Source organism: Petromyzon marinus, chromosome 29 (assembly GCF_048934315.1).
Source record: "Petromyzon marinus isolate PM22_M1 ecotype Great Lakes invasive population chromosome 29, UKy_Petmar_22M1.pri1.0, whole genome shotgun sequence".
In the NCBI taxonomy this organism is placed as follows: domain Eukaryota; kingdom Metazoa; phylum Chordata; class Hyperoartia; order Petromyzontiformes; family Petromyzontidae; genus Petromyzon; species Petromyzon marinus.
Genome location: NC_133695.1, coordinates 10,986,300 through 11,524,345, shown reverse-complemented (window position 1 = coordinate 11,524,345; position 538,046 = coordinate 10,986,300). Strand labels below are relative to the sequence as shown.

Here is a 538,046-nt window from a genome sequence, read left to right as displayed (position 1 = left end):
ATTATAGTGATAACAGTTTACAGTCGGTGGCGTAGTAACTACATTATCAGCTCAGGGGGTGCTCATAAATAATGTAGTTAGGTGGGACCCCAATAATTTGATTTGTCTCGCACGGTCGCACCTCGGCTATTACATATCGCGCGGCTCCTGTCGCCTTAGCAGTAAGCGTTCTCATGAAAAATAATAAGTGTTGTTGTTGATGTTCTTTAACACTGTTGTTGAAACCATATCTCGTGGTGGTTGTTGTCAAGGGGCGCTCCAAGTGGTAGCTTTGGTCACCAGGAGGGCGGCAAGGCACCCACTGCCTGCCCCACACGTTATTTGACGCCGCTGCTGGTTACACCCCTTGAGTGCAACGTTTTGTGGATTGTTTGACCATACTTCACCACTTCTGACCAGCGCGTGGCCGGCGAAGGTAAAGGAAGCATCGTTACGGAAGGATAGTACTGTACAACAATGGAATGCAACAATGGACAAAGTTGCATCACTGTTTATGCGTCCCACAAACCAAAAACAAAACTTTTATTTTTACAAAGTTAGGTTCACTGAGCTAAACAGCCATATTTCGGAAGCGAATTGGCCACACATTATAGCTCAACGAAGTGGCTTATCGTGTGGACATGTATAGCAGCCAAATACTCTAAACAAGTGCGTTGATTCTAAACGTGGAGGGAAAACCCCCGGAGGACACGGAGAAAATGCAAACTCCAAATACAGCAGGCGTCGGGGTCGAACCCACGACCTCCTGCATACCAGGCGAGGTCATTCACGTCTCGACACCGTGGCATAGACGTTAACTACCTCGCCTGGGTGCAGGCAACAGCATCCCCACCCACCACGAGACTCAACGTCACCATTGCCAACGTGCGTGGCCTTTTGGTTGTAGCCACTGCTGTCGCTGTGATCTTTTTCGTGCTTGCAAGTGGCCTTGGCAATTCGTAGCTGATCCAAATAGAGGTACTCCGCTAAAATGTGAGGTTAGAAGCTACAGACCAAACGTTTTATATGAAGACCTCCGGCACGGTCTTCCACCAATCTCAACACGCGTAATAATTATTTGAAACACTCTCCACTGTAACGATATGGAGCCATCTCTTCTTTCACAAGATTGTATCACCTGCTGGGACTCATAAAGTAAGAGGTTCATTGTGGCCATGCATAAAACATCGATTATCGGTGTGTTGTGGACCTGATTTTTTTTTTAAACGGGTTTATTTTACGTGCTATGAAGAAGAGCCATTGCCTGAACCGTCGTCGATTTTTTTATTTTTTTATTTTAAAGCCACAGCGTTATTAACGAATGTGCAGCACTGCCAACGCAAGGAGCAGCAGATTTACCAAATGATTAGTTGAATATCAACGGCACAGTATAGGTATCCATAGTCCATTGTCATTCTGATCCTGGCTGAAAAAGCCTTTCCTCCACGCCGTGTCGGTGATGAAGGTTGAGTTTTTGATTTTAATTGACCATACTTCACCACTCATAGTTCAGCTTAAAATCATAAACTATTGGTCACGTTTATTTCATATCTTGCAATGCTGAGACGCGGTCTGAACTTTGCAGAGCAATGTCCTAAATTAATTGTGGTATGGGGCCGTCCATAAATGACGTCACGCGATTTTGGACAATTTTGACCCCCCCCCCCCTTCGTCACACGGCGTCACAAAAAAGTCAGACCCCCCCCCCCTCAAATATGACGTCACAAAGCTCTGCCCCTCCCCCCCAAATAAAACATGCTTCAAATCGCTTTAAACTGTTCTCATTGTAGTGCGTATTTAATGTGGCGCTGCACTCTGATGTTGCAGGAGAAAACATTTATTGAAAAGTCTATTTAATTAAGTAGAACGTGTTTGATGTGACGTCACATCTCTCAAACCCCCCCCCCCCACTCGTCACACATCGTCACAAATGTCTGACCCCCACCCCCGCCCCAAGTGCGTGACGTCATTTATGGACGGCCTCTATGGACACCAATAAACATGTATATGGATATCGGGTCATGGTGTTCTCGGAACGACACACATCTTACTGCGCGGATGTGCATCAACACTGCTCTGTAACACGGACAATAAAATGCGTTGTCAGAATGCTATTTTTTTGTGTCGGGGTTATCCAGCCCCCATGCATGTGCGTGTTGTGAATGCTCCACAGTGGCGTAGTAGCGACATGATCAGCTCAGGGTGCGCGGACATTCATACCGGTGGGGCCCCTATATGTGAACACTTAAATGGGACTATCGTTTTTAATGGAAAAATAACGGATATTACACTGCAACATGATAACAAATGTAATGTTAATTGCTTTAAAAAGTCAAAGAGTCTCCACTCGTTCGCCACCATCGTCAACACGTGCCTGGAATCTCATCCTGGTGGTCTCCGCGCCCGGATGCAGCACATGTCTTCTGGTATTGTTGGAAATTCTCCGAAGTGTTAACGTGTTTTTGAAGCACTCTGTATATCGCGGCTCCGTTTGCCCTAATCGCATCGTGGACGCTCACGATCTCGAACACTTAACGCTGTATGGAGCACTCCGTCTTCGCCTAATGCAGCCTCGAGAGCTCCGTAGTTGTGCCTCTTTGCAATATTACGTTACTGCTCTAATCAAATTAAAATAAAACGTGGAGCATAAGTGAAAGCATTTTCGTAAAACAAAAATATGTTTAAACCGCGTTTTAAATCCGTTTGTTTGTTTACACTTTTGTTGAAAACAGATCCCATGGTTCTAGATTTGAAGCTTTCGTGACTGCAAGGATCCATACCCTTTGGTTCTATTCGGTAAAGTCACGTAGGTAAAAAAATAAAACAACAAAAATCATGACGTTTCGGCCACAACACAAGCGGCCTTCATCAGGTGAAGGGACCAGACTGTCTGGACCAGGCTGTCTGGTCATTTCACCTCATGAAGGCCGCTTGTGTTGTGGCCGAAACGTCGTGATTTTTGTTGTTTTATTTTTTTTACCTACGTGACCAGACAGTCTGGTACCTTCACCTGATGAAGGCCGCTTGTGTTGTGGCCGAAACGTCGTGATTTTTGTTGTTTTATTTTTTTACCTACGTGACTTTACCGAATAGAACCAAAGAGTATAGATCCCATGGTGGTTGTCAAAGGAGCTCCAATTCGTAGCTTTGGCCACCAGGGGGGGCGGGAGAGTCAAGGCCCCCCCCCTCCTGCCCCGCGCTTACTGCGCTCCTGTTGCTGCTCCACATTGCACCGCGCGCGCACAGCGAGATCGCATCAAAGTACAGCTGGTGCCAGATGAAGGGCAGACAAGGCGACTTGCTCGCCCACCTGGTAGGCGGAGAAACATCGCTCCACCTGGCTTTGAGGTCCCTCCTCCTCCTCAAGGCCACCGGTGGTTGTAACCCGTGACCGCATCAGGACATCAACAACAGGACGATGTGTGCGTCTTCCTTCTTGAATGGAAAATTAAAGACGCAGGCCATTGGAGTGCCATTGTGGCCACGCGACCCCAAGCTGTGAACCGTATTGTAGAGACACAGAGGAACACAGAGAAACTCATAGAGACCCATAGAGATACATCCAGACTCATAGATATACAGAGACCCATAGAGATACATTGAGGCTCATAGATATACAGAGACCCATAGAGATACATAGAGACTCATAGATATAGAGACCCATAGATATACATAGAGACACATAGATATACAGAGACCCGTAGAGATACATAGAGACTCATAGATTTACAGATACCCATAGAGATACATTGAGGCTCATAGATATACAGATACCCATAGAGATACATAGAGACTCGTAGATATAGAGACCCATAGAGATACATAGAGACACATAGATATAGATACCCATAGAGATGCATTGAGGCTCATATATACAGAGACCCATAGAGATACATAGAGACTCATAGATATACAGAGACCCATAGAGATACATAGAGACTCATAGATATACAGAGACCCATAGAGATACATAGAGACTCATAGATATACAGAGACCCATAGAGATACATAGAGACTCATAGATATACAAAGACCCATAGAGATACATAGAGACTCATAGATATAGAGACCCATAGAGATACATAGAGACTCATAGATATACAGAGACCCATAGAGATACATAGAGACACATAGATATACAGAGACCCATAGAGATACATTGAGGCTCATAGATATAGAGACCCATAGAGATACATAGAGACACATAGATATAGATACGCATAGAGATACATAGAGACTCATAGATATAGAGACCCATAGAGATACATAGAGACTCATAGATATAGAGACCCATAGAGATACATAGAGACTCATAGATATAGAGACCCATAGAGATACATTGAGGCTCATAGATATAGAGACCCATAGAGATGCATTGAGGCTCATAGATATAGAGACCCATAGAGATACATTGAGGCTCATAGATATAGAGACCCATAGAGATACATTGAGGCTCATAGATATAGAGACCCATAGAGATGCATAGAGACTCATAGATATAGAGACCCATAGAGATACATTGAGGCTCATAGATATAGAGACCCATAGAGATACATTGAGGCTCATAGATATAGAGACCCATAGAGATACATTGAGGCTCATAGATATAGAGACCCATAGAGATGCATAGAGACTCATAGATATAGAGACCCATAGAGATACATTGAGGCTCATAGATATACAGATACCCATAGAGATACATAGAGACTCATAGATATACAGATACCCATAGAGATACATAGAGACTCATAGATATACAGATACCCATAGAGATACATTGAGGCTCATAGCTATAGAGATACCCATAGAGATGCATAGAGACTCATAGATATACAGAGACCCATAGAGATACATAGAGACTCATAGATATACAGAGACCCATATAGATGCATAGAGACTCATAGATATACAGATACCCATAGAGATACATTGAGGCTCATAGATATAGAGACCCATAGAGACACATAGAGACACATAGTAGATTTAGATACCCATAGAGATACATAGAGACTCACAGATATAGAGAACCATAGAGATACATAGAGACACGTAGATATACAGAGACCCATAGAGATACATTGAGGCTCATAGATATACAGAGACCCATAGAGATACATTGAGGCTCATAGATATAGAGACCCATAGAGATACATTGAGGCTCATAGATATAGAGACCCATAGAGATACATTGAGGCTCATAGATATAGAGACCCATAGAGATGCATAGAGACTCATAGATATAGAGACCCATAGAGATACATTGAGGCTCATAGATATACAGATACCCATAGAGATACATAGAGACTCATAGATATACAGATACCCATAGAGATACATAGAGACTCATAGATATACAGAGACCCATATAGATGCATAGAGACTCATAGATATACAGATACCCATAGAGATACATTGAGGCTCATAGATATAGAGACCCATAGAGACACATAGTAGATTTAGATACCCATAGAGATACATAGAGACTCACAGATATAGAGACCCATAGAGATACATAGAGACTCATAGATATACAGATACCCATAGATATACATTGAGGCTCATAGATATACAGATACCCATAGAGATACATTGAGGCTCATATATATACAGATACCCATAGAGATACATAGAGACTCATAGATATAGAGACCCATAGAGATACATAGAGACTCATAGATATACAGATACACATAGAGATACATAGAGACTCATAGATATAGAGATACCCATAGATATACATTGAGGCTCATAGATATACAGATACCCATAGAGATGCATAGAGACTCATAGATATAGAGACCCATAGAGATACATAGAGACTCATAGATATACAGATACCCATAGAGATACATAGAGACTCATAGATATACAGATACCCATAGAGATACATAGAGACTCATAGATATAGAGACCCATAGAGATACATAGAGACTCATAGATATACAGATACCCATAGAGATACATAGAGACTCATAGATATACAGATACCCATAGAGATACATAGAGACTCATAGATATACAGATACCCATAGAGATACATAGAGACTCATAGATATACAGATACCCATAGAGATACATTGAGGCTCATAGCTATAGAGATACCCATAGAGATGCATAGAGACTCATAGATATACAGAGACCCATAGAGATACATAGAGACTCATAGATATAGAGACCCATAGAGATACATAGAGACTCATAGATATAGAGACCCATAGAGATACATAGAGACTCATAGATATAGAGACCCATAGAGATACATTGAGGCTCATAGATATAGAGACCCATAGAGATGCATTGAGGCTCATAGATATAGAGACCCATAGAGATACATTGAGGCTCATAGATATAGAGACCCATAGAGATGCATTGAGGCTCATAGATATAGAGACCCATAGAGATACATTGAGGCTCATAGATATAGAGACCCATAGAGATACATTGAGGCTCATAGATATAGAGACCCATAGAGATGCATAGAGACTCATAGATATAGAGACCCATAGAGATACATTGAGGCTCATAGATATAGAGACCCATAGAGATACATTGAGGCTCATAGATATAGAGACCCATAGAGATACATTGAGGCTCATAGATATAGAGACCCATAGAGATGCATAGAGACTCATAGATATAGAGACCCATAGAGATACATTGAGGCTCATAGATATACAGATACCCATAGAGATACATAGAGACTCATAGATATACAGATACCCATAGAGATACATAGAGACTCATAGATATACAGATACCCATAGAGATACATTGAGGCTCATAGCTATAGAGATACCCATAGAGATGCATAGAGACTCATAGATATACAGAGACCCATAGAGATACATAGAGACTCATAGATATACAGAGACCCATATAGATGCATAGAGACTCATAGATATACAGATACCCATAGAGATACATTGAGGCTCATAGATATAGAGACCCATAGAGACACATAGAGACACATAGTAGATTTAGATACCCATAGAGATACATAGAGACTCACAGATATAGAGAACCATAGAGATACATAGAGACACGTAGATATACAGAGACCCATAGAGATACATTGAGGCTCATAGATATACAGAGACCCATAGAGATACATTGAGGCTCATAGATATAGAGACCCATAGAGATACATTGAGGCTCATAGATATAGAGACCCATAGAGATACATTGAGGCTCATAGATATAGAGACCCATAGAGATGCATAGAGACTCATAGATATAGAGACCCATAGAGATACATTGAGGCTCATAGATATACAGATACCCATAGAGATACATAGAGACTCATAGATATACAGATACCCATAGAGATACATAGAGACTCATAGATATACAGAGACCCATATAGATGCATAGAGACTCATAGATATACAGATACCCATAGAGATACATTGAGGCTCATAGATATAGAGACCCATAGAGACACATAGTAGATTTAGATACCCATAGAGATACATAGAGACTCACAGATATAGAGACCCATAGAGATACATAGAGACTCATAGATATACAGATACCCATAGATATACATTGAGGCTCATAGATATACAGATACCCATAGAGATACATTGAGGCTCATATATATACAGATACCCATAGAGATACATAGAGACTCATAGATATAGAGACCCATAGAGATACATAGAGACTCATAGATATACAGATACACATAGAGATACATAGAGACTCATAGATATAGAGATACCCATAGATATACATTGAGGCTCATAGATATACAGATACCCATAGAGATGCATAGAGACTCATAGATATAGAGACCCATAGAGATACATAGAGACTCATAGATATACAGATACCCATAGAGATACATAGAGACTCATAGATATACAGATACCCATAGAGATACATAGAGACTCATAGATATAGAGACCCATAGAGATACATAGAGACTCATAGATATACAGATACCCATAGAGATACATAGAGACTCATAGATATACAGATACCCATAGAGATACATAGAGACTCATAGATATACAGATACCCATAGAGATACATAGAGACTCATAGATATACAGATACCCATAGAGATACATTGAGGCTCATAGCTATAGAGATACCCATAGAGATGCATGGAGACTCATAGATATACAGAGACCCATAGAGATACATAGAGACTCATAGATATAGAGACCCATAGAGATACATAGAGACTCATAGATATAGAGACCCATAGAGATACATAGAGACTCATAGATATAGAGACCCATAGAGATACATTGAGGCTCATAGATATAGAGACCCATAGAGATGCATTGAGGCTCATAGATATAGAGACCCATAGAGATACATTGAGGCTCATAGATATAGAGACCCATAGAGATACATTGAGGCTCATAGATATAGAGACCCATAGAGATGCATAGAGACTCATAGATATAGAGACCCATAGAGATACATTGAGGCTCATAGATATAGAGACCCATAGAGATACATTGAGGCTCATAGATATAGAGACCCATAGAGATACATTGAGGCTCATAGATATAGAGACCCATAGAGATGCATAGAGACTCATAGATATAGAGACCCATAGAGATACATTGAGGCTCATAGATATACAGATACCCATAGAGATACATAGAGACTCATAGATATACAGATACCCATAGAGATACATAGAGACTCATAGATATACAGATACCCATAGAGATACATTGAGGCTCATAGCTATAGAGATACCCATAGAGATGCATAGAGACTCATAGATATACAGAGACCCATAGAGATACATAGAGACTCATAGATATACAGAGACCCATATAGATGCATAGAGACTCATAGATATACAGATACCCATAGAGATACATTGAGGCTCATAGATATAGAGACCCATAGAGACACATAGAGACACATAGTAGATTTAGATACCCATAGAGATACATAGAGACTCACAGATATAGAGAACCATAGAGATACATAGAGACACATAGATATACAGAGACCCATAGAGATACATTGAGGCTCATAGATATACAGAGACCCATAGAGATACATTGAGGCTCATAGATATAGAGACCCATAGAGATACATTGAGGCTCATAGATATAGAGACCCATAGAGATACATTGAGGCTCATAGATATAGAGACCCATAGAGATGCATAGAGACTCATAGATATAGAGACCCATAGAGATACATTGAGGCTCATAGATATACAGATACCCATAGAGATACATAGAGACTCATAGATATACAGATACCCATAGAGATACATAGAGACTCATAGATATACAGAGACCCATATAGATGCATAGAGACTCATAGATATACAGATACCCATAGAGATACATTGAGGCTCATAGATATAGAGACCCATAGAGACACATAGTAGATTTAGATACCCATAGAGATACATAGAGACTCACAGATATAGAGACCCATAGAGATACATAGAGACTCATAGATATACAGATACCCATAGATATACATTGAGGCTCATAGATATACAGATACCCATAGAGATACATTGAGGCTCATATATATACAGATACCCATAGAGATACATAGAGACTCATAGATATAGAGACCCATAGAGATACATAGAGACTCATAGATATACAGATACACATAGAGATACATAGAGACTCATAGATATAGAGATACCCATAGATATACATTGAGGCTCATAGATATACAGATACCCATAGAGATGCATAGAGACTCATAGATATAGAGACCCATAGAGATACATAGAGACTCATAGATATACAGATACCCATAGAGATACATAGAGACTCATAGATATACAGATGCCCATAGAGATACATAGAGACTCATAGATATAGAGACCCATAGAGATACATAGAGACTCATAGATATACAGATACCCATAGAGATACATAGAGACTCATAGATATACAGATACCCATAGAGATACATAGAGACTCATAGATATACAGATACCCATAGAGATACATAGAGACTCATAGATATACAGATACCCATAGAGATACATTGAGGCTCATAGCTATAGAGATACCCATAGAGATGCATAGAGACTCATAGATATACAGAGACCCATAGAGATACATAGAGACTCATAGATATACAGAGACCCATATAGATGCATAGAGACTCATAGATATACAGATACCCATAGAGATACATTGAGGCTCATAGATATAGAGACCCATAGAGACACATAGAGACATATAGTAGATTTAGATACCCATAGAGATACATAGAGACTCACAGATATAGAGACCCATAGAGATACATAGAGACTCATAGATATACAGATACCCATAGAGATACATAGAGACTCATAGATATAGAGACCCATAGAGATACATAGAGACTCATAGATATACAGATACCCATAGAGATACATTGAGGCTCATATATATACAGATACCCATAGAGATACATAGAGACTCATAGATATAGAGACCCATAGAGATACATAGATACTCATAGATATACAGATACACATAGAGATACATAGAGACTCATAGATATAGAGATACCCATAGATATACATTGAGGCTCATAGATATACAGATACCCATAGAGATACATAGAGACTCATAGATATAGAGACCCATAGAGATACATAGAGACTCATAGATATACAGATACCCATAGAGATACATAGAGACTCATAGATATAGAGACCCATAGAGATACATAGAGACTCATAGATATACAGATACCCATAGAGATACATTGAGGCTCATATATATACAGATACCCATAGAGATACATAGAGACTCATAGATATAGAGACCCATAGAGATACATAGAGACTCATAGATATACAGATACACATAGAGATACATAGAGACTCATAGATATAGAGATACCCATAGATATACATTGAGGCTCATAGATATACAGATACCCATAGAGATACATAGAGACTCATAGATATAGAGACCCATAGAGATACATAGAGACTCATAGATATACAGATACCCATAGAGATACATAGAGATTCATAGATATACAGAGACCCATAGAGATACATAGAGACTCATAGATATAGAGACCGAGACCCATAGAGATACATAGAGACTAATAGATATACAGAGACCCATCGAGATACATAGAGACTCATAGATATACAGAGACCCATAGAGATGCATAGAGACTCATAGATATACAGACCCATAGAGATACATTGATGCTCATAGATATACAGATACCCATAGAGATACATAGAGACTCATAGATATACAGAGACCCATAGAGATACATAGAGACTCATAGATATACAGAGACCCATAGAAATACATAGAGACTCATAGATATACAGAGACCCATAGAAATACATAGAGACTCATAGATATACAGAGACCCATAGAGATACATAGAGACTCATAGAGACCCATGTATGTGTAGTGTAGCACGAGTCGGAGATGAGGCAGTGGCAGGAGGCACCTTCTTTATTCGGATCTACACACAGCTTCCAACTTCAACAGGTTCGCCCTCATGCACTCCTTAGTCGTCTAGCCTAGCCTAGACACGACCCTAAGCGTGTTACACTGACGGTGTCGACCGAGACAGCCAACAGCGGCAGCGGCGAAGGCGGCGAAGATGAAGGCGGCGACGAGACGAGTCCACTGCCAGAACCGGCAGCCCTGAGCTCTCGCTCTCCGCTGCTTTTATTCTACTCGACGCGGCCTGGCTCCGCCCTGGCCGCGCCTCCCTTCTAGACCCCACCAGAGGGTCCCAGGGGCCTCCCGATGAGGCCTTCCGTGACCCTTGCCCCAGTTCCTCAGTCCTGCCGGCACACACACAGACAGTGTATATGAAACAATTGGCGGGACCCCGGGGTCCCATCACTGCCCCGGGGTGGGAAAAACCGCGTAGCGACACGAGTCTTGCCTTACTGACAACAAAACTAGTGTCAATCGATTGGCCTCGTCGAGAGCTACTCGGGGCACTAAGTTTCGTAAAAAGTTGAAGAATTACACAAACACGTTAAATTCACTGCCTGGGGGGGCGGCGGGCTCGCCTTGGCAAAGCAGCTGAGGATCGACGGCTGACCGGAGGGCGTCGTCGCCGCGCGTGACCGCGGTGGACGCCCCCCGGGGCTCGCGTTTGGCCGGTGGGGTGGCGCCCGTCGTGTCGATCGCCGCCTGCTGCTGGCGCTTGTTGGCGCGAGTCTGGGCGGGCGGCGCGTTGCTGTCGGGATCACGAGTGGGTGGACTGAGAAATAATAATTATTATTGACCTGATTTTTGCGGGACCCCGGGGTCCCGCAAAATGATTCACATGCTGGACGGCAGCGTGTGCGCTGTCCACCACAGTTGCCGCTCCTGGACAGCAGTTAGCGCTGTGTCACTACAGATTAACAGTTATCCATATAGAGATATATAGAGAGGCTCGTAGATATACAGATACCCATAGAGATACATAGAGACTCATAGATATACTGTACAGAGATACAAAGAGACTAATGGATATATAGACACCCAGGGTGATACAGAGACCCATCGAGATACATAGAGACGCATGGATATACAGACCCATAGATATACATAGAGATACATTGAGAAGCATGGATATACAGCGACCCATAGATATACATAGAGATGCATGGATATATAACAACAACCGCCATTCACCACTAAGTGTTGACATCACCACGGTCCTTGTGCCAGGCTATGTGCACGTGAAGGCCACATGAAGTGTCGAACGCCCACTGGCAGGAGGTCAAGGGACAAACCCAGGTGCCATGGGTTGCCTGACAGAGACGACTGGCTGATGCACCACCTGTGTCCCCTACTGTGCCAACTTGCTGTGCTTTAGCCACCCGGCCCTCTGCTCGTTGTTATGAGCGTCGCTCTTCTGCCCTTCATTGTTGTTGGAGGGCGACTGCCTCCAACTGCCCAGTAGCGTCCTTCACGAACCTCCTCCACAGAGGCCGATCTTGAAACTGCTGGTACCAGTCATTGGCAAATCCACTCAGCTCCACATCCTCCTGTACCACATCACTCAATTTCTTCTCTAGCCCATGCCGCATTCGTTTATCCCCCTCTATCCGGCCGAATAAAATCTGTATAGTCATGCGGTGGCTGGGCATGCGGGCAACATGACATAGCCAACGCAGCCTTGCCTGCCGGAGGAGCTCACCGATGGGACTTTGTCCAGATCTTTCAAGGATTTGTGAGCTCCTCACACAATCCAGCCTGGTTAAACCCAGGATGGATTGTAGGCAGGCAAGCTTAAATGTTTCTAACCGGCGAAGATGTTCCATAAGGGGGAGTTTACGTTTTGCAAGCATTGAGAAGGGAGGGAATGACCGTGGCCTAGAAGACCTGAAGCTTCGTGTGGAGCGACAGACCAGGTAGCTTCCACACAGCGTTACACAGCCGATGAAAAGATAATGCTGCTCGGTTGATTCGGAGTGAGACCTCCGCTCTCAAACCGGAGCCGGTCATGAGCACACTGCCCAGGTATGGAAAACTCTCCAATCTCTCCACAACTTCCCCATCACCAATTGAGAATTGTGGTAGTGGAGTGTTTGATGGCACAACATACCCAGGCAGGTTAATTTTTGTGGGGCTGACAGTAAGACCCCATCTCTTAGTGGCATGCTCCAGGTTCAGAAGCAGCGCCTCCAACTTCTCCTCTGAGTGAGCAGCAATCACCAGATCATCGGCACACATAACGTGGTTGAGCAATATAGAGCCATCCCTTGACCACACCCGGGCATCAATCAGCCTCCCATTGTATCTGTAACAGGTTTAAATTCCTCCGGTACAGCCATCAAAGGTTTCACAAACTACGTGGTCGAAATAAAAATAATGTGGGAGCCAGAGAGCATCCTTGTCGCACCCCAAGGTGAACAGGAAAAGGCTCCGACTCCCGGCCACGTAGTTTTACCCGGACCTGCCCGCTATCATGAAGGTCCTTAATGATTGTGAGGAGAGAGTCAGGGTCTGCGAAAGCATGAAGAACAACCCAGAGCCTAGGCCTACTGATGGTATCATAGGCCTTGACCAGGTCAATGAAACAGAGGTGTAGGTCCTGTTGGAATTCCCTAGACCTCTGCTGCAGCAGATGGACAGAAAATATGGCATTTGTGCGGGCCCGCCCTGGCCTGAAACCACATTTTGGCTCTGCAAGCCTCTCCTCAGCGTGCCTGGCGAGACAATGTTGAATAATCCTTGCCACAACCTTTCCCGACACTGTGTGGTCCCTCTTCTTAAAGCCGGGGACCACCAGGGCATCTTTACAATCCTGCGGGACCCGTTCAGTGGTCCAGACTGTTATTATGTCATATAGGACAGTTTGCGCACAAACACCACCCTCCTTCAGCATTTCGCTTGGGAGATCATCTCTGCCTGGTGCTTTTCCTGGTCTAAGACTCTAGATTGACTTCTGTACTTCCTCAACAGATGGTACTTCAGCCAGGCACTCCAATAGACCCATAAAGATAAATAGCGACTCATAGATATACAGAAACCCAGAGATGCATATCGGCTAATATAAGTGCATCAAAGACAAGCCACAGTGCGATTGTGGCCATGCATCCCAAGCTATGGACCACGTGGTAAACCCACTGTAGTCTGAGATCCTTCAATGGAGGAGGAACAGCGAAACAACACGAACTCTCTCCTGAACCCCTCTTGCCGTGGCCAGCAAGCTCTGACATTGGCATTTAGCTACTGAACACATTGCCTGCCGTACACAAGAATAGAGTATAAACCTGGGAGACTGGGAGCTTAACAGTCGCGTTAAGATCTTCACAGCAATACATCTGTGTGGGTGACGATCAGTGTCAATCTAGTCGCTGTCGTAGTCTCAGTCCCGAGGCCGTGCAGATAAACCGATTTGGCCATGTGAGTGTTGGTCGCTGGGTTGTCTGATTCATAGAATTGCAGTAATACCTCGATATGTGAATGTTAGAAGCTAGGGGTCTTTCGGGGACACTTATGGCGCCCCCTCACAACCAGTTACGGCCTTCGGCCAGGAAAGTCCCGAAAGGAATCGCACACGAACGACGCATTCACGCAAGCATGAAACATCGCTTCACGTGGCCTCAAAGTGCACCAAGCCTGGCACATGCGCCGTGGTGACGTCACCGTCACTTAGTGGCGAAAGTCAGTTTTTTATTTTAATTTTAATATTGTACAGTATAAAATATATTATTTTCAACATAAATTGTCTTTATCCACAATAGATGGATAAAGACCAAACCTCTCATGGATAATATTTGTCGCGAAAGTCTGCGTGTTAAAATGCATTCTTTGTTTACAACGCGAATGGTAAGTTGTGACGCGTTAATAGTATGCAATGGGAAATTTCCAAGGCTGGGAACGCATCCTCGTAGTACCAATGTTACACGTTATTCAAGATACGAAGCTTCGATATGGGAACGAAGCTCCAGAAAAGTATCTGCTTCGTATATCGAGGTATCCCGATATGCGGTGATGCTGTTTTTGCGCTGGCAGTGGGGCACAGGGACAACAGAATACAAACTCAACACATTCGTCAATAAGTGCGTGGCCTTAAACTGAAAAGTATATAATTAGCAACGTTTCGGGCAATCACCCTTATTAATATCACTTAAATATACAGGCCTGGGTGATGAGAGCTAGATACCGTACTTTACACCATGGGGACAGATGAGAAGTCAGCAGTGTTGGTGAATCATGTGTGAATCATGTGTTGAACCTAATCTCAACGCCTAGATGTGCAGCGAAGGGCCTGATAAAACCCTCCCCACTTTATAACACGACACAAAACAGTTATTTTGAAGATCATTTTGTCATCCCTCCTCCATCATCCCTCCATCATCCCCCATCACTACAGCATCATCCCTGCATCGATCTTCATCCCTCATTCAGCCACTGGAATAGCTCCTCCATCCCTCACCCACCCCTCCTGCACCACTCCCCCATCACCCCCCACCCCTCCATCACCCCCCACCCCTCATCACCCCCCACCCCTCATCACCTCCCCTCATCACCCCCACCCCTCATCACCCCCACCCCTCCATCCCTCCTGCACCCCTCCCCCATCCCCCCACCTCTCCTCCACCCCTCCTCCACCACCACCCTCCTCCCTCCCCACTCACCCCCTCCACACGGGGGTGGGGGTCACTGCAATTGTTCACTCCAATGGCCCCTCCCCGTCACCCCCTCCCCGTCACCCCCCCCCCGTCACCCCCCCTGTCACCCCCCCCGTCACCCCCCCCCGTCACCCCCCCCGTCACCCCCCCCGTGTCACCCCCTCCCCGCACTTCCGCATGGATGCGACGTTTCGGCTCCGCTCCGCGTCCTCTGAACCCGCATCGCTCCTTAGCAGCAGTGTGCAGTCTTAATAACAACAACAACCACAACTACCACAACAACCACCACCACCACAACAACAACCACCACCACAACCACTACAACAACCACAACCACCACAACCACCCAGCGACAGCCGATCGCCATGGAAGCGGCGCCGAACACCTCGGGGAACCAGAGAGGCGAGCTGAAGCACCTCCTCCAGGAAGGTGAGACGCGTGGACGAGGTGTAGCTGGGACGCGTGGACGAGGTGCCGCTGGGACGCGTGGACGAGGTGTAGCTGGGACGCGTGGACGAGGTGTAGCTGTGACGCGTGGACGAGGTGTAGCTGGGACACGTGGACGAGGTGTAGCTGGGACGCGTGGACGAGGTGTCGCTGGGACATGTGGACGAGGTGCAGCTGGGACACGTGGACGAGGTGCAGTTGGGACACGTGGACGAGGTGTAGCTGGGACACGTGGACGAGGTGCAGTTGGGACACGTGGACGAGGTGCAGTTGGGACACGTGGACGAGGTGCCGCTGGGACACGTGGACGAGGTGTAGCTGGGACACGTGGACGAGGTGCAGTTGGGACACGTGGACGAGGTGTAGCTGGGACACGTGGACGAGGTGCAGTTGGGACACGTGGACGAGGTGCAGTTGGGACACGTGGACGAGGTGCCGCTGGGACACGTGGACGAGGTGCCGCTGGGACACGTGGACGAGGTGCAGCTGGGTGTTTGTTGAACTGCCCGGCCACACCATGATGGTTTCCTCCCCCACCCCACGACCTCCCTCAATGCTCTCTGCCGAAGGCGAGAAGGGAGCAGGTGGGGTAAGGTGTGAACACCTATACACAGGCCAACCACACTTCAGTAGGGATAAACCCAAAGACGGTGGTAGCCTTCAAGCTGACTGTTAGCGAGCGCCTATTAAGGCCGACACGTGACGGGGCGTTGTGACCAGCACCACGCGCGGCCGCCTTTGTCTCCCCAGTGCTGATGCTTACGCACCACACGAGGTACTTTACTCATTAAAGGCCGAGTGGATCTAGGGGAGGTTCAGGGACCGGTTCCGATCATTCGCTGCCACTGTTATTGGCCGTGAGCGTGAATCGACCCCGGGTGATTTTGGCCGGTTTCGCAGCGGAGTTGCGCTAACCGCTGCGCCACCGCTCCCCACCTAACGCACACGAATGGCAGTAGTAGGGACGGAGAGATGAATGAAGGATGAACAATGATGGCAACCCACTGTGGCCGTCTTGATCGACTCTGCTGATGATGACGACGAGACGCTTGAGTCCCGTAGCCGATCCAGAGTGTGTGCATCCTTGTGCTGAAGCAGCCCCTGCTGAAGCACTCCTGCTGAAATTATGCACTGCGAGTCGGCCGCGGTGCTGATGGGATGTGTAAAGACGTATCTGCCTTGCTACTTGTATATTGTTCACAACGGCGCTCGTGATTGTTTGCGTCACCTTTACACCGCTCTCCAAATGCGCTTTCGGGGTCGTTCCCCGCGTGTTGTTCGGCACTGATTGTTCGACGTTTCGCGGCAAAATGCGGCCGGGAGCCGGTGTGTGTGTGTGTGTGTGACGACGGCGAAGAAGGATTTTGTAAGCCACTGTTGTCCCACGGGGTCCCAGGTTCTTTAGAAACTCGGGACAAGGGTCATCAACATCCCCGTGCCTTGTTGGATTCTGTGACCTCCTGAGTTGAGCGTCTTCCATCTCGGCGACATTGCACCGGTCTTGTTAGAGCGGTTGCTTTTTCGTAGTTGTTTCCGGACAGCTCTGGTGGCCTCTCTCTCTGTGTTCTTCGTTTTAGCTCGCCCGAGGCTTCCGTCATCTCCATCAAGTTCGCGGTGAATTCTTCCCGAAACGCTCTTCGTGCAGAGTTCGGGGACTGTCCCCGATCTTGGTCGCCACTTGTGATGAACTCTTCCAAGGAAATGTCCTGTTTCTCGTTGCCCACCATGGCGTATAGCTTTTCCGATATACCCTCCTGATACACCCGTAGTAGATGTTAGAAATGTTTTTTTGTAATGATCTATCGAAGTGTGTTCTGAGGGTTTTGGCTCCAGGTTCTTCAATGGGTTTCGGTTTTTGTTGCGTAGCCTCATACCTGTCAACCCATACGGTTTACCCGTATTCTTGTGCAGGAAAATAGATTTTTGTTTAAGGGTCCGTACGCCGCCGTACAGCCGTTTCAATACGGGCAACAACAAATGTGTTTTTTTGTCTATTTCTTTGTGTTTCTAACCCTGTGATGGGACTTTGTAGGACCAATAAGGTCTGAATTGGTCTGTAAATAAGGTAGGTCACTGATGTACGTGAGTGTGTGCATCATGTCAAGGAGCAGCATCAGCATGCAAGATTACAGAATATTAGCATGCTAAGTAGCATTATTGACGCCAATTATCAAAATTAATACGTAAATGAGTGTTTGTTCAGTAACATAATTTGTGTCTATTTGTGTGCGTTTCTCCCTTGTGATGGGACTGTGTAGGATGAACGTTGAGACGCATAAGGGCACGGGGTGCCCAGTAAGGTCTGGATCGCTCTGTAATAAGACTGGCACTGATAAGGGGTTGACTCTGGTATAAGCCGTGCTGGCTGTTCCTTCTGAGAGTTATCATAACGCGCCCGTGGTTTCGAGGTTGTAATCGGTGTCGGTAATCCGCTGTATTGGGACTGCGGGCTCGTCATCAGGATGACGATCGCTTGTGTTGTGATGGAAACGTCGAAGTTTTTGTTACATTTAATTTGAACCTATCTACGTGACTTTACCGAAAGACTCAAAGAATAGCAGTGGCCAGTTTAACACGTAGGCTTTCACGACCAATATTATTCATAATAGTCTGTTTTGGGTTATATTGCGTAAATATATAAATGTGTCATTAAACCCTCCACCACCCGACATGGCCAACTCGTAAGGGTTGTCACGTAAAAACAGAGCATGCCAATTCGTCACTAGTACAGCACTAACCGGTGTGTTGGAGAGCCAAGCCACAACATTTACAATCTGAGTACGACGTTTCGCCAGTAATTACAACTAGCTTCAGGCGACAGCCAGATTTGTGGAGCAGTCCACCTATTTCGTTCCTTATATAGAGGCGTAGATGTAGCAGTGGCCGTTCGTTCTCGTCTTTTGTAGACGAAGCACAATTCAGGGTTATAAGCCCCTTCTTTCCATCGAGCTTGATTAATTGTTTCCAGTTGTTTAGGGATCGTACATAATGGGGAAACGTGTCTCTCATGCCCGAAGGTGGTGGTGGTGGTGACGAAGGTGGGCGAGGCCACGTGTAGGTTGGTGGGTTGGTAGCGACAAAGGTGTAAACCGTTTGTTTTGTAATGTTACGATCCACGTGCTGTCCTCATTGTGCGTCCGTGTTGTTTCCCCGCGTGGTCTCTGGCCATGGAAGTCACATTTAGGTGTTGACAGTCCTTAAAATGTTTAGTTGGTCCACTCTGAAAACTCATCTGATCGATGTATGGCCCTTAAATTGGCCTTTTTTTGGCATTCTGCTCTGCTGATCATATCTGGATTCAAATTCACGATGCCTATTTTGCTCTGATAATGGTATTAGGTGTGTTTAAGTAGCACTAAAATATTTAACAGGTGGGCCGATAAAAAGGCTACTACTATATTTACGCAATCTAAACCCAAAAAAACCTGTATTATGGATGATATTGGTCGCGAAAGCCGACGTGTTACACGAGGCTTCTACTGTCCTCAATTTGTAGTTAATCATTGTCTATTGGTATATGTTGAAACATTCCAAAGTTGTACATGCTGCTGAAAGCGTGCACTTCCCAGCAAAAGGCCATGCCGGCTGACGCGTTGTGTGGGAAAAAATACTCTCAGACAATATGTGGAGAGACGCATATGTGATGGAGACCTTGCTCATTTGCGTTGGTGAGCACACGCCTGTTGCACACGTAACAGCGCGAGCTTTAAGGTTCGATGCACTCCTGTTCACGCTGCGCTTCGTGGACCCGGGCAGAGTCCACGCGCCAACAAACCGCAGCAACTCCATAAATCGGCTGACCTTGGTGCAGCCTTGCAATTACTTTTTTCTCCCCATTGTTGGCGGAAGGACCTCGAGAGAGAAAGGGCCCCTAGACTCGATGATATTTAAAATATATATAATCTGTTTCGTATTTGACCAGATAAGGCTCACGGAGCTATTATATAGCTCGTTTTTCAGAGGTGATCTGGCCACAAATGATAGATCAACGAAGTCGCTTGTCATCACGTGGAAATTTATAGCAGTCAAATACTCTAAACGCACATTGATTCTAAACTTGGTGGGGGGAAACCGGAGGACCCAGAGAAAAATCCACGTGTCCACGGGGAGAACATTCACACTCCAAATATACAGAAGGCGTCAGGGTCGGGATTCGAACCCACGACGACCTCCTGCATACCAGACGAGGTAGTTAACATCTTGCCATCGGGGCACCATTTTAGTCGGACGTCTTTGAAGAGGTGGGCATTACCCGCACCTTCGGCCACCATACCGAAACTGCTGATCGACTAACCGGTGTACTCATTGTGTACCGCTGTATGTTGTACCGCTGGGTGGACAGAGGTGGTGGAGTGAGAGAAGTGATTTATCCATTTCTAAAACTAGAACTGGAGACCCCTGGATTCCATTTCCGGCGTGTGAACCATCGCACCACGGGTAGCATCCCCGAAAAAAAATCCGCTCCCACTCATGGTTGTAAATGTTTTGGATTTGCTCTCCAACACACCGTTATGAGTACACTGTGCAGTACCAATAACGAATTGGCATGCTCTGTTTTTGCGTGACAAACTTTATTTTTTGGCGGTGGCGGTGGTGGCGGATTTAACGACAACCAAAACAACCTATATTATGGACGATATTGGTCGCAGAAGCCTACTACGTGTTAAATTGACTAGCAAGGCTTGTAGCCAATCGTGCTAATCGGAGGTGCGGGGGAAGAACAACAAACCGACCACACAAAGCAGTTCTGAAGAAATGAGCTTGTCAATCTAGACGATTTAAAAGTGCATCGCTCCAGTGGCCTCCTAATATCAGAAGGAAGAGCACTCCAGACGGCCGCAGAATCGGATCTAAACACGCGGGATGCGGTGACCGCCTTTGAAATCATGGTCAATAAAAAGTGTGGCATTTGTGTTTTCATTTAACTTAGAGGAATTCAGCACAGAGGATTTAAGTTACATTGTTTTGTTTTAATATATCAGTTGAATTTACACGTGGGGAAATCGTCTCTGAAAAGCATGGGGTGCTGACAATCAACTCTCATTATGAAACCGGCTCATCTGCATGACCGTCCTGATGTCGTCATGGCACCTAATTAAGGACCCGAATCAGGAAGTTCTTTCATGCTAGAGCTGTTTTTTTTATTGGGCAAAGTCATCAGCAAAACGAGGAATAATTATTGTCCACAATTTTGCTTTATTTTCAACAATCCTCTGCTTTTGCTCATGAACCAACTTAATTGGGGGCATACTTGTCCAAGTGACAACTTGATTTATTTGCCTGTCAGGTGATGGAGAGTTATAGTATTAAAACTAATTTACATTTGTTTTAATACTATTAAAAAAAATATTTAAAGCTTTCGTGACTGCAGGGATTCATATTCTTGGTTCTTTCGGTAAAGTCACGTGGAAGGGAAACAATAAAATAATAAAAACATTTTTTTAGTGTTTTATATTTTTATTATTTTATTGTTTCCCTTCTACGTGCCTTTACCGAAAGAGCCAAGAATACTATAACAAAAAAATTACATTATGCCTCCGCGACGATAGAACCCAAACACAACTAATTACGAAACACTGAGAAACACTCTAAAGGAGGAGAAAGTCAAAAGACGATTGAAAGGCAACAGCTCGCCCTGCCCAGGCCCAACACTTGATATTACAAGAGACGTCAACTAACGCCGCCGATGGTAACCGTAGCCAACATCTCGTGAGTAAAACGCGTTTTGCAGCTGCGTAGCACACGCGAGTATAAACCAGCAAGGAAATTCTCGGTGGAGGGGCTGATCGCATTGCGGCGAAGGGAGGGCGCCGCAAGACGATGGGGACAGGTGGGCATCAAGGAAACGGTGCCCCATGGGGGTTCCTGTGCGTGACTCTGGTGTGACGAGCGTCTTCCTCATACGCACGGAAAATTACGCGCACGACAACTCTCGTTGACAGCTTCTCCCATGCCGATGGGTTCGGGCCCTTGTTATGCCGGTATCGAAGATGATGAAAATTTTTAAAAAGCTTCAACTCCTTCCCGGCAATAAAACAGGTTTTTAAGCGTTTAGATGTAAAAATACCAAATGGACACGCCTTATTGCAAGGCACCAAAGTCTGAAATAAATAGCACACGTGCTTGTGGTAAAACGTGCAAAGCAAACATGCTCAAATAATTGAACAGGCAGGCTATCGCGACCAATATTCATAACAAGGGTTTTTGTGTTTGCTCGCGTAAGTATAAATGTGTCGTCCCCCTCCACCACCCGACACAGCCAGTAAGGTTTGTCACGTAAACAACGTGCAAATTAGTTTACTACTTCAGCCCACCCGTGTGTTGTGGATTTGTAAAATGTTGTGCATTTGCTGTCCAACACACCGTTGTGCTGAAGTGACAAACCTTACTAGCTGTGTCGGGTGGTGGAGGGGTACGACGCATTTATACTTACACGATCTAGCCCATAAACCTTTATTAAGAATGCTCTGATAATAATATATGCATTGTCTTTGGAACTTTTTGGCTAACAGAGACAGTTTCCATTATGGCCTTGTCTCACCCACGTTAGACCAGAGAATAATGAAAAAAGGCGAACATTACATAGGCAATGCAAATATCAAAGCATTAAGAGCTCGGGTTGAGCAGTTAAATCTATGGGACTATTTTTGCCGGTATCAAGATGATGAAAAAAGAATAGGCTTTGTCCTTTCCGGCATCATCATCATGTTGATACCAAACATGAATAAATCTGCGAGTTTTTTTTCAATTGGAATATCTGCTGTCCAAATCAGACCAATGCTATCCAGCAGCATTTGCAGGAAGCGTGGCCAACTGGACTGGTTTCGACCCTCTGGGTCTCATCAGTAGCCAGAGTCAGGCTCATTGAAACGGTCTCGTGCAATCACACACATCGGTGAACCACGCTATCCCCCAGAGAATTTTGGAAAAGAAAACAAAACCTGCTGCGTGTAACGTGACGCAGGGTTGGTCAGAGGGCATAATCCTTGTTTCTGAGATCGGGTGTTAGCATTTCCTTCCCAGAGAAAAAACTTCTTTACACAATATCACGTGGTCTGTACACGTGACCTGGTCTTTAACCTGCACGGGATTTTCCAAAACTAAAACTTGTCTCATGACTCGGCTTACTCCCCCGCAAATCTTGATCGCAAACTCATTTTCTTTCAGCACTTCTTTCTGGGCGTTTAGTTTGTTATTCTCCCTGCACCTCTGATTAGCACGGTTGGCTACGTAAGGTACGAAAGAAGTTCAACATACGTACGTACATGCGTGATGTGTCACGATCCCGGATTGTGAATCCTGCCGCGTTCAGGTATCAGGTCCACCGACTTGTCTTTGCCATTGTGGTGAAATGTAATCGCCTCGAATTAGACTATAAACTATGAATTTTTTTTATTTTATTTTACCAGATTAGGGCCCGACTGAGCTGTAGAGCTCGTTTTCAGAAGCGACCTGGCCAACACAAATGATAGCTCAACGAGGTTGCCTGTCATCACGTGGACATTTACAACAGCCAAAGACTCCAAACGCGTGTTTGTTGATTCTAAATGTGGAGGGGGGAAATACGGAGGACCCGAAGAAAAAATCCACGCGACCACGGGGATAGAGACACCGCAAACTAATCTTTGTTTTTTTCGGTAAATAAGTGACTTTACCGAAAAAACCAAAGATGAATTCCTGCAGTCACGAAAGCTTCGAACCAAGTTTACACCGCAAACTCCAAATATTCAGGCGTCAGGGTCGGGACCGAACCCACAAACTGCTGTATACCGGGCGAGGTAGTTAACATCTCGCCACTCCATGTCACGTGAACTCATGTCAACTAAGGGTGCACAACTGAAAAACAATTCTTACACACACGATCGATTCTTACAGACGCATGTCCTGTGAGTGTTAATAATTAGATTTTAATCATAGCCATACCTTTTTTTTGTTGTCAAATCCAGCCACGTGTTATATGCCAGCTTAACTGAGAAACACGCGTAACATTGTCACGTGGACATGGAACATTACTGCAAATTGTGTCGAAGTCAAAATCGTCAGACTCGAGTAATCTTTGGTGATAGTTATGTGGGCTTAAGCATTGCTCTTTTTATTGCACACTATTTACATTGTTGAAGTAATGATGTAAGAGCAACTGCAAACAGTGATGAAACGCTTACTTGCACCACTGCACTTTCTTTACTCTCTGGGGGGAATTACGTAAGAACAAAGAAAGTGTTTGTGGTGTTCGTAACATCGTACAAGGAAACTGATGTTTTGTTAAGGGTACGGAAACGCCCATTTCTTATTTGATAAATACAGGAATTTAACAAAGTACGGTATCCCTGCTGCAGGTTGTACGGCGATAATCTGCTTATGTCTACTTTATTTTCCCTAATAACTGCAACCGGTGTAGATAACGGCATTTGCGTACCTACAAATAAACACGGGCAGTCCTCGGTTTACGCTCTTTCGTGGCACGCCATTTTTGAATAACGCGCGCTTTGTATGCAGACCTTTTTATTGAGATACGCGAGGCCATTTTCGGAATAACGTCACTCCGCAATGCGACATGCCATCCCCCTAGCCTGGCACCGAGACCCAATGGCAACGTTGCCACCAGCCGGTGCGTTAGGATCACATGAGTGCGCTACACCGCCCAGCATCTCGCCGCGCGTGGACACCGGCAATCTTCCCTCTGTCTCCTCCGTCTCCTTCCTCGTCTCCATCCAGAATCTCCGCAACACAAACTCCGGCGTAGTTACAAGAAAGTAATACTCTTCTTGGTTCTTTCGGTAAAGTCACGTAGAATGGAAACAAAATAATAAAACTAAAACATAAAGAACCCAGAAGATGAATCCCTGCAGTCACGAAAGCTTTAAATCGAAAAAAAAGTAAAACTGTATTTATACTCTTCGGTGCTATTCGGTAAAGTCACGTCGGTAAAACAAATTAAAATAAATTGAAATAAAATGAAAGAAACAATTAAAACACGACGTTTCGGAGGCAAAGCAAGCTTCCGTCTTCAGGTGGGACCAGTCACAGCAAAATCGCTGCACCAAGGAAAACGGAAGCTTGCTTTGCCTCCGAAACGTCGTGTTTTAATTGTTTCTTTCATTTAATTTCAATTTATTTTAATTTGTTTTACCTATGTGACTTTACCGAATAGAACCGAAGAGTATGAATCCTTGCAGTCACGAAAGCTTCAAATCTAGAAATAAAACTGTATTTCTTTATTTTATAGGAAGTACATTAGAGCTTACGTGATTTCTCTTTAATTTGAAGCGTTATATTGTCTGTACATGTATTGTATTCATGTAGGCTCGGATAATATTGGCGATTATGTCTGCGAGTGTGAGTGAAATCCCCTCACCCCCTCCGTTACCGTTATTTCTTATGTGATAATTGCTTGGGACATACGCGATTTTGAGATCCACGCTTTTCCAAGAACGCATTTATCGTGTATGTCAAGGAGTGCACAGTGCTAGTTCGAGGGACTCTCTCGAGCTCGCTCTCGAGGAGGCCCTGCCTGCAGTTCTGGAGTGGGATCAGCAAAAGTCATTCCAGAGCTGCCCATTTTGACTTTCTATGCGTAAAGTATTGTACGAACTTCGTGTGCAAGTGTGTGTTACATTTATCGTGCCTCTTCTATTATTGCGTATTCTATTATGGGACCAGAGCTAAGTGCCCAATGTTGAGGTCTGCTAGCCACGACGAGGGGGCTTCAGGTGAGAGAGTTTGTGTATTCTTTGGTTCTATCGGTAAAGTCATGTAGATAGCAAAAATAATTATGAAAATAAAGTTAATACAAATTTCACGACGTTTCGATCGCAACACAAGCGGTCGTCATCAGGCAAAGGAGTTAGCCTCTAAAGGTAAACTGTTTATAAAGGTTTGGGGATGGGTGTAGCCCAAGTGTATCAGCAGCACCAGTAGCATGGGCGGTGCAGCACTGCCGATGCAGCAATAATGCCAATGCAGCAGCAATGCCAATGCAGCAATAATGCCAATGCAGCAACAATGCCAATGCAGCAGCAATTCCAATGCAGCAGCAATGCCAATGCAGCAGCAATGCCAATGCAGCAACAATGCCAATGCAGCAGCAATGCCAAATCAGCAAAAGGCCGCCAAGAAATCCCTGCACCCCGCTCCACACACCACACTGCTGACGGTTGAGGTTGATTGACAAGAAAACACAAGTCAAGTCATGACCCAATGTGGTTCATGACATATTTCCAATGATTGCTGAGTCTATAACCATCCTCTTGGTTGAAATTGTCTCTGTGTCTGTATATATGGATGGCTTCATGAACAAATCTTTGCTGATAGCCAGTAGGCTTGCAAAGTACCATCGTCTTAGAGAAATCAATTTCGTGTGAGCCAGCCGCATTAAAATAATGATCAGCCACGGCAGAAGTATTGGTCCCACCATCTTTCAAATCTGCCTTATGCTCACGAACACGGTCCGAGACGTGGTTTAGTTTCCCCAATGTAACTGCTGCCGCAGATACAGCTTAGTTTGTAGATGCCGGGATATTGCATGTCAGGAATCGTGTCCTGCGGTGATTGACTGTATGGTCCATACGTTTTTTTGGGTGCATGGCCACAATCACACTGTGGCTTGTCTTGTATGCATCTCTGTGGGTCTATGTATTTCTATGACTATGTATGCCTGACGTGTCTCGGTATGTCTCTATGGCTTTCCTGAGGTCCATAATTTGGGTTGCATGGCCATAATGCATGACCAAAATTTCCATTTATTTAGGGGATGCGTGCATCGGCTTGTTGATATTCTAGATGACCCAGCTGGGTCATGTAGCCCACATGGTCAGCCACCGCAGGCCCAAGCAGTTTCTGTTTTGCCGAATAGAGGGAGCTAAACGGGCGCGACGCTGGCTGGAAAAGAGAGTGACTGATGCGGTTCAGGAGGATGTGGAGCTGTGTGGACTTGCCCATGACTGATACCGCTATGGGGGAGGCTCGTGAGGGGCATTATTAGGCAGTTGGAGGCAGTCGGCCTCCCAACAAGAGGGCAAAGCGACACTAACAACAACTAGTGGAGTGCCGGGCGGATAAAATACAGCAAATTGGCATAGTAGAGGGCACAGCTGATGCATCGGCCTGTCATCTCAGTCAGTCAACCCATGGCACCCGAGTCTTTCCTGTGACCTGTCAGCGAGCCTTCGACACTTCACTTGGCCTCAAAGTGCACCTGGCCTGGCACAAGTGCCGTGGTGATGTCGCCTCCACTTAGCGGCTAATGGTGTCTGTTGTTGTTGATGTTCTGATGCGGTCCCGAATAAACAACCCATTCGAGACGATTCCTCTCATCTATCGCATCACCGTGTCACTTAATTGGGAGCTTGTCAGGTCTGAGAGGTAGAGTAATCAGGTTACTGAGCTTGGGCAGTAGCATCACTGGAGCCGCGGGCTATGCCGTGGTTTGTGGGTTCGTGAGACATTCGCGGTTGAAATCCGACAGGCCGTCCTGATTAATATTGTGGGTGTATTAAAAATATATATTTCTCCATCTGCTTCGGAGTGGACGTTAAAGATACCGTGACATCGTTCCCGGTCCAAAAGCAGCGCATTGGAGAAATGACACGGCGAATTACTCAAATCTCGATGAAACGCCACAACATCACCCTGGCAGACGGATGCACAGAGACAGCTGCCACTGGGGACGCCCTAGGCTAGACCACGCAGCAGCGACACCGCCCCCACCTGCTATGAAGCTGTGAAGCGTATCAAACAGCGCCTTCCTTCACGATGGCCCTGCACTATAAGAATGATGGCACTCATACGAAATGCATTCAATTATTAATTATAATTGATAGCTTGCACACCACTCCCTGCCCACACCGCCACAGCCCCCGTCCGATCCCCCCCCCCCACCACGCGCATTCTCTCCCCTCATTATTCCCTCTCCTCTCCCTGGCCCTTCCTTCCCCTCTGGCTTCCAATTTCTAGTGTTCTCTCCGCCACCACTGCCCTCTCTCCTCCCTTTCACGCCGAACTCTGTCCACACCGCCTCCCCTCAAGTCCGCCGCTCTCCCCGCCCGCACCAACCCCTCCGCCGTGCATTGTAACGTGGCCATGCGTCGCTCTCGAGCCACTGCTCGGGGTCTTTGTGTGCGTTGGGAGCTGCACGTTGCGTCACACACACACGAAACAGCCCCTTAGACGAGTACCTGGCGCTGTGTGCCATAAACAATAGCACTGGGGAGACAAAGGCGGCCGGGCGTGGTGTTGGTCACGGACCAACCCTTTCGCGTGCCGTGCAGGGCCTTAATAGCTGCTGCTGCTGCTTTTAGCTGAACAGCACTTGCCCTCACAGTGTGTTAGAGGCTACACGGGGGATCTTTGTCTTCTGTGTGTACATTTCATTTATCTTTAGGTTAAAACCCTCCCTGGGGTGCCGGTGGGAGGGGGGGGGGTCTCTTAAATTTGTGGTGGTGGTGGGAGGAAGAGGAGCCCGTCTGGAAGAGCGTGCACCCCCCCCACCACCACGCCACCCCCCCACCACCACGCCACCCCCCCACCACCACGCAACCCCCCCACCACCACGCAACCCCCCCACCACCACGCCACCCCCCCACCACCACGCCACCCCCCCACCACCACGCAACCCCCCCACCACCACGCAACCCCCCCACCACCACGCCACCCCCCCCCCCCCCACCACGCTCCCCCCCATCACCACGCGCCCCTCCCCCCCCACCACGCTCCCCCCCCCACCACGCTCCCCCCCACCACGCTCCCCCCCCCACCACGCTCCCCCCCACCACGCTCCCCCCCCCCCCACGCTCCCCCCCCCCAATCTCACACTGCCCCACCAGGCCCCGCCCCGCCCCACCAGGCCCCGCCCCCCGCGTGTGCCCGGCTCGTGCTGAAGGCACCCCGCAACATCGTCAAGCCCCAGTCCGCGGAAGGCGGCGGTGCTGCTGCTGCTGCTTCTACTGCTGCTGCTGTGCTGCTGCTGTGGTGCTGCTGTGGTGCTGCTGCTGCTGTGGTGCTGCTTCTACTGCTGCTGTGCTGCTGTGCTTCTACTGCTGCTGTGGTGCTGCTGCTGCTGTGGTGCTGCTGCTGTGGTGCTGCTGTGGTGCTGCTTCTACTACTGCTGTGCTGCTTCTACTACTGCTCCTGTGGTGCTTGCTGCTGCTTCTACTACTGCTGTGCTGCTGCTGCTGCCTGAAAGATGAACGGCATCATGTCCGCCGTGTGTGTGCCCACAGCTGCCCAGGAGTACAACGTCCTGCACGCCGAGAATGACAAGGCCAATGCCAAGGTGAGGAGCGGGCGAGGGGATCCCCAGAGCCGTGCTCGCTGCCTTTCTCTCCTGCCTCTGCCAGCGGATCGCCGGCTGTGTGTGTGTACGTGTGTGTGTGTACGTGTGTGTACGTGTGTCTGTGATGGGTGTGTGTGTGTACGTGTGTGTGTGATGGGTGTGTGTGTACGTGTGTGTGTGAGTGTGTACGTGTGTGTCTGTGATGGGTGTGTGTGTACGTGTGTGTGTGATGGGTGTCTGTGATGGGTGTGTGTGTACGTGTGTGTGTGTGTCTGTGATGGGTGTGTGTGTGTACGTGTGTGCGTGTACGTGTGTGTGATGGGGGCGTGTGTGCGTGTGTGCGCGTGTACGTGTGTGTGATGGGTGTGTGTGTCTGTGATGGGTGTGTGTACGTGTGTGTGTGTACGTGTGTGTGTCTGTGATGGGTGTGTGTGTGATGGGTGTGTGTGTACGTGTGCGCGTGTACGTGTGTCTGTGATGGGTGTGTGTGTCTGTGATGGGTGTGTTTGTACGTGTGTGTGTGTACGTGTGTGTGTCTGTGATGGGTGTGTGTGATGGGTGTGTGTGATGGGTGTGTGTGTCTGTGATGGGTGTGTGTGTCTGTGATGGGTGTGTTTGTACGTGTGTGTGTACGTGTGTGTGTCTGTGATGGGTGTGTGCGTGTGTGTGCTCGTGTGTTCGTGTGTACCTCTGTGTTCCTGTGCACCTGTTCGTGTGTACGTGTTAGTGTGTACGTGTTAGTGTGTACGTGTGCACGTGTGTTACTGTGTACGTGTTAGTGTGTACATGTGCACGTGTGTGTTACTATATACGTGTTAGTGTGTACATGTTAGTGTGTACGTGTTAGTGTGTACGTGTGCACGTGTGTTACTATGTACGTGTTAGTGTGTACATGTTAGTGTGTACGTGTTAGTGTGTACGTGTTACTATGTACGTGTTAGTGTGTACATGTTAGTGTGTGTGTACACGTGTGTGTGTGTGTGGTGAGCGGTAATGTAGCGGTTAGCGCTACGCTGCGCTACGAACCTGGCGACCCGGGTTCGATTCCCGCTCACGGCCAACACCGGTGACGATTGTCTGAACCGGTCCCGGGCCTCCCCTAGGTCGACTCAGCCTCGAATGAGTACCTGGTGCGGTGTGTAGTAAACATCGCCACTGGGGAGACAAAGGCGGCCGGGCGTGGTGCTGGCCACCCACCCCCTCGTGTGCCGTGCCGGCCTTCACAGGTGCTGCTACTCGCTAACAGCAGCACTTGCCCCTACAGTCTGTTACAGGCTACACGGGGGAGGTCTTTGTGTGTTCGTGTGGTGAGGAGCGGTGGTGTAGCGGTTAGCGCGCTGCGCTACGTTCCCGGCACAGACCCGAATTCAATTCCCGCTCACGACCAATAACATTGACGGATATTTCAACCGATCCCGGGCCTCCCCTAGGTCGACTCGGCCTCAAATGGGTACCTGGTGCGGTGTGTAGTAAACATCGCCACTAGGGAGACAAAGGCGGCCGGGTGTGGTTGTAGGCAACGGGGGGTACCTTTCGTCTTTGGTGGGGTGTTAACGCTGGAGGAAACTGCAGCTTTAATATGCGGGCTGCATATGGAGTACAAAGGCTTTGTTTGTACCTTGTGTCGTAAAAAAAATGCCATTTATTTTGTATGTAGGGAATGTGTTAAATTCCGCCTGGATCTCTTGCACTGTAGGAAGCTTTCACGGCCAATATCATCCATAATATCGGGTTTTTTGGGGGTTAGATCGCGTAAATATATAACTGTGTCGTTAAACCCCCCACCACCTGACTCGGCCAACTAGTGAGGTTTGTCACGTAAACAGAACGTGACCAATTCGTCACCAGCACACCGGTGTGTTGGAAAGCAAATCCACAACATTTGCAATTTGAGCACGACGTTTCGCCAGTAATTACAACCGGCTTCATCAGGCGGCAACCAGATTTGTGGAGAAATCCTCCTCCTGTTTCATACCTTTAATAGAGGGACAGATTTTTTTTTTTAAACAAAATCTGTATTATGGATCTAATGCACTGTTGGTACCATGCAGGTCCTGTCACGCTTGTGACTGATGGCTGTGTGTGTGTTCGTTCTTTCCTGAAGACTTTTTAAACGTTTATATTTGCACCGCTGATCTCGTCAGTGTTATGCCCGCTCTTCTGCATGACACTCGTTTAAAAATATATATTCTACACCTAAAACAGGACTACTCGCTGGGCCCAATGTACCCTAATGCGAATATTGTTTTAGCGAACAGAGATTTGTATTTTATTGTTCCAATTGCCGATTGAATCCCCACGGAATAGCTGGTCATTGGCCAAATAAGAATTTGAAATCCTGCTGTGTTTTTTTGTCATTTAATATCAGCCGTTTCCACACCTTATTGATATACATTATTGATTGTACGTTGCAAAAAAAATCTATCGTTTTGCGAATGTCAATCTCGTTTAGTGATTTAGTTGTCATCCTTACCCCACCTATCACAAGGTGCATTCACAATTATCGGGGTGGCGATATTATTAAACTTGCAGCTGTTGTAATATCGAGTCGTGGTGTTAAGGGAATTTACTGCAATGTGTGTGATGCTTCTCTCCGATAGTGACAAACCGTTTTAATTATTTTTATTTTATTTTACCAGGTAAGGCCCACACTGAGCTATGTAGCTATTTTTTAGAAGCGACCTGGCCACAAATTGTAGCTCAACAAAGTGGCTTGTCGCGTGGAAATTTATAGCAGCCAAATACTCTAAAAGCGCGACGTTGATTCTAAATGTGGAGGGAAAAACCGGAGGAGCCAGGGAAAAATTCACGCGACCACGTGGAGAGAGACGCGCAAACTCCAGATATACAGCAGACGTCAGGGTCGGGATTGAACCCATGACCCTCCTGTATACCAGGTGAGGTAGTTAACATCTCGCCACCGGAAGGTAGTGGTTATGGCATTGTTTGTCCAGCTTTGAGTGGTAATGTGGTGACATCATGGCACAGAGGTGAGGAATTGGGCAATGTAGGCTTGAGGTGGCTTACAGAAAATAAACCACCAAAAAAGCTTTTATGGGAATATAACGTTTACCTAGGCCAAAGCAAGTGTGGCATATTGGAATCGTTCCTCGCGAGATGACTCCGGTCATTTGTGCCGAAAAACTGTGGTCACGTCTTGAACTAAATCACTTTTCGCCTCGCATCTGAGCCCAGCCAGCCGTATCCGGCAGCCCATTGACACTGCATATGTACGTACGTTAAACTTATTTCGCACCAATAAAGCATTAAAGCTTTCGTGACTGCATAAAATTACTCATTGGTTTTTTCGGTAAAGTCACGTACGTAGAAGTTCTTTCGCACCGTCCGTAACCAACCGGTGCTAACCGTGCTGGTCGCGAGGTGAAATCGTCATTAGTTGTACTTGTGAAATTGTATAAATAATGTGTGTGTGTATATATATACTTAAAAAATCACCTTGGAGACATCCCGTAATGTGGAACCATCTAGATTTAAAGCTTTCGTGACTGCAAGGATTCATCTTCTTTGGTTCTTTCGGTAAAGTCACGTAGAATGAGAATAAAATAATAAAATAAAATAACACAATAAAATTCTCACGACGTTTCGGCCACAACACAAGTGGCCTTTTTCAGGTGAAAGGAACAGACCCGTCGGGACGACAGAGCTTCAATGAACGTTGTTAAGATTCGTAGCGTCTTTTAAGCTGGCTTGGAGAAAAGTCGCTACGAATCTTAACAACGTTCATTGAAGCTCTGTCGTCCCGACAGGTTTGTTCCTTTCACCTGAAGAAGGCCACTTGTGTTGTGGCCGAAACGTCGTGAGAATTTTATCGTGTTATTTTGTTATTTTATTCTCACTCTACGTGACTTTACAGAAAGAACCAAAGAAGATGGAACCATCTCGTTTGCAAGAGGATCCGAGCCGCCGAATGGCGCATGCACGGCGTAAGAAGTGCGCTGCAACGCGTTCCACAGACGCACGGCTGCTTGGACGACAACACGCTTTGGATTTTTTGGGTTGGATCGCGTAAATATTATTTCACCTTAAATATTTACGCGATCGAACCCAAAAAAACCTAAATTTCGATTTAAAGCTTTCGTGACTGCAATGATTCATCTTCTTTGGTTCTTTCGGTAAAGTCACGTAGAATGAGAATAAAATAATAAATTGATAAAATAAAATAACACAATAATATTCTCACGACGTTTCGGCCACAACACAAGCGGCCTTCATCAGGTGAAGGGGGCGAGACTGTCTGGTATTCTCATTCTACGTGACTTTACCGAAAGAACCAAAGAAGACCAAAAAAACCTGTATTATGGATGATATTGGTCGCGAAAGCCTACGTGTTAAACACATTTTGGGGTTTCTGCCAGGATTCGATTTGCTTTTGACGCTGTTTTAACAATCATTTCCATTCTGCATATTCTCCTCAGTTTGAAAGTAATTATTACGTATATCAGTGTCAAATAAAGACCTCGGGGATTACCCTTAAGCAATTGCCTTAATAATAATAATTTCATAATGGGGCCATTTTAAACGCGCACATTTCCACAAAAGGCGAGAAGACAATTCCCAGTGGTGATTCGGGAGGCTCAGCGGAGCCGGGGTTCCTCCTCATGCGCCCATGAAAACAGACGACCCCGGATTTCACAACCGCCTCTTAGAAGTGGTGGTGGATTTGATGCTGCTACTGCTGCTGTGTATGTTGTGGGGAGCGGTGGTGTAGCGGTTAGCGCGCTGCGCTACGAACCTGGCGACCCGGTTTCGATTTCCGCTCACGGCCGACACCAGTGACGATTATCTGAACCGGTCCTGGGCCCACCCCTAGGTCGACTCGGCCTCGGTTGAGTAGCTGGTGCGGGGTGTGTAAACATCGCCACTAGAGAGACAAAGGCGGCCGGTCGTGGTGCCGGCCACCCGCCCCCACGTCGTGTGACGTTGCCGGCCTTCGTCGGCGCTCGCTAACGGCGCTTGCCCCAGCAGTCTGTTAAAGGCAACACGGGGGACCTTTGTTGTGATTCCACAACGATCGGAGTAGCCCCACGGAGACACGGCGCTGTGCCAGGCTTGGTTCAGGGGGAGATGGTCAGGGAGTCGAGGGATGAGGTTCTGAGTAGGGGCCCGCCGGCTTTGAGGTCCCGTTCTCTTGAGACGATCGGCCAGATTGGTTTGCAGGTGGCCATTGGGTGACCGAATGGGAAAGGGTTTGTATCTAAATTGTTCCATTCTCTGTAACAACTACAACAATAATATCAACACCGTACAGCCCTTTGTCGTACACCTGCCTCAAGAAGGCATCGTCATTCCAAGCATTTTATTTTGTTTAATTATCCTAAGGTTGTCATTTGAAGCTGTGGAATAAGACAAAGCGCGGCGTTAATCGTTGATTGACGATGCTGCTATCGTGTAGAGTTAATATTAAATACCGTGTAACACGTGAAGGGGCAGTCCTGCAAGTGCTCGCTAACTCCACTGCTGGTGGAAGGGTCTCCACTATGGGGGTCTCCAGAGAGCTCTCTAGAGGCTATTTTAGACTACTCTTTGTATGTACATGTATCTTTGTATGTACATGTATCTTTGCATGTACATGTATCTTTGTATGTACATGTATCTTTGCATGTACATGTATCTTTGTATGTACATGTATCTTTGTATGTACATGTATCTTTGCATGTACATGTATCTTTGTATGTACATGTATCTTTGCATGTACATGTATCTTGGCATGTACATGTATCTTGGCATGTGCATGTATCTTTGCATGTACATGTATCTTGGCATGTACATGTATCTTTGTATGTACATGTATCTTTTTGCATGTACATGTATCTTTGTATGTACATGTATCTTTGTATGTACATGTATCTTTGTATGTACATGCATCTTTGTATGTACATGTATCTTTGTATGTACATGTATCTTTGTATGTACATGTATCTTTGTATGTACATGTATCTTTGTATGTACATGTATCTTTGTATGTACATATATCTTTGCATGTACATGTATTTTTGCATGTACATGTATCTTGGCATGTACATGTATATTTGTATGTACATGTATCTTGGCATGTACATGTATCTTTTTGCATGTACATGTATCTTTTTATGTACATGTATCTTTGTATGTACATGTATCTTTTGTATGTACATGTATCTTTGTATGTTGAACTTCTTTCACACTGTGCGTAGCCAACCACGCTAATCGAAAGTGCGGGGGAAGGACAACAAACTTAACACAAAAAGCAGTTCTAAAGAAATTAGTTTCCAATCTGGATGATTTTAAAATGCGTAATATCGGAAGGCAGAGCGTGATGCGGTGGACCATCTGCGGGGATGACCGGAGTTCACGTCATGATGGTTTATGCCATCTCTCCTCGCATCTTGCGGCATCAAATTATGTTCTCCGCACTGAAACAAAGGAAAAAAATGAAATCCTTTTCGCCATGTTTTCAAGTTGTGTTAGTGTCTGCCTCGTGCAACGAGAAGCGTTACTCTTGCAGAACGGCGCATATATCAACGTGTGTTCTAGAACGGCCTGCGGAAGGGGACATGTTAGAGATCTGCTGCTGAGACCCCCTTGCAAATGACCGGCATATTCTCTGTCGATCTTTCTTTGGAATGTTGAATCGTTAAGCATTGTGAAATCATTTCGTGTAGCGTGCGGTGTAACGCGACGCATGCAAATCAGCTGATGCGCGGTGTGTCTATTTCAATTCGTCCGGGTTGTGGCACAGTAACTACTCGAGTAAAGCTCAACACTCGAATGCATAGTTTTCTGGACAATGTATTTTGACTTCAGAGATTAGATCTCATTTATTTTTAGAATGGTCTCTCTCTCTTTCTCTCTACTTGAGCCGTGCCCTTTCTCGAAGGCGTCGGGTGATCATGGCCCACTCTCGATTCAGCGCTGTCCCCGATGTTTACTCAAGAAATGTGCACGGGATACTGCCAGTTGCATTCACTTATTTCAAATTTGCTGATGTAACTTAATTCGCTGTCTTCCCCCAACTTTTTGTACCTATTAATTATCCTGGTTAAAACACGTTTACAATATTCGGTCTTTTGTTTTCTCATTACATGTCCGAGAAATCTAACTTGCCTTTCCATAATTATTGTTATTAATATTATTTGGGTACCCGCTATCTGTAATAATACTAAACTCGTTTTTTTTTGCGAAATTTCCACAAGGCCTCAAAATGCCTTAAATAAAGCATGAGTTACGGAGACAGTCTGTAAAAACAGGTAAGTTTCGATTTAAAGCTTTCGTGACTGCAGGGATTCATATTCTTGGTTCTCTCGGTAAAGTCACGTGAAGGGAAATAATAAAATAATACAAATTAAACGTCGTGAGAATTTTATTTTATGTTTATTTTTTATTATTTTATTATTTCCCTTCTACGTGACTTGACCGAAAGAACCAAGAATAAAAAAAACAGGTAAGTTTTAAGATGCGATTTAAAAAAGTGTAACGGACTTAGATTCCCATTTGGATCAAGGAAGGGAATTCCACAATCGTGGAGCCTCGCTAGAAAAAACTCCGTCTCCCATAGAACAACAAAGTGTGACCTTTGGAATCATCGTGAGTTTAGACCAGAATCAGCAGAATCAAGTATTTGCAGTGGAATATAAAATGTAATTAGATCGGTGAGATATTTTAAGGAGCAAACTAATTCAGGGCCTTAAACGTGGTGAGAAGAAGACCTACTTTTCAGGGAGGCAGTGCAGGGAGGAGAGAACGGGAGTAATATGGTCACACGATTTAGATCTGGTTAAAATAGAGTCAGCTGAGGTTTGAATGTATTGTAGTCTATTTAATTTAATTAAACATTTTAGACACGCCAGTATTGCAGTTATCCAAACTTGATGAAATACGGTAAAGGCATGCACCAGCCTCTGTGCATCAGGCAGGGACGGCGTGGGTTCTCAGTCAAGGTATTTTGCGTAAGTGGAAAAACGAGATTTTGCTAATACGTGGGTCGTGGATAAGACCCAAGTTTCTGACCTCAGAGCAAGACCGAATTACAGTCCCCTCTATGGCTATACCAAAACTATCCAATGTTTAAGCACTTGGTGTGGAGATCCCAACAAAATCATTTCTCTCTTATCAGAATAACATTTAAGAAAGTTTAGTTTCGGTCATATAATTACGTTACTCGTCTTGTCTGTCCACGCTTACATGTGGTTGTTTTTCACCATTTCCTTTCAGTCATGTTCAATTGACTTGAAAAAAATGTAGAAATGAAATTCCATTGTGAAATCGTTTTTCTTAGAAAAACAATTATATATCTGGTAATCGGGACTGCCTGCCTCTGCATAGTGGAGGTGCATATCGGAGAACCATCTACATTTTTTGTTCATGAATGTCAGCGGAACTGTATTGTGTCGCTAAATATACGTAACAAATACTTTTTTTCATAATAGAGGTTTTTGGGGTTAGGTCGCTTGAATATATAAATGTGTTATTAAAACCCGCCACCACTCGACGGCCAACTAGTAAGGGTTGTCACGTAAACAGAACGTGCCAATTCGTCACTAGTACAGCACTAGTGTATAGTGTAGTGTATGGTGTAGTATACTAGTACAGCACTAGTGTATAGTGTAATATATAGTGTAGTGTATCATGTAGTATACTAGTGCAGCACTAGTGTATAGTGTAGTGTATGGTGTAGTGTATAGTAGTATAGTGTAGTATACTAGTACAGCACTAGTGTATAGTGTAGTGTATGGTGTAGTGTATAGTAGTGTAGTGTATTGTGTAGTATACTAGTACAGCACTAGTGTATAGTGTAATATATAGTGTAGTGTATCGTGTAGTATATTAGTACAGCACTAGTGTATAGTGTAGTGTATGGTGTAGTGTATAGTTTAGTATACTAGTACAGCACTAGTGTATAGTGTAATATATAGTGTAGTGTATCGTGTAGTATACTAATACAGCACTAGTGTATAGTGTAGTGTATAGTGTAGTGTATAGTGTAGTATACGAGTACAGCACACCGGTGTGTTGGAGAGCCAAGCCACAACATTTACAAACTGAGTGCGAAGTTTCGCCAGTAATTAGCTTCATCAGGCGACAGCCAGATTTGTGGAGACGTCTTTCTGTTTCGTTCCTTATGTAGATGTGGTGACCACACTTCTGCGCTCTTGCTCAATGTGGAGGGGGGGGATTACTGAGGCAACGTACATTATGCATGTGCATTATGCGAGCCCTTTTGAACTTGTGGCTTGGCTCTTCAGCACACCGGTGGTGCTGTACTAGTGACGAATTGGCACGTTCTGTTTACGTGACAACCCTTACTAGTTGACTGTGTCGGGTGGTGGTGGGTTTTAACGACACAACATTTACATATTTACGCGATCTAACCCCAGAAAACCTCTATTATGGATGATATTGGTCACGAAAGTCTACGTGTTAAACCGAATAATTTTTTTGTTTGTTCCATCATCAGCACCCAGAAGGTTGCAGCCGGCACAAGAGATCGCTTGATCCAACAAACGCTGCTTGGCAACATTGGCCTGCCAAAGGCCAAAGAGGCCATTGGACTCACGATGTCCGTCGTATTTAGGCGGAGATACAGAAGGGAGTTCTGCTTTATCGTTCTCGTGGCTCGTGAAAGTACCAGTTCAAATTGTCGCCAAACCATATTTGAGTGAACAACCGCGAGATAGCGAGCAAAGCGTTTCTCCAGCTCCGCAAGTTGGGTTCGCGATAGCGAGGCGCGTCACCTACCCACGGTGCTTCACGGCAAAAGTACAATAAGTTTGTGAGGCTTATTTTTGTTTGTATTGTTTTCGCGCCGGTTCCCATTTGCTTCCCGTAATTTTTTCCCCGCGTTATTTCGATGATCCGGGTCACGCTTTGTAAATGAGACCATGCTGTTTTCACTCGAGCTCTCACCTGGTTAAACGGAGTAAAGCAGACCCTTGAAGGTATTTCTTTCCCAATCAGATTATTTCTGTGGATTGTCCACTAAGGCCGTAGGGGAGGGAGAAAAGGTATATTTTTATACGAAGTGAAAGTTACATTTTTTAACAACAAAAAAAGAAAGGGCAAATTTACCCATCCTTTCAGTTTGGGGAGTTTAGAATTCGTGTATGAATAGAGGCTTATGGGTGCTCATGCGATCTGGATTAGCATGAGGCAAGGTATTTATTCTATAAAGGAATAATTCTGTTTTGTATGGACACGTGAGGTGCGCAACGGGGAAAATCCGTTTGATGGACAGAAAGCGGAATGAGCTAGTTCTAGAGCAGGGTTCGGTAGGAGAGCAGTCTCATCAGAACGATGCGGACGATGCGGACGATGCTGCCGAGAAGGAGAGCAGTCTCATCAGAACGATACGGACGATGCTGCCGAGAAGGAGAAAATAAAAATGCTGCTTGACGACGTGGATGGTAAGGATGGAGGCATAAAGTGTAGTGAAGAAGATAGCTCAAGATAGGGGAGTTTGAGGCCAAGACCCGCTGCCCCTGATCGAGGAGTTGGTATGTTTTGCGCGTTTAACTTTTTTCGCACCATACGTAGCCAACCGTGCTAATTGGAGTTTGAGGCGAAGAACTGCCCCTGGGCAGAGCCCTTAAGAAGAAGGCAGAGCAGATCACAGTCGTTACCGTTCAGGGTTCAACGTGACGAACATATTTGGCACGTTGTGAAAGGTGGAATATTTGAGAATGCATAAGCGGTTTTTTTGCTTACACGTGATTTAAACGGCACTGCAAATGTTCTTGTGTGGATTGTTGTGATGATTAAACCAAAACGGTGTAAGATTAAACGATTGACTGGTGGCACGAATTTCACTCGAGGGAACAGGGAGAGACGAATGGACCCTTTGTGTGGAAATTGTCTCCGCAGTGATGATGAGTGAACTGGCCCACTCAGCCCATTCAGCAATTAGTCGTGTGCCTGAACTGCTCGCCTTGTAAGGTAGCAAGCAGACTGAACTCCCACTGCTGCGCCCTTGCCGTGGATTGCATTGCTTGTGATGCAGTGCCACTGTGGGAGTCGTTCCACTGCACACTTTAGACCCGGTGTAAATGATTAATTAGGTGGTTGAGGATGGATGGACATAATTTGCTAAGCGATCTAAACATAGCTGCCTAATGCGGCCACGTGGATGATTAGGGTGGTGCAATGGGGGTGGGGGGGCAAAGCAAGTTAACTTTTTGAATGAAATTAATTGATAGAAACAATTTGAGAACATGAAAAATTCTGATATCACTGGTGTTTAGCCCTGGCCAGGAATCGAACTTAGTTCCATGAGATCATAGCGTAGCATGGTGCACGAACCACCATCACTGCCACTCCTCCTCACTTTTGATCTACTGTACATAATGTGCGCCTTAATAAAAAGGTTACTTAAATTAAATAAATTTGTGTACACTTTGTGAAGGTGTGTGACGGTGTACTTATATTGCAATGAGGTCACCGATCAAATGTAAACACTCGAGTAGATCTGTCACCAGTCACAGATTGCTGATCAAGTGCATACTCTCCGCATGAGTCTATTATTATTCTATATTTCACACGAGTGTGTTGATCTCTTAAGAGCGTGGAATACAAATGTGCCAGGAAGGAGTGCCATTGGCCAAAATGTCGCCCATTCTATGTTTATTTTTAAGGCCACAGTGTTTTTGGTGAGTGTGTTGGTTAAGTATGCCTGTCTGCACGCTTGAGTCTAGTTCACACTGAAGCACTTTTTATATCGGGATACTCCAAAAGTAATTCCTCTTCCCCCCCCCCCCCCATAACCTTTTCACGAAATCTTACGAAACGTTAAGGCATTCGTCCGTGGAAATGTCATAAACATTTGGCGTTGTTTCGGTGGCATCCGCAAACATTGAACCAGGGGCCGGCGTTGTTCACCATGCAACGATTCATCGTTATCGTCGCACGAGCATCTGTGGATCTACAGCCGCCCCTGTACAGACGCAGCAGGCGTCATCTTCTTCAACTTGTTGCCTCCACAAAGCTCCCATCTTCTGCAAACGTGTCGAACAGATGGGAACGTGAGGATGCCAAATCGGGGCTGACACAGTAGATGGGGCAGTACAATTTCACCCGAACTGTAAAATGAGACCTGATGTTCAGCCGGGCACTGGTGGCTGTGGTGACGCGGTGGCGAGATGTTACCTCCCTCGCCTAGTACGCAGGAGGTCGTGGGTTCGATCCTGACCCTGACGCCTGCTGCATATTTGGAGTTTGCGTGTTCTCCCCGTGGACTTTTCTCCGGGTCCTCTGGAGCGTATTTGGCTGCTATTAATTTCCACGTGATAAGGCCACTTCATTGAGCTATCATTTGTGGCCAGGTCGCTTCTGAAAGACGGCTGCATAGCTATAACATGTGGCCTGTAACCTGTGGAGACAATGACGGTTGTTGGATCACCACACAACAAAACTTGCGGGCTTCGACGTCGCAATCTCCTGGCGTGCAAGGGCATGATGGCAGTACGGCGAGTGGCTTCATTTTCATCTGTACGAGGGTTCGCGGAGATGTTGAATCGGCGGTGTGCTTGTGTGGGGGGTGTGTGGGGGGGTGCCTTTGTCTATTGTGTGTGGGGAGCGGTGGCATAGCGGTTAGCTGCGCTGCGCTACGAACCTGGTCACCCGGGTTCGATTCCCGCTCACGACCAACACCGGTGACGATTATTTGAGCCGGTCCTGGGCCTCCCCTAGGTAGACTCAGCCTCAAGTGAGTACCTGATCCGGTGTGTAAACATCGTCACTGGGGAGACAAAGGCGGCCAGGCGTGACGCTGGTCACCCACCCCCTCGTGTGCCGTGCCGGCCTTCATAGGTGCTCGCTAACAGCACTTGCCCCAACAGTCTGTTAAGGCTACACGGGGGGGGGGGGTCTTTGTCTTTTGTGTGGGTTGTGTCGCGTACAGTGTGCGCTGCTGGCCCAGGAGCGAGACGCGGCCATGCAAGAACTCGTGAAGCTCCAACAAGGTGAGCGCGCAGATGATCACTCACACAGGCATTGATCACTCACACAGGCATTGATCACACACAGGCATTGATCACACACAGGCATTGATCACTCACACAGGCATTGATCACTCACACAGGCATTGATCACTCACACAGGCAATGATCACACACAGACATTGATCACTCACACAGGCATTGATCACACACAGGCATTGATCACACACAGACATTGATCACACACAGGCATTGATCACACACAGGCATTGATCACTCACACAGGCATTGATCACTCACACAGGCATTGATCACACACAGGCATTGATCACACACAGGCATTGATCACACACAGGCATTGATCACTCACACAGGCATTGATCACACACAGGTATTGATCACACACACAGGTATTGATCACACACACAGGCATTGATCACACACAGGCATTGATCACTCACACAGGTATTGATCACACACAGGCATTGCTCACTCACACAGGCATTGATCACACACACAGGTATTGATCACACACAGGTATTGATCACACACACAGGTATTGATCACACACACAGGTATTGATCACACACAGGCATTGATCACACACAGGCATTGATCACTCACACAGGCATTGATCACACACAGGCATTGATCACTCACACAGGCATTGATCACACACAGTCATTGATCACACACAGTCATTGATCACACACAGGCATTGATCACACACAGGCATTGATCACACACAGTCATTGATCACACACAGTCATTGATCACACACAGGCATTGATCACTCACACAGGCATTGATCACACACAGTCATTGATCACACACAGGCATTGATCACACACACAGGCAATCCCCACACACAGGCAATCCCCACACACAGGCAATCCCCACACACAGGCAATCCCCACACACAGGCAATCCCCACTCACAGGCAATCCCCACTCACAGGCAATCCCCACACACAGGCAATCCCCACACACAGGCAATCCCCACACACAGGCAATCCCCACTCACAGGCAATCCCCACACACAGGCAATCCCCGCACACAGGCAATCCCCACACACGCAGCACCCATGGCGATGGGTATCCGCGGTGAGGGGTTGCCGTGGCGAGGGGTTGCCTTGGCAAGGGGTTGCCGTGGCGAGGGGTTGCCGTGGCGAGGGGTTGCCGTGGCGAGGGGTTGCCGCGGCGAGGGGTTGCCGCGGCGAGGGGTTGCCGTGGCGAGGGGTTGCCGTGGCGAGGGGTTGCCGCGGCGAGGGGTTGCCGCTGCGAGGGGTTGCCGTGGCGAGGGGTTGCCGCGGCGAGGGGTTGCCGTGGCGAGGGGTTGCCGTGGCGAGGGGTTGCCGTGGCGAGGGTTGCCGTGGCGAGGGGTTGCCGTGGCGAGGGGTTGCCGTGCCATATTTAGCACAATTGGCATTCCTCATGCCATTTAACGGGAGCTCACATCGCTGTCCCTGGTGATGAAGATCTCCGGCGAACAATCTCAGCTCTGCATGCACTACAAAGCACTCGGGTGGACGATGACAACCTACAACATGGCCGACGGGGCCAAGTAGTCTGCTTTCATGAAAGACTCAACTCGGTGAATTTTCCTTTCAGTTTTTATTTCATGGCCTCGCCCCGCACCCCTCCCGCTCGCTCCACTCGCGATCTCTCCTCCTAGTCCTCACCGTTCCCCCCTTGCTCCGGAACAAAAGTTCCCCTGCACATGAAGCAAGTAGCACCCTCTCTCTCCCCCTGTCTCGTTTCCGCTCGTTCCCTCACGACCCCCACCCATTCTCCCTGGCCCATCCTTCCCTCCACCCCAAGGCACTCGCCGTAATTCCGGTGCCCACTAACCACCCTCCCCATACCCCATCCCGAATTCACTGCATGGCCTTCAGCTACCCTCATTGTACCGCCCATAACCCTTGTAAAGCACCTCGGATAAAAGCGCTATATAAATATAAGATACTGAATCTCCATTTAACACATACGAGTTTACCTCATCAGGGGCTGCTGTGCCCCACCGTTAGTTAATATATCATTGTTAATTTATAAGCTTCCCCATCATTGTTGTATTTTAACAACTGCAAGTGCCGCTTTGCTCTGACCCCTGCATGTGGCACGTGTGTCAGTGTCCCACTTGGTGCTGGAGGAAGTGAATGCCATGCAGACGCAGCTGGAAGTGCAGAAGTCGTGCAGGCAGCGTGCAGAGAGCTTCGCGACAACGGTACGAGCCTCACTCTGGTGACGTGTGTGTGTGTGCACCTAGCAACGCACGTGTGTGTGTGCACATAGCAACGCACGTGTGTGTGTGCACATAGCAACGCACGTGTGTGTGTGTGTACACCTAGCAACGCACGTGTGTGTGAGCACCTAGCAACGCACGTGTGTGTGCACCTAGCAACGCACGTGTGTGTGAGCACCTAGCAACGCACGTGTGTGTGTGAGCACCTAGCAACGCACGTGTGTGTGAGCACCTAGCAACGCACGTGTGTGTGCGCACATAGCAACGCACGTGTGTGTGTGCACCTAGCAACGCACGTGTGTGTGCACCTAGCAACGCACGTGTGTGTGTGTGCACATAGCAACGCACGTGTGTGTGTGTGCACCTAGCAACGCACGTGTGTGTGTGTGCACATAGCAACGCACGTGTGTGTGTGTGCACCTAGCAACGCACGTGTGTGTGTGCACCTAGCAACGCACGTGTGTGTGTGCACCTAGCAACGCACGTGTGTGTGTGCACCTAGCAACGCACGTGTGTGTGTGTGCACCTAGCAACGCACGTGTGTGTGTGTGTGCACCTAGCAACGCACGTGTGTGTGCGCACCTAGCAACGCACGTGTGCGCACCTAGCAACGCACGTGTGTGTGAGCACCTAGCAACGCACGTGTGTGTGTGAGCACCTAGCAACGCACGTGTGTGTGAGCACCTAGCAACGCACGTGTGTGTGCGCACATAGCAACGCACGTGTGTGTGTGCACCTAGCAACGCACGTGTGTGTGCACCTAGCAACGCACGTGTGTGTGTGTGCACATAGCAACGCACGTGTGTGTGTGTGCACCTAGCAACGCACGTGTGTGTGTGTGCACATAGCAACGCACGTGTGTGTGTGTGCACCTAGCAACGCACGTGTGTGTGTGCACCTAGCAACGCACGTGTGTGTGTGCACCTAGCAACGCACGTGTGTGTGTGCACCTAGCAACGCACGTGTGTGTGTGTGCACCTAGCAACGCACGTGTGTGTGTGTGTGCACCTAGCAACGCACGTGTGTGTGCGCACCTAGCAACGCACGTGTGCGCACCTAGCAACGCACGTGTGTGAGCACCTAGCAACGCACGTGTGTGAGCACCTAGCAACGCACGTGTGTGTGTGCGCACATAGCAACGCACGTGTGTGCGTGCACATAGCAACGCACGTGTGTGCGTGCACCTAGCAACGCACGTGTGTGCGTGCACCTAGCAACGCACGTGTGTGTGTGCACCTAGCAACGCACGTGTGTGCGAGCACCTAGCAACGCACGTGTGTGCGCGCACCTAGCAACGCACGTGTGTGCGCGCACCTAGCAACGCACGTGTGTGTGTGCACCTAGCAACGCACGCACACGTGCCTAGCAACGCGCGCGCCTTGCAACGCGCTTGCGTGTGCACCTAGCAACACACGCATGTGAGCACGTGGTCATGCTCGAACCGGTGTTGGGCCCTCGACACTTGGTCCTGGGCTTAAAGGCCATCTCCAGGACCTTGGCCCTGGGGGAGTGTGGCCTTGACCTGAGGCCTTGGCTTTGAGGCACCGGCCTTATCACCGGCCTACACCTAAAAAGACCCCCAAAACTTGGCCTTCGCGGCTTTTGACCTTGACATCGGACTTCAGAATCAGAGTATGTATTTATACAGGAGGAATCCTATAAGCTATAAAGCTCTTTTTCACTATGCCCAGTAGGGGCCGGTCAGAACGTTACAACACCAAGCAATGTGCAGTTTTGCTGTTCCTCCTGTTCCATTGAAGGAGCACGGACTACAGTGGCTTTACTACATGGCCCATAGTTTGGGTTGCATGGCCACAGTCGCACTACTGCTGTGGCTTGTGTTCTTTAATTGTCCGTTTATGATTCGAGATGGGCACATCGGGCCTGCTGATGTCTTGTTGCGGGTTGATGGTTCCACCGGTGTCTTCGAGGAGGAATTATTCATCGGTTCAGATTGCAGTCCCTAAACTTGTTTTGTTTGTAGCGAGCGCTCTAAACTAACGGTCCACCCAAACAAACAAAAAAAGTAAACGCCCCCACGCTCCGACGACCTGTAGCAGCCAAGTCACGCCGCAGCTGTCCCCCCGAACAGCTGAACAAGGAGAACAAGAAACTGAAGCGGATGAGCATGGCCATCATGGCCAAGGTGGGCATCCACGAGTTTCCAGATGACCTGCTGGATGAAGTCTCCAAGGAGCTGGAGCCGTCCGGTGAAGGCGCATCGGCGGCATCTTCCACCGCCGCCGTCCCCGCCGCGGAAGCCCCGGCGCCCGCCAACGCGGAGCTCCTCCTCCAGCACCGGCAGGCGGTGAAAGGTGAGCTTGCTTCATGCACGGCCGCGACCCTGCAGACGATCGCACGGCGACGGGTCTCGGTCCCCGCTCATCGCTTTCGGGGTCGTCGAGGTCACGGGACTTCCGCTATGAAAGTGGCTTTGAAATGTCGTCACGGTTCGCTTTGAGGCTGGTCAACAGTCTTCGCGGTGCTGTAGTGGCGATATGTTAACAGCCTCGCCTGGTATCCAGGGGGCCGTGGGCTCGATCCCAACCCCTGACGCCTGCTGCTGTGTATGTGGAGTTTGCGTGTCTCTCTCGCCGTGGTCGCGTGGATTTTTCACCGGGTCCTCCGGCGTTTCCCCTCCATATTTCTAAGCAACACCACGCGTTTAGAGTATTTGGCCACTGCTATAAATTGCCACGTGATAAGCCACGTCGTTGAGCTATAATTTGAGATAGCCAGGTCGCATCTGAAAAAGAGCTAATCCCCCAGTCACATGCTAATTTCTGACTATAGCATCATGCTAATCCAACACATTAACATAGCTACTTCAATGCTAAATTCTTCTGTTGATATGTAAGCTCCTTAAAAGACGCGGCCAAAGCTTGGCCGTGTTCACCGAAGCGCTGTCTTCCCGACAGTTCTGTCTCTTCACCTGAGGAAGGCTACTTGTGTTGTGGCCGAAACGTCGTGAGAATTTTTATTTTATTATGTTTTATTTTTATTATTTTATGTCAATTCTACATGACTTTACCAAAAGAACCAAGAAGAAGAGCTACATAGCTCAGTGGGCCTTACCTGATAGAATAAAAATACAGTAAAACCTTGGATTGCAAGTAACTTGGTCTGCGAGTGTTTTGCAAGACGAGCAAAAATTTTAATAAATATTAATTTTATAAACGAGCGAAGTCTTGCAATACTAGTAGTACGTATATGCTTTGTCTGCCGAGTGTCACGTGCTCACAACTGATATACGAGTGCTTTGATATACGAATGCTTTGGATTATAAACACGTTTCCGGAACGAATTATGTTCGCAATCCAAGGTTTTACTGTAGTCCAGAAGCTTACTTTAGTTTTAGTCACATGATCACAACTGGTGAATGTTTTTGTTGCTATGACCGTATTCTCTGGATTAAACGATGCACTTTTTTGCATTTGAATCTCGGGTGCAATCCTCGGGTGATTTGGTCGTAGGCGTTTCGATCTTCCGAGGAAACAATGGGCAGCGCTTAACCTGGATCCGCACACAAACCGCGGAAGATGCCTCGTGCACAAGTGGGAAAATCAAAGTCTCTCTGTCTTCCTGTGTCCGATTGTGGGCTACGAACTCTAAACCCTTGGAACTCGTAACTTCGCACTGCCCCAAATATACATTTTAAGGTTGTGGGTGGGTGTAGTGTACCTATGCATGTTGAACTTTGTTCACATCGCACAAGCCAACCGTGCTAATCGGAGGTGCGGATGAGTGGGAAGGTGGGGGGGTATCTGTACTTCATCAACTCTCAGGCAAAGCAATCGTTTGATTTAATCACTCACAACTGACTCCATCATTGGTCCTCTTCATAGCCTATGGATGCTTATGTATTTTTTTCCCCCCAAAAGAAGTTGCCACGGTGTCTGGCCCCGTCCCGACATATGAGCGGCTGTGGATTTCGCAGACTTGGAGATGCGCGTGACGGAGCTCACGGAGGAGCGGACCCGGCTGACGGAGGAGCTGAAGGCTGCGGAGAAGGAAAAGACGCAACTGGGGGAGGTCATCTTTCACCAGGAGCAGACCTTTACCAATTACAATCATGGTGAGAGAGCGAAGAGCCACGGGCCTTCGGTGCCTCACAATCCAGCCTCCGTGTTACGTTTAAACTGCTCCATTTTCTACGCCGAACCGTCGAAGTGGGTGTCCAGTTTGTGGTTTGTATCAAGAAGTCGGTTTGTTATTCCACGGCACGTCACCAAGGTCTCCAGTGCGTATCTTGACACACTTGTGATTTGTCACCAGAGGCTATTTATATTTTTGGGCGATGCCTATTGTTTTTATTTCAGCGGTGTCAGTGTGTTGATGTGTGTGTGTGTGTCAGTGTGTTTGTGTGTGTGTGTGTCGGTGTGTGTGTCAGTGTGTTTGTGTGTGTGTGTCAGTGTGTTGATGTGTGTGTGTCAGTGTGTTGGTGTGTGTGTGTGTCAGTGTGTTGGTGTGTGTGTGTCAGTGTGTTGATGTGTTGGTGTGTTGGTGTGTGTGTGTTGGTGTGTGTGTGTCAGTGTATTGATGTGTGTGTGTGTGTGTCAGCGGTGTCAGTGTGTTGATGTGTGTGTGTGTGTTGGTGTGTGTGTGTGTTTGTTGGTGTGTGTGTGTGTCAGTGTGTTGGTGTGTGTGTGTCAGTGTGTTGATGTGTGTGTGTGTCAGCGATGTGTGTGTGTGTCAGTGTGTTGGTGTGTGTGTGTTGGTGTGGTGTGTCAGTGTGTTGATGTGTGTGTGTGTCAGTGTGTTGATGTGTGTGTGTGTGTCAGCAGTGTCAGTGTGTTGGTGTGTGTGTGTGTGATTGATGTCAGTGTGTTGGTGTGTGTGTGATTGGTGTCAGTGTGTTGGTGTGTGTGTGATTGATGTCAGTGTGTTGGTGTGTGTGTCAGTGTGTTGGTGTGTTGATGTGTCTGTGTGTGATTGATGTGTGTGTATCTGTGTGTGATCGATGTGTGTGTGTCTGTGCGTGATCGATGTCAGTGTGTGTGTGTCAGCGATGCCCGTGTGTTGATGTGTGTGTGTCAGTGTGTTGGTGTGTGTGTGTTGGTGTGGTGTGTCAGTGTGTTGATGTGTGTGTGTGTCAGTGGTGTCAGTGTGTTGATGTGTGTGTGTGTCAGTGGTGTCAGTGTGTTGATGTGTGTGTGTGTCAGCGATGCCAGTGTGTTGATGTGTGTGTGTGTGCGTGATCGATGTCAGTGTGTGTGTGTCAGCGAAACGTGTGTGTGTGTCCACGAAACGTGGACCCCCCTAATGGAACATCTTCGCCGGTTAGAAACATTTTGGCTGGCCTGCCTACAATCCATCCTGGGTTTAACCAGACTGGATTGTGTGAGGAGCTCACAAATCCTTGAAAGATCTCGACAAAGTCCCATCGGTGAGCTCCTCCGGCAGGCAAGGCTGCGTTGGCTGGGTAATGTAGCCCGCATGCTCAGCCACCGCATGGCGAAACAGCTTTTGTTCGGCCAGATAGAAGGGGCTAAACGGGCGCGGCACGGGCTAGAGAAGAGATGGAGTGATATGGTACAGGAGGACGTGGAGCTGAGTGGACTTGCCGATGACTGGTACCAGCGGTGTCAAGATCGGCCTCTGGAGGAGGCTCGTGAAGGACGCTACTGGGCAGTTGGAGGCAGTCGCCCTCCAACAATAACGGAGGGCGGAGGAGCGACGCTCACAACAACGAGCGGAGCGCCGGGTGGCTAAAGCACAGCAGGTTGGCACAGTAGAGGCACAGGTGGTGCATCAGCCAGTCATCTCAGTCAGTCGACCCGTGGCACCTGGGTCTGTCCCGTGACCTCCTGGCAGCAGGCATTCGACACTTCACGTGGCCTTAACGTGCACATAGCCTGGCACAAGCGTCATAGTGATGTCACCGCCACTTAGTGAGGAATGGCAGTTGTTGTTATCAGCGATGCCAGTGTGTTGATGTGTGTGTGTGTGATCGATGTCAGTGTGTTTGTGTGTGTGTCAGCGATGCGAGCGTGATGTGTGTGTGTGTGATCGATTTCGGTGTGCTTGTGTGTGTCAGCGATGCCAATGTGTTGATGTGTGTGTCGACAGTTTCTGTTCTGGCGTTGGCGGAATTTGCGGAAGTGCAGAAACAGCTGGAGCTTGAGAAAGAACTGAGACAGAAGGCAGAGGAGTATGCACACAAGGTACCCACGTGCCTCTCTTTCTCATTCGCACTTCCTTTTCTCTCGTAGCGTCCCGTTTTCTGCAGCCGTGCGTGGTGTGGGTTTCTCAGAAGTCTGCACGCTTTATCTGTACGTGGATTCCAGCCCCTGTTCACGCCAGCGTGTGGCAGAAGTCGCGCGTGTACATGAACGTGCCTGCAGCAGACATGGACACACAACGCATAGCAGTTCCCGTCAGCGCGTGTGCGTGTGGACTCGTGTGTACGTAAATACGTCAATGGGATGGAGCGGTGGTAAACTTGTTTCACGTCGCTGCGCTGCGAACCCGGCGAAATGAGTTGGAATCCTGGCCATGGCTGAGATCAGCAGAGAAAACTTGACCTGGTTCTAGGCCTCCCCTCGGTCGACTCAGCCTTTCTTGATTACCTGGTGCGGTGTATTAACATCGGCACCTGGGAAGACAAAAGCGGCCGGGCGTGGTGCTGGCCACGTATGATGGCCTTCATATGTCCTCGCTAACGTCACTTGCCCTAATAGACTGTGTGCGGTGTTGGGGGGGGGGGGGGTCTTTATCTTAATTGAGTTTTCTTTTTCTTCGCATGGCTGATGTAGGTGTCGAGCAAAAACTGTAATTGTACATTGACGTGGTCGAGCCGGATGATTGCGTTAGGAATGACGGAGTGGTGAATCATCGCTGTGGTGACGCCTCTTCCTCCGTAATTGTGAACCGGGCACCGAGTCGTTGTTATACGTTCCACGGTCTGTTCTGGGTGACGACCACAGTCGCACACTGGCGGAGAGTTTTTTTTTTAATTTTCCATCTGCGCATAAAGTGTCCACATCTGCTGCCATGGTTTGCGCAGCGGTATGCGGTTTAGGGGTTTGTGGCTCTTGAGCTTCGTGGAAGATCGAAGCCAGCGATGACACAAACGACGATATGTCCCGCGGGCGTCCCTCGACTTCTGCCGGTGACGACGCGATGGGTTCTGTGGCGTGCGCGCAACGCGCGTTGCTCGCCAAAGGCTTCGCGTGCTGCCGACGTCCAGCACGTGCAGACCCCACGGAGGCCACGTGGCGCTGAGGCACAACTCACCCCTTGATCGCTGGGGTTTAAACGATGCTAATGTCCCGGCAGATTCACTTCGGCATTGGTGTAAGTGAGCTGTTCCATACGCAGGGATGTCATGCTGCACCCTGGGTTTTCTCTGGTCTCCGATGTTGTGGATCACCGTGCGTGTAAAAACGGTTAATAATCACACGTGGCCCCTGTAATTTTATTTTTTTTAATTCGACGTAAATGATTCAATGTTCGGCCGTGTGACATCTAAACGAAACTATTTTTTTTTTATTTTACCAGGTAAGGCTCGCTGAGCTATGTAGCTCTTTTTCAGAAGCGACCTGGCCACAAATGATAGCTCAACGAAGTGGATTATCGCGTGGACACTTATAGCAGCCAAATACTCTAAACGCACCTATCTTGGGATACCTCAAATTATCTACTATATTGCTGACTAGCTTTACTACCCGGTTTCGCCCGGGACTTGGATTCACCACGCCCGGCCACCACTTACTCGTTTGAGGCTGAGTCGACCTAGGGGAGGCCCAGGACCGGTTCAAATAATTGTCACCGGCGGTGGCCGTGAGCGGGAATCGAACTCGAGTCGCCGGGTTCGTAGCGCAGCGCACTAACCACTACACTACAATGCGTTTCGCTTCCACATGCGAGGGTCACGTGACAGATTTGACGTCACAGCTCACTTGCTGTGCAAAAAAATATGCATTATTGAGCTCCCCCCCCCCCCCAAAAAAAGTGTATTTCTATAATGTTTGCTTAGTGTATAGCCTGGAAACTACCCACATGGCAAATTTCAAGTTTGTTGCATGTCGGGAAGTAGGCTAAACATTTTGAACAGACACGCATAGTCACAACTTTACCTTTTATATATTGCTCATAACAGTAAGACCAGGTTTACAGATACGATAGAAACTCAGGCTGAATGCCCCTACGATTACTATGATTCATGGCATAAGTTGATAAGAGATATTTTACTTGACAATAAATTGGAATTCATGTTTTGACTTCTCAATACTGCTAAACATAGTCATACAAATCTGGTCACACATACACACACCTACCAGATCGTAAGACGCATCCCTAACTTTGGCTTTAAAATCCAGGGCATTAATGTGTCAATCTGAAAGAAAAATAACACATTTGTATTCAGATATATACCTGGATAACGATGACAATAATAGGTTTTACCCTTTCTTGGAATATTACTAAATTATTCTGTATTTTTGATACTGGCAAAAAGATCCCATAGATACACCTGGATAATATGTGGGTCAGATCGTACACCTTGGGCGCACCCCAATAGCCAACTAATAAAGTCCCTCTACTTAATGAACAAAACGTGCCAATGTATTGCTGCATCAGCATCACCGGTGGTGGTGTTGGGCACATTTAGACGTTTCGCTGATAGCTACAACAACCAGCATCATCATCATCATCATCGGGCAATTACCAGAAATATAAAAACGTCTTCCAGTCCCGGGGCCCTAAATGGGTCATCACTACGGATGGTGATCAGGGGGTGGGACGTGGTCAGCACCACAAGGTGTCTGTCAGCCGGGCGGTGGAGGCTATGCACGTGGTCTGTAGTAATCCAGCACTGTGGGGGCAGCAGCGAGGGTTGGTGGATCGCGCAAACGTTAGTTTAACACGTAGTAGGCTTTCGCAAACCAATATTATCAGTCGTAAAGGTTTTTTTGGGTTAGATTGCTTAAATATAAACTCGTGACTAATTGGCACGCCTGGTTAACGTGACAAATCTTACTCAGGGGCCGTGTCGGGTGGTGGCGGGTTAACATACCCTGGCTCGCCAGGCGAAGGCATTATAGCAAAGGGCAGGATAATATATTCTGAATTGGGGATTTTGTGTCTCTTCTCCGCTGGCTCCCATTTCCTGCCATGTGATATAAACGCTCATTAATTGGCTGAAAACATCTTAATATATTGGGCAATTGTTGGTCGCACCGGCTCACCGACTGACTGCTACTGCTGCCTTCCGGCTTGTCTGTGATTCCCCACAGATTGTGAGATGCAGTCTGCATAAACAACATCGCTATGCATATTTATAGGGGCGCTACGGTGGCAGGAAGTCTTGGCGGCCTGGTGTTAGGGGTGGTTGTGGGTCCCAACCGGTGGCGCCTGCTGCATATTTGAAGTTTGCGTGTCCTTTCACCTAGTGGTGGCGGCGTTTTTATTTCCCGGGTCCTCCGGTTTTTCCGTCCACGTTTTAAAAAAAATCAACGTACGCTGGGACTGTTTGGCTGCTGTAAGTTTCCACGTGATAGGCCACTTCGTTGCGATATCGTTCGTGGCCAGGTCACTTCTGAAAAAGAGCTACGTTGTTCAGTGGGCCTCACATGGTAAAATAAATAAATACAATTGTTTATCGGCACGTGCGGTCGCTTGCGGCGTGCGGAGATCTCCGGCGTCCTCGCCCCCCCACCCCCCTCCCTCACGTTTGTGCGTGCCCCCCCCCCCCACGCAGATGCTGGTGGAGCAGAAGAAGATGCAGCGGCAGAGCCAGATGCTGCTGCAGAGCCACGCGGCCGAGCAGCAGCTGATGGAGGCGCTGGAGGATAACGCCACGCTCACCAGCCAGCTGGAGGCAGAGCGGCGCTCGCACCAGCTGCAGGTGGCGCTCGCTCCTGGGCTCGGCTATTTGGCTCCCCCACCGCTCTCCGCCCCCCCCCCCCCACTCCCCCACGGCGGGGGGGGGGGGCCCAGCACCCCGGTTATCTGTGGTGCGGCACCCACACAAACAAAGACAGAGATCCCCCGTGTAGCCTTATACAGACTGTAGGGGCAAGTGCTGTTAGCGAGTACCTGTGAAGGCCGGCACAGCACACGAGGGGGTGGGTGGCCAGCACCACGCCCGGCCGCCTTTGTCTCCTCAGTGGCAATGTTTACTACTCACCGCACCAGATGCCTCATTTGAGGCTGAGTGGACCTAGGGGAGGCCCAAGACCGTTTGGGATAAATATAATCGTCACTGGTATTGGCCGTGAGCGGGCATCGAACCCGGGTCTCCAGGTTCGTAGCGCAGCGTAGCGCTAACCGGCGACACCACCGCTCCCCACCCACACGCATCCGTCGCTCCGGCTGGTTCCATTGCGCCGCAGGTGAAGGAGCTGCAGGAGAAGTTGGAGAGCCTGGAGCTGCGCAAGGAGCTGGAGTCTCTGCAGCGGCGACTGGAGCTGGCCGAGGAGGACATGAGGGAGAAAGACGCGCGCACGGAGCGGGCGGAGGCGTCCGCCCGAGACCTCAAGCACGAGGGTGCGGCGCTCACCGCGCTCACCGCGCTCACCGCGCTCACCGCGCTCACCGCGCTCACCGCGCTCACCGCGCTCACCGCGCTCACCGCGCTCACCGCGCTCACCGCGCTCCTCGGCCACGCTGCCGTCGTGCAATGGGGGTGGTGGTGGGAGGGGTGGCGGCGCTTCGAAGGCAGAGTTTATGGCGGTGACGGTTAACGGCACAGCTCCTACGATCGCTTGCCCACGCCACTGCTGGACGAAGGGAGCTCCATTGGAGGGAGCGCTACAGAGCCCCCACGTCGTGTGCCGTTGCCGGCCTTCGTAGGCGCTCGCTAACGGCGCTTGCCCCAGCAGTCTGGTAAAGGCAACACGGGGGACATTTGTTGTGATTCCACAACGATCGGAGCAGCCCCACGGAGACACGGCGCTGTGCCAGGCTTGGTTCAGGGGGAGATGGTCAGGGAGTCGAGGGATGAGGTTCTGAGTAGGGGCCCGCCGGCTTTGAGGTCCCGTTCTCTTGAGACGATCGGCCAGATTGGTTTGCAGGTGGCCATTGGGTGACCGAATGGGAAAGGGTTTGTATCTAAATTGTTCCATTCTCTGTAACAATTAAAAAAAAATAACAACAACGTACAGCCCTTTGTTGTACAACTGCCGGATGAAAGTATCTTCATTCCAAGTCTTGGGGGGATTTGTTTGACTATACTTTACCATGCTCGGCACTGCAGGTTACGCTCAGGTTGTCATTTGAAGCTGTGGAATAATATAAACCACCGCGTTAATCGAGGATGTTGCTATCCTGTGAGTTAATATTAAATACCGTGTAACACCTAAAGGGGCAGCCCTGCAATTGCTTGCTTACTCCACTGCTGGTGGAAGGGCCTCTACTACATCGAGCTGCGGAGAGCCCCCTCGAGGGTATTTTAGCCTACTTTGTACATTGTTTGGCCTACTCTTCCACGCTCATCAGACGTAGTGGAAGTGTGTTGGTAGTCGGCACGCTTTTGCCCCGCGACGTGCGACCTTCCGGTCCACGAACCGCGTGTGAACCCTGTTACACCGCCGCTCGGTGGACGGAGCGGAAACCTGCACCCCATTCATTCAACTTGCACGCCGGGAGATTCCATTGGCGGACTCTGACATGTAAGTTGGTGTGCTGAGCGACAGGACGCATTGCTGCCTTTGAGAGGAAGGGTTCGTGTATCCATCAACCTGTACCTGAGATGAAGTGGCCGTCGAGTGTAGTGACGTCGTCCGTGTCTATCGACTCAAATGAGTGCGTGCAAAAACACGCGGTCAGCGTCGCCTCTTCCAATGCTCAGCTTGGCTTTCCCCCGGTGCTATGGGATTACTGAGCATACAGGCACGGATATAACACATTAATACACGGGTAGGCTAGCACCATTGTAATAATAATAACAAGTTAATGATTACATGTATTGCAATGTTTAGCCCTTGTTAGACAGAGGCTCTCCCACACTGTGTTGGTTCTGGGGGTTGTTTGACCATACTTCACTAACCTGGTCAATGTGGTTTGGTGAATGGTGGCAGGGTGCCCAGTAGTTATTAAGTTATCACCGATCACTAATGGATCATGGGCATGGCTAGGAATTCAAATCGGTTCACCAGGTTCATAGTGCAACGTGTGTTCTGCTATGCCACCGCAAGTTGTAATGTGAGAAATAATACAAATTGCAGCTGAAGTGATCGCAAATGTCAACAGTCGTCGTTAAATATGATGAGTTGCCTCGGACTATGGGAGCCATGAGCATTGTGCTCCTAGTGGAATCTACATGAATTGACAACAATTCAACACAAATCAATTGGTGGACGAGCATTCACATGCGCAGCCCCCACAGTCCGGAACACTCTCCCGCTACACATCCGACAAATAAAATCAATTAACCAATTCAAATCTAAACTAAAGGCCTATTTTATTTGTCCGAGCATATGCTGGAAAATATGCATTTACATGATTGTCCAATTTGGCTCATAACTTTTTGGCCACTCCACCACCCCTCCAGTGAAGGTTCTCTAAAATCTTGCGAAATGTTGGGATTTTTGTGGTCTGGGGTATGGAGACCGAACGGATGTATTTATTTTAATTAATTTTCTCTGCGATTATTTTTTCCTTTTTTCTCTCATTATTTATTTATACAAAAATTGTTTTATATGCTAAGTCGTGGGGCTTGGTTTTCATATTATCTGTGTACAGAAACTGGATAATAGATGTGCAGCATTGTGGGATGCAATTGCATTAATGTAAAATTAAATAATTATTACATTAGCTGCAAATGAATGCTAAAAGTTGGCCTGTGTGGCCTCTTTCTGTTGAGGGCCTCGCGCCTTTCTACTTAGGCCCCGCCTCTTTCTGTCGAAGCCCCGCCTCTTTCTGTCGAAGCCCCGCCCTATAGAACACAAGGTTTGGGATGGTTTGGGTAGTGGTTGTGGATGGAGGGAGGGTGGGGAGTGTGGACACGGCAGTGGTGGGCTGGGGACTGCAGGCGTTGGGGCAACTTCACAACGAGGACCACCACCACAATCCCTCTTAGAGCGGCAAGATAATAAATAATAGAATACATTCCTGGTCGTGAACGGTCACCGAATTGTCAGGCGCAAAGTCAATTTAAGGGGACTTAAGTGATATACGTTAATCTTTAAGGCTAAAGAAACACCCGTTACTTTGAAATCTTAAGTTTGGGCAGCGACATGACCGCGCGATTGGCAGAACGTTTGCCGCTTCTTGCAGAGGCACACGGTTCGAGCCCCATGGCCGCCCTGGTTAATACTGCGGGGTCGTATTAACCCTAAAGACCCCTTGACCTTTATTGTTTTTTTGTTTAAGTAGGCCACGTGTGTTGGTGCCATGGCTTTGTCAAAACTGCTTTAAATGACTCGCGAATTACTCAGTTGGGAAGGCGTTTCGCGCATTGCTGTTGTGCCCTCTACTGTGAAATTTGGCAGGACCCTCCTGAGAAAATAATCTTCAGACTCAGTGAGGTTCTCCTGGGCAAAGTACATTTTATTATATGGAAATTATACCGACATTATTAAGCTCATCGTTGCAAGTGAAAAACTCATATTTCATACGTAGGCTTTCGCGACCAACAAATATTATCAGGCGGTCGCCAGTTGTCTGATTACTGGCACCTGCCTGATGTTGCTGGTTGTAACTACCAGCGAAACGTCATTCCGCAATTGTTCAACGTGTGTGTGGATCGCTCCCCCAGCATTACTGGTGGCGCTGCTGGAGAGTGAATACATTGGCCACGTTTATTCGCGTGTCAACGACTTTGTTAATTGGCCGTGCCGTGTGGAGGAGGGTGTCTGACGACGATGACGCATTTTTTTTTACCCGTGCAATCTGACCCCCAGAGAAGCCAACGGCGAAGGCTGTCGTGGCCGCGTACGTTTAACCTGCGCGCGTCGCCCCCTTCCGCCGTCGGTCCCCGCAGTGGAAGAGCTTCAAAAGCGCCTGAAGAAAGCCACCGAGCCCCCGGCCCCGCCGCCGCTCCCACCCATGCCCGCTCTGCCCCCCGCAAACCCCCTACGGTGAGGAGAGCGCGGCGGGGTCCCCCGCGTCACCAAGTCCGCCCGTTTGCTGGTGGATGAACTGTTCTTACCCCAAGATGCGTTAAACAACGGAATACCGCCCCGCCCCCCCCCCCCCCCCCACCCCTGTCTCTCCATTTACTTTCGGTGATGTCCGTTCATATTCGTTCCCGCCGCACCTCCGATTAGCACAGTTGGCTACGTACGGTGCGAAAGAAGATCAATGTACCCACATACGCACATACCTCACCAGTTAAGTAGTTCAAGGTGATTACACTCGGCATGGTCTCGTGACGATAAATCAATGAGGCTTTGTTAAACAACTCGGGGAACTACAACTACAAACACCACCTCTGAGTAAGCATGTAGGGAGAGATACGGTTATGGTTACTGAAAGGTAGTGGTTGTTGTTCTCCAGGTTGTTTAATACAGCTTAATTATTCTTCTGTCTTATGGCTGCTAATGTAGATGCAGAGCAACAACTACAATTTCACATTTAGGTGGTCGGGTAACAACTGTGTCAGGAGCAGCGGGAGTGTATACCGCTGTGATGTCCACTTCGTGTTTTCGGATCGGGAATTGCGTCGTTATGCGGTCTGCTCTGTATGAGCCAACACTGCTGGAGATTTTTACATTTGTGCATCAGGTATCTGCATCTGCTGCCATGGTTTGTGCGGATGCGGTTTAGGGTAGACAGTGACCATTGGGGAGGCTCAAAAGCTCATGGTCCACCCTAAACCGCATACGCATGTGCGGCAGGGACGTGCGGTCAGGGGAGGCAGAGCCTCAGCTGTTATACTGCAATGAAAATAGCTGTTACGAAAAGTAAAAAAAAAGAATAATAAAATAACATAAATATTAAGATTTTTCCACTGATCTGTGTTCTAAATGCCATTTCTGTACGATTCCAATGATTTATATAGTCAAAATCGCCAAATTTGTGGAGCTTCGCTGCATTATACAGGAAGTGACGAGAAGTGAGGCAGCGACGAGCTCAGCCTCCCCTCTGATTGTGCAACCCCTCAGTAACTGGATGGAGCGCGGGCAATAAGCGTGTGCCTGTTACTATCTCAGTATGTCACCAATGTAATGTTTGTAGACCCCTTCATTTCATGTCCTCGCCTTCCATACTCCAGGTAACTTATTTCACGTGTGTGTATAAAGATATTTAGGCTCGCTGGTCTCGTCATGAAACTGCAATGAAAAAGCACCAGGGGAGGCAGCTATCACATCTGCCTCACTGAGGAGGACGTGTCTAACACGCCCCCCTCAGTGAGGCCACGCCCCCCTCCGTGAGGCCACGCCTCCCCTCAGTGTGTGAATCTGGCTCTGACATGAGCCAGTGCCTCCCCAGCCATTGACCTCACCGCACGTCACTGATGTGCGGATATTTATAGTCACGTGACCATCCTGGGTGTAATCGCCTCAAACTACTCAATGAGTGAGGTGCTTTGGAGGGGATAAAAATGAGAGAACACTTTGAGACAACAACAACAACTTACTCCACTTGTTTACCTGGGAAAGTCTCGCTCAGTTCCATTGCTCCTTCTTTCAGGAGGCCCTTGCCACGTTTACGACCGCAATGTGGCAGTGGAATGGTCTGCATTTTTAAATGTTTATTCCGTAACGTACGATTTAAGCAGCTCAAGTCAAAAAGTGTGCGGCTCCCGTCAAAATGGCTACGGGGCATTGCTCATCCCCACCCGAGGTTTGGGTGCAAGGATTGAGCCAGCATTTGCATCGTGAAACCGGAATTTGTTTCCATAATACAGGTTTTTTTTTTGGGTTAGTTCGCGTGAATATAATGTGTCGTTAAACCCGTGAAACGGGGTTGAGCGACACATTCGCGCTTCCGCGATCGTACCCAAAACGACCTGTATTATGGATGATATCGGTCGCCAAAGCCTACGAGTTTAAACGTAACGAGCTTGGCCGCGCTGTCGCGATGCTATTTGCTGCGCTTTACGTGTCGCCAGCTTTCCGATGGAAGCGGTCGGTGTCGGTGCCGCGTGGGGTAGGCGTGCGTGCGCGCTCCCCTTTGCCGTTCTCCGTTTCAAAAAAACTTTCCCTCCTCCGCGTCCCGTCGCTGGCACGAATCGTTGTCGCAGGACGCTCATCGCGCTGCTGAAGAAGAAGGACGCCGGCCTGCCTTCGAAGGGGAACGCGCCCGAGGGTTCGGCCGCAAACGGTACGGCCGGCTCGCGCGCTTGCCCGGTGAGATGAGCTGCGCGAGTTTCCCTCGGCTGGAGAGGTGTCGCGCTCTCCGGCTACGGTTTGCCGGTGTGCTCCGTGTGGGTGATGCACGGCGCATCTGGCAGGCGATCGCCATTTGTGCCGTTTGCTGACGCAGCCGAGGCCGTGAGGCTGTGCAATGATCGTCGCCTCATGAGGCAGGAAATGTGTCCCCCGGTGAATTGCTGTGGGTGGGTGTGCGCACGGCAGCAAAGGAAAATCCCTCGGTGATCTTCAGCCAGTCGTCCAGTAACTGCCCCTTTTGCGTTGCTAGCATACCGGGATGAGCGTTGAATTGTGAAATGTCATTTTGGGGAGCACTGTGACAGAGACGCGAATATAATTGGCACAGTTGTCCACGTATGGTGCGAAAGAAGTTCAACATGATACGTACGTACGTACATACCAAACTATTGTCCGAGAGATACTCCGGAGCTGCGACTCACGCTTGGCCTGCGTCCGTGCAGGCGAGCCGGACTCCCTGGAGGAGGTGCGCAAGAAGGCGGTGGACGAGATGATGGAGCGGATCCGGAGGGGCGTGCCTCTCAAGCCTGTCGGTGGGACCCTGGTACCCCTCTCACCCACACGCACGGAAATCCACTTAGTGCACCCTGGTGCCTCTCACCCACACGCACGGAAATCCACTTAGTGCACCCTGGTGCCTCTCTCACCCACACGCACAGAAAGCCACAACAGGTGTCCAGAGATGCTCGCATTATTGTTTTGGGTTATTTATTTGTATGTTTTATGTACTTATGTTACATCATTTTATTTTTCATACGCATTTATTCGTTTCTTTTTTACAAACACGAAAATCCGCGACTTGCTGTCCCTCGGCACAACGGCTACCACACGAAAGGGGGTAGGGGGGTGTGGAAAAAGACGAGAAGAAGGGGAGTGATGGGGCCCACTGCCTCCAACCAAGTGGGAAACCTCACGTGGGGGGCGGGGGGGGGGGAAGGAAGATTTCAATGGGGAGGGAAAAACGGGGGGGGGTGGGAGCTATGGGGGGGATATAACCAACATGGCTAGCGAAGACCCGAGGGTAGAGGGGAGGGTGGAGCAGAGGCAAAGAAAAGGGGAAGATGAGGTAACCATGAAAAACCCTAAAAATCAGATAACATACAGATAACATACAGATAACATCCGTGCGTCTAGTGAGCTCTTAACACTGGCCGTCCACCGTTCCGAATTCAGCTCCTGATTGACCTCTTGAGGGGCTAACGCATTCACGCTTCACCTTCTCCCGTTTATCGAGACAACTGCAAGTTGCAGGGTGGGGGGGGGTCCTGTTCACCGCTGAATCTCGGAACGCGCGAGTGGCTCGGCGTTCATTTTATTTCTAGAGGCGCAGCGCCGTTCTTTTTACTGACATTGTGCTCACCGCAGAGAACTGTAGCGACACGACCGCACTCTACGATGGCTGGCGCTGAACGGTACCGATGAAGTCATTTTATTTTAGTTTTTCTTCCAATGTACGTCATCGGAACGGGAAAGGTTTAATCTTATGCCACCACGTGGCACAAGAATAAGACGATGGACATTGACGGGAAAAATAAGCCCTCCAAATGGAGTCTCTAAGGTTATCAGCTGTCTGCTCATTGTTCACAGCAATATCAATGGGTACACCAAATGAGAGTTAATTGGCAGCTCACGTGTGGTGGGGTAAAGCGTGGGTAATCCCGATTCTTTCAAGACATCCGACCGGCGGGGAAGAGTAGGCCAAATACCCTCCGGATGTTCTCTCAGGCGTCTCTCGTGGAGGCCCTTCTGCAAGCAGTGGCGTGAGCAAGCAAAATGCAGGCCTGCACTTTTACCTTTTTTTATTTACACTTTTGAAAATTTAAAAAAAAACTGAATTCCTTCCCAGCGTGGAATGGTCGTGAGCCCCGCCGTGCCGCGTGTTTTGCTCGTCGCAGGCTCGAGTCAAGGTGCAGCCTAAGGAGGAGAGCTGCGACAAACCTAACAGCGCCATTGTGGAACTCAAAGGGATCCTGGTGAGTAACTTACAGTGAGGGGAAAAAAGTATTTGATCCTCTGCTGATTTTGTACGTTTGCCCACTGACAAAGAAAATGATCAGTCTATAATTGTAATGGTAGGTTTATTTGAACAGTGAGAGACAGAATAACAACAACAAAAATCCAGAAAAACGCATGTCAAAAATGTTATGAATTGATTTGCATTTTAATGAGGGAAATAAGTATTTGACCCCTCTGCAAAACATGACTTAGTACTTGGTGGCAAAACCCTTGTTGGTAATCACAGAGGTCAGACGTTTCTTGTAGGTGGCCACCAGGTTTGCACACATCTCAGGAGGGATTTTGTCCCACTCCTCTTTGCAGATCTTCTCCAAGTCATTAAGGTTTCGAGGTTGACGTTTGGCAACTCGAACCTTCAGCTCCCTCCACAGATTTTCTATGGGATTAAGGTCTGGAGACTGGCTTGGCCACTCCAGGACCTTAATGTGCTTCTTCATGAGCCACTCCTTTGTTGCCTTGGCCGTGTGTTTTGGGTCATTGTCATGCTGGAATACCCATCCACGACCCATTTTCAATGCCCTGGCTGAGGGAAGGAGGTTCTCACCCAAGATTTGACGGTACATGGCCCCGTCCATCGTCCCTTTGATGCGGTGAAGTTGTTCTGTCCCCTCAGCAGAAAAACACCCCCAAAGCATGTTTCCACCTCCATGTTTTACGGTGGAGATGGTGTTCTTGGGGTCATAGGCAGTATTCATCCTCCAAACACAGTGAGTTGAGTTGATGCCAAAGAGCTCCATTTGGTCTCATCTGACCACAACACTTTCACCCAGTTGTCCTCTGAATCATTCAGATGTTCATTGGCAAATTTCAGACGGGCATGTATATGTGCTTTTTTGAGCAGGGGGACCTTGCGGGCGCTGCAGGATTTCAGTCCTTCACGGCGTAGTGCGTTACCAATTGTTTTCTTGGTGACTATGGTCCCAGCTGCCTTGAGATCATTGACAAGATCCTCCCGTGTAGTTCTGGGCTTATTCCTCACAGTTCTCATGATCATTGAAACTCCACGAGGTGAGATCTTGCATGGAGCCCCAGGCCGAGGGAGATTGACAGTTCTTTTGTGTTTCTTCCATTTGCGAATAATCGCACCAACTGTTGTCACCTTCTCACCAAGCTGCTTGGCAATGGTCTTGTAGCCCATTCCAGCCTTGTGTAGGTCTACAATCTTGTCCCTGACATCCTTGGAGAGCTTTTTGGTCTTGGCCATGGTGGAGAGTTTGGAATCTGATTGATTGATTGCTTCTGTGGACAGGTGTCTTTTATACAGGTAACAAGCTGAGATTAGGAGCACTCCCTTTAAGAGTGTGCTCCTAATCTCAGCTCGTTACCTGTATAAAAGACACCTGGGAGCCAGATATCTTTTTCATTGAGAGGGGGTCAAATACTTTTTTCCCTCATTAAATTGCAAATCAATCTATAACTTTTTTGACATGTGTTTTTCTGGATTTTGTTATTCTGTCTCACTGTTAAAATAAACCTGCCATTAAAATTATAGACTGATCTTTTCTTTGTCAGTGGGCAAACGTACAAAATCAGCAGGGGATCAAATACTTTTTTCCCTCACTGTATGGTGCCTTTCTGCCAGTATCGAAAACAATAGAGCTGCTCGACCTGAGCTATAAGCGCTCTGATTCGTGCATTGTCTTTGTACTGTTCGCCAAAAGGTGACCATAAAAGAAAGGGTGTCTCTGGCCAATCAGTTTGAAAGACAACGCATATGTTATCAGAGCATGATAATTGTTTTTTTACCCTTTTATCTGGCAACAAAACTGACACCTTTTTGTACAAGGAGTCATGTTTGCATTGACCACAATACCTGCGGTCGGAATGCAAACAAAATATAACTCTGATAACGTATGCACTATATTATTGGTTCTTTCGGTAAAGTAACGTAGAAGGGAAACAATAAAATAATAAAAATATAAAACAATTAAATTCTCATGACGTTTCGACTGCAACACAAGCAATCATCATCAGGTGTGAAAACCACAGCAAGAAAATTTGAAAAAAGTGGCTTTTTTTTAAACGTTAGCACCACGGAGAGCAATTTGGCAGTTATTCAGATGGACGAGTCCATCTATGTTCGGAAAAGAGGAGGGGAGAGACGAAAATAATGGATGCGGTCTGAAAGCCACCGTAAGCGTGAACAATCAATTGAGACCCGAAATGGTTTACCAAATCCTTACAATGATTGCTAAGCCAGAATCCATCTTCTCGGTTGAAATTGTCTCTGTGTTTGTATATGTAGTTAGTCTAATGAACGAATCTCTCATGGTAGCCAGATGGCTTGCAGATAACCTCTGTCTTGGAGAAGTCAATGTCATGTGAGCCTACTGAATTATAACAGTGATCTCCAATGTAACTACTACCACAGAGGCAACTTAGTTTTGTAGACGCCAGGGTACTGTATGTCCAGAATCACATCTTTTACAGACGAAACCAGATCACAGATTTTATGTAATGTGTTGAATCGGACCTGGATCTTGTGTTTATTCAAGATTTTGGAGATCTTTTTTGTGATCCCCGCAATGTAGGGTAAAGTGATGGTTTTGAATGGCTCCTCAAGAGGGTCCTTCTTCATGGTTGGAGTAATAGCTTTGCGGATTGTGTAGTCGGAGTAACCATTAGCCTTAAGAGCTTGGTGTACGTGCTTGAGTTCACTGGCTATGTGTTCCTGGTCGGATATGCATTGGGCTCTATGGTGCAGAGTCTCGATGAGGGAATTCTTCTGGGATGGATGGTGGTGGGAATCCGGTTTCAGGTAAGCATCCGTATGGGTAGCTTTCCTGTAGACAGAGTGGCTCATTGAACCATCAGGTCTCTTTTTCATTAGGACATCCAAAAAAGGTAGCTTGCCATCTTTTTCGACTTCCATGGTAAATCTGATGGCTGGGTGTATGGAATTTATGTGGTCGAGGAATTGGTCTAGGATGCACTTTGAGATTTATAAGGGCAAGGGGTGACCAATAAGGTTTGAATTAGTTTCTAATAAGGTAGGACACTGATAAGGGGTTGACAGGTAAGTGAATTGTTCTGTAATAAGGTAGGACACTGATAAGGGGTTGACAGGTGTGTGAATTTGTTTCTAATAAGGTAGGACACTGACTAGGGGTTAACAGGTGAGTGAGTTGGTCTGTAACAAGGTAGGACACTGACTAGGGTTGACAGGTGAGTGAGTTGGTCTGTAACAAGGTAGGACACTGACTAGGGGTTAACAGGTAAGTGAATTGGTCTGTAATAAGGTAGGGCACTGATAAGGGGTTGACAGGTAAGTGAATTGTTCTGTAATAAGGTAGGGCACTGATAAGGGGTTGACAGGTAAGTGAATTTGTCTCTAATAAGGTAGGGCACTGGTAAGGGGTTGACAGGTAAGTGAATTGGTCTGTAATAAGGTAGGACACTGACTAGGGGTTGACAGGTGTGTGAATTTGTCTCTAATAAGGTAGGGCACTGGTAAGGTTGTCCCACCTGATGAAGATCGCTTGTGTTGCGATCGAAACGTCGTGATTTGTTTTATTTTATTTCTACCTACGTGACTTTACTGAAAGAACCAACGAGTATGGATTCCTGCAGTCACGAAAGCTTCAAATCAAGACTGATAAGGGGTTGACAGGTATGTGTTTTATTGCCAGAAAGGGTAAAACCGATGCTGGTCAGTGTGGGCCGCTTCACCCCCTCCACAAACCCTTCGCTCGTGGCAGCATTTCGAGCTCAGCAACTACATGGAGCTCACCCGGGGCTGCGCATTGGGCAGCTTTGTATGGCTTTTGAGTAAATAAAATAAGAATAATAACAGAAAATGACAGCCCTTTGTCAATGCAGTGGCTCACCGTGCTAAGTGGTATGGGTTCTGCAAATGCCATGTTTTCATATCAAGTGGCTTTTTTCGAAGCCATATAATACATCAGTGCAGTGCAAGTCAGTACATGTTTACTTATCATTAATAGTCAAGTGCCCGTACTTCAAGACAATATCCATAATGGGAGTCCGTAACAGAGGTGTTTTTTGGGTTAGATCGCTTAAATATAAATGTGTCGTTAAACCCGCCACCACCCGACACAGCCACTTAGTAAGGTTTGTCACGCAAACGAAACGTGCCACTTATTTACTCTCCAACACACAACCGGTGTGCTGAGCTAGTAACGAATTGGCACGTTTTGTTTACGTGACAAACCTCACTAATTGGCCATGTCGGGTGGTGGCGGGTTTAACAGCACATTTACATTCACGCCATCTAACCTCCCCCCCCCAAAAAAAAAAAAACACCTTATGGATAATAATCTTTGGTCGCGAAAGCCCGCCACCACCACCACCACCACTACGCGCTAAACAGACGCGGGAGTTTTGCGATCCGCAGAACGTGATGAAGAAGCCGTCGAACGTGGACAAGACGCAGTCCACCACGGCGCTGAGCGAAGCGGGCGAGACGGAGCTGGAGCGGATCCTGCGGCGCAGGAAGGAGACCACGGACGACCTGCTCGTCGACGGCAACGGTGCGCCGCACGCAAACCCTCGCCGCACAAAAGATCTGACGGCAACTTGCACAAGGGGATATTAAGCAATTGGCAAATGCTCTGGGGGGGGGTAAACGTTAATTCCCCGTGAGGGTGGTGGTGGTGGCGGCGTTCTGGGGAGGCCTTTACCCAGCCGTGAATGGCTGATGGCCATGATGGCGAGACTTAATTGGGGTGCAGCAGTTGCGCTGAGCTTGGCGCCACTGCGTGCCACCCAAGGTGGATTCTCGGCCACGGCCGAGGTAAGTGGCGAGTCATACCTGCGGTGGTTGTGGGCGCGCACCACCCACTTAAGTTTCGGCATATGTATTTACACTGGAGGAATCGGATGAGCTTCAAAGCTCTTTTTCACAGATGTCCACTTCGCCAACGCACGCTGACCAGGATGTTTCTGTTGCGCGTCGTCGCTTTAAGATGTTCTGTGTTCAAATGTTGTTTGTTGCTGTTGCACCCGACTCAAGAGCCACATGGCTCACAGGGCTACACCTAATAAATTAAACTTGAAACTTGAACCAGCGTGGATGAAATATGGTCAAACAACCCCCACGACCGACGTGGCAGTAAGTTTTGAAAAAAATATAAAGATGAAATAACTGATCATTTTATGGAGCCGTAGCCAAAATAATTTTTGTGCTACGGTTAAACGTGGAAAATCATTTTGGTCTCACGATTCATGTCTGTAGTGTAAACAGGAACTTGAGGGCCAGTGTATTTAATTATTTTTATTTTCCACCACTGCTTACTTCGGCGATCCAAATCATCCGTTGAGAGATCTCGATGGAGCGGCGATAATTGAAAGATTTGTCAACACAGCCTGCGCCGCCTCCCCTCCTCCGCACCGTTCGATGATTCCGAGGATCTCGTTCGATCCGTTCATGCGCAGTCGTGAGAAGGGGTGTCGTTTTGTTATCGTGGGAGTGTTAGTAGGGATGTTGACGGTGTGGGGCAGACCGTCATCCGGCAGTGGGTAGACAATTGGATGATGATGATGGTGATGTCGACGACTTGGCATACCAACCACACTTGAGCAGCAAACTCTGACTATTTTCCACTGTTTTGTCCGTGGCTAGGCAGCACTCAGAAGGGGTGTCCCCACAGGTTACATCTTGATTCCAGTAACCTGCAACAGTTTTGTGGATAAGACCACCTCGCCCAGAAGCAACGGCAAATCGATCCTATTGTCCGCATCATAAAAATCCTCGAATGTAGTCTCTCCGTCTCCCACAGTGTTACGCGGTGGACGTGAGCACCGCTTTTCAAAATCCCGTTCGCGTGTTTTTATTCTGTTTTTGTTTTTTTCTCCTGTAAAATTGTGTTTGTTTATGCCGGCAATTGCTCTCATGCTAAAAAGCGCAATTTTATTATTTTCTCCACGTCACATTTACCTGGCCCTGCTCCCTCCGTGCTTAAAACCGGCAATATTGTGCGTTTGCAGAGGGCGGAAATGGGAACATGAAATATTCCCAGTCTCTGCCATCCGTGGTTAAGAAGCCATCTGAGCAAGAAAAGAAAAATCAAGTCGGCTAAAGAGCTCACTCGGCGTCCACATCATCTTCAAAGAGGGTACAAAGGAGCCAAAGTGCGTGCGTGTGTGTCACATCGCACGCGTTAAACATCAATTCATTGCTCACAACCTTCCAGTTCCATACAACAACCATGAGTTGAAGCTGTACTTTTGAGAAGTACCTCGGGCAGAAACTCCAGGTCCACGATCAAAAGAAGGCTCCAGCCTGTCTTCAAGTTAAATGCTATTTGAAATAGAATATTAAGGCACAGTTGAAGCCACGTTTTAAAAGACAAGCAATGCATTTTAATGTATTAAATCACTCGTCATTGCATACCCTACAATTCCTTCCCTTGGCCGATAACTGGAGATGAGAATGGAATATTTGGAATTGGACATTGCTGAACGGCCGCCAGTAATTCTGGACGTCCCTGCAATCCGCCAGAGAGGGATAGCAAAGTGGAAGGGGAAATCAAGTGAATAGGAGGGCAGGAGTGTGGTGGTGGTGGCATGTGTATGGATGACTTGCACTGGCTGCACATCTGAGATACACGTGATCATGTGTGGTGTGTGTGTGTAAGTGGCGAGTGCTATAGTGCTGACGGTAATTTGTGCTCGATGGTGTTTTAGTATTGGCGTAAGTAAAGTGGCGAATATGTCAGTGGTGAATTCCAGTCGTGAGACGCGAGTCGTGGCAACATTGAGTGCCGGGGATTGGTGTAGTTGTGAGTTCTGAATGTTGAATAGCGTGACTGGTCAGTGTGAATAATTAACTTTAAAAAAAATTGCGAGTATATTTTACAAACAATCTGAATATGGGAAATAATCTGAATAATTCAAGGAAGTATCATATGTTTTCAGACCTTATTTCAAAATCTAAACTTAGAATGTTGGTATTTTAGCTATCCCTAATAGAGGTTTTTTTTTGGTTAGATCGCGTACATATAAATGTGCCGTTAAACCTGCCACCACCCGACACAGCCAATTAGTGCTGAACTAGTAACAAATTGGCATTGTTTTCGTGACAAACCTTACTAATTGGCTATGTCGGGTGGCAGCGGGTTTAACGACACATTTATTTTAAAAAAACGTACGGATAATATTGGTTGCAAAAACGTGTTAAACATTAATTTCCCCTTTCTGTATTCTGACACTACCCCTTGAGCAAAGCACACAAATGCTTACCTTTATGAATGGTGATGGTGCTGGTTACAACAACAACAACGTAACACATTCTAGATTTAAAGCTTTCGTGACTGCTAGGATCCATACTCTTTGGTTCTATTGGGTAAAGTCACGTAGGTGAAAATAAAATAACAAAAACGTCATGATTTTTTGTTATTTTATTTTCACCTACGTGACTTTACCCAATAGAACCAAAGAGTAACGTAACACATATCTCATCAATGGGGCTATGGTTCAGGAGTAACACTTGCGCCTCACGGAGAGAAGAGCCTCGATTAAATTCTGCAACTCAGACGCAGTGGCACAATAATGTAAGATGACTAATTATGAACGTGTCGTGCAAACACGTGGGAAATCTCGCCATTGGCAGACAATGGCGGGAAATTAACGGCAAGTTTAAAGCGGCGCCTCCATAAATTTCTGCATGCAAATCGTCGTATCCATTGCAAATAATCACAACGCTTGGAATCCATGCTCGAACCTATGCTGGAACCCATCCTAGAACTGCTTTGCACATCCAAACCCGTGCTCGAAACCCATATCGACACACCAGCTCCAACCGACGCTCAAGCTCGAACCTGTGGACAAACCCACGCTCCAACTCATGCCCCAACCAATGCTTGAACCCACGAACCCATACTCGAAACCTTTGAACCGTGTAGTTAATTAGGAACAGTATATTGCCATTCACACTGCGTATGGAGTATAGTCTCAAGTGAGACTTGGGACTATATATGCAGGTGAACTCCCCCTTCTGGAAACATCTCTACTGCTTCATGTCGTTAGGGGCCAAACCATTTAGTACGAACGCATGGAGGGGGGAGGTGGGTTAACCCAAATGCGTACGCTTGCGTATGGGGGGGGTCTACTGACAATAATTTGTCTACATTGGCCTTCAAATGAGTTAGACAGTCCGGCGGTGGACTATCTGTTTGCTTAAACACGTTCATTTTAAATTTTGATTTAAAGCTTTCGTGACGGCAGGGATCCATATTCTTGGTTCTACGTGACTTTACCGAAAGAACCAAGAACACATCAATATTATTAATCCTTGATCGTTTCTGCGTGGATTAAATATTGGCCGTTCTATCGGATTCGCTGGTTGGGGGGGGGGGGGGTGTAAAAAGTACGTGTGCGTACAGGGAGGGGGGGAGGGGTCAAGTTTTGACATTTTCTGCGTACGTACTAAAGGGATGGCCCCTTACGCCAATCCAACCTCATTACCTCAGTGGATCTTTAACTTGACAACGAATTATTCCTTAAAATTTCCCGAGCTTTTAGCGTTTTGAACTTGTTTGGCCAATCCTCGCCCTCCCGCTCACAACCCACCATTCCAGTGAGCGCGAGCGGGGCAGCCAATCGTGCGAGTCGATGCTTGACAGCTAACCAATAGGATAAGACCGTACCTGTTGCAACATTGAGGCTGCCAGTTTGTGCTGTATGCGGTGTTGGGTATAATGAATGAAACCAGGCTCGTCTGTAAGCGACCCTTTAAACTTATGAAGCACATTTCATTAATTGTTGAGCTGTATTTAAAGAGATTAGCAAAAAAGAAGGTGATATTTATGAGGGCATATAGCTACGTAAAATATGAACAATCATTCTTCATCATGAAGTGGTTTCCAAACACAAACAAAAAAGTTTAAAATGCTAAAGGAACAATTTCTGCGGATACACAACATTTATGCAAGCCGTTACGATATATCGGTGATGATATATTTGTGCATGGCCGGTTGTCCTTTAGCCTATGCATTAAACGTATTGCAAATTGCATGTGCCTATATACAATGACTTTTTTCATGTATAATAGTGTTTAATGTTTGTCAGCTTTGCCTAATAAACCTTGGCCAGGATATAGAGCATTTGTTGACACCCGAGGTGTAGCATTGTATAACCGTGAGGTCACAGGTTCAAATGGTGGCGAGGGTCGACTCAGAATTGTATTGATGTTGGGTATATAAACACCTGTACACGGCATTCCCCTGGCAAAAAATCCAGCGTGAGAACAATATCCCAAAGATGCACCAGCACTTCGTGAAGCGGTGCTGGGGCAGCCTATAGGGGAAAGCGTCGCTCCTCGGGTTAATCTCAAGTGTTTAACCGTAGCATGCGATGGCACAGACTTCCAAGGGTTAGAGCGTGGGTTGGAGTTTAAGCAGCTTGGGTTTGAGTTTAAGCAGCTTGGGTTTGTGCACGGTGCACGGGTTCAAGCATGGGTATGACCCCAATTGCAATTGCCTCAATGGCTAATTTTAGACTCAATCCTTGCTCCATAAACTCCTCGTACAGAGACTGAGTACTTTTGTTGAGCTCGGTTTTCAGAGGCGGCCACCTTCCACGTTCGAAGTCCATCGTCGTCATGAAGTTTAAGTCTACACGTTTGTGTTTGACAGCTGGTGGTGCCCTGGCCCTGGGGGGGAGGGGGTGAGGATGGGTGGGGGGGAATCCCTTTTTACTTGAGCCCCAGCCACTCGTAAGCCCGTGATGAGGAGCACAACTCTCCCGGCACTGGGTAAAATAAAGAGGCTGAACCTCATCCCACCCCACCCCACCCTTGTTTTTGAGGCGAGGGAGGGGGGAGCGGTGACCGCCTCCGAAGGCAACTTCACGCGGACTCCTAAAGCCCCCTTTTTATTCATCTGGCGGTTACCGCCACGCGCCAAGCCCGTAGTCACAATGACAGAGCCTGACCAAGGCAGAGGGAAACACAAAAAGTAAGATATCGGGGGGGGGGGGGGCGGGGGGGGGAAACGGGAAGCAACCCCTCGTGTGGGACAGCTGCCGAAAGTACCGCTTTCCCAGAAAGTCCCTTTTTTTAAAGCGTGTCGGAGCCTCATAGTGCTTGGGAAAACGTGTGCGGAGGAGCTCCAAACTGCCGCTCGGCAAATGTTGTACTCGAGGGATACCCCTCCCTACTGGCGCGAAAGAAGGCACGGAACGGATGGTGGACAAGGGACTGGCTCTTAGAGGGGGGGAGCGCTTATCGGGGATAATGCACCGTGCGATCAGCGAATACGTTTGGTACACTGCTAGAAGATGCTCCGTCTGATCGCGGGGATTGCATTGCACCGACTCGCCAACTTGGGGACCTTGAACCCGTTAGCCTGCTTGGCCCGCTCATTGTGAATTGTCTCCACCACGCGTTGGCCAAGGGGCAGCATGGCGGAGGCTGATGGCTCAAAAGACGAAAAGGAGGAAGGATTCCTGCCGTTGCCCTTCTTCTCTTGCCCTTTGCCAGTACAACTACAAGATGCGGGGCGACCAGCTTCAAGACCGCGATGATCATTTTGCGCAGGGGCTTAAGTTCCCCGGTGGAGGGGGGGGGGCACTCTCCAACAACGGAGGTGGAAAAAGGAAGGAGGGAGGATTCGGCCCCTCCCCCTTTGGAAGCTCCGCCTTGCCTCCTGAGCTTCCAGGCTGACCCACCCTGGGTGGATGAGGCTCGAGAGCTCGCCTGGGAATCGTGGCCGTCTCAAAAGAGGAAGCGACTTCAGCCTTATTAGAAGTGCAGCGACCCCAGACGGATACCAATGTGTTGAGCCCAGGGCTGGTTTTTGTCCTCCCGCAGTAACCTCCCCTCCAGAGCACCACGAAGTCCCCCCTTCACCAGCAACTGGTCCCACGTGCGACCACCGAAACAACGTCCGCTTCAAGCGCAGCTATGTCCAACGGCACGGTCCTGTTACAGTACCTTCCTGGGGTGCATCTCTTCAGGGAGCAGATACGAACACAGCACGGACTTGAAGAACGCTCGCCGCCGCGTCTCCCTCTCTCCCTCTCGGCTGAGTCCCCCCCCCCCCCCATCGTCTCCTCGTCCTCTTGCCCGTGCGTCCCTCTCCCTCCCCGTGCACCCTCCTTTTTGTGCTCGATAACCCCCCAGCCAGCTCCAGGCCTCATACCCCTCCCTTCTGTTGCCATTGTGTCGAGCTCACTCTCACCCACCACCACCACCACCCCCCGATCTACCTTCTGTCGCTTGGCTTCGCGACTGCGCTCCACATCGGTCGCTACAGAACGGGGAGGGGGGGGAATTGGTTGCGCACTTCGGGGACGTGATTGAGGTCAAAATGCGTGCACAATAAACAATAATGGAAGGTCAAGAAAACGCCGAATAAAATGCGTAGCAATACAACAACGTCCACACACGCAAACGGTCGGATGCGGGCGATTTGAAATTGCATGCGCCGATCGCCGTGCTAATCCGCGGATACAAAAAAAAACCTCCATACCCACGGGGTTACAAAATTGGTATGCTGAAGGAAAACCGTGGGGGTACGTAAGTACCGCAGATTTAAAAAAAACGCGTTTGGTGAGGGATTTCTGTATATTGAGATTTTTGTTTAAAACTTGAACTGCAGGTTAACTGCACTTACAGGCTGGAGTGGACTGTTCAGCTCGATGCTGTTGTTGCTCCGGGTGTTGGATGAGCTGGAATATTTTTTTTTATTTTGCTTGCTCGCTCTCTGCAGTGAACTGCCTCGAGAGCTTTTCTTCGCCAGGGCTGAGTTGTGCCACACTCCTCCCCAACTCGTCGTTCTCACGGAGCAAGATTATCCTTTTTTTGATTTAAAGCTTTCGTGACTGCAGGGATTCATATTCTTGGTTCTTTCGGTAAAGTCACGTGTGTTGCAGTCGAAACGTCGTGGGAATTTTATTGTTTTATATTTTTTTATTATTTTATCGTTTCCCTTCCTACGCGACTTTACGGAAAGAACCAAGAATACAAGATTATCCTGGCAAGATCCCGTTTTGAAGTGAACTGGTTGCCCTCAGTCCGCGCTGTCAAATGATGGCCCGCCAACGAGTCGAGCGAAGATCTTCTCGCTCCGTGTCAGAGAACTTCCCCCCCACCACCACCACAACCACCACCTGCACCACCAACTCGCACAGGGAGTTGTGCTGTCCCCCACAACTGTGGGCTGGGTGAAATTGTGCCCACTGGCATTGGCCATCGCCCAGCGCAGTGCAACGAGTCACCGCGTGCGGGGCGGAGGCAGCTCCCCCACAGGGTGGGGTGGGAGAGCGCTACTCCCCGAGACATTTTCCTCTGTCAGTGCATACCGTGTCAAACCCATACGGGTGGCCCCGTGTTCTTGTACAGGGGAATGTAGTTTTCAGTTCCATACGGCGTGCACAGCCGTTTCAATACGGACAACAACAATGTGTCTATTTGTTTGTGTTTCTCCCTTGTCATGGGACTTTGTAGGGTGAACGTTGAGATTCATAAGGGCACCGGGTGACCAATAAGGTCTGAATTGGTCTGTAAACAGGTAGGCGCTGACAAGGGGTTAACAGGTTTGTCAGTGGTTCTCAATCCTCGTTTTTTTTGCTACTTTACCCCTCGTTTCAACCGAGGGCCGTATACAACATAACCCCCCCTCCCCCCTTGCCTAACCTAACATGGATCTGTATCGTTCCGAGTTACCAAATGGATTTTAATGTTATCGTAGTTGTTTTATATTGGCAGATTCATACGACATGATTATTCACCAATGACTCTCATGCATGATATCATTTCACACATTTATAAACCACCTCAATTACCCCCTGGGACATTGCTAGGTACCCCCCACGGGCCTACGTACCCCCCCCCCCCCCCGTTAAGAACCACTGCTCGACGTGATAGAGCATAATATGGACGCACATTCATTCATTGTTAATATCCCATAACATACGTCTTATCAATGCGTAACAGTAATAGTCACGACTCGAATCAAACACCTCGTCCTATCTCTCACTTACGTTTGTCTCTTACATGTAACGTGAAGTCGTGGAATTGGAATATGTGAGGAGTAAACGTGTTTGCTTTCAGGCCCATACCTTGATGAACGAGCCTTAAAACCAAATGCCTAGCTACGTTTGCACTGTTGATTCAGTTGAGGAAGTTTAAACAGTGGTCATATCGGCACTTGAAAGCAAAATAGACTTTAAATAACAATGCTGATATTCGAGGTGCCTAGCAGCTGGTTTTCTTCAGCATTGTGTTCTGTTGATGCTGTATGTCTGGTCCTTACAACGGTCAGTGATATATTTGGTAATATAATTTAATTCGAATGCCTAAATATTGCTTTTCAAATCGACGGTGATTAAGTTCTAAACGCTTAACATTTTTAACGGTTTAATGACAGACTTAATGATTCGTTCCTCAGGTCAGTCTGTCTTTGACAGGTTGACATGATTTAGAACATCATCATATCTTGATTAGATTAATTAAGTTCTAAGCTACGGATTATTATTTTCTGAATTGTTCTGTGCTTAGTGATGTTTGTGCGTTTTCAGGTGATGGACAAATGCATTGAGTGTGCTGCACGTGGTGCTGTGAGGTCGTGGTAAAGCTTTAGGCTGTTGGTGTTGTGTTTGAGCCCAAACTACTGTCATGTGCAGACAATGTATGTACTATGCCCTTTCAACAACAACAAAAACTACACACGCCATGTACCTTAAACTTCGTTGTTTTGCTATTTTTTTAGTCTTTGTGTTTTCAAATAGGTCGTTAGCAATTGTTGTGATATTGTAGGTACTGCAGTTAACAATCTGCTAGTTTTTTTTTTAAACAGTATGCATAAACTGAACTCGGTTTGTAATTGTATGAGAGAATCTTTTTTTTCATTCTCGTGACCGAATCGGTTTTTTTAAATGGTAAATTATATCAAAGTGAATGGATTATGTACAAGATTTAAGCTATTGGTGTTTCTGAATGTTTGAAGGAAGGATTAAATAAACATGAATTGCTTGTCATGAAGGACAATAGTTTAATGGTGTTTTTGTTATTTATTTTGGGGTTGCATAATACCAGTTGGTCTAATTGAACTCACGCGGTTATAGTTTAATCGTGAAATGTCTGCAGCCTTTATAGATTCTACACACACATCACTGTTATAAACAACAAATAATCAGTTGGTTCATTGAAGGGTGACCCCCTGCAGCCACTATAAATTCTGCATAATACCGTGATAATGATAATTTCAACTCGTAACGTGCAGAGTATTCCCCAACTCTCGAATGGAGAGAGTGACTCGGAAGTCATCCTTTCATCATCGCCACCCCGCGCCTCCAATGAGCGCAGTTGGCTACGTAGCGGTGCAAAAGAAGTCCAACATACGTGCATCACGGCCATGATCAATCCACTGCTGGATGACGGCCTCAACCGAGCCGCCGCCGCCGCCGCCACCCCTCAAGGCCCAGCGATGCAACGATCCGACCAGCACCTCCGCACGAGCCGCGATCCCATTGCTCCACCCCTCTGGTGGACGTCCTCGCCATTGAACCACCGTGGACTTTGAGAGGACGCGCTTTGAAAAAGCGGGTCAGTCGACAACGCCAAAAAATACCCGTTAGCGTCGTGCGGAGAATGTCAATGACATTTGCCGCTTTACTTTTATGTGTTTATTGTTCGTGCGGAAGAACGGATATATGGAGACATTTATTATCTGCAACGTTTGCTTAATTGATTGAAGGTGTCACGTTCGAGTAGCGTTACGAAGTCACATTCTTGCCTATGGCGAGTATTACATCGACGACCACGGAGTTGTTCCGTTATAGCCAACGTCGTTGATGGCGCCAGAGTGGAGATTTTTCCTTAACACTCCAGCTTAGTGTGGGACATATCTCACCAATGTGACTGGCACATAATGTGCTAGCTTTGTCCTTGGGAAAGTACTGGAATACAGCACAAGATGAATCATAAGACACTCGGCTTTGAACTTTCTTCCGAGCTCTGTGGATTATTGAGGAAGCCTTTAAGTTTAAAGGAAGCGCATCGTAATCATCCGGTGAGTGAATGCCTCTCACCCCTGCAACCCGGGGAAGCCCCCAGCACGGCACACCTGATCTTAATGAAACTTAGCACGTCGATTTACAAGGCCCATTGGACGCATGCGTTACAACCCCACGTTTCAAAGATCCACGCGAATAATATGCCAGTAGAAGCTGTGGACAGGTAAAAGGCAGCTCTCCGTTCTGTGAAATGTAACGCGGTCTCATCAGCACTTGTTGATGAGGAATGGAGGCGTTTTGTTACCCAGGAACGTGGCCCCAGGTGCCGGTGCTGTGAGGTGGCACTCAGAGCAGTGGTTGATGTCCGCTCATCGGACAGGACACCACTCCTGTTAACTACCTCGCCTGGGTTCAATCGCAACCCCACCCCCCCCCCCCGACGTGTGTATATTTGGAGTTTGCGTTGTCTCCTTGTGGTCACGTGGATTTTTTTTCCTGGTGCTTCGGTGTTTGTCTCCACATCTAGAATGAACGTGCGTTTAGAGTGTTTTGCTGCTATAAATGTCTGCATGCTTAACCACTTTACTGGTCTAACATTTGTGGCCATGTCGATTATGACAAAGGCCGGCATAGCTCAGTAAGGCCTTACCCAGTAAGTAAAAATAAGTTTCGTTTATAGAGGATCGCAGGTGACTGCTAAATGCAACGTGAAGGTACGAATTTGATCGAATTCTACATTGTGTTGTTGTTGTTGTTATCCCCATTGCTTTGAGAAGTTTATTATTCCATGGACTGTTTTAAAATCTCGCATTCAGAGCTCATGCAATAGGCAGCCGTGTGAATTAGTCGTGTGACATAACCACGGCGCTTGTGCCAGGCTAGGTGTACCTTGAGGTTTTGTGAAATGTGTAAGGCTTGCTGCTGGCGGGAGGTCATGTGACAGATCCAAGTGCCGTGGATTGACTGCCAGATGACTGGCAGGTGCACCACCGGTGCTCCCCACTGTGCAATCTTGCTGCGTGTCATCCGTGCGCCGCGCGTTGTTATCAGCGTCGTTCCTCCGCCCTTCTTTGTTGCTGGAGGGCGACTGCCTCCAAATGCCTAGTAGCGTCCTTCACAAACCTAAAAATATAACCCACGCCGACACAGAAGACGCACACAAAAAAATCGGCGTGCAAAACAGCACGCCAATTACCACGGCACCACAAACAGCACGAATTCGCCTATTAGCGTGCAGTCTGACCTGCTTGAAGGCACTCATGTTATTAAAATTAAACGCATACCAAGTAGTATACTGATGGGCGTGCTGTTATTACAGCACGCCCATTAGTACGTGCAAAATAAGTTCAACGTACATACAATGTGTACATTAGGCTGTTGGTGGAAAGGTTTGTCGGAGGGATTCCCTTGAATTTCGTGGTCAGATTTTTGTTTATATATATTGAGTAACTCGTGTAGATTACACACCAATTTGGAACAATCGTAGAGCGAGCAGGTGCATCATCCTATGCCAGAGAAATAACCAGTTCTAAGTATTACAACACATATAGTGTGGTAGAGTAAGAGGCATTCTCATGTCCACGTGGCTCATCTGTTGAGCTGCAGACAGTAGCAGCAGCAGGGCCTCGAGAGTTGGGCTCCCATCTGAACCTCAACCTCACCGTGGCTGATGACATCACTTCTGTCAGCACCAGGGCAAACAATAAGGCATTTTTACTCCACGTAGCTCTTAGCCCACCCTACTTCTGAGATCCCTTCAAGTGACCTGTTTTTTTATCTGCACACTATGGGAGGCACTCCAAACATCATTTCGGACAATGGAGTTTGCTGCAGCCAAAGGGTGAGCAGGGCGAGGGCCAAGGTTTATTGGCAGGGATGACGCGAGATCACAGACTGCCTTCATTGCCTTCGTCCACGTTCGATTAGCACGGTTGATTACGTAGGGTGCGAGAGAAGTTCAACATACATACATGTAGGACCTGTTTGGTTTACGGAATACAGTTTTAGCACCTAGACGGACACACACTTTTCAGATATTCAACTTGTGAAGGTTAAATGGAAATAACTACTACCGCAAATACTCCATACGGGCCGATGATATGTCGATTAACTCCTAGTACTTGCCTGGCACCCAACGTCTACTGCTCAACACGAGTGTCGTTGGCTAGAAAGTTGCTCGGATGCTCACGCCTCCGTTGGAGCTGTTCCACCCCGGTTGTATTTGTTGTCGCCCTGTTGCGACTTCTTTCTGCAATGCATTTCGCTCGTCTTTACGCGCGGTGGACACGAAAAATCGCTGCTTCTTCCGATGTGCAGTTGTGCAAGGGCAGCCATCGTCTTCGGTCACATGATACATCTGCCATACACCAGCAAAGTCTGGAGATAACTAAATAGTCTGTTCTCCGATAACGCGTGTTGTTTTCACAACGCAAATTGGATATAATGCGATGATGAACGTAGGAGGGATCACATTTTTATTATAATGCGGATGCGAATTGTACATAACGCGATCGAGTGAACTTGGCGACGTCGCGCGAGTAGGATTAAGCGGTTGTACGGCTGCCTCGGCATAGCATCGCACAAGGTGGGATGCTGCTGGATGCTTCTAGATGCTACCCACACGGCTCCGTCTTTGTTCAGCCTGCGTACGCATCTCGCGTGTTACCGCGGACTGTGCTTTACCCGATATTGTATATTATTGATAACGCGATTTTTCCATAACCTAGTGTTCTTCAGGGACGCGACTCATTGTACTTTCATTTCTTAAATTTCTTAATTTTCTTACCAATATCTTAACAATATAGGTTACTCGATCATTGAGTCTGTGTATTGTAGAACTCTGAAGTTATCACCGAGCACCAGTGCGTAATTTTCACACCCAAGTGTGTTTCGGATGAAACTGCCTGGGTATAACACAGTCTGGTAGTTTGTTGAAGAAAATTGGTCTGCATATGCAACCGTTGTTTTTCTGCTCGTAAGTGGCAAAACTGCGACTTCAAAATGACAATATATTTATTGCACCCACACACTTTAAATTCTAATAAACAAGCATCAAGCTGACAATAAAGAACAGCATCAATGTGTTAACAATATCATATTTGGGTCATATGAAGAATATTGTTGTCAACAAAGTTCATTTTTCCTGAGGTTCATGTTAAGGTATTTTAAGGATAGGAAGGCAAATGTGACTTCTATCAGTGAAGCGACGCAAGGTGAAAACATTAAAATTGCAGTTGTGACCAACACCCAACGTGCCATTTGATATCCTCTCGATTAAATGCACGGGCCACACCTATGAAATTGGCCCAATTATGCAGCAGTTTGCACTGCCCAACCGTGGAAAAGATTATATTGTGCACAAAACAAAATCTAGCATCACTTTGCTGTCCGGACAGAAGAAGAAGAAAAAAATCGACATATTTTGAACTCTACATACCGTACCGAGAATAATTCGACTCGTATAAGCGAGATATCTAGACCTAGGTTGTGTATCGTAAAACTCGCTTTCCGAACAGTCACGAGTGTGTCAAAACACCCCTACGTAACTAAATCCCAAGGTGAGATTCGACTTCTCCATCGCATCGCGTCGACTTACAACAGCAACAACAACAACATCGTCGGCTGGCCAAGCGGTTCGATCCGCGCCAAAAAAAAAAAATCTGCGACTGCGTAGAAGCCAGGAGGAGTCGGAGGAGGAAGGAGGCATGAGGAGCCAGACGCGCCTGCTCTGCATGCTGTGCCTCACGCTCGCCTTCTTCGTCGTGGAGGTGGTGGTGAGCCGCGTGAGCGAGTCGCTCGCCATGCTCTCCGACTCGCTGCACATGCTCTCGGACGTGATCGCCCTCGGCGTGGCCCTGCTCGCCGTGCGCCTGGCGAGCCGCACGCGCCCCACGCGCCGCAACTCGTTCGGCTGGGCGCGCGCCGAGGTGGCGGGCGCCCTCGTCAACTCGGTCTTCCTCGTGGCGCTCTGCTTCACCATCGTCCTGGAGGCCCTCGGACGGTTCGCGGCGCCGCGGACCGTCGAGCGGCCCCTGCTCGTGGTCGTCGTCGGCGCCGTGGGCCTCCTCGTCAACCTGGTGGGGCTGTGCCTCTTCCAGGGCCACGGACACAGCCACGGGGAGGCCTCCGCGGAGGGAGGCCCTCGCCCCGGGGCCGCGTGTGGCGGTGCGTAGAACGGTAACGCCGTGGCCAGCAGTAGTGGCTGCGCGACGTGATGCCCGCACGCAGGAACACAGTGGCTGTTGTACAGGGCGCTTCCAAAAAAAATGTGAACACTTACGTGGGACTATCGGTTGTTTAATCGGAACAGAATGGATGATACGCTGTAACATTATGAGACCTCCTTTGCCAGTAACAAGATATAGTAATAGGTTTTTACCCTTTTAGCTGGCACAAAAACTGACACCTTTATACAAGGGATCATGTTTGCAATAACCACAACACAAGCAGTCAAAAATGCAAACAAAAAGAAACAACTCTGAAAATAATGATTTGCTGATAGTGCGCTGCTTTTGAGTTGTACGCCTTATGGTGTCATCTGGTCCAACACCAGTGGAGACTAGGCTCTAAGGAAAGCCGTCTCGGGTGTGGACCAATCAAATTCAAGGACAGTGTTTTTTTCTTCTTTGGTTCTTTCGGTAAAGTCACGTAGAATGAGAATAAAATAATAAATTGATAAAATAAAATAACACAATAATATTCTCACGACGTTTCGGCCACAACACAAGCGGCCTTCATCAGGTGAAGGGACGAGACTGTCTGGTAGGACAGCGCATATCATTATCAGAGTTGTTTCTTTTTGTTTGAATTTTTGACTGCTTGTGTTGTGGTTATTGCAAACATGATCCCTTGTATAAAGGTGTCAGTTTTTGTGCCAGCTAAAAGGGTAAAAACCTATCACTACACTGTAACATGATAACAAATGTATGTTAATAGCTTCAAAAAGTCAATAGTTGTCAACACGTGCCTGGAATTTTCTCCAGGTGTTCTCCAGAGCAGCTTGTTTCAATGGGCTGACTCGCCTGCTTCTTATAAATAAAAACGAGTTTAAGATCATTACTGTCCGTGGGGTAAATGGTTAGCAAAGCTGGTACTGGCAAAGGAGGTCTAATGATGTAGATGCTCACCCCGAGCCCTCATTACTTTGATAGTGCATTGTCTTTGAGCTGTATGCCTTTTGGCATCATCTGGTCGAGCACCAATTGGGTCGAGGCTCAAAAGAAAGCCGTCCCTTGGTGTGGACCAATCAGTTTCAAGGACAATGCATATATTATCATAGTATGTTTTTTGTTTGCATTTTGACTGCAGGTATTGTGGTTAATGCAGACATGAATCCTTGTAAAAAGGTTTCAGTTTTGTTGCCAGAAAAAAGGGGAAAAACCCTGTTATTACATTTTGGAACTGGCAAAGGAGGTCTAATGATGTAGATTTCACTGGTATACTCTTTGGTTCTATTGGGTAAAGTCACGTAGGTGAAAATAAAATAAAAAAAATAAAAAACACGACGTTTCGGCCACAACACAAGCGGCCTTCATCAGGTGAAGGGACGAGACTGTCAGGAGGACAGCGCTGGAGTGGAAGAAGCCACGCTCAGATCACGATCTTGACTTTACCCAATAGAACCAAAGAGTATGGATCCTAGCAGTCACGAAAGCTTTAAATCTAGAATTTCACTGGTAGTTACAAGCAGTATCGTCAGGCAGTTGCCAGAACTGTGAGAAGGCACGACAGCCTTCACAAGTGTTGTGGAAAACCTTCTTGGAAATCCGTGACAATCCTATTTCAATCGTGTTGTTATTTGCCGAGAACAAGTGCAGTGTACTGGCACCGTAACTGCAACTGTCACCCCACACAAACAGTGACATTACATATCATGGCACCTTTTTTTGCCAGTATCGAAGTATAAAAAGTAAGAACAGCTTTTACCCTTTCTGGCAATAAAACAGGAGGTGTTAAGATGTTCAAACTCCAAATAGAAACATTTTGCAAGGAATCAAGTGTGCATTAACCACACGCATTTGTGGCGAACGTGCAAACAAACTTTGGTCATGTATGCATTGTCTTTAAAACTGTTTGGTCTTCTTTATGGCCTTATCTCACCGGTGACAGACCAGAGAACAACGCCAAAAGGCGAACAGTACACAGACAATGCACGCATCAGAGCATTTAGAGGTCGGGGTGAGCAGCTATGTCATGGCGTTGCAGGTGACCAAGTGTTATTCGGTGACGCTGCTGCATTGGCAGTTGTCCACTAGCACAATTCACGAACAACAAAAAATAACCGCAACACATTCCTCGTCAACACTGCCTTAAGAGAAAACATCTATAGTTGGCAACGTATCGGGCAATGGTCCTTAGGCGCTCATACGGTTTTTTTTCTGTTAAGACAGTTTTTAGTTTTATTTTTTACAGGTAATCACGCGAATTGGCCGAAAATTTACACATTTTCCCATATTTAATTGCTTTATTTCAGCATAAAATCCGCCACTTTAAAAAATTACAATCCTCTCAGAGCCAATATTATTACTTTTAACAGAACACGTGATGACATGCACACAATAATGTATCTCACGTAACTATGATTAAAAGTGAAACGTGACATTTGAATTGGATGAGTTGATATTTTTTTACATTTTCCATATCACTTTGAAATGTTACGTAATACATATATTTAAATGTGCACGTCAAATGTGTCATATAGTTGAAATGAGGCACAGGCTGCCTGACGACACGAATTGAAACCACGATGCCGCCGTGTGTGTGTGTGGTGTACACGCGTTGCGGGGGCGGTGGTGTAGCGGTTAGCGCCCACTTGTGCTATGAACTATATTTCAGCTATATTTTTCACCTGATGACGATTGCTTGTGTTGTGATCGAAACGTCGTGATTTTTTTAATTATTATTTTTATATCTACGTGGCTTTACCGAAAGACCCAAAGAATCTGTGCTATGAACTCGGCGAACCGATTTATCTTCCCGCCCATGGCCCAACATCGGTGATGAATACCCGAGCCGGTTCGGGGGGCCACCCCTCCATCGACTCAGCTTGAGATGCGAGTGCCCCACTTACGCGCGCGCCATCGTCTGCCTTTCGTAGGTGTCCGCCAACGGCGCCTTGCCCCAACAGTCTGTGTGTAGGCCAGGGAGTCGGCAACCGAAACCGAGACGGTTTTTTTTTGTACGAATTCGGTAAAAGAAAAAAACTCGATGTTTCAAGAGCCTGCGATGATGAATAGGAGACGGCGCTGGTCCTTGGTAAAGGACATCACGAGGAAGTGGTGCTCGGAGAGCCGCCGCGTGCTGATCAGCAGCCGCCAAAGGTTGCATTTGGTGTTCAAGCTTCGGCAGGCGTTGATGTCCTTATGCAATTTGTGCTGATATACTTTATTTACTTACATTTGTATTTCGCAACTCGCTTAACTCTGCACTCCTATCGGTGTTTGTATCGTTTGTTGTTGCAACTTTCTATCCGCCACCCCCTACTGGACATCTGTGAATCAGAGCTTTGTAGCTCATCGGAGTCTTCCAGTCTAAATAAAGATTCCGATTCTGTCAAAGGTTTTCCGACCCCCCTGGTGGTGTAGGCTATACAAGGGGGGCATTCACCTTTGTGCACATATGATGGCAATGCACCAGGTCCCCGCCCCAGCTCCTCTCGGATGAGAGCAGTCAGTCGAGCCGCAGTGGAGGGTGCCACCAGAGCAGCGACGCACCAATCAGGAGACTTCACCTGGGTGGGGAGCCAAAGGGACATTCGGTGGTGGAGAGCCCACCCCAGCCACCCCCAGCGCCAGCCCTGGCACGCAGGGGCATTCAGAATAAACTCCGCATGAGCCGCAGGAATGTGGTAAGAGCATGGCGCAGTGCGTGGTGAACCCACAAATTGAGCATTACCTCTGCTGGCAAGAGTCCTGACACACGCACACGTGCATGCATCTGCGTATGCATGCACACATCCGTTATGCAGTGTAACTTTGAGTTTACCTGGCAATGAAAGACTGTGTCAGTGTGCCGCTGCTTTCATTGGTGCTGAAGGGCCTTTCAAAAAGAGTAACTCTGACATTTAAAAAGCGCCACATATAGTATTCATCATAATTGTAGTGCCCTTGTCAGTTTTTATTGGGTTTTCACCGTAAGTTGACTCAGTTCTAACCCTGGCTCCCGCTCACCTCCCTGGAATCAACTACGCAGCCATCACCTGGTAAGGGCAGTGGGCTGGCGACAGTACGGGCGAGGTTGCTTGTTGGATTGCTTGGGAAGATTCAAAGGTCGTGTCCTAGCATTCAAGAGAAACGCGTGGGCAGTTCAGTTGTGGCAGACCAGGACAGAGAGGCTTTTATGAAACACAGCAACGCAGGAATGATGCCCGTCAATGGCGGAGCCAGGATTTTCAGGTAGGGGGGGCAACCCCTCCAGCAGTTAAAAATGATAGAGTTGTTAGTAAGTAAGGAGTTGTTAGTAAGTAAGGAGTTGTTAGTGAGTAAGGAGTTGTTAGTAAGTAAGGACTTATCCATTGAGTTTTATTCGACGCATGTGCGGCGATGGAGCAGCCATCGATCGAGGGTCGAATTCGAACCGCGTTGTGTGATCGGCATCGCGCTCGCTGAAGGTGTTGATGCCTTCAGGGAAGTCGTGGACTCTGTATACGCAACTGCGCATAATTATGTGAGTCACTGATAACTGCTTTGCCGTTACTTATTGCCAATTATGGACTCAGACTATTGTCCTATCATCTCATAGAGTCCCTGGCACGTAATAATATGCTACACAGTGGCAGTGGGGGTCGCAAAATGCCGATTTATCTATATATATAAAAAAGGGAAATTTGTGAATATGTGTCAGTTCGAAATGTTTAGCATACTTCCCGACATGCAACAAACTTGAAATTTGGCATGTGCGTAGCTTCCAGACTGTACACAATGCAAAAAGTATAAAAAATACTTTTGTATTATGGGGGGGAGGGGGGGGCGCTATAATGGATATATTTTGCACGGCAAGTGAGTGGTGACGTTACATCTGTGATGTCACCCACATGCGGCGACGTCACGCACCCCCCCCCCCCCACCCTCAACATAGGCCGTGTATTAATCCAAGACAATAATCCAAGTCCCGGGCGATGCCGGGTAGTAGAGCTAGTTACTAATAAACCCCAATGATCCAATCGAAATTAGGGATTTCGATCAGATCATTGTGGGGGGCACGTGCCCCCCCCCCCACCCACTGGCTCTGCCAGTGATGCCCGTGCTGCCATTGTTGGCATACTGAACTCGTTATCCAGAGCTCGTCAGTTTGTCCTCCCCGGCGTGGCAGTGGAAATAATGGTGCAAATGTTTCTTAAATCTCCTGCATCTATAATAGAGGGTTTTTTTGGGTTAGGTCGCGTAAATATAAATGTCGTTAAACCAACCACCACGCCAATTCGTAAGGTTTGTCACGTAAACAGGACATGGCAATTCGTTACGAGTGCAGCACACCTGTTATGTGTTGGGGAGTAAATCCACAACATTTACAATTTGAGTAACGACGTTTCGCCAGTAATGACAACTATCTTCATAAGGCTTCAGCCAGATTTGTGGAGAAATCCTCCTATTTCGTTCTTAAGTAGAGGGATAAATGTGATGATGTCACTTGTGAGTTCCTCGGGTGCGACGGCCTCTTGCATCTGTCGACACAGCAGTGCAAATGGGTACACAGTCGATCGGCAGGTCATCATGTGGTGGGTTAAAGTGTGGGTAGACCCACCACTTCCAGTACCCCCTCTATGGAGGGCTCTATAGCGGTTGCCTCAAGTGGAGACCCTTCAGCCGGAAGTCGGACAAAGTGAGCAAGCGCAGCCCTGCACCTTTGCCTGTTACGGCAACGACTGCGGTGGGCACGTGCCACGCTGCATGGTGCAGCAGTGTCAGAGTAAGCGTCTGCGTGTCGCCCAGGCCCAGGTGCGGGAACGCATGGCGACCGCTCGGGACCACCGTCTGTTGAGATGGAGGACCTTGCCAGGGTCCGGCCGTTGTGCGGCTCAGGAGGGTGCGCGGCAGCGGAGGCGATGGAGGAGGAGGCGATGGAGGAGGAGGAGGAGGAAGAGGAGGTGGAGGCGACGGGCTCGCAGATGAACATGCATGGCGTGTTCCTGCACGTGCTCGGCGACGCGCTGGGCTCCGTGGTGGTGGTAGTCAACGCCCTCGTCTACTCCCACTTCGAGGGCTCGTGCGTGCCGGAGGCTCACGATGACGGCGAGGGGCCCGCGCGCCACCACCGCCACCACCGCCGGTGCTGGGTCCACTACCTAGACCCGAGCCTGTGCCTGCTGATCGTGGCCATCCTCCTGAGCACGGCGGTGCCGCTGCTGCGCGACTCTGCGCTCATACTCATGCAGGCGGCGCCGGGGCACATAGACCTGCGGCGGTTGCGCGAGGGCCTGGTGCGTCTCGACGGTGTCCTCGCCGTGCAGGACATGCGCGTGTGGCAGCTGGCGGGCAGCCGCCTGGTGGGCACGGCCAGCGTGGCCTGCGCGGAGCCCGCCGACTGCCGGAGCGTCGTCCGCGCGGTCCGGAGGTACTTCCGTCAGGCCGGCATCGGACACGCGACCGTTCAGACGGAGGTTGTCAGCCGCAACCACCCCCTGGCTGTGGCCCGCCAATGCAGTTAGAGACACGAGCTGTCTGTGTTTGGTCCCATGCAGGGGCGGGGGGGGGCAGGTGGTGAGGAAGAATGTTCAAGCGCCACCTCTATAACTACTTAATTTAAAGCCCAATTCTCAAAGCTGAATAATTGCAACACTCATTAATTGGCCGACAATAAACTAAACTATAAACTAATGTGAGTTATATAGCTCTTTTTCACATGTGGAAATGTACAACAGTGGTCAAATGCTGTAAACCCATGCTTCTAAATGTGGAGGGGAAAACGAGAGGACCCAGAGAAAATTCCACATGACCGCGGGGAGAGAGACGTGCAAACTCCAATTATACAGCCATCAGGATCACGATCGAACCCACGACCTCCTGCATACCAGGCGAGGGAGTTAACATCTCGCCATTTAATATATAAGGGACCGCAGAGCTTGGGAAATTGTTGGCGCCGGCTCAACACGTGGCCGCTGCCTTCCCACTCGTCAGCGGTCTGTCGTCCTCGTGCCTCCGAGTAATGCGGTTTCTGAATCGAGTGAAAGAATACTGTATCGCGGCGGATGTACAAGTTGACATTTGTCTATAACTACAGCAGCCTTCTCCAGATTGCAATGCACTTTCGCTCCCCCCCCCCCCCCCGCTGTAATGCTGTAATGTAACACAAAGGGTTGGGGTGCATCTTGCTTTCTGGAGTGTCTTACGATCAGGAGAATATGGCATGTGAAATGAGTATTGTATCAATGTTAAGCACGATGAAGCAACGTCATTTTTGCTCCAGTTTTATCTTGATTTAAAGCTTTTGTGACTGCAGAAATTCATCTTCTCTGGGTCTTTTGGTAAAGTCACGTAGATTGGTTCAAAGAAAATAACAAAAAACTACGATGTTTCGATCGCAACACAAGCGGTCATTATCAGGAAAAGGGGGGTTAGCTTCTAAAGGCAAACTGTTTATAAAGGTTTAAAATGGGCGTAGCCCAAATGTCAGCAGCATGGGCGGGGCAGCTTATGTTAATGTAAGTGATGGGCAGCGACCGCGATGGCAGTGGGTTTTCACCAATTAAAGGGGTGCCAGGTCAAAATTAGCATGTTAATGTAAGATCGGTGAGCGGCCTCCATGGCGAGCGAGCTGAGGTGGCTATCTTAATGTGAGAGATTAGCATGTTAATGTGATCGCAGAGCCACCGCCACGTCGAGGTACGGCGCGCGAAGGTGGCTGTATTGGTGTGAGACATTTAACCTGTTAATGTCAAATCGGAGAGCCGAAAATAACAACAAACAGGATGGGAACATCACAGCCAGTGATGACTTAAACTGGTTGATAACGTCCTTCCAATGATTGCTAAGTTTGTACCCATCTTCTCGGTTGAAATTGTGTCTGTGTCTGTTTATATAGATAACTTCATGAATGAATCTTTGTTGATAGCCAGTGGGTTTTCAAAGTACCTACATCTTAAAGAAAGCAATATCGTGTGAGCCCACCACATTAAAACATTGATCAGCCACGGCCGAGGTATTGGTCCTACCGTGTTTCAGATCTGCCTTGTGTTCACGAACACTGTCCGAGACATGTCATTTAGTTTCCCCAATGTAACTACTGCTGCAGACACAGCTTAGTACATACAATTCGTGATCTGATCCCATCTGTGAAGGATGTGATCCCTGACATGCAATATCCCAGCGTCTACAAACTAAGCACTCAAGTATAAAAGCAAAGTGGCGTCGTAGAACTCGGAGTTGCTATCGTTTATACGTTATTTGAAAAATTGTAGATAAATAAATGCACACATGGCAATTGGAAGGTGATTAATGCGTTATAAATTATACAAAATAGAGGCCATTATTCAGTTTTTCAATTTCATGTTGTTTAACCTTTTCAGTGTAAATGCTTAAAACGCACAAAATGTCCGCACTGCAGCTTCCGATTTAGCATCACGTTTTGGCGTGGGCATTTTTAATAAATGTTTTGATAAACATTACTATAATGGTTGATTCAGAAAGAAAATTGTTTATGCATGTATGATTAGTACTGTATTATTTGACTTACGGGCAGTCCTTGCATTACAAACCTAATTCGTTCCTGAGACCCGTTCGTAAGTAAAATGTTTTTTTGTAAGTCGGAACACTGCTGTAATGTACTGTATGTAAATTCCGATACAGTCAGCGTTACGATTATGTGTTACGGTTCAACAAAAAGGGAAGCATTGTTACACTCACAATTAAGAAGAAAATGTGTACATTTGCATGTAACACTGTAAAAAAACTGTATCGGAAATAAAACATAAAATAAAGTAACATGAATAGAAACTTTTATTTTCACTTGTCTTGAATCATGATGCGAGCTTGTAGTCGGAAGGGGGAAATATGTTGCCAAAATTGCACACACACACAAGACACACCAACAACAACCGCCATTCACCACGAAGTGGCGGTGACGTCACCACGACGCATGTGCCAGGCTATGTGCACCTTGAGGCCACGTGAAGTGTCGAACGCCCGCTGGCAGGAGGTCACGGGGCAGACCCAGGTGCCACTGGTCGACTGAGATGGCTGAGATGACTGGCTATGCCCCCTACTGTGCCAACTTGCTGTGCTTTAGCCGTCAGGCGCTCCGCTCGTTGTTGTGAGCGTCACTCCTCCGCCCTCTGCTGTTGTTGGAAGGCGACTGCCTCCAACAGCCCAGTAGCATCCTTCACGAGCCTACTCCACAGAGGCCGATCTTGACACCGCTGGTACCAGTCATCGGCAAATCCACTCAGCTCCACATCCTTCTGTACCACATCACTCCATTTCTTCTCTAGCCCGTGTCGCGCCCGTTTAGCCCCCTCAATCCGGCCAAACAAAAGCTGTTTGGGCATGCGGTGGCTGGGCATTCGGGCTACATGGCCCAGCCAACGCAGCCTTGCCTGCCGGAGAAGCTCACCGATGGGACTTTGTCCAGATCTTTCGAGGATGTGTGAGCTCCTCACACAATCCAACCTGGTTAAACCCAGGATTGATCGTAGGCAGGCTAGCCTAAATGTTTCTAACCGGCGGAGCTGTTTCATTAGGGGGGTCCACGTTTCGCAAGCATAGAGAAGGGAGGCAATGACTGTGGCCGAGAAGACCCGAAGCTTCGTGCGGAGCGACAAACCAGGTAGCTACCACACAGCGTTACGCAACCAATGAAAAGATAATGCCGCTGGACTGATTGGCAGTGAGACCTCTGCTGTTAAACCGAAGCCGGTAATGAGCACACTGCCCCGGTATGGGAAGCTCTCCACTCTCTCCACAACTGCCCCATCACCGATTGGGAGTTGTGGGGGTGGAGTGCCCGATGGTACAAAATACCCAGGCAGGTGCTTCGTTTTGGTGGGGCTGATGGTAAGGCCCCATCTCTTAGTGGCACACTCCAGTTTCAGCAGCAGCGCCTCCAACTCCTCCTCTGAGTGAGCTGCCATTACCAGGTCGTCGGTATACGTGGTTGACCAATCGAGAGCCATCCCTTGACCGCACCTGGGCATCGATCAGCCTCCCATTGTATCTGTACCAGATGGAAATTCCTCCGGTACAGCTACTGAAGGCTTCATGAACTATGTGGTCGAAATAGATGTTAAATAATGTTGGAGCCAGAGGACATCCCTGTCGCACCCCAAGGTGTACAGGGAATGGCTTTGACTCCCGGCCACGTAGTTTTACCCGCGCCTGCTAACCATCATGAAGGTCCTTAATGAGCGTGAGCAGAGGGTCAGGGACTCCGAAAGCACAAAGAACAACCCAGAGCCCAGGCCTACCGATGGTATTATGGGCCTTGACCAGGTCAATAAAGCAGAGATGTAGGTCTTGTTGGAATTCCCTACACCTCTGCTGTAGCAGACGGACAAATATATGGCATCTGTGCAGGACCGCCCTTTCCTGAAACTGCATTGGGGCTCCGCAAGCCTCTCCTCAGCGTGCCTAGCAAGGTGATGTTGAATAATCCTTGCCAGGACCTTTTCAGGCACACTGAGGAGTGAGATGCCCCTGTAGTTGTTACAGCCTGTACGGTCCCCCTTCTTAAAGAGGGGGACCACCAGGGCATCCTTCTAATCCTGCGGAACCCGTCCAGTGATCCAGACTGTTGTTATGATTTCATGTAGGGTAGTCTGCGCAAAAACGCCACCCTCCTTCAGCATTTCGCTTTGGAGATCATCTCTGCCCGGTGCCTTTCCTGGTCTCAGACACTGGATCACCTTCAGTACTTCCTCAATAGACGGCACCTCAGCCAGCCACTCACAGCGGGTGACTTCCTCCTCCAATATTTGAGGCACCGCAGCCTCAGCAGGGTCATCCCCACTTTGTCCCATGATATTTTCCAGGCTGAGGGACTCCCTTTCCCCCAGGACCTCACAGAAATGCTCAGAAAATCTGCAAACCTGTTCCAGGGGGTCGGAGATTAGATGACCGTTCTTTCCCCTAATGATGGCAATAGGTGTGGCACTGCAGGTTACTTTTTTGATGGAGTTAAATTGGGATTTGTGATCGCGGGCCATTGAGGCAGACTCCATCTCCTCAGAAACCCGCGACCACCACCCATCCTTGCAGCGCCTCGCGGCTCTCCGAACCTCCGAGCGAAGGCTGCATTAAGCCTCCTCATTCTCTGACGTGGGATGCTGTAGACGATGAGAGTGGGCCTGTCGCTTTTTCTCAGCCAGCCTGAACACCTCCTCTGTCAGCCAGGGTCTCTGAGGAGGTCTGGACCGTGTACCCAAAGCAGCCATTGCAGCTGCATGAGCCACAGTCCTAAACCTCGCCCATTTCCCCTCGACATCAGGAGTGGGGGACGATGCTAACCCCAGCCGCAAGCGATGATGAAATTCTCGCTTGCAACTTTCATCAGTTAGCTGAGACCATTCCACTCGGGGTTTGAATGGGGTCCTGGGTGTACACCCACCACCAGAGTGGAATAATAGCAGGTGCATCTTACATATGACAAGTCGATGGTCAGTGGGCAGATCAGCTCCACGGTAGGTCCTGGTGTCAAGGACATGGGCCCGCATCCGATGTTCCGTCACTATGTAGTCCAGAAGATATTCTAGCTTGGACCCGGCATACATCCATGGTGTTGTGTGGATGCGCCAATAATTACAAGCCCTTGTACTGCACAAAAATCTAGCAGCCTCCTACCGTTGTTATTGAGCTGATCTGGCCCATGTCTTCCAATCACTGCAGACCAGGTGCTCGCATCATGACCAACTCGGGCCATTGAAGTCACCCATCAAGATCACTATCCAGAGGTGCCACTTTAGCTAGCACCTGTGACAGGAGGTCATAGAAGGCATCTGACTCATCGGCCTTGCCTGCATCCCTCCACGGATGTTCGTCTTCGGTGGGGGCATACAGTGAGGGAAAAAAGTATTTGATCCCCTGCTGATTTTGTACGTTTGCCCACTGACAAAGAAATGATCAGTCTATAATTTTAATGGTAGGTTTATTTGAACAGTGAGAGACAGAATAACAACAACAAAATCCAGAAAAACGCATGACAAAAATGTTATAAGTTGATTGGCATTTTAAAGAGGGAAATAAGTATTTGACCCCCTCTCAATCAGAACGATTTCTGGCTCCCAGGTGTCTTATATACAGGTAACGAGCTGAGATTAGGAGCACACTCTTAAAGGGAGTGCTCCTAATCTCAGCTTGTTACCTGTATAAAAGACACCTGTCCACAGAAGCAATCAATCAATCAGATTCCAAACTCTCCACCATGGCCAAGACCAAAGAGTTCTCCAAGGATGTCAGGGACAAGATTGTAGACCTACACAAGGCTGGAATAGGCTACAAGACCATTGCCAAGCAGCTTGGTGAGAAGGTGCCAACAGTTGGTGCGATTATTCGCAAATGGAAGAAGCACAAAAGAACTCAGCCCCACATCCTCCCATGCCGCATCAGTCCATGTCTTCTCCAGCCCATAACGTGCCCATTTAGCGCCCTCTATGCGACCAAACAAAAGCTGCTTGGGCATGCAGTGGCTGGGCATGCGAGCCACAAGACGCAGCCAACGCGGCTTTGCCTGCTGGAGGAGCTCACTGACAGGAAGGTATCCAGATCTTTCAAGGATTTGTGAGCTCCTCATACAATCCAGCCTGGTTAAGCCCAGCCTGAAAGTTTCTAACCGGCGCAGATGTTCCATTCGGGGGGTCCACGTTTCACAAGCGTAGGAGAAGGGAGGGTATGACTGTGGTAGAGAAGACCCAAAGCTTCGTGTGGAGCTACAAACCAGGAAGCTTCCACACAGCATTGCACAGCCGATGAAAATATAATGCCGCCCAACTGATTCGGAGCGAGACCTCTGCCGTCAAACCGGAGCTCCCCACACTCACGCTTTCACATACTAAGAGAAGAAGATCCCCCGTATAGCCTGTAACAGACTGTCGGGGCAAGTGCTGTTAGCGAGCACCTATGAAGGTCAGAACGGTACACGAGGGGTGGGTGGCCAGCACCACGCCCGACCGCCTTTGTCTCCCTAGTGGCAATGTTTACTACACACCGCACCAGGTACTCATTTGAGGCTGAGTCGACCTAGGGGAGGCCCAGGACCGGTTCAGATAATCGGCACTGGTGTTGGCCGTGAGCGGGAATCGAACCCAGGTCACCGGGTTCAGAGCGCAGCGCGATGACACTCAGGCTTTCACATCCACACACGTTAACACACACACACGCAAACACTCTCCCAGTGAGGAGTTGACTCATTACATCTCGCGAGGGATCGCTTCTCTGAGCAAAATAGTTTCGTGGTTCAGTTTGCAATGGTGAGATCGCATTTTTTTGTCAATGTTAATCTTTTTTCATTTCATGGGAGCTGGTTAGTAGTCGGGAGTTCGTAAGTCGAGGATTACAATATTACATTTTCCCCGCTTGCATTCCTTGCGTCATTTGCAATACATTCACGTGGGCTTTTTACAATTCCACTCTCAGATAAAACCTACGGCAACTTGTTTCTTCAGTCACTTCCTGTTGATTCGTGTTTTTCAGGAAATAAGTTATTTTTACTTAATCTAATTCGGTAAATACCCTGCGCTCCCTCCGCACTCCCTAAAACTCTCCAAATTCCTAACCCCCCTCCCTCCCCGTTAAAAAATCCTACAAAGTTACCCCTCATTAACAAAACGTGACGATGCAAATGTCCACGATGAGTCAAATGTGTAAGAGTGCGTGGGTTGGGTGAGTGTTGTGATGATGCGGCAGAGAAGCTCTGAGTGCCTTGAAGACTCGAGTAGCAATGCAAATGGCAACTCGGATTAGCACAGTTTGCTACGTACGGTGTGAAAGAAGTTCCACATACATACATACATACAATTGAAATGGAGTCGATGTGAATTATTAAGCCAATTTATTTACAGTTTCATATAAAACGCAGTGTCGTAACCCTCCACCATACGACGCAACTAATTAGTAAGGGACTTGTCACATAAACAAAACGCCAATTAGTTCCTACTTCAGCCCACCGGTGTGTTGGAGAGTAAATCCACAACGTTTACAATGTGAGTACGACATTTCGCTGGTAATTACATCCAGCATTATCGGGCGATTTGCCAGAAAAGTGAAGCAATCCACCTGTTTCCGGTCTTAGTAGAGCAGGACGACATCATCACTGAACCCAATCACATTGACACTTACGCGATCTCACCCAAAAACCTTTATTATTAATAATATTGGTCGCGAAAGTCTACGTGTTAAACTGTCTAACCTCTATGGGGAGGATAATTTTCTTAAAACCAGAAAATTGGAGAAATTACGCATTAAGCGTGTAAATTTGATGTCTTCACTGGCGTTCCTCAAAAGGTGCAGAGATTCAAAGGAACTCATTGGTTTTTTCGGTAAAGTCACATATGTAGAAATACAATAAAATTATATTAAAACAAAAAACAATCACGACGTTTCGATCACAACGCAAGCGATCTTCATCAGGTGTCAAGAACAAATCACGGAGGTAAATACAACAAAAAGATGAGAGACGAGAATTCAACAAACCTGAAAAAACATTATGTGAAGCACATCCAGTCAGGCCAACAACACAGTTAGACACTTCCTGGCGGACCACGAATTTCAGAAGAGTGTTAAATGTCGTGTTCAACCTTTGGATTGCACATACCAGCATAGATAGAATTAAAAATACGAGGTACACGGTCAGTAGAAATACATATACAAGTCCACCAAGAGGTAACGAGGGAGGAAAGACGGACAGGGAGGCAGAGAGAGAGGGGGGGGGGATGAACAGAAGCTTAAATAGGAAATACGGTTGGAGGGGGGGAGGGGCCAGAGCGAGAGCGGCAGCTCAAACACGCACATCTTACACATACAAAACGGCAGCTCAAAAAAGGACCACCTCTTGTATATACAAAACGGCAGCTCAAAAAATGACCACCTCTTGTAAATACCAAACGGCAGCTCAAAAAAGGGCACATCTTACACATAATTACAACGGTAACTTCCCCGTAGAAGTGTGATAATAAAGTATTAAAGCTTTCGTGACTGCATACAATTACTCATTGGTTTTTTCGGTAAAGTCACGTATGTAGAAAGACAATAAAATTATATTAAAACAAAAAACAATCACGACGTTGCGATCACAACGCAAGCGATCTTCATTAGGTGTCAAGAACAAATCACGGAGGTAAATACAACAAAAAGATGAGAGACGAGAATTCAACAAACCTGAAAAAACATTATGTGAAGCACATCCAGTCAGGCCAACAACACAGTAAGACACTTCCTGCCGTTTTTTATTTACAAGAGGTGGTCCTTTTTTGAGCTGCCGTTTTGTATGTGTAAGATGTGCGTGTTTGAGCTGCCGCTCTTGCTCTGGCCCCTCCCCCCCTCCAACCTTATTTCCATTTAAGCTTCTGTTCATCCCTCCGCTACCCCCCCCCCCTCTCTCTGCCTCCCTGTCCGTCTTTCGTCCCTCCTTACCTCTTGGTGGACTTGTATATGTATTTCTACTGACCGTGTACCTCGTATTTTTCATTATATCTATGCTGGTATGTGAAATCCAAAGGATGAACACGAAATTTAACACTCTTCTGAAATTCGTGGTCCGCCAGGAAGTGTCTAACTGTGTTGTTGGCCTGATTGGATGTGCTTCACGTAATGTTTTTTCAGGTTGTTGAATTCTCGTCTCTCATCTTTTTGTTGTATTTACCTCCGTGATTTGTTCTTGACACCTGATGAAGATCGCTTGCGTTGTGATCTAAATGTCGTGATTGTTTGTTTCAATATAATTTTATTGTATTTCTACATACGTGACTTTACCGAAAAAAACCAATGAGTAATTTTATGCAGTCACGAAAGCTTTAATACTTTAGGATTCAAAGGTAATAACAAACGCAATCAAAACAACACATCACGCAAAGTCTGCTAAAGCTAACCAAATACTACACAAAGCTAGTGAATAGCACACTCCCTTTCCTAGATACATTGCTCGGACGCGGCCTAAATGTTAAAATAACACACAGCGTTTCCCGAAAACGAACTCACACTGATGGCTACCTGAATTAACATTCGCAACATCATTCCGCACAGAAATCCTCTCACATTAAGACACTCATACATCGGGCTAAAAAAGTGTCACATGGTGAAAGTCTGAGGTGAGATGAAACATGAAAGCGCTACGATTGAATGGCTACAATAATGCTCAAATTAACAGAGCATTGAATGCCAAACCAAGATCCAACAGCAATACTGCTGAAAGCGACCAGATTTTTAAAACAATGAAAATACCATATATCGTGGGAGTAACTGACAAATTAGCTCGAGTTTTGCAACAGCAAAAAATCTAAGATTTGGCACAGTACACAAAATTATAAAACTAGTATCTTGTACTAAAGATGAATTGCCTAATAAGGTGTGTATCGGATTAATTGCTTACGTGGCAAATCTTCTTTGGTTCTTTCGGTAAAGTCACGTAGAATGAGAATAAAATAATAAATTGATAAAATAAAATAACACTATAAAAATTCTCACGACGTTTCGGCCACCACACAAGCGGCCTTCATCAGGTGAAGGGACGAGACTGTCTGGAGGACAGCGCTGGAGCGAACACAGCCAAGCTCAGACCGCGACCTTTAAGCTGTGTGAGAAGAAACAGAGCGCCTTGACAAAAGAATTAGCATAGAATTTAGCATTGAAATAGCTGAGTGATTAGCTTGTGACTGGTCACAGAAATGGCTATGTTAAATTCAAAGCCTACACATCCACAGAGGCACTTAGTACAAATCAAACAGGAGAATATAGCACTCAGCTATTTCAATGCTAAATTCTCCTGTTTGATTTGTACTAGGTGCCTCTGTAGATGTGTAGGCTTTGACTTTAACATAACTATTTCTATGACCAGTCACAAGCTAATCCCTCAGTTATTTTAATGCTAAATTCTCCTGTTTGATTTGTACTAGGTGCATCTGTGGATGTGTATGCTTTGACTTTAACATAGCCATTTCTGTGACCAGTCACAAGCTAATCACTCAGCTATTTCAATGCTAAATTCTATGCTAATTCCTTTGTCAAGGGGTGCCTCTGTGGATGTGTATGCTTTGACTTTAACATAGCCATTTCTGTGACCAGTCACAAGCTAATCACTCAGCTATTTCAATGCTAAATTCTATGCTAATTCCTTTGTCAAGGCGCTCTGTTTCTTCTCACACAGCTTAAAGGTCGCGGTCTGAGCTTGGCTTTGTTCGCTCCAGCACTGTCCTCCAGACAGTCTCGTCCCTTCACCTAATGAAGGCCGCTTGTGTTGTGGCCGAAACGTCGTGAGAATTTTTATTGTGTTATTTTATTTTATCAATTTATTATTTTATTCTCATTCTACGTGACTTTACCGAAAGAACCAAAGAAGATGAATCCTTGCAGTCACGAAAGCTTTAAATCGAAATATGTGGCAGATGTTATATTGAACATTAGCGTAAGACTAAAAGAACACCAAATAAATATTAAACACTCTCAAACACAACTGTCTGCAGTTGCAGAACGTACTTGCCAACAAGGACATTCAATTGATTTTGATAACGTTGAATTGTTGCGTAAAACTAATTACAGTCGACCCTACCACATCACCGGGGTTAGGGGCGCAGGCCATCCGCGACCTGGAAAAACCGCGTAAAAATGTTTGGTCCCCTTGGCGAGTGAAGCGAGCACCTCCAGTTACTAAACTTGTCAAGTTATCTCTACATTTCCAGCCTTTGCATGTTGTCTGCTGGCTTTCGCGACTTCAGCTTTTCACGTAATTTTACTTTTAAAAAAGTGTATATTTATGGTATTAAAATATAAAATACACTAATATTATACAGTACTGTACATATATTTTATGCATTTATGAGTTGCTAAACTATTTGCTTGTCGTCTGCTGGCCTTCGCGTGTCATCTGCGGCTTTCGCAAAACTCCCCAAAAAATTCCCTTTTAATTTCTTATGCCGACCCCGTGATATATCGAAACCGAGATGGGAAAAGTCGCGATGCAGAAGGGTCGACTGTATTACTGGCCAAGGCTAATTCGAGAATCCATTGAAATTGAAAGAAATACAAATAATTTAACCGCTCTGACAGCTCGAGACTATGTGTAGCCTGGAAGCATATTATTAAGTAATACATCTTACAATTACAATTCCTTATAGAGGAAACACATACTAATTAACTGATTATGAATATATTATATAATTACAATAAGCACCCCCCCCCCTCCTCCGCCTCTGATCTCTGCACCTGATTGGGTTCAATGATGATGTCGTCCTTTTCTATTTAAGACCGGAAGCAGGTGGATTGCTTCACTATTCTGGCCAAGTCCATGTATTATATCTGTATAAAACGCCGCCAACAACAGAACCATCATCTCTCTAATATTACTATATATCGGCAATGTCAATTTATTATTTCTGTCTAAAACGCAGCAAACAACAGATATAATACATGGACTTGGCCGATATATAGTAAAATAGTATTATATCTGTCTAAAACCGCCAACAACAGAACCATCATCTCTCTATTAATACTATATATCGGCCATGTCCATGTATTATATCTTTCTAAAACGCCGCCAACAACAAAACCATCATCTCTCAATTATTACTATATATCGGCCATGTCCATGTATATCCGTTGTTTGCTGCAGGATGTAATTACGAGTGAAATGTTGTACTCAAATTGTAAATGTTGTGGATTTACTCTCCCTTCCTAATTGGTTGTCGGGTGGTGGAGGTTTACAACACATTTATACTTATGCGATCTAACCAAAAAACCTTCATTATGAATTTATTTAGTTGGCAATACATCCATCAAATGAAAGTTGATCCCCAACATCGATACGAATTGGAGAGGTTTTCCTCTCATCAGCGTCCACGTTTAAAAAGAGTCCACCGACGAGGATGAGGAGGATGAGAAGCGATCTCCCAGAGGTCCCCAGCGGAGGAACCACATCCGCAGGAGGTGCCGAGCCAGCAGCACTCTCCATCTCCCGTCTCGCGGGGAGCGGTGGACTCTCGTGCCAGCTTACCACTCTTGACTTGCGCAAGGCGCAACGTTGATGAATCTGTGGAAGGGAATGAACATTTAGCTGCACGATTCATTAGAACCCGCCTTTTCCACTTGGCACACGCGAGCCGAGCCAGCGTTAGGGGGGCTCCCACGGCGTGGGGGTGAGAGAGACAGAGAGAGGTCCCGTGTCTGTGTGTGCACGTGTCTCACCTGTGGCCGTACATCTGCTGCACTATTCCCGGTGGCTGCTGGTTCTCGTACATAGGGGAAACATCTCCCCCCCGGGGCTGGGAGATCTGTGAAGGAGACCGCCATGAACATCAGCTCGTCGAGAATGCCCGAGGCAAATGAGCGATTCTGTCGCACATCCAAAACCGACACTCCGGGCTTCACAGCGAACACCTTAATATGGCTTTCATTGGATGTGTGTGTGTGTGTGAACGTGTATGTGGGTACTTGTACATTTGTGTATGTTAAAGGGGAACAGCAGAGTAGCAGTTAGCGCGCTGCTTTATGAACCCAGTTACCCGAGTTTGATGCCCCTCACAGCCAACACCAGTGACCACTGAGCCTCAAAGTAGTACTTGGTGCGATGTGCAAAAATCGCCACTCTGGACACACAGGCGGCCAGGCGTGGTGTTGGCCACCCACCCCTCATGTGCCACAATGCCGGCCTTTATAAGTGCTCGCTAACAGAACTGTACATGGAATCTGAGTCTTTATTACAGGTCCATATGTGTTTGCATATGCAAGTCACTCCCTACCGTTTCATGGCCAGCCTTCCAATTGGCTGATGGCAGCACCACCTCTAGCCGACGCTTGCTTGATGTGTCCCGGTCAAGGGACAGCGCACCGTGTGGCTCAATGACCGTAGGGTCCGCGTTCACGAGTTCCTGCAGTTGGGGCAATAGGCAATCAGGACGCGGCGAACCTTCGGCCACGGGCCACAAGCGTTTGCCAAGGGGCCATTCTCCACAACGTCCCGGTGACACTTTGCCTCTTGAGAATAAAAATACACTCAATACACTCGTCAACAACACTGTGGCGACACTTCGGGCAATGCCCTTCAGAGCACGTGGCTATGAACAAGGGACATTGCTTCCCAGGGTGGCATTTGCGACGTCTGTGTGGGCACACACGCAGGTCAGATTTACGTGAGGCTCAACTAAAACCCACGCAGAGGTGGAACGCTAACATATTAATTCACACCCGAACCCGTAGTGGGCCCCCTCGGCTACGTTTTCCTGTAAAGGACACTAGCGCTCCATCAGCTTTAAATCGCAATGTAATCCGTTTGTGTAAGGCAGTGGTTCTCAGTGTGGTCCCCGGTACCAACAGTGGTCTGCGACGGTCCTCCAGGTGGTCCGTGAAGCTGTGATGCAAACGGAGGTTGATCCGGTAATGATGACAATGTTCAAACATTTTGTTTTGTACGTGAATTAATACTTTCAAAAATATTTTTGTTAAACTACCGTGATTAAACTACACTAAATCGAAGATCTAAATGCCCCCAATAAAAATAAAAACATTTCAGCTGCATTCACATAAAAGTGTGTGTTTATGTTCCGGTAAGAATATGAATAATTTTGTATGACTGGAACGCGATTTGTCACAAGAGTGGGTGGTTGGCAGGACAAAAAAGTTTAACAAACACTACAGAGATATATAGTTACCAGTTTGAGAGGCAGAGGGGTGCAAGGGTCGCTGTGGAGGGAGCCATCATCGCTGGAATTGATGACCGATGAGTCTGCCAAGCACTTGGAGGACTCGGACTGTGACGGGTAGCCACTGCTGCTGTCACTGCTACTCCTGCAGTCGCTGCTGCTGATACTGCTGATGCTGCTGTTGCCGCTCCCGGTGCCAGCGAGGTGGATGGTCATGCTGCTGTTGCTCATGGTCATGCTGGTGGCCATGGATTCATCCACAAGCGCGACGGGCGCATCCCGATCCATTGCTGCCTGGGCGGTTGTTCCTGCGACAGAACGACCCCATCTGCTCGTCACTCGCGTGCTCTCGCGGTGCCCGAGAAGGTGGCATCACAGAAGTACTTTTCGAAACTGCTTCAATGAGAGACTCGCTGTTCGCACTAGGGGCACTGCTTCAACACACCTTACCTTTGAGGGTGCCACGGTGGCCAAATGTTAACTATCCTGCCTGGTATACAGGTGGTCATGGGTTCGATCTCGACAGTGACCCCTGTGGTATATATGCAGTTTGTATGTCTCTCCCCGTGGTCACATAGATTTTTCTCCGAGTCCTCCAGTTTTTCCCTCCACATTTACAATCAGCATCACGCGTTTAGCAACACCTGAGACCGGGCGAGTCTCTGACCGCGCGCCGTACCCCCCCACCCCTGTCCCTCGCAACCACGCCAAGTTCAATCCCCTCACCTGGTCTGCTGACCTTGTGGGACGAGTTCCTATTGCGCCTCCATCCATTGCCAAAGGGCCATTTGGACACCTTCTTGTGATCTCCTGCTCCCGCGCTCCACTCCTTCTTCTTCTTTTCCTCCTCCTCCTTCAGCTTCTTGGCGGCGTTGACCGCGGCGGTGTCCCGCCACAACTCCTGGATGATCTGATGCACCCTCACCTGAGTCTTATACAGTTTATACTGGGCCTTCAGGAGGGCCTTGTCGGCCGCCGATCGACGCGGCCCCTTGCGACAAAAGCCGCCCCAGCAGGACGGGCTGGCCTCCTCCTCATCCTCCGGCAGGCCGTCGCCAGGCGAGAGGTCGCAACGCGTCACGGTGGAAATGTCGCCAATATCCGGTTGTCTGCAAACGTAGACGGAATGCAGTTGGGGTCACAGATGCTCGCAGGCTGTCGCGCCGACAGTCACGAGCTTCTGTCACTTTGCAATGACACGAGTCAAGTAAAATCAGGAATTGTATTCATACTGGAGGAACCCGATGAGCTATGAAGCTCTTTTTCACAGATGTTCAATTGGAGGCGGGTCAGAAGATTACAACAATACAAAAGCACGATAGGAGTGCAGAGTGTAGAACACGTAAACAAATAACTTTAAAAATATACGCATAAAACTAAACTCCAGCTGACCCTTCCACATCACGAGAGTTAGGGGCACAGGCCCCCCGCAATTTGGGAAAAAAACACGTAAAATGTTTTGGTCCCCTTGGCGAGTGAAGGGAGCACCTCCAGCCGGGGGGTTCGGGGGGGGGGCACTGTGAGCCCCCCCCCCCCCCCGAGAAAATGTTTGAATTTGTTATTTTTTTGGGGTGTTTTTAATGCAATTTGGGATTGGTATTTGGTCATATATGAAGGTCAGTGTTAGGTAAAAATTAGAGAAAATAAAAAACAAATGAAAGAAATATAAGAATAATAGTATCACAAAACACAGTAAAAATCACCACTTTAGTCAATTACACAAATATACAGTACAGTATTACTGGTAGGAAGCTCCTGGTTACACAACCAGCCCACAGGGGATTATTGTGTCCGTCCGTACGTCGTGCACCCAAAAATGGGAGGGGTGGGGCTGGGTGGAGAGGGGAGGGTGGGGAGGGGCTGGGTGGGGAGGGGAGGGTGGGGAGGGGCTGGGTGGGGAGGGTGGGGAGGGGCTGGGTGGGGAGGGTGGGGCTGGGTGGGGAGGGGCTGGTTTCAAGTTTTCAAGTTTCATTTATTAGGTAGAGCCCTGTGAGCCATGCGGCTCTTAAGTCGGGTGCAACCACAACAAACTAAATTTGAACACAGAACATCTTAAAGCGACAATGCGTAACAGAAACATCCTGGAATAAACCAGCAAATATTCCACACACAAAAAAACGTATTAAAACGTTGTGTCCAAGAATCAATGTGGTGCAAGCCAACAACAACAACCAAAGACAATTTAGATTAACTATATGTTTTCGAATCACCAAAATAAAGCTATAAAAACAATATAACAACAGTAATCATAGGAACTGTAATTTTAAGTTTAACAATAAACGATATACATAACACGTACGACAAAACCTGCAGCCATAGCTGGCAGCACGACACTCCCAGTGTATGATGTGTGAGTAAGTCAGCAGTAGCGTGAGTGTATGATGTGCGAGTCAGCGTATGATGTGCGAGTCAGCACACGATGAGTGAACCTGTCTATGATGAGTGAATGGGTCAGTGGTTGTGCGAGTGTATGATGTATGAGTGAGTCAGTGCATGATGTGTGAGTGAGTCAGTGTATGATGTGTGAGTGAGTCAGTGTATGATGTGTGAATGAGTCAGTGCATGATGTGTGAGTGAGTCAGTGTATGATGTGTGAGTGAGTCAGTGCATGATGTGTGAGTCAGTGCATGATGTGTGAGTGAGTCAGTGCATGATGTGAGTGAGTCAGTGCATGATGTGTGAGTGAGTCAGTGCATGATGTGTGAGTGAGTTAGTGCATGATGTGTGAGTGAGTCAGTGTATGATGTGTGAGTGAGTCAGTGTATGATGTGTGAGGGAGTCAGTGCATGATGTGTGAGTGAGTCAGTGTATGATGTGTGAGTGAGTCAGTGCATGATGTGTGAGTCAGTGCATGATGTGTGAGTGAGTCAGTGCATGATGTGTGAGTGAGTCAGTGCATGATGTGTGAGTGAGTCAGTGCATGATGTATGAGTCAGTGCATGATGTGTGAGTGAGTCAGTGCATGATGTGTGAGTGAGTCAGTGCATGATGTGTGAGTGAGTCAGTGCATGATGTATGAGTCAGTGCATGATGTGTGAGTGAGTCAGTGCATGATGTGTGAGTCAGTGCATGATGTGTGAGTGAGTCAGTGCATGATGTGTGAGTGAGTCAGTGCATGATGTGTGAGTGAGTCAGTGCATGATGTATGAGTCAGTGCATGATGTGTGAGTGAGTCAGTGCATGATGTGTGAGGGAGTCAGTGTATGATGTGTGAGTGAGTCAGTGCATGATGTGTGAGTCAGTGCATGATGTGTGAGTGAGTCAGTGCATGATGTGAGTGAGTCAGTGCATGATGTGTGAGTGAGTCAGTGCATGATGTGTGAGTGAGTTAGTGCATGATGTGTGAGTGAGTCAGTGTATGATGTGTGAGTGAGTCAGTGTATGATGTGTGAGGGAGTCAGTGCATGATGTGTGAGTGAGTCAGTGTATGATGTGTGAGTGAGTCAGTGCATGATGTGTGAGTCAGTGCATGATGTGTGAGTGAGTCAGTGCATGATGTGTGAGTGAGTCAGTGCATGATGTGTGAGTGAGTCAGTGCATGATGTATGAGTCAGTGCATGATGTGTGAGTGAGTCAGTGCATGATGTGTGAGTCAGTGCATGATGTGTGAGTGAGTCAGTGCATGATGTGTGAGTGAGTCAGTGCATGATGTGTGAGTGAGTCAGTGTATGATGTGTGAGTGAGTCAGTGCATGATGTGTGAGTCAGTGCATGATGTGTGAGTGAGTCAGTGCATGATGTGTGAATGAGTCAGTGCATGATGTGTGAGTGAGTCAGTGTATGATGTGTGAGTGAGTCAGTGCATGATGTGTGAGTCAGTGCATGATGTGTGAGTGAGTCAGTGCATGATGTGAGTGAGTCAGTGCATGATGTGTGAGTGAGTCAGTGCATGATGTGTGAGTGAGTCAGTGCATGATGTGTGAGTGAGTCAGTGTATGATGTGTGAGTGAGTCAGTGTATGATGTGTGAATGAGTCAGTGCATGATGTGTGAGTGAGTCAGTGTATGATGTGTGAGTGAGTCAGTGCATGATGTGTGAGTCAGTGCATGATGTGTGAGTGAGTCAGTGCATGATGTGAGTGAGTCAGTGCATGATGTGTGAGTGAGTCAGTGCATGATGTGTGAGTGAGTTAGTGCATGATGTGTGAGTGAGTCAGTGTATGATGTGTGAGTGAGTCAGTGTATGATGTGTGAGGGAGTCAGTGCATGATGTGTGAGTGAGTCAGTGTATGATGTGTGAGTGAGTCAGTGCATGATGTGTGAGTCAGTGCATGATGTGTGAGTGAGTCAGTGCATGATGTGTGAGTGAGTCAGTGCATGATGTGTGAGTGAGTCAGTGCATGATGTATGAGTCAGTGCATGATGTGTGAGTGAGTCAGTGCATGATGTGTGAGGGAGTCAGTGTATGATGTGTGAGGGAGTCAGTGCTCCGTCGCCCCCCCCAACTCCGTCGTCCCCCCCCCGACTCCATCGTCACCCCCTGGCTCCGTCAGCCCCCCGCCCGCCCCCCCTGCTCCCTCGGCCCCCCCCTGCTCCATCGTCTCCCTCCGTCGGCTCCCTCGGCCCCCTCACAAACGGCCCCCGCCAGCCGCTGCTGGGAGCGCGGCTGGCGGGGGCCGTTTGACAGATGGGTCACCCCGTGGTGCCCTTATAAAACTCAACGTTTAACCGACTCACGCCGGCTTGTGCCCGCCCTCACAGTCGGGCATATTTGCGGAATACACCACGTGGTGGTGCCGCCCGTTGACCCTGGCCATTGACCGAGCAACCCAACGTTCCTACCAGCTCCCTCCGCAGGAGAATGTGTTTGGTCATACAGTACAGTGTACTGTATTAAGGTCATTGTTAAGTTAAGTTATCTCTATATTTCCAGCCTTTGCGTGTCGTCGGCTGGCTCTTGCGCTCTTTTTCGCTAATTTTTACTTTTAACAAATTTAAACTTGAAAAAGAAAAATTTGCGCGTATTTACGTTAATAAAATATTTAAAAAAAGACATTAACATTATACGGTACTGAAACATATTTTTTAATGCATTTATTAGTTCCCAAACTTTTTTGCGGTGTCGTCTGCTGGTCTTCATTTCTGACGCCGAACCCCGCGACTTATCGATACCGCGACGGGGAAAGTCTCAGGAGGGTCGACCGCCTCATCAAACAGGAGGAACTAAACGGTGCGACGCATCTCATCTGTTACATATCTGCAGGCAATAGGCTTGTCGTCGATTGACCCTGCCTGCAGACATTGGTAGGTCACAGATAATGATGAAGATAAGAGAGCATGTTTCACTCTATTATATGACCACAGAATGATCCGTGCCACGTGGGACGGAGTCGCCAGAAATGCATTAACTAATTAATTACGATTTTTTTGACTCCCGCTTATTTGAAAACCCCGAGGGGTTCCCGCCACGAGGTGGTTCCAATGATAGAGGGGGTCATCGGGATGAGAGGGGACGTCGCCAGGAGCTATCGATGAGGAGAAGAGAGCAGCAGATGAGGACGGAGCGGCAGCAAAAGAGCAGAGCGCTGTGGATGACGGAGATTAAATGACTGGAAGCCTCTCGCCTGTCTCCGTGTGTTGGTGAGGAGTGTCCACTAGCAATAGAATAGCGACTCCTGTCTCCCTTCTGCGTCTCCATGTGTCTGCTGCCTTCTGTGTCTCTGCTGTGTGTGCCCGTGTGTCTACGTTGTGTGTCCGAGTGTCTCCCTCACGGTCTGTATCAATGTTTGTCCCTCTGAAGGCAACGCCCGATCTGACACGGACACGGCCACAGCAGAGTACCCGGGTGTACTGTGCAGGGCTGTCTCGCTCAGACACTGCACACATCTCACAGCCGTCTTTGTCTCTCCCCAGTGCCGTCTCACGCTCACTCACCTCGGAGATGTTTCCATCCTTCCACCGTCGTGCAGAAGCTCGGCGAGGTTCTTCACTCAAGCAGGGAGAGCGAGTCGAGTGAGAAGGCCTCAGAGAGGTGTCAGGGAGAGTCTCAGGTAGAGTCTCCGGGAGAGTCTCTGAGTCTCAGGTAGAGTCTCTGAGTCTCAGGTACAGTCTCTGAGACTCAGGTAGAGTCTCTGAGTCTCAGGTAGAGTCTCTGAGCCTCAAGGAGAGTCTCTGAGCCTCAAGGAGAGTCTCAGAGTCTCAGGTAGAGTCTCTGAGTCTCAGTTAGAGTCTCAGAGTCTCAGTTAGAGTCTCAGAGTCTCAGGTAGAGTCTCAGGTAGAGTCTCTGAGTCTCAGGTAGAGTCTCGGAATCTCAGGTAGAGTCTCGGAGTCTCGGAATCTTTGAGAGTCGCGGAGTCTTCGGCTTCAGCTTCTTGGCGGCTCAACTTGAATCTTCAGAGTGGGCGTCAGTTGGTGGTGACGTCACTCGACGGTGGGAGGGGCTTGTGTCTGTATGGGGGAGGGGCTGCGGGGGGTGGGGGCTCGTGGGGGATGGAGGGGAGGGGCGGGGGGCTTTATCAGCTCATTGGTTGAGGCGTGCAGTGCAGAGGTTTGCGGTTTGAACCCGTCAGGTCGCCCTAGTTAATACTACGGGTGTATTAAAACTATACTAAACTATTTTTTTTATTTTACCAGGTAAGGCCGACTGAGCTACATCGCTCTTATTACAAGCGATCTGGCTATCATAAATGATAACTCAACGAAGTGACTTATCAAGTGGAAATGTATAGCAGACAAATACTCAAAACGCATGTTGATTCAAAATGTGAAAGGAACAAAGACCCAGAAAAAGTGACCACGGGCAGATAACATGCAAACTCTAAATATGCAGCAGGCGTCAGAGTCGGGATCAAACCCACGACCTCCTGCACACCAGGCGAGAGAGATAACATCTCATCACGACGGTGCCCAGCAAACGAGCTGACTACCACCACCACGCTGCCTGCCCATCGTCGATCGTCCGTGGGAGCGATCGGCATCATCATTTGCACGGCAATTTATTTTAATTTGGTATTTTTTCTCCAGTGGTGCTGGCACGCGTGGACCTACTCTCGCTCATAACGTCACTGTAAGGTTCTTGATGTTAGCCGGGCGGTGGCGACTACGAACGCCGGTAATCCAGCACCGTGGAGGAGAGGGTTGGTGGATCGCACAAATGCTGTGAAACTCCCAAGCCCTTGGCGTCAATGAGGCACCATACCCTGGCTCGCCAGGAGAAGGCGGTACAGCAAACATGTACGCCCACGTGTTCCATCTGTACGGAATCAAGTTTTGCCTCGCCTTGCACACGCCGTGGGTTTTCTCCGGGCGCTATGGTTTCACCCCACACGTGAACGCTCATTATGTGGCCGAGAACACCTTCGTATATAGAGGACAGCAGAGCTGGTGGCTGCTGTCTGCGGCTCCTCCTAGCGCCTCCGAGCGAGTCTCTCTCTCGTCGACGCGAGTGGGCGAATACCGTGCAACGGCGTGCACACAACTTGTTGATTGTTGTTGTTAGATTTCGTGACTATAAATGGGTCCTTCATTATGGCTGTTGCCTGATGAGGCTGGTTGTAATTACCGGCGACACATTGTAATCTACTTCTAAATGTTGTGGGTTTGCTCTCCAACACACCGGTGTGCTGAACTAGTAACTAATTGGCATGTTTAGATTATGTGACAACCATATTCTTGGTTATTTCGATGATTGCTTGTGTTGCAGTCGAAACGTCGTGAGAATTTTATTGTTTTATATTTTTATTATTTTATTGTTTCCCTTCTACGTGGTGACTTTACCGAAAGAACCAAGAATATGAATCCCTGCAGTCACAAAATCTTTAAATCAACATTTTACGTGACAACCCGTTAGGTGTGTCGGGTGGTGGCGGATTTAACGACATTTATATTATGGGTGGCTTCAGGAGTTTGTGGAGTTTTAATCCACCACCTCCTCCTCCTCACCATCATTTAACCATCGTCATAACCGTCCTCATCACTCAGCTCTTCTCTACAGACATAACAATGCTGCTGGCGCCCGCGCCGGGCTCCGTGTGTGCAGCACGCGGCGGGGTCAATCTGGGAAGAGGTCATCGCCCGCCACACTCACCGATGATCCAGCACTCATAGATGCACTTCAGACTCACTCCCGCACGCTGTGGCCAGTCATCTGCCTGTGGATCTTTTATCACTACCACCATGGTTATTGTTCACGTGAAGTTTACTCGTATGTAATATGTACGTTGAACTTCTTTCGCACCGTACGTAGCCTACCACGCCAATCGAAGGTGTTCATTAGCTCGTCATTCCCTCACCCTGTGGCCAGTCAGTAATCTGTCTGTCACTCTTTCTTCGCTACGGCGATGGCTACTGTTCAATGTGAACTTCACTCGTTGATTCCTCCTCCCATGTTGAGCCACCACCCTGCAGGTAACAACAACAACACACTCACCCACCAACTTGCATTGACCTGCAGGGTGAAGTATGGTCAAACAACTCCCACGACCAACACAGCTTGGGGAGGTCTTCATCGAGCAGTGGATTTATAAAGTGCTATGCATTTTGAAGGTGAGCAGTAACGTTGTTAATGTTTTTCAGGGCTGTTATGGTATTGTATTGTGGTTCTGATTTTACTGTATTGTGGTTGCTGGTATTGTTGGAAGATTGTTATAATATTAATTATTTTAACCTTTGTTATACTAGTTGACTGTTGTAATTGTATTGTTACTACTGCAGTATAGCGAATAAGACTTGTGTTCTAGATTTGAAGCTTTCGTGACTGCAAGGATCCATACTCTTTGGTTCTATTCGGTAATGCCACGTAGTGATTTTTGTTTACTTGTTTACCTACGTGACTTTACCGAATAGAACCAAAGAGTAAAGACTCGTGTTGTATCATTAGCCATGCGAGGCATCTAATTACGCCGAGTCGTGCCGGGCCACGTGGCCCTGCGGGGGCGGCCGCTCGAGGGCCCGGCGCGTCTCGTCGCGCGTGGGGCAGCTGGCGGGGAGCCGCACGCGTGGCCTGCGCGGAGCCCGCCCACTGCCGGGGCGTCGTCCGCGGGGTCCGGGGGTGACTTCCGTCAGGCACACGCGACCGTTCAGACGGAATTTTGTCTGCCGTGACCACCCGCTGGCTGTGGCCTAGCCGATGTAGTTAGAGGCACGAGCTGTCTGTGTTTGGGGTGAGGGGGGTGGGGAGGGAAGAATGTTCAAGCGCCACCTCTAGAACTGTTTCATGTTAAAGCCCAATTCTCAAAGCTGAATAATTGCAGCGCTCATTAATTGGCCGACACTAAATTAAACTATAAACTAAACCGAGCTACGTAGCTCCTTTGCAAGGGCGACCTGGTCACGAATGAGAGCTCTACGGAATGGCTTATCACGTGGAAATTTACAGCAATAATAAAATACTCTTAATCCATGAGCAAGCCAGCATCGGGACTACAGGTAAGTTAAAATAGAACAGATTTTTGTTTATATTCATGTAGCTTTATTTTATGTTTTATTTACTATACAGTATATTTTAGTGTTATATATATTTTTTATTCATGAGTTCACTTTTTTTTCAACCGTAACACATTTCGTTACACTGTCCACATGGATAATTTAAATAGAGTACATCATTGTGTTCAGACCCAACGAACAGTTCCACTTACGAACGGGTCTCAGGAACGAATTGTTTTCGTAAATCGAGGACTGTGCCCCGTATTGAGAACCCGCAGAGTTTAGGCAGTTGTTGGCATCGGCTTTTGGCGTGGCTGCTGCCATTCTGATTGACTGATTCTCGCTCCTCTTGAGTAGTTCTGTCTATAATGTCCGTGTTACGCGTTGAAGTTATCATCAGAAGAGTCTCAGTAGAATAATATGCAAATCTCGCATTTTGTGTTAGGGGCCGTACATAAATGACGTCACGCACCTAGGGGGGTGGGTCAGACATTTGTGACGATGTGACGAGTGGGGGGGGCGGGATTGAGAAATGTGACGTCACATCAAAATGCGCAACTTTAAATAAATATAGACAACACGTTCTACTTATATTCTTGGTTCTTTCGATAAAGTCACGTTGAAAAAAATCCAAGTACAACGGTATTTAATTCACATTTGTCGAAGGATCTGGTTGATAGTATTTGGTCATTTTAGAAACACCTTTCCTAAATCCAGCTTTCAAACGTGGGTTTCCTTTGACGCTACGGCGGAGAAATGTTGACTATCTTGCCTGGTATTCAGGAGATCGTGGGTTAGATCCCAACCCCGGACGTCAGCTGTATATTTGGAGTTTGCGTGTCTCTCCCTCTCTCTCCGTGGTCGCATGGATTTTTCTCCGTGTCCTCCAGTTTTTTCCTCCACATTCAGAATCATGCATTCAGTGTATTTGGCTGCTACGCATTTCCACGTGATGATCAATTTCTTTGGGCAATCTTTTGTGGCCAGGTCGCTTCTGAAAAAAGATATATTTAGCTCAGTGGGCCTTACCTGGTAAAAGAAAAAAATGTTTGGGAATAATGTATCATATGCGATAGGATGATGATACTGAAGATCTGCAATTCTCTAACAAAATAATTAGCGTCGTTATTTTCTCTAAAGCGATACCAATGATTGTTTTGAGTAATGCACAATCGATCTGGGATTCTGACTGCTGATGAGACACCATATGTTGAAACCAGTCCAGCGTTTGTTTGTCTTGCGCTAATGCTTTGGTTGTTCTTCCCCCGCACCTCCGATTATCTCGGTTGACTACGTACGGTGCGAAAAAAAGTTCGACATTTATATTGCTGCTGTAATTATGCACTCCCAGAAGGCTATACAGCTGATGGGTTGCTTGAGAAATGTTGTATTTGTTGTGGAAACACGGATATGTGATGGAGATGTATTGTCTACTTATTTGCGTTGTAATTATATCAGTTTTGCCTCCTTTTGTACATTCGATTGTGGCATCATTCCGTGATTGAGACATTTCATTTCTATGCAAACATTTAAATAAACGGCAGTCACAACCATTCCCTGAGAAAAAATGCTTGAATACATTCGCAAAAGCTCATAAGATCTATGATTACTTATTTACCCTTGGTTAAAGAGTTTTCATAAAATAATAAAATCAGGCAAACCACACAATTTTAGACGTAAATTTTTGTTAAAGAAAAATCTAACTGTTTAAAAAATTGACTGACCATTATTGGACACGGAAGTGGAACATTTACTGATACATTTGCAAGACTGTACTTTTTAAAAAGTAAACAGATCAAAAAGCGTCCATAAAAATATTTCACAGTGATCTTTACAATCTTGTGAAGTAGCTTGTGTACACTCCAGCATTTCGTTGCAGACAGCAAAACAAAACATGTATCAAAATGAATCAAAGGAGCATCGGTACCACATCTCACATTTGAGTATTTTGGCAATAAACCATCTATATTTGTGGCGTGAAACAGCATAGCTTATGCAACATTCTATGGCATCAATTGGCTGTCTAGCCAATGTAGAATTGATCTGTTTTTTGTCATTCATCCCTATAACCTGTGGATATAAATTTTTACGGTGATATTCCAAGCGACACTGACATTGTTTTAAGACATTTGAATTTTTTTTTATAAATTGTGTTAACGTTGACCTCCACGCTTCATAAATCTGGCTCTGTGAGCAAACATTGCCATATAGAGCTTAAGGCCTCTTAAAAGCTTAAACTGAATAATAATCTTACCCTAGAGGCATACATAACATCCGTAACATACTTGCAATGTGAATGTACTAACTCTAACTCGTTAAACAAACCATAGAACATCGCCCAATTGCAGCCACAATTTAATTCATCATGCAGCTATTAAGCCACTTTCGTCACATTTCCTGTATTAATTTAAAAGTAGGATGTCCTATGGTAAAGTGATATACTGTAAATGCGTGTAATGTAATGGATAATTTATTATATGGGCCAATCGTTGCCAGTATTTCCCATTGCAAAGCTAAACGTGGCCCACATTTCCATATTGACCAATATCATCGGCATTCAAAAAAATCGTGCGACACAGCGACCGAATGGAGCACGGCGTGGAAATCATCCCCCAGTGAGGAGCTCGTGTCTGGCTCAAATTCCAAATGGCTCACGTGGTGGAGCCTAAACAGACTGGAGAGAGTGAGTTTCCGCAAGATGCAACTCCCTCGTGAAATCACGAGGCGGGGCTTCTACACAACAACCGACCAATGTGTGCTTGTCAGGAAACGCAAACCACGTGGAGCGTCTCCTGAGATGCCCTGCAGCAGCTACGATGCTTGCTCCTCAAGATGTGGCACTGCCAACAGCAGACGCGGTGGGCCTGTGTGGAATATCGGAGAAAGGCCCGTACAGGTTTGGCAGGAGACACGGCGTGGAAGAGCGTGCAATGTGCAATGATCACATTGCATTTGAACACAATCTGGCCCCATGTACAAAGGTGTGGCATGAGATCTCTTCGGATATTTGATCATGCACGCATATTAATCCACTTGACTTTGATATGATAACAGAAGGCAAGAAGAGCACAAGCTTTACAATCTTCATACTTGCTAAAAATAGCTTTTCGTGTACGACGACACACTCACCGAACCGGTTGGAGAAGTGCTTTGTGTGATAATACCTCTTTAGAGTTTAACACGTAGGCTTTCGCGACCAATATTATTCATAATAAAGGTTTTTGGGTTAGATCGCGTTATTGATAAATGTGTCGTAACCCTCCACCACCCGACACGGCCAATCCGCAAAAAAGTGTCACGTTGACAAAAGACAAATAATTCACTACTTTAGCCCACCGGTGTGTTGAAGAGTGAATCCACAACATTTACAGTTTGAGTACGACGTTTCGCTGGAAATTACATCCAGCATCATCGGGCAATTCACCAGAATGGTAAAGCCCTCGCTTGCTCCCGGTCTTAAATAGAGCAGCAGGGTGACGTCATCATTTAACTCATTTCAGGTGCAGTGATATGAGGCGGAGGGGGGGTATTGTAATTTTGTAATCAATTGGTAATCAGTCAATGGTTATGATTAGTAATGAGTTGTAGATTAGTAATTAGTTGTAATGTGTGTTAGTGATTATATGCTACGTTAGTAATCCGTTAATTAGTATGTGTTTCCCCTATAAGGAATTGTAATATGTATTATTTAATAATACGCTTCCAAGCCGCACTAAGCCTGTAGCTGTCAGAGCGATTAAAGTTATTTCTATTCCTCTCAATTTCAATGGATTCTCTAATTAGTCTTTGCCAGTAATAATTAGTTTTACACAACACTTCAACGTTATGAAAATCAATTGAGTGTCCTTGTTGACAAGCATGTTCTGCCACTGCCGACAGTTGTGTTTGAGATAATTTAATATTTCTTTGATGTTCTTTTAGTCTTATGCTGATGTTACGTCCCGTCTGTCCAATATAGCATCTGCCACATAAACAATTAATCCGATATACACCTTCTGTTGATAACCCAAAAACCTGTATTATGAATAATATTGGTCGCGAAAGCCTACGTGTTAAACTGACCAACCTCTATGGGGAGGATACTTTTTTTTAAACCAGAAAGTTGGAGAAGCTCCGCATTACGCGGATGAAATTGATATCTTCACTGGCGTTCCTCAAAAGGTGCAGAGATTCAAAGGTAATACCAAACGCAGTTAAAATAACACATCACATAAAGTCTTCTAAAGCTAACGAAATACTACACAAAGCTAGCGAATTATTATTAATAGAGAGAATACAGCACAACAGGAGTGAATTATCTTACATTTCGGAATCGCTAAAGCAGTTACACTTAGATATAAGCAATAGTGTATCTATGCATTATTGGAATATAATCAATACCATAACACAACAATCGGCTGATAATGTGTTTAATCTAACAAAAACTAACGAAATTAATAAATTTTCTAGACTTCATAATAAACAAATCCCTACTAAAAACGAACAATTTTAAAACAAAACCGTAATGAACTTGACTAACACTGTTTTAACCAGTGACATGATCTCTGTCCTTTATAAAGGCCTTAACTTTGCCGTTACCCCACGCACAATTCCAGTGGATGAGATAATTGCTGAGGTAGAATCAGCAGTAAGACTCCTTCCACATAATGAGGCAAAGATGACTAGACATGAGGTTGCCAAAATAATTGAGAATAGCAAAGTTCCAAAAGTAAATATTAGCTCTGACGAGGCAAAAGCCTTAAGAGAGCTGCGTGTAAATAAGGATATCCAGATCCTGGCAGCTGATAAAGGCCGCACTACTGTAGTGATGTCACGAGTCGATTATGATAATAAAATTAGAAATTTACTAGAGGAAAGTACCTACATTAAAATTAAACGAGATCCAACTAATACTTTAGAACATAAGACTACTGCAATAATTGCAAATTCATTAATCCATAAGAATGAGCAATACCAAATTAACCCAAGGGCCTCAACACCACCTAGACTGTATGGGCTACCAAAGATTCATAAAATCGGCATCCCATTACGACCCATAGTCAGTACAATTGGCTGTGCCACATATAAATGAGCAAAATATATAACTAAACAAATACAGCCCTACATCGGTAGGACATCTTCATTCATAAGAAATTCAGAACATCTTGTGAATGTGATTACAGATATTAAACTTAATCCTAATGATATCTGATAAGTTTTGATGTGATTTCTCTATTCACTAAGGTTCCAGTGAACGAATCGCTTAAATTACTTGATACACTAGTAAAGAATACAGGTTTACCAAAAGATATTCCCAAACTTGCTGACCATTGTTTAAATAACACTTACTTCTTATGGAGAGGGGATTTCTTTAAACAAAAGGAAGGAACAGCAATGGGCTCTCCTTTATCCCCTGCTATAGCAAATTTGTACATGGAAAACTTTGAAATAAGAGCACTTGCCTCGAGCACATTAAAACCATATTTTTGGTTTAGATATGTGGATGACACTTTGGTTGTCTGGCCACATGGTAAAGATACACTTAATGATTTTCTAAATCATCTCAATGCACAAAACCCAGCCATCCAGTTCACCATGGAAATGGAGGTGAATAACACACTCCCGTTCCTAGATATTTTGCTTGGACATGGCCTAAATGGTAAAATAACACAGCGTTTACAGAAAGCAAACGCACACTGATGCCTATCTGAATGCAGATTCGCATCATCATCCAGCTCAGAAATCCTCTCTTATCAATACGCTCATACATCGGGCTAAAACAGTGTCAGATGGTGAAAGTCTAGTGAGAGAGATCAAACACGTTAAAGAAGCACTACGACAGAATGGCTACAATAATGCTCAAATTAACAGAGCACTGAATGCCAAATCAAGATCGCAAAGCAATACTGCTGAAAGCGATCAGATTGTTAAAACAATAAAAATTCCATATATCTCAGGAGTAACTGACAAATTAGCCCGTGTTTTGCAAAAGCAAAACGTTACAGGAAGATTTAGTACAGTACACAAAATTCAAAAACTAGTATCTTGCACTAAATACGCATTACCTAAATTATCAACAGAAGGTGTATATCGGATTAATTGTTTACGTGGCAGATACTATATTGGACAGACGGGACGTAACATCAGCATAAGACTAAAAGAACATCAAAGAAATATGAAATTATCTCAAACACAACTGTCGGCAGTGGCAGAACATGCTTGTCAACAAGGACACTCAATTGATTTTGATAACGTTGAAGTGTTGTGCAAAACTAATTATTACTGGCAAAGACTAATTAGAGAATCCATTGAAAATGAGAGGAATAGAAATAACTTTAATCGCTCTGACAGCTACAGGCTTAGTGCGGCTTGGAAGCGTATTATTAAATAATACATATTACAATTCCTTATAGGGGAAACACATACTAATTAACGGATTATTAACGTAGCATATAATCACTAACACACATTACAACTAATTACTAATCTACAACTCATTACTAATCATAACCATTGACTGATTACCAATCGATTACATAATTACAATACCCCCCCCCCTCCGCCTCAAATCACTGCACCTGAAATGAGTTAAATGATGACATCACCCTGCTGCTCTATTTAAGACCGGGAGCAAGTGAGGGCTTTACCATTCTGGCGAATTGCCCGATGATGCTGGATGTAATTACCAGCGAAACGTCCTACTCAAACTGTAAATGTAGTGGATTCACTCTTCAACATACCGGTGGGCTAAAGTAGTGAATTATTTGTCTTTTGTCAACGTGACACTTTTTTGCTGATTGGCCGTGTCGGGTGGTGGAGGGTTACGACACATTTATAAATAACGCGATCTAACCCAAAAAACCTTTATTATGAACCTCTTTAGAGCTGAAGCTGGTGATGAAGCTCACTAGCCAATGGGTAAGTAAACATTTCCCCTTGCCATATGATAAATTGCCACGATTTCGGTTGTGATATGTCTCAAGAATGAACGAGCCTTGTTTGCCACGGTGGTGTATTTAGAACCTCGAGTGGCTGCGAAGTTTAACTAAGCGAACCACCAAACGTACGATAAAATGATCCATTCTCACGCTCATTGAACGCACGTATTGTGAGCATAACGATGATTTCGTGCCTCCTAGCCAATGTACGTACAGTGCTTGTAACATTTCACAAGTGGAACATTTGTTTCAATTAAACTAACTTCGCAGATGTATTGACAATGATGATGTGGTGCCGCTCCAACGGAGCCGCTCCAGCGGAGCCGTGCCCACCGCCGCGACGCCGTCACCGATGCCTCGGATTTCCCGCCACTCTCCCGGGGCCGGTGCCTTCTCAGACGTCCCCGTTTTGCCCACTGCACAGTCGTGAGGCCGCCGCAGCAGAGCCGCTCTGCCGAGGCCGTGCCCACCGCCGTGAAGCCGCCACCGGGGGATGCCGACGCTGCGCACCCTCGCTGCCCTCCCCTTCCCCCCCCCCCGCACGAACGCACACACGCCCCACGTAGAGCCGGGAGGGGAGGTCACCCAGCTGATAGGTTTTTTTCCAGAAGTCCCTAATGGGATCGAACTTCATGGTTTCCTGCGGCCGGGAAATTGGGCGATCTTCCCCCCGTAGCTGACATGCACCGCGGCGCCGTGACCTAATATTAAAGTCGCATGGTCACGGCAGCAGCCGTCGGACCACCGCGGTTGGAACCACACACACACAAGCACGGGTCAGTGGACTGGTAGCCAGAAACCACTGCGGTGACATCACCAGCACTAGGATCCGCACATCAAAGGACATGGGTGCGGAACATGGGGGCGCCGCGGAATGCCTTTGTGATAGGTAGGATAAAAGGAGGTGATCGAGGCAGTATTAGGGGATCTTCTTCAAAAATCATCGCGGTCCACGCAGGAGGGGAGTCAGCCGTTCAAGACGTCCGCGTGACGAACTTCAGCGCAGCCAGGCTCAAGCCTCTACGGATCGCTGTTCTACAGCTTCCCGCACAGCAGAGTGGAAGTACGCGTGAGTAAGAGAGAGAGGTAAGTTTGGGCTATTTGATCGAGGGTAGAAAGCAGAGCGATAGGCCGAGGAAATACAGTCTAGGATCCCAAGGAGAATAGGCTGACATCCACTGACCCACACAATTACGCGTAGCTTAACTGGTTGCTCGCGGTAAATAAAATAACTGGTAGGGGAATAAACTGTTTCGTGTGGTCCTTTGGAGGGTGAGGGTGGAGAGTGTTTTGTGTTCGCGCGCATACGCGGCTGTTTGCGGCGAATAAGGGAGTAGAGCGTGCTTGGTGTCCGCGTACCTGTACGATTGTTTACAGTATTGTTCAGCGCTCGCGCGCCTGTGAGACGGGGTTGCGGTCGTGTGCCTGCGCGGTTGTCTCTAGCGAAGTAGCGAACTAAGCGCCTGGCGTGCGCGTTTTCGCGCGCCTGTGTAAACGGCCCCTTTAAATCGGCGCGAAGTGATGGCGGCGTGTTTGTTTTCGCTTGCGTGCGTGGAGCGTGGGTGGGAGGGAATCCCACGGCGGCGCGCCGCGCCTGTTTATTCCCGTGCAGGACGGGGTTTTACTTTGCGAGCGCGCTCACCGCGGCACGCCACCGTTGAACAGGGTAGCGCATCGCGAGCGCAGAGCGTACGAGCCGCTAAGTAAGCTATGCAAACGCGGTCGACATCCCAGTCAGAGGTACAGGGGGCGAAACATTAGGGGTCGGTAGTCTGGACCTGACAGAGCAGCCGGGGGGTAGCAGTATGAATGGAACGGGGGAGTCGGTGGGCAATGGCCCCGACAATTCAGTGATGGCGGGGGACGCTAGCCCCCACAATGACAAGACATTGATGAAAATGCAAATTTATTCCGGTTTTATGTCAGAATTATAATGACAGTCGATACACAGCTGGTCATTTCCCCTTGGTGTCATTTTAATTTCCATTAAAATTAACCCTTTCTATAACCAGCTGTCAAGAATGGAACAAACTTTTAAAATATGAGTTATGAACGGTCATTTTTACTTGATGAGGCTCGTCCAACACCATGGGAATGTCGAATTTTCACAATTGTCTCAGTGCCACCAATGCAGATGAACGGGCATAGCTCATTGTGCAGTCAATGTATTATATGTGTTGAACTTCTTTCGCATCGTTTGTAGCCAACCGTGCTAATTGGAGGTGTGGGGAAGTGACTGGGCTGAGACCATAAACTCACCCAGGAGGTTGTGGGTTTGATCCAGACCCCGAAGCCTGTATATTTGGAGTTTGCGTCTCTCTCTTCCCGTGGTCGTATGGATTGTTCTCTGGGTCCTCCAGTTTTTACGTCCACATTTAAAAACGTGCGTCTGGGCTGCGATACATTTCCACGTGATAAGCCACTTCGTTGAGCTATCATTTGTGGCCTGGTCGCTTCTAAAAAAAAAGTTGGATAGCTCAGTGGGCCTTACCTGGTAAAATGAAAATAGTTTACAGTTTCACTTCACTTGAAAACGCAGTGTAATCACAGGCAGTTGAAATCTGGATGTGAACCCAGATCCCAATGGTGACAGCCCAGTAAGAATTCCTCTCTCTCCCAGCCACCTAATCTCATTTACACTTTTCATTGGGTGTGTGCACGTGCAGAGTAAATGTGTTAAAGGTATACTTCACCATTTGGAATGTATGATGAAAAACATTTTTGAAACTAGTTTGTAAGTGCTTCAAAAGTTATGATTGCAGAACATACATCTATTGTGGAGCAATTTATTCTCGGAGAGAGACCTGCGACCATAGAATGGTCAATCACCCAATTCCGTTGTTCCAGAGAGTTTATAATCTTGGCATTAAGGCATTGATAAGGCTCGCTATTGTCTAAATATAGCAAATAATGTCACAGCCTGTACCATCCTCTTCATGGAAGATGGCATTCTTTGATGATATTCTGCATGTCTGGTGGAGGTGGGATGTTAATTTATACGCCTCGTTTGATACTTACGTGAGTAAAATGTACTCTCAAACAGGTAGAATGCAATATCATATTGAAGTCATGAGTCATTTTGATAAATGCCCGACAATCTTGAATGATAACCTATGGGGAGATGCATAAACTAGAGCCTTGCACTATTTTACTGCAATGTTGCAATGAACTATTGTACAAAAACTTGGTCTTAAAATAAAATAAAAACTGCGAAAATTATGTAAGAACAAAAAAACCTGAAAGGGGTTTATCAATGAGAATATTTTAAAAACCTTGTACTCAAAATAAACGAAAACCACACACTGTGGAACACCTTATGAACGCACCTGAACAGACCCCGAGGATCACGTGACCTCTCCTTAACCGCACGTGCGTGATCGTTTTTTTTCTCATGCAAACTCGACCTTTGCCGAGTAATAATTGTTCCGTGCTAGTAAAACCCTTATCAACTGGCTCGTGTACACAGCCTCTATTCCGCTATCAATCCACGCAGACTTCTGTTTGTAGACAAAAGGTTGTTCTTGTTTGTATCCCGAAAGTGATAAAAAATAAAACTGAAGCTTACAACAAACGAATGCGAATGTTAATACGGCATGTACTTTTTTTTGGGAATTAACTAACTTTCATCTGAAAATGTTCAAAACATTATTTCACAGATGCGTGGCCTTTTCTTCGGCCAGCCCAGCATCCTTCGCCATCGTATAGAAGATGCCCCTCTTCTTCAGGAGCGCAGCCGGCGAATCAAACTCGGCGAGACATCCGCCGTCGAGCACCATGACTCTGAAAGCGACACACAGAGTGAAATGATTACAATGGCGGCGCCAGTCGACCTTTATGTTTCGTCACAAACGAGCCCCACATATTGCCCCTGGCCATGCGCACATCAGCACCTGCGCCAGTAACAAATGGCCACCAGTCATTCCCGGCCAGTCGACAATCTCGAGGGTTGTAGCGTCTTGTGTGAATTGCCAGCAAAAGTGGCCATTAGCCACACGTTCTTGCGAAAAAAGCGGCTGTAAATGGTGCTACCTGCAAAGGTGGGAATAGCATCCATTGAAGCCAATTGTCAATCCACTGCTGGTTGAAGACCTCCCCGTGGAACAATATTTAAACATCAGCAAAAGGTTTGGTATCAAAGGGAAAAACCGTGCCAAAGGCAAGCAGCAGTGAGGAAGAAGTTGTAATGCATTATTTTTCAAAACATTACACGATTGACAATATGTAGGCATTCTCAGACTGTCATGTATCATGTACAGTACTCTATATGAAGGCCTCTGTGAGAAAGCAATACAGGAAGAGGACATTGAGATGGAGATCAAATGCACATGATACAGTGGTGACATAGGCTGCCAGGCCAATCAGTGACTAAGCCTGTAATACAACACGAAGATTTCATTAAATAACAAAAAAATAGAACAGCTGCCTACACAGCATATTTCTACCTGCAATTAACTCTCATGCGGTGTTTTAATTATCAAATTGCACCAGTGATGATTAGGATTGCCACCTTAACTGGGCCAAACTTGGGTGGTGTGCAAACTGACGACTGTCTAGGTTGTAGGAATGAAGCAACCTGGACAAACATTGTTATTATGACATGTGCTGAGTTTTCTTCTTTTATAGCATCTTAATACTGGCAAAAAAGCTTCCATACATAAGACAATGTCTGGTCTGGCTTTTGGCCCCTGAGTAATAGCATTACCCAGGATATTGGCCAGCTAATGCCGCCCCCTTGATGCGATGATCGTCCCCCGTCCCTTGCACGGCATGCAAGGGCCCCTCCCGCTCTCGAGGGCCCATGGTCTGGCGAGACCCAAGAGGTCGCCGGCTGCACGTGGCCTCACCGCGTGTAGTCGATGACGGTGTTGAGGCGGTGCGCGATGGTGAGCACGGTGCGGTGCTGGCACTCGCGGCGGATCGTCGCTTGGATGAGGTCGTCCGTCTCCAGGTCCACGGCCGCCGTGGCCTCGTCCAGGATGAGGATGCGGCTCTTGCGGAGCAGCGCGCGCGCCAGGCACACGAGCTGCCTCTGCCCAACGCTGCGGGAGAGCGCACGGGGGAAGTAGCAACGACGTGTCTGCCGATCACCCAACGGAGGTGCAACCCCTACCGCGGTGTACGCTCGACAACACGAGGAGGGATGTGCATTTGTCGAATCGATGCCAGTGCACTGATACACCGGTGTAGCAAGCGCGGTTACTCGTAAAAATGCAAAATGAAAAAAAACCTGCAGCAGTGTGCGGCGACTGGTCACGCAGAACAGACAGAGGCACATTTGACAACTCGACGCTTCATTCCTATATAAGGAGGTATCAAAGCGATTTTCTCCGCGACTCCTGGTGCAATTGACTGGCTCATGAACCAACCTCAATGTTATATTACAATTGTTGCTCTACATCGACATCAGTCATATGAAGATTGATACTATCATCCAACATATGATTCCTTCTCTTTCGCCGATTGCATTGGTTGAGCAGCCTTTCCCTTGCCATGATAATATGTGGTTTAGGTTTCCACCGAAAGCCTGTCTGTTTTACCATTTAGATTTTAAGACATCTCCCTCTGTCGTGCTTATTGACATACAATATACTCTACGCATTGCCCTTCACATGAAATGGTTACATGTACACGCTGAATGAATTTTCACTTTCGCGAGATTCCAAAAAAAGCACGCAAAAACAACCTACCTGAGATTCTCCCCTCCCTCAGAGATGGGGTGATCAAGGCCTGCTTCCAAGGACTCCACGTGAGCCTTCAGGTGAGCCATCTCCAGGGCGCTCCACAGCTTCTCGTCACTGTGGTGCCCAAACGGGTCCAGGTTCATGCGCAGAGGCCCTGAAAAGAGCACAGGGTCCTGGGTTGGGTCGGGTCAGAAAGAGAAGCAAGAAGACGCGGTTTGGTGAGAATAACAAAATAACAATTTGTGCATGTCTACCTCGCCTGGTATGCAGGAGGTCGTGGGTTCGATCCCGACCCTGATACCTGCTGCTGTATATTTGGAGTTTTTTTTACGTTCTCCCTATCGTCGCGTGGATTGTTCTCCGAGCCCACTGGTTTTTCCCTCCACGTTTATAAACATGCTCTTAGAGTATTTGGCTGCTATACGTTTCCACTTCATCGGGCTATGTTTTGCGGGCCAGGTCGTTTGTGAAAAAGAGCTACGTAGCTCAGTGCGACTTACCTGGCAAAATAAAACTTGATTAGTTTTGTAAACAAGAGATCCCTTTCAGGGGGATATTTGGCCTACTCTTCCACACTGGTCCAAAGTCTTGCAAATAGTTGGATTCCCCCCCCCCCCCCCACTTTACCGCACCACACGCGATCTGATGGTCCACCAACTCTGGTGTACCCATTTCTATTATTTGGTGCACATGGGGATTTAAGAAAATTTCCCGTGTGTGTGCTGTGGGGAGCGGTAGTGTAATGGTCAGTATTGTGGTTCGTGCGTTTATCTACGAACCTAGTGACCTGAGTTTGATTCCCGTTCATGACCAACAACGTTAACAAAGGATATCTGAAGCAGTCCTGGGCCTCACCTTGGTATATGCAGTCTGAAAAAAAGTACTTGGTGCAATGTGGCCAGGCATGGTGCTGGCCACCCACCGACTCGTGTGCCATGCTTGCCTTCAAAGGTGCTCTTGCTCACAGCACTTGCCCCAATGGTCTGTTAAGAGGCTACACCGGGGGGATCTTTGTCTTATTTTGACTCTGTCAATGTGTGTGTGTGTTGTGCTGACCAGGGGCACAAGATTTTGTGGGTGTAATCTAAAGATCTTGATTTGAAGCTTTTGTGACTGCAGGAATCCATCCTCTTTGGTTCTTTCGGTAAAGTCACGTAGGTAGAAAAAATACTAGATGATCACGACGTTTCCTACGACAGCAGTCCTCCTGCTGTGTTTGTTTCACACCTGACGACGGTTGCTTGCGTTGCGATCGAAAGGACGTGACCTATTATTTTTTCTACCTACGTGACTTTACCGAAAGAACCAAAAAGTGTGTAATCTAAAGATGTTGGGCGATGTCCGGACAACCCACGGCTGTCAAGTGTCCGCCCCCCCCCCCCCCTGCCGATCACCTGCGGGATGATGGTGAGCTTGGAGCGCAGGTCGTGCAGGCCGATGGGGGCGATGTCGATGCCGTCGATGCGGATGGAGCCGCCGGCCGCCTCCATCATGCGGAAGAGGCAGCTGGTGAGAGACGACTTCCCCGCGCCCGTGCGCCCCACGATGCCCACCTGTGATAACAAGCGCGCGCACGCCGGGACATCGACGCGTTAACCCACGCCACGCTCGCAAGGCGACCCCAACGCCCTGGCTTCCCGTGCTGTCAAAAAAATAACCCCGCTAGCCATCCGCCGCGACGCTGAAACCCTATTGGAAGTCCCTCGAATCAAGGAAAACTGTCGTCTTCCCATTCACCAGGACCTCAATAATGTCCCTCCGTCATCACTTGAAGTCGCATAAGCCCTTCTGGACCCATGCGCTTAACCTTCCACGATGCGATATCAACCCCCATTAAGTTTGGAGAGCTGAATGGAGGTCAAAAGAACTCACAAACACCTTGTGAAAGACCCAATGCAGAAGATCCCTTGGATTTGATCTTCCACGAAGCTCATAGTCCACCCTAAATCGTATCCACTGCACAAACCATGGCAGATGCGAATACCTGATGCACGAATGGAAAAATAAACTCTCCAGTGTGCGACTGTGCTCATTCAGAACTGACCGCACAACATATAACGACGAAATGCCCGATCCACAAATATACGAAGGAGACATCACAGCAATAACACTCCACTCCTCCTGACGCGGTTGTCTGGCTTGACCACCTCAATGTGAAATTGTAATTGTTGCTCTGCATCTACATCAGCCATATGAAAGATCCTCGCAAGAGAGGCAACATCGTTTCGCGTATTTCAATGAGTTTATTTAATCTATTGGATAGATAAAGGGTACCACAAATTCTTGTTTGAAAAAGCAGCAGGCTACAATTGTATATTTTATTTTATAAGATATTCCAATGCATCTGGGATGGTAGCTGAATCGAGGCTGCTTGTTATCTGTGGTATGCCCAATACACCACCAGGATACGTGAGGTGTATTGGGCAGTCACCTGCGGTATGCTTGATTGATTGAAGATTGAATGATATTGTGCACCATGCGCATGCTGCACGTGGATCAAAGCACGTGGAATGGGAAAAAAGAGCAAAGAAAATTTAAAGGAAACATTCAAAGTCAGATGAACCTTCACAGAGTGAAGTGCTCCAGCTGTGAGCGTGAGTGTCAGCTGTCAATAATCTTGGTCAACCAGTAACGCCTGGGTCTGTCCCATGATCTCCTGTCAGCAAGCTTTCCACACTTCACGTGGCTTCAAAGTGCACGTAGCCTGGGTACAAGGGCTGTGGTGGTGTCACTGCCACTTAGTGGCAAATCAGAGTTGGTTGCTGTTATGTGAGTGTATGTCGGCAGTTGTGGAGAGATCGGAGAAGTTTCCAGCAGATTGTCTTACTCCGATTCAGGTGAGCAGTATCATATTTTCATCAGGTGTGTAACTCTGTATGAAAGCTGCTTGGCCTGTCGCTCAATACGAAGCTCCAGGTTTTCATGGCCACAATCATGCCCTCCCTTCACTGTGCTTCCAAAAATTGGTCCCACTGAAGGAACATCTGCGCCGGGTTGAAACAGTCACGCTGGCCTGCCTACGATCCATCCTGGGTTTAACCAGGCTAGTTTGTATGAGGAGCTCAAAGATCTTTGACAGATCTGGACACTTCCATTAGTGATCTCCTCCAGCAGGCAAGGCTGTGTTGGCTGAGTCCTGTAGCCCACATGCCCCAGCAGTTTTTGTTTGGCCAGGCAGAGGGGGATGAACGGGCACGGCATGGGCTAGAGAAGAGGATGTGGCTCTGAGTGAAATTGCCAATGACTTGCACCAGCAATGTTAAGTTTGGCCTCTATGGAGGAGGCTCCTGAAGGACGCTACTGGGCAGTTTGAGGAAGTCCCCTCCAACAACAACAGAGGGATGAGAAGCCACACTCACAACAACGAGTGGATCACCGGGCAGCTAGAATGCAGCAAATTGGCAGAATGGGGGTAAAGGTGGTGCATATGTCAGTCATCTCAATCACGGTGGGGGGGGGGGACCTACAAAGGTGGCCGGGCGTGATGCTGACCATTCACCCCCTCATGTGCCATGCCGGCCTTCATAGGTGTATCACTAACGGCTCTTGCCACAACAGTCTGTTAAGGCTACACGGGGGGAGGTGGGGGGGCGTGGATCTTTGTCTTTGTTTCCATCTTTGTGTGCAGGGCACCTTCTCCCCAGGCTGGATGCTGAAGCTGATGCCCTTGAGCACGAGCTCCAGCTCGGGTCGGTAGCGCGTGCTGTAGTCCACGAACTCCACCTGGCCACGGTCCGGCCACTCGCTCGGGGGCCGTGTCTCCGTCTCCCACGCCGCCTGCACGCTCCCGGCACAACAGCGGTTGAGGAGAGACTGGTTCAGGCTTCACGACGTCGTGGTTGAAGTGCATTGTGGCCAATTAAAAATACAAATTGACTTCCTTTGCATCTGCCATAAAGCTGGTCCTCAATGCTCACAAAAGGTTATTCTCCGGCTATCCCAAGCCTGTCTCGCCACACCATGCATATTGCGGAGGTTGACAACCTTAAATATATAGACGTTGACCTGGACTCAAAACTGTGTTCCAATACCCACGTTGACCACATGACACAACGAGATAAAAAAACAATATTGGATTCCGATAAAGAAACAAGCATTGCATTCCACCTCGACTACCCGTCTGAATATAGTTAAAGCCACCACTCTGCTCATATTTGATTATTACGACACCATCTACAGCCTAGCTTCTGCATCTACCTTGAAACGTCTAATTCCACTGAACCACTCCGCTCACCGGTTTGCCCTCTGACGCCCCCTCTCTAGAACTCATCGTGGTAACCTGTAGCTCAACTCAGTTCTGTCCCCCACTGAATATCCGCAGAAACCTAAGATTATCTTGCGTTAAATTCGCATTACCAATCACAGTAAGTGGCATAATCTGACCGCCCTGACCAACTATCCACCCACACCCAGTGCAGTGTTTGTGCACGGTGTGTGACTGTCATTTTCCATTAATGTTCACTCATCTGACCTTTTCACATCTCCGCCTGTACCCCGGCCCACGGCGAGTCGCATGTGCATCGCCGGACTGTGTGCGCACGTCCATGCTGCGTGCGTGTGTGTGTGAACAGCGGGGAGCGGCACTGTAGCCGTCAGCGCGATTGCGCTACGAACCCGGACGACCCGAGTTCGATTCCCACTCACGACGAACAACAGCGATGATCATCTGACACGATCATGGGCCTCCCCCCGAGGTCGACTCAGCCTCAAATGCCCCAACAGTCTGTTCAGACGATACGGGGGATCTTTGTCTTTGTGTGGATAAGTGAGCGGCTGCACTGCCCTGCGGCAGGAGCAGCCCTCACCTCGCGGTCGATCTCCGTGTACTCGCTCACTCGCTCCACCGCCACCACGTTGGTCTCCAGCTCGCACGTCTGCCGCACGAGCCAATTGAGGGTCTGCGTCACCTGCGCTCCACGTCAAAGCCACGCGCCCGGAACGCCCGTCACAAAAATGTCATCTTGTCAGGATCCCACCACCCCCCCCCCCCCCCCGTGATATTTGCGCTTTGAACACATGTAGCGGTCTTTAGCGATTTAAATTATTATTCACGTAAGTAAAATGTGTGTCGTACACCCTCCTCCTCCCGACACGGCCAATTGATGAAATTGTCACGTGACAAACAAGAGTCTGAGCTGGAAAATTCACAGCCAGGGAGCAAACTCACGGGTGCCTTGTTCTATTCTTGCCTATGGCAGCAATACGTTCAACAGCTAAATGTCAATGTTGAGGTCTGCTCACCACAGCGAGAGGACTTCAGATATTTTTTTTTATAGTTTTACCACTCCTCCACTGAAGGAGGGCAGACTACAGTAGTTTGCTGTATGGTCCATAGTTTGTGTTGCATGGCCACAATCAAACTGTGACTAGGCGGGTGGCTGGTGATGTAATCAGACACAGGCCCAATGAGAACTAGAACTGGACAAAAGCGAGTTCATCGATCCCACTCTATGAGGCACACACTGATATATAATTAATCTGGGGCGAGAGGACCCGACATATCTTAAGTACCACGAGGCCCGTTAAACCTGTTGGTCCCCAGGGCATCGTCACAATAACCATTCGCTCCCCACATTAGAAGCCCCTCTCACACTCCCTAACGTTGCAAACACCAAGCACTCTGTTAAACCGCTGCTGCACAACCTCTCACGCCAAGGGCTGCTTCCTACCGTGCCTGCAGCTCACCGGCTCGTCAGCAGCGGTCATAAGTTCTGCGCCTCACGGCAAGGGAAAGTACAAAGTGTCCGGCAACGGGAAGGTCAAAACTGGTGGGAAACACGCCGGGGTGTCTTTAATGAGCCAAGCGGTGCCGGGGGGGGGGGGGGGGGGTGTTGCTCACGTTGAGGGCGTAGGAGATTGACAGGCCCACAACCCCGCCGGCTGTTGTCCCCCGCGCCAGGACCGCGAACAGCGCGGCGAAGAAGACGACCAGGTTTCCCGTGAACTCGAGGCGGATAGCCAGCCACCTGCAGCACACAACGAGGCGTTGATTCATGTGATCACAGCGTATGGAATACGAATTCCATAGCTGAAATTCGTATTCCATACGCTGCACTCTCATTGATAAGAGAACGACTCGTCGGCACAAGGAACTGCTGATAAGCAGGAACTCATCCCTTTAGAACTGCTTTTTGTGTTTAGTTTGTTGTCCTTCCCCGCACCTCCAATTAGCACGGTTGCCTGCACACAATACTAAAGAAGTTAAACATACATACAAGGCAGCCATACGGTGATTCGGTGGCAATAATAATATCCCAAGCTCTGCGATCCCCTATAAACTAAGGTGTTATTTGGCCAATTAATGAGTGTTCACATGTGGCACGAAACCAGAGCAACTAAACAAACCCCAAGCGTGCGAGGGGGGAAACACTCCATCCCATGCAGATGGAACAAGTGGACTCCACATTTTTGCTGTACCACCTCGTGGCGAGCCGGGGTGTGGCTCCTCCTCGGCGCCCATGGGAAGGGAGTTTCTCAAAATGTGCGTGATCCACCAACCCTCACCTCCACAGTGCTGGATTGTAGACCACGTGCATAGCCACTACCACACGGTAGAACAAGATCATGCTTTTACTGGTATTCAGCAAGAGCCGTCAGGGCAACTGACAAAACATTCCTCCTGGACATCTGGGAAAAAGAGCTTCACAGCTCATCGTATTTTTCCAGGATAAAAATTCTAAAAGATTATCATTCTGACATTTCACTTTTCTGCTCTCTGTGGATAAATACACGCCATCGAAAGTGTATGGTAAAAATAATAATGCATTGCTCATAGTGTAAACTGTATCGTACGCCTACCTCTCTCCTCCCATTGTGCTCTACCACTCTTCCCATCCCCATCTGTTCCAGTAGCCACGCCTTCTCTGCAATTCCGATTCCATGCACCTGTTGAAGTCTTTATTCAAACTTTTCGTCTATTCTGCTATTTATTGTCCCCCCCCCCAATCTAATGCCATCTAAGCTACCCACAATGCACTACAGCCTGTCTTTTTCAACATCGAAATTATCTGTTGCGTCACCATTTACATCCCCCCCCCCGCTCCTGTTTAGCAACTTGAGATCTTTCTGTCTTTGGACACTTTCATACATTAACAGTTTTTTTTTATTTCAATATGTGGTATGCATCAAAAACGTGTATTGAACCCGATTCAGATGTTTGCAAAGACTAAAAACCTCGCGACAGTAATCGTTAGATTACCTCCACATTAGATTACTGTGAAACAATGTGCACGCCTATAATGCATCACTTTGGAGGCAGGAGTCACTTGCAGGCGTGGTTAGGTTCCCCCTCAGTAGGCAGCGTAGCAGGTCAGCCGCCGATTTGCAATATCTCTCTACCGATCAGGCAGCTACCCTCTCTTCTAGCTTTGAAGCTTTCGTGACTGCAAGGATCCATACTCTTTGGTTCTATTCGGTAAAGTCACGTAGGTAAAAAAAAAACTTCCCTCTCATCGGCATAATTTTTTTCTGCAAGAGCTCCGGTTTCTTCCCATGCGCAAATTTGCTCGACCGGTCGCTCCACGGGCGGCACGCGTAGAATTCGTGACCAAAGCAACGCAGGACCCAAGGAAGGCCGCCCAGGTCACTCACCGATTGGACACGATCCAGGGGAAGACGCACACTTGGTTGACGTCCACGATTTTGACGTTGTGCGCGAGGAAGCGAGGCAAGTGCCCGTAGGCCCGGATCACGCTCAGGCCCTGCACCGTCTCCCCGAAGTGCGAGTAAATGGGCGAGCGCGTCACCGAGTCCAGGCGTCGGAGCTGGCGCGACGTGCTCACGTAAAAGCGCTGCCGGTGGAGGAGGAGGAGGGGAGATGGGGACGGCATGAAAGGGACATGCGGCAGGCAAACGCCTTTAGATTTCGAGCACACACGCACGCACGTACTCGCGTGTTCAAACCCTACCAACGCTGAGCATTTATTCAATGAAAGCATTGACGTAGAGTGTTAGCTCAGTATGCACGAGGGACACGTTCCAGTTATGCTCGTGAATACCAAATTTCGCGGGTAATGATATTGGGCGATGAAAACCTATCTTTTTCATGAATTGCCTTATATAATTACGTAAATAAACTTTATCTCTCATCACTTTATCTTTCATCACTGTACCTCTCATCGCTTTATCTCTCATCGCTTAATCTCTCATCACTTTATCTCTCATCGCTTTATCTCTCATCGCTTTATCTCTCATCACTTTATCTCTCATCACTTTATCTCTCATCGCTTTATCTCTCATCACTTTATCTCTCATCACTTTATCTCTCATCACTTTATCTCTCATCACTTTATATCTCGTAACTTTACACCTCGTAACTTTATCTCATCACTTTATCGATGCAGTCGTGTAGAGTTCCAGATGCGATTCGTGGATAGCCAAAACCGCAGATAGCAAGTCCGTGAATAACAAGGGAAGACTGCACTGCTGTACCGGTTTTAGTCTCTTACGAAGCTTCCTCGGAACTTGTCGATAAGTCACGAGCGCGAGCGTAACCACCGCCAAGGGTGGCAGACGGTAGCCCCCTTCTCGGGTGTTGTCGTGTCACCTTAAACACGACTAATACCGTCGTCTGCAGTCTGTTCTTTTCATTACGAGAATTGGATATAACGCCATGAATGTATTAGAGAACACATTTCTATAACGCGGATGAAAATTTGATAGAACGCGATCGAGTGAACTGAACTACGTCGTGCGAGTAGGAATAAGCGGTTGTACGGCTGCCTCATAGTGTAGCATTGTACAAGGCGGGATGCTGCTGGATGCTTCTATATGCTACCCACGCGCCTCGGTCTTTGTTCAGACTGCGTACGCATCCCGCGTGTTATCGCGGACTGCGCTTTACGCTACATTATTTATCATAACGTAACTTTCCCATAATGCGGCGTTCTTCGGGAACCCAACTACCGCCGCGTTACAGGAGAACAGATTGTATATAGGCGAAATGGACGTCGTTGATCTGAATCCCGACGTGATCACTTAGCTCTCACCCCCGCACACAATAGAACCACCACCCCCCCCCAAACTCCTCCCGTTGCGGAGCGCGTTGACGGCGCGCCGTGCCGCCCGCCCGCTCGCCGCACCGACGGAAACGCGTCGAGCGAGTAGGCACCTGCACGAAGAAGTAGAAGATGGCGATGGGCACGATGACGGCGGCGAAGAGGGGCGTCGCGATGCAGATGACGAGGACGGTGCTGAGGACGCCGAACGCGCACGCGATCCACGAGCGGAACGACATCGGCAAGGTGTCGTCGATCGTGTTGATGTCCTGCGTGGGAAGTCACGGGAAAAGGTGAAGGAAAAAGGCGAGGATGATAACTCCCTCGCCCGGTACGCAGGAGGTCGTGGGTTCCATCATCGACCCTGACGTCTGTGGTATATTTGGAGTTTGCATGTCTCCCTCCGCGTGGTCGTGTGGATTTTTCTCGAAGTTTTCCCCCTCCACATTTAGAATCAACGTGCGTTCGGAGCGTTTGATTCCTGTAAATTTCCACACGATGATGAGCCACTTCGTTGAGCTATAATTGTGGCCAGGTCGCTTCTGAAAAAGAGCTATGTAGCTCAGTGGGCGTTACTTGGTAAAATAAAAAAAGTCTATAGGAAGGGGCCTCCAAGAGGGTTATCTGAATTAGTTGCCCACGCAATGCCAGACGTCTTTGCCCCACAACACGCAACCTGCGGATCAATTAACTGTGGTGTACTCTCTATGTTGTTAATGCTGTTGTGGGGAAAGAAGCAACTGGGGTGGTGGGAGTGATGGGATTTGAAAAGCTTGCACTCTTGTTTCAACTACCGTGCCGGGAGATGGAATTGAACCGGTGATCACCGGATTATAAGTCCGGTGTGCCAACCATTACACCAGGGCAGCATACCCTAGCGCTCGAGCGTCTTGAGCAAATTGTCCAGCCTACGATGCCACTCACGTGTCTCCGTACAGACACCATTAGGGCAGACCGTACCATTGGGCACACGTGAAAGGCGGGCAAAGTCCGGTGCGCTAACCCACGACAAACACCACGGCAGCATCCCCACCAGGGAAGTGAGATGAGCGGATCTTGCGGAAGGTGAACGAACGTAAGGAGAGGATTTATATCTCATCGCTTTATCTCTCATCACTTTATCTCTCATCGCACCCTGACTCTATAGACGTACACTTATTTATTTGGCGTCGTGGAGAGCACATGGGACAGTATCAGAATATTTTATTCACACCGGAGGAATCTGATGAGCAGTGAAGCTCTTTTTTTCTTCCAGAAATGTCCAGTAAGGGGCGGGGGGTAAGGACGGCGGCGAGCACCTTGGCGAAGCGGTTGACGATGCGGCCGATGGGAGTGGTGTCGAAGAACGCCATGGGGGCGCGCAGCATGTTGCCCAGCAGGTCGTGGTGGAGCACTCGCGAAGCCTCGATCGTGCCCTTGGCGGTGATGAACGCGGCCAGGAAGACGAAGAGGCCTGGGCGGCAAATGGCGAATGGGCGGGGGGGTATGTTTGTTATATTGGGAAAAAGAATAAAAATAACAGCAGCCCGTTGCGTTTGGATGTCGTGCGTTATAATGTGCAGCCCTGCATCAATCAATCAATCCACGTATCTGCTGGTCTCCCCCGAGCCTCGTCGGTCATCAGGGGTGTTTGGCCATACTTCACCACACAGGAGTCACTGTCGGTGCGTGAAGGGGTTGGCCCAGGACATGCCTCATATATCGCTCACCGGCTGGTGTTCGCCGTGGCCAGGAATTGAACTTGGGAAAGCGTGCATTTTATCGAACGCAATACGGGATACCCGCACTGCCTGGGGCGAGGAATGGAGATGCGTGGATGTGGCCAACAGCGACCTCGTCAGTGATCCGTCTGTCCAGATGCCTGGTTTTGACCTCCCAAGGCACCAGAAATGCCACGACGCCAAATAAATAAGTGGTTGAACCGCTTCCGGAGTGACCAGGGAGTATGGGCCGCTTCCGAACATCGATGGGGCATCGTACAGCTACTACTACACGACAGTCCCACTGTGTGAATGCGGGGAGCAGCAGACGATGGCGCCCCATCGTCTCCGGCTGTGAAGTGCGTCAGGGCATGCCAGGCGTGACTGGTTGTTGCCCTGCACGTGCTGGAGGAAGAGGCTGTCACATGGCTCCTCTATTGATTTGTATTGTGTGTGTGGTGCTCTAACTGTGTAAAAGTCAAGTGTAAAAGCATTCGGTGAATACATTTGACGCAATAATTATCCATTGCTAAGTTTGCGGCCTGGCATGGAAAAGCAATGACAAAGCTTGATAACAACGTGTATAATTTTTTAAAATTAATTTCCCTTCAAGTGGAATGCATTTCCAAGGCTTTCAATCTCTGCTCGACATTACTCTCTCTCCCTTGCTGCTAAAGCCACTCACTTGTAGCATATCGCTTCAGTGTCACTTGAAATTCGCTTTCCCTCGCAGATTATTGTTTTAAAACCAAAATAAAAAGTTGTCACAGGTCGTCAAATCGGGTGGGGAATGTGAATTCCAAGATTTATCTGCAGTTTTTGCGATTTTCCCCCCAGGATTTTATGCATTTTGCAGATATTATCCTTATTCAAGTTACACGATATTATTAATACTAAATATAAAATGCATATAAGTGTCAAGAATTATCAAAAGGTTTAATATTCCGTGTTATTGAACACAAGCTTCCACAGTGGCATGTCTTTCAAATTTTGGTGCGAGGAGCAAATCCGTCCAGTTTCGTGAAAGTATTCAAAGCAAGAATAATAAACGTATGGACTTGTATAGAATCACAATAATAATAATAATGATGATGTCACCTTGTAAGGCACGCAGTATTCGCTTGCTCTCGAAGAAGAGAGAGAACAACCCGGAGGCGCACGGAGGATCCACAGACGAGCGGGAAGGCAGCAGTCACATGGTAAGCCAGCACCTGCAATTGCCCAAGCTCTATGGTCCTATATATATGAAGGTATTATCGGCTAATTAATGAGTTTACTTACGGGAGGAAACCGAAGCACCTGGGGAAAAACCCACGCGTGCGAGGGGGAACACTCTATCCCATACAGTAAGCAAAGTCCACATCTTTGCTGTACTGCTTTCTCCAGGAGAGCCAGGGTTACGGCACCTTGACATCGACGAGAAATAAATGTTGCAACGTTCGTGCAAATCCACCAACGCTCGCCGCTGCCTCCCGCGGCGCTGGGTGACAGGCCACGCGCAGCAAGGCCACCACCGGCCACCCGGCCGCTACTTCTGGGACGCTCCTTCCTTTATCCGTTGATAAAGCCACGGATGCATTTTGCCAAGAATTACAAGTCTCGGAGGATGCGTGGCGCACACCCCTGGCGTCAGCGGCGACGCTATGACGCTCGCTCGGGTTTTAAAGCCTTTACCTTGAACCACCCCCAGCGCTCCGTAGACGCCCAGGCGCATATCGTTGCCGTAGGTGACGTTGGGGAAGCTGGTCGCGTCGATGGTCCAGTCGCTGAGCCAGAAGTTCTGGCCGATGACGGCCGCGTTCTGCAGGAGGTTTCCCATGAAGATGAGGAACGAGTAGAAGAGGCCTGTGGAGCGCATGTACTGCATGTACACGGACCACTTGACCTGCACACCAACACACACACACACCACATGTATGTACTGCATGTACACGGACCACTTGACCTGCACACCAACACACACACACACCACATGTATGTACTGCATGTACACGGACCACTTGACCTGCACACCAACACACACACACACCACATGTATGTACTGCATGTACACTGACCACTTGACCTGCACGCCAACACACACAAACACACCACATGTATGTACTGCATGTACACGGACCACTTGACCTGCACACCAACACACACACACACCACATGTATGTACTGCATGTATACTGACCACTTGACCTGCACACCAAACATAGACACACACACACACCACATGCATGTACTGCATGTACACTGACCACTTGACCTACACGCCAACACGGACACACACAACACATGTATGTACTGCATGTACACGGACTACTTGACCTGCACACCAACACGGACACACACCACATGTATGTACTGCATGTACACGGACCACTTGACCTGCACGCCAACATAGACACACACACCACATGTATGTATTGCATGTACACGGACCACTTGACCTGCACACCAAACATAGACACACACACACACCACATGTATGTACTGGATGTACACTGACCACTTGACCTACACGCCAACACGGACACACACACACACCACATGTATGTACTGCATGTACACGGACCACTGGACCTGCACGCCAACATGGGAACACACGAGGCGTTCTCTGAGTAACCAAGAGCAATAATAATGTAAACAGATTATTTGTACAATCAGGGGGTGGGGGGGGGCACCGGTAGGGAGTTCCACAACTGGGGACCATCACAATATGCTCTCGATCACCCCAAGAATGTAGCCGAGATCGAGGTATACATAGAAGGGCACCGTCGGCAGATCTTACAAGCCATGATGAAGGGCGCACGAGATTGAATTGGCTCCTGAATATGAAGTGCAAGCTAGTCCTCGTAAGGCGTACGTACATTTCCAGTCTCCACGCCTTCCTTTTCAATAAGTTTCTGCGCCTTATCATCTTGCGCCTTCCCAGGCAGTGCTGTCTCTCCGCTCATCTGTTTCCTCGCAAAGTGTTTCTTGTGGCTCCGTCTAGATTCACGCCAGAAAAACACAATGAACAGGAACAACATTAATAAGGCAAGCAAATTCTACGTAAACACGTGCCGCGTGTCTCACCAAAAACGTTCAGATACCGGTGGACAGTGTGCAAAAGCTTTCGGATCTAAGCTGATGTCAGTTATAATAATTTACAACTGTTCATCAAGCCACTACTGGATGAAGACCTCCCCTTGCCGCGTGTTGGTCATGGCAGTTGTTTGACCATACTTCACCATGCTGGTCAATTGGACAGCCACGGACCGGTTAAGATAGAACTATGACGTGACCCACAGCAGGAGGAATTAACTCAGGGGTGCTGAGTTCTGAAGTGCAATGCGCTACCCCACAGGACTATGCCATTCCACCCAAAATTGTTTTACAACCTCAGTGGAAATTAAATGTCGAAAACGAGCCTCGGAAAATACTCAAGAGTATTTGCGAAACGACAATACGTGCTGGATATGGTCACAGAGATACCCCGCACCTCCGCATAGCACGATTGGCTACGTACGGTGCGGAAGTTCAACATTCATACCGACCGTAGCGATACAATTTGCATTTACATCCCAGGGTACTTCACAATAGGAAGGTGCTCAAAAAGCCATTGCACAATAAATCCAGCTAAAATTTAAATAACTCAAACAAATTACATTTTATCATTGATTCAAGAAATTGTATCGTGCCAGAAGCTTTCCTGGACACGACTTGGAATAGAGTTCCAGATGGAAGGAGCATCGCTCAGACTCGAGACTTTATTATTTCAGCTGGAGATGACCTGTTCAGCTAAACAGCTGTAAAATAGTGGCGGTGGTCGTAATAAAATAGTGGCAATGCTTGTAATAAAAGTGGCGGTGTTCGTAATGAAATGGCAATGTTCGTAATAAAATGGCAATGTTCATAATAAAATAGTGGCAATGCTTGTAATAAAATAGTGGCAATGCTCGTAATACAATAGTGGCAATGCTCGTAATAAAAGTGGCAGTGTTCGTAATAAAATAGTGGCAATGTTCGTAATAAAAGTGGCGGTGTTCGTAATAAAATAGTGGCAATGCTTGTAATAAAAGTGGCGGTGTTCGTAATAAAATGGCAATGTTCATAATAAAATAGTGGCAATGCTTGTAATAAAGGAGTGGCAATGTTCGTAATAAAATAGTGGCAATGCTCGTAATACAATAGTGGCGATGCTCGTAATAAAAGTGGCGGTGTTCGCAATAAAATAGTGGCGGCGCCTACCAAGGCGTGACTGCATCGAATGAGAGAGAAAGAAAGTGATGAGCTAAAGTGATGAGAGAGAAAGTGATGAGCTAAAGTGATGAGAGAGAAAGTGATGAGCTAAAGTGATGAGAGAGAAAGTGATGAGCTAAAGTGATGAGAGAGAAAGTGATGAGCTAAAGTGATGAGAGAGAAAGTGATGAGCTAAAGTGATGAGAGAGAAAGTGATGAGCTAAAGTGATGAGAGAGAAAGTGATGAGCTAAAGTGATGAGAGAGAAAGTGATGAGCTAAAGTGATGAGAGAGAAAGTGATGAGCTAAAGTGATGAGAGAGAAAGTGATGAGCTAAAGTGATGAGAGAGAAAGTGATGAGCTAAAGTGATGAGAGAGAAAGTGATGAGCTAAAGTGATGAGAGAGAAAGTGATGAGCTAAAGTGATGAGAGAGAAAGTGATGAGCTAAAGTGATGAGAGAGAAAGTGATGAGCTAAAGTGATGAGAGAGAAAGTGATGAGCTAAACAGGGGTCGGGAACCTATGGCTCGCGAGCCAGATGTGGCTCTTTTGATGATTGCATATGGCTCGCAGATAAAACAAAATATTCTCACTTGTTTTAATCCATCCATCGATTTTTCACTGCGCATGTCCTGTTCAGGGCTGCAGGAGCAATTGTCCATTATTTTAATTGGATGATACTGGCCTACGTTTGCCGTTGCTGGGTAAAACAGGTAAACGCCCCCTTTTGAATCAGTCTGAGACTGCGTCTGCTCGGTCATTAGCTCAAAGCTAACCCTTCTACGAAGAAGATGGCGAAAAGAAAAAAAGACGACGAGTATCGTACATTTCAGGACGAATGGACCGAAGAATTCGCCTTTGTGGAGAGAGCGGGTTCTGCGGTGTCTAATTTGCAATGACAAAATTACATCGTTGAAACGGTCGAATGTAAAGCGGCACTTCGACACGCGCCACGCTACCTTTGCATCAAAATACCCTGCGGGAGACAGCAGAAAGAAAGCGTGCCAAGAGCTTCTGAGCAGGGTGCAAGCTAGCCAGCAGCAACTCCGCGTATGGACCCGGCAAGGTGACTATAATTCGGCTAGCTTTGCTGGTTCTTTAGCAATAGTGAGGAACGGAAAACCATTCACAGATGGCGAGTATGCTAAAACGTTCATGCTGGATGTAGCCAATGAACTTTTTGATGATCTTCCGAACAAAGACAAGATAATCAAACGGATACAAGACATGCCTCTGTCGGCAAGAACTGTTCATGATCGTACCATCGTGATGGCAAACAAAGTGGAGGAAACGCAAGTGAAGGACATAAATGCAGCGCCGTTCTTTTCTCTGGCTTTGGATGAGTCAACAGACGTGAGCCATTTGTCGCAGTTCAGCGTGATTGCAAGATATGCTGTTGGTGACACACTGCGCGAAGAAAGTCTTGCTGTTCTGCCATTAAAAGGGTCCACAAGAGGTGAGGATTTATTCAAGTCTTTCATGGAGTTTGCTCAAGAAAAAAGTCTACCTATGGATAAACTTCTCTCAGTGTGTACTGATGGTGCTCCGTGTATGGTGGGGAAAAACAAAGGATTTGTGGCGCTTCTCCGTGAACATGAAAATAGACCCATCCTAAGTTTCCATTGCATTATACACCAGGAGGCACTTTGTGCTCAGATGTGTGACAGGCAGTTTGGCGAAGTGATGTCGCTGGTCATTCGTGTGATCAACTTTATTGTTGCCCGAGCCTTAAATGATCGCCAGTTTAAAACACTGCTGGATGAAGTTGTAAATAACTATCCTGGTCTGCTTTTGCACAGCAATGTGCGTTGGTTGTCAAGAGGGAAGGTGCTTAGCCGTTTTGCGGCTTGCCTGAACGAAATCCGGACTTTCCTTGAAATGAAAGGCGTCGGGCATCCTGAGCTAGCCAACACCGAGTGGCTCCTCAAGTTTTACTATCTCGTAGATCTGACTGAACATCTGAACCAGCTCAACGTGAAAATGCAAGGCATTGGAAATACAGTGTTATCCCTTCAATAAGCTGTATTTGCTTTTGAAAACAAGCTGGAGCTTTTCATCACGGATCTTGAAACAGGTCGTTTACTACATTTTGAAAAACTGAGCCAATTTAAAGATGCATGCACAGCAAGTGAGCCCATTCAAAACCTTGATCTCCACCAGCTAGCTGGCTGCACATCCAGTCTCCTACAGTCCTTCAAAGCACACTTTGGAGAATTTCGTGAGCACACTCGTCTTTTTAAGTTCATCACCCATCCAAACGAGTGTTCACTGAACACAGCCGACCTGAATTACATCCCTGGTGTCTCCGTCAGAGATTTTGAAGCAGAAGTGGCTGACCTGAAGGCCTCAGACATGTGGGTGAATAAGTTCAAGTCACTGAATGAAGATTTGGAAAGAATCACACGACAGAAAGCGGAGTTGGCGAGCAAGCACATGTGGACAGAAATGAAAAAACTCCAACCCGAAGGCCAGCTGATTCTCAAAACTTGGAACGCGCTTCCTGTCACATACCACACACTGCAGCGTGTGAGTATTGCTGTATTGACCATGTTTGGATCTACGTATGCATGTGAGCAGTCATTCTCACATCTTAAAAACATCAAGTCCAACCTACGATCACGTTTAACGGATGAAAGCCTCAACGCTTGCATGAAGCTTAACCTCACCAAGTACCAACCCGACTACAAAGACATCAGCAAATCCATGCAGCACCAGAAGTCGCATTAATGGTGAGTGTTATAACAACATTATTTAAAAGAATAAATTCAGAGGCTTATTATACTGACATTTAGTTGAATTCACTTTTAAAATATATTATATGGCTCTCACTGAAATAAATTTCCAAATTTTTTGCTTTCATGGCTCTCTTAGTCAAAAAGGTTCCCGACCCCTGAGCTAAAGTGATGAGAGAGAAAGTGATGAGCTAAAGTGATGAGAGAGAAAGTGATGAGCTAAAGTGATGAGAGAGAATGTGATGCGAGAAAATTATGAAATAAAGTGATGAGAATGTGATGAGATAAAGTGATGAGGTAAAGTGATGAGAAATAAAGTGATAAGAGATAAAAAAAAAAGTTGCGGGAGACAAAGAAGGAACTTCTCGAAGCGGGGTGGGGGGGGCGAGGTGGGGGTGTGGCGGGGTGAGGTGGGGGCGGCGGGGTGGGGAAGGGTCCGTCACCTTTTGCTGCTGGTGCTGCCCCGAAGCCGCATGCTGCGCTCTTGCCGGAAGGTGCTGCTCACGCTGTCCTCATACGCGTCGTCACCCTGGGGCTCCGGGTCCAGCTCGTCTGCGATGTCCACCAGCGTCGTGATCACTGAGATCAGAGGGAACGGGAGAGGGGCGGACGGGATAGACCAGTTTGTTCTTCACTCATTTTCAGAATGGGGGTGGGGCGGCGAAGGGGGGGGGGCACTTTCGCCGATAGGACATCATCAGTGTCAGGGGCCGCCACATTTTAAACCATTGGGGGATTGGCAGCATGATGATGATGGGGGGGGGGGGGGGGCGGTAGGTGTTTTCAATATTTGTGTATTGTCACGTGGGGGGGGGGGGGCGGAGGGACGCACGACAGAGGCCGCACTAAAGGCCACCAGCGAGCTGCCAGTGGCCCGTGGTGGCCTTGCAATGAATAACCACTGGGGTAGATCAATAACATGGGGACATTGGGGTTATATGAGGGTCCAGAGTTACACCCTAAATCAATTAATTAAGAAAGAGAAGGCAGTGGGAAGCAGCTGGGAAAAAGAAAGCAGGGGATAGGCTGAGGTATTTGAGGAGAGATTTGGTGCAAAATAGCTGGGAGAGAGTAAGAGGCAGAGAGGCCAGGGAGGCAGGGATTGGTGGGAAGGAGGAGACGGAGGAGTTTAGAGGAACCTTCTGGAAGGTTCCAGAAAGATCTGTCGAGAAGGAATGCAAAGGGCGTATAACGTGTGCCTGGCACTCTTGAAGAGAGTGAGGGATTTAAAATAAAGCCCTGACTTATCGGACGACCGTGTTGTGCGGACTCCCTTTGAAATGGAATAAAAGCTGACAAGTGCAAAAAGACGCGTGGAGTTGCGCATGCAAGTGTAGTGACTGTGATTGTCACTGTGTGGTGCCGGGCTTACGAAGCCACGGCGGATAATGTGTTGGCATTATGTGTAGCCTGCTTACTGGGTGTAGTACCAGCCCTAGCGGGGCTTGGGTGAGCGCTGGTCAGCGCGGAGGCACCACGTACAGTGTGCAGTGCGGGCTCCTGGTGAGGGAGCCAGAGGGAGCGTCAGCCAGCCAGGGCTACGTTGGGGCGTGATACGCTGGTTGACCTGTCGACACGTGACCGGATGATATTGGAGGGGGGCCACTGATGGACGGGGGCCGCTGAGCGGTCACGTGGTATAAAGGAACTCTCGGGAGCCTTCGGGAAAGCGCTCGAGAGATCTAGAAGGTGGGCGGGGCGAGGGGCGGAGCCAGCCCCAGCCCAGACCGATATAACGGGGGCCCCGTGAGGGGCTCGAGGTTCTTCGTGTTGCTGGTGATGAAGATCTACGTCGGGTAAAAGAAGCCTCTAGCCACGCGGTCTGGAACCCAGCTTGTGGTACAAGCCGGGATAGCGAACCGTGTCTAGTTCTGCCGTAGCGTGGCTAGATGGGCATTCAACACCCATGTGTAGGTTGTGTTATGTTATGTTAAGTTACTGCGACTCAGTTGGACTCACTACACACGCATGGGAATTCAAGTGTGTGCATATATGTCGAACTTCTTTCACACCGTATGTAGCCAGCCATGCTAATCGGAGGTGCGGGGGAAGTACAACAAACTAAACACAATAAGCAGTTCTGAAGAAATTAGTTTTCAAACTAGATGATGTAAAAGTGCACAGCTCCAGCGGCTTCCTAATATCGGAAGGGCGTTCCAGGCGGCCGCAGAAGCGTGTCTGAAAGTGACCATCTGCACCGTTAGAGACAGAGAGGAACCCACGGATCAGAGAACGTACGCAAGTAGGTGCATCGTCGTATGGAGCGCTGAAAGAAAGAAGGCGAGTTTTGGGTGAGGACACATCACGAGAACAGGTGATGGCCGGCGGTTGAGACTTATGATGCGACTGCAGCCAAAGAAGGAGGGAACACGAGAGACTCGTCACTGTGGTGCGATGAAAAACAGCTCAGGTGCGGGGACTATGATAGATGGTGACAGCTTGGGGAGGCCTTCATCCAGCAGTGAATTGATCATGGCTGAAAATGATGATGAAGACTGCAGGGCCTTGCACGCTTTATCAACAAAATATCAAGGACGTTAAGGTCGAATGTGTTGTACCAGCCAATACTCTAAACACGTGATGTTGATTCTAAACGTGGAGGAGAAAACCCGGAGAATAATCCACGCTGCAACAATGAGAGAGAGACGTGAAAACTCCAAAATATACAAGCATCGGGTTTGGGATCGAACCCACGACCTCATGTATACCTAGCGAGGTATACATGAGGTCGTGTACAGCCGTTTCAATACGGGCAAAAAAATAATTTGGTCTATTTGTGTTTCTCCCTTGTGATGGAACTTTGTAGGACAAACGTTGAGATTCATACGGGCACGAGCTGACCAATACGGTCTAAATTGGTCATTAATAAGTTAGGCACTGATAAGTGGTTGACAAGTATGTGTAGTGTGGTAAGGACGAGCAGACTTCTTTAGGAGGCACACTCTGTTTATTGTATTATTTCCTTATACAATGCTTGACACAGACAGAGGGATATTCGGTCCCCTCACCCGATACCCTAGGGAGGTACAGCCTCCGGACTTGGCGGGACTCGCACGTCTACCGCTAACCTAGTCCTCCGGCTAGGACCTAGGGGAGGCTATCTGACCCACCGCTGGCCCGGTGGGTCCTGACCGCTGGGTATGCCGAGCCTTAGCCCTTAGAAGGACTGGGAGGCTGGTCCAGGGTCCTAGCTAGGCTTCAGCCCAGTCTTCTATCTTCGTGCAGGGAGAGAACTCCCCGAGGTCCGTTGGGTCACCCGTCTTATACTCCTTCGTGGCCAGGTAGAACCAATCATACATTCCCACGTGGAACCGTCTGATTGGTTCGCACCAAACCCTGGCTACGATCCGTTTCACCTCGACTGACCCCAACCGTTGTACCCAGGGGTAATGCTGCACTGCCTTGGTGGCAATGCAGGTTATGCAACAGCGCGTAGTTAATACCTCTACATATGCAATACGATAAAAAAAAACATAAATAAAAATAACGTTTTAACTCACCGGTGTCCAGTTCGGCGGCGTTTTTCTTGTCCCCGTCCTTCTCCTGGGAGTCGTAAATGCGCAGGAACTCGGCGAAAGCTTCGCCATTGCTGACAAGTTGCTTGTAGGTGCCCATCTCGGAGACCCGGCCGGCCTGCAGCACCACGATCTGGTCCACCATGGACAGGAAGCTCACCGAGTGAGTGACCAGCAGGCGCGTCTGCGGGAAGAGGCGGGCGCGGAGCGGCAGGTGGCAACCGCCGACTTTAGTCGCCGGGAGTCGCGTTCACAAAGCGCGCAGCAGCCACTTGAAGCCTACCGTGATTTTTTTTTCTCCCAGACTAATAAGATGCTCAGATTGCCACGTTTGCACTTGCAAAGAGAGTAAGGCGCACCGTAAACCTGTGCCCGGTGCTAATGAAGTTAGACAAATCTGGTCACACAAGAAAAACCAATGATCCCCCGTGTAGTCTTTCCCAGACTGTTGGGAGCAAGTGCCTCTAGCGAGCACCTCTTAAGGCTGGCACGGCACACGACGGGGTGGGTGGCCGCCTCCCCACATATACACAAAGATTGCCCTTACACACGAACAACAAAGACAAAGATCCCCTGTGTAGCCTTAACAGCCCGTTGGGGCAAGTGCTGTTAGCGAGCACCTATGAAGGCCGGCACGGCACACGAGGGAGTGGGCGGCCAGCACCACAGCCTGACCGGTTTTCTCTCCCCAGCAGTGACGTTTACACACCGCACTAGGTACTCATTTGATGCTGAGTCGACCTAGGGGAGGGCAAGGACCGGTTCAGATAATCGTCACCGGTCTCGACCGTGAGCGGGAATCGAACCTGGGTCCCCACGCGAACACACACACACAACAACCGGACCAGAAGACGCACCCCCAACTTTTCTCTTTAAAATTCGCGAAGCCAGGGGTGGCTGGGTGGGTGGGGAAGATCGTCTTTACGTTCCCTGAGAGCGCAGCTCGCCGCGGCCTCCCTCCCAGAGAGAGAGAGAGAGCGCGCTCCCCCACCTTGTCCTTGAGAATCCCGGTGGGCCCGACGACGTGCGTGAAGATGTGCTTCCCCACGTGCGCGTCCACGGCGGACAGCGGGTCGTCCAGCAGGAAGACGTCGGCGTTGCTGTAGACGGCTCGCGCCAGCGATACGCGCTGCTTCTGCCCCCCGGACAGGTTGATCCCCTGCGGGAGCCGCGATACAGCAGAGGCGTCGGTCGGTTCGTTTTAATCGCTTTTGAAAAGATGCCGAGACGGACGCAAGAGACGCCAGTGACTGCCAGCGGTATAGCGGAGCGGGTAGCGCTACACTGCGCTATGACCCTATTTCGATTCCCGCTCACGGCCAACACCAGTGACGATTATCTGAACCGGTTCCCGGCCTCCTCCCCGAGGTCACCTCAGCGTCAAATGAGGACCTGGTTGCGGTGTGTAAAATCATCGCCACTGGGGAGACAAAGGCGGTCGGGCGGGGTGCTGGCCACCCACCCCCTCGCGTGCCGTACCGGCCTTCACAGGTGCTACTCGCTAACGGTACTTGCCCCAACAGTCTGTTAAGGCTACACGGGGGATCTTTGTCCTTGTAGGGTGGGTGGGTGGGGGTAGATGCTCCCTGCAGGGGTGTAGGGGACGCCGAAGGGAGCGTGAAGCTGTGTGCGGCCCAGGTGCTAACGCGACGGTACAGGAGGGGTGGATCGGTGAGAGTGGTGCGCTGGGCTGGAGCTGTCGCTGTTATTGTGCTCGCAGTAAGTTGTACGTTGCTTTACTACAGTGTAGGTTTTCACGGTTTTGCCAAATTGCTCTCTACCGTACGTGGCGTCGGGTTGCACTAAAGAGGAGTTCACGAAGAAGCTCCCCGCGTAGCCAGTGAAACGTCGGACGTCATCGTGCCGAGGAAAGCGTGTGGTGCAATCAGAAAATACGCCAGGGTTGCAATTCGAGTCTTCCGTGTGGCGACTGACACCGTTGCACATGACTACTGTGTAGCTGATGTCTCGTGGAACGAAGCGACTGGGACGAGTAACTGTGTCCAATGTTAGAGGCCACGCCGTCGCTTTTTAAGGGGGCCCGATGACTTTGCGTTTTATTTAAGGGATGCCCGGCACCAACACATTTGGGGAAACCCTGGTCTCAAGCAATAATAATAATAATCATGATAATTTCAACTTGTAACGCACACGGTATTCGCTCAATCTCGTAGAGAGAGAGAGAGAACGGTTTCCAAGGCACGAGGAGGAACCACGGACAAGCAGGAAGGCAGCGGCCACGCGATGAGCCGGCACCAGGGAATTGCCCAAGCTCTGCGGTCCTCACATATTAACGGTGTTCATCGGCCAATTCATGAGCGTTTGCATGTGGGAGGAAGCCGGAGGACCGGGAGAAAACGAGAAACACGAGCCCTACAGGAAGAAGAGAGTTCTTGTAAGACGCACAAGGAATGAGAGCTCTGCTCTGAGATACAAGCATCACAGTCGCGCAAGCGGTTGGGAGAGCTCCAGTTGGCTATTGCATTGATGAAATGGGCTGCCACAGTGCCGAGATGTTAACTACCTCGCATGGTATACAGGAGGACATCGGTTCGATCCCAACTCTGGTGCCTGTATATTTGGAGTTTACATGTTCTCCCTGTGGTCGTGTGGATTCTCTCCGGGTCTTCCGAATCAACATGCGTTTAGAGTATTTGGCTACTGTAAATTTCCATGTGATAAGCCACTTCGTAGAGCTATAATTCGTGGCCAACTGAGCTATATAGCTGAAAAAGAGCTATATAGCTCAGTTGGCCTTACCTGGTAAAATAAAACATAATTTAGTTTATATAATAGTTGTTCCTATGACTGCTGGTCGTGCTTCATGCCCTGTTTGTTACTTGTCAATCCAGTTGATCATGTGAATCCTGAAAAGGATGCACCACCAGATGTAATTGTTGGGTCATGGGGAAACTAGTAGCAACAGATGGAACGTTTCTGCCTCTGATGCTAACGCTATTAAAAGCCGACATGCTGGAGTATCATGCTTCCGAAATACGCCAGAGGATCTTCAGTCACACATGCAGATACAGAAACCGAGAAAAATAACAGACAGAATAAGAATTTCTGTTCTTCGGCGGATCGGCGATGACAACCGTGGGCATTGTTTGGTCGCTCCGAGCCACCGTGAACGTGGCCAAGAAACTGTGAGGCAGTGAGGGAGGGAGCGGGTGAATGAGCAAACGAGTGGACGGGCAAGTGAGTGAGTGAGTGAATGAGCGAGTGAATGAGCGAACGAGTGGGCGAGCGAGTGGGCGAGGAAGTGAGTGAGTGAATGAGCGAGTGAATGAGCAAACGAGTGGGCGAGCAAGTGAGTGAGTGAATGAGCGAATGAGTAGGCGAGCAAATGAGTGAGTGAATGAGCGAGTGAACGAGTGGGCGAGCAAGTGAGAAGTGAGTGAGTGAGCGCGCGGGTGAACAAGCGAGCGGGTGAACAAGCGAGCGTCTCACCTTCTCCCCGATCTCCGTCTGGTCCCCGGCCGGCAGGGCCTTCAGGTCGGCACTGAGGGCGCAGGCGTCGAGGACTCGCGCGTAGCGCTCCGGCTCGAGCGGCAGGCCGAACAGCACGTTCTGCTGCAGCGTGCAGTTCTGGATCCATGCCTGCTGCGGCACGTACGCCACCGAGCCCTGCAACAACAACGTGCCCGCGTGTAGCCTATGACGGACTATTGGGTAAAGTGCTGCTAGCGAGTAGCACCTGTGAAGGGCGGCCAGCCACCACACGAGGTGAGTGGGTGGCCAGCATCACGGCTACTGCCTTTGACTCACCAATGCTGATGTTTACACACCGCACCAGGTACCGATTTAAGGGCGAGTCGACCTCGAGGAGGCCCAGCACAAATTCAGATATTCGTCACCGATGTTGTCCCTGAGTGGGAATCGAACTTGGGTTACCTAGGTTTGTGGCGCACTGCACTAACCACTGTGCCAACACTCCCATACACAAGCGTACAGTATCTGCATTTTAATGTGTGAATCAAGGTACAGAGAGAACGCGTGCATGATTAATCCACATCTGTTGCCTTGCCTGGATTGTTAAAATTAAGACTTTTCTCCTCGTGAAACAGCTCTAGCACTTACTTATTCGAACTTATCTCTCTCCTCACTAAGCTGATTTTACCGTACACAAATATTAATTTCTGCATATTTTAACTTCACCCGCGTAACGATGCATAACACTGCCACAGGCCGTATAGATTCGAAGCAAATCGTTTGTGAAGTCACCCAGTGCCGCCCACACGGCACGGCGTCCTGTCGACGCAGTGCACCCGTGCCGGTCGATCGCACCTTCATTGCGACGGTGCCCTGCAGCTTTTCCATCTCTCCGAGCGTGGCTGCCACGAGCGAAGACTTCCCCGCTCCCACCTGTCCCACCACGGCCACGAGGCTGCCCACCGGCACCTCCACCGACACGCTGCCCATTCCACAGCACACGCGGAGAGCACAACATCTCGAGATGACGCCCAGCACTTTTGGTGCTGGTGCACAAATACAAAGACCCACCCATATAGTCTCAACGGACTTTAGGGGCAAGTGCTGTTAGCGAGTAGCACCGATGAAGGCCGGCACGGCACACGAGGGGGTGGGTGGCTAGCGCCACGCCCGACCGCTTTTGTCTCCCCAGTGGCGATGTTTTGACACACCGCACCAGGGATATCATTTGAGGCTGAGTCTACCTAGGGTAGGCCCTGGACCAGTTTAGATAATTGGAGATCGAACTTGGGTCGCCGGGTTCGGAGTGCGGTGTGCTCACCGCTACACCACCGTTCCCCGCGCTAACCCCTACACCACCGGTACTGGTGCACAAGCACAGTGGCTCATAAGAAAAATTTACACAAAACCCGACCACATTCGTCGCCAACGCTGCCTTGAGGAGTGAAACGCATGCACTCGATGGCATTTCAGGCAGTGGTTCCCTTCCTCAAAGCGGACAGATTGGTTAGGCGCTTTGTGAGCCGAGCAAACGCGATAGGAGGTTGACCTGAAGAGTGATGATTACCGTTGGAAGGGATATGTGTAAAAAGTTGTGGAAAGTTAAAAGTTAAAACGCGAACGTATTTATGCAGAGCTGGGTGGAAGAAGGCCATGGTCGCCAATGTATTCAAGAAGGAACATCACGGCACAGAGAGAGATTATGCTACATCCGGCCGAGCGGCACATCACGAAACGTTTGGTATGAAGGTTGAGAGTTAAAATTCAGTGTCGATCAGGAATTGATTTGGCACACCATCCCCTCCTGGGTCAATAAATTAAGGTACCACTTTATGGGGACGTCACCAGGGATTATCCTATGGGGCTCTGGAGAGACTGCTCCCCATCATGGAATTGTGGTGGCCTCAAGGGGGCCACCACGGTGCAGAGACAGTGCCGTGTGTGGGTGGGTACTGTAGGGGCGGAGCACGGGTGTCGCTGTGAAGAGGGTCGCACCAGGACGTGACCGGGAGGTGAACCCGAGGGGACACGTGACCGAACGAGAGGGGGCAGGGGGGTCCCAGTCGGGGGTGAGAGGATCACGTGGTGGGGATCGAGAGTCCCCACGAGGGTTCTGGAAGGGAGGCGTGGCCAGGGGCGGAGCCAGCCAGGCCAGGGGAGATATAAGCGGGGTCCTGGGAGGGACCGGGGGTCAGCCCTGGGAATTAAGTTGCCATCCTCGATCCGTGGTCTCCACGTGTCGACCAGGCAGCCCGTTGGCTGTCCAGGTCTGGTGATAGACTAGCCCGCAAGTATTAGAGTAGTTAGCCGTGGTGGTCACCACCTTATGTAACAATCCTGTTAAAGAGTTACCCGTTGTGTGAAATAAAAGTGTTCCCTCCAAGTACAAGTCTGCGTCTAATTCGCGCACTACAGAATTATGGAATGTGTAACAGAGCCGTGGTGAAAAAGTAATAATATGCTTTAATTTTTCTGGCAATCACCTGTGTTAGACCAGAGAACACCAAAAGGCGAACAGTACAAAGACAATGCAAGTATCAAAGCACTGATAGATCGGGTTGAGCAGTTATATCTATTGAACCTTTTTGCCAAAACAGAAGAAGAGGCTTTACTGATTTAAATCTTTCGTGACTGCAGGGATTCATATTCTTGGTTCTTTCGGTAAAGTCACGTAGAAGGGAACAATAAAATAATAAAAATATAAAACAATAAAATTCTCACGACGTTTCAACTGCAACACAAGCAATCATCATCAGGTGTGAAAAACCACAGCAAGAAAATTTGAAAAAAGTGGCGGTTATTTTTAACGTTAGCACCACGGAGAGCGATTTGACAGTTTGTTCAGATGGACGAGTCCATCTATGTTCGGAAAAGAAGAGGGGGGAGTCGAAAATAATGGATGCTGTCTGAAAGCCACCGTAAGCGTGAACAATCAAGACCCGAAATGGTTTATCAAATCCTTCCAATGATTGCTAAGCCAGAATCCATCTTCTCGGTTGAAATTGTCTCTGTGTTTGTATATGTAGATAGCCTAATGAACGAATCTCTCATGGTAGCCAGATGGCTTGCAAAGAACCTCTGTCTTGGAGAAGTCAATGTCATGTGAACCTACTGAATTATAACAGTGATCTGCCACGGCCGAGGTGTTGGTCCTACCGTGTTTTAGGTCTGCTTTGTGTTCACGAATGCGGTCCGAGACATGTCGTTTGGTTTCTCCAATGTAACTACTACCACAGAGGCAACTTAGTTTGTAGACGCCAGGGTACTGTATGTCCGGAATCACATCTTTTACAGACGGAACCAGATCACGGATTTCCAAAATCTTTAATAAACATAAGATCCAGGTCCGATTCAACACATTACATAAAATCCGTGATCTGGTTCCGTCTGTAAAAGAAGAGTGTACAAGCGTAATCGGCAAGCAGCCCGTTAGAATTACCACACTTACTCATTTAGGGTCGCTTCTTCTCCCTTGTCCCAGGTAAATGAGGCATTTTCTATCAGAATGGCAGACTCTGTGGACACACGTAACCGTAACATATTAAACAATGCAATATTTATTCCATTTTTTATTTCAAAAAAGTTTCAATGTTTTTTCTTTAAAAGATAATACTTCTCCAACCCAGCACACTGAAGTATTGTACGTATGCCAACTTTGCTAATCGGAGGGGTGGGGGAAGCACAATAGACTCAACACAAAAAAATAGTTCTAAAGAAATGTGTTTTCATTCGAGATGATTCCATAGTGCATAGCTCCAGTGGTTTCCTAATATTGCCCAAAACTCCCAGGAATTGCCAGTTTCGTTGTCGTGGCCCACACCTTCGACACAGTGGCTCAACTCTTAGGTAAGTACCTAGCAGATGAGATTTAAAAAAAACACCCAAGAAGCGTTCGGTGAAACATCCCAATGGACTTTCCTGAAAAATTACTCTGGAGACTCGGTTTCAAGCTTAATTCCTGTCGTACGTGAGAACTATGATATTTTCGGCTAGCCGTCAGCAATTGGCACTAAGCGTGGTGAAGTATGGTCAAATAACCACCCATGTCCAACAACGTAGGGAGGCTTTAATCCAGCAGTGGATTGACCAAGCGCTGTGTAATTATTTTGTACTACTTTTACCGTATGAACTCAGCGTGTGTCGCGCGTTTTGCCACTTGCTGCACAGATATGTGGTGCAAGCTCAGGAGCCACCCCTAATTAATACTGTTAGTTTATTGACCATAAATACTATGCACCACCTACATCACAGTGAACATTAAAGATCTTGTGGCATGAGTCAACAAAGAGCAGTCCATGTGTGCCGGTGTAATGGTCCAAACGTAATAAATTACAAATTTCTTAATAACTGAAAAAAAATCCCCATAGAGGCAACATTGCCCAATACTGGTAGACTAATGGTAGAATAATTCCAGCTTGCAGGCCAGTGCTGCGTGAACCATGTGTCGCACAGGGACAGCTGCCACCAGGGGGGTCCCCTAGGTTAGATTGCAGCAAGACATTGAAACTATTGAAATACAATGTAATGTAAGACGTTTTGAGTTGGTGAGCAATTTAAGCGAGCACTGTATAAATGTAACTAATAACATCCTTACCAAAGAGCCGAAACACATTGCCTTGGTGATTTGCCCGTTAGTGGCGGAGCCATCATCACATTTTAACCAAAATCAGAAAAAAACGGATTATTCACTAACGCGGGAATCGCGTCTGTAGACTGAGTTTGTTGGATTTTCACGTGTGTCACCTTGTAGGCCGGTGTTCCAGATATAATGTACGTCTTTCGTACATGCGTTTGAAAACATCTATTTTAAAAAAAATTTAGAGCCATTCCATGGCATCCGGGGTGGTAGCTGGGTGGAGTCCGCTTGTTCCACCAGGGTATGCTTGTTGTGTTGGGCAGTCATCAGTGATATACAGCTGGTGGCTTGTTCCACCAGGGTATGCTTGTTGTGTTGGGCAGTCATCAGTGATATACAGCTGGTGGCTTGTTCCACCAGGGTATGCTTGTTGTGTTGGGCAGTCATCAGTGATATACAGCTGATGGCTTGTTCCACCAGGGTATGCTTGTTGTGTTGGGCAGTCATCAGTGATATACAGCTGGTGGCTTGTTCCACCAGGGTATGCTTGTTGTGTTGGGCAGTCATCAGTGATATACAGCTGGTGGCTTGTTCCACCAGGGTATACTTGTTGTGTTGGGCAGTCATCAGTGATATACAGCTGGTGGCTTGTTCCACCAGGGTATGCTTGTTGTGTTGGGCATTCATCAGTGATATACAGCTGGTGGCTTGTTCCACCAGGGTATGCTTGTTGTGTTGGGCAGTTATCAGTGATATACAGCTGGTGGCTTGTTCCACCAGGGTATACTTGTTGTGTTGGGCAGTCATCAGTGATATACAGCTGGTGGCTTGTTCCACCAGGGTAGGCTTGTTGTGTTGGGCAGTCATCAGTGATATACAGCTGGTGGCTTGTTCCACCAGGGTATGCTTGTTGTGTTGGGCAGTTATCAGTGATATACAGCTGATGGCTTGTTCCACCAGGGTATGCTTGTTGTGTTGGGCAGTCATCAGTGATATACAGCTGGTGGTTTGTTCCACCAGGGTATGCTTGTTGTGTTGGGCAGTCATCAGTGATATACAGCTGGTGGTTTGTTCCACCAGGGTATGCTGGTTGTGTTGGGCAGGCATCAGTGATATACTGCTGGTGGCTTGTTCCACCAGGGTATGCTTGTTGTGTTGGGCAGTCATCAGTGATATACAGCTGGTGGTTTGCACCTTAATACATTCTCAGTATGGCAGAGTCCTTGGTCTTTTATAAACTAAACTATTTATTTTTTTATTTTATCTGATCTAAATAACTCTTTTTCAGAAGCAACCTGGCCACAAATGATAGCCCAATTAAGTGGTTTATCATGCACATTTATAGCGGCCAATTACCCTAAATGCAGTAATGTAATACGCTTTAGTTGTTCATGTTATACCCCAGTTGACACATACATAATCTGTGCTGATTATATCTTAAATGCCCCTATTGTAATGGATGTATCCTGTGTACTTGCATGCTGTGTATGCATGTATGTCCTGTGGGGGAGCTGTAGTGTAGCAGTTAGCACGCCCTGCTATGAACCTGGCCAAACCGGGTTCGATTCCCACTCACGGCCAACGCCAGTGGCGATTATCTGAACCGGTCTTGGGCCTCCTCTAGGTCGACTCAGCCTCAAAATTAGTACCTGGTGCGGTGTGTAAACATCGCCACGAGGGAGACAAAGGCGGCCGGGCGTGGTGTTGGCCACCCACCCCCTCGTGTGCCGTGCCAACCTTCATATGCGCTCGCTAACAGCACGTGCCTCAACAGTCTGTTACAGCCTACATGGGGGATCTTTGTCTTTTTTTTAATGTAGGGGTCGGGTCCTGTGTATCCTCATCTTTGCGTGCACATTTTCTGTGGAACGCCCATCCGCGTGCTCCGATCGCAAACAGCCAGCAACTGCTCCCCATGCTGGCGGTCCGCGTGCTGCTATGTGCGTGTGCACCACTGCCGCCAGTCAGTGCAGTAAGCCTCCCAAGTTGGCTGTTCAGAGGGTGCAGTTGGCATGGGCCCTGACTCACTCAGATTGCTGTCGTGGGTAACGGCCGACGTGTCCAGCTCATCGTTGCTCAGGAACTTCTTCACGCGTTTGGTTGACACGCTCGCCTGCGCGGTTGTGAGACAGAATTGGGATTATTGCTGTTGTTGTTGTTTTTTTTCTCACACAATGCACCAGAGTGCAGGTTTGCACTCTGCTTACGATGATGGAGATGCGTTACGAGCCCCATCGTAAGCCAAAAAATATCGTAAGTCGGAGATGGCCTTAGCCTACCCCAGGAGTCTTAAAGAATGGTGATAATTGAGCAAAACGGAGCAATTTACAGTACCGTACTGTATAAACTATATACTGTATGTATTTATTAATTGCAATGCTGTATTGCACAGTAAAATGTAAAGTAAAAAAAGACAAGGTACAGTACACGCGCTAACACCGAGACAACTTAACTCCGTCGACCGCTGGTGAGAGTGAGGCATCGCCACACCAGGCGTGAGATGCGTACATCCCGGCAGCGTCCTAAACGTACAAGTATCGTACCTCGTAACGCTGCTGCGTTTGCCTGCCGCGCGAAATTAAAAAAAATATTTACAAATTTTGTCGTATCGCCATCGCAAGATCGAAATATCGTAAGTCGGACCGTCGTAAGTCGGGGACCATCGTAAGTCGGGGACCAGCGGCTAGAGGGTTGTTTTTTTTGTTGCTGGGTTAGATCGCATAAATATAAATGCGTCGTTAATACCCATCATCACCCAACACGGCCAATTAGTAAGGTTTGTCACGTAAACAAAACGTGCCAGTTAGTTACTAGTTCAGGACAGTAAACCCACAAAATGTGACAGGCAGAATTGTGGAGAAATCCTCCTGTTTCAGTCTTAAATAGACGGAGGATAAATGTGATGTCATCAGTTGTGAGCCAATCAGATGCGAAGACCAGAGGGTGAGGTTAATGTAGCCATATAAATTACAATGGATATCCATTATTGATTGGGGTTGTTCACAGTTAATCAACCACAAAAAAAACCCTCTATTAATGATAATATTGGTCATGAAAGCCTACGCGTTAAACAATGTACCAAGGTGAAAACATCGATGTTGAGGATAGCGTTGACTCTCAGCGATGAGCTGGAAGTGTGATTATCTTCACCGATCGTTGTGCAATAGTTAGAGCAAGAAGGGTTAATTGAACGAAGTGGAAACTGGGGGGAGGGGAGGGTGGCAGGTGTAGCGCACAGCAGTGGAGAGATTGGCCGGCGAGAAAGGAGGAGGAGGAGAGTCGATTTAGACATCACGTAAACGTTGGTGGAGCACGACTTCCTGGCAATTTATGGAACCTTTTTATTTTTTTGGCAGTGTCAAAGTATGAAAAGTAAGAATAGTTTTTTTTACCCTTTCTGACTTGAGGTGTCTACGTGGTGTTTGAACATCTCAGGGGACGTCCAAAAATGACGTCACGCGATTTTGGACGATTTTTAACCCCCCCCCTCGTCACACGGCGTCACAAAAAGACAGACCCCCCCTCAAATATGACGTCACAAAGCTCTGCCCCCCGCCCCCCAAAAATAAAACATGCTTCAAATCGCTTTAAACTATTGTCATTGTAGTGCGTATTTAATGTGGCGCTGCACTCTGATGTTGTAGGAGAAAACATTTATTAAAAAGTCTATTTAATTAAATAGAATGTGTTGTCTATATTTATTTAAAGTTGCGCATTTTGATGTGACGTCACATTTCTCAACCCCCCCCCCGTCACAAATGTCTGACCCCCCCCAGGTGCGTGACGTCATTTATGGACGGCCCCTTAACGCCTATTTAATTTCCAATAAGGGTAAACCTATTTGATATTTCTGGCGATTTTTTTCAACGGAAAAAAATGGAAGCGTAAGAAGAAACATTACAAAGGAAATTTGACCAATTTTGTAACTTACATCAGCAGTGAAACAATGATGCACGTTTCTTAATCCCCCCCCCAACTCGTCCACCCAGAAGTATGAATGGGTACAACCACTGTTATTCGAGCGGCAGGTCGTGCGTGGCGCGATAAAGTGTCGCCACCTCTTCCAAGACGTCTGGCCGGTGTAGAAAATTCGGCCAAATAGAGGTCCCTCTAATGGAGGCCTCTCTTGCTAGCGGTGGTGTGAGCAATCAATCGCGGGGCTGCACCTTTCCCTGTTTTAATAACGATGCGTATACCTGGAGCAGGCTCGCGAAAGACGCTATTGGGCAGTTGGAGGGCAGTCACCCTCCAAAAAACAAAGGAGGGCAGAGGAGCGATGCTCACGACAATGAGCGGAGAACCGGGCAGATACAACGCAGCGGGTTGGCACAGTGGTGCATCTGCCAGTCATCTCATCCAGTCAACCCCACGACGGCTGGGTCTGTTCCGTGACCTCCTGCCAGCAGCGAGCCTTTGACACTTCGCGTGACGTCAAGGTGCAACTAGCGTGGCACAAGCGCCGCGGTGACATCACCGCCACTTGGTGGCCAACGGCGGTTGTTTGTTGTTATTTACCTGCACGATGTAAGAGATGAGCATGGGCAGCATGACAAGGGGGAAGCGCAGTACGTTGAACAGGGAGATGGAGGTGAAGACCTTCTGGGCGTCCAGGATGTTGTCCTTGCTCACGGCCACAAACACGCCGAAGCTGGCCAGCGACACCTGCGCAGTGGGAGAGCATTTACGGAGTTGTCGCGAGGAGAGGCTGGCCACGGGTCTCTGGACTTTGTTCAAGGTTTAAAATAACGAGCACGAGTCTTGAGTTTAACACGTGGGCTTTCACGGCCAATGTCATCTGCAATACAGTTTTGTTTGGGGTTAGATCGCGTTAATGTATAAAGGAACGAAACTGGACGATTTCTCCACAAATCTGGCTGCCTCCTCATGACGCTAGTTGCAATCAATGGCGAAACGTCGTACACAGAATGTAAATGTTGTGGCTTTGCTCTCCAACACACCGGTGTGCTGTACTAATAATGAATTGGCCACGTTCTGTTTACTTGACAAACCTTACTCATTGGTTGTGTCGGGTGGTGGCTGGGTTTAACGACACATTTTTATATTTACGCGATCTAACCCCCCAAAAAACTGTATTATGGACGAGTCTTGAGATCACGAGAAGAAAATTAAGGGCTACAGTCCCACTGCTACGGATGGCGCCGCCACCGCTGTGGCGGTGTGAGGGCTGGCCCATTGGGACTCGATCTCCCAGTTGAAACAATCGGCAAGTTTCTTAAAGTCGCCCGTGTGGCTTTTTGTGCACCCTGGGCGGCGTTGACCGGTGCCTCGCCGTGAGCCGATCTGCAGGTCGCGTACGGGGGGGGTGAAGTGTGGGGTATGTCCCTCCTCTTCCAAGACGTAAAGTGTGGGGTATGTCCCTCCTCTTCCAAGACGTAAAGTGTGGGGTATGTCCCTCCTCTTCCAAGACGTTCTGGCCAGCGTGGAAGATTAGGGTAAAATAAAATACCCTCTAGGGGGGCTCTATAGAGCTCCCTCTCGTGCAGTGGTTCTTAATCTTTACTGCAGCCTTGCACCCCATTTGGTTCTCAATCAGTAAACATTTTTCTAAATTCATAATAAATGCATATGTTTGATTAAACAAATTAGTTGTACTTACGTGCTGGTGCTTAATTTGTGTTTTCGATTATTTACCTTCTAAAAAAATCTGGCCATGTCTCGCACCCCCAGAAAGGGCATCTCGCATCCCCAGGGGGTACAGCGTGCACCCCAGGTTAAGAAGAACCACTGCTCTAGTGGATGTCCCTTTTACCAGCAGCAGCGCGAGCAAGCCACTACAGGGCTATGGTTATGGCTATAAGGGTAACGGCTATGATTACGGGTCTAGGATTACAACTACAAGTCTAGGGTTAACCCAGGAAGTTCATGGTCACGACTGCAGGTGTGATACGGCTACGGCGTTCAGGCTGCACGCGCTGTGGGGATATTGCCGCAGGTCAAGCGTTAACAGCTGGGAAGGGGAGAACTCACGAAGAAGGGCGTACAGGTGTACGAGAAGATCGACACGGCGTTCAGGTAGGAGAAGCTGCGCATCACTTTCAGCTCCCTGTTGCGAATGTGGCCAATCTTCTGCTCAAACGACGTCTCCCACGCGAAATACTTGAGGATCTGAGATGGGACGCACAAGCACTATGTTAGCGACGTAAGCGGCGTCTACGCGTGGTGGGTGGGTGGGTGCGCGCGGTGGGTCTGTGGTCCGATCTCTTCAGCCCGTCGAGTCTCTCTGTTCAAATCCACGCGTCTCAAGACATGCCTGCGCTTGAACGCCTTTACCTGGTACCCACCTTGATCCCGTTCAAGATCTCGTTCATAAGTTTAATGCGCTTGTCTTTTTCGTTCATGTTTTTCACCTGAAACAGCAACAACAATGAGAAATAATGTTAATAAATAGTACACCGTTTCAACAAACAGCAACCGCTGAGATAGCAAGTGGCGTGCGACTGCGGAGACCCTAGGCCCAATGTCATGACGTGGTTTTTTTGTCCATCCAACCATTTGGTTGGAATGAGAGCGATTTGTGAGGAACAGCCGTACCATAAACACGCACACATATGCAGTGCGTAGAGTAGAACCTCTCATTACGACAACCCCTGTTTTCGACGAGCCTCCATAGAGCCCAATGTGCAATGTATAGTAGTGTAGTGTACAGTAGTGCAGTGTATAGTGTAGTGTATAGTAGTGTAGTGTAGAGTAGTGTATAGTGTAGTGTATAGTAGTGTAGTGTATAGTGTAGTGTATAGTAGTGTAGTGTAGATTAGTGTATAGTGTAGTGTATAGTAGTGTAGTGTACAGTAGTCTAGTGTATAGTGTAGTGTATAGTAGTGTAGTGTAGAGTAGTGTATAGTGTAGTGTATAGTAGTGTAGAGTAGTGTATAGTGTAGTGTATAGTAGTGTATAGTGTAGTGTACAGTAATGTATATAGTGTAGTGTATAGTAGTGTATAGTAGTGTAGTGTATAGTAGTGTAGTGTATAGTAGTGTATAGTAGTGTAGTGTATAGTAATGTAGTGTATAGTAGTGTATAGTAGTGTAGTGTATAGTAGTGTATAGTAGTCTAGTGTATAGTGTAGTGTATAGTAGTGTAGTGTATAGTGTAGTGTATAGTAGTGTAGTGTATAGTAGTGTAGTGTATAGTGTAGTGTATAGTAGTGTAGTGTATAGTGTAGTGTATAGTAATGTAGTGTATAGTAGTGTAGTGTATAGTAGTGTAGTGTATAGTAGAGTATAGTGTAGAGTAGTGTATAGTGTAGTGTATAGTAGTGTAGTGTATAGTGTAGTGTGTAGTAATGTAGTGTATAGTAATGTAGTGTATAGTAGTCTAGTGTATAGGGTAGTGTATAGTAATGTAGTGTATAGTGTAGTGTATAGTAGTGTAGTGTATAGTAGTCTAGTGTATAGTGTAGTGTATAGTAGTGTAGTGTATAGTGTAGTGTATAGTAATGTAGTGTATAGTAGTGTAGTGTATAGTAGTGTAGTGTATAGTAGTGTATAGTGTATAGTAGTGTATAGTCTAGTGTATAGTAGTGTAGTGTATAGTGTAGTGTATAGTAATGTAGTGTATAGTAGTCTAGTGTATAGTGTAGTGTATAGCAATGTAGTGTATAGTAGTGTAGTGTATAGTAGTGTAGTGTATAGTAGTGTAGTGTATAGTGTAGTGTATAGTAGTGTAGTGCATTGTAGTGTAGTGTATAGTAGTGTAGTGTATAGTAGTGTAGTGTATAGTGTAGTGTATAGTAGTGTAGTGTATAGTGTAGTGTATAGTAGTGTAGTGTATAGTAATGTAGTGTCTCCATAGAGCCCAATGTGTTCGCTTACCGAACATTTCTCTGTCAACGACAGGCTATTGTAGGTACAGTAAATATTAATTAATGCATTTATTAACCATGTTTCTTTTAATATTATGTGCATATAATGTTGTTAGTATCGTAATGTATTAATATCCATTGTATAAACATTATAAAGTACGTTTTTTGGGCAAAAAATGGTAACTTTCGATGCTATCGGAACGGATTAAGCCTTTAACATGTGTAGTGGGTTGCACAGGGGCGCACACTCGAACTTGGAGGCAACACGTTTATTCTTAATACAACGGCGTAACCATATAACCACTTGACTAGATAACGATATAGGGTGGTAACCACCATGCGTAACTACATAACCACTCGACGGGATAATGATATAGGGTGGTAACCACCACGGTTAGCTACGTAAACACTCAACGGGATAACTATATACTCAGACCAGGTCGGCTAACTCCCTGCCTGGTCCACGGTGACGTGCGTGAAGCCCGAAGACCGAAGAGACAAACAGCCAAGATTGCTCTCGGGACTCGGCCTTTATGGGCTGCGGCGTGGCCAGGCTCCGCCCTTGGCCACGCCCCCTTCCAGATCCTTCTCGGAGACTCTGGGCCCACATCACGTGTCCCTCTCACCTCCTCTTTGGCCCTCGTTCCTACCTCATCCGGTCACGTGCCTTCTCGGGTTCACCCAGACTACCATGTCCTCACCCGACCCTCGCTTACGCTGTCACCCGAACTATGCCCCCTAGGGGCCCTTCCGTTCTGTACTCATCCCGGTGCTAGAGAGAGACTCCACACCTACAGTTCCGCCCTTCTCTCGGTACTGGCGCTACACCACATCCTCAAATGTTGTTCGTGAGTATTTGGCTGCCATACATTTCCACATGAGGGGCCATCCATTTAGGACGTACGCATGGAGGGGAGAGGGGGGGTTAACCTAAATGTGTACGCTTACGTATGGGGGGGGGTCTACTGACAATGTACGTATGCATCGGAAACGGGGGGGGGGGTTGAAGTCTCGATAATAATTCGTCTACATTGGCCTTCAAATTAGTTAGATAGTCCAGGTTAAACACGTTCATATTATTAATTCTTCATCGTTTCTGCGTGGATTAAATATCGGCCGTTCTAAAAAGTACTAAATGAATGGCCCCTGATAAGCCACTTTGTTGAGTGATCATTTGTGGCCAGGTCGCTTCTGAAAAAGAGCTACACAGCTCAGTGGTAGAATGAAATTATATATATTAAGGCCAACATAAGCCAGCACTGCATACGCCCAGCCAACTTTGTCTCAAATCCAGAGACGATCTTCATGACCATGCCACAACAGCAAGTTCTTAATGGCCACGTCTAAAACACTGAGAGAGGACCAAACAGACTCAGAGTTCGAGCCTGGGGCCGGGTGCGATGGTTTGGTAATGTGCGAGAGACAATCACGCTTCTGCACTACGGGCTCCGTCGGGAGTTAAATAAAAATTTCAACTTGTAACGCGCACAGTGTTCGCTCTCGAACAGACAGAACAACAGGCGATCAGGAAGGCAGCAGCGACGCAGTTAGCTAGCTCCAACAATTTCCCAAGCTCTGCGGTTCTCTATATATGAAGGTGTTATCGGCCAATAAATCAGTGTTCACATGCGGGAGAAGATAGAAGAACCAGGGAGAAACCCCACGTGTGGAAGGAGGGGTGGGGGGAAACACTCTATCGCATACAAATGGACCAGGTGGAGTCCACATCTTTGCTGTACTGTCTCCTCCTGGAGAGCCAAGGTTATGGCACCTCGACACCGACGATAAATAAATTTTGCAACGTTCGTGGACATTCACCAACGCTCGCCGCTGCCTCCCACAGTGCTGGGTGACAGGCCACGCGCAGCAAGGCCACCACCGGCCGCCTGGTTGCTACTGCTGGGGACGCTCCTTTCCTTTATCCGTTGATAAAGCCACGGATAATTATTAAACAAAACTACTCCAGCTCCTCGATGACCGCTGGACGGGGGAGTTTCACAACATCTGTGTGCGATCCACCAACCCCCAGCTGCTGCATCCACGGTGCGGCGTTACAGGCAGCCACGTGGAGTGTAGCCGCCACCACCGCCCGGCTGTGTGAAGATGCCCACAGTGGGACGGTGGCGGCGAAAACTCGGGAGAGCGAACGCTCGACGGCGCATGCGAAACCGGAAGGCCGCGTTCGCGTTACGAGCGACTGTGGGAAAAACATCACGGTGAGACGACTTCCATTGTCATCGTTACAGACCATCATTAAATGGGGTTATTTTTGGGTTCGGTCGCGTGAACATAAATGTTGTCGCTCTACTTCGGCACACCGGTGTGTTGGAGAGTAAACCCAGAATTATAGCAAATCGCCTGATGAAGCTGGTTGTAATCACCTGCGAAACGTCGTACTCAAATTGTAAATGCTGTGGGTTTACTTTAATTGGCAATTTTTGTTGACGTGACAAACCTCACCGATTGGCCGTGTCGGGTGGTGGCGGGTTAAATGACACGCATCTTTATTCACGCGATCTAACCCAAACAAAATAACGCGTCAAACTGATCGTTACAGAACGTCGACCGCTCGGCCGCCGGTGCGCCCCGGACCTGTAGGGCGCGTGAGCGCGTGGCGAGGACGGCGTTGAACGGAATGAGCAGCACCATGACCGCGAGGCCGGCCATGACGGAGGGGCCAAGCTCGGCCCACAGGAACACGAGCGAGATGACGATCTGCAGCGGCGCCGACCACAGCAGGTGCATGAACGAGGCCACGTCCATGAAGCGCTGCGCGTCGGCCGACATCAGGTTGACGGTCTCGCCGATCGTGGAGTCCTTGCGTGCCGCGTTTGACATGACGAGGGACTGCACCAGCGGCAGACGAGCGGCAGAGACCAAGGCGATCGTCGTTAGGACGCGCACACACGTGTGTGTCACCTCGACCTACTCAACTTTTTGAAATGCATCCGAGGGTGGAAGTGAAACTATTCAAACTAAATTTTTTATTTTACCAAGTAAGGCCCACTGAGCTATATAGCTTTTACTCTTGGTTCTTTCGGTAAAGTCACGTAGAAGGGAAATAATAAAATAATAAAAATAAAACATAATAAAATTTAATTCTCACGACGTTTCGGCCACAACACAAGTAGCCTTCCTCAGGTGAAGAAACAGAACTGTCGGAAAGACAGCGCTCCAATGAACACTGCTAAGCTTGGCAGCGTCTTTTAAGCTGGGTGGGAGGAGCAGAGCGCCTTGACAAAGGAGTTTACATATCAACAGAAGAATTTAGCATTGAAGTAGCTGTGTTAATGTGAGAGATTAACAGGATGTTAAAGTCAGAAATTAGCATGTACCTTGGAGATTAGCATGATGTTAATGTGAGGAATTATCATGTAACTGGTCATGGAAGTAGCTATGTTAAAGTCTGTGTTTACATATTCTGTTGATATGTAAACTCCGTTGTCAAGGCGATCTGCTGCTCCCACCCAGCATAAAATACGCTGACAAGCTTAGCAGTGTTCATTGGAGCGCTGTCTTTCGAACAGTTCTGTTTCTTCACCTGAAGACAGCTGCTTGTGTTGTGGCCGAAACGTCGTGAGAATTGTATTTTATAATGTATGAATTTTTTTTTTATTTCCCTTCTACGTGACTTTACCGAAAGAACCAAGGAGATGAATCCCTACAGTCACGAAAGCTTTAAATCGAAATTTATATAGCTCTTATTCGGGATTGACCGGGCCACAAATGATTGCGCAATGAAGTGGCTCATCACGTAGAAATTTAGAGCAGCCAAATACTCCAATTGCATGTTTATAAGTGTGGAGTGAAAAACCGGAGGACACGGAGAAAAATCCATGTGACCACGGGGAGAGAAACATACAAACTCCAAATATACAGGCGTCAGACTCGGGATCGTACCCACGACCACCCGTATACCAGGCGAGGTAGTTAACATCTCGCCATTGTGGCTCCCATGGAACCAGGAACAGGTGTCATTATGGCGGAGTAGTCCATATATCTATATATGTAAATCGGAAGTGTATGTCAGTCAGCCTCTGGATCTTCAAAACGATACCTGGGAGAACATACATACAATTTGCGTAACAATTCTGCGAACATTCACAACAAATATAAAAACATAGCTTTTTAACGCAACCGCTGAAACAGGCAAAAAATTAATATAGAAGTCAATAATACAGGACCTTTCTTGCCAGTATCAAACTATAAGAATTGGTTTTACCACTTTGGAGCTATGCACTGTTAAATTAGGAAAGAAAACGAATTTCTCTAGAACTGCTTTGTGTATTTAGTTTGTTGTCCTTCCTCCGCACGTGCGACTAGCACAGTTGGCTACGTATGGTTGTTGCATATACAGGCCTTTTTCCAAAAATTGATATTAATAATGATTTTGCCGATTTTTTTTTTAATCTCGTGGTGTCGCTTGGAGGCCAAGAGGGGGTGAGGTGAACAACCCCCTCCCCTCACAGCAGCCTCCCCTCACACGCAACTGGCCGCCGGAGATAGTAATAAAAGTAATAAACCCACAACAAAGAAGAAATGGGGAGGGGGGGGGTATTCCTCAAAGCCTCGCCAGCTCCAGGGCGGCGAAAACCGGACAGACAGATTTTGGTTATTTTAATTAACAGAAGTCCAAGAAAAACTCGGCAACAAGAATATGCTGACATTATAGGAATCTACACACTCACTACGATAAAAAAAAATAAACCAGACGACAATCTACATAGCGGGTTATTACTTCTCACACATAATATTAATACTAACGTTGTTCACCTTAAATAATATTACATCTTGCCGTTTACGCGACCTTACAAAAACCAAAGAATATGAATTCCAACAGTCAAGAAACTTACCTCTAAAACTCAGGACATCAAAAATAAAATAAAATGAATAATAACTCAAGCATAACAGCACCGATTCCCGGATACGGACGGGGGGACGAAATTAATAAACCCTAAAAAAATACGTGGTGATGACAATGTTAAATCACAAATCTTAGGAAGCATAAACCAAATAATATTTATGCAGTATTAAACCGAGGGTTATCGAGAAGGGATGAGGCGAAAGAGGTCAAACTTACACAACCAAGTTAGGCTGTATCCCATAGGGAAGGAGCCTCCCCACCGTCTTTGTCTTCCCGCGTAGCACTGGAGAGCAAGGAATGTAACACTCAGCGAAGGAAATGACTATTTTTATTGAAGGGGGGCATGTGTTCCACGGATGAAAAGATGGCTTGGGGAGAGACACAGATGGCTTAATAAATGACACACACACACGGACACACGCACAGCCCCCCACAACACACAGCGAGATCAAAGAAAGTTCCGGTCCTTTGTGAGGAGGGAGCAAGAGAGAGAAATTTTGGCATAAAAAGAGAGACACGCCAGCATTGAGGCTCAACTACCAGCGGTAGAAGACGGCGACACAGCAGCTCGGAAGAGGACAGCAAGCCAGCTCCGGGGCATGGTCCTCGAGATCAACAATGCGTGCGGTGCATCGCAGAGAAGAGGGGCGAGGTGAAGCTCTGTGCTGAGTTCGGCATGGACCGACAGAGCACCGCTGAAAGTTATTCTCAGCGTCACGCAATCAACCTCAAGCCAGCATTACAGGAAACCAGCTGCACGCGCAATCGGCTCCGCCGGAGAGAGACGGAGCAAGAGAGAGAGCGCGCAGCAGCGCCACCAGCGCCACCGAGCAAGGGTGACAGCTGCCAGCGGACGAGCATTGTGCCGACTCGGCTCACCCAGCAGGGGAAAGAGCCTGACCGGCCGCCCGTGAGCAAGAGCGTCGGCGCCAGCGAGCGCGCCGTGGGTTCGACCCACAAGCACGCCGACCGGCACCGGCTGGGAACCAAGACAAGAGCGAGGAACTGCAGCCTGCGGACGAGCTGCGGGCGCTATCTGACGACGGATCGTCTCGCACAGACGGCGAGCGTCGTGCTGACTCTTCCACCCAGCTGTGGACCGAAACTGTGGCCGCCCCCGAGCAAGAGAGAGAACGAAGCCGTTTGTACGACCCTCCCCCACACTCACAGCCTCACGACGCATCGCCCGGCGTCTGCTTTACGAAGACACAACACGCATATCGGGACAAATCAAGAAGGGTTGACATTCCAAGGTGGTGCATTAAATATCAACTGATCGTGAAGAACATTGCTGCCCATTGAGTTACGTGGACACGGTCATTTAGAAGTATTTTAGTCGTTCGTTTTTTTTAAATTGCATAATCTTGCCGATGAATCTATTGATGTATACTTTTGCCTTTGGGGTATAATGATTGCTTTATTGCCTTTGATATGAATATCGTCGCATGAATTTTTAAGGACTTTTTCCTCTCGCCGTGTATGCTCGCGTACTCTGAGGAAGTAATCAATTGTTCTGTTACCCAGTTAACAAACGTGATCATTGAGGGTTAAATGTATGGATCAATGAGTGGAACATCTCCTGGAGTACTGTGTGGACAATTTCAAGCATAAGAATTCGCATTTTAGAGTGTTAAGGTTTTTGTTTAGAAATTAAAATTGCTTAACACAGAAGTGTCTGAGTGTTTCTTTCCTGAGTCCATACATATTAATCTTTATTATAAGAACTGTATCCTGCGGTGAGATTTGAATTTGGAGACCTGACAAAACGCACTAATACATAATCAGTAAATGTTAAAACGAGAATAATTGTATTATACCGATCGATAATACAAACCTAGACAACGAAGCCGAGCTTAATCTGGCATACTTACAGCACACCTGCATAACTTCATACGATTAATTGTCTTATCCTGATTGATGATACGACCCTGGGCAACGAAGCTAAGCCTAATTATCATAACGGTTCGTATTAGCGTAAGCGCACACATTCGCATAAATAAATACAATTATCTCTCGAATTAACATAATTTACGTGCATAATGACATCAATTAACATAATTTCGGGAAATTACGCATTTTCCCAAATTTCATTTTTTTATCATTAAATTTTCAATACCCGGCATATACAACACGGTGCGAAAGAAGTTCAACATAGTGCAAACACAGACGTGTAAATAAATGACGCGTGAAACGAAACTGGAGCGCGTGCAGCACCTTTTTGTAGACGGCGCCAATGACGGCGGTGCGCACCCGCATCCCGAACAGGAAGCAGCGCTGGAAGTACTGCTGCAGCAGCAGCGACTGCACGAGTGCCGTGACAAACAGCAGGATGGCGTACAAGTATCCTTTCCACTCCATCACGTTCTGGTCCTCCGTGAACCCGATCAGCAACCTGCAACGTCGAGCACGTCACAGCCAAGGCGGTCAACGGAGGGTGCCCTTTTCTCTCGCAGTTCACAAGCGTTAAAAATAATGTCGTCTATCATTAATAATAGGAATACAAATGCCTTGTATGTGTGTATGTTGAACTTATTTCGTGCCGTTCGTAGCCAACCGTGATAATCGGAGGCGCGGATTAAATGCAAAGGGGCGAATTGGAAGAACGCTTAATTGCATTGAGCAATTTGGAAATTGTCCGTTTTGTTCTTTCATGAAGACTAAACAAATATTTGTAATCACGTGCAACAATGCAATCACAACCTACGTTGTCCATCTAAGAGCTGGACACAGTTGTTACTTCCCACGATCAGAATGGGCAGCTCAGCTAAGTCTGAGCGCACGTGTTTCATTTATTACTCTTGCCATTTCTATACGTGTGGCAAACCGGTATTAACCATCTTTTTTCGCGTTTTTTTTATTTCCTGCTTTTCTGAAAAGCATGTTTGCCTACGCACGGTGTGAAAGGAGTTCAATGTACGCACACACGCACGTACAAACAATGCACAATCACCGATGCAAAACGACTCCTCGCGGAAGTCGACGTACTTGAGGATCTGCGGGCTCACGAAGGTGAGCAGGTCGTAGATGAGCTTAAAGATTCCCGACTCGAGCAGGACCCAGCCGTACGTGAAGAACAGAGCGCGCAGGAGGGACGGCTCCAACTTTCCCCGCTTGTCGCTCTTCTTCTTCTTCTTCTTCTTATTGTCGCCGTCCTTTTGGATAGGCTCCTGTGGCAGCATTCGGGGCACATCAGATGAGCACGGTTAGCCACGTGCGGTGCGAAAGAAGTTCAACATACAGCCTGTTCTCCTATAACGTGGTAGTAGTTAGCGTTCCTGAAGAGCACTGCGTAATGGAAAAATTACGTTGTGATAAATAATATATGATATAGAGGGGTAAAGCACAGTCTGCGATAACACGTAAGATGTGTTACGCAGGCTGAACAAATACAGAGACGCGTGGGTAGCGTCTAGAAACATCCAGCAGCATCCCGCCTTGTGTGATGCTACGCCAAGCCGTACACCCCCTTATTCCTATTCTGTTCACTCCATCGCGTTATATCCAATTACCATCCGCATTATAAAACAAAAATGTGTTCCCTCGTACATTTGTAGTGGCATAGCGCTATCTGCTGGCGTAAAAAAATGTTAACTGCGGTGTACAGCAGTCCTTACGTCAGCAGGCCACGATAGACACGAGAGGGGACATCTAGGGGAGTGGTCACAGAGAGGCCCCGCGAGGAAGTTCCAGAAGGGGGGCGTGGCCAAGGCGGAGCGAGGCCTCGCTGGGAGTATAAGAGGGGGCCTTGAGCGGGAGCTCGTGGCTGTTCAAGATCATCGTGTGTGTTACCCCGATGGTGCTTGCTAAATAAAAGTGCCTCCAGTTATTACCGTCTCCGATCTGAGTCGCGACACATTCATCGCGTTATATACAATTCGCGTCATGAAAACAACATGCAGCGTTTTAGGAGAACGCACTGTGCAAACGTAGGTCCTCGACAGAAGGAGCAGCGCCAAAGCAACGAGTTGGCGGTCCTCTTGACAACCACCACGAGAGATGGTTTCAACAGCAGTGTAAAAAGGACTAAAAGAAAATGTGAATGCGATTTCAAATTACTTCATGAAAACGCTAATTGAACTAGAGCAGGAACGTAATGTTGCAAAAGAGGTACTGCTAATGGAGCTGTGGTGGCTGAATTTTGCGAAGCCGGAGTGCCCCGACAGGGTTAAATGTTCAAGACCGTGAGCGTAACGACGATGACGTGATTCGGGCAAGAGGAGCCACGATATATAATCGCCGAGGTGCAACCGTGCGAGACAAATCAAATATTGGGGGGGGGCCCCAATAATGTTGTTACTACGCCACTGCCCTGCGGGGTCATCGACGGATGGCCCCGCTGGTTATCGACGAAGCTTGCGACACACGCGCCTCCTCCTTCTGAAGAAACCATCCTCACCATGGCCAGCGCCTCGGTGCTCTTGCCCATGCCGTTGGCGCTGAGGGAGGGCGACGCGGCGAGCTCCCGCTGCTGTTCCTTCCGTGCCCGCTCCAGCTCCAGCTCCCAGTTGCGGTCGAAGTCGGAGAATATTCGCTCGGCTTTGTCCTCCTCGTTAAGCCCCCAGAGGTCTTCCACCTCCAGCGGCTTTTTGTACCCACGGTACACCATGCTAGGCCACAGGTGGACTCGGTTACACAGCACAAAGGGTGAAGGTGCAGCCCTGCAATATCCCGCTCGCACCGCTGCTGGCGGAAAGGGCTTTCACTTCGAAGGAGCTCTCGAGGGCATTTTGGTCGACTCCACGTGGGCGAGTTACCCACACTTTACCCCCACCACACGCGACCTGCCAAACGACCAACTGCGGCGAATCCATTTACACTGCTCAGGATTCCGGACCGAGACGGGAGGATTTTAAAAAGCTTGCCCACTCTTTCAAGTGCCGCACTGACCACATCTCCGATTGGCATGGTTGGCGACGTACGGTGCGAAAAAAGTTCAACGTACGTGCGAGGGGGCAACGCTCTATCCTGTACAGACGGAACAGGTAATACTGGTAGGAACGAAGTTGTAAACTGAGTGTACCAGCCTGCAATAGATTAATGTGTCCGTCCGTCCGTCCCCTTTCAATACTTTAACGAAGTGAAATCTCGTGCTGTTGGGTGTAAAATCAGCAATAGACAGCGCAGAGACTTGATATGTCTTATTGCACCCAACATTTGGAAGTCACATTATCTCATTTGCGAACTTCGCATTTGGGGATGTGGCAAATTCACACACAGCCCACAGCCGAATACCATTTGCGAGGCGAAGTTCGAAGGCACCGTGACGTTACTTTGCCAATGTTCCTACCAGCCCACCCTGCAGGGACCTGTTATTTACATGTTTTGCTGTACAGCCGCTGCCTTCTCCTGGCGGGCAAGAATGTGGCACTTCCCCGACACCCACGGGAAGCGAGTTTCACAACATTTGTGCGATCCACTAACTCCCCAAGTGTGCCCACACCGCAAAATGCACAGCTAAGTGTTACGTTAAGGCAGCATCGCTATTTCTCATGGTAAATTGTTTTAGTTTAAGGGCCCGGAGGCCAGGCAACCTCTAGAATTATGCAGTCAATTATTTGATATTGTAGTCCATTTGACGAGGCTATCTTCAGATGCATCGAAACATTAACTGCGCCTCACACTTAACAGGTTTAGTGCAATATTGAAGCACAGGAGGAAACGTACAGTGCGATGATCGTTATATCACGACATCTTCCCTGGACTTGATTAAACAATCCTCAAATGCTACTTCGTGAAAGAACATGAATTTTTCAACAATGTTCGACTTGTAACGTGCTGCAACAGCGCTTGCTCGTCCTTGTAGAGAGAGGACGACTCAGAGGCGCCAGGAGTCACCGCAGACAAGCGGGGAGGCAGCCAAGAAATGTGCCAGTGTCCAAAACTCTGTGGTCTCAACGAAACTAAACTTTTTATTTTACCAGGTAAGGGCCCACTGAGCTATGTAGCTCTTTTTCAGAAGTGACCCGGCCACAAATGAAAGCTCAGCAAAGTGGCTTGTCACGTGGAAATGTATTGCAGCCAAATACTCTAAACGCGTGTTTCTTAATGTGGAGGGAAAAATCGGAGGACCCAGAGAAAAATATACGCGGCCACGGGTAGAGAATTTCAAACTCCAAATGTACAGGCGTCAGGGTCGGGGTGGAATCCACGGCCTCCTGCATACCGGGCGAGGTAGTTAACATCTCACCACCTCGTCGCCCCAGGTGTTATCGGCCATTTAACGAGTTCTTACATGTGGGAGGAAACTGGAGCAGCACCCGGACAAAATGCACTCAAGTGAGGGGGCAACACGCTATCCCATACAGACGTAGTAACTAATCGCCACGTTTTGTTTACGTGACAAACCTCACTAATTGGCCGTGTCGGGTGGTGGCGGGTTTAACGACACATTTATATTTACGAGATCTAACCCGAAAAACGGTTGTTATGGATATTGGTCGCGAAAGCATTCTACGTCTTAAATTGTCTCCTGTGTCTTGTATGGCACTTTGCGGTCTCTGATGAAAGGCGCTTCATGAACATAATTCTTATTTTTAGCATCGTTCCATCAATGTCCCCCATCAATTTCTGAGGAAGAGGTGCAGAGGCCGGGTGAGCATTGCGATGAGCGCACAACCAACTGCTCACCTGTCAAACCAGGTGAACGTGATCTGGTTAAGGAAAGAGGCGTGTTCTTCTGGACTCGGTTTCTGCAAGGAACAATCAATCGCTTTGATTGACATTTAAGGCATTCGTTTTTTTTTTCTTCATTAATATAACATCAACTATTAATGCGACGTGACTTCACAAACAACAATAGGGCAGTGATTTATACAAATGTCGTTAACAATTCTATGCAAATTTCACAATGCTTGGAATTATAATCCATGCTGAATGCACGTTCCATCGCGCGGCTGCCCTCTGTGTCGCTCAAGGATGTCTCATCAACACCGATGGAATCAACCGTTGGGATCTTCGTAACGCTCGCGAGGGTGACTCACCATGCCAGAGTCGTCGCTCACTCCGTGGTCCTTGGGCAGGTCAGCGAAACCAGACATCACGAGACTGCTGAGCTGCAGTCCGAACGAGATGTAGAAGAGGCTCAAGCGAGCTACGTCCCCGTGCTGGGGAGACGACGGTAAACATGCTCATGTTAATAATAATTATTAACATACAAATAATAATAAACATGCTCATGTCAATAATAATAATGAACATACAAATAATAATAAACATGCTCATGTTAATAATAATAACAACATACAAATAATAATAAACATGCTCATGTTAATAACAATAACATACAAATAATAACAAAACATGCTCATATTCTTAGTTTTTTCGGTAAAGTCACGTTGAAGAGAAACAACAAAATAACAAAATATATATAAAACAATAAAAAAATTCCCACGACGTTTCGACCATAACTCAAACGGTCATCATCAGGTGTGTCGGTTTGCATACATTTATTTTTAAAACGGCATATTTATTTATTTATTTAAAAAAAACGTTTGCGTCACGCGCAGCGATTGGCAGTTTGCCCAGGACTAGTCCATCTATTTTTTGAAAAGAGGAGGGGGGAGACGAATTTTTTTTTATATATATAATGTATGCTGTCTGAAAGCCACTGTAAGCGTGAACAATCAATCAAGAACTGAAATGATTTATCAAATCTTTCCAATGATTGCTAAGATAGAATCCATCTTCTCGGTTGAAATTGTCTCTGTGCTTGTATATGTGGATAGCCTCATGAACGAATCTCTCATGGAAGCCAGATGGCTTACAAAGAACCTCCGTCTTGGAAAAGTCAATGGCATGTGAGCCTACTGAATTAGAACAATGATCTGCTACGGCCGAGGTGTTGGTCCTACCGTGTTTAAGGTCTGCTTTATGTTCACGAATGCGGTCCGAGATATGGCGTTTGGTTTCTCCAATGTAACTACTACCACAGAGGCAACTTAGTTTGTAGACACCAGGGTATTGTATGTCCGGAATCACATCTTTTACAGACAGAACCAGATCACGGATTTTATGTAATGTGTTGAAAAGGACCTGGATCTTGTGTTTATTCAAGATTTTGGAGATCTTTTTTGTGATCCCAGCAATGTAGGGTAAAGTGATGGTTTTGAAAGGCTCCTCAAGAGGGTTCTTCTTCATGGTTTGAGTGATAGCTTTGCGGATTGTATAGTCGGAGTAACCATTAGCCCTAAGAGCTTGGTGTACGTGCTTGAGTTCACTGCTTATGTGTTCCTGGTCGGATATGCATTGGGCTCTATGATACAGAGTCTTGATGAGAGAATTCTTCTGTGATGGATGGTGGTGGGAATCCGGTTTCAGATAAGCATCCGTATGGGTAGCTTTCCTGTAGACAGAGTGGCTCATTGAACCATCAGGTCTCTTTTTAATTAGGACATCCAAAAAAGGTATCTTGCCATCTATTTCGACTTCCATGGTAAATCTGATGGCTGGATGTATGGAATTGATGTGGTCGAAGAATTGGTCTAGAGCAGGCCGGCCATGTGGCCAGATGACAAAAGTGTCATCCACGTACCTCTTCCATAAGGTTGGGCGCAGAGTGGCAGTCTGGATGGCGTCAGTCTCAAATTTCTCCATGAAAATGTTAGCTATAACTGGAGAAAGGGGGGAGCCCATTGGGGTGCCCTCAGTTTGTTTGTAGAAAGTTCCATTCCAAGTGAAGTATGTATTGGTTAAACAGTGTCTCACCAGGGGGGGTACCTCAGTGTTTAGTCCTTGATGAACCAAGTCTTCAATGATTGCAATGGTGTCAGGTACAGGAACCTTGGTGAATAAGGAAACTACATCAAAACTGACAAGCAGGTCGTCTGGGGACAGGGAAATACCCTTGATTGTTGATACCAGGTGAGTAGAATTTTGTACCGCAGAGGTGGTCTTTCCAGTGAAAGGACGCAGGATTTCAGACAAAAAACGAGCTAGTTTGTAGGTGGGGGAGCTGATAGTAGAGACTATGGGACGAAGAGGTGTATCAACTTTATGTATTTTTGGTAAGCCGTATAATCTTGGTGGCCTGACAGCAGAAGGTTTCAACGAAAACTGTTTAGATTGATCAATTAATGCGGTTGAATCAGAAATTATTTTGTTGGTTTGTGTGACGAGGCTGTTGGTGGGATCTCTTTTTATTTTTGTATAACTACCATCGTCGAGTAATTCTTTAATTTTGTTGTTGTATTCTATTTTATCCATGATGACAGTAGCATTGCCTTTGTCAGCTGAGAGAACTACAATATCATTCCTCTTTTTTAATTTATATAATTCAAAACGCTCATCTTTGCTGAGGTTGCTAGCTGGCATCTTAGCGTTTTTGAGGGTTGCAGCGATTTCAGATCTTGCTACGTCTGCAGCGATGTGACCCAGGCCCCTGAGAGCAACGTCTACTTGGGCAATTATATCATTAACTGGTATGTGTTTAGGTGTGACGGCAAAGTTTAGACCTTTAGCTAAAACGGATTTCAGACCATCGGAAATAGAACTGTTACTGCGATTAATTACGACTTTATTAACGTCTAACTTTTTGGTGTGTGGGTCCGGTCTTTTGTTGAAGAGGAGGTTAAATTTGGAAATCAGGTTTTCCTTACATTTGGTCGACATAGTAGCAGCTGAAGAGGCAGTCATATTGTCTACATGTTCCCAATCCGATGTGGACATTATTGCCGTCAATGATAAGTGTGATTTGTAGAGTGTCTTGTCTAACTGATCTAGTTGTGTGCGTATAAGTCTGATTTTTTCTGAGATAAGAGCTAAGCTAGTTTTGAAAATAATTCGTTTCGCATTAGAAGTTACAGCAGCAGAGGTCAGTGTAAATGCGATTGGTATTACCCCAGAGTCGCGGCATCTCTTCAGGAAGGTGAGAGACTCGATCAGCTGAGCTTTCTTATCCCGGAGTTTGTTGAAGGATCTTAAAGTTATGTGAAAACCCTCCCCGTAGAGGCGATTAAATTTTGATTTAAAGCTTTCGTGACTGCAGTAATTCATATTCTTAGTTTTTTCGACCATAACGCAAACGGTCATCATCAGGTGTGAAAAACCGTTTGCGTTATGGTCGAAACGTCGTGAGAATTTTTATTGTTTTATATATATTTTATTATTTTATTGTTTCCCTTCAACGTGACTTTACCGAAAGAGCTAAGTATATAACATGCTCATATCAACAATAACGATGATGATGATTCGTTTTGATAGGATGCCTTTATGCTTTACACCATAACTCGCTTCGGCATCTCACATTTGAAAGGCCACCCGCATTGGTCGCGGTCCCTGTGCCGCAGAAGGTTGACTCAGCACATGGCCTTTTGGCGTTCTCTGGTCTGACACTGGTGCGACTAGGCCCGAAAGAAGGCTGTTTATGTTGTCGACCAATCAGTTTCAAAGACAATACAAATTGTATCAGAGCAAGTTTGTTTTGCATGTTCACCACAAGTACGTGTGGTTAATGCAGGCATGATTACTTGCAAAAGGTTTTTATTTGGTGTTTGAACATCTTAACAATTGTTTTATTGCCAGGAAGGGTAAAACCTATTCTTATTTTTTCATACCGGACATTATTTTCCCAATCTGAGAAATGTTCACACAATTGTGCGTGGACAACGCTCACATCAGGCCTCTACCGAGGCCACCACTTGCGTGACGGACAATTCGGGCCTGATTAAACGTACCTTCTAAACGTTTCAAATATCTGACCAGGATTAATCCCTTGAGATGGAACATCTCGTGAGCAAGGGTGTCCAGGGTGTCAAGTGGCACGCACAAACACACACACACAAATAGCAAGCACGTAATATTGTGTACACAACCATTATAAATCTACAATATGCGCAGTGGGCATTAATACAGCGTCGAATATATTTACAGAGTGGTATCCAGAGAAGGATCACGACAGCCAGGGCTGTCAGTGCGTATGAACATCACACATTGACAACGGTAATGATGACAATGATGATGACGATGTAATGAACCACGACAGCTTTATTACTGGGCAATGAATGAGTTTGACATTGGGCCAGTGTCATGTCACTGGGTTCGTAGCAATCCCATCAGAGAAATAGACCCGCCAAACTAGCAAAGAGAACATTGTCACAACGTCCATGTTCTCATAGAAAACATTAAAAACTAATTCTAGGTAATTTTGGGTATTTATGTTTTCAGAAATACCCCCCCAAAAAATAGTTAAATATATTTTGCTTTACTTGTTCAAGTTACCAGTTAAAGCCAAACTATAAGTATCCCAGCTCACCTTCAATAACCTCCCACGGCGCATGCACTGTGATGTGTGTTTTTTTCAGCTGTAACTCTCCAACAATGCATTAGTCTCGCTGCACTGGCTTCCAGTTTTACACAGGAGTCATATAAAACTCCTATTTTGCTAAACAACAAAGCTCTGAACCACCTTGCCCCAAGCCGACATCGGAGACATGCCCATAAGTCCCCTCAAGGCCTCATGCAGATCTCCGCTGCGTTCCCAGGGCACAGAGGCGTTGGTCGATGTGTGACCCAAGCTGCTCCTCGGTGTGGCCCACAGACTCTGGAAATCTCTTCCACGAGATCTCACGATCTCCCCGAGTCCGTGCACATTTTACATGGCTCGTGTTACATTCTATTCGTGCACTTCCCTTTGTCCAGCCTTCAATGTGTTGAGCAAATGAGTTTGTGGTATTTAATTTAATTATTCTACCAATTCTTAGTTTTCGTTTCCTGAGTCGGTGTCATGCTGAGTGTGTGCTGTGTCTTGTACGGTGCTTTGAGATCTTCGATGACAGGTGCTTTACACGTTGTATAATTATTATTATTAGTCAACTTGTTGTACGCGACTTTGGGTTTTGCTTTTGTTAATGTTGAGCCCAGCTCTGTGAATAGTAAACAATGTTCATTCATTGATCGCGCACGTGACCCCTTGCTGTGACAGCGTTCTCATCAACCGCTATTGGCTGCCGTACACTGGCGTCTTCTGTGATTTGTTTGAGCCACGGATCACGGGGAAGAGGGGGGGGGGCGGAGGGGGGTGACCACGGGGAGTGGCGCCGTTCCTTTGAGGGGTGGGGGAGGGGGGTCGCAGTCCTAACTCCGAACGTCGACTGCCAAACCGAAGTGAGAGCGCAATTTGCTGCCGAAGTTTGCGCATCAAGACGGGGCGAGGACGTACACAAAGTGACAGCCATCTCCTCCCTCGAACTGAGCTCCCTCGATCGCTAGGAGACCGGTCACAGATGCTACGGTGAAATAATGATTACAACAGAAAAATAATAATCATAGTTGATCAGTTAAAATGTTAAAGAGGATTACATACCTGTCAACCTCTTATCCGTGCCTACCTTATTACGGACCAATTAAACACCTATTCGTCGCCCCGTGCCCTTATAAACCTCAACGTTCATCCGACAAAGTGCCATCGCAAGGGAGAAACACAAACAAACAAGACACTTTTTTTGCCCTTATTGAAACGGCTGTACGCCGTATGGACCTACAAACTCAATTTCCCTGCACAAGAACACGTGGTAAGCCGTACGGGTTGACGGCTATGCAATTGACACGTGGACGGCGCCATATCTCCAACGCGTTGGACAGCTCCTTTCATTCGCCGCGATGTCGACTCTGTAAAGGCGCGGAGGCCGCGACGCTCGCTGACGAAGACGGCCGCGGCCGCTACTCACGCCGTCGATCGCTTTGCGGATGAGCGTCTGGAAGGGAAGGATCTCGCACAGCACGGAGAAGAGCCAGAAGAGGAAGAGCACGCCGGACGTCTTCAACCCGGCTCGCCGTCCACTCTCGTTGATCAGCAACACCAGCAGCTGTGGATACAAAGACAACGATACCACCACCACCACCGCCGCCGCTGCTGCTGCCGCCGCTGCCGCGGACTAGCACAGTTGGCGACGTACAGTGCGAAAGAAGTTCAACGTCCGTGCGCACAACCTCGACAGACTGTTCGCGAGCACGGTTGAAGTCCTCTCCCACCTCGCCGTGTGCGCAGGGGACTCGCTAAACCCTAGATCCGTGGGCGCGTACCCGTCACTGCAGCCTGCAACCCCTTTGGTTCTCAGAAAGGGATCATTGGCACCCCCAGGAGGTGCGTGCACCCCAGGTTAAGGACCACTGCCTTAGACAAAAACACACGGGCACGCGGCCTACACACAGAAGCATACACGCTACAAAGACAAAGATCCCCCGTACAGCCGTAACAGACTGTCAGGGCAAGTGCTGTTAGCGAGCACCTATGAAAGCCAGCTTGGCACACGACGCGGTGGGTGGCCAGCACCACGCATGATCGCCGTAGTCTCCCGAGTGGCGATGTTTTACACACCGCACCAGTTACTCATTCGAGGCTGAGTAGACCTAGGGGACGCTCAGGACCATGCATACTGACAATATATTTTGTGGGCAGGTATAACAAGTCTACTTTTTTAGTGCCATTACTCCGGAAAACCCTTCCCAATCAAGGGCAGGAAGTGAAAAAAAGTTCAAAAGCATAGCAATGAAAAATAATAAATAGCACCCCAGCTTCACAAAGCCCTCCAAGAGACAGTTTTGGGGCAAGTGCTGTTAGCGAGTAGCACCTTTGAAGGCCGGCACGCGACAAGCTACACATCCCTTCTGCCCGAATGTGTCACCTATTGTTTGACAGCTAACTCACGGTATCCTGATAGGATTTAAGACCCGTTGAAATAATAAGTAACTTTTTTTTAAACACCCTTTATGAAATGTACCGTACTAGTAATGGAAGAACTCTACGACTTAAGGTAGTGGCCCCGAAGCTTGCCAACGTCAGTTGACAGTGGACAACTAGAGCCAAGCCGAAACATAACATATAAAAAATAATGTTTTCAAATATGTTTTTTTTATTTTTTATGCTAGAATATAGTATTGTCATCAGTATGACATAAGTATACCAAGTTTGCAGTCGATACCACATTGGGAAGTGGGTACAAATTGAGTTACAAGATTTGAGGATACAACAACAACAGAGTGAGTTAATTAAAAGCGTTTAAAAAAAAGGGTGAGATTGAAAGGCATGTTGCTGAGAGGAACAGTGTTCCCAGTTTCAAATACATTTACAATCAGATCCTCCCGTTTATATATAAATATATAATTGCAACTCATAATGCGCACAGTATTTGCTCATTCTCAATGCAACGAGCCAGAGCCAACAATTTCTCAAGCTCTGCGGTCCTCTATATATGAAGGTCTTATCAGCAAATAAATTAATGTTTACATGTGGGAGGAAACCGGAGCACCCGGGGTAAACCCACGCGTGCGAGGGGGAAACACTTTATCCCATACAGATGGAATGGGCGGAGTCCAACATTTTGCCGTAACCCATTGTCATGGCAAACCACCCATGGTAGGGCACCTCCTTGACGCCCACAGGAAGGGAGTTTCACAACATTTGTGCGATCCACCAACACTCGATACTGCCTCCATGGTGCTGGATCACTGACAGCCACGTGCAGCATAGCCACCACCTCCCATGGCGATTCCCACGATGGAGGTTGCCAATAGTAGCCTGGCGGGATGTGATTATAGCAAATCTTAAATATTCACATCGAGACCCATGTTTGAGACTACTGACGAAAGGTGATTTAGTATCGCAAGCCCAGGGCCTTTTGGATTCAGTACGGCGGGTTAGGGAAGGGGGCGAATGCTTCGTATCACAACATCCTTACCCATGTGGCAATGTACAACGAGGGGTTGACATAGAGGACGACGGGGTTGGAGGACGCGGCTGTCGATCCGGAGTCTTCAGCGATGGTCACAGCCAACCTGGCCACTGCCGTGACCAACAGCAGTGCTGTGAACGCCTGCTCGCGCCCCGCACAAAAGACAGGACACAAAGGTCACCACCACCCGTCGCAGCCTCGACGAGAAACCTCGGGGCAGGCGCTCCTGAAAAGCAGCCGTGAAGGACCGGCACCGCACACGAGGGAGCGGGGTGGACACCTCCCCACGCCCGGCTGCCTTTGTCTCCCCACAATGCTGATGTTTACACGCAGCACCAGGTTTTCAGGGGAGGCCCAAGACCGGTTAAAATATTCGCCACTGCCGTCGGTCGCGAGCGGTAATCGAACTCGGGTTTCTGGGTCTGCAATGCGGTGTGCTCACCACTACATCACCGACTACACGCACACAAAAGACAAAGATCCCCCGTATAGCATAACCAGACTGTTGGGGCAAGTGCAGTTAGCGAGTAGCGCCTATGAAGGCCGGCACGGCACACGTGGGGGTGGGTGGCCAACACCACGCCCGGCCGCCTTTGTCTCCCCAACGGCGATGTTTACACGCCGCAACAGGTACTCATTTGAGGCTGAGTCGACCTACGGGAGGCCCGTGACCGCTTCAGATAATCGTCACTGGCATTGGCCGTGAGAGGGAATCGAACTCGGGTCGTCGGGTTCATAGCGCAGCGTAGCGCTAACCGCTGTACCACCACCACCGCCACCACAAGTTTAGACATTTTGAAAATAATCGTTGAAAACTTAATTTTAAAAAAATATCGCTAACAGATGGCATTTGTATTTTTTTTTGTATTTGATACAATTATTGTACCGTAACTATGTCACCTTGTGTTTAAATTATTAAATATAATTGCCTGATTGGTTTTATTTTATTTAATTCACGAAATTACGAAGGTGCCCCCCCCCCCCCCCCCCCCCACTGCTGAACAAACGATGCCATCAATTTTGATTTAACGCTTTCGTGACTGCAGTAATTCATATTCTTAGCTCTTTCGGTAAAGTCACGTTGAAGGGAAACAATAAAATATATATAAAACAATACAAATTCTCACGACGTTTCGACCATAACGCAAACGGTCATCATCACAAACGGTGACCGTTTGCGTTATGGTCGAAACGTCGTGAGAATTTTTATTGTTTTATATATATTTTATTGTTTCCCTTCAACGTGACTTTACCGAAAGAGCTAAAAAACGATGCCATGTGGGGTATGATGAGCAAGGTCGAGGTCATCGTGGCACAGGGTTGGAGATAACTGGAAATGAGTCAGCACGAAAATAGTTACTGAATACATTTGCTCTCCGCGATGGGTAAATCTGATATAATACGCAGGCTTTCACGACCAATATTATTACGATTTATTTTCGGTTCAATCGTCGATTTGTGTATAATGTCAGTTTTTTTTTACTAAAACCCTCCAGCATCCTATAGAGCTGATCAAATCATATTGTCAAGTGGGGTAAACATGGCAATTTATTTGGATTTTTCAACACAATCGGCAGAATGTTCAAAAGCGAGCAAAACTTTTGACAATATCTCTCAGCATTCCTCCAGTTGCACTGACCAACCAAATGAATTTGCGTATTTGGCCACGTGACAACTCGATTTAATCGGCTCTGTCAGATGGTCGAGGGTTATAGTTCAACAATTCACATAGTACCTACATGACGATCAAATCCAAAATAAACTAAGTATGAACCAATTTCGATTTAAAGCTTTCGTGACTGCAAGGATTCATCTTCTTTGGTTCTTTCGGTAAAGTCACGTAGAATGAGAATAAAATAATAAATTGATAAAATAAAATAACACAATACAATTTTCACGACGTTTCGGCCACAACACAAGTGGCCTTCATCAGTCTCTTCCCTTCACCTGATGAAGTCCACTTGTGTTGTGGCCGAAACGTCGTGAGAATTGTATTGTGTTATATTATTTTATTAATTTATTATTTTAATCTCATTCTACGTGACTTTACCGAAAGAACCAAAGAAGATGAACCAATTGCCAATCCGGATTGAGCAATCAAACCTGTGAAATAGCTGCGCCGAATCACACCGATTCCGAATTGGGTTCAAACCACAATGTGATCGGATCTCAATAAATCCGAACAGCGCATCCCTCATGAAGTACATTACACGAAAGCATTAACTAATAACGTCGCTGTGAACAGCAAAGACATTAAAAGTTATTGTCTCGTAAACATTTTGGCCAACATATGCGTGTAAGTGCGTTGAACTTTTTTCGCACCATTCGTAGCGAAGCGTGCTAATCAGAGGAGCGGGGGAAGGACAACAAACTATGGGTCTCTGTGCGAGTCTATCTATGTATGTTGAACTTCTTTCACACCGTACATATCCAACCGCGCTAATCGGAGGTGCGGGGGAAGGACAACAAACCCTGACATCACCATCCTTTTCGACGCAAAACAACACAACCCCGTGTTTTGTGCCCTTTGGCACTCGTAAGTAAGCGATACGCCGTTACACAATTGTAGGCTGCTCAACACAAACATCACGGGGGGGGGACCTATTTCGCACGGGTGCGATCCTTCATGCATTCGTGGGGCAGCCGGTCGATGAGCGCAAGCGAGCAGCTGGGCCCGTAGACTCCTGCATGAACGAGCTGTGAAGGCTCTCGCATTATAGACACATATATATTTTCTGCGCGCATGCGTGCGTTGTCTGCTGCCATTGCACGGTGCCTTGTGCGAGGTGCAATATCGAGCGATGTCTAACGACAACGTCGTGGTTCCAGAGATTGCGAGAGAGAGAGAAAAAAAACAGCTCGGACCGATTGATGAATCCGGCTCAGCAAATGTAGGTTTCTGTTCTCCCATTGTGCGTGGCAGCGTGTCCAGGAGCCAAAATGGTAGTGTCGAGGTCAGCTAGACACAAGAGGGCTTCAAAAGAGAGTTTGCAGAGGATTGCTCTTCCTACGTTGAAGGAGCGCAGTCTACACGCGGACAGTCTACACGCGGTGTAGACTGTCCGTAGTTTGGTTGCATGGCCACAATCGCACTGTGGCTCATGTCTTTAATTTTCCATTCATGGAGGAGATGCACGCAGCTGCCTGTTGATGTTCTGATGCGGTTAAAACTATAAACTATTTTTTCTTAAATTTTACCAGGTAAGGCACACTGAGCTATTTAGCTCTTATTCAGAATCGGCCTGAATACACGTAATGGTAGCGCAACGAAGTAGCTTGTTAGCATGGAGAAATGTACAGCGGCCAAATACTCTGAGCACATGATTCCAAATGTGGAGGGGAAAACCGGAGGACCCGGAAAAAAATCCACGCGACCACGGGGAGAGAGACACGCAGACTCAAAATATACAGGCGTCAGGGTGGGGGTCGAACCCACGCCCTCCTGCATGCCAGGCGAGTTTTCCCTCCATATTTAAAAACGTGCGTTTAGAGGATTTGACTGCTATACATTTCCACGTGATAAGCCACTTTGTTGGGCTATCATTTATGCCCAGGTCGTTTCTGAAAACGAGCTACGTAGTTCAGTGGGCCTTATTTGGTTAGATACAAAAGATTAGTTTAGTATAGTACGTGTCTTTGCACCACCGAAACGGATAGTCGTAAATTTAAATCCAGTTTGTTCTCCTATAACGCGGTAGTTGCGTTCCTGAAAAACATTGCGCTATGGAAAATCACGTTATAATAAACAATATAATATTTGGTAAAGCACAGTCTGCGATAACACATAATATTTCCATGCTGGCCACACAAAAACTGAGGCGCGTGCGTAGCATCTTAGAGCATCCAGCAGCATCCCGCCTTGTGCGATGCTACGCCGAGGCAGCCGCACGACCGCTTATTCCTACTCGCGCGACGTAGCTCCGTTCACCCGCTCGCGCTATATCCAATTCGCATGCTCGTCATAACGAAAAATGCGTTCCCAAATACGTTCATCGTCGCGTGATGTCCACGGGCCGAACGATCGAGCGAACGGCCGCTTGGCCCACCTGCTTGGCGGCGTACTTGCCCGACACGGGCAACCGTTTGGACGGGTGCCGGAAGAGGTGGCTCAGCAGGAAAGGGGCGCACAGCCAGAGGAACCCCAGCGGCACCCAGACGAGCACCGTCTGCTCGAAGCACACCGGCAGGTCTGGCTGCGGACGCTCCAGGTAAGAGTCGTTCTGCAAAAAGCATTGGTGAAATGAAATACAAACTTAATCATGCAATATACAGGGGCAGGCCATGATCGTGACGAAAGGTGGTGCGCTTTGTAACATCTGGTACTGACGCAGAGCGCCGATAATATAGAGTGGTGGTTCTCAACCGGGGGAGGGTGGGTACGCAGACCTCTGGGGAGTACCTGGCAATGTCCCAGGGGTACGCGAGGTGATTTATAAATGTGTGATGTTATATCACACGTGAGAATCATTGGTGAATAATAATGCCGTATAAATCTGCCAAGATAAAATAACTACGATACAATATGGCATCCTAGAACGATATAAAATACATTTCTAAACTCATTGACCTTAAAAAATGCGGTTTCCAAGAGTAACCAGCGAGCTCAAACAATTTACATCACGCAAACAGAGCGTCCGTTGATTTTTTTGTATTCGCTTGCAGTTACCAGCTAGTTAGGACACACCTTACAAAATGGACAATTGAATTATTTGGCGGGACCCCGGGGTCCCGCAAAAATCAGGTCAATAATAATTATTATTTCTCAGTCCGCCCACTCGTGATCCCGACAGCAACGCGCCGCCCGCCCAGACTCGCGCCAACAAGCGCCAGCAGCAGCAGCAGGCGGCGATCGACACGACGGGCGCCACCCCACCGGCCAAACGCGAGCCCCGGGGGGCGTCCGCCGCAGTCGCGTGCGGCGACAACGCCCTCCGGTCAGCCGTCGATCCTCGGCTTCTTTGCCAAGGCGAGCCCCGCCCCCCAGGCAGTGAATTTAACGTGTTTGTGTAATTCTTCAACTTTTTACGAAACTTAGTGCCCCGAGTAGCTCTCGACGAGGCCAATCGATTGACACTAGTTTTGTTAAAATAGGGTTTTTCCCCTTTTTTATGGCAACAAAACTGAAACCTTTTTTTTACTAGGATTCATGTCTGCATTAACCACAATATCTGCAGTCAAAATGCAAACAAAAAACACACTATGATAATATATGCATTGTCCTTGAAACTGATTGGTCCACACCAAGGGACGGCTTTCTTTTGAGCCTCGACCCAATTGGTGCTCGACCAGATGACGCCAAAAGGCGTCCCTTGGAGTGGACCAATCAGTTTCAAGGACAATGCCACATATTATCATAGTATGTTTTTTGTTTGCATTTTGACTGCAGGTATTGTGTTTAATGCAGACATGAATCCTTGTAAAAAGGTTTCAGTTTTGTTGCCAGAAAAAAGGGGAAAAAACCCTATTATTACATTTTGGTACTGGCAAAGGAGGTCTAATGATGATGAAGAACTAGTTTTGTTGTCGGTAAGGCAACAAGACTCCTGTCGCTACGCGGGTTTTCCCACCCCGGGGCAGTGATGGGACCCCGGGGTCCCGCCAATTGCTTCAATTGTTGGCTGTCTGTGTCGACGCCGTCGGTGCAACGTGGTCAGGGTCGTGTCTAGGCCGGGCTGTACGGCAACGTGGTCGTGAGAGAGGAGGCCGGAGTTGGTGTAACGGAAATAAAGAGAGAGATAGAGAGAGAGAAGGTGCCTCCTGCAACTACCTTGTCTCCGACTGAGTGTGTGCGCTACACACACACTGAGGAGGACACTACACATTTATCACAACCGTTTTGGGTCAGGCAAGGGGGTACTCGTCGGAAACACAATCCAAGAAAGGGGGGTACAGAAGTACAGAAGGCTTAAGCACCAACGACATAGAGCCTAACCGCTCAGCAGGCCCTTACTGCCGAAATAAATACATTCTGAAATGTGAACACTTGAAGGCCCATTTTGTAAATCCATGACGCGCGGGTCTCGGGGGCGATTCGACCATACTTCACCATGCTGGTCAATGCAGTTGGGTGAAGGTGTTAGAGCAGGCGTCGGCACCCTGCCGCTCGGGAGCAGCACGCGGCTAAGGAACTGATTTGTGATGTTGTTCATTAAGGAACCCCCTCCCACCCCGGCCCTGCGGTGTGGAACAGGAAGTCCCCGATTTTTACGACGTCACAATTGCATTCCTGGACGCAATTGTGACTGTCTTGGTGACGACAAAATGTACACTCAGACTGTAGAATAACTCGGGGGGGGGGGGAATGGGGGAAGAATAAGTCAGGGGGGGGGGGAGAAAAAGCAACTAAATACACCCAGCTTATTCCTTGACCTATTGTGGTTAATTAAGTCAGATGTGTTTGTCGTGTCGAGGTATCTCTGCGTGTGACGGAGGCTCTCGAACTATTCTGGTCAAAGACAACAACAAAATGGCTCTTCTTCTTTGAAAGGTTGCCGACAGGTAGCAAGCACTTATCTATATTTCACGGCAATCCTGCACTGTGGCAAGACGCCCCAGGGGTCGCGATACACACAGATTGCGATACTCACCCTCGCCACAAGCAGGCAGCAGTCAAGAGGTCACGGTTTCAAATCCAACCTCCGTTATAAGGGGCCGTCCATAAATGACGTCACGCGATTTTGGACGATTTTTGACCCCCCCCCCTCGTCACTCGGCGTCACAAAAAGTCAGACCCCCCCCTCAAATATGACGTCACAAAGCTCTGCGCCCCCCCCCCCCCAAAACCATATTTCCATTTTGAAAATAAAACATGCTTCAAATCGCTTTAAACTATTGTCATTGTAGTGCGTATTTAATGTGGCGCTGCACTCTGATGTTGTAGGAGAAAACATTTATTAAAAAGTCTATTTAATTAAGTAGAGCGTGTTGTCTATATTTAAAGTTGCGCATTTTGATGTGACGTCACATTTCTCAACCCTCCCCCCTCGTCACACATCGTCACAAATGTCTGACCCCCCCCCCCCCAGGTGCGTGACGTCATTTATGGACGGCCCCTTATGTGTTTTCACTTAATAAACTATTATTTTTATTTAAAGCTTTCGTGACTGCAGTAATTCATATTCTTAGCTCTTTCGGTCAAGTCACGTTGAAGGGAAACAATAAAATAATAATAATCAGACCCCCCTCAAATATAATAAAATATATTTTATTATTTTATTGTTTCCCTTCAACGTGACTTTACCGAAAGAGCTAAGAATATAAACTATTATTTGTTTTACTTCGCCATTTTTTGCAGTGTTTATCAGCATGACAATCTTCCATGTAAAACTGCTAAAAGTATTCACACTTGACGTGTTATTATTGTACATGAAAAATATATTTTACTTCATCAACGGCTCCATGTGACTGGGAGCAATGTTAGTTTCAGCGTTATTCGCTCTGCCAAAGCTTTAATATACACAGACACGTTACAATAATATATACACAGACACGTTACAATACAGTATCACATTCTATGTCATGTACACGTCTCCACTATGAAATGTAAGTTAATATTTTAAATATAAAAAGAATCCTGTGCAGTGATAAGACACCCCAGGGCTCACAATCAGCACATAATGCAATACTCAAACCTCGCCACAAAACGAGCGGGCAGTCACCGAGGTCTGTGGGTTAAAATCCAACCTCCCGTTAAAATTTCTTTGTAATTTGCTGCAATGTTTATCAGCATGATAACAGCATTGCATTGAATACGCTGACAGTGTGTACACAAAGGTGCGTCATTGTTTAGCAAGTGTCCAGTACATCGAGGGCAGGGGTCGGCAATCTGCAGGCTCCCTAGTGGCACGTGGCTCTTTAAGGAATTGCTTCGTGACCGTTGTTCATTGTGGACTCACCGCCGTCTCGCATTCACCGTGTGTGGAGGCTCTTGAATTTTTGAGGTTTTTGTTGTTGGCCGAATTCGAAAAAGAACGGCCCTCCTCGATGTGCCAATATTTCAAGAGCCGCACAATACCCGCTTAATACGAGGCGGCGGTCGGTCCTTAATAACTAACGTCACGAGAAAGCAGCCCCTCAAAGAGGACGCATGCCGCAGGTTTGTCGACCACCCACTTGGCCTTACAGCTGCTGTCTCCTGCGGGCTCTACTGTCTCACGTGGGCAGCTTGTGTTTCACAAAGTAAACGTGGCTTACGCCCATGCGTAATCCAAAAATCCTGTCTCCAAACCGCCACCGCACATTACCCATTGTGGGGCGCTCGTTTCTTCAATGCCAGCGTCTATCGCCACCTGTTCTGTAATTCATTACCCACAAGGGCAATAACAACGGAGAACCCGTGCAAATTGGTATTGTTAATTCCACACTCAGGATATGATGTGTGTGTTGATAAAAGGCCGGATTTCCGCCAATACTTATCAGATAATTTGTCAATTTTGTAGCAAAAAATCTGGGATTTCTACCAACTTATGAATGAGGCTCTTCATCTTTTTATTGTCTATATTGCCTGTACCTTAAGTTCATAATTGTTCAACCATGTGAAAACTCAAGAGACCAGTTTAGTTTGATTTGCAAGAGTGACCCTGGGGCATTCGTCTGCTTCAGAAGAGAGTGATAATTGCTATGCAGGCGATCCTGATTGGGTAATTTGTGGGTAAATTTGGACCCTGACACTTAGTGTTGGTAATCATTAAACTGCAGCTTGTGCAGTCTTGTTTCTCGTAACTTGTCAACATAAAGGCCATCGTATAATATTGTTGGTGGTGTTGTTATTCTTGTTAAAAGACGGGAGTGATTATGATTACACATCCTTTGTGGAGAAAATTGCTATTGGAAGTAACAGCGGTCGCACATCATGGTGAATGAGTAATTATACAGGATTGTCTATTTGCCACTGGCAGACGTTGTTCAAATGAGACTTTATCCAAAGAAATGGTGTGTCATGATAGCTTTTTTAGATAAGTAACCTGTCTATTAGCATGGCAAAACACAATCGGTTACGGCTGTCAGCTGTTGAGCTGCATTTTGAGAGCAGACGTTGCGGACTCCCAAAAACCAATGTGGATTACTACACATAGAAATGCTGATCAAGGTGGAAATATTGAGTATTTGCCGGTGGTCCAGGCAATACGAACAACTTCATGATGACAACCAAAGCGTCTGTTGTAAATTGGAAGAAAATTCAATTACGCCCAATTATTTAAAATCAAATTTTATCCACAAAGAAGGGCATTGGCCCCACCATGTGACAAATTTCCACATGCAGGCTTCTGCTGTCTATATATTGAGGGCAATTTTGTCTTTGCACAAATATTCTTTCTGGTTGCAAAAGTTTTTTATTAATTTTGGTAGACGTGATTTTGTTGTACAACCTGTGAACAAGCGTTTTTCTTTAAATAAATATTCCACAATCAGAAAGTTTTTTTTCCAGGAGATTATAATGAAATAAATGTCTTCTATGGGTGCTAAGTACCCTTGTAATGCAATGTACAGTATTTATCTAAAACATTACTTTGTTAGCACCCTTACTGAATGCTAATAATATGGACTATATAGTAAATCACTGCAGTCTACGCTCCTTCAACGGAGGAACGGCAAAACAACACGAACTTCCTACGAAAGCCCTCTCGTGGCTAGCAGACCTCAAAATTTGCTATTTAGCTCCTGAACATATTGCCAAACGCAAGAATAAGCTTAGTAATATTATCATCAGTACTTACCCAAAACTCTGAGCCACAGTACGAGTCGAGGACACCAGACATCTTGCTAATTCTTCAAGCTTCAAGCTATAGTAAATGAATAAATAACGCCTGCACACACAAGCGCACAGACACATGGAGACATTATATCAGTCATGATTGCCGTCTGGATCAAATAAAACATTGCTTAACGTCTCGCATCATAAAATAAGAAAAAATGAAGACTGTAAAAATCATTGACTCAAATTGCGAGTCCTGACACTATAAGAACAAGAGCAATACTGTAATATTCTTTGGGCCGTCCGGTAAAGTTACGTCAAAATATAACAAAAAACTATGATGTGTTGCGATCGAAACGTCGTGGTTTTTTGTGATATCTTTTTTGAACCTATCTTCGTGACTTTACCGAAAGACCCAAAGAATATGCTTGACCATACTTTACCACGATGATCATTGTTGGTTAGTATTTAATTATAAATATCAAATGTCATTCAGCCTATGCGACTAAAATTCATTCTTGGTGTGATCATTGAGGCTGTGATTGAAAATGTCATAGCTTTTCACCCATTCATATTTCATTGTAACTACCCATTGCTATTGTGATAGAGTAATAATAACGTGCTGACACACGTTTGTGCTTGACCTGTAGCCAACGTTGTCGCCGTTCACACCTACCATCAAAATAGTGCAACACATGCGTCAATCTTGACTTACAACTTTCGTGACTACAGGAATTAATAGTTATTTCGGTAAAGTCACGTAGATAGAAAATAAAAATAAAACCACTTGCGTTGCGATCGAAACGTCGTGGTTTTTTGCTTTTATTTTTATTTTCTATCTACGTGACTTTACCGAAAGAACCAAGAACACATGCGTCAATCGTTTTGTTGGTGTGTGTGTGGCTATATTTTCCTTGATCTCTTTTGACTACATCTTAATTACTACTACACACACAAAGATGTGCACTGCATGTACACATGCCCTGGACCTTGTCCATACCACCAAACGCAAAATAATAATGTAAGAATAAGCAATTTATGGCGCGCGCATAATTCATGAATCAAATGCATTTGTTCGATTGAGAACTTGGAGGCGCAGAGGCAGAGTTCAAAGTCCCTCAAATGCCAGGTTGAAGAGGTGAGAGGCTGAACCAGTTGAACGCCTGAACCAGGTGAGAGCCTGGACCAGATGAGAGCTTGAACAGGTGATAGACCTGAACCAGGTGAGAGCCTGAACCAGGTAAGAGTCTGAACAGGTGAGAATCTGAACTAGGTGAGAGCCTCAATCAGATGAGAGCCTGCACAAGGTGAGATCTTGGGCAGGAGAGAGCCTGAACTAGGTGAGATCCTGGACAGGAGAGAGCCTGAACCAGGTGAGAGCCTGAACCAGGTGAAGGCCTGAACCAGGTGAGATACTGAACCAGGTGATAGCCTGAACCAGGTGAGGGCCTGAACTAGGTGAGATCCTCAACCAGGTGAGATCCTGAACCAGGTGAGATACTGAACCAGGTGAAGGCCTGAACCAGGTGAGATACTGAACCAGGTGAAGGCCTGAACCAGGTGAGATCCTGAACCAGGTGATAGCCTGAACCAGGTGAGAGCCTTGAGCTGCTGCTTGACGTTGGTTGGTGCTTGAATGCTGCTACTGTGCGTGTGTGCAGCGGGAGAGAGCGGCAGATGATCGGTGTAGCTACGGAGAAGCGCCGCTCCACCAGGACGGCGCTGGATCTGTGCACGATGAGCGGCCTGTTTTAGACGTGCTGCGTACGACGCGGCGCTTTGCCGTGGTCGGTTGAGTGAGAAGGGTGGAGATGTCTGGCAGGAGACATGGAAGGAAAGCTCTGTGGTACCGGATAGCAATTTTGTATCCCTATCCGTGATTTGATGGGGAGCCAATACTAAGTTTGTAGCTCAGCCATGGAAGCCGTCTGGCCCTGCCTAATGCCGATGGCAGCACGAGGCAGCCTGTTTTGGAGCCGCTAAACTTTGGAGCCACTGTAGTTAGGTGTTTTTTTGATGCCCAAGTAAGGATGATGATGATGAAGATGATGATGATGCAATAATCAAGACGAGTGTCTACAATGCTACAAGTCAGAGCATTTGTTCTGAATATTGGGTGGATGTGCCACGAGGCCCTGAGAATTGGGGAATGCGTGACTTAATTGTACGCGTGTCGACACGTCTTTGGCACCGCACGTCGTTAACTGTGCTAATCGGAGGTGCGGGGAGGTGGGCGAAGGAAAAATCGAAGGTGCGGGATGTTGTTGTCCAGTGAGAATGTGAGTCCGAAGGTCATACCAAAGATTTTCAAAAGATTTGAAAGACTGGCCGTGGAGCCAGCGATGGGAATATTCTGAGGGTGAAACACCGCGGCTGAGTCGATGCCTAGTGGCTCGGAAAAGGGCTACGGAATATTTTTTTTTAAAATAAGAGGTGATTTAACCAAAACCTCGTGCTGTAAGGCTGAGGTACAATCGATTAACATCGACCGGGGCATGATCGGAGGTTGGAGTTGCATTTAATCGAGCGCCATTGCCGTACGTGTGTGTGATAGTTAACGCTGTGACTCTCAATGAGGCGACCAAGTGGGGAGATGTGGACGACAAAAAGTAAAAGGACCCCAGGACTGATTCCCTGAGGGGGACACCTGCAGTGGATATGACGACTGAGTTGTTGAGGGCCTACCAACCTTGACGGAGGACATTTTGTCAGAGTGATGCAAATTGAGCCATTGGAGAGCTGAGGCAACGATAGAGAAATCGGTCGGATTCTAGGAAATTCGATAAAAAAAAATCTTGTGGCCTGGCCGTGTCAACAGGCGGCAGATGTTGTCGAGCAACGGTGGAAGAAGCAGAGGCGATATGTGGCGAGGATGTCGTCAACGATCTTGACGAGCGCAGCCTCGGTAGAGTCGAGCTGGGGGGTAGACAGACTTGGGGTGTTATGTGATGCGATTCGTGATTCTGGCAAGGGCGGGGCATTCGTGGAGCTTGGAGATGTTGATACGTTTGGTACGTTGGTGTCAACCATCGCTGGTGTCAACCTCCTTGTGTTCCCCTCTCTTCCCAGGGCCGGATTCAGATTTTGTAGGCCCCTGGGCTACAGCTACTGTGAGGCCCCCAGTAATATTTTCAAAAGGAAAACAAAGCTCAAGAAAAATAAAATTGTATTTTATACAAGGCTAACAACAAATAAAATTCAGCATTCACGAGTGAAATCACTTTTCACTTCATCTCTGGAGGCCCTCCAGCTGGCGGAAGTCGCTGGGCTGCAGCCCCTAAAGCCCCCAGGCCTGAATGCGGCCCTGCCTCTTCCCCATTGCCCATGTCTACCTTTCCCTCGCCCCTCCACTCCGTCCCGTCCCCATTCCCCGCACCCGCCCTTTCGTCGCCCTATATGAACATCTCGCCACGGTGGAGAGAGGTCAGCCAACTCGCCGGTTGAAAGGAGGTCGTGGGTTTCGATCACGATCACGATGCCGGTATATTATGTAGAGGTTTCACATTCTCCCCGTGTTCGCGTGGATTTTTCTGCGGGTCCTCCGAATCAACGTGTGTTTAGAGTGCTTGGCTGCTATAGATTTCCACGTGATAAGCCACTTCGTTGAGCTATCACTTGTGGCCAAAAGAGCTACATACTGTAGCTCAGTGGGGCCTTACCTGGTAAAAGAAATCTAAATAATTGATCGTTTTTAGTTGTATATGCCCTCTCTTATGGTCACTCATTCATCGGCTCTTTCACACCCTTGACATCTATATCACTCAATGTTTGTACCGCGTCTTAGCTGTGCAATACACCTTGAGCTTAGGGGCTCTATAAATACATAAAGATAACATAACAGGTCAGTAATGTTCTGGGTATTTGAGAGTCAGAGCCAGGTTTCTTGACTCGAGGTGTCACTTGTATTAATGTGAGTGGCGGAGGGAAAAGACCAAAATAGGAAGAGACATTAGCAGCATGGGACCCCATTATTGTTAATTCTTGAACTCAATCCTTGAAGGCCATGGCTGGTAGGTGAACAACAAAAGAGGTTTTTGTTGCGGAGTTTTCGATTAGGTTGAGAACATTCAGTTTCATTTATTTGGTATAGCCCTGTAAGCCATTCGGCTCTTGAATCGGGTGCAACCGCAACAAACAAAAACATGAACAAGAAACATCTTAAAGTGACTACGCGCAACATCTTGGGGTGTTGCAAGGGAGGAGGAGAGTATCGAATGGGGAGCAAGATAAAGAATGGCGAGGGGCTGATCACGACAAGCCAAGAGAGATATCCTCATGTCGAATTAATGAGCAAGCAGTCGGCTAGGTGATCGCACCAAATCGTTACATGTTTGTGATGGAGAAGGGCATCATGTGTGGGCCAGAAGTGATGCAGGTGGTGAGCAAGTGTGTATGTTGACAAATCAGCACATTTTGTTTACATGACAAACCTTAAGAATTGGCTGTGTCGGGTGGTGGCATGTTTAACGAGACGTTTATATGTACGCGGTCTAACCCAAACAACCTCCATTATGGATGAAGAGTGTATGCGTTCGTTTATGTATCAATCGCGTGAGGCAATGATGAGTTTGTTGGCGGCTTATTAGGTGAGACAATACTTAATGCGGTCAGTTTCAAGTCCGGAGCACGACTAAATGGTTTCCAGTCAGAATCCGCTCCGCTTTGCTCAACAACTGCTGCCAATGACATGTTTAAGGTTGAGGTCGAGTTAATTGGCACAGATTGTGCCATCAGATGCGGCGAAGCAAAGGAGGAGGTGGAGCTTTTGTTTGCTTCTTCGATGCGGTAAAGTTTAAGTAACTGGACGTGTGGTCATTTTCTCGTTTAGTCCACCAACTTAAACAATTGAAACAAAAGTGGTCATCCCAACAGGCTGTTGTGTAACTGAGACACAAAAGCAGACCAGATTCGTTTTCATCAGGACCCATCCCTACACTACATCATTATTCACTGCTGCCATACGCCTCTAAGAGCCCCACATATGTAGAGGACTTACCGTCACGCTATGGGAACTCGTTAGCTTGCCTGCAAACAACAATAATTCACATTTGGACTTTAATTGACCCTGTCGGCAAGTTTGACACGATTCTAATGTTTATTCAGTCTCCTGAGACTTGATAATAAAAAAAAAGATCAACATTGACCGTTGATTTGGGTCCATTGAATCCAGGAACCGTCCGACCAAGTCTAGGGCACGAGGAGTGAAATCTTCCTTTGGAACACGGAGCAGCCAATCGTCACCAGGCTGGGTGCTGCTATATGGCAATGGACTGCGAAGCTTCTCTGTGATCAGCCGCTCGTATGAACATTTGTCTTCCGACCGCTTCGACATCACGAGAACTGATATTGGCGCACCACCAGCAGCAGCAGCAGCAACGGTGTACCGCCAATTCGTTCATATGCATGTTTCCGTTATGATAGTTTTTCTTGTAATTATTGTTCTCTCTTCTACGCCTCGGCTATGATACTCTCCAGCTTGCGTTCCACGGACAGCCATGCTCACGATTGTTTTGAGTCGCACATTTAACGTTGATTTAAACTTAATTTAGAAGTTGTAACCCAAGTTTGAAGCTTTGATATCAGCATTCCATTCTACTTTTTTAAAGTAACACAACTGCAGTAATCCACACCATTGTTAAATAACACTTCATCAAATGGCTAAACAACGCCATGTCACCATACCCTCACATTTTGAGTTCTACCTACCTTGTAAGAATTTTTCTTGAATACCCATCTCATTCACGAATGACACGTCACAATGTTTTGCGCAGTGGCAAATATTAGACGTGCTAATATTCGTGAATACAAACATTACATCCACTTAAAAATATATCAATATATTTCAGTAGGACCCCTGTACGGAGCACAATCCTCGATATAGCGGGGTGGAGGGTGTTCCAGAAACTCCGCGGACAGAAGTCCCAAACGCTTTGCTCCTGAGTTTAGTACCGGATTAAGCTAGTGCGGGGCCTGTAGCATATGTTATAAAGGGGCCCTAAATAAAAAAAAAAACAGATGAAAATTAAAGCACATACATTTTTAACTTGCATAGTAAAGTAATTGTATTTTTGTATTTGCTACACAGCCAGATAATACGACAAATCGCTAACCTTAAACACCCAGTGGTCCATAAAAGTTGAAGGCGGTATAGTTCTATAGTAATAGAGCAAGTGCAGAATCACTGTACCGGAATCGATAGCTTGAAAGCATTTAGCGTGGGGCCCCAGTAGCAAAAGTAGCATATGCAGCTACTTTTGCGACTGGGATAATCCGGCACTGCCTGAGTTGAGAGGAAGGGGTTGAGGGGAGATTGGGCTCGCTGCTGTCCCACCGAGTGGGGAAAGGGGGGAAATAAAAACTTAAGAAAGCAAGCGGAGGGAGCAGGGGCGTGGGGGGGGGGAAACGGGGGTAGGTGGTGGCTGGGGGGACATTGAAAAATATTTCTACTATCATCAATCACCAAAGGAGCTTGACGGAAATGTTCAGTTTTATGGCTTTGCCACCTGGTGGTTAAAGTTGCCAATATTCGCGAAAACAAACATTACATTCACGTAAAAAAATATTGTTTTTATGGTATTTCAGTAGGAGCACGGTACGGAGCACAATCCGCGACGGAGGGAGGGGGTTACAGAAGTCCCACACAACGTGCTCCTGAGTTCCGAGGAAGGGGCGGATGGACGGGAGTGGGGGAGATTGGGGACAACGAGCGGGGTGTTTGTACTTTTAGATGGGAAAGGGGGAAGGTAACGGGAGGGGGGAAGTACTTAAGAAAGTCGAGGAAGACAGGGTGGGTGGGGAAACATTTTAAATTATTTCTGCCAGCATCGATGGCCAAAACAGCTTGACAGAAATATTCAGTTTGATGACCGTCACCTAGAGGCTGTAAAGTTGTATGGCTATTGAGCCGGGTGCTCAGCAATGTTATCACTAAGTCCAGAGTACAAAATCACTTTGGGCTTTGTGGAAGCGAACGGAAAGATGCCAAATACGAATGCAGCTTGGGAATCGCTGTGTGTGTGTGGGTAAAAAGGGTTACAGGCATGCGGTGATTTGATAGTGCACTGTAATTGCCAAAGAAAGGCATTGTAATATTCATGTTTATTATGGGCTACATGGATATGTGTTTTCGGGTTATATCTGCGTGTTGTTCAACATTGTCCAACATTTCTATAGGGTTACGGCAATACAGAATTAACTCCTCTTAACTGCGGTAATGTGGGGGGGTCCCATATATTGGGTCCGATAATCCGCAAGGTTTTTCTGCATTTTGACTCCTCTTGTCCGCAGCGGAGTAAACACAGCATCACTTTCTTGATTTGAAGCTTTCGTGACTGCAGGAATCCATACTCTTTGGTTCTTTCGGTAAAGTCACGTAGTTAGAAATAAATTAAAATAAAACGCGTCATCATTAGACCTCCTTTGCCAGTACCAAAATGTAATAATAGGGTGTTTCCCCTTTTTTCTGGCAACAAAACTGAAACCTTTTTTTACAAGGATTCACGTCTACATTAACAACAATACCTGCAGTCAAAATGCAAACAAAAACATACTATGATAATATATGCATTGTCCTTGAAAGCCGTCCCTTGGTGTGGATCAATCAGTTTCAAGGACAATGCATATATTATAATCGTATGTTTTTTGTTTGCATTTTGATTGCAGGTATTGTGGTAAATGCAGACATGAATCCTTGTAAAAAGGTTTCAGTTTTGTTGCCAGAAAAAAGGGGAAAAACCCTATTATTATATGAAAACGCGTCACTTGCGAAAGTGGTGGCATGCCAGTGCGTTGATCTTCTCTTGGTTTCTGCAGGCCACCTCTTATTTTGAAGGTCACCTCTTATCTCACCTGAATACCATTCAGCTGAGAGCACTGAATGGATGCCTCTCCTTCACTGAAAATAAACCGTATCTCTTTGTAGATCCACACGTGGTGTCCTTTCGGAGCACAGGTGTGTTTACGTAACGCATTTGATTTCTCCATTAAAATACACAGCAAGGACAAAAAACACACACACACGCACACAGTAAAATAAAACCACGTTTTAAATTAACTCCACTATATTTATCTACCCCCCTCTTGCAAGTTTCAGGAATTTCAAACATTTGAAAGTCCCTTTGACTTGCAAAGTCCATTTGATCGATTTCTTTAGAGCAGCGGCTTCCAGTCTTTTTTCGCCGACTGCTGCGTGTACGAAATATTTGAATTTGTACATTTCCTTTGTGAGGATATAATAATTTTCTTCTTCTATTCCGCTACTCCCCTGTAGATGGGCCACCGCGCTGCTCTAGAGCCTCTGTAACTCGAATGAAACGATAACTCCTAAAGTTGATTATGGGTAACACACTGTGAGAGGGTTACCCATAATGCAATTCGCGAGAAACAATAATCTATGTGATTATTGAAGGGTTTGTCTGTTACTCAATATCAGGAAATAATTTAAACTGTAATTCTAATCAGGGCCCATGGTGTATAGAAGGGCCATTTTTCAAGATGTTGCTTAGTCTGTATGTTTTTATAACGTCACGCTGTTATTCAGTTTATTGTTTTTTTCACGGGTTGATTGAGTTGTTTCATTGCGTGTTTGCATCACTGCCAATGCTAAACTAAAACGTAAACTTTTTTTTTTATTTTACCAGGTAAGGCCCACTGAGCTAACAATCTCCTTTTCAGAAGTGACCTGGCCACAAATTATATCTCGACGAAGTGGCTTAACGTCTAGAAATGTATTGCAGCCATATACTCTAAACGCGTGTTTATAAATGTGGAGGGAAAAATCGGAGGACCCGGAGAAAAATCCACACGACCACGAGGAGAGAATTCAAACTCCAAATGTACAGGCGTCAGGGTCGGGGTGGAATCCACGGCCTCCTGCATACCGGGCGAGGTAGTTAACATCTCACCACCGCGTCGCCCCAGGTGTTATCGGCCATTTAACGAGTTCTTACATGTGGGTGAAACTGGAGCAGCACCCGGAGAAAATGCACTCAAGTGAGGGGGCAACACGCTATCCCATACAGACGTAGTAACTAATTGGCACGTTTTGTTTACGTGACAAACCTTACTAATTGGCTCTTTTTCAGAAGCGACCTGGCCACACATGATAACGAGGCCACTTATCATATGGAAATGTATAGCAGCCAAATACAATAAACGCATGTTTAATAAATGTGGAGGGAAATCCTGAAGGACCCGGAGGAAAATCCATGCGACCAAGGGGAGAACATGCAAACTCCAAATATAGAGGTGTCAGGGTCGGGATCGTACCCACGACCTCCTGCAGACCAGGCGAGGTAGCTAACATCTCGCCATCGCAAGCGCACCTTGCAGTATCACCAAATAATGCGTGTCGTTTAGAATTATTAGAATGTAGTGTCAATACCCAGGGCATATCGTGCCAAACTAAGACACCCATAGGATTCTTAAGGTTAATTACCAATGGCTGAGGCTTAGGAGGTTCTGGAGTGAGTCACGTGGGTTGTCATGACATGGAGACACAATTCTACGATATTTAAAACTTTGCAAGCCCACTGGCTATCAACAAAGATTCGTTCATGAAGCCATCCATATATATAGACACATACACAATTTCAACCGAGAAGATGGGTACAAACTGAGCAATCATCGGAAGGGCGTTATCAACCAGTTTAAGTCATAACTGGCTATGCTGTTCCTATCCTACCACCTTCCGATGGTAGTTGTGCTTTACGCCCATTTCACAGGATTCACACCAACAAAGCCACTTCGCGTGCCGACTACCCCTCGGGTGGGTCTCTGCGATTTTCAATGAACATGCTAATCTCTCATTAACATGCAAATTTTCACCTGGCAGCCCTTTGATTGGTGGAAAACCAACCGCCGTCGGGTTGGCTGCCCACCACTTGCATTATCATTGGCTGCTGAAATTTGGGCTATGCCAATTTCAAACCCTTTGGAAGCTAACCCCCCTTTTTTCTGAAGGCGACCGCTTGTGTTGCGATCGAAACGTCGTAGTTTTTTGTTATTTTCTTTGAACCTATCTACGTGACTTTACCGAAAGACCCAAATAATATAATTCTACGATATTTCACAATTTGAGGTCCACCATAATTGCAGAGTCAGATGAGCAATATTATTATAAAATTATTATCGTGGCACGTTCTAATGTTTTAAAATTGTATTTACTGACAAATTATGGTATTAATGAAATAACCAAAGCACAGTAAATTAAGTTGTAAACAAACAGCGAAATAATTTATTCTTTTTTCCGGGGTAACTAACTGCAGTGCGTGTTCTGAGACTTCATCAATTGAACCTTATGGCGGGACCCCGGGGCCCCATAAGCCCCCCGGCTCTCGCAGAAACATTATATTACAATGTAAACATTATATATTATATATAATGTAAACATTATATTACAATGTAAACATATTATATTATATACAATGTAAACATATTAGATATTACAATGTAAACATATATTATATATAATGTAAACATTATATTACAATGTAAACATATTAGATATTATATATAATGTAAACATTATATTACAATGTAAACACATTATATATAATGTAAACATTATATTACAATGTAAACATATATATTACATAATGTAAACATTATATTACAATGTAAACATATTATATAATGTAAACATTATATTACAATGTAAACATTATATTACAATGTAAACATATTATATATTATATATAATGTAAACATTATATTACAATGTAAACATATTAGATATTATATATAATGTAAACATTATATTACAATGTAAACATATTATATATAATGTAAACATTATATTACAATGTAAACATATTATATTCTATATAATGTAAACATTATATTACAATGTAAACATATTATATAATATATAATGTAAACATTATATTATAATGTAAACATTATATTATATATTATGTATAATGTAAACATTATATTACAATGTAAACATTATATATTATATAATGTAAACATTATATTGTAAACAAAAACTTATCTCTTCTTCACCATTGGGTGTGAAGGATGGTGGCAAGTGTTGTCTTGTTAATGTAAACATTATATTACAATGTAAACATTATATTACAATGTAAACATTATATATCATATAATGTAAACATTATATTACAATGTAAACATATTATATATTATATAATGTAAACATTATATTACAATGTAAACATATTATATATTATATAATGTAAACATTATATTACAATGTAAACATATTATATAATGTAAACATTATATTACAATGTAAACATTATATATTATATAATGTAAACATTATATTACAATGTAAACATTATATATTATATAATGTAAACATTATATTACAATGTAAACAAAAACTTATCTCTTCTTCACCATTGGGTGTGAAGGATGGTGGCAAGTGTTGTCTTGTTAAACTATGCCTTTACAACTGAAAACTACTTAGCTGAAGTACCTCTATTTAAAAGCACTATCGAAAAAACAATTTACACCCCTCTGTCACTCATTGTGTTTCTCAGTGTGGATTTGTGAACACACTTTGTAAAGAGCACGTAAACTAGTACGCGTTTTCAATGCGCTGTTCATATTGTAACAAGCGTTTATACCAATGTTACTCTACAGAGTAGTGGGTCATCGCTCCTCATATCCGCATTGATACGCGTGGTATGTGGGGACTATGGCTTAACCGCAAAACAAAACCTGTCTGCACAGATGCATACGAACAAGAGAAGTATTATCAAACAGGAGGAATTAATGGTGCGACGCATCTCATCTGTTAAATATCTGCAGGCAATAGGATTGTCATCGATTGATCCTGGCTGCAGACATTGGTAGGTCACAAATAATGATGAAGATAAGAGAGCAGTTTCACCGTATTATGACAACAGAATGATCCGTGCCAGGTGGGACGCGGCATTTATGTCGGAGTCGTCAAAAACGCATTAATTAATTACGATTTTGACTTCCGTTTATTCGGGACCCCGGGTCCTGCCACACAAGGTTCAAATTCGGACGTTAATTATTTACTTGTCATTTACCGCCTAATCAACAGCCGCGTGCGTGCCAAGAATTGGAGGTGACGAGTGTTGCGATGATGACAATAATTACGGCAGGCTCGAGCTGAGAGAGCGAAACGCAGTTGAAGAATGTCACCGGCGAGCTCGATTTTACTGGAAGTGCAGCGAAACATAATACAAAACAATGATGTTTAAACAAAAAAAAAATCTGCGAAACAAAATTACAACATTACGGGAAACGGATATTGCGATAATCGTTAACCAGTTTTGTAAAATGCACTACAGTATGTTGTACCGTGAAATAGTCTATCGTGACAAAGGGACAACTCGAAAATGGGGAAAACAATCTTTTCATGAAAAGTTTAGGACACCAGGTCAAATAGATATTTTTACTTGCCATGTATTGAATTAAAATAAATTGGAAAGAATATACTTGAAAATATGTTAAAAGGCTGGCTGCAAAAAACTCTTGCACAACATTACCGCGAGATTAACTTGCACACTAATAAGTAACACAACTTGTAACAGAGTGCACACATTCAGAAAGAGTCTTGACAAAATACGTACAAAGTTCCCCCGTGTAGCCTGTAACAGACTGTAGGGGCAAGTGCTGCTGTTAGCGAGTAGCAGCACCTGTGAAGGTCGGCACGGCACACGAGGGGGTGGGTGGCCAGCACCACCACGCCCGGCCGCCTTTGTCTCCGGAGTGGCGATGTTTACACGTCGCACCAGGTACTAATTTGAGGCTGAGTCGACCTAGGAGAGGCCCAAGACCGGTTCAGATAATCGTCACTGTGTGTTGGCCGTGAGCGGGCATCGAACCCGGGTCGCCAGGTTCGTAGTACCGCGCGCTAACCGCTGCACTACCACTATACGCACGCACATTCATACATACATACCGTGGAAATAGGCTTCGGTAAAGATGCACAAAGTCGTTTCTTGATGTAACGTTATTATCTCCAGCGAACAATCTAAAATCGGCGAAACGTCGAGTCCCGTTAAGGTACACACTCGAATTTTCAACAACGCGCAGCGAGTCTGAGCTTTATGCAGACTGACTGGTTATCAGGTTTAACTTTGAACTTAAATCCAAACGCCGTGACTCATGGGACAAGGTCAAAGAGAAATGCGCAGAAGCTTCCTCGCGTTCTGAGCGAGCTCACCTACATTTCCCTTCAAATGTCTCCGACACTTGCCACGCAGAACAATCACTGCTGATTCGTTAAGGTTGACGTATCTAGGTGCTGTTGTTGTTGTTATGATGTTAATGGTATTGCCGCAGATGGTTTTGACTATGCTCGTGAGGTAAGAATGGGAAATAGGAGGGGCCCAGTGCGAGTTGTTGGATGGTTACAGGAGGTGAACTTTGCTCTGTTTTGTAAGAGTGATATCACATGAACGCGTCAAGTCAAGCTGAGTCATGTGATAGATGTACGGTATACTACCTCGGCTGGTATACAGGAGGTCGTGGGTTAGATCCCGACCCTGACGCCTGCTGTACATTTGGAGTTTGCGTGTCTCTCTCCGTGGTGAGATGTTGACTACCTCGCCTGGAATGCAGGAGGTCGTGGGTTAGATCCCGACCCTGACGCCTGCTGTATATTTGGAGTTTGCGTGTCTCTCTCTCTCTCTCCCCGTGGTCGCGTGGATTTTTCTCCGGGTCCTCCGGTTCTTTCCTTCACATTTAGAATCAACGTCACGCGTTTAGAGTATTTGGCTGCTATAGATTCCCACGTGATAAGCCACTTTGGTTGGGCTATCACTTGTGGCCAGGTCGTTTCTATAAAAATAGCTACACAGCTCAGTGGGACCTTACCTGGGAAAAATAAAAAAACATTTGATTAGTTTTTAGTATACACAGTACTGAGAGGCCTAGAAGACACCTGCTCCTCCCCATGCAGCTCCTGATGATGTGGCAGTTTTTAAAAGGTGAACAGCTGAACAGCCTATGCATTGCACTGAAACAGCTCACCCTGTCGATGCGTCATGGACACATTGCTCACCCGCACCTCCGAATAGCACGGTCGGCTACGTACTGTGCGAAAGAAGTTCAACATACATCCATACCCGCACTTTCCCGAATCACATGTTGATTCAACGAAGCAACTACTGAAGCTAGCCACACCTCTGGTAGATCCCAGTAAACATAGAACGTTTGGCCAAAGTTGGTCCGACGGTTCCAGCCACATGTTTATTGGTATTCTGTCACGAGATACATACAATAATGGCAAAGACCAAAACTTCATTTCAGCCAGAACTTTGATGAATGGCGATAGCTGATAGAGTCCTTCATCCAGCAGTCGATTTTTCATGGCTGATGACGATGAATATGTAGCAATGTTTTTGTTCTCGGACAGGCACTGTTATTGAGCACTTACTATAGCCAGCATGGAAATGTGTGTCGTGGAGCCAATATTCCTGGCCTATTCCTATCTGGCAGTGGGTTTTTAATTAACTATACCAGGTATTTGTTTAATGATGAATCAGCCGAGGTGAGGTCCAGGCAAGGTGCAGATAAAACGTGATGCGAGTGTGCCATGACGACAAAATTATCTCCATCATCATGACGGTAATTCCCACACGCAAAGCACCCCACTAACAGTCGTCGCCACTCACCACCACCACCACGGGACCCGTGGTGCCACCCATGCCAGTAAACAAGCAAACGTTGGGCCCAACGTTAATTGACGTTGGCTCAACGTTGGCACGTTCACTGGGATCTTGCTTTGTGCCTAACGAGGTGCATTTGTAGGCCGCGTGGATCGTCGAGTTTACATGAGCACTGGCTCACACACATTTAGGACACGAACTCTAAACTGGCACGGAACCACCTCTCTGTACTCTCTTCCACCCCTAACCCCACCCCATCCCACACCCGTCACTCCCATTAGCATCACACACACAAGGCACGCAAATAGTGTACGCAAAACCCGGGCAAATTGGCAGAAATTTAGCGCAAATAAGTCCACAAATCTCCAACAAAACCACCCCCCCCCCGGGTCTCCTCTGGATGAACAATTAGTGTAAAAGGCTTTGCCAGTTATCGGCATCATTGGCGACCCCCAAATGGTGTCACGCGTTCACATTCCGCAGAATCCTGACAGGCCCTGGAGTGGTGACAGCCCAACAGCATGAGGGCACACAGACCAGATTTATGTGTGATGAATTATCTTCGGCGTTTCCAACACAGCCAACTTACTATGCGTTACCCCCAGTTAACAAGCCGAGCAGCTCTAGATCCGACTTCTCGTTATCCTGTTCTCATTCATAAGTTATGACTCAGCCTTTAACCAAAAACGAAACAAATTGATTTAATTTTACAGGGTAAGGTCCACTGAGCTATACAGATCTTTTTTCAGAAGTGACCTGGCCACAAATGATAGCTCAACGAAGTAGATCATCGCGTGGACATTTTAAGCAGCCAAATACTCTAAACGCATGTTGATTATAAATGTGGATGGAAAAACCGCGACCATGGGGACATAGAACACACAAACCCAAAATATACAACAGACGTCAGGCTCGGGATCGAAACCCACGACGTCCTGTATACCCAGCGAGGCAGTTAACATCTCGCCACCGTGGCTCAACAAAATAAGCTGCAGAGAAAGTGTCTGGGCACACCCTCTGCTGCCTCCCCAGCCACGTCGTGGCTCAAATCGGTGGCGACACGTCAACTTTTCCTGGCACCCCTACACCCACTGCCCCACGCCCACCTCCTTCATGAACACCCACAATTGCATTCTACTCTTGCGTGCCGCAATATGCTCAGCGGCGAAATGCCAATGTTGAGGTCTGCTTAGCCACAGGACGGCTTCAGGAGGGAGTTTCGTGTAGTTTAGCCTTTCTTCCATTGAAGGAGCACAGGCTACAGCGGTTTACCATATGGTCCATAGTTTGGGTTGCATGGCCACACTGCTACTGTGGCTTGTCTTTACTTTTCCATTTATGAAGGAGGTGTTGGGCATTGGCCTGTTGATGCTCGGACGCGGTTGATGAGACACCGGTATCTTCGAGGAATGTCTATATACTGAAACTAAACTCTTTTCAGTCTATCAGGTTAGGCCCACTCAGCCGCATCGCTCTTTTTCAGAAGCGAACTGGCCACAGGTGGTAACGCAACAAAGTGGGCTTATGGCGTGGAAATTTATAGCAGCCAAATAGTTTAAACGCGCGATAATTCTGAATGTGGAGGGAGAACCTGGACGACCCAGAGAAAGAAATCCACGCGACCAAGGAGGAAAAAAACGCAAACTCAACATATACAGGTGTCAGGGTCGGAATCGACCCCACACACTCCTGTGTAGTGGGTTCACGGGACACGGAGACGGTGGATTAGAGGTAGCACTGTTTATTTAACGTAACAAGGGTTACACTGGAAGGGGTAATGGCCCCTTCACCCGTATACACGCTGGGACACCCCCTAGGCTATCTAGCCTAACTCCTCTGCTCCCAGTTCCTCCAGCTACAGGCGCTAGAGGAGGCTATCTGATCTGGCCCTGGTCAAGCACAGGTCACGGCACCCCACCAACCAGACCGACCCTTGAAAGGGCTCCGGCTCTGAGGCTCTGGGGCCGCACCACTGGCTTACCCTGCCGGCCCTCAAAAGGACAGCGGTCAGGGAAGTCCCAGGGTCAATCTAGCCGGCCTTCCTTCTTCACTGGTTCTTCATTCTTGGCCTCAACACACTGCCCCGAGCTCTCTGGCTCCCCGCCCTTTATACCCATACACCACTGAGGGCGGGGCTATAGCGGACGTGGTTGTAGCCACCATGGTGTGACTGTGTGTTACCTTCCCACACTGTGTGTTTCCTTACCACAACACCCCTACAGGTGTGACTGTGTGTTACCTTCCCACACTGTGTGTTTCCTTCCCACAACACCCCTACACCTGCATGCCAGGCGAGATGTTAACTATCCCGCCACCGCTCGACACCGTTTTCGTCAAGCTCCGTTGCAGGCGTCATATCCTGCAGTTTATTTGGCCAGTTTGAAACCATTGTGCTTCACGTGACATCGGACAGGCCTCTGATGTTCCACAACCACCCGAAGAAGACGGCAGCCAAAGTCGGGTCGAAGAACAACCTTCTCAGCAAACTGGGGCAGCTCAACCTGCACAGCGTGCTACGCTCACAGATACTTGGCACAGCAGCTGCTATCGCCCTCTGATATTCAACCGCTGAGTATCGCGGCGCAAGCACCGGTGCGGTGTCGGCCGTTGCACGCGAAGCTGGTTGGGGTCCAACTGCATTCAACCGCGCACACCGTCACGGGTCCTACGCTGCAAGCCACCCCACCAGCTTGGCTGCCGGCGCTGAGCAATATCGCTCCCCCACCACCACCCTCGCTTTCGTCGTGGGGACGGGCAACGGCCAATACAGCGAGTCCCCCTCTACAGCTGGACACGGGCGACCCTCAACGAGCCCGCTCGTCATCGGGAAAACAAGGCTCGGCTGTGACGAACGGTCCCACCCGACACAGTGAGAACCGCTTCCTCGTCGCCCATGCTATCGGTTCGTTTTCCCGGCTTCGAGCGACCGCGCCGGTCGCGCGCCTTGCTCAGCAGGTTCCGTACCGGCCAAGGGTTCATGCGCAGCCAGCCTCCCTCTCGACGCCTCGGGGCCAACGTGACGACAAGCCAACGCTGCGGTCGTGGTCGGCGACAGACCGCGCCATTGCACGTTCTCGTTCTCAACGAGCGTCCCCCTGAACCGACTCCGATGTTGGACCCCAGGGTTTCTCCCTCCTCCACGTTGCTGACGAAGCGGCTATCGCCTGGCTCAGCAAGACGAGCATGCGATAACAAAAATATCACAATATGGAACCTTTCTTTGCCAGTATCAAAATATAAAAAAATGGCAATAAAACAGGAGGTGTTAAGATGTTAAAATACCAAACAGAAACCTTTTGCAAGGAATCGTCTGCATGAACCACATATACTTGTGGTGAACATGCAAACAAAAAACATGCTCTGATAGTATATGATGCATTGTCTTTGAAACTGATTGGTCCACACAAGAGACAGCTTTCTTTAGAACCTAGTTTCAAACAGTGTGAGACCAAAGGACGCCAAAAGGCGAACAGCACAAAGAAAACGCATTATCATTCACTTTTGGCGTTCTCTGGTCTAACATTGTTTGAGACTGGTGTGGACCAATCAATTTCAAAGACAACGCATATACTACCAGGGCATGTTTTTGTTTGCATTCTGACCACATACACGCAACAATTCAGCATTAAACATATCATCTCGTTCGAGACTCTTCACACGAAAGGCCTGTTCGAGATTCGAGAGTGGTAAGGGTGGCGGTTTTTGCGTTCGGCACGTGCGTAAAATCTCCGAGCCGCGTAACGGCGTCCTCGGGGGTCGAACGGAGTTCTCGCAGACGTCCGCCCGCACTCGGAGGACAGCGGTCAACAAGACGCGATTTTGGTCGTGTCGTGCCGCAGCTGCGAAGTATTTCACCCACAAATTAAATTGTGCTCGAGAATTCCACTGCAGATTCATCCATCAAATTGTACAGCGCCCAAAAGTGCTTGATTAAATACAAATGAGCCATTATAATCACATTTTAAATCAGGTAACATTGTGTTCTACCACTGGCACGCAACTGAGAGAAAAATCTATTCACATGAGTGATGCACACATGAGCAGAGAAGCAAGTTTAGTTTTTTTAACATCCCTTGCAGCGAAGCTAGAAAGCCCTGGGCCCAGAGGGCCATTGGTTACCTAAGCATTACCATCCATAAAATCTGTTATCAAGGAAAAGTGCACATCAGTCAGTCTCCGAGCCACTTAACGGCGTCCTCGGATGCGGTCAACGACACGCGACATTGGTCGTGTCGTGCCACAGCTGCAGTGCGGATTGTCATGAAGACCCCGACGTGGGGAGGAGGTTCGCTGCACAGAGACCTCGCCCTGTCCAGAAACCTGTCCAGCGGGGCACTCTGGCGGCGTGCCAGGGTGAAGCCAACTGGACAGACTGTACGATCAGTGCCGGATTAAGGTAGTGCGGGGCCTGTAGGACCATAAATAAATAAAACACGTAAATATGAAAACACATACATTTTTCACATGCATAGTACAGTAATTGTATTTTTTCATTTGCTATACAGCCAGATAATACGACAAATCGCTAACCTAAAACAACCGGGTCGTTAATGAAAGGTGAAGGCAGTATAGTCCTATAGTAATAGAGCAAGTGCAGAATCACTGAACCGGAATTGATAGCTTGAAAGCGTATAGCGCGGGGCCCTTGAAAGTGTGGGGCCCGTAGCATATGTAGCTACTTTTGCTGCTAGGATAATCTGGCACTGTGTACGATCTGCAATAAGGAACTGGTTTGGTGATAATGTGGTGCTCCATTGCTCCCGCCAGAGTGCGGGTAAACACGTCTGAGAGCTCGTTGTCTTCACATTGTGGGTAGGATTTTGAGGCATTACACATTTCGACTGTTGTACCAGCTTTTTACACATTCAGAAGTATGTTACTTGCTCTTGCTTACGAGTAGCTACTGTATCACTGTTTCTAAGATTCAAAATCCCCAACAAATATGCACCCAAACTAGTAGTCACCCCTAAACATATCCCAGTGGATGATATAATATATCCCAGTGGATGATATAATAGCCCAGGTCTACGTAGCCCTCAAAAGCTTGGGACACATCCCGGCAGACGTGGCTAGATTTGAAATTGCTGCTATCCTCAAAAACACTAAGAAACCCATTACCAACATCAGCAAGGACGAGCGTTTTGAACTCTCTAAATAAAAAATTGTCATCCTATCAGCCGACAAGGGCAATGCCACTGCCATCATGGATAAAACCACTTACAACAACAAAATTAAGGACCTTCTTAATCATGGTAGCTATACCAAAATCAACAGAGATCCCACCAACTGCCTAGCTACTGAAACCAACAATATCATCACTACATCGACTTCTCTAATCGATCAGACCAAGCAGAGCTCCCTAAAACCTTCAGCTGCTAGACCACCCAGATTTTATGGCCTTCCAAACATCCACAAAGTGGGTGTGATGCCACAGCAGCGAAGCCGCTCTGTCGGCGCCGCGCCTGCGATGCCCCCACAACAAAGCAGCCTGGCCGATGCTGTTTCCCCCTCACCACCCCCCACATGAACACACACACACACACCCCCACGTAGGACCTCGTGGGGAAGTCACGTGGCCTCCAGGTTTTCACCCAGGAGCCCTCCTCGTGGGAACATCCCCCACGGTTTCCTGGGGCCAGGGAATTGGCCGAGGCTTCCCCCAGGTGAAATGGCACTGCGGCGCCGTGAATTGACGTGAACTTACATGGTCACGACGAGGCTACTCAGCCACCGCGGTTAGGACACACACAGCGCGGCAGGTAAAGGGGGGACGGGGCCACGCACGATGGGCGCGGGCACCCTGGAGGCAGCATCAGCCGGGTAAGCGTCTGATTGGCTGGAAAAGTGTGCTCGTACGCCCCCCGGCCAATGCAACAGCCCAGCGGCGGCCCCTTTGATGTGTAAAGAGGGATGCGGACGGCGCTGAGAGCACCAGTGCAGGGCATCGATCCGATTGGCCGTAAAGGCCGCCAGATCAGCCGAGGGGCTCCTTTGATGTAGAGGAGGATATAATGGGAGAGGAAAGCGCGATGTTCAGTTCGTGTTCTCCTAAAGCCAGCGATCGGGTCCGTCGACTTCCCAGCCACTTGCAAGTCCGTGTGACGAGTCGAACCGTGAGTGCCAGAGGGTGAGATATTGAGACCAGTGTGAGAATTCCTCGAGAGGGTAAATGGAAATAAGCAGGGCGGAGTGGGTTTAGACTGTCGAAAGATAGAGCGGTTTCCTCACCGATTTCAGCTCTGAGTCACATAGTGGTTAATCCAAGTCATACCGGGAATACATCGTTAGTGAGCAATAACCTTGTCGTGTGGTTTCTGCGAGTGTGGGGAGAGCGCATGGTGGCGTGAGTCCGCTCGTCGTAGCACGGAGATTTGCGCGCGAATAACTCTATCGGGGTGACCATCGTGTGCGAATCCGACCGACGTCCCTTTGTCGCTGTGCCAAGTTTGCGCGTGAATCCGGTCGCCAGTATTCATCATAATAACTTTTTCGTGTGGTTTCTGCGAGTGTGGGAAGAGTGCATGGTGGCGTGAGTCCGCTCGTCATAACACGGAAATTTGCACGCAATAACTCTATCGAGGTGACCATCGTGTGCGAATCCGACCAACGCTTCTCCGTCGTTGTGCCGAGTTTGCGCGCGAATTCCGTCGCCAGTATTCATCATTGTACTTTGCAATGTAGTCCGCGATTGACTGGTTTGATCCAAATGGCTGGATGTCCATATTTCCTTTCCAGAGGTTGAGTAGCGTAGGATTATAATTGTTAATCCATCAGTCTTCGCATCGTCGTTCCTGCAAGCATATTCGACCACCATTGGTAATGAAGTCAGATGTTTTAGAGACGATGCGGTTTTCAGCACAAACTTGTCGTGGAAATAGCAGCCAAATACTCTAAACGCGTGTTGATTGTATATGTCGAGAACAAAACCGGAGGACCTGGAGAAAAATCCACGCGACCACGTGGAGAGATCCCGACCCTGACGCCTGCTGTAACAAAATAAACAGCAGGCGTCAGGGTCGGGATCGAGCCCACGACCTCCTTCATACCAGGCGAGGTAGTTAACATCTCGCCACCTACTATTATAACAGTATAAAAAGGTCAGAGTTCAGCACCTGCAATCGCTTGCTCACGCCTCTGCTGCTAGATTCCTCCACTAGAGGGAGACCCCCAAAGAGGCCCTCTCTTAGAGCTGGGGGGTTGGCAGCCTTTGAAAGAAGGAGGAGGTAAAGAGCCGTTTTTGTCTTTCACCAAAAATAGTTCGAGAGCCGCATCACACGCAGAGCCACTTGCACACAAACACAGCAGCAGGTATACGGCAGATGAAGAATTAATTCTGACTGAAATGAACAGAATAGCTGATTGAATCAACTGCGCCAGTAGAGATTTGTTTTTCCCGCACCCTAAGTTATTTTGTTTACAGTACAGTTTGACTGTTGTACATTTTGTCGTCACCACCAAGGACATTCCATAGGGGCCGTCCATAAATGACGTCACGCGATTTTTGACGATTTTTGACCCCCCCCCTCGTCACACGGCGTCAAAAAAAGTCAGACCGCCCCCTTCAAATATGACGTCACAAAGCTCTGCCCCCCCCCCCAAAAAAAACATGCTTCAAATCGCTTTAAACTATTGTCATTGTAGTGCGTATTTAATGTGGCGTTGCACTCTGATGTTGTAGGAGAAAACATTTATAAAAAAAAGTCTATTTAATTAAGTAGAACGTGTTGTCTATATTTAAAGTTGCGCATTTTGACGTGACGTCACATTTCTCAAACCCCGCCCCTCGTCACACATCGTCACAAATGTCTGACCCCCCCCCCCCCCAGGTGCGTGACGTCATTTATGGACGGCCCCATAGTGACCTCCATTCCCTGCTATTATTTAATCAACTGTCTTTACGTTTAATTGTGTCGAAGATGTTAGTTTGTTTAAAATGGCTGCCCGCAAGGGGGCAGCCAAAGAGCGACCACGTGCTTGCTCCAGAGTCGCAGGTTGTCAACCCCTGCTCTCGAGTTTTTGGCCTACTCTTCCACGCCGGCCAGGCCAGTGCCGGATTATCCAAGTAGCAAAAGTTGCTACACGTCTTCAAGCTATCAATTCCGGCTCAGTGATTCTGCACTTGTTCTATTACTATAGTACACACTTTTATGAACGGCTGGGCGTTTAAGGTTAGCGATTTGTCGTATTATCTGGCTGTATAGCAAATGACAAAATACAATTACTTTACTATGCAAGTAAAAAATGTACGTGTTTTAGAATTTACATGTTTTTTTTTATTTAGGGCCCCTTTATAACATATGCTACAGGCTCCGCACTAGCTGAATCCGCCACTGGGCCAGACGCCTTGGTCTAAGGTGAGTAGCCACACCAGTGTGGCTGGGAGGCAGATGAGATTTAAGAGACTTGCTACCGATTGTTTTAACTGCCGCGCCGGGAGAACGAACCGGCGACCTCTGGACTTATAAACAACAATTTTGAAGATTTTATTTTTTCCCCAGCAGAAGGTATTTGCTTCAAGTCACAATATTAACAGACGGTTTACAGCACTGCAGTGGACAGCGTTTTATGAGCAACGTAAGGCAAATGCTTGGAGAACATCTTATACACCGCGCATTGAGTATGCACTTTGAACTTCTTTCACACCGTTACGTAGCCAACCGTGCTAATTGGAGGTGAGAAACACATTTCACATCAATTTAGTTCAACAATGGTCATAAATAGTTTATAGCATAGGCGCATACAAACCGTGCTTTCTCCCGACTAACTACATGTAAAAATCTATCATGGAAACTTTTTGCCATATAAGATGTAATATAAGAATAGGTTTTACCCTTCGTGGCAATACAACAGATACAACAGTTGTGTTAAGATGTTAAGAAACACCAAATAAAACCTTTTGCAAGGGATCAAGCGTGCGTTCACCACACTATACTTGCGCTGAACATGCAAACAAACATACTCTGATCATACTTTGCTTCTTTCGGTAAAGTCACGTAGGTATAAAATAAAATAAAACACGACGTTTCGGGCGCAACACAAGTTTCCGTCATCAGGTGGCAAAGCATGGTCTGCAGCAGCAGAAAGAACCAAAGAGTATGGATTACTGCAGTCACGAAAGCTTCAAACCTGATAATATACCCATTGCCTTTGAAACTGATTTGCCTACACCAGAGACATTTTTATTGATGGCCTTGCCTCACCACCAGTGTCAGACCAGAGGACGCCAAAATGCGAACACTAAGCTTGGAAAGCGAGCAAGAGGTTTGTGCACATTGCTGCTGTAGTTTATATCAAACCCAATGAAAAATAACGAACCTACCTTGCCATAAGCGCTGGTGGGACTGCGTTTACCAAAGCTGACTCAATCCCCCTCTCTCTGAATTCATCACGCGAGGAAACACATGGGCACCGTCAGATTATGCAAAAAGTAAAATCCCTCCGATTTGAGGAAGTGGGTTTTGGTTAAAAAAAAAAAATTGGGGCTGGCAGTCTCTTTTCCGAAAGCAGCCAAGAGGCTGTCACATTTTGTGAACAATAACCACGTGTCCATTAAAGAGGGGTTTTTTTCTGGGGTTAGATCGCGTACATACAAATGTGTCGTGAAACCCGCGTCCGCCCGACACAGCCAATTAGTAAGGTTTGTCACGTTATCAGAACGTGCCAATTCGTTGCTAGCACAGCACACCGGTTGTGTGTTGGAGAGTGACAGCCAAAATCTGACTGTCTCCTGAGGAGGCTGGTTGTTGCACTTACCGGCGAAACGTACACAAATTGTAAATGTTGTCGTGGGTTCAGTATCCAACACACAACCGGCGTGCTGAACTAGTAACTAATTGGCACGTTTTCTTTACGTGACAATCTGTACTAATTGGCTGTGTCGGTGGTGGTGGCGGGTTAAACGACACATTTACGCGATCTCACCCACATAAAAAAAAACCTCTATTATGGATGATGTTGGTCGCGAAAGTCGCCTCCTACTACTACGATGCGTTAAACTGATTAACAAACTCGAATGCTTTCCATTGCTTTTCGTTCTGCTACAAAAACATATCTCTGATCTTGAATTTAAAATGAATTTTGGCAGCGTTGGGGGGGGGGGGGTGTTGGGGCACTTTTTGGTATATTAATTGCGAGTGGGGTTCCGAAAGAAACATAAGACAATCCTGATTTATGTTAGTATTCTTAAAAGTAACAACCTAATGCAATACTTTTGCCCAGTTCTGGTGCTAAAGGCGTGAGCAAACTAAGCAAAACGCTTCGGGAGACAGAGCAGTTCAGTGGGTCTCTAAAGATTTATCAAAGAATCTAATGATGCACCAAATATCGGCTCGAATTCTGATCACAATAAACTTAAAAGCCATTAATCGATATTATTTTGTTATGCTTGTATGTTCCCATGTTGTATGTATCTTCTGTAACTTCTGTGGTGCCCTCTGATGTTTCTCTTCACGTAATTGCCCTCCTTTTCCAGATTTCTCTGTATTCTGTCTTTTTTTTATAACAGGAATATGTGCAGTGCGTTTGAAAATTAATAATGAACAATTTTACGTATGCAGTGTAGCAAGGTTTTTGGGTGCAGAAGTTCCTTATTTCTCGAACTAGCCTGAAGAAATTAGTCAAACCGCATTGCTCAAGCAGTGTGTATACATTTACGTTCACAAATGAGTGTAAACTTTGGAATCAGAATATTTATTTCTACTGGAGGAATCCGATGAGCTATAAAGCTCTTTTTTCACAGATGTCCAGTCAGGCGGGTAAGAACGTTTCACCAACAAACAGTACAAAAACACGATCGGAGTGCAAAGTACAAGAAAGTTAAACAAATGACTCGCACACAAACAAATACAACCACTAAACCATCCCCATCCTACCAGGCAAAGCCCACCGAGGTATGAACTTATTTTTCAGAAGCGACCTGGCCACAAATGATGGCTCAACAACAAAGTGGCTCATCATTTGGACATTTATCGCACCAATTATAAGCTAAATAATCTCAATGCGTGTATTTAGCCTGGAAAGCCCTGCTGAGAACTGATGGTGATCGTTATATCCAGGACGATCTATACAGTGCTTGTGAGGTGATCGTCCCATACGGTCCCTGGGACGCTTCCTAGCCAAAGACCGAGAAGCGCCTTTTAATCAAGAAGGCTGGAGCCAACACTGCACGCGCTAATGGGTTAGGGCACGGGGAGCAAGAGGAATTGGCTGGGACGTTCGAAAGGGAAAGTCGAGTGAGTGACGGGGGAGGGTTTAGATCAGGAGAGGAGAAAGAGGTGAGGATTGGCGGAGACGGAGAGAAAGAGAGCTGAAGGCGGAGCTCGGGGAATTGCGGGAGAAAGCGAGCAACGTGGAAAAAAAAAGACCTCGTGGACAAAGGGAGGCCCAGCAGAGTCTTCTTTCACTCGTGGAAGGATCAAGTGAGGACACCTGGAAGTAGCGGCCGCCAAACTTTGATAGATAGCGTACCAGCAATCGAAAACGATACATCCTTACCAGCACGTGTGAATCCACATAGCTAACAGACTGTGTATTAAAACAACATCAAAACCTGAAGCATGTATAAAACGTTGTTGTATCAGTTGTGGTAGAAAAAAGAAAAAAATCAACTGCTGTAAACTGGAAAAAGACGTTACATATTTACCTCCTCCAGAGAACCTTTTAGTATTTTGGGGGTGTTTTAATGGGGGGCGTGAGCTGGCTTGACAGACGTCGGATATCTGCTGACATTTTGGTTAATTTCAGCCAGAGGCCTGCTTCGACGATTCGCTTTGTCCTGTATTTGTTTTTTTTTTGTTACGACAATCAGAAATGAATTTCGAGTTTCGCACAAATAAGTTGTGTAGAATTGAATCAAAAGTGTCAATGCCCTCTCCGAAATCTGGGGACAGTCCTCTCTTCTGAGCCGAAAATCACCGAGATGTATTCTCCTGAACGCCAGCTGATGTCTCCGTCACATCACACAACCCTGCTTCCTTTCCTCTGTGGAGAGGTAGTTAGGCAAACGTTCTTTTTCCCAGTAAAAATGGTTCTCTAATAATTACTGGAATTTCAGAGCAGACCAGGACAGTGCTCTTTAACATCACTATTCCCAGAAAAATAAACTGCAGCTATTTGTTGTTGTTATTGTTGTTGTTGAACAAATGGTCTTGTTTTGTTATAAACGCAAAAAAGGGATTGTTTTTTCAGGACTTGCAGACTCTCATTCAGTTCATTAATACTTGTAAATACATCTGCCAAAGAGGCAGGCCTTGCCGACCCGCAGCTGCAGCCGTTGAAAACAGTCAGATATACTAAAACTCAAAGTCACCAAGAAACCAAAACAATCTGAATGAAATTTCAACTAATGGGGGGTCAACACCTTTCCATCTCACCACCGTACGCAGAAGCTTTTCATCGCTGCTTCGCAATTCGTTGCACAGAAGAAGAAAACGATCGTGAATCGAGCGGCCGTGCTTTTTTTTCTTCTACTAAATCGGCCACCCTTTGACTCCCCGATCTAAAACGACCTTAAGGTTGGCAGGCCATCATTGTCCTGGGTGCGAATGCCTCACGATGTATATTGTATACTGCAGTGCGTGAATTTGCCAGTGGGTCAAACTGCTCTTACTTTTGCCAGAAGCCCTCCTGATTTGCTGGTCATGGCTAGAGCCCCATCGGTGCACACACACCAATAAAACATTTTTTTGCAACTGTAGTCCCTTATTTGTGATGACTTGACAGGAGCTTAACAAAATAAAAGTACAAATCTTCTTTAATTGCCATATCAGTTGCAAACCTTACGTGCGCAAGTTGAGCAAGTTACACAACAGACTCTCGATTATCCGCGGTGTAGTTTATCCAATTTGCGGATTAACCGTGCACCCAAAATCTTGACGTAAATTACTAACTCACGGTTTCCCTTAAGCCCAAATTAATAATCTAAAAACCGTTCTGCATTGTTATTCTTGGAAGTGTTTATTACAAGTCACATGCTTGAACCGAACAAACATGTGCTCCGGTTAATCCGAAATCCACGTGATCGCCTTTACAGTAGAGTAGTTGTAATATCTTTACACAGATTGGGCGGAGTTTTATTGATTATTTAAAGTTGCGCATTTTGATGTGACGTCACATTTCTCAACCCCCCCACCCTCGTCACACATCGTCACAAATGTTTGACCCCCCCCCTAGGTGCGTGACGTCATTTATGGACGGCCCCTTGGGAAGCCACGCAGTTTACGATCAGTGAGTTTAGAAATGCCTTTTATATCGTTCCGAGATTTTAAATGTTATCGTAGTTATTTTATATTGGCAAATTCAAACAAGACTATTCACCGAAAATCATTATTTTCACGTATGACATAAAATGACCTCATGGACCCCCCTGGGACATTGCCACGACGGAGCCCCCGGGTGAGAACCACTGCTCCTGGACCATACCATTTGGCGAAGGCCCCAACGGGGTCTGCAAGTGTGAGCCCTGACAATTGGGTGTCAGAAGTCGGATTGATCCCAACGCAACTAGGGGGGGGTGGGGGAGCAATGAGCCGTGCCAAAATTAGGAGCAGTTTTTTGTTTTACGGGACAAGGGATCCCAACCCTGTCAGCCCTTCTATAGGAATGTCACCCTGGCCTACCTATTGGCCGGACTCCCATGCGCATGCATGGGAGAGCGGCCAAGTTAATCAAATTTTTTATCTGCACTCATGCAGGGAAATTGGGCGGAGTTGGTTCACCAACTTGAGAAACGCTTTGGCCCAGGAGATCTGTGTGTGTGTGTTTCCTGTGTTTTTGTGTTCCCCTGTCTCTGTCTCCCCGTGTCTCTGTTTGTCTCCCTGTCTCTGACTCCCTATCTCCCTGTGTCTCTCTCTCTCTGTGTGCCTGCAGCATAGGGTGCGTGGATGCGAGTAGATTTTGAAATTGTGAATGTCCAATTGCCGGCTCAGGGTTGCCAAGTTAAGAGCTCGACTCCATGCTTATTTGAGCAGCGCGACATCTTTGATCACGCAGATATATGCGACCAGAGCGCATTACATCTGTTCGGACTGGGCCTACTTGTGACAATATTAGTGCTCATCAAGTTGTGATTACCAATTGTCGAACGTAGGTTCTTTTAAAGTTGGATAATTAACAAAGTGCAGAGGCTCTGATGAAGTCTGAAACGTAAACATGGCATTTGTTTGTTTTTTCAGAAAATAACTCAAACATCACAGGGAAACTAGTTCAAAGACATGCTCCTGTGGAAAGCATGCACGGTTTCAACAGTAATCAGCGATCTGGCTGCCAGAGCCCTGAGACTGAAGTACCATGGTAGACAATACATGTTAAACACACGCATGATCTTAATGGGGAAAAGTCAAAGACTAGTTTTGTATGGGTTGGAATAATTTGCCCGATCGCGCGTGAATCGTATGCAGTCGGAGCACTGAGAAATAAACTCAAACCCCACTGAGCATCTTGGATACCGGAGATACCGGCATTTTTATTTAACCAAGTTAGTGCATGTAATTCATCACAGTAAATAGAACTGCACTTAAGAGCGAACAATTAAATCAATGTCCCTGCCAATGGCATTCGCACAATTCATTTAGGTTAAAACATCTTTCACGTAATGTTATCCAAACCAAGCATTCAGTGCAAGCGTCAAAAATGCTTACATTGGTTACATATATCTTATTGGTTCTTTCGGTAACGTCACGTAGAATGGAAATATTTGTATTTTATTTTTGTTTTATGTTTTATTTGTATTATTTTATTTCCATTCTACGTGGTGACTTTACCGAAAGAACCAAGATGAATCCCTGCAGTCACGAAAGCTTTAAATCGAAATAGTTACATATAGTATTTATAACTGTGCACTTTTCAATGTTAATTCTACATATTAACTCAAGTATGATGTACATTCCTTCTTCATCAGATGTATTCGACACGTGCGTTGATTTAAAAGGAAAAAAAGGCAAGATGTGAGATTCAATATTCACTTTTAGGCATCCTACATCCGGTAATTACTATAATTCACCGTTTTCAATCCACAGCTGAATGAACACCTCCCCACACGACACAGCCAGAATTAATGTAATTCTTACCCATTTAAATTAACCCCAGAAAAACCTAATGTAGCTATCAAGACCACATTTTTTACAGGAAAGTCCGAACTATAGGATAATTCCTTATATGAGAATAAAATTAAGTTCCAGACAAATGAGAGAACACTTCACGTAGATTTGTGCATACAGGGACTCCTCTACTTACAAACAATCGACTTACGAACTTTCAGAGATATGAACAAACCTGTCCGTATGTCCAATTGGCTGTTAGGGCCGAGAGTCGTAAGTTCAACCACCGCGCAATAGATGGTGGTGGTGGCATCTACATCTGCAGAACGTGAAGAACCACTGGCATCTACATCTAAAGAAGATTATACAACTTTTAAAGCCATTCCTCGGAGTTTAGTGTACATGCCATACAACATGTTTGGAATCGACAAGAGTAAGGTTTTACGTACGAACATATCTCTGGAACCTAATTCGTTGGTAAATGGAGGAGTCCCTGTATGCTGAACTTCTTTCGCATCAAACAGCCAACCATGCTAATCGGAGGTGCGGAGGCAGACCAACACAAAATAGTCGTCCTTGTCATGCTAAACTCTGGCCACATGGCCAAGCGTCGTGCTGGTAACGCTCAGCCAGTTCCCAAACCACAACGACGAGCACGACCCAACACAGACCACTTTTCCCTTGATCCACGGACATCCCGCCTGACTGACCGTGGCTTCTCATGGGCCGAGTAGGGAAGGTGTGCTCGTGGAGTGGTGTCGCAATAACAGCAATACCGCACTACGCCTAAATATACCACGTTCCCCATCACTTCCTCTACGCGAGTAGAGGGGCAGTAAACCCAATCGCTCTTGCCTCCCCTCACCCCGTGGGTACCTGGCCTAGTGGTTGTCTTCCTATCTGGCCGTGGCGGTGCTCACCTCATCACCACCGATGGTGAGGATTGAGGTGAGCCCATGGCGATTGTAAAATTTTCACCAATACTCAAAGCTACGTTTCGTTGGGCAGCACCACGTTACGGCGTGCAAGCGACGCGGCACGGCGACACAAACACGGCTCGTGAATAATTTCGTGTGAACCCAGTTCACCCGCTTAATCGTAGCTTGCCGCACTCCTATTATTTTATTTTCTACTGTGCATGTTCTCTCTATGTCCTCATATTTATTATCCTCATGTCAGCTTCATAGCTTCTTCCATTCGCTCAGCAGTAGGTCCACAGCGTTCGCCAGGTTATCCACCACGCCATCGGCCTTCACGCTGGGATGATGCTCATCCGAAGGCCTGCACGGACACGCGTGAAAAACAAATGTAACTCACGGCCACGATATACAGTTACATCACCTTCACAGGCCAACCAATGGTGAATTTCACTCCACGGATACAAATTCACCAGGGGGGGGGGGGGGGAGCTCGTCTTACTTACCCTGAAGACTCATTCTAGCAGTAATAACTTCAGCTGCCTCGGACTTGATATGCAAGACATTTTTTTTTAAGTTTGTACCTTTTGGGAAAATATGTACGGGTGCCCCCCATTAGCAGGACTGTCAGGTGACACTCAGTATTGCACAAGAGTACTGCCAAGTATGGCACAGCTACGGAACACGTTAGCTGCCACAGCTGCAAAGTATTTCATCCGCAAATAAAATTGTGCTCGAGAGTTCTGCCGCAGATTCATCCATTAAATTGGACAGTGCCCAAAAGGGCTTAATTAAATACAAATGAGCCATTATAATCACATTTTAAATCAGGTAACATTGTGTTCTACCACTGGCATGCAACTGAAAGAAATATCTATTCAAATGAGTCATGCACACATTAGCAGAGAAGCAAATTTAGTTTTATAACATCCATTGCAGCGAAGCTAGAAAATCCTGGGCCCAGAGGGCCATTGGTCACCTAAGCATTACCATCCATTAAATACAAGGAAAAATACACATCAGTCAGTCACGACCTTTAGGGTATTACTCAATCAAGACTGCTGGAACTACCCAAAGTAGCAAGCTTTTTTTTTTCAATCTCTCACATCCTTCAGTTACCAACATTTACTTACATGAACTTTCCCGTGCGGACCTGCAGTGCGGAGATGCCACACAGCTGAGCGCCTCCGACATCATTCACAATGTCATCGCCAATCATCAGCACCTGCACCGGCGCACGCAGGAATGCAATACTCAAAGCCCGCTAAGGCGGGCACAGCATCCGAACAACCGGGCGCCAGTGCCATCGTAGCCTTTCGGTTTTGTGATTGATAAATGGTCCGATCGCGTAAGAAAGATGTCTGTTTCGTACACCCTCCTCCACTCGACAAAGCCAATTAGTAAAGCCGTCGCGTGAGCAAACGTGTACATTTATTACCGCTTCAGCACCACAGAGATCCGCATACGTTAACAAAAAAAAAACTGGGCACGAACGTTTCGCCGGTAGTCACAACCAGCATCATCAGGCAGCTGGAGGGTGTACGACAGGCATTTTACCTCCACGATCTGACCCGAAAATCAATTGTGAATCGTAATATTGGTCACGAAAGCCCACGTGCTAAGGCACCGATTTCCTTACCTGGCTGGGAGTGAGTCCCATGTCATTCACAGCTGCCATGAAGAAGGCTTTTGAGGGCTTTCCAACCACCTCCGCCTCTACATCACACGCGTACTTGAAGACAGGATGCACACCACACACACACACAGCACGCACGTCTCCACATTCAGATCCCATAAATATAAATGTGTCGTTAAGCCAACCAGCACCCGACACAGCCAATTAGTAAGGTTTGTCACATAAACAGAACGTGCCAATTAGTTACTTTTCCAGCACACCGGTGTGTTGGAGAGTAAACCCACAACATTCACAATTTGACTACGACGTTTCGCCAGTAATTACAACCAGCATCATCAGGCGCACAGTCAGAGTTGTGAAGAAATCCTCCTGTTTCGGTCTTAAATAGAGGGATAAATGTGATGTCATCACTCTGAGCCAATCAGATGTGAAGCCCAGAGGAGGCGGGGAGTCAATGTAGTCATATAAATTACAATGCATCTCTATTATTAGTTGGATTATTCACAGTTAATCAACACACACTGGCAGAGCCAGTGGGGGGGTGGGGGGGTGGCACGTTTCCCCCAATAAACTCCAATAATTTCGATCGGATCATTGGGGTTTATTAGTAATAAATCGGCATTTTGCGACCCCCACTGCCACTGTGTAGCATATTATTACGTGCCAGGGACTCTATGAGATGAGAGGACAATAGTCCGAGTCCACAATTGGCAATAAGTAACGGCAAAGCAGTTATCAGTGACTCACAGAATTGTGCGCAGTTGTGTATACAGTCCAGAGACTTCCCTGAAGGCATCGACACCTTCAGCGAGCGCGATGCCGATCACACAACGCGGTTCGCAATTCGACCCTCGGTCGATGGCTGCGTCATCGCCGCACACGCGTCGAATAAAAAGCAAGGGACAAGTCCTCACTTACTAACAACTCCTCTATCATTTTTCATTTCTGGATGGGTTGCCCCCCCTACCTGAAAATCCTGGCTCTGCCATTGAACACAATGTACATTGTGTATGTACATTACTGACCCTTGGGCCCAAAAATTGTCTCAAAGGTGGGCCTCTGCCGTTTTTGGCCCTAAGAAATCGTTTCAAAATTGAGCCTCTCACAGTTAATCACTATCGACCTGTACAGGCATGCAATGTCTAAGAATAAAACGGAGGACATTCAAAACACCAACTTTAATTTCTTAACGCTCATCGAATGTATATAGTATGTCATGAGTTGATTAGCCTTTTGAGAATCATACATTTGTTTATTTTAATATAAACCAGCACTACCCACGCATTTGCGTGGGATGCACGGATGGGATCGGCAGGGGGGTGCCTGAGATCAGCAGGAACCGGCCCCACCACTGTTGGATGTGGGTGACTTCATCACGCCTTTGTGTTTGTATTTGGGGGCAGCGAAGGGTTATACGGCTTGGATCTCGGAGGCAAGGCCGCACACCACAGTCTTCGATTGAGCGACTGAAGAAGTTTGTGCTGAAGAAGTTTATAGTACAAATGGTAACCCCAAGCCAGTTCGCGATTCATTGCATAACCATTTCATACCCAACTCCCCACCCCGTACTCCTGTGCACGCGACCTTCCCCTCCATCAAGTGTCCTCACTCTACCTTCCCCATGCTCTTTCTCGCTTCCCTTTCTGCCCTTATCGCAGTCGACCCTCAATACCTCCCCTGTGCAAAAGCAAGTCAAAATAAATACATCTTGTTCTTCACAATAGCCCAGTGCACACGTTCACCGAAAATGTGAGGTGCTCTCACATTTTGACGCTGTATTAGTCGTGATTTTTGTTGTTTTATTTTTTACCTACGTGACTTTACCGAATAGAACCAAAGAGTATGGATCCTTGCAGTCACGAAAGCTTTAAATCTAGAATTAGTGATATAAACTTTGCCGATGAAATCAATTGCCGCCTTGTTGTCCGTCCACTCCTGCATGTCGGCCACGGAAGTTGTTTGACCACACTTCACCATGCTAGTCAGTGCGGGTCGGTGAAGGACAGAATTCAGGACAGGTTCAGATTTCACTCGCATTGGATGTTAGTCGTAGTTGGAGACCGAACTCATGTTGGTTGTTACTGGGTTCGCGCCGCGGTCCACTAACCCCTGCGCCACCGCTCCACCCCTAACGAAGGTACAGAGCTTGATTTTGTCATCCTCTTCTATAATAATTCCCATTTTCTGACGACATCCTTCATCCGTCACACAGCAAGTCTACGATTTACTGAATCCTCTGTTTTGCCGTGATGTGATCCAACCCAGCGCAAACAAATCGAAATCCAATTCTACTTTCACCGCAAAAATAGAGTTTTGGATATATTCTTGGTTCTTTCGGTGAAGTCACGTAGATAGAAAATAAAATTAAAGAGAAATTCAAATTAGCGGTTTTTTTGCTTTTATTTTTTTATTTACTTTGAATTTAATGACATTTGTATTTTCTATCTAAGTGACTTTACCGAAAGAACCAAGAATATGAATTCCTGCAGTCACGAAAGTTTTAAGTCAAAATTTAGAGTTATGGACTTTTACAAAGATGTCATTTCGTCGCAGCCTACAACGTATTTATATTTACAATAAGCAAAAAAAAATCACCTCTAATGCTTTCATGTAAGCCCCAACATCCAACTTGAGCCCATCGGTCTCCTTGTAGTATCTCCTGTGGTTTAATTACAAGGCAAACAATATCTAAATTTAATAATACATAACAGCATTTCCCCTGGTTTATGACTGCAATATCAGTTGGGATTGTTGCCGCCGCTATTACGTTTAAATATGAATCACAACTTGAGTTCATGTTACACGGATAATCCCGTTCAGCCAGTTTCCTGGCTACTTAACAATGGATATCCGTGGTGCACGAGTACAGTAACAAGACAAATACATCAATAATACGAGGAGCAAATACAGGGTCCTTAAGCAGTATTACACTACAAACGAGGCATTAACGTCGGTTGTGGACGCACAATGTTGCACACTGCATATATAGCATGAAGAAATACAATGAAAGCCAATAATATAACAACAAAAATTAGACTCACAGTATCGGGAGATCCAATCAAGCTACAGGAAAAGTCAATGAATAGAAATCAATTTTCAAGCTGGATTTAAAAGTACTGACAGACTCCCGATTCCTGAACTGCCAAAGGAATCGCAAACTATGATAAACTGGTGAAACGCTGCACTAACAAAACATTGGCATTGACGCGAGCAAGACAGGGTCTCTGCGTCGCAAATCATAATGGCAAGCCGGTGTGTGTTGATGACATGAAACTATTCCCTTGCACTCCCTCGTGTGTAACTTAGGGTGCAGCACAGGAGCGGGAAAACGTTCCGTGTCACAGGCGAGCAGCAGATGTACCTCGTATATTCTTTTCCCTGACTAAGTGGCGCACCAAGACCAGGATTCCCATTTTTGTTGTTTTTAACTCAAACGAATGCCAACAAGCAGTGTGCCAACTGGCTTTAATCGTCGATGTAGATGAGGTCACTGCATTGCGAACCGACAATATTATTCACAATTTGTTTTTTTTACAAAGCGTGGCACGCAGGGATGAGAAAAAAGCATAAAGGATAACTATTTGATGCGATTTTCAAGAGTTTACTGCTGCGTGCCAGTCATCATCCAAAATTCTGAATTTGAAAATCGCCAACTGCTTAAAACAAAACGTGTAAAATAGGCTCTTTCCCTGATAAAAGTACCCCTCACTTAACCGATTCAAAAAGACCAGAGGCATTTTATCAATGCATTAATTGTCAAACGCACGAGAATGTGAAGCGGATAAGGATTGATTAAAAAAAAACGTACTTGCATGGCCACTGGTGCATGTACGTTTGTGATCGGGAGCACAGTAAAAATGGCAGGTGAACGTAGCTCCACATCTAACATCAGCTCAAGACATAGAAACCTCATTTGCTGCAGATGCCCCCATGGCCTTAGTTTAGCTTAATTATTTTTTGTTTTCTTTAACTGGCTGCAAACTCAAAGAGACCAGGCAATAGTGGCGTTTGCAAAAGTGACCTGAAATTACCCGAATGACAAATCAATCAAACATAATAATACCTCGAGGAAAATAAAACTAAATCGGAGCAGAACAGCAACTGCGTTTAAGGGGATAAAAATAAATTAAAAAGAATGCAACAAATGCACATCAATACTAAATCAAATCAACTGTCGAGTATCATAAGTGAGCTCTGTCAAATTACGTTGAAGACACGGCCGAGCGGGAGTGCGCTTGCCACATCTTGTAGCTAGAGATTTGCGGTTTATGCCCCCCAAATGCCCTGAGTGATACTGCAGGTGTATTAGCCACACAAAAATGAACATGCCACCCGCATCAGAGTGGACATTCAAGATCCTGTGACGTCGTCAAATCGAGCAGGCCATGCGTGCCGGAGTCATGGTGCCAATTTTGGACAAATTTGAAAAAATGTATCGAGGTCAACATCACCCCCCCTCTTGAGAGCCCAATGCCACTTGCAGGCTGGCCGGCTGCGCTACTGTGCGCCGCACACAGTTACACAGCTGTCATCGTTGGAGGTCCCCTAGGCTAAAACATAAAAATAACTGCAGCTGGACATTGGAGTGATTGAGATCAGATTAGTACGGTTGGCTACATACGGTGCGAAATAAATCCAACCCACATACACACATACAGGGCACACTTTGACATGCTGCGGTATTTAAGCGTCCTTGAAAATTAACGTATTGGCGGTACACCGGTGGCGCGCAGTATATATATTAAAAAAATCCCAATAATAATTTATTTTTCCGCAACCCCGGTCAGAAAATCTTGCAGGTTCCGTCAAAACCAGTTCTCGTGACGTTGATGCAGTCGGAAGACAAACATCATGAGCGGCTGAACACAGAGAAGCTTCACAGTCCGTTGCCGTATAGCAGCACCCAGCCTGGCTGCTCCGTGTTCCAAAGGCAGATTTGACTCCTCGTTGCCCTAGACTTGGTCGGACGGTTCCTGGATTCAACAGAACCAAATCAACGGTCAATGTTCACCTTTTTTTAATCAAATCTCAGGAGGCTGAATAAACGTCTGAATCGCGTCAAACTTGGTGAGAGGATTAATTCAAGATTGATCAAACAAATGTGCTTATTCAAATTTAGATTTTCGACTGCTTTATGAGGACCGGCGGTGGTGTGTCTTGCTGCGCCGGGTATACTGCCAATACGTCCAAATACAAATTCCATCCTTTTGAAAATTCTACCTTCATCGAGTAAACAAACGTTAGGGAAAGCCTCACAGACAGTTTGAGGAGAGCATTGCCTGGAGAGGCTATCGTGCACAACACTGACCCCCTGCCCAGGGAGAGGAGCACGGGCGTTTCGAGGCCTAAGAGGACGCGGAACGCCTCGTTGAGGCTGTCGTACGTGAAGAACTCGGCCGCATCGCCCAGCACCACACAGTTGGGGTCGCTCACGTCCAGGCCGTCAAACTCCGGCAACACATCTGCGAGCACATTCGGAGAGGGAGACCCGAGCGACACCTTGTTTTACTTCACGCGCCAAAGTCTTTTTTATGGACCCTACATGAGATAGCAGAGGGGATCTTGACTGTAAGATCGGCAGTGGGCGGCGTCACGGTGGTGAGATGTTAACTACCCCGCTTGGTATAGAGGAGGTCGTGGGTTTGATCCTGACCCTGACGCCTGTATATTTGGAGTTTGCCTGTTCTCCTCGTGCTCGCGTGGATTTTTCTCCACATTTAGAAACACGCGTTCAGAGTATTGGGCTGCTATAAATTTCAATGTGATAAGCCACTTTGTTGAGCTATCATTTGTGGCTGGGTCGCTTTTGAAAGAGAGCAACATAGCCCAGTGGGCCTTACCTGGTAAAATAAAAACAGCTATAGTTCACCAGAATCGATTCAAGCAAGCCTGGCTCTGCTGATGAGACACTGTATGTTGAAACCAATCCAAAGTTTGCGCGTCTTGAAACCAATGCTGCTGGAATAATGCACAACCCAGAAGGCCGTGCGGCTGATGGGGTTGAGTTAGAAATACTTTTCTTTACGTGGAGAGATGGATATGTGAAGGAGGCATTCATCATCTATTTGTTTATTGTGACTTATATTCTCCAGAGCAGCGCTAATTATTGTGTCGTGTGTAATGGCAGTACTGAAACTCATGCAATAAAATTAAAATAAACTTAACAGCTTTACCTCAACCCAGGCTCTAAACAATGTTGGTTCAGTCCTCTGACGTAGGCCTCAATACCCTGGGCCATCCAGTCACCTCCGTTAATAATAACTCATTTAAGTGCGTACAGTTTACCAAGTGTCAACATTGAATCAAAATATAAAAAAAATTATGATTATGAACTAAAATCATTCTCAACGTGAATTTGTGTTCACCTTTATCGAGTTTTGATGACACAAAAAACATGCACCGTGTGTGCAAACAGCGCTCTCAGCCTTAAACAGGAAACCACTAGTGCAGAAGAACTACATCGTAGTCAATTTGTCTTCGATCACCATCAATACGTTAAGAATATGCAATCAACCGACAGGCAGCAATGAAAACAAAGATACAGTGAGGGAAAAAAGTATTTGTACCCCTGCTGATTTTGTACGTTTGCCCACTGACAAAGAAATGATCAGTCTATAATTTTAATGGTAGGTTTATTTGAACAGTGAGAGACAGAATAACAACAACAAAAATCCAGAAAAACGCATGTCAAAAATATTATAAATTGATTTGCATTTTAATGAGGGAAATAAGTATTTGACCCCCTCTCAATCAGAAAGATTTCTGGCTCCCAGGTGTCTTTTATACAGATAACGAGCTGAGATTAGGAGCACACTCTTAAAGGGAGTGCTCCTAATCTCAGCTTCTTACCTGTATAAAAGACACCTGTCCACAGAAGCAATCAATTAATCAGATTCCAAACTCTCCACCATGGCCAAGACCAAAGAGCTCTCCAAGGATGTCAGGGACAAGATTGTAGACCTACACAAGGCTGTAATGGGCTACAAAGACCATTGCCAAGCAGCTTGGTGAGAAGGTGACAACAGTTGGTGCGATTATTCGCAAATTAAAGAAACACAAACGAACTGTCAATCTCCCTCGGCCTGGGGCTCCATGCAAGATCTCACCTCGTGGAGTTGAAATGGTCATGAGAACGGTGAGGAATCAGCCCAGAACTACACGGGAGGATCTTGCCAATGATCTCAAGACAGCTGGGACCATAGTCACCAAGAAAACAATTGGTAACACACTACGCCGTGAAGGACTGACATCCTGCAGCGCCCGCAAGGTCCCCCTGCTCAAGAAAGCACATGTACATGCCGGTCTGAAGTTTGCCAGTGAACATCTGAATTATTCAGAGGACAACTAGGTGAAAGTGTTGTGGTCAGATGAGACCAAAATGGAGCTCTTTGGCATCAACTCAACTCGCCGTGTTTGGAGGAGGAGGAATGCTGCCTATGACCCCAAGAACACCATCCCCACCGTCAAACATGGAGGTGGAAACATGCTTTGGAGGTGTTTTTCTGCTAAGGGGACAGGCCAACTTCACCGCATCAAAGGGACGATGGACGGGGCCATGTACCATCAAATCTTGGGTGAGAAGCTCCTTCCCTCAGCCAGGGCATTGAAAATGGGTCGTGGATGGGTATTCCAGCATGACAATGACCCAAAACACAAGGCCAAGGCAACAAAGGAGTGGCTCAAGAAGAAGCACATTAAGGTCCTGGAGTGGCCTCGCCAGTCTCCAGAACTTAATCCCATGGAAAATCTGTGGAGGGAGCTGAAGGTTTGAGTTGCCAAACGTCAGCCTCGAAACCTTAATGACTTGGAGAAGATTTGCAAAGAGGAGTGGGACAAAATCCCTCCTGAGATGTGTGCAAACCTGGTGGCCAACTACAAGAAACGTCTGACCTCTGTGATTGCCAACAAGGGTTTTACCACCAAGTACTAAGTCATGTTTTGCAGAGGGGTCAAATACTTATTTCCCTCATTAAAATGCAAATCAATTTCTAAAAATTTGACATGCGTTTTTCTGGATTTTTTTGTTGTTATTCTGTCTCTCACTGTTCAAATAAACCTACGATTTAAATTATAGACTGATCATTTCTTTGTCAGCGGGCAAACGTACAAAATCAGCAGGGAATCAAGTGCTTTTTTCGCTCACTGTACAACTGTAGACCGGTTTCGTCCTTGGTGGGGCACATCAGTAGAGTAATCTATGTTCACCACTGCTTGTTTTCAAGTCATTAAAACATTAAATAAGCCACATTTACGTCATATGTGAACATCCGTAAGTATGGCTCAATCATTGATTGGTATATTACAAGTACACTAAATAAGAGTTTCTGCGAGTGTATTTAAAATTGAGCTTTGAAGTCAAAGTTGCTTTGAAGTCCAGGCTGCTTTGAACCATCATTTAAATAATGCAATGTGACGATGCGAGTGTAAGAGAATCTCCCGTCAACTGTTGTTGACAAGCCGAGAATATTCCACCATCATCAGTGTACCCAGAATGTCACGTTGCTATGGTCCAGACTTAATGTATTCTCAGAATTATAAATGTTAAAGAAAAGGTTGGGGGCGCATCTTGTAATCTGACAAGTGCATGCGTCTTCGTCCTTGTGACCAGATCTGTTTAACTTTATTGACACCGGGAAACAAAGTTCCGTTCAACATATAATGTGGAGAAAACGGTAAAATTCAGCCAATCCGTTCCACTCACTAATAAACGAGAGCATTGGTTTTTAAAAAAAATTTGGACTGATGATCTCTTAAATCCATTTGAATAATCTCACAGGTCCTCATGAGGCAACAATTTAAAAAAACTGGTCATCAAAAGGCATTATTTCACACTGATTCCCACCAGGCTCCTTTCCATAAAATAGTGTAAAGTGCAGTTTACAACTTTTAATATCCACTGTATCACTTCTGTATGTATATGCTATGATGAAGGGGCACTGCCCAAAACGTTGCCTCTTATTTTCGTTATCTCTTAAGGCTGCATTCACTCTCCCCCGTCTAGTTTCCGCTCCTTTTCTCTACTCGCCCCCCTGCACCGGGAACAAACTTCTCCTCCACATGAAGCAAGTAGCACCCTCTCCCCGTCTCGTTTCCGCTCCTCCCTCAATACCCTCACCTCTTCTCCCTGGCCCATCCTTCGCTCCATCCCTAGGCACCCACCGTCATTCCCGTACCCACTCACCTCCCTCCCCATACCCCATCACTATTCACCGCATCACCTTTAGCTACCCTCATCGCGTTGGATAAAGACGCTATATAAATATAGCATGAGATCGTAATTGAGGAGTGCGTTGAGATGTGTTTTCTTCTTTCCGTCACAGTGAGAAGCGTTGCTGTCGCATGGAAAACTTTGGCACTGGATGAAGAGCGACAGGCAGGAGGGAGGAGCTAGCATCCATATCCGGCAGAAATTATCAATGCTTACGGCAACAGTTTGAGGAATGATAATGGCTTCTGATTGGACCAAACCTGTACTATGCACAGCAGAATTATTCTACGGGTACCACATATGTCTACATAACTCCAAATAAATATATACTCGCTCCTGCACAGTACTGCTAATAAATCTGTGTACAAGTGGAAGCCGCTCCACTGCTGCTCTTTAAAACTGAAATGGATTTCTTCTTGCTGATTATAGTTAAAAAGCCTTCCCTTTTTATTATGTGCCCTATCCTGCTGTATTCCATGTGATGTCTCTTTTTTGACGTTAGCTATGGCTCTTTGTATGAATGTATGTTGACCTTCTTGCGTAGCCAACCGCGCTAATCGGAGATGCTTAGCTTATTGAAATGTTTACAGGTGTTGTTTCTTGCCGTTGGGTTTTCACACCTGATGATGACCGTTTGCGCTACAGTCGAAACGTCGTGATAATTTTATTGTTATATATATTATTATTTTATTGTTTCCCTTCAACGTGACTTTACCGAAAGAACCAAGAATATGAATCACTGCAGTCACGAGAGCTTTAAATCAAAATTTACAATACGTTAGTCACAAGATTTATATTGAAAAAGCAAGACAACGGGTACAACTCATGGCATGGCAAACACGCAATGACACTGCCTAGTTGTGAAATGGCAACTACATGTACAGCAACTAGTAGCAGGTACATTCCCTGCTTCTGATATAGCAACACGTTCCACGGCGTGTGAAACACATAGGTCTGCAGCTATATTCTGCTCACCGTTAAGAGACTGCCTTTTCACGTACAGAATGCAGGCCGTGTGTGCTGGCGTGAAAGTTACACATTCAAAACATTATTCACAGATTACATAAATTGGGTAAAACATCACAGCAACATTTCCACCCTCCCACCTACTGGCAGGTTATACCCATCTCTCGAACATAATTCCTTCATTTCGTCGTAGACACTGGTGCGAGGGGGATGGTTATTTTTTATATGTATGCTTTTGGCCGATTTGTTGACCTTTCTTGTACTTTGCACTCCTATCGTGTTTTGTACTGTTTGTTGTTTTGCCGTTCTTACCCCGTGCCCCTACTGGACATCTTTGAAAAATATCTTTAGAGCGCATCGGATTCCTCCAGTGTAAATAAATATTCTGATTCTGCATCACAACATCGACAGGCCGATGCGCACATCTCCTTTATGAATGACAATTGAAAGACAGGCCACAGCCGTGTGATTGTGGCCATTCAACCCAAACTATAGCCCTTACATTAAACCACTGCAATCTATACTCCTTCAATGGAAGAATATAATAACCACAAGAACTCTCTTTTCGTGGCTAGCCAGACCTCGGCATTTAGCTACCGATCATATTGCCGCAAATATAACCGAATGCCTTCATTACAGCCTGGTGCTGGAAGGAAGAATGCCGCAATGCATCACCAAAAATCACAATTTACCCTCGTCACCCACTGCGCAATAGGGATCGGGGAATTTATCCACCGCCGTAACTTTCCGCAGCGGTTCCAGCCCGGCGCAAACCTGAAAGCAACGCGCGCAAAAACTTTTTTTGGGACTTTGCGATGGACGTGAGCCGCGACCCACGTGAACCACGCGGGCCCCCCCCACCCTCCCACTCCCCGTACCACGATGCAGCAGCAGGTGCGGGCGCAGGCCCCTCTGCTGGAGCAACTGGCGGGCGGCGGGAGCGGGCGCCACGATCTCGCCGGCGTCCACGGCGTAGCCCAGGCGTTGCAGCTTGAGCGCCAGCCCCTCCCGCGTCACCTGCGTCTCGTTGGTGCAGAAGCGCAGCTTCAAACCCGACTGCTTAATCCTGTGAGACGGCCGAGCCGCGGGGGGGTGGGGGGGGGGTCTTGGTAAGCCAGCCAGGCCGCATCATGCACTTGTGCGTGATATTTAACAAGGTTTTCATATGAAGAGATACAACAAAATCATGGTTTTTTTTTTTTACACTATATTCAACTATTCGTTTTTATTTTAGCAGGTAAGACCCACTAAGCTATGCAGCTCTTTTTCAGAAGCGGACTGGCCACAAATGAAAGCTCAATGAAGCGGTTCATCACGTGTAAATTTATAGCGGCCATATACTCTAAACGCATGTTTCTAAATGTGGAGGGAAATACTGGACCCGCAGAAAAACCCAAGCGCACAAAGGCAGAACACGCAAACTCCAAATGTACAGCAGCAGGCGTCAGGGTCGGGATCGAACCCATGACCTCCTGCATGCCAGGCGAGGGAGTTAACATCTCAACACCATGATGATAATAGGCTAATGCTAATCGTAAGATGAGCACGATATACTGCACACAAAAATGTAACCACACCCAGTTGTTGGTTCAACAAAGTCTTTACATATTGACCTGTTTTTACGTATCTTTTCAAGGTCAGTGTTGCCATGCTCAAATATGCATTGGCCACACTCTGAAAGTGAGATCCAGGCCCTCCACAGAACTGCCACTGTTGATTTCCCACAAAGTGATCGCTGTTATATCGACTGTGGAGAGCTGATTGGCCGAGTCATACACGGACAGGAACTCAAGACCAGATTGGAATATATTTAGTCGCTAATTGAGTACGACCCATTGGTCGACAGGCCTCGAAGGAAATACATGGGGCAGTACAGTGATGAGCCGCAGACCCGAAATTCAAACCCAAGACAAGGAGATTACAGCCAAGCTATGGGCTTCTCAAAGCTGCACCAAGGTAAGGAATGGTAACATGTCAATTGTGCATTAACAAGGTCTACAACACACACATTTCTGACAAAGTGCAATCATTCATATGGCTGGTCTCCAACATGAATTAGCATATTAGATAAACACCAGTTTACTTCTAAGAATAACAATGATGACGGTTTAGGGCTAAATAAAACGAAATGTTGATGATTATAATGATAATTATGACGCTGTTACTGCAGCTCATGATGATGATAAGCCACCGACCCCCACACTTCCACCAAGCCCCCCCGTCTTTTGGCGACCGACTCCACCAGACACCCATTTCATGCCGAATTTACCTGGGGGAGGCTCGGGACAGGTGCCACCGATGTTAACCGTGGCTGGGAACTGAACTCAGGTGGCACAGTGGTTGGCGCAGGTGCGCCGACGGCTGCGTCGCAAAAAACCAACGTGCACAATTGCACACACTCGTAAACAAACGCACGTATGCACAGAAAACATCAACGCGCAAATGCGCACGCAGGGCCACACACAGCACAAACACCCACGTGCACATGCCATGGCACGGGCAAATCTCACGTATCAATGAATTATCCTCACAAGTTTCTTGTTCAACAGTGGGCTAGTGTCTTCTTGCAATCGTTCTTTCCTTCATGGCGATGGATAGAGAGTAGCAAAAACAAGTGTGGAATGCCAGTTTCAAAGGGCAAGCATTGTGTCTAAATAAATGGGCTCCTTGTACTCTTCGGGAATATTACCAGCTCTGCTCTGTGGCGGACACAACGAGAATAAGACGCAACAAATCCAAACGTCCATTTCATCGTGACCAATGCCGACAATTGTATCTTTAAACAGGCATAGTTTAGCCGAGTTGGTGGTGGCACAAACCTCTAATCCAGCACTGTCGAGTCGGCGAGGGTTGGTGCTTCGTTGATCATACAAATCTTGCGAAACTCCCTTCCCTTGAGGAGGTGCCATACCCTAGCTTGCCAGGAGAAACCAGTACAGAAAATAATGTGGATTCCACCCGTGCTGTCTGTATGGGATAGAGAGTTTCCCACTCACATGCGTGCATTGTTTTGAGCCACACAATAAATTATTCAGAGCAGCTCTCAGAGGGACAATGAGCAGGCTAACTTCAGGCAGTACACATTTTTCTCGGACAAAAAGCCTCCTACTTTTCCACCAACAGTGTTTATGCAGTATGCTACACTTAACCCTTTCCTGTTCCAAGACGTCCGCAAGTTGCATGGTGGGGGTCCCATTCACCACTGAATCTCCGAACGTCCAAGCGGTTAGCGCTAATTTTATTTAGAGGCGTAGCGCCGCTGTTTTTAAAGACATTGTAATCACAGCAGAGAACTGCTGTAACACGACCGCACTCTATGATAGCTGGCGCCAAACTGTGCCACACGCCCTCACACAAGGTCATTTACGTCCAGTTTCGATGACATACGTGTATGTCATCGGAACGGAATTGGAAGAAAAGCTGATGACGTACACCTTCCCACTCCAATGAGAAAGGGTTAATACCGGTAAGTCTGAAAACATTACTTTCTTTATTAGTCCTACTAAAGGGTCTGAAATGGAAAACATTTCTGCAAGGTAAGCAACAGAAATGTCTTAACTTAAAGCTTTCGTGATTCCAGGAATTCATATTCGTTGGATCTTTTGGTAAAGTCACGTAGATAGGTTCAAAGAAAATAACAAAAATTACGTTTCGATCGCAACACAAGCGGTCGTCATCAGGAAGAAAAAAAACGACCACTTGTGTTGCGATCGAAACGTTATAGTTTTTTGTTATTTTCTTTGAACCTATCTACATGACTTTACTGAAAGACCCAAAGAATATCAACGGAAAATGTGTTTTGTTAAGATGAAGGATGTGAAACTTTCCACGGACAGACAACATGAGAACAAATGTATTTATGGATAGCATCAGGGTACACAACAAGAACATGAATAATAATTACAGAATGGCAATGTTAGATTTCTTGGACATGTAATGAGGAAATAACAGGAGACTGAAAATAATGTTTTGACTCGTACAATCACAGTTACAACATGAGCAAATTGAACAATTGGATGAAACTGGCACTAAGTATCTCGTGCACATTTCTAGGAAAAGAATCACGAACAGAAATAACGTGAAGGAAATTCATGATCGCCGACATCTTTGACAAAGGACATGGCACAGAGCGAGAGAGAGATCTTGAGCTATATTTCAATTAGTTAATGTTCAAATACAAGGCATTTACATGGTATCTTTTGTAAACGAAGACACAGGGTGGCTGTACCAGGGACTGTTAATCACATTTCGGAGAAAATACCGTGGGAAAAGCTCCGAAAGGCCTAGCTGTAAGGTACACCCCTTCGTCCCATCGTCTCCACCATTGACTTACCCACCTACAAACTGGCCCGATTTCTGTCTGAGACCTTGCAACCATTCACTGGTAAGACCACCTCATCTGTACTTAGCTCACTTGGTATCGTTAATTAAGGACATCTCACTATCTTCAGGTGATTTGCTCATTAGTTTTCGATGAAGTTTCTTTGTTCACCAAAGTTCCTGTGCCCGACACCATTGCAATCATTGAAGATTTGGTCCAACAAGGATTGAATGCTGATGTACCGGCCCGGGTGAGACATTGCCTCACCAACACATAAATCGCCTGGAATGGAACATTCTACAAACAAGTTGTAGCCAATGTTTTCATGAAAACAGACAGACGCCATCCAGGCATCCACTCTACGCCCGTCCTTGTGGAAGGGGTACATAGATGATACGTTCGTCATTTGGCCACATGGCCGACCAGCTCTGAACTAATTACTCAACCACATCAATTCCATACACCCAGCCATCAAATTCAACATGGAGGTGGAAAAGGATGGCAAGCTACCATTCTTGGATGTTCTAATTGAAATGAGACCAGATGGCTCAATGGGCCACTCTGTCTACAGGAAAGCAACCCATACTGATGCCTACCTAAAACCGGACTTCCACCACCATCCATCCCAGAAGAAGTCCCTCATCAAAACTCTACACCATAGAGTTCGATTATCTCCGACCATCATCACCTAGCCAGTGAAGTGAAACACGTGCACCAAGTTCTCAAGACGAATGGATATTCTGGTGACACAATCCGTAAAGCTATCACCCCAATTGTTGGGAAAGAACCATCTGAGGACCCAATCAAAACCATCATCTTGCCATACATTGCAGTTGTCACCAAAAAGATTTCCAAAATCATGAGCAAACACAAGATCCAGGTTCCATTTAACACAGTGCATAAAATACGTGATCGAATCCCATCTGTGAAGGATATGATCCCTGACATGCAATACCCTGGCGTCTACAAACTAAGCTGTGTCTGTGGAAGTAGTTACATTGGGGAAACTAAGCGACATGTCTCTGACCGTGTTCGTGAGCATAAGGTAGATTTGAAACATGAGAGGATCAACACTTCAGCCGTGGCTGATCATTGTCTGAATGTGGTTGGCTCACACGAAATGTATTTCTCTAAGACGGAGGTACTTTGCAAGCCCACTGGCTATCAACAAAGATTCGTTCATGAAGCCATCCATATATATATAGACACAGACACAATTTCAAGCGAGAGGATAGGTACAAACTCAGCAATCATTTGAAGGATGTCATCAACCAGTTTAAGTCATAACTGGCTGTGATGTTTTCATCTCGTCACCTTTCGATGTTAGTTTTATTTTATTTTTACTAATTTCTCCAGGGCACATGCGCTTACCCTTCTCTTGATTCTCTGAATTCATACTTAAAATAACCATCTCCGCTTGAAGTTGGGCATACTACAAGTACAAAAAGTTGTTAATTTCCCACATTAACATAACCAACTCCACTTGTGCTGGCCCCAGGGCCCTTGTGCCCCGCCCACTTTGTTGGGCGCACTGCAAGTTGACACTTGGGCTACGCCCATCTTAAACCTTTAAAAACAGCTTGTCTTTGGGAGCTCCCCCCACCACCCCCCTTTTTTCCACGTGAAGACGACCGCTTGTGTTGTGATCGAAACGTCGTGTTTTTTTGTATATTTGTATTCATTTTGAACGTATCTACGTGACTTTACCGAAAGACCCAAAGAGTATTATAATAATCACTTATCACATTGTACAATTCAATGCATGCATCAGGAGCATAAGAAATCGATTTCAATCGACGGATAGATGCATCGTTACACGCCGAGGGGAAATACAAGGGCAATTGCTTCAAGACCACGGTTTTAAATCTGGCCTGTGTGGACGGTTTAATGTCATTTCAAACCTGCGTGTGACTTCAATGTTTCCTCCACATATCTGGCCCTTTCCATAAAAAAATTAAGTACTTCTGCACATCCTTAAAGCCACACGCCCTTCTCTAAATAGATAACTTCAGCAACATTGTTTGGTCTGGTTTCGACATTCAGTGTCTCATCAGCAGTCAGGTCTACCTGAACCATTGCTTCAATACAAGCGACACTTTGGCCCGGTTTTCACATTAAGTGTCTCATCAGCAGTTCGGGTTATCTGAGCTATTGCTTCAATACAAGCTAAACTTTGGGCGGGTTTTGGCATTCAGGGTTTCATCGGCAGATGGCGAGGCTGACACGAACCAGTAACGCTGAACTTCCAGACGAGACTCGCGTGTCAATAGCAGAGGGAAAGTGTAGCCACAAACCCCCATCGATTGCGCTGTCCCGCCAACTGTGGACACTTTTTACAGGGGTTGCCTGCAACTGCTCACACGCAACTTGGTTGCAAGGATAAAGGGGCCATCCATTTAGTACGTACGCAAAAACCTGTCTAAACTTGACCCCTCCATCCCTCCCTGGGCTCACGTGTACGCTTGACGCACCCTCCCCGAAACCCATAGAACACTGCCGATATTTAATCCACGCAGAAACGAGCAAGGATTAATAATATGAACGTGTTGAAGTCCACCGCCCGGCTGCATTAAAGAATTAATTTGCGTACCTTGGCCACTTATTTTGCTGAGCTGCGTGATAGTTGCATTCAGGGGGGGGGGGCACGGTGGCACACAAAGCGTGACACCTCTCCCACAGTCCCACCTCTCCCGGTACTACTTGTTGTCTGACAGCTGAAGACACTGAACTGTGGCTCATTTGAAGGCCAATGTAGACAAATTATTATCGAGGCTTCACCACCACCCCCCCCCCCCCCCATTTCCTATGCGTATGTACATTGTCAGTAGACCCCCCCATACGCAAGTGTACGCATTTGGGTTGCCCCCCTCCATGCGTACATACTCAATAGATGGCCCCTCACAACGTCAGACAGGTCAAAGTTCAAGTGGAGGCGGCTGTTGCCCGCGACTCGGCGCACGGTGCTCATCAGTGGCCCCGGGGTTCCGCGTCTCTATGGGACCCCCCCCCCCCCCCCCTGTCAGGGGTTTGACCTGTTACAGCCGGAAGGAAGACTGTGTAACAAAAAATATATTTTACTTGTTCCTGGGTAGTAAATGTTGTTTTCTAATTGCGTATGCCTCAAAAGTAGAGAAAATGTCGATTATTCCCCAAAAACTTTGCTTTTGTGACCAGGATCGTGATATTTTCAAATTTACGTGTGCATTTGTGTCACTCACATAGAGTGCCTGGTCACAAAAGCAAAGTTTGTGGGGAATAATAGCCATTTCATATACTTTTGAGGTATAAGCAATTAGAAAATAACACTTACTACCCATGAACAAAATCGTGTTGCATAGTGAAATCAGTTTTTGTGTGCGTGTGTGTCGCGTGGCAGGAGTTGATTTAGTGCAGTCGCTCAGATCTCCTGCAGTTGCCGGCACCCCACCACAGTGCCCCCCTTCTCTCTGCATCACAGTGCCCCCCTTCTCTCCCCACCACAGTGCCCCCCTTCTCTCTCCACCACAGTGCCCCCCTTCTCTCTCCACCACAGTGCCCCCCTTCTCTCTGCACCACAGTGCGCCCCCCTTCTCTCTCCACCACAGTGCCCCCCTTCTCTCTCCCCACCACAGTGCCCCCCCTTCTCTCCCCACCACAGTGCCCCCCCTTCTCTCCCCACCACAGTGCCCCCTTCTCTCTCTACCACAGTGCCCCCCTTCTCTCTCCACCACAGTGCCCCCCTTCTCTCTCCACCACAGTGCCCCCCCCTTCTCTCTCCACCACAGTGCCCCCCCCTTCTCTCCCCACCACAGTGCCCCCCTTCTCTCTCTACCACAGTGCCCCCCCCTTCTCTCTCCACCACAGTGCCCCCCTTCTCTCCCCACCACAGTGCCCCCCCCTTCTCTCCCCACCACAGTGCCCCCCCTTCTCTCCCCACCACAGTGCCCCCTTCTCTCTCTACCACAGTGCCCCCCCTTCTCTCTCCACCACAGTGCCCCCCTTCTCTCTCCACCACAGTGCCCCCCTTCTCTCTCCACCACAGTGCCCCCCTTCTCTCCCCACCACAGTGCCCCCCCTTCTCTCCCCACCACAGTGCCCCCTTCTCTCTCTACCACAGTGCCCCCCCCTTCTCTCTCCACCACAGTGCCCCCCTTCTCTCCCCACCACAGTGCCCCCCCTTCTCTCCCCCCCCACCACAGTGCCCCCCTTATCTCTCCACCACAGTGCCCCCCTTCTCTCTCCACAACAGTGCCCCCTTCTCTCTCCACCACAGTGCCCCCCTTCTCTCTCCACCACAGTGCCCCCCTTTTCTCTCCACTACAGTGCCCCCCTTCTCTCTCCACCAGTGCCCCCCCTTCTCTCTCCACCACAGTGCCCCCCCTTCTCTCTCCACCACAGTGCCCCCCCTTCTCTCTCCACCACAGTGCCCCCCTTCTCTCTCCACCACAGTGCCCCCCCTTCTCTCTGCACCACAGTAGCCCCCTTCTCTCTCCACCACAGTGCCCCCCTTCTCTCTGCACCACAGTGCCCCCCCTTCTCTCCCCACCACAGTGCCCCCCCTTCTCTCCCCACCACAGTGCCCCCCCTTCTCTCCCCACCACAGTGCCCCCTTCTCTCTCTACCACAGTGCCCCCCCTTCTCTCTCCACCACAGTGCCCCCCTTCTCTCTCCACCACAGTGCCCCCCCCTTCTCTCTCCACCACAGTGCCCCCCCCTTCTCTCCCCACCACAGTGCCCCCCCCTTCTCTCTCTACCACAGTGCCCCCCCCTTCTCTCTCCACCACAGTGCCCCCCTTCTCTCCCCACCACAGTGCCCCCCCTTCTCTCCCCACCACAGTGCCCCCCCTTCTCTCCCCACCACAGTGCCCCCTTCTCTCTCTACCACAGTGCCCCCCCTTCTCTCTCCACCACAGTGCCCCCCTTCTCTCTCCACCACAGTGCCCCCCTTCTCTCCCCACCACAGTGCCCCCCTTCTCTCCCCACCACAGTGCCCCCCCTTCTCTCCCCACCACAGTGCCCCCTTCTCTCTCTACCACAGTGCCCCCCCCTTCTCTCTCCACCACAGTGCCCCCCTTCTCTCCCCACCACAGTGCCCCCCCTTCTCTCCCCCCCCACCACAGTGCCCCCCTTATCTCTCCACCACAGTGCCCCCCTTCTCTCTCCACAACAGTGCCCCCTTCTCTCTCCACCACAGTGCCCCCCTTCTCTCTCCACCACAGTGCCCCCCTTCTCTCTCCACTACAGTGCCCCCCCTTCTCTCTCCACCAGTGCCCCCCCTTCTCTCTCCACCACAGTGCCCCCCTTCTCTCTCCACCACAGTGCCCCCCCTTCTCTCTCCACCACAGTGCCCCCCTTCTCTCTCCACCACAGTGCCCCCCCTTCTCTCTGCACCACAGTAGCCCCCTTCTCTCTCCACCACAGTGCCCCCCTTCTCTCTGCACCACAGTGGCCCCCCTTCTCTCTCCACCACAGTGCCCCCCCTTCTCTCTCCACCTGGAGACGGCGTCCACGGAGCCGGCGATGGCCACGCCTCCTCCCGCGCCGCCGCCGCCGTCGTAGAGGACTCCGTTGATGTCTAGCAGCAGCCCTGCAGGTGGCGGGCCGCGAGCCCAGCCAGTCGCCGGGACCGCCATTGTTAGCGGGGGGTGGGGCTAGCGGGGGGTGGGGCTAGCGGGGGTGGGGCTAGCGGGGGGTGGGGCTAGCGGGGGTGGGGGTAGCGAGGGTGGGGCTAGCGGGGGATGGGGCTAGCGGGGGTGGGGCTAGCGGGGGGTGGGGCTAGCGGGGGTGGGGGTAGCGAGGGTGGGGCTAGCGGGGGGTGGGGCTAGCGGGGGGTGGGGCTAGCGGGGGGTGGGGCTAGCGGGGGTGGGGCTAGCGGGGGATGGGGGTAGCGGGAGGTGGGGCTAGCGGGGGGTGGGGGTAGCGGGGGGTGGGGCTAGCGGGGGTGGGGGTAGCGGGGGGTGGGGCTAGCGGGGGGTGGGGGTAGCGGGGGGTGGGGGTAGCGGGGGGTGGGGGTAGCGGGAGGCGGGGCTAGCGGGGGATGGGGGTAGCGGGAGGTGGGGCTAGCGGGGGTGGGGGTAGCGGGGGGTGGGGGTAGCGGGGGGTGGGGGTAGCGGGAGGCGGGGCTAGCGGGGGATGGGGGTAGCGGGAGGTGGGGCTAGCGGGGGTGGGGGTAGCGGGGGGTGGGGCTAGCGGGGGGTGGGGGTAGCGGGGGGTGGGGGTAGCGGCGGTGGGGCTAGCGGGGGGTGGGGCTAGCGGGGGTAGGGGAAGGGGTAAAGGGGGGTGGGAGTAGGGGGGTTTGGGGGGTAGGGGGGTAAGGGGAGGGGTAAAGGGGGGTTGGAGGGGGGGTGTGAACACCGAGAAGCGGGCACCGCTTGCCAGATCACAGAGGGAAAAACCTCTGTGATCTGGCAAGCGGTGCTTGCCCCTGTCTCTCTCATCTCTCTCTGTCTCTTATTACCCTGTCTCTCATCTCTCTCTCTCATCTCTCTGTGTCTCTCATCTCTCTCTATTTCATCTCTCTGTGTCTCTTATTACCCTGTCTCTCTCATCTCTCTCCATTTCATATCTCTGTGTCTCTCATCTCTCTATTTCATCTCTCTGTCTCATCTCTCTGTCTCTCTCATCTCTCTCTATTTCATCTCTCTGTCTCATCTCTCTCTATTCATCTCTCTGTGTCTCTCTTATCTCTCTGTCTCTCTCATCTCTCTGTCTCTCTCATCTCTCTCTATTTCATCTATGTCTCTCTCATCTCTCTGTCTCTCATCTCTCTCTATTTCATCTCTCTGTGTCTCTCATCTCTCTGTCTCTCTCATCTCTCTGTGTCTCTCTCATCTCTCTGTCTCTCTCATCTCTCTCTATTTCATCTTTGTCTCTCTCATCTCTCTGTCTCTCTTATCTCTCTCTATTTCATCTCTCTGTCTCTCTCATCTCTCTGTGTCTCTCTCATCTCTCTGTCTCTTTCATCTCTCTCTATTTCATCTTTGTCTCTCTCATCTCTCTGTCTCTTTCATCTCTCTCTATTTCATCTTTGTCTCTCTCATCTCTCTGTCTCTCTTATCTCTCTCTATTTCATCTCTCTGTCTCTCATCTCTCTGTCTCTCTTATCTCTCTATTTCATATCTCTGTCTCTCTTATCTCTCTGTCTCTCTCATCTCTCTTCTCTCTCATCTCTCTGTCTCTCTCATCTCTCTCTATTACATCTTTCTGTCACTCATCTCTCTGTCTCTCTCATCTCTCTCTGTTTCATCTCTCTGTCTCTCTCATCTCTCTGTCTCTCTCATCTCTCTGTCTCTCTCATCTCTCTGTCTCTCTCATCTCTCTGTCTCTCTCATCTCTCTGTCTCTTTCATCTCTCTCTATTTCATCTCTCTGTCTCTAATCTCTCTGTCTCTCATCTCTCTCTGTTTCATCTCTCTGTCTCTCTCATCTTTGTCTCTCTCATCTCTCTGTGTCTCTCTCATCTCTCTGTTTCATCTCTCTGTCTCTCTTATCTCTCTGTCTCTCTCATCTCTCTGTGTCTCTCTCTATTTCATCTCTCTGTCTCTCTCATCTCTCTGTGTCTCTCATCTCTCTCTGTTTCATCTCTCTGTCTCTCATCTCTCTGTCTCTCTCATCTCTCTGTGTCTCTCTCATCTCTCTGTGTCTCTCTTATCTCTCTCTATTTCATCTCTCTCTGTTTCATCTCTCTGTCTCTCATCTCTCTGTCTCTGTCATCTCTCTGTGGCTCTCTCATCTCTCTGTCTCTCTCATCTCTCTCTATTTCATATCTCTGTCTCTCTCATCTCTCTGTCTCTCTCATCTCTCTGTCTCTCTCATCTCTCTGTCTCTCTCATCTCTCTCTATTTCATCTGTCTGTCTCTCATCTCTCTGTCTCTCTCATCTCTCTCTGTTTCATCTCTCTGTCTCTCATCTCTCTGTCTCTCTTATCTCTTCGTCTCTCCCATTTCTCTCTGTCTCTTATTACCCTGTTACCCTGTCTCTTTCATCTCTCTCCGTCTCTTTAATTTCTCTCTCTCTCTGTCTATCTCATCTGTGTCTCTCTCATGGAGCCGTCCATAAATGACGTCACGCACCTGGGGGGGGGGGGGGTCAGACATTTGTGACGATGTGTGACGAGGGGGGGTGGTTTGAGAAATGTGATGTCACGTCAAAATGCGCAACTTTAAATAAGTACAGACAACACGTTATACTTAATTAAATAGACTTTATAATAAATGTTTTCTCCTACATCAGAGTGCAGCGCCACATTAAATACGCACTACAATGACAATAGTATTTGGGGGGGGGCAGAGCTTTGTGACGTCAAATTTGAGGAGGGGTGTGACTTTTTGTGACGAGGGGGGGGTCAAAAATCGTCCAAAATCGCGTGACGTCATTTATGGACGGCCCCCATCTCTCTCCGTTTCATCTCTCTCTGTCTCTCCCCCCGTTGGTCGCGTGGATTTGTATGTGTGTGTGTCACCTCTGGAGTTGTGTGTGGGTGTGTGTGTCACCTCTGGAGTTGTGTGTGTGTGTGTCACCTCTGGAGTTGTGTGTGTGTGTCACCTCTGGGGTTGTGTGTGTGTGTGTCACCTCTGGAGTTGTGTGTGTGTGTCACCTCTGGAGTTGTGTGTGTGTGTGTCACCTCTGGAGTTGTGTGTGTGTGTCACCTCTGGGGTTGTGTGTGTGTCACCTCTGGAGTTGTGTGTGTGTGTGTGTCACCTCTGGAGTTGTGTGTGTGTGTGTGTCACCTCTGGAGTTGTGTGTGTGTCACCTCTGGAGTTGTGTGTGTGTCACCTCTGGAGTTATGTGTGTGTGTCGCCTCTGGAGTTGTGTGTGTGTGTCACCTCTGGGGTTGTGTGTGTGTGTCACCTCTGGAGTTGTGTGTGTGTGTCACCTCTGGAGTTGTGTGTGTGTGTCACCTCTGGAGTTGTGTGTGTGTCACCTCTGGAGTTGTGTGTGTGTGTGTCACCTCTGGAGTTGTGTGTGTGTGTCGCCTCTGGAGTTGTGTGTGTGTGTCACCTCTGGGGTTGTGTGTGTGTGTGTGTCACCTCTGGAGTTGTGTGTGTGTCACCTCTGGAGTTGTGTGTGTGTGTGTCACCTCTCGGGTTGTGTGTGTGTGTGTCACCTCTGGAGTTGTGTGTGTGTGTCACCTCTGGAGTTGTGTGTGTGTGTGTTCTCTCTTCCCCCCCTCTATCCCGCATTGGAATCAACGCGCGTCTGTCGATTCTCCGTGGACAGGCTCGGCAGCTCGGCAGCGCCCCCCAGTGGCCAGAGCAAAGATTAAACAGAGACCCCCCCACGTCTGATGTCCATAGCCTTTGGCCGCTGTTGGTGCAACACCGATATTAAGGCCGGCAGGGCGGCAAGAGAGGATGAGGATGCAACGCCCATAGGCCGTCTTTGTATCCCCGGTGGTGACGTTCACACAACGCTCCAAGGCTACTTACTCATTTGGACGCCGAATTGACCCTGGGCCCTCGACCAAGTGGAACGAATTCGCCCCCCCCCCGCCGCTGTTTTATTCGCTCGTGAGCTGCTGGGACTCGGCTCACAACAACGCCACCACCGCTTTCATCGAGCGCAGTGGCGCTAACCGCTGCGCCACCGCTCCCCCTGGCGGAGAGTCATCTCGCACGCGGCACGCTCGGAGGGGAATTCCTCGGCTTCCCCCTGGGGGGTGCGGGGGGGGTGCGGGGGGTGCAGGGGGGTGCGGGGGGGTGCAGGGGGGGGCAGGGGGGGTGCAGGGGGGGTGCAGGGGGGGCAGGGGGGGTGCAGGGGGGGTGAAGGGGGGGTGCAGGGGGGGTGCAGGGGGGGGTGCAGGGGGGTGAAGGGGGGGGTGCAGGGGGGGCGCCCACAGATGGCCGTGGTTCGCGGAACACTGCGGGGGGTCATCGGCAGGGCCGGGCGCAGTGCCGGGCGCAGTGCCGCGTGGGTGAAGCGAGCCTGAGACGCGCGCCTGCGGCAACGGGCCGAGCGAAGAAACACAAAAAGACGTGGACATGCAGCAGTGAAGAGCAGCAGCAGTGAAGATCAGCAGCAGGGGCAGTGAAGAGCAGCAGCAGGAGCAGTGAAGAGCAGCAGCAGCAGTAGTGAAAATCAGCAGCAGGAGCAGTGAGGATCAGCAGCAGGAGCAGTGAAGAGCAGCAGTGAAAATCAGCAGCAGGAGCAGTGAAGATCAGCAGCAGTGAAGATCAGCAGCAGGGGCAGTGAAGATCAGCAGCAGTGAAGATCAGCAGCAGCAGTGAAGATCAGCAGCAGCAGTGAAGATCAGCAGCAGCAGTGAAGATCAGCAGCAGCAGTGAAGATCAGCAGCAGGGGCCGTGAAGATCAGCAGCAGGGGCAGTGAAGATCAGCAGCAGGAGCAGTGAGGATCAGCAGCAGGAGCAGTGAAGATCAGCAGCAGCAGTAAAGATCAGCAGCAGCAGTGAAGATCAGCAGCAGGAGCAGCAGTGAAGATCAGCAGCAGGAGCAGCAGTGAAGATCAGCAGCAGGAGCAGTGAAGATCAGCAGCAGCAGTGAAGATCAGCAGCAGCAGTGAAGATCAGCAGCAGGAGCAGCAGTGAAGATCAGCAGCAGGAGCAGTGAAGATCAGCAGCAGGAGCAGTGAAGAGCAGCAGCAGGAGCAGAGAAGATCAGCAGCAGGGGCCGTGAAGATCAGCAGCAGGGGCAGTGAAGATCAGCAGCAGTGAAGATCAGCAGCAGGAGCAGTGAAGAGCAGCAGCAGCAGCAGAGAAGATCAGCAGCAGGAGCAGCAGTGAAGATCAGCAGCAGTGAAGATCAGCAGCAGGGGCAGTGAAGATCAGCAGCAGTGAAGATCAGCAGCAGGGGCAGTGAAGATCAGCAGCAGTGAAGATCAGCAGCAGGGGCAGTGAAGATCAGCAGCAGTGAAGATCAGCAGCAGGGGCAGTGAAGATCAGCAGCAGTGAAGATCAGCAGCAGGGGCAGTGAAGATCAGCAGCAGGAGCAGTGAAGATCAGCAGCAGGAGCAGTGAAGATCAGCAGCAGTGAAGATCAGCAGCAGGGGCAGTGAAGATCAGCAGCAGTGAAGATCAGCAGCAGGGGCAGTGAAGATCAGCAGCAGTGAAGATCAGCAGCAGGGGCAGTGAAGATCAGCAGCAGTGAAGATCAGCAGCAGGGGCAGTGAAGATCAGCAGCAGTGAAGATCAGCAGCAGGGGCAGTGAAGATCAGCAGCAGTGAAGATCAGCAGCAGGGGCAGTGAAGATCAGCAGCAGTGAAGATCAGCAGCAGGAGCAGTGAAGATCAGCAGCAGTGAAGATCAGCAGCAGGAGCAGTGAAGATCAGCAGCAGTGAAGATCAGCAGCAGGGGCAGTGAAGATCAGCAGCAGCAGTGAAGATCAGCAGCAGGAGCAGTGAAGATCAGCAGCAGTGAAGATCAGCAGCAGGGGCAGTGAAGATCAGCAGCAGCAGTGAAGATCAGCAGCAGGAGCAGTGAAGATCAGCAGCAGTGAAGATCAGCAGCAGGAGCAGTGAAGATCAGCAGCAGTGAAGATCAGCAGCAGGGGCAGTGAAGATCAGCAGCAGCAGTGAAGATCAGCAGCAGGAGCAGTGAAGATCAGCAGCAGTGAAGATCAGCAGCAGGGGCAGTGAAGATCAGCAGCAGGGGCAGTGAAGATCAGCAGCAGGGGCAGTGAAGATCAGCAGCAGGAGCAGAGAAGATCAGCAGCAGGAGCAGTGAAGAGCAGCAGCAGGGGCAGTGAAGATCAGCAGCAGGGGCAGTGAAGATCAGCAGCAGGGGCAGTGAAGATCAGCAGCAGTGAAGATCAGCAGCAGGAGCAGTGAAGATCAGCAGCAGTGAAGATCAGCAGCAGGGGCAGTGAAGATCAGCAGCAGGGGCAGTGAAGATCAGCAGCAGGGGCAGTGAAGATCAGCAGCAGTGAAGATCAGCAGCAGTGAAGATCAGCAGCAGTGAAGATCAGCAGCAGGGGCAGTGAAGATCAGCAGCAGGGGCAGTGAAGATCAGCAGCAGGGGCAGTGAAGATCAGCAGCAGTGAAGATCAGCAGCAGGAGCAGTGAAGATCAGCAGCAGTGAAGATCAGCAGCAGGGGCAGTGAAGATCAGCAGCAGGGGCAGTGAAGATCAGCAGCAGTGAAGATCAGCAGCAGGGGCAGTGAAGATCAGCAGCAGTGAAGATCAGCAGCAGGGGCAGTGAAGATCAGCAGCAGGCGAGCCGGCAGCTTCGCTAGGCACGTACACCGGGCACGGGACATCGCGATGGAGGCGTGCGTGGTGCCTGGTGAGTGACTATGTGTGTGTGGTGACTGTGTGTGTGTTGAGTGACTGTGTGTGTGTGGTGTGTGACTGTGTGTGTGGTGTGTGGTGAGTGACTGTGCGTGCCTGGTGAGTGACTGTGTGTGTGGTGTGTGGTGAGTGACTGTGCGTGCCTGGTGAGTGACTGTGTGAGTGTGGTGAGTGACTGTGTGAGTGTGGTGAGTGACTGTGTGTGTGGTGTGTGGTGAGTGACTGTGCGTGCCTGGTGAGTGACTATGTGTGTGTGCGTGGTGTGTGGTGAGTGACTGTGCGTGCCTGGTGAGTGACTGTGTGAGTGTGGTGAGTGATTGTGTGAGTGTGGTGAGTGACTGTGTGTGTGGTGTGTGGTGAGTGACTGTGCGTGCCTGGTGAGTGACTGTGTGAGTGTGGTGAGTGACTGTGTGTGTGGTGTGTGGTGAGTGACTGTGCGTGCCTGGTGAGTGACTGTGTGAGTGTGGTGAGTGACTGTGTGTGTGGTGTGTGGTGAGTGACTGTGCGTGCCTGGTGAGTGACTGTGTGAGTGTGGTGAGTGACTGTGTGTGTGGTGTGTGGTGAGTGACTGTGCGTGCCTGGTGAGTGACTGTGTGAGTGTGGTGAGTGATTGTGTGAGTGTGGTGAGTGACTGTGTGTGTGTGTGGTGTGTGGTGAGTGACTGTGCGTGCCTGGTGAGTGACTGTGTGTGTGTGGTGAGTGATTGTGTGAGTGTGGTGAGTGACTGTGTGAGTGTGCGTGGTGTGTGGTGAGTGACTGTGTGAGTGTGGTGAGTGACTGTGTGAGTGTGGTGAGTGACTATGTGTGTGTGGTGTGTGGTGAGTGACTGTGCGTGCCAGGTGAGTGACTGTGTATGTGTGCGTGGTGTGTGGTGAGTGACTGTGTGAGTGTGGTGAGTGACTGTGTGAGTGTGGTGAGTGACTATGTGTGTGTGCGTGGTGTGTGGTGAGTGACTGTGTGAGTGTGGTGAGTGACTGTGTGTGTGGTGTGTGGTGAGTGACTGTGCGTGCCTGGTGAGTGACTGTGTGAGTGTGGTGAGTGATTGTGTGAGTGTGGTGAGTGACTGTGTGTGTGTGTGGTGTGTGGTGAGTGACTGTGCGTGCCTGGTGAGTGACTATGTGTGTGTGTGTGGTGAGTGACTGTGCGTGCCTGGTGAGTGACTGTGTGAGTGTGATGAGTGACTGTGCGTGCCTGGTGAGTGACTGTGTGTGTGTGCGTGGTGTGTGGTGAGTGACTGTGTGAGTGTGGTGAGTGACTGTGTGAGTGTGGTGAGTGACTGTGTGTGTGTGGTGTGTGGTGAGTGACTGTGCGTGCCTGGTGAGTGACTATGTGTGTGTGCGTGGTGTGTGGTGAGTGACTGTGTGAGTGGGTAGTCAGCGAACGTGCGTGCGTCTGTGCGTCTTTACGTGTATGTACGTTCGCCAGTGCGTGTGTGTGTGTGCAGTCAGTCTGTCTAGCTACTACCAGTGTGTGTGTGTGTGCAGTCAGTCTGTCTAGCTACTGTCAGTGTGTGTGTGTGTGCAGTCAGTCTGTCTAACTACTGTCAGTGTGTGTGTGTGTGCAGTCAGCCTGTCTAACTACTGTCAGTGTGTGTGTGTGTGTGTGCAGTCAGCCTGTCTAACTACTGTCAGTGTGTGTGTGTGTGCAGTCAGTCTGTCTAACTACTGTCAGTGTGTGTGTGTGTGCAGTCAGCCTGTCTAACTACTGTCAGTGTGTGTGTGTGTGCAGTCAGTCTGTCTAACTACTGTCAGTGTGTGTGTGTGTGCAGTCAGCCTGTCTAACTACTGTCAGTGTGTGTGTGTGTGCAGTCAGTCTGTCTAACTACTGTCAGTGTGTGTGTGTGTGCAGTCAGTCTGTCTAACTACTGTCAGTGTGTGTGTGTGTGTGCAGTCAGTCTGTCTAACTACTGTCAGTGTGTGTGTGTGTGCAGTCAGTCTGTCTAACTACTGTCAGTGTGTGTGTGTGTGCAGTCAGTCTGTCTAACTACTGTCAGTGTGTGTGTGTGTGCAGTCAGTCTGTCTAACTACTGTCAGTGTGTGTGTGTGTGCAGTCAGTCTGTCTAGCTACTGTCAGTGGGTGTGTGTGCAGTCAGCCTGTCTAACTACTGTCTGTGTGTGCAGTCAGCCTGTCTAACTACTGTCAGTGGGTGTGTGTGTGTGTGCAGTCAGCCTGTCTAGCTACTGTCAGTGTGTGTGTGTGTGCAGTCAACCTGTCTAGCTACTGCCAGTGTGTGTGTGTGTTTGCAGTCAGCCTGTCTAACTACTGTCAGTGTGTGTGTGCAGTCTGTCTAACTACTGTCAGTGTGTGTGTGTGCAGTCAGTCTGTCTAGCTACTGTCAGTGTGTGTGTGCAGTCAGTCTGTCTAACTACTGTCAGTGTGTGTGTGTGTGTGTGCAGTCAGTCTGTCTAGCTACTGTCAGTGTGTGTGTGCAGTCAGTCTGTCTAACTACTGTCAGTGTGTGTGTGTAGTCAGTCTGTCTAACTACTGTCAGTGTGTGTGTGTGTAGTCAGTCTGTCTAGCTACTGTCAGTGTGTGTGTGCAGTCAGTCTGTCTAACTACTGTCAGTGTGTGTGTTGGTGTGTGCAGTCAGCCTGTCTAACTACTGTCAGTGTGTGTGTGTGTGCAGTCAGTCTGTCTAACTACTGTCAGTGTGTGTGTGTGTGTAGTCAGTCTATCTAACTACTGTCAGTGTGTGTGCAGTCAGCCTGTCTAGCTACTGCAAGTGTGTGTGTGCAGTCAGTCTGTCTAACTACTGTCAGTGTGTGTATGTGTGCAGTCAGTATTTCTAACTACTGTCAGTGTGTGTGTGCAGTCAGCCTGTCTAGCTACTGTCAGTGTGTGTGTGTGTGCAGTCAGTCTGTCTAACTACTGTCAGTGTGTGTGTGTGTGTGCAGTCAGTCTGTCTAGCTACTGTCAGTGTGTGTGTGCAGTCAGCCTGTCTAGCTACTGTCAGTGTGTGTGTGTGTGCAGTCAGTCTGTCTAACTACTGTCAGTGTGTGTGTGTACAGTCAGCCTGTCTAGCTACTGTCAGTGTGTGTGTGTGCAGTCTGTCTAACTACTGTCAGTGTGTGTGTGTGCAGTCAACCTGTCTAGCTACTGTCAGTCTGTGTGTGTGCAGTCAGTCTGTCTAACTACTGTCAGTGTGTGTGTGCAGTCAGTCTGTCTAGCTACTGTCAGTGTGTGTGTGCAGTCAGCCTGTCTAGCTACTGTCAGTGTGTGTGTGTGCAGTCAGTCTGTCTAACTACTGTCAGTGTGTGTGTGCAGTCAGTCTGTCTAACTACTGTCAGTGTGTGTGTGCAGTCAGCCTGTCTGGCTGCTGTCAGTGTGTGTGTGTGCAGTCAGCCTGTCTAACTACTGTCAGTGTGTGTGTGCAGTCAGTCTGTCTAACTACTGTCAGTGTGTGTGTGTGCAGTCAGCCTGTCTAGCTACTCTCAGTGTGTGTGTGTGTGTGCAGTCAGCCTGTCTAGCTACTGTCAGTGTGTGTGTGTGTGCAGTCAGCCTGTCTAGCTACTGTCAGTGTGTGTGTGTGTGTAGTCAGGTTGTCTAACTACTGTCAGTGTGTGTGTGTGTGTGCAGTCAGTCTGTCTAACTACTGTCAGTGTGTGTGCAGTCAGCCTGTCTAACTACTGTCAGTGTGTGTGTGCAGTCTGTCTAACTACTGTCAGTGTGTGTGTGTGCAGTCAGTCTGTCTAACTACTGTCAGTGTGTATGTGCAGTCAGCCTGTCTAGCTACTACCAGTGTGTGTGTGCAGTCAGCCTGTCTAGCTACTGTCAGTGTGTGTGTGTGCAGTCAGCCAATCACAGAGGTCAAACGTTTGTTGTAGTTGGCCACCAGGTTTGCACACATCTCAGGAGGGATTTTGTCCCACTCCTCTTTGCAGATCTTCTCCAAGTCATTAAGGTTTCGAGGCTGACGTTTGGCAACTCGAACCTTCAGCTCCCTTCACAGATTTTCTATGGGATTAAGGTCTGGAGACTGGCTAGGCCACTCCAGGACCTTAATGTGCTTCTTCTTGAGCCACTCCTTTGTTGCCTTGGCCGTGTGTTTTGGGTCATTGTCATACTGCAAATATACAGAAGACTGACAAGGTTAATTAAAAAAATCGCGCAAATTTTTAAACGTGCTCCGATTAATGTAATTTCTTTTGCCAGAATATTATATTCTATGGTTCCTTCGGTAAAGTCACGTAGGTAGAAAGATAATAACATTAAAATAATTTAAACGAAAATAAAGTGAATAAAAAATCATATCACGACGTTTCGATTGCAACACAAGCGGTCGTCATCAGGAACAGAATATTCTTTACGTCTCAGAGAATATATTATAAAAAAAAACTCACAATACGTATTATCTTTGCATTTTATTGTGTAAAATAAAGCAGATTACTTCGTACAGGGTTGTGAGAAGAGTATGACAATGACAGCTGGATCTTATTTTTTTCCATTGTAGAGCAAACAGGTTCTACCCTCATATAACTTTTTTAATAATTCTCCCCTTACCACCCCACATGTGCCCAGTGCCAACTGACGCCTCGCATGCCGCGAATTATATCACGACAGTACAGGAATCGTTTTAGCGTCGCTGTGGAAAATTTAACACAAATAAATGCTATTCAAATAATAAAGGTTTTTGGGTTAGATCGCGTTATTTATAAATGTGTCGTAACCCTCCACCACCCGGCACGGCCAATCAGCAAAAAAAGTGTCACGTTGACAAAAGACAATTAAATTTCGATTTAAAGTTTCCGTGACTGCAAGGATTCATCTTCTTGGTTCTTTCGGTAAAGTCACGTAGAATGGGAATGTAATAATTATTTTATTATTTTATTCCCATTCTACGTGACATTACCGAAAGAGCCAGGAAAAAGACAAATAGTTCACTACTTTAGCCCACCGGTGTGTTGAAGAGTGAATCCACAACTTTTCCAGTTTGAAAACGACGTTTCGCTGCTAATTACATCCAGCATCATCGGGCAATTCGCCAGAATGGTAAAGCCCTCACTTGCTCCCGGTCTTAAATAGAGCAGCAGGGTGACGTCATCATTGAACTCATTCAGGTGCAGTAATTATATTATCGATTGGCAATCAGTAAATGTTGTGGATTCACTCTTCAACACACCGGTGGGCTAAAGTAGTGAACTATTTTGTCTTTTGTCAGCGTGACACTTTTTTTGCTGATTGGCCGTGTCGGGTGGTGGAGGGTTACGACACATTTATAAATAACGCGATCTCACCCAAAAACCTTTATTATGAATAATATTGGTCGCGAAAGCCTACGTGTTAAACTGACAAATAAATGCGCAAACATTAAACACGCCTCCTCCTTTTACCATAGCTATCCTTCCATATATAAACAAAACTCTGGTCTGTTTTAGTTACGTAAATTATACTGGAGTTGCCTGTCTCCCCTCACGCCTGCCATGATGTTTGTGGCCCATGTTATAGACTGGCGTGTTGAGTGTGGAGGTGTAAATATAGACACACGGGTTCGTGAGAGAGAGAGTGAGTGAGCGAGCGAGTGTGAGAGTGTGTGCAGAAGCTTGTGGTATATGGGCTGCATGTGTATCTTTGGGGATACACGGTAAACGTGTGTGTGTGTCCGGCAAAACAACCCCCTACCTCCTCGTGGTGCCAGACGGCAACGTTGTGGTGGACAGTGCTGTGAGGGCGGAGGGCCAATTCCGATTGGTCTTTCCCCTCATGGTCTTTGTAACCACCACAGCGGCCAAATGGGGGCTCTGGACGGGTGCGAGGGGCTGGTAACCCCTCCACCTTAAATTAATCACCACTAAACCACGACGACAAAATTTAATATATAAGCTTGTGCCGTAGGCCCCGGGGGAACAGGCGTCTATGACGTATCCTGGCCAAAACCCCATGTGGCGGAGCCAGGAGACTGAATCCTTACCCTTGGGGCTCCAGAAACAACAAAAAACCACTATGTGTGGCCACATGGAATGTTCGAATGCTCATTGCGGAGCAGAGGCTGCCACTCCTCTGTCGGGAGCTGTACCGGTACCGCCTGGATCTATGTGGTATTCAGGAGGTCCAGTGGATCGGCTCTGGCTCCTGCCACCATGTGGGGTGACAGTCCTCTACTCGGGGCAGGAGACTGCCAAACAACAGGGTGCGGCTCTTCTTCTGAATAAAAGAATGAAGGGGGCGTGGGTGCGTGGCGGTGAGGTGTGGGAAGCTGTAAGCCCCAGGCTACTTTGGGCTCACCTTCTCATCAACCAGAGGCGAGGAGTGGTGGTCGTGGTTACTTATGCCCCCGCTGAAGATGAACATCCGTGGAGGGATGCAGGCAAGGCCGATGAGTCAGATGCCTTCTATGACCTCCTGTCACAGGTGCTAGCTAAAGTGGCACCTCTGGATAGTGATCTTGTTGGGTGACTTCAATGCCCGAGTTGGTCATGATGCTGGCACCTGGTCTGGAGTGATTGGAAGGCATGGGCCAGATCAGCTCAGTAACAACGGCAGGAGGCTGCTAGATTTTGTGCAGCCCATGGGCTTGTAATTACCAACACGCTGTTCCGGCATCGGCGCATCCACACTGGCACACACACACTGGCACACACACCCATTGGCACACACACACACACTGGCACACGAAGATCCCCCATATAGCCTTAAGAGACTGTAGGGGTAAGTGCTGTTAGCGAGCACCTATGAAGGCCGGAACGGTACACGAGAGGGTGGGTGGCCAGCACCACGCCCGACCGCCTTAGTCTCCCCAGTGGCAATGTTTTTATCCACCGCACCAGGTACTCATTTGAGGCTGAGTCGACCTAGGGGAGGCCCAGGACCGGTTCAGATCATCGTCACTGGTGTTGGCCGTGAGCGGGAATCGAACTCGGGTCGCCGGGTTCGTAGCGCAGCGTAGCGCTAACCGCTACACCACCGCACACACACACTGGCACACACACACTGGCACACACACACACTGGCACACACACAGTACCGTATTGTTACAAGCACAGCATGTAGAGCACTAGCACACACGTTGGCAGGAACACGTTGGATTCAAGCGCAGGAGCACAGTGCTCGGCACAGACACACCGTCCAGTGTCAAGCGCACGTTCACGTTGTCAGGCCCAACCAAACAAAGACGAAGATCCCCCGTATAGCCTTAAGAGACTGTAGGGGCAAGTGCTGCTAGCGAGCACTTATGAAGGCCGGCACGGCACACGAGTGGGTGGGTGGCCAGCACCACGCCCGGCCGCCTTTGTCTCCCGAGTGGCGATGTTTACACATCGTACCAGGTACTCATTTGAGGCTGAGTCGACCTAGGGGAGGCCCAGGACCGGTTCAGATAATCGTCACCGGTGTTGGCCGTGAGCGGGAATCGGACCCGGGTTGCCAGGTTCGTAGCGCAGCGTAGCGCTAACCGCTGCACCACCGCTCCCCTCAGGCCCCACTGCACACAGTGTCAGGCACACACAGTGAGTTCCAAACATAGTGAGGCAGTAGCGTACGGAGTGTAATTCACAGGAAACCACAGGGTGGGCCACTACGAGCACGTACACGGTGACATTCACAAGCTCACACACAGCTTCAGGGGTCAGACACTAGGATGCATTCACCGTATCAAGCAATGTAATACATACACACAGTATCATTCAATAGCACACACACGGTCAGGGATTGGACAATATTACGTACAGTGGCCAGTCCACAATTAGTACATACACAGTGCCATTCACATTCAGAGAATACAGTACGTGTACAACGTGCTTGCCACTAGCACAGTTTTAGTCACACAAAATCACCCCCCTCCACACACACAATTACCACCACACACACAAACACACGATCACCCCTCTCCATACACAATAACCATCACTATTTAGTCCAGCAGATGTTCTTGCTTGGACCGGGTATGCATCGATGATGTTGTGTGGATGTGCCGATGCCGTAAAAGCGTTTTGGTAATTACATGCCCATCGCATGCACAGAAGTCTAGCAGCCTCCTACTGTTGTTATTAAGCTGATCTAGGCCAAACCTTCCAATCGCTCCAGCCCAAGTGAATGCTCATTCCCACTCGGGCATTAAAGTCACCCAACAGGATGCCTTATCACGAGGGGTCACTAGCTAGCACCTGTGAAGGGTAGTCGAAGAAGGCATCTGACTCTTTGGCCTTGCCTGCATCCCTCCACTGATGTTCATTTTCAGTGGGACTTACAGCTTCCCACACCTCAGCGCCACGCGGGCCACTTTGTTAAGTGAGAAATCACGACGAATAATGCTATCAACGCAGCGACCGAACATTGATCATCGATCTCCCGGTCTCCAGAGCAACATAACAAGCCATGCCAATGGCCCTCTTTAGGGCCAAAGAACATGCCAGATAGGCCTTGGGACAAGGATCCTCCATCTCAACATTGAGGGACTCTCCCGGGCGAAGTGCGAGTATCTGGTGAACATAATTGAAGCCCGTAACATTGATGTCCTGACGCTCCAAGAAACCCAGGTCTTGGATGCTCTACATGCCAGTTGCTACCACATCCATGGATACACCCTCACGACGAGCCACTACCACCTGAAATATGGCTTGGCCATATCCATGAAGAACACCATCACAAGAGTTCTACACCTTCCCACCAACTGAAAAAAAGCCACCTACACCACCAGCATCGAGATAGGGAAACTGCACATCACCAACGTGTACAAAGCCCATATTTCAAATTTACCAAAGCCAACGCTCCCGAATGCACCAATCCCAGCCCGATATGCTGGCTGGGACAGGCCGACTTCGAAGACCTCACTGACTGAATGTCCGCTGAAGATCTGCGCCTGGTTTTCGATCCCAAGCAAGAAGCAACTTTCCACTCTTTCTCGCTGGCAACGTGACTACAGCGTGGACCTCACCATCGTTTTCAAAGATCAAAGTGGGAGCACACTTCATGCACCCTAAAAAATACTCCCAAACTTTCCCAACATGGGCCCATCATCACCCACATCAGCAAGGTATTTTGGACTTTTTGCGCATTGGGATCCTAGGATGGAATGCGCATTCTAAATTTGAATTATTTTTTATCATGAGTGTGACCTTATCATGCATTCGTTCAGCAACCAGAAGCCAATGCAGGTCGGTTCTTGCAGTACCCATCACAACACGTGCCAAATAATTTTATGCACGCTGCAGCTTGCTAATGTTTTTTGCCAGACGTCCCGAAGAGTAGTGAGTTACAATAATTGAGCCTTGTCGATACTAGGCTACACACCACCGTGTTTGGCTGTGTCACGACTCGGTCGTGGTCGAATGTGTCGTAGAGCCCTGATATGAAAATTGCAGGACCTGACTATATTTTGTACGCGGTAATTAAACAATGTATTCTGGTCGAATATGGTGCCAAGGCTCTTTAGTTGAGTCAAAAACTGAATCTTGGAGTCCGCGATTGCCACACCTGCTCCTACCAGAAATGTTTTTTCCTGAGTCCCAACCAGCAGAACCTCTGACTGATGCACAAATGGAAAATTTAAAACTCCAGTGTGCACCTGTGGTCACCCAGAACAGGCCATAATACATATAACGATGCAATGCCCAATTCACAAATACGAAGTAGACATTACAGGGATACAATCCTCTGCTCCTGACGCGATTGTCTTGCTTGACCACCTGAATGTGAAATTGCAGTTGTTGCTCTGCATCTACAACAGTTATACGACGGAAGAAGACCACCACGCTCCCACGCTCCCGATAGTGGCAGCCTCTGCTCCAAAGTGAGCATGCAAACATTCCACGTGGCCACTCATCATGGAGCGCCGCAGTAGCGAGATGTTAACTACCTCGCCAGGTATACTGGAGGCTCGTTGGTTCGATCCCAACCCTGACGCCTGCTGTATATTTTGAGTTAGCATGTTCTCCCCATGGTCGACTGCGATTTTTCTCTGGACCCACTGGTTTTTCCCTCCACATTTAGAAAAATGCGTCGAAAGTTATAAATTCCAACACGATAAGCCACTTCACTGAGTTATCATTTGTGGCCAGGTCGCTTATAAAAAAGAGCTATATAGCTCAGTAGACCTTACCTGGTAAAATAGGTAAGTTAATGAAGACACCTGTCCTCCCGGGGCCTCCAGCAAAAGCTACGTTTGATATTCCGTCGGCCTTCACCCAATGGCACATTGCTCAGCCACGGCAGCATTGTCGACTGCCACCATCCACACACACACATCCCCATCCACACATGCAATCCCCTCCACACACACACACACACAATCCCCCCCTCCTCCAAAGATCTCCAAATAGCCTTAACAGACTGTCGGGGCAAGTGCTGTTAGCGAGCAACTATGAAGGCTGGAACGGTTCACGAAGGGGTGGGTTCGCCAGCAACACGCCCGACCGCATTTGTCTCCCTAGTGGCAATGTTTACACACCGCACCAGGTACTCATTTGAGGCTGAGTCGACCTCGGGGAGGCCCAGGACCGGTTCAGATAATCGACACTGGTGTAGGCCGTGAGCGGGAATCGAACCCGGGTCGCCGGGTTCATAGCGCAGCGCACTAACCGCTACACTACCGCTCCCCACTCCACAAACACACAATCCCTCCCCCTCCACACACACAACAACAACAACCGCCATTCGCCACTAAGTGGCGGTGACGTCACCACGACGCTTGTGCCAGGCCATGTGCACCTTGAGGCCACGTGAAGTGTCGAACACCCGCTGGCAGGAGGTCACGGGGCAGACCCAGGTGCCACGGGTCGACTGACTGAGATGACTGACTGATGCACCACCTGTGCCCCCTACTGTGCCAACCTGCTGTGCCTTAGTCACCTGGCGCTCCGCTCGTTGTTGTGAGTGTCGCTCTTCCGCCCTCCGTTGTTGTTGGAGGGCGACTGCCTCCAACTGCCCAGTAGCGTCCTTCACGAGCCTACTCCACAGAGGCCGATCTTGACACCGCTGGTACCAGTCATCGGCAAGTCCACTCAGCTCCACGTCCTCCTGTACCACATCACTCCATCTCTTCTCTAGTCCGTGCCGCGCCCGTTTAGCCCCCTCGATCCGGCCAAACAAAAGCTGTTTCGGCATGCGGTGACTGAATGAGCGGCTATTACCAAATCATTGGAATACATAACGTGGTTGACCAATAGGGAGCCATCCCTTGACCGCACCCGGGCATCGATCAGCCTCCCATTATATCTGTACCATATGGAGATTCCCCCGGTACAGCTATTGAAGGCTTCACGAACTACGTGGTCAAAATAGATGTTAAATAATGTGGGAGCCAGAGGACATCCCTGTCGCACCCCAAGGTGTACAGGGAATGGCTCTGACTCCCGGCCACGTAGTTTTACCTGGGCCCGCTCACCATCATGAAGGTTCTTAATGATCGTGAGCAGAGGGTCAGGTACTCCAAAAGCACGAAGAACAATCCAGAGCCCAGGCCTACTGATGGTATCATAGGCCTTGACCAGGTCAATAAAGCAGAGATGTAGGTCTTGCTAGAATTCCCTACACCTCTGCTGTAGCAGACGGACAGAAAATATGGCATCTGTGCAGGACCGCCCTTTCCTGAAACCGCATTGGGGCTCCGCAAGCCTCTCCTCAGCGTGCCTGGCAAGGTGATGTTGAATAATCCTTGCCAGGACCTTTCCCGGCACACTGAGGAGTGAGATGCCTCTGTAGTTGTTACAGTCTGTGCGGTCCCCCTTCTTAAAGAGGGGGACCACCAGGGCATCCTTCCAATCCTGCGGAACCTGTCCAGTGGTCCAGACTATTGTTATGATGTCATATAGGGCAGTCTGCGCACAAACGCCACCCTCCCTCAGCATTTCGCTTGGGAGATCATCTCTGCCCGCTGCCTTTCCTGGTCTCAGACTCCGGATCGCCTTCAGTACTTCTTCAACAGATGGCACCTCAGCCAGCCACTCACAGGGGGTGACTTCTTCCAATATTTGAGGCACCGCAGCCTCAGCAGGATCATCCTCACTTTGTGCCACGATGTTTTCCTGGCTGAAGGATTTTCCCTCCACCAGGACCTCACAGAAATGCTCAGCAAAAATCTGCAAACCTGTTCCTGGGGGTCGGAGATTGGATCACCGTTTTTTCCCCTGATGGTAATAGGTGTGGCGTTGCAGGTTACTTTTTTGATGGAGTTAAATAAAGATTTGTGATCACGGCCCACTGAGGCAGACTCCATCAGCTCAGCAACCCGCGACCACCACCCATCCTTGCAGCGCCTCACGGCTCTCCGAACCTCCGAGCGAAGGCTGTAATAAGCCTCCTCATTCTCTGACGTGGGATTCTGTAGCCGATGACAGTGGGCCAGTCGCTTTTTCTCAACCATCCTGAACAACTTCTCTGTCAGCCAGGGTCTCTGGGGAGGTCTCGACCGCGTACCCAAAGCAGCCATTGCAGCTGCATGAGTCACAGTCCTAAACCTCGCCCATTTACCCTCGACATCAGGAGGAGTCAGGGACGATGCTAATCCAAGCCACAAGCGATGATGAAATTCTCGCTTGCAACTTTCATCAGGTAACTGAGACCAGCCCACTTTAGGTTGGAATGGGGTCCTGGGTGTACACCCACCACCGGAGTGGAAGAATGGCAGGCGCATCTTACAGATGACTAGTCGATGGTCAGAGGGCAGATCAGCTCCTCGGTAGATCCTGGTGTCAAGGACATGGGCTCGCATCCGCTGGTCCGTCACTATATAGTCCAGCAGATGTTCTTGCTTGGACCCGGCATGCATCCATGATGTTGTGTGGATGCGCCGATGCCGGAACAGCATGTTGATAATTACAAGCCCATGGGCTGTACAAAAACCTAGCAGCCTCCTACCGTTGTTATTGAGCTGATCTGGCCCATGCCCTCCAATCACTCCAGACCAGGTGCCAGCATCATGACCAACTCGGGCATTGAAGTCACCCAACATGATGACTCTATCCCGAGGTGCCACTTTAGCCAGCACCTGTGACAGGTCATAGAAGGCATCAGACTCATCGGCTTTGCCTGCATCCCTCCACGGATGTTCGTCTTCGGTGGGGGCATAAGTAACCACGACCACCACACCTCACCTCCGGTTGATGGGGCTTACAGCTTCCCACACCTCACCGCCACGCTCCCACGTCACCTTCATTCTTTTGTTCAAAAGAAGAGCCACACCCTGTTGTTTGGCAGTCTGCTGCCCCGAGTAGAGGACTGTCCACCCCTCATGGTGGCAGGAGCCAGAACTGGTCCACTGGACCTCCTGAATTCCAGCTCCCGACAGAGGAGTGGCAGCCTCTCCTCCACAGTGAGTGTTCGAACATTCCACGTGGCCATCCGTAGTGGCTTTTCGTTGTTTCAGGAGGAGACAGAGACACACACACACAGACACACACAGAGACACACGCACATTAATACCCACGGGATAAGAACCACACACATATACATACACACACACATTAATACCCACGGGATAAGAGCCACACACATATTCATACACACAGAGACACACACAGACATACATACACACATTAATACCCACGGGATAAGAGCCACACACATATACATAAAGATCCCCCGTATAGCCTTAACAGACTGTAGGGGCAAGTGCTGTTAGCGAGCACCTATGAAGGCCGGAACGGTACACGAGGGGGTGGGTTGCCAGCACCACGCCCGACCGCCTTTGTCTCCCTAGTGGCGATGTTTACACACCGCACCAGGTACTCATTTGAGGCTGAGTCGACCTAGGGGAGGCCCGGGACCGGTTCAGATAATCGTCACTGGTGTTGGCCGTGAGCGGGGATCGAACCCGGGTCGCCAGGTTCATAGCGCAGCGCGCTAACCGCTACACTATCGCTCCCCACACATATACATACACACAGAGACACACACAGACACACATACACAGAGACACACACATTAATACCCACGGGATAAGAGCCACACACATATACATACACAGAGACACACACACAGACACATAGACACACAAACACAGAGACACATTAATACCCACGGGATAAGAGCCACACAGACACATAGACACACAGACACACACACACACAGACACACACAGACACACACACACACAGACACACACAGACACACACACACATTAATACCCACGGGATAAGAGCCACACACATATACACAGAGACACACAGACACACAGACAGACACACACACAGACACATACACACAGAGACACACAGACACATATTAATACCCACGGGATAAGAGCCACACACATATACATACACACAGAGACACAACAACAACAACCGCCATTCGCCACTAAGTGGCGGTGACGTCACCACGACGCTTGTACCAGGCTATGTGCACCCTGAGGCCACGTGAAGTGTCGAACGCCCGCTGGCAGGAGGTCACGGGGCAGACCCAGGTGCCACGGGTCGACTGACTGAGATAACTGGGTGATGCACCACCTGTGCCCCCTACTGTGCCAACCTGCTGTGCTTTAGCCACCCGGCGCTCCGCTCGTTGTTGTGAGCGTCGCTCCTCCGCCCTCCGTTGTTGTTGGAGGGCGACTACCTCCAACTGCCCAGTAGCATCCTTCACGAGCCTCCTCCACAGAGGTCGATCTTGACACCGCTGGTACCAGTCATCGGCAAGTCCACTCAGCTCCACGTCCTCCTGTACCACATCACTCCATCTCTTCTCTAGCCCGTGCCGCGCCCGCTTAGCCCCCTCAATCCGGCCGAACAAAAGCTGTTTCGGCATGCGTTGGCTGGGCATGTGGGCTACATGACCCAGCCATCGCAGCCTTGCCCGCCGGAGGAGCTCACCGATGGGACCTTGCCCAGATCTTTCAGGGATTTGTGAGCTCCTCACACAATCCAGTCTGGTTAAACCCAGGATGGATCGTAGGCAGGCCAGCCTAAATGTTTCTAACCGGCGAAGATGTTCCATTAGGGGGGTCCACGTTTCGCAAGCGTAGAGAAGGGAGGGAATGACCGTGGCCGAGAAGACCTGAAGCTTGGTGCGGAGCGACAGGCCAGGTAGCTTCCACACAGCATTACGCAACCGATGAAAAGATATTGCCGCTCGACTGATTCGGAGTGAGACCTCTGCTGTTAAACTGGAGCCAGTCATAAGCACACTACCCAGGTATGGGAAACTCTCCACTCTCTCCACAACTGCCCCATCACCGATTGGGAGTTGTGGGGGTGGAGTGTCCGATGGTACAAAATACCCAGGTAGGTGCTTAGTTTTGGTGGGGCTGATGGTAAGGCCCCACCTCGTAGTGGCACGCTCCAGTCTCAGCAGCAGCGTCTCCAACTCCTCCTCTGACTGAGCAGCTATTACCAAATCATCAGCATACATAACGTGGTTGACCAATAGGGAGCCATCCCTTGACCGCACCCGGGCATCGATCAGCCTCCCATTATATCTGTACCATATGGAGATTCCCCCGGTACAGCTATTGAAGGCTTCACGAACTACGTGGTCAAAATAGATGTTAAATAATGTGGGAGCCAGAGGACATCCCTGTCGCACCCCAAGGTGTACAGGGAATGGCTCTGACTCCCGGCCACGTAGTTTTACCTGGGCCCGCTCACCATCATGAAGGTCCTTAATGATCGTGAGCAGAGGGTTAGGTACTCCAACAGCACGAAGAACGACCCAGAACCGAGGCCTACTGATGGTATCATAGGCCTTGACCAGGTCAATAAAGCAGAGATGTAGGTCTTGTTGGAATTCCCTACACCTCTGCTGTAGCAGACGGACAGAAAATATGGCATCTGTGCAGGACCGCCCTTTCCTGAAACCGCATTGCGGCTCCGCAAGCCTCTCCTCAGCGTGCCTGGCAAGGCGAAGCTGAATAATCATTGCCAGGACCTTTCCCGGCACACTGAGGAGTGAGATGCCCCTGTAGTTGTTACAGTCTGTGCGGTCCCCCTTCTTAAAAAGGGGGACCACCAGGGCATCCTTCCAATCCTGCGGAACTCGTCCAGTGGTCCAGACCGTTGTTATGATGTCATATAGGGCAGTCTGTGCACAAACGCCACCCTCCCTCAGCATTTCGCTTGGGAGATCATCTCTGCCCGCTGCCTTTCCTGGTCTCAGACTCCGGATTGCCTTCAGTACTTCCTAAACAGATGGCACCTCAGCCAGCCACTCACAGGGGGTGACTTCTTCCAATATTTGAGGCACTGCAGCCTCAGCAGGGTCATCCTCACTTTGTGGCATGATGTTTTCCTGGCTGAGGGATTTTCCCTCCCCCAGGACCTCACAGAAATGCTCAGCAAATCTTCAAACCTGTTCCTGGGGGTCGGAGATTGGATCACCGTTTTTTCCCCTAATGATGGTAATAGGTGTGGCGCTGCAGGTTACTTTTTTGATGGAGTTAAATAGAGATTTGTGATCACGGGCCACTGCGGCAGACTCCATCTCCTCAGCAACCCGCGACCACCACCCATCCTTGCAGCGCCTCACGGCTCTCCGAACCTCTGAGCGAAGGCTGCGGTAAGTCTCCTCATTCTCTGACGTGGGATTCTGTAGCCAATGACAGTGGGCCAGTCGCTTTTTCTCAACCATCCTGAACACCTCTGTCAGCCAGGGTCTCTGGGGAGGTCTGGACCGCGTACCCAAAGCAGCCATTGCAGCTGCATGAGTCACAGTCCTAAACCTCGCCCATTTACCCTCAACATCAGGAGGAGTCGGGGACGATGCCAATCCCAGCCGCAAGCGATGATGAAATTCTCGCTTGCAACTTTCATCAGATAATTGAGACCAGGCCACTTTAGGTTGGAATGGGGTCCTGGGTGTACACCTACCACCGGAGTGGAAGAATGGCAGGTGCATCTTACAGATGACTAGTCGATGGTCAGAGGGCAGATCAGCTCCACGGTAGGTCCTGGTGTCAAGGACATGGGCTCGCATCCGCTGGTCCATCACAATGTAGTCCAGCAGATGTTCTTGCTTGGACCCGGCATGCAACCATGATGTTGTGTGGATGCGCCGATGCCGGAACAGCGTGTTGGTAATTACAAGCCCATGGGCTGCACAAAAATCTAGCAGCCTCCTACTGTTGTTATTGAGCTGATCTGGCCCATGTCCTCCAATCACTCCAGACCAGGTGCCAGTATCATGACCAACTCGGGCATTGAAGTCACCCAACATGATGACTCTATCCCGAGGGGCCACTTTAGCCAGCACCTGTGACAGGAGGTCATAGAAGACATCTGACTCATCGGCTTTGCCTGCATCCCTCCACGGATGTTCATCTTCGGTGGGGGCATAAGTAACCACGACCACCATTCCTCGCCTCCGGTTGATGGGAAGGCGAGCCCAAAGTAGCCTGGGGCTTACAGCTTCCCACACCTCACCACCACGCTCCCACGCCCCCTTAATTCTTTTGTTCAAAAGAAGAGCCACACCCTGTTGTTTGGCAGTCTGCTGCCCCGAGTAGAGGACTGTCCACCCCTCATGGCGGCAGGAGCCAGAGCCAGTCCACCGGACCTCCTGAATGCCACATAGATCCAGGCGGTACCGGTCCAGCTCCCGACAGAGGAGTGGCAGCCTCTCCTCCGCTGTGAGCATTCGAACATTCCACGTGGCCATCCGTAGTGGCTTTTCGTTGTTTCTGGAGGAGCCCCGAGGGTAGATATTCAATCTCCTGGTTCCGCCAATTGGGGTTTGGCCAGGAGACGTCATAGACGCCTGGCCCCCCGGGGCCTCTGGCACAAGCTTATTAGTTACATATTTCAGTTTAACTCGTGGTTTAGTGGTAATTAATTGAAGGTGGAGGGGTTACCAGCCCCTCGCATCCGTCCAGAGCCCCCGTTTAGCCCCTGTGGTGGACACAGACGCCATGAGGGGAGGAGCCAATCAAAATTGGACCTCCCCCCACAGCACTGTCCACGACAGAGTTGCCCGTCCGGCACCGCGAGGAGGTAGGGGGTTGTTTTGCCGGACACACAGAGACACACAGACACACACACACATTAATACCCACGGGATAAGAGCCACACACATATACATACACACACAGACACACACAGAGACACACAGACACAGACACACACAGAGACACAGACAGACACACACATAGACACACAGACACACACACAGACACACAGACACACACACAGACACACACACAGAGACACAGACACATACACAGAGACACATACACAGACACACACACAGACACACACAGACAGACACAAACACAGACACAACAACCGCCATTCACCACTAAGTGGCGGTGACGTCACCACGACGCTTGTGCCAGGCTATGTGCACACACAGACACACAAATATACATACACACAGAGACACACACACATTAATACCCACGGGATAAGAGCCACACACATATACATACACACAGAGACACAGACACATACACACACACAGAGACACACACAGACACATAGACACACAGACACACACACAGAGACACACACACACAATGACATACACACACAGTGACACACATACACACACAAAAGACACACACAAAAGACAAAGATCCCCCATATAGCCTTAACAGACTGTAGGGGCAAGTGCTGTTAGCGAGCACCTATGAAGGCCGGAACGGTACACGAGGGGGTGGGTGGCCAGCACCACGCCCGACCGCCTTTGTCTCCCTAGTGGCAATGTTTACACACCACACCAGGTACTCATTTGAGGCTGAGTCGACCTAGGGGAGGCCCGGGACCGGTTCAGATAATCGTCACTGGTGTTGGCCGTGAGTGGGAATCGAACCCGGGTCGCCAGGTTCATAGCGCAGTGTAGCGCTAACCGCTACACTGCCTCTCCCCACACACACAGACACACACACAGAGACACACACACAGACACACACATTAATACCCACGGGATAAGAGCCACACACATATACACACACAGACACATATACATACACACAGAGACACACACACTAATACCCACGGGATAAGAGCCACACACATTTACAGTGCGCGCAGTCGTGACAGCAACATCCGTGCAGTCGCTCACTCGGCGCGCTACAAACCATTCCGCACACAACACACTAACACACTCACTAACACACACTAACACACACTAACACATTAACACACACTCACTAACACATTAACACACTCACTAACACACTAACGCACACACTCACTAACACACTCACTAACACATTAACACACTCACTAACACACTAACACACACTCACTAACACACACTAACACATTAACACACTCACTAACACACTAACACACACACGTGGGGGGGTGTGCACAGTGGAGACACACACAGACACACACTCACTAACACACTCACTAACACACACACACGTGGGGAGGGGTGCACAGTGGAGACACACAGACACACACCAACACACAGACACACACACACACGTGGGGGGGTGTGCACAGTGGAGAAACACACAGACACACACTCACTAACACACAGACACACACACTCACTAACACACAGACACACACACGTGGGGGGGTGTGCACAGTGGAGACACACAGACACAGACACACACTCACTAACACACAGACACACACTCACTAACACACACACTCACTAACACACAGACACACACTCACTAACACACAGACAGACACACACACACGTGGGGGGGTGTGCACAGTGGAGACACACACAGACACACACTCACTAACACACACACTCACTAACACACACACTAACACACACACTCACTAACACACAGACAGACACACACACACTAACACACACAGACACACACACTCACTAACACACACACTCACTAACACACAGACACACACACTAACACACACACTCACTAACACACAGACACACACACTAACACACACACTCACTAACACACAGACACACACTCACTAACACACACACTCACTAACACACAGACACACACTCACTAACACACAGACACACACACTCACTAACACACACACTCACTAACACACAGACACACACACTAACACACACACACACTAACACACACACTCACTAACACACAGACACACACACACTAACACACACACTCACTAACACACAGACACACACACACTCACTAACACACAGACACACACACACTAACACACAGACACACACACCAAAGACTGCGCAAGGGCCCAGGGAAAATGGCCAGGCCGCTGAATGGGTGAGTGTCAATCCGCAACGCCTTCTGCTGCTGCTTCTTCTTCTTCTTCATCATCCTCATCCCTTGTCTCTTAAGAGCTTCAATTGTGTCCATAGTGAGGGGCTTTCGATGTGCCCGCGGCCGATGTAACATCACCGTGGTGTGTATATGTGGTGGCGATGGTTGGTGATGTGATCGTGGTGGTTGGTGGCGGTGGCCGTGGTGATGATGATGATGGTCGTGATGATGATGGTCGTGATGTTGGTGATGATGGTCGTGATGATGATGGTCGTGATGTTGGTGATGATGATGGTCGTGATGTGGTGATGGTGGTCGTGATGATGATGATGGTGATCGTGATGTTGGTGGCGGTGGCCGTGATGATGATGTTGATGGTCGTGATGTTGGTGATGATGGCCGTGATGATGATGATGGTGGTCGTGATGTGGTGATGATGGTATTGATGTGGTGATGGTGGTGTTGATGTGGTGATGGTGGTGGTAGTGATGTCGTGAACTCATCCCACCGTTGGTCGCCGGTGATGATGATGGGTGATGATGGGTGATGATGATGGGTGATGATGGGTGATTGTGAATGCATCCTTCACCACTCGTGATGATGGCGATGGGAGGAGGAGGAGGGAGTGTAGCGGATTTCCCTGCGTCTTAGACGAGCCATGCCTCTGCCTTCCTTAGTCGTGGGTGTACAGTACAGTGTGTACATGCCGCAAGACATGTGTGATGTACAGTGTGTGTGGTGTTTACACGTATGTGTGGCGTGTACACGCGTGTGTTGTGTACAGTGTGTGTTGTGTACAGTGTGTGGGTGTTGTGTACAGTGTGTGCTTTGTGTACACGCGTGTGGTTGTTGTGTACACGTGTGTGCGTTGTGCAGTGTATGTGCTTTGTGTACACGCGTGTGTGATGTGTACACGCGTGTGTGTTGTGTACACGCGTGTGTGTTGTTGGGTACACGCGTGTGTGTTGTTGGGTACACGTGTGTGCGTTGTGCACAGTGTATGTGCTTTGTGTACACGCGTGTGTGTGTTGTGTACAGTGTATGTGTGTTGTGTATGTGTGTGTTGTGTACACGTGTGATGCCCACATGCGTGTGTTGTGCACAGTGTATGTGTTGTGTACAATGTATGTGCTTTGTGTACACGCGTGTGTGTGATGTGTACTGTTGTGTACAGTGTTGTGTACACGTGTGATGCCCACATGCGTGTGTTGTGTACAGTGTATGTGTTGTGTACAGTGTATGTGCTTTTTTGTACACGCGTGTGTGTGATGTGTACTGTTGTGTACAGTGTGTGTTGTGTACACGTGTGATGCCCACATGCGTGTGTTGTGTACAGTGTATGTGTTGTGTACAGTGTATGTGTTGTGTACAGTGTATGCGTTTTGTACAGTGTATGTGCTTTGTGTACACGCGTGTGTGATGTGTACTGTTGTGTACAGTGTGTGTTGTGTACACGTGTGATGCCCACATGCGGGTGTTGTGTACAGTGTATGTGTGTTGTGTACAGTGTATGTGCTTTGTGTACACGCGTGTGTGTGATGTGTACTGTTGTGTACAGTGTGCGTTGTGTACACGTGTGATGCCCACATGCGGGTGTTGTGTACAGTGTATGTGTGTTGTGTACAGTGTATGTGCTTTGTGTACACGCGGCGACCAGAGTTCGACTACCGGTCACGACCAAACATCAGTGGCGAATATCCCAACCGGTCCTGGGCCTCCCCCTAGGTCGACTCAGCCTCAAATGAGTAACCTGCTGCGGTGTGTTAAGGATCGCCACTTGGGGATACAAAGGCGGCGGGGTGTGGTGCTGGCCACCCGACCCCCACGTGTGCCGTGCCGGCCTTAATAGGTGCTCGCTAACAGCAGCGCTTGCCCCTACAGCCGGTGAAAGGCGACACGGGGGAATCTTGGCGTTGGAGTGTGTGTACACTCGCGTGCTGGTCTAAGGGTGTCTAAATGCGTGCACCGTGTGTACACACGTGTGAGCACTACTCATTGTGCGTGTGTGTGTATGTAGTGTGTATGTATGCAGTGTGTATGCAGTGTGTGTGCGTGTATGCAGTGTGTGTGCGTGTGTGTATACAGTGTGTGTATATGCAGTGTGTGTATGCAGTGTGTGCGTGTGTGTTTGCGTGTGTGTATGCAGGGTGTGTGTATATGCAGCGTGTGTGTGTATGCAGTGTGTGTATATGCAGTGTGTGTATGCGTGTGTGTATGCAGTGTGTGTGCGTGTGTACACACGTGTGAGCACTACTCATTGTGTGTGTATGCAGTGTGTGTGCGTGTATGCAGTGTGTGTGCGTGTGTGTATACAGTGTGTGTATATGCAGTGTGTGTATGCAGTGTGTGCGTGTGTGTTTGCGTGTGTGTATGCAGGGTGTGTGTATATGCAGCGTGTGTGTGTATGCAGTGTGTGTATATGCAGTGTGTGTATGCGTGTGTGTATGCAGTGTGTGTGCGTGTGTACACACGTGTGAGCACTACTCATTGTGTGTGTATGCAGTGTGTGTGCGTGTATGCAGTGTGTGTGCGTGTGTGTATACAGTGTGTGTGTATGCAGTGTGTGTATATGCAGTGTGTGTGTATGCAGTTTGTGTGTGTATGCAGTGTGTGTGTATATGCAGTGTGTGTATATGCAGTTTGTGTGTGTATGCGTGTGTGTATGCAGTGTGTATGCAGTGTGTATGCGTGTGTGTATGCAGTGTGTGTATGCAGTGTGTGTGCGTGTGTGTGTATGCAGTGTGTGTATGCAGTGCGTGTGCGTGTTGTGTGTATGCAGTGTGTATGCAGTGTGTGTGCGTATGTGTGTATGCGTGTTGTGTGTATGCAGTGTGTATACAGTGTGTGTATGTAGTGTGTGTGTGTATGTGTGTATGCAGTGTGTATGCAGTGTGTATACAGTGTGTGTATACAGTGTGTGTACACACGTGTGAGCACTTCTCGTTGTGTGTGTGTGTATACAGTGTGTGTGTATACAGTGTGTGTGTGCGCGTGTGTGTATACAGTGTGTGTGTACACACCCGTGTAGCGTGTCTATATCTTTTCATGTACGCGGTGCGTGTGCATGTGTAAGAGGGTACGTATTGTTTACGTACACGTGTTCTATTTGCATGCGCGTGTATAAAGTACCGTGCGTGTGCAAGTCTGTCGTGTTCTGTAGTTCGCGTGCAACGTCTGATGGGGTGTGTTTGTAAACGTGTGTAGTAGTGTATGTGGTGTTCACTACACGTACCGTGGTATGCGTGTACACATGCGATGGGCCCATGTTTGTCGTGTCGGTGTACGTGGTACTGCTGTGCTGTGTAAGCTTGTGTGTGCTTAGTCACGTGGAGTGTTGTGTGTGTGAGTAGTCACGTGTTGTGTGTGCTTAGTCACGTGGAGTGTTGTGTGTGTGAGTAGTCACGTGTTGTGTTGTGTGTGTGAGTGGTCACGTGTAGTGTTGTGTGTGTGCTTAATCACGTGTAATGTTGTGTGTGTGAGTAGTCACGTGTAGTGTTGTGTGAGTAGTCACGTGTAGTGTTGTGTGTGTGCTTAGTCACGTGTAGTGTTGTGTGTGTGCTTAGTCACGTGTAGTGTTGTATGTGTGAGTAGTCACGTGTGGTGTTGTGTGTGTGAGTAGTCACGTGTAGTGTTGTGTGTGTGCTTAGTCACGTGTAGTGTTGTGTGTGTGAGTAGTCACGTGTAGTGTTGTGTGTGTGCTTAATCACGTGTAGTGTTGTGTGTGTGAGTAGTCACGTGTAGTGTTGTGTGAGTAGTCACGTGTAGTGTTGTGTGTGTGCTTAGTCACGTGTAGTGTTGTGTGTGTGAGTAGTCACGTGTAGTGTTGTGTGTGTGAGTAGTCACGTGTAGTGTTGTGTGTGTGCTTAGTCACGTGTTGTGTGTGTGAGTAGTCACGTGTTGCGTTGTGTGTGTGAGTAATCACGTGTAGTGTTGTGTGTGTGCTTAGTCACGTGTAGTGTTGTATGTGTGAGTAGTCACGTGTAGTGTTGTGTGTGTGAGTAGTCACGTGTAGTGTTGTGTGTGTGCTTAGTCACGTGTTGTGTGTGTGAGTAGTCACGTGCAGTGTTGTGTGTGTGAGTAGTCACGTGTAGCGTTGTGTGTGTGCTTAGTCACGTGTAGTGTTGTGTGTGTGAGTAGTCACGTGTAGTGTTGTGTGTGTGAGTAGTCACGTGTAGTGTTGTGTGTGTGAGTAGTCACGTGTAGTGTTGTGTGTGTGAGTAGTCACGTGCAGCGTTGTGTGTGTGCTTAGTCACGTGTAGTGTTGTATGTGTGAGTAGTCACGTGTAGTGTTGTGTGTGAGTAGTCACGTGTAGTGTTGTGTGTGTGCTTAGTCACGTGTAGTGTTGTGTGTGTGAGTAGTCACGTGTAGTCTTGTGTGTGTGCTTAGTCACGTGTAGCGTTGTGTGTGTGAGTAGTCACGTGTAGTGTTGTATGTGTGAGTAGTCACGTGTAGTGTTGTGTGTGTGCTTAGTCACGTGTAGTGTTGTATGTGTGAGTAGTCACGTGTAGTGTTGTGTGTGTGAGTAGTCACGTGTAGTGTTGTGTGTGTGAGTAGTCACGTGTAGTGTTGTGTGTGTGTGTGAGTAGTCACGTGCAGTGTTGTATGTGTGAGTAGTCACGTGTAGTGTTGTGTGTGTGCGTAGTCACGTGTAGCGTTGTATGTGTGAGTAGTCACGTGTAGTGTTGTGTGTGTGAGTAGTCACGTGTAGTGTTGTGTGTGTGAGTAGTCACGTGTAGTGTTGTGTGTGTGCTTAGTCACGTGTAGTGTTGTGTGTGTGAGTAGTCACGTGTAGTGTTGTGTGTGTGAGTAGTCAAGTGTAGTGTTGTGTGTGTGAGTAGTCACGTGTAGTGTTGTGTGTGAGTAGTCACGTGTAGTGTTGTGTGTGAGTAGTCACGTGTTGTGTGTGTGAGTAGTCACGTGTAGTGTTGTGTGTGAGTAGTCGCGTGTAGTGTTGTGTGTGTGAGTAGTCACGTGTAGTGTTGTGTGTGCTTAGTCACGTGTAGTGTTGTGTGTGTGAGTAGTCACGTGTAGTGTTGTGTGTGTGAGTAGTCACGTGTAGCGTTGTGTGTGAGTAGTCACGTGTAGTGTTGTGTGTGTGTGAGTAGTCACGTGCAGCGTTGTGTGTGTGAGTAGTCACGTGTAGTGTTGTGTGTGAGTAGTCACGTGTAGTGTTGTGTGTGTGAGTAGTCACGTGTAGTGTTGTATGTGTGAGTAGTCACGTGTAGTATTGTGTGTGAGTAGTCACGTGTAGTGTTGTGTGTGAGTAGTCACGTGTAGTGTTGTGTGTGTGAGTAGTCACGTGTAGTATTGTGTGTGTGAGTAGTCACGTGTTGTGTTGTATGTGTGAGTAGTCACGTGTTGCGTTGTGTGTGTGAGTAATCACGTGTAGTGTTGTGTGTGCGGCATGTGCCTATGTACACCTTGTATCTGCGTGATTACAATATGGCAGGGCACACGTATATCGTACGGTAGCGTATGTTTACATGTGTATACAGTAATGTCACCTACTGCATGTCAACTGCTGAAAGAATGCCTCCCCTACACCCATCACTCGATGTCCTGTTTTTTTTGTATCACGGCCCAGCTAATTCCTGTACACGTGAATGGCATCACTCCACACTCCATCCCATCACTAGCCTCGACCTATTGGCCATCAATCCAATATAACAAATGTGCCAAGCACCACATCTTCAATGAGCAAGCAGGTCAGCGTGATGTCTCATTTGGCATTTGTGCCCACATTCTTTAATACTCCTCTCCCTGTCCCTCAGTGTAATGCTCTGGGCATGCATCTCTCCACGCTTCCTGCTACAATTCTTGGTGATCATGTGGTATGGTCCCGTATGTAAAAAGCTGGGAATATCATATCCACTCATTGAAAACATTCTCATGCGAGCACATTCGGTTGGTGTATGCCTCTCAATTACGAAGTTAAAATTGTGTGCCATCCTCTCGTTTGCCTCTCTCTTCATTGATTTGAAAACGTGGCCCCCTTTATCTGGAGTCGAAAACTTCGCAGTCATTTCCTGTAGTCCATTGCTTGTTTTTAATTCCCGTTGTCGGCAATTATGAAATGGCTATTTACGTTCACGACGTGTGTTATGCCTTTTCTCCCATCCAATGTTATACTTTTTCTCCCATCCAATGTTATACCTTTTCTCCCATCCAATGTTATGCCTTTTCTCCCATCCAATGTTATGCCTTTTCTCCCATTCAATGTTATGCCTATTCTCCCATCCAATGTTATGCCTTTTCTCCTATCCAATGTTATGCCTTTTCTCCCATCCAATGTTATGCCTATTCTCCCATTCAATCTTATGCCTTTCTCCCATCCAATGTTATGCCTTTTCTCCCATCCAATCTTATGCCTTTCTCCCATCCAATGTTATGCCATTTCTCCCATTCAATGTTACGCCTATTCTCCCATCCAATGTTATGCCTTTTCTCCCATCCAATGTTATGCCTTTTCTCCCATTCAATGTTATGCCTATTCTCCCATCCAATGTTATGCCTTTTCTCCCATTCAATGTTATGCCTATTCTCCCATCCAATCTTATGCCTTTCTCCCATCCAATGTTATGCCTTTTCTCCCATTCAATGTTACGCCTATTCTCCCATCCAATGTTATGCCTTTTCTCCCATCCAATGTTATGCCTTTTCTCCCATTCAATGTTATGCCTATTCTCCCATCCAATGTTATGCCTTTTCTCCCATCCAATGTTATGCCTTTTCTCCCATCCAATGTTATGCCTTTTCTCCCATCCAATGTTATGCCTTGTCTACCATGCCTGCTTTTTCCCATCCAATTTTTCGGAAAAATGTATTCGGCTTTTGTGATTTGCCACGGTGAAAGCAAATCTCATTGGATTACTGCCCCTTCTGTTTTGTCATTTATGCTGTGTTCATATTCAGTGTAGTGGTTCTTTGATAGAGTTTTTGTTTACCATGTATATACTGTGCATATTTATTTTTAAAAGCCTGGTTTGTGAGAGCTTAGATGATTACATTTCCAATTAATCAAATGTATTTTAAAAAATGTCTCGGCATGAATGGAATTCCATTCGTGTGCGTCTTTTTCTAGATGCTGTTTGTATCTGTGGTCACTGGTGGACACATTTGTATCTATGTGGGCACTGGTGAGACACATTTGTATCTATGTGGGCACTGGTGGACACATTTGTATCTATGTGGGCACTGGTGGACACATTTGTATCTATGTGGTCACTGGTGGACACATTTGTATATATGTGTTCACTGGCGGACACATTTGTATATATGTGGTCACTGGTGGACACATTTGCATTTATGTGGTCACTGGTGGACACATTTGTATATATGTGTTCACTGCCGGACACATTTGTATATATGTGGTCACTGGTGGACACATTTGTATATATGTGGTCACTGGTGAGACACATTTGTATATATGTGTTCACTGGCGGACACATTTGTATATATGTGTTCACTGGCGGACACATTTGTATCTATGTGGTCACTGGTGGACACATTTGTATATATGTGGTCACTGGTGGACACATTTGTATATATGTGGTCACTGGCGGACACATTTGTATCTGTGTTCACTGGCGGACACATTTGTATATATGTGGTCACTGGTGGACACATTTGTATATATGTGTTCACTGGTGAGACACATTTGTATATATGTGTTCACTGGTGAGACACATTTGTATATATGTGTTCACTGGTGGACACATTTGTATATATGTGGGCACTGGTGGACACATTTGTATCTATGTGGGCACTGGTGGACACATTTGTATCTATGTGGTCACTGGTGGACACATTTGTATATATGTGTTCACTGGCGGACACATTTGTATATATGTGGTCACTGGTGGACACATTTGTATATATGTGGTCACTGGTGGACACATTTGTATATATGTGTTCACTGGCGGACACATTTGTATATATGTGGTCACTGGTGGACACATTTGTATATATGTGTTCACTGGCGGACACATTTGTATATATGTGTTCACTGGCGGACACATTTGTATCTATGTGGTCACTGGTGGACACATTTGTATCTATGTGGTCACTGGTGGACACATTTGTATATATGTGGTCACTGGTGGACACATTTGTATATATGTGGTCACTGGCGGACACATTTGTATCTGTGTTCACTGGCGGACACATTTGTATATATGTGGTCACTGGTGGACACATTTGTATATATGAGGTCACTGGTGGACACATTTGTATATATGTGTTCACTGGCGGACACATTTGTATATATGTGTTCACTGGTGAGACACATTTGTATATATGTGGTCACTGGTGGACACATTTGTATATATGTGTTCACTGGTGGACACATTTCCTAATACAACTTGCTCACGTCATAGATTGGCCTCTTAAGTTTTTGTTACTGTATTTAATTTTCTTGATCTTTGAGAATAATGTATGAAGAGTATATGTGATAGGAGGCTAATGGGTTTGCAATTTTTGAGATCAGTTTTGATTGCCTTTTTGAACTGTGGGTCAGAAACCAGTCCACAACTTACGGGTATTCCATTCCTTTGTAAACATTTTCATAAATAGGTCAGCTTAATGTTGTTTAAATTACTTGTCCGGCTTTGATGTTCAACCATTCCCACTGGCTTGGGAAGTTTCTCTGTTTTGTATATGAAGGGCACTGCTTAGTTATTCACTTGTCTGAAACATAATCTGTCTTATCTAAAACATCACTTCTTTCCCTGCCGGCTGTGGGTTATTCTTTTCATTATGGTCCTCAGTAAATTTGACAGAGTAAGTTACCACAGCTTGGTTCGATAAAGAATACATTAAATTAAGGATACATGGTACAATACCATTTACATTTCACCATTGGCAAAGAAAAGACGAAGCTAGTTGCAGGCAAAGCTAGTTGCTGGCAAAATAAGACGGCACACACACGTGTGTATACGTCTGTGTTATTACAAGGGGTTATACAAAGATGTGTATTCCACTGCACTAGGATTCCAGCAAGTAAGTTTGAATACACAGTGAAAAGTGGTGAGCATTGAGCTTGGTTTCCTCTTGGTCAATTCCGCACCAAAATAGAGTACTTGGTGTGTGACGATGACAGCACCAAGGTGACAAAGCCAGTTCGGGATTGGAGCTGATACATCAGCTCCCTTGTACGCCACGCTGACTTTAATAGGTGCTCGCTAACAACAATTGTCCCCAGTCTATCCGTGCATGTGTAAATGGGGACTGCCGTGTGTTTGTGTGTTTTTGTGTGGAATCCAGCACGGCTCGGTTAATAATTAAAAGATGATCAATGTTTCCATGGTCTTTGCATTCAAATCTTCAATGTTTGCTTCGAGTGCAAAGGTGCACGGTTGCTTGCTTGTCTGTACCAGCGTGCCTAGTCTTATCAGACACGAGTCACAAGGTACCATCTGCAGAGGTCGTCAGGCAGCTGCACGTCAACGTTCTGAAGCGCGTGTGTGTGTGTTTTTGTTTTGTCCAAATCGGACGACAACTTTTGTGTCCTGATTCGCCGTTGCGTTGTTGTCCAATGCGCTTGGCCTACCCTCTTTTAGGAGCTGCTTTCCAAGTTGAGAGGCGTCTTGGCGGAGGCCTTTGAAGGTCGCTGGAGGATTTGCACCTCCTCCCCTCCACCCAATCTCCTCTTGGGTTCCCTCCTCCAGCTGAAATCACTGCACAGGCACCACCTGCCACCAGAGAAAGGTACGAATTGATGAAAAACGTAAAAGCAATATATACCGCGCGTGTGTGAAGGTTATGGACAGTGACCGTCGTGTTCCGCACAAATACTGCGTTGTGTTTCGATTTAAAGCTTTCGTGACTGCGAGGATTCATCTTCTTTGGTTCTTTCGGTAAAGTCACCACGTAGAATGAGATATAAAATAATAAATTAATAAAATAACACAATAAAATTCTCACGACGTTTCGGCCACAACACCAAGTGGCCTTCTTCTTCGAAACGTCGTGAGAATTTTATCGTGTTATTGTATTAATTTATTATTTTATTCTCACTCTACGTGACTTTACCGAAAGAACCAAAGAAGATACTGCGTTGTGGTTGCGGACAGTTGGGGCACCACGGTGGCTAGGAGATGTTAACTCCCTCGCATGGTGTGCAGGAGGTCGTGGGTTCGGTCCCGACCATGATGCCTGCTGCTGCTGCTGTATATTTGGAGTTTGCGTGTTCTCTCTTTCTCAGGGTCCTTCGTTTTTTTTCCCTCCACGTTTAGAATCGGCATCACGCGTTTTAAAGCATTTGGCCGCTGCTGTAACTTGACACTTGATAAGCCGCTTCGTTGGGCGATCACTTGTAGCCAGCTCGCTTCTGAAAAAGAGTGATGCAGCTCAGTGGGGCCCATACCTGGTCAAATAAAAAAGAGTTCGTGGTTAGTCAATTTATTTGTCAGGGAGGATATGCGAGAGGTCGAATAAGCAACGGTGCATTGTCGTACAGATCGCTTTCTCGGAAGACGACGGCGAATTTACATGCCAACAATGCTTGAAGCTTGCGTCTCACGACTTGAGTTTGACTGCAGTGGTTTATTGTTGTAGTTTTTTTTCCTGAATTCTAAGAATCCAAATTGTGACTTGGCTTGGTATAGGAACCACAGCAGAGACTTTTTTGGGTTAGAACGTGTAAATATAAATTGTCTCGTTAAACCCGCCACCACCCGACACAGCCAAATAGCAAGGTTTGTTACGTAAACAAAACCTGCCATACGTGTTAAATTGTCATAGGGAGCCGATTGTGACCGATGGTATTTGCTCCTCATTTCCATTCTCCACAATGTAATTATTAATTCGCGCTCATTCTTGTACCCCTTTTGAGTGTAAGCGTAGCTCGAGTTCACGTTATGCCTCGTGGGTTTTCCACAACTTTACAAATGCTTTACCAGCGGAACTTTAGACCCCATTTAACTGTCGTTCATAGCACTTTTATTTCCTGATGTATACAACTGGACGTGATTGAGCCTTCACCTGGTGCTTCATCGCGAGTTCTTACAGTCTCAGAGGAAATTCATATATCAATAAACAAATGTGTACCGTTTGTATACACACCCATGACGGTGGAACTATGTTTTTGAAAATACCAATCGGAGGGAGGGAGGGGGGGAGTTGCTGCACCCTTAAAATTCAAGGGTCAAAGTGTCTCCCCGCTCAAACAGGCAATGGTGCAGATCTCATCGCCTCCAGGTGAGCCAGAGGTCACAGTGGAAATTCCACATTTCCAAGGCTGGGCCACACCGCCACTGTTCACTCCCCCCCCACCAACGTAGCGCTATAGTTTTATTTACCACAGAGGTTGATGACGAGGCCGAGTCGATTATCCTGACCTGGCTGCCTGACCTGGCTGCCTGACTTGGCTGAGATTTTGATTTTGATTGCACGTGAAGCCCTATCTATAACTGTAGTGCCGAAGCCACCGCCACCCCACGTGGCCACATTGCCACACACTGCAATAAAATATACTGGGGCAGCCACATAGCCCTTTCTTTCTTCTTCTGTTATCTCCTGTCAGTGCTAATGTGTAACTAGAGTCTAAGCCTTCCATGGAAATGTGTAAAGTGCCTTTGAATGAAGTATTTGTTTCAACACGATTGAGTTTTCCTTTGGTGGGGGGGGAGGCTGCCTGTTATGACGGGAATTTAAGTATTTGCTGCATTTAACGAGTATTTACAGTCATGGGTGCTAATTTAAATTCCAATTTACATGTTTGAAAGGAGCATAATGCATTTTATATTGAACATTGATAATGTGAAGTTCTGTCAATGTATTAATGGTGGGTTTTTATTGCTTTTCCGTCTGTTATGAGATTCCATGCATGAGCTTTATACTTTTTACTGAAGCAAATTTTACTTGTAATAAGTAACACCACATTCATTTATAATGATAACAATGTTTTGAAGAGGTACTTTTTCGAGGAATTGTGGCGTAGCATGGACTGCGAAAATGACGCCAACTTCATGAGAAATGGAAAACATGTTAGCGTGAGCTGTGTTGGATCTCGCGTCTGGCCCAGCATTTCTACCTGTTTGAGCAGGGAGACGCTTTGACCCTTGAATTGTAACAGTGTAGCAACTCCCCCTTCCCTCCATCTCCCGTTTGGTATTTTCAAAAACATCGTTCCACGGTCATGGGTGTTTATACAAACGTACATATTTGTTTATCATATAGAAACATAACACTAGACACACAGCAATAGCTCTGCGAATAAAGTTAATGTCAACTTGGTTTTGCATATTGCAGCAGTGCGTTTTGCCCTGGGGCATTGGTATTTAGGGGCCAAGATCATTCAGAGATAAGATAAATTACTTTCATGGGACTGTGTTTACCTGTGGCATAACTTCTCTATGCCACTCCAGCCCATACTCCTTATTTTCCACAATACCGGGTGGCCTAACATAATTACAATCTTTATAATGATATTTTACATGTTCTTTTTTTATTACTTCAGACAAGCTGTAACTTAGGCTTGATTTGAAGCTTTTTTGCTAAACCCTGTTTGTCCGATATGCTTCTCTCTCTGTGTCCCCTGTTGTATCTGTGTTAGTTCCCCGTACCTGGGTGTCTGTATATATATATCTGAAGTTATGTGTTTCCCCTCTCTCCCAAATTTAGCTCTTCTGTACCTGATGATGGCTGCTTGTGTTGCAACCGAAACGTCGTACGCTATTATGTTATTTTGTTATTTCTTATTTATACGTGACTTTACCGAAAAAACCAAAGAGTAAAGCTGTAACTTAGTTTAATGGCTAATGAGCCACGAGAACTTCCTGCACTCTGCGCTGTCGCTGATCAAGGGTTTTCAGTTCTTGCATTATATTTTCCATGGAGATGCTGGGAAGAGTTAAAGAGCATAGGGTGAGTGGAGTCCCCCGTACGTTGTCGTGTTATCGTTAGTCAGGGATGGTGTAATCTGTTTTCATAAATATAAAAATAACAATACAAGTATTAATAATAGGGTTTTCCCCCTTTTTTTTCTGGCAACAAAACTGAAACCTTTTTACAAGGATTCATGTCTGCATTAACCACAATACCTGCAGTCAAAATGCAAACAAAAAAACATACTATGATAATATATGCATTGTCCTTGAAACTGATTGGTCCACACCAAGAGACGGCTTTCTTTTGAGCCTCGACCCAATTGGTGCTCGACCAGATGACGCCAAAAGGCGTACAGCTCAAAGACAATGCACTATCAAAGTAATGAGGGCTCGGGGTGAGCATCTACATCATTAGACCTCCTTTGCCAGTACAAGTATTGCCCTGCCTTATGGTACGTGGTGAAGCGTGTTGTATCACAGGCCATAGAATGCAATTATGCACATACGGGAAAGTCCTCGACTTACGGACAGGTTCCAGTCCTGAGACCCGTTCGTAAGTCGGAACGGAATAATGTACTTGATTTAAATGCACAAAAGGCATTATAAAATGTGTTAAGCTTTCATCAAATGAGGAAAGCACTGTTAAACTCATAAATAAGAAGAAATATTGTACATTTGTATGTAATGCTGTAATAAATACTGTTTAGAAAATAAAATAAAAGAACATAAAATAAATAGAAATGGAGAAAATAAATCCGTTTTATTTTCATTTCCCTTGAGTCCTGATGCTGGCTTGCTTGTCGGAAGAGGCATGAGTCTCCACAATTACACACACACAGGGCACACGCACACACTCACACACAACAACAACAAGGATCCCCCATATAGTCTTACCAGACTGTCGGGGAAAGTGCTGTTAGCGAGCAATTTTGAAAGCTGGCACGACACGCAAGGGGGTGGGTGGCCAGCACCATGCCCGGCCACATTTGTCTCCCCAGTGGCGATGCTTACACACCGCACGAGGTACTCATTTGAGGCTGAGTCGACCTAGGTGAGGCCCAGGACCCATTCAGATATTCATCACCGGTATTGGTCGTGAGCAGCAATCGAACTCGGGTCGCTTGGTTGGTAGCGCAGCACGCTAACCATTACACTGCCGCTCCCCACACACACACACACAGGGGCACGGGCATGCACGTACACACACGCGCATACTCACTTTCACACACACTCATTTTCACACACACATGTACCTTCATTACGTCTTGCGGAGGATCGCTCCGCTGAACAATATAGTTCCGCAGTTCAGTTCGCAAGTGCGAGTTCGCGTTTTCGCAAGTCGATGTTAACAAAAATATTTATCTCACTAGCGTTGCCCGGGGGGAAAATGTATTTCAAAACTTGGCTTAAAAACATGACATATACATACACAAATACTATGCTATTGTGAAAGCCCAGCAGGCCGTTTTGTCTGTCCACTTGTCCGTCAACAAAATTATAAGAAGCTTGCAGAAGTCCAAAAAGTTATAGAAAGTGGAGAGTAAATAGTTGATCTTAAAGATTTCTGAAAACTGTCGACACCCCCCCCCCTCAAAAAATATTTTCCCCCCCACGTAGGCATATATACCTACACACCCTACATACAATAGAGTGAGTAGTATCTAGTGACTATAGTAGTATCGGACTAATAAAGAATTGACGGGGTTCACTCGGGCGCTGTCTTCTGGGCAGTCCTGTTTCTTCGCCTGAGGACGGCTGCTTGTGTTGTGGCCGAAACGTCGTGAGAATTTTGTTGTTTTATTTTATTGTTTTATTCTCATTCTACGTGACTTTACCGAAAGAACCAAAGAAGATGAATCCTTGCAATCACGAAAGCTTTAAATCTAAATTTTCTTAGATTTGTTGAATTCTCGTCTCTCATCTTCTTGTTGTATTTAGCTCCGTGCAGTTTGGCGCTCTCTATGTGTTGCGTTGGCATCGATTTGTTTTTTTACACCTGATGAGGATCGCTTTTGTTGAGGTCGAAACGTCATGATTGATTTATTTTAATGTGGTTTTGTGATATTTCTACATACGTGACTTTACCGAAAAAACCATTGAGTAGTATTGGACTCTCCAATAGTATTTGGCTCGACAGTATCTACTGACTGTATAGTAGTATTTGCTGACTCGGTTGTATCTATTGAATGTACAGTAGTATCTACGGAGCCCAGTAGTAGCTACTGACTATATAGTAGTATCTACTGACTGTAGTAGTAACTACTGACTGTATTAGTATCTACTGACTCTATAGTAACTACTAACTCTGTAGTAGTGTCTGCTAACTCTATAGTAGTATCCACTGACTATAGTAGTAACTGCTGACTCTATAGCAGTATCTGCTGACTCTATAGTCGTTACTACTGACTCTGAAGCAGTATATACTGACTCTATAGGAATCTACTGACTGTAGTATTATCTATTGACTATAGTAGTATCTACCGACTCTACGGTAGTAGCTACCAACTCGAAAGTAGCATCTACTGACTATAGTAGCATCTACTGACTCTGTAGTAGCATCTACCGACTCTATAGTAGTAACTACGACGATAGTAGTATCCACTGACTATGGTAATAACTACTAACTCTACAGTAGTCTCTACTGATTCTATAGTAGTATCTACTGACTGTAGTAGTATCTACTGACCGTAGTAGTATTTACTGACCGTAGTAGTATCTACTGACAGTATCTACTAACTATACTGTAGTATCTACTGACTCTATAGTAGTATCTGCAAACTCTATAGTAGTATCAACCAACTCTGTAGTTGTGAATACCGACTTCTACCGTATCTATCTACTGAATATATAGTATCTATTGACTCTATAGTAGTATCCACTGACTATAGTAGTAACTACTAACTCGATAGTATCTGCTGACTTTATAGTAGTATCTGCAGACTCTATAGCAGTATCTATTGACTAGTATTATCTACTGACTCTATAGTTGTATTGTAGTATTCGACTTTACACGGACAACTTCTGTCTTTCTTCGAACACCGCTTTATTTACAACATTCAACATGTCCTCCACATTCCACAGTATCTTGGTCACCACGGCTCGCTCACCATGCTCCGCTCGTCTCGCTCACCACCTTTGTCTCCCCACTATCACTTCACTTGCTTCGCACTCAGCGACTCCCCGTTCAGCAACTCCGCACACAGCTTCTTCGCACACAGCGACTTCGCACACTCCGCACACAGCGTCTTCAGCTCCGCTGTCACTACGCTCACTCCACTGCTAACTACTTCGTCTTGCTTCAGCTTCGCTATCGCTACGCTCACTCCACTGCTAACTACTTCGTCTTGCTTCAGCTTCGCTATCGCTACGCTCACTCCACTGCTAACTACTTCGTCTTGAATTTCGATTTAAAGCTTTCGGGACTGTAAGGATTCATCTTCTTTGGTTCTTTCGGTAAAGTCACGTAGAATGAGAATAAAATAATAAAATAAAACAATAAAATTCTCACGACGTTTCGGCCACAACACAAGTGGCCTTCTTCAGGTGAAAGGAACAAACCTGTCGGGACGACAGGTTTGTAGCTTTGTAGCTCTGTCGTCCCGACAGGTTTGTTCCTTTCCCCTGAAGAAGGCCACTTGCATTGTGGCCGAAACGTCGTGAGAATTTTATTGTTTTATTTTATTATTTTATTCTCATTCTACGTGACTTTACCGAAAGAACCAAAGAAGATACTTCGTCTTGCTTCAGCTTCGCTATCGCTACGCTCACTCCACTGCTAACTACTTCGTCTTCCTCGTCCAGCTCCCAACTCCAACTCTCCGCTCTCTGTGTGTCTCCCCCAATTTATCCCCATTCTCATTATCGCTAATTAATTGCCCCACGTGCCTCCGCACGCTTCGCGTCCTCAAACACCTGCCTTTCTCCAGACATCTCGACGCCTCCTCGCCCTTGACAACAGCCACAGCCAATCACCGCCGTTGCTGATCCTCTGGCTTAATTGGCCCAACCGTTACCTCATCATCCCAGCCTTTGCACCTGGCTGTCCTAACACGACCCACACTGTTTTCGCCTTCTCCACAGGCTGACCACAGATAACCCACACTGTCCGTGTGATCATGCAATTGCGCAGTTTCCACAACACACCTTCATACTCCACTACATCATCTACCGACTCTACGGTAGTATCTACCGTCTATAGTAGTATCTACCGACTATAGTAGTATCTACCGACTATAGTAGTATCTACCCGCTCTATAGTAGTAACTACTGACTCTGCAGTAGTAACTAATGACTAAAGTAGTCCCTACTAACTCTACAGTAGTATCTACTGACTCTGTAGTAGTATCTACTGACTGTATAGTAGTATCTACTGACTGTAGCAGTATCTACTGACTGTAGTATCTGCCGACTATAGTATCAACCAACTCTATAGTAGAATAATAACTCTGCAGTAGTATCTAATGACTATAGTAGTATCTACGGATACTATAGTCGTATCTATTGACTCTATCGTAGTATCCACTGATGACAGTAGTAACTACTAACACTATAGTAGTATCTGCTGACTCTATAGCAGTATCTACTGACTTTTGTCGTATCTACTGACTCTGCAGTGGTATATACTGACTAGTGGTAGCTACTTACTGTAGTATCTACTGACTGTATAGTATTATCTATTGACTCTATCGTAGTATCTACTGACTTTATAGTAGTATCTACTGACTCTATAGCAGTCACTACTGACTCTATAGTAGTATCCACTGACTATAGTAGTAACTACTAACTCAACAGTAGTAGCTACTGACACTACAGTAGTAGCTACTGACTTTACAGTAATATCTACTGACTCTACAGTAATATCTACTGACTCTACAGTAGTATCTACTGACCGAGTAGTATCTACTGACGGTAGCAGTATTTACTGGCCGTAGTGGTATCTACTGACTGCAGTCGTATCTACTGACTATAGTAGTATCTACCGACTCTATAGTAGTAACTTCTGACTCTATAGTAGTATCCACTAACTATAGTAGTAACTACTAACTCTACAGTAGTATATACTGACTCTATAGTAGTATCTACTGACTGTAGAAGTATTTACTGACCGTAGTAGTAGTAGTATCTACTGACTCAATAGTATCTGCCAACTCTATAGTAGTATCAATCAACTCTATAGTAGTAAATACTGACTACAGTAGTATCTAATGACTATAGTACTATCTACTGAATCTATAGTCGTATCCATTGACTCTAAAGTCATATCAACTGACTATAATAGTAACTATTAACTTTATAGTATTATCTGCTGACTCTATAGCAGTATCTGCTGACTCTATAGCAGTGTCTACTGACTATAGCAGTATCTGCTGACTATAGCAGTATCTGCTGACTCTATAGCAGTATCTACTGACTCTATAGCAGTATCTACCAACTCTACAGCATTATTTCCTGACTGCACTGTAGCGTTATCTACTGCCTATATTGTAGTATCTACTGACTCTATAGTAGTATCTAACGCTATAGTGGTAGCTTCTGACTCTATTGTAGTATTTGCAGACTCTAAAGCAGTATCTGCTGATTATAGCAGTCTCTACTGACTCTATAGTCATATCTACTGACTCTGCAGCAGTATATACTGACTATAGTGATATCGACACACTGTAGTATTATATACCGACTCTATTGCAGTATCTACCGAATATAGTAACTACTGACTCTACAGTAGTATCTACTGAATCTATAGTAGTATCTATTTACTATATAGTAGTGTAGTGTACTGATTCACAGACACTAGTAGAAGGTACTCTCTGTCTTTTATTCTGGCCTTCACAGCCATAGGGGATAACTACATATCGGTCGGGACAGCCAACACGCTTCCAGACCCACAGCTTGAAGAGGGCGAGATTACGCCGATGACGGCACGACGAGTTCCACTCTAGATCGCAGCAGCCCCGGCTGTGAGTCGGAGCTCCTCCTTTTATCCTTCCCAGCGTGGCCAGGCTCCGCCCCTCTGGATCCCTCAGAAGGCTCTGTGCCTTGCCCACAGGTCCAACTGGTAGAACGGGCTGCTACCCCCAATCCCATTGTCTACCAATCTCCCAGCGGCGCATGCTACAGTGACTCATTCAATGTGACTACAGTAGTATCTACTGACTATAGTCATAACTACTAACTCTATAGTAGTAAATTTCGATTTAAAGCTTTCGTGACTGCAAGGATTCATCTTCTTTGGTTCTTTCGGTAAAGTCACGTAGAATGAGAATAAAATAATGAAATTGATATAGTAGTATCTGCTTACTCTATAGCAGTATCTACCGACTCTACAGTAGTATCTCCCGACTCTACATAAGTATCTACCAAGTCTACAGTAGTATCTACCTACTCTACAGTAGTATCTACCTAGTCTATAGTCATATATACCGACTCTATAATAGTATATATCGACTCTATAGCAGCTAACTACTAACCTAGTATCTACCTAGTCTATAGCCGTATATACCGACTCTATAATAGTATCTATCAACTCTATAGCAGTTAACTACTAACCTAGTATCTACCTAGTATATAGTCGTATATACCGACTCTATAATAGTATCTATCGACTCTATCGCAGTTAACTACTAACTTAACAGAGTGCCGTGGCAAGGCCTAGTCTCGTGCAGAGACCCCGGCCTCGCCTAGCTTGCCCAGCCGGCCGAGATGGCGCCTTGGCCGCCTGGGGCTGGGCCGCTACCCCCCCCCCCACCATCCCCCCGCCCGCACTGCAGTAGTAGTAGCTACGGACTATCGTAGTATCTACCGGCTCTATAGTAGTAACTGCACAACATTGGGGTGGTGGGGGGGGGGGTGAAGAGGACATCACACTTTGAATAATTTACCTCAGCGTTATGTTTTTTTGTTAAATTTTGAACGCGAATGAGAAATGCCGCCCCCCCCCCCCCCCATCGAGTGAGCGTTCTCGCGCATGTGCAGATGTGTGCTTTGGCACGGCCCTGTGCTTATAAAAGGAATAAATTGTTAATTTAACTACTTCACATTTGACGAATGGGAAAAATTTGTCGCGATATGTCGGTCGGGGGCTTATTGCTTCGTGCTTGTGTAGTTTGTTAAAACGTAAAGCCAGCAGTTTGTGAGTTAAATGCATCACAAGGTGTGTCCACACACACACACAGACAGACAGACGGACAGATAGACAGACAAAAAATTACTTTTTCTAGCTAAGATGGAAGCTGATTTTGTAAGTGTGGATGTTAGCAAGTCGTGTGTTCATAATTGTGAATGTTCGCAAGTTGGGTGTTTGTAAGTGTGGATGTTCGTAAATCGGGTGTTCGTAAGTATAAATGTTCGTAAGTGGGGTGTTTGTAAGTCGAGGACTGCCTGCATAGTGATAGTGTGCATAACTCAAAACACTTTATCCGCAGTCATAATATTTAATTCCAGTCTTAAAACATTTTTATTATACATGTGCTGGAATTTCTGATCCTCCTGTCTTAACCTGCTGAGATATACAGATTTGAGCAGTTACGCCCTATTGCTGTTTCTTAATCTTGATCGCAAGAGCGCATCTCCCTGCCAAACTCCCTTTCCGATTTGTGTTTTGTTACCTTCTTTGTGCACCATCATTGTTGAATTTTGAACCTCGTGAACGGTTCTTATTTTATCTAGATAAATATTTTAACGATTGCTTTTGCCTTGGTTTGTGAGAGCTTGGGTGACAGTGCAATGCCTCCTAATCAAATTGCCTTTTCGTCATCTACAAAGGCATAATGGTAAATATTATGCATGCAGTCAATGGTAGAAAGAACTTCGCCAAATGCAGCTTGCTCTTGCGGTTGGTTGGAAATTAAATTGACCGTTATTCTGTTACCAATGATATTCATTAAGTATGTATATACATGTGATAGATATGAGGCAAACGAGACCGTAATATTTCACCTCAGTTTTGCCTCTCTTTTTTAATAGCACAATGAATGAAGCGTCTTTCAAATCTTAAAGTATTGCATGATTCAGGTCTTGAGTTATTTAATTTGTAAAAGTTTCCAAATTTAGTTAGCCAGAGTTATTCACAGCAACATTAAAAGATGTTTAAAAAAAATGCTTTGGACAAAAATAAAGGCATTAACGGTGAGAACGCTAACCGCTAACCTTACGTTGTTGTAATGATTATGTCAGTGGAAAGTAATTGTAGTAAATGATTGAAGAACTTGGTAAAAAAAGGCTGCAATGTTGGGCTCAAGATAAATGAGTAAACCAAATGTTACCAGTTCTCGCTAAACGAATATTTGCTGGAGGAAACAAAGCTGGAAAACACAGAGTGTGAAAACATAGGGTCGTTTATTGAATGAGTACCAGGGATAAATATGATTAAATCAGTTGGCTAGCGAGAGAAGATTGGAGTATTTTTTTAAATAAAATAACTTGATCATGAACAACAACTAACATATCGTTCCTCCAATGATGACATGGGTCAGAAACAAATACACCATTGGCAATAAAAGTGGGACAGCTGAACATTGCACAAATAAGTGTGGGGAGGGACATGCTTGGGATTGCATTAAAGAGACAGATATAACACACGGACATGGATCGGGGAATGGACGCAAATCAGACAACTGTCATTTGCAGGGGCGGAGCCAGGATTTCAGACCGGGGTGACATTCAACAAATGTTAATTTCAAGAATGATTAGAGAGTCAGGCTGTTGAACTAGACGCCATCGGTTGGCGACACACTCTGACAATGCAGTTGCACGGAGTCCGCCAGACCGAGTGTCGTACACTTATACGCAGAATGTCACCCCTGTCACCCCCCCTGGCTCCGCCCCTGGCCACTTGACTCTTAATACGAGCAAGTGAGATTTGGCAGGGCACACAATGGAAGGGATGATTGGCTACTGGTCAATACTGACAATGGCATGGCAGTCAAGGGAGGAACATTCCCCGAGAGGATGACCACCACATAGTTGCAGCAGTGAGATCAGCTCATGTGCAGGTGACTCGGCGATTGTTGCATTTTCAAGACCCATGTCCAATGGCAACAACTTGATGATTCCCGTTATGTAGATCTCTAATTTGTTGGGATATTTCTGGAATCGAAGTTCATGTCCACGAAATCCCTTTAAAATTCCAAGTATTGTTAATTTGTTGACACTACTGTAATCTAAACTAAACTTTTTATTTTACCAGATAAGGCCCACTGAGGTATGTAGTTTTTTTTTCACAAGCGACCTGGCCACAAATGATAGCTCAACGAAGTGGCTCAACATGTGGAAACCGGAGGACCCGGAGAAAAATCCACACGATCACGGGGAGAGAGATAAGCAAACTCCAAAAACACAAGCGTCAGGGTCGGGATCAAACCCACGACATCATGCATACCAGGCGAGGGAGATAACATCTCGCTACCATGGCACCATCATAAATAATCATCCTATGTGTAAGCCCATAAATCTTGGGGCAAGCGCTGCGATTCAAGTCCTTGCACCCAGCTTGTGGACTGCCACTGTGTGGATTTTCTGTTTTGGTTACATCTCTTCACTCTCTCCACTCTGGTGTTTTAAGTGATCATTAAATGTCCCAGGGGTGAAGTTTGTCATTGAAAAGATATCGTTTCTGTTTTACAGAGGAGGGGAGGCACTTGTTATCACTGTGTTAAGATTCCGATTTGGACAACCTTTTAACCATACTAATTATGTTAATGAGCTGCTCAGTTTGTATATTTTGTTGTCCAGCTATTAACTAAAATACTGGGATTGGAAAGTTCAGTCTAGCTCAGGGAGCGACAGTCAAACTAACAATAAGAGCCATTTTTTCGTCGAAATCATTTTTTCAATGCTTGGTGAGTACGAGACGGTGGTCCTTAGTAAATAACGTCACCAAGTGACCCTTAAAGAGCCGCATGCGGCTTCGGAGCCACAGGTCTAGCTGGTGTGGTTACTTTAAACACTTCAGAAGGACGGAATGTAAACTCTAAACAGCGTTGTTGATGGCATTTGTAGTGTTAACTCACTGCAATATAACCCAGTGACCTGAGTCATATTCCCGGCCACTGCAAAACATCAGTGGCAAGTGAAATCGTTCATTGACCCCCACTGACCAGCATGGTGAAGTATGGTTAAGCAACCCCCCGTAACTGATATGGCAAGGGGAGGCCTTCATCCAACAGTGGGTTTGACAAAGGGCAGTAAAGTACACTTACTTTAATAAAGGGTTACTTATTTGGCAATAATTTACATTCCTTTGGCAATCTGTGTTGGTCTTGGGGGTTGTTGGTCATGTTTCACCACGCTGGTCCGTGTGGCTTTCTGGAGGGTGGGGTGGGAGGGAGCTGGAGAGGGGGGACCCCATGAGCCGTTCAGGCATCACTTGGCAATGGCGTTAGCCCTGGCCAGGAATCAAACTCAGCTCGCCAGGGGATCAGAGTGCAGTGTGCCAAGCACTGTGCAGGTACTACCGTTTCGCCACATTGTGCATTTCCACGGTTGGTTACGTGCGTTGTGAGAGAAGTTCAACGTACGTGCGTACCAGTGTCCCATGTCAAGATGCGTGCTGGGAATATCCAGTCTCAAGTTGGAGTGCTGAAGCAACGAAATTCCACGTTTTAATGGCACGAATTCGCCTCGCCAAGAGTCCAGCCGTTTATTAAATTTCCAACAAGGGGAGGGGGGGCACCAGGTGGTGGTTTTTTGGTTGATGGCACTGCCGTTGACCCAGGATGCTTTGTTGAACTACAGGAATGGGGCCTGATTCATGTATCCATTGAAAATGCTTTTCTGCCACTTTTTTCGTCGTAAATTATACGGGATTTGCCTATTACTTGTGTAGTGGGTTCCTACAGAGGCGCACACTCCAACTTGGAGGCAACACGTTTATTCTTAATACAATGGGGTAACCATATAACCACTTGACGGGATAATGATATAGGGTGGTAACCACCACGGTTAGCTACGTAACCACTCAACGGGATAACTATATACTCAGACCAGGTCGGCTAACTCCCTGCCTGGTCCACGGTGACGTGCGTGAAGCCCGAAGACGAAGAGACAAACAGCCAAGATCGCTCTCGGGACTCGGCCTTTATGGGCTGCGGTGTGGCTAGGCTCCGCCCTTGGCCACGCCCCCTTCCAGATCCTTCTCGGAGGCTCTGGGCCCACATCACGTGTCCCTCTCACTTCCTCTTTGGCCCTCGTTCCTACCTCATCCGGTCACATGCCTTTTCGGGTTCACCCAGACTACCATGTCCCCACCCGACCTCTATCTCGCTGTCACCCGAACTATGCCCCCTAGGGGCCCTTCCGTTCTGTACTCATCCTGGTGCTAGAGAGAGACTCCACACCTACAGTTCCGCCCTTCTCTCGGCACTGGCGCTACACCACAGAGACACTGTACACGCCGCTACACTTGCACAGCATGTTTATCCCACAAACACACGAATCACACGCTGTGACCTGAGCGAGAGGACTGCCGATTTACTAAAGCACGAAAGTGTATCTGCGACGTGAAATAAAGCAGGGATATTGCCAAAATATTTTCTTTTTTAATCAGCATTTCCCAAAATGTAGGTCACGACCAACGTGAGGGGGAGGTCACCAAAGGGTTTCTTGATCGGGTTGCGCTGCCACCGAAAAAAAATCAATGAGCCATCGTCGTTATCTTTCTGGGTTCCCGTTACACTCGCTCACTTCCTCCCGTACTCCCCCCCCCCCTCGTTCTCGCAACCCACCTGCTCCCGCCGCCACCGCTTCACCCCAACCCCATTCTTGAATCCTCTACACCGCTCTGATGAATGTTCGTGGGGTCAGCAAGCCATCGCAGATATGGAAATCGTGTGGAAGAGGGAAACGTCCTTTTGAACACCTGCGCTTAAAACAACAATCCTGTCTCACCTTTCATAATTTGTCATTTTTTTTGTGTTTTTTTGTTACGATGGTGATGATTACAAAATTATGGTCATCACGACGATCACAATTGTAGTCACCGTGATGATCACCACAATTTTTTGGTCATCATCATGATCATCGGAACAAACGCAAGTGTGCACATTGCTAACGCACACGTGTGCATATTGGTTACACAGCGCCCGCTTTGATGGCACGATATTGTAGAAAGGTTGTGTTTCAACCTCGTTTAGTGGTCGTGTGCATTGCATGCGGGTGGCAGTCTGCATCGAGTGATATCGGTAATTTAGTAATGCGCATCGCTTGACCCCTTTTGGGTAAGGTTTTTAGCCTATTATAGAAAGTCCTAAAGTAATGCACACTTTTTTTCCCAGCATGTGGGACCTTGAGTAACCTGTTACTGCATGCCATTATTCATCGTTACAAATGATATGCTGATGATATGCACCGAGGTAGAATGCATCAAAAGTGACATGTAATTTTCTGAGAAGAAGTACCTTGGATTTTTTTTATTCGTGGCTTAAAATGTACAGATTTTTAAATGGTGTTTAAGGTGTTGAGTCGGCACTTTATACCACAGTACATTTGTAACAGAAAAAAAATGAGTGAATTCAAATGAAATGCCTTACACAAGGGTTGCATCAAAAAACGAATGATGTATTTTCATAGCTTCATTTCAATTATCGCTGTGTTGGTTTTGTGTAACTCCTGCACTTTTTAGGTTCAGGCTGAGCTTTTAAGTTTAGTTTTGCACAACACGTTAAACGCAGTGACGAGAAGTTGCGCGCAAATTTAGCTTCAGGCTTGTTTAACTTCGAGCATACTTCAGGAACTTGTACCCACACTGTGCCCGTTCTGTGGGGGTTATTTGACGATACTTCACCGTGCTGGTCAGGGTTGGTTTGTGAACGTGGTGTGGATAGGTGTTTTTCGTGTACATTTTTTTCGATACATTTTTGCTGCAATGCCTTGTGCTGACAACTCAGTCCTGAAACTCTAACGATATTCTGTATATATATTGTAGGCATTCGCAACCAATATCCATAATACAGGTTTTTTTGGGTTAGATCCCGTAAATTTATACAGTGAGGGAAAAAGTATTTGATCCCCTGCTGATTTTGTACGTTTGCCTGCTGACAAAGAAATGATCAGTCTATAATTTTAATGGTAGGTTTATTCGAACAGTGGGAGTCAGAATAACAACAACAAAATCCAGAAAAACGCATGTCAAAAATGTTATAAATTGATTTGCATTTTAATGAGGGAAATAAGTATTTGACCCCTCTGCAAAACATGACTTAGTACTTGGTGGAAAACCCTTGTTGGCAATCACAGAGGTCAGACGTTTTTTGTAGTTGGCCACCAGGTTTGCACACATCTCCGGAGGGATTTTATCCCACTCCTCTTTGCAGATCTTCTCCCAAGTCATTAAGGTTTCGAGGCTGACGTTTGGCAACTCAAACCTGCAGCTCCCTCCACAGTTTTTCTATGGGATTAAGGTCTGAAGACTGGCCGTGTGTTTTGGGTCATTGTCATGCTGGAATACCCATCCACGACCCATTTTCAATGCCTTGGCTGAGGGAAGGATGTTCTCACCCAAGATTTGACGGTGCATGGCCCCGTCCATCGTCCCTTTGATGCGGTGAAGTTGTCCTGTCCCCTTAGCAGAAAAACACCCCCAAAGCTTAATGTGTCCACCTCCATGTTTGACGGTGGGGATGGTGTTCTTAGGGTCATAGGCAGCATTCCTCCTCCAAACATGGCGAGTTGAGTTGATGCCAAAGAGCTCCATTTTGGTCTCATCTGACCACAACACTTTCACCCGTCGTCCTCTGGATCATTCAGATGTTCATTGGCAAACTTCAGACGGGCATGTATATGTGCTTTCTTGAGCAGGGGGACCTTGCGGGCGCTGCAGTATTTCAGTCCTTCACGGCGTAGTGTGTTACCAATTATTTTCTTGGTGACTATGGTCCCAGCTGCCTTGAGATCATTGACAAGATCCTCCCGTGTAGTTCTTGGCTGATTCCTCACCGTTCTCATGACCATTGCAACTCCACGAGGTGAGATCTTGCATGGAGCCCCAGGCCGAGGGAGATTGACAGTTCGTTTGTGTTTCTTCCATTTGCGAATAATCGCACCAACTGTTGTCACCTTCTCACCAAGCTGCTTGGTAATGGTCTTGTAGCCCATTCCAGCCTTGTGTAGGTCTACAATCTTGTCCCTGACATTCTTGGAGAGCTCTTTGGTCTTGGCCATGGTGGAGAGTTTGGAATCTGATTGATTGATTGATTGCTTCTGTGGACAAGTGTCTTTTATACAGGTAACGAGCTGAGATTAGGAGCACACTCTTAAAGGGAGTGCTCCTAATCTCAGCTTGTTACCTGTATAAAAGACACCTGGGAGCCAGAAATCTTTCTGATTGAGAGGGGGTCAAATTCTTATTTCCCTCATTAAAATGCAAATCAATTTATAGCATTTTTGACGTGCATTTTTCTGGATTTTTTTGTTGTTTTTCTGTCTCTCACTGTTCAAATAAACCTACCATTGTAGACTGATAATTTCTTTGTCAGTGGGCAAACGTACAAAATCAGCAGAGGATCAAATACTTTTTCCCCTCACTGTAAATGCATCGATAAACCCAGCACCACCCGACACAGCCAATTAGTAAGGTTTGTCACGTAAACAGGACATGCCAATTTGTTACTAGTGTAATGTATCTCTCGGAGACACCGTATTATTTAGTTATATGTATATTTATTATGACTATAGTCCACCGACTCACTGTTAACTTAACGAGCAGCCGCGTGTGACTATATACACTTGGGTAACTTAGATTACTCTATTCTGAGACAACATAACTCTAGCCTTCCAAGACTACAAGGTGCCCACTCCAGGATGATGAACACGACTCGCTGCCAGGTGACGACGGCGACGACAGTTCCCCCACAACAGCAGCCCAGAGCCCCGGTTCACGCCGGCTTTTATCCCACTCATGACCCGGCCACGCCCCTATTCCCGAACCCTCTCTCACCGCACCTGGCCCTGTCTGTCTCTGCTGCCCTTATTATAATTTACAACCGTTAGTTCCCGTGCTTCCCCTCACGCGACCCTGTCAAAGCTTGTCGCATCAATCGTCATTCGCGACCACTTAGGTCCCACAATACCCTAACGTGACCCTGTCTGTTACCGTTACGTTAATTAGTAACCATGGCCACGGGGAGCCGTACTGTCCCTACATCACTCCGTACTGTCCTTACACTGGTAAAGCACACCGATTGTGCGTTGGAGAGCAAATCCACAACATTTACAATCTGAGTACGACGTTTTGCCAGTAGTTGCAACTAGCTTCATCAGGCGACAGCCAGATTTGTGGAGAAATCCTACTGTTTCGTTCCTTAAATAGAGGGATAGATGTGATGACATCACTTGTGAGCCCTTATTTCCCTTTTGCTTTGCAACTTAAACAAAACATATCTGTCCGGGATCCTGAGTTTTAGAATTAGACCATGCCTAATCCTGTGCCTTGTTGCCTCAGCTCCGTAAGTTTGCCAACACAAATGTGTGGGACATTCGACGCCTTTTTTATTGGACTGCCCCATGTCGAGGGTATAAATAATGATTTGTTTTATTTTATTTCTAACTATGTGACTTTTACCGAAAGAACCAAAGAGTAATGAAGCTACATTGTTCAAAATCACTTCTTCAAATACAGTAGCCGATGTTGCTGTAGATCAACAACTGTAATTTTACACTGAGGTGGTTGAGCCGGATGATTGCAGCAGGAGTAGTGGAGTGGTGAATCATCGCTGTGGCGATGCCTCCTCCTCCGCCTTCTTCGTATTTGTGAATTGGGCACTGAGTCGTTGTATGTTCCACGGTCTGTCTCGGGTGACCACAGTCGCACACAGGAGAGTTTGTTTTTATAACTGGTGCGTCAAGTATCCACATATGCTGCCATCGTTTGTGCAATGGGATGCGGTGAAGGGGTTGTGGCTCTTAAGCTTTGCGGAACAAACGAAGCCGGGGATCTTCTGCTTTGGGTCTTTCACGAGGTGTTTGCGACTTCTTGTGAGAACTCCCACCGACTTCCCAAGCATCATCAGGATCGCTAATAATGTGACGGTTAATCAATTGGGACTTCTACACACTGTCGAAACTTTTTCGACAAGAACATTTTATCAAACAAATTCTGCTCTAAAAAAAAAAGACAAAGGCCGTCCCTTCCGTAAATTTGTTGCAACATGTTCATTAACAGTACGGCATGTATACAGTAGTACATGAACTATATATCTGCCACTTAACCTCGAAGACTGCAGTACCCCTGTATGCAAGATCTTCATCTATAATGATACCAGAATGGAGAATACACTGATAAGTCTTGATGTGTATCCTAATCTGTGTTTTTAATAAAATCTGATTGGCCCGAATGGCTCTAAAAGTGCAACTCTATTGCAAACCAAGAGAAAATGTTGAACCCTTCCAAGTTGTCCACATTTTGGAGAGGCAACACAATAGCACACAGTGGGGATTCACAGTTTAATTTTAACTTTCGGCAATCGGAGATCGTACTGCACGGTGCCGCGTGCGAGCCAGTTGTATCACGTGATGTCGGTGATGCATTCCTTACGTTATTGTGAATTTTTATCGTAATATTCAAGGGGCTTCCTCATGAACATATTAATAACCATCTTCTTGGTTCTTTCGGTAAAGTCACGTAGAATGGAAATGAAATAATGAAATGAAATAATAAAATTCTCATGACGTTTCGGCCACAACACAAGTGGCCTTCTTCAGGTGAAGAAACACGTCTATCAAGAAGACGGAACTTGAATGAACGCCGTTAAGCAAGGAACTGTGTCTTTTGAAACTGTGTGGGCGGAGTTGAATTAGCATGTTACCAACCCCATCTCCGGAGCGGGGGAGGGACGGGGCTGGCAACACAAAACAGGGACCGTTTCTTTTGAAACGGAGAATTTTTATTATTTATTATTTCATTTCATTTTTTTATTTCCATTCTACGTGACTTTACCGAAAGAACCAAGAAGATTAATCCCTGCAGTCACGAAAGCTTTACATCGAAAAATGTTAATAACCACTATAGTTTAGTGTTTTTGTGTAAAAAAAACTACCTAAGGTCTTTTGTTTGTAGGTATGTTGAACTTATTTTAACGTGCGTCGCCAACAGTGCTAATCAAAGGTGTGGTTGAAGGACAACAAACTCAACAACAAAAAATCCAAGTTAGCAAATACACTAACATAGAGTGGTTATTAATATTTGCCACCTTGGCCAAGATAGCAAATCTGCAGTTGGTTGGGTGGCACCTCAGGGGACTAGGACCCAGAGAAAAATCTATCCAACCACGGGAGAGAGAGACGTGCAAACTCCAAATATACAGGTGTCAGGGTCGGGATTGAATCCACGACATCCTGTATACCAGGCGAGGTAGTTAACATCTCACCGTTTTCGCAATTAAACCAGGTCCTCAGGTGTAGCCAGTTGATGTCCGTCCAGTGTCTGCACACACCTAAAAAAGATCACGTGTCCGGGTTGGCCTGGTTTACATGAGGGACGCAGTTTACAAACGCATCACCGTGCGAATAACATTCCCACACTTCTGACGGTCTGGTAACTGACACAGTTTGTGAACAGTGCTTCATATTTCTGTCATACATCTATGGTGGTCGGATTGAGATTGAATGTACCATTCAATTCTTAAAATGGCAAGACTATATTTGTGGTTTCAATTACATCAGTATATTGTTAGTCGAGAGAGAGGCGTGCAGAATTTTACTGCACTTCAAATCATCATTGGAGTGTTTTTTTTTACACGTGCCTTCAGTGCAGGCCAATATGTACGTACCATGTGTATGAGTCACTATTAAGGAGAATTGGTGACTATCAACATGGGTTAAATTACTAGTACGCTCGGCAGTTCCTGGAACTCGTGGCTCGGACGGTGGTAGTTGAACCTTATGGCGGGACCCCAGTGTCCCGAATAAAGTCAAAATCGTAATTAATTAATTTATTTTTGGCGTCTCCGTCCCACCGCGCACATCAACGCCGCGACCCGCCAGAAGTCCATCCTGTCGTTCTTCACCAAGCACCCGTCGTTGCCAAAATTGCCGTAGTCATTAACGAAACTTTGCAACTTTTGGTTAGCGCATCGTGTAGAGTTCGTCGAGAGGAATAGATTTCCGTATCGTTCGCCTTCAACGGACATAAAATGACGTCGCAACGCAGTTCATGCGAGAGTCTCGGGGGCTTATGGGACCCCGGGGTCCCGCCATAAGGTTCTGTTGGCATCTACCCCTGCTGGCACGAGCTGTTGACGAGCACGACCGAATCGAACACTGTGCCTGGACATGTGTGCCGGCTCTAGGCTTGCCGTGCACGACACGATACGGGATTAGCAACAGAAAAAAAGTCAAAACGCTCAGTTAACATAGTTAACATCTCGCCGCGGTGGCGAGATTTTAACTAACTTCGCCTGGTATGGAGGAGGTCGTGGGTTCGATCCTGACCCTGACGCCTGTATATTTCAAGTTTGCATGTTATCTCAACCTTGGCCGTGTAGATTTTTCTACGGGTCCGCCGTTTTTTTCCCTCCACATTTAGAATGGACATCACGCGTTTTAGAGTGTTTAGCTGCTCTAAATTTCCACGTGATAATAAGCCACTTCGAAGGGCTATCATTGTTGATGGCCAGGTCACTTCTGAAAAGGGAGCTACGTAGCTCAGCGGGCTTTACCTGGTAAAATAAAAATAGTTAAGTTTAATATATTTATCTAAGCGGCAACGTATCGGGCAGTGGCCCTTCTTCATAACCTTTGCCCCAAACCTTGCCAATTCCATATTGGATTTCGAGGCAGTGTTGTTGACGAGTGTGTTGTGGTTTTTTGTTGTTGTTAATTGTACTTTTGCGCACCACTGCCGATGCAGCATTGTCAGATTGCAATATTACATTTCTCGATATGACGGCAGTCACAATATCAGTTTACCTTAGCCTTGTAATTACATTTCACCTGTTTATCGTCTTGTTTTTTTTTTGCTTTGATGTACAGTACCGTCTGTTCTCATATATACGCAAATCGGATATAATGCGATGAATGTATGAGGGAATACATTGTTTATAATGCGGATGGCAATTGGATATAATGGGATTGAGTGAATGAAACTATGTCACGCGAGCAGGAATAAGCATTTGTAAGGCTGCGTCAGCATAGGATTGCGCAAGGCGGGATGCTTCTAGATGCTACCCACGCGCCTCGGTCTTTGTTCAGTCTGCATACGCATCTCATGTGTCAACGACGACTGTGCTTTGCCCTATAATTCTTTATGATTTATTTCACGCGACTTTTCCATAGCGCGGCATTCCTCAGGAACGTAACCACTATTACCGCCACGCTATATGAGAACAGAGTGTACTTCGCAAATGCACGGGTCGAATACAAGATTACTTCATAGTTGTTCAACCGCATTTCACTAAACATGAGCCTGCCCGCCTTAAGTCTCATTGTGACATTACGACCCGCATTGCCTTTACTGCACGTTCTGTCAGAAAATCATGAATTCATCAGAAAAGTATTTTCAAGCACATACTTTAATTATTATAGTGAACTTTAATTATTGTTATTTGGGAAACGTGTTGTCGGAACGTGAAATATTGAAGCAACGGTAACCAGTATACGACGATATTGCGTGGTTCAAATTGTCGTGAATCATATGAAGATGCCATTTTTCTTTAGTTCTGTTACTTGGTAATGTATTGTTGTGTTGTGTAACTGACAGCATGTGTGTTGCAAGAGTTACAGATTCTAAAGTTTGCATGGATTCGAAGGCCTATGGCGGTGAACTGCGGTTAGCTAGCTTTCTCGTCACGCTGGAATTACAGTATAGCAAAGCACAACAAACAATGCGATAAAACTTTTAAATAAAATTCACAATAATGTACAAAGATTGCAAACAAGAGGGAGCCATTCGGTCCGTCTGGCTCTGTCACTTGCGAGCAGCGGGATGGAATCTCATCGAGACGTTTCTTGGAGAGACCCAATTAATCATCTTTCACAATGGGTAAACGAACATCATGATAAATCATATCTTGAAAACCTGATACCAGCATTATATCGTGAAAAATGGTCGTGCGGCAAGCCACCGACTGTTATCAGTTATTGTGTGGTAGCACGAACGACCACAGGGACTAAGTTATGCACTTCAGCGTGCGTAGTGCATCATGTAACCTAGGACGACAGGTGCAGGTATTGTTTGATGCTTTCACATCCTACTGAAACTAGCTTCTAGCAGGGTCCAGTAAATTGAAACCTGTTACAGTACTAGCGGAGAGCTCCGGGCAGGATAAATTGAAACCTATCTATCGAGCAGGTGAGATGTAAAGAATCATATACCAGCATGGTGCCTTTTATGTGATAGAATACTCATACCATTCTGGACGTGGTATAGGATGAGGTTTGCTTTCATGGTGATCAGATTTTCTAATCTTTTAAGCTCAGTTTTGGAATTTATTTAATATTTTTGCCGCACCGACGTTTAGCACGGTTGGCTACATGTGGTGCGAAAGGAGTTCAGCATACATACAATACAATGTGAAATATAAGTTCACGCCATGCACTGGCCATTTTTGGCAGAAAAAACGCAAGTAGACCTGATGTCATGAAAGTGACATCAGTTTCAAGGTGATGTCACGATTTTAGATTAATATGAGAAAAAAAATGTGCGTTTGATGGTAGCAGCTTTCGATGGAAAATCAGCGCAAATGCAATGCCAGTGTTGAAAGCTTCTCTCATTGCAGGGGTCAGCAAGGTGCATTTCAGTGCCCCATGCGCGAGTGTGCGATGAGCACGTACGCATCCTCCTGATGTGTCTGCGTCTAGAGAGAGTCTCTTGAGGGCAGGCTGCACCGTGCAGTGCCCTGTGGTAGCACCGCTTCCACTGTTACACACAGTACACGGCCGAGAGGCGCGGGCCTCTCGGCCGTGAAGCTGGCGAGGAGTCCCGTGCCGGCGTTCTCGCCGTCCGTGCACAGCAGCAGCGGCAGCTGCGCGGGCCCCGTCGAGTGCACGCTGCCGGGCGGCGCCGCGCCGCAGCAGCGCGCCAGCCGCGGCGCCGCCGCCGTGCCGCCGTCGTATCTCGCGGGCTGTTGATGAGCACTACGGGCAGGGCAGGCGGCGGCGGTCGAGGCGTCTCCTCTGGGCCGCCTGCTGGCCCCCAGTAGCCGTAAGGGTCGGGAATTTCCACGGCATCGAAGCCAGCCGCCTTGGCCGCCTCGCACCGAGCCGAGATGTCGGCCTCCCCCTCCGTGAATCATTGCATTTTTTTCAAATTAACCCAAAAAATGTGTCAATTACACTTTTTTTAATACACTGTGATCTATGGTATAACGCCTCCACTAACTCTGTACTGTAGGTGCCTCTAGTGACTGGAGGGTGACACGGCACACAGAGAGAGAGGTGCACTGTAGGTGCCTCTAGTGCCTCATAGGCGCTGCTACTGCTGCTGCTGACCACAGCACTTGCCCCTGCAGTTCGTTCGGGGCTACACGCGGCTTGAGGCTTGAGGCTTGAGGCCTGCAGCTTGAGGCCCTGAGGCTTGAGGCTTGAGGCCTGCGGCTTGAGGCCCGAGGCCTGCGGCTTGAGGCCCGAGGCCTGCGGCTTGAGGCCCTGAGACTTGAGGCCTGCTGCTTGAGGCCCTGAGGCTTGAGGCCTGAGGCTTGCTGCTTGAGGCTTGAGGCCTGAGGCTTGAGGCCTGCTGCTTGAGGCCTGAGGCTTGAGGCCCTGCTGCTTGAGGCTTGCTGCGTGAGGCCTTCGGCTTGAGGCCTGTGGCCTGAGGCTTGAGGCCTGCGGCCTGAGGCTTGAGGCCCTGCTGCTTGAGGCCTGCGGCCTGAGGCTTGAGGCCTGCGGCCTGAGGCTTGAGGCCTGCGGCCTGAGGCTTGAGGCCTGCTGCTTGAGGCCCTGCGGCCTGAGGGCCTTCCTTCTGACTTGTCGCGATATCGTCTCTCCAGGAGTGCCTTGAAAATGGTTGTTGTGTGTGCTGCAGGTTGTTGTAGTGAAGATGGTTGCTCTGTGTGCTGCAGCTTGTTGTAGTGAAGATGGTTTCTCTGTGTGGTGCAGGTTGTTGTAGTGAAGATGGTTGCTCTGTGTGGTGCAGCTTGTTGTAGTGAAGATGGTTGCTGTGTGTGGTGCAGGTTGTTGTAGTGAAGATGGTTGCTGAGAGTGTGCGAGGCTGTGACACACTGTGTGTGTGTGAGTGTGTGCGAGGCTGTGACGGGTGGGTGGGTGGGTGAGTGAGTGGGTGGGTGAGTGAGTGGGTGAGTGAGTGAGTGGGTGAGTGAGTGAGTGGGTGAGTGAGTGAGCGGGTGAGTGAGTGGGTGAGTGATGGACTCGTCCATCTGAACAAACTGCCAAATCGCTCTCCGTGGTGCTAACGTTAAAAAAACCGCCACTTTTTTCAAATTTTCTTGTTGTGGTTTTCACATCTGATGATGATTGCTTGTGTTGCAGTCGAAACGTCGTGAGAATTTTATTGTTTTATATATTTATAATTTTATTGGTTCCCTTCTACGTGACTTTACCGAAAGAACCAAGAATATATTGCAATTGGTATTAAAAAAATTGGTTGGCATGCCCTGTAACCTCATACTTCCTCTCATTTTTGTTTGCGTTTTGAGTCCCAACCTACAGGGCATAGTGTGGTCTGCCACCAGCATCAGAATCTTTATTTAAACCTCAGGAGGAGTAATCCGATGAGCTATGAAGCTCTTTTTCACAGACGTCCCAGTATGGGCACGGGGTCAGCGAGTTACAGCAGCAAACAATACGCAAAAAAAACCGCACGGTCGGAGAGCAAAATAGAAAAAAAAATGGTAAGCAAGTCACTAAAAATAAGTTAAAATAAATGTATACGTCTGATTCATCAAACTTGCGCAAGGCAGCAAAAACAACAAGACAGTCCCAGACCACGCCCCAAGGTAACGCCACGCAGCAGAGTGGCCCCTCAATAAAACGGCACCTTAACATTGAACAATCGATACACGGCGAGTAAGGATCAAAGTCACGAATCACGTTTGCAAATACGGCTGCTGTATCCCGCACTCGTCTCCTGTGTCACCCTCGAGATGCCACTCCTTCGGTGCGCTGAGCAACCCGCAGTATAAAAATAGCACACCGGTTGCCAGGCTGTGCCACCGTGGGGGCCTTTAGCACCGGTTCAGATTCCTCCCCATCCCACTGCTCGGACTGCAGCTGCTTGCTTATCATTGCGCAATCACGTCCGTTCCAAGAGCGCTGTTCTGAGCCAGCCTGCATCGGTCTGAGACGTCAGATCCTACATGACGGAACTGCGTCAAAGAATACGCGCGCTCGTTGCAACAGCGTGAAGAATTGGTCATTGATAATGATTAGACATTTTAAAGAACGCGCTTTCTTATCGACGCATCAACCGCCACGCAGGTAGGCTGCCTGTTGCCATTCTTGACGAGGTGGTGCTCGAAGACCTTTGACTGTAGAAAACGTATTTCCTCAAGCAATAACGATAATGGCACGCTCTTGATGGCGGTGATGTGGAATGAGGCGCGTGGTTATGTGCCGCGTCAAGCTTGAGAAGTGGTCATGGCAAATGCCTTCGATGCCGGCACAACTCAATCATTGATTCTTTCATCCCACCCAGACTTACAACATGTTCTGTGGTTGTAATAGTCTAACGGGGGATACTTACCCTTAGGGAAACCGTGCAAATTTATGAAAGGGGCTTCCAAAGCTTGGTGGTAAAACAAAACCAAGCGCCAAAGCGACCCACATTGCCAGCTTCAGGCGATGACGTAAGTCAATCGCTGTGATATTGATGACGTCAGTCAATCGCTGTGATATAGATGACGTCAGTCAATCGCTGTGATATTGATGACGTCAGTCAATCGCTGTGATATTGATGACGTCAGTCAATCGCTGTGATATTGATGACGTCAGTCAAGCGATGTGATATTGATGACGTCAGCCAATCGCTGTGATATTGATGACGTCAGTCAATCGATGTGATATTGATGACGTCAGTCAATCGCTGTGATATAGATGACGTCAGTCAATCGCTGTGATTTTGATGACGTCAGTCAATTACTGTGATTTTGATGACGTCAGTCAATCGCTGTGATATTGATGACGTCAGTCAATCGCTGTTATATTGATGACGTCAGTCAATCGCTGTGATATTGATGACGTCAGTCAATCGATGTGATGTTGATGACGTCAGTCAATCGATGTGATGTTGATGACGTCAGTAAATCGATGTGATATTGATGACGTCAGCCAATCGCTGTGATATAGATGCCATCAGTCAATCGCTGTGATATTGATGACGTCAGTCAATCGCTGTGATATTGATGACGTCAGTCAACCGATGTGATATTGATGACACGCCTTTATTCGGTGACAGCCAAAGCATGGATGGCAGAGATCCACACCAGACATAATGGGCGCTAGAGATGTAAGAATGTTTTTTTTGGTCGGGACATGGAAAGCACCGATCGTTGCGGTTGGAGTTCCAACAGGTTCAGGTTGCATTACTCCACAGCAGCAGTGGAGCAAAGCAACCTGAACAAAAAAAAAACAATACGACACGTGATGTCATGTCATTGTCGTGTTCCCCTGATTTATTACGTTCGAGGGCATACGTACATTGGAAAGGGTGTCGCAGAAACCGTGCGTATGCATGATTTTTCTTCCTTGTTTAAGTAAAGAACTTTGAATTAAACACTCACTTGAAAGGCCCTACAGTGGGTTTGATGTTCAGCCCGCATACACACGAGGGAATATGAAAACAATTAATTTTGGGTTTGAGTTCCTCCCTTGTCAGGAAGTTTTATACTTGTCCACTGCAAATAATCGTACCGGTTCAGCTGAAGGAAATATCCACCTCGGTCATTTCTCTCCCTGCGTATGCATCGCTCACTGTGTGCGCTCAACTGGTCAAGAGGCAGCAGCAGGCCAACGCTGAGAGATTCGGGACGGCACAGCCCTGTCCCATTATTGTTGGGGGTGTCTTTGCTTCCCCGTAATTTGCTTTGCAAATTTGGTACAGTGACCGACGATTGGGGTCGCGCGACATCCTCAAACCGTTTGTGCTGCGACGATTCATCCTGCTGCCCCTTCTCTTAAGTAGAATGTGAGAATGAGTTACATTTATCTAAATATAACCCGCGGTTGGAAAACATGAATTTTTTAAAAATCTCAAATTATAAACACTGAGATCTGCTTCTATAGCTGCTCTTTATTTTGGCAAAGTATTTTTTGGAAATTTGATACTCGGCCCATCCCACCCCCAGTGCGTGTAATGTACATTTGCTTAATGCACAAGTGTGACCAGGGGAAATACACTAGGGCATTTACTTTTCCTCGAAAATGTATCACTCCTTAACAAACGGTCAACTTGAGGATAACGATTACAATCAGCTCTTTCACGCGTGCGTGTATCTTTTGTATTTGAGGAGTGTTGGTGTAATAGTGTAATAGTTCATGTACCGTGATACCCATGGCACCTGGGTCTGTCCCGTGACCTTCTGCAAGCAGGCCATCAACACTTCCCGTGGCCTTAGGTTCGATTCCTGGCCACGTCTAAAAGCAGCGGTAATGGAAGTCTTACTGTGCCTCCCTAAGTTTGACTCAGCCTTAAATTAGCCTTAAATCAGTACCCAGTGTGAATTGGAAACGTCAGAATTGGGCATATAAAGGCAGCCAGCCGGGTGTGCTGTTGGCCACGCAATGGAATCATGTGCTGCATCGGCTTTAAGATCCGCTGGATAACACCACTTGCCCCAACAGTCTGTTGAAGGCTATATGGGGATCTGTACCTTTGTCTTTTTGTACTCGTGTGTGCCTTTTTTTGCGTACATTGTGATGTGCGAGGAGGCAAAGAAATTTGGGGGGTATGTCTCAACAATAACCGTGCCAGTTTAGCAGAAGGAAGTGAAGTTTGCCAGTCACTTCCTGTCCTTGCGTTCATCATACATTGCACAGCGCGCACAGTGATAAAGGTTTGTATTGTACGCGTACGCAAGAGCAGCCATGAGCATCCATACCCGGCCCTGGTATTTTTCTGAGCTTGGTTGAACAATGTTTTCCGCTTCATTGCGATGTCTGTGTTCCAATAGAACAAAGCGAGGCTTTCTGAATGGTACATACAGGGCGTCTGGAAAGTTTCCGTGGAATATCTTATGCTGATCGGCAGAAGGGGAAACAGTGGAACGAGTGTTGAGCAACAATGTACCATTAATTAATCTGACAACCTGAGTCTTACTCCCGGCTCTGGCTAACGTCAGTGACAAAGTAGTCTTTATTAAACCAATCGTAACCTGCGTTGACTAGTTCGTTGAAGGACGGTCAAGCTCACGTCGGCTGGTAATGAATGGTGCGCCGTAGTAACCACCGCGTGTCGCTCGGCATCACCACCACCACCACGAGGCAGCCTTCAGGGAAACGCCAAACTCTAAAAGCCCCCACGTGGTTATTTCCCTCCCGAGCACCGCCCTGGCCAATGCTGCGCAAGCCCCCACCTGCTTCTTACAATTCAACTGCGCGGAAAAATGACGGGAATCATTCCTCCCCCACCCCACCCCCTGCTTGGCATCGCCCATGTTTTGAATTGCTCATCGAAGAGAGTTTCGGAATCTTTTCGCGTCTGCGAGTGAGCGGAGAAATCACCTTCATCTACATTCGTGCCCAAACGTGTGTGTTTCTGCCGATTTTTTTTTTGGCAATGTAAGTCTGCTGTTGAAAACCTGCGAAAACGGCTGTGGAAAGCTCGCAAGACTGGTCCGTATTTTGAATAGTCGAGAAGCTGAATGCGTCCTGGACGTATGTATGCATTTTTTGTGTCTTTGTATGGGGGGCGGTGGTGTAGCGGTTAGCGCCCTGCGCTGCGAAACCAGCGAACAGAGTTCGAATCCCGCTCACGGCCAACACCAGTGACGATTATCTGAACCGGTCCCGGGCCTCCCCTAGGTTGACTCAGCCTCAAATTAGTACCCGGTGCGGTGTGTAAACATCGCCAGTAGGGAGACAAAGGCGGTCGGGCGTGGTGTTGGCCACTCACCCCCTCGTGTGCCATGCTCGCCTTCATAGGTGTTCACTAACAGCACTTGGCCCAACAGTCTGTTTAGGCTATATGGGGGATCTTTATTTTGTTTTGTATGTTTAACTTCTTTCGCACCGTACATAGCCAACCGTGCTAATGTTTCAGGGAGCACTCCATTGTTAAACTGGCTCATTTTATGCAATAGGAAACACATCAAGCATGCCTACGTGGACATTATATTTTATACATTGATAGTAAACATATATAAGTTATCTGAGTATGGAGAGTTATTTGTGTAGTACAGTATTTGTTAAATTGTGGCTTTCCATTCATACATTGGGGAGTTGACTTTTCAAGTACTTGTAAAATGAATATTCTGCACACTGGTTGATGAATTTACTTTACAGGGTGAATCTATGCAAGTTGTGAGCTTTCCAAAGCCGTTTTCGCAGGTTTTCAACAGCAGGCTGTTAGCAAAAGGCAGCACCTGTCTGTTTCACATCTTAGTAGGCATGTGTTGAAGCATCGTAACAATACACCCATAAAGTCGTGCATGCAGCAATTCATTATAGTATTTTGCAGTTGGTGAACATTTTACAGTAATTGTTTAAATATTCTTTGGGTCTTTCGATAAAGTCACGTAGATAGGTTCAAATTAATTAAAGTAATAAATATCAATAAACAAAAAGAACTACAACGTTTCGATCACAACACAAGTTATCGTCATCAGGAGGATCGCTTGTGTTGTGATCGGACCGTCGTAGGTTTATTTTATTTTATATTTTTTTTATTAATTTGAACCTATCTACGTGGCTTTACTGAAAGACCCAAAGAACATGAATTCCTGCAGTCACGAAAGCTTTAAGTCAAGAGGTAATCGTTTAAGTTACATGAAGCTTCACAATTCATCAAATCATCGTGCACCTGCGTTTAAGTAAAAGTGAAATAATAAGGATTGGGTGATGCCACTTGTTGATCGTGATTGTGTTTATTTTGTTTTTGTCAATGGGAATAGTACGATACTTTATCTACACATCGGACACTGAACCCTAAAGCACAGCGGCCAGTCAATAATAATGATATGACACGCCAGATTTTTCAGGCAAGTCAATGACTCAGAGGTGTGGAGCCAAGCCTCAGGACTGCTCGAAAGCCCTGACCCAGACAGATAGAGGAGGCCTTTAGATGTTTATTGAAAGTCATTCGATGTTGCGGATGTGCAAAGGGATAGAGTTCCACATCGAGGTGGCTGACAGCGGACAACTGACGTGACGCTGTAACATTGCTCTGCCTCTCCTCCGAAATGTCCCCCTCGCTCGACACGATCACGACAGCGCCGTCCTTGCCTCCGCAGGGGATGGCACTGCTGAGCGACACGTGGCTGCTGATGAAGATGTGCCTGCGCTTTGGCGTCATGGTGATCAACAACCTGGTGGCCATCCCATCCTACCTGCTGTACCTGCTGGCGCTGCTGCCGCTGCGACTGTGCCGCCCGCGTCTCTTCTGGGAGCTCGAGGGCGTCATGTTCAAGTGGCTCCTCGCCATAGTGGCCTCCTGGGGCTGGGTGGCTGGATACACAGGTGGGTGGGTCGGTCAGCTGGACGAGCTGCTGCTCGTGCCTGCTCGGAGTCATTCTTTGGGATGGCATGAGACTGTCAATGTTTCATCTTCTTTGGTTCTTTCGGTAAAGTCACGTAGCATGAGAATAAAATAATAAAATAACGCAATCAAATTCCACCATTGAAGCTCTGTCGTCCCGACAGGTCTGTTCCTTTCACCTGAAGACGGCCGCTTGCGTTGTGGCCGAAACGTCGTGAGAATTTTATTGTGTTATTTTATTATTTTATTCTCATTCTACGTGACTTTACCGAAAGAACCAAAGAAGATGAATCCTTGCAGTCACGAAAGCTTTAAATCGAAACTGTCAATGTTGGACCACAACCAACCAACCCACAGAATAGGATTGTCTGATAAGCCAGACTGGGCATCTTAATTCAATATACAGTAAAACCTTGGATTGCGAGCATAATTCGTTCCAGAAAATGTGTTTGTAATTCAAAGCACTCGTATATCAAAGCACTCGTGTATCACTTGTGATCACGTGATGCTCGGCAGACAAAGCGTATACGTACTACTCGTATTGCTAAGACCCTCGCTTGTTTATCAAATTAATATTTATTAAAAAAATTTGCTCGTCTTGCAAAACACTCGCAGACCAAGTTACTCGCAATCCAAGGTTTTACTGTATTTTTTACTGCGTGACAATTTATTCGTAGATTATAAAAAAAAGCAAAATAAACCTCGACTGGACACTTTATCTCTGCGGGCATCCATCCAAACGTGGCCGTACACAGCGACCACTGCATGTCGGCGATTGTTGCCTTTGAATGCGCGAAACAATTGAAGTTTTCTTTCCGGTCATTTTGGTTGAATGCGAAATCTGCTTCTTGATTGCGTATTCACAGTTGACACATTTAGAGGCTGTGATAACCGAGGCCTACGAAGCCACTTCATCGCTGACGCCACCACAATTGTCGACGATCATCCTTGTCGCATTCACAAATGAAAAAAAACTAATTTCTTGAGAGCTGCTTGTTGTCGCGTTTAGTTTGTAGTTTGTTATCCCCCCCCCCCCCCCGTTGGCTACGTACGGTGCGAAATAACTTCAGCGTACATACATATGTGCAGTCGCCCTCGCGAGGATGAGTGGGTTACAGCGTCCAAATGTGACGGCTGTGAATACGCTGTTTACGTGATAAACCTTATTAATTGGCAGTGTCAGGTGGTGGCGGGTTTAGCAACACATTTATATTTATGCCATGTAACCAGAAAAAGCTTCTCGTGGATGATTTTAGTTGCGACAGCCTTACTACTCCTGTTACGTGTTCAACTTGAGCAATTACGGTTTGACCCCCTGGTGGGGGTGGAACCACTTTTCTCATTTTATTTTGTATGGTTTTCTTGGGCTGGCCACCCAGATTTATAGAGTGCTGCTGCACTTTGGGGGTTGTAGTAGTTGAGGGCTTTGCACACCAGATCGTCCAAAATTAGGACGTTACACATCCCGAGCTGAGAGCGGCAGTGACCGGCGAGAAGGATAAATAATTATTTAATAAAAAAACCTAACAAGTGAAAAGTACAAAGCCCTGTGTATCATCTTTCCAATCCTTCAACCAACATCATATCCCTTTCTATTACGCTTAATTTTCTGACTGCCGTGCCAACTCTCATTCGATTAACTGGGTGACACAGTTGGCAGAGATGTATCTGCCAGGATGTATTTGTGGACTTCGTGATTAACAATTCATGTGCTGCCACTGGGAACGTTACCGGCCACAAATTGCCATGGCGACTTGCACATGTGTACAACTTTGCACCCCTTTTTTTCCCCCGTTGTGTTGCTATTTGTGTCAAATATTTGGGAACAATGTGAAATGATAACATTTTAAAGAGGAAGCTCGGTGAGCGATAGGACGTCTGTGCACTGTTCCCAACTGGATCAAAAATATGATCCTTAAAACAGCCACAGGTGCATTGATAGCTCCTGTGCTGCGCTGAAACTCTGTCTGCTGGCAAAGGAAATTAGACATCAGTTTCTGGCACATCAGTATCTAAGTCCAGGCAACCAGCTCCAATCCCATTGCCAGGCATACCAATTGCATTGACTCTGTCAGCATCACGTGGTGTCTCTCTTTACGACCCAAGAAGCGAGGATTTCGGAACCTCCGGATTGAATACATGTAGCGATAAATATAAGGGGATATTTTCTTGGGTTACATGGTGGCAGGTCGAGTGTGTACAGCACATCATCATAATTATTTGAGCCCATTCCTTTATTCCTCCTGGTTACTGCCCTCTGCTTACTTCTGGATGGGCAGAGGGTAATGGTTGAAGTAGACAAAAAGCTTATAAATGAGTAATATCTCAAAAAGCATTAAATATTTTCCGTTCCTTTTAGTTTTAGGGGAATTTTAAGAAACATTAAGCAATTTAGAAATGTGCCTAATGTTGACAATGCAAATGAATTAATGCAATTGAAAATCTACTCCAGAATATGACAAAACAATGCAATTTGGAGTACATAAATAATTTAATCTTTGGTTCTTTCGGTGAAGTCACGGAGGTAGAAAAAAATACTGATACAGGGACTCCTCTACTTATGAACGAGTTATGTTGCAGAGGTCTGTTCGCCACTGGATTTGTTCGTAAGTCCAACTTTACTCCTGTCGATTCCAAACATGTTGTATGGCGTGTACACTAAACATGGGAATGGCTTAAAAAATGTGTATAATCTTCTGCAGATGTAGATGCCACTAGTTCTTCATGTACTGCAGATGTAGATGCCACTGGTGTCTTCTCATTCTGCAGATGTAGATGCCATTGGTTCCTCATGTTCTGTAGATGTAGATGCCACTGGTTCCTCACGTTCTGCAGATGTAGATTCCACTGGTTCCTCACGTTCTGCAGATGTAGATACCACTGGTTCTTCACGTTCTGCAGATGTAGATGCCACTGGTTCTTCACGCCCTGCTGATGTAGATGCCACTGGTTCTTCACGTTCTGCAGATGTAGATTCCACTGGTTCCTCACGTTCTGCAGATATAGATACCACTGGTTCTTCACGTTCTGCAGATGTAGATGCCACTGGTTCTTCATGTCCTGCTGATGTAGATGCCACTGGTTCTTCACGTTCTGCAGATGTAGATGCCACTGGTTCTTCATGTTCTGCGGATGTAGATGCCGCTGGTTCTTCTCGTTCTGCAGATGTAGATGCCACTGGTGTCTTCTCATTCTGCAGATATAGATGGCACTGGTTCTTCACGTTCTGCAGATATAGATGCCACTGGTGTCTTCTCATTCTGCAGATGTAGATGCCATTGGTTCCTCATGTTCTGTAGATGTAGATGCCACTGGTTCTTCACGTTCTGCAGATGTAGATGCCATTGGTTCCTCATGTTCTGTAGATGTAGATGCCATTGGTGTCTTCTCATTCTGCAGATGTAGATGCCATTGGTTCCTCATGTTCTGTAGATGTAGATGCCACTGGTTCTTCACGTTCTGCAGATGTAGATGCCATTGGTTCCTCATGTTCTGCAGGTGTAGATGCCATTGGTTCCTCATGTTCTTTAGATGTAGATGCCACTGGTTCCTCACGTTCTGCAGATGTAGATGCCAGTGGTTCTTCGTGTTCTGCAGATGTAGATGCCACTGGTTCCTCACGTTCTACAGATGTAGATGTCACTGGTTCTTCACTCTCTACAGATGTAGATGCCACTGGTTCTTCACGTTCTGCAGATGTAGATGCCACTGGTTCTTCACTTTCTGCAGATGTAGATGGCACTGGTTCTTCATGTCCTGCTGATGTAGATGCCACTGGTTCTTCACGTTCTGCAGATGTAGATGCCACCTGGTTCTTCACGTTCTACAGATGTAGATGCCACTGGCTCTTCACGTTCTGCAGATGTAGATGCTGCTGGTTCTTCACGCTCTGCAGATGTAGATGCCACTGGTTCTTCACTTTCTGCAGATGTAGATGCCACTGGTTCTTCACGTTCTGCAGATGTAGATGCCACTGGTTCTTCACGTTCTGCAGATGTAGATGCCACTGGTTCTTCACGTTCTGCAGATGTAGATGTCACTGCTTCCTCATCTTCTGCAGATGTAGATTCCACTGGTTCTTCATGTTCTGCAGATGTAGATGTCACTGGTTCTTCACGTTCTACAGATGTAGATGCCACTGCTTCCTCACGTTCTGTAGATGTAGTTTCCACTGGTTCCTCACGTTCTGCATATGTAGATGCCATTGGTTCTTCACATTCTGCAAATGTAGATGCCACTGGTTCTTCACGTTCTGTAGATGTAGATGCCACTGGTTCTTTATGTTCTGCAGATGTAAATGCCACCACTGCCATCTATTGCGCGGCGGTTGAACTTACGAATCTCGGTCCGAACAGGCAACTGAACATACGGACAGGTTTGTTCGTATCTCTGAAAGTTTGTAAGTCGAATGCTTGTAAGTAGAAGAGTCCCTGTATAAAGATGTGAGTGGGAAGGATTAAGTATCTGTTGAGGACAATTCTTACCTATTTCCCAAAGCTTGAGAAATGTCAGGTGAGAAAAGAAGATTTTTAAGGAAAAGTTCAGTTTTGGGAAAAGAAATGTGATACACGAGACGGGTGAAATGCCATAACCGCACCTCCGATTAGCACGGTTGTCTATGTACAGTGCGGAAGAAGTTCAACATTCGTACGTACCAGGACGACCGCCCAGCAGAGACACCGTCTCGTCTGTGCACACGAGTCACACGCGCGACAGTTTCATGCTCGCTTTGTAGAACCGGTGATGGGGCGTATAAAGAGCTTCATAGCTCATCGGATTTCTCCAATATAAATACATATTTTGATTCTGCATGGCCACGTGGGGAAAGGAAAGTCCTTGACCCTGCCTTATTTGGCGGAAGAGTCCGATGTTTATAAATACTGTACCTGCCTTTTCACCGGAGCATGCGTGGTAGAGAAAGTGCCATTGAGTCTGGTGGGCCTATGCTTCATCATGGCCATCAGTATCGGTCCGTTTCTATTTTCGATTGCCTGGGGGGGGGGGGAGCCAATTTGTGGGCACCTAGTCTGAGACTGTAGTGGTGCTAACGTTAAAAAAACCCGCCACTTTAGTGGTGCTAACGTAAAAAAAACACGGCACTTTTTTCAAATTTTTCTTGCTGTGGTTTTCACACCTGATGATGATTGCTTGTGTTGCAGTCGAAACGCCGTGAGAATTGTATTGTTTTACATTTTTTTTTATTTTATTGTCTCCCTTCTACGTGACTTTACCGAAAGAACCAAGAATATACATATATTTTAGCAGTGATAAAATGTGAGCAGCGACAATGCTGATATTATTTTGACATCAAGCAATGCCGTCCTTTTGGTTGTTTCGTCAAAAAAGGGATGACGAATGCACATCAAATTTAAAATGTTTTCGGTACTCTGTCTTGTTGTTTCTGAAGAGAGAAAAAACAAGTTGTTGGAGCAGCCTTTTGTTTAATGTGTCAATATAAGTGGTGTGTGTTTTGGGTGTTTAAATGCAACTGCCATGGGCCTGTTGTCGAGTCACACGTGGAGAAGTGTGTGATTTTACGTTAGCTTCTCTGAAACGTGTTTCATTCATGTAATGGAATATAAAAAGAGGCAATCGTATGAGGTGCAGACCATCAATACAGACGAGGTTATGCCTTCTATTTTAATTTCGTAAAAATATCGAAACTAAATTAGACTTTCGCAGAACCACATTCACAGCAGTGGTCCGTATACCTATTGAATGACAGCGAGAGCGGAAGAATAATTTAAATGTTTATTTTTCTCGTGATATATAAACTGATGTTTAACCTCTGGGCTATAGAAGTCGACTGTTTTGTGCTCCCTCGAGAAAATAAATCTGCTGCCTGTCTGGTGGGAAAATACTAAAAAATCAGTATTTTTTCTGTGTCACACGGCTACTAGGGGACTGAAGTCTGTGTCACATGGCTAGTAGGGGACTGAAGTCTGTCACAGGGATAGTAGGGGACTGAGCCAGCACCAGTGAGGGTTTGGGTTCAGATCCTTGGAGGCTGTCACAAGATGAAGCAAGCTCTCAATTGCAGTGATGAGATTATGTTTTTCTTTAGGTAGCTAGGTGGTGCAGCCCTGCAATATTTTTGCTTGCGCCGCTGCCTGTAGAAGAGTCTCAACTTCAGGGTAATTTGGCCTATTTTTTCTCGCTGGGTCGACGTTTTGGGAGAGGTGGGTGGTTCCCCACACTTTACCCCATCACATGCGGCCTGCTGATCATTTATACTGCCCGTTGGACAAAATGTGGCGATGGAACTAAGAAACTTTGAACAATTTTTGTTCAGCTGCCCCTGCCGGGAAATTGAACCGGTGACCTCTGGATTGCAATTCCAGTGTGCTGACCGTTAACACCACAGGAGCATCCTGATGGTCTAAGATGAGCCATTAATAACTGCCAACATTTGTCTGTGTGCTCAGTGCAGTGCAAACACAGCACTGGGGACTTATTGAGAAGGTAGAACGTAGATGAAAAGCACTCACTATTGTGCAGCGCTAAGTGTATGTATGTTGAATTTCTTTCGCACCGTCCGTAGCCAACCGTGCTAATCGGAGGTGTGGAAAGGCTATGGTCTATAGGCTGTGTTAATATAAACCGTGGCATCTCTATAAATTGTAGCGATGAAGAGCGCGGTTCAAGTCTAGCATGAAGCCGAACGCCTGAATGGTAAATTGTCTGTAAAACCATTTAGAGGTGATATTGAGGCCGATACCATTGTAATGTTTTGGTCGTGTGGAAGGTGTGTGGGGAAAACGGTAGATAATATCGACTCAACTGGTGAAAAGGGGATTGAGAACATGTCTTTTTTTAGTTGGTACTTTTTTACAAATCCCATCAGCCACAGTCACTGCCTTTCTGGCAATGTATAATTTCAGCAGCATTTGTTCTATACAAGCAATCTCTGGACCAGTTTCAACAAAGAGTGTCTCATCAGCAGTCAGGCTGACTTGAGCCTAGGCGGGTGAACTGTCACATGTTTATAGGCAACGACCCTCTCTGTTTAAATATGGGTTCTAAAAGGCTGTCTGATTGATATATGATGTGGGCGTATTGTCTGCTTATTTATTTTATGACATAAGTTCTCCACAACTACCTTGATTTTGTCGTGTTGAAGCCTAACCTCTGAACCTGTTGCTGCTACTGCCTGTATTGACCAACGGTGCACGCGTGCGTGGCTGCATTTCTGTGGGGAGCAGTAGTGCAGTGGTTAGTGCACTTTGCTATTCACCCGCTGACTCGAGTTCAATTCCCGTTCATCACAGTGACGAATATAACAATGTGCGAATATTTGAACCGGGCCTGGGCCTCCCATAGTGTCAACTCAGTCTCAAATGACTACCTCGTGCGATGTGTAAAGTCAGCACTGGGGGAGACAAAGGCGGCCGGGCGTGGTGCTGGTCACCCAGCTCCTTGTGTGCCATGCCGGTCTTCATCGGTGCTCACTTAACAGTGCTTGCCCCAACGGTGTGTTAAAAGCGACACGGGTGGGGAATCTGTGTCTTTGTGTGCGCGGCAGTGGTGGAGTGGGGCGCGGACGTGGCTGCCATAGCCGAGGACCAGGCGCTCGTCATGGTCAACCACCAGTCGACGGGCGACATCTGCACCCTCATGATGTGCCTGCAAGACAAAGGGACCGTAAGTAAACTCGCGGCTCGCGCGTTTGAGCGACGTCCGCGAAACTCTCGGCAAGAAGCCCCCCGCTCCGAGGCATCTTCGCGTAGCCGGGCGCGGCGGTGCCTACCTACGCGGCTGGCTGCCTGTAATCCGGCGGCGCGGAGGCAGCGAGGGTCGCGGCGGATCGCCATGCAGACGTTGTCGAACTCCCTTTTCCTCCGGGGACGTCGAGGAGACGCCATGCCCCGATTCGCCGGGAGAAGGCGGGGCAGCATAAAAATGTGGAGTCCCACCTTGTTCCGTCTGCACGGAACAGAGCGTTTCCCCCACTCGCCCCCGTGGGTTCTCTCCAGGAGCTCCGGTATCCTTCCACATGTAAAAACTCACTAATTGGCCATTGACACCTTAATATGTAGAGGGGATCGGCTCGGCTCGCGGCTGCCTCGCCGCTCGTGCGTGGCTCCTCCTCGCGCCTCCGAGTCGTCCTCTCTCCACGAGAGCGTGCGAGCGAACGGTGTGTGCGGTGGTGGGGCGTTACAGGTCCAACGTTATTATTATTATTACAAGGAGGGATTAGTGGCGCTGTGATCAGGGCACTCGACTCTCTTTCAGAAAGCAGTTATGGTGGAGGTGCAGCCGCTGCTGTTGCTTGCTCACGCCACTGAGTTGGCGGAAGGGCGTTGACTAGAAGCAGCAGCTCATAGAGAGCCTCTCCAGATTTTAGTTGGCCTGTTCTTTACAGCGGCCAGCCATCTGGGAAGGGATGGGGAGGGTAGTTGATGCCCTTTGAGAGGCTAGATCGTTGTTTTTTTTCCTAGCAGTTGGTGAACATTGGAAAAAAAACCGCACTTGCATCCCATCCTCCAAATAAATAAAATAAATCTTAACAAAAATGTGTGCAGTGACCAAACATCCCCGAGTCTGCTGGTTGTGTGTGTGACACATTTTGCAAGCATGCAAACAAACATCTTACGTAAATAAGATTGCTGTGTAGTGTAAACATAACGATGGTGGTGGTGGTGGGGGGGGGGCATGGTTTTGGCATGAAGTTCCTCTTGTTAAAGACAGATTTCATTTTTTTTATGTGCAAATAATTTTTGAGCTTGCTCAGATTAAACTAAATTTTCCTTTGTCTGTGTGTGTGTGTGCGTGTATGGGTGCTTGCAGACGATTAGGCACATAATGTGGGTAATGGAGCACATATTTAAGTTCACCAACTTCGGATTGGTGTCTTGGGTGCATGGGGATTTCTTCATCAAGCAGGTACGGCTGCATTCTCACCGCGCACACCGCTGTATATCCGCCGACACCACACCTCACTAGTACCAACACCACACCTCACTGGTACAGACACCACACCTCACTAGTACCAACACCACACCTCACCGGTACAGACACCACACCTCACTGGTACAGACACCACACCTCACCGGTACAGACACCACACCTCACCGGTACAGACACCACACCTCACTAGTACCAACACCACACCTCACCGGTACAGACACCACACCTCACCGGTACACACACCACACCTAACCGGCACAGACACCACACCTCACCGGTACAGACACCACACCGGTACAGACACCACACCTCACTGGTACCAACACCACACCTCACCGGTACAGACACCACACCTCACTAGTACAGACACCACACCTCACTAGTACAGACACCACACCTCACTAGTATCAACACCACACGTCACCGTTACAGACACCACACCTCACTGGTACAGACACCACACCTCACTAGTACAGACACCACACCTCACTAGTACAGACACCACACCTCACCGGTACAGACACCACACCGGTACAGACACCACACCTCACTAGTACAGACACCACACCTCACCTCACCGGTACAGACACCACACCTCACTAGTACCAACACCACACCTCACTAGTACAGACACCACACCTCACTAGTACAGACACCACACCTCCCTAGTACAGACACCACACCTCACTAGTACCAACATCACACCTCACTAGTACCAACATCACACCTCACTAGTACAGACACCACACCTCACTAGTACCAACATCACACCTCACTAGTACCAACATCACACCTCACTAGTACAGACACCACACCTCACTAGTACCAACATCACACCTCACTAGTACAGACACCACACCTCACTAGTACCAACACCACACCTCACCGGTACAGACATCACACCTCACCGGTACAGACACCACACCTCACTGGTACAGACACCACACCTCACCGGTACAGACACCACACCTCACTAGTACAGACACCACACCTCACTAGTACAGACACCACACCTCACCGGTACAGACACCACACCTAACTAGTACCAACACCACACCTCACAGGTACAGACACCACACCTCACCGGTACAGACACCACACCTCACTAGTACCAACACCACACCTCACTAGTACCAACACCACACCTCACTAGTACCAACACCACACCTCACTAGTACAGACACCACACCTCACTAGTACAGACACCACACCTCACCGATACAGACATCACACCTCACTAGTACCAACACCACACCTCACCGGTACAGACACCACACCTCACTGGTACAGACATCACACCACACTAGTACCAACACCACACCTCACAGGTACAGACACCACACCTCACAGGTACAGACACCACACCTCACTAGTACCAACACCACACCTCACCGGTACAGACACCACACCTCACTGGTACAGACACCACACCTCACTAGTACAGACACCACACCTCACCGGTACAGACACCACACCTCACTAGTACCAACACCACACCTCACTAGTACCAACACCACACCTCACTAGTACAGACACCACACCTCACTAGTACAGGCATCACACCTCACTAGTACAGACACCACACCTCACTAGTACAGACACCACACCTCACTAGTACAGACACCACACCTCACCGGTACAGACACCACACCTCACTAGTACCAACACCACACCTCACTAGTACCAACACCACACCTCACCGGTACAGACACCACACCTCACCGGTACAGACACCACACCTCACCGGTACAGACACCACACCTCACCGGTACAGACACCACACCTCACTAGTACAGACACCACACCTCACTAGTACAGACACCACACCTCACTAGTACAGACACCACACCTCACTAGTACAGACACCACACCTCACTAGTACCAACACCACACCTCACTAGTACAGACACCACACCTCACTAGTACAGACACCACACCTCCCTAGTACAGACACCACACCTCACTAGTACCAACATCACACCTCACTAGTACCAACATCACACCTCACTAGTACAGACACCACACCTCACTAGTACCAACATCACACCTCACTAGTACAGACACCACACCTCACTAGTACCAACACCACACCTCACCGGTACAGACATCACACCTCACCGGTACAGACACCACACCTCACAAGTACCAACACCACACCTCACTAGTACCAACACCACACCTCACTAGTACCAACACCACACCTCACTAGTACAGACACCACACCTCACCGATACAGACATCACACCTCACTAGTACCAACACCACACCTCACTAGTACCAACACCACACCTCACCGGTACAGACACCACACCTCACTGGTACAGACATCACACCACACTAGTACCAACACCACACCTCACAGGTACAGACACCACACCTCACTAGTACAGACACCACACCTCCCTAGTACAGACACCACACCTCACTAGTACCAACATCACACCTCACTAGTACCAACATCACACCTCACTAGTACAGACACCACACCTCACTAGTACCAACACCACACCTCACCGGTACAGACATCACACCTCACCGGTACAGACACCACACCGGTACAGACACCACACCTCACTGGTACCAACACCACACCTCAACGGTACAGACACCACACCTCACTAGTACGGACACCACACCTCACTAGTACAGACACCACACCTCACTAGTATCAACACCACACGTCACCATTACAGACACCACACCTCACTGGTACAGACACCACACCTCACTAGTACAGACACCACACCTCACTAGTACAGACACCACACCTCACCGGTACAGACACCACACCGGTACAGACACCACACCTCACTAGTACAGACACCAAACCTCACCTCACCGGTACAGACACCACACCTCACCGGTACACACACCAAACCTCACTAGTACCAACACCACACCTCACTAGTACAGACACCACACCTCACTAGTACAGACACCACACCTCACTAGTACAGACACCACACCTCACTAGTACAGACACCACACCTCCCTAGTACAGACACCACACCTCACTAGTACCAACATCACACCTCACTAGTACCAACATCACACCTCACTGGTACAGACACCACACCTCACCGGTACAGACACCACACCTCACTAGTACAGACACCACACCTCACTAGTACCAACACCACACCTCACTAGTACCAACACCACACCTCACTAGTACAGACACCACACCTCACTAGTACAGACACCACACCTCACTAGTACAGACACCACACCTCACCGATACAGACATCACACCTCACTAGTACCAACACCACACCTCACCGGTACAGACACCACACCTCACTGGTACAGACATCACACCACACTAGTACCAACACCACACCTCACAGGTACAGACACCACACCTCACTAGTACAGACACCACACCTCACTAGTACCAACACCACACCTCACCGGTACAGACACCACACCTCACTAGTACCAACACCACACCTCACTAGTACCAACACCACACCTCACTAGTACAGACACCACACCTCACTAGTACAGGCATCACACCTCACTAGTACAGACACCACACCTCACTAGTACAGACACCACACCTCACTAGTACAGACACCACACCTCACTAGTACAGACACCACACCTCACTAGTACAGACACCACACCTCACTAGTACAGACACCACACCTCACCGGTACAGATACCACACCTCACTAGTACAGACACCACACCTCACTAGTACCAACACCACACCTCACTAGTACAGACACCACACCTCACTAGTACTAACATCACACCTCACTAGTACAGACACCACACCTCACTAGTACCAACACCACACCTCACCGGTACAGACATCACACCTCACCGGTACAGACACCACACCTCACTAGTACCAACACCACACCTCACTAGTACCAACACCACACCTCACTAGTACCAACACCACACCTCACTAGTACAGACACCACACCTCACCGATACAGACATCACACCTCACTAGTACCAACACCACACCTCACTAGTACCAACACCACACCTCACCGGTACAGACACCACACCTCACTGGTACAGACATCACACCACACTAGTACCAACACCACACCTCACAGGTACAGACACCACACCTCACTAGTACAGACATCACACCTCCCTAGTACAGACACCACACCTCACTAGTACCAACATCACACCTCACTAGTACCAACATCACACCTCACTAGTACAGACACCACACCTCACTAGTACCAACACCACACCTCACCGGTACAGACATCACACCTCACCGGTACAGACACCACACCGGTACAGACACCACACCTCACTGGTACCAACACCACACCTCACCGGTACAGACACCACACCTCACTAGTACAGACACCACACCTCACTAGTACAGACACCACACCTCACTAGTATCAACACCACACGTCACCGTTACAGACACCACACCTCACTGGTACAGACACCACACCTCACTAGTACAGACACCACACCTCACTAGTACAGACACCACACCTCACCGGTACAGACACCACACCGGTACAGACACCACACCTCACTAGTACAGACACCACACCTCACCTCACCGGTACAGACACCACACCTCACCGGTACACACACCACACCTCACTAGTACCAACACCACACCTCACTAGTACAGACACCACACCTCACTAGTACAGACACCACACCTCACTAGTACAGACACCACACCTCACTAGTACAGACACCACACCTCCCTAGTACAGACACCACACCTCACTAGTACCAACATCACACCTCACTAGTACCAACATCACACCTCACTGGTACAGACACCACACCTCACCGGTACAGACACCACACCTCACTAGTACAGACACCACTACTCACTAGTACCAACACCACACCTCACTAGTACCAACACCACACCTCACTAGTACAGACACCACACCTCACTAGTACAGACACCACACCTCACCGATACAGACATCACACCTCACTAGTACCAACACCACACCTCACCGGTACAGACACCACACCTCACTGGTACAGACATCACACCACACTAGTAACAACACCACACCTCACAGGTACAGACACCACACCTCACTAGTACAGACACCACACCTCACTAGTACCAACACCACACCTCACCGGTACAGACACCACACCTCACTAGTACCAACACCACACCTCACTAGTACCAACACCACACCTCACTAGTACAGACACCACACCTCACTAGTACAGGCATCACACCTCACTAGTACAGACACCACACCTCACTAGTACAGACACCACACCTCACTAGTACAGACACCACACCTCACTAGTACAGACACCACACCTCACTAGTACAGACACCACACCTCACCGGTACAGATACCACACCTCACTAGTACAGACACCACACCTCACTAGTACCAACACCACACCTCACTAGTACAGACATCACACCTCACTAGTACCAACACCACACCTCACTAGTACAGACACCACACCTCACTAGTACCAACACCACACCTCACTAGTACAGACACCACACCTCACTAGTACCAACACCACACCTCACCGGTACAGACATCACACCTCACCGGTACCGACATCACACCTCACCGGTACAGATACCACACCTCACCGGTACAGACACCACACCGGTACAGACACCACACCTCACTAGTACCAACACCACACCTCACCGGTACAGATACCACACCTCACCGGTACAGATACCACACCGGTACAGACACCACACCTCACTAGTACCAACATCACACCTCACTAGTACCAACACCACACCTCACTAGTACAGACACCACACCTCACTAGTACAGACACCACACCTCACTAGTACAGACACCACACCTCACCGGTACAGATACCACACCTCACTAGTACAGACACCACACCTCACTAGTACCAACACCACACCTCACTAGTACAGACATCACACCTCACTAGTACCAACACCACACCTCACTAGTACAGACACCACACCTCACTAGTACCAACACCACACCTCACTAGTACAGACACCACACCTCACTAGTACCAACACCACACCTCACCGGTACAGACATCACACCTCACCGGTACCGACACCACACCTCACCGGTACAGATACCACACCTCACTGGTACAGACACCACACCGGTACAGACACCACACCTCACTAGTACCAACACCACACCTCACCGGTACAGATACCACACCTCACCGGTACAGATACCACACCAGTACAGACACCACACCTCACTAGTACCAACACCACACCTCACAGGTACAGACACCACACCTCACCGGAACCGACACCACGTGTAAGTTGTATTGTTTTCGGAAAACATTGTTGGTTATGGGAATCATACGACACTTATTAACTTGTTACTTTATTAATAAATTATCGTGATGCTAGTTGTCTCAGGGCTTTAAAGAGGCGATACGAATTCATTCAATCCTCATTTGAGTAGGAAGAAAAGGACTTACGACTTTTTCCTAGCAACTCAGTGCCATACGCTAATCCTTGCCAAATTGCTATTGTATAAAATCCATCTTCAACTTTCTACCTAATATCCGTCCAAAGTTTGATTTGTTTATTTTCTCAACAGTACATTTTCTAAAAACGCGTTCAACTAATCGAGATACCCTAAATGAGATACCATCCCAACGTAATGACTCTGATTGTACGGCCAAAGATTGGCATTGAGATAATGTAACTTTCACCTCATTGCAAAAATATTGTTTAGTTACTCCTTACTGTTCCACAGTAGCCCATGACAATCACCACCTCTTCTTATTAAACCTTACTTTTGTGTCAAACGGTTGCAGTATTATCCATAATAGAGGTTTTTGGGTTAGATCGCGTGATTATAAATGTGTTGCTCAACCCGCCACCATCAGACACAGCCCGTTGGTGAAGGTTTGTCACGTAAACAGAACGTGGCCGATTCGTTACTGGTTCAGCACACCGGCGTGTTGGAGAGCAAAGCCACAACATTTACAACTCGAGTACGACGTTTCGCCAGTATTTACAACTGGCCTCATCAGGCGGCAGCCAGAGTCGTGGCGAGATCCTCCTCCTGTCTCGTTCTACATACTCCCAACAAAGACAACGGATGTGTTCTTTACATTGGTGAGGTGCGGTGGGGGGGGGGGGGGTGAGTTGAACGCACCGCTCGCTGCTGAGATCACAAAAGCTCTTGAGGCAGATGGAGCTCGCTTAAATGTTTGGTTTAACGAGGCGGCGCTCCCTAATTGGCTGAGGCACGCCCCACAATGCAGTGCACCTATTTGACAAGCGCAGCAACGCCGCACGCCTCATGTGACCGGCATCGCATTTTCTGAGGGGAAATATTTTTCTGACCCTAATGTTTTCGATTTTCCTTCGCTCATGTTATTATTGACCGTTAACCTCCCCCTGCACTGCTTGATTAAGGTACCAGCTCTCTGTGCCTCGTTTCCGGCGTTATATTCATCTCACTACTGCATAACCTTCGAATGAAATCCCCGATTGTAACATTATTGTTAATGAGGACTGGCAATGCAACTTTGATGGGCCTTCATCTCATAACTAAACCCTGCAAATCATCACTCGGTTCTTTTTCTGTGGGTGTCCCATAGGATAGGTGTTCCCTCTCCATGGTCACATGTACCACCATGGACACAATTATGCATCCCCCCCTTCCTGCCCACCATCACCATTCTACACAAATACCCCGAATGTACACTTTGGGGTGGTGATGTGGCTCGGCGGAAGCGTGGCTACGCCGCCCGGTGCAAGAGGCTTTCTGCGGTTGGAATCCGGCGGGCCGCCCTGGATAATACTGCGCATGTACTTGGCTGTAGATTGTGCTCCCGTCTGCGTCAAAGTGGACCTTAAGAGATTCTCCCTTCTCCGGGGAGACATTCGAAGAGGGGAGGCCATGGTGTTGCCAGTGTTGTGGTCCGCATTTTCCAAATTAAAACAATGACAGTTCCTGCATGCTCCTCGATTGGGATAGTGCACACAGCAACATGCCCCCCCCCCCAGCTGTGCCACTACTGTGGCTTAGCAGTAAAAAAAAAACGGGCTGAATACCAAATGTATCACGTTATTATTACTGAATAATTAGGGTAGATGTGTGCGTGTATGTTCTTTTAGAGCAGTGGTTCTTAACCCTATGCTTCTCAGTCATAATCTTAATATAATTATGTTAATACGTATATATGGTGTTTCATGAAACTAAGTTGTACTTACGTACCCGTGCTTAATTTGTGTTTCGATTATTTACTTTCTAAACACATCTGGCCATGTCTCGCCCCCCCCCCCAGAAAGGGAATCTCGCACCCCTAGCGGGTGCATGCACCCCAGGTTAATAACCACTGGTTTAGAGGCTGTATTATAGTGGTTAGCTCGCTGCGCTATGAACCTGGCGACCCGAGTTTGATTCCTGGGCCACGGCTGACATCGCTGCTGATTATCGTGGGTCTCAGTCTTTAATGAGTGTCCCCCGGTATGATTGTATAAACAAAGGTGGTTGGGCACGGTATTAGCCACCCACCCCCTTGTGTGTCGTTCTGGACTTATAATATGTGCACATTAAAAACACTTGCCTCGACGGCCTGTGTAGGCTATAGGGAGATCTTTGTAGAGACGAAGAGTTGTATGCCATTTGGCCAGTATTACATGAGCTCCATACTCCCACTTGTGGAACTACCTGTCGATGATATAGGGCATTACTGTGGGCGCCACGGTGGCTAGGAGATGTTAACTGCCTTCCCTGGTATGCAGGAGGTCGTGGGTTCAATCCCGACCCTGGCGCCTGCTGCTGCTGTATATTTGGAGTTTGCGTGTTCTCCCTGTGATCACGTGGGTTCTTCTCCGCGTCCTCCAGTTTTCCCTCTACATTTAGAGTCATGCGTTTAGAGTATTTGGCTGCTTTACATTTCCACTTTATAAGCCGCTCTCTTTGAGCTACCATTTGTGGCCAAGTTGCTTCTGAAAAAGAGCTATGTGGGCCTTACCTGGTAAAATAAAAAAAATAGTTTAATAAAAAGTCTTAACTCGTATAGTAAGCAATGCTCATTCAATTACACCAACAACTAAGGGACACGGGAGAGAGGGTGATATGGTCATAAAACCCCAAGGTTGGCATATCTTTATTTCCATTGATATTGACACACAGTCCCCATAGGGACCCGGTTTGTAATTTTTATATCATCATAGTGCTTTGAAAAAGCCAGCCAGCCAAGTGTGAACTTTGATCAAACTGTCTGCTCTACCGTATTCACTAGCACGACAGTGGCATCTTGTCGGTGCACGTTAACTCATCGCGTAAAATAAACACAACGCAGGTTTGTTAACAGGTGCTATGTCAACGACAGAAGTACGACACTTAATTTTAAAGCAAATTAATAAATAACCCGGTGATTTAGACTCCTCCCCCCCTTCCAAGTGATTCTGGCAGGGTGATACGGCTCGGCACACCGGCCTTACAATCCAATATTCACGTTTCGATCTCCCGGCCTGGCAGTTCAAAATCTACATCTCATTGTAGATCGGAGGATTCCGATGAGCTCTGTGAAGCTGTCTTTTTAAAAAAAAGATATTTCTCATTTAGAATTGTGTCTCCTAAGAGTATTTTGTCCGCTCTAAATTTATACATCAAAACACCACTTTTTCACACGCATGTCCAGTTGAAACAATGGTTCAGGTTTTCGTAAAGAAATTTTCCCACCCCTGTCTGCCCGAAAAGTTATAAATGGGTTCAAACACGGGAAGTCGAGTAGCATGTTTGTGCCTGGTGGGGTAAAGTATGGGTACTTCTTCTTTTCCAAAAACGCCTGGCCAGGGCTCTCTTTAAGTGTCGTTCGGGGCCCTTCCTTCCTCCGGCAGTGGCGTGAGTAAGCAATTGCATGGCTGCACCTTTACCTCATGACTCCGTTAGATATGCAGAGAATCGCACAACCATAGGCCGTTTAACTTACTGAACTCCTCAGAAATAAAATATTGCTGGATTTCATGAAGGCTGGATGTTTTCATGAAAAACCACCCACTGTTTAAGACAGATTGCCATTTGAAGCAGCTGATCATGTGGACATTTACAGCAGCCAAATACTCTTTAAACGCGTGATTCTAAATTAGAAAAACACACGCAACCACGGGGAGAACATGCCAACTCCAAGTTGAAATTGTCTCCTTTAGTTAGAGTAGCATTCCAGCCCTGGATTCATTTAGGAGGCTTAAATGCCCTCTCTTCCCAACAGCATTGCCAAGCCAGCACCTCCTGGCTTTGACATTCCTCCTCGAAGACACTGGTGGTGTAAACCATCAACTGCATCAAAACATCAACAACAACAGGCCGATGTGCACATCTCCTCCTGACTGGAAAATTAAAGACAAGCCACGGTAGCGGTGCAGTTGTAGCCATGCAATCCAAGCTATGGACCATATGGTGAACCACTGTAATCTGCGCTCCTTCAAAGGGAGGAAGAGCAAAGCTGTTTGAACATGCTCCTGAGGCTCTGGCGTTGCGAGCAGACCTAGGCAAGTCGGCTTCTGATCACATTTACACACGCAACAAAAAAAAAGGTATATTTAAAGAAAGCACCGCGGGGAGGCGAAAGTCGCCGAGGCATTTTGTCAGCTAGAAGGGGGTGAAAATTCAACCGCTGCAATCGCTACGATCGCCGGCAAAACAATCAGTCGTGCCGTAGTTGAAGGAGTATATGTGCAGGCGACATGCCTCACCTTCCCATACCTGTCTCATCGCGTAGGAAAATTGAAGTATCGAATGCACAGCCTTGCAGAATTTAATTATTTCAGCAGCGTCGCTTTAATACAAGCAAAACTCTGGACAAACATATGGGAAGGTGTGTCGCCTGTCCATTTACTTTGCCACGTGTATATCTATTATAACACTACAGTACGTGTTTCAAAAATAAAATAAGGGGAGTTCAGAATGCTGTACAGTGGTAGCAGCGGTGGCGGCGTTGCCAGTATTGTCGCCGTTCCAAAAATCTGCCTTGACCCAGAAACCCTTGTGTGGCGCGCCTGCAAGCCGTGCGTGACCGCTCCCGTGTGCTCAAAGCCGACAGCTGAAGGGCAAAGCGGAGCAGTCGGCGGCTACCGTGGCGGTGTCCGCATGCACGCTGGCGTTCGCTTGCACGGGCCCACGCGCACAGTAGCAGTTGAGAGGGCCACATTCCCCACGGACGGGACCCCTAGATGGGAGGAGTGGCGAGGGGCGGGCAGGCGCACGTCAAGCCAGGCTGACCTCGGGCACACCTGTCTCCCTGCTGACTTTGAAAGGCCCATTTACACACAGCAAGCAGGCAGACAGCGCCAACGACAAGGGTTCCCCGTGTAGCCTTCATAGACGGTTGGGGCAAGTGCTGTCAGCGAGCACCTGTGAAGGCCGGAACGGCACACGAGGGGGGTGCGCGTGCCAGCAGCACGCCCGGCCGCCTTTGTCTCCCCAGTGGCGATGTTTACACACCGCTACACCAGGTACCGGTTCCGATAAATCGTCACTGGTGTTGGCCATGAGCGGGAATCGAATCCGGGTATCCGGGTTCGTGGCGCGGCGCGCTAACCGCTACACCACCGCCACCTCCATCCCGCAGAGCCAGCACCATGACAGAGCTGAAACTGGGACACGGCATATGGGGGGGGGGGGGGGTGGTGGCAGACTCGCAATGTGAAGAGTGGGGAAGTCAGTGGTGGTTGTCCTAGCTGCAACTAGTAATTACAACGAGCATCATCAGGCTAGGATCTGGCTGTCTGCCTGATGGTGCTGGTTGTAATTGCTGGCGAAACGTCGTACTCGAATTGTAAATGTTGTGGGTTTACAGTGAGGGAAAAAAGTATTTGATCCCCTGCTGATTCTGTACGTTTGCCCACTGACAAAGCAATGATCAGTCTATAATTTTAATGGTAGGTTTATTTGAACAGTGAGAGACAGAATAACAACAACAACAAAAAACAGAAAAACGCATGTCAAAAATGTTATAAATTGATTTGCATTTTAATGAGGGAAATAAGTATTTGACCCCTCTGCAAAACATGACTTAGTACTTGGTGGCAAAACCCTTGTTAGCAATCACAGAGGTCAGACGTTTCTTGTAGTTGGCCACCAGGTTTGCACACATCTCAGGAGAGATTTTGTCCCACTCCTCTTTGCAGATCTTCTCCAAGTCAATAAGGTTTCGAGGCTGACGTTTGGAAACTTGAACCTTCAGCTCCCTCCACAAATTTTCTATGGGATTAAGGTCTGGAGACTGGCTAGGCCACTCCAGGACCTTAATGTGCTTCTTCTTGAGCCACTCCTTTGTTGCCTTGGCCGTGTGTTTTGGGTCATTGTCATGCTGGAATACCCATCCACGACCCATTTTCAATGCCCTGGCTGAGGGAAGGAGGTTCTCACCCAAGATTTGATGGTACATGGCCCCGTCCATCGTCCCTTTGATGCGGTGAAGTTGTCCTGTCCCCTTAGCAGAAAAACACGCCCAAAGCATAATGTTTCCACCTCCATGTTTGATGGTGGGGATGGTGTTCTTGGGGTGATAGGCAGCATTCCTCCTCCTCCAAACACGGCGAGTTGAGTTGATGCCAATGAGCTCCATTTTGGTCTCATCTGTCCACAACACTTTCACCCAGTTGTCCTCTGAATCATTCAGACGTTCATTGGCAAACTTCAGACGGGCATGTATATGTGCTTTCTTGAGCAGTGGGACCTTGCGGGCGCTGCAGGATTTCAGTCCTTCACAGCATAGTGTGTTACCAATTGTTTTCTTGGTGACTATGGTCCTAGCTGCCTTGATCATTGACAAGACCCTCCCGTGTAGTTCTGGGCTGATTCCTCACCGTTCCCATGATCATTGCAACTCCACGAGGTGAGATCTTGCATGGAACCCCAGGCCGAGGGAGATTGACAGTTCTTTTGTGTTTCTTCCATTTGCGAATAATCGCACCAACTGTTGTCACCTTCTCACCAAGCTGCTTGGCAATGGTCTTGTAGCCCATTCCAGCCTTGTATAGGTCTACAATCTTGTCCCTGACATCCTTGGAGAGCTCTTTGGTCTTGGCCATGGTGGAGAGTTTGGAATCTGATTGATTGATTGCTTCTGTGGACAAGTGTCTTTTATACAGGTAACGAGCTGAGATTAGGAGCACACTCTTAAAGGGAGTGCTCCTAATCTCAGCTCGTTACCTGTATAAAAGACATCTGGGAGCCAGAAATATTTCCGATTGAGAGGGGGTCAAATACTTATTTCCCTCATTAAAATACATTAAAATGCGTTTTTCTGGATTTTGTTGTTGTTATTCTGTCTCTCACTGTTCAAATAAACCTACCATTCAAATTATAGACTGATCATTTTTTTGTCAGTGGGCAAACGTACAAAATCAGCAGGGGATCAAATACTTTTTTCCCCTCACTGTATTCACCAACACACCGGTGTGCTGTACTAGTAACGAATTGGAATGTCTTGTTTACCTGACCAACCCTACTATCAGTGGCTGTGTCGGGCGGTGGTGGGGTTTAACGGCACTTTTATATTTACGCGATCTAACCCTCCAAAAGAACCCCTCCTATGCATAATCACTTTGCCCTCTCCAACCACGAATAACTCTTTATCTAACTGGCCCTCTCTCTATGTACAGTGAAGAAGGGCCATTGCCTAAAACGTCGCCTGATATTTACATTTTATCTTTTCAGGCGACACAGCGTCAATGATGCGCGTGTTGACAACGCTTTTGGTTCTTCGTGCTTGCCAACCGCAGCCAACGGAGCGGCATCACCGAATAATATCGTGAACATTTTCCATAAATGAGCGTGCAGTCAGTGGCGGCCTCTCGAAGCTCAATCATTTCTGAAGAGAACGCGTTGAGACCGATAGCTCTGAGAAAAAAACAATATGGTTCGGCCATCCGGGCAATGTGCATCCCTTTGTTCTGATGCGCAAAACAAATTAACTCCAGCAGCACTGGGGGTTGGGGATGGGGGGGGGGTGGTCTCAATATAATGTGGCTCTCAGCTTCCCCCTGTGGGTCTGTCTCGTTTTGTTACCGTTTCACCAGTTTGATGTGCGTGTGTTTTTAATTCCAGCTCCCATGGAAACATTGGGCCAAAGTAGCAAAACCCAGTTCACCTTTTGGTTGTGTCAATTCACGAATCGTTGATGCAAATCTGGATTTGATTTTAAGTCGATGCCTCTGTGTGTGTGTGTGGTGTAGTGGTTAGCGCGTCGCGCTACGGGCCCGACGACTCGAGTTCGATTCCTGCTCACGGCCAACACCAGTGGCGATTTTTGGAACTGGTCCTGGGCCTCCCTTAGGTCGACTCAATTTTTTTAATGAGTATCTAGTGCAGTGTGTAAACATCGGCACTAGGTAGACAAAGTCGGTCGGGGCGTGATGCTGGCCACCCACCATTACAGCCGTAATGTGTGCTCGTTAACAGCACTTGCCCCTACAGTCTGTTAAGGCTATACGGGGGATTTTTGTCTTTGTTTTTCATCCCTATTGACAGCATCTTTCCTAATGCATGTGCAAAACGGGAAACCCAGTTCACCTTTGTTAGCTGCTTGTATGACTGCATTATACCCCTCTCTGGTCTTCGCACCTGATAGGCTCACAGGGATGACATCAGTTTTATTCCCCTAAGACCGAAACAGGAAGATTTCCTCACAATTCTGGCAAAGTCGCCTGATGAAGCTGATGGTTGGAATCGCCAGCGAAAACGTCGTTACTCGAATTGTAAATGTTGTGGGTCTACTCTCCAACACAACCGGTGTGCTGTACTAGTAACGAATTGGCACGTTTTGTTTACGTGACAAACCTTACTAATTGGCTGTGTCAGTTGGTGGCGGGTTTAACGACGCATTTATATTTGCGCGATGTAACCCAACAACAAAAAAAAAACCTCTTATGCTTGAGACGGTTTCTGTCCGGCCTGCTTTGCTTCGGTATCTTTATTCCTCCCGTCATTGCGAAAGGCGGTTTGACTTGCGACGTAAGCGAACGTTGACGGCACACGCTCGCCTAAAAGGCGCGCTCGCATCAACGATAGGACCCGTGACCGAGCCGAGTCGTACCCTTGCCCTCATCCCTCTGCGATTCAACGCGTGAATGGGGGGGGGGGGGGGGGGGGGGCAGCCGCCGGAGGAAACGTTGCGTTTGATTTTATTTTTGCAGGCGTGCGTACGACCCTACCACGGTGGACATTTAACTGTTCATTATTATGGGATTGGGATTTCGGTTGTGGAAGAACTGTAAGTAATCATTTGGTGAGTTTCTTAAAATTCCTGCTGGTGCAAATGCAGCTTTCATTTTCCCCTGGGTGGAGGGGGGGGGATGAGTGCTGCATGATGATGACCGCCTATTGAAAAGTCAGTAGTACTTAAAAGTAAGTAGTCTTAAATGAGAGATTGGTCGCTGCCATAGGAATGTGGAATTACCACTACTGTTTCACGACACAGAGATGAACACTGCGCAGGATGGTTGTGACACGGGACTGTGTGATCTCTATTCTTTGGGTCTTTTGGTAAAGTCACGTAGATAGCAGGGACGTGCGGTCAGGGGAGGCAGGGGAGGCAGAGAGCCTCAGCTGTTATACTGCAATGAAAATAGCTGTTACGAAGAGTAAAAGGAAAAGAATAATAAAGTAACATCAATATTAAGATTTTTCCACTGATCTGTGCTCTAAATGTCATTTCTGTACGATTCCAATGATTTATATAGTCAAAATCGCCAAATTTGTGGAGCTTCGCTGCAAATACAGAGGGAGACACGAGAGGTGAGGCAGTGACGAGCTCAGCCTCCCCTCTGATTGCGCAACCCCTCAGTAACTGGATGGAGCGCGGGCAATAAGCGCGTGCCTGTTACTATCTCAGTATGTCACCAATGTAATGTTTGTAGACCCCTTCATTTCATATCCTCGCCTTCCATACTCCAGGTAACTTATTTCACGTATGGGTATAAAGATATTTAGGCTCGCTGGTCTCGTCATGAAACTGCAATGAAAAAGCACCAGGGGAGGCAGCTATCACATCTGCCTCACTGAGGGGGACATGTCTAACAACACGCCCCCCTCTGTGAGGCCACGCCCCCTCAGTGAGGCCACGCCCCCTTCAGTGTGTGAATCTGGCTCTGACACTAGCCAGTGCCTCCCCAGCCATTGACCTCACCGCACGTCACTGGTAGATAGGTGACGTCACTGGTGACTTTACTGAAAGACCCAAAGAATATGAATTCCTGCATTCACGAAAGTTTTAAGTGTTTGATCCCTGTTAACACAACTTATGACGGGCGATTAAGGGTGACTGTGCTTATGTGTGGCAATGGATATGAACTCTGTTTAACCAAAAAATGGCTTTTAGATAACGTTTAAATAAATGAAGTGGCATCACAGTGTTGTGCATGGCGCCCACTGGTCCTGGGAGCGAGGCATGGGTGTTTGAAGCCCTTATCTCAACCATCTGGAGCTTTAACGGAATAGCCTAGCAAAGGCCTGATATAGAGCACACACACAGTTCCACTGACATTGTGCCGAGTTCATCACGTCTTCTTCGTCAGGCTTATTATTGATGTACAGCAACAAGCGATTTTACATTGAAGTAGTTGGGCCAGATGATTGCGTCAGGAGTAGCTGAGTGGTGTTGGAGTGTTGTATCGGTCGAACGTGGCCTCCTCCTCCTCCTCGGTATTTGTGAATCGGGCATTGAGCCGTCGTTATATGCTGCTTCTGTGTGGCCACTGTTGCACACCGATAGGTAGCGTGTGTGCGTGTGATAGAGAAGGGACAGATCTTGAATGTGACGTGGAATTTCCCTCCCATCCTATCTTTTCTTGCATTCTTGCAACCTCACCCAATTAAAGAAACCGATTAATTATTATATATTACACCTGTGTAGTAGACAACACCTGTGTAATAGACAACACCTGTGTAATAGACAACAAACAACACTACCTGTGGTAGTGTTGTTTGTTGGGGTCCATGCTCAGCAATCGTGTTTTTTTTTATCAGTTGCTGTGTCACTGCTGGCTGTATGCGATTGTGAGATGTACTTGGGCAATGTTGACACTTCGCATGCAATGACCATAAAATATGTGCAATAAACATTTTAAGAATGCATGATGTCAGTCGACAACGAGGAAGCCATTGTGTGCCTTCATCATGGTCCAAGTTTGCCAAATATAAAAAAGCACTCGACAGGGATTGCACACGGCAGTAATCACCGTCCGCCTCACGGCAGACTGATGCCTGCTTGCAGGCCGGCGCTACGTCACCTTTTGTTGCACAGGGGCAGCTGCCGCTGGGGGTGCCCTTCTAACGTTTGCGATATGATGTGTTGTAGGGCACTTTCGAGTTGCTGAGGCTTTTAAGCAAACGCCACAGCACCCGATTTCCCCCCACGTGTTTGCACTTAGAAATTGGCCGATAACACTGTAACATATAGAGAGGACTGCAGAGCTTGGGCACATTTTGGCACCCGCTCACCGCGTGGCTGCCATGCCACTTGTGTTGTGTTTCCTCCTCGCGCCTCTCAGCCGTTGTCTCTCTCTACGAGAGCGAGCGAATAGTCTGCGGCGGCAGTGGCAAACGCAAATTAGGGCGTAGCCAACTTTATTGGCACGGTTGGCTACGTACGGTGCGAAAGAAATTAAACATACTTACAAGTTGAAGAATTGTCACATATATCGGTCCAGTAAAGATTACTTCGGCGGATGTTTACGACGTGGAATTTCCCCCCCCCCCCACATCGTTACGGCGCGAAAGAAAGTCAACATACGTACAAGTTTAAATATTGCCGTGTACGCATCGGTCCGGTAGCGATTGTTTCGGCGAACGTCCGCGACGCCTTTGTCCCTCCCCCGCAGGGCAAGGCGCACCGCGAGCACCAGGTGGAACTACTGCGGCACCACCTGGGCCGCGTGTTCAGGCCCCGCGCGCGCCGCTGGCTCGTCCTCTTCCCCGAGGGCGGCTTCCTGCGCAAGCGGCGCGAGACGAGCCAGCGCTACGCCACGCGCCTCGGCCTGCCCGCGCTGCGCCACGTCACGCTGCCGCGGCTGGGCGCTGCCCACGCCGTGCTGCACACGCTCTCGCGGCCGCGCCCCGCGGCGGCGGCGGCGGAGGGCGCGACGCCCGCCAGCTCCTGCCTCAACGGGGGCGCGTGGGAGACGCCCAAGGACGGCACCCGCGGCGACGCTCGGGGTATGGCCGACTGCCTAGAGCCCCCTCGGGTGTGTGGGTGGGGGGTGGGGGGGGGAGTGCGGCAGGGCACCGCGACAGCGAAGGAGTGCCGATAGCTTTCGCGGGAATTGCACGTTTGTTGAGAACCGATTGGGGTGTGAAGGTGGCGACGGTAAGGCGATTTGTTACGAGCAGCGGTGCAGCCCTGCAGGCCCGAGCTCGCCGCCAATTCTGGTGGAAGCGCCTCCACTCCAGGGAGCTCGAGAAAGCCCCCCCCTTTCCCCCCCCCCCCCCTGCCCCGAGGGTATTTTGGCAAAAATCTCCCAAGCTGGCCAGTACGTCTTGGAAGAGGTGGAAGTACCCACGGTTTAACCCAACCGTGCGCAACCTGCCAATCGATTATAATCTGTGGTCCACGCATCTACACTGCTCGGTGGGTGAGGGCCCCGGGGGGGATTTCGGAAACTTGCACCATTGTTTCACCTGCCGCCCCGGGAGATTGAACGGGCCCACTGTAGATAGCAAGTCCAGTGCGCTGACCATTGCACCACAGTCGCGCGTCTCTCTTGATCTCATCATGAATTGCGCTTAATTGTATCCTCTCAACGTAAAGACGTTTCAAACGTTTTTTTTATGTTTTCCAGGTAATATATAATTTCGGATGGTGTTGTTGATGTTTTGATTTTAAATCGCGAGAAATAAATGTGCTGTGGACAATTATATTCAGTCACCCAATCAAGGTGGGGGCAGTTGTAACCCTCACAGCAAGAAGTTGCTGGGGTTCGAATTCCGACTGGTGTCTTTCTGTGTGGGGTCAGCATGTTCTCCCTCCGTTTTGTTCGGGGCTCCTCCGGGGTGTTGTTCTGGTTTTCTCCACACGCAATGTCATTGGTATTGGCCAAACATCCCAATGCTGAAGGATTACGCGCAACGTTCGACTCAGTGGGGATCAAACGGAGCAGCAACATCGCCCCCTGCCGTGACAACTTGGCTGAACCCTTGGTGTTGAAAGAGTGGGTGAGACTTTTTGCCGGGTTTATCAAGCGCAACCGTAGTAATAATAATAACGGCGACGTAAAGGTAACTCTCGATGATCCGTGCGTCCATCGGTTAACTGCGCAAAGCGTTCGTGACTCGGTGTCGGCGTCACCACAAACATTTCTAGACAAGCGACCCGATTGCTCCAACAAGTGATAGCAGCAGTCCACGCGCCCTACTCCTTCGCCACTCTATTCTACGTAAGGCAGACGCTTTATTTAGATGACGTCGCCGAATGTACAGGTGTTGTGCAATATCCGCCTTTCTATTTTATCCTCCTAAACTGAAACTAAACCGTTTTTATTTTACCAGGCGAAGGCCCACTGAGCTATGTAGCTGTTTTTCAGACGCGACCTGGCCACAAATGATAGCTCAACGGAGTGGCTTATTCCATGGAAATGTATAGCAGCCACATTCTCTAAACGCGTGTTGATTTTAAATGTGGAGGAGAAAACCGGAGGACCCGGAGAAAATCCACGTGACCATGGGGAGAACACGCAAACTTCAAATATACAGCAAGCGTCAGGGTCGGGATCAAATCCACGACCTCCTGTATATCAGGCGAAGGAGATAACATCTGACCACCACGGGCCACTCCTCCCCCCCACTATTACCCTTGATAATCAAGAGCTGACTGCGGATGTACGCTATCGCTCCGTGAAATTGACCCACCAATAACAAATATAGTTTTACTAAAAAATGGGTACTGACGAAAAATTGGACACCTAGAATTTGAATTCCGTGACGAGTACTGGTGTTGGTGCCGGCCGCGTGGGAGCCAGTCAGCTCGTTTAGTCAACCCTTCGACACTTCACGTGATAGCCTCAAAGCGCACCTGGCGTGGCACAGGTGCCATGGTGACGTCAACCGCCACTTGGTGGCGAACGGAGGCTGTCGCTGTTGCTCTTGCTGCTGTTGCTTCTGCGGTGGAGCCTCGTTTGCGTAGCGCGCGCGGTGCCGATACGCGGGGCCTCGAGGTGCCGTTGTCGCTGTCCCCTCAGGCGCGACGGAGGCCGGCATGCGGTGGGTGATCGACGTGACCATCGCGTACCCCAATGCGGATCCCATGGACATCCAGACGTGGGTTCTCGGCTACCGGCCCCCGATAACCACGCACGTGCACTACAGGTCAGACCCCAGCCGCTCGCGTATGTGTCGGCCGTCCTCGCCACACACGTCGACTGTTCGTCTGTTCGTCGAGAAGGAACGTCGAAGCGTTTGATACCAGTAGGAATGGTGGCATCGCTTGGTGTGTGCCCCGGTTGACACCAGTGGTCTACGGCAGAGCTCAAAACCCTTCTGTCATTTCCCAAGATTCGGTACAATTTGGAATTAGATGGATTTTGTTTGGCCATCACATTTTTTGGCTCGCCATCAAACAAAGACGGCCACTGTATTGCGCCACTTTCAGATGCGCTTCTGTGCCCGTCTGGAACGCTCTTACTTCTGATATTGGAGGCCACTGGAGCAACACACTTTTAAATCGTCTAGATTGAATAGTCATTTCTTTAGAACGGCTTTTTGTGTTTCTTTCGTTGTCCTTCCCCCGCACCTCCGATTAGCACGGTTGGCCACGTACAGTGTGAAGGAAGTTCAACATACACACATTTCTCTTTTATGTGTTTAGGCTAATGTTCAAGTTAACGTCAAGCATTTGTGTCTTTCATTGGCAAGTACAATCGTTTTAGTTTGTTGAGCTTAATAAACAGTAATGAAGAAAAGCTTATTCGGTCAGAAGATGTCGGTTTTGATCAATCTACACATACCTGTGGTTTTAATGTATAAAAAGCGATACATTATTCACTTGTGTTCTCTTAGACCGCATATTCTGTGTGTGTCTTACGAGCTAAATCTGTTTGAATGCACCGTGTTTGGTGATGTATATTTCCCCTTGTTGTAAATAACCGGGGAGGTTATCCTCAGTTACAGGGTTGTTGTGCACGGTGTGTAGGTGGTTGCCTTCTGTTGCAAGTCTCTTAGTCGTGCTTAAGATGTGAGGCTAGGATCTGTGTTGGATTTTTAGATTATATTCGTATGTAAATTTTTTTATCGTTTTTATTAGTCCAATATTCATCCGGCGATATATTTCATATTAATTCACTTTACATTTTATTCCCAAAGCCTATTTTATAAACGATCATTATTTCAACTTTGATCCTTGACTGGAAAACAACTCTTATTGATGCAGACAACAGAGCAACACTGGCAGTGTGTGGTTCCTGTCGATTAAATTATGATAAGAATCACAATACCATCCATGGCATGTGTTTGTCAGCGGTAGGTGATGGGTTTTTCAGCTTTACAAATTTTTGTTTGAGAAGATTTTAACGATTCGAACACTTCCCTGTAATGACTTAAAAAGGCCCGGTTGTGGAACGGCCTGAGCCAGCTGGAGCACTGATTAACTGTGGTGGTGGCTGGGGGAAGTTCGTGAAGGACGCTGCTACTGGGCAGTTGGAGGCAGTCACCCTCCAGCAACAAGGAAGGCAGAGGAGCGACGCTCACAACGAGCTGAGCGCCCGGAGCGGCTAAAATGCAGCGAGTTGGCACAGTAGGGGTACAGCTGGTGCATCTACTGGTCATCTCAGTCAGCCAACCCATGGCCCCTGCTGGGTCTGTCGAGACCTCCTGTCAGCGAGCCTTCGACACTTCACGTGACCGTAAAGCGCACCTAGCCTGGCACAGGCGCCGTGGTGACGTCACCGTCACTAAGTGGCGATTGGCGGCTATTGGTATTGGTGGTGGCTGCTGACTTTGTGACTGAGGAGGCTGCAAGCGGCGCTGCGCACGTACGCGGAGCTGCTGTTTGTACGTGTGAGTGTACTGTGGGTTGAACTTCTTTCGCACCGTACGTAGCCACCAACTGTGCCAATGGGAGCTGCTGAGACCATCTCGCATCGTGGTCCCATGCCACACCAGTCTCCCCCTCCCTCTTGCCAGAGCTTCCCACTCATTGACGTCAATTTTAAAGTCTTTGAGATCATGGCACTTATTATAATAATGCCAATTATTTACCCAAGGAAGCCTCACTGAGTCTCAAGACTTAGTTTTTTTCAGGAATATGTTTTCCATTGTCAAGCCATTAGGATTTGGCAATTAAAATCTGTTGAGATACAGCTGAACTGAGACTTTAATATAAAACTAGATTGTATGGTATTGTTGGATTTTTGTCAATCCACTGCTGGATGAAAGCTTCCCCACATCACCTTAGTTGCGGGGGTGGGGGGGTGGGGGCTGTGTGACCATACTTCACCATGTTGGTCAGTGCATGGTGGTAAAGGGGGTGGGGAGGACAGGACTTATTCAGATATCGTTCGCCACTGATGTGAGCTGTGACTGGGAATAGAACTCGGCTGGTGGGATTGATAGTGCGGTGCGTTATCCGCTGTGCCACTGCAGCACCTCCACTCTTAATGGGGCCTACGTTTTTCAGTGACTAATTCAATCGTTCCCAAAGATAGCAGAAAACGTGAGCATGACTGAAGCAAAAATATCTAGATTCAGTCATGAGGATTATTTTTATCCTTACATATGTTTTATTCATAACGTCAAATTTATCTTAAAAATATTTTAAGCCTTCAATTTAGTTTCTAGTTTTTCTTTATTTAGGTCAGTGGTTCTCAGAGCGTGGTCCTCGGTTACACCATCACCAGCAGTTGGCGACGATCCTCCAGGTGGTCCACGGGGCTGTGATGCAAACGCAGCTTGATCCGGACAATAATGGCAACGTTTACCATGCCTTTTGTTATGGACATTAATGTATATTTTGTTCATGATATTTTATTTACAAATGAAGTTGGGTAAACTACCCTGATTAATCTACCCTAACCCTAAGATATAAATGTCCCTTGCCCCCCTTCCCCCCCCTAAAAAAAACAGTTACTTTTTTTTGTTTCGGTGATATGAATGTTGTACTGTTGGTATTTACAGAGAGCTGTGAATGCGTTTTATTGCCAGGGGTGCGGGGCTGGGTGGTGGTCCTTGGGAAATGTTTGTATCAGCTGAGCGGTCTGCGGTACAAACAAAGTTTGAGAATCACCGGTGTTTATAGTCACGACCTGTGTTGTATTAAAAGCAATACGAATCGTCTTTTCACGTGATTTAGTAGTCGGGCCGTGGTATGTATACGCAGCGGGTCTCCTCTTGCAAGTTCTGTATCCAAAGCATTTAACTCGTGTATTTATACCAATGCGCTTCACGGTAACGCTCCTCCACAGTGTGCGCCAAACAACTGTGGCATTTCTACCAATGAGTCCGTCCAAACTTCGGTGAACAGCTATCCATTCAGTTAAATATTAAACTTTATATTTGGTTGAGTAAAAAGAAATCCCTGCTACGTGGGGCGGCAATTGCTTTTCCGATGCAAAACAGTAACACCCCGATATATATACGCCCTCCCCGTTTTCCACACTTAGTCTGTAACGTCCTCAACTTACCGACACCCGATGCCGTTTTTTTACACCGCGGTATGATAAACTAATAATAATATAGTACAATAGACAAGGCAGCACGGTTGGCTACGTACGTGCGAAATAAGTTCAACATAAACATATGAAAATATTAATAATATACACTTTGCACACTGATGGTTGCACGGTATAGATGTGCAGTGGGTAATTGAGCATCCCGTTTAGGTTCTGTACCATGTTACGATCCACCATCCCATCGCTTTGCTGCGATATGAGTACCTACAGTGAGGGAAAAAAGTATTTGATCCCCTGCTGATTTTGTACGCTTGCCCACTGACAAAGAAATGATCGGTCTATAATTTTAATGGTAGGTTTATTTGAAGTGAGAGACAGAATAACAACAAATAAATCCGAAAAACGCATGTCAAAAATGTTATAAATTGATTTGCATTTTAATGAGGGAAATAAGTATTTGACCCCCCTCTCAATCAGAAAGATTTCTGGCTCCCAGGTGTCTTTTATACAGGTAACGAGCTGAGATTAGGAGCACACTCTTAAAGGGAGTGCTCCTAATCTCAGCTTCTTACCTGTATAAAAGACACCTGTCCACAGAAGCAATCAATTAATCAGATTCCAAACTCTCCACCATGGCCAAAACCAAAGAGCTCTCCAAGGATGTCAGGGACAAGATTGCAGACCTACACACGGCTGTAATGGGCTACAAGACCATTGCCAAGCAGCTTGGTGAGAAGGTGACAACAGTTGGTGCGATTATTCGCAAATGGAAGAAACACAAACGAACTGTCAGTCTCCCTCGGCCTGGGGCTCCATGCAAGATCTCACTTCGTGGAGTTGCAATGGTCATGAGAATGGTGAGGAATCAGCCCAGAACTACACGGGAGGATCTTGTCAATGATCTCAAGGCAGCTGGGACCATAGTCACCAAGAAAACAATTGGTAACACACTACGCCGTGAAGGACTGAAATCCTGCAGCGCCCACAAGGTCCCCCTGCTCAAGAAAGCACATACCTGCCCGTCTGAAGTTTGCCAATGAACATCTGAATGATTCAGAGGACAACTGGGTTAAAGTGTTGTGGTCAGATGAGACCAAAATGGAGCTCTTTGGCATCAACTCAACTCGCCGTGTTTCGAGGAGGAGGAATGCTGCCTATGACCCCAAGAACACCATCCCCACCGTCAAACATGGAGGTGGAAACATTATGCTTTGGGGGTGTTTTTCTGCTAAGGGGACAGGACAACTTCACCGCATCAAAGGGACGATGGACGGGGCCATGTACCGTCAAATCTTGGGTGAGAACCTCCTTTCCTCAGCCAGGGCATTGAAAATGGGTCGTGGATGGGTTTTCCAGCATGACAATGACCCAAAATACATGGCCAAGGCAACAAAAGAGTGGCTCAAAAAGAAGCACATTAAAGTTCTGGAGTGGCCTAGCCAGTCTCCAGACCTTAAGCCCATAGAAAATCTGTGGAGGGAGCTGAAGGTTCGAGTTGCCAAACGTCAGCCTCGAAACCTTAATGACATGGAGAAGATCTGCAAAGAGGAGTGGGACAAAATCCCTCCTGAGATGTGTGCAAACCTGGTGGCCAACTACAAGAAACGTCTGACCTCTGTGATAGCCAACAAGGGTTTTGCCACCAAGTACTAAGTCATGTTTTACAGAGGGGTCAAATACTTATTTCCCTCATTAAAATGCAAATCAATTTATAAAATTTTTGACATGCGTTTTTCTGGATTTTGTTGTTGTTATTCTGTCCCTCACTGTTCAAATAAACCTACCATTAAAATTATAGACTGATCATTTCTTTGTCAGTGGACAAACGTACAAAATCAGCAGGGGATCAAATACTTTTTTCCCTCACTGTACAATTTGCGTTGTGGCTTTCAGGAATGCATCCCGGGCGTAATCCAGGGTATGCAATACGCACTCTGCATCCACCCCGTCTCCTGCCACTGTCCCGGTGTGATGTGTGGTCTCGAGGAAAGGGCGCCACAGTGGCGAGATGTTAACTACCTCGCCTAGTATACAGGAGGTCGTGGATTTTATCCCAACCCTGACGCCTGTATATTTGGAGTTTGCGTGTTCTCTCCGTAGCCGTGTGGATTTTTCTCCGGGTCCTCGGGTTTTCCCCTCCACATTTAGAAACATGCGTTTAGGGTATTTGGCCGCTATAAATCTCCACCTGATAAGCCACTTTGTTGAGCTGTCATTTGTGGCCAGGTCGCTTCTGAAAAATAGCCGTATAGCTAAGTGGGGCCTTACCTGGGAAAAAAAAAAGTTAATATTTTTGAGTTTGAACCTACCCTTTAAAGTTGCGTTTCGTTCATGCCTGATGTATAGGAAATATATAATTTGCTTTTGAATAAACATAAATATCTGTAAAACTTTATCCTCGAAGAGTAACGATGGGAGTGGCAGCCGAGGAGTGGAACGCGACCGAGAGAGGACGTCCACCCGGAAGATGGAGCGATGAAATCAATGCCGGGTCGATAGCAGGATCGTTGTTTTCCTCTACATTTAGTAATGTGCTTTTAGAGTATTTGGCTGTTATACTTTTCCACGCGATGATGCGCCACTTTGCTTGAGCTATCATTTGTGAGGGCCAGGTTGCTTCTGAAAAAAGAGCCTAATAGCTCAGTGGGCCTTACCTGGATGAAATAAATAAAAAATCGTTTGTAAAATAGTTTACCAGGTTCAATCTACGCTGTCGTTTAAAATGCTGCTGCTTTGCTGTTGCCGTTGCCCAGGCTTTACCCGGTGAGCGAGGTCCCACTTGAGATGGAGGCCCTCACCAAGTGGATGTACCAGCGCTTCATTGAGAAGGAGCACCTCCTGGACTACTTCTATACGACCGGTAACGCACCGCACGATATCCGCTCGCTCTCAAAGAGAGAGAACGAGGCAGTCAGGTGGTACGCTGGTGCCAACTATTGCCCAAGCTCTGCAGTCCCCTATAATGTTATCAGGTAATGAAAGAGCGTTTTCATGTGGGAGGAAATTGGAGCACCTGAAGATAAACCCACGCGTTCGAGGGGGCAACGCTCTATCCCCGTTGAGCTGGAACAGGTGGAGTCCACGTTTTTATAGTACTGCCATTAAAGTGTGGCCACTGGTCATAATCGTCCAAAGAATGAATGAGCATAGTACATACAAGCTGCGTGATCCAAGGACAGCTTTCGGTCGAGACTGGATAGCAGCAGCAATTGCAAGAACCAATTCCTTTTCCCCTAAAATGTCAACTTTTATCAAATACAAATTGATCAGGAGCGAACGAAGCCTCCCCCACAGCGGCGGGGTGTGGCTGCCCGTTAAGCACCATTATGGTCCCTGGCAGCCTAATCCCAATCGAGATCAAGTACGGCGACGCTGCTGGCTTAATGTACCGCAGAAGTGGCTTCAGATGAGCGGTTGGGGGGTCATGTTCAGGTCACGTTTAAAGCTCTCAAGAGGCCACAAGGATTCTTTCGCAAACACAACAACCAGCGGTGCCTGGAGTGTTGCTGATCTTGACTTCAGTGTAGTCGAGACTAGGACATGTGAATCTCATCATGCTGCTAATAATAATCACATATTTTATTTATAGGGTGCCTTTGATACCACGATGTCCAAAGCCGCTTCACACATTTTAAGATAAAAACATTTTAAGATAAAAAAAAAACATTTTTCCGATAAGACATTTAGAAACACAAATGTTGGAAAACGCTCGTAAAATAATAACATCACTCAAAGGGAAGGAACGAATTAACAAAGCGGTACAATAACACGAAGATGGCGGGATGAAATCAGAAATTGATTTGAATGCTTACGGCCTCGGAGGTGCAGCTGTCACAATCACCGTGGTGAGCGTCGATTCCTGCGCTTCCACGTCTGCGGCACGGTTGCACACGCGCGCAACCGTGCCGTGTGTGCGTTGCGTCCGATGGGAACGAGGTCACCGCAAGGGGGGGGCTTCCGCTGCCTCATCGGGAAATGCATTTGCGGACAATAAGTAAATAATTAAACGGATATGGTGTTTGTATGCAACAAAACATTTCTGAAAGATTAATGCACGTTTCCTGTGTTGATGTTCGTTCAAGCAAATAATTATATATATTTTTTTATATACGTTTGCATTCAATGCCTTCCCTTGTTTCATGTTTACTTTTATTTGGCTATTGCAGCGTTTATCGGTCTTATGAGCTGCAAACAGCCAACGGTTCTGCAAAAGTGACCTCGGGAGTGCACAAATGGCCTCCAAGAGAGCGTTTCCCCCTCGCACAGCGTGGGTTTCCTCTGGCTGCTTCGGTCTCCTCTCACATTTACGCACTCGTTCATTTCCCGACAACACCGAGGGCCACGGAGCTTGGGCAATAATTGGCGCCAGCTCACCGCGTGTCCTGCTGCCTTTCCCGCTCGTCCGTGGTTCCTCCTCGCGGCCTCATAGTCGCTCTCCCTTTCTCTCGCTCTGTGCGCACGAGAGCGAGCAAGTGACCGCACGGTTGGGAGCGTAACAAAGTTTTTAAGCCGGGGGTGGGGAACCTTTTTTCTGCCGAGGGCCATTTGGATCTTTATAACGTCATTCGCGGGCCATTCAAAATTATCAACTTTAAAATTAGCCTGTTATATTTGGTCAAACATTTAATTAACTCACCCCTAATGCGATGGCTGGAACTGCTTCTCTTTGGCGAGGCATGTGATGTTAGCCGGTATTGATGATGTTGCTACTCGCAACTGCTTTTGCAGGTTTGCTCCTAGATCTATTGAATTTCGAGTCCCGCCTGCGGTTGCCTTGGCAGGGCCACACCAAATGATTCCGCGGGCCTCAAACGGCCCGCGGGCCGGACGATCCCCACCCCTGTTTTAAATGAACATTCTGACTCCGCGCAAGCGACGTTGCGTGTGCGCGAGCGCCGTGTACCCGTCTAACCAAGGGATCGTCTGGGCACGCGCGCCGCCTCTCCCGTCCATCTCGCAGGAGCGTTCCCCGCGCAAGCCGGTGAGACCGGGGATGCCCCGTCGCGAGCCATGGTCCTCGACCCCTGGTGGCTGCTCATGTGTCAGCTGTGGTGCTTTCTCTCGGGCTACATGTGGTTCAGCCTCCTGCGTTACATCTGCTACGGCTTCATCTTATAGAGCCCCGGGACAACTTCGCTCGCCTGCGCACGCGCCAGACGGGCCGGCCGCAGTGGCGGTGGGCAAGACGGCGACGACGACATCAGCAGCAGCAGCAGCAGAAAACATAGCAGCGGTGAAAACCTGGCTCTGGAACTGCCTGCGTCGCTGCAATAAATACCCAGAGTAGATGGACAAACTGTGTGTGGCAGAGGATCGCTGGATCTTTGGGGCAAGTGCCACTGCCGAGCGTTTGCTTTCCGTGGATTGGACCAACGGCGCTCGTAGCTGCATTCGAATTCCTCGGCGTTGGCATTGCCACCATCGGAATGTCCGTTTTTTTTAATTTCAGACCAAGCCTGGCAATTTCTGGGAGAAAACCCGCTCCTCCACGCGGGAAGTGTGAATTTGCAAGCCGGGAGTGTTGGAGCGTGCAAATGAGAGCCCAAAACCTGGACCTTCGTGGCTGCCAGTGAAAACGATGCTTGCACCGCCCCACTGCTGCCCCCCACTTCCTACCCTGAAGAAGAAAATGAAGCCAGTAATTTAAATATAATTTGAAACATTTCTTTTTCTGTGTCAAAATGAAAAGGGTGTGAAGTTACAAAAAGGTCTCTTCCGTCATAAGCTGAAAAGTTTGTATGAAGCCCAGAGGGTGGTGTACGGATGCGTGTGTGTGTGTGGTGTACGGACAAGTGTGTGTGTGTGTGGTGTACGGACGAGTGTGTGTGTGTGGTGTATGGACGAGTGTGTGCATGGTGTTCGGACGCGCGTGTCCATGGTGTAAGGATGCGTGTGTGTGCGTACGTGTGTGTGTGCGTACGTGTGTGTATGCTGTGTGTGTGTGCTCACTGCGTGGGGAGTGGGAGTGTCGTGGTTAGCACCACTGCGCTACGAACCAGGCACTAGAGAGTAATTTTGTTTGTGTTTGGAGACCTGGAGTGGCGTTCTGCTTCTCTGTGCTTTTGTGCGCGGGGTGTTCCAGCGGTGCAGAATGAGTTCGGCGGATACAACATTGATTTTCGCATTTAACAGGGCCTCACGGTTTAGACAGTGCTCTTTCCAATATACATCTGGTAACCCCCAGCAGTTGTAATAAGCCTGACCCTACTGATGAGACACAGCAGGTTGAAACTGGCCCAGAGTTGTCTTGCTTATAAATGTAGTGCTACTGGGTAAGATTTGGTCTGTGGGGAATGCATCTGAATGTGGAGACGAGACCAAGTGGAGTTCTGCTTATTTGTACTTTTGCTCTTTGTAGCAACCCAATAGAGTGGTCATCCTATGGATAGACTCGTCCCTACCATAAGAATGTGGAGTGTACACCGCTGACTTGGAGCTGTAAACTCTAGACAGGAGACGATTGCCCCCCCCCCCACATCCTTCTGCTTTTTTCGCACCGTATATAGCCAACAGTGCTAATCGGAGGTGCGGGGGAAGGACCACAAACTAAACACAACAGCAAGCAGTTCTAAAGAAATTAGTTTTCAGTCTAGATGATTTAAAAGGGCACAGCTCCAGTGGCTTCCTAATATCGGAAGGAAGAGCGTTCCAGACGGCCGCAGAAGCGCGTCTGAAAGCGCGCGATACCAGTGACCGTCTTTGTTAGATGGCCGGCCAAATTCCACTGCTGCTGCTGCTGCTGCTACGAGGATGACCCAAGTTCACCAGCACAGCAGTGGTGCAAGCAATAACTTGTATGACTGTACCGTTACCGTTATCTCCTTCGTCGTCTGGAAGGGAGCGTGTGACTGCGAGAAGAACAAGCCCAAGGGGGTATCTCGTCAGTTCACTTGACCTCTCGGGTCGACCTCTTGGTTCAGTTGACCTCGGTGCGACGACGCGCGTCGAAGCCCCGGAAGCTTTGGGGTCACCGATGATGCGAACTCCGTCCATCGGTTAGCACGTAGATTCGGCGTCACTGCGCCGCTCGTGCCATCACTGACCACGACCGCCACTCTCAACGGCGGCTAAATTTCACCAAGCATTTCATTAGTACGCCGGTATGTTGATACGTTAATTGGTTCAGACGATTGTTTACGGACATTCGGCGTCATTTAAAGGGGTAAAATGAACACACACAAACAGCGAGCCTTTCATTATTCACGTGTACCCAACTTTAGCATTGTTAGCAAGGTAAGAGGGGGGGGGGGGCTGATTAAAACCGCGAATGTTCGAGCAAAGCTGCCGTTCAACGTGACGGTGAAATCCCCACCACGACCGGCGTCGATCCCAGAGTCGTTCAGAGCGGCTGCGACGTGGCTAACAAATCGCGACCTCAGCCAGCGGCAACGTTTCGTTGGACACGCCCCCCCCGCCCCCCCCCCCCCCCCCCGTGGCTGTGAATGCAGCATTGCGAGCTCAACGTTGTTCACTGCGGTTGCCCAAAAAAATGTATCCAACCACTGCCGTTTGCAATTTGAAGGATTGTTTAACGGGCTGACGATATGGACAACAGTCGTGATTCACCAGGTCCAGAGATTTGGAAGCCACCACAACCCCTGATAAACAATATTCACCAGCTGCCCCCTACCGTCCAAAACACATTCACAAATATAAGCCCCCTCCCTGTCCACACCATGCATGTGTTTGGGGGGGTTTCGCGTACGCACGCACGTCCTGTTCGTAGCACCGCTGTTTGTGTCTTCGAGGGGATGGGGGCGGTGAGGGTGGGAGGGGGTGACGTGCCCGTTTGTGTTCGGAGCTGCTCGTGGGCACGTTTGCAGGCCCGCTCTGTGTGCGCGCAATGCTCGCGGGGGTCACGAGGTCATTGCGTGTCCGAGGCTGCGCGTGGTCGGGGGCCCCACGTTACCGACCGCGTAGGGGGGGGGGGTGGGGGAGCGATAATAGCAGATTCACGTTCCAGTGAAACTATAAACACACCTTGGCGTCTTTTTTTTGCCCGACCGTTGGTAAATGGAGACGTTGGCGTCGTTCTGCCACTGTCCTCCGACGCGTGGATCGATCCCCAAGTATGAGAGAGCTGTTGAAGTGGTGTGAGCCTGCGTTGTACACACGCCTGTCTGGTCGCGGTGGATGACTGCCAGCGCACGCACGTGCCGCTTGTACGAGTGTCCCACGACCCCCCACCCCCCCCCCCCCCTCTTGGCAAAGCTTGATGCATTTAGTTCCCCACGGCACTTTCTCCCACTGTCTGGCTCTTTGTGTGTGTGTGTGGTAACCATGGTGGCGAGATGTTAACTACCTCGCCCGGTATACATGAGGCCATGGGTTCGATCCCGACCCTGATGCTTGCTGTATATTTGGAGTCTGCATGTCTCTCTCCCTGTGGTCGAGTGGATTTTTTTTTCTGGTCCTCCGGTTTTTCCCTCCACATTTAGGAACGCGCGTTTGGAGTATTTGACCGCTCTACATTTCCACGTGATAAGCCACTTTGTTGAGCTGTCATTTGTGGCCAGGTCGTTTCTGAAAAAGAGCCATACAGCTCAGTAGGCCTTACCTGGTAAACTAAATAAAAAATTGTTAATAGTTTTGAGTTTGAACCTACCCTTTAAAGTTCAGTTTCGTTCATGCCTGACGTATAGGAAATATATAATTTGCTTTTGAATGAAAATAAATATCTGTAAAACTTTATCGTCGAAGAGTAACGATGGGAGTGGCAGCCGAGGAGTGGAACGCGACCGAGAGTGCTCGTCCACCGAGAAGATGGAGCGATGAAATCAATGCCGGGTCGATAGCAGGATCGTCAGATATGGCGGCGACTTTGGGGGAGGCCTTCATCCAGCAGTGGATCGGCCAAAAGCTGGCGATGATCATGGTAATGAGCCAGAGACTAAATATCGGTACATTAATTTAGCAAGGAAGTTGATCCGTGAACATTTCATAAACTGATCTGAATTTTGGCCCAGGTGTTGTTCTGCACACAAACCAACCAACCAGGCTTGACGACAGCAAAGTGCGTCCGCATGAAATCATTTGCTTATCAGCGTCTGCGTGTGCGTGCAGATGTGCCGGTGTGCGTCTTTCCCGTGAGGCCGCCTGAGGAATGCCACCCCCATGTGGTGGCATTCCTGCTGCGGGACGCGTCTGTCTTCGCCTGCGGATGAGTGTAACGATTGCGTATGCAAAGTGCGGTTGTTGTACATGTGTGCCTGTTGTTTTTTGGCGACGAAGATTGGGTATACGAGTGTAGCGGTTGTGTACACGCACGCACGCATCCCACGAGTAATGCTACTCGCGCTCACAAGCTGGATTCACACTGGATTCACACTGGGTCTTTGAACGCACATAGCGTAATTGCCACCTCGGTGACATCACGCTTGGGGTGGCAGGGTTAAATTCACCTCGATAACAGAACTGGCGGGACCGATCGAGGCGAGGGCTCCGAAAGTAAAATCGCCGCACACGCCCCAATCGCGTGACGCGCCACCGACCCGAACGCTCGGTGCCACCCGCTTTGCCCGCGGGTTAATTTCGTGGGCAACCCGAGGTGGCAACGTAGCGCGTCGCAACACGTTTGGCGCAAGCGGCAAATGTCCAGTGTGAAGCCGACCCGACTCTCGAAGCGCTGCCAATTGTTTGCGAGCGGCACACGGACGCGTCGTCGTCGTCGTCGTGCGTGTGCCCGCCTGGCTTCTCGTGAACGCGCGCAAATGTCCGGAAGGGACCTTTTTGTTATTCATATTTTTTTGTACGCTGCGGTGTTTGTTGTTTTGCTTCTCTACCCCCCCCGCCCGCCGCCGCCCGGCCCCCGCCGCTCCTCTTCTTCCCGAGACACCGTCGCACAGAGCGAGCGGGGCCGTTTTCGAGATGTCAAAATGTATGCACCGCTGCGAACCCCCCCCCCCCCCCGTGAAGTCGTACAATGTTCATTTCAGGGCAGGGACCGTGCCCCCCCCCCCCCCCACCGAAACGTCGTCATAACCACAAGTCCGCACAAGAAAAAAAAGTTTACTCCCCCAAGGCCTGCTTATGGTGGGGTGCAGGCCCCACTCACCATTTGATTAGATGCCCGTTTGTCTCGGTAGAGTGCCCACTTAGTATTTATACGTAATAAGGAATGCTAATTAGAATTGTACACCTACGTACACCATTTATGCAACGTTTTGAATATACTTGGTGGCCGTATGTCCACCACGAAGCTTGTACGCATTTGTATCGCAGCCATCCGGCGTTGGCTCGACAACGACCCAATGCTCGTTATTTTTTAATAAGCAAAATAAAAATGTAAACACCCTTTCTAGATAAAAACGTCATGACGTTGCTCGGTAAAATTCAGGTCACTAACGGCAGTAATTCACTCTGCTGCAGTCATTTTTGAGAGAGAAACTCAAAATATGTAAAGGTTACGGATTTCCCCCGGACACCCGTTTTGAATGCAATGTTTTCATACGTCGTTCACGACTCGGACACAATACCGAGTTACTCGGGCCGGCTTTTCACTCGACAAATGGCATATTATTTTGATGGTCTTTTCTTTTCTTCAACAAAGATGCTACCAAGTCCTCTATTTTCCTCTCGTAATTAAGCAATGTAATAGTAGCTTGGTAAGTCGACATTTATTACTGGGGAGAATTTCAAACACTTTGTTGTTACCGTTGTCGGTTTGTGTCTGCAAGCAAACCCGTAAACAGACAAGGCAGCAGGTCTGTTGTTAGAATGATGGCATCTTCAAACGTTGTTCTCGGAGTGAAAATGGCCTCGTGTTTTGATTTTGCCTTACGGCAGATGAACTCGTTTTGTTGAGCGGGCAAGCTAAGATGGCATTGCAGCGACGGTCATTTAAAATGTAGATGGTTGTGGACTGCCATGAAGATACGTTCACCGCGTATCAGATTAAGTCTTGAAGCATTTTCACGGTGGTATTTGTTTTCAGTTTCTGCGATTGGATTAACCAGTATAAATGCACATTTTTGGGCAAAATCTACATGGCAGGCTGGGGCATTAACTCGTCAGTAACCAGACCTCTGACCTTTAGAGTAACATTGTGATACTTCGTCTGAAGGGAAAGCCCACAGACAGGCGTGGTTTAGTATGGTAAAATACAAATTTACGAAACCATTGCGTGGGGAGGGTCCTCTACCATCCAGCAGTGGATTGCCAGAGGGGCTGTTCCATGTACACACAAAGATTACCAGTGCGCCCTCTGCCTGAAAATGTAGAACACCTGGCCAGGTGTTGTTGGTAGGAGTATGCAAGAAATTGGTGATGCTCCATCCCATCTGTTCAGGTCGAAGGAGGAATGTTTTCAACCAATTCTTTGTTGAGCATCCTGTAACCCTTTACCTCAACCTACTTTTGGGTCAACCTCTTGGGCTGGGGTCAAGGGTTACAGGATGCTAAGAGGTATAGGTGGGATTTTTTATTTTTTACAAAAATGGTGGGAAAAATTGATACAATTAAGCATTGATTTCAGTAGGGCTTCATGAATTACAAAATTATGGGACGTGTGGCCAATGGCAGCCAAACCGAGTCTTGATGTGAGTCACGGCCAGTGGTGAATGTTGAACTGTACGATTTCCCAACCATCAATGTCTCCCTCCTTGTCGACGTGCGACCACATGATTGTGCACGCCCCAAACCCAGCAAGGCACCACCCCGAGCGCCAGTGTTGACGGGGTCTCCCGATCAGTGTGAGGCACGCTACGGAAATCACAACCGGATGAAATTGCGCATTTATGGTGCTCCGTTCCAAGAAGAGAATTCGATTTTTATTATTATTATAATGGCTTCGAAACAGTTGAAGATGCATCGTGATAATTTTTTTTATTTCACCGGTGTTTATTATTTTTAAGGCTTGGCAAACTTAAGCGAGAGGGCGATGCCACCAGACTGTACGGAATTGCAAACAAAAAATTGGCCAACTTTAGACAAACACATGTTCACGATTGTGTTGATATTCTTGGTTCTTTCGGTAAAGTCACGTATAAGGGAAACAATAAAATAAAAATATAAAACAAAATTATCACGACGTTTCGACTGCAACACAAGCAATCATCATTAGGTGTGAAAACCACAGCAAGAAAATTTGAAAAAAGTGGCGTTTTTTTAACGTTAGCACCACTACGTGGTGCACCAGCGTTAGCACGACGTAGTGGTGCTAACGCTGGTGCACTTTTTTCAAATTTTAATGCTGTTTTATTCACACCTGATGATGATTGCTTGTGTTGCAGTCGAAACGTCGTGAGAATTTTATTTTTTATATTTTTATTATTTTATTGTTTCCTTTCTTCATGACTTTACCGAAAAAAACAATAATATGAATCCCTGCAGTCACGAAAGCTTTAAATCAAGATTGTGTTGATATTTCGTGCTGTAATTAAATGTCCCCCCCCCCTCATTGCATGTTTACTCAAAACACAATGGTATTTTTTTCGTAAGTTGGCGACGGCCTCTTATTTAATTTTTTTAATCGCAAAAAGGCATATCGGTTGCTTTTTATTACTAAGAAAAAAGTCTTGAACAGTTTTTTTAATTGTCAATTTTTACCATAAAATAAATCCACGTTGTAACATTCAATTTAGAGCTCCTGATTTAAAAAAGCGGTGTTTTTTTGTCCTTAGTTTTTTTTTAACGAGAGAAGTTGCTGTTTTACTGTACAGTTTAAGTGCAATAGCAGAACGTCCGAGGAACAAGGGAACAGCCATCCGCAGGCGATTTTATGCAATCGCTCACCAACTAAAAAAAATAGTTTTGTTGATTAACTTTGATAAATTTGTCAACTACAGTTTCACTGCAAAGGGGAGAAAGGCAGTGGGGTGGGGGGGTCTGTTCAGTTTTTGAAAATAAAGACAATTCCATAATGTTTTGTATGTTGCGTTTGTGTGTTGCTTTTCTTGTGTTCTTATCGTGAACCAGTTTGTTTTTTGACACTTCCGGTTAAATTTCACCACCCCTCTCCCCCGCCCGCAACCGAATAAGCGATTGTGTCAGATGCATGCAATGGTTTTTGGACCACCGATTCAAACGTGCGGGAATGGGTGTATCGTCCAACAATCTACAATGGAGCAGATGTACGGTTCGTGTCACCTTGTGACAAGAATTGGCCAAGTTGGCGCACACAGCACCACGTCATCGCCCCCAGGACACTTTATAATTCGGTGCGGTATTAGTTCAGTCGTCCAATTATGTCTCGCAAGTCTCGCCAAGCACCAACCTGAAATTACCCATTCGCCCACCAGTCGGGGTATACTTGCCGTCATCCCCCCCCCCCCCCCCCAAAACCAAGTTATTTGAGTAATACGAGCAGTACTCACCTTACGAACCAGCTTGCATGAAGTATACACGAAAAAATAACTAAACAAACTCCCATTTACAAATTGAACAGCGGACCTTTTCTTCAGAAGCGTGATCTTCCGCGAGGTGTAGCGAGTCGGCCTCGCGCTGGGAGTGAGTGTTTGCGCGTGGTGTGTGAAAGTGTGAGTGTGGCGGTGACGTGCGGCGAGGTCAATGGCTGGGGAGGCACTGGCTAGTGTCAGAGCCAGATTCACACTGAGGGGGGCGTGTCCTCACTGAGGGGGCGTGTCTTCACTGAGGGGGGCGTGTTAGACATCCCCGTCGGTGAGGCAGATGTGATAGCTGCCTCCCCTGGTGCTTTTCCATTGCAATTTCATGTCGAGACCAGCGAGCCTAAAGATCTTTATACACATACGTGAAATAAGTTACCTGGAGTATGGAAGGCGAGGACATGAAATGAAGGGGTCTACAAACATTACATTGGTGACATACTGAGATAGTGACAGGCACATGCTCATTGCCCGCGCTCCATCCAGTTACTGAGGGGTTGCGCAATCAGAGGGGAGGCTGAGCTCGTCGCTGCCTCACCTGTCGTCTCTTCCTGTATTTGCAGCGAAGCTCCACGAATTTTGCGATTTTGACTGAAAATGATTGGAATCGTACAGAAATGACATTTATAACACAGATCAGTGGAAAATTCTAATATTGATTTGATTTTTTTTTTACTTTTTGTAACAGCTATTTTCATTGGAGTATGACATGTGAGGCTCTGCCTCCCCTGAACCGCACGTCCCTGGAGTGTAGCAAGTCCAAATACAAAACCAGACACGAAGCGGCCACTCAATCCCATACCTGTCAACCCAGACGGTTTACCCCAAATCCATGTACATGAAAAATTAGTTCAGGGCCATATGGCAGACAGCAGTTTCAATACGGTACAAAAAAAATCATTCGGTCTATTTGTTCGTGTTTCTCCCTTGTGATGGGACTTTGTAGAATGAACGTTGAGATTTATAAGGGGTACGGGGTGACCAATAAGGTCTGAATTGGTCTGTAATAAGGTAGGGCACTGATAAGGGGTTGACAGTTATGGGGGAGCGGTAGTGAAGCAGTTCACGCACTGCGCTAAAGAACTTGGCAACCCGAGTTAAGATTCCTGTTCACTGCCAACAGTGTGACGATTATCGGAACCGGTCCTGGGCCTCCCCCCTAGGTCGACTCCGCCTCAAACGAGTACCTGGTGCAGTGCGTGGTATTCATCGCCACTGGGGAGACAAAGGCAGCCAGGCGTGTCGCTGGCCACTCGCCCTCTCGTGTGCCGTTGAGGCCACAAGGGGGATCTGGGTCTTTGTCTTTGTGTGCGCCTCGTGTGTGTCTGTGCAATTGTGGTGACTCATTGCGGCCTCCCCCCCTTCCAACTACAAGCTGCCATCAGGACTCCGGGTAAATTAAAATAGAGGTTTTTTTTTCTATTTGTGACTTTATTTACTATAGTATTAGCTTCCACCAGTGGTTCTTAACCTGGGTGCACGCACCCCCTGGTGGTGCGAGATGCCCTGAGAACCAAAACGGGTGCATGCTGTAGCACAAGGTTTATGACCCACTGTTCTACACCGTTACATGGAAATATGCAATATTTATTCTTAATTAGGTGTTAAACCATTTTATTGTAACGTATCACATTTCATAATACAGACCGAAAGGGGCATTTAAATGCAGCGCATTAACCGTCTCCGACTCTCGAACCGATCGATTTACAAACAAGGTCTCTGGAAAGAATTCGGTTCGTAACCAGAGGACTGCCCGTAGTTGTTAATTTACCAAATTTGGGCCACTGCAGTGCGTGTTGCATGCAGCGTGCAATCGAGCGCAGTGCATGGGGGAGTCGCCAAGTTGGGCCACGTACCCAGTCACACGGAGTGTTTATTTTTTAACATTTTAACAAAGAAACGCTGGAATCTTTTATTTTTTTTTGGGGGGGGGGGGGGGAGTTGTGCGAGCGAACGCACTGCTACACCGATGCAAAACGTTAAAACACCACGTGCTTTTAAAAATACGTACACAAAATACACGGACAGAGAAAAATTCTACACAAACGTTAATTTTACTGAGGAAAATGTTCATTAACATTCAGGAAATCACACCGTCTATTTTAAAATGGAAGTTTTCCCGCACAATTAATCAATAGCGAATACATTCTTGTGGTTATATATGGTGTCACTTTTAAGCTAATGTCAAGGAAAACTGCAAGAGCGACATTAATTATGGTTGATGTGAACTTATTCTGCCGATGGACACACAGCCCTGCCCTCGGTCACATCAAGTTTTAAGGCATACAAATTGGAACACTGAACCACAAATAAAACTTTGTTTAAAAAAACGCAAGTGGGGGAAGGGGGGGGTGTTAAAGATACACTAATTCATCTATTAGCTGGGCCACAAGCCCACGCAGGAGGGAGTCGGTAGCCAGGGGGTTCGTCGTGCACAGACAACGCATCGTTTTTCGATTTTACTCCCCTCCCCCCACCAAATGACGAGTGGCCACCGAGAGGATGCAAGGTCCACGTAGTATCTGGCCAGTTGGGGGTGTGCTGTCCGTAGCACGTTTAAGTAAAGCGTTACCGCGTGCCTGGGGCACTCCATCACCACCACCTTGGTCGCTCGACTTTATCACGAACTTATGCACAAAGATATCCACCCCCCCAACTACGTCCCACTCTTGACAAACCTACTTAAGCAGCAACCACAAATTACACATCGTTTTTTTTTTGGTTAAAATACAAGTCGTTTCACAACGCTAAAAACCACGCATTTACAAAGGACGCGAAACTCAGACATTTCTGGGCTCTGCCACCAACACAGAACACCGCAAGACGTTTATCAACGCACGCGTGCGTGCGAAGGAAGTTAAACAACATCGCACGCCTCAAATCAAAAGCACGATACGAGGACAAATGGAAACAATTACAATATTTTTTTTTGTGCAAAGTCATGTCTCCGTACATCTCGGTAGTAAACAAATCGACTATTGTCGTCAGTGGGTACCGCGCAGAAACCATTCACAAGATAACGTTGCAAAATTAACCTCCGTCAAATCGTTGCACGCGCGCCAACGAGAATACCGTGTCCACGTCCGTCTCCTTCGCCCCCCGGCCCCCCGGCGCCTTGAGACGCTTGCACGGACCCGAGAGCTGCCCTCGTCATTCGTCGTCCACGTCATTACCGTTCGTGCAGGCCGCATCCTGCACAGCGACGGAGACAAGCGTGAGCGACAGGGGGCCCCGCGGCCACCCCCGGTTAATAGCGCGGTGTGTACGGTCCATAACACTACTACTGCGACTCTACGCGCCACCTGCTGCTTCACGGTTTGAGGAGAGTAGATGCCACGTTATTCACATGCCACGCGTGACGGCGTCACGATCACCAAGAAGAAGAATATTTTACCAAATGAAAAGTAAATTAAATCACGACGTTTCGGGCGCAACACAAGTGTCCGTCATCAGGTGTGTTCGTCCCCATCCTGCGCCAGAAACGTCGTGATTTAATTTAGTTGTTTTCATTTATTTTATTGATTTTTTTTTTTACACCTACGGGACTTCACCGAGAAAAAATAAAACAAAGAGTACGAATCCTTGCAGTCACGAAAGCTTCAAATCTAGAAATATTTTACCTGTCAATTACTCAAATTGGAGAACAGCACAGCAACATCGCGCGCCCTACTGCGATACTACTGCAGGCCGGCCTGAAACACAGCTGCACCTCTTCCTAAGTTGTGGCGATGCAGTTTCGCGCGCTATAAGAAATGGCGTGAATACCAAAATGTATTGCACATTTGATTTGAATAGAGAATGTAGTACATGTTGTGCAGTGTGTAACTTCAGATGTGAAACAGCGCTACGGATAGAGCGACGCCCACAAATGCCATCGCATCACCATCAAATAATTACATATGCCATGCCACACATTTAATGGATTTAAGCATATAGACACACAATGGGACAGTTTCACACGTAGGCTTTCGAGATCAATATTAGTCAAAGGTTTTTGGGTTTGATCGCATAACTATAAATATGTCATATTCTTGGTTCTTTCGGTAAAGTCACGTTATTTTATTATTTTATTGTTTTCCCTTCAACGTGACTTTACCGAAAGAACCAAGAATATGAATCACTGCAGTCACGAAAGCTTTAAATCAAAATATAAATGTGTCGTTAATGCATTTGTATCAATTATGAAAGATGACATACGTTTACATAAGAGTTGCACTTCTCAAACTGAAACTTTTTATTGAAAAAGGCACCTTTCTTAAACCCATGGCCCCTGTACATGAATTATCCCCCATTATAACTAAAACCATTAAAAAAAAGTAGGCCAACTGCAACTGTACATTTTATAACGTATATGTATTATTTCTGAAATTGGCACATTTTAAGTTCTATTTTCCCAAACTTTGGGACAGTCAGGCTGATAATATAATTATTTTATTTTAGCTGTTTTACCGCAACTGGTGTAAAGGCAAGTCTTTGAAATATTAAAATGTTTTATCTTTTAAGTTACATTCATTGGGTAAAGTTCACCTCTGCTGCAAGGAACACAAACCATAAAATCCCAACGGTGGTATCCATGTCATTGTCGGGTGTCGGGGTTATTACGTCCCAGTTTGTTTTCAGAAAGGCAGCAAATGTCGAGGCGCTTCAACGTGAACAAACACATTTTAACTTTGGAATATTGATGGGGAAACCCCACCAACCCCCCCCCCCTCCCCATGTGAAAACTACGACGGGTTTCCATGTTTGTCACGTTTTGAATTCAAGTGGAAATTGTTAACTCTACCAGAGAGAGAGCTTCCACACGAGGCAGATCTTTCACTTGGCCAGTCTCCAAGTTCTGGGGGCAAGAGAGAACGGGACCGTGAGCAGATCTGCACAAGTCTGAAAAAAATATACATCAACGCTCAAGTCACGTCAAGTTGCAGGACGGCTAAACATGCATTCGCATTCACCTCCTCGATAAAGGCTGAAGAGGCGCAGTGGCACATCGCGACTTAAAAAGGGGAGATGCCACCGGTCGGAGGTGCGAGTAAGAACCACAGACGCGATGAGCATGCACCAACTGCCCACGCTCTGGGGTCCTCCATACATTAAAAAGGTGTCATTAGCCAATTAAAACCCTTCACCGTCCCGATGACGTGCGTGTGTATGTCGTCAGTTTCTATTCCGATTCCGTTCCAATGACGTACACGAACCGGAAGGAAAAATTAAAATAAAATACCTTTAGCGGTACCGAGGCTCCCACAAGGCCATGCGGGAGGGCGTGTGGCACCGTTTGACGCCGGCTCTCGTAGCGCGCGGCGGTCGTGTAGCTACGGTTCTCTCATTTTAAAGACATTGGACTGACTGCAAACGGTGCTACTATGCCTCTCCAAATAAAATTAACGCCGAAACGCTTGCGCGTTCAGAGATTTAGCGGTGAACGAGACGAACATCCTGCAACTTGCAGTCGTCTCAAAGGTTCAGAGCGTTTATTACACGTGGAAGGAATCTGGGGCAATTGGAGAAAACTCACGGCGTGCGAGCGAGGAAACTCTTAGTGTACAACACAGACAGCAGCGGTGGTGTCCACATGTTTCTGCCTTCTCCTGGTGAGCCAGAGTACTGGCACCGCAGTGCCCATGCGGTTGACCACACACACTGGGGTCGGCGCGAGTTGGTGACGACGTGGACAACAACGCACCGGGGCTCCGGACCCACCCTTGTGACCGCGCGGTTCGAGCCCTGGCGGTGGCTCGTGTGAGCGGCGAGGAGAACCAGCGCCGAGTTGGCCACTCTTCCTCGCCAGCCCACAAGGACCAGGTATGGTCTCAAAAAGAAAACGCCATATGACCAATGTGGAAGCGAGGATCCAATGAATATGGAAAGTGGAGTCAAGGTTGGCCCAATCGCATGAAAACGTTTACTGGGGAGGCCTTCATCCAATGGTGGCTTTACAAAAAATTGTAAGTAAAACGACACTATTTTTTTACTAAACTATTTTTTTTTATTTTACCAGGTAAGGCTCGTCGAGCTATACAGCCCTTTTTCAGAAGTGGCCTGGCCATAAATGATAGCTCCATAAAGAAGTGGCCTATCACGTGGAAATGTAGCAGCCTATTAATTTATAAAAGGAAGTTTCTAAAAAGGTGGAGGGAAAACCAGAGGATCCGGCGACAAATCCACGCAACCACGGGGAGAACACGCAAACTCCAAATACAGGCATCAGGGTCGCGATTGAACCCACGACCCCCTGCATACCAGGCGACAGCGTTTTCATCGTACCCAAATCGATATATCTATCATTAACAACCGTACATCTTTAACTATGTAAAAATATATACAAAAACTAGACACCTTTATGCTTTCAGAGGAGGCTGGTGTGACTTGACCGTAAAACTAGTAATCTTAGGACAATAACCGTAGATGGATTAAAGCCAAACAGGGGCAAACATATGTCACTTTCGCCACAACACAGCCAACGACCCCACGCACAGTATTACCGTAACTGAAAGGGCGATCAAAATGTGCGTTGCAATGCATGACGCCGCTTTGGACAAATGGATTACACCGTCCGACAACCGAGGTGGCATAGCGAGGAATGTACCAACGCCGATTTAAAAATAATACCAACTGTCGTCAGCCTTAACGGTTATTATTGTTTTCCCGATCGACCATACACAGCGCGTCCGCAAGAGGAACAAGAATGGCATTAACTGGCAAAGTCGTTCTTGGCGATGGCAGCTGGCCGTCTCAAGTCTGTGCCGGTGACCTGGCAATGTCACGCAATGTCACACGGCACTTCTTCCCTCGGTCAGAGTTCGAATTCACTCCATCGTCGTTATCAATGTGGCGGCCGTGTTTAAAGATCAGTCTCCTTTGTTGCTCTCACTCACCTGTTCCTTCATTTGAGAGGCACCCTCCAAGAAATGTACAACTTCTTTTTGATTGGCTTCCTTCGCCTGCAAGCACAAGGTATGGTTTCTCGTTACAAGTGCAAACACATTGAACGTTTCCACAGAATGCACAGCGTACCAGTTGCGGAACAGAGGGTGTTTTAAATTTCAGTTCATCGTCCTGCAATGACAAGTGTGAATGGTCTCTATTCTCAATGTCAAGGAACGGAACGAATGACATCGTGATTCATTTAGGCTGCACCGATGAACACCACCACCACAAGCCCGCAGAGTAAGAATAATCGGGAATAAATGAAAAACCAAACGCAATGATGGGGGGGGGGGAGCGTGCAGTTAGTGACCAAATTGAAAATTGTCAAATTAATCAAACGAACAACTTCATGATGCCACTGCTATTCATTGGCCTAAAATCAAATAAAATGTTTCGCTCCGGATGACCGCTACAAAGTATTATCTGTATTTTGATTTAGTGTGTTGATCTTAAGGTGCATTGGAAAATTTGATACTCCGACTGACGCTCCTGTTGTTGTGGAGTGACTCATGCAGCCAGCTATGGCTGCAGGGTTTGGTGTTACATGTTGTTTATGTAGTTTGTTGTGAAAATTCGGTCACTGTTACATTGCTTTTATGGCTTTATTTTGGTGATTTCGAAAACGTTTTTTGGTTTGGCCATGTTTGTTTGTTGTAGTATGGAGTTAGACTGATGGCCTAAATAAAAGTTGTCTTGTGGTTGTTGTTGTTATTGTTTGACTTGCATCCTACTGGGATTTTTGCACACAGAATTGGTGTACAGTGCTTTTTCTGGAATATTTTGCCGTTTTTTCCTGGATTTTCTGTTTGCACAGTCACACATAGTCACTTTAAGATGTTTTCTTGTTCATGCTTTTGTTTTTTGTTTGTTGCACCCGATTCAAGAGCCGAATGGCTCACAGGGCTATACCAAATAAATGAAACTGAAAACTGAAACCAGTTGAAGCTTGAACTTGTGCAGCAAGTTAATGGCATCAACCAATCACTCCTTAAACAGATTTCAGGACAGATTTACACCGATTAAAATGGCCATAAATGCATGAACCTGGCTGGTGGTTGGACGGTTGGGAGACATCAATGCATCTTCAACAAGATCTACGGACGATGTGCACCACGCGTCCCAGCGTGCGAGGCGAGTAATCGTCTCTGGTCACTTGGGCGAAGGGGCATCACTCTTAACGGTCGTACGCCAAAGCTCAGAAATGAATTTCCTCGATCTTTTGGAGATAAAAACAATTTACGGAGGTGCTACTGACAAGCAGCCTCAATGCACGTGCTCCCCAACCCTCGTGATGTGGCGCTTACCCAAACAACCAAGACCACTTTGTATCTACCTCCATTGGTAAAGACCGACACGGCAGTTCGTCTGTGGCCACGCAACCCAAACTATAGACTACAGAGATAACCCACTTGCGATCTGCACTCCTTCAAATGGATGAGGAATGGCAAAACTATCCAAACGCTCTCCTAAAAAGCACTTGTGGCTGGCAGGCCTAAACCATCTGCGCTAATCCGCACCTCCGATTAGCACGGTTGGCTACGTACGGTGCAAACGAAGTTCGTCATACATATATACAGACCTCAACATTGGCATTGAGCTCCTGAACATATTGCCGTACGCACAAATAGACCTCGCACAACGTGGACAGAAGGAAGAGCTGGGGGGGGATCCTAGCGTACGCACCACTTGCAGCGGCGTGCGCTGGTCGTAGCCCAGCTGCGTGGCCAGGTTCAGCCCGGCCAAATTCCACGCCATCAAGCCCTGCACGTCCCCATTTACTGCCATTCTAGGAGACACACGCACGCACAATAATTTAGGTAAAACAGCGCCATCCACAACCTCGCCAAATACTATTATTATTTCATAATGGCCCGATCCACAAATATGAAGGAGACATCACAACGATGATACACCCTGCTGCTGTGGTTGTTATCTGACTTGACTTCCTGAATGTGAAATCGTAGTTGTTGCTCTGCATTTAGATCAGCCGTACGAAAGAAGACTACGCCCACTTAGGAAAACCTCAGAGTCTCAAGACTCTCCTTCAGGAGGGGGCCTGCAAAGTTATCGCAGTAGGGAAGCGATGTTACTACTACGTGCAATCCCAATGGGGTATTGAGATGTTGAATTTCATTTTAGGATTGGGATTTATTTTTTTGGGCCGATACTGGCTGTGTGGTTTTTTTTAGGTATGGGACCAAAGAACACAGGAGGGTCACAGTAGGTAAAGCTGTGCAGAACAGGAGAACATACACACTCCACGGGAAGAACTACAAATGCCACTCACTCTCTATGGAACCGATGAAGAACAACCTGCACACAGAAAGGGCGATCAAGTCGGGAGTCGAACCTCGGGGGTGGTTGTGCGGCACAAGTGTTGCCACTGCGCCACCCTGCTACACAGAAGTCTACATCGACAAGAGCTGTACACGTGCGAAGATGCCTTACTTCTCCTGCACGTAAACACGAGGTGACACTACAGCGTGGTGTGCACACACGTGCTGTGTAGTGACCGTTCTGCAGCTTGCTTGCGGTCAGAATGAGGCAACAACATGCCCAAGACCTCAAAACTTTAACCCATAGAGGTTTTGATTTAAAGCTTTCGTGACTGCAGGGATTCCTATTCTTGGTTCTTTCGGTAAAGTCACGTAGAAGGGAAACAATAAAAAAATTGTTTTATATTTTTATTATTTTATTGTTTGCCTTCTACGTGACTTTACTGAAAGAACCGAGAATACAGAGGTTTTTTTTTAGGTTAGATCACATAAGTATAAGTGTTGTTAAACCCACCACCACCACCCGACACCCAGTTAGTAAGGTGTGTCATGTAAACAAAACATCCCAATTCGTTACTAGTAAATGTTGTGGGTTTACTCTCCAACAAACCGATGTGCTGTACGAGTAACGAATTGGCACGTTTTGTTTACGTTACAAACCCTTTCTAATTGGCTGTGGCGGGTTTAACGACATTTTTATTTACACGATCCAACCCCAAAAAACCTCAATTTTGGATAATATTGATCGCGGAAGCCTTACTACGACGTGTTAAACCTCAAGTCTTGCAACTGGACTACAGTCAAACTTTACAGGCTACAAATGCAGATGCATTCCGATACACACATGCAACTCAAACCAGCGTAGTCTGCACCCCTTCAACGGAAAAGGAATGGCATGAGTACACAAACTCTTCTCCCGAAGACCTCTCGTCATGGCTAGCAGACCGACATTTGGCATTTAGCTCCTGAACATCACTGCCATGGCAGAGGGAGTGTGCCCGCTCACTACACGTGGTACCGTTCATAAGTTGGGGGCGGCAGGCTTCGTGCATGCGTCACACACATTGGTTGTCACGTGTTGTGTGCATCAAGTTAGGCGACAACATGTCTTGCACGCAGTCTACGCGTTACATTTTGACTTAAAACTTTCGTGACTGCAGGAATTCATATTCTTTGGTTCTTTCGGTAAAGCCACAAATAGAAAAAAAAACTTTTACTTTTTTATATTAAAAAAAACAAAAAGCCACGAGGTTTCGATCACAACACAAGCGGTGATGATGACCACACTTGTGATCACAACACAAGCGGTGATGACCCCGCTTGTGATCTCAACACAAGCAGTGATGACCCCGCTTATGATCGCAACACAAGCGGTGATGATGACCACGCTTGTGATCGCAACACAAGCGGTGATGATGACCGCGCTTGTGATCGCAACACAAGCGGTGATGATGACCGCGCTTGTGATCTCAACACAAGCGGCGATGACGACCCCGCTTGTGATCAACACAAGCGGTGATGACGACCCCGCTTGTGATCGCAACACAAGCGGTGATGATGACCACACTTGTGATCTCAACACAAGCGACGATGATGACCCCGCTTGTGTTGCGATCGAAACGTCACGAGTTTTTGGTTGATTTGGTCATTTATTTTATTATTTTCTATCTAAGTGACTTTACCGAAAGAAGCAAAGAATTCGTCTACGCATTATTTGTTACAATAAAGACAAAGAGAGATCCCCCGTACAGCTTTCACAGGGCTCCTGGGGCAAGTGCTGTTAACGAGCGCCTGTGAAAGGCCAGCACTGCACACTAGGGGGTGTGTGGCCAGCACCACGCCCGACCGCCTTTGTCTCCCCAGTGGCAACGTTTACATAGCACTAGGTACTCATTTGAGGCCGAGTCGACCTAGGGTAGGCCCAGTACCAGTTGTCCTTGAGCAGGAATTGAACTCGGATCACCAGGTTCGTAGTGTGTGACCACACATGCAGTATGTGTGGTCACACAAAGGTAAAGGTGCAGGTCTGCAATTTTTTTTTTTTTTTGCTAACAAAAGGAAGCAGCTCTGAAACCAAACCAGAGGTGTGGGGGGGGGGGTCCACGTTGGCCAGACACCTAGGAGAGCGGTCGGGGTACCCACACTTTACCCCAACCACGTGCGACCTGCCAATAAGAATGTGCGTGGGACAGAGGTAGCACGGGGGGAGGGGGGTGGGGGAATCGAACCGGTGACCTACGGATCGCAAGTCCAGCATGCCGACCCATTACAGCACGGTTGGCGTGCCTCATGCCGTGCGTGTCGTGTCGTGTCGCGACGCCGTGCACTCACGTGCAGAGCTCTGGGCCCAGACCCTCGTACTCATCCTGGGAGAGGTGAGCCCCTGTCTGACGCAGGAGCTTGATCACGTCCAGGTGCCTGTGGGGGAGCGCATGCACGGCACAGTAGAAATAATGCTGATTGTGGTGGCAGTGTTCGCTCACTTTCGAACAGAGAGATAAAGGAGGAACCGCAGACAAGCGGGCAAGGCAGCCACACGATGAGCCGGTGCCAATTGCCCAAGCTCTGAGGTCCTCTATATATGAACCCTTTCCCATTCCGAGACATCTGGAAGTCACAGGGTGGGTTGTCCCCGTTCATCGCCGAATCTCAGAACGTGCAAGCGGCTCAGCGTTACTTTTATTTAGGCGTAGCGCCATTGCGTTTCAAAAAGACATTGTACTCGCCACAGAGAGCTATAACGACACGACCACACTCTATGATAACTGGCAGAAAATTTTGCCACATGCCCTACCCGCGTGGGCTTTAAACTTCCGATTCCGGTGAAGGGTTAAGCTGTGATCAGCCAATTAACGAATGTTTAACACGTGCGAGGAAACCGGAGCACCTGGAGACGCAAAAGGTGGTGCCCACATTTTTGCTGTACCGCATTCTCCTGGTTGAGCCAGGGAAACCACGTGTGTGCGGCAATTCACCACAACCCCCGCTGCCGCCTCCAAAGGGCCGAACTACAGGCTATCGCCACCGCCTGGCGCACAGGAGGAGGGGTGGGGGGGGAGGCTTTCAGTTCCAAGATGGACAATCCTTTCAAGCAAGAGCGGCATCCACGCGATTGGGGCCCCCAAGTTGCTTTGACATTTTTAACGGAAAATTTGAGCCATGATGACATCTTTAGCCGTGAACACGACGGCTGCACTCCACGCCCCATCCGGTAGTATTGTTATTGGGAAATAAGTTACCCATCAAGCCTTTGATACCTGTATTGTTGCTAACCTGCCAGGGACGGCCGTGTTTACCGACAGATTCCAAAGCAGATATTGCGTTTAGTCAATATGCAGTAGGTATTGGTTTTTCGCAATCAATATGACTCGATTTTAATTCTGGATGAGGCCACTATTTAATGGGTCTGGCAAAATTGTTTGTTGCGAAACCCTCCACCACCCGACATAAGCAAACAAATAAAAATGAGCGCGTAGCGCACAAACGCTTAACACGGCAATTATTATTACAATCGCTTCAGTCTCACCCCGCCGACAGAGTTGACGAACAATTGTCACGGCCCATCTGAGCAGCGACGAGACGCGCAATACCGTGAACATTTCACTTGTAAAACCACCTAGAGCATTGTTCGGCTAAAAAAAACACAAAATCCAGCAGGGGTCGGCAGAACAGCGGCATAGAGTACACAAGCACGTGGAGAGATTGTATCACTAGAGATGATACTCGCCGGTACACAAGCACGTGGAGAGATTGTACGACTAATGATGATACTCGCTGGTACACAAGCACGTGGAGAGATTGTATCACTAGAGACGATAGTCGCCGGTAGGCAAGCACGTGGAGAGATTGTATCACTAGAGACGATACTCGCCGGTACACAAGCACGTGGAGAGATTGTATCACTAGAGACGATACTCGCCGGTACGCAAGCACGTGGAGAGATTGTATCACTAGAGACGATACTCGCCGGTACACAAGCACGTGGAGAGATTGTATCACTAGTGATGATACTCGCCGGTAGGCAAGCACGTGGAGAGATTCTATCGCTAGAGACGATACTCGCCGGTAGGCAAGCACGTGGAGAGATTGTATCACTAGAGACGATACTTGCCGGTACACAAGCACGTGGAGAGATTCTATCGCTAGAGACGATACTCGCCGGTAGGCAAGCACGTGGAGAGATTGTATCACTAGAGACGATACTTGCCGGTACACAAGCACGTGGAGAGATTCTATCGCTAGTGATGATACTCGCCGGTAGGCAAGCACGTGGAGAGATTGTATCGCTAGAGACGATACTTGCCGGTACACAAGCACGTGGAGAGATTGTATCACTAGTGATGATACTCGCCGGTAGGCAAGCACGTGGAGAGATTCTATCGCTAGAGACGATACTCGCCGGTACACAAGCACGTGGAGAGATTGTATCACTAGTGATGATACTCGCCGGTAGGCAAGCACGTGGAGAGATTCTATCGCTAGAGACGATACTCGCCGGTACACAAGCACGTGGAGAGATTGTATCGCTAGAGACGATACTCGCCGGTACACAAGCACGTGGAGAGATTGTATCGCTAGAGACGATACTCGCCGGTAGGCAAGCACGTGGAGAGATTGTATCACTAGTGACGATACTCGCCGGTAGGCAAGCACGTGGAGAGATTGTATCGCTAGAGACGATACTCGCCGGTACACAAGCACGTGGAGAGATTGTATCACTAGAGACGATACTCGCCGGTACACAAGCACGTGGAGAGATTGTATCGCTAGAGACGATACTCGCCGGTAGGCAAGCACGTGGAGAGATTGTATCACTAGTGACGATACTCGCCGGTACACAAGCACGTGGAGAGATTGTACCACTAGTGACGATACTCGCCGGTACACAAGCACGTGGAGAGATTGTATCGCTAGAGACGATACTCGCCGGTAGGCAAGCACGTGGAGAGATTGTATCACTAGAGACGATACTCGCCGGTACACAAGCACGTGGAGAGATTGTATCGCTAGAGACGATACTCGCCGGTAGGCAAGCACGTGGAGAGATTCTATCGCTAGTGACGATACTCGCCGGTACACAAGCACGTGGAGAGATTGTATCGCTAGAGACGATACTCGCCGGTACACAAGCACGTGGAGAGATTGTATCGCTAGTGATGATACTCGCCGGTAGGCAAGCACGTGGAGAGATTCTATCACTAGTGATGATACTTGCCGGTACACAAGCACGTGGAGAGATTGTATCGCTAGAGACGATACTCGCCGGTAGGCAAGCACGTGGAGAGATTGTATCACTAGTGATGATACTCGCCGGTACACAAGCACGTGGAGAGATTGTATCACTAGTGATGATACTCGCCGGTACACAAGCACGTGGAGAGATTGTATCGCTAGTGACGATACTCGCCGGTACACAAGCACGTGGAGAGATTGTATCACTAGTGACGATACTCGCCGGTACACAAGCACGTGGAGAGATTGTATCACTAGAGACGATACTCGCCGGTACACAAGCACGTGGAGAGATTGTATCGCTAGAGACGATACTCGCCGGTAGGCAAGCACGTGGAGAGATTGTATCGCTAGAGACGATACTCGCCGGTACACAAGCACGTGGAGAGATAGTATCACTAGAGACGATACTCGCCGGTACACAAGCACGTGGAGAGATAGTATCACTAGAGACGATACTCGCCGGTACACAAGCACGTGGAGAGATTGTATCACTAGAGACGATACTCGCCGGTACACAAGCACGTGGAGAGGTTGTATCACTAGTGACGATACTCGCCGGTACACAAGCACGTGGAGAGATTGTATCGCTAGTGACGATACTCGCCGGTACACAAGCACGTGGAGAGATTGTATCACTAGTGACGATACTCGCCGGTACACAAGCACGTGGAGAGATTGTATCACTAGAGACGATACTCGCCGGTACACAAGCACGTGGAGAGATTGTATCGCTAGAGACGATACTCGCCGGTAGGCAAGCACGTGGAGAGATTGTATCGCTAGAGACGATACTCGCCGGTACACAAGCACGTGGAGAGATAGTATCACTAGAGACGATACTCGCCGGTACACAAGCACGTGGAGAGATAGTATCACTAGAGACGATACTCGCCGGTACACAAGCACGTGGAGAGATTGTATCACTAGAGACGATACTCGCCGGTACACAAGCACGTGGAGAGATTGTATCGCTAGAGACGATACTCGCCGGTACACAAGCACGTGGAGAGATTGTATCGCTAGAGACGATACTCGCCGGTACACAAGCACGTGGAGAGGTTGTATCACTAGAGACGATACTCGCCGGTACACAAGCACGTGGAGAGATTGTATCGCTAGAGACGATACTCGCCGGTACACAAGCACGTGGAGAGATTGTATCGCTAGAGACGATACTCGCCGGTACACAAGCACGTGGAGAGATTGTATCACTAGAGACGATACTCGCCGGTACACAAGCACGTGGAGAGATTGTATCGCTAGAGACGATACTTGCCGGTACACAAGCACGTGGAGAGATTGTATCGCTAGAGACGATACTCGCCGGTAGGCAAGCACGTGGAGAGATTGTATCACTAGAGACGATACTCGCCGGTACACAAGCACGTGGAGAGATTGTATCACTAGTGATGATACTCGCCGGTAGGCAAGCACGTGGAGAGATTGTATCACTAGAGACGATACTTGCCGGTACACAAGCACGTGGAGAGATTGTATCGCTAGAGACGATACTAGCCGGTAGGCAAGCACGTGGAGAGATTGTATCGCTAGAGACGATACTCGCCGGTAGGCAAGCACGTGGAGAGATTGTATCACTAGAGACGATACTCGCCGGTACACAAGCACGTGGAGAGATTGTATCACTAGTGATGATACTCGCCGGTAGGCAAGCACGTGGAGAGATTGTATCACTAGAGACGATACTTGCCGGTACACAAGCACGTGGAGAGATTGTATCGCTAGAGACGATACTAGCCGGTAGGCAAGCACGTGGAGAGATTGTATCGCTAGAGACGATACTCGCCGGTAGGCAAGCACGTGGAGAGATTCTATCGCTAGAGACGATACTCGCCCGACGTGGGTGGACACCACCTCGTGACATGGAAAATCAGGAAGTAAAAACAAAGCCCTCAGATTGGCGAGTTGACGGGCCTGAAAGGGGACTGGTTAGAGGCAAGGAAATTGAAGGAATTGGAGGAGAAATACGAGAAGCAAATAGTGAGAAACAGAGGACGATTGACAGGGAGGTCGGTTGGGGATCCATTAACACAAAAGTGGGAAGGTGATTGTTTGGAGTGGAAAGTGTGCCAAGGCACCTTCGAGAAAGGGGCTGAGGGACACATAAGTGGAGGGAAACAAGAGAGCTATGAACGCTTGGAGTGAATGGAATTCTTGAAGACCCACGTGTCCCGTGCTGGAAGAAATCAATACTATTATTGGAAGACTGTCGTGTCGGGTGTGACTACATACGTACAAGTGAGGGAAAAAAGTATTTGATCCCCTGCTGATTTTGTACGTTTGCCCACTGACAAAGAAATGATCAGTCTATAATTTTAATGGTAGGTTTATTTGAAGAGTGAGAGACAGAATAACAACAAGAAAATCCAGAAAAACGCATGTCAAAAATGTTATAAATTGATTTGCATTTTAATGAGGGAAATAAGTATTTGACCCCTCTGCAAAAAATGACTTAGTATTTGGTGGCAAAACCCTTGTTGGCAATCACAGAGGTCAGACGTTTCTTGTAGTTGGCCACCAGGTTTGCACACATCTCAGGAGGGATTTTGCCCCACTCCTCTTTGCAGATCTTCTCCATGTCATTAAGGTTTCGAGGCTGACGTTTGGCAACTCGAACCTTCAGCTCCCTCCACAGATTTTATATGGGATTAAGGTCTGGAGACTGGCTAGGCCACTCCGGGACCTTAATGTGCTTCTTCTTGAGCCACTCCTTTGTTGCCTTGGCCGTGTGTTTTGGGTCATTGTCATGCTGGAATACCCATCCACGACCCATTTTCAATGCCCTGGCTGATGGAAGGAGCTTCTCACCCAAGATTTGACAGTACATGGCCCCGTCCATCGTCCCTTTGATGCGGTGAAGTTGTCCTGGCCCCTTAGCAGAAAAACACCCCCAAAGCATAATGTTTCCACCTTCATGTTTGACGGTGGGGATGGTGTTCTTGGGGCCATAGGCAGCATTCCTCCTCCTCCTCCAAACACGGCGAGTTGAGTTGATGCCAATGAGCTCCATTTTGTTCTCGTCTGACAACAACACTTTCACCCAGTTTTCCTCTGAATCATTCAGATGTTCATTGACAAACTTCAGACGGGCGTGTATATGTGCTTTCTTGAGCAGGGGGACCTTGCGGGCGCTGCAGGATTTCAGTCCTTCACAGCGTAGTGTGTTACCAATTGTTTTCTTGGTGACTATGGTCCCAGCTGCCTTGAGATCATTGACAAGATCCTCCCGTGTAGTTCTGGGCTGATTCCTCACCGTTCTCATGATCATTGCAACTCCACGAGGTGAGATCTTGCATGGTGCCCCAGGCCGAGTGAGACTAACAGTTCTTTTGTGTTTCTTCCATTAGCGAATAATCGCACCAACTGTTGTCACCTTCTCACCAAGCTGCTTGGCAATGGTCTTGTAGCCCATTCCAGCCTTGTGTAGGTCTACAATCTTGTCTCTGACATCCTTGGAGAGCTCTTTGGTCTTGGCCATGGTGGAGAGTATGGAATCTGATTGATTGATTGCTTCTGTGGACAGGTGTCTTTTATACAGGAAACAAGCTGAGATTAGGAGCACTCCCTTTAAGAGTGTTCGTAATCTCAGCTCGTTACCTGTATAAAAGACACCTGGGAGCCAGAAATCTTTCTGATTTAGAGGGGGTCAAATACTTATTTCCCTCATTAAAATGCAAATCAATTTATAACATTTTTGACATGCGTTTTTCTGGATTTTTTTGTTGCTATTCTGTCTCTCACCGTTCAAATAAACCTACCATTAAAATTATAAACTGATAATTTCTTCGTCGGCGGGCAAACGTACAAAATCAGCAGGGGATCAAATACTTTTTTTCCCCTCACTGTACGTTGGCCTTCTTTTGCACCATACGTAGCCAACCGTGCTAATCACAGAGGCGCGGCGGCGGCGGCGGCGGGGTGGGGGGGTACAAACAAACTCGGGACGACCACGTAGCACGGAACTCGCCCACGGTTCCCGGTGCCACGCGCGCACTCGCACACACGCCCACCGGAACATGACGGCGTTGCGCAGCGGGGTGCAGCCGTAGCGATCCTTGGCGTAGACGGTGGCGCCGTAGCCCAGCAGGTGGTCCACGAGCATCAGGTTCCCCTCGCACGCCGCCACGTGCAGCGCCGTGCGCCCGTCGTAGTCCTGGTCGCTCAGGTTCATACCCTGCTCCCCCGTGTGTGCACGCCGCGTTAGCCATCTAAGAGCACGGGCAGATCGAACTCGTGCCACGCCAGGGCCGGGCCGCCGGGCAACCAAGCGTTTGCCCGGAGAGACGCGAACCTACTCGAGCAAAGGGTGAACTTGCAGAATTGCTCATTATATTTTTTTACATGGCAAGCTAATTCAAATTAGCGAGGTTTGACGGTGCACTTCTATGCCATAATTGAAACACACAGAACTGTAAAGAGCTGTGCTCCAGACCGTCAGTATTGACCAATAACGTCCCACCCGTGTGTTTGTGTGTTGAGCGAGCGAGGCTCCGCAGCCACCTGCTGCTCCATCCCCGATAATCGATGCCGAACCCTCAATGCGTGTACTGCGCCCGCAATATTTTTCGGACCTCAGCCGAAAACGTTAACGCTCTTCTTCTTTCAAATGGCCGATGTAGATGCAGGGCAACTACAATTTCAAATTCAGGTGGTCAAGCCAAACAAACGCATCATGACCAGCGGAGTGTTATCATCACTGCGATGTCTCATTCGTATTTGTGGATCGGGGCATTGCGTGGTTACATGGTCGTCCGAATAACCACAGTCGCACGTGACTGGAGAGTTTTTAAATTTTACATTTTTGTATCAGGTATCCGTATCTGCCATGGTTTCTGCCGATGTCGTTTAGTTAAGGTGGGCTATGAGCTTCGTGGAAGATCAAGTCCAGTGTTGTGTGTGGAGAACTTCTTTCACACCATACGTAGCCAACAGTGCCAACATCGAGAGCACTCTACTCGAACTGAGATCCACGAGACATTCTCAGTGGCAGTTCCCTTTCTTGTTACATATTACAACGCTGTCAATACTGCACGACTGTCAGAATAATACACACAGCCTGCCAGGAAGACGTTCACACTCACCCCGGTCATTTGCTCACTCCAGGAGGGGGCAAAATTATCGTCACGTGACCCACGAGCACTTGCAAGCCACTGCCCCCCCCCCACCACCCCACGACAGAAATATCGCGTCCACAAAATCTCCGCGTACCAGCTCATGAAGGGCCTCCATTGTGTGGATGTCTCCCGCCTTGGCTGCAGCACATGCCAGGATGGGCGCGATGGCATCACGCACAGCCTCCAGCTCCTGCGCCCGGAGTCGACGCAAACGTGACGAACGGCAGCGGCGAATAATCAACGAGGACGATTATTGCTAGGGTTTTGATGTTTGCACCCTCTGTGGGTCGGGGGCATCTCGGGGCGTCTTTACACGTGATAAGCAACTCAAACATCTCCATCCCCATCTCAACACAAATGTGTTTGCTGTGCGAGTGCGTGGCACACAAAGGTGACTCAGGACCGTGGTCCTACAAGTGGGCGGTTAGTCGTGCCGGTCAGTGGAGGGCGATGACTGCTGCCGTGTGCCAATCGCAACAGAGTAAATTTACGGAGTATTTTTTGGAATTTTCCAAATCTGGGCCGTGACGCCAGCACAGGATATTTCACGTCAGCCGAGTGAAGCAGACGGCGTGTAGTACATCATGGGTAACACCGCACCACTGCAGTGATAAAGAGGGCAGCCTGCTGGATTAGAAGCGTGAACCTCCAGAACCTGCAAATGCGGTGGTGCTAGGCCACGTCACCGCCTCTGGGGCTTAACCTGTGGCAATCAGACTTCCCATGGGTACCCCCCGTGGGTATCCAGTGGCGATATGTTAACTACCTCGCCCGGTATACAGGAAGTCGTGGGTTCAGATCCCAACCCTGACACCTGTATATTCGGAGTTTGCGCGTCTCTCTCCCCGTGGTTGCATGGATATTTCTCTGGGTCCTCCGGGTTTTCCCCTCCACATTTAAAAACGTGCGTTTAGAGTATTTGGCTGCTATAAATTTCCACATAACCCACTTCGTTGAGCTATCATTTGTGGCCAGGTCGCTTCTGAAATAGCTATATAGTTCAGTGGGCCTTACCTGGCAAATTAATAAAATAGGTCCGAGTGGGTCTAGGGGGTACAAGCGAGATAAATCATGTACCGGTGGTGGTCACGTGGAGTTTCATCAACCAGGGTCACAAAGCAACCCTTGGTTAATTTGTGAATAAAAATCTATCGTTATCAGGTTTAATAAAGCAGGGTTACAACTAAATCTCATTACAACACGTTGCAGATTAATCATCTTTAACATGAAATGTCACGTGTAAAAAAAAACTTAAGCATATACACGTAATAAAAATTAACACCACATTATTTAAGCGAGCAGGGTGCATGGACAGCTGATCGGGTCGGTACACGACAAGGATGCACACACAAGAGGCTGTGGCGGTGAATTGGCTAGAGGTTGCAAAGCCACAAAACGAAGCCACACCATTTTTTTGTTCATTTCACTCGGCGATGCTCACCGAGCCGTTTCGGTCGCTCTTCTTCAGAAACGACCCGACCACGCAGAGGACGGCCCCAACATGGAAATTTCTAGCAGCCAAATGCTCCAAACCGCAATGTTGCTTCGAAACCCCCCCCCCCCCCCCCCGACGACACCCCGGCCCCCTCCTACCCGCGTCGTCGCTCGCACGCTTCACTCGTCGCTTTCCGCAACTTTTGTTCCGTACCCTCCACCCTCCCACCGTCCCCCGCCCCGGTTGAAACTTGCCTCCTTGCTGCTGACGCTCAGAGCCCGCGCCACAAACTGAATGAACTTGCTGTCGCGCAGCGAGATGGTGGGACCCTGGCGCAGGGCCGTCATCTCGCCACGTAGGTTTTCCGACAGCATCTGCACCGCGCCCAGGGAAAAACGAGCAGCACGGTGGTTCACGAAGATTCCAGGCATGGGTTTGCGTACTGCAGCGTCGCGCACGGCATCGCCGCGAATACCTTACGGGTCGTGCGGCCTCTGTTTGGCCATACGTCACTGTACTGGGCAGTGCAGCTCGGTGAAGGAGCATAGAGGTGCGGTATGAAAGAGGATTTTATGCACTGCCCTCTGGTGCCCAACGCGTAGCACTGCGGCACTTTGGGAGTTACAAATTGTTAAATAAACTTTCCGAACGGTGAACATTTAGCCTCACGCGTTCCCTTGCAGCCATGACGACTCACAAAATGTAAACGCAACAGGTTAGTTGGGTTTCACCAGATGCAAGTACGATCATAATGTTCTGCAATTCACAATATCTTGCCAATCTCGTCAAGGACCATAAACAATCAAGCGAACTCCGGTCATCCTCACAGCGGCTTTTGGCTAGGCGTCAAACAAAGACAGTCACCGCATCGCACGCTTTCAGATGCGCTTCTGCGGCCGTATGGAACACTCTTCTTTTCGATATTATGAAGCCACTTTTAAATATAGATTCAAACCTCATTCCTTTAGAACGGATTTTTGTGTTTGTTGTCCTTCCCCGTCACCTACGATGTTGGGGAAAGTGCTGTTACCGAGCATCTATGAAGGCCAGAACTGCACAAGAGGAGGTGGATGGCCAGCACCACACCCGGCCGCCTTTGTTTCCCCAGTGGCGTTGTTAACACATTAGACCCGGTACTCATTTGAAGCAGAGTCGACCTAGGCGAGGCCCAGGATCAGATTAGCTACTTGTCACTGGTGTTGACCGAGCAGGATTCGAACCCGGGTCGCCAGGTTACACACACACTAAATCTCAGACAAAGCAAGTGAATGGCCTCATCACCTGGAAGCTGCATCTCTAACATTTGCTCTGCATTGGCTGTCCAGAGTCGCTGTGGGAAGCAAGCAACGTGGAGGGGGCGGGTGGGGGGCGGGGGGCACCCACCTCACGCCGCTTCTTCAAGCTCAGCTTCTCCTTCCCCAGGATGTAGGAGAGCTTGGCCAGGGCAGCCTCGGGGGTCATGTCTCCTCCAGGAATGACGCCGTTGTCATTCAGCACCTTGGTCGCACGTCAACGAGACGAGTGGCACAAGATCGTCACCCACAGCACACACACACACACCGCCCCCCCCGTGTCCTGAAGACGACTTTTGGGGCAAGTGCCGTTATAGCAAGCACCTACGAGGACCGGTCCGGCACGAGGGGGTGGGTGGCCAGCACAGCACCCGGCCGGCAATTACCTCTCTCGTGACCATGTTTACACACCACGCCAGGTACTCATTTAAGGCAGAGTCGATATGGGGGAGCCGCAGGACCGGTTCAAATAATCGGCCGCGAGCAGGAACCGAACTAGTCTCCGGATTCGCACCTCGGACTAGCACGGTTGGCTACGTATGGTGCGAAAGAAGTTCAAACGCAGCACAGCGTGCTTGCCGCTGCGCCACCGCTGCCCCCACACATTATATCACACAACAACAACAACAACCGCCATTCGCCACTAAGTGGCGGTGACGTCACCACGACGCTTGTGCCAGGCTATGTGCACCCTGAGGCCACGTAAAGTGTCGAACGCCCGCTGGCAGGAGGTCACGGGGCAGACCCAGGTGCCACGGGTCGACTGACTGAGACAACTGGCTGATGCACCACCTGTGCCCCCTACTGTGCCAACCTGCTGTGCTTTAGCCACCCGGCGCTCCGCTCGTTGTTGTGAGCGTCACTCCTCCGCCCTCCGTTGTTGTTGGAGGACGACTACCTCCAACTGCCCAGTAGCGTCCTTCACGAGCCTCCTCCACAGAGGCCGATCTTGACACCGCTGGTACCAGTCATCGGCAAGTTCACTCAGCTCCACGTTCTCCTGTACCACATCACTCCATCTCTTCTCTAGCCCGTGCCGAGCCCGCTTAGCCCCCTCGATCCGGCCGAACAAAAGCTGTTTCGGCATGCGGTGGCTGGGCATGCGGGCTACATGACCTGGCCATCGCAGCCTTCCCCGCCGGAGGAGCTCACCGATGGGACCCTGCCCAGATCTTTCAAGGATTTGTGAGCTCCTCACACAATCCAGTCTGGTTAAACCCAGGATGGATCGTAGGCAGGCCAGCCTAAATGTTTATAACCGGCGAAGATGTTCCATTAGGGGGGTCCACGTTTCGCAAGCGTAGATAAGGGAGGGAATGACCGTGGCCGAGAAGACCTGAAGCTTAGTTGCGGAGCGACAGACCAGGTAGCTTCCACACAGCGTTACGCAACCGATGAAAAGATATTGCCGCTCGACTGATTCGGAGTGAGACCTCTGCTGTTAAAACTGGAGCCGGTCATAAGCACACCGCCCAGGCATGGGAAACTCTCCACTCTCTCCACAACCGCCCCATCACCGATTGGGACTTGGGGTGGAGTGTCCGATGGTACAAAATACCCGCTCGCACGTACGACGAGCGTGACGACGCGGCAGCGGAGGAGGGGAGGCAGCAGAGGGAGGTTGGGGGTGGGGGGGGGGGGGTGGGGGGGGTGGGGGGGGGGGCACCACCTTGCCGGTGGCGTAGGTCTCGCACACAGAGCCCCGCAGGCACTGCGTGCAGTTGACGACGAGGACCCCGCGGGCTGTCGCGCCGCGCAGCTCGCCGAGCAGGTCAGGCCGGTTGTCGGGCGCGTTGCCCGTACCGTACGACTCCAGTACCACGCCCTCCATGGGCGGCTGCAGGAAGGCTCGCACCTGGCGCACAAGCACACGCAGACACAGCCGCAATTTTACTTTCCCGCGCTCCCTCGCTCTCTACCGCTTTCGTACAACTGCGTTAAAGTTGAACGCCAATGTTTTTGTTTTTTTGTTTTGTTTCGACCAATCCAAGGAGGCAGTGGCAGGCGCCGCCGGTGCGATTCGCAGCGACATCGCCCAAGGCCGTTGCAAAGATGACGGCGATTCGTTTGACCGTTTTGGACTTCACCGCGGGTCGCAGTTGTTCCGGCGACTATTTGTTCTTACGTTTGCGGAAGGTGGACGCGCATCTCCTACGCTGCGTTTGAGCGCGGTTCAGCGAGGTCTGTAGCCGTCGTCAGAGGGAGGGAGAGAGCAGCCCTTTTCCTCCACAGGTCGGGGTCCTCGATCAGATTTTAGTTTTTCCGCGGCTGTAACCAACGATTCCGTCCAAGCGAAGTGCCAGTTGCATTTTAATATAAAAACAAAATGCCATCAACGGGATTCGTAGCGATTGCTTTCTTCTGCACAAAGGGCAGCGCTGAATTCGCGTTTTGTTCACCGCTTTTTCCTTGACAGATGCTAGAGATTTAGAGAGTCCCCCGGGGTAAAATGCGGTTCAGATAAACACGTTCACACATCACGTAACCGAGCACTGCCTGTGATACGCTTACACGAGGTGGGCGGGGGGGGGCAAGGACGCTATGCATCATTATTATACATCAAGAAACTCCTGATGCCATTTAATTACCAGACTGAGAGTTGCGAAACGAATCGTCGGTTGATTTTTCAACTGTCGTATGAAAGGGAAAACATTTGTGGCTGGCCGCACACCTGCTCTCCTGTACATATGTAGAACTTCTTTCGCACCGCATGTGGCCAACAGTAGCGTTGTAATTTGCCCGCAAGGAAGAGGTCTCTCTCATTCCACAAGCCTCGGCTCCCAGCACAGCCACTGTCTTTTAATCTTGGCTTTGATGACACGCTGCTATGTGCCAAGCCAAAGTGCAGTTGGCAACAGCTCTGTATTGCCATAATATAGGCCTATATAGAATCATGTATTGTTATCTAAATCAGACAAAAATGTAAAAAAAAAACACAATTTTTCTTCCAATAGCTCAATCTCCAATAAGTATTGAGTTGTGAGCAAGGATAGTGATGAATCACTACCGTTGTCTTGAGTTGCCACCTATCAAACTCGGGCAGTCTGGGAAATTGGCATCGGGTTTTGGGCATCAGGAATTTATTTTGTACTGAGAACTAGTACCGGTAGAGTTAATCATCATCGCAGGATTCTGCACAGGATTGATGAAAGACCCAGGCTCACCGAGAAACATGTCAGGGTTTGGTCTACAGTGGAAAGTGGCAAACCTGTCCACACATAATGTTGAACTTCTTTCGCACCGTACATCGGCAAACCATACCAATCATCGCAGGTGCGTTGAAAAAGTTCTAGATTTGAAGCTTTCGTGACTGCAAGGATCCATACTCCTTGGTTCTATTCGGTAAAGTCGCGTAGGTAAAAATAAAATAACAAAAAATCACGACGTTTCGGCCACAACACAAGCGGCCTTCATCAGGTGAAGGTACTGGACTGTCCAGGTGAAGGGACTGTCCCTTCACCTGATGAAGGCCACTTGTATTGTGGCCGAAACGTCGTGATTTTTTGTTATTTTATTTTTACCTACGTGACTTTACCGAATAGAACCAAAGAGTATAAAAAATTAGTTGTCAATTTAGAAGCCTCGCTCTCGCAGTCTGCATCACTGTCGCCCCCCCCACCCCCCACACAGCAGCGGCACAGCAGGCGAGGTCCTGCAGAACACACCGTGGCGGCTGTGATGCCGGGGAAGAGCCGAAGGAGGCCCACATTACGGTTCATGTTGGTGTGCACGCAGAACGGGCGCGTGGTGTTGGATCTCCACACCTCCTCCCAGGTGACTGCAAGCAACACGCACGTACAAACGCAGAGATTCACAGTGGTAGCCCTTACACACTGTTGGGGCAAGTGAACCTTATTGGCCAGACCCCGGGGTCCCGCATAAACGCGAGTCAAAATCGTAACAAACGTATTTATTTTTTGGCCACTCCATCCCCACGGCGCACATAAACGCCGCGTCCCATTCTGTTGTCACGTCGTCCAAGCGCAGCGAGGGCGAATGCGCACTCCGTGCTCGGGTATGGGCAGGATCACGAGTCTTATCCAAAGCTGCTCAAACTGCCCAAGACTTAAATCCTTTATTTGTCATAACGGTAGGCAAAATACAATGAAACTGCTCTCTTATCTTCATTATTATTTGTGACCTACCAATGTTTGCAGCCAGGATCAATCGATGACAACTCTATTACCTGCAGATATTTAACAGGTGCGTCGCACCGTTAATTCCTCCTGTTTGATAATACTTCTCTTGTCCGTATTCATCTGGGCAGATAGGTTTTTTTGCGGTTAAGCCATAGTCCCCACATACCACTCGTATCAATGCGGATATGAGGAGCGGTGACCCACTCTGTAGAGTAACATTGGTATAAACGCTTGTTACAATATGAACAGCGCATTAAAAATGCGTACTATTTTATGTACTGTTTACAAAGTGTGTTCACAAATCCACACTGAGAAACACGATGATTGACAGAGGGGTGTAAATTATTTTTTCGATAGTGCTTTTAAATAGAGGTACTTCAGCTAAGTAGTTTTCAGTTGTAAAGGCATAGTTTAACAAGACAACACTTGCCACCATCCTTCACACCCAATGGTGAAGAAGAGATAAGTTTTTGTTTACATTATAATATAATGTTTACATTATATATCATATATAATGTTTACATTGTAATATAATGTTTACATTATATATCATATATAATGTTTACATTGTAATATAATGTTTACATTATATATAATATATAATGTTTACATTGTAATATAATGTTTACATTATATATAATATGTACATTGTCATAATGTTTACATTATATAATATATAATGTTTACATTGTAATATAATGTTTACATATTCTATAATATGTTTACATTGTAATGTAATGTTTATATTATATAATATAATGTTTACATTGTAATATAATGTTTACATTATAATATATATATAATATGTTTACATTGTAATATAATGCTTACATTATAGATATCATATGTTTACATTGTAATATGTTTACATTGATATATAATGTGTTTACATTGTAATATAATGTGTTTACATTGTAATATAATGTTTACATTGTAATATAATGTTTACATTGTAATATAATGTTTACATTGTAATATAATGTTTACATTGTAATATAATGTTTACGTTATATATTATATATAATGTTTACATTGTAATATAATGTTTATTTATGCGAGAGCCGGGGGTTTATGGGATCCCGAGGTCCCGCCATAAGGTTCAAGTGCTGTTAGCGAACGCACACACACACACCACACATGAGATTTGATGGTGTTCAGCATCGTCGCCTTATTGCTAAACACACAAGCAAATTGTTCCAGTTTGTTTTCACGGCATTCTTAGAAAAAGCGCAATGCTCTTCTAAGAACGGCGTGGCGGGTATAGTTTTCCTGTAGCGGGCAATGTTGCCGTGTGGTATTTACCAAATTCAATCAATTGCCAGTAAATATTTAAAGTTGACCAATTTGGACCACAACGCCAACCACACACTGCCCACCTCTACTCTCTGCAACAATGTCACAGAATCACGTCCTCGCAGCGGCTTTTGGCTGGCTATCGAACAAAGACGGTCACTGCATCGCGCACTTTCAGATGCGCTTCTGCGGCCGTCTGGAACGCTCTTCCTTCCGGTGTTAGGAAGCCACCAGAGCTGTGCACTTTTACATCTACAAAGAAAACTAATTTCTTTAGAACAGCTATCTATGTCTTTTTTTTTTGCCCTTCACCCTTACCTCTGATTAGCACGATTGGCTACGTACAGTGCAAAAGATAAACATACACTGAAGTGCTGTATTTCTGGCCAACGCACACCGCAGTATTAAATCAAGACCGCCAGTGGAACGGAACCACAAACCTCTGCAACGGCTACAAAAATGTGCTTTCGCTGGCGATGCAGAGTCACTGTCAACAACAACCTCGCAGCAAACGCTTCAGGCAAAACAGTGGGAACATCGTATTAAGACTATGTGCACCTGGGCGTTCTACTGAATTATGAGGTTTTGGATCATTCCATCGAGCACACCAACACCAAGCGCGTGCTACTGCTCCCGACACCATAGCAGCGCGTTTCCTGAATGCTTTGCTCGAGAAGAGTTTTCCTAACAGGCTGATTTTCGGTCAGGATCGTTCGCTTGATCTCCAACAACTGACGCACACTTCTATTGGCGCAGGATTGGGGAGCCCTTCATCCAGCAGTGGATTGATCATGGTCGTTGACGAAACAAAAATACGGCACGCTGCTGACATTGTTACAGCTCTAGTGCGAAACATTTTAAATAAACCCTTTCCGAAATAAGCAAGTTCTTTAAAAAAAATAAACTCCGCTTCAGCATACAAGAACACACCGCCACCACGAGTCGCCCAACTTAACCAGACCCTCATTTGCCTCCCGTCACCAACACTCCAAAGGATCGCTCTTCCCTCCACTATGCCTCTCCCACTGTTATCATTCACTACCCCCCCCCCCTCAACCCACGTGGGACCCCAGTTACAGTTCCGCTTCACCCCACGCATTGCCCCATCCAACCCCGTCTGACCGTACGCTTGAGGACCTTCCCCGTTTCGATTTAAAGCTTTCGTGACTGCAGGGATTCATCTTCTTGGTTCTTTCGGTAAAGTCACGTTGTTTCGATTTAAAGCTTTCGTGACTGCAGGGATTCATCTTCTTAGTTCTTTCGGTAAAAGTCACGTAGAATGAGAATAAAATAATAAAAATAAAACGTAATAAAATTAAATTCTCACGACGTTTCGGCCACAACACAAGTAGCCTTCTTCAGGTGAAGGAACAGAACTGTCGGGACGACAGCGCTTTTATTTTTTATTATTTTATTTCCATTCTACGTGACTTTGCCGAAAGAACGAAGAAGATGACCGTCCCCTGGTTTGATTTAAAAAAAAAAAACACTTCTGGTAAGGAAAACAAAGTGGGCACAACCAAAATATTGCTTTGCACGTGGCCATCCAGTTGGCATGAGCCATTCCCGCACCTCCGATAAGCACGGTTTGGTTATGTAGGGTGCAAAAGAAGTTAAATGTATATACATAGATCAGAAATACGCAACGTTTGTCAGTGCCTGACAGTGTGGGGAAGTTTTCTTTGGATAGCACGAGGTTGTTATGAAATGTCAGACAATTGGTAGCTCATGCAATGTAAACCAAATGACTTCACAGGGAGGTAATGTTTTTTTATTCTTAAAAAGAGACAATGGGAGGTTAAGGAATGCATCCATGAGAGTTTGGGTTTACGGCCAGTGATTATTTTAAAAAGATGTCCTTAGTGCAACAGAAAACCAAGCGGTTTCAGAGAGCTGTACAGGATAAAATGTGTGCGCGTAATATAAATCCAAGACAAAAACACATTCGTGGTATCCGCTTCAAAATTCTCACACACACACACACACGCACGTGGCAATTAAACCACCCCATAAAGTAACACTACCTAAATTTCTCAAACCGAGTTAAAACCATTTCCACACAGGCATGCCATGCGTACAACACATGGCATGCTACAAATGCACACTACATAGTTCTACCTGAGTGTTGTTTCAGGTTGTATTCATTGGCTTCAAGTGTTTTTAATTATTATTATTATTACTACTGTGTATTCCATCAGGGGAGATTGTTAACAGACTGGCAGAGGAAACTAAAGCTGCCACAAAAATGTGAGGAAACTCCCAAGGACACTCAAAATTTGTGCCATTTGCATGAATTAAGGTGGAAGTCCAAGGCACTTCGTCTCCATTCAGAATATGACAGCAAAAGGCATATTTGATCATTCAAAGTTGACTTTTGGGTTACGCCTCATAGTGATGATGTGCCCAAATTGTATTGCGATGCCCTCCATCACCCAGCACAGCCACAACAAATTAAATTGTCACGTGCACGTGCGTTTAACGTGCCGAATATTACAATGTCTGCCTACCGCTAAGTTGGAAGAACGATTCTCACAACCAAATTCACAATTGCACTCCAACTTACAACAATAACGGGCGCGTCGTTGAAAACGGTCATACACCTGCGACTATTTAATTTAGCCAGATCCTTGCCATGAGGCCGAACCCAATGTAGCCGGTGTGAACTCACCCGCGATTAAAATCACACTTGTTAAATGTGCACCCCTGCAGCATACGGGGGACATAAGAAACCATTTTGCATAGCTACGGATGAACAGATTCGGTTTATTATTATTGTTCTAAGTGACTGCGACGGTGATCAGGGATTGGACCAAGCCCCCCACGTGCATGGCAGAGTAGGAGGCACACCCCCCACAGTTTAAATTTGGGCGGACTTGGTGTCAAGGGATTCAGCTGCGGTGTTGTGACATGGAGGGTGTGTCCCTGATCGCTACTGCAGATACGTCACTGCCCTTCAGAAGAGGACTTTTGAAATGAAATTTGCCGTTTCACAAACCCTCTGGTGCAGCTCAGCCGTTGTGGGGGGGGGGGGGGGGGTGGTCGCCCACTTCTCCGGAGGACATGACACAAATGCAGAGTCGCTACTCATAGTCTGCTAACTTTTTTATTGTTGTCCGTTTAGCCAACCTGTCCCCACCCCTCGCAAGGTTTCACAACGGGAGCAGGGGCATGGCGGACCCGGCTTCACCAGGAGTATATAATTAATCACCGTAGCCTTCTACGAAGACCTACCCACGCATTATATACACACCACAGTGACCTTTACCAACAGAACACGGAGCAAGTGCCCAGGGCTTTTCCCCTGAGGAGTGGATACCTTTCATGTCGACCTGCGCGTTACCAAGCGGCGGCATGTTGGGCGACTGGAAGGCCTTGAAACTTCCCGCGTCCACCTTTGTGACACGGCAGCCACGGTACAGCTTGTGATGGAAGTACAGCCCAACCTGCGGGGAATGCCAATCGCAGGCGATTGGTTAACAACGTTCCGTTGGGATTGTTTGCACCGTAACATTAAAAAGGAATGGCCCTTATTTCTCATCTCTGCTCCAGACAAGCGCGCCAACCGCTACACTACCACTCGCCACGCGCACCCGACACCTGGCTCAAAAGATATCCACATATCCGCAGGATAAATAAGAGAGTTGGCACCACGAAGACGCCCTCTCGACATCCGGAACAAGCAGGGGGCGGCCTCACCTCTGGGATGACGAAGTGTCCTGCGAAGAGCAGCGCTCCCAGGAGGTTGTCTCTGCCATCGCTCCGCATTTCAAATATGGGCACCTGCGTGCAAGGAGAGGACTGAGCCATCGTTAATTTAAACGGAAAAATTAAAACTTAAGATTCATCGATTTTTTTTTTGGTTTGCGGTCAGGCCACGTAGCGACGACCTCGTCAAACTTCTGTTGCAAAACGCGCCGCAGCGAGACAAAATTGTCACGTGGCATACGCGCAAGTGCGGTGATAACGCGCCAATTATGGCAATGTTGACCGTGGCTTGGAATCAAACTCGGGCAGTCGGGTCCGGGTCCGGAGCATAGGACAACACTAGCCGCTACTCCTCCTTCCCCCAGGCAGTATGACCCACACAACTCTCCCTCCTGCGTGAGCAACGTTAATTTGGCAAATAGCAGGTGCCGTTTAAGCACAGTTATACAGACAGACAGGCTATACCAGCTTGACTTGTTAAATAGTGACAATGATGGGCCAAGGATTTAACCCAATCTGTTTCATAAAAGCAGCGATGATGCACAGTGTTAAGCCGGAAATCAAGCTCTGTTCCCTACATTTCCAGATTAAATTGTAATCATCTCCAGATCATTATATTTATCTTGCATTCCGAATCACGTGTTGAACGTCTTTCCACAAGTACCTCACTTTTTTTTTTACAAATTACGTGGCGATGTTGCCGCGTTGACAGTCGAGTACAAACACAATGAACAGAAAAATCCATTCGTAAATAAGTGGCCATGTGAAGAAGGGCAAATTCCCGAAATGTCATTTACTAAATATTTTTCCCATGGATGCATTTTTTCCCCCCACCACTTTACGACTGTACTCTCTGGACTGTGCCCAATCCAGGAACCTCACGAAGCAATGATTCGCCATTCTTGTCAGGTCAGCGATTTTGCTGCTCAAATGAGCATCGAGGCAGTTGACCATCCCACATTCCTATGGCAGGGGGAACAAGTCAATCCGCCCTCAACCAGGATTTTCCCATTGAGAGCCACTCGCTCGGCTTCGTGGCTGAGCCACCTGGCCAAAAACAGCCAAATCGGTCAATTTTGAGCAATATCGTCAATTGAGATTTGCGCAAAATAGGAACACCTGATTTACTCGTCTCCTTTGGGAGATTGATTATTCTCTCATCAACACTTCGCCCCTAAGTTTTACATTGCAATAGGGGGCAACATGGTCTCAAGAGCATCTCAGTAGGTGGTTTCAAGGAGGGAAATTATTGGCAACATTGCAGATGATATTTTTCACAAATAACCAAGCCCTTTTTTTTTCTTGTTCAGATGGCGCACATGTACAGGCTTGCAGATCTTACATGGTGGTGCACAGAGGAAATACACAGTTAAGCATGCCTGTCCCGACCCCCAATCACTCCGGCAACATCAGCTGTTGACGTGAATTTGCTGACTGCGGGAGAACCGATTATTGCCAAAGGCTATCGGGACAGAAACCAAATTCCACTCACGCCTAGCCCTGACAAGGGTTGGCAGTTAAACCGAATACAATTGGAATCTGACAAGGAGAAAGAATGTCAAAGCAGATCAAAACTTTAAAAAGGGACTGCATTAACAGGGATTTAGAGGCATTAGTGACAGCGGCATTTCGGTCTGTGAAAAATAAAATATACTTTTTATTTTACAGGGCAAGGTCCACCGAGCTATACAGCTCTATTTCAGAAGCGACCTGGCCACAAATGATAGCTCATCATGTGGAAATTTATAACAGCCAAATACTTTAAAACGCATGTTTCTAAATGGTGGCGGGAACCGGAGGTCCCGAGGGAAAAATCCACGCCGACTCCAAATATACAGCAGGCGTCATCAGGGTCCAGATCGAACCCACGACCTCCTGCATACCAGGCGAGGGAGTTAACATCTCGCCACCGCAGCAAGGAAAGGAACCGCAGCAGCCAGAAGGCAGGGCCGTCGCGTCTGTGAGTGGCCACCTGCGAGCCGGTGAGGATGATGGTCTTGCCCAGATGTTCGCACATGAAGGAGAGGGCCGAGGCTGTGTATGCCATCGTGTCGGTGCCGTGCAGAACAACGAAGCCATCGTAGGCCTTGTAGTGTTTCTGCACGGGGACAAAACGCACAAAGGTTAAGATTCCCCCATACAGCCTTAAACAGACTGTTGGGATGACTTTGAGGTCGAGTCGATCTAGGGGAGACCCAGGACTCGTTCAGATAAATATTAACTGGTGTTGGCCGCGAGCAGGAATCTTAACCCAGGTCGCCAGGTTCATAGCAGAACGGTAACCAACAAGCTGCACGACCACTCCCCGCAAAACGCATTGGCACACACGAGGACTGGTTTAAATAATGTATTCTCACCCATCAGTTGAATCTAAAATCCACTCCTGCCATCTTCCTTCACACTTGCTCGACTTTGGAATTCCCTTCCAGAATCCCTTTTCACAAGTACTTATATAATATTCAAATATGTTCAAACAAGAAACGGATGATTCTAGATTTGAAGCTTTCGTGACTGCAAGGATCCATACTCTTTGGTTCTATTCGGTAAAGTCACGTAGGTAAAAAATAAAAATAAAACAACAAAAATCACATTTGAAAAAATAACAAAAATCACAAATCAAATTGTTGTTTTATTTTTTACCTACGTGACTTTACCGAATAGAACCAAAGAGTAAAGAAACAGATGAGCTCTTATCTATACAAAGTTATTCGTGCTGGTTGTTTCTGGTCACTTATTGCATTGGAGCACTGAGAGCCTTTACTCAGCAACTGTGGACACAAAAGAAAACTTGCACACGATTAAGCAAAATTCCAGTGCAGAGAATTTGTCTCATCTGGAAACACAAATGACTGCACATAACCATTATAATACATGTGGATTTGCATTTCCTTTGCTAAAATACAGCTCCGATTATAATAACAAATATCAGCCTGGCTGTCAAACGCAACAAACGTATCTCCCTGTCCCAGGGTGGGTGGGGAAAATGCCACCCCCTGGTGTGGATATTAACAGGTCACTTGAAAGGAGATTTCACCAGCAGTTCTGAGATATCTCAATCTGCAGACCGATGTCTTTATGGGGCGAAATGCTGCTCAGAGAGATTTCCGAATATGTAATTGGTTTCACGAAATGACACCCCACAGCACAGATTAAAATTGGTGGGGGTGGGGGGGGAAAAAGTTAGGAATGTATTTGATATCGGGATTATTAGTCTATTTGAATGGAGGTACAACAGGAAAAACGACCATTTATGCTTAAAATAACTGCAATTGCTACGACAGAAAACTATGTATTGTCTGCGATGCAAATTTCCATCAATTAGCATTGCAGAGTTACACTGCACAAGCGATTTCCTGTCCCCCTCCAAATACTTTAAGGGCCCTGTATAATACCACTCGGGCCACAGAGCCCCTTACATGGGGGGGGGGGGGCCTTTGCACCACTTTTCTGGCCCCTATAACCTTGCTTGCCCTGGGGGACACTGCAATCCCAGTGGGCCCGAGCGTGACGATATCGCGCCACGCGAGGCCACAACGGAGGAGCGGCGTGCAGCGACAGACTGGGACTAAAAATCGGCTCAGGCATTTGTGAACATTGGCCCAAATTCGGGCTATGGACGGTATATATTATTCTTAGCTCTTTCGATAAAGTCACATTGAAGGGAAACAATAAAATAATAAAATATATAAAAAACAATAAAAAATTCTCACGACGTTTCGACCATAACACAAACGGTCGTCATCAGGTGTGTCGGTTTGCATAAATTTATTTATTTCTAAACGGTGTATTTATTTATTTATAAAAAACGTCAGCGCCACGCGCAGCGATTTGGCAGTTTATTTAGAAAGACTAGTTTTTATAAATAAATACACCATTTTAAAAATAAATAAATTTATGCAAACCGACACACCTGATGACGACCGTTTGTGTTATGGTCGAAACGTCGTGAGAATTTTTTTTTATTGTTTTATATATATTTTTTATTATTTTATTGTTTCCCTTCAATGTGACTTTACCGAAAGAGCTAAGAATATGAATTACTGCAGTCACGAAAGCTTTAAATAAAAAAAAGATATATATTTTTTGTTAAAATGGGTTGTGCAACACAAATTGTATACGAGTAGCTAGATTTACCATGTGACGTACTCGTGTGATTTTGCTGTGCGATCTCATTGGGCCATTTGGGCTAGGCCCAAAGAGCAAATGTGAAGCAGACACATGAGGTAACAACATATTTTTAAAAAATATATATATATATAAAAATTATTCTGATCACATTTGGTATTTCCCCGACAGACCGGCCCATCGGCCCTCAGAATGGACCGGCCCACCGGGCATTTGCCCAATGGACCGTTGGCCCATCGCGAGTGCGAGCCTGGCGACGTACCTCGATGTCCTTGGCAATGACGGCCCAGTCGTCCGTGGTGATGTTGCACGAATCCAGCAGCGGGCTGTACTCCAGCACCGTGTAAACGATTCGCTTGTGGTGCTTGGATAGCCTGTGCCGCAGAAAGCACGAAAGACAGAGAGGGGGCAGATGAAAAGCCAACCAAGTGTTAAATAATAACGTAATAATAATAATCTGCGCCAATAAACGCGTCTTTCACAAAAAGGCTCAAGGCAGTGTGAATGAAAAGGAGGCATCAATAAATAAAGCATCGGCTGGCAGAATAAAGGCCGAAGGAGGACCACCATTAATGAGGGCAAATATATACATCTTTTTTTTAAACAGAGGGGATTAAAAGGACGTCAGCACTGTTGGCGACAGCCCGATCTCCACAGGTAAAGGGAGTCGCACAGCTGGGGGGGGCCCGCCACAGGAAGCGTCGGATCACTCTGAAGAACGTCACGAAGATAGGAAGGCACGTGCATAAAAGGGGCACCACATCAGCAGGTCTCTCTTAAAGGACCATGCGCCAAAGGACGAGATCGAATTAGCTTCAGAATGTCAAGTGGAGGCAAGCCCTCGCCAAGGCCTTACATGCGAGCAACGTTATCTTAAATTCCAATGCGATGAAGCGAGGACAGGCGCAATGAAGTTCCCGCTACGATGGGATGTGTGCAAGCACCCTGGCTGCCGCATTCTGCTGTCTGCAACCTGACCAGGACCTTACTCTGGACCCCCCCCCCCCAAAATAACGAGGCTTTGCAATAGTCAATCAGCAAAAATACAAATGGAGTTACCCCTATAGACTCGTGATTTCAGCTCTAAAAATCGTCGCAATCGGTAAGCGGGTATTAGCTACCATCTCAATTCGATTCGTAACCGCACTTTTTCTGGCAGTGCTTTAAATGTCCAAATGATGATCCACTTTGTCGAGCTATCATTTGTGGCCAGGTCGCTTCTGAAAAATAAGTTCATACCTCGGTGAACTTTGCCTGATGGGAATGGCTGAGTTTTACACTGTATGTTTTTGGGCGATAGGCTCACCTTTCTTCGTGTTTTTGTATTGTTTGTTGTTGTAACGTTCTTACCCACGCTCCTATCTGTGAAAAAAAAAGCTTTATAGCGCATCCGATTCCTCCAGTATCAATATTCTGATCAACTTAACACGGCCAGGTTGCAGCAGTGGCCACGTGGCACAGTGGCAGGGCCGGGAGAGGACGAGGTTTCCTGGAACACAGCCCTGGCTGGCGTGCGCGCCATCGCACCGCGCGCTCGTTAAGCAAAGCTTGGGAACCCATCCCGGCGACCATCGGCACGCATTTATCATGCAAAACGCATGCTTCATTAATCCCCTAATTCCCTGCTACACCGTGGAATGTGGCACCAAAGCAATTTGAAACAAACCGCTCAAGGGAAAAGAAGCCCTTTGTAAATGGATCTCTTGTTATACATACACACAATAGAGGTTTTAAGGGGCCCACAGGAAAGCCTGGCTTTGTATGAAGACCAATCATGTGCAGGCTGACGTGCCTTCCTTGGCATCACTCCAATGTAGGAGATAATGCCTCGTGTTCACAGCAACAAAGCAACCAAACATCCACAATGCCACTATTCCAATTAGCGAGGGGGGAGGGTAATGGGTAAAATAAATAACTTGGTTCTCAGGTTGCACTGTGCGTTCTCGGGTTGTGCCTCCCGTTCTCGGGCACGATGTCTGACGTTTTGCTTCCAAGTGCGCTGGAACTTTCAACAGGAACAATTTAGTTACTCAAAGCTAGGTCCCAGTCCATGGACCGAAAACAAATTGGAAATCGATCACACTCAGCAGGATGCCGTAGCGGCACAAGGTGTTTATCGGATCAATTGCTCATGCGGTAAGTGTTATATTGGACAGACGGGACGTAACATCAGCGCGAGACTAAAAGGACACCAAAGGAACATTAAATTCTCTCAAACACAACTGTTGGCAGTGGCAGAACATGCTTGCCAACAAGGACAGTCAATTTATTTTGATAACGTTGAAGTGTTATGCAGAACTAATTATATGATTACTGGCCAAGACTAGTTAAGAGAATCAATCGAAATTAAGAATTCAAATAATTTCAACCGCTGTGACATCTAGACTTAGCTCAGAAGGAAGCGTGTTATTAAGTAATACACACATTGAAATTCCTTACAGGTGAGTCACAAGTGGCCGATTACTGATCTATTACATAATTGCATAGACCCCACCCCCAACTCTGCCTGTGATCTCGAAACCTGATGGGGTTCAACAATAATGACGTCATCCTGCACTATGTGCTGGAGGGTTGCGACACATTCATAAATAACGCGCTCTAACCCACAAACCTTTATTATGAATAATACTGGTCGAAAGCCTACGGTGTTAAACTGGCAGAAAGTGCATCAGGGCAGAACACAAAACACGACACTCTGCCGTGGTGTTTATTGTAATGGGGTTAATTTTTCCAAGGGCTTGGAGGAGGGTAGTGTGGGTCAGTAAAAAAAAATTGGTAACATTTTTTTAAAAAGTAGTGAACTATTTGTCTTTTGCCAACGCGACACTTTTTTTTTACCGATTGCCCGTTTGCACTCACGAGTAGAAAATACATTAATTTCACCACATATTAATAACATTTGATGTGCTAAATAAATATGGGTGGCTTCCTTTTGTGATGTTTCATTTTCTTCATGCAAGCCACCCACTATTGAGCGCATCACTCGATTAATTCTGGGGTTAAAGGAATTAATTTATATTTGTGAGTGCAAATAAAAGTGTATGTGCATTGAAAAACTTGTTTTTTTAATACACTTTTTGTATTGTTTTAAAATAATTGATTGGCAGCGGTCAAAGCAGGAAAGTGTTATTTTAAATTCGCAATGCAGAAGGGGAGAGTGGAGTAAGTTGTAGCATTATTGTTAAAACGCGTTATATGTACGGTGAGGCATTGTAACCTTTTTATGTTTTAGTCCCACTAAAACATAGTAAAGACTTCAACGTGAAATCTGGTCATTCGCATACAGTAAGCTTATGTAAAGTTGAAGTTCAGTAAAGAAATTGAAGTAGCATTATTCCCTGTTTATGCATATGCAGATTTAAAATGCGATTTACAGGGGGAGAGAGAGCATGCACACGGGAAATATGTACACAGTGTTAGGATGGAACCCAGGCACTCCTGTATACCAGACGAGGTAGTAAACACCTCACTACTGCATGATGTTAACTGTGAAGAACAGCAAGGCTATAACCCTCAAGGTCTACGAAGAAATCGAAAGTAAAGCAGATCTGAGCGGGGGGACAGTGGCTGCAGGGGGTGCACCCACCATGCACAAGCAGGCTGTCACAGGGCTGGTGGGGGCACGTTGTGTTTAAATGCAGTTGTACTATACACGTCTATGCTGCCCACCTTTAGCAACCCGCACTGAACCATGGGCAGGCGAGTTATAGTCAAACAGCCTCCGCAACTAGCACGGCGTGGGGAGGCCGACATCCAGCAGTGGAAGGACAGGTCCCTACGCTCTTGCAGGCATTGTGCAGCGCTCATCTCGACCAGTGGAAGATTGCGCATTGCCATGGCTGGGGGCCGTGTTTAACAACCGCTAACGACTGCGCACGTGAAGCGGAACCAATGTTGTGAGCGTGCAGAGATGGCAATGATGTCTAGCCTATGAGTAGTTTAGTAACTGGTAAGCATGCACATTGCTATATGACGGTGGAGTGGAATGACATTCAGGGAGACGGCGAGATGTGTAGCGCGCTTAATTGTGTTTGTGATCGTTCAGCACTGGAGAGTATGCACGACGGAAAACACACATGGACTGCAATGTTATAACAATGCGTGTGCACGCCCAGCGGTGTATGTATCGCGACAGGGTATGCAACGTGCAGAGGCAGCACTTTAATTTAAAGGAGTTATATCAGCAGTCATAATTATAACATTTTTGTCAATTACAATGGTTGATAACGTGACGATAGTTAGATAAAATCGTGATCACGGTTCTCAGCTGCACACGCAACTTGTGCATAACCATGCCGCCCTCAGCGTGTCAGAAGGGGCCGTTTGCTAAGCAAATGAAAACGCTATTTATAACGATTAAAAGTATGTAATTATGTTAAGAATAGCAAGAGTAGCAATTATTATTGATTTTGTAGTTGGTCTCGCGCAGGGGCGGAGCCAGGATTTTCAGCCCGGGGTGACATTCAACAAATGTTAATTTCAAGAATGATTTAGAGAGTCAGGCTGTTGAACTAGACGCCATCGGTTGGCGACACTCTGACGATGCAGTTGCACGGAGTCCGCCAGACCGAGTGTCGACAACTTATACGCAGAATGTCACCCCGGTACTCTAAAACGCACGGAGAAAAATCCACACAACCACGTGGAGAACATGAAAACTCCAAATGTACAGGCATCAGGGTTGGGCTCGAACCCACGACCTCACGCATACCAGGCGAAGTAGTTAACATCTCGCCACCGTGGCAGGCCTGGTCAGAGAACACAACGGGGCAAGGAGAGCTCTTGGAGAAGCTGGGTGGTTTAAATGCGAGAGTTTCCCTTGTGTTGAACCAGTGCTGCGCCATGCATTTGCAGCAGAAGGCCATGTTGGTTGATGGGATGTTTAAAACAATGAGATGTTTATGAAATGATTTTACCCTTTTTGGCAATAAAACAGTTGCGTTAAGATGTTCAAACACCAAACAAACATTTTGCAAGGAATCATGTCCGCATTAACCACACACAGTACTTGTGGTGATTATGCAAACAAAAAAAACATGCTCTGGTAATATGATACATTGTCTTTGGCGAACAAGCCTTGTTTGTGTGTGCGCGCGCGCGCGTGCGTGTGTGGGTTATAGTAGGAGGCGTGTGTCTGCGTGTTGATGTCACTGCGCGTGCGTGGAGGCTCACGGCAGCACGAGAATGTTCTCGCTGGAGCCGTAGTGGTCATAGAGGTGAGTCTGCTGGGCGTAGGCCTCGTCGTGCAGCATGGGCAGCCGGCGCAGCACCTGCACAAACGTGTTCGCCCGGGGCGCCAGCACTGGACAGATTGAGGAAGAGCGAGAGAACGCACCACAAGCTTAGGCGACGGAGAGTTCACGCACGGCACTCCCCCCAAGCGCAATTACATTCTGCCTACAATAGTTCAAAATTAACAAGACACAACTCGACAGGCCGACGGTGACTAGGCAGCCGAGACGGATAGGAGGCAAAGGGAAGGGGGGACTGTACCGACTAAAAACATTTCTTTCAGAAGGTTAGTTTCATATTTTAACTTCGCCACTTATTCCGCTGCCCTCCCCCCCCCCATTGTCATTGATGTAAAGCGCCTTGGGAGGTTTTATGAATGGTGCTAAACAAGCTGTAGGTATTTTTATTACCATCTGCGACGAATAGCATCTGCGACTTAGGTCGTCCTGTCAAAGATTTTACATTTATCTTGGGATTATTGACTGGGAGACTGTCAAAACAGAAAATTGCTCCTGCCTAATCAAAGGGGCTAAATCCGACACCTTGGCTTGGAATTGGAGGATCGCTGCTCCTATGCACTATCGTTGCGTATGATCTCACGTGATAATTAACTTTCACCACGAGCTTCGAGGCTACAGCAGCTAGAATACTGTATACTTTCAAAATCAGAATAGCACCAATTTATTATGCCGTTAACATCCGATTCATGCAAAGCAAATAAAAATGGTAATTGTAGTTAAGGATCCAATTAAATTTAAATAAAACAAAGTTTTAAAACACGATCGAGGTTAATCAGCAATTTAAACAATTGCAGTTCTAAATTTTGATCGAAAGCTTTCGTGACTGCAGGGATTCATATTCTTGATTCTTTCGGTAAAGTGACTTTACCGAAAAGAACCAAGAATATCATTGCAGTTCTACCATGTAGAATATGTTACTACATTGCAAATACCCACAATACTATGCTTGGAGTTCCTTCACGCTATCAATCTGCGAAATCTTTATAGCTCATCAGATTCCTCCAGTATAAATAAATATTCTGGAAGAAAAAAGAATTCCTAGTTTTTGGTTTGTTATTATCGCGTGTAAAGCGGTAATGAGATGCCCAGGGCTGCGATCAAAGTATCACGCTTCTTTGGGTCTTTCAGTAAAGTCACGTAGATAGGTTCAAAGAAAATGACAAAAAAAACTACCGATTGTTATTTAGTTATTTGGGTTCTTTTCTTTTGAACCCATCCACGTGACTTTACCGAAAGACCCAACGAATATGAATTCCTGCAGTCACGAAAGCTTTGAAGTCAAAATTTGAAACTACACACTACGGAGAAACGTGCGAACAGCACCCTTCACCCGCTTTCAAGTTTTCAAAAGTCACCCCCCCCCCCACCGTGAGATACGTGGCAATGCAGATATCTGGCTACACGGGGGGGGGGGGGGGTTGGCTACCTGCGGCTCTTTAAGAAGGAACCGCTGTTTGGCGAAGTTATTTATTAAGGACCACCGTCTAGTATTCACCACGTGCATTGCAGCCCTTGAAATAGTTTACGGAATTCGAAAAAAAAAATGCCCCTCGTCATTTTGCTTCCCTTACGAACCGGCACGTTCAAGTCACATGCATACTTGTCCACCTATTACAGAGACAACTCGTGCAAGGTCCAGACTACCTTTACCATCACCGTAGCACCGAGCAGCCACGCAGGAATATCATCTTAGTTGTTTACGGCGGTCGCTTGGCAAGTGAACAACGCCAAACGGCCAGGAACAAACAGCACCGTTGAACGTGTAATAGCTTAGAACTTGGCGTATTACATCGTACGAAAGAATACAGCAGTAGCAGGCCAATCACAAGGGTTAGGCTGGAAACAGTAGATGTATGCAGAACTTCTTTCGCACCGTTCAACATACATACGTACACGTCTACCGTTTCCAGACGTAACCAGATGAGCCACGGGGACACTCAGAACTCCTGCGATTGAGCCTGGCCCCGTTTGGAGCGTATTACACATCATGGGTTGCGGTGGCTCCACTTCCCAATGCCGTTAAAATAACATAAAAAAGATGCCATCTTGAAACTTGCCACGCGGTATACATTTTGCTCACGGTCGACGCGAGAGAACGGCCTGGAAGGCGAAGTATTATTTATTTTGCCCGCTGTCGAAGAGAGGACAACTCTGATGAGGCACGAGGAGGCACCACGGACAGGTGGGGATTTGGCAGCAGTAGCCAGGCGCTGGAGATGGCAACAACACAACGAATTCCCAACGCTTTCTGAGACGGATTTCAGCCAAATGAGCGCGTGTCCTGCATGTTGGGAAAACAGTGGAGCACGCGGGAGAAAACTCACGCGCCGTTTGGGGGTAACGCTATCCCGTACGGATGGAACAGGTGGAGCCACATTTCAGCTATACCACATTCTCCTGGCAGGCACCCACGACGGGGTGGGGGCGGGGGGGTAGAGAGTTTCACAACATGTCTGGCGGTGATCCACCAACCCTTTTTCTCTGCCTCTGGTGCTGGGTTTACAGGCATACACGCCACCGCCGCCTGGTTAGTTTCAAACACTAAAAAAAAATGAACGTTAAATTAAGCAATAAATTGCACGCGGTACTTTTTTTTTCCAGAATGCAGTCCCCCGCTGCCCTGGATAAGTCTGCGTTCAAAACTTTAAATGGTGTTGCTGCCAATGTGGATCAATGTTTCCACTGTTGTCTAGGGGCAACTCCACTGGCGGGCATGTGCACCTCGGTGCTCGGTCGAGTGCGCGGAACGGTGCAGGCTCTATGTATGCGAGCGGGGAGCGGTAGTGTAGCAGTTAGCACGCTTCACTATGAACCCGGCGACCCCAGCTAGATTGCTGCTCGCGGTCAACACCATTGACGATAATCTGAAGGTCCTGGGCCTCCCCGAGGTCGACTGCTTGAAATGAGTACCCGGTGCGGTGTGTAAACATCGCCACTGGGGAGACAAAGGCGTCCGGGTGTGGTGCTGGCCACCCACCCCCCTAGTGTGCTTTTACGGCCTTCATTAGGTGTTCGCGAGCAGCCTTGTCCCTAAAGTCTGTTAAGGCTATACGGGACCTTTGTCTTTGCTGCATGTACAACTTCTCTCGCACCATACGTGGCCAACCGTGCTAAACGTAGGTGCGAAAGTCGCCACTGCTAACAACTAACAGTGGCGACGACTGAACCAGTCCTGGGCCTCCCCTAGGTCGACTCGGTCTTAAATGAGTAATTGGTGCAGTGTGCCAACGTCACCACTGGGAAGACAAAGGCACCCATGCCTTTAACACGTACCCACTCGTGTGCTATGCTTGCCTTAATCAGGCGTTTGCTCGCAGCATATGCCCCGATTGTTTGTTCAAAGGCTATACAGGGGATCTGTAATTTTTACGACAGTATTAAAGCGAGGTACGTTAATCAACGAATCCATATTTTTAAAGCGCATCCTTGTCAAGCGGTGCCACAGCCGTGGGGTAGCAGGTTTGCCGCGTCTCGCGGAGGTTCACGATTCGGGTCTAGTGGCCGCCCTGGTTATTACTGCGAGTGTATTTTAACGGTAAAAACAAAGCGCCTTCTGTGACATTATTTCAAAAGGAGTAGGCCACGTGTGCGCCGCATTAGTCCAAATATTACAAGTATCAAGATGTACTTAAATTGGGTAAAACTTATTCACATCGGCCTCCGACTGGCAGACTATACCCACCTTCTGCCAGTTAAGCAGAACTATTTTTTTTAATGAAGCACTCTTGATGTCTTGACCCTGAAAAGGGCACGGCAGTATATACATGGAATGTAGTTGTTAAATAAATGGAGGGGTTGAAAATCCAAGTTACAAACAGCAGTCAACCCACTGCAAATTTAGCACTTCCACACGTCACCTCACCACATGACCGCCGAGGGGTTATTTAAAACACATTCCTGCGGAGGGAGCTGGTAGGAACGTTGGGTTGCTTGGTCAATGGCCAGGGTCAACGGCGGCACCACCACGTGGTGTATTCCGCAAATATGCCCGACTGTGAGGGCGGGCACAAGCCGGCGTGAGTCGGATAAACGTTGAGTTTTATAAGGGCACCACGGGGTGACCAGCCCCTCCCCACCCAACTCCACCCCTCCCACCCCCAACCCCTTCCACCCCCCACCCAGCCCCACCCTCCCCAGCCCCTCCCCACCCAGCCCCGCCCCTCCCCACCCATTTTATCCGGGTGTCCGGATACACGTGGACAGACATCCACAATTAATCCCCTGCCTCATGTGTATAATCCCGGTTGGGCTTCCAGTCCACTACGTTTCCTACCAGTAATAGATCTAAAGCCGGAGCTTGGGAAATAAATGGGCCGTCCATACCCAGCAGCGAGCGTTGGGGAAACCCACACACTGTGGTTGTTAATCCATTGCCACACTCCCAGTGGTCGCTATTGAATGAGAGCCTCTTTGGCCCAATGCTGTCTCCAACCCTTGTTTGTGCGTGACGTGAAGAGCCATCGTCTGATACGTCACCCGGTACACATTTTCCTATTATGGCCACGAAGTTAGACGAATGTTTAGATTTTTTTTTATCTTAGGGGTCGTCCATAAATGACGTCACGCGATTTTGGACGATTTTTTACCCTCCCCCTCATCACACGGCGTCACAAAAAGTCAAACCCCCTCCCCTCAAATATGACGTCACAAAGCTCTGCCCCCCCCCCCAAAAAAAATCTAAAACATGCTTAAAATCGCTTTGAACTATTGTCATTGTAGTGCGTATTACATGTGGCGCTGCACTCTGATGTTGTAGGAGACAACATTTATTAAAAAGTCTATTTAATTAAGCAGAACGTGTTGTCTATATTTATTTAAAGTTACGCATTTTGATGCCACGTCACATTTCTCAACCCCCCCCCCTCCCCCCTTCGTCACACATCGTCACAAATGTCTGACCCCCCCCCCCACCCCCAGGTGCGTGACGTCATTTATGGACGGCCCCTTAGCTCAAAAGGGGCCTTAACCATAAATAACCGAATGAACGAACACGGCTGTAAACAGCATGCCGCCCACCACACAGCCGAGCCGCCGTGTTGTTACGCAACCCCAATCATCCTATTCCGTGGAACAATGCAGCTCAGCATCGTGATAAGACAAAGATACCCCGTGTAGCCTCAACAGACTGCTGGGGCAAGTGCTGTTAGCGAGCACCAATGAAGACCGGCACGGCACACAAAAGGGGGGTTTGGTGGCAATCACCACGCCCGACCGCCTTTGTCTCCCCAGTTGCGATGTTTACACTCCAAACCAGGTATTAATTTGAGGCCGAGTCGACCAAGGGGAGGCCCAGGACCCCGTTCAGATAATCGTCACTTGCGTTGGCCGTGAACAGGAGTCTTAACTCGGGTCGCCGGGTTCGCAGCCACGGCTTACACGCCAACCGCTCCCCACCACGCACAGCATCGTCACAAATTACAATGCGGCTTATGCGGGGCTGGGGGAACGGTGACACCACACCCCTTCGCGATGGGGGGCCCGTGGCTGATCGCTCTGTGGGGCTGTGGGCAGACGAGAGGTGGGAGGCCCTTCTGGAATGACGCAACCTCGTAGCCAAGGTTGCACATTTGGAAACTATACCACAAAGGAGCGCGCACTGGCCCCCAAAGTTTCATTCCTGGATGAATTGGTTGACGCAATGTTTCCTCCGAATGGCAAATTAAATGGGGCGTTTAGCAGTGTTGCCAATGTCCATCACCACGCACACAGAACCAGCAGTGTTCTGCTTCAAATCGGATTATCTTTGTACATCTGATGTTGGTGTAGAGCAGGGGTGGGAAACCTTTTTTCTGCCAAGGGCCATTTGGATATTTATATAACATCATTCGCGGGCCGGACAAAATTATCAACTTAAAAATTAGCCTGTTATATTTGGTCAAACATTTAATTAACTCACCCCTAATGTGATGGCTGGAACTGCTTCTCTTTGGCGAGGCGTGTGATGATGTTAGCCGGTATTGATGACGTTAGCTGGTATTGACGATGTTAGCTGGTATTGATGATGTTAGCCGGTATTGACGATGTTGCTACTCGCAACTGCTTTTCCAGGTTTGCTCCTAGATTTGTTGAATTTCGAGTCCCGCCTGCGGTTGCCTTGGCAGGGCCAGAGACAAAATGATTTCGTGGGCCTCATACGGCCCGTGGGCCGGACGTTCCTCACCCCTGGTGTAGAGCAACAGCTATTATTTTACACTAAAGGTGGCTCATGAGCCAGATTAACTGTGTCATGTGACGATGCCACCTCCTTTGTATTTGTGAATCGCGTGTGGAGTCGTTCGTTATTTGTTCCACATTGTCTGTTCTGGGTGAGTGCAGGAAAGTTTTTGAATGTACCATTTGTCATGAGATGAACAGAGGGCACAGAACGCAAATTTCTCTGGGGCCTCCAGTATTTGGCTGCTCTAAATTTCCACACGTGATGAGCCACTTCGCCGAGCTCTCATTTGTGACCAGGTCGCTTCTGAAAAAGAGCTACATAGCTCAGTGGGCCTTACCTGACTAAATAAAAAGTTTAGTTTCTGGAATAAAAGCTCCCTCAGTGGCGAGAGGTTGTGATGACCTTTGTGTGCAAATGCAGCCCCCCCTTCATCTATATTCCACGGCTGGCCAGTGAATGGGTCACCCCCCCCCCCCCACGCTAAACTAAACAATGTTTTTTTATTTGACCAGGTAAAGCCCACTGAGCAAAGTTATTTTAAGAAGTGGCTTATCACGTGGAAATTTACAGCAGCCAAATACTCAAAAACGCACGCCGATTCTAAACGAGGAGGGGAAAAACCAGAGGGCCTGGAGAACAAAAATCCACCCGACCACGGGCAGACGGTGAGAGACATGCAAACCTCAAATATACAACAGGTGTCAGAGTCAGGATCGATCCCCCACGACCTCCTGCATACAAGACGAATGAGTTAACATCTCGCGGTCACGGTGGGGAGGGAGGGGGGGGTCTGATTATACTTCACCACGCTGGAGAGCAAGTAGGTGAATTTATGGGTTGGCTCTATGCTTGCAAACTTACGGGGGGGGGGGGGGGCTGTGTGGATGCAGCACATTTTACACCAATACACTCGCAGCCTGTGCAAAGAACGAACGATACACGTATGTAACGGGCTATAGAGTGTTGCATAGAAATTGCGTCCTCTAGCCCGCTACTAAATTATACAACAGAGTCCGTGGCATCCAATTACGGCTGAATAATTAATCAATTTCAAATCGAAGTCGCAATTTAAAACAATGCGATTAGCAAATCGCAAAGGCTGCGATTTTTTTGCGCTTTGAAGTCCTATTTCTTTCTTATTGGAATTGTTTGATTTATTATTACAACTTTATTTATTTAACTCAATTGCTACATTTCAATTAAAACATTTTAATAAATACATGTTGGAAGAAATTCATATATTTTAAGTTCTCATCCTTGCATTAGAATATATAGAGCAGTTCATATTTTGATCACGTGGTAATGCTCCACCACATGTTTTAAATCTATTACACAGTGAATGTTGAACTGAAGCTTCACTTTAAAAAATATAATCGCAATCGTGGTCAGAAAAATTTCAATTAGATATTTTCTCCAAATCGTTCAGCCCTACATCCAACCGTGTACTTAACGCTTGAACATATATACTGTACCGTAACGTTTTTGTTATACATATTAAAAAACACGTTAATTATTTACACATTGTCGTGGTTCATCGCCAAAATACCCAAAATTATTTAGGAAGATGTCGTGCAGATTTAAAACTGCACTTCGCACACAACGCCACGTTGTTTTCCAGCTATTGAATTAATCCAACCCCGCTGATCATCAGCGTTGTCTGACCATACTTCACCACTCCGGTGCACGATATTAAAAGCTCCCTCTTCTCCACCATCCGTGAGGTCGACTCTCGACCCACCCCCCCACCCCCCCCAAGTTTTAAAAGTCAAGAACTGCAATCCATACTCTGGCCACGATAGCATAGCTCTCAACAACAAAAAGTAAATTGGCAGAATAATCTTGACGTGGTGCGGTCACATAAAGACCCTGCATCATTCGTAACCGTCTTACCTATATATATAAACAGTGCACTCGCAACAGGGTTCCAGTAACAGCCCGATTGTAATGCAATGTTAGCTAAAATTAATGCCCCCTTATCTTGACCGTGTTACAGAAATCCTACTGCATATTCCGCTGTCAAAGCCATGCGGGTTACCCGTATTCCTGTCCAGGGAAGTCGAGTTATCTGGTCCATACGGCGTGCACTGCCGTTTCAGTGCGGTAAAAAACGTTTGGTTTATACTCTTATATTTTATTATTTTGTTGTTTCCCTTCAACGTGACTTTACCGAAAGAACTAAGAGTATGAATTACTGCAGTCACGAAAGCTTTAAATCAAAATTTAACGTTTGGTTTGTCTATATGTTTGTGTTTCTCCCTTGTGATGGGACTTTGTAGGACGAACGTTGAGATTTATAAGGGCACGGGGGTGACCAATAAAGGTCTGAATTGGTCTGTAATAAGGTAGGGCACTGATAAGGGGTTTGGGGCCGTTCATACATGATGTCACGCACCTGGGGGGGGGGGTCAGACATTTGTGACGAGGGGGGGGGGGGTTTGAGGAATGTGACGTCACATCAAAATGCGCAACTTTAAATAAATATAGACAACACGTTCTACTTAATTAAATATACTTTTTAATAAATGTTTTCTCCTACAACATCAGAGTGCAGCGCCACATTAACAACGCACTACAATGACAAATAGTTTAAAGCGATTTGAAGCATGTTTTATTTTGGGGGGGGGGGAGGTGGGGGGCAGAGCTTTGTGACGTCATATTTCAGGGGGGGGGGGTCTGACTTTTTGTGACGCCGTGACTAGGGGGGGGGGGGGGGGTGGGTAAAAAAAAATCGTCCAAAATCGCGTGACGTCATTTATGGCCGGCCCCCCTTGACAGGTACACACACCCCGTTTACATGAGGTCCCATTTACGATCGCTGGATATCCACGCGTCTTCGCCGTCTATAACAATGGCTGAAATTAGTTCATAGTTAAATTATTTGGTATAGCCCTGTGAGCCATTCGGCTCTTGAATCGCCACGACGATTCAGTTCCGCGGCCGTCCCTTAACGAGGCGTGCCCCCCCCCGTCACTCTTGGACCGTGCTACCCACCGCTTACAGGGCTGGAGGTGCACAGGAACGACGGCGGCTCGGTAGTTCACGCGATGCGCGCACCAGAGTTCGATCCCCGCTCTCGGCCACGAAAAAAAAAACATCGGTGACGATGAAGGATTCATCTTCTTTGGTGCTTTCGGTAAAGTCACGTAGAATGAGAATTAAAATAATAAAATAAAATAACACGATAAAATTCTCACGACGTTTCGGCCACAACGCAAGTGGCCTTCATCAGGTGAAGGGACCGGACTGTCCAGAGGACAGCGTCAGAGTGAAGACAGCCAAGCCCAGGTTGCGTCCTTTAAGCTGTGGCCGAAACGTCGTGAGAATTTTATTGTGTTATTTTATTTTATTATTTTATTCTCATTCTACGTGACCTTACCGAAAGAACAAAAGAAGATCGGTGACGATGTTTAGTGGCCGAGAGCGGGAATCGAACTGCCCCGAGGTCTACTCGGCCTCGAATGAGTCGCCTGGTGCAGTGTGTAGTAAAACATCGCCAACTGGGGAGACAAAGGCGGCCGGGCGCGGTGCTGGGTCACCCACCCCCTCGTGTGCCGTGCCGGCCTTCACAGGTGCTGCTGCTACTCGCTAACAGCAGCACTTGCCCCTACAGTCTGTTACAGGCTACACGGCTGAGGTCTTTGACCACTTGTGTAAAGGGGCCGTCCATAAATGACGTCACGCGATTTTGGACGAGTTTTGACCCCCCCCCCCCCCATCGTCACACGGCGTCACAAAAAGTCAGACCCCCCCCCCACTTCAAATGACGTCACAAAGCTCTGCCCCCCACCGCCCCCCCCCCAAAAAAATAACATGCTTCAAATCGCTTTAAACTATTGTCATTGTAGTGCGTATTTAATGTGGCGCTGCACTCTGATGTTGTAGGAGAAAACATTTATTATAAAGTATATTTAATTAAGTTAGAACGTGTTGTCTATATTTATTTAAAGTTGCGCATTTTGATGTGACGTCACATTTCTCACCCCCCCCCTCCCGCAGGTGTGTGACGTCATTTATGGGCGGCCCCTAAGCGGTAGGCACATATGTCCCGGGTATTACATCATACATCTAACACACATTGGGTCAGCACTACGCACTTAAATGTGTACACAGTTCGGTTACACGCTTCGCCCGAGTATAAAGAGACCCCACCCTGGGGTCACAACAACATTCTGTCCATCACCTCCTCCCCCCCGTACGTGGAGGGGGGGGGTTCGTCATCACATCGCACCGCGCGCGCTTGAAGGATGCGCTTCTTCTGCGGCCCGTCTGGAACGCTCTCCCCCTCCTCGACACTGGGGGAGCTTTGGCACTTTTAAGTCGTCATCGACATAATCGTCGAGTACTGACAAACTCATATCTTTGCGTGCGTTTAGTTTGTGGTCTTTCCCCCCCAGCCTCGCATCCGATTAACACGGTTGGCTACGTACGGTGCGAAAGAAGTTCGACATAGAATACAGTACATACAGGGTGGAAGCCCTCCACACTGTGGCGGATTTTAAACGAGGTCCCGGAAAAAAAACACGGCCTGTGGGGATGATGATGATGTGGGGTGATGATGATGTGGGCTGATGATGATGTGGTGTGATGATGATAACACACGGCCTGTGGGCTGATGATGATGTGGTGTGATGATGATGTGTGATGATGATGTGGTGTGATGATGACAACACACGGCCTTGTGAGCTGACGATGACAACACACGGCGTGTGTAGGGTGATTATGTAACCTGTAGGTTAATCTGCCACAGCGCTCACAATCCGCAAGGACGACACGCAGCGAGCAACGTTGCGCCACGTCGTGAGCACGCGTGCTCCTCACACACACACAAGGTGGCTCACGCGGTGCAACGTGCGCTTGCTCCTGCGGCGAGGCCGCGTGCCGCAGTGGTGAATGTGACTCCCACCCACACCTCCTCACCGTCGCCGCAGTACATCATGCCGATGGTCCCGCCCGTGTTGATCACAAGCACCCGCGCCTCGGGCTCCCGCTCCAGGCTGCTGGTGCTGGGGAAGCGGCGGAGGCATTGGCTGGAGGAGCGCCTGTGGCTGTGCGCTGGGGACGAGACGCCGTTACTGCTGGCTTCCATTCCCGCTGCCGTTCCGACGTTCCAGGTAGTCGGTGCAAGGCAGGTAGGCGCGACCGTTTGCTCGCCCTTGCCTGCAAGCAAGGACCGCCGAGAGCCTGCTAAGCGCCGAGCGCGTGTAGCGGGACCGGCGACTGGTTAAACGCGCGGCGGCTTGTTGGCGACTGGTTTAGCTACTGCCACGATGGCTGTTTATCCGCCGGTGGTTGTTCGCTGCTCGTGGTTCTCGTCGCTGCTGGATAGCTTGCTGGTTTAGCTGCTCGTGGCCGCGGATGAGTTGCTAGTGGCTGCTAGTGGCTGCTAGTGACTGCTAGTTGCTGCTAGTGGCTGCTAGTTGCTGCTAGTGGCTGCTAGTGGCTGCTAGTTGCTGCTAGTGGCTGCTAGTTGCTGCTAGTTGCTGCTAGTGGCTGCTAGTGACTGCTAGTGGCTGCTAGTGGCTGCTAGTTGCTATCCTAATATCCTCCACGCTGCGTACTCCGAGTGCGAATCGCCGTGCCTCTTTATATGCGCGCCGCATTAAGCACGTGGTAGCCCCCCCCCCCCCACCAATTTCTATTTCCCAACCCGGATAAGCGCGAGCCGAGGTCCCGATTGGTCGCCCCGCGGGCGAGGGGGGGGGTCGCCCTATTGACCAATGACGCGTCGCGATTTGGAGGCTCGTCCTCGCCGCCACACCCCCTCCGCCTCCACTCGCGTCTCGCACGTGCTTGTTAAGTGTACGAGTTGCAGTGTGGTCTATGGGGGAGGTGGTGGGTTGGGGGCATTGACTGCCCGTGTATTTTTCAAGTTAGGCGCGTGTTATTATTTCATGATTTTGGTGGCGATGTTGCTGCTGCTCCTGCTACTGCGTTGGTAACATTTGTATATTTTAAAAAAACACCGAGGAATTAAAAAGGGATTTTTTTTTACAAGGCAACGTTTCGGGCGATGACACTTCGTCTGCTATGAAGAAGGGCCATCGCCCCGGAACGTTGCCTCTTAATGTTTTCCCCCTTTTTAGGCCACACGGTGTTATTGATGAATGCGTTTGGGTTTTCGATTATCGATCGGTTCATTAATGCCGCATCCCCATTTTATTTTCTTCGTCATCGTCAGCTATGGTCAATCCTACTGCTGGATGAAGGCTTGCCCAAACTCCCTCTGCCACATCTCGCGATCCTGCCTTGCAATACAATTGCTCGATGTTCCGACGTGATTATGCGAATAACTGTTCGTGCAAAGTCGCCTCCAGGGTGCTTTGCAAGGAACGAGACTGTGCGTAGGAGACAATGCGAACTACAGTATAGGCAGACTTAAAGCTTTCGTTACTGCAGGGATTCATATTATTTGGGTCTTTCGGTAAAGTCACGTAGATATGGTACAAAGAAAATAAAAACTCCGACGTTTCGATCGCAACACAAGCGTTCGTCATCAGGAGAAAAAAACGAGGGTGGGAAAGCTGCTAAAGCAGACTTTAAAAGGTTTAAAATGGGCGTAGCCCAAGGGTCATAAACGAAGTGGGCGGGGCTAGTTATGTTAATGTGAGAAATTAGCATGTTAATGTGATAGATTAGCATGTTAATGTGAGAGATTAACATGTTAATGTGAAAGATTAACATGTTAATGTGAGAGATTAACATGTTCATGTGAGAGATTATCATGTTAATGTGAGAGAGTAACATGTTAATGTGAGAGAGTAACATGTTAATGTGAGAGATTAGCATGTTCATGTGAGAGAGTATCATGTTAATGTGAAAGATTAACATGTTAATGTGAGAGATAAGCATGTTAATGTGAAAGATTAGCATGTTAATGTGAGAGATCATGTTAATGTGAGAGATTAACATGTTAATGTGAGATATAAACATGTTAATGTGAAAGATTATCATGTTAATGTGAGAGATTAGCATGTTAATGTGAGAGATTAACATGTTAATGTGAGAGATTAACATGTTAATATGAGAGATTAGCATGTTAATGTGAGAGATTATCATGTTAATGTGAGAGATTAACATGTTAATGTGAGAGATTAGCATGTTAATGTGAGAGATTATCATGTTAATGTGAGAGAGTAACATGTTAATGTGAGAGATTAGCATGTTAATGTGAAAGATTAGCATGTTAATGTGAGAGATTAGCATGTTAATGTGATAGATTAGCATGTTAATGTGAGAAATTATCATGTTAATGTGAGAAATTAGCATGTAAATGTGAGAGATTAGCATGTTAATGTGACAGATTAACATATTAATGCGAGAGATTAGTATGTTAATGGGAGAGATTAGCATGTTGATGTGAGAGATTAGCATGTTAATGGGAGAAATTAGCATGTTAATGTGAGAGATTAACATGTTAATGTGAGAAATTAGCATGTTAATGTGAGAGATTAGCATGTTAATGTGAGAAATTAGCATGTTAATGTGAGAGATTAGCATGTTAATGTGAGAAATTAGCATGTTAATGTGAGAGAGTAACATGTTAATGTGAGAGCGTAGCATGTTAATGTGAGAGATTAACATGTTAATGTGAGAAATTAGCATGTTAATGTGAGAGATTAACATGTTAATGTGAGAGATTAGTATGTTAATGTGAGAAATTAGCATGTTAATGTGAGAGATTAACATGTTAATGTGAGGGATTATCATGTTAATGTGAGAGATTAGCATGTAAATGTGAGAGATTATCATGTTAATGTGAGAGATTGGCATGTTTATGTGAGAGATTAGCATGTTAATGTGAGAGATTAACATGTAAATGTGATAGATTAGCATGTTGATGTGAGAGATTAGCATGTTCATGTGAGATTAGCATGTTAATGTGAGAGATTAGCATGTTAATGTGAGAGATTAGCATGTTCATGGGAGAGATTAGCATGTTCATGGGAGAGATTAGCATGATAATATGAGAGATTAGCATGTTAATGGGAGAGATTAGCATGTTAATGTGAGAGATTAGCATGTTAATGTGAGAGATTAGCATGTTAATGTGGTAGATTACCATGTTAATGTGAGAGATTAGCATGTTCATGTGAGATTAGCATGTTAATATGAGAGATTAGCATGTTAATCGGAGAGATTATCATGTTACTGGGAGAGATTAGCATGTTAATGGGAGAGATTACCGTGTTAATGGGAGATCGCATAGCAGCAACGTCGAGTGTTAGTGTGGGAAATGTAACCTGTTAAAATCAAGGCCGTAGCCATGTAGTCAACATTGGGGGGGGGGGGGCCAAATCTTCCAGGGGGTCTAGGGGTCCCCACCCCCCAGAAAAAAAATATCCAAATTTGAAAACGAATTTCCTGCCATTTCCTGCCTAAAATATAAAAAAATTCACTAACACATGGGAAGGACTTTTCATTTATTTTTTACAATAATGTCTAATAGTGTGTTTTTTCTTTGTTACCTTTTCTTGTTTCATTGTATGTGTAGTGGCCTTATTGACGTCGGAGACTGTTCATTGGAGGCAACAAAGTCCCATCACAAGGGAGAAACACAAACAAATTTGACAATTATTTTGTCCGTATTGAAACGGTTGTACGCCGTATGGGCCTGAAAACTCGATGTCCCTGTACAGGATTACGGGGCAAACCGCGTGGGTTGACGGGAATGCGGCTCGTCGTGGGTCGTGTGATGTGCTGCTGCAGAGTTGGCTCGCTGTGACATCATCATGCCCCATCACGTGACCGTCGTCTCCGGGGCGCCTGGCAATTCATAGCAGGCTGCACGTTGAATTGGCTGCGTCTAAATTGAGGAATGGAGTAGGTGGGGGGGGTTCTACTGCCGCGTGTAAAAATAGGAGCTAGGGTCACCGTCCAAGGCTCAAGCACACAGTACACTGGGGCCCCCCCGGGGTTCCAGTTCAAGTTCCATTTATTTGGTATAGCCCTGTGAGCCATTCGGCTCTTGAATCGGGTGTAACCACAACAAACAAAAAATAAATAAAAACACGAACAAGAAAACATCTTAAAGTGACTATGCGTGACTGTGCAAACAGAAAATCCAGGAAAAAACTGCAAAATATTCCTGAAAAAGCACCGTACACCAACGCTGTGTGCAAAAAATCCCAGTGGGATGCAAGTCAAACAACAACAACAACAACCACAAGACAACTAAGATTAAGGCCATCAGTCTAACTCCGTACTACAATAAACAAAAACATGGCCAAGCCAAAAAACTTTTAGAAATCACCAAAATAAAGCCATAAATGCAATGTAACAGTGATCATAGGGACTGTTACCGAATTTTTAACAATAAACTACATAAACAACATGTACCACCAAACCCTAGAGCCATAGCTGGCTGCATGAGTCACTCCACAAACAACAGGAGCATCAGTCGGAGTATCACATTTTTCAATGCACCTTTAAGATCAGCGCACTAAATCAAAATACAGATAATACTTTGCAGCGGCCATCCGGAGCGAAACATTTTATTTTATTTTAGGCCACTGAATAGCAGTGGCAGCTAGGGGTGTACAACTCCTCTAGAGAAGTTTTGAGTGAAGATCTCATAGGTAGATTTGCAGATTTTGTGACTGCAAGGATCCATACTCTTTGGTTTTATTATTTTACTCTTTGGTTTTATTATTTTATTTTACCTACGTGACTTTACCGAATAAAACCAAAGAGTTTCTCATAGGTAGTGATTCAAGTTGCAGTTTATTGACAATAGCATTCCAGACCCTGGGGGCATCAAGGCCCCTCCTCCGGTTTTCGTACGGCAATAGGGAATGTGAAGCTGGTAAATGAGCGAAGACCTGAGGCCAAATTTGTTCTTTGAAACAGAGAGGCGATCCAGCAGGTAGTCTGCAGATTTTTTTGTAAGTACAACGTGAATAAATAGAATCTGGTGCACAAGCCGTCGAACATTAAGAGATGTTAAGTTTGACCCAATGTAGAGATCACAGTGGTGAGTCCTATATGGGCAGTTCAATGCAAATCTTAAGTCCGAGTGATAGATGGAATCAAGCTTCTTCAGTACAGTACTTGGGGCTGATTTATACACGATGTCACAGTAGTCAAGTAGAGGCAGTATGGTAGCTTTTATCAATTCCAAACGGATTGAGGTGGGAGTGCAGAAAGTGGGGGGGGGGCACTACTTAACACGAGGGGGTGGGGGTGCAGAGCGTCCCACGTCAAAACCCCCTCAATGTAAATCTCCACGTGTGGGTTGAGACGAAAGAGGTCCAGCAGCAGTGTCATCAGTCGGATAAACAACTGATGGTGGATCTGGCGAAAAGGAAGGCGGCGATGGCTTTGGGCTGGCCGTGGTGGCGCTAATTATACTGCGAAGAATGTGCTTGAAGGATCATCATCAGGGTCATTAATGCCCCAAAGGTCACCGCGTTATTGACGGAAGTCTCGAGTTGCTTTGGCTGTGGAGTGATCGTGTTTTTTTTTATTTTAACCGCAGTGCGCTCCGCCAGCCACGCCGCCGAATGGCCGTTGAATGGGAGCGAACTGGGTGTAGGGGGCACTTCTGCCCGTTAGGGAGAGCACGTGTCACCTAAGGGCACTCGTTTTCACAAACTCTAAAATACAGTGTTTGTTTTTTTTACCAGGTAAGACTCAATACAGCAGCTCTTTTTCAGAAGCGACCTGGCCATCACAAATGATAGCTCAACGAAGTGGTTGTGTCACGGGGACATTTATAAGCAGCCAAATACTCTTAAAGGCATGTTGATTCTAAATGTGGAGGGGACAAACTTGGAGGACACGGAGGAAAAAAATCCACGCGACCACGCGGAGAGAGAGGGAGACACGCAAACTTCAAATATACAACAGGCGTCAGGGTCGGGATAAAAGCCACGACCATCCTGTATGCCAGGCGAAGTAGTTAACATCTCGCCACGCTAAGATAGCACCTTGCCATGCTCTCGGGATAGCGTTTTGGCTTGTTTATTTATTTATTCATGAATGCCGCCAGTGTTGCCTGTGCGATGTCACGCGCAATCACGCTCGGAATGCTTGAAGACACCCCGCGAAAAACGTGAACAATTCGCTGCTGATGTCGCAGGGACAGCGCACGCATTCCAACGCCCGACGGCGGTATTGCTTGTCCGCAAGATCACAGTCCTTCGCTGAATCGATATGAGCATGGGGACTGGCATCGTCAAGAACAGACCCACTGGAGAGGTCTTAAACAAGAGCAGTATTGCACGTGGCATCAGCAGCGTGACGGAGCGTGAGGCCAGAGCAGGGGGTGCCTTGCCCCAACCCCACCGGTGACCAAAGCTACAAGTTGAGGCCCCCCCCACCCCCCCTTGACAACCACCACCAGATCTGTTTTCAACAACAGTGTAAAAGAACAACAACACTTTTGATTTAAAGCTTTCGTGACTGCAAGGATTCATATTATTGGTTCTTTCGGTAAAGTCACGTAGAAGGGAAACAATAAAAAAATAAGAAATATTGTTTTATATTTTTATTATTTTATTGTTTCCCTTGTACGTGACTTTACCGAAAGAACCAAGAATATAACAACACTTATTTTGCGAAGATGGAGCGCACCTAAATCGTTAAGTGTTCGATGCCGTGAGCGTAACGACGATTATGTGTTTACATTATGAGACCTCCTTTGCCAGTAGCAGGATATAGGAATAGGTTTTACCCTTTTAACTGGCACAAAAACTGACACCTTTATTCAAGGCATCATGTTTGCAATAACCACAACACAAGCAGTCAAAATGCATTATTGTTTTATATTTTCAAAATGCATTTTGACTGCTTGTGTTGTGGTTATTGCAAACATGATGCCTTGAATAAAGGTGTCAGTTTTTTGTGGCAGTTAAAAGGGTAAAACCTATTCCTATGACGATTATGTGATTAGGGAAAGAGGAGCTGCGATCTATAATCGCCTAGGGGGGGGGGGGGGCACCACCATCCGGCCGTTTGCCGCACCCCCTGAGTTGATAATGTCGTTACTACGACAGTGGTTGTAAACTATTATCACGAAACTGTAGAATTATTATGGCACTTTTATTCCAGTATTAAACTATAAAAGATAAGATTAAGTTTCACCCTTTCTGGCAAATAAAACAGGATAGAACCCTTTTGCAAGACATCGAGTCTGCGTTAACCACACACATACTTGTGGCAAAACACGCAAACAAGCATGCTCTGATAATATTTGCATTGTCTTTAAAACGGATTTGGCCTACACCAGACGCAGATTTCTTCATGGCCTGGCCTCACCAGTGTCAGACCAGAGAACGCCCAAAAGGACAATTATTATTATTATTCGTAATATCATTCAGAATTGTAAATGTTGTGGATTTACTCTCCAACACACAACCGGTGTGCTGTACTAGTAACGAATTGGCATGTTTTGTTTACGTGACAACCCTTACAAGTTGGCTGTGTCGAGTGGTGGCGGGTTTTAATGACACATTTATATATTTATACGCGATCTAACCCCAAAAACCTCTATTATGGATATTGGTTGCGAAAGCCTCCGTGTTAAACCAAATTGTCAGATGTATTTTTTTGTTGTTTGACCACAGGGGCCAGCTCTTTGGCGTCCCGCCTTGTGGGCAGCTGTTGAAAAATACGTCAAGATAATTTATTTTTAAAAAAATTACAGTGAATGGAGGTCACTATGGAATGTCTTGGTGACGACAAAATGTACAATAGGCAAAAACTGTATTTTTAAATTATAACGAGGGTGGGGTGGGGGGTGGGGACTAAATAGACGCAGTTGATTCCATCACCTATTTTGTTTATTTCAGTCAGAATGTGTCATTTGCCGTATGCCTGCTGCTGTCTTTGTGTACAGGCAGCCCTGCGCGTGATGCGGCCCTCCAACTATTATGGTAGAAGACAAAAAAAAGGAAAATCTTATTTTGATTTAAAGCTTTCGTGACTGCAGGGATTCATATTCTTGGTTCTTTCGGTAAAGTCACCACGTAGAAGGGAAACAATAAAATAATAAAAATATTTTTTATTATTTTATTGTTTCCCTTCAACGTGACTTTACCGAAAGAACCAAGAATAAGAATCTTATTGTTTGCAAGGTTGCTGAACCCCTGGTCTTTAACGCAACCCCTCCCGCCATCGCCGCCGCCTCTCTGTTCACTCGGCAGTATCTGTGATGGGTACACCGCGCAGCCTGTGGGCAAGTCGCGATGTGGTGGGGTCAATATATTTACCTAAACTGAAAACTCATTTCTTTAGAACTGCTTTTTTTGTGTTTTTAGTTTGTTGTTCTTCCACACCCCGCGCAACTCCGATCCGCGCGGTTGGCTCCGTACGGTGTAAAACAAGTTCAACATACACACACATAAAGAGTGGGTATTCAAAGCCCTTCAAAGATGTGTGCCCAGGGTCGAAGAGGAGGCCTGATACCATCTAGAGCCTAGAGGAACACTCGAGAGCTCCGAGAAGCGAATTCCCTTCCGCCAGCAGTGCGGTGAGCAGGCGACTACAGGGCCGCTGCACCTTCGATTGATTCTCTTTTAAATAACGACCATCCCATCGAAACGTCATTGCAGGCCGTGTCGACTTCCCGTGCCGACAATAATTGCTGCTTGTAACGTGCCGGCACCTCCCGCTTCTTGCTCGCTCTCGTGGAGATGGAACGACTCAGATGTCCGAAGGGGGAACCAAATACGAGCCTCTGGGGTCCTCTATATATTAAGGCGTTGTCGGGCAATTGACGAGTGGTTTACACGTGGGAGGAAGCCAGAGTAACCGGAGAAAACTCGCGCGTGCGACAAGGAAAACTATCCCATACAGACGGAACAGGTGGAGTCCACATGTTGCTGTACTGGCTTCTCCTGGCGAGCCAGCGCAAGGCTCTCCCCCCCCACCCTCCTCGACGTGCACGGAAGGGAATTTCGTAATATTTGTGCTCTGCATCTACATCAGCCATACGAGATAGGAGAAGAAGAATCAGCGGGTGTGGGACATCGGCGCGCCTGTGGCCACCGAACAACCTTGCGTGGTGGATTGATTGTCCCTGCAGTCACCATATACCCACCCACGTCTCTGACCATGTGACCGTAAAAATAGTTTAAGCCACAGTGTAAGAATGGTTAAACTATTTCACAATCGCTGTGCACTGCACAATAAATGCAGTGCTCTTTAGGAGGCTCTCCAAGGCTAACCTGCACTTTTCATTTTTTTAAATGAAGTGAATTAAACTGAGCCCCATTTCAGAGGAACTGTCCCCTGCTACACACGACGGTATTTGTCCATTCATTGTTTCTGACTGCCACCGTAATGTGAGGTGGCATACAATCCTCTAAGCCAGTGGGATCCCACCCTGCACAAACCTCTTTGTAAGAGGCAGAAGCTCCTGTGTGTATCCACTCATTATTCTCTTCGTTTTCTCATTGTACGATTAATCCAAAGCCAGTGTTCTTCATTGCAAGGCCCGAAGGCCATTGGCAGCCCATGGTGACCTTGAGTGGGGCCCCTGACGTGCGGCCTCCCGACAATACACAAAGAGTGAAACCCCCCCCCGCCCCCCCAATCATCATCATCATCGTGCTGTCAAACCCAACAATGGTTGAAAATGCGTGGCGGTCCTCACACTGATGATGTCTTTACGGCGAAAGTGGGCCCCCTAATACAATTAGTGAAGAACTCCGGTGCAAACAGTCACCGTATAGGATGCTTTGAGCAAGCGTAGCTTTGCTGATGAGACACCGGATGTCCAAAACCTGGCAACAGTTTGCATTTTGCGTTGGGAGTCAATGTTGCTGAAAACAAAAAATCCACTTCCCAGAAGCTAAAACTAAACCTTTTTTTGTTACTAGGGAAGAACCACATATCTATTTGGCTCTTTATCAGAAGCGACCTGGCCAGACATGATAACGAAGTCGCTTATCACGTAGACATGAATCGCAGCCGAATACTCTAAACGCACGTTTTTAAATGTGGAGGGGAAAGCCGGAAGGACCCGGAAAAAAAATCCACGCGACCACGGGGAGAACTCGCAAACTCCAAATATGCAGAGAATCAGGGTCGGGATCCAAATATGCAGAGAATCAGGGTCGGGATCGAACCCACAACCTCCTGCATGAGAAAGATAACATCTCGCCACCTGCGTGGCTGATAGGATGTCAAAAAAAATATGCTCGTAATATTTTTTGTAATAAAACATATTTTAGAAGAGAGACAAATATGGGAGATGAAGGCAAATTGTCCGCTGGATTATTTTCATCCTTACATTGTCCACAATGACGCGCAGTTACTTTTTTTAACTGACTCGCACCACCAGCGGTATCGCAGCTATGGAACAAGCACAGGCCCAACTGAGGCTCTTGCAGCATCTTCCTGTCGGGGAGAAGTCTCAGAAACACGTCTGGATGAAGCTCCCCTGAACCGTGAGCAATGTTAATAATTGGGTGTTTCACCTTTTTTCTGGCAACAAAACTGAAACCTTTTTACAAGGATTCATGTCTGCATTAACCACAATACCTGCAGTCAAATGCAAACTAAAAACATACTATGATAATATATGATGCATTGTCCTTGAAACTGATTGGTCCACACCAAGGGACGACTTTCTTTTGAGCCTCGACCCAATTGGTGCTCGACCAGATGACGCCAAAAGGCGTCACACAGCTCAAAGACAACGCCACTATCAAAGTAATGAGGGCTCGGGGTGAGCATCTACATCATTAGACCTCCTTTGCCAGTGCCAAAATGTAATAATAGGGTTTTTCCCCTTTTTTCTGGCAACAAAACTGAAACCCTTTGACTGCAGGTATTGTGGTTAATGCAGTTTCAGTTTTGTTGCCAGAAAAAAGGGGACAAACCCTATTATTACATTTTGGTACTGGCAAAGGAGGTCTAATGACGTGAACAATGTTGTTCATTGTTCACGGGCTTGTGGTGGGGGGGGGGGGGGGTGTTGGGGAGCGGTGGTGTAGCGGTTAGCGCGGTTGCGCTACGAACCCGGCGACCCGATTTCGTATTCCCGCTCACGGCCAACACCGGTGACGATTATCTGAACGGGTCCTGGGCCTCCCCTATGTCGACTCAGCCTAAACGAGTACCTGGTGTGTGAACATCGCCGCTAGGGAGACAAAGGCGTCCGGGCGTGGTGCTGGCCACCCACCCCCTCGTGTGCCGTGCCGGCCTTCACAGGCGCTACTCGCTGACAGCACCTGCCCCAAAAGTCTGTTCGGGCTATACGGGGGATCTTCGTCTTTGGTTTATGGTGTGGGATGTGTGGGGTGGGGGTGTGTGTGGGGCTGTGGGGTGGGGGTGTGGGGTGGTGGGGGTGATTCCCCCAATTGCTGACGTGCGGACACACCCCCGGCACACCCACCACACGAGCCCCACTGCCATCAATATTTGGCCCCACGTCGCGAGATGCCCTATATATTACTACCGCTGTGTTGTTGTTCTCGTTAGGCATTGGCAACTGTTTATTATTCGAGAATGGTTATAATTAGTGTTGTTATTATTATTACAATTGCCAGGACTTAATTCGATTTATATTAGATGATTGCTATTTTTGTGTAAGGGATGGTTCAACCAATTATACTGTCATTGATTGATCTAACAGTGATATTTTTATAAGTAGAGTAATACCCCAGTTTACGTTGGGAATGCGTTTCTGAAATGTGCGATGATTAACCTGTATATTTGAAGTTTGCGTGTCTCTCTCTCTCTCTCCGTGGTCGCCTGCACCACGGAGGGAGAGAGATTTTTTTTTCCTTTTTATGAATTTGTTTGGCATGTTCAGTATTGTTTGTTCCTATTCAGATTTCCTTTTATTTTGGCGTTAGATCATCAGGTAGTTTATAATGTCAATAATGTTTTAACTATAACCCTCGACAGAGCCAATCAAATCAAGTTGTCAACGTGCACAAATATGGCGACTGATTTGATTGTCAGCAAAACCGGACAATTTTTGCAGAGCAAGCAACATATTGACAATTTGTTCTGTTGGGTGGTGGAGTGTTAAAGTAAAAAAAAATTACATTATACCTACACGATGATCTAATCCAAAATATGCTAATTATGATATTAGGCGTGAAAGCTTATGTGTAATAATGTTGCGTCTGGCTTAAATGTAACAATTTTATAAAATGAGAATTTAAAAAAAAAGTTCAATAATTATTCCACTCGAGAATGTGTAATTTGCATAATTATACAATTTTTAATCGGTGAATTAAAAAATGTTAACAGTTGTGAGAATTTGCAACAACACCACGTGGCATGTGCTGCTGCCTCCGGGCTCTGGAGACCACCTGAAGAAGATTCCAGGCCACGCGTTGACAACGATGGCGAACAAATGGAGACTCTTTGACTTTTTGAAGCGTATTAACATACATTTGTTATCGTGTTACAGTGGTATCATGCGTTATTTCTCCATTGAAAACGATAGTCCCATGTAGGTGTTAACATTATTTTGAAGCATCCTGTATCTGCACACCCAAGATCCAGCGTTCCAGAGAAAGCAGTGCGATTTACAGATCCTCTCTATCCCCTTAGCTTAAAAAAGGGGTGTGTGGATGTTCATGACGCAGTGGGCAGTGGTCAGAAGATGCAACGAGGGACGGCACGGGAGGTGCGTGGCGCGGGGCAGTGACGATGCAGCGTCTTCTGTGACCGCGGGTCTGCGTGGTGGTAGAGGCGGTGGTCGGCTCAGCACGTGGCCTGTAATCCAGCACTGTGGAGGGGGATTAATTGGCTGAAAACGTCTTAAAGTAAAACAAAAACCCCCAACGCAAGACCCTGCTGAAAAAGAGTCAGTCCACTCAGTGTGGCTTTCCAGGATTAATAAGTAAGTAAATACATCATAGTATAATTTGAAACAAACAAGAAAACCTATGAGCTGACATTCTCACAAACATGTTCAGTCGCGTTCTTGCCTGAGATCACGAGAACAGCAGACGAACGACAATACATTTGTACACTCACACATCAATAGTTTCACCTTGTTTTCAATAAATCGTAAACAGAAAATACTGTTAAAGATGTCCTTAAAATAGCACACTGGACATTGTTCATAGTGGCACTCAAACTGCAAATACTTTCTCGAGAGATGTTCCCTGTGTTCAGTCCGACGGAAACGTCACGAGCCATTCCGAATCAACCTCAGGTTTTCAGTCAAATACACATCACTTATCATATGTAAAACCCCCCACTTGAAATCCACATTGTGGCCGTTCCAATTCGCAGTTATGCAATAATTGACCTGAAGACAATTCAAATTGCTCGCAGAAGACGTGACAGTCTTTAAGCCCACACACAGGTTGCCACAGCCCGAGGTTCAGGCGGATGTTAGCCTGCCCAGCACCTTCCTGTGTCCCGTCGGCAGACGTCTGGCAGCCTGATGCGTGGCGCCGTGCTAGTGAGGTCTCCTACGCCAGACAGGACGCAACTTTTTGAATCCACATATAGATGAGGTGGGGTGCACGGGACACGGCGCACATCGACACCCAGCCCATCAGGTGCGAGCTAAGTTGGACCTGCACTTACCAATGTTTTACTGCTGCTAAGGATCTATTATGGAGATAAATGGTTGCAAAGTGTCAATAATATGCGTTTGCTCAAGCAGTTACGTTACTAAAAGTGATCATTGACAGCCCATTGTGAATCCACTGCTGGATGAAGGCATGCCCAGACCGTATTGGTTAATGGGGGGGTTTGTTGGAGCATACTTCACCACCCTGGCCATTGCAGGCTGTTGATGGGGGAGGGTCGGGGCCGGTTTGGATATCACTCACCACTGATGTTAGCTGTGGCTGGGACTCAAACTGAGGTCTCCATGTTCAGGGTGTTGTACAAAGACAACTTGAATGAGACCGAAATAAATAATAATGGCAGAAATAAAAACACGCATGTGGCAAACATTTACTGTATACGAGGCAAAAAAAACTCAGCTGCAGTTGGAGTTGTCCTGGACTGAGCTCCAGAAAATATAAAACCATCCCACCGTTATTGTACGTATGTTGAATGTCTTTCGCACCGTACGTAGCCAACCGTGCTAATCGTAGGTGTACAGGGGAAGGACAATAAACTGAAGAGAACAAGCGGTTTTAAAGAAATTCGTTTAAAAAAAATTGAGGCTTCTGTATCTAACCCGCGATTAACTTAACTTCAATGCAAACTGAGTCTTGTACAATGCACGGAAAAGCTTTAGGAAACGCCTCTGTTGTATGTACGTACGTGCATGTTGGCATTATTTCGCACCGTACGTAGCCAACCGTGCTAATCGGAGGTGCTGGGGTACGGCGTTGTAAGACATTGGACGCACAGCTTCGCGTGATGCCAAATAAATTGCCAAAAAAATCGTGATATTTTGCACTGAACCCAAACTGTCAATAAAATAAAGTAACAAAAGAGTGCGGAGTGTGCAAGTGCAGCACTAGGTTCAGTAAACATGACCCTCCATGCTGGGCATGCGCACAGCAAACTGTTATTGTTATGGTGTTCGTTGGGCCAGTAAAGCATTCTGGGCGGGGATGTTTTAACATTGCAATGTTTACACCATACATCAAAGCACTCGGGTTCAACAACAGCGACGACGCGTTAACACCTTGTTTACGAAAAGTAAACTATTTTTTTTATTTTACCAGGTAAGGCCCAATGAGCTCTGTAGCTCTTCCTCAGAAGCGACCTGGCCACAAATGATAGCTCAACGAAGTGGCTTATCATGTAGAAATTTATAGCAGCCAAATACCCAACACATTTGGTGTTGATTCTAAATGTGGAGGGAAAAACCGGAGGACCTGGAGAAAAATCCACGTGACCACTGGGAGAGGGACGTGCAAACTCCAAATATACAGACGTGGGGATCGAACGCAGGACCTTCTGCAAACCAGGCGAGGGAGTTAACATCTCGCCACCGTGGTGGCCCAGTGGTAGCGATACAACGTCTCAATAACAATCACAAGACATTTACCGTAAGCAAGTTTAAATTTCCTCAGCTCAGTGGTTTCATAATTGATAAATCGAATTGCTATTTAAGGGTACCCCGCGGAGACTCTGGCAGTCGCCTGAAGAGGCTGGCTGTAATTACTGGCGAAACGTCGGACTTGAATTGTAAATGTTGTGGGTTTATTCTCCGGTGTGCCGAACTAGTGACGAGTTGGCACGTTTTGTTTACGCGACAAACGTTACTAATTGGGTGTGTCGGGTGGTGGCAGGTATAACGACACATTTATATTTACGCGATATAACCCACAAACCTCTATTATGGATAATGTTGGTTGTGAAAAGCCTCCTCCTTATAGGTGGTGAATTGTGTTACATGAAATGCTTTGTTTTATAATTCTCCAGAGTGCGACCGGGGGTCAATCTGTTGTACGTACGACGACAACTCACAAACCCAAAGCCTGCAGAAATTACCTTATCAATAATTTACTGCCTCAGAAGTATACATCAATTAACCGATCCGCTGTTTTGTTTGCATAGTAATTGATTAATTTCCAGCCCTTTTTATAAGCCAATGCGCTGTTCGTTACTGTTAAGCTAAACATTAGCCCTACAGTATTCACTCCTAAGTCGGGCCATTTTAGTACAACTCAAACACAAATGCATTGTAAAAGATAACACAGCATTAAACATTTCCAGATGTAAAAAAATGGTATGCATACGTACATATGAATTGTCCAATCGTGTCTGCATTGGGGCCACGGTGGCGAGATGTTAACTACCTCGCCTGGTATGCAGAAGGTCGTGGGTAAGATCCCAACCCTGATGCCTGCTGCTGTATATTTGGAGTTTGCGCGTCTCTCTCCCCGTGGCTATTTCTCCGTGTCCTCCGGTTTTATCCCATATAGAAGGGACGAGGGACAAATAGTCCATATTGTGGTGTACCGCATATTCCTGGTGAGCCAGGGTATGGCTTTTCGATGCCAACAGAGAGTTGGAACACATGGCGCTTAGTGCACGCTTTCCTACCACTTTCTCCTGGCAGCCAGATTATTACACCACGAGGCCCACGAGAAAAGCGTTTTACCACATTTGTGTGAACCACCAACCCTCGCCTCCACAGTGCTGGATTGCAGGCGTGCATCCGGTCACGTCCAGGGAGTTACGCAAGAGAAAACTGCACAAGCTAGGAGGGAACTAATAGTTGTGAGGAGTCGCTGCCAATCTTTAGGCAATGAATTTCATTTTTCCCCTCAATATTTTGAAAACCAACCCACCACTTGATCAGGCCAAGTCCAAGGAATGTTTTTTTTTTGCCCAATGATCATTGAGGTGGTGCTCATCTCTTGTTTATGTTCCTGAGACCGTGGTGGAACTCCACGTTCCTATGGCGGGGGGGGGGGGGTGTTATCCATAGGAAAACAACTGTTGACTTCCCCACAACGTGGTACTCATTGTATCCGCCTCGAAGGAATGCATTGTTATCAATACATGTAAACACAGGATAACAATGCATTGCTATCCTGTGTTTACAATGCATTGCTATCGATACAAGTAAACACAGGATAACAATGCATTGCTATCGATACAAGTAAACACAGGATAACAATGCATTGTTATCGATACAAGTAAACACAGGATAACAATTAATGAGTACCACGTTGTGGGGAAGTCAACAGTTGTTTTCCTATGGATAACACCCCCCCCCCCCGCCATAGGAACGTGGAGTTCCACCTGTGATAACAATGCATTGTTATCCATATAAGTAAACATTGCATTATCCAAGTAGCCATGTGAGTGTGGGCTAAGTCCAAGTCTTCGGATTATAATTAAGCTTGCCTGCAGGAGGGACAGAAGCTGTTGCTTTAATTATTTCTTACAGTCTCAGACAAAATATATACAGGTAGTCCCCGACTTACGATGGTCCGACTTACTAAGTTAATGTAGCCATCAACAACCTAACATCGTTCAAGTATGCAGACGACGGACAGAATCTTGGTGAGTACAGTAGAATATGATACGTTACGATACGTTCAATGCATGTATGATACATAGCTTTAGCGATTTCATTTTAGGGTTTCCACGATACGATACATACGTTCAATGCATGTTAAAAGTTTTAATAGCAGATAGGATTGTTTTCTGAAAAAAAACGTTCTATGAAATTGCAGTTCATATAGGTAGGCTAAGAATTTACCTTGCTTTTTACTTTAAAATTTACTGTGTAATACAGTATTGTAATTAATAAATACATACAGTATATAGTTTATACAGTACGGTACTGTAAATTGCTCTGTTTTGCTAAATTATCACCATTCTTTAAGACTCCTGGGTAGGCTAGGTCATTTTCGACTTACGATATTTTCGACTTACGATGGGGTTGTCGTAACGCATCTCCATCGTAAGTCTAGGACTACCTGTATAGAAGACCACAGAGCTCAGATAATTGTTGACTCTGGCTCACCATCTGGCTACCGTACAGCTTGTGTGATTCCTCAGCGATTGTGAGAGGCAATTTGCATGAACGATGATATATATGTATAAGGAATCGAAACATTAAACACAATAACATTTGATTTTATGGTTTCGTTTTTGTTTGTTGTCCTTGCCCGCACCTCCGATTAGCACAGTTGGCTACGTGTGGTGCGAGCAATGTTCAACATTCATACATAATTGATTTTCAGACACAATACATTTTAAATATGAATAATATCTACGTGGTGTATGTATTCCATCCACAGATATCTCTAATCAAGGAAAATACCATAATTAGTTGACTACATAGTGAATGAAAAGCATTGGTTTAGTTCTGTAAAGGAACCCCAATTTGATTGTTTTTGATACGGTTATGTATATGTAAACATTGAGATGGGTATCATATTCTTCACATAGGACGCACCAGAAAGTTACCATGGTTAACGTGCAAACGTTGGCATAGCGTTGGAACCTTTGGACCAATGTTGGATAAGATGCCCCGAAAATGTTGGGGTATATTTTTCTTATAGTAATAGGTTTTTACCCTTTTAGCTGGCACAAAAACTGACACCTTTATACAAGGGATCATGTTTGCAATAACCACAACACAAGCAGTCAAAAATGCAAACAAAAAGACAACTCTGATAATAATATGCACTGTCCTTGAATTTGATTGGTCCACACCCGAGACGGCTTTTCTTAGAGCCTAGTCTCCACTGGTGTTAGACCAGATGACACCACAAGGCGTACAACTCAAAATGTAAAGGCTTACCCCGAGCTCTCAATACTCTGATAGTGCGCTCTTTGGTTCTTTCGGTAAAGTCACGTAGGTAGAAAAATAAAATGAAAAATAATATATCGCAACACAAGCGGTCGTCCTCAGGCGGAAAAAAATAATCCAGCAGTGAAACTTCTGAACCAGGAAGAACACAGCGAGAGAGCCGTTACAACAACAAGAGGTTATATATGTGGCGAAGGGCAAGCAGGCGGGGTCTGAGCTGGAAAGGAATTCCATCCCCGCACGCAAGCACGTCAGTTGTGTTAATGGGGGAGATTAAGGAGAGAGAGATTAGGCAGAGAGATTAGCATGAAATCAGCTTCTGTCGCCGTATAAGAGTATCGCCCCGCATATGCACACAACAGCAGTGTTAATGGGAGATTAGCACTATGTTCATGGGAGAGATTAGGCAAAACAAACATGTCCAAACCAAAAAACTTTTCGAAATCACCCAAAAAATTAAGCCATAATTGCAACGTAACAGTGATCACAGTGACTGACCGAATTTTTACAATAAACTACATAAATTATATGTAATACCAAATCCTAGAGCCATAGCTGGCTGCGTGAGTTACTCCACAACAACAGAAGCATCAGTCGGAGTATCAAATTTTTCAATGCACCTTTAAGATCAGCACGCTAAATCAAAATACAGATAATACTTTGCAGCGTTATCCGGAGCGAAAACACTTTATTTTATTTTACGCCAATGAATAGCAGTGGCAGCTAGGGGTGTACAGCTCCTCTAGAGCATTTTTGAGAGAAGATCTCATTGGTAGCGATTCAAGTTGCAGTTTATTGGCAATAGTATTCCAGACCCTGGCGGCATCAATAGCAAAGGCCCTTCCTCCAGTTTTTGTACGGCAATAGGGAATGTGAAGCTGGTAAATGAGCGAAGACCTGAGGTCAAATTAGTTCTTTGAAACAGAGAGGAGATCCAGCAGGTAGTCTGCGGATTTTTTTGTAAGTACATCGTGAATAAATAAGATCTGGTGCACAAGCCGTCGAACATTAAGAGATGTTAAGCTTGACCCAATGCAGAGATCACAGTGGTGAGTGCTATATGGGCAGTTCAATGCAAATCTTAAGGCCGAGTGATAGATGGAATCAAGCTTCTTCAGTACAGTACTTGCGGCTGATTTATACACGATGTCACAGTAGTCAAGTAGAGGCAGTATGGTAGCTTTTATCAATTCCAAACGGAACATTGGAGGGAAGCAGTGCTTGTGTCGATACAGAAAACCAATTTTTATTTTTGTCTTTTTACCAATATAATCAATGTGATCTTCAAAATTCAGTTTTGAATCCAGGATGACCCCAAGATACTTATAGATCTTGACTTGCTCTATTTGATAATTATTTAAGAAATGTAATTGGAGAAAAATAACTTCTTGCTTTAGACCTGGTGAGAAGCATAGCACCTTGGTTTTGGAGGTATTCAGGACTAGTTTAAGAGCAACTAGCTGATGTAGTAGTTTGTTGAAATCACCCTGTAGCTTAGCAATCATGCCATCTGGATAGCGGCCAGCAGTAATCAGTATCGTGTCATCTGCAAAAGATTTACACTGGAATAATCCAGGTCAGTGCCCAAATCATTGACATAAAGAGAGAACAAAAGGGGGCCAAGGATGGAACCCTGTGGAACCCCTTTTGTTATCTTAACACTATTTGACTTCCAACCATCTGTGAATACATTTTGGGTGCGAGAAAAGAGATAATTTTGTAACCATTTTACTGCGTTTTCGGAAAAACCGAGGCAACTTAGTTTACTAAGCAGGGTGTTGTGGTCTACTGTATCAAAAGCTTTGGACAGGTCTAGAAAAAGACAGGCACAGTACTGCTTATTATCAAGGCTACTGTAAATGTGATTCAGATAGTCTAATGCAGCAGATGTGGTGCTGTATTTTTTTCGTAACCCAGATTGTTTTAGATGTAGTAGATTGTTGGTGGACAGGAAACTGTTAATTTGGTAGGTCAATAATTTTTCAAAAATTTTCATCAACGGGGACAAAATTAAGATAGGTCGGTAGTTATTTGAATCATCTCTAGGGCCCCCTTTGTGAAGTGGACGGACATAGGAATGTTTCCATTCTAGAGGAACTGATGCTTCTTTGATGGACAGGTTGAAAATATGGGCTATAGGTTTGTATATTAGGTGACCAACAGTTAGTAGAGCAAAGACGGGAATACTATCTGTTCCGGTAGAGGAGGACCCTTTGAGGTAGGACAGTTGTTTCAGAACATTACTTTCGTGGATTGGCTGGAAACTAAATTCGTTTAATGTTTGGACAGGGGTGTAGGAATTTTGCATGAGCAGGAGTGACTCCCAATACATTATCAAAAAGATTACCAGCTTCAGAAAAATTAAGGTTAAAATTGTCAACTATTTTTTTGGGATCTGAAAAATATTCCCCATTTCGGTTAAGCTCAACGGGCAGATTATCTGTTTTGGATGCCTTTCGATACATTTGATTGTTTTCCAGAAAATCCTGGCATTTCCATGTGATTCCGGAGAGTGGAGGAAAAGTAGGCATTTTTTACATGCCGTATTTTTTTGACGCATCTATTCCTTAAAACCCTGTATTCTAGCCAGTCATTGACCAAATTACTTTTCTGAGCACATGCCCAAGCCTTGTCCCTAGTTTTTATGAGCTTTGTAATCAAAGGATCAAACCATGGTGGGTGGTTGCCTTTTTTTTTAAATCTAACCAACGGAGCATGTTTGTTAAGAATTTGAAGAAACGTGTACCTGAAGGTCTCCCAAGCCGTAGTCAGGTTGGGGATATCACAGACCTTGTCAATATCCGAGTGAAGCACATCATTAGTAAATGCCTGAGTGCTGAAGTGTCTCATAGAGTGCTTCTCAACCAATTTAGGGGGGCTTTCGGTCTGGCTGATGATCTCACCCCAAAAATAAAGGAGTGATCACTAAGGTTATTACCCAGAACACCAGTCAGTGTGAAATTGTGAGGGGCATTTGTCAATAGGACGTCAAGCAGAGATGACTGTCCCGGATTTTTTAGGTTAGGTCTTGTGGGGACATTTATTAATTGAAACAGGTTAAATTCATCTGCAAAATTTGTGGCCACGGCCGGCGGGTTTAGCCAATTCCAATTTAGATCACCCACTAAAACTATTTCACCTTTAGGGAGGCCCCCAAAAAGCTCTCTCAGTGTAGATGCAGCTTCAATATCCTTCCCACTAGGCGGTCGATAGCAGCACACTACCAATATCTGTTGATTATTTGGGAGAGTTATTTTGAGAGCCAGACGTTCAAAGTAACATTTTTTAAACAAGGAGTGAGGTAGTGAACATGCAATAGTATTACGAACATAGATGGCAATTCCACCTCCTTTAGATCCTCGGTCAAGCCGTAGAAGGTTGTAGTTGTCAATCGCAATCTGCAAGTCATTGACGGCAGGAGTGAGAAATGTTTCTGTTAGGCAAAAAATGTCCGGGTCAAGATGTGCCACTTCTAGTTTTAGTTGGCTTAATTTAATCACAAGCCATCTGATGTTGACATGTAGAACACCAACACCTTTCCTGCCAGAAAAATCTACAGAATTATACGAGTTCTTTTCATTTGGGCCAGGATGAAGCTCAATACCACCCAGAAATAAAAAAAAGTAGAATTAATAGTTTGCACAAGTATTTTCTGTGAAAGGATGAAGAGCGGCGAACCTTGGACGAATAGCAGTAGCTCGCAGTTGGTGTTATTTTTAAGAGCAGAATGAAGTTTGGAAGGAGTGCTGGTGAAGTAATGGGACAAAGATAGGGTTTAAATGGATGCATTGATGGAGTGTAGAAGTGTCTATGAGCTGTTTCATTAGCAGGTCTAGTGGCAAATCGAGCAACAAGTATGGATGCAAAGTAACGAAGGTAGCCGTTTGTAGAGTTGAGTGTGGCACTAGATATGGCCGTGAGGGACAGCAGTAGGATACACAGCAGGAGAATTTCCATCTCTAAAATATCTGGGGTAAACACAGATTAACACACAAGCGGAAAAGAAAAAATATATACTTGTAGGCCGAGCGTGAGAAATACGTCTTACCGCACTCGTCACACATGCACGGCTTCTCGCCCATGTGCTAGGGTTGAACAGCGCCCCCCCCCCCCCCAGACAGGGACAGCAGATTTTTGGCTGTTGTGGGCTCGGCTGAACCGCTTGTACCACCTTCTTTCCCCATCGCAGGATGGTGCTCGAGCTAGCCCTCCTTAAGCTCAGCCTACGACTGGAATATCGTTTCTTGGCCTCTCGTGTCTCTGCTGCCCAACCAGACGGCCCCACTGAAGCCCACACAGGGGACTCTTCATTCACGACCCTTGGCCGTCTTGACGCTCTCCGTGAAGTTTTCCAGGAACACAGCTTGAGGTCCGTGGCAATGCTGCCCTGGCAGGAACACAGCTTGGAGTCCGTGGCAATGTTGCCTTGGCAAGAACACAGCTTGGGGTCCGTCGCACTATTAACCAGGCCTCTCTCAGGCTGCGCCAGGTGCACGATCCGCCAGGCCTCACCCAGGCAGTGTCATGTGCACAACCAAGCCTCACTCAGGCCGTGCCAGGTGTATGACCAACTAACCCTCACTCAGGCTGCGCCTTGTGCATGATTTACTAGGTCTCACTCAGGCTGCGCCAGGTGCACGATCAGCTAGGCCTCACTCAATGGGGGAGCTGGGAGGAGGAGAGATGCGCGGTGTAAGTCAGCCAGTGCTAATGTCGGAGTAGACAATTGGGGGAGGAAGGGGGTAGAGATGGGGGGGGGGGGGTTGCACCTCGCTACACACATCTACACTGCTGACGGTAGAGGTTGACAAGAAAACACAAATCAAGTAATGACCCAAAGTGGTTGATGACATCTTTCTAATATACAGGCAGACACAATTTCAACCGAGACGACGATTTTAAACTCATGTCAAATTTCAAGTTTGTTGCATGTCGGGACGTACGCTAAACATTTTTAACAGACACACACATTCACAAATTTCCGTTATAAGTATAGATTACGGCCTTGGTGTGACGGTTTGGTAATGTGCGAGAAACAATCACGTTTCTGCTAGAGTTCACACGTGGCTTCAACACACGCCACTGCGGGTGCCGTCGGAAGTTAAATACAAATTTCAACTTGTAACACGCACAGTATTCGCTCACTCTTGTACAGAGAGAACTCAGGTGCGAGGAACCACAGGCAATCGGGAAGGCAGCAGCGATACAATTATCCAGCTCCAACAATTACCCAAGCTCTGCGGTTCTCTATATATGAAGGTGTTATCGGCCAATAAATCAGTGTTTACATGCGGGAGAAGATAGAAGCACCCGGAGAAACCCCACGTGTGGAAGGAGGGGGGGGACACTCTATCGCATACAAATGGACCAGGTGGAGTCCACATCTTTGCTGTACTGCCTCCTCCTGGAGAGCCAAGGTTACGGCACCTCGACACCTACGAGAAGGAAGTTTAGCAACATTCGTGGACATTCACCAACGCTCACCGCTGCCTCCCGCAGCGCTGGATGACAGGCCAAGCACAGCTGTGTGAAGATGCCCACAGTGGCACGGTGGCGGCGAAAACTCGGGAGAAGGAACGCTCGACGGCGCATGCGAAACCGGAAGGCCGCGTTCGCGTTACGAGCGACTGTGGAAAACCATCATGGTGGGATGGCTTCCGTTGTCATCGGTACAGACCATCATTAAATGTGTTAATTTTTGGGTTCGGTTGCGTAAACATAAATGTTGTCGCTCTACTTCGGCACACCGGTGTGTTGGAGAGTAAACCCAGAATTATAGTAAATCGCCTGATGAAGCTGGTTGTAATCACCTGCGAAACGTCGTACTCAAATTGTAAATGCTGTGGGTTTACTTTAAATGGCACTTTTTGTTGACGTGACAAACCTCACCGATTGGCCGTGTCGGGTGGTGGCGGGTTTAATGACACGCATCTATATTCACGCGATCTAACCCAAACAAAATAACACGTTAAACTGATCGTTACTGAACGTCGACCGCTCGGCCGCCGGTGTGCCCCGGACCTGTAGGGCGCGTGAGCGCGTGGCGAGGACGGCGTTGAACGGAATGAGCAGCACCATGACCGCGAGGCCGGCCATGACGGAGGGGCCAAGCTCGGCCCACAGGAACACGAGCGAGATGACGATCTGCAGCGGCGCCGACCACAGCAGGTGCATGAACGAGGCCACGTCCATGAAGCGCTGCGCGTCGGCCGACATCAGGTTGACGGTCTCGCCGATCGTGGAGTCCTTGCGTGCCGCGTTTGACATGATGAGAGACTGCACCAGCGGCAGACGAGTGGCAGAGACCAAGGCGATCGTCGTTAGTGGCGCGCACGCATACACACACACGCGCAAACATGTGTGTGGAAGTTAAACTGTTCAAACTAAAATTTATATTTTTTGTTTATTTTATCAGGTAAGGCCCACGGAGCTACAGTGAGGGAAAAAAGTATTTGATCCCCTGCTGATTTTGTACGTTTGCCCACTGACAAAGAAATGATCAGTCTATAATTTTAATGGTAGGTTTATTTGAACAGTGAGAGACAGAATAACAACAACAAAAATCCAGAAAAACGCATGTCAAAAATTGTATAAATTGATTTGCCTTTGAATGAGGGAAATAAGTATTTGACCCCCTCTCAATCAGAAAGATTTCTGGCTCCCAGGTGTCTTTTATACAGGTAACGAGCTGAGATTAGGAGCACACTCTTAAAGGGAGTGCTCCTAATCTCAGCTTGTTACCTGTATAAAAGATACCTGTCCACAGAAGCAATCAATCAATCAGATTCCAAACTCTCCATCATGGCCAAGACCAAAGAGCTCTCCAAGGATGTCAAGGACAAGATTGTAGACCTACACAATGCTGGAATGGGATACAAGACCATTGCCAAGCAGCTTGGTGAGAAGGTGACAGCAGTTGGTGTGATTATTCGCAAATGGAAGAAACACAAAAGAACTGTCAATCTCCCTCAGCCTGGGGCTCCATGCAAGATCTCACCTCGTGGAGTTGCAATGATCATGAGAACGGTGAGGAATCAGCCCAGAACTACACGGGAGGATCTTGTCAATTATCTCAAGGCAGCTGGGACCATAGTCACCAAGAAAACAATTGGTAACACACTACGCCGTGAAGGACTGAAATCCTGCAGCGCCCGCAAGGTCACCCTGCTCAAGAAAGCACATATACATGCCCGTCTGAAGTTTGCCAATGAACATCTGAATGATTCAGAGGACAACTGGGTGAAAGTGTTGTGGTCAGATGATACCAAAATGGAGCTCTTTGACATCAACTCAACTCGCTGTATTTGGAGGAGGAGGAATGCTGCCTATGACCCCAAGAACACCATCCCCACCGTCAAACATGGAGGTGGAAACATTATGCTTTGGGGGTGTTTTTCTGCTAAGGGGAAAGGACAACTTCACCGCATCAAAGGGACCATGGACGGGGCCATGTACCGTCAAACCTTGGGTGAGACCTCCTTCCCTCAGCCAGGGCATTGAAAATGGGTCGTGGATGGGTATTCCAGCATGACAATGACCCAAAACACACGGCCAAGGCAACAAAGGAGTGGCTCATGAAGAAGCACATTAAGGTCCTGGAGTGGCCTAGCCAGTCTCCAGACCTTAATCCCATAGAAAATCTGTGGAGGGAGCTGAAGGTTCGAGTTGCCAAACGTCAGCCTCGAAACCTTAATGACTTGGAGAAGATCTGCAAAGAGGAGTGGGACAAAATCCCTCCTGAGATGTGTGCAAACCTGGTGGCCAACTACAAGAAACGTCTGACCTCTGTGATTGCCAACAAGGGTTTTGCCACCAAGTGCTAAGTCATGTTTTGCAGAGGGGTCAAATACTTATTTCCCTCATTAAAATACAAATCAATTTATAACATTTTTGACATGCGTTTTTCTGGATTTTTGTTGTTATTCTGTCTCTCACTGTTCAAATAAACCTACCATTAAAATTATAGACTGATCATTTCTTTGTCAGTGGGCAAACGTACAAAATTAGCAGGGGATCAAATCCTTCTTTCCTTCACTGTATATAGCTTTTTTTTCAGAATCGACCTGGCCACAAATGATTGCGCAACGAAGTGGCTTATCACGTGGAAATTTAGAGCAACCCCAAAACTCCAAATGCATGTTTCTAAGTGTGGGGTGAAAATCAGAGGATCCGGAGAAAAATCCACGCAACCACGGGGAAAAAAACATACAAACTCCAAATATACAGGCATCAGGCTCGGGGTCGAACCCACGACCACCCGTATACCAGGCGAGGTAGTTGACAACTCGCTACCGTGGCGCCCATTGGCCGGAACAACCCGGAACGCCGTGGTGGAAGTGAAAATCTGAACGTGACTACAAGTGAACCTTTTGGCAGGACCCCAGGGTCACATTAGTCCTCGGCTCTCGCATAAACATTAAATTATAATGTAAACAATAACTTTTCTCTTTTTCACCAATGGGTTTGAAGGATGGTGGCAAGTGTTGTCTTTTTAAACGATGTATTTAAAGCTGAAATCTACTTACCTATCTAAGTAACTTTAGCGAAAGAACCAAAGAGTATGAATTCCTGCAGTCACGAAAGCTTAAAATCAACTTTGTAAACAGTACATAAAATAGTATGTGTTTTCAATGCGCTGTTCATATTGTAACAAGGATTTATACCAATGTTACTCTACGGAGTAGTGGGTCGCCGCTCCTTTTATCCGCATTGATACGAGCGGTATGTGGGGACTACGGCTTAACCGCAAAAAAAACCTATCTGCACAGATGCATACGGACAAGAGAAGTATTATCAAACAGGAGGAATTAACGGTTCAACGCATCTCATCTGTTAAATTCCTGCAGTAATAGGATTGTCATTGATTGATCCTGGCTGCAGACATTGGTAGGTCACAAATAATAATGACGATAAGAGAGCAGTTTCACTGTATAATGCATACCGTTATATATAAAAGGGAAATTTGTGAATGTGTGTCTGTTCGAAATGTTTAGCGTACTTCCCGACATGCAACAAACTTGAAATTTGGCATGTGGGTACGTTCCAGACTGTACACCATGCAAAAATGATCAAAATTTACTTTTGTATTTTTTTAGGGGGGGGGAGGGGGCGCAATAATGGATATATTTGGCATGGCAAGTTAGCTGTGACGTCACATCTGTGATGTCACCCGCATGCGGAAGCGTTACGCGGTGTGCCTGCTGACGTCACGCATTCTTCGCGCAGCATTGCTTTATTATTTTAGTCGTTTACTGCCGTACGCACCCTGAAAGTTGTGTGTGTGTCTGCAGCAAGCGCGTGTATGTGTACCTATGGACGTGTGCCTGTGTTTGTGTGTGGGGGGGAGCGGTAGTGCAGTGGTTAGCGCTACGCTGCACTACAAACCCGGCGACCCGAGTTCGATTACCATTCACGGCCACCACCGGTGACGATTATTTTAACCGGTCCCGGACCTCGCCTAGGTCGACTCAGTCTCAAACGAATAACTGGTGTGGTGCATGAACATCGCCACTGGGGAGACAAAGGCGGCCGGGTGTGGTGAATCCAAGTCCCGGGCGAAGCCGGGTAGTAAAGCTAGTGACAAATAAAGGACTTAAGTCGTGTAGGCAGTTTAAACAGCTTTGGATACGACTTATGATCCTGCCCATACCCGAGCATGGAGTGCATTCGCTTTGTTCAGCTCTTCTGCCCATTCGTCCTTGCTGTGCTTGGACGACATGACAATAGAATGATCCGCGCCAAGTGGGTCGCAAAACATAAATGAATTATTTTCGATTTTGACTTCCGTTTATGCGGGTCCCGCCATATGGTTCAAGTGTCGTTCTGGCGGAGTAGTCCATACATCTATATATGTAAATCGCAAGTGTGTGTCAGCCACCCTCTGGATCTCCAAAACAATACCTGGGAGAACATACATACAATTGCGTAACAAGTTTGCGAAAATGCATAGCAAATATATATAACATTGCTTTTTTAACGCACCACTGAAACAGGCAACAAAAAATAATATAAGTCCAGAACAAAGGACCTCTTGCCAGTATTAAAGTATAAGAATTGGTTTTACCCTTTCTGGCAATAAAAAGTTGTGTTAAGATGTTCAAACACCAAACGGAAACCTTTTGCAAGGATTCATGTCTGTATTAACCTGTTGTATATAGACCTTTTCCATTTTTGTTTTTGATATTAATAATGATTTTGCCGATTTTTTTTTATCACTCGCGGGGTCGCTGGGAGCACCAACAAATTAACCCCCTCCCCCCTCTTTTGAGCAGCTGCCTTGTCACCCTCGCAGGGACAATGACACCCTCCCCTCCCATCAACGGGAAGGGCCAGCCAGAGAGAAAGAGAAACTCCCGGCCGCCTTTGTCTTCCCGCAGCACGGGAGAGAAAAGAATGTAACACCAGAGCGAGGGAAATTACTCTTTATTGCAGGGGCCATCTGTGCAGGCCTTGATGAAACTCATTACCTCAATAAATGACACACACACACGGACACACGACAACCATCCCCCACAACACAGAGCGAGATCAAAGGGATTCCCCCTTTGTGAAAGAACATGACGGAGTGAGCATCTATTTTTGTCCTCTCGCAAGAGACGCGCAGAGGGGAAATTTTTGTTCGGATATAAACCGCGACCATCTCTCGACAATTCAGCTTGTCAACAGCTCGGCGAGCGACCGAAGAGGGCGGCGAGCGGCAGGCTCCAGCAGTGGGCCCCGCAATCAACCGAGGATGGCGAGGCTTGCAGAGTAGCGATGTGTCACCGAGTGTGAGTTCAGAGCTGAAAGACGAAGTATCGCTAAAGGACTTTTATTCTATATCGAGTGCCAGCTCCCAGCTGCAGAGCAACCAGCCTGACCATCTCCCAGCTGCAGAGCAACCAGCCTGACCAGCTGCAGAGCAACCAGCCTGATCAGCTGCAGAGCAACCAGCCTGACCAGCTGCAGAGCAACCAGCCTGACCAGCTCCACCAAGCAAGGGTGCCAGCTACTAGGAGAGAGCACGTGCAATGCAGCTCCTCCAGCAGTGGAAGGAGCCTGCTGCTGTCAGCGGACCAGCGGCGAGCGCGAGCGAGCATCTTCAAGGACAAGCAACGTGCCGACGCAGCTACTCCAGCAGTGGAAAGAGCCTGCATCTGCCAGCCTACGCCCCGAGCAAGAGCGAGAACGAAGCCGTTTGTACGACCCTCCCCCACACTCACACCCTCACGACGCATCACCCGGCGTTTGCTTTACAAAGACACACAACACGCATATCGGGACAAATCAAGAAGGGTTGCCATTCCAAGGTGGTGCATTAAATATCAACTGATCGTGAAGAACATTGCTGCCCTTTGAGTTACGTGGATACAGTCATTTAGACGTATTTGAGTCGTTCGTTTTTTAATTGCATAATCTTTCCATGCATCTATTGACGTATACTTTGCCTTTGGGGTATAATAATTTGCTTTAACGTTTTTGTTTAGAATATCATGCATGCCTGTTTTAAAGACTCTCCCTATCACCAACTATGCTTGCGTTAAGCGGTGGAATTAATCATAGGTGCTGTTGCCAAAGTGAAACAACGCAATCACTGATGTTACATGTCCTACTTCCTGAGAGAAAATTCCCCGATGGTACTGTGTTGACAATTCCAAGCATGAGAGTTCGCATATTATAGAGCTAAGGTTTTGTTTAGAAATTAAAATCGCTTAACACAAGTGTTTGAGTGTTTCTTTCCTGAGTTCGTGCATAATAATCTTATTTATGTGAACTGTATTCTGCGTTGAGTTTTGAATTTGGAGACCTGACATGAACACAAATACATAATCAGTAAATGTTAAAGCGAGAATAATTGTATTATACCGATTGATAGTACGAACCTAGACAACAAAGCCGAGTTTAAGCTGACATACTTACAGCACACCTGCACAACTTCATACGATTAATTGTATTATCCCAATTGATGATACGACCCTCGTCAGCGAGGCAGGGCCTAATTATCATAAAGGCTTACATTAGCATGATAACACACATAAAATTAATACAATTATCTCTCAAATTAACATAATTTCAGAAAAATTACTCATTTTTTAAAATTACCTAAATTATCAACAGAAGGTGTATATCGGATTAATTATTTATGTGGCAGATGCTATATTGGACAGACGGGGCGTAACATCAGCATAAGACTAAAAGAACACCAAAGAAATATAAAATTATCTCAAACACAACTGTTGGCAGTGGCAGAACATGCTTGTCAACAAGGACACTCAATTGATTTTGATAACGTTGAAGTGTTCTGTAAAACTAATTATTACTGGCAAAGACTAATTAGAGAATCCATTGAAATTGAGAGAAATAGAAATAACTTTAATCGCTCTGATAGCTATAGGCTTAGTGCATCTTGGAAGCGTATTATTAAATAATACATATTACAATTCCTTATAGGGGAAACACATACTAATTAACGGATTACTAATGTAGCATATATTCACAATAACATACGTTACAACTCATTACTAATCATAACCATTGACTGATTACCAATCGATTATATAATTACTGCACCTGAATGAGTAAAATTATGACATCACCCTGCTGCTCTATTTAAGACCGGGAGCAAGTGAGGGCTTTACCATTCTGGCGAATTGTCCGATGATGCTGGATGTAACTACCAGCGAAACATCGTATTCAAACCGTAAATGTTGTGGATTCACTCTTCAACACACCGGTGGGCTAAAGTAGTAAACTAATTGTCTTTTGTCAACGTGACACTATTTTTGTTGATTGGCCGTGTCGGGTGGTGGAGGGTTACAACACATTTATAAATAACGCGATCTAACCCAAAAACCTTTATTATGAATAATATTGGTCGCGAAAGCCTACGTGTTAACCTGATGCTAAATAATGTTGGAGCCAGAGGACATCCCTTTCGCACCCCAAGGTGAACAGGGAATGGCTCTGACTCCCGGCCAAGTAGTTTTACCCGGGCCCGCTCACCATCATGAAGGTCCTTAATGATCGTGAGCAGAGGGTCAGGGACTCATAGGCCTTGACAAGGTCAATAAAACAGAGATGTAGGTCTTGTCAGAATTCCCTACACCTCTGCTGTAACAAATGGACAGAAAATATGGCATCGGTGCAGGACCGCCCTTTCCTGAAACCACATTAGGGCTTTGCAAGCCTCTCCTCAGCGTGCCTGGAAAGGCGATGTTGAATAATCCTTGCCAGGACTTTTCCTGACACACTGAGGAGTGAGATGCCCCTGTAGTTGTTACAGTCTGTGCGGTCCCCCTTCTTAAAGAGAGGGACCACAAAGGCATCCTTCCAATCCTGCAGAACCCATCTAGTGGTCCAGACTGTTGTTATGATGGCATGTAGGGCAGTCTGTGCACAAACGCCACCCATTATCTCTGCCTGGGGACTTTCCTGGTCGAAGACTCTGGATCGCCTTTAGTACTTCCTCAACAGATGGCACCTCAGCCAGCCACTCACAGGGGGTGACTTCTTCCAATATTTTAGGTACCGCAGCCTCAGCAGGGTCATCCCTACTTTGTGAGAAGAAACACACAGCTTAAAGGTCGCGATCTGAGCATGGCTTTTTCACTCCAGTGCCGTCCTCCAGACAGTCTCGTCCCTTCACCTGATGAAGGCCGCTTGTGTTGTGGCCGAAACGTCGTGAGAATCTTATTGTGTTATTTTATTTGATCAATTTATTATTTTATTCTCATTCTACGTGACTTTACCGAAAGAACCAAAGAAGATGAATCCTTGCAGTCACGAAAGCTTCAAATCGAAATTTAACCGCCTCTACGGAGAGGGATTCCACACAACCTTAAGATCATTCAACAGACTCCGGGATAAGAAGGCTCAACTAATCGAGTCGTTCACCTTTCTGAAGAGATGCCGCGACTCTAAGGCGCTTTGTTTCTTCTCACACAGCTTAAAGGTCGCGATCTGAGCGTGGCTTTTTCACTCCAGTGCTGTCCTCCAGACAGTCTCGTCCCTTCACCTGATGAAGGCCGCTTGTGTTGTGGCCGAAACGTCGTGAGAATATTATTGTGTTATTTTATTTTATCAATTTATTATTTTATTCTCATTCTACGTGACTTTACCGAAAGAACCAAAGAAGATGAATCCTTGCAGTCACGTAAGCTTTAAATCGAAATTTAACCGCCTCTACGGAGAGGGATTCCACACAACCTTAAGATCATTCAACAGACTCCAGGATAAGAAGGCTCAACTAATCGAGTCTCTCACCTTTCTGAAGAGATGCCGTGACTCTAAGGCGCTTTGTTTCTTCTCACACAGCTTAAAGGTCGCGATCTGAGCGTGGCTTTTTCACTCCAGCGCTGTCCTCCAGACAGTCTCGTCCCTTCACCTGATGAAGGCCGCTTGTGTTGTGGCCGAAACGTCGTAAGAATATTATTGTGTTATTTTATTTTATCAATTTATTATTTTATTCTCATTCTACGTGACTTTACCGAAAGAACCAAAGAAGATGAATCCTTGCAGTCACGTAAGCTTTAAATCGAAATTTAACCGCCTCTACGGAGAGGGATTCCACACAACCTTAAGATCATTCAACAGACTCCAGGATAAGAAGGCTCAACTAATCGAGTCTCTCACCTTTCTGAAGAGATGCCGTGACTCTAAGGCGCTTTGTTTCTTCTCACACAGCTTAAAGGTCGCGATCTGAGCGTGGCTTTTTCACTCCAGCGCTGTCCTCCAGACAGTCTCGTCCCTTCACCTGATGAAGGCCGCTTGTGTTGTGGCCGAAACGTCGTAAGAATATTATTGTGTTATTTTATTTTATCAATTTATTATTTTATTCTCATTCTACGTGACTTTACCGAAAGAACCAAAGAAGATGAATCCTTGCAGTCACGAAAGCTTTAAATCGAAAGATGGGATCAGGTCACGAATTTTATACACTGTGTTAAATCGGACCTGGATCTTGTGTTTGTTCAAGATTTTGGAATTTTTGGGGGGTTTTTCCTGCTATGTAAGGTGAGGTGATGGGTTTGTTTGGATCTTCAGATGGCTCCTTCCTCACGGTTGGGGTGATGGCTTTGCATATTGTGTAGTCAGAATATCCATTCGCCTTGAGAGCCTGGTGTACGTGTTTGAGTTCACTGGTCAGGTGTTCATGGTCGGAGATAAATTGATGTGGTCGAGGAATTGTTCCAGAGCCGGTCGACCATGTAGCCAGATGACAAACATGTAATCCACGTAGCTCTTCCACAAGGACGGGCGTAGAGTGGATGCCTGGATGGCGTCCGTCTCAAATGTTTCCATGAAAATGTTGGCCTTCAGTTTTTTTGTAGAATGTTCCATTCCAAGTGAAGTATGTATTGGTGAGGCAGTGTCTCATCAGGGCTGATACATCAGCATTCAGTCCTTGTTGGATCAAATCTTCAATGATTGCAATGGTATTGGGCACAGGAACTTTCGTGAACAGAGAAACTACATTGAAACTAACGAGCAAATCACCTGGGGACAGTGAGATGTCTTTATTTGACGATACCAGGTGAGCTGAGTTAAGAACAGAAGAGGTGGTCTTACCAGTGCATGGCTGCAAGGTCTCAGACAGATATCGGGCCAGTTTGTAGGTGGGTGAGCCAATGGTGGAGATGATGGGACGAAGGGGTGTTCCTTCTTTATGGATTTTTGGTAAGCCATATTGTCTGGGTGGTCTAGCAGTAGAGAGTTTTAAGGAAAACCGTTTGGTCTGTTAAATTAATGAAGCTGAATCAGTGATGATACTGTTCGTTTTTGTAACGAGGCAGTTGCTGGGATCTCTTTTGATTTTTGTGAAGCTACCATCATTAAGTTGGTCCTGATTTTTGTTATTGTACACGTTTTTGTCCATGATGACCATGGCATTGCCCTTGTCGGATGAGAGGATGAAGATATCTTCCCTCTTTTTTTATTGAAATAACTCAAAGCGCTCCTCCTTACTGATGTTACGAACTTTTAGAGATATGAACAAACCTGTCCGTATATGTCCAGTTGCCTGTTTGGACTGAGAGTCGTAAGTTCAACCGCCACACAATATATGGCGGTGGTGGCATCTACATCTGCAGAACGTGAAGAACCGGTGGCATCTACGTCTACAGAAGATTATACAACTTTTAAAGCCATTCCCCATGTTTAGTGTACATGCCGTACAACATGTTTGAATTGACAGGAGTAAAGTTTAACAAATCGACTCACGAACAGACCTCTGGAACCTAACTCGTTCCTAAGTAGAGGAGTTCCTCTACATCCATATAATTAAGCATATTACACACGTTTTATTGTGTATAAGCTTTGTACTATTTACACTTTTTGCACAGATGATAATGTTTGTACACTTTTGTTAAAGAAATTGGGATGCTTTTTTTCGGTTTGTAATGGTCCAAATAAAACAAAATTAAATAATTGCCACCGTGGGCTGACACCATCTCATTATTACAATTCCCGTGAATAAACAGAAAACTAACACAATAAAACTAAAAAAAGCGAACGTCGCATACCTGCAATCATAACCAGACACACCCTTACCACCCCCTTGTCACGCAACACCTCAGCTCAGTCCCTCTGTTAATGGGATTAAACACCAGTGTTCATTTTCTAGACCTAATTATTGAGTATTTTATATATTGAGATATTACAATCAACGTTAATATCAAAGTTTTAAATTGTAAATATCTTCTTCACCATTAATAACTCAATCGACAGTCAATTGGAATTCTGACTTCTTATCAGTCAATTAACATTCAAGTAATATTGAATTCAGTTATATTTAATGACATTTAAACAGAGCTAATGGAGTGTCTATCTCACCAGAACGGAGTCCACCCCACATCTGAATTGGGGGTACCCTGTACTCTGAATAGTCTACACACTGGTGGGTGTGGCCTGTTGTGCACGTGAGGCTTAGGATCCTATCTCTGATCACATTTTCTTTTACAGACGATAATCGACTTACGAACACCTGACTTATGAACACCCGACTTACGAACACCCATACTTCCATGAAATATATATTTCATTTACATGGACTTAAAACGTGAACACGCACTTGCGAACTGAACCGTGGAACTATTTTGTTCAGCAGAGTGATCCTCTGCGATGGTTATGAGTCGGCCTCACTCAGAGAGGGAGTGTTTGTGTGTGTGTGTTCACTTGGCCTCAAAGTGCACCTGGCCTGGTATAGGAGCCGTGGTGACTTGACCGTCACTTCGTAGCAAATGTGGGGGTATTGGTATTGGCACAAGTGTGCGTGTGAAAGTAAGTTTGTGACACTGAGTGTGTATGTCAAAGTGAGTGTGTGAAATGCTCACTGCGGAGGAGAGGCTACCACTTCTCTGTCAGGAGCTGGACCGGTACCGCCTGGATCTCTGTGGCATTCAGGAGGTCCGGTGGATCTGCTCCGGCTCCTGCCACCATGAGGGGTGGACAGTCCTCTACTCGGAGCAGGAGACTGCCAAACAACAGGGTGTGGCTCTTCTTCTGAAAAAAAGAATGAAGAGGGCGTGGGAGCGTGGTGGTGAGGTGTGGGAAGCTGTAAGCCCCAGGCTACTTTGGGCTCGCCTTCCCATCAACCGGAGGCGAGGAGTGGTGGTCGTGGTTACTTATGCCCACACCGAAGACGAACATCCGTGGAGGGATGCAGGCAAGGCCGATGAGTCAGATGCCTTCTATGACCTCCTGTCACAGGTGCTGGCTAAAGTGGCCCCTCGGGATAGAGTCATCATGTTGGGTGACTTCAATGCCCGAATTGGTCATGATACTGGCACCTGGTCTGGAGTGATTGGAAGGCATGGGCCAGATCAGCTCAATAACAACGGTAGGAGGCTGCTATATTCTTGCGCAGCCCATGGGCTCGTAATTACCAACACGCTGTTCCAGCATCGGCGCATCCACACAACATCATGGTTGCATGCCGGGTCCAAGCATAGTGACTGACCAGCGGATGCGTGCTCATGTCCTTGACACCAGGACCTACCGTGGAGCTGATCTGCCCTTTGACCATCGACTAGTCATCTGTAAGATGCGTCTGCCATTATTTCACTCTGGTGGTGGGTGTATACCCAGGACCCCATTCCAACCTAAGGTGGCCTGGTCTCAGCTAGCTGATGAAAGTTGCAAGCGAGAATTTCATCATCGCTTGCGGCTGGGTTTGGTATCGTCCCCCATTCCTCTCGATGTCGAGGGTAAATGGGCGAGGTTTAGGACTGTGACTCATGCAGCTGCAATGGCTGCTTTGGGTATGTGGTCCAGACCTCCCCAGAGACCCTGGCTGACAGAGGAGGTGTTGAGGATGGTTGAGAAAAAGCAACAGGCCCACTCTAATCGTCTACAGCATCCCACATCAGAGAATGAGGATGCTTACCGCAGCCTTCGCTCAGAGGTTCTGATAGCCGTGAGGCACTGCAAGGATGGGTGGTGGTCGCGGGTTGCTGAGGAGATGGAGTCTGCCTTAGTGGCCCGCGATCACATATCCCTATTTAACTCCATCAATAAAGTAACCAGCAGCGCCACACCTATTTCCATCATTATGGGAAAAAATGGTGATCCCATCTCTGACCCCAGGAACAGGTTTGCAGATTTGCTGAGCATTTATGTGAGGTCCTGGGGGAGGGGAAATCCCTCAGCCAGGAAAACATCATGGCACAAAGTGGGGATGACCCTGCTGAGGCTGCGGTGCCTCAAATATTGGAAGAAGAAGTCACCCCCTGTGAGTGGCTGGCTGAGGTGCCATCTGTTAAGGAAGTACTGAAGGCGATCCAGATTCTGAGATCAGGAAAGCCACCGGGCAGAGACGATCTTCCAAGCGAAATGCTGAGGGAGGGTGGCGTTTGTGCACAGACTGCCCTACATGACATCATATCAACAGTCTGGACCACTGGACGAGTTCCGCAGGATTGGAAGGATGTCCTGGTGGTCCCCCTCTTTAAGAACGGGGACCGCACAGACTGTAACAACTACAGGGGCATCTCACTCCTCAGTGTGCCGGGAAAGGTCCTGGCAAGGATTATTGAACATCGCCTTGCTAGGCACGCTGAGGAGAGGCTTGCGGAGCCCCAATGTGGTTTCAGGAAAGGGTGGTCCTGCACAGATGCCATATTTTCTGTCTGCCTGCTACAGCAGAGGTGTAGGGAATTCCAACAAGACCTACATCTCTGCTTTATTGACCTGGTCAAGGCCTATGATACCATCAGTAGGCTTGGGCTCTGGGTTGTTCTTCGTGCTTTCGGAGTCCCTGACCCTCTGGTCACGACCATTAAGGACCTTCATGATGGCGAGCGGGCCCAGGTAAAACTACGTGGCCGGGAGTCAGAGCCATTCCCTGTACACCTTGGGGTGCGACAGGGATGTCCTCTGGCTCCCACATTATTTAACATCTATTTTGACCACGTAGTTCGTGAAGCCTTCGATAGCTGTACCGGGGGAATTTCCACTTGGTACAAATATAATGGGAGGCTGATCGATGCCCGGTTGTGGTCCAGGGATGGCTCCCTATTGGTCAACCACGTTATGTATGCCGATGATTTGGTAATAGCTGCTCATTCAGAGGAGGAGTTGGAGACGCTGCTGCTGAGAATGGAGCGTGCCACTAAGAGATGGGGCCTTATCATCAGCCCCACCAAAACTAAGCACCTGCCTGGGTTTTTTGCATCATCGGACACTCCACCCCCACAAATCCCAATCGGTGATGGGGGAGTTGTGGAGAGAGTGGAGAGTTTCCCATACCTGGGCAGTGTGCTCATGGCCGGCTCCGGTTTAACAGCAGAGTTCTCACTCCGAATCAGTCGAGCGGCAATATCTTTTCATCAGTTGCGTAACGCTGTGTGGAAGCTACCTGGTCTGTCACTCCGCACGAAGCTTCAGGTCTTCTCGGCCACGGTCATTCCCTCCCTTCTCTACGCTTGCGAAATGTGGACCCCCCCTAATGGAGCATCTTCGCTGGTTAGAAACATATAGGCTGGCCTGCCTACGATCCATCCTGGGTTTACCCAGTCTGGATTGTGTGAGGAGCTCACAAATCCTTGAAAGATATGGACAAAGTCCCATCGGTGAGCTCCTCCGGCAGGCAAGACTGCGATGGCTGGGCCATGTAGCCCGCATGCCCAGCCACCGCATGCCGAAACAGCTTTTGTTCGGCCGGATAGAGGGGGCTAAACGGGCGCGGCACGGGCTAGAGAAGAGATGGAGCGACGTGGTACAGGAGGACGTGGAGCTGAGTGGACTTGCCGATGACTGGTACCAGCGGTGTCAAGATCGGCCTCTGTGGAGGAGGCTCGTGAAGGACGCTGCTACTGGGCAGTTGGAGGCAGTCACCCTCCAACAACAACGGAGGGCGGAGGAGCGACGCTCACAACAACGAGCGGAGCGCCGGGTGGCTAAAGCACAGCAAGTTGGCACAGTAGGGGGCACAGCTGGTGCATCAGCCAGTCGTCTCGGTCATCTCAGTCAGTCGACCCGGGGCACCTGGGTCTGCCCCGTGACCTCCTGCCAGCGGGCGTTCGACACTTCACGTGGCCTCAAGGTGCACATGGCCTAGCACAAGCGTCGTGGTGACGTCACCGCCACTTAGTGGCGAATGGCGGTTGTTGTTGTTGTGTGAAACCGAGTGTGTGCGTGCGGGGAGTGGTAGTACAATCTTTAGCGCACTGCGCTACCAACCCGGCGACCCGAGTTTGATTTCCGCTCACAACCAACACCAGTGATGATTACAGTATCTGAATGGGTTCTGGGCCTCCCCTAGGTTGACTCAGCATCAAATGATTCGCTGGTGAGGTGTGTAAACATCGCCACTGGGGAGACAAAGGCGGCCGGGCGTCTTGCTGGCCGCCCACCCCCCTCGTGTGTCGTTCCGGCCTTCACAGGTGCTCGCTAACAGCACTTGCCCCAACAGTCTGCGAAGGCTACACGGGGGATCTTTGTCTCGCGCGTGCAATTGCGGTGACTCATTGGGACTTGAACAAAAATGATGACGCGGCGCGGGCAGCATCTTGACCAATGGGACGCGGCGACGTGGGCTTGTCTCCGCCGCCGCGATTGGTCCGCCTGGTTGCCTGCGCGTGCATCGATTGGGCCACGACGACGTAATGAGTGGGGGGGGGGGATGAGGGAAGGGGGGGGGGGGTCCGTCATTGACCAATGCGAGGCGATGGAGTGGCGGCGTGCCCCCGCTTGATTGGTCAACGTGCGCCAGCCCGGGGTGTCGCTGAGTGGTTGACGCAACCCGCGAGCAACCCACGTGGTAGTCGTGTCTATATAAAGGGCGGCAATGCGGCGAGTTCCGGGTTCACTGTCGCTGGTGTACTCGTGTTGTGGTGTGTAAACAACAACAACAGCTGCTGTTGTTATTTAGAAAGAAGCCGCCGCTGCTGTATGTGTCTGTGTTTATAGTATATATTGTCCACACACACACACACTGGTTTAACACGTAGGCTTTCGCGACCAATATCCATAACAGTTTTTTTGTGTGTGTGAGATCGTATAAATATAAATGCGTCTTTAAAACCGCCACCACCCGATTGTAAATGTCGTGGATTTGCTCTCAGCACACCGGTGTGCTGTATTAGTAACGTGACAAACCTTACTCATTGTCTGTCGGGTGGTGTGTGTGGATCTTAACCCAGCAACACCTGTGTGTGGTATAACTGTAGGACGATACACACGAACAACCATCGTATTTATATAAATGTGTGTGTAGTATGTACACTGTGTATAACTGTAGCACGTAACCACTATTTGAGCAGCGTTGCGCGTATTGGCTAATCATCGGAGCACACGCTGTTGTGTATCGCGGGCTGTTAGTAATTAAACCTCGTTTTTAAGAAGGGTCATTGCCCGGAACGTTGCCTGTTAAAAAAAACCGAGAAACAACCCGAAGATCGCAAGCTGCGGATCTTCACGCTGCACGGTAAGTTTTCGTCATCGGCGCGTGTCTGTTTAATGTTCATCATCAGTGTGGTGGTGAGACATTCAGTACTTGATGTTACGTGGCAAAGCATCGGCCTTACCAGCTAAGGCCCGCTGAGCCATGCAGCTATTTTTTTAGAAGCGACCTTGCTATCGCAAATGGATCGCTCAACCAAGTGTTTTATCGTGTGGAAATGTATAACATACTCTAAACGCATGTTGATTCTAAATGTTGACGGGAAAAACCCAGAGGACCCTGGGAAAGATCCATGCGACCAAATATACAGGCGTCATGGCCGGATAGTAGACACGACTTCTTGTAGACCGGGCGAGGTAGTTAACATCTCGCGGTGATGTATCGATTGGTCCTCGGCTCGCTGTCCATCTAGGATCGATAAAATACGTGCTGCACAAAACCAACTGGTTCTGTTGTGTTGTGGATGAACTCACCCATGCCGTAGGACCGTGAAATGTACACCACTGGTTAGGTTCCAACAACGGATACAGGCAACCACCGCCTCCTTGCTGGTTCGAGCCTGGGCACACTTTATGCTTTTTTTTGGGATGGAGGAGGTTGTGGGTTCGATCCGGACCCTGACGCCTGTCTATTTGGGGTTTGCATTTCTCCCACCCTGTGGTCGTGTGGAATTGTCCCTGGGTCTTTCGGGTTTTCCCCTCCAAATTTAGAAACATGCGATTAGAGTGTTTGGCTTACTGTAAATGTCCACATAAGCCACTTCGTTGACCTATCATTTGTGGCCAGGTTGCTTCTGAAAAAATAAGATCTGTATAGTAAAGTGGGCCTTGCCCTTGCAAAATATTGTTTTAGTTTAAGTAACAATCAGTAGCTCAAGCACACTATTAGTCACAGGTGTAACATTAATTCCATTTGTAGACTGTATGGCTGTACAGTAATGTGCGTTGTATATGCCGAGTTTATGATGATTTATGTTGCTTCCAAATGTTCCCTTTCAGGCTATTGTCACTATTGTCATAATGAGATTAGGAAGCTTCCTCACCATGGGCTGCAGTGACCGTCTCTCCCTTCTGCTCCTGGCCGTCGCCCTGTCTTCTACTCTGAACGTCAGAGCAAAGGTCCGCTTTCGACATTGTGTCGTTTGCAACAAACATGACAACGTTGTGCAAGTGTTGACAAGAAATCTGCAACGTAGTGAGACATTTATGACTTGCACCAAACCATTTGCTTTCCCTGATTGAATAACGAAGGATAATGATTAATAATTGTTTTGTGTCTGATCACACGTAATATTGTTTGAGAAAGACTTGGTGTTTATTAAGGATAAGCTACATCGACTTAATCCTTCGCTATAGGATTGTGCAGTATTTTTCCTGAAATAGTGGCTCGTGTTCATATATGGCTGGGCAAGAGTTGTTGCCATTACTTTATCTGTTTGACCAGTTTGCAACTTTTCAATTGGCACACAAAAACAGATATGAAAGATTTTTTTATCTGCACGAAGATGTGCCATTATAGCTCCAATTAAAATGCCATATTGAGCTGGTAGTCTACATACATTTAGAGCACCTGCAAAGGGCATAAGCACATTAACGTAAGATATTCACTCGACAAAGGGATGCTGTCATGAATTAATAATTGGTGAGCTCACTGGATTTGCATTCCAGAGGTGGCAGTTCAAACAATGGGAAAATTGCCCCTACCTGTCCACCCGGCAGTTGAAATGGGTACACAGTCAACCGTCAGGTCCCATGTGCCGAGTAGTGTGGGCATCCCCACCTCTTCCAAGATTTTAGACAATGTGGAAGAGTAGGCCAAATACCCTCTTCGAGTGGCTCTCCACACCTTCCTCTAGTGGAGGCTCTACCACTGGTAGTGGTGTGTGAAATAAGTTTAAGGACTGCACCTTTACCTTTTAATAACCAGAATGTGTTGCATTAGCGGTGCGAACAAAAACTAACGCATTAGTGAAATATTGCGTGCTGGTATACAGGAGACGTCGGCCCTTGTGCTGGTTGAGGCGAACGTTGAGGATGGTCCGGAAGCGAATGATGCAACAGTCACCACGGAGATGGAGCAGCAGGAGGAGGAGTATAACCCGGAGGTGTTTCACCCCACAAGTGAATGGCAGTCACTGAAGCCAGGTAAGAATGATCACCCGAGGCTTCTACTGTTGCATATTGTCGAATACCATCACGATGCTCTCACTCGACCTGAAATTACTCGCTCGTGCCGCTGTTGGCGGCATGGCTTCCCACTCTAGGGAGCTTTAGAGAGCCCCTCTAAGGGGGCATCTTGGCCCACTCGTCAATGCTGGCTAGAGGTCTTGGAAGAGTTGGGAGTAGCCACACATTGCCGCACCATATGCGGCCTGCCAATTGCAGAATGTGCTGTAACCATTCGTACTACTGGGTGGACACAGGTGGCAGTGGGGGGTTAAAATCCTCTACCATTGTTTCAACTGCCATATCAATTAAATGTCAAAGTACGACTCGCTTTCAGTTTTTTTTTTTTAAACGTGTATACATTTTTCTTAAATTACTTGATGCGCACTTTGTGTCCTGGGAGAAAATAATAAAATGTGTTCTCTTATATCAGAGCTCTCTCCAAACAGCAGTGCCACGTCTCGCCATGGAATCCCAACCAATATGTATTCTGGAATGTGTGCACCTTGTCTTTGTTTCAGGCCAAGCGGTACCAGCTGGCTTGCACATCAGGCTCAACCTTCAGACAGGCGAGAGGGAGGCTAAGTTGCTGGACGAAGCGGACGGACGCAATCATGGAGAGAATAAGGATGACCGCAAGCAGAGAGACAAGTGATAGTCCGCACGTCACTGCGTTGCCCGTTTCCGTAGTAGTCCACGGCTTGCATACAAAGTACATGTGTTAGTCTTAACACCGTAAGGCAGTGTTTTTCACAATTTTTCGGGGGGGGGGGGACACTTTTGCTAATAAGACATCAGTGTGAGGGCCGCCACACATTTGAAACCATTGTTGGGTTTCACAGCAGCACGATGATGATGGGGTGTTTTCACATTTGTGTATTGTCGGTGGCCGCACGTCAAGGGCCCGCATTAAAGGCCACTATGGGCTGCCAGTGCTCAGCGGGCCTTGCAATGTCGAACACTGCCTTATTATAGCTTGGCTGCTTTTAATATTGTGGTGTTCGATTTAGAGTGATGTGTACATATATATATACAGGCAGGACACAGGCATATACATCGGCCTACACAACGATTATTACTAAATATTTATTTATTTATTTTTACCTACGTGACTTTACCGAATAGAACCAAAGAGTATATGGATCCTTGCAGTCACGAAAGCTTCAAATCTAGAATATTTCAATGAGGTTATTCTCATGATGGATTTTGAGATTATTTGCAGATAATCCCATAAATAAGAATTAATCTGGTATAAAGGTTGTCGCTGAGTTGTTTATGTAGTGTCAATTAGTTTTTTATGAAATCCATAATGTTTACTTGGATATAAAAATAGATGTTTAATATTCTATTGTTCTTTCGGCAAAGTTGCGTAGATAGAAAAAATATAACAATAAAATAATAAAAATGAAGTGAATAAAAATATCACGACGTTTCGATCGCTTGTGTTGGGATCGAACGTCATGATATTTGTATTCACTTTATTTTTTATTATCTTATTGTTATCTTTTTTTCTATCTACGTGACTTTACCGAAAGAACCATAGAATATGACTTCCTGCAGTCACGAAAGTTTTAATTCAAAGGTGTGTGTAATGTTAATTTGGATTTCATTAAAGGCATCATTAAATGTGCTGGGCCCAATAACAAAAACCTAGACATCTAAATAGTACGATACAGCGTTTATGTGAATTGTATTGACTTATGTGTGTTCCTGTGAGCGACCAAGTCCTGAGTAATGGTTGGCTATGACAAAGTAAACATTCAGACTGCAATGCAGCCTGGTCGTGCTCTAGATGGCTCCGAGTTGCAGGTTGCGTGTTCTCGGCTAAGCTCAGGGACTTTTCTCCAGTCTGATGCCACGGACAAGAGCGTTTTTAGCACTTGGCCATTGTCAGTCCACTGCTGGATCAAGGCCTCGCCAAGCCACCACCATCTCTTGCGGTCCTACGATGTAGTAATTTACCCAGCACCTGCACGCGAACTGATTTCATCGGCCCATCTCCTCGGTGGGTGTACTTTTGGACGCTTGCCATCCCTTGGCTGCCACACCATCGTTATTCTTGATCGTCGGCCGTCCCTTCTCGTGACGTGACCTGCTTAACCGTTTCTCACCTTTTATTTTTCGTGCATGTTAAATGATGCACAACCTAACCTCGATGTGCGGTGGCTGCCGGAGTTAAACATTGCCCAATTATGCCTACACTGAGAACTTCTATTATCTAGCACGAATACTCCCACATGATTACATATGGTATAGATGCTGTATAAATAAATTTTTGGTAGTGTTTTAAAACACGTAATAATAATTTGTTTGTATATAATGAATGAGCCAAATTAATTACTTCGTTTGAACTGTTTTGTTTTGGCCACATTCCGGTCAAAATATTAAAGCTTTTTGTCTCTTGTTACTCTTTCCTTCACATTCCAATTATGTGATAGCCATGCTGTGTCCTGAGACAGACACTTCTAGTGACCACTGTCTAACTGTGCATTATGGGTAACGGCCCTGACAGATGTAGACAATACTTCCCAAGTTCTTTTTCAGTGTCTCTTATCCACGCAACATTTTGTATGCCGTTTTAAACATTGTCACATGCCAATTTAAACAACGTTTTTATTCCCATGGCTTCATTATGCAAATTAAGTGACCAATCAAATTTTTCGTGAGTCACGAGTGGCCAGGATGGCCGTCGGCAAGCTAAAAGTGGGAACATTGTTTAATTATGGATTCAGACTGTTTAAGCAGTGCTGACTCTGCTTTTTGCATGGCGTGAGTCTGCTCTGAGTCACCAAGCCACCTCCAGCAGCTGTGCAGTGAAATCGAGTGGGTACTTACCCTTGACTAATTTGTGGCCTTGAGCTGTGATATCAAGTCCGATCAAAAGTATTAATATAGTATGTTCTATAATGCGATGTTTCGGAAAAACACCGCATTATGGAAATATATTATATGAATAATTAATATATTATATAGGGTAAAGCACAGTCCGCGATAATACGTGAGATGCGTACGTAGGCTGAACAAAGATCGAGGCGCGTGGGGAAGCATCCAGCAGCAATCTTTCCTTGTGTGATGCTACGCTTTTTCCGACTCGTGCGATGTAGGTCCGTTCACTTAATCGCATTATATCCAATTCGCATCCACGTTAGTAAAAAAATGTGTTCCCTATTACATTGTTATATTTAAATTTGCGTTTTGAAAACACGACATAGGAGAGCAGAATGTATAGGTATCTCAAATACTACGTTTATATTATCTCTGGTGTCCCATTAAGTTCAGTGCACCTATACAGGAAGTAAAAAACGGAATTAGAAGAGTGACAACCACATGTTTTTACATTTGTTCCTGGATGTGATTTTTTTTAATCAATTCCAATGCAGCACATATCTCACACGTGGTTGTTAGGCTGGTTCTTACAAGATCATTAAATGTTTCTACCATCTACAGAACATGTGTGTAAATAATGTGTAATATCGTCAAAAGCAAGCATTTTAGCAAAGCGCTCGTATTCGAACATATACTTGACAAATGTATGTTTTCGTTACCTCCACTCGTAAAATGGGGTGAGCATGGTCTATTTTTATTGTAAATCCCATAGCTGAGAAGGACCCAAAATCGCTGCTTCTGTCGAAGCGTTAATCTGACAGGACGGCGGCAAAATAGCCTTAATCTTTGGTCCTCCATTGATTGGTCAGAGCCCGGACATCGTTGATGAAATGAAAAACTTTTATGTTTGTGTGGCTCCCCTTCGTGTCCGCTGGATCCTGTGGCCTCGATGCATAGAACTTCAGGGGTGTGCTAGCGCTCCTGGAAGAGTTGGTGGAATTGTAATAATTATACGAATAATTGCATTTTGTAAATTAATAAATAGCTGTGTGCTGAGCCATAGCCTCCGGAAGTGGATGCCTTGTAGTCGTCTTCCGGTGGCTACGGCTCATCATGGCTATTGGTTAATTTTGTGTATTAATTTATTTAATCTCTTGCCGACTTCCAGGAGCGTCTCTCCCAACCCTAAAGATTTTGGATATCTGAGCCACTGGGAACAGGAAGGGTGCCAACGTCGTTTATTTTGCTCGCTGTGAGCGCGTAGTAAAGCTGGGCACAAAGCAACAAGAGTACATTGTTACAAACTTGCTTGGAAGTTGGTTTGTTCCCTCGAACGTTGGCTTGAGCTTGCTCGGCAGCCCGGTGCCATGTGTGGCGCAAATAATGTTTGCGTATAAGAGTGCAGTCTCGGTGTTGTGTAGGTTGGCACCTTGAAGTGTAGTACATGGGGTGACGTGGATATTGACTTTGCTTTACGTGCAGAATTGACGGAATGCGTAACAAAAGAGAAACACGTTTACATTAACTAATTAAGAGCCTCGAGTATCGTAGCCATAGATACATCTTGCGTTTCTAGAGACCACGTAGAGTGTATGAGTGGAAATTACTTTTGGTCGCTGGCCGACGTTGAAATGTCGGTGAAAGAGCAAATTGTTTACGTGATGCACTGGCAACAAAAATGTTAAAAACAAGTAGCGGCTAATCTTTGTATGTGGTCCGCTGTGTGGCAGTGTGACTGCATTCACTAAACCATTGCCTTTGTTCTCAACTTGCTCGGGATACATTCATTTTGTGCGAGGCCAAGGTAGATCTGTCCAGAGGATTTAATTATCATTTCTCTTGCATGTATTGTGTATCATTTATAGATTGGGTGGCTTCCAATTTAGACAATTTTGCTATGATAAATATCCAAATGGTAAGCCACTTTGTTGAGCTATTATTTGTGGCCAGGTCGCTTTTGAAAAATGAGTGAATATCTCGGTGGGCTTTCTCGGTTAGCATGGGGATGGTTTAGTTTTATTTGTATGTGTTTGGGTGATTTGTTTACCTTTCTTGTACTCTTAACGTGTTTTTTGTACTGTTGTAACGTTCTTACTGCCCTGACTGGAAAAATATGAGCTATAAAGCTCCGACGAGCTTTATAGCTCATCGGATTCCTCCAGTATCATGATTTTGGTATAATGTGCAGCTTCTAGTGTGCACCACTAGGTGGAAGGTCTACAATACTCGTCCTCAATAATCGACTGCTTTGCCATAGGAATGAGGAATATCCACCACGTGTTTAAACCCCCCTCCCCCACAGTCATAATGTGTCAATCCACACCCTGGTGGCCACCCTTGCAAACAAGGCGTTTCATTTCATGGGATCTTTGACTGTTGAAATAGTTTTAACAAATGAAAATCTAATTGAAAAAAAGTTAAGCGCCTATTGCTTAAAAAAAAAACAATGACGCCAAAGTTTCCTCTTGAACGTTTGTTGTGCGTGCGGGGTGCAGGAAGGGCAGCCTGGATGTGGAGGCCGGCTCCTACACGGCCACGGAGCTCAAGGAGGCGCTCAAGAAGTTCAAGTACTCGGACCCAGATGCCGCGGCTGCCAAGGCGCACGTAGGCAGAGCAGCGAGGTTCATTGCGGGCAGACACGCCCCCCCCTGGGAGCCGTGGGCGTCTCTCTGTCGGGGGCGGAGCTTAGAAACTTCCCGAGGGGGGGCGATGGAGGGCGGTCATGAGGTGTCAAACCCTTTAAATAGGGCTCATGTTAATAATACATAGTAAATACAGACTTCCAGACATTAAATACATTTTCTCTGGCCATTTCCAATTAACCCTTTCCAATGTATGTGTACGTCATCAGTTTTTTTTTTAATTGCGATTTCGTTTTATCAGAATAAATTTAACAAAATAACTTGTTTGGTACTGGCGCTCCCACAAGGCCATGCGGGAGGGCGTGTGGCACAGTTTGGCACCAGCTATTGTAGAGTGCGGTCGTGTCACTACAGTTCTCTGCGTCGAGTAACAATGTCATTAAAAACAACGGCGCTACGCCTCTGAATAAAACTTATGTTGAGCCGCTTGCACGTTTGGCGATTCGGAGGCGAACGGAACCTCCCACCCTGCAACTTGCAGACGTCTCGGAATGGCAAAGTGTTGAATGCCAATTGTTAGGGTCTCAAAGGGGGAGGGATTGCCCCCCCCCCCCAACTCGTCCTCCCCCCCTTGAATCTGCCACTGATTTCTCTACTCAGCGTGGCCATTAACTTACCTGCACTGCATTGCTGTGGGCAGCTTGTGCAGCAATAGGGCTTTCAGGTTGTTACCGCGCATTGTTCGGCGTGGTGTGCCGACGTTTCGCTTTACTTGCTGGGTGCTCCTTGGGGAACTGAATTGAGTTCCGTGAATTCCGTTCCTGTAGAAGCTGCCCGACCAAATACAGCGGGACGTTCCAAAGTCAACAGGGGCACAACCCAAAAACGCGACGGAAAGGGCTCGACCCGTTTGTGGCCGTGCGTGGTGGCACATGCCATCTCAGTTTTTCCTGAATTTCCACCCTCGGTGAATTTCTGTCATAAATGAGAAACCTGGAGTGGCGTCTGAACATGAGTACTGGGGACACAAAGGTGGCAGGGCTTTACAAGGTACTTACTGACAGCAACAGTCTCTGAGGTCGTATGGGTGAATATTTCTATTTTTTGTCTGCAGTGTGTGTACAATTTTAATTGTTTATAAAACGTATTCAACAGTGTTTTAGTAATGCCAGGGCAAAGATGATGAATGCACGATCGGTCTAATAATTCATTACATCACTGAGAAAAAGAATGTGTTTATATTTGATTACTGCTAATTGCATCCTTGCCTCCTCGGTTGTCATTGCTTGACCGTGTTGTGCCTCACGGTTTCAGGCAGACGAAGTCAAGAAAAAATTCCGTTCGATGGACGAGATCAAGAAAGACTTCGATGAGATGCACGTGAAGGCCGAGTCGGACTCGCAGATCATGCGCAAACTGCTGGCCACGTTCTCGCAGCCCGACGCCCCCGTGACGGAGCGCAGTGCCGCCCTCTTCGACCTGGAGTACTACGTGCACCAGGTGTGGACCTGCTGCGGTACCTCATCTCTGAACTCTCAAGTCGATATGTTATATGTTTGTTGTGCATGTTTGCTAGGCACATTACCTGGAGATTCTGTCGTGTTTGTTAAATGCTGGGTATACCAGGAGAGAGGCTTGGGTATAAGCGCACACAAAATCTGTGGAAGCAAAGGTGGGGCATGTGTGCTTATATCTGACGGAGTGTGCTTGTATCATAAGTTGCCCCTTCGCTTTCCCTCCGCCAGTGCAATGTAAGGACGAGCTGGTTGTATGTGCACTGTGCTAATTTACGGTGTCCTTATATCCAAATTATACTTCTCACGTAATTAGATTTTTATATTGTCTGCTTTTGAGCTGCAACGCAGTTGGTTTGCGCTTTTGCCGAAGAGTAAGTGATGAGAAGTCCTCGCCAAACACGTGGAGTCTTGCATCGTTGTTACGTGGCAACAGAAAACTATCAACATCAGTAGCCCACTGTAAATAGCATGCAGTCGCATACGATACTTGCAGTGTGATTAAGTACAGCCCACTACTTTCGTTGGCAAGCGCTATAGATATGCCAAAAAAAAAACCATGGAGGTTTTCTGAACGCTTGTCGGCAATGCATGTGACCAGTTCGCCCTTTCACCGGATGCATGATCTCATCGGATGTTGAAGACATGGTATAATTGAGCCTGGATAAGAGCTTGAACGGGTGACCACCATGCATTATAGGTATTACAGGCTGCAGAAGTATGTGCTCGGCAGCAAAAGGCAGTGGGAGCAAAATCTATTATTACACACAGTGCTTGTGCATATATACCTCTGAGTATGTAAGCACTGTGGGCATCTATACCACAGTGGTTCTTAATTTCAAGGCCATCGCGGGCCACTGGCGGCCCCTGGTGGCCTTTAGTGCGGCCCCTGACGTGCAGCCCCCGACAATACAGAACACGTGACAACACGCCCCATCATGATCGTGCTGTCAAACCACAATGGTTTCAGATGTGTGGCGGTCCTCGCACTGATGATGTTTTATCGGCGAAAGTAGGGCCCCCCTCTGAGAGTTAGTCAAGAACGCTGAGCTATACTTATAGTAGAGCAACGCCGTGTTAGCGTGGCCAGGGGTGTGAACGGCGGTGCTGAACGGGACTCGGCATTGTGCTGCATCAACAGGTGGACAATGCCCGGGATCTGGCGACGCTGGGAGGCCTCCAGAAACTTGTCAACGCCCTCAACTCCTCCGAGCCTGAGATTCGGAAAAACGCAGCTTTTGTGCTGGGATCGGCCATGTCCGGGTGGGTATTTTTGTCCTTTGAAGTAACGGTAAAGAAAAAGGACAGCAACTACTTTGCCTGCAGCCGGAATCTGACACACTAAAGGTGTCATTGCTGCCTGCTGCATATTTTTGATTCCGTGCATTATTTTAAATCAAGAGGGAAGGTCAACCTCTGTGGGCTTTGCCCCCTTCTTTAGACCCCACCTCTTCCTGTTTATGTCCCACCCCTTCCCCCCCACATTGGGGGTGGACTGGTTTGGGTAGTCGTGGGAGGTAGTGGGTGGGGGGGAATGCCCAGCAGTGGTAGTTGTGGGCAGGAATAGAAGGGGGTAGAGGTGGAGCGGCTTCTTGACAATGACCAGAATCCCTCTTGGAGCAGCAATACCATCATAGATGTTGTTCTGTATGGATCGAGGAAGCCTCACCGAGTTACAAGGCTCTCTTTTTGGGGAGTATGACTGCGTTGGAATGTTTGGCCAATTTCTTTTTAAAGGAGTGTTTGATTTGTGGAAGAATACTTTGAGTACCTGGAGGGAACTGGAAAGGCTCACACGGACAAGTTCACGAGGCCACTTGTTGTACTTGCCGTCACTTGGCCATCTCCATAGCCCAGTGGTTTTGGGAGTTTCACAAATCTGTGTGGTCCACCAACCATCGCCTTGAGCATTATACGTCTTAAACCTTTGCGGCAGGTGCTGTGCAGAATTCTCTGTTGTGTGATGGTGTAGCAACACGCATCGCACGGCGTTATATCTTTATTTTTCCAATTATCAGTTAGCAGTGACATGGGCCAGCAGTAAGCACGTTCGCCGCTTGTTTCAGAGGTACGCGGTTCAACTCCAGTAGGCCACCCTTGTCATTACTGCGGGCGTATTAACGATAAATATCACCACAAGCATCGCATTGTTATGTCATTTTTTAATTTTTCATTAGCCGTGTGACGGGTTGGTGGTAGCGCATTCGCCGTTTGTTTCAGAGGGTCACCGTTTGAATCCAGCTGGCCGCTCGGGTTATGACTGCGGGTGTATTAGCCACAGCTACGATCCGCACGGTTGGCTACGTATGGTGCGAAAGAAGTTCAACATACATACGGTGGACATTAACAGATCCCTTAAATGTAATTCTCAACAAATAATCTAGATTTGAAGTTTTCGTGACTGCAGGCATCCATACTCTTGGTTCTTTCGGTAAAGTCCCGTAGGTATAAAATAAATTAAATCACGACGTTTCGGGCGCAACACAAGCATCCGTCATCAGGTGGAGAGTATTTATATTTTTCTCAACAAATAGGCCATTTTGTACTGCTGGCACCATGGTCAGAATTTGAAAAGCTGAACAGCAAATTACCCACTTGAAATTACACAGCAATCATCGCCCCCTTCTGGCAGGCGAATTGAATTAAAACAACTATTTTAATTTTATCCGGTAAGGTCCACAAAGCTATATAGCTCTCTTTTCAAAAGCGACCTGGCCACAAATGATAGCTCAACGAAGTGATTTATGTGGAAATGTAATGCAGCCAAATACTCTAAACGCATGTTTATAAATGTGGAGGGAAAAACCAGAGGACCTGGAGAAAAATCCACGTGACCACGGGGTGAACATGCAAACTCTAAATATACAGGCATCACGGTCGGGATCGAACCCACGAACTCCTGTATACCAGGCGAGGTAGTTAACATCTTACCACTGTGGTGCCCCCACTTGCAGGCTGGTGCTGAATCTCATCCTTGTGCTACACAATGGGATAGCTGCCACTGGGGGGAGCTGCGCTGTGAATGGTTTGAGAGGGGTTGTGATGTAATGTTGCCGAGGCATTTAAGTGAGCGCCATTTTTAATCCACAGGCCCAGTCTGCTGCCGACTTGAAAACTGTGTTGTGATCAGCACGGTACATAGACATCCAAAGCTGTCATTGTTCCTTTGAAAACAAATGGTATTCCAACAATCTTGACTTAAAGCTTTCGTGACTGCAGGAATACATATTCTATGGGTCTTTCGGTAAAGCCACGTACATAGAAAAATAATACAAATATAACGACGTTTCGATCGCAACACAAGCAATCGCGTTCATTGCTTGTGTTGCGATCGAAACGTCGTGATATTTTTATTATTTTTCTATCTACGTGGCTTTACCGAAAGACCCGTAGAATATGCATTCAAGCAATGTTTATTTTTAAATGAACAAACGTTTGTCGTTCAAATTCAGGTGGTGGTTTTTTTGTTGTGAATTTTTTTTTTTACTGTAGACCATTATCACCAAGCTATCGCAGTGCTTGACTGCTTTGTGAATTAACGGTGATGGCACAACGGAAATAACGCGATGAGACACAATTTTAACATTGATCCGGAGCAATGCTCTGTAGGGGACACGTTATGGCTCTTTTCAAAATATTTTCACAGGTGGTTGTTTTTTTTATTTGTGTTGTGTGAGACTATTTTTTGCAGTGCATGTTTAAAAAAAAACATTTTAATCATTGTCCTAAGGACCCGTGTATCTTTTCTCTGCTCCGTTTACTTCAATGCGGTGTTTGGTTGATTTACTTCAATGCGGTGTTTGGTTGATTAAAATGAGGATAACGACCGTGTACGTTGGTTGCAAGTGCGGACATGTGATTGTGTTGCTCCTTGACGATTTCTAAATATTACCAATCGTGGTGGTATTTTTAGTTGCAGATGAATTATCACCAAGCACACCAACATAAGAAATGTAGAAACAAACAACAAGCATACCTCCTACGTTTTAAGTTTTAAAAAGGACAAATTCAGAAAAGGAAATTGCCTCTTGGACCCCTTCCAATTTTTCTGACATCAAAACCTCATTGCAACTTGGAAAAAAAAACAGAAGGTGCAGTACCTAGTTTGCCTCCATTGCGTCAATAGTGGCAGTGCAGCATCTGGGAACAGCTCTGACAGTGCCATATTTGGCGAAAAGTTTTTTGTCTTGTGTATAGTCACAGTGATATGTGCTGTCACTGATGATTGGAGTCGCGGCCTTTCAATTCTTCACTTGGCTGGAGTCACGACTGTGACTCGATGGTTGATAGTTTTCTTTTATATTTTGTGTTATTCGAAATACACGATGTCGTTATTTGTTGTGTAGGTTGCTCAGTATCCTAATCTTTTTTTAATTGTAAGAGAACAAATTAAAATTGTAAATGGAATCGTAGTGTCATAAGCCCTGAGTGTTTAGCACAATAACATAGGGCACGTAAGGTGAAAATTGTGGCTCTGTCTAAGCCACGACTCGATCACATCATAGTGAACGAAAACAAAAGCTCAAAGCAATTGAAATGTTGGGATCAAATTATAACTTCGGACAATTTGAGTGAGAAAAAAACTACAGCATTTTCAGGATCCTCTGCATCCCGAGACGGCATCTGCTGATCATTCTTGAATTGCAGCTCTCCTGCCGACATCGCCAGACATTTTTTTGTGAAACATTCGTTAAAGTGGCTTGTGTACGTATGTTGAACGTCTTTCGAATACTTATGTAGATAGCCAACCGTGCTAATCGGAGGTGTAGCTTGAAGCACCCCCACTTGCCTTGTCTTTCTGTAGCACTGTCTATGGGGATATTGTGTTCCAGGGTACGTAATTTTGTTCGCATTTATCGTCGATGTGATTTGCAGCTGCCTTGTCTGCCTTTGCTGCTGCTGCTGCTTCTGCAGGAATCCTCCGGTGCAGGTTGAGGCAGTGGATGGGGGCCTCTTGCAGAAGCTCGTCACCGCCCTCGCCACAGAGCAGCAGCTGCCTGTCACCAAGAAGGTGCGCGGACCCTTCAGGCAGAACTCGCCCTGGTGGCGAGATGTTCACCCTTTCCCATTGGGAATCGGAAGAAAAAAATAAAATAACTTTATCGGTACCGAGGCTCCCGCAAGGCCATGCGGGAGGGCGCGCGTGGCACAGTTTGGCGCCAGCTATCGTAGAGTGAGGCCGTGTTGCTATAGTTCTCTGCGGTGAGTACAGTATCTTTAAAAACAACTGTGCTACGCCTCTCTAAATTAAATTAACACTGAACTGCTTGCACATTCCGAGATTAGGTGGTGAACAGGACCACCCTGCAACTTGCAGATGTCTCGGAATGGAAAAGGGTTAACTACCTCGCCTGGTACACAGGAGGTGGTGGGTTCATTTCCAACGCGACGCCTGTATATATGGAGCTTGCATGTTCTCCCCGCGGTCGTGTGGGATTTTCTCCGGGTGCTCCTTTTTTCCCCTCCGCATTTAGAATCAACGTGCGTTTAGAGTATTTGGCTTCGATAAATTTCCACCCGACGAGCCACTTCGTTGAGCTATCATTTGTGGCCAGGTGGCTTCTGAAAAAAAGAGCTACATAGCTCGGAGGGCCTTACCTGGTGGTCAACTCGACCGCTATGAATGGCTCGTTGATTCCTCATTGGTTGTGCCGGCGCACTTGGCCGGCATGTTTTAAGTTTCTAGGATCACTCCCTCGTGTTCCTCGGGGAAAGGTGCATCCCAGCAATTGTTTGCTCCTGACCCTGCTGACGAAAGAATAACGCTCAACTCGGTAACGCGGTACCACCGCACAGTGCTCACTCCGCTCGCGCGGAGAGAGGAGGATTCGTAGGCGCGAGGAGCAACCACGCACATGCAGTAAAGCAGCCACGCGATGAGCCGGCACCAAAAAATTTCCCAAGCTCCTGCGGTCCTCGATATATTGAGGTGTTGTTTATCGGCCGATTTTTTTTTTTTTTACGGGCGTTCATATGCGGTGGGAAACCGGAGCACCTGCAGAAAAGCCATACGTGTGAAGGGGAAACGCTATCCCATACACCTTGACAACCATGGGAAGGGAGTTTCGCAAGATTTGTACGATCCAACAACCCTCGCCTCCACAGTGCTGGATTACAGGTGTGCATTGCCACCACCCACCTGGCTATGGGCCTGCACTAGAGGTATCCCTAGAGAGCCTCTTTCTTGACAGGGTATATTGGCCCTACTCTTCCATGCTGGCATGACTGCACACTGTCTGCTGTTTGACGGTGGTGATTTGTGCATCTCTAAGACACTAAAATATCAAACCATACCTTTTTGAGGCGTACGTAAAGGTGGTGATGTCACCTGCTTTTTATGGAGGTAGTTTTGTAAACGCGCTGCTTTGGATCAATGACCAAGTGCACTTTGTCTCGAAGCAGTGTTGTCTCGATCGCACGCACTTTTCGAGATGAAGTGGAGCCAAATGTGGCCTTGGTTGTAGCTACTCAGAATGGCCATGATTCCAATTTGTCAGCCACTGGGAATCTTCAGATGGCAGAAATTATAATCATGGATTCCATGGTCAAATTTATTATATGAGTATTTGTTTGGAATAATGAGTGTTAAAAAAACCCCTAAGCAAATGTGCCATTTTTAAATAGTTTACCTGAGCTGCATTTTCTGCTGCGTAATATTTTTCACTCGGCTTGATGTAGGCAAACCAAGAATCTGGCACGAAGTTCAGGCAAATTACTTTAGGCGGGGTGGGGGGGGGGTCCTTTACTGTGTGTAACTTTTTTATCAGGTGTTGTGTTTGTAAACTATCTTGTTCGCCTGTGAAGAAGAGGGGCCATTGAAAGATACTAAAGAGTAAATTTAGAAAAATGTTTGAGCAAGAGATTGTTTGCATTCTCCTCAGCTGCGATAAAAAAAATGTTGCCGAATTCACTTTCTTCAGCTCCGCAGAAAGATATATATATATTTGTTACTGCCATCTTTAGAAGTGATCACCATCTGATGGTTGTGAATGTATAAAGTATAACTAGTCATTTTAAGATTTTCTTGGTGGGGTTTGCGCAGTTTAACATGTAGGCTTTTGGGACCGCGGTTTAACGCGTCTAATATTATCTAAAATATTGGTCTTTTGGGTTAGATTGTGTAAATATCAATGTGCTGTTAAACCCGCCGCCATTTGACACGGCCATTTGGTAAAGTTCGTCAAGTAAACAAAACATGCCAATTCGTTACTAGTTTAGCACACCCCCCGGTGTGTTGGAGCGTAAACTCGCAACATTTGCAATAGAGCATGACGTTTCCCCGGTAACTACAACCAGCATCATCAGTCGATAGCCAGAATTGTTCGCGCAATCAATGGTCCGTTGTTGTTGGTCTGGGATCGACACGGTTGTTTATCTCTCTGGGGGTACCACTTTGCGGAAAAGTCAACGGCGCTCGGTCCCCACTGTGGGAATGTGGAAATGGCACCAAAGGCTCCGGGTTGTAAGCGGAAAGGTGAAGGCCTCTACCGTACGCTGGAGTGGGGCACACTTTGACATGGCGCCGAGGTGTCGACTACGTCGCCTGGTATTCAGGAGGCTGTGGGTTCGACCTCGACCCTGACGTGTGGAAATTCGGAGTTTGGATGTTTCTCCGGGTCCTCCGGTTTTTGCCTCCACGTTTTAGAAACATGCGTTTAGAGTATTTGGCTGCTGGATTTTTCGATATGATTTTTCGATATGATAAAAGCTGAAAGAGCTATATAGCTCAGTGGGCCTTACCTGGTAAAATAAAAAAAATTGTTTTGTTTCAGACCTTTTTCTAATTGTGCTAAATTTGTCCAGTACCCAGATATAACTTGCACGAAAGCCACGGTGTGCCGAATTATTTATATACAGCCACTACCGTCTGTCGCTGAATTGTGGTTAATAAGTGTTCAGCTTTGTCTTAAATCACTGAATACGAGTGCACGCTTCCAACTCGGCATAATCGGAGCCCAGTTGGGGGGGTTCTTGTTTAGTTGGCAATCGAGCTGAAACTAAACGTTTTTTTCCAGCTGTGAACAATTTTTGTTTAACTTATCAGGAGAGCTGGATTCAAACCCTGAACTTAAAGTGACTGGGTCACGCAGGCGTAGTATTGTTCCTCTTAGCTGGCCAGCTGCTTCAAGACACCACTGCCTTCATGCGAGCCATAATTATGACACACAATCACAATTTAACTTAAACCTTTTAATCATGCATCGTTGGGGATATTCTGATAACAGTTTGTGAAAGGATAGCACCTCTGTGGATAACCTTGTGCTGTTTGAATGTAACCCAGGTCTCCATTAAAAATGAGCGTTTCTTGCCCAATGGGTTTTACCTCTGCGCTTGTGTTGCGCCCGAAACGTCGTGATTTAATTTATTTTATTTTATACCTACGTGACTTTACCGACAGAACCAAAGAGTATGGATACTAATTGTATTGCAGTAGCCCCTTGGTTAACAGTGACATCGGTTAACGTTCGCCTCCCATAGGACCCTCCATGGTTTCGACTAATGTTGAAATTATGATTAACGGTGAGTTTACGTTATGCACGCGGGTGCCAATTTCGGCCAATTCGAATGCTCGTGAGGCTGAGCCATGCCATCGGCTAATCGACGCCGCCCATTTATGAGAGTGTAGACCTCGACTGGCTTTGTGAACATTGTTTTCTGTTTTGGCAGTGGAAACAGCTCTCTTGCAGACTCTGATTTTTACTTAGTTTTCAACTTATAAAAGTGAATTCTATTAACAGTTATATTGGGAAACAGTAGTTTTTGTGGAACAGACTAAAAACGTAAACCCAGGGACTGCTATATTAATGTGAAGAATTGTAGGTCCCACAGCATTTTGAATGAAAACGATCATAATTTCCCCACATCTTGAAAATCGTTATTTCCCATGTGCTGCTTCACCAGAGGTCTTGACTTCCTCCTGGAAAAAAGAAAAAAAACAGTGAAGCAAAAAAGGAAGGAACCCAGCCCAGAATTGGATTGTGTTTCCAAGCACAGCCACCGCGGGGGGCTCATCCCGTTTTGTCTGAAGCCTCGAGCCGTTTTTGTTTTTTTCCTCCCCCCCCCCCTTCTCCGTTCCTCGATCACCCGCAGGCGCTGTACGCCCTTGCGGCGGCGCTGCGCCACTTCCCGTACGCGCAGCAGCGCTTCCTGTCGCTGGGCGGCCTCTCCGCGCTCGGCCGGATCTTCGACGGCGAAGGCACGCGCTCGCTGAGGTTCAAGGTGCTGACGCTGATCGGGGACATGCTCAACGAGAAGGTGAAATGGCCCGTCGCCAACGACGTGCGGCGCCCGCCCCGCTTGCTCGCTTTGCTGCTCTCCGATGACGAGCGCTTTTTATTCGAAACATCCTGCCTTCGAGAGGCTGTCCCGTTTGCGGTGCTGAACATCGCAAAACGGGTGAAGTCTGCACAAGCGCAGAATCTCAGAATCTTCACTCGGATTGAAGAAGGAATCCGATGAGCCGTGAAGCTCTTTAACAAATGTGTGCAGAAGCCTTCAGACGTGCGCATCACACGGCTGCTTACGTGTACCCACCACCCCTTCCCCCCTTTCTCTCCGCGCACCTCTGCAGAGCCAGCTGGAGTCGACCTCCGGTGACGAGACTGAGCGGGAGCGGCACGCCGAGCGCCTGGAGCAGTACCGCCGCATGGCCCTGGCGCCGGCGCTCGCCTCGCTCGGCTGGTGCGACATGGCGGCGCCCCTCCTGTCCGATGGCGACGCCAGCCCCGACCACGACTCGCGCGAGAAGGCCCTGGCGGCCGTGCTGGCGCTGATGCCCGCGTGCCGCGACGCGTTCCTGGAGCCGGAGCGGAGCCACGCGCTGGCGCGGAGGCTGGCGCTGCTCCGCGACGAGTACCGCCGTCTGGCGCGGCAGGAGGCGGCCGAGGGAGACGCGGACGGGTACTTCGACGGCATGCTGAACGACGTGGAGAAGCTGGCGGCCGAACTTGACCCCGCGACGACGGTAGCCTCGAGCGATTGACCCCCCAACTCCCCCGTCGCTGGGATTGAATCTTAATTTATGATTGTCGTGTGCGGTGAGCTCGAGTGGTTGCCTGTTAATGAGCGTTTGTGATGGCGACGTGAGGCCGTGTTTTCCGCTTTCACTAATTGCGTACCCCTTTGTTTCTTCCTTGAAAAGCCGCCATTGTCTTTTCAAGGAAGAAGTGAGCGAATGATTTAATTTTTTGAGTGGGGACTGTTTGTAGAATTCCGATGGCAGCGTGCACTGCCACAGCAAACGCTGAACGAGCACCGTGCGAACAATCAGAGAACGAGGCCCTTGTATGTACGTTGAAGTGTAATGACGCCAATAAATATTTGAAGCGCCTTGAAATATTATTTCTTTCCATTCCATGGCCTATAACGGTGTTGTCATACACAGGAAACATCGCAGCGACGATGCACTCCGCTGCTCCTGACGCGGTTGTCTGGCTTGACCGACCTGAGCATGAATTTGTAGTCGTTGCTCTGCATCTACACCGGCCATGCGAAAGAAGAAGAGTGTATTTAAATGCTTTGTCTTCCTAATGTACCAGATCGTTTCATTATTATACAAACCCCCTAATTTATGTGACCAGTCACAAGCTAATCACTCAGCTATTTTAATGCTAAATTATCCGAACTAAACATTAAACTAATTTTCAATGGTACAGTATATTTTTTCAAGTAGTGGTATCCCAAACTTTCGCAGCAGCTTAAATTCCCTTTTCACGCCATCAATATGTAAACTCCCCCTCCCCCCGTCGCCGGTCTGCACATGTTCACCCCCTCTACACCGTTCATCATGCTAAGTCCGCCAATTAAATGCTCATTTTTTATGCTAATTCCTTTGTCAAGGCGCTCTGTTTCCTCTCACACAGCTTAAAGGTCGCGGTCTGAGCTTGGCTTTGTTCGCTCCAGCGCTGTCCTCCAGACAGTCTCGTCCCTTCACCTGATGAAGGCCGCTTGTGTGGTGGCCGAAACGTCGTGAGAATGTAATTGTGCAAATTTATTTTATTATTTTATTATTTTATTCTCATTCTACGTGACTTTACCAAAAGAACCAAAGAAGATGCACCGTTTTCCATTTTTGAATAGTAAGTATCTCTTTTGATTTAAAGCTTTTGTGACTGCAGGGATTCATATTCTTGGTTCTTTCGGTAAAGTCACGTAGAAGGGAAACAATAAGAACCAAGACTGTAGTATCTCCTTAGATATGGCAGGATCTCTTTTTGTTGTCCTTTCCCCGGCACCTCCGATTAGCACGGTTGGCTACGTACGGTGCGAATGATATTCAACGTACGTGCAGGCTATGCCTTGGTTAAACCCAGGGAATGTAAATTGACCAGCCCGGTTTCTCCAACTTGGACTGAAAACCCGATGTTATCCTTCACGAGTGGAAGAGTTTATTCCTTAAGTGACCTCTTGAATTAAGAGGGCCATGGGGTGGCCCTGGGCACATTCCAAGCAATGTGCAGTGCGAGCTTGTTTACAAATTTGATAACAGCAATAGGCGGCAAGACTCGTAGTGACCCATCCATGATTGTTATGTGGGGGGGGGTCTGTATGTGAAGCATTTGATTGTTTACTCGTCTCGAACATATCTCGTCTGTGCTCTGTATGTTTGTTGAACCTCTTTCCCGCACCGTACGTAGACCAACCAACCAATCAACCGTGCTAATCGGTTTGCATGGTGAAAAGTGGGAGGTGGCCATGTCCATGCCCCGTCCTGGCCAGATCGGTGCCCAGAACTCAGTAAATTACATGAAAACAAGCAAAAAAACCACCTTAAAGTTAACGCATTTAACACTGTCATGAATGGACACATTGTCCCGATTGTTTTGAATGAATTGCATGAATCTCTCAGGCCTACATGATACTTTAACTTTTAGTGATTAGCATTTTTTTTATTTTACGGTTTGCTTTTAACATTATTATTGATGGCACTTGAACAAAAATATGCCACACTGTTAATTGAGTGCCACTAGATTATGTTATGATGAATTTAATTGCTATTTTAAAGTGTGTGCCTCCTTTTGTAATATAAGATAAGGCGTCGTGGCGGATGCCTGTGATTGATTTTGAGGGAAAAATGTTGGCGAATCGTGCAGATTTGTGGGACTTCCAAACCCACTGGGGCTGCAAGGTGGCTCGGGGGGGGGGGGGGGCGGGGGGGGTGGGAGTAAATCTATGGGGGGTTGTGAAGCCTGTCGTGAGCCTTGCAGTGTTCCACGAATGCTTCAGTTTCATCGCGCACACGAACACTCGGTAGAAATGGACAAACGTCCCAACGTAGGACACGTCGGAGTCTTGAGACTCCCAACCTTCCTAGGATGAATAAACAAAAAAAATTTGAAGCAGTTTATCTACATTTTTTTAAATCTTCCCTTGCCAAGATATGTGTACCTTACTCCGGGACAATGACGAGGCCTCGTGGGTAAGGAATGATTCTGCGAGGGCGATGCTGTGCCACTTTGCATGATTTTGTCCATTCGGTCATCTACACAAATTGTAGAAATGGATTTTGACCATTTCCAACATTGCTCATTTTGAAGTCAAAATTGTCATCCATCGTCTAATATCCCACACCAAGCGTCTTGGTCACAACCGTGTTGCTCTATGTATTGTGTTAGGACCGATATTACGTTTTGTGCGTTGTTTTGCATGTGCTCCAACCGTCAGAACATGGAATGTGTCGTAAGAGATGTAGGTGGTATGATTTATTCTACTTTGGTTTCTGTAAACTCGCTCTGTACTGGTTAGTAAATTAATTTTCAACGCTGATTTCTCATACGTGTTTATTGTGCTATTTGCGATCGTTGAGATCTGCAAATGATGAGAAAACCCCCCTGGCAACAGATGTTAGTGCCGGCCGGAAAACGAATCGCTTCGACAACACCCTGGCGAGTGCGATTCAGCACCAAACCGGCCTACGGTGAGCTCTGTTCGATGGGCTGGTCCTGTTTGCGCACATTAATAACGGTGACATTGGGATAAGATGCCCACAAAGTTCTGCAGAAACTGGTGGTTTTGCAAGATGCTTAAGACCGATGGCTGTACACTCGGTACACGATTCGCGTGTTGTTGAACCTAAGCCTATGCAAGGGCACTTTTACCTCTGTGCAATTGCAAGTAAAAATTGGTTTAGTGACCGCAAGATAATTGTCGTTTGAATATTCAGTGAGGCATAACTGAAAGTGTGAATATCTGTAAATAAACTGCAGTTTCATTAAGCTTTGCAGGAATGTTGACTAGGTAAGGATATAATGGAACAATGAGCAAACCTGGAAAATCTGGTTGTTTAAAGTTGTTTTTTTACCAGACTCCATTGTCCGTTGCAGTGCTGGCACGACTCAAAACAGAACGTTAAAAATCATTTACATCGGACAAAACGGGAGCCAACAGTTTTGTGCTTCAAGGCAATGTTAATTATTAATAGAGTACTGAGGATTTAAAGCTTTCGTGACTGCAGGGATTCATATTCTTGGTTCTTTCGGGAAAGTCACCACGTAGAAGGGAAACAATAAAATAATAAAAATATAAAACAATACAATTCTCACGTTTCGACTGCAACACAAGCAATCATCAGGTGTGAAAAGCATAGCAAGAAATGTTTCTTGCTGTGGGAACGTGAGAATTTTATTGTTTTATAATTTTATTGTTTCCCTTCTACGTGACTTTACCGAAAGAACCAAGAATATAGAGTACTGAGGGTTGTTTTTGCTGTTAAGTGAACACGTGTATGTACCTTATGTTAAACTTCTTTCGCAGCAAACGTAGCCAATCCCTTCAAGTCGGAGGTCTGTGCATAAATTATGCAAATCCAAAATTCGCCTAAAGCCGAGCTTCGTGTCGTCTTTTGCGAGAAAATCGTTGAGTGCGTGGGGTCTCAAACTGGAGGTTTTCTCTGCCAAGTGGAAACCCACGTGGTGTGTTTTATTAATGCTGGAATGAAATTTGCTGCTGACACTTGTGACTTTTTGTACGTTTGCAAACATTGAAGTTTGTGTCATTTGTTACTTCTGGGTTAGACCATCCACGTGACCGAGCCAATAAAAAAGTTACGTGGGTAAATAATGCCAATTGATTTAGTTTATCAGCAAACAAGAGGGTTGGTGATAAGCGAGGACATTTTGACAATATTATGTACGACATTCTTGCTGGAGATTACAACCAGCATCATCAGGCGTTAACAGAAGCTCGACTTCTGTGTGGTCTGGTGATCTTCGTCTTTTCACACACGTCTAACTACATGCATAAGAGAATGTTGTAAGCACCCGGTGACTTACAACAATTATAAGACATCCTGCATGTATTGGGCTCACCCGTTAAAGCTCTGGCAAGAGAAATGGTTGGCCAAAAAAATCATTAGATGTACTCGAAAAGGAGTTTGTAAAAAAAAAGTTAATGAAACATTTTGTCGATGATGCAAATTTCATTTAAGTTTTCATCTATTTGCCATTGCATCTATTTGCCATTGCAATGCAAGTCGAGACGTGACCGGTTGATTGCTTATGCCTGATAATTGTCAAAATGGAAATTTTTATCTTGGCATGATGAGGTAAAAACAATTCCTCTAAAAAGTCAAAAAGTTAGAGGTGTGACCGCATGTTTCAAGTAAAGATGAACACGAATGTGAATTTATTAAGCGTATATGCGCACATTGTGCTTAATTTTGCTGTCACCCCGAGCTAAGTCACCCTTAAAAAAAGCTTCTTAGCTCAATGGGCTTGACTCTGGAAAATAAACCTCTGATTCCGATAATTCACAAAGTTTTGCTTCATTTTAGCTCCAAGAACTATTTGCATTTTTTTTATTTTACCAGGTAAGGCCCACTGCGCGGTTTAGATCTTTTTTCAGAAGCGACCTGCCCACAAACGATAGCTCAACAAAGTGGCTTATATCACGTGGACATGTGTAGCAGCCACATGCTGTCAACGCGTGTTAATTCTAAATGTGGAGGGGGGAAAAACGGGAGTGCCCGGATAAAAATCGATGCCACCACGGGAAGAGAGAGAGAGACACGCAAACTCCAAATATATAGCCGGTGTCAGTCGGGATCGAACCCACGACATCCTGTACACAAGACGAGGTATATTCTTAGCTCTTTCGGTAAAGTCACGTTGAAGGGAAACAACAACAATAAAATATATATAAAACAATAAATATTCTCACGACGTTTCGACCATAACACAAACACACCTGATGACGACCGTTTGTGTTATGGTCGAAACGTCGTGAGAAATTTTATTTTATATATTTTATTATTGTATTGTTTCCCTTCAACGTGACTTTACCGAAAGAGCTAAGAATATGAATTACTGCAGTCACGAAAGCTTTAAATCAAAACAAGACGAGGTAGTCAACATCTCGACACCGCAGCGACCCACGTAAATATCTCACCCCCATCAGCATCATATGAATACAGACAGTGTGTACAGGGGTGCAACACGTGCTCTACCTCGCTTGACATCGCTTCATTTCCCCTTGCGACGATATGAGCACTGCAGGTTGCCCTCACACCAGTTCGCCATCATGCACTTTGTGACCGTGACCAGCAAATTACGACAATCTTCGACTGCACCGTGAATCAGTATATCCGAGATTTAATTTTACTTTTCGGATTCCTTCGACGTTTGCTCCGTGACGCGCACATTTGATCGCTTGAGAGATTGAAACGCTATTTTTACTTGCGCAAACGTGAGGCTTTAGCGGAGGCATTGGTAGCGTTTCAACGGGTTCTAAACAAGAAAGAACTCAGAATTTCTGATTTTCAGTCATCAGCTAGGGTCAATACACTGCTGGATGAAGGTCTCCAAGCCGCCACCATCTCAAACAACAGAGCAGTTGGATTTCCCTTGATTCCAAAGAGGCTGAACGATAGAATTGCTGTGCAAATGTCCTGCACGCTTTCCTCTCTCTCTCTCTCTGGATAATCAGCCCTTCACCCACTGCTGTGTCAAAGCGTCCCCATGCCGCCACCACCTCGCGCAGCGTACCGCGATGCCACGATCCACCTCCTCCTGCACGCGAACCGTTCTCATTGCTCCATATCTGTGGTGGTCATCTCGGATGCATTTACCTCCTTCGGCTACCATCGCCCCAACCAGCCTATGGCACCGTTTACCACGCTGTTCGGTTTGGTTTCCTTTCGTAAAAGGTCTGAGTCCCGGAATTAATTTTAAATAATACACGGTTTGCGGAATTGAACTCGGGTTGCTGGGGTCGCAGTGCAGTGTCCTAACCGCTGAGCCACTTTCTCCGATCATTGCTGCTATGAAGGTAATATTACAGACTAAGGCCTCCTGTGCCTCGAGGCCTCCCAACTGGAATGCGATTATATCTACACTGTTCTCTCACAGGGGATAAGAGGACAGTCCGCGACAAAACAAAAATGCTGCACGCAGTTATTCTTGTTGGAAGCACTGTCGTTTATTGGACATTGTTTCCTTATCTGTAGCAGATTTTTTTTTTGCCCCGTTGTTTAAAACTCGATTAGCACCGTTGGCTACGTACTGTGCGAAAGAAGTTCAACATACATGCGTAGACACAACTTCGTCTCGTCTGCTCTCCGTTCTATTTGGCTTTGGGGACACTTCGCCCACGCAAAGCCTGTCCTGACCCAGCTACAATTCCCATGAGTTTGTTTTGAGTTTGGGCTTTCACGAACGCGACGTGCCTCACCTCTCCCCGTCTGTGCTGTGATTGTTGTCACTTGCTCTCAGAAGATTGCCTCCGATCGGTCGTCGCACACCAAGCCTGTTGTTACATTCGGTCAATGCGCATCGACACCGCCGTCTCAAGAACTCTGCGACCTTACTCCCGACGACCCTTCGGACGCCAGTTTTGATCATTGTTTTAGCTCCCCTTCCACGTGTCCTCTCCGGGAGGCTGTGACCGGTAAGCTAAGGGGAGAAGAGCCACACAACACCGACCCCCCCCCCCTCCTCCTTCGGTGGGACGCTGTTAATGCCATCTCTTTCGCCACACACCCGCTGGCCCGGTCCGTCTGATGTGCCGCGAGGCGCTGCACTCTCGCTCATCTACTGGATTTGTGCTCCAGCCTGGTCCGGGAGCTCATAAAGCAACCTTCGCTAGATGCACAATTAAATAATGCAACGTGCAATCATAACCGCAATGATAATCTGAACTAGTAACGAATTGGCATGTTTTGTTTACGTGACAACCCTGACTGAGTGGCTGTGTCGGGTGGTGGCGGATTTATCGACGTTTATATTTACGCGATCTAACCCAACAACCTCTGTTGTGAATAACTGGAACACTGAAACCGACACCAAATCCCCCCTGGCTCCGCGTTCTGGCAAACATTCTGCTCCTGACATTGGAATTCGGCTGCCGAACACATTTGCTGCCATTGCGCGAGAATAGAATGGAATCATCGGCATCCGCTGTGTGGACTGGACGCACGTGGCATGGCCCAGCACGTGTCGTGAGCAAAGTCACCGAGTGGCCTCTCGCCGTAGTTGACCCGACGATTCGCCCGCCTGCCCGCCCAGCTGGGTTTGATCTTCGGCACAGTGACCGGTGGGGTGGGGGGGGCCTTGCTCAGCCGGTTCCGAGGGGCTGTGTGGCAGCGAACCTGTAGGTGGCGGGGATGACGCAAACGACCCGATCTGCACGCGCTTTGGAAGACGGACGACGACTCACAACGTCGCTCACCAGGCCGAGCGTCGGTCTGACAACGCCAACGCCGCCGTTCTGCAAATGATGAAGCTGCTCCGACGACCCGGCTCGCTCGATGTAAATTCACACGACGCTAAATAAATAATAATGATGATGGTTTCTCACCGAGTATAATAAAGTGTATTAAATACCCAGTATAACCCCACCCCCTCCCCATCTCCAACCCTAAACGTTGCATATAATTGTTATATTCTTGTAAATGGTATCAGAATGCTCCGGAGTTAAATGCCACCGTCGAGGTCTGCTGGCCACGACGAGAGGGCTTCAGGAGAGAGCTCGTGTCGTTTCGCTGTTCCTCCGTTCAAGGAGCGTAGACCGCATCATTTCAATTACGACTCCCGGGCTCATATTTAAGCACAGCGCTACATCATGATCGGTCTTACTGAGAATCGAACCCTGCAGGGCGCTGTGGTATCCATCTCAAACAATGGCCCACCATATCCACATGTATATTTACACACGCAACAATGTGAACTCCTACTCAAATGTCAATTAAGGCGGTGCCCCCGTCATATTCACAAGCTCTGAGGCAGTGGTGGAAATTCCACATTTGTATGACGGGGGGCGAGTCCATCCTATGCATAGGTCAACCGGGCGCCGCGGTGGCGAGATGCCAGCTAGGTAGGAGGTCGTGGGTTCGATCCCGACCCTGACGCCTGCTGTATATTTGGAGTCTGCGTGTTTCTCTCATCATCACGGTGGCTAGGATATGTTAACTACCTCGCCTGGTGTACAGGAGGTCTTGGGTTCGATCCCGACCCTGACGCCTGCTGTATATTTGGAGTCTGCGTGTTTCTCTCATCATCACGGTGGCTAGGATATGTTAACTACCTCGCCTGGTGTACAGGAGGTCTTGGGTTCGATCCCGACCCTGACGCCTGCTGTATATTTGGAGTCTGCGTGTCTCTCTCATCATCACGGTGGCTAGGAGATGTTAACTACCTCGCCTGGTGTACAGGAGGTCGTGGGTTCGATCCCGACCCTGACGCCTGCTGTATATTTGGAGTCTGCGTGTCTCTCTCATCATCACGGTGGCGAGGAGATGTTAACTACCTCGCCTGGTGTACAGGAGGTTGTGAGCTCGATCCCGACCCTGACGCCTGCTTCTGTATATTTGGAGTCTGCGTGTCTCTCTCATAATCACGGTGGCTAGGAGATGTTAACTACCTCGCCTGGTGTACAGGAGGTTGTGAGCTCGATCCCGACCCTGACGCCTGCTGCTGTATATTTGGAGTCTGCGTGTCTCTCTCCCCGTGGCCGCGTGGATTTTGTCTCCGGGTCCTCCGGTTTTTCCCTCCACATTTACAAACATGCGTTTAGGGTATTTGGCTGCTTTACATTTCCACGTAATAAGCCACTTTGTTGAGCTATCATTTGTGGCCAGGGCGCTTCTGAAATAAGAGCTGTATAGCTCAGTGGGCTTTACTTGGTAAAAAATAAATATATTTTAACCGCTGTTGACTTTCCCACAAAGTCTTTGTCCCTCCCTGCCTGCCTACAGGTTACCTGTGTGGTCGCGTGTGTGAGCGCAGTAGCGCAGTAGTGGAGCGGTGAGCGCACTGCGCAAATGAAACCCGGCCCACACGAGTATTATTCCCGCTCATGGCAAACACTGGTGACGATAATCTACAGCGGTCCTGGGCCTCCCCTCGGTCGACTCAGCCTCAATTACGCACCGAGTACGATGTGTTAAACAAAACAAACAAAAAAAACACATCGCCACGAGGGAGACAAAGGCGGTCGGGCGTGACGCTGGCCATCCCACTCCCGCCTCGTGTTGCCGTGCCTGCAGCCGTCACAAGGTGCTGCTCGCTAACAGCGCTTGCGCCCGACAGCCTGTTACAGGCTCCACTCGGGAGAGATCATTGTCTTTGTTTCTTGCATCACCTCCTCACTCGGAGCGACGTGGTCGGTTACGCCCTAAACTCGGTCACGGGGTGGGTGGTGGTGGGGGGGTCGGCTCAGGATTCCAAAGTTCAGCCAGCTAGCAGCAACAGCGTCAGCAGCCTCGATCGAGTGATGTCGACACACTTGCTTCGGACTTTGTCAAAACAATGCCAGTTGCCGTCAGGCGGGCCGGCGTAGACGGCTGAGTGTGGGATGCACGCACGCGCAGGGCTGTCATGACAGAAGGGGTCTAAAGCCAAGAATTTCGGAAGCGCCTCCCGTTCACCTTGCCGCAAGACGTCTCACGCTGCAGGCAGGTGACTGGCGGTCGCTCGCATTCCAAGAGTCCGTGCGGCCGACGCACCGTGAAGCGTGCCGAGAGTTGCACCGCGTTAGATCTCCACCATACCGTCATCGTCGTCATTCACGGTCATGGGTATCAGCAAAGAGCTGCAGCGGGACGACGCCAAGGTCGGCGGCAAGGGCTTTAAGAAGCTGTTCTCGCTGCGCCGAGCCAAGAAGGGTAGAGAGAAGCAGCGAGAGGAGCAGGCGCAGGTGGAGGAGCAGGTGGAGGAGGAGGAGGGGGAGGAGGAGGAGAGTGGATCTCGAGGGCTCGAGAACAGCGCATTCGCTCCGCGGGACCGTGAGCTCGGGGGAGACGCGGGGCAGCCCGGCTGGCAGGCGGTCTGGGCTGACGGCTTCCACGGGCAGGGCACCCCCGGGGGTGCTCGGGCCAGGCTGGGCAACATCGCCGCGCTGCCCGACAGGTACGAGCAGCTGGTGACGAACGAGGAGAAGGAGGAGAGGAGGCGGATGAAGAAAGAGAAGCACAAGAAGTACAGGAAGGTCTGTGTGTGCCTGTGCGTCTCGTTTGTCGGTCTGTGATGACGACCTGATGGGGAGCGGTAGTGCGGCGGGGAGCGCCCTGCGCTACCGAGCCGCCGACACCAAGTGGCGATTATCTGTACCGGGCCAGGGCATTGCCTAGGTCGACTCAGCCTCAAAATGAGTATCTGGTGCGTTGTGTAAAAGCATTTCCACGAGGGAGACAAAGATGGCCCGGCTTGGTGCTGGCCCCTTCGTGTGCCGTGCCCGGCTGTCTTAGGTGCTGCTTGCAGGAGTCTGTTCAAGGTTATTCGGGGGATCTTAGTCTTGTATTCCGATGCCCTCTCTCTCTCACGTTGATCTACATTCACTTATTCATGATTTTAAGGCTTAATCCTGACGTATTCACGTGAGAATTTGAGTTCACAAGCCGTGGGTCTTTTTCTCTCTCTAACAATGAACGATGGTGAGTTCAATCTTCTCTTTAAAAGTGTTAGTTCATAACGTATTTACGCTTCAGGGTATGGTACTGATATATACATCTACCGTATTGTCTGGAGTAAAAGACGCATCGGAAAGTAAGACGTGCGGATCCCACACAAATGCTTTGTTTGCTTTAAGATAAATTTATCTGAAAAAGTTGGTCTTATAAATCGGAGAATACGACACTACTTAGTTCAACTCGGGTAAGACGGCATGCTCATTTCGCAACAACACGTTCATGCTATTTTGAGAACATCCCAGAAGTAATGGTGCGAATTAAAGATAACAGCAGGCAGGGATTCAAATGATCTGTGCACGAATACGTGACGGTGACAATGCAGACGTGATACCGTGCACCGCAGCGTAACACGAGTCTACACGTGCAATGCTACTTACGAGACAAACAAAAAAAGACGAAGATCCTCCGTGTAGCCTTGAAAAGACCTGGGGCGAGTGCTGTTCGCGAGCACCCTATTAAGTAAGGCGGGAACAGCACACGAGGTTGTGGGTGGATGTGACCATCACCACGCTCGGCTGTCTTTGTTATCCCCGACGGTGATGTCTACACGACGCACCAGGTGCACTCGTTTAAGGCCGAGTGGACCTCGAGGAGGCCCAGCACCGGTTCAATTATTCGTCACTGGTGATGGCTCGTAAGGTGCGGAATCAAACTCGGGCGTCTAGGTCCGCAACGCAGTGCCCTCACCACTACACCACCACGACACCACCTAAACACAAAAAAAACATTGTACATGCACAGAAGTGACTTTCAACATCACGAGGAACCTTACTACGCCGTGCGAGTTGTGTGTGGGGGTTATCTTGACCATACTTCACCATGCTGGTCAGTACGGGGTGTTGTACTCTACGATATGGAAGCATAGTCGAGTACAACCGTGGGATGCTGCTGCACTGTTGTCTGGTTTTGTAGAGCATAGGCACACAGCCTATGACACCTTTTGAGTAAGCATTGTGATCACCCATCTGAAAAACTATCCAGATGCATGGCCGCTTCACTTCCGTGATCTTATGAAATCGACGCATTGTATTCCGCAGTGGCGAGATGTTAACTCCCTCGTCTGGTATGCAGGAGGTCGTATGATCCCGACCCTGACGCCTGCTGTTGTATATTTGAAGTTTGCAGGATCTCCACGTGGGCACGTGAATTTTTCTCCGAGTACCCCGCTTGTTCCCGCCACATTTATTAAACTTGCGTTTAGAATATTTGGCTGATATACATTTCCACGTGATAAGCCACTTTATTGATCTATATTTCGTGCCCAGGTCAGCTACATAGCTCAGTGGGCCTTACTTGGTAAATTAAAAAAAATATATAGTTTATTTAGTGTTTAAATAGTTTAATCTTAGGGTGCGATGATGCTACGTTGTTCGATCCCCGGTTAGACAATTTGCGAGGGATGCATCAAATTTGGCACATTTGGGCCATGACGCCGTGGGTGGACGATGACCCAAACAACCGCCGTGTACCCCACTCTTCGCAGAACGTGGGCCGGGCCCTGCGGCGTGGCTGGACCTACTTCGTCACGGGCCTCACCTCGGCCACCAATTTCTACGTCTCTCCGTGGGCGGCCGCCTCCGTCATAAGGACGTCCCGCTAGTGGCCTGCGACCTCCACCCACCCACCCACCTCAACCGGACGTCGCCTTCACTTCCATTGCTCCAACGGTCAACGATCCACTTGCGGGCAGTTGGGGTGAGCGTCCGACACCGGAGGAGGATTACTGAAGGGGCGTCAGTGGCTCACTCCTGCGAGAAGTTCCATAATCAGCCCGCGTCTTTGCCAAAGCATTGAAATGTGTTTTACAGAATGCAATGAATTGATGAAAAAAAAATCACCGCAGCTTTGTTTTTTCACCCTGCCATTCGCATGCAAGGGTGGCACACATCTTAGCTCAAAACGATGATTAATGAACGCTTAAAATGTTGTGGCAGAGGAAGGTGAGGTTAACGCTCGTGTCCGAGTACTGGGCCAGGCCTGGTCAGATTCTGCGGTTGAGTGTGGACGGGCACTTGGTTTCTAGTGTGCGGTGAGTTGCGTGGTCTCAGCCCGTTCTCCAATGCACAAAACACTGTACAGTATTTCGTCTTTCGCTTAATTTGGTTTAACATTTCTGTGTTTTGCTAAAGCGCACAAATAAAACACTGTGCTGTGTATGAGATGAAGGGGGTGAGTGGTGGCGCAGTGGTTGTGTCGCACTGCAATACGACGATGAACCCAGCAAGTTCGAGTTTGATTCCCGGCTGGGGTGCTACATACCATACTATGGGTATAGCTGTGGCTTAAACAGCACCGCACAGACTAAAAACGAATACATTTTTATTTTTTTCTTTCATACGTAGGCTTTCACGACGGACACTACGATTTATCATTAGTTTCTTTTGGGTTAGGTCGTAGTGAAGAAATGTGTCGTAAAATCTTCCTCCTCCCCAGCGCAGCCGATTCATAAAAAGTGTCACGTGAATGGAACGTGGCAAATTAATGTACCGTTTAGCACCACACTGGTTTGTGTTGCTGCAGCAGCAGTGAATGTGCAACGTTTGAGTCATGTGACACTTGCATTAATTGTCCGCGTCGGGTGGAGGAGGTTTTGTTTTTTTACGACACGAATTTTTACACCGCCTAAACCAAAAGAAGCCAGTTGTGTTCGCAAGCGAGAATGATTATACGCGTGGAAAATGTGTGTTGGGACAATGCGACCAGTCGGATTGGGGCTCTCCGTGAGAGATGCTGACGATAGCGCAAGGGCTGAAAGCATCCGCCGTGGGCATCAATCATCAGCGATGAGGATGACACCAGATAGACACAGACACTGGCACAAACAAAGATACTCCGTGTGCCTGTAACAGACTAGTGGGGCAAGGGCTTTGAGCGAGCACCTATGAAGGCCGGCACGGCACACGAGGGGGTGGGTGGCCAACACCACGCCCGGCCGCCTTTGTCTCCCCAGTGGTGATGTTTAAACGCCATACACAAAGTACTTATTTGAGGCCGAGCCGACCTAGAGGAGGCCCAGGACCGACTCAGATCATCGTCACCGGCGTTGGCCGTGAGCGGGAATCGAACTCGGTTCGTCGGGTTCGTAGTGCAGCGCGCTAACCAATACACTACCGCTCCTCCACTGGCACACACACACACATACACGTGTATGCAGGTATACACATCGACAGACAAAATAACTAGTGATGTACCCATCTGTTGTAATCACGAAGACCGAACTTCCGAATACTTTACTTGCTAAGGCAACGCCGACTAACGTAACAATGGCACTTGTAGCTGTCGTTTAACCACACAGACCATGTCCGCCGTGCACGTTTAAATTCACGACGCCAATTTCGCCTGGATGGCGGAATAAGTTGTTTCAGGTGACACGGGAAGAGGTAACAGGTGGAGCCACCGCGAGAAGGGGTTACCGTCTCCCATGCAATCCAAACTACGGACCGTGCAGTAAACCCACTGCGGTCTGCCCCCCTTGAACCGAGGAGGAACAGCAAAAACGACACAAACTCTCTCCCGAAGCTCTCTCGCCGTGGCCAGCAGCAGACCTTGACAATGGCATTTAGCTCCTGAGCATATCGCTCTCATTATATGCAATGATAGAATGCATACGGATATAGAGCAAGAGACACATGGGGTCTCTTCTTTCACACTAGAAATATCGGTAGTTTAAAAAAAATGACTTAATCGTGACAATGACATACTAACTAAAAGCTAACACCCATTGCATCTTTGTCTTTTTTAACCCTTGTTAATGCACTGCTGGATGGCTACGCCACTCCATGTTAAGCACACATTTCACCCCGAAACATTTCATTCATATCAGCAGCGCGAAGTAAAGCGAAGCAGAATTTGGCAGAATTGAAGTTGTTTTTGTTCTTACTTGATTTCACAAACTAATTTAGAAAATATAGGGTTTTTTTAAAACTCTTATTTGTCTACTACTGTCATGGGATCTCCTTTGCCAGTACCAAAAATTGATAATAGGTTTTCCCCTTTATTTCCCCTTTTTTTCGTACGCCTTTTGGCATCCTCTGGTCTAACACCATTTAAGACGAGGCTCAAAAGAAAGCTGTCTCTGGTGTAGACGAATCAGCTTCAAGGACAATGCATATATTATCAGAGTATGTTTTTTTGGTTGCATTCTGACCACAAGTATTGTGGTTAATACAGACATGATTCCTTGTAAAAGGTTTCAGTTTGGTGTTGTAACATCTTAACACCTGTTTTGTTGCCATAAAAAAAGGGGAAACACCTATTATCGTCTACTATTGTGTTGTAAAATCAGTCTCGGTTACAGGCAGTTGGTAAAAGTTCTACGCATTCAATTGTGAGCCACTTTACACAGAACTAAACATTGCCTATTATATATTTTTTATTTTTTTTATTTTTAAGGCAGTGTTATTGATGAATGTGTTGATATTTCTGTGTATCACTGAGGCAGAGCCAGCCGCCTACTATGAATAGAATATGCATTTCAATGGACATATTACATGATGATGAATGCCATGTATCTTCCCTGTGTACATCATTTGATTGCAAATTATAATGCGTCTGGAGAAGTGAAACACACTATAACCGTAAAAAAAAACGTTGTGAACACCGTTTTTTTTCTCACTAATTACATCTTCACCTTGTTTGCACACTCGCTCCCGTTCACCTTGCGTTTGCAGCCGTGGTTGTCTATGCGAGCGTTGTGTACCCCCACACTCGTGTCCGTGGGCCTTATCTGGTAGAATAAAGAATAAAAAAAGTGTCTTCCAATGCACCACCTCCGCCCCCTTCGTCGTTCACTTTGTCCACCAACTAAAGCGGTGGTGGCCAACCGGCGTCTCTCGAGCCGCCTTCTACCGGCTCGTTGATGCCTACACGTGGCACTGTCGAAGGCGGGGGGGGGGCATGACGTCGAAAGCACGATCACAGCAGCAAAAGAGTCATGAATTAAGGTTGCGTGACATGATGTAATATTATATACACACTCGGCTCAACACGTAGGCTTTCGCGACCAATATTGCCCAAAAGAGGTTTCTTTTTGGATTAGATCGCTTCAATATAAAATGTGTCGTTAAAGCCTCCACCGCCCGACGGGCTTAACGACGCATTTTACATTTACGCAATGTAACCCCAAAAAAACCTCTATTATACACACTAGGCTCTTTGCAGAACTCATGGCTCTTGGTCCGTTACAGGTTGACAGGGTACAATGATGGCTCTTGGGCATACAATCTCTCCAACGAGTTTAAGTGAGCAAAAAAACACCTTTTTTAATTGTATGTCCTTATTCATCGCAGCTCCTGGTTGTGACATTCTTCCAAAGACGCTGGTCGTATAACCATCAACCGCATCAAAAACATCAACAGACCGATGCCCACGTCTCCTTCACGAATGGAGCATTGAAGACACGAGGCACTTATGGCCATGCGACCCAAACTATGGACCGTACGGTAAACCACGGTACCTGTTTGCCCTTCCCCCCGGCACCTCCGATTAGCGCGGTTGGCTACGTACGGTGCGCAAGAAGTTCGACATACACACATAGTCTGCAAAACCACAGAAACTCTCTCCTGAATCCCTCCAGTCGTGGCTAGCAGACCTCGACATTCCGTTCCTGAACATTTGTTTTACCATACGCAAGAATAGAACACGAATGGATAACATAACGCACGTGAAAGTTAATTATTTTCAGAGCGTAAAAAGAAAAATCAAAGCAGAACATTAACATTTTGACATTTTATTTCTTTATTAATTATATTCTTTTACAAACACTGCATAATCGCACTACTTTTATGTTTTTGCATTCCTTAAAAAAAGTTAAATTAGAACAAAAACTTCAAAAGCCACAGGATCTCGTGTATATTCATATAATCTTTTAATTAAACTTTATAGGTCCCTGATTTTTCTTCTAAAAACAAACACACTATAGCCTCTGCAGTAAAAACCCGTGGGCACATAAAAAATAAGGAATTGAAAAAATACACTAGACATTCAGCTGTGTGTTAGGAGCCGAGTAGCAAGTCGTTTTTCAAGTTATTAAACAGCCATCGTGCACAAATTAAGACAAAGTAAAACGTGATATATTCATGTACCGGTTATTGTTCTGCAACGATGTATTAACATCCATAATAGAGGTTTTTTGGGTTAGATCGCGTAAATATATAAATGTGTCATTAAACCCGCCACCACCCGACACAGCCAACGAGTAAGGTTTGTCACGGAAACAGAACGTGGCCAATTCGTCACTAGTACAGCACTAACCGGTGTGTTGGAGAGCCAAGCCACGACATTTACAATCTGAGTACGACGTTTCGCCAGTAATTACAACTAGCTTCATCAGGCGACAGCCAGATTTGTGGAGAACTCCACCCGTTTCGTTCCTTACATAGAGGGGGCGTAGATGTGGTGACCACGCTTGTGCGCTCTTGGGCCACTTGGGGGGGGGAGATTACTGAGTCAACATACATGATGCATGTGCATTATGCGAGCCCTTTGAACTTGTCCTTCCTGTCTGTTGTGTATTAAAATAGCCGTACCAACGGTATTCCCTACTGAAGTAAGCTGTCCTTTGTAGGCATGCAGGACAAGTTCAAAGGGCTCGCATAATGCACGTTGTTGCCTCTATATAAGGAATGAAACAGGTGGACTTATCCACAAACCTGGCTGTCGCCTGATGAAGCTAGTTGTAATTACTGGCGAAACGTCGTACTCAGATTGTAAATGTTGTGGCTTGGCTTTCCAACACACCGGTGTGCTGTACTAGTGACGCATTGGCATGTTCTGTTTACGTGAACAACCCTTACTAGTTGGCTGTGTCGGGTGGTGGTGGGTTTTAACGACACATTTATATATTTACGCAATCTAAACAAAACAAAAAACTCTATTATGAATATTGGTCGCGAAAGCCTACATGTTAAACATGTATTTACATAGTCTTAGCTCTTTCGGTAAAGTCACGTTGAAGGGAAACAATAAAATAATAAAATATATATAACAATAAAAATTCTCACGACGTTTCGACCATAACACAAACGGTCGTCATCAGGTGTGTCGGTTTGCATTAAATAAATAAAAAAACCGACACAGCTGATGACGACCGTTTGTGTTATGGTCGAAACGTCGTGAGAATTTTTATTGTTTCATATATATATATATTATTATTTTATTGTTTCCCTTCAACGTGACTTTACCGAAAGAGCTAAGAATATGAATAACTGCAGTCACGAAAGCTTTAAATCAAAATGTATTTACATGTTACGCAAACGTTTTAAAAGTCATATTTAAATTAAATGACTGTAAAATTGGGGAACAAATGGAATTGAGACTGAGAGCCTAATTCATGTGCTGCCAAGAAGGCACTTTTTACCAATATTTGCTGGAAAATAACCAAACTGCCACGATTTCCTGGCAATTAATTTTTCTGTGGAACGTTGGTGGAAGCTGCTGCAATCCAGAACATGAAGGAGGCCCTTGAAGCGTTAAGCAAAATGGGGTTTGATCACAGAATGAACATTTTCTATTAAAATTTCAGTTATGCTAATCACAAGGTTAGGATTAGTGTAAATGCAATAAGACAAAATGTATACAGTGGGATTGTACACGGATCATTTAAATGTAATAAAGAAGTTGCGGAAAAGGGGGTAAACAATTCAAGTCAGTGGCGGCTGCTTTAATATCGTTCATCTCTGTGAAAATGAATAGATGTGGGTGAAAACAGAACAAATTTTGTAAACTTCCACTGTATAGTGGCAAACCAAGTAAATTGGCAATGTGTTTTTACCGACTCATCTCTAAAATTGGGACGATTAGTCACTTAAGTCGATTAACCCAACTGCTTTATTTTGTGTGAATACTCAAGACCTCTTTAAAATGGCGGCTGCCCAAACAAAACAGCCTGCCATGCGGAAGGTAGGAAACCCCCTATAAGCCACACCCAACTTGATGGGGCTCTCATTAAGCCCCGCCCACATCACCTCCCGTCCAGCGGCACCACGTGGTGGCAGCAGACGTGAGACTTTTTTATCCCACTATGTTTGTGTTGTCCGATTCGTCGAGTAATCGGGCAGATAATTGGTAGAGTTATTAATTACTCACACAACTGGATATCCCAATGATAACGAAAATACCCTCACACATATTTAGCAAGTACAATGTTAGTATGAGCTCTCAATAATTGTATACATCAATCTAGAACAGGTTAGGTTTACAAATTATGGCGCAATTATGTAAAAAATATGGTCTTAACCTTTGCAGGGCTGCATTGTTCAAAGGATAATGAAGTGGCCATTTTGTTTTTTACCAGCCAGAGACCACAGGCAAGCGACTCCATTTTTAAATGCGCAAGTCTCCAAGTGACATTGGCCAAAATTCAAACTCACATTGCTACACACAGTGACTGGAAACCCAGTCTCTTGGACTGAGCCAGTGATTTTGAAATCTGTTGGCGTTTCGATGTGCATGAAGATCACCCCTGATGACACAACCGCATACTATGTCCGAACACTTTAATCTCAGCTTCCAATGTCACTCGTGGTCCCTTTGTAAGCAGTGCTTTCTTTTGTGGTCACGAAGCGCTCTGGAAACAATAGAAAGCCAATAGAAGCGTGGGGACGGGAAGTTACGCTGCATGTCAGATGACGGCTTAAAACAATAAACGGTGTATCAAACAGCACTGAGGCAGTGTCGACTTCCTAGCAGCCGGACCAACAACCCCACTACCCTCAAACTTTTAGGCTCGTTTTATGTAAATGTATTTTGTAGCATAGCAACTCCTTCGTCAAACGCATCATCACTTTGTTGTTTATCTCGCGCCTCCCATGAAGAACATCGAGGTCCCGAGACATCTTTTACCTCGGTGGCATTTGAAAGTACGAATTGAATACATTTTCGACGGAGGACCTCTGTGGAGTTGGGAGCCCCGAGTCTTGGCTATTTGCACCATTCAGGACAGCAATGGGATCAGTTTCGTTTACCTAAATTTCCAAACTCTATCAACTGCAAATCGCATATCATTAGACGTCTGTAAGATCTCATTTGTAAGAAATACCTTTCAGTTTCTGTGTCGAGAGATACGAAAGGGGGCATATTATCCGCTTTTCGAATGTGTTATTTATATTCTTCACAAGGATGCTAAATTATTATTTCGTGTTATATCTTCACAAGCATTAATTACACTTTTGCTAACACTTACAATAATGTGCACAGTATACACTTACGACCCGGTCCAAGCATGTAGTCAGATAGTGTAATTATACTTTCATGTTGAAAATCCACATATTCACTATATCATGTAACTATTACAGTTGCTGCAGTTTACCAATTAAGACCTTTGCATTTCTTTTTCATACAGGAAAGTGTGAAGAATTTGCCTTCAACAAGAGCATTTTATTACACAAAAACAAGGGCACGAAACTGAACTACAGAAATATTTTCCTTTAAAGGTTGCTTTCTTCCAAGCACAAATATTGACAGCAAGATTGGGATACATTTGACAAAAAAGTTGATTCTGGGAAATTAAGGAGGAAAAAATAAGAATTAACCATCTCAGATTTTCTGATACACGCACTTATAACCAATGGGATTCATTCGCCATATTTCTGCTTGAACATAATAACAAAATAATTTTTATTTAATAATCACAGCCACACGTTTAACATTTCAATGTCTACTTAAAAGTATAAACTTCCAAGTTTTCAAATTTGGCAACAAATTAGTTGGATTTTTGTTCAAGCTAAACTTCCACAAACAAAATATTTTGGCTCTTAAAACGTGTGTTAAGCTTAATTCGTAGGGTTTCAAGACCAATATTATTATTATTATTCACAATTAACCCAATGTAAACTAAATTATGAATCGTTGTGCGTAATATTACAAAACTTTATATTTCAACAATATTAGCCTAATTCGTCACAAAAGATGTGCGAACTGAAGTGTATAAAATAACACTATGCCCTGACAACAAATTAAAGAAACATAATGATTTTGTTTATGCCATACTACTACTGTTCAAAAATAGAACAAATTCAATTGCAAGCTATTTTTGTTGTTTGTTTGGGAGGTTGGACATTTACTCCAAAACAGAAACTAATTTGTACTGTGATTACAGTACTTAAGTCTGTGCACAAGAGGGCACTGCAAAAGCCAGAGGTGGGTGAGAGGGACAAGGCTATTGTATACAATTTGGAGATGTTGCACGGCATGGCATTTCCATAAACTGCTTTTATGTTACGAGAGAAATCATGTGCTGCGCGTGATTTCCATATCAAGAACGAATGGAATAAAATGTATTCGAATGGTAAATGTGTTAAGATATTAAATAATCATGACATGTGTCTCCATGTCGTCCCTAAGGAGTTTGTAGTCACGTGCTGGATGATGCTGAAATATAAAAAAAACTAATATTTTCTATTTTTTTTGTTTGTTTGCATTTTGACTGCTTGTGTTGTGGTTATTGCAAACATGATCCCTTGTATACAGGTGTCAGTTTTGGTGCCAGATAAAAGGGTAAAAACCCATTACTATTACTAATATTTTCTATTTACCAGGTAAGGCCTACGAAGCTATATAGCTTTGTCAGAAGCGACAAACGATAGCTCAACGAAGTCGCTTATCATCGCGTGGACATTTATAGCAGCCAAACGCTCTAAACGCGTGTTTCTAAAATTGTGCGGTTGATTATATGAAGATCACGACGATGGTTCATCGTACCGCGTCAAGTAAAATTTTTATTTATGGTGAAAAATATAAAACCATAAAGCTGTTCAAATGCATCTGAACTGATATTGAAATTGACAAGGACTCTATAAATCAAAACTTAAACTAGATGTAAAGATATTCTTGGTTCTTACGGTAAAGTTACGTGACTTTACCGAAAGAACCAAGAATATGAATCCCTGCAGCCACGAAAGCTTTAAATCAAAATTTAGATATAAAGACTTACTGGATTTTTATTATTATTTAAATACAGAGTTCACTGCTATTGGTCACAAAGGAATTAAAATCGCGAAAGTGATTGCACCTCAACTGGAACTGATGAATGCGCTATTCGGTCTGGGCTGGGCTCATGGGGACTGCTGGCCGAACCAAGTCTTCATTTTAGATTAGAATCAACTGTTTTATGGTTCCGTTCAAGTTTTCCCTGCATCGTCTGCTGGTCTATACAAAAGTGTCTGTCTGAAAAAAAATCTAGGACCAATAACAAAATAATTATTCCAATGTGTAACACGCATTCCATCCGAGGATCCCGATGCGCACTGTATGAAAAGCAGGAATCAAAAACAGAACCAGGCAAACCGACCAAACTAGAGGGAAGGCCACTTTAAAGTGATGGGTTTTCAAAGTAGGCTTGAATACATCTACCGATTCTGATTGCCTGATTTCAAGTGGAAAGGCGTTCCATCGTTTGGGTGCCACACTAACAAAAGCCCAGTCACCAACAGAGCGCAACCTAGACCTGGGAGTGCTGAGCAGTTTGAGATAATAAAATATTAAATGACCTTGATGGAATATATAAATGTATTAGTTCCTGCAAATGATGTGGGGTGAGCCCTTTTAAAGCAAAGTTCGATGGAACATGTATCATCTCAACGCCTCAAGATAATGGCAGCTTTGCTTCAACACCATCAGCTTTTGTTGTCTTTTGCGATACGAGTTTGGGGAACAATGTTCTCCCAGAGGACAGTGATCATCTTCAAAAATGGAATGTTTTACTGTGACGTTTTGATAAAAAAAAACCACGGCATTTTGTAGAACTTCCTTTATATTCACGAAGGTTAAGGATAAAGAAAGCATTGTTTGGAAATCTACGGCGAACATTTCCTCAAGTTATTGATCACCTCTGTGCAATTCACACAGCCGCTTGGAGGAAACGCCAATCATTTGAATGGCTGGTAGATACGGTGCAGTGCTCTCCACATTTTGACGAGGGAATTTTGATTCCTGCATCCCCACAGGCTATCCACTCACGCATGCCACCAGCATACATGCCGTGGAAGCACCGAACACAATTTACAGCCCTAATTTGGAAATGGCAAAACGCACGGGGCAGGCCATCCATCGGACAAGAGGTGAAAGTGAAACGTCTGCCGGGTGAGGGTTTCAGGGCACAGGCTGCAGTAAGTCTCCAGAGTGATGCTGTCATTGTGACAATCGCCCAACCCCTTTGATCAGTCAAGAGGTGTGTGTGTGTGTGGTGCACGGACGGTGGTGTCAGTGTTTACACAATCCCGTTTCGGACGTGGAAGCATTAATCACCTCATCCCTATGATTTAATGAAATCACTACATCGTTTTGATTTAATCATTGCCAGCCCCACCACTACCAACCATACAATGCGAGCTGTGTTGCTATCATGATGAGATCAGTAATGTGCCCAAAATGTGTAAAAAAAAAAACTTAAGCACCCAAAGAGTTTTGTCGAATGTTTATAAGGAGGACCGATTATGAATTGAAGCCCACACGCTTTCGAGGCACGGTTGTCACATTCTTTATAGTCGATTCCTAATAGAGGCAGGGCCATGTGGATTTGAACAACAAAGCACATTAAGATATATTTAATGAAGTTGCATTATTTTGAACGCCTTCTATATCCCCAGCTCCATATGACTATGGCCATATTCTGAACTCACGGATAATCATGCAGACTCGCGAAAGGACGCTTTGGCCAAAAATATCCTTCATACGCTATGAAATGTTCAAATGAGAAACGCTTCATCCATTAAGTCAGCTCGTCAGATACTCTCAGCACATGAAACAAGAATGCGGGGAAACTACTTTTCCCTCACCTCATTACTCACGATGCCACTAAATATCCAAATCCCCAACAGCAGTGGTTCTTAACATTTACTGCAGCCTTAAACCCCCTTTGGTTCTCAATTGTAAAACAATGTATATTAACAAATACATACTTTGTTTGATGAAACAAAGTAAGTTGTATTTGCGTACCCGTGCTTAAGTTGTTTCAGATGATATACTTTCTAAAAAAATCTGGCCACGTCTCGCACCCCCAGCAGATGCGTGCACCCCAAGTGAAGAATCATTTCCCTCAACAGCCCTTTTGTCTGCAGGTTAATGTGAATTGTCCGGCCCCTCGCTTACTTTACAATTACTGAAAGAGCATCGCCTCAAAGATGTTAAAGAAGTTCTCCTCAACGGTGGCAAGCCTCATTGCATTGGTCAATCTGCTCGTAATTGCCAACGATGGTTTTACCTTTGGTCCATTTTACCATAGGTTACGTTGAAAAAGAAGGTACAATATATGTGCCAGGAGGATTTCCCCGATTAAAATATATACTTTAATCATGCAAACCCCAAAAACAAAGCATTGCAATACAAAAAAGAGATGAATAAACACGCTCCGCATTGTGCGTTTTGACACGAGGCAGTGTGTTGGATCCTCCTTTCTTAACAACACTTCCCACTGGGCAAGTCTCCATCACCAAGTCTCAACGTCTGAATCACTTCAAACTGACAGCGAAGAAAATGCTAAAAAGTATTAGTGCACACGATTCCCTCATCATTCACGAACTCGCTATCCGCGATTTTGGCTATCCGCGAATTCGCATCTGGAATTCGACTGCATCGATACAGAGACAAAGTGATGAGATGAAGTGACGAGAGAGAATGCGATGCGAGAAAGTGATGAGATAAAGAGATGAGAGATTTATTTTCGAAGCTTTAGAAGCTTCTGCAGACGTTGCCCGTACGATATTCATAGGCCAATATCACTCCTCGCGAAATTGTCTATTCACGAGCATCTCCGGAACGTATCCCTCGCGAATAACGAGGGAGCACTGTACACGACATGAACCATTTTGGTAAGTTTTCTGAAAGTGCCAGGTCTCTTTCCATTTGGAGATGGGTGAACCAATAATCGTTGGAAATAACTGCTCCTTCATGCTGTACAGGTTAAAACTTGGAGATGGATGTATGCACACACACACACAGGGCACAGGTGGCACTGTGATGAATGGCTAAGTGGTCCCACTCACTCCCTTAACGTTGAACCGAAGTCCGTTGTGTTGAACGCAAACGAGGGGTCAGATGGATGTTGTTGATCAGACTGCTAGTTACAGACAAGCCACAACACAATGCTTTTTGGTAAACCGAGTGACACACATTTTCTTTTTTGCGGGTTTATAACATTGAAACATGTGTTTTTTTATACTTTCGTTCGTCCACAGGGTTGCAACATTCACACACCACGCGTTTAAACCATTTGTGCAATTCTGGGGCGTTATGTAAAAACGGAAAACACCACACCCACTCCTGCTGGTCAATGCCATTGCTTTTGTTTTCATGTCAAGCTTAATTCCAGTACGTTGAATGAATATATGCAGCAGTATATAGGTACATTACAGAGGGAATGAAGTGTAAATTTGGGATTTTTAAAAATGCAAACAAAATACACAAAAACTGCAAAAATAAAGCATGTTGATGCCTTAGGTCACCGAACAAAAACATGGGCTTGGAAATACGTACAATAGGTTAGTGCAACATTTTACCACCCTTCCCCAAACGTTTCGACTACCCTTACACTATCTGTACAATCATCAGCCATTCGCTATCCCAATGTTGCTGCTCTCCTGGGTCTGTGATGCAAGCATCCGGCTCACTATGGCAGCCGTGCCGATTTTAATCGCTCCAGTTCTGCAATGGTCGTCTTGGGTGTTCGCGTTTCCCTCCTTTGGCCGTCAATCTTTCACCAATCTCCTCCAATGGCCATGTGATGTTGTGTCGTCCTGTTCAAGCCCGCTCAAGTCAATCACGCACCAAGCATGCGTCTTAACCATGCTTCTCTGCCACCTTTCAGCTCTTCTTGCATTTTGTCGGTGTTCACGTTTTTTTTGATGAACAAATCATAGCCAGCATTATACACCAATGAAAAAAGTTGCAACTCCCAATAATCTCTTTTCGTGATCGATCTTAAGTTCCTCGAAAGCACTCCATCCTGCTAGTTTGCCTCCGCCATCCGTTAAAACTCCACCTGCATGCTCCTATCGAGCCGCTGAACGTGACTTTGTTTTGCTTTCTTGTCGAACTTTGTGGCCTTCTGTGCGAATTTCTTCAGTCGTGTTGTGCAATGTTTAACAGCAACAATTAAACCTCCCGTTCCGGATAAGTAGGCAGCCCCATGTAAATAGACATCCGTACAAACACAGTGGTTCGTAAATTTGACACTGAAACAGTATGCACGTAAGATTATTTAATTCCTAAAGCCACAAGGGTAAATTGCAGAACTGATAATACCCAACAATAAAATTATTCACGTAAAATCTGAATTGGTTTAATAAAATAAGCAACGATAACCTACGTGTTCCTTGTAATATAGTAATGTGTCCTAATATATCCTCATCAAAGGAAGCTTAATTGCACTGTGTAAGTGTACAGTATTTATATAACTTTAATTTGGATTAGTAGTCATGCATTGGGCTGTACAAAGCATTCCAGCAAGTGCCCGTTGTGTTTGGGAGGAAAGTTATGCATTTTCAAAATAAATTTAAGTCAGAGGATGATATTGAGTGATAATTTGTGATGTGCCTCTTGACAGCAGGCTAAGCGATGTGATAAGAGGTAAAGCAACAAGTGCAACGTAATTTTGAAATGTCTTGTTCCAAAAAATAAGTTAATTCATGGCTCACACGTTTGCGAATAAGGTCACACGCGCATCTGGTGAGAAAGTGGGTAGAAAATTAAAGCTGAGCAAATTTCAAGTTGACATTACACCAGTTAAGAAAAAAAACGAATTGGGGAAAATGGTTCAATGGTGGCAATGGTCAACATTAATGTATCCCCTCCCTCCCCTAAAAAAACTTTAAAAAACAATTATATACACACTGCATTGTGTACACAATAACACACGCCTCTAACCATTAGAACATAACCAGTCGAATGAGATCTCTCTTAAATGTCTTGCCCCTGGAATGCACAGCAAAAAAATCAATGCTGGCTTTCAGCAGAAGAACCAAATGCTCAATTATAAAAAGAGAAACACTAAATTATTAACTGCACGTAACACACTCAGATGTACACTATTGAGATAAACGTATTGCAGAGTCCTAGCTTAATTTGTCACGGCAAATTAAATCATCAACAACACTTGGGTGGATCCGGATTTCCCCAGGTTTCCGTTGCCGGACACCACACGATATTTGACAATTTCCATAGGATTTTAGCATAGGTCAGCAGGGACACAACCTTTTGTTCACGCAGTCGCTGAGCACAGGTTCAAAGGCCCATAACCACAAGTGGCCAGTAACAAACACCTTAAGAGGTCGGCAGTCAAAGTCTCATAACATTTGCGTGTCACTCATTCTGCTGTAGCCATGCTTCGCAATTTAATGCAAATATTTGTCGGCGAGGTAACATTACATCACAAATGTACACAAGATGTTTCGGAGGCTTTAAGCTTCACGCGGCTGTGCTCCGAACTAGGACCAAAAAAAAACCCAGTAACTTTGCATCGATGCTCTGCCGACATGCCCTACGCCGTGAGAGGCCGCTAGAAAGCGCGAACGCCACATCCACTTGCTCACTTGAGCTCGTCGAGGGATCATTCGAGTGCAGCTTTCACCTTCCAAGCCGTTGCCTCCCTATGGAGGCCGCTCTTCCCACATTTGCTGGGCATTTTTGAATTGACGTCACGTTTCCGTAACATAAAAACAAAACAAAAATGGTAAGCGAGTAAACATTACAAAAAAGCAAGTTATCTGATGACTTCAATCTACAATTATTTAAACACTGCTGCTTGGATGTATAATTCTTATGCCGGTTTTCAAGCAATTCACGTGGTTTTTTTTTAAAGCAGGGCAGCCCACATTAAAAGGCAAGGCTGTTTGCAAATTTCAGGTGAAATGGATTTAAATCGTGTGGCTCCAGTGAGTGTTGTACTAACCAACGATAAAACAAAATTCCCGTCATTCATCACAAAATAAAGTTTACCATCACAATGTGTTCAGTGCTTGCACAATGATAACGTAAATGTTCTCAGTTTTCTTTGAATATAAAAAATACAGTATTTATCGTACAGTGTGCCTTCCACACCCAATGTTTAGCCGTGTTAAAATTAAACAATGTGGGCGATGCTGCTGCGTTGGATAGCCACGATGTTAAAAGTCTGCGTTGATCGTGCTGTACGAGCAAAATGAACTAAATTAAACACAACACATTCATCAATAACACTGTGGCCTTAAAATGCTAAATGTGACATTCAGGCAACAGCACTTCTTCGTAGCACGTGCCATGTATTTTTACGTTCACGGCAGAGTTATTGAAGAATGTGTAACATTTTTACGATGTTAAAAGGTCACCCACCGTATTCAATATGAACGTCAACAATGAGCGCAAGCCACTTCCAGCCAACTTTCAATGTCCCTACTTTAGCATTGGAAAATTTGGGTGCCAAAGTTGAGTCTATACTGACAGCAGAGCTAAATGGCTGTCAAAACATTTGCACAACTTTTAAAATATGTATTCAAGGGATGGATCAAGGCCAGCTCTATGTTGATGATAAAATGGTTAAACCGCAGTTCTTTTGCCTGCTGCATTGCAAATGTTAAACTTTTTAAATTTCTCTTCTCAAAGCCAGTGCAGCCGATCACGTGTAAAATAAATGGCCAAAAATGCTAACGTTTACGCAGATGTACCTTTCAAAAACCTTGCTAATTCAGCGGAAATATTAACCTCAAGCAACATAGCTCACTTCCCTCGAGCACACGTATCCAGCTCATGTTATAACCCAATAAGGCAGGCAGAGTGAGCACTGCACCGATTCCCATACTGTTACTGGATTAAAAAATAAGCACAAATGTTCCTGGTGCTTCCAAATTTTGAGTGCTTTCCCCACGTGTCATCTGTGAGTGCTAAGTGGCTGGATGGCTCAGGGGGTGAATAACCGCGTCAAAACACTGTGCCTGTGCCACTCAAATCATTGGGTTTTAATTGAGTAGCCACCCTAAAAGAAAATAAAGCAAGTTGTCAATGGCAACGTTTGATCATCCCAGCTTTACAACTGATATTTGAACAATGCAAAAGATAAGCATTTTAAGTCAGCACACCCCAGTTCCGAGGGTTTATTTTGGCAGAACTGTGCAGAATAAATCCTATTTTTTGTGAAAATAAAGACGGCTCAGATTAGCATTTATGCGAAAGAGGCCCTCAAGGGATATCTGGCAGAAGTCTACGACAAGACCGGTAGCTCCATGGCTGTGCGGGGTTCAGGTATGCAACGTGTAGAGCTCTGGTTCATGAATGCTGATTGCACACTTCATTCAGCAAAAATACCAGGTGTTCTTTTTTCTCCCAAATGGCAGAGTTTTACTAGGTACGCACATGGTTGGATGTTCCTTGCGATAACTCTGGGATTTGGTCCAAGACATTCGAATTAGTACAGGTTGTTAATGTGTTTTACTGCCTTTGTAAAGACATGCATCTGCACTGGAAGGAGGCGCAAACTGTGACATTTTGCAAGTTTTCGTTGGTAAGAATGAACATGGTACGTGAAATAAGATTTCAATTTGTGTTATAGGTCTTACATGCACACCAAGGAGCAAGATGTGTTCTTATTTGGAGAGAGAAGGGCAGGACAGGCATTGTACTTGCACCATCCTCCCCTTATTCCAACTACAACTATCACAAGGAACAAACATAATCAGGGCTTACCTAGTTTAAACATACACATGACAGAGGAATCCCTGTTTCACAGCTATTCAATAATAAACTCACCGGGTACCGATCAAATTTGAGAGGATTTAACAAACCTGTTGGTTCATATCAACTGCAAATTGGGAGTGTCAGAGACGTTTCATGGTAAGATCTTTGAAAATTAATTCTTGGCTTGACATTTTAATGGGTATTTTTTTTTTAAAGCACAGGTGAGAGAATAAATAATGACCGTTGCTTTTCCATAAGAGCGGTTTGAGAAGGAGCTTGAGGCAGCCTGCTAGAGGTAGGAGTTTGGTGGGCTGCGTGGGCTCGTCTTGTTTCACGGGAATGCGTGGTTGGGGGCAAGTTGGTGAAGGTGGGAGGGAGGATAGCCTTGTTCTTCCCTCCTTGCGTTTCATTTTTGTCCATGCCTGCACAAACCCATCCACCGCTCAACAACGCGGTGGCGAGTCTTTGCAGGTCCCCCCCCCCTTGGCATTGCAGAGCTCACATCATCCCCATGCGCATGAGTGCGTTGGCATAGGCCATGGGCTTCACATTCGGGTGAGGCTGTTGGTGACAAGAGGAACAAAAAGACAAAATATCGCCCTTTAGCCAGTGAGAGACAAATGTGATGACTGTTGCAAAAAGACACATATGCACAGACACAATTAATTGTAAGCATTAAATGAAGAATCATAACAAGTTCAAGTACTCTTGGTTCTTTCGGTAAAGTCACCACGTAGAAGTGAAACAATAAAATAATAAAAATATAAAACAATAAAATTCTCACGACGTTTCGACTGCAACACAAGCAATCATCATCAGGTGTGAAGACCACAGCAAGAAAAGAGCACTATCTAGATTTGAAGTTTTCGTGACTGCAGGGATCTCTTTGGTTATTTCGGTAAAGTCATGTGCACGTCTTCTAATCCAGTTTCTTCAGCCCCCCCCGGAATTTTGTCTGCTGGTCCTCTAAACATTCTCGCAACACTCCCCTCCCCCTACCCAACACCCCCTCCCCCTCTCTATCCCTCCCCCCTTGCTCCTCCCCCCTCTCTTACCTACATAGCCTCTTGTTACAAGCAGCCCTTTTGCCCACTTCAGCCAATTATTTCTTGCTGCGGTTGTCCCACCTGATGACGGACGCTTGTGTTGCGCCCGAAACGTCGTGATTTAATTTATTTTATTCTATACCTACTACGGTGACATTACCGAAAGAACCAACGAGTATGAAAAGAGCACTGTACATGTTAAACCGCTGTCGGTGGCCTTGTAATGACCAAATGTACAACAGTTGAGATATTGTAGAGAACAGTGACCAAAGTGTAATTATTTCATGTAGATGAGCTCATACTGTGAAACCAAGCGATGTGCTTAGCATGGCAATAAACCACATTCATGCCAACCAGTCTAGGATTATGAAATTTGGACGTATGCAAAATGTTGTCCTGATGAATATAATTGCATGATTGATGCATAATAATACCTTCTCTAAGCTAGATTCGAGTAAGCCAAAATGCAGGGTAAACCGGAAGGCAACACACATAACTAAATGTTTGATAATTAACAAAACAACTCCAACTGATACACTGTTCGCCGTCCTAATGAAACTGTGCATCATGGGAAACGTTGTGCCTACGCGCACTAGCAATCCTAAAGCTACACACAAAAGTAGCCTGTTGTATAGAATTCAGCAAACCCGTTTCTTTGGAGGCCACGTGCCCTGCTAGGACTATCGCTCGCTCTCGTTTTTTAAGTTTTGGGTTCATTTTCCAAAGAATAAAAATTATTCAGGCCCGTCTTAAAATCAATTTAACCCATTATAAGCAGTGAACCTCAGCCCTCCCCCTCAGCTTCATGGTGATGGTAAGCACCTCAAATTAAACTGTACAGAAGTGATTAGTTATAAAAATGCAAACATCAGGGGCTCTGCACACAATTAGTCTAGCTTTGAGAGGTTTTTTTACCAAAACATCTCCCACTCATGCTCAGGTTAGGGGCACTAACTGCATGGTTCGTTCGATTTGTACTCACAACGGCCGCAAATTCATGGAACTCCGGTTTTAATGCGGGAGCCGTCAGATGAATGTAGGAGCCTTTGTTGCCCATCTGGTCACTGCAGGGAAAAAAGCAAACATGATCAGTATTAAAAAAGGAAACACATTAATCACAAAAATAATAACAGGATGGTTCTTTTTAATAATAATGCCAGGTGAAGGGGCCTTTAAGTGCCTCTTAAATGTCGGTGTACATTGAACGCTGTTCCGATTTTGCCGTGGGATGGCGCTATAGACGTCGGAGGCTGGCGTGTCCTGGCAGTGACTGTCTTGCTCCTTGGGGTAGAGGGGAGGTTCGTGAGTCGTGCTGCTGCTAGGGTTAACTCTACCGTGAGCTGTGGTGCAGGTTTACAGGAGTGAAGAGAGATATGGGAACTGCAACGGAGAAACGACACCCAGCAGTGGCAGTCCTGGCTCCTCGATTTATAGAGTAAGTTTCTGAGTTAAGCTGCTGGGGAGATATATTCTGTGAGCTGCAGTGCAGGGTGAGAGGAGTGAAGACACGGCACATGACCAAAAGTAGAGCCATGGTGGCACAGACAGGCGATGTTGTAGCTGACCCTGCTGGCGATGGGAAGCCAGTGTAGAGCGCAGAGGGAGGCGAGTGAATCTAGCCGAGGGTGACATGCCGGCGAGATGATTTTGCAATCGCTGGAGTTTTTTGTTTATTTCTTGATGGAAGATTGAACATCAAGCATCGATCAGATGCACTTCTGCGGCCGTCTGGAACGCTCTTCCTTCCGATATTAGAAAGCCACTGGGAGCTATGCACTTTTAAATCTAAATTGAAAGCTCATTTCGTTAGACCTGCTTTTTGTGCTTAGTTTGTTGTCCTTGCCCCGCACCTCAGATTAGCACGGTGCGAAAGAAGTTCAACATACATACAACATGTACCTGTTGCCAGTTAACTCAAGTTATGTAAGAGTTTTTTCCATGACCGCCGTGGAATGTCTCAGGTCTTCTCCAAAGAGCAACTGTGGAGCACACGACTGCAAGGAGACGAGAAGCTAATTTTGGGTGCTGCGGTGGCGAGATATAATCACCCTTGCCAGTGCATCTGAAAGCGCACGATGGATGCAGTCGCCATCTTTGTTTGACGGTTATCCAAAAGCCACTGCGAGGATGACCGGAGTTTACGTAAATGGTTTATATGCTCCTTGACGAGATCAGCAAGGTGTTGTGTGGTTTATTCATGGCAAGAATAGCGTTCGTAGAGTGACTGGAGTGAATTAGTGAGTAGTTTGTTAAAAAATTCGGTCACAGTCCCTATGATCACTGTTACATTGCATTTATGGCTTTTATTTTGGTGATTTCGAAAACGTTTTTTTTGTTTTGGCCATGTTTTTGTTTATTGTAGTACGGAGTTAGACTGATGGCCTTAATCTTAGTTGTCTAGTGGTTGTTGTTGTTGTTTGACTTGCATCCCACTGGGATTTTTGCACACAGCGTTGGTGTACGTTGCTATTTCAGGAATATTTTTGATGTTTTTTTCCTGGATTTTCTGTTTGCACAGTCACACACAGTCACTTTAAGATGTTTTCTTGTTCACGTTTTTGTTTGTTGCGGTTGCACCCGATTCAAGAGCCGAATGGCTCACAGGGCTATACCAAATAAATGAACTATGGAACTATGGAGTAGTGTCATACTTGAGCTGAACGAGTGAGCCAGCTGAAGGTTCCGAGAGAAGACAGTGCTTTCCCCTCTTACCAGTAGTTGGGCGCAGAGAAGACGGTGACGCAGCGGCCGTCGTGGGCCACCTCATAGCCGTCCGGCTTCACCTCGTGGCTGCGGATGATCAGCTCGAGGTTGTTCTGCTCCATGAAGGCCCGGCTCACGTCCGGCCCAAACTGGCAGCTAACGCCGCGCTTACTCACCGAACGGCCAGGCTGTGCCACACCACCACCGCCATGAAAACAAAAATAAATTAAATAAAATGTTCACCCTGGTGGTAAATCTGTTACCATCATCACGAACCTTCTCTCAGTTCAAACAAAGTAATGGAATTTGAAAACCTACAATTTATGTTAACATCCCACAATTGTCTCGTGTCACAGCCAAGATGAGCATACAATACCACCCATTACCGTAAACTGGCAAATGTAATTTGGACTTATTCTATTGGTCAGGTCACAACAATGTGTGCAACTGGATGTCACATATCGCTGAATTACATATCTGCAGTGTTAATAGGTGTGAAATGTTGCTACACTGTATACCAACTGTGTGTACCATTTTAGCCAGCGGTGGTTGCTCTGCATCCCTGTAATCCAGCACTGTGGAGGTGAGGTGTTGGTGGACCATACAAATGTTGTGAAACCCCATTTCTGTGGGGATCGAGGTGGCTCCACACCGTGGCTCACCATGCCAAGATGGTGATGCAAATTGCAGACTTATGTTTTTTGTCTCTTCTGTATGAGATGTTGCTCATTCGCAACAATGCAGGTGTTCTGGCTTCCCCCCAAAAGCATCAGCACTAATCGGCTGAAAACATATTTTAAAAAAGTGTTTTTTTTTTTAACCAGGTAAGGCCCACTGAGCTCTATAGCTCTTTTTCAGAAGTGACCTGGCCACAAATGATAGCTCAACAAAAGTGGCTTATCATGTGGAAATTTAGAGCAGCCAAATACTCTAAACATGTGTTTGTAAATTTGGAGGGAAAAACCGGAAGATCCAGGGAATAATACACACAACCATGGGGAGGACATGCAAACTCCAAATATACAGGGGTTCAGGGTCCATATCGAACCTACGGGCCCCTGTATACCAGGCGAGGGAGTTAACATCTCGCCACCATAGACTGCGAAGCTTGGGCAATTGTTGGTGACACCTGACACGTCTGGCTGCCTTCCAGCTTTGTCTGTGATTCCTCAGCAATTGTCAGATGCTAACTACACTTACAACGAGGCTATACAACACTGAACATTAATTGGAGCAAAATGTGCAAATAAAAGGCCTGGAACAGCAGATAAAACATTACACACACGCAAAATGGTTCATTTATCAACTGAAAATAAACAAATGTGAATAAACACAACTCACCTGTGGTTGTGGGTCTGACCACAGCAAGTCACACATGGGACCTGGACAAAGGAAACAAAAAAGGAATAATATTATTTGTAGTCCTTGATCCGCCAGTGGGCTCTGTATGTGGTTAATATATTCCTGTGAGTGGTGAAGATATAACAGCTAGTTTTGTAAGTAACAAACATTAAAAAGATTGACTTAAAGCCTTCATGACTGCAGGAATTCATATTCTTTGGGTCTTTCGGTAAAGCCACGTGGGTTTACCGAAAGACCCAAAGAATTAAAAAAAATATCCTGAACCTTGTAACCGCCAGCTGCAAGTGATGCCACACAGATAATATCAACGTATCTATCATTGTCAATCCAAAAATTGGTACGGTATCTACACATTTCAGCTGTACTTAGTGATGAGAAGGCAACATCAGAGAAAATGGCACTTTGAATGCAAAAACGGGCCATTCTTAACAAGCATATTAAAACTAACTTAACGACAAATATGGCATAGGGGAAATAAACTGTGGAGTGAGGTTAGCAAGGGACTCTGCTAACACATAATTAATTTCTGGGTCAGATTGTGTAATTAAAATGCATGTCATAAACCCTACCCCAATTGACAAAGAGAATTAATAAAGTTGTCAAGAGAACAAAATGTGTCAATTAATTATTGATTCAGCACACCAGTGTGCTGGAGAGCGATCCGCAATATTTAATAATTTAGTACAACGTTTCGCTGGTATTACAACCGGCATTGTCAGGCAGGTGCCAGAAATCTAGCAAAAAAATATAACAGTGTCCGCCTTAAATGATGACAATAGCAGAAACTTGGCAGTACGTTTCAAGCAATGGGTACATATGAACAAACATATTCATTTCAACGTGAATACATGAGTTGACTCTAGCTTCGAGTTAGCTCTTGTCAAGATGAACAAGTCTTGTAAGGAGGTGCCCCCACACTTTCGACTGAACCTCGAGAAGCAGGAATAATGTTGAATGTGGCCATGCAATAGCGCATACGCTGGCCTAGGGGGCAGCACTGCACCTTCGCATTCCGACGGTGGATACAATGAGAAGCCTCTAGTTCTACTTCAATGGTGTATGATCAATACGTGCATTTATTGTACCATATTAAAGCGGTATGGTTGTGGTGTTACGAACACATTTTTCCCCCATTTTACCAAGTAAGGCCCACTGAGCTCTAGAGCTCTTTTTCAGAAGCGACCTGGCAACAAATGAAACCTCAACGAAGTGGCTCATCACGTGGCAATGTATAATGGCCAAATTCTCGAAACGCATGTTTATAAATGTGGAGGAAATGACCAAAGGACGCGGAGACAAAAGCATGCAACCACGGGGAGAACATGCAAACTCCATATATACAGGCGTCATGGTCCAGATCGAACCCACGACCCCCTATATACCAGGTGAGGGAGTTAACATGTTGCCACCGCAGCGCCCCTTAAAATATAACAATCATGATTTTACATGCTCAACCTGGGCGTAAATTCCCAATAATGATGAGGTAAAATAAGCCAATACGGTTAAAAATAAGGCTGCGCCCAGATCTTTGCTTTTCCTTCAAATTTAGCTGAAGATATCTTTTTCAATATTCAGATAAGGTTGAGTTAAAGCAAGAAAATAATTGCGGAGCGAAATATTAGTTTTGAGCACTGGCGATTGCCGTTGTGACGGGACCAGTGTGGCCGGCCGTGGGGAACAGGACGGAGAGGGAAGTGCAGGGAAGGAGGGTGGGGAGGAGCTATGGTAAGGATGACAAGCCTGACCGAGAACAGAGTGAGAGGCGAGAGATAGAGAGCGGGAGGATAGGGACGGGGGGACGAGAGACGAGGCAGGGGAAATAAATAGAGACGGATAATATAGAGAAAGAGACTTCCGTTTCGATGACACATAGACGTACGTTATCCGAATGGGAAAGGTTTAACAAACCTTGTAACAAAAATTACTAAATGTATTCGAATTTAGATTCAATAAAAAGATAGTGTTTGACATAACGGTGAACCAATGATTATGCCGATTAGGTGTATTGTCTGATATGGCTATTGTTCATAATTGCACCCCAATTTTTTTCTAAGTGCTATTTGGTGAACCCCTAAGCTACTAACCACACTGCCGTGCAAGTTTCCACCAACTTGCATATAACAGTACACCAGCCTGCTTAATCGAGTCTACAATGCTTAAAGAGAATGGTCTTGTACATTTGTAGGTAGTGTAGCTAAAAGGAACACAACACCACTTTGTGGTTTACAGCAAGCGTTCGCCTACCCGAGTCCGGCGGCTGGCGGTTCCGATCGATCTTGCGGATGTCGTCCAGCGTGACTCCGTCCTCGCTGAACAGGCCACCATGCATTATCTGCAGCACAAATCCCAACATCGCAACCATTTCCACCGGCAGTTACATCACCAAGTGCTCTCAATCCACTGCTGGGACGTGGCCTTTGCAAGTTCAAGCCTTCATAATTTCAACGAGTGATAACCCGCGTAAGTGTTTGCTCACTCTCATGGAGAGAGAACGACTCGGAGGCATGAGGGGGAACCAGACGAGCGGGGGTAAGGCAGCCACGCCATAAGCCCATGCCAACAATTGCCCAAGTTCCGCGGTCCTCTTAATATTCTACCGTTATCGGACAATTAATAAAGGTTTACATGTGGGAGGAAACTGGAGCACACAGAGAACAGCCACGCGTGTGGGAGGGGGGGGGGTGGAAACACTATACAGACACTACAGGTGGAGTTCACAATTTTTCTCTACTGCTTTCTTGTGACCAGCCAGCATTATAACAGTTTCGCAACATCTGTGCGATCCACCAACCCCTCGCCTCCGCATAGCCGCCACCGCCCGGCTACGACACCAAGCCACATGTTTTAACAATGCTCTTGCAGTCGGGTGGGGAAATATAATTAAATTAAATGTTAAAAAGACACCTTTGGAATACGGACGTGTTGAGTTCATGGCTATTTATTCATCTAGCAATGTCTACTCAGGTCAGATACTCAACCATATTATAAGTAGACACCTGCGAAGACCGAACTGGCCTTTAGCTGTTTTCCTACGTGAACGTAATCGCAAGGACTCGGTGAAAACAAACAAATCTCCCAGCTTTACAAACATTTTAATGGGAATTAACATAAAATAACGTAATTGGATTATCCATCTTAATTAATCTATGTTGTTCTGTCACGTTATTCACTTTTCCAAGTAATTTTAGCCTTGCTTTGTGCGTGACTGGTTGAATAGCCATGCCACATTGCAAATATGTTTTCATTGGGTTATGCAAAGTGTATATATTAGTGTATAATGCAAATAAATTTTTATTGACTTCATCAAGCAAGTAACTAGTGCCATTACAATTGGGTGAAATTGCTCCTTGATACTATTAAATATTATTATATTTACTTTGTACAATGCCTTTCACGAACACAAAACGTCCCAAAGCACTGTATTACAAAGATCAGCACTCTGCACTCTCCTAATAGGAAATGTCATCGCGAACGTTCGGTGAATGGGCAGTGATGAGTGGAACTCTGCCTTCTTGAGCTACCTCTGCCCTTCCATCTCATCGGTCATTTTTTGAGTTACCGTAAATTCAAGCGATTATTTTTTTCCCCATCAAACTTAGCAAAAACATGTCCTGACCGTATGCGCCGGTGGTGGAGGAGGCGATGAGGGTTTGTGTAAGGTTAGCGCTTGTGTTGATAGGAGAAAAGGTCAGGGGGCTCCACATGTGCCTCCGGCAAATGATAACCAATCAGAGGATGTTTGAGAAAATTGTTCAACTAATTGCTATAAATTCTTTCTGTGCTTGTCAGCGCCAGTTCATAAAACATATCTAATCAACATCGCACCTCCCAGAAATTCCTCAGGAAGGGAAAGTTTATTTCCGAGGAGAAAAAGACTCGGAGGGGGGGGGGGGGGTAACTCACGAAACTCAATACCTACCTTTATGAAGGCTGCGGGAGCGGCAATTTATTTACATTACCAATCGCATAAATTACACGTCCACAGGATATTTGAGATACGGTCGATGAAGAGCTCTTCCTCTGGCCCTGAACGCACACTTTTCAACATAAATTTTAACAAACAAAAAACACTCTTCCAATTATACTCCCTTCAGCCTACATTTTTTTTTGCCCAACGCACAGCTTGGGAAGTGAATTGTACCTTTTTTAATAGCAATAATAATAATAACACTGAAACTTTACATACACTTCTCTCTTTGAAAAAAAAATGCAAAGAACTCTCGAAAAATTGTGAGAAAATGCAAATTGAAATGTTGCTTGCATTGTCCTCTTTTCTCAAGTTCTTATAACCTTGTCCAATCCCAGAAATGTGTTCCCTCATCGAGTACAACTTCCAACAGCGCTGTCTGCTACTGAACGCTTGTTGTTTTTAGGCCTGTGCTCAACCGTGAGAAAATCAATACATTAAAACACAACAGAAGGGCTTTGTGGTCCACCACCAACACACTGGGATGCCCATCACCACATCATTAACTACGTTTGCAGATCAAATGGCAGGCATTAAACTATATTCTGCTGGAATTTAGCTTTAATGTCATAAAACTCATCCTAGGAAGAGAAATATATACGCAGAATTTGCCCACAATTCACAAGAATGAATGACAAAATAGTGTAATGCTTTTAAAAAGAGAGTCGACATGCCTGACAAGAAACTGATTAAGTAAAGCAATTTGTGCCGATTAAACAAAAAAAAATGTAATTTAAAAAGAAAAAGTCATGTTGACTAGAGCCAGCCAAAATAAATAAACAAAAACACGTTTAACTTGTACATTTAAAAAAACACTACAATAAAGTTATTGTGGACAGAGGCAGGCTGAATAAGGGGTTGCTCAAAGGACGCATTGAATGATGGCCATCAGAGCACACAAGTGTGTTGAGATGTCCACGCTGGGCAGAACTTCAACCAGCAGTGGAATTAAAATGAATGGCGATTGTATTTTGCACGTCATGCAATGGATGCAAGTTCACCTCACCAGCACTCTGCTGTTGATGCACATGGCGAGGGGAAGCCACTGGAACACTTCACTGAAGAAGTCGAACATCTGAGCCGTGTACTTGGCCTTCACCTCCCCTTCGAAGCCGTACATCTGGTTCATGTTGTCCGTCTCGTGATTACCTACAGCGTTGAGCGCAAGCATAAGCAACTTGTCACCACAGATTAAGAGTGGTTTTTTTTTAATGAGATTTTTACCTCCCTTAGCTGCATTTGAAAAAAAAAAATCTGTTATTTATGACCAGCTAGAATATATCTATCCCAGCCAGCAAGATTGCTGTTGAACACCCAAGAATATACGAGCATGCATAAGATAAAAATTATCTCCTTTCCTGAATTTGGCAATAATTGCATTTACTTAAATTGTTTTACCTTAATGCATGATAGTAGGAGTATAATAAGAAGCAAATGGATGCAAAGAGTTATATCTAGGCGAATTAAATTAAACCACTGCAATTAACGATAAAACACTATTTTTCACGCAGAGGTCATTAATGTTTTTGATTGAAAAATGCCAATAACTTTACTGAATGTAAACAGGAAAAGATTGCATTTGCAAGAGGTGAACAAGCTCAAGGAAGAAAACAACCACTTTGGGCATTACACTGGCTTCTGTCGATCAGTTCACATACAGCTGTGTCAATGATGAAATGTGGGGAGATGTTTTCACATTTGTGATTGCACTGAATGCCGAAGTTAAAACACATTTTCGATGCGATACACTTAAAAATAAATAAAATGTCAAGTTCTTTAAAACTAAAGATCGTCTGAAATTAAAATGCTGTACGGTACTGAGACAGTATGCGAGACTGATGAGAAACGATGTGCAAGTACTACGAGTCTCAAAAACATATGTTGGAGTCGTGTAACAAGAAAAAAAAAACTCTGCCAGGGTTTAGAGCTGAGATCCTGGATTCATAGTTAGTGCGCCATGTGATGCCTTTGTACATCCTGTAGACCACCACCATTAAAGCAAACCTTAAACAAGAGCACATTTCATACAACCACCATTTCATACAGCCACTATACAACCACCATTTCATACAACCACCAATTCATACAACCACCAATTCATACAACCACCATTTCATACAACCACCACTGAGTGAAGCTTGTGTAGGCGCATTACTGAATTCATTGCAAAACCAATGTTCTCTTGCAATGGTGACTGATTTGAGACCACCACATTGGAAATAGTTTTTTTTATTTTGCACTAATTACACGGGAGGCACACTCTCAGTACTTGTCACCTCAAAACGAACATGCGGCTTTAGGGTTATCTCACCTCGCATTAAATGGAAGTGGTCTGGGTAGAGAAGCTTGAATCCGAACAGGACGAGTATAACTTCCACCGACCAGGAGCCTCTGTCTACAAAATCGCCATTGAATACCTGTGGTTGCTCTGCTTAAGGAATCTAAGGAGTCCACGCGTGACTTCGATCATTTGTTGGGAAGAGAAGACATGTTGCAAAAGACACTTGTTTTTTTAGAAAATGAAGTTGATAAATTAACAGTAACATAGCGTAATGCCCGAGTAAAAAAAAAACCCATCCATGCGATGTTTAGTATTTTTGGAGCAAAACAATGTGCATGCATTGTTGACGAATGCAATTCAAATTAAACACTCAACATGTATTCTATTCTATTTAGGATTTATATAGTGCCCTTTCCAGGGCAAGAGCAGAATTAGATGGTTCAGTTGGTTGTTTTTTTTAACTCGCCTCAGGAAATGATCTTGAAGCCCCGTGATTGAGTGCAATGGCCAAATTATGTACAATGACGTTACATTGTTTACAACACGGGAGTGTGGCATGGTTTAACTTTAGATTAAGACATTTCCGGTGGGCTTTTTCACACGAGTGGGTCTTCTTGAACACAGTAGACCACCTGTAGTCAAGAAAGCGCCAAATCAAGTTAGTAGAGCACTATACTCTTTGGTTCTATTCGGTAAAGTCACGTAGGTAAAAAATAAAACATGACTTTACCGAATAGAACCAAAGAGTATGGATCCTTGCAGTCACGAAAGCTTTAAATCTAGTAGAGCACTGGTTAACCGTATTTCTGTTCACCACATATGCAGTCCGCTATAAACCATGACCCTATTCAAACACGTTAACAATTGCCCTGATACCATTTCCCACACTCCCCACTCGTGTGGCACTCTGCACCATCTCCTGCAGTTGTGGCACAATCCCCAGCTTGCACTTGCAAAAGCCGACTTTAGTTCTGTACCTAGACATCTCCCTCCACTCAGTTACCCGTCACTCGCAGCATCTCTCCTCGTTTCATCCTCACACCGGTGCGCCCCCTCTCTCATCATGTTTAAAGCTCACTTTGTTTAACCGGGTGAGAACTAAAGAGATCGGGATAAAAATTTGCAAGAGTGACTTCTAGGTCACCAAAATAAGAACGGGGAAAACGTACAAAAAAACAATTACCGCAGGGGTTGGCAACCTGCGGCTGCGGAACCGCATGCAGCTCTTTAAGGACTGCTTAATGACGTTATTTGTTAAGGACCACCGTCTCGTATTCACCACACAGTGCATTGCGGCTCTTCGTGTTATTTTGGTTGCCGACCACTGAACTATTAGGAGATGAAACCATTGCAAACATAACTCCCCCCCTGTGCTCACCAGCTCAGACAGATTACCGCGTTAACTTTTACCGATTACAACTTTGATCGTGCTGTTTGTTGCCGGCTGCTTAATGTTTTGGGCCTTTGAGCCTGGGGTCAGCAAACAGTGTTTAAAAAAAGATGTGATTGTGGACACGGCTCATGCTTTTTAAAGTTGAACTGAAAATGACTAATTGTTTTGTCATCCAAAAATATGAAAGTGTCCCAATGGAAATGAACATTATTTACAACATTGTTACCGCGATTTATTGTCATAATGCCACACAGTGAAAAACAGACAAATACTCCAAAAGCATGCGTGAAGGATACGTAAGGATTTGTTTCAGATGGGAGCCCATTGAGCTCAAAAATGTGTAGTAGGTCAAAATATTGACCATGAATATCTCCACAGACGGTAATCATGTCACCCTGTTCCAGAAAGAGACAAGTCATTCAAACATGATCACAAAAAAGCCAAGTGAGCCAAGTGGTAATTCAGACATTACTATTTTGGTGTTGTGATTGCTGCCTAAACACATGAACAGAACCTATGACGCTGGTTCAATAATGTGTGATAGAAGTGTAACTTCTTTGCCAAATCAATTGTAATGCATACACCACTTGGTAACGCTGCTGGGATGCCAGTGGGGTAAAAGCACACACAACAACAAAAACTCACATTTGTCAATAACTGCCTAAACAAAAACAAACAAATATATAATAGGGGACATTTTGGACAATGGTGATTTTTCATAGCACATATCATAGCTCAGGTACTATGAAGGACTATTATCCGAAACAGTCACCGATTATACATATTTATTTTAAGGCAGCGTTATTGACGAAACGTGTCAGCTTTTTTGTTGTAATTTATGATCACCCACACATACCTGAATATGTTTAGGTAAGCTGTCCACTCTCAGCTGCAATTTAATTCACTGCACTGGCACAACTTAACATAATTGCGTCACTACTTTACAGTAAATGTAGTGCTATGGAAATTCCTCACATTGCCCAGCAGCTGGGGGCATTCAACTGTTCGTTGAACTAAAATAAGATGAGTGCGAACTGGATTAATAAAAGCATATCGAACCACCCCAAACATGTGCGTATACCCTTAAGAGAGACAATACTCATAACACTTTCAGAACTGCCATAAATGACTGCTTTTCTGCGAACTAAACATTTTTTTTATTTAATAGCAAAAATAATCGACAATTTTAAACAAAGCAGCAAGACGAAGTAAATGTTTATTTGTGCACAATTTACCTAATGTACCAGTCCTAATGTGTAATTGCAATGTGTGATTTTTGTACCAATATTAAAAGCAGCTATTTCTTCCTGCCAAGTCACCCATGAGTTTAATATCAGTTTCAGTCTCAACAATGTTTTCCTTGATTTCATTTCTGTTATCACCAATTTTACCCTAAATATGTTATAGCCACCTATCGATGCAGAGGGCAGCAGTTAAAAAAATTGTAAAATAAATGGCATAGCTCATTTTAGGACACCTAAAGTAAATTAAACCCAGACTTCTCCCACCAACCCATTCAGGCATTGCATTTTTTTTTGGGAATCTCAGGACAAATCAGAACACTGACATAAATAAACAAACATTTTGACTACTGCTGATGGCAAACTAAAATCCCCGACTAAGCATAGATTATGTTTTTTATAACACTAGATGGTGCTAGTACATTACGTCTGAGAATATTACGGGGTTAAATCTGAGGAATTGTTGATCATAGCTTTCTGGCGGATCATGGAGCCCAGATATGATCACTGTGTGCTTGGTGTATTGGTTTACATAACTCGCTAAACTCAATCCACAATCCTCAACTGAATATTTGTCGTAAAATAAAAATAAAAACCTTTCATTGTACATTTTTGTAAATTAAGTGCCCTTTTATGCTGAGCTAAAGAGCAGGGTAATATGTTGGATTCCATTACAGTAGGTGCTCCTGCTGCAAGCAAACGGTACCCACAAAAGTGAATGAATAGGGGAAACAAAACTTACATCTTTTATTGTCACCTCCACCAGACTGGGTAACTTCTGAAGACTTTGCTTGACCTGGAGGAGGATCTATGGAAGTAAACACAAGCAAAATATAAACCAATGCACATGCGGCAGTAAACATAGTATATGTTTGCACATTCCTCTACGCGGCGTTGATGCCCGTATTAAACATCCATCTTGGAAAAGGCACAATGTGTTTACATTTGCTGTTTGGCAAATACTTATATGTAATGTTATTTTTTAAATTCCATACTGCAATTTCATTTACAAAAAATATGAATAAAAAATGGAATACCTTTTATATTTCGAATATACATTTTCATACATTGCATTGTTTGCATTATGTTACATTGGCATTCACTTATTTGTAAATTATGAAACAGTAAGGTGGCTGATAATGTGTCCTAACATTCTTGTCACTGCAGGCTATTAATAAAGGGAAGGTACACCCATCTTGGATGAGTCCTGAGCGCTCAGTCCAAGCGTGGCTAAATGAGGATGAGGTTAACATCATAATTAAAGTCAGAGACAGAAAGCGTTTCAGTATGGATAACCGATTCAACATCCTGACTTCAAGGCCTCAAGTTGTGAGAGAAGAAAGTCTTCTGTTGGGAAGGATAAGCATTTGGAGGGCTCAGGTTCCGCTCAGCAAGCCAGGAGTTTGCTCACAAAAGCGACCACTCCTCTGTGTGGATGTGTAACATACTCTCTGTACAAACAGTTGCACAGATAACACGGTATAAATAATAGCAGACTTCCGAAACCGACCTTGTATTTGAATCGCAAAGAGCAATGCAAGGGCTTTTCCTCTGATAACCGAGCGGTCCAAGGCACGCATTCTTGTGTAACGCGCGCGCGGGCGCGCACACACACACACGAGGTTGACCACTGGCACTAAAATAAAAAAATGTTGCTGCTTATCTACTTGATGCAATATCGTGCAGACAACGCACAAAACCATCAATCCCACACATTTCTCCAGCATTCATGCGCTTATAGACATTTCGATCATTATGCTGCGATAAATGTCCAAATGATAAGCCACTTTGTTGAGCTATCATTTGTGGCTAGATCGCTTTGATAAATAAGTCAATACCTCAGTGGGTTTAACACGTAGGCTTTTGCGACCAAAATCATCCATAATACAGTTTTATTTTGGGTTAGATCGTGTAAATACCTCAGTGGGTTAGATCGCGTAAATACCTCGGTGGGCTTTGTCTGGTAGGATGGGGATGGTTTAGTGTTTTATTTGTTTGTCTTTGGGTGATTTGTTTACCTTTCTTGTACTTTCCACTATTATCATGTTTTTTTGTAATGTTTGTTGTAACATTCTTACCTCCCCTGACTGGACATCTGTGAAAGAGCTTTATAGCTTATCGGATTCCTCCAGTAATATAAATAAATATTCTGCTTCTGAGCAAGTCCGGTGGCCAGTGTGCTCTGCACCATATTATTTTGTATGCAGCCCAAGTCTGCATTCCCAAATGTAACCGGTGTCATTCGTAGAGCATTAGATAAATGAAAACCCTTTGATGTCTTTTGCCGATGTACATCATTGCATACCAGCGCCAAATTCACATTTTAAAAAACTACCGCAGAAAATTTTCTACGGTTATCCCATCCTAACTATTGGAGAGTAATCAAGGTCTCCCTCACAAAATAGGAAATTAATCTCAGTCACCTTCATTATGGTTATATAATTGGCAATGACTTCAAATGTGTAGCCTTACACATGTCATCACTATGTTCGGGACCACTGATAACACTTGTTTGTAAAGAAAACTATAAATGTCATGAAGTTATATTTTTTTAAGTGGCAATGTTCAGAGCACTACCAATTTGCATATTGCAATTATGATTTGCTAGCTATTTTTATTTCACTTATCTGTTATTGTTCATCATTGATTTATTTTACTGTGACTTGTGGCGTTTGTCAGAGAAGCAGCGTTGTTGTTGTTGTTGTTGAAACCCGATGTAAGAGCTTCTTGGCAAACAGGGTACTTCAAACTAAACTGAACCGAACTGAAGCATGGGAGAAGAATGGGCGAGGTGGCTCAGAGTAATGAGCCTGGTATGAATCCAGCCATAGACACGCAATAAAACTAGGTTCTCACATGTAGTTAGTTGGGAGTTGGTCGCAAATACCCAACTTTGTATTTTGCACTTCATTTTTGGTTAAATGCCAGGTATTAACATTTAAACTATTGATTTGATAAATATTTCTCGATGGCACTGCGTGTCAGTGTGCACTCTACTGTTGTGTGGATAAAAAAAAAATACTTTTAGAAATTTCAACTCTAACACAAAGCGGGTGCATTTCTAGATGTGAGACGTCTGAATGGAAGTCTATTCCTCTTCTTGGTTCTTTCGGTAAAGTCACGTAGAAGGGAAAGAATAAAATAATACAAATAAAGCAATAAAATAATTGTATTTCTTTATATTATTTTTATTTTACTATGTTGTGTTTTTTATTATTTTATTATTTCTCTTCTACGTGACTTTACTCAAAGAGCCAAGAAGATGAATCCCTGCAGTCACGAAAGCTTTAAATCGAAATTTAAGTCTATTCCTGTCATGTCAGGGCAATAGCACATACGAAATCGAATTGGGGTTTCAGAAAAAGAATACAATGATTGATAAGGGACGTTTTAATTTTGCCCTGCAATAAAGATAACAAATTTTGAAACGGTCATTCCTCTCCATTATTGTTCACAAATGTTTTCCTGATACAAAGGATCAACCAGTGTTCTGCCTGAATTAGCTCAATATTTTTACGATGAAATCGACATTTGGGGGGCAAAGGGGCCAATTTTGTAAGAGGTAGAATACAATCATTTTAACCGTGCAGGTAGCTACCGACTTAGTGCTGCTTGGAAGCGAATCATCAAATGATACATTGTTTAAATGCATGCCTATACAGGTCACAGTACTTCAATAGGGATTACCTTTGGTACGGCTATTTTAGCACACACAATCGACAGGATGTACAAGTAAAATGTGCTTGGATAAATAACGTACAGTGAGGGAAAAAAGTATTTGGTCCCCTGCTGATTTTGTAGGTTTGCCCACTGACAAAGAAATGATCAGTCCATAATTTTAATGGTAGGTTTATTTGAACAGTGAGAGACAGAATAACAACAACAAAATCCAGAAAAACGCATGTCAATAATGTTATAAATTGATTTGCATTTTAATGAGGGAAATAAGTATTTGACCCCCTCTCAATCAGAAAGATGTATGGCTCCCAGGTGTCTTTTATACAGGTAACGAGTTGAGATTAGGAGCACACTCTTAAAGGGAGTGCTCCTAATCTCAGCTTGTTACCTGTATAAAAAGACACCTGTCCACAGAAGCAATCAATCAGATTCCAAACTCTCCACCATGGCCAAGACCAAAGAACTCTCCAAGGATGTCAGGGACAAGATTGTAGACCTACACAAGGCTGGAATGGGCTACAAGACCATTGCCAAGCAGCTTGGTGAGAAGGTGACAACAGTTGGTGCGATTATTTGCAAATGGAAGAAACACAAAAGAACTGTCAATCTCCCTCGGTCTGGGGAATCATGCAAGATCTCAGCTCCTGGAGTTGCAATGATCATGAGAATGGTGAGGAATCAGCCCAGAACTACACGGGAGGATCTTGTCAATGATCTCAAGGCAGCTGGGACCATAGTCACCAAGAAAACAATTGGTAACACACTACGCCATGAAGGACTGAAATCCTGCAGCACCCGCAAGGTCCCCCTGCTCAAGAAAGCACACATACATGCCCGTCTAAAGTTTGCCAATGGACATCTGAATGATTGAGAGGACCACTGGGTGTAAGTGTTGTGGTCAGATGAGACCAAAATGGAGCTCTCTGGCATCAACTCAACTCGCCGTGTTTGGAGGAGGAGGAAAGCTGCCTATGACCCCAAGAACACCATCCCCACCATCAAACATGGAAGTGGAAACATTATGCTTTGGGGGTGTTTTTCTGCTAAGGGGACAGGACAACTTCACCGCATCAAAGGGACGATGGACGGGGCCATGTACTGTCAAATCTTGGGTGTAACCTCCTTCCCTCAGCCAGGGCATTGGAAATGGGTCGTGGATGGGTATTCCAGCATGACAATGACCCAAAACACACGGCCAAGGCAAAGGAGTGGCTCAAGAAGAAGCACATTAAGGTCCTGGAATGGCCTAGCCAGTCTCCAGATCTTAATCCCATAGAAAATCTGTGGAGGGAGCTGAAGGTTCGAGTTGCCAAACGTCAGCCTCGAAACCTTAATGACTTGGAGAAGATCTGCAAAGAGGAGTGGGACAAAATCCCTCCTGAGATTTGTGCAAACCTGGTGGCCAACTACAAGAAACGTCTGACCTCTGTGATTGCCGACAAGGGTTGTGCCACCAAGTACTAAGTCATGTTTTGCAGAGTGTTCAAATACTTATTTCCCTCATTAAAATGCAAACCAATTCATAACATTTTTGACATGCGTTTTTCTGGATTTTTTTGTTGTTATTCTGTCTCTCACTGTTCAAATAAACCTACCATTAAAATTATAGACTTATTATTTATTTGTCAGTGGGCAAACGTACAAAATCAGCAGGGGATCAAATACTTTTTTCCCTCACTGTACCCCTCTAAGGAACAAAAAGGGAGGATTTCTCCACAAATCTGGCTGTCGCCTGATGAAGCTAATGCCGTGCTCAAGATTGTAAATGTTGTGGCTTTTGCTCTCCAACAAACAGGTGTGCTGTACTAGTAATGAATTGGCACGTTCTGTTCAAGTGACAAACCTTACTAATTGGCTCTAATGGGTGGTGGCGGGTTTAACGACACATTTATATATTTACGCATCTAAACCAAAAATACCTGTATTATGGATATTGGTCGCGAAAACCTACGTGTTAAACATACAACTGGGACGTTATTGTAAAGTACCGGCGGTGTGTTGGTGAGCAGTCGTTTACCTGATAGGCATATTTCCTGTGCAGTTTTTTTTGATCCTTGAACCATTCAATGAGCTCCTTCATGAACGTGATCGTCACTTGGCCATTATCTACCTTCGGTCCGGTGTAGTCATCCTCAATGGCTGAAATGAAACCCATGGGGCAAAACACATTCACGAGTCATTTCACCATGCAAGTGTCATTTGCTTACATTTTCATGGAATTGGCAATGTGACTGCAAGTCGTACATTAGGAATGTGCGTTATCTTTAACAACTAACTCTACAGCAGACGATATACCTCTTTGGCAATTCCTCAAACCAATATATAAGACGCTGCTGAACTTAAAACGGTCACCTCATTGACTGCGTCGCACGAACAGGCTTTTAACCCGCTTAGAAAAATTTTTTTTTACTAAAAAACGTTAATTGCCTTAATCCGTAAGCTCAAGAGGTGCCGTCCGTCTACAGCACTCAAGCGCTGTGGTTCAATGACTCTTAAGCCATAAGGCTTTTCTGCGGCAAAGCTTACCCATGCTATCCAGGTCCAAGGCATCGGCCACAGACTTCTTGCTGTCGTCGCTCGCTATGGCGCGTTCAAACGCCTTGCGCTTCACGATCTTGCTGCACTCCTGGTACTTGAGCTTGGCGTCCTTGTCGTTGGGTTTTACTTTCACCACCTGAAAGGGTGACTCGATTAAGAAACGAAACGAGGCGATTCAAAGGAATACATTTTTTTCAGAATCGTTTCATAAATTATGAAAGCGATCCACGTAGGGAAAACCCATGAAGGTGGAAGATTTCGTTTTCAATTGACATATGTCGATAGTTCTCAGTGACACTGGTGGAACAATCAACCGCACCAGAACATCAACAGGCCGATGAGCACATCTCCTGCATGAATGGAAATTAAAACAAGCCACAGTTGTGCGATTGTGGCCATGCAATGCAAACTATGGGCCATACAGTAAACCACTGTAGTCTGCGCTCCTTCAAATGCAGCAACAAAGCTTCACCAACTCTCCTGAAGCCCTCTCGCAGCGAGCAGACCTCGCCATTGCCACTTAGCTCCAGAATATACTGCCACACACAAGAATAGAATTGACACAAACACAGTAAACGTATGACATGGTATAAAAACATTTTCAAAGTATATACTTATGAATGGCACAGCTTTGTGCTATCAGGGAATCTGGAAATAAAACAAGGCCAAGAGTAAAGTAAGCTTTAAAAAAATAACTTTCATCCTTCTTTCTTTATACTTTATTTAGCCTTAACCAGATACTAAGCGAACCTGAAAATAAAATAACTCGAAGGGGAAAAAAACATGCATAGAAAACTTGGAGTAAACTACCAACAGTTTTAAAAGTCATCCATGGAATGGAAATTTTAATAAAATTCTCACTAAAAATATAAAGCAAAAAACGACTATAAATGTACAAAATCTGAAGCAACTTAATCAAACCGAAAAATCATAAAATGGGGCGTATCAATTTCTAAACAATTAAAATAATTACATGCATTTCTGCCAAATTACATTACAAAAATAACAATGGTCTACAAAGAAAGAAAAAACAAATGAAGCTACAAATGTCTTCAATACAACTGAAAGTAATTGCCCTTGGGATAGTGACAATAAAGGATTAATCTTACCAACATCAAAAGGTCTGCCTGTGAACTGTCATAATTCAATAGATGTGAACGCAATTGTGTAAATAGTGTACACAGACCAATGATAATGCTCCCTGGTCTGTGTACACATCACTCTCTTGTCTAACAGTATGCCAGTGTAACATGGTTTTGTACCGATACTATATACAATAAAACTAATGTAAAGACTATCCAATAAATAAAAACTTGTTTACCTCCCTTGTATATTTAAAAACGTATGTTTGTTACAACTGTACTTGTTTTACCCAGGTCTCTATGGAAACAGAAACTTTCGGTTTCAGTGTGTTCTATTCTGGTTCATAAAGGTCATCCCATCTGGCAAATAAAGGTCATCTGGTTATGAAGGTCATTGTTTTTTGACACAGTGGTAAGGTTTCACGCAAAGTCGTTGATAATTTAGTCGTTAAATTACAACTGTTTGCAAATGCAGTTTTCATCGTTCAGCTCTCAAATAGTACTTATAAATATTTCCCTTCCAATGGAGATTGCTGGGAGCTAAATAAAGATGGTGAGCTGACAAAGAGCCAGTGACTCCTCTGTATGCTCATGGAAGCAGTAATAACATACAGTGAGGGAAAAAAGTATTTGATCCCCTGCTGATTTTGTACGTTTGCCCACTGACAAAGAAATGATCAGTCTATAATTTTAATGGTAGGTTTATTTGAACAGTAATTGACAGAATAAGAAGAAAAAATCCAGAAAAACGCATGTCAAAAATGTTATAAATTGATTTGCATTTTAACGAGGGAAATAAGTATTTGACCCCTCTGCAAAACATGACTTAGTACTTGGTGGCAAAACCCTTGTTGGCAATTAAAAAGGTCAGACGTTTCTTGTAGTTGGCCACCAGGTTTGCACACATCTCAGGAGGGATTTTGTCCCACTCCTCTTTGCAGATCTTCTCCAAGTCATTAAGGTTTCGAGGCTGACGTTTGGCAACTCGAACCTTCAGCTCCCTCCACAGATTTTCTATGAGATTAAGGTTTGGAGACTGGCTAGGCCATTCCAGGACCTTAATGTGCTTCTTCTTGAGCCACTCCTTTGTTGCCTTGGCCGTGTATTTTGGGTCATTATCATGCTGGAAATATCCATCCACGACCCATTTTCAATGCCCTGGCTGAGGGAAGGAGGTTCTCACCCAAGATTTGATGGTACATGGCCCCGTCCATCGTCCCTTTGATGCGGTGAAGTTGTCCTGTCCCCTTAGCAGAAAAACACCCCCAAAGCATAATGTTTCCACCTCCATGTTTGACGGTGGGGATGGTGTTCTTGGGGTCATAGGCAGCATTCCTCCTCCTCGAAACACGGCGAGTTGAGTTGATGCCAAAGAGCTCCATTTTGGTCTCATCTGACCACAACAGTTTCACCCAGTGTCCTCTGAATCATTCAGATGTTCATTGGCAAACTTCAGACGAGCATGTATATGTGCTTTCTTGAGCAGGGGGACCTTGCGAGCGCTGCAGGATTTCAGTCCTTCACGGCGTAGTGTGTTACCAATTGTTTTCTTGGTGACTATAGTCCCAGCTGCCTTGAGATCATTGATAATATCCTCCCGTGTAGTTCTGGGCTGATTCCTCACCGTTCTCATGATCATTGCAACTCCACGAGGTGAGATCTTGCATGGAGCCCCAGGCCGAGGGAGATTGACAGTTATTTTGTGTTTCTTCCATTTGCGAATAATCGCACCAAATGTTATCACCTTCTCACCAAGCTGCTTGGGAATGATCTTGTAGCCCATTCCAGCCTTGTGTAGGTCTACAATCTTGTCCCTGACATCCTTGGAGAGCTCTTTGGTCTTGGCCATGGTGGAGAGTATGGAATCTGATTGATTGATTGCTTCTGTGGACAGGTGGCTTTTATACAGGTAACAAGCTGAGATTAGGAGCACTCCCTTTAAGAGTGTGCTCCTAATCTGAGCTCGTTACCTGTATAAAAGACACCTGGGAGCCAGAAATCTTTCTGATTGAGAGGGGGTCAAATACTTATTTCCCTCATTAAAATGCAAATCAATTTATAACATTTTTGACATGCGTTTTTCTGGATTTTGTTGTTGTTATTCTGTCTCTCACTGTTCAAATAAACCTACCATTAAAATTATAGACTGATCATTTCTTTGTCAGTGGGCAAACGTACAAAATCAGCAGGGGATCAAATACTTTTTTCCCTCACTGTATCTCCTTCTAAAGAAGTTAATTATGTTTAATAATATGACCTCTCAGTTCAGCGGACATTCCAGTGTAATTGTAGGGCTATTTCACAACCCCAAAAAGGCAGAAGCAGCACCAATTATTCCAAGTAGATGCCTATAACAGACCCACGGCCTTATACATGTATCACCATACATATTTATGATGTGATTTTCAAATTTATTTGCAGATTTAAATGCAACACTACAGGTGGTAGAATGCTGATATTTGGTAAATTGTGAAAGTCCATGGTTTAAAAAGTTGTCCAAGATTGCTTCTAAATAAATCGATTTGCATGAAGAGCAAATTGCTTGATAAGTGGCCAAAAAACTTAAACCATAAAATATTTTACGAGCAATAACACGGTAACTACCAATTATAATTTTTTCCCGAGTCACATCAAATGACTTTTGGCAATCTGGATTTAATTCCCAGTTTCTACAAACTATTCACCAAGTAAACATCTGGGTTCTAATTACCACAGAGCACCAACACCGAATAAGGCAAATGAGAATCTGGGAAAGCACAATAAGACACGGGTGGGCAAACGGCAAATGGAACGGTGCAAAAAGAGTGAGAGTGCAAACGCAGCCAGGGAATGATAAGTCCTAATTAAATTGGCAGCGCACACAGACAGAAACCCATCTCTGGCACGGTCACAAGCAGGAAGCTCCACAGGCAGCAATACTGCGTGGTTCCTTCGGCAGGGAGTGTGAGAGCACTATTCACAAACGCCCATGGAAAATCCAACAGAAGATGCTAACGTGAAAGTCAAGGTCGTGGCGGCATACGCTTTGTAAGAATGTGTGTAGAATAGTCTTAGCTACTGGCTCCTGTGTTCCGTGATTTGTGACTGCAGAGCATATGTTTGATATTGAAACTGCATTACAAGTCACTGGCCTGTTCAGAGAGCTGTCATGTGCCAGGAATCAAGTAATGATCCAGTAGCACCATGCTCATTTATTCAATTCTAGTGCACTTGGTCACAGAAGACTGCCTACATTTGAAGTATACTTTTCCAATTGTGCTTTTTTGTTCTATGTACACAAGTACAGCAAATGGCACACTTTCCTGCACACGTTTGGAATACAGTCTATAACATGCAGGTGGCATGCAAAGTTGCATCACTCCTAATGCTGAAAGCTTAACAAAAAAAAAGCCTTTGCTCTGCAACTAGGTCCAACACCACAAAAGTGGAGTGTAGCTCTCAGAGATACCGTCTTGTTCATTTATATGTGTAGTGAGTCCAACTCAGTTGCAAGACGTCTTGGGAGCAACACGTTTCATTAAACTCTTAGCACAACATACTCCAAGCTATTAACACAACATACTCTCAGGTGGTGAACACCCAACTAACCACGCTACAGCGAAACTACACACGGTTCCACTATCCCGGTCCGGACCACAAGCTGGGTCCCGGACCGCACGGCTGGAGGCTTCTTCAGGCTTGACGTGGATCTCCTGCCTCTCCAACAGTAAGAACCAGAGCCCCTCTCAGGGCCCCCCTTATATCGGGCCGGGCTGGGGCTGGCTCCGCCGCACGCCCCGCCTTCTCGATCTCTCTCGCCCTTGCCCGAAGGCTCTCGAGAGTTCTTCTTGGATTATGTGATCACCCATTGGCCCCCTCCACCGGTGGCCCCCCTCCAGTATTGTCCGGTCACATGTCCCCAGAGCAGCCAGAGTATCATGCCCCCAACGTAGCTCTAGCTGGCTGACACTCTCTCGCTCTCTCAACGGGAGCCCACACCGCATGCTGTGCGTGGTGCCACCGCGCTTAACCAGCGCTCACCCAAGCCCCCACTAGGGCTGGTACTACACCCCGTATCCGGGGTGTACACACAACAGTAGACATCCCGCCGTGGCCTTGCAAGCCCGGCACCACACAGTGACATTCCCAGTCACTACATGTGTATATTTATTATGAATAAAGTCCGCCGACTCACTGATAACTTAACGAGCAACCGCGTGTGACTATATACACTTGAGTAACTTAGGTAACTCTATTCTGAGACAACATAACTCTAGCCTTCCAAGACTACAAGGTGCCCACTCCAGGATGATGAAGACGACCCGCTCCAAGATGACGACGGCAGATCCCCCACAACAGCAGCCCAGAGCCCCGGTTCACACCGGCTTTTATCCCCTCATGACCAGGCCACGCCCCTATTCCCGAACCCTCTCTCACCGCACCTGGCCCTGTCTGTCTCTGCCCTTATTATAATTTACAACCGTTAGGTCCCGTGCTTCCCCTCACGCAACCCTGTCAAAGCTTGTCGCATCAATCGTCATTCGTGACCACTTAGGTCCCACAATACCCTAACGTGACCCTGTCTGTTACCGTTACGTTAATTAGTAACCATGGCCACGGGGAGCAGTACTGTCCCTACATCACCCCGAACTGTCCTTTCAAAAGTAATGTGAATAAACGCAAAATGTAGTCCTGCAATTGATTGCTCACATCACTGTTGCAGGAAGGGCTTCCACTGCTGGGCATCTCTGTCCACTCTTCCATGCTGGCCTGACATGTTTGAAGAGGTGTAAGTACCCGCACTTTACCCCACCACATGCACTCTGCTGATCGACAAACTGCAGTGCACCCACTTATACTGCTGGGTAGACTGAGGTGGGGGTGAATGTGCCCTATTTTTTCAGGCTTAGGTTCATGGAGGACCAGGCCTATCCCAATCCCTCTTGATCAATCCCTCGTTTTCCTGGATCAAAACTACACCACCACTTACAAAAGTCCAAGTCTTAATTTCAAATTATTGTCATGCAAAGTACAATTTTATAATTGCTGTAAAGGGCCTTGCTAAAAGGCGCTATATAAATCTCATTAAGATAAGATAAGCTGGGTCCATTAGTTCAAGGCCGGCGAGCACTTTTAGTTTTCCGAAGCCTCAACATAGGACGCAAACCTCGGTCTCACAGGCCCCCCACCCAGCGCGGGCCCCCAACCCTCTCACCGTCTCGTAGTCCTTGAGCGCCTCCTTGAACTTTCCCAGCGCCATTTTGGCGGTGGCGCGCCGGTAGTAGCCCTTGATGTACGCCTTGTCAAGCTCGAGAGCGCGCGTCGCGTCCGCGAGCGCATAGCCGTAGCACTCGGTGCGCAGGTACGACAGGCTGCGATTGCCATAGTAGATGGCGTTGTCGGCGCACAGTGCGATGGCGTCCGTGTAAAACTTGATGGCATTGTCGTAGTCCTTCACTGCAAGGGGTATTGGGAAGAGATGGCACACGGGGCAATAATTTATACACATTATTGTATGGACTCTCAATTATCCACACTTAAGTTTACTGCACTTGAAATCAACTAAAGCATTTTAAGAAATCCCACATTTTAAGAAGGAACAATACGTCTTTACCATGTTACGTGGGTCTTCACAGTTGCGCTGTATTGCTCTTCGACGCGGCATGACCCTAAACACCGGTGATCCTTTATGTTTGTTCAGTTTACGATGGGGTAGGTGGTACAAGAATGCTGCCATGCATCTTGCAAGGGGCAGCTGGCCAGCCTCGTGGTCAGCATGCAGTCGTGGAATTATCTGTCTAATTCCTGCCACTTTCATGTAATTTAGCTACAAAGTTTATGTAATTTTTCTAAAAATTATTTATAAAAGTTCAGCGCATACCATCTTTAAGTGTCTTCAAGCTTGAACAAATCTGGGTGACGGCCATCCCATTTAGTGGCCCTTTACCAGTGGTGGAAATGCCAGTCTCATCGCAGGATACAGTCTCTCACGAATAAAACCAATGTTGACTCCTCATAAAGCAGTAATCATTTTATTGTCCATGGAGGAACAAGATAGCTCCCGATACAAATTTGAACCCGCCATATTGCGATTGTCGATTTGGTCGTCGACAATAACACTAATACACCAAACTAAAAATAATAAAACTTAACCGCTTTTGGCTCTCACACGAGTAATTTAAGAGCATTAATTATGTATTTAATAAAATAAAAACAGCTAGTTAACAGGACAGTTCATTAAGTGTGCTTACACTTTTCATATTTACTAGCTTGTTTGCCTGTCCTAGGACGGAAGCTGAAATATTAAAGATGTACATTTACGTATCTTGTGTGATTGTCAAATTTTTGAGGAAATGTTGCAAAAAAACATTTTTCTTAACTTATTAAATGAAATTAAGGACTTTGGAAGATTTCGCAGTATACGATATTTTGTGTGAATCTCTTATCACTGTTCAAAAGGTTTCCCTGCAGTTGCCTATTCTTGATTAACATTTTGATCCGCTGAGGATGTTTAGATCTAGACAGAGCCACGTACAACTGTCCATGGCAAAATACGGGTTCATTGAGATAAATACCCAAATTTTCAAAAGTCTGACCCTGGGACTTGTTGATCGTCATCGCATACGCAGGAATTATTGGAATTTGTCGTTGTTGTAGTTCGAAAGGAAAAGTGACATCACGTGGAGCTAGGTCGATTCTCGTGATGAAGACGATCTCGTGATGAAGACGATTTGACCATCAAACGCGTTCCATTGCAAAGACCGTTCTTCGGTTTAGATTTCACAGCAGCAAGATGATAATGCATGTCTTCAGTGCCAATGTGTGTGGCGGCATTCCTGAAGGCGTTTAATCGTGAAGAAATTCTGGAGGGTAATTCAATGCGTCCGCAGGATCTTCTGACACGATCGAGTCAGACCTGTAATACATTAGATCTCCACACAGCTGTGTGATGATGTTTCTGTTCATTTTGAGTGTCCTTGTTGGTAGGTGCCAGAATCTTTTCGCAAGCTCTTCGGCAGGCATGTGTTGCAAGATCTGACCTAAATTGCGGTGACCAGATCATCAACCATTATCATTTTAGGTGGAATTTCAATGAAACCTAACGGCACACCAGATATCTCCGGCAAAGTTCCCAATCTAACTTTCATCAGCCAATTGTTATGCTCATTTTCACCACCACTCTGAAGGTTTGCCGTGAGAGTCAATTTGTTAAACTGCTGCCATAATACGCTGAATTTGATGCAGAACTCGATGACATCAACATGGGTGTCTGAAGCCGCCACCGATTACGACAACTTTTCCACCAAACGGCCATTGAATCTGCATGATGTTGCGCAACAGCTGATCGATGCATCGAAGGTCATGCTTTGTCAGCATCGTAATTTCATCAATGATGATGAGTGAAGCTTGTCGTAGCGTTTCGCCTTCTGGCGAATTCAGTCTCATCGACGAAGAAGATGTGTCAAGGAGGGGAACTGGATGCTTGAATCCGCTGTGCACAGTTCGTCCGCCTTTCAGTAAAGTCGCTGCGATTCCAGTGGTCGCAAAAGGAAGAGTGATTTGACCTTTTCCACGAACAAATGAGACCAGCGTGGAGTACAGAAAAGCCTTTCCAGAGCCGCCAGGATCATCTAAGCAGAAAAGTCTGTTCTGGACATGCTCATCGTCATCAGCTCTCATTATTGCTGTGAAAGATTCAAACTGTTGCCCATTAAGGCAGCAAATTCTCGTTTCAGCTTCTTGTTCTTCTTGAACTGCATCATATAGCTGAGCTTCGATTGGATGTACCATCAGTTGCAGAATACCAATTGATGCGCAAGACAATCCATGTTGTTTGAGAATCGCGTTGATGCCGTGCAGAGACATGTTCAATGCAACATTTCCATCACGACGCTGTAGATAATCCAGCGACATGTCAAGTGAATGCTTGTTCCACAACAGGCGAGCATTTGTTGGCATACAGAAGCAGCAAATGTACGCAAATGTCTGTCGCATTTGATATGTCGCGGACTCCTGAATGCATTGATCCCATTCTTCGTCTGAATCCAGCAAATGACGATGAAAGGCAGCTTCCTTTAACGTGTTGTAAACGACGCCATCGACGGTTCTGAGGAATTCAAAACTGGTAATGCTTTTGACGTGCAGCAAGAGCATCCTCACATAGAATCGCTCCTCATCTTTGATTCCAACAGTGTACAATCTCGAAATGATCTTAGTGCCTCCTCTTTGTCGCTACTTCCAGTTGTTGTTCGAAAGATGAAGGCAGAATAACAGGAACTCCGGCTTGTCCTCCAACGTTATGGGCATTCTCCATATGATCGGCAAGTCTTTGATAAAGCTCAACTCGTAATTTCTGCTGATATTGGCAAATGTAATTCAAATAATTTGCTTCAACCTGCAGGTACGAATCGACAATCCACTGTTACGTGAGCTTTCCAGCACTGATTTGTGGGTTGTACGTGCCTCTGATAGCTGTTTGCGCTGCAACATAACGTAATTTGGTGACATTCACTCTCGTTGCATTGACTTGAGCTCCAGCATGGGCCTCACATTGCCAATTTAGTTGCCATCGAGTTTCACCAAACAGATACAACAGCGGATAGGACATTGCCTCCAAATTTGGTCTCAGAGTGTTCAGATTAATCAAACGCTGTTGGGAGTTGTCTGGATTCTTCGGATACACGCAAATGTCACATTCAAAGGGCGGCTCACCATCGTTGTTCACAAACACCATAGCGATCTCGTTGGCAGTTGGTGCATTGTAGTGATGCTGATCCGAATGACAATCTCGCCAAAACACCAAATTCACAACCAGCGTTGGCCTCGCCTGCAACATTTTCTTCCTGTGCAGCTCGATCTTCTACTTCGCGAAGCATGGTGTATGTGTTGGCGAATCGATTGTGGATTCGAAAGTAGCGGTCAATTTGATCCAGAAGCCATGGATTGCACTGAGCGGTGGCAGGATGATTAGTTCAAATGTATTTTGCTTGTGTGCTGTTGACAACGTAAAGTTGAGCGTATTGTCTTGCTGGACCATTAGTTGGTTCAAGATGGCTTTTCTTGTGCTAAAATTTGGCTATGAACCTTGAACACGCAAGGACCGCCTCAATGGAAGTCAACAACTTTAGCTCCCATCGATGCAAACGACAATGCTCTGTTGTATGAACGAACATTTTCACGAAAATTTCTATAAGGGATGCTCAGGATTTGATAGAAGCTCACGGAGAAATTGAGGATATTGGACCACGTTTCCATTGGAGTCAATCGGCTTTTCCACTTTCACTTTGCCTTTCCGACAGCAACTTGTGAATTTTCCACCTGATGGCCGCTCTGCAGCAAAATTTCGTGAACCACGGAACTGGCAAACTACATTCCACACACTGCAGTTGTGTTCAATCACTTCAGCTTCCACAAAGTGATTTACCTCAGCACGAACAGCTTGACTATGACGTTCTCGTCCTGCGAGACGATTATCAGCATTGCCTTCTTGCTATCATAGATGTGCTTGAGAAAGAGCGTGAGCTGCACGTCGAGCTTGTGTCCGATCCGGACTTCCTTGTTCTCGTTGATTTGCTTTCCTTTCAGCATTCTCTCTCAGAAGTCTGTCCAAAGTTTCTTGGCTCTGGTGAGCTCTCCATCTCTGCTTTCTTTCTTTTTGCAAATGCTGTTTCGTAGCTGCAGTATCTTGGTCCTCCATGATGGTTGGCAATCCTGGACTGATGTATTAAGATCTAATGACATTTTACGCAAATAGGTAACTTTTGGTTTTTTTTCGGTAAAGTCACGTAGGTAAAATAAAAGAAAACAATTAAATCACGACGTTTCGGAGGCAACACAAGCTTCCGTCTTCAGGTGGAAGTCACAGCAAGATCGCTGCATCAAGTGATGTGACTGTTCCACCTGAAGACGGAAGCTTGTGTTGCCTCCGAAACGTCATGATTTAATTGTTTTATTTTATTTTACCTACGTGACTTTACCGAAAAAAAACCAAAGAGTATGAATCCTTGCAGTCACGAAAGCTTCAAATCTAGAATTGCGAATAGGATTGGCTCTCGCGATTTAGACACTGTATATGGGAGTGAGATCACCAGAGATGCCAAATTTTTACCAAAAAAATAGCAAAAAGCATTAAAATTGGCAATTTTTTTAGCAGGGACTCTTCTGTATCTTGTGCAATTTTCAAAGGTAAACAATCTGTCACAAAATAATGTGAATAAACAATTCACTTCACTTTAGCATTGCTTTCAACTCACCTAAGCTTTGAACTGACAAATTTTTTCTTCCCCGATGGACGATTGATAGAAAAAAGTGAAGTAGACTTCTGATACTGTCAGAAGTCAGTTTTCAATTAAAAAAGACCAAACAGAATCATTAACGTCACAAAAAAATTGACCAGAGTATAATTGTATATTGTGTAACTTTAATGGCAGTGAATCTTGCACAAAAGTATGTCATCAAACACTGCACTGCATTTCAACTGTAGCACTGTATTAATGGTAGTGAATCTTGCACAAAACAACGCCATGAAACACCTCACTTCACTGTATTTAACTCGCCTTCAATTTGTTCAAATTCACTGCTCTGATACTTTTTTCTTCTGCTTTTGCTCGCTGGGGTTGAAATACATTTTAATTCGATACAATGTAGAAAATCACCAGGGAAATGTCTATTTTATCATAATTTAGAAGCATAAATTAGACTTTGCTTTTGTTTCAAGTGCTGAAAAAATAAATAAAGACACCAAATCCACTTTGTTGCTGCGTATAATTATCTATTTGATTCACTCTCAATAAAGAAACGTCAAATTTAAAGCGAATTTGCATAACAAATGTTTACTTTCCGCTTGACCTTCTTCTGTGTGAGTGTAAATATCCACCCGCTCATGATTATTAATGATGGGGGGGGGGGGGGCTCATGTGGAGTGACGTCACGTGCGGCACACACACACATTCTTGGCTTGTTAAATTAGTAATGCCATACAAAAGGGTGAAACAAACTTAAAAATGCACAGTAGAAACAAAGGACATTGCAATTAAGTAATCAAAACATTTCCCACAGCTGAATACCATTTTTTTTTACAAAATGTCTGCTGCTGGAATTTTTTTTTCCTTTGCTCAACCAAGGGGCATTCCCTTTGGGCCAATGAATAAAAAACAGGCGCTCAATGTGTGACCCTGTCCCTATCAATCGCCAATCACACATTCACAATTTCAATTGCCACCTAAATCTGGTAGGTGGTGACATCTCTCAGTCACCCGTGGAGTGACTCCCCGTGTGAAATTGTCACGCAATGTCCCCACAACTTGGAGAATCGTTATACAGACATGCCGCCCCACATATCCCCGAGACAGAAGGCCGACATGCTTCAAGAACCTGCTTTTGCAATACCGAATAAAAACAATTATAGCTACTCCAACATTTATCAAGATTACACATTGAAACAGTGCATATCTTTGCAATATATCGTACTTTTGTCAATATACTGCCAAACGATGTAATTTAGGTTGTGGAGGTTATATGATCATCCTTTGGTGAAGGTGGGGGAAATATGTGGAAGCACACAAATACAGAACAATAGATTTTGCAGCACTGCCCTCTATAGTCCGAAGAGTAACACCGTAACACCACAAGTCTGTGACTTGTTCAAAATAATTGAGTGGGTGTCCACCATAGATTATAATCTATGGTGGACACCCACTCAAGCACTATCAAGGCTAGAGCTTGCTTATCTTTTGAGATCGGGTACATTGAGTAGTCGTGGCATATATAATTATAAATAATATATTTGATGACATAGATATAATAAATAAATTATGTATATGTAGTCATACTGTATACATAGTTATATTATAGAATCCTATATTATAATATACCTAATTATTTGATATTAATGTCATATCTCTATACATACTATTTCACACAAATCTTTGATTGTAATTCCAGTTATGTGTGCTGCAGCCTATCTGCAATTCATTACGTTATTTCAACTTATCTTACTATCCACAAATATGGTACAACGTAGCTAAAATGAAATGAATAAAAAGGTTGTAATGTTTTATATATTTCGCTAGATTATCCCATGGATGCACAATTTCCATGCACTGTATAACGAAAGTTATCCCAACATAGGAAACTATTTGTAGAGCCAGTTGTTGATCCACACTATTCTCCCGAGGAACTGGGGTTTAACATCTGTCACCAGACCTGGCATAGTGTTAAAACACACAAACGTTTGGCCTAGACTGCTTGAGTAGGTGTTTTATTCATCATCACATACATATGGTAATAATCTCCCATTAACCAATATATATTTTAAAAGGCCAGTCATAAAACAGTAAAAAGTTTGGAGAGAAAATAATTACACCTTTTACTTGCATTTAAATCAAACAGCCATTTAAAAAAAACCTCTCTTGAGGTTAGCTGTCATCACTTAAGGGGTTAATGTGTGGAAACATGCCCCCCTCCCTAACCCCCGAAGAAATGCTACGCTACACCCATTTAGAAGACTCCGTAGGACCTGAAAGGATATTAAAGATATATTAATTTACTTATCTTAACAGATGTATTGGCAAGCCTGAATTTTGGTAATCCTGCACCATATGCTTGTTCCACGGTTTAAACATTGAGGTTTACAAATTTAAAAAAAACGTGAAGACGGAGGAATTAATACTCGTTTCATATCATAAAGATAAATCCCACGCCCTTGCACAACATAGCAGAAAATGAGTAGAATTCTGGCAATATAATTTCACTTGGCTGAAAATCATCAATAGTTCACTTTGTACTGTATTTAGCAGTGCATTCCAAAGGTGTGTTTCTAAGTGCGTTGACATGTTATGGGGGAGGCTCGTGAAGGACGCTGCTACTGGGCAGTTGGAGGTAGTCGCCCTCCAACAACAACAACGGAGGGCGGAGGAGCGACGCTCACAACAACGAGCAGAGCGCTGGGTGGCTAAAACACAGCAAGTTGGCACAGTAGGGGGCACAGGTGGTGCATCGGCCAGTCATCTCAATCAGTCGACCCGTGGCACCTGCTGGGTCAGCACCGTGACCTCCTTACCGGCGGGCGTTCGACCCTTCACGTGGCCTTAACGTGCACGTAGCCTGGCACAAGCGCCGTGTATCGAGGTAATGATCACCTCGGATGCGGTCTTGTTTTTGTTAGACTTTTTTTTATCGTGCACGCCAAATATTGACACAATTATGAACTAAATTTTGATTTAAAGCTTTCGTGACTGCAGTAATTCATATATATGTTTTATATATATATTTTATTATTTTATTGTTTCCCTTCAACGTGACTTTACCGAAAGAGCTAAGAATATGAATTATGAACTAATCGATATAATTTAATACATCCAAAACGGAGACAAAACGGTACTCACTACATCGAAATCACAAACCGTAGTAGGAAAGTACGTTGTTTACAATGACAGATGAGCATCAAGCCAATAACAGGCAGTCGGTTCCAACATACATTAATAATAAGCAAATGAGTTTCACAGCTGTCTACTCGGAGGAAATTCAAGACAAGGGAATTGCTGTAAGTTGGTAATGTGCCGCAAGTCTGTATAAACACTCAACACACATTTAAAGCTTTCGTGACTGCAATGATTCATCGTGACTTTACCGAAAGAACCAAAGAAGAAGACTCAACACAGTTATTTTCCTTCTTAACCTGCTCATTAACGCTGTAAAAGGTTAGGCTTTCGCGCTGTGAACACACACAAAATAAACGTGCTCATGTTTTGTACCTTACTGGTTACCCCGTTGCCCTTAGAAATCTCTACGTTTATCCGACAAAGTCCCATCACAAAGGGAGAAACAAAAATCAATACACGTTCTGTTGTTGCCCGTATCCATTCCGGCTGTACGCCGTATGGACCTTAAAACTCTAATTTCCCCGTTCAAGAATATGGGGTAAACCATATGGGTTGACAGCGATCCCATTAGGACGAATAGAATGTTCTAGAGTCAGACGCAAGTCAGTTACGACATCACGGGGAGGGAGGGGGGGGAGTGTTAATCTTATCTTACAGAGCGCCTTGCATCCAAGACGCTTTACAAGAATTATAAATGGTACAATGAGGTTAGCTCAAAGTGAAATGGTGGGCACGTGATAGAAGGGGTAAAAGGGGAGAGTGATCGGTTAGGGGGGTTAGTGAGGAACGCGGGGTACACCGAAGGAATTAATGCAGTGGAGGGGAATAATGAGTCGCCTTGTGTGAGAATATTATTTTGTGACTTTACCGAAAGACCCAAAGAATACCAATTCCTGCAGTCGCGAAAGCTTTTTAAGTCAAGATTGTGTGAGAATGTCCTTTTTGATTCCGATTCGGCCCGCATAGATTCTGATTCGGCCTGGATTCGCATTGAACACAAGTGGAAGCGCATCGCTAAGTACGCGGCTAAACGGAGCTGACGTTGATGCCAACAGTGGCCATGAAATAACCTCAACCCGGCTATCCGCTTAGTCATGGAGAGCTGGGGGAGATGGGGCCGCATGCCCTTCACGACAGCGCCACGCTATTCTTTTAGCAGAGCAACAACCACCACGTACGTGACCGCACGCACCCACGTGAGGACACTATTTAACCAACCCATAAATAAGACGGCGGTGACAAAATACGCGGTTTGAACATCCGAGTCGCTTTCAATTGAATGAGTCGTTTCAAACCAACAGTCAGTCAACTTTGAAGACTTGTCACAAGGCGGGCGAGTATATTATTAAACATTAAAAAAACCCACATTACTGACAGGGGGTGGACAATGCAAATTTAATATCATCCGTGTACAGTATCGCAATTAACTTCGATATCACTCTCATAATCCACCCTTCCAAAGTCACAACGGAAGACTTCCCGGGCCAACTTAACCGGCGCAGCACGATTACATTTCCTACATCACGTTAGCACGGCCACGGGTCACAAGCCAATCAGACGCGCGTCGATCCTGGCACGGGCCAATCGCGCACCTCGCCGCGTGCGTCACACGCGGCACGCCCCCCAATCGGAGCCCCGCGTTCCCACAAGTCGCGCCTATGCGGACCACGGAATACAGATCCCCGGGCAAACGCGGCCTGGGCCAGCCGAGGCAAGGGCGTGCGCCGTGGCGGCAACAACCGCGTGCCCCGGCGAGCCGCGACCGCTCTCTGCCTCCTCGAGGGCCGCCACTCATCGCCGGCGTCTCGCCGCAGCTCGTACCGTTGAAGTAGTCGTTAGCCTTGGCCTTGAGGCGTTCCGCCTGCTCTAGCTGCGCGTCTCCCGCTGCCGTCTCCTCCACGCGCGACTCGGCGCTGTCCGCCATGTTGGTAGGGAATAGACCGGGGGAGGGGTGGAGGGGGGCGCGGGCGACCAATCAGAAGCGAGCTCTCACGCGTGCGGCCACAGGCGGCCTCTTCCTCGCGCGCAGCCAATCGGAGGCGAGCTCACATGCGGGGGCAATTTAGGGGCGGGAGTGGGGGCAGTGGGACGGGGGCGGCGGAAGGGGAAGGGCGGGGCGAGGAAGGGGGGCGGGGCGTTCGACGGCGGGGCGCGGAAGGGGCGGGGGGGGGGCGGTGGAGGGCGGGGCGGGGGGCGGGGCAGCCGCGCGGGAACAAAACGCGAGTGCAAAAATGCGACACGTGGTCGCCACGAGGGTCGACCACGTGTTTGGAATTTTTCTCTGTTACGCGGAAATGATCCCGATTTAGGCAATTTACAAGCGAGATGCGTGGTGCGTGAGCAAGGCAACAACAAAAACGCATTGTTGCAGATATTGCCCAACAAGTGAGGTGTGTGACGGCCTCAGACGTGAGACGCGAATTGAAAATACCACTGTTAACACTGTCATATAACAGCAAGAGGAATCGGGACGTAAACACGCTAGTCGAACAAGTGCAAAAGTGGGAGCAAAAGCGCCCGAAAAAAAAGATATTAGATGCAGATGCATTTAAAGCCTTAAACGAGGTTCGCTTCAAAGGCCTTAACAATACGCAGAAACCTTAAATATATCAACTTAAACCTTAAAACAATGAACTGGATGCCAGGCGAGGTCTCGCATGAATGTGGAGTGTGCCCCTTGTCTTTGCTGTTATTTTACACGTGCACTCTGTACGAACACGAGCCTTTGCCCGACGATCGGCGTGTTCCAATTCCTCCTGTGCCTGAAGCATATTTAATCCCAGCATTGGTAACAGTTGGCCAGCTGCAATGGGGTGGTGTTCCTTCTCTCTGAATCCAGCTGGGACTTGCCAAGTGGCCCCTTGCAGTTCGCGGTATTTTCCACAGCAGCCGGTGACCCACCCAATCGTGGCTCCAAAGCCAGCTCTGTTGTTTGCAGCGACATGTGTTCTCTTATCAGTGATCACTCTCTGCTCCATTCCACTCTCTTGCCTGCCGATCGAGAAAAGCACTTTCCTCACTAGTATCTCGCTCCTGTGGCACAATTGTTGAATTCCTGTTTTGCTCACTTTTATCTTTATTCCCAGCTAACATCTAAATATCCATACTCATCTAAATATCTTCATCTCTACATAGGATCTGTTCAAACTGCTGATTATTTCCAATGTGCAATGTTTGAGTTTCCGCATCAAAAGTTTGAGCTGCGACGATGCATTATTTCTGTAGCTTGTTTTTTGCTAACGTAAAGCTTACGATTATATCCTGAAGGGCTTAATACCATCCCTGTCATTTCCCCACCCCTTCATAAATTGTAAACAAAAACAACTTTAGAGGCCTTATTCTAGTGGCACTCTACGCCAGTTAAAACACTGAACTCTGTCATTTCCCATTGCTGTAACTACATTTTAGACCAACACTGGAAGCCACCCAGATATAAACATCAGGCGTGCTGACAATGAGAAGCAGTCCAGTGTAGGGCATAGCCTCGGGATTATTTACATACTTTTATGTCTGGTGTCTGTGCTGTCCCACCCTCGGTGACAATGTATTGTGAGATTGAAGGCTGGAGGACCATGAAGTCATACTTTCTCAATGCCGCCGACAAGTCGTTCTGGCATTGACATCATATGCACGCACACATGCCGGGAAATGCAAAATCACAATTTATCCCTAAATGCTTCGAATATCAACAATATTCCGGCCATTAACTTACTGAGACCACAGGAGTCGGGTATTAAACTTTGGAGCTAGCTATTACTCTGTCTTGTGCTTCAGCTTCGCGTGCCCACCACGCTGCACAGAGAGAGAGAGAGCTCCAGGAATTGGCGTAGAGTCGTGGCGATGTCCGCTTTTTTTCATGCACCAATAAAGGCTGGGCAAAGCCTTCAGAGACAGCATGTCTTGCTCCACTCCCTCTCAATTGATGTGCAAGTATGTCACTGTTTTATTATTTACAGAGCATGTACCGCTGCCTCGTATTTTTTAACCAGGTAAGAACCCATCGAGATAGGAAGTCGCATTTTTTTTTAAAGGAAGACCGGAAATTATAACATACACAAGTGGCACAAATAATCACGTAAAGTTAAATTGTTAAGTTTAAAGTCAAATCAAAGACAACCATAAGCTGCAGTTTTACCACTGTAAATGGTTTGCGAGTGTATTCCAATCTCATCGGTCACCTAACAAAGGTGTTTATTCCAGTCACATAATTGGCTTGCATCAAGCACAATCAACATGTGAGCTGTCCGCTTATGTAACTCATGTTTGAGGCTCAACCATTCGACATTTTGGAGGAGCTATGATGTTTTGCCCTTCACATTTCTATTGACTCACACTCATTGCCAAGTTACCATAATTTGGCTTCCACTATAATCTGCAAGCTTGGATTGATCTTACTTTCTATGTGATAAGTCGATATATGCAGTAGTTGTTGGTAGCCGATCTGATACCTTTACCATTGCCTTGAATAGGTTCTCTGGCACAGACATTCCTGTCTCCTCAAAACATTGTCACTGTGGGGGTGCGGGGGGCGATATCCAATGCCGACGCAAAAATCGAGGACAGCTTTTTCATATTTCCGACAATATGAATACATCAAATAAATAATATTATCAGCCATGGTCTGACCACTGCTCTATGAAGGCTTCCTAAGCCACCACTTAAAAAATAATAAGATCTATTGTCCTAAGAACGTAAATGGACAATCGTGGCCTTCGGTAAGTCAGAATTTTATCTTCATGATATTATTGTTACGACAGGTGCACACGTGTTCGTTTAGGCCCCATCTGCCAGTTGTAAACATTTCTAACGAGCTTTTTTTTAAAATTTCCAATAAAGGTTCCTTGCCCTTGAGGACCCACCTGCCCCAGGCTACATTCAGAGCCAATTAATTTTGTCGGAGGATCAGTATGTGGTGGTCGCAGACTCCAAGATCCATTTTTCTATTCATATAAAAAGCCTCGCCTCCATACTCGACCAAAATTGTCGTTTTATCACCACGTGCAAAATATAAGCAAGTCCTGAAATTTCATATCAGGGCTCTACGGGCACATTCGACCACTATTGAGTCGTGGAAACGCGGTGGCTTATAGCGACAAGTCTCGATTTATTGCAACTCACTATTCTACGGGAGATCTGGCAAACATTACCAAGCTACAGCGTGTACAACATTGTTTGACACGTGTTGTGACGGGTACTGCAGGATACGACCATGTCCGTTTAATGCTCGCCGAGCTGCATTGGCTTCCGGTTGCCGAACGAACACATTATAAGGTCGTACTCATGACACACAGATTGCTTGCCACAAATGAACCACAAAACCTTGCTGATCTTATCAAGGAGCATAAACCACTCGAACTGCGGTCATTGTTGCAGTGGCTTTTGGCTATCCATCGAATAAAAATGGTCACTGCATCGCGCATTAGCAAATGCGCATGTGCAGCTGTCTGGAACGCTCTCCCAATATAAGGAAGCCACTGGATTTTTGCACTATTAAATCTAGATTGAAAACTAATTT

At 46.7% G+C, this 538,046-nt stretch overlaps 10 protein-coding genes across 22 annotated transcripts; 5 read left to right on the top strand and 5 right to left on the bottom strand.

The window, feature by feature from the left end:
- The first annotated feature begins 16,190 nt into the window (after nt 1–16,190).
- SHTN1 (shootin 1) lies at nt 16,191–77,165 on the top strand. 3 transcript variants are annotated; one of them, XM_032962609.2, is made up of 16 exons: nt 16,191–16,468; nt 29,704–29,756; nt 42,646–42,706; nt 44,810–44,904; nt 47,015–47,237; nt 48,860–48,997; nt 50,992–51,086; nt 54,623–54,769; nt 55,257–55,410; nt 58,847–58,943; nt 61,052–61,131; nt 61,643–61,743; nt 63,095–63,172; nt 67,570–67,705; nt 69,162–69,289; nt 73,984–77,165. In XM_032962609.2, exons 1-15 carry the CDS (start codon nt 16,405–16,407, stop codon nt 69,251–69,253), a joined length of 1,614 nt encoding a protein of 537 aa, XP_032818500.2. In that variant the 5' UTR covers nt 16,191–16,404; the 3' UTR covers nt 69,254–69,289; nt 73,984–77,165. The 3 variants fall into 3 exon arrangements, with proteins under 3 accessions (XP_032818500.2, XP_075926680.1, XP_075926681.1); XM_076070565.1 differs by having other exon boundaries at nt 69,162–77,165; XM_076070566.1 differs by lacking the exon at nt 29,704–29,756 and having other exon boundaries at nt 69,162–77,165.
- Nucleotides 77,166–80,899: 3,734 nt separating this feature from the next.
- Nucleotides 80,900–91,060, top strand: LOC116947094 (proton-coupled zinc antiporter SLC30A1-like). Its single transcript, XM_076070567.1, has 2 exons — nt 80,900–82,295; nt 88,061–91,060. The coding sequence occupies exons 1-2, from the start codon at nt 81,836–81,838 to the stop codon at nt 88,774–88,776; spliced, it is 1,176 nt and encodes a 391-aa protein (XP_075926682.1). The 5' UTR covers nt 80,900–81,835; the 3' UTR covers nt 88,777–91,060.
- A 7,650-nt stretch (nt 91,061–98,710) lies between these two features.
- LOC142929323 (uncharacterized) lies at nt 98,711–108,789 on the bottom strand. Its single transcript, XM_076070436.1, has 4 exons — nt 108,773–108,789; nt 103,627–104,009; nt 101,447–103,208; nt 98,711–101,291 (listed from the first exon to the last, which is right to left on the bottom strand). The coding sequence occupies exons 1-3, from the start codon at nt 108,787–108,789 to the stop codon at nt 102,880–102,882; spliced, it is 729 nt and encodes a 242-aa protein (XP_075926551.1). The 3' UTR covers nt 98,711–101,291; nt 101,447–102,879.
- A 12,278-nt stretch (nt 108,790–121,067) lies between these two features.
- Nucleotides 121,068–215,099, bottom strand: LOC116947164 (ATP-binding cassette sub-family C member 2). Of its 3 annotated transcripts, XM_076070560.1 has the most exons (34): nt 203,969–204,854; nt 203,161–203,222; nt 191,090–191,179; nt 185,420–185,593; nt 181,380–181,514; nt 179,370–179,507; nt 173,688–173,810; nt 173,335–173,396; nt 171,104–171,314; nt 169,693–169,874; nt 168,922–169,099; nt 164,436–164,690; nt 160,324–160,389; nt 160,010–160,147; nt 158,537–158,683; nt 156,050–156,134; nt 152,894–152,960; nt 150,301–150,427; nt 149,464–149,640; nt 147,005–147,172; nt 145,999–146,197; nt 142,942–143,077; nt 138,414–138,534; nt 137,230–137,440; nt 135,154–135,308; nt 133,969–134,124; nt 132,450–132,649; nt 130,699–130,825; nt 129,665–129,766; nt 128,493–128,636; nt 126,254–126,412; nt 124,866–125,032; nt 124,023–124,217; nt 121,068–122,958 (listed from the first exon to the last, which is right to left on the bottom strand). In XM_076070560.1, exons 3-34 carry the CDS (start codon nt 191,129–191,131, stop codon nt 122,829–122,831), a joined length of 4,677 nt encoding a protein of 1,558 aa, XP_075926675.1. In that variant the 5' UTR covers nt 191,132–191,179; nt 203,161–203,222; nt 203,969–204,854; the 3' UTR covers nt 121,068–122,828. The 3 variants fall into 3 exon arrangements, with proteins under 3 accessions (XP_075926675.1, XP_032818503.2, XP_075926674.1); XM_032962612.2 differs by lacking the exons at nt 203,161–203,222; nt 203,969–204,854 and adding an exon at nt 214,999–215,099; XM_076070559.1 differs by lacking the exon at nt 203,161–203,222.
- A 5,012-nt stretch (nt 215,100–220,111) lies between these two features.
- Nucleotides 220,112–243,411, bottom strand: LHPP (phospholysine phosphohistidine inorganic pyrophosphate phosphatase). Of its 4 annotated transcripts, none has more exons than XM_076070561.1 (8): nt 243,235–243,411; nt 234,320–234,507; nt 233,451–233,495; nt 228,576–228,729; nt 225,863–225,926; nt 223,271–223,363; nt 222,765–222,856; nt 220,112–221,995 (listed from the first exon to the last, which is right to left on the bottom strand). In XM_076070561.1, the coding sequence occupies exons 1-8, from the start codon at nt 243,372–243,374 to the stop codon at nt 221,896–221,898; spliced, it is 876 nt and encodes a 291-aa protein (XP_075926676.1). In that variant the 5' UTR covers nt 243,375–243,411; the 3' UTR covers nt 220,112–221,895. The 4 variants fall into 4 exon arrangements, with proteins under 4 accessions (XP_075926676.1, XP_075926678.1, XP_075926677.1 ...); XM_076070563.1 differs by having other exon boundaries at nt 228,651–228,729; XM_076070562.1 differs by lacking the exon at nt 233,451–233,495.
- Nucleotides 243,412–248,849: 5,438 nt separating this feature from the next.
- Nucleotides 248,850–356,780, top strand: LPGAT1 (lysophosphatidylglycerol acyltransferase 1). Of its 4 annotated transcripts, none has more exons than XM_032962618.2 (9): nt 248,850–249,976; nt 279,584–279,731; nt 311,182–311,407; nt 318,949–319,067; nt 320,214–320,309; nt 338,137–338,470; nt 340,489–340,615; nt 346,665–346,771; nt 348,872–356,780. In XM_032962618.2, the coding sequence occupies exons 3-9, from the start codon at nt 311,185–311,187 to the stop codon at nt 349,027–349,029; spliced, it is 1,164 nt and encodes a 387-aa protein (XP_032818509.1). In that variant the 5' UTR covers nt 248,850–249,976; nt 279,584–279,731; nt 311,182–311,184; the 3' UTR covers nt 349,030–356,780. The 4 variants fall into 4 exon arrangements, with proteins under 4 accessions (XP_032818509.1, XP_032818508.1, XP_075926673.1 ...); XM_032962617.2 differs by lacking the exon at nt 248,850–249,976 and adding an exon at nt 267,608–270,028; XM_076070558.1 differs by lacking the exon at nt 248,850–249,976 and adding an exon at nt 275,417–275,731.
- A 2,509-nt stretch (nt 356,781–359,289) lies between these two features.
- Nucleotides 359,290–409,820, bottom strand: ASPG (asparaginase). 2 transcript variants are annotated; one of them, XM_032962621.2, is made up of 17 exons: nt 409,140–409,820; nt 397,986–398,115; nt 393,076–393,187; nt 390,661–390,786; nt 388,680–388,781; nt 388,300–388,426; nt 383,217–383,329; nt 381,221–381,406; nt 379,643–379,756; nt 378,514–378,633; nt 376,919–377,014; nt 375,721–375,884; nt 368,789–368,875; nt 365,865–365,967; nt 364,130–364,195; nt 362,038–362,091; nt 359,290–360,446 (listed from the first exon to the last, which is right to left on the bottom strand). In XM_032962621.2, the coding sequence occupies exons 1-17, from the start codon at nt 409,306–409,308 to the stop codon at nt 360,405–360,407; spliced, it is 1,911 nt and encodes a 636-aa protein (XP_032818512.1). In that variant the 5' UTR covers nt 409,309–409,820; the 3' UTR covers nt 359,290–360,404. The 2 variants fall into 2 exon arrangements, with proteins under 2 accessions (XP_032818512.1, XP_032818513.1); XM_032962622.2 differs by having other exon boundaries at nt 388,680–388,763; nt 409,140–409,819.
- Nucleotides 409,821–448,611: 38,791 nt separating this feature from the next.
- Nucleotides 448,612–473,086, top strand: SIL1 (SIL1 nucleotide exchange factor). The gene is made up of 11 exons (XM_032962624.2): nt 448,612–448,741; nt 449,197–449,278; nt 450,253–450,372; nt 451,248–451,398; nt 451,941–452,070; nt 456,741–456,849; nt 458,142–458,327; nt 459,483–459,604; nt 463,256–463,352; nt 467,432–467,596; nt 467,913–473,086. Exons 3-11 carry the CDS (start codon nt 450,274–450,276, stop codon nt 468,321–468,323), a joined length of 1,470 nt encoding a protein of 489 aa, XP_032818515.1. The 5' UTR covers nt 448,612–448,741; nt 449,197–449,278; nt 450,253–450,273; the 3' UTR covers nt 468,324–473,086.
- Nucleotides 473,087–477,546: 4,460 nt separating this feature from the next.
- On the top strand, nt 477,547–484,008 carry LOC116947170 (uncharacterized). Of its 2 annotated transcripts, none has more exons than XM_032962626.2 (2): nt 477,547–478,680; nt 480,724–480,845. In XM_032962626.2, exons 1-2 carry the CDS (start codon nt 478,346–478,348, stop codon nt 480,824–480,826), a joined length of 438 nt encoding a protein of 145 aa, XP_032818517.2. In that variant the 5' UTR covers nt 477,547–478,345; the 3' UTR covers nt 480,827–480,845. The 2 variants fall into 2 exon arrangements, with proteins under 2 accessions (XP_032818517.2, XP_032818516.2); XM_032962625.2 differs by having other exon boundaries at nt 477,587–478,759; nt 480,724–484,008.
- An 8,492-nt stretch (nt 484,009–492,500) lies between these two features.
- On the bottom strand, nt 492,501–534,521 carry PPP5C (protein phosphatase 5 catalytic subunit). Its single transcript, XM_032962627.2, has 13 exons — nt 534,353–534,521; nt 524,365–524,606; nt 518,077–518,224; nt 517,568–517,689; nt 512,615–512,680; nt 510,928–511,026; nt 509,269–509,374; nt 507,964–508,106; nt 505,235–505,322; nt 502,970–503,010; nt 501,638–501,816; nt 499,908–499,989; nt 492,501–498,440 (listed from the first exon to the last, which is right to left on the bottom strand). Exons 1-13 carry the CDS (start codon nt 534,453–534,455, stop codon nt 498,378–498,380), a joined length of 1,482 nt encoding a protein of 493 aa, XP_032818518.1. The 5' UTR covers nt 534,456–534,521; the 3' UTR covers nt 492,501–498,377.
- Nucleotides 534,522–538,046: the final 3,525 nt, after the last annotated feature.

What these genes read in the sequence shown, in the direction of transcription:
- SHTN1 (XM_032962609.2), top strand. Translation starts at nt 16,405, where the DNA reads ATGGAAGCGGCGCCGAACACCTCGGGGAACCAGAGAGGCGAGCTGAAG. An exon ending in ATGACAAGGCCAATGCCAAG is followed by an intron (nt 29,757 to 42,645) that starts GTGAGGAGCGGG and finishes TGTCGCGTACAG; the next exon opens with TGTGCGCTGCTGGCCCAGGA. An exon ending in CGAGGGTTCGGCCGCAAACG is followed by an intron (nt 61,132 to 61,642) that starts GTACGGCCGGCT and finishes GCGTCCGTGCAG; the next exon opens with GCGAGCCGGACTCCCTGGAG.
- LOC116947094 (XM_076070567.1), top strand. Translation starts at nt 81,836, where the DNA reads ATGAGGAGCCAGACGCGCCTGCTCTGCATGCTGTGCCTCACGCTCGCC. An exon ending in CCCCGGGGCCGCGTGTGGCG is followed by an intron (nt 82,296 to 88,060) that starts GTGCGTAGAACG and finishes CGTGTCGCCCAG; the next exon opens with GCCCAGGTGCGGGAACGCAT.
- LOC142929323 (XM_076070436.1), bottom strand. An exon ending in CCACAAGGTCAGCAGACCAG is followed by an intron (nt 103,209 to 103,626) that starts GTGAGGGGATTG and finishes GTTCTGTCGCAG; the next exon opens with GAACAACCGCCCAGGCAGCA.
- LOC116947164 (XM_032962612.2), bottom strand. Translation starts at nt 191,131, where the DNA reads ATGTCTGGTGTCCTCGACTCGTACTGTGGCTCAGAGTTTTGG. An exon ending in AGGGCACCGTCGCAATGAAG is followed by an intron (nt 149,641 to 150,300) that starts GTGCGATCGACC and finishes TTGTTGTTGCAG; the next exon opens with GGCTCGGTGGCGTACGTGCC. An exon ending in GGCAGCACCAGCAGCAAAAG is followed by an intron (nt 138,535 to 142,941) that starts GTGACGGACCCT and finishes GCGTGAATCTAG; the next exon opens with ACGGAGCCACAAGAAACACT.
- LHPP (XM_076070561.1), bottom strand. Translation starts at nt 243,374, where the DNA reads ATGGCGGTCCCGGCGACTGGCTGGGCTCGCGGCCCGCCACCTGCAGGG. An exon ending in TGGGACTCACTCCCAGCCAG is followed by an intron (nt 222,857 to 223,270) that starts GTAAGGAAATCG and finishes GCGCCGGTGCAG; the next exon opens with GTGCTGATGATTGGCGATGA. An exon ending in GTCCGCACGGGAAAGTTCAT is followed by an intron (nt 221,996 to 222,764) that starts GTAAGTAAATGT and finishes GTGTCCGTGCAG; the next exon opens with GCCTTCGGATGAGCATCATC.
- LPGAT1 (XM_032962618.2), top strand. Translation starts at nt 311,185, where the DNA reads ATGGCACTGCTGAGCGACACGTGGCTGCTGATGAAGATGTGCCTGCGC. An exon ending in CTGGGTGGCTGGATACACAG is followed by an intron (nt 311,408 to 318,948) that starts GTGGGTGGGTCG and finishes TGTGCGCGGCAG; the next exon opens with TGGTGGAGTGGGGCGCGGAC. An exon ending in GGACTACTTCTATACGACCG is followed by an intron (nt 346,772 to 348,871) that starts GTAACGCACCGC and finishes TCCATCTCGCAG; the next exon opens with GAGCGTTCCCCGCGCAAGCC.
- ASPG (XM_032962621.2), bottom strand. Translation starts at nt 409,308, where the DNA reads ATGGAAGCCAGCAGTAACGGCGTCTCGTCCCCAGCGCACAGCCACAGG. An exon ending in AGACCTACGCCACCGGCAAG is followed by an intron (nt 379,757 to 381,220) that starts GTGGTGCCCCCC and finishes CGTGCGACCAAG; the next exon opens with GTGCTGAATGACAACGGCGT. An exon ending in CCTCTCAAATGAAGGAACAG is followed by an intron (nt 362,092 to 364,129) that starts GTGAGTGAGAGC and finishes TCTTGCCCCCAG; the next exon opens with AACTTGGAGACTGGCCAAGT.
- SIL1 (XM_032962624.2), top strand. Translation starts at nt 450,274, where the DNA reads ATGAGATTAGGAAGCTTCCTCACCATGGGCTGCAGTGACCGTCTCTCC. An exon ending in GACCGCAAGCAGAGAGACAA is followed by an intron (nt 452,071 to 456,740) that starts GTGATAGTCCGC and finishes TGCGGGGTGCAG; the next exon opens with GAAGGGCAGCCTGGATGTGG. An exon ending in AGCTGCCTGTCACCAAGAAG is followed by an intron (nt 463,353 to 467,431) that starts GTGCGCGGACCC and finishes GATCACCCGCAG; the next exon opens with GCGCTGTACGCCCTTGCGGC.
- LOC116947170 (XM_032962625.2), top strand. Translation starts at nt 478,346, where the DNA reads ATGGGTATCAGCAAAGAGCTGCAGCGGGACGACGCCAAGGTCGGCGGC. An exon ending in AGCACAAGAAGTACAGGAAG is followed by an intron (nt 478,760 to 480,723) that starts GTCTGTGTGTGC and finishes CACTCTTCGCAG; the next exon opens with AACGTGGGCCGGGCCCTGCG.
- PPP5C (XM_032962627.2), bottom strand. Translation starts at nt 534,455, where the DNA reads ATGGCGGACAGCGCCGAGTCGCGCGTGGAGGAGACGGCAGCGGGAGAC. An exon ending in CATCTGAAACAAATCCTTAC is followed by an intron (nt 509,375 to 510,927) that starts GTATCCTTCACG and finishes GAGCAACCACAG; the next exon opens with GTATTCAATGGCGATTTTGT. An exon ending in CCGCCAGCCGCCGGACTCGG is followed by an intron (nt 503,011 to 505,234) that starts GTAGGCGAACGC and finishes TCCTTTGTCCAG; the next exon opens with GTCCCATGTGTGACTTGCTG.